Below are 576,716 nucleotides of genomic sequence, written 5' to 3'. Positions count from 1 at the left end.
GCCTCCACTCTGACTTGCCTGTAGCACGGTCTCCTGGATCCCACTGTGGAGCTGTTCTAGAAGACGCTCGGGGCAGGCCCGCGTCTCAGTCCTTAGCCGAAATAAGTGTATAAAGGGATCTTGCGGTGTTTTCTAAGAAAAGTTTGAAAGAGGAGAGATTTTTGGAGCATCCAGATGGACTGGATCCTGCTATACTCACTTGGTGTGTAGGAAAGGAAATTGTTGAGTAGGAAAGAAGATGAGCTTAAAACCGCTATTAATTATGCTCTCAGATTGTGAGGCACATTGGTGAGTTGCATTGCAGGTAGCCCTTCACTGTGGAGTTGTTTACTTAGCACCTTGCTGGACAATCCTGGGGTCAAAAGAAGCATTAAGCTTGCTCTGCCTCTACAGTGAACTTTCAATTTGTTTTCTAAGAAAGGATATTGGTGGGAAGGTGATCTAGTGAAGACTGAATTAGGGAAAGTCAAGCAACTGCCTAAACGTTCACTTTAAGGAGAAGTAAGTGTCGTTTTAAGTTCATCATAAGACTCTTAGATGAGCTCTACCATCTATATATTTCGTGGTGACACCTGTCTGATTTGTATCTTAAATTACACTTCTAATTCATTTTTACTTATCTTAAAAAGATTTCATTTGTCATTTGTACAATAAACCATCCATGTATGTTCATACATGTGTATGAGAAACCACTAAACGCTTGAGTTTTTAGTCTGTCTGGAAGATAAAACATGCAAACTGTGGGAGATCAAGATTTGGCCACCCTGAAATCTATTTCTTTACCTTGATTGTTTTCTCTGAGGGACATTTGACCTCCCCCACTAACTGCCTAAAGAATTTGACATAGTGACTCCTTCCTGGTATAGATCTTCTATCATGATGGCTGTAAAGATAATGTAGGATAGAGGTTACAATAGGAAAGGCACCAACAAGCCCATCTTATCAGAAGTTCTGTCTCTCTGGCCACATTCTCTGGATGGCCCTGCAAGGAGTTGCCAGACAAACATTTACATTTATGAGGGAAATCTCCATTTGTAAAGGTATCTCCCTCTCTGTTTTGGGAAGAGGGGGGATGGCCTCATTTCTAGAAACTTATCAATGTGGAAGGTGAGGCCTTAAATCTGCATAATAACCTTACTCTTGTTTACTGTGCTTTAGTGGTAATCTCCTGTAACTGACTCCCCCCACCCCCAACATCCTCCTTTGTCATTGGCTGAACATGGTATTTAAGACGAGAATTTCTGCTATTGTGTTGAGAAACGCAGTGTCCCTGCTCTCTCCCATGTATACATGTTATTAAACTTGGTATTATTTTCTCCTGCTAACCTGTCTTGTTAATTATTTGGCCAGCCATAAGAACCTTAAGGAAAAGGGCAGAGGGAGATTCTCCCTCTTCCCCCGACAAAACCAAACCGCTTGTGAACAAAATGCTATGACAAAGAACTAATAAAAAGTATTAGAGACTAAAACAGTCTAAAATAAAATGCCAGTGGTGTGAAACAGAAGGTGGTCAGAGGGTTTGGCAGGGAGTGGGTCTTTGGGGTCTGGAGTGATCAGAAAAGGATGCAGAGAGAGTTGGGCCTTGGGCTGAATCTTGAGGAATGGATATTGTATAGATTGACAGGGAGAAGGAACAAGAGTTTGGGGGCCTAGGAGGGAGAAGAGGGTTTCATGCCTCAAAAGGAATAATTATGGTTTGTTTAGGATTAAGAAAGATTATTTGCAGTGTCCAGATTGGACGGTGTGGTCATACATGCTCTCCCCACCAGCCCCCACCCTCCAAAACTAGAAAACTTCTGTTTATTCTTCATAATTCAGCGTACTTCCTCCTCTGTGAAGGCTTCCTTGATTCTCACAACCCGAATTCCTTCCTTTGACTTCCACTTTTCCTGGTTCACCTCTAAGTGCATATATAAAAACAGGTTTTTTTTTGATTGCCCAGACCTTAGATTTTGCCATTTCCCATTTATTTATTTTTTTTAAATTGAGATATAATTGACATATAACGTTATATTAGTTTCAGATGTACAACATAATGATTTGATATATGTGTATATTGCAAAATAATTACCACAATAAGTCTAGTTAACATCCATCACCACACAGTTACAAAATTTTTTTCTTGTGATGAGAACTTCTGACTGCTGTCTTAGCAGCTTTTAAATATACAATATGGTATTATTAACTGTAGTCACTGAACAGTTTATATATTTTTCGCAACTTAGTTTCTATCTGTAAGGAACATGTACGTCCTTCAAGGGCAGGAACAGGTCCTTAGTTCTGTTTTTATTCAGAATGTTTTTGCACTGTGGTCATGGCTTTTTAACTTAAATGATAATAACCCTCCGGTGCCTGGCAGGGTACCTGACACATGGTTAAGCGCATAATGAACAGACATTTGTAGGACTGAATCCATGTGTGGGCAGGCTCCTGAGCAGAGGCATGGGTTGATAAGGGGGCAGTCAGGATCATTTGGATTATGAAGGAGGATTTGCAGATGGACAGTCCTGGAGCTCTTACTGTGAAGAAGAGGGAGAGCTGAAAGCCAGGACAAGGCTGAGTAGGAGGCACCAGGCCGCCCATGGTCTGACCAAGGAAGCAGAAGGAGCCCCAGTCTCTCTGCCCCCGACCCCACACTCCTTCAAGTGTGTCTTAGGTTCCCTTCTCTAAAGCTGAAGGAGAGTTTGAAAATCACCGTTAGATAAGTGTTGTTTCAATTATTTTAGTTCAGAAAGAACGCTGCTGCTATTGAAATGGGGGAGTTAGCAGGAGAGCCAGGTTGGTGGGTTGGGGGCAGGATGGAGCAGATAAATTCAGTTTTTAAAATACTGAAATGAAAGAGACACTGAAGTGGCGAGTTTGAAGAACTCTAGTGTTGGGCCAGGAGAAAGCCAGCTAGGAAATATTCAGCTGTTATGGGGGTGACAATAAAAAGCATGAGATAGGGTGGATAAATTAGCACAGAGAGGAAAAGGCAGTTCCATGACTGTGGGCTACACCCAGGGAAGGAGTCAGGAAGAGAAACCAAGGCATGGTCAGACGGGGGAGGAAAACCAGCATAGTAACAGGAAAGCCAGTGGACGACCAGAAGAGGAACTCCCTGTTAAGTTTCCTCAGTTGCTGATGAAAAATCCCAACTTGGGATTTGGCTAGAAAGAGGCAACCTCAGTGGTGAGGCTTCGGTGTGAGCTGTGAGTAGTGTTCTGCTTTCTGTTTTAGGTATATACATGTCCCCCTTTCATCTGCATAGTGTTTTGTAGTTTACGAAGCATTTCTGCCTTGTAGCATTGGTAAACATATTTTGAGGATAGTTTATTATAAAAACGTACCTCTAAATGAAGAACGCTATTTAGGTCCATTAAGAAACCAATGAACTGTTCGCATACTTCAAAAAGGCCCTTACATCAAGTAGTGTAAATATAGATATTATCTTATATTGAGCAAAATAAAGTAAAAACAATGAATTCAGAGGTACTTTGGAGAAATAAACTCTTCAATTCCTTCACACACATAAAATCATCTTTTGTTTAAACCTTTTGTACTACTATTTTTTTTAGAATAGTGCCTTAGAAGAATTTATCTCTATTTCATTGTGCAAATACAAATGATTTTCCACAGTAGCAGTGGAAAAATGAAGCCTTTACTCGGAGCCCATCGGAGTTGTCACTCTGCTTCCCTGGCCGGTGTATGCCTTGGGGAGGACGTCGCCGCAGTAGGGCCCCTGTGCAGGGTTACCTTCTGAGTCTTTCTTCATTTTGCGTTGGTTTCAGCTCACGTGTGCAGCGTTCTCTTAGTGAAGCTCGACGTTATGGAGAATGCTTGTGCATCCCTTCTGAGGATGGGCCTTAAATGATGATAGTGGTTGCTGCCACAGTTAATAATTGATTAATAAATTGTTTGGAAAGTATCAGATGGGGGATGTGGGAGACGGAGCAGCCGTGCATGCTTCTTTTCTTTGTCACTGTACCTAGTTAGAGAGAACGCATCTAATGAGAGGGACAGATGGACGGTACAACACTTTATACCCAGTGTTTTAGTATGTAAGGTAGTATGATAACTTTTAAGATTATGATAATTACTTTTTAGAGTAAATCATTGTTGCCCTACTCCCTGTTTTTTTGTGGGGAGCTCAATTAAGGACCTTAAATGGGGGCAAGACTTTTTTGCTGGGTATCTACTTTGTGTCGTTTGTGTGCTGTGTGTATGGGGTTGACTAATACAGACATAACCTCTGCCTTCGTGGAGCATATGGTCTAGTGACGGGACAGATGTTAATCTCCTGAATAAATGCGTAAGGACAGACTTGAAGTATACCATGATGGAGACCAACAGGCATGCTCTCGGGCTTTATGGATCAGAAGAGGCTTCTGTGCGGATGAATAGCCACTAGCCACATGTGGAGAAGGGCAAAAAGAAGTTCAGGCAGAGGGAAGCGCATGTACGAAGCCCACAAGGTGCAAAAGAGGTGGGGGCACTGGAGGGAGGGAGAGTGTGGGAGAGAAGGCTGAGAGCAGGAGGGCACAGACTGGGTGGGGCAGTAGCCAGAGTGGTAGTCAGGGCCAGAGCATGAAGCCCCAGGAAGGCCACATTGGGGGTTGTACATTCTGTTTTTCTCGCCGCAAGAAGGCTTTGCAGAGGTTGAGCAGGGATGTGATACGGTCTGCTTTGTATTGGGAGAGGCCCAGTGACTGCCATCTACAGAATATTGTGCAGGTGGCAAGACCAGTTAGGATGCTGTTGCAGGTGTCCAGGTGGGAGTCCTGGTGCTTGAACCAAAGAGGTGGGTGTGGAGGTGGATAAAAATGAAGGGACTTGAGGAGTATTTTGGAGGTAGAATTTACAAAATTGCTGATGGATTAGAGGGTGTGGGAAAGGAAGGAATCTAAGATTACTCCCTTGATCCTTAGCATGAGAAGCTGGGTGAATTTTTGTAGTTGGGGAAGACTGGGGAGAAGCAGAACTGTTAACTTTCCTTTGACCATTTCTCCAATGTCAGACCTCCTGGAGGCGGGTTATTTTTAGGGAGGCAACTCATGGTGGTTGTGATATGTGTCCAGCACCCAGCACTGTGCTAGGCACATGGTTCTGGAGTTGAGCAAATGTGGGCTGTCTTTCCCTTTCCTGTGGCTGTGGGGTTTTTGTATTCTGCCTAGCTCACACAGGACCTAATGGCCCTCCTAAATTTGAACTGCCAGTCTTTCTACAAATGGACGATGTGTGCAAATACATGCAATCTTAGAGCCTGCCGTCAAGCTGCCTTTGTGCAGCGTTTTCAGTCCTGACGAGGAAGGTCTGAAATTGCTGGATACACCAGATGGGCCATTTATTACTCAGTTTCCCCTCGATGTGGTGTCCCAACACCGGTCCAACACTGGGAGACTCTTCAAGTCCCGAAAAAGTCTCTGCTCCTGCAGTTATGAGCCATTGCTTATTCTTCATGGTTCCTTCTTTTATGAGTACATCGGACTTAAAAATGGGACTTTTTTGAATGACAGCATTTAAAAGATTGCTTTTGGTCATTGTTATTATTATTGTAATTTATTTCTAGGTAAAAACAAAGGAGCAGATTATAGACATGATTCCAGGCCTGTATAAATGGATCCAGGTTGGCACTGATATCTGTCCACGGCCCAGTTCATAGATGAACAATATTCTGCCCTTGCCTGTGGTTTTCTAGATCTAGCCGTGCGTGGTACACTGACTTGGTGCTGTTTGGCCAATGGAGTTACGACCTAGATCCAGGGTCAGCAGTGTGGATGTTTAAAGGGGCTAGGCAGGTAAGGGACCAGAGTGAAGCGGGCAGAGAGAAGAAAACTCACAGTTTTCTTGACTTTGTTTTTGTTTTCTCACCTGTGAAAACTGAGCATAGGCACTTTCTGCTATAAGAAGTTCTTTAAGTACAAGGACAGTGAGAGGGAGGAAAATCCCTAGTGCTGTGGATGCAGTAGGGGGTGGTGGAGATTGTGGTAAACTAGGGATCTCCTTTTGTCTAAGGGGAGTGGTTAGTCTTTAAAAAAATCCAAAAACTCAAATTGGAACTCTGCATTTGTAAACCTGTGAAACCTCCCTATTTAAAAATACTGGCGCAAACCTTTCAAGACCCTGCGAAGGGCAACAGAACGTGTCTGCTGGCCAGATGCGGTTCACGGGCTGCCGGTCTACACCCTGGGACTTGTGGGATCAGCTCTATGACTGGCTGAATGTACCTTCCTTTCAATCAGGTTGTTTTTCGGACTCATTATGAATGCCTTCCTTATTTATCATGGTGGAGAGTATCCACCGATTTCTGCCTGTTTAAGTGTGATGTGATTAAATCTGGGAGTGAGGATCGGGCAGCTGGGCCAACCCCTGTGCCTCTGTAAGGCACGTACTTGTGTAGGGAGGTAGAGTTATCAAAATTTGGGTAGAACCTAGACTTTTTAAAGTTTTCATTCATGCTTCTGTGGAATTTTTTAACATATTCCCATTGTTAAAATATATTTTTGCCAGTTGTCTAAGAGTTTGGTAACTGGTGGGCACATGACTTTTTGTATGTTTGGAGGGGGACAGTGTCCTCTCTCGCTTGTGGGCTTTTGCACGTTTGTACTGCTTGTGACTTTTTGTCTGGTTGTGACTTTTTCTCCTCCTGGAAGCCTCCAAGCCTCCCTAGAACTGGGTCCCGCCGTGAGCTTTCCTACCACGATGGGCTATTGCACTCTGAAGGGTAGATCTTACTTCGCTGTGTTCCCTCGGGAATTTTTTGGATTAAGTTCACCACGTCTTTCCAAAGCCTAGCAATTTCCTGACACGTGTTAGATACCAGTAAATAAAGGTTGAATGATTTTGAGTCAGTTACTGACAGGCTCATACAGGAAAGAAATTCTACAAAATCCCTAGCATTTTGTGATTCTGTGAATAACCAGCTAAGGCTCTGGGTTTGATTGAAAACATGAGCACTGACCTTTCAGCCACTCATTTTATTATTATTATGGTTGTGTAGCAAAGATCCTTCTCTTTGCTTTATGGCAAAGAATATCTTCTAATTCCCTATCGTTACACCTTTATTCCTGGTCCTAGACATTATCAAGGTGAATTATTAGAGATGCCAGCATAGCACTTCAAAATCTATATTTTATGCACTCAATTTCTGAGGATGGTTAGAACAAAGGTTTTTTTTTTTCCCCTTTCTTTTCCAAAACCGTGAACTTGCTGTGATTTTATTCCCAGAAGATACGTGGATGTTTTTCGGGCAGCTTAACACATACAGTTGAGCTTAGAACAGGAACTGTTAAGGCTCACAGACCCAGAATGTGAGAAGTCTGACCAGCATAGGGGATCATCCTTCTGCTAAGTACACTTGGAAAAGTCCTGTGCTTATAGGTGATGTCCAAGTTGACAGAGTTCTGTGCAGGGCCATGAGTATATTTCAGTTATTTTGTTAATTGAATGCCACAGATGTTTGGTACTTTTTATTTATTTATTTATTTTAATATGAGAGCTTTTTTTTAAATTTTATTTATTTATATTCCCCCCAAAGCCCCAGTAGATAGTTGTATGTCATAGCTGCACATCCTTCTAGTTGCTGTATGTGGGACGCGGCCTCAGCATGACCGGAGAAGCGGTGCGTCGGTGCGCGCCCGGGATCTGAACCCGGGCCGCCAGCAGCGGAGCGCGCGCACTTAACCGCTAAGCCACGGCTGGCCCTGTTTAGTACTTTTTAGAAAGATAATAGGGTAAGTCACGTTGTTGGATTCTGCATCCCATGTAAATGAGCAGCTGTCAATTGGCATCCGTCCTGTGGATGGACCCTGTACGTAGTATGGAAGCGTCGTCCCTCCTTCCAGCTGTTGCCATCTTTGTGTTTGAGTGAATGGCGATGCCCATCCGTTTTACTGCAGTTGATCGTTAGTAATCTTTAGGGCCACTTTATTCTTCTGCTGTGTGGACAAGGAGAATATCGTTGTCAGTCTTTTCAGAACCGGCTCGCACCTGTGTCCAAAACAAACAGTGCCCATTGCTGTGGAGTAAATGGTGAGAGGAAAAAGAAAGGTGGCTGTGAAGGGTACAGTTATATATCAATCACCATATGATTCACAAAATGTAAGGTTAGTAGGCATGGTTTTAAATTGGATTTATGTCCAACTAAGTTGTCTTTTAAATTTCTGCAACTTTCAGCTCAGAGTGGCTGTAACTTCTATCGGAGGCCAACTATAGCTTGTGAAGAAGCTTCTGCTGTTTCACATTTAGCATTATTCACTTAGCATTTTTTTGAATTTTAGGGAGTTTGGAAGTAATCTAATTCAGATTTTTCTCAATCTCTACTATTAACAGATAATTTTTTTTCTAAGGAGCTGTTCTTTGCATTGTAGGATGTTTAGCAGAAGCATCCCTGGCCTCTACCCCCTGATCTCTGTAGCACCTCCCCCTACTTAGTTGTGACAACGAAAAATGTCTTCAGACATTTCCAGCGTCCCCTGAGGAGGGGGCAGAGAGGGCAGAATCGCCCCTGGTTGAGAACCACTGATTTAATTCAGCCTGTTTTGTAGATGACAAATCACAGGTCCAGTTGTTTTAAGCAATGTGCCCAAGGTCAAAGATCATTATGTCAGAATATGAATTAAAAAACAAATGATTTAACATGAAGGACATTTTTATCAATTCAAAATTCATTTTTCTCTCGTAAAAAAATAGTTCTTATGGTAGTAAATGATCCTTGTTGATTCTGTCTTGCCATGACTAGCCAAGTACAACGGCCACTAATGTTAATCCAACTGTGGCAAAGACGTAGATTATTAACAGTACTTTGAAAACTAAAACAAGTTGTAAAGTAATTGAAATTTTACCACATTGATAAGTAAGGCAAATTTATAAAATTACTTGGTTTTGAGCTCTATCTTCTTATGGCTTTATGCTCTTTACCTACCTCGTAAATTTCTACTAATGATGAGGATAAAAAAATCTTGTCACATATATTTCTAATCCAAATCCCTTATTGCAGAGATGCCAAAACAAAAGCCCGGTGAAAGACCTGAGTAACGGCAGAGCCGGAACCGTGACTCGGCCTTCCTGAGCCCCGGTCCAGGTGGTTTTCAGTGACAGCCTGTTCACCTTTGTTTTCTTTCCACCCTCCCCAAAGCCCCAGTAGATAGTTGTATGTCATAGCTGCACATCCTTCTAGTTGCTGTATGTGGGACGCGGCCTCAGCATGGCCGGAGAAGCAGTGCGTCGGGGCGCGCCTGGGATCCGAACCTGGGCTGCCAGCAGCGGAGCGCACGCACTTAACTGCTAAGCCACGGGGCCGGCCCCTACCTTTGTTTTCATAGCCAAGTTTTGTGGTAAAGTTGTGTTCAATAGCTTGGTGAATTTTATTCTAGAGTAATAGTTAATTTCTTTGTGTACTTGCACAGTTGGGAATTATGAAGCCAGTAATATAAATATCTGCTAAGTAAGAGTACATTCATTCATTCCATAAGTGTTTGTTTAGTGCTACTTTGGCCAAGGATGTGCTAGGCTGTGGGCTGTAAGGGACATGAGAGGGAGCTAAACAGACACTGCGGCACTGGTCTTGCCCCCAGGAAACTCACAACGAGCAACACAGATTCAAATTTGAGGCTTCTCTGTATCACATTAGAAAAGATGCACTGGTTTATTCATGTATTTATTCATTTAACAGCATTTTTGAGTACCTGTTGCGTGCTAGGCATTGGCACTGGGTATTCTGTCCTTTTTGCCTAGGGAAAACCCAGAATAAAGCCGGGACGAGACGGTGTATGCTAGTGAGAGGGCCCTCAGACTCTAGGAGAGCACTGTGAAAATATCAGTGCCTGTGCTGACGACAGTGTGACCGCGCTTTCTCCAAGTCAGTGAGAGTGAGAGTCTTTGTCAGTCCGTGATTGACCGGGCATCGTTGCTCTGCTCCACAGACGGTATGTAGAAGCTGACTGTGGACGGTTGCACAGTGGCAGGGCTGAGTACCTTCACGCCAGTTCTAGCCACTGTCAGGTAGATCACATAGCATTCCCTCCAGAGACCATGTGTCACAGGCGGGAGAAAAAGTCCAGGGTTTTAATCAGCCCCTTGGAGGGATGAGTAATGTCTTCAGGGTTGTGTTATTTCTGTATTATGTGGCCACTGTTGGCATATGGCACAAAAGAAGAAAGCATTCACTTTTTGGAATGGAAAAATCTCTGTCCTCATCTTTGAATGTTCTCACTGAGTGGAATATCGCAAGATAATAAATTCAGCCAGCAGTATATATGCCCTTCTGTATGAGCATTAAAAAAGTCTTCCCCAGGCTAAGTCACTAAAAATGTCAGTCAAAACCGAAAATAAAATAGAAATAGCTATAAATTATTTTGAGAGGTGATTTAATTCACTCACCTTCTTTAAATTATTCTGATTTTTATCTGATCCACTTGAAAGTTTCCATAATGAAGATTTCTAGAGTTAAGTAAATGCACAGGTCCCTTTTATATCCCTCCTTAGGATTACATTTTTCTACAGGCAATGAGGATCCTTCTTCTGGGACTGAAAATGACAAAACCTAATTTTAAAGAAGGGACAGGAAATTGAGCTTTTTATTTTTGTTTTGGTCCCAGAGTTTGAACTTACTCCCAAATCCCTGCCAGGCATAAAATGAAAGCTTAAATGAGAAGAGAAGGGTGTTGGGGGAGGGCTAAAGGGGTAAAGGGGCACATATGTATGGTGATGGATAAAATCTAGATTATTGGTGGTGAACACAATGCAGTCTATACAGAAACTGAAATATAATGATGTTCACCTGAAATTTACACAGTGTTATAGGCCAGTATGACCTCAATAAAATAATTTTTTAAAAAAACTTGAGTGAAGGACTTGGGGTGCACCTGTCACCCATACTTCTTTTTCACTTGTTTGTTGAACCAAAGTGGAAGAATGTTTATGGATCAGGGGCTCCAACTTTATCAACCCTTTGATAATATATATTTGTAACATCCCCCTTAGTTTCCTGAAATGGAATTAATAAGTAAATGACTTACCTATACATACTATAAAAAAAGTCAATATAATGTCCATATATAATAAAATGGGAGAAATAAATGGCAGGTAATTTATAATAAAATGGTATTTGTTTCAAAATGTTTGGACATGATTAGCCCAGAAACAAAATGAAATAGTTGGATGTGGTGCCTCTGTGTAATTCCCTGTGAAAGTCACTGATGTGATGCTGACATAGGGGATTGGGTCCTGGAGGGGAGGCTGAGCAGCGTTGTGCCAGGTGAGATCTTCTGAAATGGTGACAGTACTTGCTGAAGTTCCACATGACACAAAGGAAGACCTTTCCTCAGTTTACAGCGTTGCATTATTGGGAAAGACAGGAAATATTAAAACCATGTAAAAGTACTTTTTAATTATACATAAAATGAAGTTATGCTCGAGGTTTAGAGAAGCATAAATAGGTTGTTCGCATGAATGTCAAGTGAGACTAACTCTCACCTTTAAAAAATGAGAGTCTTTGCAGTATGCTATACCATTTTTTAAAAAAGAGGAATTGGAAAAGAAAATTAGTTTTAGTATATGGGGCTTACCCGCATATGGTTTGGCTGTAATGTAAGAGTCCTTGTGTGCAAACTACTTTTCCTCCTCATTTGTGCTTTATCTACATTTTATAAGCTGTCCTCTTGCTCAGTGCAGTTGTTGCCCTGGGTACAGTTTGAGGTTTGGGGTGAGAGTGGGGGTGGGATTGGATTCCAGTACATTTTTACAGCTTGAATATGATGTAAGAAGCAACAGGGACTCAAATTTCCACAAAGTAATATTTTAATGATGTTTGACAACTAGTCAAAATTCAGAGAATGAAATATAATATATAAAATGAGTATATAGTGATAGCTATAAATGGTGCACATATGTAAGGACTAAAAGTTAATATATGCCATGTACTGATATTATACACGCAAACACCTCCACACTCACACTTGCATATGACAATTTTGGGTTCATTGTTGATTTGGTAACCATTACTGTCCGTGAGAGATATAAAGGTGTCTTCCACCCAAGTTCAGTTTGCTTGCCGCTGCACCTTTAGAATCAGATATAATGTAAGACTGTGTTTTAAGGGTAGGGTATGTGGTCTTATGAAGTCTTTTTCTAATGATGCAAACCAGAGGTGAGAGTAGACTAACACCTAGGTAACTTAAAATTGTGTCCTAGTCCAAAGGTGCAAATGGAGGGCACGTTGTAAGTCTTAGCTTTTGACACTCAACGTGAGGGCGAGGAAAACATGGAATCTAAGGGGGATGGCTTAGTGGGTTGGCCTCTGTTGCTGTCTGCCCTGAGGATGGAGCTCAGAGCCCTGTGCTTCTGAGCCTGTCTGTAGATTACAGTTCTCAGGAGAGGACTGTGTCCTGGTTTTGGGGGTGAGCATTAAGCCACTTTCTTGATTATTGCCTGTATGTGCAGAGCTTTTGATAAGCTTCCCAAGTAGTTTACAAAAATCAGACCCACAGATTTTTACAGTCATTCTTCTTTGATATCATCTCTGACCTTTCTGTCACTTTTTTGTCTCTTACCTTGTTTTACTCTATACCTATAGGCTAAGTGGAGGGACACCTGGGCAAAATGCATTCAATGATTTATCAACTAATATGCGTTTACACCTAAACCAGATGTAAAGGAAGTGGAGAAAATTGGCGTATTAAATTGTTTAAGGCTCACTTAAACAATTTAAGTGTTTTGGAAGGCTTACTGATAGTCTAATTTTTGGTAGACTTAACGTAAGAAATTTTTCAAGGTCATGATGCAGAACATCCTAACTTAGGGTAATTTTCTCCCACATTTCCTTTTAGCACTATATAAGATGTATTTTTAAAGTTTGTGTGGTATTTTTATAGTACTTTATCCTTTTAGAACACATCCTTATGGATTTCAGTTATTACTTTATTTAAACATGTGCTGATATTGCTACACAGTGATTTCTCAAGATCAGAGTTCTTAGTGGCAGTTAGCTCCTAGCCAGAGTGTTTAAGATATCTGTCTTTGTTTTTATTTAAAAGTTTTTAATTGAACAAAAAACATTGTGTTTTTCAGGTCATCAACTACTCAGAATTTCTGTAATAGAAGAAATGGTTTTGCAGGGGAACTAAAATGATTAGTATTCTGAATGTTTCAGTGTATCATATAAAGAAAATTTATTTGGATCTTCTTAAGGTTGGCTGAATAGAATTTACTGTGTTAATTCTCCACTAGCTATATTATCCAAAAGAGTTAGAGTTTATTATTTTCTCAGATATAAGTACAGTGGGCCCTCCGTATCCATGGTTCCGCGTCTGTGGATTCAACTATCTGAGAATCGAAAGGCCTGTGATGGTTGTCTCTGTACTGAACATGTACAGACTTTTTTCTTGTCATTATTCCCTAAACAATACAGTATAACAACTATTTACATAGCGTTTACCTTGTATGAGGTATTATAAGTAATTTAGGGATGATTTAAAGTATACGGGAGGATATGCATAGATTATATGCAAATACTGGGCGATTTTATACAAGGGACTTGATCATCCATAGATTTTGTTATGGGAGGGGGTCCTGGAACCAGTCCCCCGGGATACCGAGGGATAACTGTATAGTGAAATTTGACATTTTGCTGGCTTTTGAGATGATGGCAACTGTTAAGCTTTCTTTGCTAAATTATATTCAATCATTTGAGATAAAAATGAATTGGAAATAAATGGTTATGGCTGACAATTAACATGCAGTAAAAAAAATCCCTTAAGAACAAAGCCACTTATACAGTTTGGTGACCCTGTTTCCTTTTTCTTTTCAAAGGTTTCACTAAGTGTAATTAAAATATAAAGAGGTTTCATGTGACCTCATTTAGATCTAGCCAGATTAAAAACAAATAGGAAAGGTATTAGAAACCAGTTCGAAGTGAAGATCCAGCCCGTATCAGTTATTGCAGCATATCTTCCAACCTACAAGCAGAAAGCAGCTCGTTTTTTAGGGCTTCTGAACACACATTGGGATGCTCTTTAGGGTTGCTCAAGGCAGGCTTCAAGGGTCAGGAACCGAAGAGTCTCTGGGGCTGGGCAGGTAACTCGAGTAGGTGAAGTGGCCCGGGGTTAAGATGGGTGGGAGGCATGGGCTTGTGGTGCACCAGCACACATCTGCAGGGCCTGTGCAGTGCATGGATGCCTTCATCCATCGGGAATTTGAGTCCTTTGTTGCCAGGCCTAATGTTTCTTTTTCTCCCAATTGAAGTCAGAAATCCAACTATTTAAAATGTGTGTGTAATTTCCTGGGTTTATATAGTGTGAGGCACAAACAAAACATCTACAGGCTGAACTGGGTCCAGATAGCCAATCTGAGACTTCTGGCATCTGCACCAAGAGCAGGGAGGCAAGGATGTCGGGGAGAGAAAGGGCTACTTCAGCAAGTTCAGAGCACCTTCTCTTTTCTTTGCCTATGTGATGTATAACGGGTTGATAGTGGGCTCACTTTCATGAAGAGGCCCTAAATGTGACGTGATGCCCAGGTAGTCCTGGTCTTTGTTGTTGGCATTCTGAACCCGAGAGCAGGAAGTGACATCCCCTCTACACCTGCTTGCAGGATGTGAAGATCGTCCCACTTGCAGAGAAGGAAAGCGATCCAGCACTCTACTCTGCACTCTAGTGTCTTACCATTCCCAGTCCACGCCACTGCGGAGTCTTCTCTCCCGTCTGTGTCCTCTGAACTCTTAACACTTGGTCTCTGAAGCACAGCTTCCCAGATTTGGGACAGTATATACCAGTAAAACTATATGTGAGCTTATAGAGAATTGCCAACTTTTTATTTTCCACGAACAGACAAAAAACAAACCAGCTACGATATGTAACCTCCTCTTAAGAAGATCACCTTAACAACAAAAATGGAGGAGGGAAGTCGTCTCAGAACAGTGGATTTCTCATTCCAAGAAAGGACAGGTGACAGTCTTTGGAAAACAGGCACAGCAGAGGGGAGGGAGTTATTATGAAACCTGTCAGATGTGAAAAGTTTTGATATAATTTTTGAAATGATTTTTATGATACCACACTGTAATATCATTGTTTCATATCAGTTGTTTTCTTGATATGGGTTTTCAATTTGGGGCTCTCTGGGTGAAACTCTAAATAAAGATTGGATGTCCAGTTGTTCTGGTACTTTGATTTTTTTATAACAACTTAAAAAAAGCAACGGTTACACATGGTCATTGACCAGAAGGGGCAAGAGGCAACCCCAGTGTGCTCAGCTTGTTGGCTTGTATGTCTCAGCAGTCTTCAAATAAAACATTGTGTCTATTTGCTGTTTTCGGCGCTTGTCTCAGTGTTCAGAGGCGTGTTTGTAGGACCCCGGGAGGAGGTCTGTGGGCGGTTCGCATGCGCCTGCTCATTAGTTCTGCCTCCTCCTGCACTTCTCTCCTAGCTGTCTCGGGTGTCTTGGCTCATCTGAGTTTCATCTTAGTCTAGTTGGTTTTTCTGCTCATGCTTTATCAGCATTTTTTGTTTAGTTTCTCAGAATTCCTAAACGTCCATTTTTACACTTAAAATGTTTATATCTCTGATTGAGTAAACAAATGTTAAAAAATGCCCCGCCTGGTTCTGACCCCTTGCTCAGCCTTTTATAGCTGTGTGAGCTCATTAAATGTACCTCAGCTTCCTCAGCTGAAAATGGGGATGACAGCAGGGCAGTTCTGAAGAAAAAATGGCTTTCTAAGCAGAAAACATTTAGAACATAGTAGTAGATCAGCTTCGTTAAGTAACCGTCCGAAACTGATTGTCAGTTGCTGTAAATACTTATGCACTTTAACATTGCCCCCAGTGGGCGATATATTTAGTTACTCACTGCAGAATTCTATGCTTATTCCCTAAAAGAATAAGTAAATATCTACTGAGAAACGCATTCTTTTCTTAGGGAGGGTCAGTTTGCCTTTGCCTTTCAGTCACAGCGGTGGTTTCCACCCTGGATCACAGGATGCTTGCTTGTTGGTTGGCTGCAGCAAGCGCACGAAATCCGCACTCTCGTGAACTTTGTTTATAGAGAGCAATTTAGACTCTTCTGAGTGAGACCAAGAGGCACCAGTAAGGGCTGACCAGGCAGGTGGTGGTGGATGAGGTGTCTGGATGTCCAGCTGCAGAAGGGGCTGCTCTGTCCCCCACTGGGTGGCACCTCACACTCAGGGCCTGCCATGCTGCACAGCTCCTTCCCGAGGCATCCTTCAGCATCTTCCAGCATTGTGCAGCCAGGGATTCCTCTGGGGGATCGCGGCGGGCCAAACTGGTTTGTGTGATGGGCTCTTTGAGGCTTTGTATTAATACCCATGCAGTGCACAGTAATTGTTTACACATTGTGGGAATGATAATTAAAACAATCATGTAGTCTTAAAAAAACGGGGCTCTGTTTGAATCTTCATTTGGGAGATACTTTGTCATTACTAAATGTTTAGATACCAAAAATTCAGCTTCAGAATGCAAGCCATCTTCATTTACTATAGTAAGATCAAAATTGTATTCTTGTTTCTTAATTCATATGGGTTGGATTTTTTTTAACCTCAGAGAAAAAAACATTAATATGCATTGTGAATATGCCAGTTTTAGTACTAGAGCTACGTGGGTTCAAGTCTTGGTCTTGCTTGATCCTTATTTTAAGACCTTGGGAAAGAAATAATTTTATAATGCTGTGTTCTTTTCTGCTACTTTATTGTGGTTAATATCCCTAGGGGTTAAATTATAAAAATAATCAAAAGGAAAACTGAAAATAGAATACCTATGTGATATGGTAATGTATTTAGCTGTTGTGGAGGAAGAATGATTTTTGCAGTGTTAATTATGATTTTACTCCTCCCGAAGTGAAAGTTACCTCAGCTTTTCAAATGCTGCTACTATTAATTGGATTTTTTGAGATCCGTGATTATAATTAACACAGCAAACATACTGCAGTGTGCACGTTCAGCACCGAGAACAGGAAATTAGGCATTTAGGCACACACGTCGAAAGTTTTATGTCAAGTGTGTCACTTTTGTGTTTTTTAAAATAAAGGAAATTTCCCTGACCTTGGACTGAATTGACATTTTTGCTTTCTGTGTATCTTCACACTGCACACACATTTCCCATTCTTTCCCCCTTATGTGTCAGTGAGGGTGGGACAACTATTTTGGTCATCTTTGCCAAGGAGCCCAGAAAGATACTTGGTGAACTATGCGGAAAGCAGACTGTGATGAGTACGAATAAGACAGATTTTCAGCTAACCTGGTGTCGTGTGATGGAAGAGCTGAGGCTGTTGGTGATGAATAATGATCATTTATCAATATCGCAGGTTGATCCTGGAAATAACAGCCTCACGTAATAGTTTATAAAGTGATGGAACAGACAGTAGGGAAGGAAATCCACATATATGTCAAGGTATTGAGAACAATCAATTTTGTAAAGAGTGAGCTACATTTTTTTGTGTGTTGAGAGAGTATAAATTTATTTTTATGAGATTACATTTGCAAAATGTGTAAACAAGTGGTCTTTTCCTGTATCTCTTATAGTCCCATGTATATGCACTAAACAATCTTAGAAATAGTGTAAATATGGGGGCCAGCCTGGTGGTGCAAGCGGTTAAGTGCACGAGCTCTGCTTTGGCGGCCCGGGGTTCGAAGGTTCGGATCCCTGACTAGCACTGACGCACTGCTTGTCAAGCCATGACAGGGTGGCGTTCCATATAAAGTAGAGGAAGATGGGCACTGATGTTAGCTCAGGGCCAGTCTTCATCAGCAAAAAAAAAAACAAAGAGGAGGATTGGCTTTGGATGTTAGCTCAGGGCTGATCTTCCCCACACACACACACAAAAATAGTGTAAATATGGGAGAATTGGGACTAGTTTATTCTTGGTGGTAAGGCAGGATCTCTCACTCTCTTTTGGGGGATGTTGGTTTTTGCTTTTAGTAGATTTACACAGTTGGAGGGTTAGGTAATGATAGTGGCATGATTTCACATGGAATCATCCAGTATCTGGTGTTGACACCGAGTTGCTTTATTCCAGTGTGTGTCAGGCACTGTTGTGGGTGATGGGGCTTCATCAGTAAACAAAATAGGCCAGAGTCCTTTGTGGAGCTTAACGTCCTAGTTGGGGAGAGGCTGTCAATAACTGATAAAAGTATTAAATAGGTAAACTGTTTAGTATTTTGAAAGGTGATAAATGTTATGGAAAAGAGAACAAGTAATTCAGGGTAAAAAGTACTGGGAGTGCTGGGGAGTCAGAAACAGGCCTCTGTGAGAAGGTGAGATTCCAGCAAAGTGGATGTTATCTGGGGAAAAGTTCCAGAGAGAGCAGCTAGAAAAATGGCCCTAAGGCCCGAGGATGCCAGGGTGCTGAGGGACAGTACTGAGACAGTTGTGAGCAGGGGAGAGTAGCAGGTGATGAGGTCAGAGAAGAGAGATTGGTAGTGAGGGAGGCGAGAGGAGCCGTGGTGAGGACTGTGTGTTTACACTGACATGGGGAGCCCTGCCAGGGCTTGGGCAGAGGGTTGACATGGACGAACTTAGCTTTGAGATTATCACTCTGGCTGTAGAGTGGAGAACAGAAATTTAGGAATACCTGCTAGGGAGGTTGTTATCATAAACGGGGTGGGAGATGATGTAGCTCTGACTACAGCAGTATCAGTGGTGAGAAGTGGCTATATTCCGTATGTATTGTGAAGGTAGTGCCAGGGCAGTTTCCTGACTGACTGGGTGTGGATGACAGTTGTCCATCATAGCTCCAAGGTTTTTGGCATGAGAGAGTTGCCACCTGAGATGGAGAAGGTCTTGGGTGGGGCAAGTGATTGTTGTGAGAATAACTCGAGTTAGCATGCATAAAGCTCTTAGAATGGGGTCTGCTCACGGTAGGTACTCAAAAAATGCTGGCATCTATCATTAGTATTAGCAGCAGTAGTGATTGACTGCTTTGACTGTTTTTCAAGTTTTTTCCTGATCCACTCCTAGTGTATCCTCTTGATGCTCCCTATGAGGATTAGGTGGTGTGGAATCGAGTCAACGAGCCTGGAATTGGCAGCAGTCGGGTGAGTTGGGCTTATCTTTGCCTCTTGTTAATTTCCAGTTTAGGGCAAGTCATTTACACCACCAGTATCATGGAAAGCTCACGTGAGATAGTGGACAGAAAAATAGGTGCCTGTGTATGTAATGTAATGTATATAATGTATGATTATATTTGGGCCATTGATTCAGCAAAAATAAATATGATATATGGCAGGCTCCGCCGGGGTTCTGTTTTATTTTTAACATTTTTATTTTTTATCAAAGGGATACTTACACCTGACAACAAGTGGAAGAATCTAAAAACCTTATGATAATAAACAATAGTTTCACGCCCTTTCTCCCTGTCCCCAGTTCTAACCTCTCTTCTGTTTTGGCACTTTTTCTGGTTGCCTCCCCTCTTCTTCCGCCTCCGTTAGGACAGCTGACACCTGGACCTCCCTGGTCTGCTGCATCTCTGGGCTCAGCAGCCTGTTTGGGATTACCAGGATGTCTCTGAACCACAGGGGCATGGCCAGCTGTCCTGGGCCTGGCCCCTCAATTCCACTTCTGAACAGATTATCTGGTTCTCAAAAAAACCAACAAAAATCTCTGAACTTTTAATTAATTATACAAATAAACCCATATATCTGATTTTGCACAGTCAGTGTGATTGTACACATGCCTTTCTGTGCACTGTTGTTCTTGTCGCCATCTTAGCCTGTCTCCTCCCTCCTCTCCTTCCTTTTGACCCGCACCAGCCTCTTCCACCTCCACTGCAGCATGCTTTCTGCATCTTGCTTTTCTCACCCCAAAGTCCTCCCAAGTCAGCTGGGACAAGTCTAGTTCATTCTTTGTAAAGACCATCTAATATTCAATGGTCATGATGTACCATAATTTATTCTGAAATTTCCATATTGCTAGGCATCAACTTTTTTTCTCCCCAAATTTGTCTTCAAATAATGCTGCAGTAAACATTCATGAGCATGTTTTATTCAGCCATTCCTGTGTTGTTGAGCATTACTTTTTTTATCTCAAATAATGCCACAATAACCATCCTTAATACATTTGTTCTACACTGATGCTTTTATTTTTATGACATAGATTCCCAGGAGTGGATTCTTGGGTTGACTGGTATATGTATTTTTTATATTAATGGATCTTTTCAGATTGCTTTCTTTTTTTGTGTGTGAAGAAGATCAGCTCTGAGCTAACATCCCTGCCCATTTTCCTCTACTTTATATGGGACGCCGCCACAGCATGGCCTGACAAGCGGTGCATCGGTGTGCACCTGGGATCCAAACCTGGGCCGCCAGCAGTGGAGCGCACGCACTTAACCGCTACGCCACAGGACTGGCCCCAGATTGCTTTCTTTTTTAAAAAAATAGTTTTATTTATTTTTGACAAATAAAAATTTGTGTATATTTAAGGTGTACGATGTGATGTTTTGGTATATATCTACATTATGAAATGATTACCACAAACAAACTAATAAATTATGGTACATCATGACTGTCACCTCCCATAGTTACCATTTTTTTTTTGTGGTGCGAACACTTGAGATTTACTCTTAGCAAATTTCAAGTATATAATCCATTATTATTAACTACAGTGACCATACTGTCCATTAGGTTTCCAGATCTTACTCATTTTATAGCTGAAAGTTTCTACGCTTTGGTCATTATCTCCCCTTTTCCCCCACTTCCAAGCCTCTGGTAACCACCATTCTACTCTCTGTTACTATAAATTTAACTTTTTTTTTAGATTCTACATATAAGTGAGATCATGCGATATTTGTTTTTCTGTGTCTGGCTTATTTCACTTAGCATAATATCCTCCAGGGTCATCCATGTTGTCTCAAATAACAAGATTTCCTTCTTTTTTAAGACTGAATAGTATTCCATTATATATATACACAAAGAAAATGTGGTACATATATATACACATATAAACATATAAAATAAAATATATAGTTATATATTTTATAATATATATTTATGTAATTTTATATATTTGATGATATAAAATGTGTGTGTGTGTGTGTGTGTGTGCGCGTATATATATATATACACACACATACCACATTTTCTTTATCCATTTCAAAGGGTCCCTGGACCCAATTCCAACGTGTGTGTGTGGCCTTCACCACACCTACAAGCAGTTGCTGGACGCCAGCGTCTATGTTCCTCAGGAATATTGGCCTATGATTTTCTTTTCTTGTAGTGTTCTTGTCTGGCTTTGGTATCAGGGTGATGCTGGTTTGGTAAAATGAGTTTGGAAGTGCTCCATCCTCTTATTGTTTTGGAAGAGTTTGAGAAGGATTGGTGTTAGTTCTTTAAATGTTTGGTAGAAGTCATCTGGTCTTGGACTTTTCTTTGTTGGGAGATTTTTGATTACTGATTCAGTCTCCTTATTTGTTATTGGTATGTTCAAATTTTCTATTTCTTCCTGATTCAGTCTTGGTAGGCTGTATGTTTTTAGGAATTTATTTCTTTATTCTAGGTTATTGAATTTGTTGACATAATGGTTCATAGCAGTTTCTTATGATCGTTTATGTTGCTGCAGTATCACTTGTAATGTCTCCTCTTTCATTATTGATTTTATTTATTTGAGTCTTCTCTCCTTTTTCCTTAGTCTGGCTAAAGGTTTGCCAGTTTTATTTTTCTTCAAAAAACCAACTCTCAGTTTTATTGATCTTTTCTATTATCTTTCTATTCTCTATTTAATTTATTTCTACTCTGATCTTTGTTATTTTCTTTTTTCTACTAACTTTGGACTTAGTTTTGGTATGTTGTATTTCCATTTTCGTTTGTCTCAAGATATTTTTTGATTTCCCTTTTGATTTATTCTTTGACCTATTCAGGAGTGTGTTCAGTCTCCACCTATTTGTGAATTTTCCACAGTTTCTCCTGTTACTGGTTTCTAGTTCATACCATTGTGGTCTGAAAAGATACTCGATGTGATTTTGGTCTTCCTAAGTTTGGTAAGACATGTTTTGTGGCCCAGCATATGATGTATCCTGGAGAATGATCTGTGAGCTCTTGGGAAGAATGTGTATTTGGCTGCTGTTGGATGGAATGTTCTGTATATGTCTGTTAGGCCCATTCTATCTAAAGTATTGTTCAGGTCCAGTGTTTCCGTATTGATGTTGTCTGGATGATCTATCTTTTTTTGAAAGTGGGGTATTGAAGTCCCCTACTATTATTGTATTGGTGTCTGTTTCTTCTTTCAGATATGTATGTATATCAGATATATACATATATGTCAGATATGTGTGTATCAGATATGTGTATATATATAATATATATAACAGTAATAATAGTAGTATATAATTATAATAGTAATAACAGTGATAGTAATAATAGTTGTAATATAATAATATATATTACTATTATTATTACTATTATTACTTCCTCATGATGAATTGACCCCTTTATCATTTTGTAATGACCTTCTTTGTTTCTTATTACAGTTTTTGACTTAAAGTCTGTTTTATCTGATGTAAATATACTACTACTGCTCCCTTTTGGTTTCCCTTTACACGGAATATGTTTTTCCATCCCTTCACTTTAAGCCTATGTATCCTTAAAGCTGAAGTGAGTCTCTTGTAGGCAGCACATGGTTGGGTCTTGTTTTTTTATCCATTCAGCCACTCAGTGTCTTTTGATTAGAGAATTTAGTCCATTTCTATTTGAAGCAATTATTAATAGGTAAGTACTTACTATTGCCATTTTGTTAATTATTTTTTGGTTGTTTTGTAGATCCTTTGTCCCTCTCTCTCTTGCTGTCTTCCTTTGTGCTGTGATGATTTTCTATAGTCATATGCTTTGATTCCTTTCTCTTTCTCTTTTGTTACCTACTATAGGGTTTTGCTTTGTGTTTTCTGTAAGGAAGGCTTACAGAAAATATTCTATAGTTTCTAACAGTCTGTTTTAAGCTGATGACAACTTAACTTTGTTCACATAGGAAAACTCAACACTTTTACTTCCCTCTCCCCCATATTTTATGTTTTTGGTATCAGAATTTACATCTTTTTATATTGTGTATCCACTAAGAAATTGTTGTAGAGGGGCCGGCCCAGTGGCATAGTGATTAAATTCGTGTGCTCAGCTTTGCCAGTCTGGGTTTCGCAGGCCTGGTTCCCGGGTGCGCACTGATGCACCACTTGTCACATGCTGTGGCAGGCTTCCCATATAGAAAGTGGAGGAAGATGGGCATGGATGTTAGCTCAGGGCTAATCTTCCTCAGCAAAGAGAGAAGGATTGGCATCGGATGTTAGCTCAGGGCTAATCTTCCTCACAAAAAAAAAAAAAGGAAATTATTATAGATAGAGTTATTTTTAATTCTTTTGTGTTTTGATCGTTGTGCTAGAGATAAGTGATTTACAAACTGCCTTTATAATATGAGTGTATTCTGAGTTTGACTATATAGTTACCTTACAGTGAGTTTTATATTTTCCTATGATTTCATTTTACTAGTTAGTATCCTTTTTTTCCAACTTGAAGAACTCCTTTTAGCATTTTTTGTAAGGCAGATCTGTGGTGATGAACTCCTTCAGCTTTTGTTTGTCTGGAAAACTCTTTATTTTTCCTTCAGTTCTGAAGGACAGCTTTGCTGGGTCAAGTATTCTTGGTTGGCAGTTTTTTCTTTCAGCGCTTTTGATCTATCATCCCACTCTCTCTTGGCCTACAAGATTTCCTGAGAAATGTGCTGATAGCTTTATGGAGGTTCCCTTGTATATGATGAGCTTCTTTGCCCTTACTGCTTTCAAGATTCTGTCTTTGCCTTTGATTTTTGACAGTTATATATGTATATTTTTTTGTGTGAGGAAGATCAGCCCTGAGCTAACATCCAGGCTAATCCTCCTCTTTTTTTTTTGCTGAGGAAGACCGGCTCTGAGCTAACATCTATTGCCAGTCCTCCTCCTTTTTTTCCCCAAAGCCCCAGTAGATAGTTGTATGTCATAGTTGCACATCCTTCTAGTTGCTGTATGTGGGACGCGGCCTCAGCATGGCTGGAGAAGTGGTGCATCGGTGTGCGCCCGGGATCCGAACCCGGGCTGCCAGTAGTGGAGCGCGCGCACTTAACCGCTAAGCCACAGGGCCGGCCCTGACAGTTATATTAATATGTGTCTTGGTGAAGTTGTCTTTGGGCTGAACTGATCGGGAACCTTTGAGCTTCATGCATGTGGATGTCCATCTCTTTCCTCAGATTTGGGAAATTTTCAGCCATTATTTCTTTGCATAAGCTTTCTGCCTCTTTCTCTGATACTTGTAGCCTCTGCCCTTCTTCCTCGTTCCTAGCCATTTCTAGACGTTTCAGCTATGCCAGCATCTGGGTGGGGTGAAACTGAAGCGGAACCTTGTGCTGTGCCCCCAAAGCGGGGGAAGCTGGTTGCTCACCCCACTCTGCTCTTCACGGGGAGGGGAACTCTCTTGGTCTGGGGAGTTCCCTCTTGGTGCTGAGCAGTGCTGGCCTGGGGAATGGGATGATGCAAAATTAAATTGTCTTTCTTACCCTTTTGGTGCAGTTATTCTCAGGTTTTTGCTCCACTTTGTGGTGGGAGCTTCCTAGGTGGACTCCTGCCCTCTCCCAGTGCTGCTTTGTTGGTGGATAGCAGTCTAATTGTTATTTGTTGGTGGGTGGAGGCTGGGGTCTTCTACTCCACCATGTTGATGACATCGGAACTCTCAGATTGTGTTCTAAAATCACATCTTATATCCAGCAGCAAGTAAGAAGGTACCTTTTTCCCCACATCTCTAGTCAGAGCTCTTTTTAATTTCTTGTCAGTCTGATGGGTATAAAAGGATATCTAGTTATTATTTCAGTGTGCATTACGCAGAGTCTGGTGAATTGAGCATCTTTTCATCTGTTTCTTGGCTATTTGATTTGCTGTTGTGTGCTTCCATAACTCTGGATAATGTGTCTAAGCCTCTATATCTTGTTTCATCAATTTTCATATACTGTCTGTTGATGTTCAGATGGGAAGGATGAGAATTATCCTTATATGACTTCCTCTCCTCTTTCTTTCAGTATAATTATTTCTTGTTTGATCAACTTTTCACAGTATCACTTGGCTCCCCTTTTCCAGATTAGGATATTTGTACCACTCCTTTTTCTTCTATCTTCCCCCATTTCTACATTCTACCTTCTACTAGTTACACTTGAACATTGTGAAAGGTGTTAAGAATTATATTTTATTCTCTAACTGCAGCCATGTCTACTGTGTTGTGCCCACCAGAAGACTCGAAAGGTTGAAAGCCAGTAAAATGTGTGTAAAACACAGAAAAGCAGAAGGGCCCAGAGATACCATTTAAACCAGAACTTCTCAAACTCTTCCATAAAAGTATGCTAAATGCTAGTTGAGAAGAAATATACTTCTTTTCCCATAAACTCAAGTTTTTATGTAGATTTTCAAGCAGTGTTTTCTCTGTTACTCTATCATATTCCAGTTTTCTGTTTTTTGTGAGGAAGATCAGCACTGAGCTAACATCTGCCAATCCTCCTCTTTTTGCTGAGGAAAACTGGCCCTGAGCTAACATCCATGCCCATCTTCCTCTGCTTTGTGTAGGAGGCTGCCACAGCATGGCTTGATGAGCTGTGCATGGGTGGGCGCCCGGGATCCGAATCTGTGAACCCTGGGTCGCCAAAGTGGAGCGCGTGAACTTAGCTGCTGTGCCACCCGGCCGGCCCCTCCGGTTTTCTGTTTTAATAAATATAACTTGTAAAAACCAATTACTCCCTGAATCTGTTAATACAGTTAGCTTTCTGGAAAGATTTATAAGATTATATTGTGGCTTGAGTACTCATATGGGTCCTAGGTTGAGAAGCACAGATCTAACCCTTTGCTTCATTTTATAGACAAGGGAGTGGTAGCACAGAGAGATGACATGATTTGTCCAAGTTTTCTTAGGTGAAGAGCTCGTGTCTCACTGTCCCGTTGTGGCTCCCAAGACGTCAGTTTGGTAGATGATCTATGGTCAGGCCCAGCCTGTATTTCCAGCCTTATTTTCTCTTGAGTATGTTCAGGCCAAAAATCCTGGAGTCACTTTTCTTTCTACATAATCCAGTCTGTCACCAGATGCCGGCAGCTCTACCTTCAAAATATAGGCAGAGGGGCTGGACCCGGGGCCTAGTGGTTCCGTTCCCATGCTCTGCTTCAGCAGCCCGGTGGCCCCGGGGTTCACAGGTTCAGACCCCAGGTGCTGACCTACACACCACTTATCGAGCCATGCTGTGGCAGGCATCTCACATGTAAAGTAGAGGAAGATGGGCACAGATGTTAACACAGGGCCAGTCTTCCTCAGCAAAAAGAGGGGGACTGGCAATGATTGTTAGCTCAGGGCTAATCTTCCTCACCAAAAAAAAAAAAATATATATATATATATAGAGAGAGAGAGAGAGAGAGAGGGAGGGATGGAGGGAGGGAGAGAGAGAGAGAGAGAGAGAGAGAGCCCCAGAATCTGGCCCCTTCTTATGACTCTAATGTTACCTCCTCTGCCCCACCCATGGTCCTCTCACCTGGACCACTGCTGCAGATTCTTAATTGGCCTCCTTGTTTCTACCTTTTCCTGCTTTAGGGTCCCTGAAGGTCTATGGTCCTCTCACCTGGACCACTGCTGCAGATTCTTAATTGGCCTCCTTGTTTCTACCTTTTCCTGCTTTAGGGTCCCTGAAGGTCTTTTCTCTGCCGAGAACCCTTTAATCCCATTCGCATTTCATTAGAAGAAAATGCAAGTGCTCCGCATGATCTACAGCATCTTTCATAATCTGGCTCTTCCCTGCCTCCTTGATCTCATCTCCTCCCTTCTCCTCATTGTTTGCTTTGCCACACTGGCTTCCTTGTTATTCTTTGAGCAGCTTCGTAATCAACTACCACAGGACTTGTGTACTTCCCTTTGCAGGGAACGCTCCTCATGTAGATATGTCCATTTTTCACTCCCTCATTCTTTCAAATTTGTGTTCATGTTTTACCTTATCAGAGAGGCATCTCTGACCCTAGCACTCACCACTGCCTGACATATGTAGTGCACATTTACTTGTTTATGGTCTACTCCCTGATTAGCATGTAAGCTACATAGAAAACAGGGACTCTCTTTCTGTTCATTGCTATACCCATAGTGCCCTGAACAGTGCCTAGCACATAGCAAGTGCTCGACTCTGGTCAGACAGGACTGGTTTTGGTCAGTTATTAGACCTCAGACATTTATTACTTGCCATCTGTGCCAAGGCATTAAGCTCTCCTCCTTGTCATGCCTTCACTCACAATGTTCACATTTTCTCAAAGGTTTTTTGCTTTTTTCTACTTGTTCAGATCTTTCCCACTCTTAAACACAACTGGAACGTAATTTCTTCAATGAAACCTTCAATCCCCAAGTTGCAGTTAATGTGGGTTCTATGTGCCCAGTGTGCTATTTGTGGTTCTGTTTATTACCGTTTGTCTTGTATTACAGTTATTTATATACATGACTTATCTCTCCTCCTGGATGGAAAGAGCCTTTAGGAAATTCTTATATCCCCTTAGTGCTTATTCTGGTGTTTGGCATGCCAGGTACTTGTGAAATGACCGTTGAAATTAATTATATGTGATACTTAAGTCATTACCCATGGCATTGGCTCAAATTTAGAGACAGGTTCAAATTCTAATGTAAGGATGACTGGAGATTTTGGTGATTTCCTGAAGATAATATTAGAAATTAAAGAACTGGCAGATGGACCATAAGGGATTTGATTTCATCTGGCCTTTTGGAAAGAGATTTAGGAATAGGAAAGGGTTTTCTGAAAGTAGTGTTGGATGATCATTCTTGCCTTCAAAAAGATAAAGGACTAATTTATATAATAACTAATAATCAAGCTTTAACATGTGGAAGAACTTTGAACTAATAATTTTAAAGCTCTGAAATATTTTCTTGGAGATCTTCAGGAGTGGTGAAAGCACTGTTGCTTTGAACGAAGGTGTTAGTAGGTTAAAGGGGATGAATTCTATAACCTTGTTGAACATGGTGCTTCTGAATGGTGACCTAGTCATCTCTCTTTTCTGCATTTTAGTGACTGCTGGAAATCTTTACCTTTCAGCTTCTGATCCTACTGTAACTCCACAGAAATACTGAGATGTTTGCTTTGAACTTATCAACTTCCCTCCTATCTACATGCAAATCTCTTTGTATCTGCATCTCTTCTTACTTCCTTCTCTATTCTACCTCAGAGGAAGACCTGTCCCGCCTTCTTCCAAGGCTGAAGCTCTGTCAGAGTTCCTAACCCCTCCTGCTCCCTATCTTCAGGTATGTCTCTACCAGTGGTTCCATGTCTTTCAAACATTGCAGCCCCTTTCCTCTCCTCCACATGTGCCTCTCCACAGGCTGCACAGACTGCTTGAGTGTCCTCACAGCATGGTGGCTGGCTTTGCCCAGAGTGGGCCGTCTGAGAGAGGGAGCAAGCCAGGTGGCTTTATGACCCTGGCTTGGAAGGCACACAACTCACTTCTGCCACATTCTCTTTGATAGAGGTGAGTCACTGGCCTGCCTTCAAGGGGTGTAGAATTAGATTCCACCTCTTGTTGTGAGTAGTTGTGAAAACATCTATAGGCATATTTTTAAATCACCACAGCATTGTTGGGAATGGTGTTCCATATTCAGTGCAAGAAGAGAGAGTTTTATAGCTTTATTGATTCTTTGATAGGTAATATAGGCACACGGTATATAATTCAAAAGGGAAGTAAGTCTCGCTTCCACCCCATACTCTGGCTACTCGCTTGTACTCCCTGAAGACAGCCATTATAACCATTTTGTATATTTCTTTTCAGAGATATTCCAATTCTGTGTGAATACAGGAGTATCTATGTGTATGTGTACATAAACATGTATCTATGTATTTGTGTGTATGTGTACATAATTGCCTGAAGTATGATTATGTGTTCAAGAAGAGAAATCATGATAAGGAGATCATGGGAAAGGGGCCCTGACTACCCTAGTAAACAGGCCCTGCACAGTAGGGCAGCAGTGGCTTCCTCCCTCTGACTGGGGAGCTCGGCTCCTCTCTGAGGAGGGCAGCAGTTCCCACGTGTGGCTGATCATGATAGTTACAAGGGGAGCTGTTTTTAAAAAGCCTGTTCTTTGGCCTCCACACTTAGATCGTGATCAGGTAGTGTTGGAGTAGGGTCTATTAAAAGAAAATATTTTTATTTTAAATATTTTCCAGGGATAAAATGGACACCCTCTATGGAGGCAATTTGATAATATCTTGAAAAATTATACCTGATCCTAAAGTCTTACTTGAAGATTCTTATTCTACAGTTATAGCAGCCAGTGTGTGAAATGATATGTATACTGGTTGCACAAGATACTTATCAAAGTGAAAAACTTAGAAGTCTTCACAGTAAGGAGAGTGTGTGTGGGTGGTCTGGAGAGTGGAGTGGACAGGGACAGGAGAGGAAGAGAGACTTCCCCATGTGTACCTGTTTATATTGTTTTGATCTTTGAACTAGATGAATATGTCACTTATTCAATAAATGAATGAGTGAATACATAGCTAAATGAATAAACAAAATGAAATACAGTGCAGTGCTCCTGGTGGTGACCCTTGAGACAGGAGGCCTGTGGAGGTAGTAGAGATCCATTGCCTCTCTCTTCTCATAGAACTTCTTCCCGGAATTTGTGAGATGACTGGTCAACATTTCTAGTTTTTTTGTATAGTTGACACTTTGTATCACCTTTTGTGTTTTCACAACCATTTCAATGCTAAGGCAGGAGGAGGGCAATGCCTGTCTTGCTACCTTTATTCATCCATTCACTTATTTATTCAGTGAACTCGTTCAATTATTAGCAAAGGCTGGACGCTGTCCTAAGTGCTGGGGGCTATGCTGGTGAAAAACAAGGATGAGAGGCCTGACTTTGTGGAGTGTACAGTGTAAACGGGATAGGCAGACAATAAATATGCAAAACAAGTAAACGTTTAGTGATGAAGCTAAAACAGATGGATGCGATAGTGAGTCAGGGGCCCGGCCCCGTGGCTTAGTGGTTAAGTGCTAGCGCTCCGCTACTGGCGAGGTGGGAAGGACATTCCAGATGGGATGTGAGAAGAGAGCAAGGTAAGTTTGTGGCACGGTCTGGCTAGGGTTAGAGATTGGCGAGCTGGGTAGGGAGTTAGGTCAGGGAGCACCTCATGAGTCAAGTGAGTCTGGACTTTCTTTAGGACAGTGGGAACCACTGAAGGGTGATAAGCAGAAATGAGGTCATAAGGGCATTTTAGGGCCATATGGGCAGAAAGACTAGAGTTAAGTGATGACTGGGGCTGATGCAGTAATCTCGGTGGCTACCAGTGAAAAGCACCAGTGAGTCAGTATTTGAATTTTCTGTGTGGATGTCTACATTAATTCATAAAATCAAATACAATACAGTAGCAGCCCAGATTTCCCAGATACGCCAAAGCAGAATCTTTTTGGAAACCAACCTTTCTTCATATTATTGGGAATGTCTTTAGAATATGAAAGCTTTATTGAATTGGGTCTGAAATGAATTTCATTTAAATATTGAATTAGTTGAAAGCCTTGCTTCTGAATATTTTTCCATAGATTTCACGCTCCTTTAGAAATTTCATTTTGCCTTGTGTTTTAGCATTGGCAATAAATACTGATAATAGAAGAGGTGGTGTTGAGGGCAGTGACAGTGGGAAGTGTGGGTGATGGTCGAAGTGGGAAACTCTGCTTTTTTATGGGGAGGGAGTGGCATGGTAGAGGCAGGCAGCCGAGTGGATTTATGGTGCTTGCATTGGGACCAGGATGGGCTGTGGAAGGGAAGGAGGTACCACTCAGTGGTGAGGACAGCACTCAGTCCCCAGTTCACCACCCTGGTCATTTGAATTTAACGAGCTGTTTGGAATTTTAGACGTAATCATGGAAGAGGTGATTGGTTTCTTCATTTGCACTTTTGTATTTGTCCCACACGTTTGTTGACACTGTGTGTTAGGCAGTGCCCTACAAAAAATGTGGATTTTGCAAATGAGGTAAGCGTCAACCCTCCTTTTGTCTAAAAGGGGAGGTATTATGAGGGATTTATTTTGTAGCTCTCTTCATAAAACTTGTTAACAGACACCTGTGTGCCAGGCTTTGTTCTAAGCCTTTTACCAATATGAAGCCCTTTAATCCTCATGCTGGCTCAGCGCATGGCTGAGGTGCATTTTACATCAAAGGGGACTTGGGCCCCAAAGATGAGCAACGTGTCCCAGTCCATGGCCCTGAGGTAAGGATCTGGATTTGACCCCGTAGACTCTGGCTGCAGATTGGCTGTTGGGGAGGATGCAGTGGGAAGAGTGTGAGAGTAGGGCCTATGCAGCTGGTTGCTGGTGTGGGTTAAATGTGGGTGGCCAGGGAGGGCTTTTTTCTACTTTCCCTCTTGAGGAGACCACCAATAGATGTGGAAAACAAAAGATTAGAACCGTTTTTAAACAATCCTCTTTTTAAACATGTTGTTTTGCTTCTGCTATGAATTTTGAAGACCATCCTTTAAAGAAAACAATGTTTAGCTTTGTCTGTCTCCTAGAAAAAAAGCACAGTTTTTACCTTGATTCATCGTACTTTGAAGTTCACTTTATTTTACAGATATTCCAGTCATTAGCAATGGTAGAGGGGGGACGTTTCTTTTTATTCACCTGAGATGTGGGCAGGTCGGAAGCAGTTTGTAAACCAAGGCCTGCACTGGAATCCCTTTTGCTTTCCCTGGGATTGTCCTGTGACTCACTTGAAGACATGCTTCGCACAGTGCCTAGTCTGCTTAACCCAGAGCTTGCTTTGCTGACACTGGGGTGGCTTTCTTGTTTATGGCAGGGATCACCGTAATTTTGGGTAGTGGACTTCATTTTTTGTTTTGTCAAATCTCCGAGATCTTGTTTGCTTGCGGGGGTGTGCAGGGCAGGTGGGAGTGGGGGATTGGTTCAGAGCTGTGCGTGTCTGCCGACCCTGAAGTGTATAGACCAGAGGGGAACCAACATCAGGGACACTGAGCAGAGTGACTGCCTGCGTTTCTTTTTAAGTAGCGAACGGAAGGGACCTTACTCCATTAAACCTGCTGGAGAGCAGGCAGTAAGCTGTTTAAAGCTAAAATATTTTGGTTGCCCTTTGGGAAGGTTTGATAAAGGATTGCTCTGTTCAGGTTGTTTCTTGCTGCACATGAGACAAGCTGTCCAATTCCCAGCATGGATGGGGTTGCAGAGACAAGGATATGGAGACTGGAGAGCTCCCCGGAATCTGCAGAGTCCCGTCTTCATGGTGCAGCCTCATTATTTTTCTTGAAGAATTTTTCCCCCCCAGAATATTGTGGGTGAGGGGACCCATATTAAAATATTAACATAAAATATAATCAAATGTGTATGATTTTTCCATTATTCTCAATTTTAGATGATGATTTCCTAAAAGGAAAACTAGTGCATGTCTAAATGTGTTTTGCAGCAATAAAGCACTTAACAAGTATTCATTGTCATCTTATGTCCAGGGATAATGAATTTAGAACTTTCTTCCCATTATCTGCAAAATGCAATTATAGTGGGTTAAATTAAATTCTTGGGGGAAAAGTTGTTTTAAGTGAAAGAAGTGAAGGCAGACCATGTTGTTCCATTTTTCTTTTTCTAAGAAAAATGATGACAAACAAAAAATTTAAGCAATTTATATATTTCCAGAAAGTATATATCTGTCCATTGGATTATAACTAGAGTGATCATATAATTTACTATGGAGAGTGAAAGGGTGCTTACTGGATGAGAGATAGTAGGTCAGCAGGTATAAACTGGACTATCCTGTGCAAACAGGATCAGGAGCTTTGATCACCTGTAATATAAGAATGCTTTCTAAAGAATGAATATTAAAAAAAAGGAAAATAGAGAATTGCAAATTTCTATTTAATATTGAAGAGAATTATTATTGGTTCTGGGATTTGATTTTACCCTACTTATAAAATAATGAGTTAGCCTGTTACTGTTTCATGGATGCTGGCAGAAGACATGAGACTCCTGGGTCAGAGACAAAGGGCTTTATAATTTTTGGCACAGCAAGCAGCGTGAGCATCAGCATATTTATGTTGGTTGCCTTTGTTCCTCAGGCCCCACAGGGGCAACCTGACATGGCCCGGATGGAGGCTGTGCACAAAGTGTGTTTCCATCATAGCTGAATTACACACTGAGGGGCACCCACCACTTTTACAGCAAGCAGTAAGTAAACCTAGTCTTTGCTGGAGAGTGGTGGGGGGAGGAGGTGGAGAAAGGAGGAGAGAAGTTAACTCATCTGTCAAGATTACCAGCTGCATAAACAACCCTAAGAATTGGCCTGAGTGAAAGGGCAGTCAGGGCCTTGCAGTCTTGGCACAGCTGGCAAGATGTGCAGGAGTGCGAAAAGGCCCAGGAGAACTGTCTCTCCCACCAATTCTGCTATAAAATGTATTGTCTTTGTGGTTTTTTAGGCTTATGTTTATTGCATCAAAGTAGAAGGTGAAGAAACACTGTTGAGGAGAGGCTCTTGGAATTCAGAAGGGCTTCTTCTTTTCTCTTTTTTTTTTTTGGCTGAGGAAGATTCGCCCTGAGCTAACATCTGTTGCCAGTATTCCTCTATTTTGTATGTGAGCCACTGCCACAGCGTGGCCACTGACAGACAAGTGGTGTAGGTCTGTGCCTGGGAACTGACCCAGGCTGCCGAAGCAGAACGTGCCTAACTTAACCACTAGGCCACCGGGGCTGGCCTACAAGGGCTTCTTTATGGAGATAAGCTTCTTGAGAAGCTAAGCCAGGCATTTTTAAAAGAAATTTCCTTATTGTATTCTGAAAAGAAACATAAGATTTCGAGATCAAATTGTTAGGCTTTCTCCTTCATTGTAGGTTGGCATCTATTTTCTTAACATCAGTTAGGTGACATGTTCATTTGTAGCTAAATTAGGAGAGTGCTCTAAGTACCTTTCACAATCACTGAGCACCAGTGGTCCTGCCTTGTCAGTTCAGTTAACTTATGGAGTGGGCCAGTTAGGGAAGATATAATGTGCTGCAGTAAGGGTTTTGGTGAAATTTCAGAGGATTATTTGCCAGGCAGAGTTAGCTTTCCCTAAGATTGTGGAATGTTTTATGCTTGCATTTTCTGGATGGGCCGCTTTCCTGACTTGAGGCTGAGCTGCCCTGTGGTCTGAATATCCTCACATCCTCACGAGGCTCTCTCCGCAGGGTTTCATTCACAAGGCAGCCAGTCGTGGTTCTCTTCCTCCCTCATCAAAATGTACTTTTCACCTACATTTTCAGAACTCTGCTCTTGATCTTCTGCTAAGTACTCTGATAGCTGATCTTCTAGTTAGTCAGCTAATCGTAATGGTGTAAATCAGGGGTTGGCAGTCTATGGCTTATTGGCCAAGTCCAACCTGCTGCCTCTTTTTGTCAGTATTTTTTTTGGAACATAGCCCTGCCCATTCATTTACGTGTTGTCTGCGGTTCCTTTCACACTACAAGAGCGGAGTTAAGTAGTTGCAACAAAGACTGTATGGCCCGCAAAGCCTAAATATTTACTGTCCGGCCTTTTAAAGAAAAAATTTACCAACACCTGGTCCAAGTTAATAAATCAGCTAGACAGTGCACTGCTTGATGTTTCTGGGTCTTGCTCATGTGTATCCCCCATGATGCTATGTGTATAGAAAGTGCTTTGTCTATATTTGATAAATAAAGAATGGTAAACATCTTTGTGCTGATAAAATGTTAAAGAAAGAGGGCTGGTTCACAGTCACATATCTTAAGAGTGTATTTTCCTGGGGGCAGTGCTTTAACCCAAATATGACTCAACTAGAGAGAGTCAGTGGTAGGCCTGTGGGGGAGGCTTTATCAGAGCAGCCATCATCTACCTCCCTTTCTCAGTCTCCCTGACTCTTCTTTCCAGTACCACAGACCCTTTGCATCATTTGTAAATTGAACTTACATGACTTCATCTCTTTTGGCCCATAGTGGGTGTGATTCTGCCACGGGGGAGCCTGAGCTGGGGGACAGAAATCTGCTGCTCTCCACTTGTGCTCAGTTCCCACAGGCCTCCCAGCCTCCCACGCTGTGCCCAATGCCATGTGTGGTTTTCATGCAGCAGCCCCTGAACACAGGCCAGCTATTTCATCTAGCCTTCAACTGAAGAACCAGCAGTGTCTCCCTCTGCTGGAAGAAAAACTGGCTTTGTTAATTAATTTAGAGGCAGTTTGTCATTGTCCAAGTCTCCTTTTGACTGTATAGAATTTTTCCTTTACATGAGGACATTAGACCCTAACTTTCCTGTAGCTTGTGAATCCACTGAGCTGATGACTCACGCATCAGGCATTTATTTATGGATGCTCTCCGCTAGGCACTGTCCTGGGCACCATTATTGGGTGCACAAGTAAGAAAGTGGGACAGAATAAAAACCTGACCTTATCGCTTTCCTTCACCCCTGTATCCAGTAGTGAGCCAGGGCCTTTCTTTCTTTGTAATGCAGTTGGCTACTTTCTCTCCTCTCCAACCATACCTCTTGTAACTTTACACCTGGGCTGTTGTGGCAAATCTAGCCAGGCTCTGGGACTCCCTGACTCTTGGTTCTCACCCTGTGAGTTTCATCACAAATCTATTATGTATTCCCGTTTCCAGCCAAATCTAGCTGTAATCCATCTGCTTGGCTTTTAGAGCCGTCCATGAAGCCTTCCTAAACAACATTATTTCCCATAATAAATTGCCTCCTAGGTATCTGAGCTTTTTTCAGTGTCTGGGCCACTGCTTGTGTTTCCCTTGTCTGGAATGATCCTGTCTAAATACACTTCATTCCTCTAGGATGTCTTAACCTAGCTATCTCTAGAGTGTCTTAACCTCAGCACTTTTGACATTTTTTTTTTTTTTTTTTTGCTGGGAGAGATTCGCCCTGAGCTAACAACTGTTGCCAATCTTCCTCTCTTTTTTATCCCCTCCCCAAAGCCCCAGTGCGTGGTTGTATATCCTAGTTGTAAGTCCTTCTAGTTCTTCTGTGTGAGCTGCTGGCACAGCATGCTATTGATAGACAAGGTTCCATGCCTGAGAACTGAGCTAGGAACATCGAAGTGGAGCACGCTGCACTTTAACCACCAGGCCGTCAGGGCTGGCTCACTTTTGACATTTTTGAACCAGATAATTCTTTGTTGTGGGGTTTGCTCTATGCTTTGAAAGATGTGTAGCAGAACCCCTGGCCTCTACCCACTAGATGCCAGTGGCACCGCCCTGCCAAGTCCCCTGCAGGACAGAATCATCCCTGTTGACAACTACTGCCCTGTGTAAGTTGTAGCCCTGCTCCTCCTGAAGCTCCACGTTGACTCTGGCACTCACTCACCTTCTGTTCATGGGGTAATTTAATTTTGTCAGTTTTGAAGTTTAGCAGTTCACTTAATCCTGAAGAATTTGGTAAAAAAAAAAAAAGTTCCAGTGATTCTTATCTTCCACTTAGGAAGTGACACTGAAGGTTTTAGGTTTGAATTGGGACTCTACCCCCTGTAAAAATAAAGATTAGTAAAAATTAATTAGTATATTTTAAGAGGAAATTCTTAAACATTTTGGTCTCAGGACCCTGTTATACTCTAAAAAATTACTGAAGACCCCAAAAGTGGTTTTATTATGATGTGTGTTTTATACATCAATATTTATTGCATTAGAATGGAAAAAAAATAAAAATTTATTAGGTTATTTAAAAATAACAGTAATAAACTTGTTAACAAATACTTTTATGAAAAATAACTATTTTCTAAAACAAAAATATTTAGTGGCAATGTTTTACATGTTGCAAATGTCTTTAAATGTCTGGCTTAATAGAAGACAGCTGAATTCTCATATCTGCTTCCGCGTTCAGTCTGCTGCAATGTGTTGTGTTTGTTGAAGTATATGAAGAAAATGCAGCTATGCATAGATGACAAGGGGGGAAAAGAGAGGACCCCATGAAAGGACTCCTTGGGGACCCTGACTACACTTTGAGTACCACTGTTTGAAGATGTTCCTGTAACGTTGGAAAGATTTCCTTTTTTCTTTTCTTTTTTTCTTCAAATATTCGAGGCTGAGGGAGCATGGTGATATTGAGAAGTTGTTTAACCTTCCTGGAGTAAGATTTGCTGCTGTTAGTAGTTAGTGGATTAAACATATGCTGCTTTGGAAGCTCAGTGTCTGTATTTTGCAGTATGATGCAGTAGAGCATAGCGGTTAGGTGGGTGTAGGAACTCTAGATTGAGACCGCCTGGGTCCAGAACGAGGCTCCTCCACTCACTGGCTTTGTAACCTTGGGCAAGTTTCTGAATCTCCGTTAAGTCTCAGTCTTTTCATCTGTAGTTTGAGAATAGTAAGGGTACTTGCTTCCCAGAACTATGGTGAGGCCTTAGTGAGATGATTCATGTCAAGTATTTGAACGCCTGGCATATAGTAAGCATTCAGCAAGTTAGCTATTACTATTTTTATTGTTACATCTGGGTTTTTAAAAGTAGCTTAATGGTTATGCTAGGTAGTAAACACCATTTTCCTATTTTTGTAACTTTTCACATCATACTTTTGATGTCTTTGGAATAACGTGCTTGAATATACTTTTCCTGATTGTCAGTTTTCTTAATATTGCAGTTTGGAGGTAATCTGAGAAGATGCAGGGGTTCCTGGAGGTACTCTGGGGTACTGTGCAGCCTGGGTGTATGAGTGTGGGGTGTGAGTACTGAGTGGGCAGGGTCTGCTTTTAGACGTTATATGCCTGGTTTTCCATATAAGACTTTGTTTAAAGAAAGGTTTGCAAGGTTAAACACAGTGTTAAATTCACTTGCTGTTAACTGCCAGAGTTTACCAACTGAAAAATGGAGACTTGAATGTATTAGGTGATTTTTCTCTGATTTATTTTTTCCACTAGGGATAAAATATCTGTGTGTAGCTTTCAGCTCTGTCCCTGACATTTGTTCTAGACCATTATCTCTGTAGGAAAACAGCCTCTTCATTTTCACAGGACTCATGGAAAAGTGTTTTAGAAGAGAGGTTATTCTGCTGTCCTTCACAGTAGACAAGTGCTTTTGTGGGGCATCAGTGTATAAAACACACACACATCCCTTCTCCACCTGCCTCCTCTCCCTAGAAAAGCCAGGATGACTTGGGAATTGTGATTTAACATTTTTAATCAAAAATTGCATTTGTTTCCCCATATTTTGTATTGCTTTTCTTTTCCCATTACTTTCCAATATCATGTACAGACAGTGGTCAGTAAATACTGTTCATAAATTGATACTAAGGCTTTATAGGTCACAAGTGTGAAATGAATCAGAGAAACGCCAACTAAATTGGAGTGGGGAAGGTGTGAGGGGGAGCTCTCACACTCTATCACACATAGTCAATTACTCCAAACAGGAAGAGAGGAATGCTCATGTCTCCAACAGGAAGCACAACTACTTTACTGCTGAAGGAAGATTGCTCTCCCCACCCGGCAACAGTGCAGCCAATAAGCCCTTGCTGGCCTGAACTGATACTTTCCCCCAAGGGGCTTTCATTTAGAACAGCCCCTCCCTACTCCTTTGTCTGTATAAAAGCAGCTCCCTTCTTTACTCTCCAGATTTGCCTCTGGATCACCATAGCATGGACATCCCAAACTGCGATTTTTTTCGCTATTCTCAAACTTGTTTTGAGGGTAAAATAACTGGCGAATTTGCTTTTTAAGTTGACACAAGAGAGGGAATGTGGTATATTGAAAAAAGTACACGTTTTAAAGGCAGAGATACTTAGGTTCAAGTCCTGGCAGTATTATTTATTGGTGCTGTGATTTGGGGAAAGATACTGAATTTCTCTGATCCTCATTTTAAAAATAGTTATAATGATGCTTCAAAGGGATGCTGTAGAGTCTACAGGTTATACTAATGAAGTGTAGTCAGGGGTGGGGGAGCATCCCCCACTAGAACCACATCGCTGGCAAAGTAGGGAAGGAGCAATTTTCCAACAGAGAGGGGTGCTGTTACAGAAGGAGAGAAGGGTACTGAGCAGACAAAACATAGGGACCAGTGTGTGTGGGGTCTCCTAGTGCAGGGCTTGGCACCTGTTCATACAATTTATTTTCTGCTACTTAGGTCCTTTGGTTTCTTAAAACAGAGACCCAGCTAGAGGTAGCCTAAGGTAAGAGGGGATATATACAGAAAGGCTCCTGAGGTGTTCATGGAGTCCAGGAACAGAACCCAGGGTTGGTACGCTGGTGAGGACTCTACTTCCACCTCTCGGTACATATCTCCTTCATTCTCCTTTCTCACTACAGCCTGTTTTTTTTCATTTCCACATGATGAAAATAGGTTCTGCCAGCAATTCCCAGTCTACGTGTTCCATTCCCGCTAGCCAGAGAAAGATTAATCTGATCTGCCTTAGTTGCAGTTACAGATTTCTTGGGAAGGAATCTGATTTGTCTAGCTTAGGTCCGGAAGCCACCCCTGGACCTAGCAGCTGTTGCCAGGGGCTAAGATCATGTGGTCACACGGGGCAACTCCCAGTGTAAAAATATGGGTGGTGGGGGTGGGGAAAACGGGGCATTTCCTGAAAAAGGAACGTTGAGAGGAGAGTCTGGCAGACTGTCATTACAATTTATACTGGAAAGAGAACCGAATTCAGTGTGCGATCTGTGTCTGAGTCCGGGCTTTGCTGTTTTGAGCTACAATGGCCCTGAGCATTTCTCTCAATAGGGATGTGACGCTCAGTGTCCTCATCAATGTCATATGCTCGACATATTGCAGGACGTGGTTGAGAGATCAGTGGAGGTGCTTGCTGTTGCTGCTGCTCCTGGTTTTGTCACTACTGGTGCTGTCGCAATCATCGCCGTCATCCAGTCCTCCCACCAGCGTGACTCTTCAGAGCATCCAGTCAGCCAGCGTGTGTGCAAGTGGATCAGCAACACACACGTATACACATTAGGGTATTGTTTAATCGCTATCTCGTAGTCTAATGTCATTCTGTTTACTCAGTCTTGGATTTCTCAGTTTTCTTCTTTAGAACATTAAAGTAATAAATCCTCTTTCAGAATTTATTAGCTTCTGTAAAGTTTTTGAATGTTTGATGTATAAGATCCTAGAAAAGTGACAGTCTCTGGAGGAGTAACTGAGTTAATCTCCTGTCTCATCTGGCTTTCTTAACATTCTCCCTAGAGAGCTCTATTTCTATAATAGGAATTATATTTATGAGACAGAGAATTACCTTTTACTTGCCAACTTGTTATTAGTATGTCATGTGGTGGTTCTGAATTATCAACTCATACTTAAGTAATTATGAAACACAAAGAGGAGAAAAGGAAAGACCACGATTTCCCAGTTCACACTCCCCTTTAAGCTGCCTTCTGTTTGCCACACACGTGGTGGAGCATGGAGAGTGGGATGCAGAGAGGCCAGCCTGTGACTGGACACTAAATCTGCACAACGACCTCGAGCTCTTTTTTTTTTCTGAGGAGGACTAACCCTGAGCTAACATCTGATGCCAATCCTCCCCCTCCTTTTTGTTTCTTGAGGAAGACTGGCCCTGAGCTAACATCCGTGGCCATCTTCCTCTACTTTATATGGGACGCCGCCACAGCATGGCTTAACAAGCGGTGTGTCGGTGGGAACCTGCGAACCCTGGGCCGTGGCAGCGGAGCGCACGCACTAAACGCTTGTGCCACCTGGCCCCCCTGGAGCTCTCTTTTTTATAAGGATCTGCTTTGGTCATCTGGTGCCTCAACACAGTGTGGGAGTCTCATTCTCTCCTACTCTCTGGGAATGTTTTCTGAGATTAAAATTGATTCATTCTAAAATTCCCCACAGAATTCCCTAGAACAAACAAACTATTTAGAATGCTTTGTAAAAATATTAAAAAAAAAAATATGTCGTGATGTAACCCTCTCCTTTTTTTTTTTTTTTTTTTTTTTGTGAGGAAGATCAGCCCTGAGCTAACATCCATGCCAATTCTCCTCTTTTTGCTGAGGAAGACTGGCCCTGGGCTAACATCCGTGCCCATCTTCCTCCATTTTATGTGGAATGCCACCACAACATGGCTTGACGAGTGCTGCCTCGGTGCACACCCGGAATCTGAACCTGGGCCGCCAGCAGCAGAGCGCACGCACCCAACCGCTACACCATGGGGCCAGACCCTAACCGTCTCCTTTTAAAGGGTTATATATGTACAAATGAAAAAAATGTGCAGTGAAAAAGTATTATATTTAGAAAAATTATTTGCTCAGGAATATAAGGAGTTGTTTGAGGTTATGATGTATCATTACATGTTGACCTGAGAATTAAGGAAATTACAGTTTTATATTTTAAAATAATTTCAGAATGTCTTAAATGACTGATTAAGTAAACTTCTTATGTTGTAGAACTGGGCTATGAAGCCAATTGGCATAAAGTGGAAATGTTAGATTTTAATCAGTAAATACGGAAAGACCAAAATGTTTTACTTTGTAAGGCATTTTCATAACCTGAAATCCTACCAGGACTGTCAACTTGAATATTTAACAGCCTAGAAGTGAAAATTGCAATTTAACTCATTCAGTTTAATATCGTTCTGCCTCTTGTACTTTTGCACAAAGACTCTCCTAGTGAAAACCACCAGGAGTGCACTGTGGTGTTTCCCTCTCTCCCTTCGGCCACCTGGCTTCCCTGAGGACTGTCTTCTCATCTGCTTTCTGCGGAAAAAGGTCAGTCTGAGTATTTGAAAAGTGAGTCTGGCGAGTATAGAAATTGTGAGCTTATACTACACAGAGGCTTTTTGAAGCTTGAGCCAGGTAAGACCTTATGAGGCCTTGGATTTGTCTTGAAGACAACAGGCAGATGGGATGAGGAAGCAAGAGTGGCTGCGTGATATAAGATGGGGTCACTTTCTTATCTATAAAACCTTGACTTCTGCTGTAGCTTTCTTCCTGTTTGGATAAATCTTTTGATACTGTCTTCTAAAACTTTGCTGGTTTTGGAGGAATCTGCTTTGGAAATGTGGTAACATTCTTAATGTCTTTCCTTTTTTTTTTTTTTTTGAGGTGGTTTGGCTCTGAGCTAACATCTGTTGCCAGTCTTCTTCCTTTTTTCCTTTTTTTTCCCCAAAGCCCCAGTAGATAGTTGTATGTCATAGTTGTACATCCTTCTAGTTGCTGTATGTGGGACGCAGCTTCAGCGTGGCTTGATGAGTGGTATGTAGGTCTGCGCCCAGGATCCGAACCGGCTAACCCCAGGCCGCCGAACGGGAGTGTGTGAACTTAACTGCTACACCACCAGGGGCCAGCCCCAATGTCTTACCTTTTTAAAGGGTATTCTTAAGTAGGCAGTGGGGCGTGGTGCAGGAAGGCCTGGGGTAGACGCGAGTGTGGTGTGTTCTAGACCAGAGCCTGTCGTCACCTAGCTGTGTGACCTTGTCTCTGATTTGTTTGGGCTTCAGTTTCTCTTTCTGTAAAGTGAGAAGGTTGGATTGATTTTTATCAGTATTTCATAACCTGTGTTTCCATCAAACACAAATTTATTTAATAGGTGCTCTGGGGGAAAAAGATCTATTTTGAACTAAGGTTAGAAATAAATTTGGAAGAAAGTTAAAACTTTTCTTTCAATTGCAGATCTCACTACTTTTATTTTGTTAAAACTCTTCAAGGGGAGTGATTTAGTATCAGGGTTTCTCAGCCTTAGTTGGTCATAAGGGTCATGAGTGTGGGCTTTGGGGAGTTCAGTTTGAATTTGTCTGTGCCCTTTAATATCTAGATAACCTTGGGCAAGTTACTTACACTCAGTTTCCCCATCTGTATAAAATAGGGACCCTGAGGATTATACAATGTCTGTAAAACATTTTGTAAAATTCTTTACAATTAGTAAGTGCTCAATAAATGTTAGTAAGTCTCAGAAATAACAGATTATGATTGATTTATATCTCACTTGATTCTTACGTTTTTCTCTGATAGTGGTAGGTGGGTTTCCATTTTGTAGAAAACAAGATCAAAATTTAGAGAGTTTGAATATCTTGCTGAAGGTGATAGTATTAATAAGCGGTAGAGCCAAGACTTGAATGGAGCTTTGATTGTGCATCTGGAGCTCTCTCCTCCTCCCAGGATGCTTTCTCTAACACACGTGGAGGTAAGTCAAACGTCTCTTAGGTTGGGATTGTACTTCTAGAGTAGTGTCAGCAGTAGACCTTTGACATAATTGGCTGGGGTGGAAGGTTAAAGACATTGTTCAAAATAGAGTTAACAAAAGTGTAAATTAGACCTAGAAAAGGTCTTAGAGATCATCTTCAGGGGTAGTCTAACCCATTTATTTTACAAATGAGATCATAAACTCCCAGAGCAGTGAAGTACCTGGCTTAAAGCTGCATAATTTATAGTGAGATTAGTTTCTCTACCTTGATGGGGGTGAGACTGTGGAAGAGGTGAGACTGTGGAAGAGGACAAACACCTTTTGTGAAGTTTGCACTGCTTTATTTTTACCCGTCCATGGTTTACTTGCGAGTTTTTAGTGGCTACAGTTTTGTGTCTTCACATGAACTGCAAAAGAACAGTGAGATAATGAGTTTATGTTCTGAACTTGGAAGCACTAAATGAAGTCAGCCTGAAGACAAAGCTTTTAACGGATGGATGCATGAGTAATTCCATTTTGATGGTTATATCGTAATTTATGCATTTTACATAATCCGTAATGCTTAGGCAACTGATTTATCCATCAGGTGACCAGAAAATCCTGCCCATCTCTGTCTTTTAGGTGTGTGGTTTGACTTTTCTCTAATGATCTTTTCAAAAGATCTGATTGCGAAAATTGGAGCCCAGGGGTTGAAGGGAACTTTCACAATTGCATGTGTGTATGTAGCATTTTGATAAGGGCAATTTAAAATCAGACAGCCAGCAGTTGGAGGACTCCTGCATCCATGGTAGGAGGAGGAGAAATCTCTTTTTGTCCCTCAGATTTTCACTGCCCGGAATTAGAATAGTTCATTGGTTGAGGGCGGTGGGGGAAAAGATGCCAAAGTTAAATGAGCTGCAGAACGGAAAGAAGGTACTAGTTATCTCACTGTTCAGGAGTTTTTGGTTAGTATTTTTACATATTACTGAATTTTCTTTTATGAAGTTCCACTCAATACAGACTTAGGAATTTCACATAATGTTCCAAGGTTTGATGAGAAAGTAACAAAATATAAAGTAGTGTGCAAGACTTCAGCCTTTCTGTTTAAGATAAATGGGGTTTCTTAATTACATTTTTTTGGGATAGACTTAAGCAAGCTAAAATGAAGTTTCAAAGTGGGAACTAATTTGATAAGATATCAGTGCTTTGAAGGAAGTACAGCAAAAGTCAAATATGTTTAGCTTGATCTAGAAAATCAGAAAAAATATCCATATAGGAGGATGCGCACACAGATATTTAAGTTGTAGTACATACAGTGTTTGGAAGAATGCTAATCTGTATTATGTTGATTCCCATTTCCTCTCTGTGGTTAGCCTGTGGCTTCCTTATGAGTGAGAGGAGTGTCCTCTGCCTCCCTAACGTATTCTTTGGAGTGTTAATGTCATCTTGCACCAGGTCCTGTGCAAACACAGAACTATTTTGGATTTAAAATGTATAGACACAGAAAGTTCCGATGACTCATGTGGCTTTTATTAGTAACTAGAAAGGGAGCTTGGAGCAGATGGCATGAGAGTGAGGTGGAAAGAATGGAAGTTCAGGGCTTTTTGAGGGCTGTGATCCAGCGACAGAACCATGGAGGAGCCCTAGAGGTCCCAAGCCTGCTGCTAACTAATGTGGGCTTTGATTGTGGTCCCATAGAAATGGGAGTGGCCGGCCCCATTGGGGATGCATCAGACAGACCCTGGCGAATGACTCTGCATGCTCAGGGTACCAGAGTGGGATCTCACTGCTTTGTCTTCATAAATTTAGATTAAGAAAAATAATTTAAATTAGGATAAGATAGGGATGATAAAGTTTATCTTTACCTAGCTCACTGTTTAGTTATAAATGATGTAGGTTAATGGAGTTTTAATATTGCGGGAGGTTGACTTGCCTACAATCGATAGATTTTTAAGTCATTGAGATTAATTTATTGAAGCCAGCCCTGTGTTCTTGAATGTAATTAAATCATAACTCTTTAGAACTGTGCCATTTTCCAGACCTTTTATGTTGAGATAGTTGCTTCTAGCTGATGGATTGTTCCTATTGGTAAGCTTCTTGCCAATAGTCATCCATTTCACTTGGGCTCTGAGGTGCTCTGCAGACGAAAGGGAAGGAGGTCACTTATTATCTGGCACTTTGGCTTCAGGCTTAAAGAAAAAACCCCACAAATATCCTTGCCTTATTCTAATGCTATTGAAAACATTTTGAGTGAATAAAGAGTAAATTTATTAAAAATCTTCTGAGAAACTTGCTTAGTGTGTTCTTGACAGAATTCACTTTAAAAAACATTTCACTCATATTTTTGTATCTTTTATTTCATCACATCTGCTTAACTGAAGTCCATAGAATTCTTGCCTCATCATGCATAATATCAAAATTCTGTAGTGAGAATGCTTATTGAAAATAATGACTAGACTACATATGTGATTAGCAGCCAACAAACATGCATAGCTTTTTTGCTTTAATCGTGGTCTTTTGAAAGCTGAGGTTTTAGAGCTGCCTCATGAGCAGTCGGTTCTGTGGATTTGTATCATACTGTGAGCTGTGTCAGTGGCAGCAAGCTGGTATATTTTCCATCCTAATTTTTCAAATATGTGTTTATTAGAAGCAAAATATATGGAAAGCTTATGAAACAGAATGTGCCCATTTAAAAAGATACTTCGTTAAGGTGTATTTGTACTAAGTTGTAGTTTACGTATGTTTTAGTTCAGGTTATTGATAAACTATGATTTTGTTCATTTAGTTTATTCTAGAAGGTCACAGGAGGTTTTTAGCTTTTAAAATAAGAATTTATAAAATTGTTATTTTACTCTGGCCCTGTGATGTAGTGGTTAAAGTTTGGCACGCTCCACTTCAGTGGCCCAGGTTTGCAGGTTTGGATCCTGGGTGCAGACCTACACCACTTGTCAGCCGTGCTGTAGCGGCAACCCACGTACAAAATAGACGAAGATTGGCAACAGATGTTAGCTCAGGGCCAGTCTTCCTCAGCAAAAAAAAAAAAAAAAGAATTTATAAACTCTGTATGATATTTAACTATTCTTTAGGAAGATAGGAAGAACAATTTAGGAGAAAATGAAACCTAAGAAGGAAAATATTGTTGACAGTTTAAAATACCTGAAAGAAGTCTGTTTTCAGTTTCTTCCAGCTTTAAGTCTAGCAACCATATCTCCTTTTCTTTAAGTCTTAAGCACATGGGAAAGGAAGTGAACAGATGGAAAAATTTTATTGTCCATGATATAGCTTCCCTGTGTATTTCTGGCAGAAGCGAGGTCTTGGCCTGTATCCTACTTTCAAGGGAGTCTATATTTCAAAGTTTTCTGGCCTCTGCCTTGGGGAAGGCAAGACTCATAATGTGGTAAAGTACCTAGATTTTAGGGAGCTACACATGACAAGTGCTCACAGTAGAATTCATATTAATCTTATCAGCCACTTTTTTATATTTTTCCAGATCAGAAGATAGAGCATGTGATATGGAAGTTTTCTTAGCTAGTGTGAGAATATTTACCTTCTAGTTTTTATCATTATAGGTTCTCAACAAATTTTAAATGAATAATAATATTTAAAATTTGAGTGCTACTTGTGGAATGGACTGTTGTAAGTGAATGCATTAAGTAATAGATATAAACTGAGCCAAAAGATTTGACTTATAGGGTGTGCATATTTGATTTGGATAAGAGGATAGAATTACTTAGAAGGGGAAGGATCATGGTTTGTTGAGATCTTCGGTTATGAGCGATAAGTGGTAGGTGCGCCAGATTTTAAGAGATTTGGAAGTGAATGCTCAGAGTGACCCCTTTTTGAGTAATTATGAGGAATGGGAAGGGACAGAAGTGGAAAATTCTAAGTCCACTTAAAAATTCACTTATAGGGACAGCCCTGTGGCTTAGCGGTTAGGTGCGCCCGCTCCGCTACTGGCGGCCCGGGTTCGGATCCTGGGCGCGCACCGATGCACCGCTTCTCCGGCCATGCTGAGGCCGCGTCCCACATACAGCAACTAGAAGGTTGTGCAGCTATGACATACAACTATCTACTGGGGCTTTGGGGAAAAAAAAAAAGGAGGAGGATTGGCAATAGATGTTAGCTCAGAGCCGGTCTTCCTCAGCAAAAAGAGGAGGATTAGCACGGATGTTAGCTCAGGGCTGATCTCCCTCACAAAAAAAATAAAAAATAAAAAATTCACTTATAGTCCCAGCAGGTAGTACAGTGACTGGAAAATAATAAATGCTCAATAAACTTTTTTTTTAAAAAAACAACTTTTGAAAATTGTAGTGAAATATACATAACATAAAGTTAACCATTTAAATCATTTTAAATGTACAATTCAGTGGCATTAAGTACATTTACTTTGTTGTGCAGCCATCACCACCATCCATCTGCAGAACTTTTTCATCATCTCAAACTGAAGCACTGTACCCATTAAACAACAGCTCCCCATTACCTCCTCCCCCAGCCTCTAGCAACCACCATTCTACTTTCTGTTTCTGTAAATTTGGCAATACTGGATACCTCATATAAGTGGTATCATATGATATTTGTCCTCTTGTGTCTGGTTTATTTTACTTACTGTAATGTTTTTGAGGATCATCCATGTTGTAGCATGTGCCAGAATTTCATTTCTTTTTTTTTTAAGACTGAATTTGTTTATCCATTTGTTTGGACGTTTGAGTTATTTCCATCTTATAGCTATTGTGAATAATGTTGCTGTGAACATTGGTGCACAAATTTCTGTTTGAGTCTCTGTTTTCATTTCTTTTGGGTATATACCTAGAAGTGTAATTGCTAGATCATAGGGTAATTCTACATTTACATTTTTGAGGAACCATCAGATGGTTTTCTACAGTGGCCGCACCATTTTACATTCCCACCAGCAATGCACAAGGGTTCCAGTTTCTCCACATCCTTGCCAACACTTACTTTGTTCTGTATTTTTTTATAATAGCCATGCTACTGGGTATGGAGTGGTATCTCATTGTGCTTCTGATTGTATTTTCCTAATGATAAGTGATATTAGACATCTTTTCATATGCTTATTGGCCATTGGTATACATTCTTTGGAGAAATGTCTATTCAGGTCCTTTGCCCATTAAAAATTTTTGTTGTTGTTGAGTTTTATGAATTCTTTATATATCCTGGATATTAATCCCTTATTAGATATGATTTGTAAATATTTTCTCCCATTTTACAGATTGTCTTTTCACCCTCTTGATAGTGTCTTTTGATGCACAAAAGTTTTCAACTTTGATGAAGTCCAATTTATCTATTTTTTCTATCTATTGTTGCCAAATCCAATGTCATGAAGCTTTTCACCTATAAAGTTTTATAGTTTTAGTTGTTATATAGTGGTCTTTGATCCATTTTGAGCTAATTTTTGTATATGGTATAAGGTAAGGATTCAACTTCATTCTTTTGCCTGTGGATATCTAGTTTTCCCAGGACCATTTTTGAATCAATACACTTTTAAGTAAACTTTTTATTGAACTATAAAATGTACAAAAAAGTATATATTTCATAAGAATACAGCTCCATAGATTTTTATAAAGCAAATGCATTATGAACACCAGCACCCAAATCAAGGAACAACATTACTAGGGCCTTAGAAGCCCCCTTCTTGCCCCTGCTAGTCACTCCCCCCAGTGCCCCATCTCACCAATGATAGTTACTTTCCGTAAGTTAGTTTTGCCGGTTCTTGAGTTTCTAACTGTCAAATCAGACAGTATGTATTCTTTCATATCTGGATTCTTCTGCTTAGCATATTGTCTGTGAGATTCATCTATGTTATTCTATATAGCAGTAGTTTAAAAAATTGTGTAATAGTCTATTGTATGAATATGCCACAATTTATTTATTCATTCCCCTATGAATGGACATTTTGATTATTTCCAGTTGGATATATTAGGAATAGTGCTGCTGTGGACATTCTTGTACATGTCCTTGGGTGAATATATTCATTTCTGTTGGATATATATCTGGGAGTAGAATTACTAGGTCATAGGAGATGTATACATTCATTCTTTCTTAGTAGTTACTCCCAGATGGTTTTCTAAAGTGGTTATACTAATTTATGTGCCTGCTAGTAGTAAATGAGAGTTCTCATTGCTGCACATCTTATCTAGCACTGGTGTTCCTTTCTTGTTCATTTTAAGCATTTTGGTGGCTGTATAGTGGTAGAACTTTGTGATTTTAATTTTAATTTCCCTGACAGCTATTGAGGTCAAGCATTTTCTCAAATGTGTACTGGCAGCTTGTATGTCTTCTTTTGTGAAGTGCTCGGTCAACGCATTTGGCCATTTTTCTACTGATTGTCTGCCATTATCTTACTGATTTGTAGGAATTGTTGATATTTTCTCAATGAGTCGTGAGTTTAACATATGTAGTGCAGATATCTTCTCCTGCTCTTTGGATTGCCTTCTTCTTCTTTTTTTTTTTGTGAGGAAGATCGGCCCTGAGCTAACATCTGCCAATCCTCCTCTTTTTTTGCTGAGGAAGACTGGCCCTGGGCTAACATCCGTGCCCATCTTCCTCTACTTTAGATGGGACTCTGCCACAGCTTGGGTTGCCAAGCGGTGCGTCGGTGTGCGCTAGGATCCGAACCGGCGAACCCCGGGCCACCGCAGCAGAGCGCGTGCATTTAACCACTTGTGCCACCGGGCCGGCCCCATGGATTGGCTTCTTAATGGGGCCTTTTAATGAACAGATGTTCTTAATTTTAATGAAGTCTAGTGTATGTACTTTTTTCCTTTATGGTTGGTACCTTTTTGTGTGCTTTTAAGAAATCTTTACCTAAAGTCATGAAGATATTTGCCAGGTTTTTTTTTCCCCTAAAATCTTAATTATTGTAAGATCTACGGTACATCTGGAGTTCCTTTTGGTGTATGGGTCGGGTAGAGATCAAGATCCTTTTTAAACCACATAGACATCCAGTGATCAAGACCATCCTTTTCCTATTGCACACCCTGTTGCAGTTCCCTATTTCAAATTGTGTCCCCTTTGTCATAAATTATGTCTGTTTCTGAATTCTCTGATCTGTTCCAGTGGTGCCTGTTTATCTTGCTGTTGGCTTTGGCTGTCATATTTTATACTGTAGCTTTATGATGTCTTAATGTCTGATAGTGTAAGCCATCTAGATTTGTTCTTATTCTTAGCCTTTTGCATTTCCATATAAATGTTAGAATCAGTTTATCAATTTCTTCAAAAAGAAACCACACACATTAGGAATTTTATTAGATTGTATTGAATCCATAGATCACTTTGGGGAGGATTGTCATCTTTGCAATATTGAACTTTCCAAACCATGTATATGATATGTTTTTTCATTTACTTGAGTGCTTTAAAATTTTTCTCAGTAGTGTTTTATGGTTTTCACTGTAGAGGTCTCATTCATCTTTTGTCAGATTTAGTATTAAATCTTTAATATTAATTAATGCCACTGTAAATGACTTCTTAAAATTTCACTTAAAAATTTTTATTACTAATTTATAGAAACAAAATTGACTTTTTACATTGACCTGTATCCAGCAATCTTGGTAAATTCACTTATTTCTAGTAGTTAATTGATTCTCTTGGAATTTTTTTGTGTTTAGAATTACATTGCCTGCAAATAATGAGAGTTTTATTTTCTTTCTTTTTAGTCCTTATGCTTTTTATTTCGTTTTCTTGCATCATCACACTGATTAGGGCATCTAGTATAATATTGATAGAAATGATAGTGGGCATCTTTGTCTTCTTCACTATCTCAGGAGAAAAGCTTTCAATAATTCACCATTAAGTATGATGTTTGCTCAAGATTTGTTGTAGATAATCTTTATCAGAATTAGATAGATCCCTTTTATTCCTAGTTTGGTAAGGTTTTTCCTTTTTAAATCATGAATTGGTGTTGAATTATGTCAGTTGGTTTTTTTGTTTCTGTTGAGGTAATCATATGATTTCCTCTCCCTTTTAAAAAGAATTTTTGCATCCATGTTCATGAAAGATTGGTCTGTAATTTTCTTTTCTTGTAATGTCTTTGTCAAGTTTTGATATTAATGTTATCTTGGCCTCAGAAAATAGCTTGAGAAGGTTAATTCTTTTCTATTCTCTGGAAGAGTTTAATGTGAGCTTTGTGTTACTTCTTCCTGAAGTATTTGGAAGTATTCACCAGTGAGACCGGGCTTGGAGTTCCCTTTGTAAGAAGGTTTTAATAAGGGCTTCATTTTGTTTTATAGACAAAGTAGTATTCAGATTTTTAATTTTTTCTTGATTTAGCTGAATATGTTTTGTTTTTAAGACAATTTCTACTTTTTATTTAAATCGTCAAATTTATTAGTGAAAAGTTATTTGTGAAATGTTTTTATTATCTTGTTAACATCTGTTAGATCTGTAGCCATTTTCTTCTTATCCCCACTTGATATTGTCAGTTGTATTTTCCAGTTTTTTTTTCTTTATCAGTCTTGCTGTGAGTTTATCAATTTTATTAATCTCTTCAGATTAAACTTTTGGCTTTGCTGAGTTTCCTTATTGTACATTTGATTTCAATTTCATTGATTTGGTTCTTTTAAAAAATTTTCCTTCCATCTGCTTTCTTTGGATTTTATTTTCTGTTCTTTTTCTAGCTTCTTGATAATCCAGTTGAGGCTATAATTTCATTCTAAGCACCTGTTTTAGGTGCATCTCACAAATCTGATATGTCATATCTTAATTATTCAGTTAAAAATATTTTCAAATTTCTATTGTGATTTATTCTTTAGTCAGTGGATTATTTGAAGTGTGTTGTTCAATTTCCAGGCAGTTGAAGATTTTCTAGTTAAATATTTCTCATTGATTTATTGCTTAATTCCATTTATTCAGAGAATGTATTCTGAATGATTATGATTACTTGAAGTTTGCTTTATGACGCAGCATATAGTCAGTTTTAGTAAATGTTCCATGTGCATTTGAAATGAATTTGTATATTATCTTTGTTGGTGCAGTGTTCTATACATGGTCAAATTTGTTAATTGTGTTGTTCAGATCTTCTAGAGCCCTAATGATTTGATTTTTGGGGGAGGATTGGGGTTTCTGATTGTTCTATAGACTATTGAGTGTGCTGTGTTTAAGGCTCCAATGTGGTTTTGAATTTGTCTATTTCTTCTTTTAGTTCTCAATTTTTGCTTTACATATTTTGAAGCTCTGTTATTGTGTGCACGCCAATTTAAAATTGTTATTTTTTTCGTAATGGATTGATGCCTTTATAATTATGAGATGTCCTTTTTCTGTCTCTTGGTAATACTTCTTGCCTTAAAGTCTACTCTGTCTTATATTAGCATAGCTTCATCAGTTTTTCTTTTTTTATAAGTGTTTTCACAGTATGTCTTTTTACGTTAAAACAACTTTTTCTTTTTTTTAACACTTTTATGGCCTTGTATTTAAAGTGTTTCCCTGTATGCAGCATATAAATGGGTTCAGTGTTCAGGTTTCTAAAATCTGCTCTCATAATCTTAGTTTTAAATTGGAGTATTTGGCCCATTTTCATGTAATGTCATTAATGACTTGCATTTATGTTTATCATCTACTATTAGTATTCTATTTTACATGCTCTTTTGGCCTGACATTTGCCTATTCTTTTATTAGCCTTTTAGTGGTTACCCTAGGGATTACAAAACCTGTGTCCTTACTTTATTACAGTGTAAAAGAATTTATTACTTAGTTCACTTTCTTTCTTCTTTCTTAGAAAATGTTACTTCCACTTGCCCCTCCCACCTTTTCTGTTACTGTTGATGTACATGTTAATTCTAGACATATATAAGACTCAGAAGACCTTACTATTATCATTAATCAGTATTCACTTATATTTACGCACATATTCACCTTTCCCTTTGTTTTTCATTTCTTCCTGCATTTCCATGTTCTGTTAGGGGTCATTTTTCTTCTACCTGAAGAATTCTCTTCTTCGTCTTCCTCTTCCACTTCCTCCTCCTTATTCTTTTAGTATAGTTCTGCGGTCAGTGTATTCTCACATTTTTTTTTGGTCCAAAAACATCTATATTTTTTAAGAATATTTCCACTGGTGTAGAATTTTTGGTTGACATTTATTTCTTTTAGCATTTTAATGATGCTGTTCCATTGTCTTCTGGCTTTCATTGTTCCTGTTGGAAGTCAGCTTCATGTCTTATTGTTGCTCTTTGCCAGTAATTTGTTCTCTCCCCTCCTCTTGGCTACTTTTAAGATTTTTCTCTTTGTTTTTGTTATATTAGCTAGGTACTTACTATGATGTGCCTAGGTGTGGATTTTTTATTATTTATCTTATTTGGAGTTCAGAGAGCTTCTTTTACTTGAGTAAACTTTTTACTGAATTTCAGCATATATACATAAAAGTGCATAGAACATAAGTGTACAGCTTAATGAATTTTCACACAGTAAACACAGCTGTGTATCCAGCAATGCTATTGAGAAACAGAATATTACCCACACCTCAGTGGACCTTTCTTATATCTCCTTCTACATATTATGTTCCAAAGGTAACAACTATCTTGACTTGCAGTGCTTTAGGTTAGTTTTGCCTGTTATTAAACTTTGTATAAATAGAATTGTATGGTATGTGTTCCTGTTTCTGGCTTCAGTCAGTCAACAGACGTTTGTAGGACTCACCCATGTTGATGCGTGTCATTATAGTTTGTTCATTCTCATTGCTATAGGTTGCTTGTTCATTCTATTGGATGACTATGCCATAATTTATCCATTCTACTATTGATGAACATTTTGTTATTAGAAATGTACTATGAAAATTTGTATATGTGTCCTTTATTTAATATTTGTATGCATTTCTATTCTAGGAATGTTGTTAGGTCTTAGGATATGCATATGTTCAGCTTTAGTAAATATTCACAGACCTTTGAGCATCTGTAATTTGATGTCTTTCATCAGTTTGGGGAAGTTTTTGCCAATTTTCTCTTCAAACATTGCTTTTCACTATTTCTCTCACTCTTTTCCATTTACATTTTGCATCTTGTCATTGTGTCCTACATATCTTGATGCCCTTTTTCTGTGTTTCCCATTCTTCCTCTCTGTTGCTTCAGTTTGCATATTTTCTACTGACTTGTCATCCAGATTACTGCAGAGTCGATTGGCTGTTAAACCCATCTATCAGTGGGCTTCATATATTGTATTGTTTAGGTTTTGAATTTCCATTTGATTCTTTTTATATATTCCAAATATCTTGTGATATTCTCTATCTTTTTGATTTTCACATCCTTTCCTTAATTTTCTTGACTGTATTAATCATAGTATTTTAAAATCCTTGGCTATTAGCTCCAATATCTGTATCACCTATGTGTCTATTGCGGTTTTTGGTCATATTATCTTATTTCTTATCATGTGTAATAGTTTTTGATTGAATGCCAGATATTGTGTGTGAAATGTTGTAGAGGCTCTAAATGTTCCAAGTTGATATTGTCTTCCTCTAGAGAAGATTTACTGTTTCCTTTACAAGGCAGAAAAATTGGAGATTGATCACCTTAGTATAGCTGAGTTGAAGTTGGGTGATAGGTTCTGTAAATCTCAGTCTGTCTCTGGTTGGTTCCTGTTCCTTAGGCATATCCTTCCAGATCTTTAACTGAGAATCTGTTGTGTTCACCTCTTCTCCTTGTTGAGTCTGTAACTCTGATCTTGGTCTTCACAGCACTGTGAGACTTCAGAAAACTCTACATTGCTTACAGGTGCTTATTGCTTGGCTTTTTCACTTTTCACCTTACTAGATTTCAGAATGAAATGGGTCATGTGTTTGAGGCCCTTCAGGTCTCCAATTTTGACCCTGTAGCCTCACAAATCACATAAGCTCCATCATGGACCTTCACATGTGCCAGGATAACCAGAAAAGTGTTCATGCAGATCAACAACTCACCTCTCTGAGGTTTTCCTTTTTTTTTTTTTTTTTTGGTAATCTTAGCCTTTCTAGTTCTCAATGCTCTCATACATCTCTGATGCTTTATCAGGTGAGTATTTTATTTAGCTTTTCTTGATGTTATTCAAGGAAGTATTGGTCTGCCATAAAGCATTTCATTCTACTCAGGTGTCCTCAATAAATGTTTATTTGAAAAATTGAATGGCTTTTAGAAGTACATGATGTCACAGGTCTGACCTATGGTTTTTTTTAATTTTTTTATTTATTTTTTCCCCCAAAGCCCCAGTAGATATTGTATGTCATAGCTGCACTTCCTTCTAGTTGCTGTATGTGGGACACGGCCTCAGCGCGGCTGGAGAAGCAGTGCGTTGGTGCGTGCCCGGGATCCGAACCCGGGCCGCCAGCAGGGGAGTGCGCGCAATTAACCGCTAAGCCACGGGGCCGGCCCCTGACCTATGGTTTTAATTTAAGCCTTTAACTACTAAATTTGATTTAATAAGTGAATGCAAAGTGTTCAGAATTAAAGAATGGCTTTTGGAAGAATAACTCAAATTTGATAGGAGATCTTTAAGGCATTTCATTAGAGTAAAGAAAGGTGCATTATTTTTAGTTTGTAAATTCCTATTGATTTTAGAGCAATCATGAAACTCTAATACCCATATAATTAGTGTGCTGTGAGAGCATATTATTTTTATCTCTAAGAGAGCAACTGATTGCTGAGAGCTGTGATACCTCAGAAAGACAGATTTTAGAGAGCAAAGTGAAAACCTTAATGGTTCAGGAGAGGTATTAGTACACGGTTTTTTTTTTTTTTTTTTGTGAGGAAGATCAGCCCTGAGCTAACATCTATTTGCCAATCCTCCTCCTTTTTTTTTTCCCCCAAAGCCCCAGCAGATAGTTGTATGTCATAGTTGCACATCCTTCTAGTTGCTGTATGTGGGACGCGGCCTCAGCATGGCCGGACAAGCGGTGCGTCGGTGCGCACCCGGGATCCGAACGCGGGCGCCAGTAGCGGAGAGCGCGCACTTAACCCCTAAGCCACGGGGCCGGCCCAGTACACGCGTTTTTAGTGTTGTTGGGGTTATATTTTCCTTTTAGTGATTTTGGCCATATACAAAGTGCACATTTCAGAAATAAATGAAATGATCTTATTTAACCCTAAGCATAGATTTGGCAGAGCAAAGATACAATGACATGTCAATAGAGAGTTAAAATTACATAAGCAATTTTGTAAAGAAATCAACCCATATCTTTTTGGTAATCACAAATAAATTTCCTTATCCTAGAGCAAACCATACCTTCCACAAACTAGAAAGTAGATTTGCTATATATGACTTATCTATAGAAACTACTGCATTTTATCAATATAAGACCTACTGATTGTAAGCTGCTCCATTATTTAAGCGTCAGTAAGAAAAAACAATGCCAATTAAACAATTGTATGATGTTTTCTTATCACTAAGAATTTATATTGCGTTGAAAGAACTCTTCTATACTTACTTAAGCATGTGTTTTTATTATTTATTACTCTTGTACATATTCAAAAAGGAAAATATTAGGGCCGGCCCCGTGGCTTATGGGTTAAGTGCACGGGCTCAGCTGCTGCCGGCCTGGGTTCGGATCCTGGGCGTGCACCGACGCACCGCTTCTCCGGCTCTGCTGAGGCCGCGTCCCACATACAGCAACTAGAAGGGTGTGCAGCTATGACATACAACTATCTACTGGAGCTTTGGGGGAAAAAATAAATAAATAAAAAATTATATAAAAAAATTATAAAAAAATAAAGGAAAATATTAGCTTAATAAGTTGGATTGGGCTTTTCTAAAACTTGTTACCTTCGGGGTCCAACTCTCCTGAATCGCTTTTTACTCAGTCATCATGGTCTGTGTTTTCACACAGTTTCAGCCTTTGTGCCCTCAGGAGTGTTAATGTCGCATCATTTCTTAACAGTGTTTCAATATTGTCTCTGGGATTTTCTTCCAAGCTGTTGGCATACATTCTGCACATTTTGATGGGATTATCAGATGACTTATCTGACAACAACTAGGACCCCTATTCCTTCTTCAGATGATCTGCAGATGGTTTGTTGACCAAAGCATCAAAGGGTTACAGTTGTTCTGTCCCGCCACCAAGAGGTGCAGCCACATCTGTGCGAGGGCAGGCAGTGACATAATTACAGAAGAACTGCTACGTGGCTGGCAGCACTGCAAGACCATCTTGATTTCAGATGTGTTAAAACATACAAAATATGTTTTGTTATCAATCAAATATAGCATACATTGGCATATATTGTGGCTACTTAATATCTGGCTATTTTCTACATGATGTGTTCTCTATTTCTGGCCACAAATATACGTGTTTTCTGGCAGACAGAATGGAGAGACAGGATGAACTTAGTGCACTGCTTGATATTAATATTTGATATTCAGGGGTTATGGGAAAGATCCTTTTAACATTATAGAGTGACTAGGAACAGAAAGAAGCACGAGAGACTCTGAAAGTAGATGACAGAAAAAAGATATCTAGTTTCCAATGATTTGTTTGGGAGATTTTTGTAGACTGTTCTCATATAGCTGGAGTTACGCTCAAAGTTATATAAACACATATGTGAGCGTCACTCCCCATCCCACCTTTGTCCTCTCCCTACGTGCAGATCTGTTATTCATAAACAATTAGGTGCTTTGTTTTCACCAAAATGTCACTTACTATTGCCTCTACATCTTCCAAACCCATTCATTATCCTTATTATTGATTCCTCCTCTTTTAAAGCTTTGATATTTTATTTTGTGCCATTTCTTAATTTCCCTAAAACTCTAAATGTCATATCTTCTTAAATTTCAAATAACCAAAAATCATTTTGTTTTGAAATTGTTGTTTATAGTTTTGTGAGGTCTTTTGAGGCTGTTGGAAGAGCTCCAAGACATTCTAAAGTCCAGACTGGATTCACAGAGTATGATATGGTTAGCAAGTTAGAGTAATGATAGGATTACAATCCAGATCTTTCTTAGTGTTTTAAAATGGGGAACTGTTTAGACAGTAGCTGTCTTCTTGCTGTTGCTGCTACCACTGCTGCTTCCTTGCTTCTAAAATTTTTATTAGTCTGCACTCTTAGTTGCAAATGATAGAAATCCAACTCAAACTGGCTTACGCAGAAAAGAGATATTATTAGCTCATAAAACTAAGAAGTCCTGGTGTGGTGTTGGATCAGGTGTGGCTGGATCCAGGCTTTTCCCTCTCAACACTTGGTTCTGCTGTCTTCTGTGCTGACTTTGGCCTTAGTGAAGCTCTCTTGTGACTTGGTGGCCTCTGCAGCTCCAGACTGACTTTTATTAATTTAACAATTTCAGAAGAAAATTCTTTTGCCCGATATTTCCAGAGTTCTAGAATCAAATAAATCTCTTTGGTTTTTCTTAGGTTTCTATCCCTGAAGCAATTACTGCAGCCAAGAGGGTGAATTTTGCTGAGCTGGCCCTTCTTGGATTACCTGCCTACCACAGAACTGTGGGACTCGGAATGAAGCTCCCCAAAGTAAAAATCAAGTAGCTAGACAGAGGAGGAGGATGTTGGGCTGGCTAAACCAATGGATTCTCCTTAGTGGCACTATAAGCAGAAGCCCAGTGGGCTTCAACACATGCAAACTGTTTGGTTTATCTGAGCAAAAGGGAAAAGTAAAAACTTAACAGTAGTGAATCTGGAAGTAGGTCCAGGGAGATGGATCCCTAATCTCAGCTCTGACTCTCTCAGGTTTGTAGGGTAACATCCCTTCCCTCCTTCAAAATTATGTCAATCAAGTCTGGAGGGCAAGAAGCTGATGACACACTAGGAGGTAGACTGTCGCGACTGGAGGAGTCCTCCCCTGAGAGTCAGGAGTCCCGGATGCTACTTTCGGCTCTGAGAAGGTAGGCAGCTATTTTTCTGCTGGACTGTGAGCTCCTGGGACTGTGCGTGGTCTTGCTTTTTAAACATTTTGTCTCTTGAATTTTTTTTCTTAGTTACCCCTTCTCCATCTCCTGTTGGATGTATGTTGAGGCCTCTTTCGTTATCCTGTGTCTCTTCTTTCATGATTTTAGCACTTGCTCTTCCTGTGCTCTATTCTGGGTGATTGTCTCGGCTCTGGATTCCAGTTTACCAGTTTTCTGAACAGTATACTTGTTTAACATATCTAAAGAGGTTTTCATACCATGTTGTGTATTTCATTTCTAGATTTTCTATTTCTTTTTCAAATCTGCTTTTTTAATTTGAACAATGTTTTGTTTGTGTCTGAAGGAGTCTGTATTTTCATTTCTTTCTTCAAGAGTTTACACATTCTTATTTTTAAGTCCTTCTGGGCTTTTTCTATTATGAAGACTTCTGGAGTGCTTGCTTTTGCCGTTTGTTGCTTTTGCTGACTCTTACGGGTTTCCTGCTATCATTCTAGTCTGTGAGCTCGTCGTCAGTGAGTTCTGTGAGTTCTGAGAGTGTCCCTGGTGGTTGAGATGTTGCCGGGGGGCAGTTTTTGCTTTCACTGGTTTGAGCTTTCTGCAGTGCTGGGTGGGGGCAGTGGAGCCCCGTCCCTGTGTGTGGTACAGGTTTGGGTTTCTGATTTCTTGGTGATGATTTTTCCACCGATGTTTTGGTGAAGGTGGCTCTCTTCTGTGCTACAACCTAAGCCAGTGAGTAAAGGTGTGTTAGTCCTTAATCGAAGATAGGACGTTTTCTTGGTTCTTGGCTCGGTAGACAGAGACAATTTCTGGCTCAAAACCATGCTTGGATCTCATAGTTTCAGTTTCTATCCCCAGGTGGGAATAAAAAGCAAAACACTTCATGTGTATATCACATTTAATTTCTTCAGCTTTATCTTTGTTTCTGGCATCTGAAGATTTCCCTTTTTTAATAATCCAGAGGTCAGCTGTGTAATACAAATATTTTTGTTACATTTTTCCAATATTTCTTTTTTTTCCTGCATCTACTCAATTGACTATCTTGACTGGAAGTCACCTACTTATTTTCTGTATATCTGTAGCCCCTAGTATATTGTCTTTCACATAGTGGAAATTATATATATATATATATATATATATATATGAAATTTTATATACACACATGCGCACACATACATACACACACATGTATAAAAATACAATTTTTAAATTGTATTTTTATACTTAGAAACTAAAAAAGATTTTTCTAGTTGGATAGAATAATTACAAGGCTGACATAAGAAACTAGATCTGCTGCATAGAAAGGAAGAAATTTGAATTTGCCATATTGTCATAATAAAATGTTTGTAGTACTTACAAGTTTTCAAAACACTTTCAAAATATATGCATACTGTAGGAGGCAGAATAATGACCCTCAAAGATGTCCATATCCTAATCCCTGAAGCCTGTGGAAATGTATGTTACAAGGCAAGGAGGAATTACAGTTGCAGATGGAATTAATGTTGCTAATCAGTTGACCTTAAAATAAGGAATTTATCCTGGATTATTCAGATGGACCCATGTAATCACATAGGTGCTTTAAATGTGGAAGAAGGAAGCAAAAGAATCACTGTCAGGGTGATGTGTTGTGGGAAAGACTTGACTAGCCATTGCTGGCTTTGAAGATGGAGGAAGGGACTTTGAGCCAAGGAATGTGGGCAGCCTTTCTAGGAGCTGGAAAAGGCGAGAAAATAGATTCTCCTCTAAAACTTCAGAAACGAACATAGCTATATTGACACCTTGATTTTAGCCTAGTGAGACTCATTTAGCACTTTGGACCTCCATAACTGTGAGATAATAAGTTTGTGGTAGTTTGTTACAATAACCATAGGAAAGTAATACACATACTGTATGACCCAGCAATTCCAGTCATAGTGAAAATGTGCTGATTGTACATTTCAGCAGGAGAAATGTAGTAGAATGTTCATGTAGCACTATTTGTAATACCCCATTCCTGGAAATTACCCGAATGCCTATCAGAAACAAGACAGATAAGTATGTTGTGACACACCCCACAATACAATACAAGAGTGAACTGTCTACCTCTACATGCAGCAGTATAGCTGACTGTCACAAACATCATGTTAGCAAAAGAAACCAGACACAAAAACAACGCGTGCCGTGTAAGTCCATTTACACAGAGTATAAAAAGAGACAGAAGTAATCTATTGTGTTAGAAGTCAGGATAACCATCAAGGTTTTCCCTGATGGGGAGGTAGTGACTGAAAGGGGACATGCTTGAAATATTCTGTTTCTTGATTTAGGTCCTAGTTACATGTGTTGAGTGTGTGAAAGTTTATTGATCTATACACTTATCTTTTATGCACTTTTCTGTGAGTATGTTACATTTCAGTTAAAAAAAGAATGTGTCCCAAACATTTTCCACAAGAGCTCTGCAATCTAGTCAGTGTGGATGATGCTTGGTCTCATTGCCAGTGAGCTAGGGAGTCAGATCTAGAACTTGTGATTGGATGACTTTTCCTCTGCTCTGGTCTGACTTCTTCCCTGTCATCGTATCAGATTAGAGAAAGTTTCTGTAGTACTAGTTTTTGATTTGCCTGATGAAAATTCTGATTAATAGATTTCACAACTATCTAACGGGATCTGGAAATGCTCATAATAGAGATGTGCTCCGGTAACAAAACAGTTGCATTTGTTTCTGCAAATAATGTATTTTCATGTCACTTAATGTGGCATTTCTTTTTAGGCAGCAGTAGCAGTTTTCATGATTCAACCACCAAGGTATTACAGATACTCCTGGAAGGAGGTTAATTTGAACGTGCTTAGTTGTGTGATATTAGGAAAATTTAATTTGGGCAAGACTTCAGAGTGGCTTTTGCTGGAAAATCTGTTAATAATGAGCATAATCTGTCCTCCTCAATAAAATATGAAGTGGTCTGTTGTCTAAATCTTAGATTCTAGTTCCAGCTCTGTTACCAACTAGCCACATGAACTTAGGCAAGTAGTTTATTTACACATTTTCCCACTATCTGATGATCAAGAATATATGTTAATATTACTCCTAGGCATTAAACACTGTGCCTTTGCTTTGCCTCTGTGTTGTAGCTAGAGACAGCGACAATATGTTTTTAGAAATGGAGCCATTAGTTCAGGTGTAAAATTTCGGAGTTAGACAAATGCTAGCTTTGCTCTGAGTGGCCGTGTCACCTGGGCCTTGATGATGGCTCTAAAGGCACTGTTGACAGGCTGCCACCACGTGCTTGGCCACACGGGAAGAACAGTTGCAGGGATGATGATGTTTATGGTTTGTTAAGTGTCCCAGTTATTTTTTAAGGTTCTGAGCAAATGGTTGATATTGAGGGGAGTATATAACTTAGTTTCGTGATGATAATATTCATGGGCAAATAAAACCTTTATAGGGGACATAGAAATAATGTAAATATGAGGACATAGAAAGTTCCTCCTATAAATCTACCCCTGAATGTTGAATTTTTATTATGAATATTTCAAAATGTAGGTAAGTATAGAGAATAAGATAATGAACAACTCTGTACTGGCCATCCAGATTTAATAATCTCAATATTTTGCCATATTTGCTTCCATTTTTTAAAAGGAAGCATTGTGATTGCAGTTGAAGTCTACTGTCCCCAGACCTATTTATCTTCACCCTCCTAAGATATAACTAGTTTGCTGTAGTTTTTTATCATTCTCAGTAATGTTTTTATATTTTGAGTAGATGTCTCTGTATTTGTAAGCAAACATTACATAAATGGTCTATGGTATGTATATCGTCCTGTAACTTGATCTTTTTGTTCAGATTATTTTAGAGATTTATCTGTGATGGAATATATATCACTCTAGTTCATTTATTCTATTTTTTAAAAAATTTTTTGTTTATTGCAGTAACATTGGTTTATAACATTGTATAAATTTCAGGTGTACATCATTATACTTCTATTTCTGCATAGATTACATCATGTTCACCACCCAAATACTAATTACAACCCATCACCACACACATGTGCCAAATTATCCCTTTCGGCCTCCTCCCTCCCCCCTTCCCCTCTGGTAACCACCAATCCAATCTCTGTCTCTATGTGTTTGTTTATTGTTGTTATTATCTACTACTTAATGAAGGAAATCATACGGTATTTGACCTTCTCCCTCTGACTTATTTCACTTTGCATTATATCCTCAATGTCCATCCATGTTGTCACAAATGGCTGGATTTCATCGTTTCTTATGGCTGAGTAGTATTCCATTGTGTATATATACCACAGCTTCTTTATCCATTCGTCCCTTGATGGGCACTTAGGTTGCTTCCAAGTCTTGGCTATTGTGAATAACGCTGCAATGAACACAGGGGTGCATGTATCTTTACGCACTGGTGTTTTCAAGTTCTTTGGATAAATACCCAACAGTGGAATAGCTGGATCATATGGTAGTTCTATCCTTGATTTTTTGAGGAATCTCCATACTGTTTTCCATAGTCGCTGCACCAGTTTGCACTCCCACCAGCAGTGTATGAGAGTTCCCTTCTCTCCACATCCTCTCCAGCACATGTTGTTTCCTGTCTTGTTAATTATAGCCATTCTGACGGGCGTGAGGTGATATCTCATTGTAGTTTTGATTTGCGTTTCCCCGATAGTTAATGATTTTGAACATCTTTTCATGTGTCTGTTGGCCATCTGTATATCTTCTTTAGAAAAATGTCTGTTCAGGTCTTTTGCCCATTTTTTAATTGGGTTGGTAGTTTTTTTGTTGTTGAGATGCATGAGTTCTTTACATATTTTGGAGATTAACCCCTTATCAGATGTATGGTTTGCAGATATCTTCTCCCAGTCGTTAGGTTGTCTTTTCGTTTTGTTGATGGTTTCCTTTGCTGTGCAGAAGCTTTTTAGTTTGATGTAGTCCCATTTGTTTATTTTTTCTATTGTTTCTCTTGCCCGGTCAGACATGGTGCTTGAAAATATGTTGCTAAGACTGATGTCAAAGAGCATACTGCCTATGTTTTCTTCTAGAAGTTTCATAGTTTCAGGTCTTACATTCAAATCTTTAATCCATTTTGAGTTAAATTTTGTGTATGGTGTAAGGTAAGGGTCTACTTTCATTTTTTTGCACGTGGCTATCCAGTTTTCCCAACACCATTTGTTGAAGAGACTTTCTTTTCTCCATTGTATGTTCTTGGCTCCGTTGTCGAAGATTAGCTGTCCATAGATGTGTGGGTTTATTTCTGGGCTTTCGATTCTATTCCATTGATCTGTGTGTCTGTTTTTGTGCCAGTACCATGCTGTTTTGGTTACTATAGCTTTGTAGTATATTTTGAAATCAGGGAATGTGATACCTCCACCTTTGTTCTTTTTTCTCAGGATTCCTTTACCTATTTGGGGTCTTTTGTTGTTCCATATAAATTTTAGGATTCTTTGTTCTATTTCTGTGAAAAATGTTGTTGGAACTTTGATAGGGATTGCATTGAATCTATAGATGGCTTTAGGAAGTATGGACATCTTAACTATGTTAATTCTTCCAATCCAAGAGCACAGAATATCTTTCCATTTCTTTGTGTCTTCTTCAATTTCTTTCAGCAATGTTTTATAGTTTTCCGTGTACAGCTCTTTCACCTCTTTGGTTAAGTTTATTCCTAGGTATTTTATTCTTTTTGTTGCAATTGTAAATGGGATGGTATTCTTAATTTCTCTTTCTGCTACTTCGTTGTTAGTGTATAGAAATGCAATTGATTTTTTATGTTGATTTTGTATCCTGCAACTTTACCATATTCGTTTATTACTTCTAAAAGTTTTCTGTTGGATTCTTTAGGGTTTTCTATACATAAAATCATGTCATCTGCAAATAGTGACAGTTTCACTTCTTCCTTTCCAATGTGGATCCCTTTTATTTCTTTCTCTTGCCTGATTGCTCTGGCTAGGACTTCCAGTTCTATGTTAAATAAGAGTGGTGACAGTGGGCATCCTTGTCTGGTTCCTGTTCTTAGAGGGATAGCTTTCAGTTTTTCACCATTGAGGATGATATTAGCTGTGGGTTTGTCATATTATATGGTCTTTATTATGTTGAGGTAGTTTCCTTCTATACCCATTTTATTCAGAGTTTTTATCATAAATGGATGCTGTATCTTGTCAAATGCTTTCTCTGCATCTATTGAGATGATCATGTAATTTTTATTCTTCATTTTATTAATGTGGTGTATCATGTTGATTGATTTGCAAATGTTAAACCATCCCTGCATACCTGGAATAAAGCCCATTTGATCATGAGGTATAATCTTTTTAATGTATTGTTGTATGTGATTTGCTAGTATTTTGTTGAGGATTTTTGCATCGATGTTCATCAGTGATATTGGCCTATAATTTCCTTTTTTTTGTGTGTTGTCCTTGTCTGGTTTTGGTATCAGGGTAATGTTGGCTTCATAGAATGAATTAGAGAGCTTCCCCCCCTCCTCAATTTTGTGGAAGAGTTTGAGAAGGATAGGTATTAAGTCTTCTTTGAATGTTTGGTAGAATTCACCAGGGAAGCCGTCTGGTCCTGGACTTTTATTTTTGGGGAGGTTTGTGATTACTGTTTCAATCTCCTTACTGGTGATTGGTCTATTCAAATTCTCTACTTCTTCTTGATCCAGTTTTGGAAGGTTGTATGATTCTAAGAATTTATCCATTTCTTCCAGATTGTCGAATTGGTTGGCATATAGCTTTTCATAGTATTTTCTTATAATCTTTTGTATTTCTGAGGTGTCTGTTGTAATTTCTCCTCTTTCATTTCTTATTTTACATATTTGTGCCTTCTCTCTTTTTTTCTTGGTGAGTCTAGCTAAAGGTTTGTCAATTTTGTTGATCTTTTCAAAGAACCAGTTCTTGGTTTTATTAATTTTTTTAATTGTTTTTTTGGTCTCTACTTCATTTGTTTCTGCTCTGATTTTTATTATTTCCCTTCTTCTACTGATTTTGGGCTTTGTTTGATCTCCTTTTTCCAGTTCCTTTAGGTGCATTATTAGATTGTTTATTCGAGATTTTTCTTGTTTGTTGAGATAGGCCTGTATCGCTATAAACTTCCCTCTTAGAATCGCTTTTGCTGTATCCCATAAATTCTGGCATGTCGTATTTTCATTTTCATTTGTCTCCAGGTATTTTTTGATTTCTTCTTTGATTTCTTCATTGACCCAGTCGTTGTTCAGTAGCATTTTGTTTAATCTCCACGTATTTGTGGCTTTTCTGATTTTATTCCTATAGTTGATTTCTAGTTTCATACCGTTGTGGTCAGAAAAGGTGCTTGGTATTATTTCAATCTTCTTAAATTTACGGAGACTTGTTTTGTGGCCTAATATGTGATCAATCCTGGAGAATGTTCCATGTGCATTTGAAAGAACGTGTATTCTTCGGTTTTTGGATGGAATGCTCTGTTTTTATCTACTAGGTCCATCTGTTCTAGTGTATCATTTAAGGCCAATGTTTCCTTGTTGATCTTCTGTTTGGATGATCTATCTGTTGGTGTTAGTGGAGTGTTAAAGTCTCCTATTATTGTGTTACTGTCTATTTTTGTTTTTATGTCTGTTAATAATTTCTTTATATATTTAGGTACACCTACATTGGGTGCGTAGATATTTATAAGTGTTATATCCTCTTGTTGGATTGTTCCCTTGATCATTATGTAATGCCCTTCTTTGTCTCTTTTTACAGTTTTTTTTTTTTTTGTGAGGAAGATCAGCCCTGAGCTAACATCTATTTGCCAATCCTCCTCCTTTTTTTTCCCCCAAAGCCCCAGTTGATAGTTGTTTGTCATAGTTGCACATCCTTCTAGTTGCTGTATGTGGGACGTGGCATCAGCATGGCCGGAGAAGCGGGGTGTTGGTGCGTGCCCAGGATCTGAACCCAGGCCGCCAGTAGCGGAGTGCACGCACTTAACCGCTAAGCCACGGGGCTGGCCCGCACAGTTTTTGTTTTAAAGTTTATTTTGTCTGATATGAGTACTGCTACCCCAGCTTTCTTTTCATTGCCATTTGCATGGATTATCTTTTTCCATCCCTTCACTTTCAGTTTGTGAGTGTCTTTAGGCCTGAAGTGTGTCTCTTGTATGCAGCATATATATGGGTCTTGTTCTTTTATCCAATCAGCCACCCTGTGCCTTTTAATTGGAGCATTTAGTCCATTGACGTTTAAAGTAGCTATTGATAAGTATGTACTTACTGCCATTTTTTAACTTTTTTTTTTTCTCAGTGTTTTAGTAGTCCTTCTCTGTTCCTTTCTTCTATACAGAATTGATGGTCTCTTTAGTTTGATCTCTGTCTGAAAGCTCTACTCTTTAACTCCCCTTCTCCCTCCTTTTATGTTTTTGATGTCATATCTAACCTCTTTTTTGTGAATTTGTATCCATTACCCTCTTATCATGGAAATAGATAATTTTTCCTATTTGTGGTCTTCTCTTTTCCTCTTAAATCAGTCCCTTTAACATTTCTTGTCGCACTGGTTTCTTGGTGACAAACTCCTTTAATTTTTGCTTGTCTGGGAAATTTTTGATCTCTCCTTCCATTTTGAATGATAACCTTGCTGGGTAGAGTATTCTTGGCTGTAAGTTTTTTCCTTTTAGCACTTTAAATATATCATGCCATTCTCTTCTAGCTTGTAAGGTTTCTGCTGAGAAGTCAGCTGATAGCCTTATGGAATTTCCTTTGTATGTAACTTGACTTTCTCTTGAGGCTTTTAGGATTCTCTCTTTATCTTTAATTCTGGACATTTTCATTATGATGTCTCTTGGTGTGGGCCTCTTTGGGTTTATCTTATTTGGGATTCTCTGTGCTTCCTGTACCTGGATGTCTGTTTCCTTCCTTAGGTCAGGGAAGTTGTCATCTATTATTTCTTGAAATAGATTCTCTGCCCCTTTGTCTCGCTCTTCTCCTTCCGGGACACCTATAACACGGATGTTAGTGCGCTTGATGTTGTCCCAGAGGTCCCTTAGACTGTCCTCACTCTTTTTAATTCTTTTCTCTTTCACCTGTTCACCTTGGGTAATTTCTTCTAGTCTTTCATCCAGCTCACAGATCTGTTCTTCTGTATCCTCTACTCTGCTTTTGAGTCCCTCTAGTGAATTTTTCATTTCCAGTATTGTATTCTTCATTTCTGATTGGTTCTTTTTTATGTCTTCCATTTCTTTGTTGACATTCTCACTGAGTTCATCTATTCTTCTCCCCACATCAATGAGCATCCTTAACACTCTTTGTTTGAACTCTCTGTTGGGTAGGTTGCTCATTTCTGTTTCACTTAGTTCCTTTTCTGGAGTTTTGTCCTGTTCCCTTACTTGGAATGTATTCCTTTGCCTCCTCATTTTGCCTCTTTCCCTGTGCTTGTGTCTCCATATTAGGTAGGTCAGCTACGTCTCCTGCTCTTGGATAGGTGACCTTATGTAAGTGATGGCTTAGGAGGCTTCCAGTGTGCTTCTCTCAGTTCTCAATGTTCCAGGGGTGACCCCTATGTGGGCTACGTGTGTCCTTCTGTTGTGGCCTGTTTGCTCTCCCAGTAGGCACCCAGGGAGGTCGCGTTATGCTCCTGGCCAGCTGTTGTAATGCTCAGCTGCTTGTAGTTGTTGTGGGCCCTTCAGTCTCTTTATCAGGAGTGGGGAGCCCCAGCACAGTTGGCTGCAAGTTCTAATACCACATTTGTGTTGCAGTATTTCTTTTAAGTGAGTAGGCCCCCAGCGTGGCAGGTTGTTAGGCTCAGGGGCTTACATTTGCTATAAGCCTCTAGCCTTTAGGTCTCTTGTCAGCTCCCTGAGGATTGCAGCTGGGTGGGGCTGGCCTCAGGCTCGGGAGCACCCAATTGTTTCAGGCTTTGGAAGGTGGGGCAAACCCCCTATGTGTGTCTTAGAGAAGAACAAGTCTTTTGCAGCTGACAAGTCCTGCTGCCCACAGGTCCACACACACAGTCAACACAGTCCTGCCCCGTGTGTGCGCCCCGACCTCCTGAAGTGAACCCAGTCTCTCCATGGCGGGAGCCCCACTCACTCCACCATCGCCCCACACTCTCCACCCGCTCCTTGTGCACGCCCTGCCCCACTGAAGTCGGCTCAGTTGCCAGGCAGCAGAGAATCCAGTCACCAATCTATGGAGGCCCACAAGTTGCCTGAGGGCTTGTTGTCGGGTGGGGCCAGTCTCTAGGGTGGGCTGCCTGCCCTGGCTGAACTGGATTAAATTGGTGCTCTAGTGGGTGGGGCAGACCTGGGCTAGAGCAGGCCCCAGGGAGATCTCCTATGGCCTTTGTGTCAGCACGCCCACACCAGGCCGCAACAATGGCTGCCGCCAATGTCCCAGTCCCTGGAGAGGTCTCACCTCTCACTGTAATGCACTCAGAGCCTATCAGGTGAGTCTCTTTTCACCAAAGGACTGTGCACCTTTCTTTCTGGTGATTTTAGGATGCTTTCTGAAACGGGTGAGTTTGCCCGTGGGCCCTTTAAGAGCCGGTTTTAATGTCTTTGTGAACCGGGTTTGCTGGGGGTACTCCCCAGTGCTTTAGTAGCAGGCACAGTCAGATATTATGCCGCTGGTCTCGATTGTGCTGGGTCCACAAAATGCCCACAGCGGGGCTGCTCCCCGGCTCAGGACCCCGTGCCTCCAGGGAGGCTGCGGACCTGTGCGCTCCTCCTGGGAGGCCGTGAGGTGCTGCGGCGCCAGTGTTTTTCCTCTCCGGAAGGGAGCTTCTGCCTCTTCTACCTCAGTTAGGATTGTCCATTGTTGCAGGAGTTCCTCTCATCCAGTTTTCAGTTCTGTCTCAGGGGTAGTTTTTCCACAAGTAGTTGTCAATTGGCTGTGTCCGTGGAGGAGGTGAGTTCAGAGTCTGCCTACGCCGCCATCTTGACTTCTGGAATCCCCTAGTTCATTTATTCTAAATGCTGTGTAGTATTCCATTTTTTAATATATCACAATTTGTTTATCCTTTTTCCTGTTGATGGGTATTTGGGGTATTACCAAATTTTTCTTATTACAAACAATGCCACAGTAAATATGTCCCTTTTGCACATGTACTCGAGTTTTTCTGGCTATCTAGAAACAGCCTTGTCAAATTGGTAGTTGTACCAATTTACACTTCAGCAATATATGAGAGTTCCTGCTGCTTCACGTTCTCGCTAACACTTGGTGAGACTTACCTTTGCCAGTCACATTCACGGGTGTAAGAGGTATTTATTTTTAATATGCATTTCTTTATTTCTGTCTGATCTTGCTGTAGATGTTAAATCTCTGACCTCTGGATGTTCTTTCAGCAAACGTTTTTTTTGCTTCAGAGAACCAGAGTCAGTTTCTGTCACTTGTGGTTTGTGTCCCCATCTTGTGTTCCTGCTCAGATTTCACTCAGTGGAGCTAAAAATGCTGGGGTTGCGCTTATGCCCTGGGTCCGTCAAGCAGCGTGAAGGAGGCGGGTGCCGTGGTTCAGTCACAGGCTCCTCCTTCCTTGAGAACGAATAGTGTGCTCTACTGAGGGTGGGCAGGAGCGGTTGTGCCCCTGGCTTATCTGCCTCTTACTAACCGCACACAGTACATGCTCAGAGGGGGTCTGGTGAGATTTATTTTTCCGAATATAATTGAAAAAAGCAGTGAGTCTTGCTGAGAAAAGGAATTTAGAAATGAAAAATGGATTATTCTGTTAGAAAGTACTGTGTCCATTCTTTTACCTGTCAGCTTTTCTCTTCTTATATTGGATGACTAAGGTGCACTATTTCAAATGACTAAAAAAATCCCATATTTTATGTATACAAAACAAGGTAAAATATGTCAGCTGTGAAGCATAACAGAAAAAAGATACACCTATAAAGTAACATCCAACTTAAGAATGAAAACATTAGGATACTATTAATTTTCCTCTCCAACTGCTATGTTGAGTTTTAGGTTTATCATTTCCTTGCTTCTTCAGAATAATTTACCACATAGGAATACATCTCTAAGGCACATAGTGAGTGCTTTTGCTTGGTTTTGTGTTTCAAAAATTTAGTATACAGTCTGGTTTGCTTTGTTTATTGAAGATTATTGCTAATATTTATGTTCTTGTGTATGTTGTTGCAGTGGATTCTTTCACTATGTAATGCTATACTGTTTTAATATAACAAAAGTTATTTTTTCATATTCCTGTTGATAAATATTTGAATTATTTCCACTTTTTTACCCTCACTGCTATGAGCTTGTCTCCTAACAGAGCATAACTGCACGAGTGCTGGGTGACAGGACTTGCTGGAACGTCATCACCTTCCAGGTTTATGCCAGATTGTTTCCCCGTGGTTGAGCCAGTTAGACCTCTGCCAGCAGAGCATGACGGTGCCATTGCTCCTCTGCCTCGTGAGCATCTACTATCATCAGAGTTCTTAATTTTTGTTACTCTAATGGCTGTGAGTTGGTATTTCATTGTGGTTTTATTCTTTATTTCCCTGATTACTAACAAGGTTGAGCAAATTTTTGTAAATTTCTGCGTGAAATACGTATTCATAGTTTTGCCCCTTTTTCCCCTGTATGGATTGTTCTATCTGTCTGCTATTGCTGCCAAAAACACTGCATCACAAGCCTCCCCAAAACTCAGTGTCCTAAAACAGCGCACATTGATTTGCACACTAATAGATCTTTAGGTGATCTGTGGTCGGGCTGATTTAGGATGGCGTGACCGGGTGGTTTACAAAAGGCTCCAGGCGCTTGGTAGGCTGAGCTTGGCTGCAGGCTGTGAGTCAGGCCCCAGGGGCTCTGCCTGTGTTCATCCTGGGCCTGCTCCGTAGGAGCAACGGCTAACTGAGACGTGTCCTTTTAGTGGTGCATATCTGCAGTGCAGTGAGATCAAGGCAAACTGCAGAAGCACACTTAAGCTTCAGCTCACTTTGCATCTGCCATTGGCCAAAGCAAGTCATAGGCCAAGCCCAAGTCCAGTGCATTCAGCCCAGCTGGAGCCGTGGCAAGAGTGAGGATGTCTCATTACATTAGAGGAGAGTCAAGAACTCCCTCCGAGAAAAGGGAAGGGATAGAAAGGTTATTTCATGTACAGGCATACCTTGGAGGTATTGCGGGTTCGACTCCAGACCGCTGCGATGAAGCAAATTTCGAATAAAGTGAGTCACATAAATTTTTTGGTTTCCTTGTGCATGTAAAAGTTATGTTTATATTATACTCTAGTTTGTTAAGTGTGCAATAGCATGGTGTCTAAAAAAAGAATGTTCATACCTTAATTAAAAATACTTTGTTGCTAAGAAGTGCCAACCATCCTCTGAGCCTCCAGCAAGTTGCAGTCTTTTTGCTGGTGGAGCATCTTATAAAAATGCCGGTACCCGGGAAGCACAATAGAGTGAAGCATAGTTAAACAAAGTATGCCTGTAAAAGGTAACCGAAAGAGAGCAGCAGTGGTTATACTTACATCGGACAAAAGAGACTTGAGGTTAAAAACTGTCACAAGAGACAAAGAAGAACATCATATAGTGATAAAAGAGTCAATCCACCAGGAGGATACAACAGTTATAAATATATACGTACCTAACGTCAGAGCAGTTAAATATATAAAGCAAACATTGACAGAACTGAAGAGCGAAATAGACAACAATAATAGTAATAGTAGGAGACTTCAAAATCCCACTTTCAATAATGGATAGAGGATCCAAACAGAAGATCAATAAGGATACAGAGGACTTGAACAGCACTATAGACCAAATTCACCTAACAGACAAATACAGAACATTCTACCCAACAGCAGCAAAGTACACATTCTTCTCAAATATAGAACTTTCTCTGGGATAAATCATAGGTTAGGTCACAAAACCAGTCTTAACAAATTTAAAATAATTGAAATCATACCAAGTATCTTTACTGATCACAGTGGAATGAAAGTAGAAATCAGTAGCAGAAAGAAAACTGGAAAACTCACACATATGTGGAAATTAAATAACACTCTTGAACAACCATTAAGTCAAAGAAGAAATCAAAATTAGAAAGCACCTTGAGAAAAATTAGAAAAAAATTAGAAAATATCTCGAGACAAAGGAAAATGAAAACACAACATACTGGAACTTACGAGATACAGCAAAAGCAGTACTAAGATGGAATTTTATTGTGATAAATGCCTATATTAAAAAAGAAGAAAATCTCAAATAAGCTAACTTTTATACCCCAAGGTGCTAGAAAAAGAAGAACAAACTAAGCCTAAAGTTAGTAGAAGGGAGAAAATAACAAATGTTAGGGCAGAAATAAACAAAATAGGTAGGGTAAATATTTTTACATAGCTGTTCTTAGGTTATTTTTTTTGTCTTTTGTTTCTTCATTTTAGGAAAGCTTGACAAATTCCGTGAAAAATGATATTAGAATTTTGATTGGAATTGCATTGACTTATAAATTAATTTCAGACTTATTGTCATCTTCACAATATTGGGCCAATAGATCTCTTTTGTGTCATTAAAAAAATTTTTTTTTAAACTCTATCTTTTTTTTGTTCCATGTTTTCTTCAGTCTCATCTTCCAATTTACTTATAGTCTTTTTGGCTATATCTAGTCTCAGTCTATTTTGCTTTTGCAGTTTTCTTTTTTGGTATCAATGACTGTATTTTAAAAAGAGCTTTATTGAGATATAATTCAGATACCATATGATTCACACATCTAAAGCATATAATTCAATGCTTTTTAGTATATTCATAGAGTTGTACAACCATCACAGCAATCTAATTTTAGAACATTTTGTCACCTCTAAAAGACACCCAATATCCATTAACAGTCACTTCCCATTTCCTCCCCTCTCCCCTCAGGCAAAGGAACCAATAATCTACTTTCTATGTCTAGATTTGTTCAATCTGGACATTTCATGTAAAGGAATCATGCAATATATGGTCTTTTGTGATTGGTTTCGTTTACTTATCATGTTTTCAAGGTTCATCCATGTGTCACTGAATCATTTCTTTTTGTTTCTGAATAGTATTCCATGTTATATCTATATCTATACCTGTCTCTCTATATGTATCACATTTTGTTTATTCATTCATCAGTTGATGGACTTTGGGTTGTTCCACTTTTTGGCTACTGTGAATAATGCTGCTATGAACATTCGTGTACAAGTTTTTGTGTAGACATATGTTTTCATTTCTCTTGGGTCTATACCTAGGAGTGGAATTGCTGGTTCACTTTGTTTAACATTTCGAGGAACTGCCAAACTATTTTCCAAAGTGGCTACACAATTTTACATTCTACCAGCAAGGTGTGAAGCCTCTATTTTCTCTATCCTTGTTACTGTCTGTCTTTTTGATTATAGCTGTCTTAGTGGATGTGAAGTGGTATCTTGTGTTTTTTATTTCCATTTCCCTAATGATTAATGATGTTGGGTATTTTTGCATGGCTTATTGGCCATTTGTACATATTTTTTGGAGAAATATCTGTTCAAATTCTTTGCCTATTTTTTGGGCGGTCTTTTTAGTATTGAGTTGTAAGAGTTCTTTTTATATTCTGGATACAGGTCCTTTAGATATGTGATTTTCAAATATTTTCTCCCATTCTGTACATTGTCCTTTCACTTTCTTGATAGTTATCATGTACAGGATAAAAGGTTTTAATTTTGATTTAGTGTACTTTACCTATTTTTCTTTTGTCACTTGTCATCTTGGTGTCATGTCTAAGATACTATTACCTAACCACAGGGCATGAAGATTTACTCCTATATTTCCTTTAAGAGTTTCTAGTTTTAGCTCTTGCATTTGTCTGTGAGCCATCTTGAATTACTGTTAGTCTGTGGTGTCATGTAGGGATCCAGCTTCGTTCTTTCGCCTGTGAGTGCTCGGTTGTCCCAGCACCATCTTTTGAAAAGACGGTTTTTTCCCCAGTGGACACCCTTGTTGAAAATTAATCAACCATAGATGCATGGGTTCATTTCTAGAACATCATTCTACTCAGCTTGTCTGTATGTCTGTCCACATGCCAGTACCATAGTGTCGTGATTGTTGTAGCTTTGTACTAAGTTTTGAAATTAGGAAGTGTGAGTCTTCCGACTTTATTCTTTTTCATGATTATTTTGGCTATTCTGGGTTCTTTGCATTTCCGTAAGAATTTTAGGATCAATTTATCAATTTCTACAAAAAAGTCACCTGGGATTTTGATAGAGATTGCATTGAATCTGTAGATCAATTTGGGGAATATTGCTATCTTGAAATTAATGTCTTCCAACCTGTGAACAAGGAATATCATTCATTAATTTCTTTTAACAATGTTTTGTGGTTTCCATTTTACACATCTGATACTTATTTTGTTAAATGTATATGTATTTTATTTTTTGATCCTATTATGAATGGGATTGTTTTAATTTATTCTTGGTTTGTTATTTGCTTGTGTATAGGAATACAACTGATCTTTTTATATTGATCTTGTATCCTGCAACCTTGCTAAATTCATTTATTAGTTTTAATAGTTTTTTTAGTTGCTCCTTCAGATTTTTTACGTACTAGATCATGTCATCATAAACAGAGATAGTCTTGCTTCTTCCTTTCCCATTTAGATGCCTTTTATTTCTTTGTCTTGCTTAACTGCCCTCATTGGAACCTCCAGCACATTGTTGCATAGAAGTGGTGAGAGCAGACATCCTTGTCTTGTTTGTGATCCTAGGCAGAAAGCTTCCAGTCTTTGATCACTGAGGATGATGTTGGTTGTAGGTGTTTCATAAATGCTCTTTATCAGCTTTAGGAAGTTCCTTCTGTTCCTATTTTATTGTTTTTTTTTTTTTTTATCGTTAAAGGGTATAACTTTTGTTAAAAACTTTTTGTTTATTGATATGATTAGGTGTTTTTTGTCCTTAAATCTCTTAATGTGGTATAATGCATTAATTGATTTTCTAATGTTAAACTAACCTTGCATTCCTGGTCATGTTGTATAAGCCTTTTATATGTTGCTGGATTCAGTTTACTAGAATTTTGTTGAGGAGTTTGAATCTATGTTCATAAGGGATACTAGTCTGTAGTTTTCTTATGATATCTTTGTCTGGTTTTGGAATTGGTAATACTAGTCTCATAGAATGAATTGGAAGTATTCCTTCCTCTTTTCTTTTTTTGGAAGAGTTTGTGCAAGATAGGTATTAATTCTTTGAATATTTGGTGTAAGTCATCTGGGCCTGGGCTTTTCTTTTGGGAAGTCTTAAAATTGCTACTTTTATCTCTTTACTTGTTATAAGTATATTCAGATTTTCTATTTTTTCTTGATTAATTTCCAGTAGTTTTATGTCTTTTTTGGAATTTCATGTAAGCTATCAAATTTGTTGGCATACAGTTTTCATAGTGTTCCCTTATAATTCTGTTGATTTCTGTAAGATCAGTACTGATGTAACCTCTCTTGTTCTCAATTTTAGTAATTTGAATCTTCTCTCTCTTTTCTTGGTCTGTCTAGCTAAAGGTATGTCAGGTTTGTTTACCTTCTTGACTACACTTTAAATTGCCAAGATTTTAAACTTTTTTCATATCCAACTCTTTTTGCTTTACTTACTTGTATTATTGTTCATAATTTCTTGTTCAGGGATATTTTTTCTTCATTTATCGTTTTGAGCATCTTAAACTTATTTATTTAAAAATATTTGTCAGTATTCCCTATAATTTAAATTTTATCAGGATGAATTCTTCCTCCAATGGCTGATTTTCTTTATTCTCTTTCTTGGCGTTTATGTCTTCATGTGTTCTGAATTTTGATCTGCAAGTGCTCTTCGAGTGGGGACATGTTTTCTCCTCCTGTGTGCCTGCTTTCGCCTGGCTTTTGGTTTCTGCGGTTGCCTTCGCCTGGTTCCTAGGCCTGCTTCCCGGTCAGCAGTGAGTGCGGCTCTGACTGCCTTCTTAGACTTGCAGCTATCACCCGCGGTTCCAGGCATTTGTGGCACGCGTTCCATTCTGCTCCCATTCATGGCTGGTGGGGCCTCCTGCCACCTCTTGACTCTGGGGGGTAAACTGGCTCTAGCACCCGTTTCCTGTTGACTGCTGGGCTCCGAACTTCCTCTGCCTGTTTCTTTCTCTGGAGCCCAGTGGACTCAAGGCTTTATCCTCGCTTGCCACTTTGTTTCTGATTTGCTGCAGGTTTACAGTGAGGGTTATTGCCCTATGTGTGTGTGTGTGTGTGTGTGTGTATATATATATATTTTAAAAAGTAACACTTTCATGTAGGATTTTATTTTATATTTTATTTATTTATTTTTTTTTTGGTGATGAAGATTGGCTCTGAGCTAACATCTGTGCCCATCTTCCTTTATTTTGTATATGGGACCCAGCCACAGCATGGCTTGATGAGTGGTGGGTAGGTCCATGCCCGGGATCCAAACCTGCAAACCCTGGGCCGCTGAAGCGGAGTGTGTGAACTTAACCATTATGCCATAATGACTTTGTTCTTTGTTTATAGCAAAGGGGTATCGCAAAGCAAGGATAGTCGGTGCCATCCTGGCAGGAAGTTCTCAAGAGTGAATTTTTAGAACCTTAGCTGGCTTCAGTTTGTAGACCTCAGTATGAAGCAAACTTCTTAAGAGATACTGTCTTATTAGGAGATAGAAAGAAAATATTTAAGTATGTTAGCCATTTTTGAATGGAGTGTAAAATGTTAAAAATTGTTCTAGAAAGAATTCAAACAGGAAGGCCTTAAAAGAAACTTACTGGACTCATTACTGTGCTAATGTTCCCTGAGACTGTATCTTTGGTACTGGTGCTGTAATTGTGTGTGTGTGTGTGTGTGAGTGTGTGTGAAAGAGAGAGCAGGAGAAGGAAAAGGAGAAGGAGTATGCTTCTGGTTATCTGATGTTACTGTAGCTGCACTGGTGACAGAAAGGACTCAGATTGAAGATGTGTCTAGTAAAGCACCTGTTTATAACATTTACAGTTTCAGACCACCCTGTGTGATACTCTTTGGACCCTGAGTATTGGGACTTCCTGTGCTATTTATCATAAAGCATTATGTAAGACATATGAGTGCACAGTTAATCCATGATTAACTGTTAATTTGTTAAGATTCCAAAATAGATAATAAAGGTAAAATAAAAAAAAATTAGGAGAGTAGGCGGCTGCCCTGATGTAACTAAAGTGAGGATACAAAACAGCTATTGGTGGAGATAAAGCTCTGTGTGGGGTCCAGGGGGTTCTCACCGGAACTTTTGTATCAGGTTCTTACTTAGATCCTTGTAGGTGGCAAGAGTTTGGCTAGTGTACCTGCGTGGTTGGGTCTCAGGTAGCTGAGTTTACAAGACTGTTATGAAGGCTCCTGCACAGCATGGTGTTTAAAGGAGGGACTCGAGACTTGTGCTGTCTGGGTACTTGTCTGTTGTATAACCTTGGGCAGGTTACATACCCCCTAGGGGTTTCCTCATCTGTGACATGGGGGTGATAATGGTAAGAAAAAGTTGCATTATCATAAGTATTAACTAGTAAATATTAATTGAAAGTCTATATGTAGAGGGGTTATGGCTATGCCAGGTATATATGAATACTCGGGTAATATTAGCTATTATTATTAACACACTTAAGAGGGAGCAACAATTCATGCAGAAGTTGTCAAAATGCATTCAACTGTAATTATTTATTAATTTATTCAAACACCCACTACTATGTATTATTAACATTGAGTACCAACTGGATGAATAAATTTTAGCCTGGTAACATCTTTGATATAGTGGGAAATCAATTGAATAGTCAGATATTTGCATTTGATATTTTGGTGCTAAATTCACTTTAAATTCTATGCAACATCCTAGAAGCAGCTGGAATGAATCTATGTGGAACATATTCTTCCTCCTGTGAACACTATGTGATTTACCTATTTGTAATTCTTTAATGGCATGCATTATATTTCTTATTAATTTACACATATTTCATATCCGTGCAGTGACCATAAGGTTTATTGTTTAAACTGGAACATTTTAGGAGTGAAAGGCAGCGCTATAAATAATTATGCCAGGATGAGAGGCATAAGGCAGAACTATCCTGGGTTATCCAGGGCTTATGGCTACTTTAGTTATCTCCCTTTCTAGAACGTCTGATGAATCATCCTTATATTTTGAAAGTACCTGTGACTGTCTTGATGATAATAGGTGATCGGTAAATATTTTTTGAAAGAATTACCAAATAGCAACTGGACCCAGGCAGGCAGTGCATTATTTTTGTTGTTTATAGACTCCTTTAGTTTGAAGTATTGAAACTGTTAATTTGCTTTCTAAATAACAATGTAATTTGCCTGCTTAATTAGGAGGTCAGTAAGACGAGTATTTGGCAATGTGCAGACAGAAAATTCTACTAACCATGAAGGAAAATCAAACTGACTAAGAGGATTAATTTGAAATATCAGTGCACTATTTCCAAATTTTTTACAGATATACAAATCATTTACATATACTTATCTGTCTTGTTTTTTTAAAATATAAAATACTATTTAGAAGGTTCTTTAATTAAAATCACTTAAAATATCCTTGTGTATTATCTGATGTTATTCTTGCTTGGCTCTAAAATTTTTTTATTTCTTCAAAACTCAGCAAGGAGGCATGTGGCTGACGTGACGTTTGGAGTCCTTGCATGTCAGGGACAGTCAGAATAATCCGTGTATTTTGATACTGTGCCAAGGATATCAGGGTAAATTTATGTCAGAAGTGTTCTATTTGGTTAGAACACGTCCTGTGAATTGACATTCGAACAGCTTATGTAAAACCTCCCTGTATGTCTCGTCTTTCTGAGCGTCAGCCTGTCTATCTGTCTATGTATCTATCTGTCTGTCTGTCTGTCTATCTGTCTATCATCCATCTATATATCATCCATCTCCTTTGTATTGTATTTGATGGAATATTGTTATTTGATTCCTTTTTTGTCTGGCAGCAGTGTCTTATATGGGCTGTTAGGTACTTTTTATATTTTTGCTTTATTATTTCTAAATCCAAAGGGAATCCAGTTGTTACTAAATTGTATTTTGAAATGTCTCTTCAGTGTAAAAAATTTTTATCTTTTTTCTAACACACAATAATATAAATTCAGGCTTTCTTGTTTTTTTTTTTTTTTAAACAAACCAGAGTTATTGAGATAATTACCAGGGATCAGCAAGACAGATCACTTTGATGGCAAAGAGAAAACCTTCAGTAGCCAGATGATTTTAGTTTGACAAGCCATGGGGTATTATTAGTTGTGAAATGCAAGCCAGCCTTGGCGGTGCTTAAGTCTTGTGCAATAATACTTTGCTAAAGGCATCAAGTCTAAACTGTTCATTTGCATAGATGTTCAGAGTGTTACTGGGAGCTAGGCATGATAAATTGTATTTATATTCCTACGAAATGAATGTAATGTTATTGAATTTAGTAGGTAAGTGCCTATCTGAAGGACATAAATATCATCTGACTAGAAGCAAACAGATATGAAGAAGTGTTTTTGTTTTGTTTTTGTACGTGAAAGAAAAAGAGAAAGGAGTTGTTACGTTTGAGAACTGTGCTCACTCTAGTCATACAGCATCCTAAAAGCAGTAATGTATGGATCAAGAACTAACATCCATTGGACTTAAGGGATTTGAGACTTCTTTGTAATTCAGAGATGTGCTTATGCAGTTCAGGGCAACAGACACTTCCTGAGAGTCCACTGTGAGCCAGGTTCTCCAGACAAGGGAAAAACAAGGACCAGTAATTCACAGTCATTGTCATCAGGAGGCTTACAGCCTCATAGGGGAGGATGTATCTGCAAGTAAAAAATAGAGCACACAGTGTCGAATGCTGTGGCAAAGATAAGCGCGGATACAATGAATTTTAGCTAAGACACATGTGGCCCGTTGGGAGCAGCAGGTAAGCAGGGAAGGCTTTTCTCAAGAGTGTGAAGTCTCGTTTAGTTGAGTCATGAAGGATGAGTAAGAACTAGAGAGGGTGGAAATGAGAGAGGTGGGTAGTGGGGAAGATAGTCCAAGCCTGAGGGCGCAGTACAAGTGTGGGGCTGGGAAGCAGCAGGCACACAGTGTTCCAGAGAACTGCAAGGCCTGGGGACTGACTGGAGTGTGAGATTGGAGGGTCGGAGTTAACAGGAGTAGAGGGACAAGAGGAATTCAGGAAATTTTAGTAGATTAAACATCAGCCAAACCTGGTGGCAGTGTGTAGGGTATGATGTAAAGGATGAAGTGGTGGTAACTCCTAGGTCTCTGGCTGGGGCAAAGTCAGGGCTGCTGTTAGCTCACAAAATATCTCTGTTTGAATTAGAAAAAGATGCATTTTCTTCTTGGCAGATGCAACTCTGTGCGGGAGGAATAGCCTCTGCCTGAGCCCAGGGTGGATTTCAGCTTCCACTTGCCCCTTGGCCTGGTGCTTTTGTGCAGTGCACAGTCTGAACAACTATAAGGGGCAGACGTAAGCAAATATGGGTGGCTGATCATGTCATTAGTGCAAGTAGGAAGAGAGAGTAGAACTGGGAGGCAGTGAGAGGGGAAATGATGAGCTCAGTTGTAAATATGTTGTTTGTAGTATTTAGGGTCATTGTTCAGGTGGAATATCAAGGAAGAAGTTGGATATATGATTCTAAAGTATTGGGGCCTGTAAATGATTTAGGTCTATTAAACTTTTTAAAATTACATGTCAGTTATAGTTAAAATTATTCAGTGAAAGATCTTTTGAATATAGCTTCAGTGGTACTTTTATAATACTAGTGGTTGGTTCCCCAAAATGATTAACCTACTTTATCAAAAAGCTCATTCCAAATACCTTTTCAAAGAATGTCCACTGCTGTTTATTAGTATACTGAAGAATGGTTGTGATAAATGGGATTGGTAAAAATTTTTCTTATTTTCTCTGTTTCGGATTGCTGTGCTATGCCGTGTGACTAAGACCTCTCACCAGGAATACCTTTGCCTTGGCATTTGTGGACAGTCAGACAACGTGAGTACAGAAGCTGTACAGGCAGATTGCAGAGAATCCTAATTGGTTAGGTCAGCAAAACAAAAACCAAAAATTTCATGACAGATAAGACCAAAAGAAATAATATCTATTTTCTTTATGATATAAATTCTAAAGGAGCTAGAAAACTCATCTCTTTTCCCCAATAATTTATGATTATATTAGGGGCTATAAAACCAACAGGGAAATTTTTATGTCAGCTCATTTATCAGGGTTATTTATGGCAACCAATTAAAAGAAGTACAATTGAAAGCACTTTTTTTTTGTACGTTTTTGTAATTCGAAAGGGGTAAAAACCCCTCAACTTTTTATATGGCGCTATTTTACAGAAAAATACTGCTAAGGAGTGGGAAAGTGGCAGTGAAATAGCCCAACAGGAAGAGGAAGCTCAGTATGGACTACAGAGAGCATCTGAATCAGGATGGTGCTTGGTGAGATGTCAGCTCCTGGACCCTTCCGCATGGTTGGTGCTCACCATTGGAATGCACGGTGTCGCAGTACACTCCATATAACCGTAGTGTGATTGGAATGCACGGTGTCGCGGTAGACTCCGTATAACCGTAGTGTGATTAGAGTGCACGGTGTCGCAGTACACTCCGTATAACCGTAGTGTGATTGGAATGCACAGTGTAATGGTACACTCCATATAACCGTAGTGTGATTGGAATGCACGGTGTCGCGGTACACTCCGTATAACCGTAGTGTGATTGGAATGCACAGTGTAATGGTACACTCCATATAACCGTAGTGTGATTGGAATGCACGGTGTCGCGGTACACTCCGTATAACCGTAGTGTGATTGGAATGCACGGTGTCACGGTACACTCCGTATAACCGTAGTGTGATTGGAATGCACAGTGTAATGGTACACTCTGTATAACCGTGGTGTGATTGGAATGCACGGTGTTGCGGTACACTCCGTATAACTGTGGTGTGATCGGAATGCACGGTGTAATGGTACACTCCGTATAACCGTGGTGTGATCGGAATGCACGGTGTCGCAGTACACTCCATATAACCGTGGTGTATTGGAATGCACAGTGTCTTGCAACACTCCGTATTACCGTGGTGTTATTGGAATGCACAGTGTCACAGTACCCCGTAGTGTGATTGGAATGCATGGTGTCGCGGTACACTCCATATAACCATAATAGAGGTGTTTTTGCAGTCACTCGAAACTGGTTACTTCTGGTTGAGTTTTATGTATAGTGGTATAGAATATAAGGTCATTAAAATCTGGTACCATTTTTATTTTTTTATTTTTTGGTGAGGAAGATTAGCCCTGAGCTAACATCTGTTGCCAATCCTCCTCTTTTTGCTGAGGAAAATTGGCCTTAGGCTAACGTCTGTGCCAATATTCCTCTACTTTATATGTGGAACACCTGCCACAGCGTGGCCTAATAAGTGGTGCATAGGTCCACACCCGGGATCCAAACCTACAAACCCCAGGCCACTGAAGTGGAACGCACAAACTTAACCACTACATCACCAGGCCGGCCCTTAAAGTCTGGTACATTTTAAGAGGTGATCTTAATTTTAAAGTTGAAAAGAGACCTTTTCTTTTAGAAAGATGGAGGTAATTGATTATTATCAAGTAAGGATAGAGATTATGAACTGTAGGGGGTTGTATTTGTCAGGGTTCTCCAGAGAAGCAGAACCAATAGGAGTAGTTGACGGTTCTGTCACTATCTGTATTAACAATCTGTCCCTACTTGATAATGATCAATTAATATATACATATATATTTTATATAAAGTATATGTGTATATAGGTAGAGAGAGAGGTTTGTTTGAAGGAATTGACTCATGCATTGTTTGGGCTGACAAGTCTGAAATCTACAGGGCAGATTGGCAGGCTGGAGACACAGAAAAGAGTTGTTGCAGTCTTGAGTCCAAAGGCACTCTGGAGCAGAATTCCCTCTTCCTGGGACGGGGTCAGTCTTTTTTCTCATCAGGCCTTCAACTCATTGGATGAGCCCCAGCCACATTACGGAGGGTAATCTGCTTTACTCAGTGTCTACTGTTTAAATATTAATCACATCTAAAAAATGCCTTCACAGTACCTCTCAACAGCTAGAGGGTATAATCATTCATCATGCCTCTAGTTACCTGTGCTATTTCCTATTACAATTTTTTGTATTCCTACAAATGTAAAGGTGGGCAGAAGTGACCAGGAGAGCTCATTGGTGTCTGTGTTGGGGATAGTGAGCCATTATAGCCTTCTCATTAGTGATTTCTCATCATTTATTTGGATGTGGGTTTTGAGGTCTTCATGTGGGTTGTGGTCATGCATTTATACATTGCACGGTTAATGAAGTGACACAATGTCATACATTCTTTGGTTTGATGCCAGGTTAGGTGTGGTTTGATGAAGTCCAGGCATTAGGTGAGATGTGTCGAGCCACAGTCTGGTCCACGGTTGGTTTTAAGATGATAAATATAAGTCTATGTCAAGCTACAGAGCTGCTTCCTCAGGATGAGCCTCACTGGGAGGTGGGGTGGTTAATGTGGCGCTGAGGTCCAGTTCCCTGGGTCCCAACTGATTTCATCTCATAGACCAGTTCCATGAGAGTTGTGTGCTCTCAATGTACCCAGAGCACTCACTGTCTAAGCTGGGACTGGACTTGGGAAGGCCTGAACCTGTCTCAAGTTATGTGAGGATGCCATCCTTCTCAGCATTTTTGGGTTGCAGTGTCATGCCTTCTGAGAAGAGAGGGTATTTGATGTGTTCAGAGTTATTCTTGGGGGTTCTTCTGCTGGTCTCTGGACCAACAGCCATCAGCATTGCCTGGGAGTTTGTTAGAAACGCAAATTCTTGTGTCTCACCTCAGACCTGCTGAATCAGGTATTCTGGGGTTGGGGCTCAGCAATCTATAATTTACCAAGCCCTCCAGGAGATTCCCATAGACACTCATGCTTGAGAAACACTGTCCTCAGGAAATAGCTGGACATGTCTTAGCTATTAACAGTGCTATAGTTAATAGATGCTGCTGCATATTTCTTAAATTTTTTAGTTTAATATTTGACACCACCGTTCCTCTCCATATGTTTTCTACCTTTTCTCAATATCGTTTCATTTTAAGCTGCTGAAGTTATTACTGCGCCTTCTCACTTCACTTATCTTGCCCTACAACACGAATATTTAACCTTCTGTCTTTTTTGTAATGTCACAAATTTCACTTTTCTCTTAAAGCCCAACTTGGTTTCTAACTTAATGCTAATGCTTTTACCATTATTTCCATCCCACATTGGGATTTTCCCTTTTCTGAACTCCAGGAGTGCACCCCACCTATAGAGGTGCTGTTTTAGTGGGGCGCCTTGCATAGCTGCATTATCAAAAATATCTGTTGTATGATGTTCCTGGTGTTTAATGGTGTCTCCATGCAAATGGACTTTTTTGATCAAGAGTAAGAAAATGATATTTCAAAGTGCCGTGTTACTAATTTAAGTTTTGAGATGTTTGGCATGTATAATTGTTTTAAAGGATATTCACATAGGATGACTAGAAAGATGTGCATTCAGGATGAATTCCACATTGCACTGTCAGTTTGGGGCCCATTGCCAGTGACAGTGTCCATTTTCATGAGTTAAATTTAATAGTTTAGTACAGTAAGCAGTTTAGTATGTCTGTGGCTACGTGCAGGGTGGAGAGAAGGAGGTTCAGTCATGTCTGAGCTCAGTGACTAAAATCATGTTTAAATTTTGCTGGAAATATCAATAGCATCCTTTACTTTCCGTACTACCCTTAGGATGTTACAATGACATTTCCAGTCAACCAAGCAAAATAGCATTGGCAGATTAAGCACATAAAACATCAAACTGATGAAGAGTTGGGTGCTTTCTAAACATCTGCTTTTGAGACGGTAATTTCATATCTTAAATATCTAATAATTTTCAGATGCTGATATTAATATCTGTCAATGTATGTCTTCCTAGACTATTTTTATGTGTTTCTCCATAAAATTTCAAAAATATTTATTAGTATTTTTCAGTATACAGTCACATAGTTAAAAAAATCAAATAGTACAGATAGATATTAAAATAAGAAGTAAATTCTCTGCTGTACCCACTCAAACACACACTCAACCCCCAAATCTTTTCCTAAAGGTGTGACCACTGTTTACATTTTCTTGTGTATTTATATAGGAATCAAAAACAAAAAGAGAAAGCTGAAAAACTCAAACTCTGTGTGCACATATACATGCATACATACATGATACATACATATGTGTATCCCAAATGGGTGCACACTCTAGTTCTTGTTCTGTATCTTGCACTGTTTTGCACTTAAGCAAGTATATCTTGGAGATGCCGATCTTGGCATTGTTTTCGGTGGTGCGTAGTATTCCATTCTGTGAGTGTACCATAATTTATTTAATAATGCTCTTCTGTATACATTTTGATGATTTTTATTTTTTGATGTTACATGCCATGTTAACAAGCAGTATTCTTATTCACATATCTTGTATACTATTGCAGTTGATTCATAGACAAAATCTTTTCAGTAGAATTGTACAAAGAGTATGTGCATTTAAAATTTTGATAAGCCTTTCATATCATCCTCCAAAGAGGTCGCCCCAGTTTATGCTTCTCTAACAGCATCTACATGAGTGCCTCTTCTTAGGTTTTATTACACATCCTATGTCTTTGTTTCCTAAAATCTGCCCTGTGGGTGAGCTTTTGTTTACTATGCTGGTCTCTGCAGTGCTGCCACAGACTTGGGGAGCTGTTTCCCTGCCCCTGGAAGACCCCATAACACACTGTGCTCTTCCACAGTGTCCACCGCGAGGACAGTGTCCTTTTGGGTACCGTTTGCCAGCCTTTTCCACCCTCCACCTTTAGAATTGACTGGCAAACTGTAGGCACATGATAATTGGGGAAACTAAGCATTTTTTTCAAGATAGTCATAGATATTTGGTGATTTCATAGATATTTGGTGTGTATGTGGGTGTTCTGGGCATAAAACCCTAAACCATATGTAGGCTGTAAAATTTCAGATTTCCTCCATAAAAATGCAAGTTTCCCGAATTAAAAAAGACATTTTCTTTGACTGTATGAGAATAAAATATGTGGTCTCTAATTGTGTGTATAAAATATCTGATACTGAATAAATATTAGTTCCCATTCTTCTTCTCCCTCTGAACCTCTTAAAATCTGTGAATCTATATTTCTCAAAGAGAAATCAAAATCGAAATATGAGACATCATTCATTTCTCTAAAGGATCTTAGAGTTGTGCTAAATAAAAGAGAACTAACTTATATAGAGTAATACGATACAACTAAGTATTTATGCACATTAGTGCTCTAAGGTTCATTCAGCCTTCAGAAAAAGGTAGGATCATTGAGGGGGGGGCTCACGTCTGACCTTGAAAGATGAAAAGTATCTAAGATGTTCATATTTAATGCTTTATTTAATTTATTTAATAATTAAAAAATATTTGTCTAATGCATAATTAATGCTGTTTTAACAAATGGCTCTTAAATCCAACCTGGTAAAATGCAATATGAGTAAATACAACTCATTTGTATTTTAACATCTGGGTACTCTCTAGGCCACAAAGCTTGAGAGATAAGAAGGTTGAAGGGTCATAGCAGGGATTGTCTGGGCCAGGGAGGCAGCATGAGCAACGGCATGGTGTTGGAAGCCCATATGACATATGTGATATATGACCAGATCATAAGGACCTGTTTGACTGAGCAGATATTGCTGTTGGCAGTTTTGGAGAATGAGCATCGGGCTGGGGGTCAGAATATTTGGATTTTAGTCTTTGGCTCTGGTGACAATTAGCTCTGTGACCCGGAGCAAATCCTTCCCCAGAATGGGGCTCAGTTTCTTTGTCTATAGAGCCAGAGTCTTAGATTAGAAGGTCTTTAAGGGTCTTTCCGGTTCACTAAGTGTAAACTTGGGTGCATAATGAGGTAGGAAGAGGACTACGGGGATCGGCGTGGCCAGGCTCAGAGGGTCTCGACGGCCGAGCAGAGCATGCTGTGCTTGCTGTTGTGCTGCTGGACTCGATACTCTCACAGGAAGGAGCCATGCTGGCTTCAGTGAAGTCTCTTGTGTAATTGCTTTAAGTAGACATTGAGAAAATGTTTGGGGTAGGATTCTTTTAGTTTCTTATCTTTCAGTAGTACTTAATTTTTTATCATTTTGTTGCCCCACACGTGTCTGATATCAGTTTGCATCAGCCAATAGAATTCATGTATATATGGGGGAACTATAGAAAGGAGATGTTTATAAAGCTATGTTAGATTTTGTTCCTCTGTTTTTCATGAGTCTTACAAATACAGTTTTAAAACATACCTGGAATTTTGTTTTTATTCAGGTATAGTGAGACTAACCGATCAAGAGACCACTGCCATTGAAGATAGTTTGTTACTTTCATTTCCCAAGAGGAGGGGCACATCACACCATGCATGGGGAAGCACCAGACTTGGTAAGGAGGCAGAAGGAATGAGGGGAAAATGTGGGCAAAAGCATTTATTGTGTTTTTTATGGAAAGAATGGGCAAGGCAGGGTAAGCAAGCGAAGTAGGCTTAGGATTGGCTAGTTTGAATGATTTCAGGGGTCTCTGGCTGTAGGGGCTATCTCTAATTGCCTGCGTGGCCCTGGGATGATTTAGGGCAGGAGGAGAGTGTCCCAGACTGCAGGAGCCTGGTAAAAAGAGGTGGGTGGGGTATGGACTCAGGCTCGATTGGTTTGCAAATCAAGGGCCTGATCACAGACAAGTTGTTTGCTATCTCTAGGAATTAGCTCACTCTGAGAGGGACAATCCCTCCCCTGTCCACAAGCCCCTGAATATCAAAGCATCATAAAATACAGAAAATAAAAAACATGATTAATACAAATACTATAGAGAGATTTCATTCAGAGACTGTAGCTATATTCTTATTTGAACAAAATGAGAGCATTTCCTTCTCTCTGTCTGCATCTCAATTCTAGTAGAGCAATGGAAAGTAATCTTTTCCTGTACTTTTATCTGAAAGGTTAGTTTCATTTATCTTTAGTTTGTATCCCACATTGAATCAGAGCGAAAAAGAATTTGAAAAGTGGACTTGAAATAGCAGGTGAAATTCAAATAGTAGTTTATTACTGGAGTTATTAAATAAGATTTCAATGTTTTCTATAGCTCATGAAACCAGTAGGTAATCACCCGCTGTTCTTCTGGAAGAGGCACAGCAGGGTGCTCGAGAGACCTGGAGTGGTCAAGGGACTCTATATGACAGTGAAGGAAAGGAAGGAGGCATTTTCTGACAGTTCCAAGGAGGTGACTTGAAATCGCCAAACGCAAATCAGTGGGTGAAAATCCTTTGTTTTGCTTCCTTGATTGGAATTCATAGACAGGGAAATGAAGACAATGATTAATTAGAAAACATCACTGTAACTTGTAGTAAAAGTATATGATACATCCAAGGCCTTCAGGAGGCAAAAGAACATCAGGTCTTTTTGGTTATGTTCCCCCCTCATAATCCTCTCTTCCAAAATGATGGATTTTGAATTGGAAAATGGAGAGGTACCATAGCAAAGACTACTTTTATGTTCCTTAAACGATTACCTCTCCTGTTTCAGGGCACTGTTTTTTTTTTTTTCCCTAGAGCTTTATTTTCAGTTTTCAGAACTAAAGTTTGAAACCTGAGAAATCACAGTAATGGTTTTATTTTTCTCAATTCATATCGATTTCCTTAAGTATTCTGTCTGCGAGGATGAAGAAAAGCGCTTGTTTTTCCTTTTTTTTTTTTAAGTTAATTCTCTATTCATTAATAGCAGTATGGATTTATTACCTTGATGAAATAACTAGCCCAGGCAGAAGCAGAGAATGTTAAAGCTAGCAGGACATTTAGAGAACGTTTAGTCCAATTCCTTTATTTCACAAACCAGAGCAGTCAGGTCTAGAGGACATACGTCATTTGTTCACTGTTACACAACTCTTTATGTAGGGTTGGGATTTGGCCTTAGGTCACCCGACCCCAAATTCAGCATTTTTCCTGCTCTATCATATAATATTAAATCCTTTTTGATTTGCAAAATTGTTCAAAAAATGAAGTTAGCATATCGTAAGAGAAGTATAAATTTGTTTTGACATGCAAAATTAATCATCTTTTGTGTGTATGCCTTGATCCATCTAAAAAGCATACGGACATAAGGAGCTTGAGTAATTTAACTCTGAAGTAAGAGGTAATGTTATTTTTGTGAGGAATATGTTTCTTCTATCTAGGCAGAATTTCAGTAGCAGATAAAGAAGTGTGAACCAAACATCCTAATCCATCAACTGAGTGACAGACAGCATATTATATATTTCTTTTTATATTTGAATGATACAGTGATTATAAAAATGCTTTAGTAGCTGTTGTGCTTAGATAATCAACTCTTAAATACTATTTCTTGTTACTGTTTCAGTTTTTGCAGTAGAACCTTTATGAGAAGGGACTTGTGTTGTTTTGAATTATGTAAATGTCACACGTGTTGAGTGGGTAAAGAGGGATGAAATTGGCGTAAAGAGCTACCATAGAAAATGAGACCCAAGTCAGCTCCTCATTTCACATGCAGTAGAACAGAGGTAGACAGGATTGAGTTACTGCTTTCCCACTCCCACCCCCTGCCTGTCAAACAGCGGCTGTATGGCTCATCGTATGGCCCACAGACCTTCAGCAGTGGCCTCCGTGGGGTTGTTGGAAACTCGTAATATCAGGCTCCACCCCAGACCTACTGAATCAAGATCTGCATTTAACAAGGTTCCCAGGTGATTCACATGCATGTTAAAGTTTGAGAAGCACTGGGTTATAGTACATTTTATCAGCATGCTACTTTATTAATTGCACAGAGATAGCCATGGTAACTTTGGACGTGTAACCTACCAGGCATAAAAATACTATTCTTGAACCTTGCATTCATGCCTTCATTCAGCAAATATTTGTTGAGCTAGACTAGGTGCCAGGCTGTGTTCTGGGGGTGAAAGATGGTGAAGACACTGTCTACCTTCAGTAAGCTCATCAAAGCAGGCAAGACCAGGTAGTGCAGTGCGATAGGCCCAATAACAGAGATTTATATAGGATATTTCCAGGCTTCAGAAGGTTACCCAACTTAGTATGGATGGAGTGGCGAGGAGGAAGTAGGATCAAAGAAAGCTTCCCGAGTTAACTCCTAAAGGATGAGTAGACATGTATTTATTTTCTATTGCTGTGTAACAAATTACCACAAACTTAGTGGATTAAAACACCCATTTTCTATTATCCCAGATTTTCTGTAGGTCAGATGTCCAGGCATGGCTTAAATGGATCCTCTGCACAGGGTGGCCTGGCTGAGTTCCTTTTGGAGCTCAGTGGTCTCTTCCAAGCTCATGCGGTTTTCGGCAGAATTCCTGCTTTCTTTTTGGCTGTCATGCAGGGGCCACACTTGGCTCCAAGAGGCCCTGCAGTTCCTTGCCACATGGCCCTCTCACAACATGGCTGCCCCCTTTTTCAAGGCCAGCAGGAGACTCGCCTCTGTCAGCTGAGTTGGAGTCATATGGGAATGCGATCAAGGGAGCGACTATCCCATCACCTTTGCCACATTCAGTGATCTAGAAGGAAGTGACAGGATTCTGCAAGGGCATGGCTCATTGAGGTCAACTGAGAATCCTGCCTGCAGCAAGGAAATTAGCTGGTGGAGGAGAGGGTGTGGGTGAGAGAAATCACAGAGTGAGTTCAGGGAGCTTTGGGCGGGGGATAAGAAGAGGTTTAGAGTATAAAATGATGAACTCCCTTTGGTAATTATTGGGTCTCAGGAGCTTGTAGAGCATCCAGATGAAGCTATGCAGTGGGACTTTGGATCCGCATGTCTGAAACTTGCTGGGGGGAGAAAGAGGTAGATCCATCAGTCGTCATGTTTGCGAGACTGCAAGTGGACTGGATGGTGTGGGAGTGAGTGCGACGGGCTGTGGGTGAGCCGGAACCCTGGAAGGGCGGCAGTGATGGCTGAGCTCGGGCCGAGGCCGGGCGGGGAAGGCCACAGCGAGCCCAGAGCTGCAGTGCAGGGAGAACGGCACGGGCAGCGTCGTCAGTCACGGGTGAGAGTGTGATGAGGAGGGAACCAGTAGAGCAAGCCCGCAAAGCAGCCACTCGACAGAGAGGAAACACCTGGCAAATGATGAGCAGTCAGGGCACAAACATTGGACATTGTATTTTATTTGCACCCTCAAAACCCAGCACAGTTCCTGATATATAATAATTGCTCATAAATGTTTTTTAAATAGATAATTAATTCAGTTAGGGTTTTAAGATTCTTCTTTACTCTCCCCTCAGAATTCTTCTGTGATCAGAGATTTGTTCATTTGAGATGTTTTTTCAGTTGGTAAACACAAATAGGGAGGCTAACAATTTTCATTCAGTCTGGATAGCGTCTTAGCAATTTGAAATCTGGCAAAATAACTGTGATAGCTACCATGGAGAGTCTACCATGTGTCATGTGCTGTAGTAAGCCTCTACCTGAGGATCTCTAATCCTTAAAACGATGCAGTAAAGAAGTTATGATTCTCTCCAAGTCACGGGTTAGGAAACTGAGGTTTGTGGAAGTGAAATCACTTGCTCCACGTCATACAGCTGGTAAGGTGGAGCGGGAGTTTGAACCCTCAGCTGTCTGGCTTTAAAATCTGTACAGAGACCGAACTCTCTTACTGCATATAAAACACTAAATAGCCTAGGAATCATATTAAAACATAAGGCTGTAATAATTAAAACAGTGTGGCACTGGTACTTGAATGGACAGACCAACTAAAGAAACAGAAGAGAAAAGCCATAGTAGGAGCAAAAGCATGTGGCAGTTTAGTGTACAGTACACACATCGTAGATTGATGGGGAGAAGGAGGGCTGCTCAGTAGGTGGTCTTGGGACAGAATAGCCACCTGGGCAAAGGTATCATGTCTTTACTTCACACCGTGTCCTGGCAGAAATTCAGATTTATCAAAGATTTAAATATAAGAAATAAACCGTAAGTGTAATAGACATAAACAAAGGAGAAGGTTTTTATAATCTGGGAGCAGAGAAGGATTTTCCAACTATTACTCAAATCTAGAAGCCATAAAAGAAAAGTTTGACCATTTCGTTTTTTAAAATAAGCAAATAAAAATCTATGCATATTAAAAAATACCATAAGAAAAGTGAAAAAGAGAAATGACAAACTGGGAAAAAATAAATAGTGCGTCTCATATTGTAGACAAAGGACTAATCTTCCTAATTTATCAAGACCAAAAGATGAGTAATCATTCCAAAAGAAAAATGTACCAAGGATGTAAAGAGATATTTCATAGAGAAGGAAATACAAATGGCTTTTATTTTTATTTATTTATTTATTTATTTGTGAGGAAGATTGGCCCTGAGCTAACATCTGTGCCAATCTTCTGCTATTTTTTATATGTGGGACACCGCCACAGCATGACTTGATGACCAATGTGTGGTCCACACCCAGGATCCGAACCCACGAATCCTGGGCCGCTGAAGGGGAGCACGTGAACTTAATCATGCCACTGCCAGACTGGCCCCCAAGTGGCTTTTAAATATGCAATGTGATCTTCAACTTCCTCATAATGAAACAAATGCAAATTAAAACTATAGTGAGATGTCATTTTTCACTTGTCATCTTGGCAAAAATGTGATGGCATTTACTGTTGGCAAGGCTATGGGGAAACAGGCTCTGACCAGAGGCATATGGGACTGTTGAGTGGGCAGCTCACGTGGGGTATTTATCTGCAGGAAAGCACAAGTCTCCTTGGGCCCGGCACTTCCACTTCTGAGAAGTCATTCCATAGATATGCTTGCACATATGCAAAATGACATATGTGCTCATTTTTTACTGCAGCATATATGATTGGGAAAAAGATTGGAAACAACCTAAATGTCCCTAAATATAGAACCAGTTAAATAAAGCATGAAATAATATCCATTGAGGGTAATACTGTGCAGCTATGAAAAAAAAGAATAACGTTCTTTATAACCTGATCGAGATCTCCGAGGTATTTTGTTAAGTGAAAAGAGAGGCAGAAAACAGAATTATGATGTGCTACCTTTTGTGCACAAGAACAAGAAAGTAAGAATATATATGCTCATGTTTCTTTGTATTCTTATAAGGAAAACTTTGCATGGGTAAAGTAGACTCTAATAACAGGGATTACGGGCTGGAGGTGTTGTGAGTTGGCTGATGAGGAGGAATGGTGGGAAAGTTTTCACTGTATTATTTGTTTCTGGATATATTTTTTCCTTGAGCCATATGAACTCAAAAAATAAAATAAATTATATGTATAGAAAGATACCAAGCTAAGGCATCTCAAGGAATCTGTCACAATCAATTATATGTGGCTATATGGGCAAACGGCAGCCTGATGCAGTCAGCTTCAAACTTATTGGTTTGCTTACCCCATCAATAAAGAAACTTTAATCACTTATCTCCATATATGTGGATTATTTATTTGAAAATTATATGATTTACTACTATACAAATTGTATTTTGTACCTTAAAGCCATAGACTAAAAAAGAAACTAAAAAAGTGTAATATAAAAATGAAATTAATAATATTTATTTTAACCGTTAAAAACGAGTTTGCTATCATTAAAATATTAATATGAATGATTCTTTTTTGGAAACTTGATTCAGAGCTTTGTGTTGTCATTATCTGAAGTCTATTTTTTTTTTAATTTTATTGAGGTCATAATAGTTTATAGCATTGTGAAATTTCATTTGTACATTATTATTAGTCAGTCGCCATAGATATGTGCCCCTTTACCCCTTATGCCCACCCCCCAATCCCATTCTCCTGTGGTAACCACTAATCTGTTCTCTTTGTCCGTGTTTTGCTTTATCTTACACATATGAGTGAAATCATACGGTGTTTGTCTTTCTCTTTCTGACTTATTTCGCTTAACATAATACCATCAAGGTCCATCCAGGTTGTTGCAAGTGGGGTGATTTTGTCTTTTTTTATGGCTGAGTAGTATTCCACTGTATATATATACCGCATCTTCTTTATCCATTCGTCAGTCAATGAGCGCTTGGGTTGGTTCCACGTCTTGGCTATTGTCAATATTGCTGCAATGAACATGGGGGTGCATACATCTATTTGAATTGTTGATTTTAAGTTCTTTGGATAAATACCCAATAGTGGGATAGCTGGATCATATGGTATTTCTATTTTTAATTTTTTGAGGAATCTCCATAATGTTTTCCATACAGGCTGCACCAGTTTGCATTCCCATCAGCAGTGTATGGGGGTTCCCTTTTCTCCACATCCTCTCCAACATTAGCTATTTTTTCTTGGTAACAATAGCCATTCTAACAGATGTAAGGTGATATCTCATTGTAGTTTTGATTGGCATTTCCCTAATGATTAGTGAGCTTGAACATCTTTTCATGTGTCTGTTTTCCATCTGTATATCTTCTTTGGAAAAATGTCTGTTCATATCTTCTGCCCACTTTTTGATCAGGGTTTTTTCTTTTTTTCTTTTTTTTTTTTTTTTACCATTTTTTAATTGTGAAATTTTTCTTTTACATTATTGTTTGCCAGTCACCATATAAATGCATCCCTTCACCCCTTGTGCCCACCTCCCACCCCCGTTGCCCCTGGTAACCACCAAACAGTTCTGTCTGTGTGTTCGTTTATCTTCCACATATGAGTGAAATCATGCAGTCTTTCTCCTTCTAGCTTACTTCGGTTATTAACATAATACCCTCCAGGTCCATCTATGTTGTTGCAAATGGGATGATTTTGTCTTTTTTTATGGCTGAGTAGTATTCCGTGGTATATATATACCACATCTTCTTTATCCATTCATCAGTTGGGGGACACTTGGGTTGCTTCCATGTCTTGGCTATAGTGAATAATGCTGCAATGAACATAGGGGTGCGTAAGCCTCTTTGGATTGTTGATTTCAGGTTCGTTGGATAGATACCCAGTAGTGGGATAGCTGGATCATAAGGTATTTCTATTTTTAATTTTTTGAAGAATCTCCATACTGTTTTCCATAGAGGCTGTGCCAGTTTGCATTCCCACCAGCAGTGGATTAGGGTTCCCATTTCTCCACAGCCTCTCCAGCATTTGTTGTTTTTTGTCTTGGTGATTATAGCCATTCTAACAGGTGTAAGATGATATCTTAGTGTGGTTTTGATTTGCATTTCCCTGATGATTAGTGATGTTGAGCATCTTTTCATGTACCTATTGGCCATCTGTATATCTTCTTTGGAGAAGTGTCTGTTCATTTCCTCTGCCCATTTTTTTGATCGGGTTGTTTGTGTTTTTGTTGTTCAGTTACATGAGTTCTTTATATATTATGGAGATTAATATCTTGTTGGATATACAGTTGCAAATGTTTTTTCCTAGCTGGTGGGTTGCCTGTTCATTTTGATCCTAGTTTCATTTGCCTTGTAGAAGCTCTTTAATCTGATGAAGTCCCACTTGTTTGTTTTTTCTTTTGTTTGCCTTGTCTGAGTAGACATGGAATTTGAGGAGATCCCTTTATGGCTGATGACAAATAGTGTACTACCTATATTTTCCTCCAGGAGTTTTATAGTTTCAGGTCTCACCTTCAGGTCTTTGATCCATTTTGAGTTAATTTTTGTGTATGGCAAAAGAAGATCGCCTACTTTTGTTCTTTAACAAGGGGCTGTCCAGTTTTCCCAGCACCATTTATTGAAGAGACTTTCCTTTCTCCATTGTATGTTCTTAGCTCGTTTGTCAAAGATTAGCTGCCCGTAAATGTGAGGTTTTTATTTCTGGGGTTTCAATTCTGTTCCATTGATCTGTGTGTCTGTTTTTGTACCAGTACCATGCTATTTTAATTACTATCGCTTTGTAGAATGTTTGGAAGACAAGGATTGTGATGCCTCCAGCTTTGTTCTTTTTTCTCAGAATTGCTTTAGCTATTTGGGTTCTTTTGGTGCCCCATGTGAATTTTAGTATTCTTTGTTCTATTTCCATGAAGAATGTCCTTGGGATTCTGTTTGGGACTGTACTGAATCTGTAGATTGCTTTAGCTAGTATGAACATTTTAACTATGTTTATTCTTCCAATCCAAGTGCATGGACTATTTTTCCATTTCGTTATGTCATCATTGATTTCACTCAATAATGTCTTATAGGTTTCATTGTATAGGTCTTTCACTTCCTTGGTTAAATTTATTCCTAGATATTTTATTCTTTTTATTGCACTTGTAAATGGCATTGTCGCCTTGAGTTCTCTTTTTGTTAGTTCATTGTTGGTATATAGAAATGCAACCGATTTCTGTAAGTTGATTTTGTACCCTGCAACTTTGCTGTAGTTGTTGATTATTTCTAATAGTTTTCCAATGGATTCTTTAGGGTTTTCTACATAAGATCATATCATCTGCAAACAGCGAGAGTTTCACTACTTTGTTGCCCATTTGTATTCCTTTTATTCCTTTTTCTTTTCTAATTGGTCTGGCCAGAACCTCCAGTACTGTGTTGAATAAGAGTGGTGGAAGTGGGCACCCTTGTCTTGTTCCTGTTCTCAGAGGAATGGCTTTCAGTTTTTCCGCATTGAGTATGATGTTGGCTGTGGGTTTGTCATATGTGGCCTTTATTATGTTGAAATACTTTCCTTCTATACCCATTTTGTCGAGAGTTTTTATCATAAATGGGTGTTGTATCTTGTCAAATGCCTTCTCTCCATCTATTGAGATGATCATATGGTTTTTATTCCTCTTTTTGTGAATGTGGTGTATCACATTGATTGATTTGCGGATGTTGAACCATCCCTGTGTCCCTGGTATAAATCCCACTTGGTTATGGTATGTGATCTTTTTAATGTATTGCTGTATTCAGTTTGCCAATATTTTGTTGAGGAGTTCTGCATCTATGTTCATCAGGAATATTGGTCTGTAGTTTTCCTTCTTAGTATTGTCTTTGCCTGGCTTTGGTATCAGGGTGATGTTGGCCTCATAGAATGTGTTGGGAAGTGTTCCATCTTCCTCTATTTTTTGGAATAGTTTGAGAAGGATAGGTATTAAATCTTCTTTGAATGTTTGGTAAAATTCCCCAGAGAAGTCATCTGGTCCTGGACTTTTATTGTTCGGGAGGTTTTTTATTACTGTTTCAATCTATTTACCTGTGATTGGTCTATTCAGGTTCTCTATTTCTTCTTGATTCAGTTTTAGGAGGTTGTATGAGTCTAGGAATTTATCCATTTCTTCTAGATTGTCCAATTTGTTGGAATATAGTTTTTCATAGTATTCTCTTATAATCTTCTGTATTTCTGTGGTATCTGTTGTAATTTCTCCTTTTTCAGTTCTAATTTTATTTATTTGAGGCTTTTCTCTTTTTTTCTTTGTGAGTCTGGCTAAGGGTTTGTCAATTTTTTTTATCTTCTCAAAGAACCAGCTCTTTGTTTCATCGATCCTTTCTACTGTTTTTTTGGTGTCAGTTTCATTTATTTCTGCTCTGATTTTTATTATTTCCCTCCTTCCACTGTCTTTAGGCTTTGTTGATTCTTCTTTTTCTAATTCTGTTGTTCGTAGTTTGAGGTTGCTTATTTGGGCTTTTTCTTGTTTGTTGAGGTGGGCCTGTATTATGAGTTTCCCTTTCAGGACTGCTTTTGCTGCGTCCCATATGAGTTGGTAGGGTGTGTTTTCATTTTCATTTCTCTCCAGGTATGATTTGATTTCTCCTTTAATTTCATCGATGATCCATTGGTTGTTTAGTAGCGTTTTGTTGAGTCTCCACAACTTTGTCCCTTTCCCAGTTTTTTTCTTGTAGTTGCTTTCTAGCTTCATGGTGTTATGCTCGGGAAAGATGCGTGTTATGATTTCAATCTTCCTGAATTTATATAAGCATGCTTTGTTTTCCAACATATGGTCTATTCTTGAGAATGTTTTCCATGTGTTCTTGAGAACAATGTGTAATCTGCTGTGTTTGGATGGAGTGCTCTCTATATATATCTAACAAGTCCATCCCATCAGTTTTTTAAGTTCATTATTTCCTTATTTATTTTCTGTCTTGATGATCTATCCATTGATGAAAATGGGGTGTTAAGATCCCCTACTATTATTGTGGTGTTGTTAATAACTCCTTTTAAGTTTGTTAATAGTTGCTTTATGTACCTTGGTGCTCCTGTATTGGGTGCATATATATTTAAAAGTGATATGTCTTCTTGGTGGCGTGTCACGTTTATCATTATATATTGCCCCTCTTTGTCTCTCATTACCTGTTTTATCTTGAAGTCAACTTTGTCTCGTATAAGTATGGCAACACCTGCTTTATTTCGTTTGCTGTTAGCTTGGAGTATTGTCTTCCATCCTTTCACGCTGAGCCTGTGTGCATCTTTAGAGCTGAGATGTGTTTCCTAGAGGCAGCATATTGTTGGGTCTTGTTTTTTAATCCATCCCACTACTGTGTGTCTTTTGATTGGAGAGTTCAGTCCGTTTACATTTAGGGTAGTTATTGATACATGAGAGCTTTTTGTTGCTATTTTATTGCTCATTTTCCAGTTCTTTTGCATTTCTTTTGTTTCTCGTCCCGGGCATTTCAGACTACCAGTTCAGTTTGGTAGTTCTGTATGGGGATTCTCTTAGTTTTCTATTCTTTATCATGTGTGACTCTGTTCTGATTATTTGGTTAGTGGTTACCATGAGGTTTGTATAAAAATCTCGTGGATGTGATAGTCCATTTTTTGATGGCCTCTTATTCCCTTAGACTAAGTCGATTCGATCCGTTTCCTCTTCCCCTTCTAAGTTATTGTTATCACATCTTATTCCTTCTTGTGTTGTGAATTTGTGTTTAATGTGATGAGATTATATTTATTTCTGTTGCTTACCTTCCCTTGATCTTTGGTTTTGCAATTAAGTGTTTGCTAATCTATTCTGATAGAGAGCTGCAATTTTTCTGGTTTTGTTGACCTATTTTCTTCCTTGTTCAAAACTTTGGATCCCCTTTCTCTTTTTTTTCTCAGGCATGAGGGCCTTTTTGATCACTTGTAGTGGGGGTCTTGTGGCAATGAACTCCCTTAGCTTTTGCTTATCTGGGATAGTTATTATTTCTCCATCATATCTGAAGGATATTTTTGCTGGATAGAGTATTCTTGGCTGAAATTTTTTGTCCTTCAGAATTTTGAATATATCGTTCCACTCTCTCCTAGCCTGTAAAGTTTCTGTCGAGAAATCATCTGGGAGCCTGATAAGAATTCCTTTGTACGTTATTTTTTATGTCTAACTGCCCTTAATATTTTTTCTTTGTCATTGACTTTTGCCAGCTTTACTACTATATTCCTTGGAGAAGGTCTTTTTCATGTTGATATATTTAGGAGATCTATTTATTTCATTCACTGGTCTTTCCATCTCCTTCCCCAGGTTTGGGAAGTTCTCAGCTATTCTTTCTTTGAACAAGTTCTCTGCTCCTTTTTCTCTCTCTTCTCCCTCTGGAATACCTGTAATCCTTGTATTGGATTTCCTAATTGATTTGGATATTTCTCAGAGAGTTTCTTCATTTCTTTTTAGTCTTAGTTCTCTTCCCTCCTTCATCTGGAGCATTTCTGCATTGCTGTCCTCAATATTGCTAATTCTTTCCTCCATATTGTCAGCCCTGATGCTTAAGGCTTCCAGATTTGTCTTTATCTCCTCTGTTGTGTTTTTCATCTCTAAGATTTCTGATTGGTTTTTCTTTATAGTTTCAATTTCTTTGGTGAAGAAACTCCTGATTTCATTGAATTGTCTATATGTGTTTTCTTGTATTTCATTAAGCTTTTTTATGATGGCTCTTTTGACTTCTCTGTCATTAAGGTTATACAGTTCTGTGCTTTCTGGGTTGACTTCTGAGTGCTTGTCATTTTCCTTTTGGTCTGGAGATTTAATATATTTTTGCATAGTGCCTGTCGGTGTTGGCTTATTTTTCCTCATAGTGAAAATATATGGTCACAGTTTCCTCTTGCTGCCACTGGGTGGTGGTCAAGGGTTGTGTATTCTGTGCCCGCCTTGATCTGCAGGTGCTGATTCCCTCCTGGCTGAGCTGAGGTGTGGCTGAGCTGAAGCGTGGCTGATCTGAAGCATGGCTGAGTGGAAGCTGCTGGCGGTGAAGTGTGGGAATAGCTGGAGCTGGAGCATGGGAACAGCTGTGACTGGAGCGCAGCTAGGCCAAAGCACCTGGGGCTCGGGTGTGGGTGGGTTGAAGCAGCTGCAGCTGAAGCGTGGCTGGGCTGAAGAAGCAGGAGCTGGAGCGACAGTTGGCTGAAGAAGCTGGAATTGGAGTGTGGCTGGGCCGAAGTTGCTGGTGCCAAGTCAGCTGAAGCCTGAGCATGGCCAGGCTGAAGCAGCTGGAGCCGGGTGGGTGGTTGAGCTAAAGGAGCTGGGGGCAGGGCATGGTCGGGCCAATGCAGCTGGGGCCATGGCATCGTCCAGCTGGAGCAGCTGGGGCCATGGCGCGGTGTGGCATGAGCTGCCACCACCTCTGGTGTGGGGGCGTGGGCATGCCCTGCCGCTGGTGGGGCCGGGGTGCTGTGGGGTTGTTGCCCCTTGGGCCTGGGCATGGGTGCACTGCCGCCACTAGTGCCCAGGTGCCGGGGGGCTGCCCCCTCTGGGGCTTGGGTGTGGGCGTGCTGCCGCCACTGGTGGGGCCCAGGTGCTGAGGGGTCACTGCCGCTGGTGCCCAGGCACTGGGGTCCACCACCTCTAGGGCCTGGGCATGGGCGCACTTCTGCCACTTCTAGTGCCTGGGCACCTAGGGGCCACAGCCTCTGGGGGTGGGGCACGGTCACGCTGCTGCTGCTGGTGGGGCCTGGGCGCCAGGGGGCCGCTGCCTCTGGGGGTGGGGTGTGGTCACCCTGCTGCTGCTGGTTGGGCTTGGGTGCCTGGGGGCTGCTGCCTCTGGAGCTTGGGTGTGGGCGCACTGCCACCACGGATGCTGGGGCTCTTTGGGGAGCTGCCGCCTCTGGGGCCAGGCCAAGCTGAAGCACCGCTTTGCCAAGGCTGCAGGGCCGCTGTGCTGAAGTGCTGGGCTGGCAGGCAGGCAGGTGCAGGAGGGGCGGTTACTTTCACCTCCCCGGTTTCGGAGGTTTCTCCGCTTGCTGTCACTCTCTGCTCTCCTGAGGGTTTAGCTTGTCGAATACCCTCGCAACAGTTCTGATCCCACTCCTTACACTTACTCTGGGGATTCCAGCACGTCGGAGCTTGTGTGTACGGCTGCCTGGGTGCCTCAGACATCCCCTGTGTTGTGTGAGTGGCTTCTGGAATACGAATGTCCTTTTTGTTGTGTCTTAGAGGGGGAGAGTTCACTGGGGAAGCTCACTCCTCCGTGATGCTGACATCACTGGGTTGTTTGTTTTTTTCTTGTTGAGTTGTGTGAGTTTTTTATATATTTTGGAGATTAACCCCTTGTTTGATATACGATTTGCAAATATTTTCTCCCAGTTGATTGTCTTTTCATTTTGTTCCTGGTTTCCTCGAAGTTCTTTAGTCTGACGAAGTCCGACTTGTTTATTTTTTCTTTTGTTTCACTTGTCTGAGTACACATGGTATTCCAAAAGATGTTTCTAATGCAGACATCAAAGAGTGTACTGCCTATATTTTCTTCTGGGACTTTTATGGTTTCACATCTTACCTTAAAATCTTTGATCCATTTTGAGTTAATTTTGGTGTATGGCAAAAGACAAGGATCTACTTTCATTCTTTTGCATGTGGCTGTCCAGTTTTCCCAGCACCATTTATCGAAGAGACTTTCCTTTCTCCATTGTATGCTCTTTGGTGCGTTGTATGCTCTTTTGTGAAGTTTAGCTCTTCCTAGATGTGTGGTTTTATTTCTGGGCTTTCAGTTCTGCTCCATTGATCCATGTGTCTGTTTTTGTACCAGTATCATGGTGTTTTTATTATGATAGCTTTGTAGTATATTTTGAAGTCAGGGATTGTGATTCCTCCAGCTTTGTTCTTTCTTCTCAGGATTGCTTTAGCTATTTGGGGTCTTTTCTTGTCCCATAGGAATTTTAGGATTCTTTGTTCTATTTGCATGAAGAATGTCACTGGGATTCTGTTTGGGATTGCAATGAATCTGTAAATTGCTTTAGGCAGTACGGACATTTTAACTATGTTTATTCTTCCAATCCAAGTGCATGGAATATCTTTGCATTTCTTTATGCCATCATCAATTTCCTCCAATAATGTCTTATAGTTTTCATTGTGTAGAGTCTTTCACCTCCTTGGTTAAATTTATTCCTAGATATTTTATTCTTTTTATTGCAATTGTAAATGGGGTTGTATTCTTGAGTTCTCTTTCTGTTAATTTGTGATTAGAGTATAGAAATGCAACTGAATTTGGTAAGTTGATTTTGGACCATGCAACTTTGCTGTAGTTGTTGATTATTTCTAATAGTTTTCCAATGGATTCTTTAGGGTTTTGTATATATAAAATCATGTCATCTGCAAACAGCGAGAGTTTCACTTCTTCATTGCCTATTTGATTTCCTTTTATTCCTTTTCCTTGCATAATTGCTCTAAAACCTCCAGTACTATGTTGAATATGAGTGGCGAGAGTGGGCAACCTTGTCTTGTTCCTGTTCTCAGAGGGGATGGCTTTCAGTTTTTCCCCATTGAGTGTGATGTTGGCTGTGGGTTTGTCATATATGGCCTTTATTACGTCGAGGTACTTTCCTTCTATAACCATTTTATTGAGAGTTTTTATCATAAATGGGTGTTGTATCTTGTCAAATGCTTTCTCTGCATCTATTGAGACGATCATGTGATTTTATTCTTCGTTTTGTTGATGTGGTGTATCACGTTGATTGATTTGTGGGTATTGAACCATCCCTCTGTCCCTGGTGTAAATCTCACTTGGTTATGATATGTCATCTTTTTAATGTATTGCTATATTCAGTTTGCCAATATTTTGTTGAGGATTTTTGCATCTGTGTTCATCAGTGATATTGGCCTATAATTTTCCTTCCTTGTGTTGTCCTTGTCTGGCTTCAGGAGCAGGCTGATACTGGCCTCACAGAATGAGTTACGAAGCATTCCATCATCTTTAACTTTTTGGAATAGTTTGAGAAGGATAGGTATTAAATCTTTGAATGTTTGGTAAAATTCCCGGGAGAAGCCATCTGGTCTTGGACTTTTGTTTTGGGGGATGTTTTTCATTACTCTTTCAATCTCTTTCCTTGTGATTGGTCTATTCAGATTCTGTATTTCTTGAGAATCTGTTTTGGTTTTGGGAGGCTGTATGAGTCTAAGAGTTTATCCATTTCTTCTAGATTGTCCACTTTGTTGGCATATAGCTTTTCATAGTATTCTCTTATAATCCTTTGTATTTCTGTGGTATCCATTGTAATTTCTCCTCTTTCATTTCATTTTTTTGTGTGTGTGTGAGGAAGATCAGCCCTGAGCTAACATCCATGCTAATCCTCCTCTTTTTGCTGTGGAAGACCGGTTCTGAGCTAACATCTATTGCCAATCCTCCTCCTTTTTTTCCCCAAAGCCCCAGTAGATAGTTGTATGTCATAGCTGCACATCCTTCTAGTTGCTGTATGTGGGATGCGGCCTCAGCATGGCCGGAGAAGCGGTGCATTGGTGCGCGCCCGGGATCCGAACCCGGGCCGCCAGTAGCGGAGTGCGCGCACTTAACCACTAAAGCACGGGGCCAGCCCTCTCCTCTTTCATTTCTAGTTTTATTTATTTGAGCCTTCTCTCTTTTTTTCTTAGTGAGTCTGGCTAACAGTTTGTCAATTTTTTTTATCTTCTCAAAGATCCAGCTCTCATTTTCATTATAGTACTGTTTCATTAGTTATTGATTATTATTATTATATTATTATTATTATTTATTGTTAGTTTTATTATTACTGGCTTTTTTGTTTCAATTTCATTTGTTCCTGCTCTAATTTTTATTATTTCTCTCCTTCTGTTGACTTTGGGTGTTGTTTGTTCTTCTCCTATTAGTTCCGTTAGATGTAGTTTAAGATTGCTTATTTGAGATTTTTCTTGTTTGTTAAGGTGGGCCTGTATTGCTATCAATTTACCTCTTAGGAACGCTTTTGCTGCATCTCATATGAGTTGGTATGATGTATTTTCATTTTCATTTGTCTCCAGATATTTTTTGATTTCTTCTTCATTTTCTTCATTGATCCATTGGTTGTTCGGTAGCATGTTGTTTAGTCTCCATATATTTGTCACTATCCCAGTTTTTTCTTATACTTGATTTCTAGTTTCATAGCATAGTGGTCACAAAAAATGCTTGATATTATTTCTATCTTCTTAAATTTATTGTGGCTTGCCTTGTTTCCCAACATGTGTTCTATCCTTGAGAACGTTCCATGTGCACTTGAGAAGAATGTATTGGGATGGAATGTTCTCTGTATATCTATTAAGTCTGTCTGGTCTAGTTTTTCAGTTAATTCTTCTATTTCCTTGTTGACTTTCTGTCTGGATGATCTATCCATTGATGTAAATGGAGTGTTAAGGTCTCCTACTATTATTGTGTTGCTGTTAATTTCTCCTTTTAGGTCTGCTAATAGTTGCTTTATGTACTTGGGTGCTCCTATGTTGGGTGCATATATATTTATAAGTGTTATGTCTTCTTGGTGGAGTGTCCCTTTTATCATTATATACTGCCCCTCTTTGTCTCTCATTGTCTTTTTTATCTTGAAGTCTACTTTGTCTCATATAAGTGTGGCAACACCTACTTTCTTTTGTTTACCATTAGCTTGGAGTATCGTCTTCCATCCCTTCACTTTGAATTTGTGTTTGTCTTTAGAGCTGAGATGTGCTTCCTGGAGGCAGCATATTATTAGATCTTGTTTTTCAATCCATCCAGCCACTCTGTCTTTTGATTGGAAAATTCAGTCCATTTATATTTAGAGTGATTATTGATATATGAGGGCTTAATGCTGCCATTTTATCACTTGTTTCTCATTCGTCATTTCCCTTGTTTCTTGTCCCAGGTATATCTGACTTCCTGTTCAGTTTGGTGTTTCCGTATGATGGTTTTCTCTTTATTTATCATTTGTGTCTCTGTTCTGATTTTTTGTTTAGTGGTTACCATGAGGCTTGTATGAAAGATCTCATAGATGAGATAGTCCGTTTTCTGATAGCCTCTTTTTCCTTAGTCTAAGCAGGTTCCATCCCTTTCCTCTTCCCTAAGTTGTTGTCATAGCTTATTCTGTTTTGTGTTGTGAATTCATGAGGAAAATGAAGTGATTATAGTTATTTTTGATGCTTTCTTTCCCTTCATCTTTAATGTTATAATTAATTGTTTGTTAACCTGTTTTGATAGAGAGCTGCAATTTTCTGATTTTTGTCTGTTTATTTATCTCCTTGCTCAAGGCTTTGTACACCCTTTCTTTGTTTTTCAGGTATAAGCCCCTTCTTGACCATTTCTTATATGGGGAGGTCTTGTGATGATGAACTCCCTCAGCTTTTGTTTATCTGGGAAAGTTTTTATTTCTCCCTTTCATATGAAGGATAGTTTCACTGAATAGAGTATTCTTTGCTGAAAGTTTTTGTGTTTCAGAATTTTGAATATATCGTTCCATTCTCTCCTATCCTTTAAGGTTTCTGCTGAGAAATTCGCTGAGAGCCTGACAGGGGCTCCTTTCTAGGTTATTTTCTTCTGCCTCGCTGCCCTTAATATTTTTTGTTTGTCATTGACTTTTGCCAGTTTTACTAATATATGCCTTGGAGAAGGTCTTTTTACATTGATGTAATTAGGAGTTCTGTTAGCTTCGTTTACATGTAATTCCAGTTCCTTCTCCAGGTTTGGGAAGTTCTCAGCTATTATTTCTTTGATGAAGCTCTCTGCTCCTTTCTCCTTCTCTTTTCCCTCTGGGATACCTATAATCCAAATTGAGTCGGATATTTCTTGGAGAATTTCTTCATTTCTTTTTAGTCTTTGTTCTCTCTCCTCCTCCATCTGAGGCATGTCTATATTTCTGTCCTCTAAATTACTAATTCTCTGTTCCATAATATCAACTCTATTTTTTATTGACTCCAGATTTTCCTCTATCTCATTCATTGTGTTTTGATCTCTAAGGTTTGTTGTTGGGTTTTTTTTTTATAGTTTCAATCTGTTTTGTGAAGAATTCCTTCTGTTCATTAATTTTATTCCTGAGATCCTTAAACTGTCTTTCTGAGATTTCTTATAACTTGTTGAGTTTCTTTATGATAGCTATTTTGCATTCTCTGTCATTTAGATTGTAAATTTATGTGACTTCAGATTTGGTTTCTGGGTGTTTGACATTTTCCTTTGGGTCTGGAGTGTTAATATACCACTTCATGATATTGGATGGGGTAGACTTGTGCTGTCGCATAGTGGTCATATCTGGTCACAGATTCCACCTGCCACCACTGTGGGGGCAGGAACTGTGTCTTCTGAGCCCTCTGTGACCCCTGTCAGATGTACTTGTCCGTTGAAAGCTCTGCTGACAAGCCCCATCTGCATTTGCCTGCTGGCTGCTGCTTCTGCACTCACGAATGTGCAGGTGCTCTGGTAGGGATCCCCTGTGCTGGGTGATCAGCAGAGCTGGTTCACCAGGTCAGGGGGTTAGGTGCTTTCTTTCGTGTGTGCGATTGCATGCGCCCCTGCTCTGCACTCACGGTCTGCCAGTTTGGGCAGCTTGGCTTGGTGGGGGCGCCCCCACGATTATTTAGCTGCCTCACTGTGGAGCATTCCCACGGGCTGGGATGCAATTCCGAGAGCAGAAGCATTCCTGCAGAGGGCTGCCTCCTCCCCCTTCTCCTCTCAGGGTCATGTGCTGGCTGCCAGCAAGATCCTGTGCCTAGATTGCTGCCACTTGGGTTGGGAGAGGAGATCCCTACCTCCGGGGGGGTCCAGCACCCCCACCTTCAGACGCATGGCTGCATGGGTCTGTCAGACATCTGTTGTGTTGTGCGAGTGTCCTCTGTTGGTATATGAGTGTCCTTTTTGTTGTATCTTAGGAGGCAGAGACTAAGGGAAGAGCTCACTCTGCCATGATGCTGATGTCTGAAGTCTGTTTTTTAGGTGTGGTTTTAATGGTTGTCATCACTAGGCTGAGTGACCATCCTGGTTTGTCTGGAATTGAGAGGTCCCCCAGGTGTGGGACTTCAGTGCTGTGATCAGGTCAGTCCTGGGCAAACTGGGACAGTCGGTCACTCTAGTCATAGCTTAAAAAAATACATCCCACAGATATATAGAAATAAACTGGGAAATGGTTGTTGGTCAAACTTACTAAATCGTGATACTCATTTTTTGGCATCACCCATCAATTGTGTGAAGGCTTTTGTCTGTTTCAGCTGCTGTATTTTCATCTTCTCTGATAACAGTTAGTTTTTCTTTGGAACTAATCAAAAGTATTACATATTTATATTTCCAAAAATGAGTTCAAAGCTGACTGAAACGATTCATTTGGAAGGTTTTAAAATTGGGAAACTTTGTTCCCCAATTTTCGAGTGTATAATTATTAAGAGTTTTTATAGGGGGCATACATTGTTTATGGCCTCAAACTTATGTAAATGAAACATGTTTCTGGATAGCTGTTAACAAAAGCTCTTTACTACTGTGAGATTCTTTCAAAAAAGAAGTTATTCTCTTAGTCTGTGTTAAATGGTCAACTTTCCTTCAAGAGTTGCTGCAAGAGTGTGCCGGATGCATTGCTTGCCCCCTGGAGAGAAGCTCTACCCTCCTCTTATTGGTTGCTTGTGTTGTTCCTCCTATTCAGTCTGTGGTTTCCTCTTTTTTTTATTTTTTTGTGAGGAAGATCAGCCCTGAGCTAACATCCATGCTAATCCTCCTCTTTTTGCTGAGGAAGACTGGCTCTGAGCTAACATCTATTGCCAATCCTCCTCCTTTTTTTTCCCCAAAGCCCCAGTAGATAGTTGTATGTCGTAGTTGCACATCCTTCTAGTTGCTGTATGTGGGATGCAGCCTCAGCATGGCCGGAGAAGCGGTGCGTCAGTGCGCACCCCGGATCCGAACTGGGGCCGCCAGTAGCGGAGCGTGCGCACTTAACTGCTAAGCCACGGGGCTGGCCCAGTCTGTGGTTTCTTTGTAGGAATCATTGAAGTCATTTGTCCATTCTATGAAGGTCAATTTGGCTAAAATTAGATAATTTTGTCTTCACTGAACCTTGTAAGCTGTAGTAGATCCTGGTATGCTGCGAGCAAAGGTAGGATGGAGGGCCTGGCTCTGGTGTGGGACGTGCCCCTTCCATCAGCCTGCCCGTCGCATGACTAACAGACCCAGGGATCCTGTCAGGGAGGTACCCTTGTCAACTTGAGTATTAACTGTTATTGTACCTTACTTTTTCTCATATTCTAGCCCACGAAGAATTAAGATGGTAGTAAAGGACCACATCTGAACGGTTCGTGGTGTGCCCCTCTTGGGGTTTGCACACCCACCCGAAGGGCAGTGGCTGCTTTGTTTATAGTGCTTTTCATGGCTTGGCTTCCTGCACACAGAAAAGTTAGTTTTCAGTGTTTCAAACAATTATGCAAAAATGTGGTCTAACCACGTTTTCTGTGTTCTAGGAGCAAGCTGAAGAGGAAAAGAAGCCCAGGGATGGGGCAGTTCCTTTGAGTCACGGTAATTATTACCACCCTTTAACCTTCAGTTCACGGTGAACAACTTTTAAATGAAATTTTTATTAGATAGCTTTAGTTGTTTTAGGTTTGTTAATTCAAGTCTGTAATAACAGTATCATTTATTGATAGTGAATTACATACTCTTCTTTAGGCTTTAGCAGTGTCATCGAAGATTTTCAAATATATATATGAAGAAAAAGTCTGAAGCTCTTATCTCATTTATTTGCCTTTTAAAAATGCTTTAAGTAAAACAACTTCTGATTTTTAATCTTTCCCCATGAACAAGAAACTAAGAGATGCTACTTGGTTTATTTATGATTCTTTGCTTCAGCTTTTCTCAGATTGGTTTTATCTTCTAGTGATTGCATTTGTGCTCTTCTGTTGAAATCAAGTTTTAGAGGAGATTGTACATTTTCTCTAGGATGAATATCCCTTATTATGGTTATTAATACGTCAAGAGGTTTTATATAACAGTTTTTTGATATTCATCTAATTCTCTGATGCTTTAAATTCAAAATTTGCCGTTTCCTTGGAATATATATTCCATATATTTTGTGATTATTGCTATATGAGTAGACAGCTGTTATTAAATTTTCTATAAAATGTATTTGAATGTGCAGTAACATTTGTGCTATTCTTCATGAGAAGGAAGCTTATAAATTTGATAATTCTTTCCTAAGGAACTTTTAAAGTACCTTAAGTATTTGTTCAGTAAGTTCTTTTTTTCCAATAATGGAAACAACTAAAAATACTTTGAAAAAATGACAAACAAGAATTGAGGTTTTTAAAGACCAGTCTATAATGCTTAGTCTTGGGACACAATATGGAAAATTTGTGATCTTCTACCTAAATGATTTTTAAAATAAAAGTTGTTTTCTATTCTAAGCAAAATTTGCTGCTTTAAATTTCTTTTCTTCTCTTGCTGTCACCCCAGTCCCATCATGTTCTTTGCTGAAAAAGCAAAATAAAATGCAGTAATTTGATAATTATGTAACGTGATGTTTAGGTCCATTGAAATATTCTTCAGTTATGCAGTGCTGGAATTCTGGAAAGAAATTTGGACTGTACCTGTCCCTAACAGCAGGGTTTTTTTAAACAAATTTTTTCTTCTCAGAAAGAGGTTATGATTTATGATGTGTTGTTTCTCCCCTGCAGCTATATTTTCACACTAACGTAAATTGTTTGAGATTCTTTTATTCCATGGTTGAAGCACTTATTCTAGAAAAAGAAAAGCAGAGTTGGCCAACAATTTAAAATGTTCAGTCCCCAAAGCTAAGATTTTTTTAGTAATTTAGTATTTGTAGTTTCATTATAGCTGAGTATATGTTTCTCTTAAATAGGTTTTCAGTTTTAGTAGAAAGTAACTTTTTGCTGCTGTTCTTCCATCGTCAGACTTGTTTTATAGTTAGTGTTCCATTCTCAAAAGTTTCACCCTGTGGTTTCTTTTTCTCCAAATCTGATATTGTCGCTCTTGCTGTGTTCCCCAGCCCTAGAACACAGCTAAGTGTTTAGAAGAGAGTGAGACTTGGATGGTGTGTCCAGATGCTACAAACTGCTAGTTGAAATAAAAATTGAATTATTTGAGGGGCTTTTGCAGTAATTTATATTTTTACCACTTTTAGTGGGACAAAGGAAACTATTCACTAAATTGCCTATTGTCCTAGTACTATAATGGGAGTTTTCCTCCTATAGTTCCTAGAAATAGTTTAATCTTTTTTGTAGGCTGCTTGCAAAACAAAAGACCTTTAGTCACTTACCTTATGTCTTAATAACAAAAGAAAAACAAAAGCTATGTACACTTAATATTTATATGTGAACAGAAAATTGTATTGAAAGATAAATGCTTAATTGTTAGTAATGATTTTACAATAAGCAAACTATTTCCTTGGAAATCATTACAAAATAATTTACTGAATGACCAATCTGTGCCACTAACATTGACCCCTGTGTTACAGATGATGAAGCTTTGAGAGGCCATTTGACTTATTTAGGGTAAATTTGACTAGTTCGTGGTGGATCCAGGGTTTGAAACCACATCTAGCAGGTTCTAAAACCTATGTGCTTTCTACTTTCCTGTGTTCTTCTACTTTAACATTCTCCCTTCTTTGTAGCTATTGAGACAAAGGTAGAGAAAACTGAGATCTCGCTTAGAAATGAGATGGGAAAAGTAACTGCTAATAATTAAAGCATTAATGGTATCTAATATAGCCCTCTGTGTCCTTGGGGACGGGCTGAACTAGATTTTTCTTGACATAGTCATGCCCTGGGATTAATTTTTTTCGTTCTTTTGGAAACTCTCTGAGCTTTATTATTCCTGGTGATTCAAAAAATTTAACAACTGTCTTAGATACCCCTAAGAGAAGACTTGTCTCAGTAAGTATTATTTATTAATAATTATATATGATTGAAGTTATAGAATTAGTATTATCAATCACTTTGTAATCCCAGACCTCTATACTTGAAGTCTCCAAAAAAACCACAACTGATTTCTTCAGTTCAACAAATGATCTGGCTTTTCCCCTTCTAAATTTTAAGTGCTATTTTTAACTAATGATAATATTTGTTTGGTTGAGTGTTTGGTTGAGGTCTTTGTCAACATAAAAACAGTAAAGGAAATTATGAAGGAAAGTGAGATGTAGACACATCCAAATTAAACTCTGTCCAACAAAGAACATCATAATAACAAAGTGGAAATAACAAACTAGCAAATATTTGCCATAACTACGGCTGACAGAAGGTCCACAGTGCATAAAGGAATTAGAAAAAATACTCAGATACAGTAAGATCTCAGTGCAAAACAGGCAAAGGGCATGAGCAAGTAATTCATGGAAGAGAAAATAAAAGTGGCTAAAAAATAATATGTTAAATATATTTAGTCTTACTAGAAAGCAAAGAATATATGTTTATTTTTTGGAAATAATCTAAATATCCAATGAATTAGGAATAGGTAAAACATCATGGTACAATTATGTGTAGACAACTGCGCAGTCACTTAAATGCTTTTGAAGAACTTAAATTACATAAAAGGGAAAGCTTATGATAAAATACTAAGGAACAAAACCTCAGGGGATTAGTCTTAATGATGGTTTAAAAAAATCAGATATCTGTAAATAGAAGGAAAGATGTTAACAATTGTTTTCTCTAAGTTGTGAGATAAAAAGTATGTTTTCTATATTTTCCAAGTATTTTTTTACAGTTAGTATGTAATCATGTTACAGTCAGACAAATATGAAAAAATAAATTCAGAGGCTCTTGAACATTAAAAACTTCAATTTATGGGGCTGGCCCAGTGACGTAGCAGTTAAGTTTGCACGCTCCGCTTCCACTGCCCGGGGTATGAGGGTCCGGATCCCAGGTGTGGACCTATGCACCGCTCATCAAGCCACGCTGTGGCGGCGTCCCATATAAAGTAGAGGAAGATGGGCACAGATGTTAGCCCAGGGCCAGTCTTCCTCAGCAAAAAGAGGAGGGTTGGCAACAGATGTTAGCTCAGGGCTGATCTTCTTCACTACAAAACAAAACTTCAATTTGTGGAATGGAGGGCATTGTTGGAATATCTGTTCTTAGATTTTTTTTCTTTTTTTGTAAGTAAACTTTTTATTTTGGAATAATTTTAGATTTAGAGAAAAGTTGCAAACATAGGACAGAGATAGTCCTGTATGGCCTTCACTCAGTTTCTGCCAACATTAATATCTTATATGACCACAGGACATTTGTCAGAACTAAGAAATTAACATTGGCATATCACTATTCACTAAACTGCAGACTTTATTCAAATTTCACTAGTTTTTCTAGTAATGTCCTTTTTCTCTTCCAAGATCCAGTTCAGAATATCAGTTTGCATTTCATTGCATGTAGACTTCCTTTACCACAGAGTCTCTCATCTTATTCTCTCATGGCCAGAGGTCGCCCATAGCATCCAGGTTTCTTGAGAGCTGCGCTGTTTCCTCCCTTGCCATCACCTCCTCCTGTCTCCACCAGCTGCCGTCTGCACTCAGTCACCCCTGACACTGTTCTTGCTTAACTCGCCAGTGCCTCATGGCTAGTCACTAAGTTTGTTGTTTAGATGGATCCAAGGACCTCTCAAATCAGCGGAAGCTTTCGTGCTCTTGTTTTTCTTACTCTTTAGGTTTCACTTAGACATTAACTGAACTCTTCCTTCCCTGACGTTGAGTCTGCTTCTCTGTAGTCCTTCATTCTGTAGCACCATCATTGACCTTTTATCAGTCTAGGATCCTGGAGCGATCCTTGACTCCTTCCTCCCACTTACCCCTGAGCCTAGCCAAACAATTGTTAACTTTTCTCTACTCATCCTTCTTGATATCTCTCAAATAATATCTCCCAACTTAGAGCTGTCCCTAGCCACTTTTCAGTTGTTGGTCAAGTCTTTTTATACCATCTCTTCACCAACTAAAATTTATCTGAAATTCTGGTACTAGAGTGCCTTGTATCCTTTCTCTAGAATATCATTAGATGCCATCACCAGCGGGCACTTGCCCTGTTTTGCTCCAGCTGAACAGAACGTGCAGTCTAGACCTTGCTGTATGAACAATTGTTTCTTCTGCCTGGAGGGCTCTTCTTCTGGCCTTATCCAGATGGCTGTCTCCTTCAAAACCAGATTATCTTCTCTACTTTCCTTATTTTGTATTTTTCTCTCTATTCTGTTTTCTCTCAGCATTTCCTAGGACATTTAGTTTTTTAAAAATTCAGTTATATAATATGCTATATCTCTCACTTAAGTTAGGAATCTTTTAAAAAGGCATATAATCAGGTCCAATCTGGCCAATAGGATCTATTGTTTAGTATACTGAAGTAATAATTTACTAAAGCTCTGAAGTATTAATTAGCTAAATGGCCTGAAGAAGAATTAACACAGCTGCCAAAAGTGCTTAACTTACTTTCAAGGAGTAGTTTCTGTACTGGGGGATATGGCTTATTAAGTGATTGTAAAAGATTCAAAGATGACCCCTTGAGCATTATCCCTGGAGTCTTTTGTTAGAGTATCTAGATTCCTTCCTGGGTGTAATGACAGAAGTACTTTCTTGCAAAATAATTATATGTCAATGGAACTAATTTCTGCATATTTTAAACTTTCTGGGAGATCTGTTCATTCCCACCAAGATAATTCCTTCCTAAGAATGGATATCAACATCAGAAAAATGGAAAACCAAATTGATTTTAGTTTAGTCAATTCTTACTATTATGGATGACATTTACTATCATTAAATGCACAGTAAAATATTTAGGCATTTGGATATTTTTTACCTAAAGAATTATATTTTCATTGAGCTGTGAAACTCACTAGAGGATAAGCAGGGAAATTCCTTCTAAGTAGTGAACTTTTTGTGGGAGGAACTTCAATAATTGAAGCATCCACATGCACTTTAACAAAAATACTACTCTGTAACAAGTAGTTTCAGCATGTTTTTTTTTTCCTTTGGTGAGGAAGACTGGCCCTGAGCTAACATCTGTTGCCAATTCTCCTCTTTTTGCTGAGGAAGAGTAGCTCTGAGCTAACATCTGTGCCCATCTTCCTCCATTTTGTGTGTGGGATGCTGCCACAGCATGGCTTGATGAGCAGTGCGTCAGTTGCACCTGGGATTCCAACCTGCAAACCCCGGGCCACTGAAGCGGAGTGCTCGAACTTAACCACTACACCACCGGGCCGGCCCCTATAACAAGTAGTTTTAGCATATATTTTAAAATAATTTCTTTGTTCTTGATACTGTTTTATAAATGAGCTAATCTTTGAACTTAACTAAGTTGCCATACCTCCCCTGTGGTATTCAGTCATTTCTGGGTGGATTAGCGGTGGTGTGAATATCTACTCTCACAAAGGAAGGAAGCATGTTTGTTTTCTTCCTGGAGTCAGTCACTAGATGATATCAATGAATAAAACTGAATAAAGCACAAAGACAGGGCAAAGGCCTGTATCCACGAAGCCTGTTTATAGAGAGTTTGTGTGGGCCGTGTTGAGTTCTCTAATATACGAAAGCAGGCATCATATTAAAATTTTACCTCATGAAAGAACTTCCTGAGAAGCCTTCAGATTATTTATGCTTTCAGTCTGTCCTGCAGAAGAGCCTCTGCTGCATCTGTCCTGAAGGGTCCTGGTGGATAGTAAGAGTGTTGAACTCTGGAAACGGGACTGAGCACCCTGGCTGTTAGATTGATTTAGCAAAACAGAAGGTTGCAGAGCAGCACTCAGTTCCGGTGGAGATGACGGTGAAGACTTCAAGCCGTGTGGGCCTCGCAGTTCTGAGGAGGGCCCGGGGGAGGCCAGCCACCCGCTCCTGCCGAGCAGAAAATCCCGTGGTCCTCTGCTCCTGTGTGCAGGTCCTCTCCTTCTGCAGTTCTTCCTCGGTCTCGCCCTAAAATCAGAGACTTCTGTTTCATTTTGAGATTGAACCAAAGGATTGATTCCACTAATGTGCTTTGCTCTTTTGAAGCCTGTTGGCTTTTTGTTCAGCATAGTTGCCTTTCGCTACTGAGATGAAAGCTGCTACTGTGGGGACATTTTAGTATTCGTTTTCACCTAAACTGTTTCACGTGAATATTGTATTTGGACTGTGGGCTTATTTGCTGACATGCCTATTTTTAATGATGCTCCATCTTCCTGTGCTCTCTTAGCACTGTAGACTGAAAGCATTCTTCTGTTCTTAAATACATTTTTAAAAATTTGAAGCCACAGTCACGCGTCACTTAACGACAGAGATAGTCCCATTTCTGATGCTACCTTTGATCTCTTAAGGCTGTGTCTGCCAAGTTTCTCCACTGCAGAGTTACAATTTGTCCTTTGGAATTAATAAGTGTTTTACAGAGAGGTAATTAGAAGCCATAAATATCCTATTTTTCACCAAACTTTCTACTTATTTATTTCAATATGAACTTATGGCTCCTTATTTTATTCATTGGATTTTAATCAATTTCTGTCATTATTTTAGTGCTCAAATTGACCCTACTTTGGCCCGTAGGAGCCCCTTGAAGTTGGTTTTGGTGTCTTTTGGATGTGCCTCTATTGTTCTTTGAACACTTCCGTATTTTCTGGCACAAGCTGTTTTAGGCTTGTCTTATGCTCCCCCGGCCCCAGACCTTGATTCAGTAATTTCTCCAAGAGCTCTGGCCTTTCATAATTGGGTCAAGTGTGCTTGTCGCTCTTAGGTTGCAGTTGCTCCTGGGCCCTCTCAGTAGACAGAGCTAAGGAATGTCTGTCTGTGTGTTTATACACACACACATACATACCGACAAATTTATACACTGGGTATGTATACACACACATACTTTATATCACCATTTATTTATATATATATCAATCTGTTTCTGTATATTGAGATCCATGAGTTCACAGTGATACCTCCAATTCCAGTCTGATCCCCCAGGATTCACTCTAGTTTTCCCCCCTTATATATTTGAATCTCTGTCTTCGACAGTGAGAAATGTGGCTACCGTTAGCCTCAGTATATTTGTTTATTTGCTCCATCCCCCTCTATATAATCATCCTCTCGCTGCTGTTGCTGACCCCTCCCTGGCGCGTATGTCCACCTGGTCCCACTGGGGCCCGACCATCCTGGGCGGCCTCCCCCTGGCTGCCATCCTCGAGCTCGTTTTCTCTGACACCCCACACCAGGCCTTCCTTCCTCTCCCTAACTCAGCTTTGATGCTCTGCACCAGGCTGCCCGCCCAGGAGGTGCCCCCCTTGCCCCGTTAGGCTTCTGACTCGGCACTCTGCGTCACTCTCCGCAGCACCTTGTTTAGGACTCATCCACTCCCTGTTCCATGCCATTCTAGCCCTCCCGGGCGGATGGTTATCGTTCTCTGTGCAGGACTCCCCAACACGTGGATATTTTCCTCCTCGCCCTCCCACCTGGATGCCTACCTTGTTCTGCCCCACATAATGGCTTTAGAATGGAATTGTTCAGAAGGGGAAGGGAGGGAAAGAGAAGGGGATGGAAAAGGCCAGAAGATAAGGAAGAACATGATACTGTTCTTGAAGAGGAGAACAGAAGAAAATGAGGAGGGTCTGAAGGGGAACAAAGGCCGGGTGGTGAGGAGTTTGAGTGTGGGGTCCCGCTGAGGTGTCCCAGCTGTCTGTTCTTCCCTTCAGGGTGAGGGCACGGGTCAGTGGTCGAGGTGAGGCTCCTCTGCATCAGGGTCACGACGCTGTCAGGAGTCCTCCGACAGGGTCCGCCTTTCTGCGCAGGCGCTCTCTCCTCTCGTGGTCCACTTCAGACCTGGATTCAACCGTGAGCTCGCGTTCTTCTCCCAGGCCCTCGTGCTGACCTCCCTCCGTTGCATTTCGACACAAACCCCAAAGTTGTGAGGCTCAGGGGAAAGGTACGTATGACAGTGTGTTTTGAGTCTTGATGCCCGGGATCAGTGTGGGTCTGAGACAGGCCTCCAGAGAAAGCCCGTGGATTTCCCTTAAAAGCCAGAAAGAGATGGGGATTGGTGATCTATTCCTGCTGCTTTGCTAAAGTTAGTAGCTGTTTTACTGCTTAAGTGCACAGTTGTGTTTGTATGGAGGCTCACTCTATAGAACAGATAAATTCCTTAGAAATTCACTCGGAATGTTCACGACTGCAATCTTATTTTTCTACTAATTTCCGTATGCATAAGTCCTCTAATACAGCATCTGATTTGCAGTGAAGACGTTATAGGGCAACATACAGAAGCTTCCCTAACGTTCAGGCCGGATGTGTGGAGGCAGGTGGACATAGACGGGTAGCCTGGGCCGTGGTATTCGGCTGTGGTTTGTCTTGATCCCAGGGTAAATGTCATCTTTTGGAAGTCCAAACTTAGTTATTCTTTTGATATGTGAAAGGAAGTATAGAGTGTGTGCTTACAATCAAACAGACCTTGTTTGAATATTGGTTTTGCCACTTAACTGGATGTGTGACTTCCAACAAGTTATTTAACTTCTCTAAGCCTCAGTTTTCTTGCTTGTGGGTTGGGAATAATAGGTATCTCTTACTCCATAAAGTTGTCAGAATTAAATGAGAAAATGTTTATAATGTGTTTGGCTCATGATAGATACTCAACATGATATTTTTCTTGAACAGCTGAAATAAGGAATTTATGTATTGGTTTTTAATAGTTTTTAGGTTCTTTTTGGTATATGTTCTCATATTTTGCTTAGGAGATTATAAAGGACTGTTTTAAAATTATTTACTCTAGAGAATTAACATTAGTTGAAGCATTTTTTAAAAGCATTTTCTTCCCTTACATAACTGGAAGCAGCATAATATGTTTCTCACAAGCCTTTACTAAAAGACTCTTTGGGATGTAGCTTTGTGTAGAAAATAATTTGTAAAAGCACTCTAAGTGAAAATAGAAGATTATTGCCAATATTTTCTGACTGTTCTGATGAAAATGAAAAGCATAGGAAAATGATAGTGGCATGCGTTTCATCTTCAGTAAGCTGAGCAGAGTTAAAAGATATAGGGTTATAAAAGTGTGCAAACTTTTGGAAAAGTTGATAAATGTTTACATTATTTTGGGATAAAAGGGATCTTATATTTGATTTAAGGTCATTCTCTTCTTAACAAAGCCTGTACCCAATGGTCCTGGAGAGATGAAGATGCTCCCTAGTTTGGGTGACTGGCCTGCCCTCAGGTGCCCAAGCTGAGCCTGGGTAGCCATCTCGACACCTTATTTTTATTTTTTATTTTTTGTGAGGAAGATCAGACCTGAGCTAACATCCAATGCCAAGCCTCCTCTTTTTGCTGAGAAAGATTGGCCCTGGGCTAACATCTATGCCCATCTTCCTCTACTTTATGTGGGACACCACCACAGCATGGCTTGATAAGCGGTGCATCGGTGCACGCCCGGGATCCGAACCTGTGAACCCCGGGCCGCCAAAGCGGAGTACGCGCACTTAACCGCTGCACCACCAGGCCGGCCCCTTGACACCTTAATATTTTCACTTCCCATGAGCTGTCTGTCATCAAGGGCTGTGGCTTCTGCTTGTGGAGTATTTCTCCATAGTATTTCTCCTATCTACTCTTTCCTTAACTGTGAGCCCTTATTTTTCTCCCTGACCCTACTGCTGACCTTCTTCCATTGCATTTCAACATAAAGTGCAAAGTTGTGAAGCACAGCCAAATCCACTTGAGTCCAAGCTGTCATGCCTCCCCTGGATGTCACAGCTGATCTCCTCAGACCTACTCTTGAGATGACCTAATCTAGTCTCCAATGCAGCCACATCATTCTTTTCAAAATGCGAGCCTGATCCTGTCAACATCCCCACCTTTGCTTTGCTTAAAACCTTTCAGATGCATTCCATTGCCTGTAAAGTAGGACAGAGGCAAATCCTCACAAGGCCTCTAGCACCTGGCGAATCCAGTCCTCTCCTCTCCTCAGCCTCATCTCTAGCCAGGTGCCTGCTCATCCCTTGTGCTTGGACAGCGCTAGCCTTATTTCAGGTCCTGCCACAGGGCCTCCGTATCTGCTGTGCCTCCTGCCTGGAACGTCCCTCCCTTCTCTCTCCAGGTCCTTCTTTTACCAAATCATAATATACATGTGTTGCTAATGCCTACAGACCGTCAGGTTTTGGCTTTAGTGCTGCTTGTTAGGATAGCTTTCCCTAATCCCCCAGTCTAGGCTCTCAAGGCCCTGTATACTAAGTGTCTATGAAAACACTTAGTATAGTTTATAATTATATTTTGGGTTATTTGCTTCTGCCTTACTAGATTTTAAAGCTTGTGGGTGAGGCCTCCTGTCTGTCTTTGTCCGTTGTTGTGTCCTTAGAGCCTAGCACACGACGGATAAACCTAAGTGATTGTGGAATAAGTGACTAGAGAAAGCAGTTGATGAGGCCGGAAGTTGGTTTGGGCCGATGGAGAAGCACCTTCTTCCCTGTGCGAGGCTGGTTGGGCATCGTACCGTAGTTAATAAAGAGGCTGTGAAGCTTTGCGCAGCCGAGTGATGGCCTCTCTTGTGGAGAGAGAACTCCAGGGAAATCCCTGGAGGAGAGTGGGGGAGAGTGTGGGCAGAAGAGGAATGGAGAGAGATCAGTGTACTGCCAAGAGCTGATGAGATGGGCCTGCTCAGCTGCTACAGAGCCAGGGGTGGCTGAGAGGAAGAGACACATTCAAAGATACTAGGAGGTAGGAGCCGCAGGATTTGGTAAATGACCGACTGCAGGGGCTGGAGGAGGCGTCGTGGGATCTAGTGTGGGTACCGTTCACTGACTTAAGGAACACGAGGATCACATTTGAGGGATAATGCTGGATTTTCATGTGATTGAGGGCCTATGGAACATTCAAAGGGTCTGGATCCGAAGCTGGTGAGAGGGGTCTGAGGGGCAGCTTTGGATTGGGGATCATCAAGTGTGTAGGGAGTAGGAGATCCTGTGAGCCCAGGGAGACCTCTCTAGGGGATCATGTTGAGCGGAAGGCCGAGGATAACCCTTCCTGTGGTGAGAGGGAGAGAGGCCAGCATGGAGCCAAGATGGAGCCCTCAGAAGCGTGGAAGGAGCACTGGGCAGTGAGCACTGTCTGAGTGAGCATGGCATGCTGTTCTCCAGGGGCTCCAGGGCCCGGACAGTGCTCTGTCCGTGCAGTTGGTATCTAGAACGAATCTGTCTCTGTGATAGAAACTTTTTTTCCACTTTTTTTAAGTGGAAACCTTTGTTTTCCACTTAAGCGTGAAGTTATATAAAGGCAGGTTTTATAAGTTTATGACACTGCTATTTTAATTTTGTATATGTTGAAAAGCATTTTACTAAAGGTAACGCTGTGGTTTGCTATTTTCTTTGTACTTTTAGTTATCTGTAGTTGTCTTCACAGTGCTTAGGATCTTAGGAGAAATTATTTTTCTCTGATAGTTTTCATAATTTTTTATAATAGCAATTCTGAATTCAATAGTTCAGAATTTAATTTGACAAAACAGCTGTATTTTACCGATGATTTTTAAAACATACAAAAGATGCTTGGGAATTGAAATCACTTATTTAAATTAGTGCACATTTGTGGCGTATCAGGGTAATGGGGCCGAGAAATAAGACATTTATGCCAAAACTAATCCTGGGGAAATCACTTCTTTCATCTTGAAAATGATTAGCTGATTTATTAGATACCTCCCATCCCTTAAGCTTTATGACTATATTTAAAACTATTTTGGAGAATCAACATCATAAGCTTTCCGTATAAGAATGCTGGGATAACAAAGGGTTTTTGGTGCTGTCTACATGTGCTATTATAAATTAGTTCCCTGAACATCATCTCAAAGATTCAGGAAGATATTAGCTATGGATGCATTCTCTTCGTTGTTCCTTTTATGATTTCTGTATTCTTTCAAGTGAGCCTCAGTTCAAATTAGAGAATACAGTACCTGCTATGTGATAACAATTGTCCTAAGCTAATTTGTTATTTGTGGATTCCTTCTTATTTTTCAGGCAAATTAGATATGATTATTTGGTCCATTTTCACAGTTACTGAGCATTTAGAAACTTTTTCATGATGAGTTTGCATAGTTCACTACATATCAGTACTTAGCATTCCCGACGTGCAGTTCTGTATTAGTTTCCTATAACCATGACTTAGCAGCTCCAGCAGCAGAAATTTATTATCTTATAGTTCTGCAGATTAGAAGTCTGACATGGGTCTCACTGGGCTAAAGTCAAGGTGTGGGCAGGGCTTTATTCTTGCTGGAGGTTCTAAGGGAGGATCTGCTTTCTTGCCTTTTCCAGCTTCTAAGAAGCCGCATGCACTCTCTGGCTCTCGGTCTCTTCCTCCATCTTCAAAGCCAGCAAGGTAGCATCTTTCTGACCCTTCTGTCATAGTCACATCTTCCTGTGACCACAGCCAGGAAAGCTTCTCCACTTTTAAGGGCCCCTGTGATTACATTGGGCCCACCTGGATGATTCAAGATAATCTTGCCATCTTAAGGACTTGAACGTAATCACATCTGCAAATTCTCTTTTGCCATATAAGGTAACATATTCACAGTTTCTAGGGATTAGGCTATGGATATCTTTGGAAGGCCATTTTTCTGCCTGCCACAGGTTCTAAGTTGCAGAATCACTTTGGGCTTCCTTGCAGGAAATGGAAATTATTTTGTACCTATTGCTAAGGGAACGGTGCCATTGTTGAGTTCCTTTAACGCATAGTTTAGGGATTTTTAGACAGCAAGTCTACAGGTACTGCACTTTCTTGTTACATTTATACAACATTATAATTCAAGTCAGGACTAAGGGGCGCTCATTCCAAGAGTCCTAAAGAGCTCAGTGGAGAAGAGGCCAGTGGGGACTAATGGAAACTTCACTGCTGCTTTAAAGGTGCTTTCTAGAAATTTAATTTTAGGAAACTGTTTTAGATGTTTTCACATTGAAATTTTCCTTTGAACAGTGCTAATTTATCTCTCAACTAATAAAAGTACTCTCCTTTCCCCCAGATGGTCTGTTAGTGAGCTGAAATTCAGTGTGCCTTCATGGATTTGAAATTTACCTTCACTGAGAATGATTAGTGTTTTGAGAGGTTGGCAAGCTGTGAGTTTAAGATATGATTTGGGACAGAATTTGTTTTAAACACTTAGTGTCAAGAGAAAAAACAATCTTGAATAATGTTTTAAGTGTGTCCATTAACTGAAGCCAGCAGGGTTATCTTGGATCAAGGGAAGTCTAAGTTCTGACCCACAGAGTGAATTAAGGAAGGTAGCAGTAACAGCTGGAGCTAGGTTATGTCCAACAGATTGCATTAGATGCCTCTAGGTACAGGGAAGAGCAAGGTCAAGGGGATATGTAGTGGATCACTTTATGAAGAGAGTATTGTTATCTCGTACAGAAGAATGTTAATTTGATGATGTACAGGGTGGAATTCATAGGGGAGTATCTTAATATGAACCCATAATTATATGGGTCTTCTTTAAGTAGTCTCGGTGATGAAGATTATTTCCATACAGCTGCCTGCCCCAAATCTATTACACATCAAGGGGGAAATCAGTTAACACTGGGAAGTCTGCACACAAACGTGCTCTTTAAACTTCACCATCACCTGAATATTCTGGTAAAAACTTTGAGATTCCTTAGTTCTTTATTCTCCTCTGGTAATGGGACTGGGCCCACTCGGGAATGCTGATCTGCATTCAGCCTTGTTAATGACCCTTCCTCTGTTTCGCAGTCTCTTCTTGTCGTCATCGCCGTGTTCCACATTCCCCCATCTGACTTGATGTCTCCATTGAGGAGTTGACTCTTTCTTCCTCTTTGCCACCTCCTTCTCTGTCTTCCCTGCCCTCCCTTCTCCTTTCTCCCCTCATCTTCCTTTTCCTCCTCCTTCTTCACTTGCTCTTTCCTGGTGTTATGGTGCGTCAGTCTGTTCTGGTCTGTATGCTTCAGTGCTTTCTCTTTTATCACTTCTTTCTTCTCCACCTTCCATGTAAGTGTTGAGATTCCCCTGTGTTTCAACTATGATTCTCTTCTCATTTCGCACTTTTTCTCTTGGTGAATTCTATCATCTGGATGCCACTCCATTTATTTCTACCTAGCTATAGATTCATATCAGAGCTTCACATCGGAAGTGGACTCCACCTGCTTACCCTTCATCATATCAATTCACACCCTCCCCAATCTTCTTTTCTCTTTGCTCTTGGTCTCTTTTAATGCTGTCACCATTTACCCATTCTCCTAAGTCTGAAACCAGCATATTCCATATACATGTTAGCTTTAATTACTAAATGAGAAAGGAAAACTAAAAATGTGGGAGAAGTTTTTTAAAAAGTGAAAGTTTCCAAAAAAGATACATAGATGGCCAACAGGCACATGAAAGATGTTCAACATCACTAATTATTAGGGAAATGTAAATCAAAACTACAACGAGATATCACCTCACACCCCTCTGATTGGCTATTATTAAAAAGATAAGAAATAATAAGTGTTGGAGAGGATGTGGAGAAAAAGGAACCCTTGTACACTGCTTGTGGGAATGTAAACTGGTCCAGCCACTGTGGAAAACAGTATGGAGAGTTCTCAAAAGATTAAAAATGGAAATTTTGTATGATCCAGTTATTCCACTTCTGAGTATTTATTCAAAGAACAGGAAAACACTAATTTGAAAAGACATATGCACCCGTATGTTCATTGCATCATTATTTACAATAGCTAAGACTTGGAAGCAACCTAAGTGCCCATTGATGGATGAATGGATAAAGAAGATGTGTTGTGTATCTATATGTATACAACAGTATACTACTCAGCCATAGAAGAGATGAAATCTCGCTATTTGCAACAACATGGATGGACTTTGAGGGCATTGTGCTAAGCAAAATAAGTCAGATGGAGAAAGACAATTACTGTATGACTTCACTCATGTGTGGAAGATAAACAAACACGTAGGCGGGGGAGGCAAAAGGGGTAATGGGGCACGTGTATACAGTGATGGATGGCAACTAGACTTTTAGTGGTGTACATGATGCATTCTATACAGAAGTCAAGATATAATGATGTACACCTGAAATTTATATAATGTTATAGACCAACGTGACCTCAATAAAAAAAAAAAAGTAAAAATAAGAGAGAATAATACATGTATCTCTATAGCAACACATTTGAAACTCTGGGGGAACTAGATGAGTTCCTAGCAAACTAATGATTATCAAAATGTACCCAAGAAAAAACTGACCATTTGAATAGGCCATGCAGCAGAAGAGACTGGAAGAGGAGGTCTAGCCAGGATCACAGCTGACTGTTATTCACCTTTAGAAGAACAGATAATTCCAATGATATTCAAACTCTTCTAGGCCATGTAAAAAGATGACAATTTCTTTATGAAGCCAGCATATGAAACCTGAAGAGTGTATTACAAAAAACAAAGCTTTAGAATATAATTGCATATCACATAGTATAAATACAAATATGAAATTCTAAATAAATATTAGCAAATATAATCCAGCAATATATTAGAAAAATGATATCGTATTACCAAGGAGGGTATAATATTCAGTAATGTCAAATTCAGTAGTGAAACAGTTCATTATTATAAAATCTGCCAACATAATTCGTACATCAACAAATAAAAAGGAAAAACCCATATAGTGATTTTTAACACTGAAAAGGCTTTTGATAAAATTTAACTGCCATTCATAGCAAAAATTATTATGTAAAATAGGATTAAATATAAAAAATTATTTACCAAAATGTAGTGGCAAATATACTACAAAACATCAAAACCATTTCAATTAAAATCAGGAAATAGAGATGCCTAATATGATCATTGGTATTCAGTATTGTCTTGCAATTTTAGTGAATGGAATCAAAAACAAAATCAGTTGTATAAACTTTGGAAAGAAGAGATAAAACTATATATTTTTTTGAAGATGATATGATTTTATACCTAGAAAACCCAGGAGAATCTAATTATAAGTTTTTAAAATGAATACAAGAATGTTGAAGTGGTTGGTTAGAGGATAAATATAAAGTCATTAGCTTTTCTGTATGTCAACCATCAGCACCTAAAAATTGAAAAGGGAAAAGTATCGTACCTATAAAAGCAATAAAGTATAAAATATTTAGAATAAATTGAACAAGAAATGTGAAGGACCTGATATGAGGTAACTAGAAAATTCTATTGATGCATATAAATTAATATCTGAACAAATGGAAAGACTTACCACAAAAATGTCCATTCTTCCTAAATTAATATTTAATTCAGTTCCAAATAATCCCAATTGGTTTTCATTTAAATTGGATAAAAGTATTTTATACTGAAATCCCCAATATTCTGGTGATATAGTAATAGACCAAGAATCTGTGAAACAGAATAGAGAAACCGGGAAGAGATGTGAGAATATAATATATTACACATAGGTTAATATACACAGTCAGTGTAGGTAAATCGATTCAGGAGGACAAAGCATAGATTATTTAATAGATTATGCTTGCCAAATTGGACAACTATCTATATAAAAATGAATTCATAGATTAAAGACTTAAATGTTTTTAAAAAAGGTTTTACAAGAATATTTTTAGGAGACAATAAATTCTCTAGAAGCGAGGAAGAACTCAGTCAAGAATAGAAACTGTACTCTATAAGAGAAATGATAGACATATCAAAATCATTGTTTAATCTGAAAAATTTGTTATTTCACTCTTTTTGGAAGATCTTTTCATTGGATGTACAATTCTTACTTGACAGCTTTATGGCTTTCATTGCTTTAAAGATGTCATTTCATTGTCTTCTTGCCTCCATTGTTTCTGGGAAGAAGTCACCATATTTTCAAATTACAGAGCCCCTCTTGCTAATATTACCCAATGCCTTTCTCTGGTTTATTTTCTCCTTAACACTTATTGCCATCTGACATACTATATATTTTGCTTATCTACCTTATCATCTGTCTTCAGACACTAGAATTTATGGTAGATAAAGGTAGGGATTATTGTTAGTTTGTTTCATGCTGTGTCATAAGCTCCTAGCATATAGTAAGCATCCAATTAATATTTGTTGAATGAAAAATGAGAACAGAATGAATTGTCCTCAAGAACAATGTTGATTGTTCTGTCTACTGTGTTCTCATAGCCCTTAGCTTATGTCTCTGTAGTTGGATTTTCCTTGTATAATAGTCATCTGGTTTCCCACTAAGCTGCAAACTCCTTAAGGGCTAAAACTATATCTTTATCTTCTTTGAATCATTAGCACCTAACACAGGGTCTATGTTGTAAAAGACCCTGTGTTCAAACAGTGAGCGTGCCTGGCTTGCATTGGTTTTCTCTGTCTTGTCGTACATGACTCCTCCATCACCCTGATCTCGTGGCTTTTTGAGCTTTTCACTTCTAAAGATTACTATTTCCAATATAATTTCCATGTGCGTACCTGTGAACCTTGTCCTCATCACAGACTATGCTTCCAGCCTTTCTCCTGTTCACCTCTAGAGTTCCTTGGACCAGCACCCATTCCTTGTTTTCTTATAGAAACCATCCTGAAGCTAATCCCATCACCTGTCCTTGATCCCATCTCTTTCTCCAACTTCAGATCTTGGTTTTTTCTTGTGCCTTTAATCAATCTCTGCACTCTAAGTCTCAGATAAAGGCCACTTATGTCCTTCCAGGTACTAAATTCAGTGGTCTTTGTTCAGTCATCATGTTGTTTTACATTTTTATCAAATTTCATAGTGACTGTTTTCTACTTCTTGAAAGTATTTCCTCCCTCATTCATCCTATTTCTCTGGTTGACCCTTCTCCCTATCCTTTACTGATTATTTTTATTCTGCCTACATCTTAAATTCTCCAGTTCCCTAGGATCTCTTCTTGGCCCTGCCTGCTTCGTGCTCTGCATATACTCCCTGAGAATCTCCTCTGCTTTAACCTCCGGAAGCACTGATGGCCAGTAAATCCAAGTTCCGAGTCCAGACCTTTCTCCTGAAAAATCTGTTTTTAATACCTCTTAGATAGTTTATCCTAAATATACTTTAGATTTCAGAGATTCAGCATCTCTGAAAATGTATTCATCTTGTTCTCTGAGCCTGCTCCTCTAGTTTTGTCTTGCTTAGTGGCTGGCACAATCATCATGTCAGTCTCTTGGGCTAGCAATGTCCAAGTCCTCCCTTTCTCATCTCATTGATTGTCCAGTTTTGTCAAGTCCCATTCAGATATGTCTCTGAATTCTTTCTGCTCCTCTCAATCCTCACAGCAGCTATCTCAAGTCAAAACCTCATGGTCTCATGCCTGCTTGTTTAAACAGCCTCTTTTCTGATGTCTCCGTTATATCCTCCCTTCTTATTCTATTCTGTCATCTCTAAAACTGCCTCCAATGGTATCTTTTTTCAAAAAAACCAAACAGTCAGAAAACCAACATTAGGCAGGGGAAGATAAACAAAAGCAAAATTTATGATGGCATTTCTTTGCTTAAAAATATCCACTGTTTTCATAGCACATATAGGCTAAAGATTGAATTCTTCTTATGGTGTTTTAATTAGATTCTTTCTTTTGCAAGGAAGAGAGAGCACTCAAGTTTCCTCAAGTAATGGGCTGTGCTTTAAAAAATACATGTTGAGGGAGGATGGAGACTCATGGAAATTCAAGAACAAGACTGTGACCAGAGAGTTCTCATTCTGCCTCTGTCTTGGGAGCCATCTGCAGCAGCCGTTTGGCCCTCACTCTAGGGCAGTGGTTCTCAAACATTAGCTGCCTCAGGGTCACTTGGAGGGCTTGTGAAAACAGATTGCTGGGCTCCACCCCCAGAGTTTCTGAATCAGTAAATACCCAAAATTTTAATTGATGCCTCAAATTTGTGTTTCTAATAATTTCCCAGAGACACTGAGGCTGCAGGTCTGGTTACCACACTTTGAGAACCATTATCCTTTCAGGCACATGTCACATCATCTGGGAAGCCATCTTTGATAATATCAATCAGAATTAGCTTTCTCTCTCCTTTGTAGGTTTCTTCATGTTTTGTTAGAACAGCATTCTCAAACTTTAGCATGCATCAGAATCAGTTAGAGGGATTGTTAAAACACAGATTGCTGGGCCGGCCTGGTGGTGCGAGCAGTTAAGTGCGCATGCTCTGCTGTGGCGGCCTGGGGTTCGCAGGTTCGGATCCTGGGCACGCACCGATGCACCGCTTGGCAAGCCACACTGTGGCGGCCTCCCATATAAAGTAGAGGAAGAGGGGCATGGATGTTAGCTCAGGGCCACTCTTCCTCAAGAAAAAAAGGGGAGGATTGGCATCGGATATTAGCTCAGGGCTAGTCCTCCTCACAGGAAAAAAAATAAAATAAATAAAACACAGATTGCTGGTCCCACCCCCAGAGTTTCTGAATCGTTAAGTTTGGGATATGGCCTCAAAATTTGCATTTCTAACAAGTTCCCAGGGGATGACCACACTTGGAAACCACCGTGTTAGAATAACTTACTTACATATCTCTCTTCTCTGCTAAACTCAGATTTCCAATGTTAGACCCTTGCATTGTTCTTCTGTCAACTTGCTGCAACACCTGAGCGCAGTGCCAGGCATAGATGTATGTTGAATAAACTGTTAATTCACCGGATCTTGAATTCTGAAATCCTCTCTTTGATCACACCCTCATAGCCCTCAGTTCTTCTCACTCCTTCAATTCTGTGGCAGCTTTTAAAAAATATCATATCCTGTATTTTAGCTTTTCCGTTCCTTCTTGTTCTCTGTCAGTTGTTTTCAGACTTCGTGTGCCTCCCCAGCCAGTTGGGGCCCCTTAAACATTTTATCTCGTGTTCTCATGGTTTAGAGTCTCTCATCTGCTTGGCCATCTCCTCATCAGCTCCCAGCTGTCTGTAAACCTAACCATCTGCTCCGGCTCCCAGACTGCCAAGAGCTGATGGAGAAAGTCCCTCAGTGCCAATCGCCCCTCTGCGGTATCTCCAGTTTAACTGAGTGGGGCTCTCAGGACTACTTTGTATTCCTTATGTCAGTCCTAGTTGAATTTCTGTAACTCTCTCTTTCCTAGTGCTCCCAATATAACCATTATAACCTTGACTCTTAGCAGATACCCTCCTACCTCATGAAGGAGATCAAGGGTCCTGGGTGTGATGTCCTCCATCTTCTTCCCTAGCACCCTAAATGTCCTCTGTTTTTGATCTTGTTCACCACCAGCCTTTTCCTCTCGGGGTCTTTCCTCTACCTGTGTTCTTAAAACCTTCTCTATGTTCTGCTTCTCTCCCCCATCAATTATCCCTTCTTTCCTAAGAGCCTCATTTCTCTAGGTTCATTTCCCTTAGCTGATGAACTGAAATGCCCTCTTCTCCCTATATTCCTAAGAAAAAAAAAAAGAAAAAAAAGAAATGAAAGCATTTCTTTCTCTTGACTCTATTTTTCCCTCAAGCTTTCCTGTTACCTGACTCGTCCTCTTCGTTTGCAAACCTCTCAAACCTCACTTGCTGCTTTCCTGACACCTCTTTTTCACTGTTTGGCTTCTTGCAGTCTGACTTCTGCTCTCATCCTGCCCCTGAGACCTCTCCCCATGAGGTCGGAGTGACACCCTGGCTGCCAGTCCCGCAGCTTCTTCTCCCGTCTTGGTCTTGACCTTTCTTCGACATTTGACAGTCTGACCCTCCAGCGCTGGGGAAGCCTTTGCCCCCTTGGCTTCCAGGCCTCTGTATGTGTCCTTGGAGCCCCTCCCAACTCTGATTCTCCCTCCTGCTTCCTCCCCAGCTCCTTACCTCTACCGTGGACGTTCATGTGCCGTCCTTTGTTCTTCTTTCTTGATTTTTCTCCATTGTTGCCTCTTTCTCAAGAATTTGGAATTGCCTTTTCTTGGATATATACACCTAGATTATTCCAGATACCTACAATTCAACATCTCTGAAAATTATCCCATCTTTTCTACATGATCCTGTGTTAGCCCCTCAATTTGCTAATCTCTTCCTGGGTACCCAGGATGGAACCTCTCCCTGTATCACCCTACCCCCAGAAGCAGTTGTTTGCCATAGTCTATTGATTGTATTTCTGCTCCATCCCTCAGTTTTGTTCCCACCCTTTAGGGAACACCCACATGATCTCGTGCCAAGACTATTGTGTTATCATTCTCAGTCTTCAGTCTTCGTCTCTCCCATCTGTTTCATCCTGACCTGGCAGTGATTAGTAAGTTCTCATGATATCATTCACCACTCAGAAGTCTGCAATAGTTCTCTGAATCACCAGAATAAAGATCAAACTCCTCAGGCCAACTTGCAAGGACTTTCATGATCTTGTTTTTCTCCTCCCAATCCAGCAATCCAGCCTTCTGTCTGTATGTCCCTGCAGGCTTTATGTGAATACTCACCAGACTGGCATTTGCAGAAGAAGATCTTTTTCCAGCCCTTCTTGCTTTGCTGCTGCCGCTCCTCCCTGGATTGCCTGCTAAATTTCCAGTGTCTCAGAAAGCAACAGTCTCCAGGAAGTTTTCTCTGTTCAGAATTAATCCTTCTTCATTTTGTTCCCAGACACACAGTTTGGGTTTCTTAACTAGTGTGTATTAGCACTTGTGTCTGCTTGATTGTTCACCAAAACACCGAGTCCTGCCACATGTCAGGTTGGGGGTGACATTTGTCTGTCCACACAGGTGTCTCCCCCACTAGTGTAAGTGCCGTGTGAGGACAAAAGTCAGGTTCCCTGTGTCTCCCCAGCGCTCGGTGCCTGTTTTGCTGCGGAGATGAGCAGTCAGTGGTTGTTGAATTGAATTGTCCTGAGAAGCAGCCTGAGTGTCAAGTGAGCGATGTCCTCGGTGGGTGTGGAGAAGCTGTCGCTGCAGTGACGTGGCAGAGTCATACAACGTGAGAGTCTGAGAAGTGCAGTGCTGTTCAGGGGGCTTATCCAGCAGGGATAGGTTGTTAGCGCTAGGAAAAGTGTATCGTTTCCAGTTGGTGCCACAAAAGAAGGCATTATTTATATCAGTGTGTAATGATGTTGGTTGGTTGCTACTGACAATTGTTTTCTCACGTGTTCTAAGATGTTACCTGATGGAGCCGCATGCAGCCTAACTTTTGAATGAAGTTGATATGTTGGTGTGAAGGGTTGCGTTTACAGCTAATGGAATTGCAAAGGTATTGCTTTGAGATTAGGATTTACATGGTTCTGTCCTTAGGCATGATAATTTGTTTATTCTTCACCCCCTGCATTTTTAAATTTTAGTTCAGAAAATCACTGATCAATATTGTGCAGTTTCCTAGAGCTGGATGTTCTTATTGCTAAAGTGAGGGGTTGGTCCATCAGTGATTTTTCAATCTGTGCTCTCTGAGGGGGCTGCGTGAGAGGCTGAGCGGGCAGAGTGTGGAGCAGCCAGAGTAGTTCCTTCCACTTGTGGGGTTTCTAATATTGGGGCTCCTAATAGGATAACTTTGTAACTAAAAATGGGGTCATGCTCGAGAGAAATTTAAGGTTTGAAAAAAATCACAGGGCTAGATGACACCTAGGGTTCTTTCCATATTTAAATAGCGTGCTATTCTTTTTATGTTACGGATTTTTATAAGAAGAGTTGAGAACAAAAACGCTAGCACACACATGTGGAAGAGTATTCATATAAAGAATTAAAATACAAAGTAAAGGTTTTTTATTAATTTAACTCAGTTATTCAGAACTCCAGATCTGAAATGACAAAGGAGGACACAATTGTGGTTTTTACAGTCTAAACATGTCCCTCATGATTCAGGGGTATCTGGTCTGGAATATATCATACTCAATGTGTGAGCCCCTTGAGAAAGACAAGGTTGATATCGTGCCCAATCATATTAGACATTGTGAGCACTTGGTAAAAGGAATACTTCTGAGATCCAAAACTCTGTGTATCTCAGTGTTCTGCTGTCTACAAGGACATGGCCTGGCTCAGAAAAGTGCACCTGTTTGTTCATAAAGCAATACCACGTGTGCAGACCACTAAGAAAATTAGTCCCTGCACCAGCGTTCAAGCCGTCCAAGCTCTGACCTGCCTTTCCTTGGTTTTTGTTCTGCTTAGCTCCTTTATTTTGCCGCACTGTTAGATTTGTTTTTCTCAGCAACTGACCCTCCTTTCCTACTGCCCAGTCCAAAGTTGAATTCTCTCTCCTAGCACTGCCCTCCTCGGACCATTATTTCTGTAGTTGACCCCCACTGTGAATGGTCCATCTACCTCTTCTGTTGATCGTTCCTATAGGCCTGTACCTGGGGTTGCAGACAGCAAAAATAATTACAGTTTCTAGTTCATGGCCACAGTTTAAAGAAAAGAGACTTGGTGCAGAAATGTAACATGTACACAGTGACTTCAACTCCCATGAAGTTTTTTCACTGTTTTTTTGTGTGTTCTTTCAATTTCAATTTCTAGCCTTTGCTCTTGCTAATCTGATGAATAAGCCGTCAAACCTCAAGGTGTGTATATAAGAACAAAGGAAAATTCAGTGAATGGTAAAGTGTAAATGTGTCGTCTCGGCAGGCACAAGTTGCCACTTTTTGTGAAAGAAGTTGCTGTGGTTTTTGCTGATCTGCAAATCTAGCTGAGGCCATGGTTTGCATATAAGTTGCGGGAATCTTTCTTGCTTTTAGAATAAAGAAAACACACACACGCCCCACCTCATACTTCTCAGAGAAAGAAAGAGATGGCCCTGTTTATTTCCACACAAGGGAAGGTATTGCATTTCTGTTTTTTTTTTTTTTTTTGTGAGGAAGATCAGTCCTGAGCTAACATCCATGCCAATCCTCCTCTTTTTGTTGAGGAAGACCAGCCCTGAGCTAACATCTATTGCCAATCTTCCTCCTTTTTTTTTCCCCCCTTTTTTCCCCAGAGCCCCAGTAGATAGTTGTATGTCATAGTTGCACATCCTTCTAGTTGCTGTATGTGGGATGTGGCCTCAGCATGGCTGGAGAAGCAGTGTGTCGGTGCGCACCCGGGATCCATACCCGGGCCACCAGTAGCGGAGCGTGCGCACTTAACCGCTAAGCCACGGGGCTGGCCCCTGCGTTTCTGTTTTTTAAAAGCCAAATCCATCCACTTTTGTAGGGGAATGGCTCTGCCATGGTGTCCTGGTGACCTTACACATGTCCAAATAGGCCGGGTAGCCAAGCTCACCTGCAGGTGATCCAAGTCTTGACAGAAGGCCCTGTGATCCTCCCAGAACATGAGAACATGAGGGGCTCGGGTGGAGCTGCTGGGAGGTCATTTTTCATCTGCCTCTGGGTTTCCCCCAGGAGGCTGTCATGAGATAGTTGCTCATCGCTTCCTGAGTTCTCATGAGGTTGGAGTCTTTTTGCTCTGCCCCTCCTTAGGGCACAGCTGCAGGCTATAAACCTGCACGGCTGCAGCACGCGTTGGGCTCCTCAGGAACAGGGCACCTGAGCATCTATGTTGCAGTATCTGGACCCTTTGTTTCAGTGTCACCCTGTGTAAGGGACACAGGGAGCTGGCCCCTTTAGCTGCTTTTGTTTTTTGCTATATAAGTAATAAACTGTCTGAATATAAAAAAGGGCTCTGTTCTTTACTGGCCAGTTCTGTCAGCCCTTGTCTTGCGTTGTGTTGGGGAAGTAGGAGAATCCCCCTCTGCCCTTTCCCTTAAGGTTCTTCTGGCTGGCCAAATAATTAAAAGACAGGTTAGCAGGAGAAAATAATACCAAGTTTAATAACATATATACATGGGAGAAACCCGGGAAACTGAGTTTTTCACTAGAATGGGCAAAGCTACCATCTTAAATACCATTTTCAGCTAAGGACAAAGGAGGAAACCGGGGGTGGGAGGTTTGGGATTTCAGAGGGGGAGAAGACAATTTACATGGAGTGGGAAATGTAAATGTTTGTCAGACAATTCTTTGCAGGGCCACCTATAGAGAATGTGGCCAGAGAGACAGAAATTATGCTAATCAAGAGTATGTAGATTTAAGTCCTCTTCTTTTGTCCTGATAAGAGTTTACACAAATAAGGTCATGCCCCCTTCTTTCCAGTACACAGACGGAGATACCTTTACCAATGTAAATGTTTGGTAAACAGAACTTTGATAAGAATGGGCTTAGCAAGGACCCTGCCAGTCTGTCTATACCCAGAGTTAAATTCCTTTAGGCAGTTAGTCGAGGAGGTCAAATGTCCGTCAGAGAAAATAATCAAAGTAAAGAGATATACTTTGGGGTGGCCAAATTTTGATCTCCCACAGTTGCTTGACGGATCTCATCACCTTAACCCAGTGGTCTCATTTCTTTGTTTTCTTATGGTTTTTATTCATATGTAAATATGTACATTCTAATGTTAAAGTGCATAGAAACTGGGTGATTTTCATAAACATAATTTATTGGACCTCTGTTGCTGGATATTTAGATTTTCTCCAACTTTGTTATATTCCAGCCTTTGTTATAAAGGCTGCATTTATTCCTTTTGCCTTTTTTTGTAGAATATGTTAAAGTTGGGATGAATAGATCAACAAGTATTAACATCTTAGTTTTTGTCTATAAATATGTATTGTCAATATGACTTTCAGAAGTTTTAGTCAAATTTACAAAGCCATCGTGAATGAGTGAACTTGTTAATTTCCCTGCAGACTTAATTTGATGGTGCTTTTAAACTTAATAGTTACTAATTTAATAGGCATTTCTGCTACATCTTGCCTGTGTGTGCTGAAGTGAGGCAATATTGTGTAGTGGGAGTGCATGGACCAGAAATTTTGTTTAAATCCAGACTTGTCCAGATGTATGACCTCTGTAAGTCTCAGTTACTTAGATTTATAAAAGGAGATTATAAATCTAATATTCAATGATGTAAAGAATAAATAGAAACATACATGTTCATACATATATGCTCACACATACACATCACACACACACACACACACACACACACACACACACACTCTCCAGCCACCTAATTCGATACCTGGCATGTGTAGGTGTATATTAGGTGATAGATAATATACAATCAAATATATTTTGTATATTAGTAATGTTTGGTAGAAGAGTGTCGGGGCAGGGGAAATCCCCTTTCTTCCCTTCCTGTGTTCATAGGGCTGGACTAATAATAAAACTGACACAAGACCAGATTAACAGGAGAAAAGCCCAGTTTAATATGTATGTATTGGAGACCATAAAGAAATGATGCTGGGAGAGTGAACAAAACAGGCAGTATTATATGTCTTTCATACAAAGAAACAAATTTGTGAGGAATAACAGGACAAAGAAACTTAGATTCAAGGTATGTAATTAGTGAAGAATTTAAGCAGAGTTTAGGCTGAGGGAGTAAATTAGCAAGCTTTGTTCACGCAGGCCTCTTGGCCCTGAATTCCCCAGCTCTGGTGATAAGGATGCAGGGAGAGCACCTTTCACAGGGGAGATTTACTTCCTGCTTTTAGGGGGAGCAGAGACAGGAGGGTCAGAATGCTCTTTTTGCTAATATTTTATAAAATGAATGTCATGTCTGTAGTATGGCTGAGAAAACTGCATAAAAAATAAAGTAAATTTGGGGCTGGCCCAGTGGCACAAGCGGTTAAGTGCGTGCTTCGCTTTGGTGGCCTGAGGTTCTCAGGTTCGGATCCCGGGTGTGGGCACCAACGCACAGCTTGTCAAGCTGTGCTATGGCAGCGTCTCGTATAAAGCGGAGGAAGATGGGCACGGATGTTAGCCCAGGGCCGATCTTCCTCAGCAAAAAAGGAGGAGGATTGGCATTGGATGTTAGCTCGGGGCTGATCTTCCTCACACACACAAAAAAATAAAGTAAATTTGTGGGGGTCGGCCTGGTGGCGTAGTGGTTAAGTTTGCGCACACTGCTTTGGCGGCCTGGGGTTCGTGGGTTCGGTTCCCGGGCGAGGACCTGTGCACCACTTATCAAACCATGCTGTGGTGGCGTCACATATAAAGTGGAGGAGGATGGGCACAGTTGTTAGCCCAGGGCCAATCTTCCTCGGCAAAAAGAGGAGGATTGGCAAGAGATGTTAGCTCAGGGCTAATCTTCCTCGCCAAAAAAAAAAAAAAAAAGTAAATTCAGTGCCTGAAGCAGTGCTGTGTCATAATTGGTTCCTTTCCTCCAGGAAATTGAGAAATGAGTTGGTCAAAATAGATAGCTTTTAATTCATTTTTAAGGCTGAAAGTACTGTTCTACCTGCCTCCTGCCTTCCGTTTACTTCCTTAAACAAGTATTTATGGCCAGGCATGGTTATAGCTCCAGAGATACAGTAATGAACAAGATCAAGAGGAACCCTGCTTTTAGGAGCTTACATTCTGATTCTACATAAGCACCTGGTTCATTTCAGCTCATGTTAATTTTACCTAATGTCATCTCCGTGAAGAGGAATGAAACCAGGTGACGAGAGCCTGAGGGGGTAGACTTGCTGGGGTCAGTGAGGAGGGAAGGCGTGTGGCGGGCTCCCAGGTGCAGGCGGAGTCCGCCCTGCATTGCAGTGCAGGCGCCGTATTGCTGAGTAGTGCTCTTGCTTTACGGAAATATTTAATCCATTGTAGGTTGTTCTTGTTTGATATTACGTGTTCTTTTTCTGACATAATTTAAAAGATTCATTGCATACTTATGTGATCATAAAAGAAGGTCTTACATGTGATTTGTTTCTGGTGAATTGATGATATATGACAATTGGAAATATGATTAAATTGAGAAATTACACACAATCTTTTTAAGAACACAGCTGTTGTAGAAAATGAGATATCTATATTTGCTTTAGAGCCAACACTGCTGTAATGTGTTTTTCTAAAGCATAGAATTGTAATGTAGTAAAATGGTTATGTGAAAATAAGGATGTTGAATAATCTTTCCAGAAAATCTTCAGGGTTTGTCAAATTGCTTTCTCTGTTTAGAAAAATAAAGTAGCTCATGTTGTGGTAGAAATGGCAGCAAATCTTTAAGGGCTGTAATGGGCCAAGCAAGAGACTGTAAGCTCCTTGATGGAGGTCACACTGTGACGTCTCACTGTCTTCAGAGTGAGGAAATCCATTGATGACAATTCTGCTAGGCTTATTTGATGACTAAAATGCTTTTTAAAGTTCTTACACTTTAGTAAGTGTATTTCTTAGCAAGAACAAGTGTTGGGATTAGAAAATAGTAAATGTTAATGTATGCGCTCTGTGTGTCTCCTTTTAAACTATAAATTGATATGATTTTTTTCTTTATAACCTGAGCTTGAATTACTCCTTTTTTTGTCAATTATATTTATGACTATCAAAGAAGAAATAATATATATTATTTATTTTTTTTTTCGTCTACTAGACCAGGGACTGGGTTATATTTTATTTCGGTGGACAGCACACTTATTGACACATTAAGAGGAGCTCAGGGGCTGGCCCAGTGGTGCAAATGGTTAAGTGCGCGCGCTCCACTGCGGCGGCCTGGGGTTCGCCGGTTCGGATCCCGGGTGCGCACCGATGCACTGCTTGTCGAGCCATGCTGTGGCGGCGTCCCATATAAAGTGGAGGAAGATGGGCACGGATGTTAGCTCAGGGCCAGTTTTCCTCAGAAAAAAGAGGAGGATTGGCATCAGATGTTAGCTCAGGGCTGATCTTCCTCACACACACACACAAAAAGAGGAGCTCAGAAAATATTTTTTTAAATGATTAACAGTCTACATGGATTCTTCTTGCACAACTTCATGGATTTTTATGTTTGTTATTCCATCAGGCTGCTTTGTTGTCTTCAGAAGTTTCAAATGTGTGGCTTAGAGGTGTATCTCCCTGCCTGTCGCCACCAATGCTCACACATTTCTGACCGTTTCCCATCTGTACTTTCTTCAGGAACATTGTACAGCAACATATATGTTAAATTAACACTCACATAGCACTTTTTGACTGATCTTCTCCGAGGATTTGTATTATATGAATGTGTGTTTGTGTGAGTGTGTGTGTGTGTGTATGGTTAAGTAATAATACTTATAGAGAATTTTAAAACTATAGAAAGTAACAAATAAGGAAATGATATTTACATTAATCTCACCATCCACGTATAGACACTTAATATTTTGCTGTTTCTTTCCAACTGCTTTTCTATATGTGTGTTTATATGTGTGGATACACATATATGCAGTGCCTTGCACAAAGAAGATGCTTTATAAAATATGTTGAATAAATGGATATTTTAATGTATACAATAATTTATGTTTTAAAATTTAGGATCATATAATACATACTGTTGTGTGTCCTTACTAAAATTTTTGTTTAACCCGGAAAATTCTCAAGATATTTTATTACTTAAAAAATATAGTTTTGGTAACTTCATAATCATATATGTATATGTATTTAAATATAATTTATTTAACCTTTCTCCCATATTAATACTATGTTGCATTTTTGCTATAATAATGTTGTGATGTACATTTTTATCATCAACTTTTATCATGACTACCTCCTTAGCATGTTAATCGTAGAGGAGGAATTATTGGGTAATAAAATATAAAGTTAAAACAATTATTAATCCTTTTGGCCAGATTTTTATTATTTAAAAATGATAATTTTATTGAATTACAAAGGATAGCTATTCATCTAGAAAATTTGGAAAGCAGAAAAATAAAGTACAAAGAAAATTGGGAAGAAATTATTTATAATCCTGCCACCTAAAGATGATTTCATTTAAGATTTTGATTTATATACTTTTAGTCTTTTTTATTTCCATTATGTATTTTACCAAAAAGCATCATTTTGTTTTCAAAACTGCTTTTTTTTTCCGACACTTAGTAGTGTATCGTTAACATGGCCTTTCTCTGCCATTAAACGACCTTCTACAATGTGATTTTTATGGCCTATGATTAAAATGACACATCTGTACAATGCGTTTAATTAAGCTCCTCTTGGTGGACCTTTAGTTTGTTTCCAACGTCTCATTATTATGAAGAGTTCTAAGATAAAAACTGTTGTGTTTGGCCCTTGGACACATCCACTGTAATTGCATCAATACAAATTCTTACAAGGAGCATTGCTAGTTCAAAGTATATGAATAATTTTTAAGGCTTTTGACATATATTTCCACATTGCCTTCTGAAGGTTGTACCAGTTGACATTCGCAACAGAAAGAGGTATGAACGTGAAAGGAGATTATAAAAAAATTTCAGGTCATTCACCTAAAAATTAACCAAATCATCTTCTAGAAAACCTGTACTGGTTCTCTCTTCTTTGAGAGGAGTCAGAGGGTGCTTGTTTTAAGTATTCATCAGCTGCCTTCTTGGGAGTGGGGTATGTTCATAAGCCTGTTCAGAAACAGGAAAAGCTGGACATGGAGTGGTTAGCTGATTTTGCTAAATGCTCATGCAAAGTGAGAGATAAGGCTCTGATTGCCAGTTTATTAATTAGCCTGCTTGTTGGGTTTATCCTCAGTTAAATTTTATGACTTTTCTGTCACTAATTGTTCCAAGAAAAGCCATGTGTCTTCTCTTCCAGTCCCTTCAGCAGCTGCCCAGGAAGCGTGGTCTTGGGAGCGTACTTGAAAGAACAGAAGGCGATAGCAGCACCCATTGAACTGTTTTCCAAGGTGAACCGCTGAAGGTCTTATATCTTTGCAAGAAATTAACACTTAAGAGAATTAATTTAAATAAAATAATTTGCCTAGATAGCATACTAACTTATTTGATTTGTAGGTTTTGCTGGAAAATGATGTAACAAAAGTAATCAAAGCCTTAGTGTTTCAGATTGTATGCTCCGGAGCTGGATTGCCTGGGGTTGAACCCAGCGCTGCTGCTTGCCAGCTCTATGACCTTGGCAAGTCTTTCAGTCACTCTGTACCTCAGTTGCCTCATCCATGAAGTAGGGAAATTACTATACCTACCTCCTTGGGTTGTTGAAGGATCGAATTAGTTGTACATATAAAGAGCATAGGATGCAACATGCACACAATAAACCCTCCTAAGTGTTAGTCTTCCTTTTGATCAGCTGATATTACTTGCCTGTGTCCACCCAAGGATCAGATTTGAGGGATCTGTTTTGCTGTGTTGCATGGAAGTGGTGGGTCAGGCAACATTTTAGAGGAGACAAGGAAACCCCTCAGTCCTGTCCTACCTGACTTTAAAGATGCCCAGAGCAGCCGACGTGGACTTGGTGGAGCGTGACCAAGTTACTCATGGCACCAGCAGCGTGCAGCTTCAGGGGATCATCTTTACCCAAGGCACCAAACCTTCTGTTGCCCTTTCTATTCTCCTCAGTCTGTGTTTTCAGTATTTCAGGGGCAATTTATATAAAAAATTGCGTCAGATTTGCGTCATTATATTGCATCTTAACCAGCAGTGAGAAGCTAAAAACTTTTTATTTGCTTTACTTTTAATGACATCTGTTGAGTTACATCTAGTACTTTTTATTACATGAAAGAGCTAGCAATCATCATCCTGGACATGGTAACAGAACAGGGGAGAAGAGGTGTAGCAGACAGAGAAAGAAAGAGCAACTGAGTGCGGGCACCTCCCGTCTAAGAAATACTAAATATCCTCTACTTGGTTCTTAGCCCAGTCTTCACATCAGATACTTTTGTGGAGCTTTGGAAAACACAAAGGTATGGGTATTCCTGAGACCTCCTAAGCTAGAACCTCAGGGGGGTGCCTAGAAATCTGTAGCTTGAGAACCTCCTCAGGGCTTCTGTGCACAGAGTGAGGTCTGCTACGGCAGAAGGTTTTAAAAACTGTGCAATTCCTGCTTGGGAGTCAGGTCTCTGCTACCCCGCATTGCTGTCACCTGGTTAGACTTAGAGTGTGTGTTCCACCAGCAGCACGTAAGTTCCCTAGGCGAGGGATCTCTTCTTCCTTTTCTTTCATGTCTCCATACCTACTCAGTTAAGTGTGCTCACGTGATCAGTCAATGTTGAAATGCTTCTGGCAAACCACACTTCTTATTTCTTAGTGTAGAAGTTCTTTAAAGGGGGTTGGCTTTGGCTGGGACCATCCAGTATAACTTGCAGTCGCCTTTTCCCTCTCTCCCTGTGCCCGTCTCGTGCCCTTGTCATAGTGGTCACTGCAGATCAGGGGGGTAGAGTGGGCCAGACCAGGAGCTGGCTGAAGCCTGTCAGGTGCTATGACCCCCAAGAGCAGATGTAGCCCAGCCAGGGTCCAGGATGTGAGGCTCAACCAGAGGACACAGGCCAGACTTGTGACCTGATGGCTGGGCTTGGAGGGCATCACCATCCAGGGTCTCAAGGCAGCCAGAAGCCACAAAGAGGTAGGGACAGTCAACAATTGAAGTTAGAACATACATGTAACAAAATCGGCCGTGATGATACAGTGTCTTAGGAATCAGAACTGTGTGTGTCCTCAGATCAGGATCCTAGGACAAGGATTCTCTCTTACTCTACTCAAGATTGAATCTGATATTTGGGTGTTAGGGGTGAAGTGTGTTCTAATTTCCAGAGCAAGACAAGTTCTGGCTGATGGCAGCAAAGTGTTAGTTTCTCTGTCCAGCTCTTGCCTTCTTCCCCTCATCTCAGCCAGTCAGTGTATTAACATTATTTCTCTGAGTTCCTCCTTTAAGATCCATCAAGTATTGCAAGAACACCTGCATAATAGAGAATTTCTTCCCCAGATTTCCCCTCAAGACCAGCTAGTGTTAACTAAAAAAACACCAAGGGGCAAATGTGGGATTTTTATTGCTGAAAATAAAGCCTTATGGCGCTATTGGGAACTGGGTGACGATAGATAATGGGGCGTGAACTTTTCTCCCTTCACCTTACAGAGATCTGACAAAAGAGATGCAGGGAAGCGTGAAATGAGAGGACAGTCTTGTGTCCTGTAAAGACGGGAGTGGTTCTCTGGGGGTGTACAGGGAACCTGTGAGGCTGGCTGTTGAGTGCAGATGAGTGGGGAGCAGGGGATCAGTCTTTGATGATTCCTTGGCTAATAATATGACTTTAAAATATGACTTTCTCAAGCTTTTGAACTCTAATATTTGTCAGCTCTGAAGGTGACACTGAAGTGTTAGTACAGGAGAAAGCAGACCTGTCTGACATGTTGACATGCCTTTGTCTTCACTCATAAGTTAACAGTCAAGCTACTCACGTTTTTAAAGCTCTGTGTGTGCAAAGCACCTTGTAAGACCTGGCAGTGGAAACACTAAGGAGTTTATGACGTGGTTTCTTAAAGTCTTGCCATCTAGTTGGGATATAAGATATGCCCATAAAACATGATAACAATATGATACAGAATGTTAGTTGTCGGTGGAATGTACAAGTAATGAGTTTACGAGGTATTCCATGCTGACGTGGGACCTCCTCCCACCATGAATGAGGAGAAGAATGAAGCTTACCAATTATCATGTCTGATTTGTCCTGACGACTGAAGAAGATGCTTGTTTTCAAGATACAGTGTTGCTCTAACTTGACATTTATATTCTAAGATGACGTAAGCATTTATATTTGAACATAGGTTTCAGTAGAATAACAAAGGCAGGTGGTGCATGCCAGCCTTTCAAGAAGGAAGATCAGACTGACTCAGTTTTGTGTTGACATTGCGCTCCTGACTATTAATGTTTGTTTTCACTGTGTAGATATAGGCATACCTTCACTTTATCCCGCTTTGCAGACAGTGCGTTTTTTACGAATTGAAGGCAAGACCCCCCACCCACCAGCAAAAAAGATTATGACTTGCTAAAGGCTCAGATGATGGTTAGCATTTTTTAGCAATTATGTATTTTTTAATTAAAGTACGTACATTTTTTTAAACATGATACTATAGTACACTTAATAAACTACAGTATAGTGTAAACATAACTTTTATATGCACTGGGAAACCAAAAAATTTGTGTGACTCACTTTATTGCATTATTTGCTTTATTGCAGTGGTCTGGAATTAAAGCTACAATATCTCTGAGGTGTGCCTATATTACAATAATGGTGTTCAGGTCAGCCAGCTGAGGTGGAACCTTCAGCTTTTGACACTGAAATGTTGAAAATAAAACTTAAAATAGTTTGCATACCCTGAATGGAAAACTATTTAAAAGACATTAAGTATTGCTTTACTTTTAAAATATAATTTTCATCCTAATATTCGAGTTTTAGAAGATATACCAGTGACACACAGACACACACACTCACACATGATCAATTCCATCATGCAAATCAGATGTGTATTCTACCAAGAAAATGTGTGTATATTTTTAAAAGAGAGTATGCTTATTTCATTAGTACATAAGGTTTTTGCATATATATAGGTCTGTTTTAAATTTCTCTTTGTACAAGACAAAGTAAAATGTTTTATATTTTATAATTTATTTTACCATCTGGGGTAATGAGTATACAAGAATATAAACACCTTCTGTTGACGAAGAAAATTGAAAAACATTTTCTCTTCGTTACTGGTGAAACGTGCCTATCTTGACTTGATTTAAACTTTAAAATATTTTTTTCTTTTGTTTTGAGGTTGGTATTAAAAACTTTCTCTCTTATCTCTCCCTGCCTGTCATCTAACTATCGGATGTGTCTCCCTAAAGCATTCTCTTCACCCATTGCCCATCACATCAAGTTCAAATAGGTCAGCCTGGAATTGAAGCACCACGGTCTAGCCCCATCTGCAGACATGTACCAGCACAGGGCTTCCTCCACGCCTGTCAGGCTGGTCCACGCACCAACTCCTATTTGTCGCTGCCACCACTTGACTGTTCAGAGTCTTTATCCACGTTGAAAGGCCTTTGTGTCTCTTCTTGCCCCTAGACCTCATAGGTCCATGTGCCCCCTAAGATGCTTCTCTTTCATAAAGCTGTCCCAGCCTGCCCACTCTGACCCATCGACATGGGCTTACCAGACAGCCACCATCTGCTCAGCTCACATTGGTAGGAGTGAGGTCAGGGGACAGCAGCGAGTAGCGTGAAGACCAGATGCCACTTCTAGTGTTTCCTGGCCCTGAGCAGACCAGGGTCTCTGCCTGTCCAGCCCCAGCGCTCGGGGGTAAACCACATCTACATCACTGTCAGGCCTCTGACCCAAGACGCACAGCCCGCCCTCGCTCTAAGCCGTCCTTCCTGGTGACAGTGAGTCCCACCAAAGTGCACATGCCTGTTGTCCTAATCACTGGCCCAGAAAGCTCTGCTTTTTATCCCAGGCGGATGTTCCTCTCTCCCTAGCAAGTGTTGGGTTGCTGAGGGGATAGGCTAAGTATATGCTTAAGCCCTTGCAAAGCAGGAACACTTCGACATTTTCGAGAAATTTTGGCATTTCAGAACAAAATGAAAGTCATCATGAGAAAAGGTAAAACTCTCTTGGACTTCTTTATATATTTTTTATAGTTTAGTAATATAGTTTTAGTTTAATTCCATATAGCTAAGGTGTTGTATTAATTTCCTTTTGCTGCGGTAATAAATGACCATAAACTCAATGACTTAAAACAACCCAAATTTGTTAGCTTCAAGTTCAGAAAGTCAGAAGTCTAACATGGGCCGGCAGGCTGCACTCCATCTGCAGGCCGTAGGGGAGAATCTGTTTTCTTGCCTTTTCTCGATTCTAGGGGCCACCTGTGTTCTTCGGCTTGTGTGCCCTCATCACTCCAGCCTGTTTCCATTGCCGTGTCTCCTTCTCTAATCCTTCTGCCTCTCTTGTAGGGACCTTCGTGCTGATATTGGGCTCTCCTGGATATTCCAGGACCATCTCCCCATCTCAGGATCCCTCACTTTATCACATCTGCAGGGTCCCTTTTGCCAAGTAAGATATCATATTCACAGGTTCAGGGATTAGGACATGAACATCTTTGGGGGCCACTATTCTGCCAACCACAGGTGCCATCCCTTTTTCATTGCTGGTGCTGGTGTGTCCCTGCCCCTGGCCTGCGTGACTTTTCATGGGTCGGCTCCCTCCCATTATTCTCCTGTGACCTCTGCAACCCCTGCCTATGGTAAAACAAATGATGTAACCTCCTTAGTAGCTCAGCATATTGGTCCCTCCTTTCTCTGGCCAAAATGCACACCTGCTTTCCCTTGTGGCCTCTGCTTCCTGAGAGTACACTGTCCCCCTACCCAACCCACTTCTCCATCCTTCAAGGTTGGAAGGCCTAGCATTCTCCTAGCCTGCCACCCGCTCGTTATTGCCCTGCCACTTCCACTCTCAGCCCTCCCTCCTTTGAGGTTTATGCTATCTCATTGCTACTGTTTCTGCTCTTGTAACTTCATTATATCGTGTGTGTGTTTGTGTCTGCTCGCACTGCTACCCTCCATGCACCCCGCTGTTTGCCCTGACCCTGCTCCGCCCCAGTCGTGTTCACATCCTTGGACATTTCCTTTGCCCATGTGATGGTCCACCTGACTTCCTAGTACCTTGCATGGCTCTACCAGGGACTTTAACTTCCCTTTCAGTTCAGTCCGTCTGCTGCGTGGCCGCACTTGCATAAGTCAGAGTGGAGCCTCCTCAGTTGCTGAACTTTAGATCTCACCATCTGATCTCGTCCACTCTTTTTCCAGCCCTTTTGCTCCCTTATTCTCACAGTACTAGTTTTTCTTTTAAGTAAGACTTGGAGTTGTTGAATTCTGTCTTCTTCCTCTGGCTACCTTTCCTCCTAGCCAGTCCAGGCTCCCTGATTGCATCATTTTAGCCATTCTCTTGCCAGGACCTTCAGCTCCCTTGTGCCCTGTCATCTTTGCCCCATATACGCCTGCCAAAATCTCGGCTCTGGGTGGATCATGTTTGCTTTCTAACTTCTGTACTGAAGCTGCCAGGCACTGCTGGAGAAGAACCACAAAGCCTGGCAAATCGGTGCCACTGGAGACCCAAAGTTGCCGCCAGCTGGGCAGCCCCTGGCCATCCTTCTGGGTTTTCGGTTTGAGCCCTGCCCGTTTCCCAGGAGGACAGCTCTCTCAGGCTCTTCTCTCACTCCCAGAAGAAGGCAGACACTCCTGTGTGGATACGGTGCGACCGCCTTCAGCTTCCTCCTGCGAACCTTCCCTCCCCACACCTCCTCTTGCCCCTCTCCCCTGTTGTGCTGGAAGGGGTCCCCTCCTCCTGCCCATCACCCCTCTACCTGTGCTCTGGGTCCTTTCTATTTCTGCTTTGCTAGATATTTCACTCCATCAATTATTTCCTGTCCTGCTTGTAAGTTAACTTTACTTTTCTTCTGAACCTTTCCCTTTAGAATACAAATAAAATATGCTTAAGTTTATTCCATCTTTAAGAAAAAGTACTGCCCCTTGATTCTGCATTTCCCTGTCTAACTCATCTCCTTAGTCCAGTCCAGCTTCTTGAAATTCTAGAGTGCATTTTCTCTTTTTTTTATTTTTATAATCTTTTCCTCCTCCAACCTCTGCAACCTGGCCTTTACTCCCACCACTGCCTGAAACGGCTTCCACGGAGGTGACCTCTAAGATTTCAAAGCCAGATACATGTTAGGCCTCATCTTATACTGCCTCCACTCCAGAACTCTCTCCACTGTCGGCTTCTGATTTCACTGATTCCTGGCCACTCCTTACCAGGCACTTCTGACTGTCCTTTTCTTCTCCTGTGATTTAGTCTTAGGGCTCCACTCTGCATGGCTCCCTGGGCCATCCCGTCTACCTCCTTCACTTCCATGCCACTAGATATAGCGAGTTCCTAGCCTGTGTTCCCAGTCTTCCTCTTGGTCTTACGCACCTGGATGGCACACGGCTCTCCTACTCTCAGCACATCGTCTGCTCAGCCTCCTTCTGTGAGTCGCTTCCTGGGCTCCTTGTCCCTGGGATGGAGGCACATTCCCTCTGTTCAGTTCCTCCAGTGTCCCTGGTTCCATTCCCAGTATGTGCTTGTTCCTGGTAGCCAGCCGGAGTCCTTCCTCCCTCTTTGCTCTGGGTATGTTTGGCCATCTGGCCTGCTCAAGTTTTGCCTCTTAATTCTTCAGTTCCTACTCCCTGTCCCTACCGCAACTGCCTTAACTTAGGAATAAGCCCTGGCTTTTTTTCACATAAATTGTAGCAAAGGTTTCTTAAATGGTCTCTCTCTATTCAGGCTGGCCCCACCTCTGACCTTTCCTACACACTATTACCAGAATGATCTTTGTAAAATGTAGTTTTGTTTATCATTTGTGTCCTTGACGTGTTTGACTGCTTTCTATGCCATTCTTTGTGATTACATGCTGGGGTATTTTGTCTCTTGGTAGAATTGTAATCTCCTTGAAGACTGACTGGGTTTCTTTTTTCCTTTTTTAATTCCTGTCTGCTCTGTGGTTCTCTGGGACAGGTGCATTTTTGAATGCCTGTTATTCGCACAGTGCTTTTATACATTCTGCCCATTCAGTACTTCCAGTGTCTTTCCCCTAACTGTGTAGAAGAAGGACTCTGTGATGCACTTCTCGGACTCTTAGTTTATTTAACTAAAAATGGAAGATAATATTGCTCACTTCTCAGGGACTGTTGAAGAATTACATATAATGTATATAAAGTGTTTGGCATGCTACAGTGTCTGATATATAGTTCACTTTATTAAATGTAAGCAATTCTTAAAATTACCCTTCTCTCAAATCACAGTCCTTTTCTCTCCCTGGAACCTCCTCTCTGCCCTTCTTGGTAGCACTGTGTGCTCACACCTCCCCTTCATTCAGAGCACCCGCCAGGGCCATGACCCTGCACTTCATCCTTGTCAGGACTTTCCTCGATTTGAACACAGTAACGGTCCTGGCGGGGCCTGCCCACTGAAGGCCTTCTGATCTCGCTTTTCTTATCTTCTGTACTTTGGGCTGAGCGCCCAGTCTGAAAACCACCATCATTTGAGCCTCATCTGAAATCTTAATGTTGGCAGATATTGGTGCTCCAAACCTTTCACTTTCTCATTACGATGTTATTCCTCCTGCCTTCACAATTGATGACTAACTGGCTTTCTTCATGAGAAAAACAGAAATATTTCCTTAGTTAATCTCCTTTGTCTGCAAAAACAAGGCAAAATTGTTACGTAGACTTCAGTGTTTCTACTTTCCTCCCCCTGCTTCCTTCAGTGACATCTTTATCTTGGACTCGCCATACTCCATGTTCTTGTATCAGACTCTATCTCCCTTCCCCCCTTAAAATCTGTTACAATCTGTTATGATTTTGGGAAGAAATACTGTGTGTCCTGATGAGGAAATTCCAGCCATCTATAGGATGACCGGGGGTATTTCTTTAGAAGAAGCTGGGTGTAGTTGAGGAACAAAGACACCTTCCTGGGTTAACTTCCTAATTGTGCGAGATAAAAGACAGCTTTGTCTGAACACATTCCTATTCTCTCTCAGTCACCCTTACTTGAAGTCCAAGGAAAAGGCAAAGCTCACTGTCTCTGTCTAAGTTTAACTTCTTCACCCAGACCTGCATTATATTTTTTAAAATTTAATTTTTCTACATATGCCAGTACATTAAATAGAATTTGAAAAATTTGTGTGTTTGGTTTTTGATAAAGTCTGGATTTGTATTTAGCTCTGTAAATGCAGAAAGATACTGCTGTGAAAATTCATGTTTGTCACAACCCTCTAAAACTAGAGACACTCAGAACCTTTCCAACCAAAACAGTTGAGTCAGATGTCAAGTTTCTCATGCTTTGAAAATGCTTCAAATTACTTGATAATCACCGAGAACACTATCCTCGTTTTAATATAGAGATCCTTCTTAGACAATACTTAAGATGTTAGTCATGAGCCGCATGATGACCACGCGTGGTTTCCTTAGGCGTTGTATAAGATGTTATGAAACACCTCATGATGTTATGAATTCTGAGATGCTTGGAATCCAACTACAACCCCAGTCTAGATGCTCTTTTTATTTGCCTTAAGTGTTTGCTTGTTTGTTTACCCATTTGTTTTTGTCTTCTGTATGTATCTTGTTGCCCTCAGTTTTAAGATAACTTCATCGGTGTCTAACAGTTCTCCCAGAAAAAAGCATGTTTTGAAAAAATACTGTGTTAATTATATTCAGATGTTTGGTTGAGGTTTAAATCGCAAGGCATATGGAGGGCAGAGAAGGAGGTGTGTTTTAATACTATAAGTGGCCTTACAACGTGAAGCCATTTAAGCTAATTGATTGCTGGGACTGTGAAGAACAGAGCACATTCCCGTTCACGTTCGTTTCTCATATTCTTGGAAGCTCTAAGTTCTGGGGCGAAACTGAACATACATGCTGATCTTGTGGCTCAGATACTGTTCCTGTCCTCAGAATCTGCTGCTCTGAAACGGTGTGATTCAGAGCACCAGGGGCCGTGAAATAGTCGAGCAGATCTGAAGCAGTGGAGCCGACAGCCAGAGCGGGCAGCTTTTTTCTTCTTGGGAGGGGCCTGAAGCCCCTCTAAATGCTGCTTATCTGCAGTTCCAGCAGGAAGCTGACTACCATGTTAAGAGCTGTTCAGAGGAGGGAGAAATTAAAAGAAGAAAATAGTGGCATTCGGATCAAGGGTAGACAGTTTTCACAGTTCTCCTTTAGTTAAAGGAAATTTGTATTGGAGGGATCCTTGTCTTTTTTTCCTTGGAGGGTTTAGTCATTCAGGGAAAAATATTCAGGGTTTATTGTTTTGGACGCTAGGCTCAGAGGATTGTGGAATCTGCTCAGCGATGGCCAGTGAATTAGCAGACAACGTGAGAAGTTATGGTCAAGAGGCCTCTCCGTGCAGCCCTTATTTTATGTGGTGTGGGTTCTTGTTCTTTGTTCATAAAGATCTTTGTTGGTCTAAAGCCTAAATTCAGCAGTATTTCACCCATTCTGGCATGGGCTTTCTTCTTGTTTCTGGGACTATGATTCAGGCAGTGGTTGGGTTAGGTGACTGGATATATAATTTCTTACTAACGGTAGGTCAGTAGGTATTCTGGGAAAATGAGAATTTTTGCACCTGAGATTATAGTAGAATAGATTCACAAAATCTCAGTAGGAATTACATTCACTAACTTATTAAAGCATACTTTTGTTGTGCCATGAATTCTGTGTTCTCTGCTTGTAGAATGCCTCTTAGTGTAATCTTGGCAGCAGTTTGGGATTCAGAATTAATCTATGAAAAATGTTCAAAATACGGAGGAAGTAGTCTCTAAAATGAGTGTTTAAAAATACACAATCAGCCATCCTTCACTGCCATCTTAACTGAAGCTTTGCAGCGAGCTATGTTTAATTATGTAGGTGATGATTTTTCTCCATTAGCCTAACAAATAGATGGCAAAAATAGGCATCACTTTGGAAAAGCAGAATGTGAAGTCTGCCTTGCTGCTTGGCCTGTTTATCCATGATGAACAGCTGCAGTGAACTGCTGTGTTCTGCTTATTGACATCTCCTAAATATGTTATTTAGTCAGTGGATTGATTAATGACAGATTCCCTTAAAGGACAGCCACATGGCTCTTAATCTTTTTTTAGGTCTTAGACCCCTTTGAACATCTCCTGACAGCTATTGATGGTCTCTTCAGAGAATGCTCACATCCATTTGCGCCCAGATTCCGTATAATTCCTGAGGTTTCCAGACTTGCTGAAGACAGCATGACCATGCCTCCCTGCCATGACAAACAGCTACATTAGGTTTGGTTTAAACCAGAATAGGGAAATAAAAATTTGTGTATATATGAGTAGTGTGTTCTATGTATGAGTGCGTGTGTGTGTATGCATATTTTTTTCCCAAGTTTCCATTTTCTCTGAGATTAAAACAAGAGAAAGCCAGAAGGGGTTCTAACATTCTTGATAAAAATCCACTCTTAGCTCAGGTGAAAATCATAAAGCTTCTTGAGGAAAAAGCAAGGAAAGAATTTTATAACCTCTCATAGTCTGCCAGTGTCTTGCAGTGAATAGTCTTTTGTGATGAAAAAATTCATGGCGAGATGCCTGGGAGAACACTGAAGCTATCATAAGGCACAAGAGAGTTGGAATTGAAAAGTAGGTACAAAATGTGGTTGTTCATGAGCCGACTATAAAGTCCTTGAAGGTATCATTAGATATTGATAACATTATAAAAGTAAAAATTATCACATTATGGGAAATTTGGGAACTTTTCCAAAGCCTGAAACCTGGGGTCAGTTCACAATTCCCTGCCTTCCTCCCCCTCTGCATCCAGCCTGTCACCAGGCACTGCCTGTCTCCCCTCCTGAACAGGTGTGCTCTCTGGCCCTCCTTCCATCCCCAGCTCTTGCTCTGCATTGGTTGAAGTCCTCATTATCATTTGTCTAGGCTGGTGCAACATTCTGGAATGTAATGTAACTTTGCAGGTAAGTACATGGACTGGGGGGTGGGATTCCAGTTCCAGATTTTCTGCTGACTAGCTGTGCAAGTGGAGCAATTTGTGCACCTCTCTGAGCCTCTGTTTCCTCATATGTGAAGTGAGGATTGTAATAATTCCAACACAGGGGCTTGTAAGTGTAGGGGAGGAATACTATCCTCTATCCTCTAGGTCCTTCTGGCTGGCCTAAGAATTAGATTGACATAACAGGAGAAAATCAGACAAAGCTTTATAGCATGTATACGTGGGAGAAACTCGGGAAAACTGAGTAGCTCACCAGAATGGCCATGGTTGTCAACTTAAATACCATCTTTAGCCAAAGAAAAAAGAGGATGTTGCCGGTAGGGGGAGTCAGTTATGGGAGATTACCAGAAAAGGCACAGTAAACAAGAGTAAGGCTATTATGCAGATTTAAGTCCTTGCCTTCTGCGTTAAGAGTTTTCTAGAGATAAGGTCATTCCCCCTCTTCCTGGTACAGAGAGGGAGACACCTTTACAAATGGAGATTTCCCTTACAAATGTGAATGTCTCTTACAAAGGGTAACTTCTACTTGGTTTTCAGAGCTTTTCCCATGTCTGCAGTTTTTTAAAAATAACCAGCCCAAAATAATCCTCATGACAAAGAGAGACTCATCTTGAGGTGGCAAATTCTGGTCCCCTGCATAAAGCTAAATAAGCTGAGTTAGATGCTGTACACGGGACACAGCAAATCTCAGTTATTGGTCGATATTAAAAGCCTCCTTAACCATCTTCCCTATTTCTAGTCTTGCTACTTTTCTAATTAATTCTCCACACTGCCACTAAGAAGATCTTTATAAAAATGCAAGAATGTTTTTTTCTCCCCACTGTTTAAAAGCTTTTGCTAGTGCTTCATTGACTAAGAGTAAACTAAAAGGTCCTTAACAAGACATACAAGGCTTCTCATGACCTGTGTCCTGCCTACTTGCCCAGCATCATCGTCACTTGATCGTGTGTGTGTTGATTTTTAAAAAATTACAACACCATTAAAAAATTCTAACAAGACAGAAGAGTGTACAAATAAAAGGCTTTATCGGGGCCAGCCCAGTGGTGCAAGTGGTTGGGTGCACGCGCTCTGCTGTGGCGGCCCGGGGTTCGCCGGTTCAGATCCCAGGCGCGCACTGACGCACTGCTTGTCAAGCCATGCTTTGGCGGCGTCCCATATAAAGTGGAGGAAGATAGGCATGGATGTTAGCCCAGGGCCAGTCTTCCTCAGCAAGAAGAGGAGGATTGGCAGATGTTAGCACAGGGCCAATCTTCCTTACAAAAAAAAAAAAAGGCTTTCTCTCTGCCAGTTCCCCTCTCTAGGTGAGCTACTCAAAATAATTTAGTGTGGACACTTGCAGACTTGTACGTGTGTAGTTAGGTGGATGTGTGACTGATGTTCCTATACGTAGTTGTGTTTTCCTGGTCTGGTGCTTCCTTTGTCTGTATCAGTTCATCATGGCCATCAGGCCACCTCTGCAGATGCAGCTCTGTGTGCTTTTTTAACAGCTGCATTGTATTCCATTGCATTGAGTTGGTTTTCTCTCCAACTACAATTATTTTTGTATATGCTGTTGGGGTAGGAATATAATTCAACTTTTTCCCCAGATGGATAGTCATGTGTCCTGTTGCCATTTATCTTTACTCTCCGGGTTTATAATGCCACCTTTATTCTATATCAAAATCCCGTAGATGGGGGTATGGCACTCTCCATGGCACTGTTTCCAAACTTTTGGCATCTGGGGGTCATTCAATGGCCATGTAGCACATAGTCAGACCCCCAATTTAAAATATTTTAAAAGCTCATAAGTTCTAATTTTAAAATAAATGTTTGAGGGCCAGCCAGGTGGCGTAGTGGTTAAGTTCTCATGCTCCACTTCTGTGGCCTGGGGTTTGCGGCTTTGGATCCCGGGCGTGCACTGACGCACCACTTGTTAAGCTATGCTGTGGCGGCCTCCCATATAAAGTAGAGGAAGATGGGCACAGATGTTAGCTCAGGCCCAATCTTCCTCAGCAAAAAGGAGGATTGGCAACAGATGTTACCTCAGGGCTAATCTTCCTCTCACACACACACACACACACACACACACACACACACACACACACAAAGTTTAAGAATTATGAAGTCTTCAGTCAGTGAGCAGGATAGTGTTGCTTATCACCTTTCATAATGATCCAGCATCGTGGCTACTTGCCCGTACACTAAAACCAGACACACACTGTGGTCTCGGACATGTTACATAACCTCTTGTACCCCAATTTCCTCACCTGTAAAATGTGCATAACAACACCTATTTGAAAGAGTTTTTATGCTGATTTAATAAAGTCATATTTGTGAAGTGCTTTGTGAACTCTGGGCAGTATCTGGCCCAGAGTTAAGTGCTGTATACGTGCTTCTTGGGTAAAAGACAACTATCTGTACAGGGCCTCTGTAGCCATTCCTTCTCGCTCCGCCTCCTTCATTTCTGTTTAATGAGAAAGTGGTATCTAGCCATCATAGGTTGTTAGCTGTGATATCAAGTGTTTGGTGGTTCTTCAGATAGATCTTGATTGTCCTGGATATTCAGATCAAACAAAAACCCAGATTCCTTTTGTTTCGTCAAATGCTAAATTGACAAGGATATCCACTGAAAGCCTGGCGGGTTGATTCTACTTTAGAGAGAACTGCAAATGCCTTTGTAACTTTCTCTTGGGTTGTATTTGTCTCAGGAAACTGTTTCTTTCTTTTTTTTTTTTTTTTGCCTCCCCAAAGCCCCAGTACATAGTTGTGTATCATAGTTGTAGAGTTGTAGCTCTTCTATGTGGGACGCCACCTCAGCATGGCTTGGTAAACGGTGAGTAGGTCTGCGCCCAGGATCTGAATCAGTGAACACCTGGCCACGGAAGCGGAGCACTTGAACTTAACTGCTACGCCACCAGGCCTGCCCAGGGAAGCTGTTTCCTTGTGTTCCCTTCTGCAGTATTTGATTTATTTTTTTACACCACCAGTAACATGATTGATTTTTTTTTCCCACTGAGTAAAGCAAATCCTCAAGTGTTGACAAAGAGTTAAATTCCCTGTGGCTAAGCTGTTTATATCATAATTTGCCTACATAAGACTTCCTGATATCTCACCTTTCACGTTTAAAATTATGACATTTCAGCCTTGGAGATACACATTGAAGATAATTTAAGATTTTGAAGATATTGCTGAGATAAACCAGTTAAGCAGGCTGTTGAACTCAATGACAATGGTCTTTGATGTTATAAGAAATTTTATCAACTGCGTATAAAATTCCCATGAACATCTTTCCCTTTGACAGCCATCATGTGAAGGTTGGAAATCAGAGCCCTGTGGTCCTTGGCCAGTCTTTGCATAGCATGCTAAAAATCTGTGCCTTAGTGGCTGTGGTTCCTTTTCATGCCCAATTTCCCCCATTTCTTTCAATATTGAATTAAGATCAGGAAAATATCGTTGACTGCCTGCTCTTGCCTATGAATAAAATAGAATGCCTGTGGGCATTCGGATGGAGTGTTCCCCTTGGCGTAGCAGCACTCTTCTGTCACACGCATCCAGCTGATGCTCCTGTGCTGAGGGCCACTGACCATCTGCCGTCTGCAGAGTGGCTCACAAAATTGTCATTACAAACTTAATCTCTTTGCTCTTATAATGGAGTTCTCAGTGATAAACAGAGGAAAATGTTGTCTGGAATTTCTCACTTGTATCTACTAAGTGTCCAAGAGCTGTTCACAGTGCACGTTTGTGACTTCATCCATCTACAGAGCAAAGATCTGCTGGCACACATGTGATAATCTGACATATTGCATTTCATAAAGGAATTTTGCCAATAACCTGTCTGCTTTTCTCTAGGCATGGTGTTTTGTTTTTGTTTGTGTTGTTTTTCCTACTGTTCTGACTCATTTTATTTTTAAACAATAGTATAAACTTTGTACCTGCTTTTGCTATGAGGTATGGAACTTGGAATAATTCTTCATCATTAGTGACACAATTCATCAATTTCATACTAGAAAGCATTCTTTTGCAACTGTTCTGGGAAAAGAAAGTGACAAAATGAAACAACTTCTGTACCCAAGAGCACTTAGCGCTTCCTTGGACTGGTCCTTGAGGCCTTCCTTGGCCTCGAGCCAGGTTTTGTCTTCCCTCTTTTGTTGCCACCTCTGTCTCCTTATGTGGAACAAACAGTTGGCAGGTTTTTGGGAGACTTGGGTCCCTAGTTATACTGTGCTACTAAACTGTTGTGTGACCTTGAGAGAGAGTTGTGTGACCTTGAGAGAGAGTCTCTTTACCTCTCTGAGGTTGAGTTTGTTTATCTGTAAAAGTTTTTTTCAGGTGTACAAACCTTATGATTTTTTGTGACTGAATTTAATGGGTTTATTGTTTGATTTAAGTGTGATTCTTGTTCCCATTTTTATCATAAAATATAATTTTATAAGAACAGCTATTAATTATGTTTATAAAATGTAAGATTTTTAGAAAGGAAAAAAACCCTTAAATCGCCTATGAATAAACCATTAAACAGAAAAGAGATTGATGAAAGGCAGTGATATTTCTCACTAAGTATTGCCTTTCAGATTGTTAAAATGAGTGTTTTGTTTTTCCTCTGACACCCTCTAAAGAATGCTGTGGCTGTTTTAGCCATATAGCATTCCTTGCAACATTAAATAAAGCTCCCAAATGTTCAACTGAGAAGCCATTTTGAAATACTGACAAAAGTAACATTGATCTTCCTAACTCCCGCTGTGAATTATTGCCTGTGTCTTGAATTTATCATTCGTGTATGATAAGAGGGTATAGTCTGCTTCATATTATACTGTTTCCTCCCCATACTCAATTTTGTATCTTTCAGTTTGGTTGAAACATGAAAAATGTTCTCTCAATTTCTACAGCTGCTTAAATTTCCTTTCAGCATTATTCATATACTACCCCCTTGGTCTATCTTTCCCTTTTGCTTTCTTGTCAGTGGTGTGTGTGTGCCTTTGTATGTATGTGTGGTGCCTTTGAAGTTAACTGGGGAATCTCAAAGCAGTGAACAGGAGGCAGTCCCACAAACTTGTTAAACAGTCTGCTGGAAAACAAAGTGGATGTGAAAAGAGGCTGGGAGAGTGAAACACACACATGACATTTATTTTTGTAGAAATAAAATATTCCTGAGAAATCATTCATTCTTGCCATTTCATTTTTGAGTTTTGTCATCTTTTAAGCTTCTCCTTGGAAGCTTCTAAAATGATCTGTGAATGTAAGAAAGTTTTTAACAAGATTTTACAAGCCAATACATCAAGATTTTTAAACAATTTCATGTTCATGTAAAAAAGGCATGCACCCAAGTATAATAGAAGGTTGAATAAACTATCATACCTGCACACAGGGGAGTACAATACAGCTGTAAAAAAGAATGTGGACAATCACTATGACCTGACAGGGAACGGTTTCCAGGAGACATTAGGAAGTGAAAAAAGCCAAGTGCAAAACAGCATGTACAGTGTGTTGCCTTTGTGTAAGAAAGAAGGGAAAAATAAGAAAAATCATGTACATAACTATTTATTTTTACAGAAAGACACCTAGGAAGGATAAACTAGAAAACAGTAAGGTTGATTACCTACAAGAGGTGGAATGGGGGGCTAGGATATAAGAGGAAGAGACGCTTCTCTGAGTACCTTTAGTATAGCTTTAACTTTTGGAATCATGTTAATATTCTATGTATTAAAAAATAAAAATAAATCAGTAAGGATAGAAACAAATGAACTTAGCTGTACTTCAGATGAATACAATAACTGCACTGAAGAGAGAGAGAAAAAAGGAATGAATCCAAGTAGTTTATGAACATAGTTTTTAAGTATATACCCCATTCATGGATGGCAGAGGCGGGAGGGAAAATTGCAAACAAATCCTGAACTCTTTTTGTAGGTTTGTTAACTATAGTAGTGGGGGTAAACCAGTTCTGAAACTATAATAGATATGCTATAGGATTTAGTACATAAGTAAATGTGTTGATCTTGTTGGAGGAGAAATACAAATATGGATGGAAAAAGGCAGAATGAGCCCTTGGGGAGGGATATCCTGAGAAGGACACAACATCACCCATGTAGTATTCTGGCAAAAAATGTGTAACCTGAATTGAATTGTGAGGAAACAAGACAAATCCAAAATCAGGAACTTTCTATTTAAGAAAATGGAGGGAGGAAAAGACTATGTTCTTAGAAAATGTCAATGTTATGAAAGACAAAGAAATGCTATGGAAAATGTTCCAGATTAAGGGAGACTAAAGAGACATGTTGACTAAATTTAATATCTGACCCTAGACGGGATCCTGTTCTGGAAGGGGAAAATGTTATAAAGTACATGGTTGGATAAGTTGGAAAAATTGGAATATGAATGGAAGATTAGTTAACAGAGTTGTATAAATTTACAGAAGTTGATAACTGAACTATGGCTATGTAATAGAATGTTCCTATTCTTAGGGAAAATACACTGCACTTAGGGAAGAATATTTAGGATTTCATGGTAAGTAAGGGGATCTCAAATGGTTCAGAAAAAAAATGATCTGTACATGTATTTGTATACGTCTGTCTATGTGTACATACACAGACATATGAGAGAGGGGAAGCAAATGATAAAGGAATGAGGTAGAATGTTTACAAATAAATCTAGGCAAAGGCTGTACATATTCTCTGTACTGTTTTGTTCTTGCAACTTTTTTTTAAGTTTGGTATTATTTCCAAATGAAAAGATTTTTTTCAGAAGAATAAATTTCACCCTAAAAATAGGCATTCACATGTTAAGCCGTAATACATAGTAATACAATTAGTGATTAAAAAGCAGCTCTAGATCTAATAGAACTAGATTGTAATCATTATTTTCCCTTAGTATATTTATAAGTTTATATGCAATTAAGAATAAATTGAGTAGTAATATTGAATCTGCGTGGCACTGTCTGCTTGAAACTAATAATAATTCAGCAAGGTTGTGGGAAACAAGACCAGTATTAAAGAAAATAATGGGAACAAATTAGAAAGTCTATTGTAAAAAAAAAATCTGTTTACAATAGCAATAAACATTAAAAGGGACACAGAAATAAATATAACAAAGCATTTTTGAAGTCTGTGAAAATTTAACAAACATTTTGGACAAACAAAAATGATTAGATTGAATGGAGGGGAAACAAGTTTCTGATTAGAAAACTCAATATGGTAAAGATTGTTCTCCAGATAGCAAGACTCATTATTAAGCAAGTAAGACAATGTCATATAGGCAAATGTACCAATGAACAGAATAAAAAGGCCAGAACTAGACCCACAAATATGTAGAAACGTGGTATAACAGAGGTAGCTTTGCAGATCAATGGAAGTAGAGACTACTCAAAAAAAAATTTTTTTTTTTTTTGTGAGGAGATCAGCCCTGTGCTAACAGCTGCCAATCCTCCTCTTCTTTTGCGGAGGAAGACTGGCCCTGGGCTAACATCTGTGCCCATCTTCCTCCACTTTACATGGGACGCCGCCACAGCATGGCTTGCCAAGCAGTGCGTCGGTGCGTGCCAAGGATCCGAACCGGCGAACCCTGGGCCGCTGCAGCGGAGCACGCGCACTTAACTGCTTGCGCCGCTGGGCCGGCCCCCCAGAAAATTTTTTTTGAATTATTTGTTCTCCATGTGAAAACATAGACCCTTACCTCACACCATAGAAAAAATCAATTACAGTTGCATTGTAGGTTTAAATATGAAGAACAAAAACTTTAAAAGAACATGAGGAGAATATCTGTGTAACTTTAGGGTTGCGAGGGATTTCATTGGCTAGATGTGCAAACTGTACAGTAAATAGTTGGTATATTTTACTAAATTAAAATAAAAAATTCTCTACAGCAAAGTTATAAACAAAGTGAAGAGCCAAGTCACAGACTGGGAATAGGTAAGCATAGTAAACCAAGGACTGTTTCCAGAGGACAGAAAGAGCTCCTTCAGATCATTAAGGAAAAGTGGCCAAAGAAATACATCGGGAGTTCACAGGACATATAATTTCTCACATGAACTGTTTCAAAGCACATTAAAATGATCCAACCATCTTTGAGGGCCAAATATTTAAGAGCAGCCTTCTATCTGTAGCTATATTACCAAGCTTCCAAACCGGTGCAGTAAGTCATTGGTTGTCAGCGTATCCACACCATGTGTTCTAATATCAAATTGTGAAGATATTTCAGTGGCTATTGTTATATCATGAAATTGCATAGCACCAGTCCTTTCCGGAGCATGAAAATGGTTTTCAGGTTGGAATGAAATTAGAAGGCTTTGACCCCTGACATCCATCTGTATTTTGTGTGCTTTCTGTAGCTGAGGTAAGAGATGGTGTTATTGTCTTGGGCTAACTGCACAGTGACAGAAGAGAATTTTCTAGAGAAGAATGAATTTGAGTACTTTCTGTTATAAACAAGTTCTCAGTAAATTACGGGTTTATTTTAGTCAGTGATGGGTAAAATACGTTTCTTAATGAATTTTTTTCTTCTCTGAAGATTAATTTTCTAATAAGTCCTTTATGACTAGTAGTTACTCTTGATTTAATTGATAAATAAGTTTCCACCTGAGGTTGATAACAATCAGTGAATCCCACAATGCTGCTTTTGTCTGTTAAAAGAGACATAATGAAGTTTTAGCTGAACTAATGAGAAACGTATATGAAAAATATTCATGCACATGAATTATATGTTTATATAAATACATGCATTTTATGAAAATTATATAGAGTGAAGAGCCACTGATGAAAGTAAGTGGCTTATAAAATGTAATATTTACTAAACATTTTATATTATTAAATGGATAAAAGCCCTCTATATTTTTAATAACATCAATCATAGAAAATACTATTCACTTAATTTACTGACTGATTATAATTGTTAAACTTGTATAGCATGCCTAAAGGACATATTTCTCAGACTGTTTTATTATTTCCTTTATTGAGTATGCTAGATCCATATGTTAGACTTGAAATAAGGTCGTACCCATTTTGGTTTTGCTCTGTGCTTTAGCTTACACTGTCTTGGGACATGAATCCAAGCCAGACAGTAGGAGATGGGGTTTCTGAAAGGAATATTTGATAGGCATTGAATGAATAAATAAATTCATTGATTAATGGATATGTAAATTGACCTCAGATTTCTAGACTGAGTAAAAGGATAATTTTTTTGCCGAAAAAAATTCTGGATACCTGAAAGTTACTGTGTATTTTGTCATCACTTTGTCTTATTCAGATGTCATCTATAAATTTGTTCTCTAATACAAGCACATTTTAATGGAAGGATTGGTTTATGTATGTTGATGGCTCTGACAGAATATATGAATATTTTGTTAATTTTGTGTACACTTCAAATACATGACACAATGAATGATTGCAAACATTCCATTTTGCAGGTGTGTGGTTACTGTCTAAGACTTCATTTTGATGGTTATTTAGGCTGCTACGATTTTTGGACCAATGCTGCTTCCCCTGGCATTCATCCAATAGGGTGGTGTGAAAAGACCACACATGAATTGCACATCCCTAAGGGTAAGTCAGGATGGAAAGAGAGTTAGTTCTATTTCAACACATTTCATGAAATCCTAACAGGAGAGCCTGGTGTGAATTGATTTTCAAAATGAAAGTTTCATCCACGAAAAGCAGTAAGACTACAGGATATTTCTTAGAAATAAATATATATCTTTAAAAGAAAAGCCTCAATGATTAAGGTCAAATATTCTGATAAGGTACCTAGGGCAGAAATAAATTGGATGAGAGCATTTTATTTTATGTAAAGTTTATTAAGCCTCATAAAGAATGAAGAAACTAATGTTTAAATCATTGTTGGAATGAAAGATTTCCCTTAATGATATTTCACTTAATCCGTGAGAAAACTTGATTCACTGTATATCATTTGTTTCAAACAAATCATGGAGAAGAGTGAACTATGAAAGAGAAAACAATTTCACCATCAATTTTGTTTTGGTGGGAATTAAAAATCTCATCTTTGCCTTTTGCTATGTGCTGGAGGATCCTGGGACTGGCACATGTGACTGAACTGACTTTTATTTGCTGTGTGCTAGTGAGGAGAGCATTTGGTCAGTTGAGATGCCGATGACCCATTTCCTTGCACAGCTGACTCTGTATAAGGTCTCCAGCTTGGATGTTAGACTATTTGATGACTGTTGCAACATCTGGAGGTAGTATATCACCCTTGTATTCTTTTTTTTTTTTTTTACAGTTTTATTTATTTATTTATTTATTTGTGAGGAAGGTCAGCCCTGAGCTAACATCCATGCTAATCCTCCTCTTTTTGCTGAGGAAGACTGGCTCTGAGCTAACATCTATTGCCAATCCTCCTCCTTTTTTTTTTTTCTCCCCAAAGCCCCAGTAGATAGTTGTATGTCATAGTTGCACATCCTTCTAGTTGCTGTATGTGGGACGTGGCCTCAGCATGGCCGGAGAAGCCATACATCGGTGCACGCCGGGCACCGATGCTCCCACCGAACCCAGGCTGCCAGTAGCGGAGCGTGCGCACTTAACCGCTAAGCCATGGGGCCGGCCTCTCATCCTTTTATTCTTAGTAATCAACTCAAGGTGTCTTTTGGGATCCTCCCCTGAGACTAATGGCAGAGCCCCCTAAGATTGAAGGATTTCAGGGAAGCTGGTGACAGCTCTTTCATTAAGTAGGTATTTATGGAGCCCAAACTATGCGCAGGCCCTAGGGATGGAGCAGTGGACAAAATGAACCATCTCTGTCTTCATGGGGCTTTCATTCGAGAGGGGTGAAGAAGAGTAAAGATGAAGAGACAGTGTGAAGCAGTGACAGGCTGGAGGACAGAGAACAGTTCCAGGGATGCTCTTTCACTTAGCGTGGTGAAGACAGCCTGAGAACGTGACGTCTGTCAGATACGTGGGTGAAACGTGGCCACCTGGGTAGGAGTGCACATCAGAGGGAAAGCAAGAGTCAACGCCGGGGCAGGGTGTGCTTGGTGCTGGAGGGGACTCACAGGAGAGGAAGGTGGCTGGAGCTGAGAAGCAAGGGCCAGAAGCTAGGAGATGAGGTTAGAGATGTAGCCATGGCCTTGAAGGCTGTGAAGGAGTTTGACTTACATTGTAAGTTTAACACGCAATCAGAAAATATTTATTGAGTCCATCTTATTTGAGCCAGCTCTGCGTGAGTCACTTTGGGGTAAATGGATGGGAAGCTAAGGCATTTTTTAACGGGAAACCTGTAAAGATATGGAGCAGAAAGCTGGAGGTGCCAGTGGCCTTTGGATCGTGGGGGGTTTCTGTAATTTACCCCAAGTGTCTGGCACCCTGGAGTGTTGCACCGTCAGGACCTCTGATGGTCTTGGTGATACGGCTTCTTCAGGAGTGATGATGGACGCAGTAACTTTTGTCTCCTCTCTTTGCCCATTTTGGAAAGCATTAATGGGAGACGAGACTCCCATCAAGCCACCAGGGTATCAATTCCATATCTCAATGAATTTTAAAAATTTTTAGGGAGTGAGTGACATGCATGATGGGAAATCACACTCAACAGTTTTGAATTTCATACATTAAAAAACATTGAAATAATTTAGAGATTTTAATTTAAATCTTTTGTGGTCTGCTAAAGGACATTGAATTTATGGCAGAAGACTGAATAAGAATAATGTATTTAATATGAACATGGTTACATCTTGTGGGTATTTTGAGTAATCTGTACTTTTTTTTAGGTTATAGAAAAGATAAATGTTTTTGGATGGATTACTTGAAGGCCCGCAGATTGCAAAATGCTCCCAAGAAATTATTCAGAAACACAAGTTGTATGAGTATTTTCTTCCTCACTATAAATCATATTTTTCCTTGAGCTTAAATTTCTTAAAATTCACAATTTCTTAAAATTCGACAGGAAGAGCCCTTCCTCGGGGTGTGTGGTGACCAGGGAAGATGTTGCTGAAGGTCGCTTCCTGGTGCACTTTGACAGTCGGGATGACAGCTGCGATTACTGGTGAGACACCACCTGCGTTTTGTTTTCATGTGTTCACGTCTGGTGTTAAGAATTTCTTTTCATTCCAGGGCTGCCGCTGTTCTTGCTGTTCCTACAGCAGCACGCACCAGGCATCGCGCGCCGCCTGCTCGCCCCGGCCTGCGCACGTGGCGGGATTGGGGAGCCCGGGCACTGGCTCCTGCGCGGGGGGCCGCGCGCCGCCTGCTCGCCCCGGCTGACCCGCCCGGCGCCTCACGGGGTCGGGTCCAGTTCCCAAGGGAGGCGTCGCTGTGAAGAGGAGGTAAAGAACTTGCAGTACTTCTTTGCCTGAAAAACGTTGAACTTGGCCTGTCATACTTTTAAAAGGGAAGATTCAGGGAGAAGGGAGTGAGTTGTTCGAAAGCCTGTGGGGAGCAGAGAAAATGTGTACTCTAATGCTGTTCCACTAACACCCCACGAGTTTGTTTTTGTTTTGTTTTTTATATACAGATATCGGATTATAATATTGTACAGCTGAGACCTATATAATGTTATAAACCACTATTACCCCAATAAAAGAATTTAAAAATTAATTAATTATTTAAAAAACTAACTGCATGAGTTAAAAAGGTTTTCTGGGTAAAAACCTGAAATAATGAAGAGGGCATGGCAAAAATAATTTTTGTAGTGTTTCTTCACAGTATGTACTGGATAACTGGCAAGTGCCTACCTCTGGCCGTGGTTCTTCATGTACATAAAGGGGGCCCTGTTTTCTTCTCTGAACTAAGGAGCAGAGCATAGATTAATTGTTGTATGTATCTTGGGTAGAATAGTCTGGGTTCCTTGAAAAGGAGAGGGAGGAAATGCGTAGTCCTGTGGAGTCTGATCAGCCTGTCCTGTGAAAGTTTGGACTGGCCTGTTAATGTTGTCCCTTGCTGCCAGCAAGAAGTGGTAGACGACGTTTATTAAGATGTTCACTCTTTGGGGATATCACTGGCAGTTCAGGTCTTGCTCAAACACTTTTTTTATACTTTTAAAGTTTAAGAAGGTATGTAAAAGATAAGTTTGGTCACTCTGCTTACAAAATACAGGACTAAAAATTACTTCTAATTTTCTTTAGCTGTAAAATTATATTTTAACTATGAAGTAATATTTTTCATGGTGTCTCTTAATATCCAGAATGGTCATTACTCTTGGGTTCTTTCTCTGGCATTGAGTAATATGGGATCTAAAATGGAATCCTGTTTTTCCAGGTGTGGTGTAAACAGTCCTTACGTCCAGCCGGTTGGTTGGTGTCAGGGGAATGAAAGCACTGTGGTAGCACCCCAAGGTGAGGGGACTGGCTGAGTGTTCTTTGGAGTCATTCCTGTGTGGCTGGCAATGCTCATTCTTATTTTTGTTTATGCAATCCACATTTCAATGCAAGCTGTATGATAAAAATACTAGACAACATTCTGTTGACCACCAAGTGACCCAAATGTCTGAAATCTGCATGTTCTTCACCATAATGAAAATGGATTGTGTTTGTAAAGATGTATTAGGCAGCAATTAAAAAAAAGTTGCTAAAATTTTTTTAATCCAACGAAATGAGTACCAATGCTGTAGACTGATGTTTGAAACTAGCTATTTCCAGTGACGTAATTTATAACTTAATTAATTAATTGAACCATAAGATTATTAAATGTGGAAATTGAAGTTAAATGTAGTAATATAGAAATGTAAGAGGTGAGAATTAACAGTGCGTCTCCGGACTTGCCAGGCCCTTTCACCAAACCAGCCCAATAGCACAGCTGAACACCAGTGTAGGGATTCTTCCTGGGTTTTTTTCGTTATAGTAATATTAAATATTTAGAGACTTGCTCTATCAAATCGCTGTTTTTTAATTTTAAAATGAATTAGATATAGTGACTTTGTAATCTTAGTGTTTTTAAAACAAGTTTCTAGGAGAAATCTTTTCTTTCAATAAAAAATGTAAAAGAAGAAATGTAGAGTGAGGAACGTGTCATTCTAGAATGGAGCAGATGTTTAACCTTTTACTTTGAATGATTCTGGAATTTTGCTGTTTTTTAATCTTTTTTTCCCTTTAAATATAGAGAAATATTAGAATTTCTCATCAAATTCTTGAATTCGGTGAAAAAAAATTCAAGAATTAAAAACAATCAACAAGCCAAACAAAACAAAACAAAACCAAATAAGAAAACCATAACCTATTCAAAAATATCCAATTAGTCTAGGAAGGTGTTATAAAATAAATAACATCTTCTGAAATTCTGATTTTGACATGCAGACAGATTTAGGGTTGTTTGTTCTATTTTTCTGTAAAACTGGCTAAAGCCAACTTTATAGAATAATGTTCTTTAGGATGCGGTGAAATGTTTGTCGGATCTCAGAATATATGGTTTGAGTTGGTGTGCCTGGAGACACAGCACAGCCGCTTTCCCGTTTTCCTCTGGTGAGGTAACTTCTTTGCTGCTTCCAGCGTGTTCTCACTGGACCTCACGGGTAGATTCAGTGTTTCCGTGCACTGCCCTGTCTCTAGGTGCCGTGTGAGTCCACAAGCAATCTGTGCAGCTCGGTAGGAAGTTGATGTCTAGATCCCTGACAGCATTAACAAGACCTGAGGACTGAGGGGAGCAAACCTCCCACACCCCAGGTCAGGCTGAGGCTTAAGGCCCTGCTCAATGGGAACAGGAAGCTGTTTAGTTCATCAAGTCAATAAGCTAACAACAGAACTCAACCTAGACTTGCAGCTTTCACCATAGAATTGATTGGTTATATAAACGTCACCACGCCGAAATCTGAGCGATAGTTTTAGCCATAGACTAATTTAGTGATTATCTTCACTTCAGGGTCAAGTTATCTTCTCTAAGAGTTAAGTTTAAAATTCTGAGGAGATTTTGTCATGATATACAATGTTTAAATTAGAATCTTCCAATTAATCTACCGCTAAACCTCACACACTTGTTAGTATTCCTTTTACAAACTAAAGAATGGTTTATACACTAAAATACGGGCTCCCCAGCCCCAATTCATATAAGTACTTTGTTTCTCTGTAGTAAATTCCTCATCTGCTCTTTGTTTTCTATTGAGATGTAATTCACATACTATAAATTTCACGCTTTTAGTGTGCAGTTCAGTGGTTTTTAAGTATATTCCAGAGGTAAAATCATCACCACTATCTATTGCAGATTTTCATCGCCCCAAAAAGAATATCCCCCGTACCCACTGGCAGTCACTCCTCATTCTCTCCTCCCTCTCAGGCCAAGGCAACAACTAATCTACTTGCTGTCTCTGTGGATTTGACTATGCTGGACACTTCATGTAAATGGAATCATACAATATGTTGCCTTTTGTGTCTGCTTCTTTCACTTAGCATAATGTTTTCAGGGTTCGTGTTGTAGCATATATCAGTATTTCATTCCTTTTTATTTACAAATAATATTCCAGTGTATGGATATACTCCGTTTCGTTTATGCATTCAATAGTTGATAGGCATTTGGTTTTTTTCACTTTTTGACCATTATGAATGATGCTGCTGTGAACTTTCACGTATGTTTTTGAGTGAACATATGTTTTTATTTCCCTTGGGTATAATGCTAGAATTTCTCAGTCATAAGGTAACTCTGTGTTTGAGGAATTGGCAAACTATTTTCCAAAGCGGCTGCATATTTTACATTCCCTCTAGCTATGTATGAGAATTCCAATTTCTCTACATCCTGACTAACATATTATTGTCTATCTTTCTTATTACAGCCATCCTATTGGGTGTGAAATGGTATCTCATTGTGGTTTTGATTTGCATTTCTATAATGACTAATGATCTTGAGCATTGTTTCATGTGGTTATTGGCTTTTGTGTATCTTCTTTCAAGAAATAATTCAAATCCTTTGCCCATTTTTTAATTGAGTTCTTTGTCTTATTATTATTGAGTTGTAAGACTTCTTTGTTTGGATATTAGACCCTGTTGTCTTTTTCACTTTTTGATAGTTTCTTTTAAAGTGCGAAAGTTTTTAATTTTGATTAAGTCCAATTTATCTGTTTTTTCTTTTGTTGTTGTGCTTTTGGTGTCTACGAAATTATTGCTTAATCTTAGGTCACAAAGACTTGTCACAAAAGACTATTCTTTCCCCATTGATTGGTCTTGGCAAATTTATCAAAAATCAGTTGACCATAAGTGTATGAGTTTATTTTTGGATTCTCAATTCTATTCCATAGGTCTATTATGTCTGTCCTTATGACAGTACCACACTATCTTGATTATTGTAGCTTTGTAGTAAATATTGAAAATGGAAAGTGTGTCTTCCAACTCTGTTTTTCCTTTTCAAGATTGTTTTGACTATTCTGAGTCCCTTGTATTTCCATATGAATTTTACAATTAGCTTGTCAAAAAAAGCCAAGTGGGACTTTGATATAGATTGCTTTGAATCTGTAGATCTATTTGAGAAGCATTACCATCTTAAAAATATTAAGTTTTCTAGGCCATGAACACAGGATGTCTTTCCATTTATTTAGGTCTTCTTTAATTTCCTCCAATGATATCCTGTAGTTTTCAGTCTACAGTCTTGCACTTACTTTATTAAATTTGTTCCTAAGCATTCTATTCTTTTTTTAATGGAGGTGAAATTCACATAATATGCAATTAACCATTTTAAAATGTACAGTTCAGTGGTAGTATATTCATAAGGTTATGCAACCACCAGGTCTCTCTAATTTCAAAACTTTTTCATCACTCTGTAAAAGCATCCTGTACTTATTAAGTAGACACTCCCCGCTGCCTGCCTCCTTCCATCCTCTGGTAACCTCTAATCTGCTTTCTATGGATTTGCCTATTCTGGATATATTATATAAAAGGAATCATACAATACATGACCTTTTGTGTCTGGCTTCTTTTACTTAGCGTAATGTTTTCAAGGTTCATCCAAGTCGTAGTATGTATCAGTAGTTTGTTGCTTTTTATGGCGAAATACTACTCCTTTGTATGTATACACCACAATTTGTTTATCCATTCATCTGTTGATAGGCGTTTGATCTGTTTGTACTTTTGGCTGTTATGACTAATGCTACTATTAGCATTCATGTATAGTTTTCTGCGTGGACAGATGTCTTCGTTTCCTTGGAGATATACCTAGGAGAGGAATTGCTAGGTCATATGGTAATTCTATGTTTAACGTTTTGAGGAACTGACAAACTGTTTTCCGAAGTACCTGTGCCATTTTACAGTCCCAATAGCAATGTTCCTATTTTTCATCATCCTTGTCAACACTTGTTATTTTCTGTTTTCTTAATTAAAACTATCCTACTGGGTATGAAGCGGTATCTCATTATAGTTTTGATTTGCATTTCTCTGAAGATCCGTGATGTTGAATATCTTTTCTTGTGGTTATTGGCCATTTGTATATCTTTCAAGAAATATCAAATCCTTTGCCCATTTTTTAAATTGGGTTGGATTTTTATTATTTATGTATTATTTAAAAATTATTTATGGGGCTGGCCCGGTGGCATAGTGGCTAAGTTCGCGTGCTCTGCTTTGGTGGCCCGGGGTTTGAAGGTTCAGATCCCAGGTGTAAACCGATGCACCGCTTGGCTGCCACGCTGTGGCAGGCTTCCCACAAAAAATAGAGGAAGATGGGCGTGGATGTTAGCCCAGGGCCAATCTTCCTCACACACACACAAAAAATTATTATTTAAATATTATATCCATTTATTATTCTTCCATTATTATTATTGTAAGAGTTCTTTATGTATTCTGGATATTAAACTCATATTGTATAAATGATTTGGAAATGTTTTCTCCCATTCTGTGGATTGTATTTTCACATTCTTGACTATGTCTTTTGATGTACAGTAGTTTTTAATTTTGATGAAGTACAATTTATCTATTTTTTCTTTTATTGCTTGCACTTTGGTGTTAAATCTAAGAATCTGTTGCCAAATCTGAGGTCAGGAGGGTTTACCCCTATCTTTTTTTCTGTGGATTTTCTACTTTTAGCTCTTACATTTGAGTTTTTGATCCATTTTGATTTAATTTTTGTATATGAAGTGAGGTAGGAGTTCAACTTCAGTGTTCTGCGTCTGGTTATCTAATTTTCCAAGTACCAATTCTTGAATAAATTGTTCATTCCCATTGCCTGATCTTGACACCATTGTTGAAAATCAATTGGCCATAGATGTTTAGGATCATTTCTAGACTCTCTATTCCATTGGTGTAGATGCCTATCCTTATGCGTGTTTTTTTTTTTTGGTGAGGAGGATTGGCCGTGTGCTAACATCCATTGCCAATCTTCCTCTTTTTGCATGAGGAAGATTGTTGCTAGGCTAACATCCGTGTCCATCTTCTTCTCTTTTGTATATAGGATGCTGCCACAGCATAGCTTGATGAGCGGTGTATAGGTCCACACCTGGGATCCAAACCCACAAACCCCGAGCTGCCAAAGTGGAGTGCATGAACTTAATCACTGTGCCACCAGGCTGGCCCCACTGTTTTTTTTTTTCTTTATTTTTTAGAAAAATTTTAAGTTCACAGCAAAATGGAGAGGAAGGTACAGAGATAGCCCCTATACTCCCTGCCCCCAAACATGCATGTCTTCCCCCATTAACAACATCCCCCCACAAAGTGGTACATTAGTTACAATTGATGAACCCACATTGACGCATCAAAATCACCTAAGGTCCATAGTTTACCTTAAGGTTTATTTTTGGTGTTGTACATTCTGTGGGTTTGGACAAGTGTATAATGACATGTGTTCATCATTATGGTACCATACAGAGTATTGCCACTGCTCTAAAAATACCCTGTGCTTTGCTAGTCATCTCTCCTACCCACCAAACTCCTGGCAACCACTTATCTTTTTACTGTCTCCATAGTTTTGCCTTTTCCAGAATGTCATGTAGTTGAAATCATACAGTAGGTGGCCTTTTCAGATTGGCTTCTTTTAGTTAATAATATGCATTTAAGGTTCCTCTATGTCTTTTCATGGCTTGATAGTTCACTTCTTTTTAGTGCTGAATAATATTCTATTGTCTGGTTGTATCCATTCACCTACTGAAGCACATCTTGGTTGTCTCCAAGTTTTGGCAGTTATGAACAAAGCTGCTATAAACATCCATGTGCAGATTTTTGTGTGGACATAAGTTTTTAACTCCTTTGGGTAAATAAATACCAAGGAGCATGATTGCCAGATTGTATGGGAAGAGTATGTGTAGTTTTGTAAGAAACTGCTGAAATGTCTTACAAAGTGGCTGTATCGTTTTTGCATTCCCACCGGCAATGAATGAGAGTTAATGTTGCTCCACATCCTTACCAGCATTTGCTGTTATCAGTGTTTTGGATTTTGACCATTCTAACAGGTGTGTAATGGTATCTTATTATTGTTTTACATTTTTCTGATGACATATGATGCGGAGTGTCTTTCCATATGCTTATTTGCCATCTGTATATCTTGTTGGTGAGGTGTCTGTTAAAGTCTTTGGCCCATTTTTTAATCAGGTTGTTTGTTTTCTTATTGTTAACTGTAAGAGTTCTTTGTATATTTTGGATAAGTCCTTCGTCAGATGTGTATTTTGCAAATATTTTCTTCCACTTTGTGGCTTTTCATTTCATTCTCTTGACAAAGTCTTTAGCAGAGAAGAAATTTTTTATTTTAATGAAGTCCAGCTTATCATTAATTTCTTTCAGGAATTGTGCCTTTGGTGTCATATTAAAAAGTCATCACCAACCCAAGGTCATCTAGGTTTTCTCCTATATTATCTTCTAGGAGATTTGTAGTTTTGCATTTTACCTTAGGTCTGTGATCCATTTTGAGCTAATTTTTGTGAAGGGTGTAAAGTCTGCTTCTAGATTCATTTTTTTGCATGTTGATGTCCAGTTGTTCCAGCACCATTTGTTGAAACAGTTGTCTTTGCTCCATTGTATTGCTTTGCTCCTTTGTCAAAGATCAGTTGACTGTATTTATATGGGTCTATTTCTGGGCTCTCTGTTCTGTTCCACTGATCTATTTGTCTGTTTTTTCGCCAATACTATGCTGTCTTGATTACTGTGGCTGTATAGTGAGTCTGAAACTTGGGTAGTGTCAGTCCTCCAACTTTGTTCTTCTCCTTCAATACTGTGTTGGCTATTCTGAGTTTATATAAATCAGTGTGTCAATATCTACAAAATAACTTGCTGGGATTTTCACTGGGCTTGCACTGAATTTATAGATCAAATTGGGAAGAATTGCCATTTTGACAGTATTGAGTCTTCCTATCCATGAATATGGAATGTCTCTCCGTTTATTTAGTTCTTCGATTTATTTCAGCAGAATTTTTTAGTTTTCCTCATATAGATCTTGTACATATGTTGTTAGATTTTATCCCTATTTCATTATTTTGAGTGATAATGTAAATGGTATTGTGTTTTTAATGTCAAATTTCACTTATTCATTACTGATATATAGGAAAGAAATTGACTTTTATGTATTAAACTTGCATCTTTTTTGTGTGTGTGTGAGGAAGATCAGCCCTGAGCTAACATCCATGCCAATCCTCCTCTTTTTGCTGAGGAAGACTGGCCCTGGGCTAACATTTGTGCCTATCTTCCTTCACTTTATATGGGACGCCGCCACAGCATGGCCTGACAAGCAGTGCGTTGGTTCTTGCCTGGGATCCAAACCCAGGCCACCAGCAGCAGAGCGTGCGTACTTAGCCGCTGCGCCACAGAGCCGGCCCCCGTAACCTTGTATTTTATAACCTTCTTATAATTGCTTATTAGTTCCTGGAGTTTTTTTGTTGATTTTTTTGGATATTCTACACAGACAATCATGTCAGCTGAGAACAAAGTTTTATTTCTTCCTTTCCAATCGGTATATATTTTATTTCCTTTTCTTCTCTTATTGCAAAAAGCACACTCTTTAATTACTTAGCTTTGTAGTCAGTTTTGAAATCTGGAAGTGTGAGTCCTCCAACTTTGCTCTTCTTTTTCAAGATTGTTTTTGCTATTTGTGGTCCTTTTCAGTTCCATATGAATTTGAAGAATTCATATGGCTTTTCCATTTCTGGAGAAATGACTATTGGGATTTTGATAAAGGTTGCATGGAATCTGTAGGTTGCTTTAAGGAGTATTGCCATCTTAACAATATTAAGTTTTCTAGTCCATGAACATGGGATGTCTTTCTGCTTATTTAGGTCTACTTTAATTTCTGTCAGCAGTGTTTTTTAGTTTTCAGTGTATAAGTCTTTTACCTCCTTGGTTAAATTTATTCCTAGGTATTTTATTCTTTTGGATACTGTTGTAAATGAAATTGTTTTATTTATTTCCTTTGGAATAATTTATTTCTGGCATAGAGAAACAACTGATTTTGTACTCTGCAGCTTTGCTGAATTTGTTTATTAGCTCTAGTAGGTTTTTTGTGTGGATTCTATGGAATTTTCTTATATAGAATTGTACATTCTGTAAAAAAGCAAAATTCCAAAAGATTCAAATTTCCAATTTGAATGCCTTTAATTTTTTTTCTTGCCTAATTGTTCTGGCTAAGACTTCCAGTACAGTGTTGAATAGCAGTGGTGAAAGTGGGCATCCTTGTCTTTTTCCTAATCTTAGGATGAAAAGATTTCAGTCTCTCATCATTGAGTGTGATGTTAGCTGTGGGTTTTTTAAAAATGCCCTGTGTCATGTTAAGAAAATTCCCTTCTATTCCTAGTTTTCTGAGCACTTTTATCATGAAAGGATATTGAATTTTGTCCAGTGCTTTTTTACGTCTATTGAGATGAGCATGTGGGAGTTTTTTTTACTTTGTTTCATGATATATAATCCTTTTAATGTGCTGTTGGGTTCAGTTTGCTACTATTTTGTTGAAGACTTTTGTATCTATATTCATAAGGGATATTGGTCTATAGTTTTCTTGTCATATCTTTGATCTGTTATTTTTTATGCTATTATAAATTGAATTATTTTCTTAATTTCATCTTTGGAGTGTTCACTGCTAGTATGTAGAAATGCAATTGATTTTTGTACATTGATCTTATATTCGGAACCTTGCTTAATTTGTGTCTTAGCTCTAATAGTTTAGCGTGTGTGTGGATTCCTTAGTATTTTCTATATGCAAAGTTATGTCATCTGCAAGTGGGAATAGTTTTACTTTTTCCTTTCCATTCTGGATGCCTTTTACATCTTCCCTAATGCCTCTGGCTAGACCTTTGCACTGTTGAATAGTGGTGGCAAGATCAGATATCTTTTTCTTGTTCCTAATCTTGGGGGAATGCTCAGTCTTTCCACATTAAGTATGATGTTTGCTGTGGGTTTTTTGTAGATGCCTTTTATGAGATCGAGGAAGTTCCCCTCTATTCCTAGCTTGTTTTATCATGAAAGGGTGGTTCTTTATTCTATTAATATGGTGTTATTATATTATTGCTTTTGTATGCTGAACAAATCTTATATTCCTGTGATAAATCTCACAAGTCTTTGTGTGTGTGTGTGTGTGTGTGTATATATATATTTTTCTTCTTACATGATGCTGGACTTGGTTTGCTAATATTATGTAGAGGAATTTTGTGTCTATATTCATAATCTCATCCACTCTTTTTAAATGTTTTTATTCCTAATAGAGTATCTAAGGCTGCTCTGAGTGCTAAGAAAAACAGGATGGACAATAAGTCAAAAAGTTAAGTTATTTAAAATGTTCCTCCACAGTATGATTACTTGTCTCTAAGAGAGGTTCAGCTGTGTCGTAAAGGGGTTTCCTCTTGTGGTGTTACGGGGGGTTGACTCTTTGTGGCGGCCATCACTGAACCCCAGGAAGCTTCCATTTGATAGGGTGATATGTAAAATGAAAATTCAGGTAGATCAGCCATTTAATCAAGGTATGAATGAGAGAGTAGAGTGTAATGAAAATATATGCCAAGGAACTGTGAGCAAAAATTAGGTAAAGGCAATTAAAGCTTAGCAGTAAACAAAATTGCTTAAAGCTCATGATGCGTTATGATCATGCTGGCCCATATGTTAGTGTGAAAATACGAGTGCTCCAAAGATATTAGGTCCCTATTAACTGCGTAAGAGAGGAAGCATTTGAAGCCATGGATAGTAGAAGGGCCCCGAGGCAGGATGATAGAATGCTGTGTATCTAGGTGGTTCACAAATAGGAATTTCAACATGAGATTGTAAAAGAAAAACCAGCCAACTCACATGATCTTCAGATATCCTCTCCCCTATGACAAGGCTGGAGCTAGGACTGCTTGAAATATGAGTGTATGTGTGTTATGTATGATCTGTTATATGTATTTTATGTTTATATATATCTATTTTTAGAGTTTAAATATAGTAAAAGATAAAAAGAAATTACTATTGTCTATTTGAATGATTTGTTTCTGTTAATAATTTGGCTTCACAATTTCTTAGCTGTATTTATTTTACTTAAAGTGAATTTATATTTTAAACATCACTTATGCCTATAGATTTTTACATTAAATTTTATTTTATGGTTGTAATTACATTGTTGTCAGAAAACAATGTATTTGCTCTATTTGTCATAGCTTGTGTGTGTGCGTGTATAATTGCACTTCTGAGAGCAATTAAGCTGCTTGAAAGTAGAACAGCCTGTGCTGGTCTGTATAGTTGCCCCTGGTGTGTACTCAGATTCTCGGAGATTCCAGATAAAAGAGCCTCTTCAGGGAGAGAAAGAAAAAAAAAGGCCAGTTTTTTTGGGGGGCAGGGGGGTGAGGAAGATCAGCCCTGAGTAAACATCTATGCCAATGCTTCTCTTTTTGCTGAGGAAGACTGGCCCTGGGCTAACATCTGTGCTCATCTTCCTCCACTTTGCATGTGGGACGCTGCCACAGCATGGCTTGATGAGCAGTGTGTAGGTCCGTTCCTGTGCTCAACTCTGGGCCGCCGAAGCAGAGCACACAAACTTAACCACTACACCACCAGACTGGCCCCAAAAGGCCAGTTTTTAAAACATGTAAACTATAAAATGTAAAGGTGCTTTTCACTGATAGAAATTTAATCCAACGTGTTGTATATTGTATCCAGTATCTTTCTAGAGAAGACTAAAAAATACGGCAGGAGCTTCTATTCTTTCAGAAGAAGCAATCTTCTGGAATTTTAGTTGAAGTTGCAAAATGACAAAAAGGTGTTAAGTAGACATATGGAAAACCCTAATAACACAAATCTTAGCATTTCCTTTCCAGGAGGGTATTTGGGCCTCACAGTGAGATCTTGATGTTCATTTGGTAATGGGCAGGCGATGTCCAGTTAAGAAGCATCTCGTTACACATAGGGACAAATCTGATCCTTTTGTTGAAGGATCTCCTGGCAGCATAGTTTTAGGTAGTACATCACATAGGGAACGCTGTACAGTTAAAAATTAGATCTGTCTGGAGGAGTGACGTCAGCATCATGGCGGAGTGAGCTTTCCCGTGAATTCTTCCCCCACAAGATACAACAAAAGCAACAGTCACAGACCAACAACGGAATCCCAGACAGTGAAAACCTAGAGCGGAGGGATCCACACTGCTGCACATCTGAGAGCGGAATGTGCTGGGCCCCCGGAGGAAGTGGGGAGAGGTAAGGAGAACTCCGCTCCCTCCCCATCAGATCAGCGATCCCGGTCTGCGCGGCTCCCAGAGAGGGGGGAGGGGCGGCCCTCGGCGGGAAACTGTAGCTCTTCGGGCTCTCTCAGCCAGTGGGAAACTCCCGCACGGAGGGCTCAGAGGAGCCACAGGGCTACCATCAACATCTGAGCACCCCAGAGAGCGGATAAAGAGGGGCAAATGAGAAGCCTCCCACGTCAGGGACCCAGAGGGCAAAAGAGAGGGCTCCCCCCTCCCCGCAACCCGGAGTCTGCAGCTCGACCAGACCTAGCGATCCGAGGCAGACCTGAACAAACTGGACTGGACCCGTGGATCGCAGTGGGGGAAAAAAAAAAAAAACAAAAAAAAAACTGCGGATCGCAGCAGAAAAACTGGGGCAGAGCGCAGGGGGCTTAGACTACACAGCCCTTTACCACCAGACAGTGGCGGTAGGTGGAAATTGCAACCAGAGACTTCCAGGATGAGGAAAATCAAAACCAACACAGGAACCACAATGCAAAAATATATGAAATCACCAGACCAGAAACAAAATGACAAGCACCCAGAAATCAACCCCGAAGACACAGAAATCCATAAACTAAATGACAGAGATTTCAAAATAGCTATCATAAAAACACTCAACGAAATATGAGACAACACAGACAAACAATTAAATGAGATTAGGAGTTTCTTCACAAAAGAGATTGAAATCATAAAGAAAAACCAATCAGTGCTGATGGAGATGAAGAACACAATGGAGGAGATAAAGGAGAATCTGGAATCTTTAAAGAACAGAGCTGACAATATGGAGGAAAGAATTAGTACTTTAGAGGATAGGAATACAGATATACTCCAGATGGAAGAAGAGAGAGAACTAAGACTAAAAAGAAATGAAGAAAGACTCCGAGAAATATCTGACTTTATTAGAAAATGTAACATAAGAATTATAGGTAGTCCTGAGGGAGAGGAGAGGGAAAGAGGAACAGAGAGCCTATTCAAGGAAATAATAGCTGAAAATTTCCCAAATCTGGGGAAGGAGCAGGAAATACCAGTAAGCGAAGCCAACAGGACACCTATATATATTAACAGACAAAGGCCTTCACCACGACACCTAGTGGTAAGGCTAGCCAGGGTCAACGACAAAGAAACAATATTAAGGGCAGCTAGACAAAAACAAAAAATAACGTACAAAGGAACTCCCATCAGGCTCTCAGCGGATTTCTCAACAGAAACTTTTCAGGCTAGAAGAGACTGGAATGATATATTCAAAATAGTAAAAGACAAAAACTTTCAGCCAAGAATACTCTATCCAGCAAAAATATCCTTCAAATATGATGGAGAAATAGTAACTCTCCCAGATAAACAAAAGCTAATGGAGTTCATGGCCACAAGACCCCCACTATAAGAAATACTCAAGAAGGCCCTCAGGCCTGAAAAAAAGAAGAGAAAGGGAACACAAAGCTTGGAGTAAGGAGAAAAGTAGGTAGACAAAATCAGAGAAATAGTAGATATTTACTGGAATAGGTTAGCAACCGCTTAAATACTAAACTCAAAGATCAAAGGAAGAAATTCACCAAAAATAAATTTAACCTCATCACTGTAAACACACAGCCACAACACAAGATAGAATAAGGTATAACAAGAGCAACTTAGAAGGGAAAGAGGAAAGTGACTGAATTGACTTAGTATAAGGAAATAGGAGGCTATCAGATAATGGACTATCTCATACAGAAGATTTTTCGCCCAAACCTCAAGGTAACCACTAAACAAATAATCAAATTAAAACCACATATGATAAACAAAGAGAAAACTAGAAGAATCATAAGACAGAACAACCAAACTGAATTGGCAGTCCAAAACAAATGGGACAAGAAACAAAGGAAATGCAAAAGAACCAGAAAATAAGTGACAAAACAGCAACATTCAGCCCTCATATATCAATAATTACCCTAAATGTAAATAGATTGAACTCTCCAATCAAAAGATACAGAGTGGCAGGATGGATTAAAAAGCAAGACCCAACAATATGCTGCCTTCAGGAAACACATCTTAGCACTAAAGACAAGCACAGGCTCAGAGTGAAAGGATGGAAGACAATACTCCAAGCTAATTGCAAACAAAAGAAAGCAGGTGTTGCCATACTCATATCAGACAAAGTAGACTTCAAGATAAAACAGGTTAAGAAAGACAAAGAAGGGAAATATATAATGATAAAAGGGACACTCCATCAAGAAGACATATCACTTATAAATATATATGCACCCAACATAGGAGCACCAATGTACATAAAACAACTATTAACAAACCTAAAAGGAGAAATCAACAACAACACAATAATAGTAGGGGATCTTAACACCCCACTTACAGCAATGGATAGATCATCCAGACAAAAAGTTAATAAAGAAATATTAGACTTAAATGAAAAACTGGACGAGATGGACCTAGTAGACATATACAGAGCACTCCACCCAAAAACAGCTGACTACACATTCTTCTCAAGTGCACATGGAACATTCTCTAGGATAGACCATATGTTGGGAAACAAAGCAAGCCTCAATAAATTTAAGAAGATTGAAATCATAACAAGCATCTTTTCAGACGATAAGGCTATGAAACTGGAAATGAACCAGGAAAAAAAAACTGGGAAAGTGACAAAAATGTGGAGATTAAACAACATGCTACTGAACAACCAATGGATCATTGATGAAATTAAAGGAGAAATCAAAAACTATCTGGAAACAAACGAAAATGATAACATGCCATATCAAACCATATGGGATGCAGCAAAAGTGGTCCTGAGAGGGAAACTCATAGCGATACAAGCCCACCTTAACAAACAAGAAAAAGCCCTAATAGGCAACCTTAAATTACACCTAACAGAACTAGAAAAAGAAGAACAAACAAAGCCCAAAGCCAGCAGAAGGAGAGAAATAATAAAAATCAGAGCAGAAATAAATGATATTGAGACCAAAAAAACAGTAGAAAGGATTAATGAAACAAAGAGTTGGTTCTTCGAGAAGATAAACAAAATCGACAAACGCTTAGCCAGGCTTACTAAGAAAAAAAGAGAAAAGGCTCAAGTAAATAAAATTAGAAATGAAAGAGGAGAAATTACAACGGATACAATGGAAATACAGAGGATTATAAGAGAATACTATGAGAAATTATATGCCAACAAATTGGACAATCTAGAAGAAATGGATAAATTCTTAGACTTATACAACCTCCCAAAATTGAACCAAGAAGAAATGGAGAATCTGAATAGACCAATAACAAGTAAAGAGATTGAAATAGTAATCAAAAACCTCCCAAAAAATAAAAGTCCAGGACCAGATGGCTTCTCCAGTGAATTTTACCAAACATTCAAAGAAGATTTAATACCCATCCTCCTCAAACTATTCCAAAAAATAGAGGAAGATGGAACACTTCCTGAATCATTCTCTGAGGCCAACATCACCCTGATACCAAAACCAAAGACAATACAAAGAAAGAAAATTACAGGCCAATATCGCTGATGAACATTGATGCAAAAATCCTCAACAAAATGTTGGCAAACCGAATACAACAATATATCAAAAAGATCATACACCATGATCAAGTGGGATTTATACCAGAGATGCAGGGATGGTTCAACATCCGCAAATCAATCAACGTGATACATCACATCAACAAAACAAAGAATAAAAACCACATGATCATCTCAATAGACGCAGAGAAGGCGTTTGACAAGATACAACATCCATTTATGATAAAAACTGTCAATAAAATGGGAATAGAAGGAAAGTACCTCAACATAATAAAGGCCATATATGACAAACCCACAGCTAACATCATACTCAACCGAGAAAGACTGAAAGCCATTCCTCTGAGAACAGGAATGAGGCAGGGCTGCCCACTCTCATCACTCCTGTTCAACATAGTACTGGAGGTTTTGGCCAGAGCAATTAGGCAAGAAAAAGGAATAAAAGGAATCCAAATAGGTAACGAAGAAGTGAAACTCTCACTATTTGCAGATGACATGATTGTATATATAGAAAACCCTAAAGAATCTGTTGGAATACTGTTAGAAACAATCAACAACTACAGCAAAGTTGCAGGGTACAAAATCAATCTACAAAAATCAGTTGCATTTCTATATGCTAATAATGAACTAACAGAAAGAGAGCTCAAAAAGATAATACCATTTACAATAGCATCAAAAAGAATAAAATACCTAGGAATAAATCTTACCAAGGAGGTGAAGGACCTATACAATGAGAACTACAAGACATTATTGAGGGAAATCCACGATGACATAAAGAAATGGAAAGATATCCCATGCACGTGGATTGGAAGAATAAACATAGTTAAAATGTCTATATTACCTAAAGCAATCTACAGATTCAATGCAATCCCAATCAGAATCCCAATGACATTCTTCACAGAAATAGAAAAAAGAATACTAAAATTTATATGGGGCAACAAAAGACCCCGAATAGCTAAAGAAATCCTAAAGAAAAAGAACAAAGCAGGAGGCATCACAATTCCTGACTTCAAAACATACTACAAAGCAATAGTAATCAAAACAGCATGGTACTGGTACAAAAACAGACACACAGATCAATGGAACAGAATTGAAAGCCCAGAAATAAAACCACACATATACGGACAGCTAATTTTCGACAAAGGAGCTAAGAACATGCATTGGAGAAAGGCAAGTCTCTTCAATAAATGGTGTTGGGAAAACTGGACAGCCACATGCAAAAGAATGAAAGTGGACCATGTGCTATCGCCATTCACAAAAATTAACTCAAAATGGATCAAAGACCTGAAGGTGAGACCTGAAACTATAAAACTCATAGAAGAAAATATAGGCAACACACTATTTGACATTGGTTTTAAAGGAATCTTTTCGGATGACATGCCTACCCAGACTAGGGAAACTAAAGAAAAAATAAACAAGTGGGACTTTATCAGATTAAAGAGCTTTTATAAGACAAATGAAACCAGAATCAAGATGAACAAACAACCAACCAGCTGGGAGAGAATATTTGCAAAACATACATCTGACAAGGGATTGATCTCCATAATATATAAAGAAATCACACAATTGAACAACAAAAAAACAAACAACCCGATCAAAAAATGGGCAGAGGAAATGAACAGACACTTCTCCAAGGAAGATATACAGATGGCCAATAGGCATATGAAAAGATGCTCAACATCACTAATCATCAGGGAAATGCAAATCAAAACAACACTAAGATACCACCTCACGCCCGTTAGAATGGCTATAATCACCAAGACAAAAAACAACAAATGTTGGAGAGGATGTGGAGAAACAGGAACCCTCATACACAGCTGGTGGGAATGCAAACTGGTGCAGCCTCTATGGAAAACGGTATGGAGATTCCTCAAAGAATTAAAAATAGAGATGCCCTGGGGCCGGCCCGGTGGCGCAAGCGGTTAAGTGCGCGCGCTCCGCTGCGGCGGCCCGGGGTTTGCTGGTTCGGATCCCGGGCGTGCACCGACGCACTGCTTGGTAAGCCATGCTGTGGCGGCGTCCCATATAAAGTGGAGGAAGATGGGCACCGATGTTAGCCCAGGGCCGTCTTCCTCAGCAAAAAAAAAAAAAAAAAGAGGAGGATTGGCGGATGTTAGCTCAGGGCTGATCTCCTCACAGAAAAAAAAAAAAAAAAAAAAATAGAGATGCCCTATGATCCAGTCATCCCACTACTGGGAATCTATCCAACGCACCTGAAATCAACAATCCAAAGAGGCTTATGCACCCCTATGTTCATTGCAGCATTATTCACCATAGCCAAGTAGTGGAAGCAACCTAAGTGTCCCTCGACTGATGATTGGATTAAGAAAATGTGGTATATATATACAATGGAATACTACTCAGCCATAAAAAAAGACAAAATCGTCCCATTTGCAACAACATGGATGGGCCTGGAGCGTATTATGTTAAGTGAAATAAGCCAGAAAGAGAAAGACAAACACTGTATGATCTCACTCATATGTGGAATATAAACCAACACATGGACAGAGAAAACTGGACTGTGGTTACCCGGGCAGTGGGGGTGGGGGGTGGGCACAAGGGGTGAAGGGAGTCATATATGTGGTGATGGACAAACAAAAATGTACAACCCAAAATTTCACAATGTTAGAAACCATTAAAACATCAATAAAAAAAAATTAGATCTGTCTGTTAAAGAATATTAAATACAGTGTCAGCTGAAAGTTGCATTTTTTGCTTTTTCAGTTCTTTTGAATGGTATTGCTATTTAAAAGTAATCCTGATTGCTTTGTATGTATGTGAAATTTCCAGTACTCTATATTGCTTGCAGTGGCTTGTTTACCAGTTAGAACAGTGTTGTGAAGACTGTTTTATCAGCAGTCTTCTATGTGTGAAAATCTGTTCTGTAATTGATGACAGGAGCCTCCACCCCAGCTAGCCTCCTGGCCAATCTGGGCAGGTGGACAGGAAGCCCTGTGGTACCATGATGGTTCGTCTGAGCGACACTGGGACCACATTCCCCAGGAAGGCCCACAGTCAAATGCATATTGCTGTTCACATTTGAAGCACAGACTACAACTAAACTCAAATTCCCTTCAGCAAACATCTCCATAGTGACTTTTGTGTTTTTAGAATGGGGGGAACCATGTAAGAATAAAACATGATCCCTGAAGGAAGGGATCTATTTATTTTTTTGCAAAATCTTTATTGAGATATAGTTCACACACTATCATCCATTTATAGTGTACAATTCAGAGGTTTTTAAACATATTTACAGAGTTGCATAACCATCACCACAATCAATTTTAGAATGTTTTCATCACCCTAAAAAGAAACCCTGAACCATGCAGCTATTATCCCCCAACCCTCCATCTCCCCTAGCCCTTGGCAATCATTAGTCTATTTTCTGTCTTTATGGATTTCCTATTCTGGATATTTCATGTAAATAGGATCATAGAATATGTGGCTTTTGTGTCTGCCTTCTTTCACTCAGCGTGATTTTAGAGTCAGTCCATGTTGTAGCATGTATCAGCACATCACTTCTTTTTAATTCCAAATACTATTTTATTGTTTAGATAAACCACAATTTGTTTATCCATCAGGTAATGGGCATTTGGATTGTTTCCACATTTTGGCTATTTTGAATAGTGCTGCTATGAACATTTACGTACGTGTTTCTGCATAAACATGTTTTCAGTTCTCTTGGGTATGTAGCTAGGAATGAAATTACTGGATCACATAGTAATTCTATGCTTAACTTACTGAGTAATCTCCAGACTCTTTACCACAGAAGCTGCACCATTTTACATTCCCACCACTAGTGCGTGAGGGTTCCGGTTTTTCTGTATCTTTGCTAACACTTGTCTGTGTTTTTGTTTATAGCCATCATATTGAGTGTGAAGTGCAGTCTTATTTTTGGATCTCATTTTTCTTGAATGCCCAGTATGACTTCGCACATTTACTTATTTTCATGATAACTTTGTGAAGTTTTTGTCAACTATTTCAGTTTTGTAGTTGAAGAACTGAGGTCCAGAGAGGTCCTCCAGGTCCAGGTACCTGGCCCTAGACCTCTCATGTAGTGTGTTGAGGATTTGGTAGCAGGCCCTTTTAGTTGACTTCAGCAACTCCTTTGCCCTTTCCTCTTCACCACGCTGCTTGAAGGTCCTATCATGGGCTTCTGATTGTAGTGGAAGGAAAACTTGAAGCACTGGGAACACGGGAGAAGGAGATATAAATTCCAACTTTGTATGTAGACATCTTCACATGGGAAGCAGTGTTTGCATTAGTCTTTGAAGGATGTACAACATTTTAACTGAGAAATGGGGTGAAAGAGAATATTAGGTAGAAGGAGCAGTATGCACAAAAACAAGATGGCAGCAAGTTCTTGACAAACTTAAGAATTATGGACATTATGAGTAATGTGCTGGGCTGCAGGGAAGGGATGGGGCAGAAGGGGAATAAGATGGGAGAAGTGTCTTAAAACATTAGGCTAAGACTGATTTGTGATTGGCCTTGTAAATATTTTTACTTTATTTAAAATTTGAAGTAATTTTAAAGATTCAGAAGAGTCACCATAGCAAAAAAACTCCTCCCTGCTAAACCATTTGAGATTAAGTTGCCAAAATGAAAGTTTTGCCAGTCCCTCAATAATAGCCATTATGAAAAATAAATAAGCAACAGAAAAACAAACAGATTTAATCCAGAATCACATGTTGGGTTTACTTGTCATGTCTCCTCAGTGCCCTTCAATCTACAGCAGTTCTTCAGTCTCCCCTTGACTTTTATGAACTCGACACTTCTGAAGAGGGCAGGCAGTTATTTTGAGACCTGCTTCTTACTTGGGGTTTCTCCGATGTTGCCTCAGGAGTAGGTGTGGGTTGTGACCTGGGGACGAATACCGCAGAAGCAGTGCTGTGTTCTCATTGCATCCTCTCAGTTGGTGCACGATTTTAGGCTGTCTCTTTCCTGTTAATATTAACTTTGGTCACTTAATTAAAGGGGTATGTGCCAAGGTCGGGGAGCAGCCTTCCTTGACCTTAGGGAGCTGACAGTTTACTAGGGATTGTTTGGTGAGTTTATAAATAACTGCTAAAGATGATAGCAAGGAAATTAGTCAAAGAGGTAACACCTGGCCAGAAAGAGAAAGAAGTGCTTCATGAAGAAAATTATATGATAATGTACTGTTCTGTAACAAATTACCACAAACTTAGTGGCTTAAAACAACACAAACTTACTATCTTACAGTTCTGGAGGTCAGGAGTTTGAAATGGGTTTCATTTTAGTTTTGGAATATTAATAAGGCATTAGTAGGATGGATAGATTGAGACCATTTTATCTTTAAAAGCCAGAATGAGGAGTTTATAGTCAACTTTGTGATGTAACTATATTTAAGCATTTATTTGGCAATAGTAGGCCTGATTAGAAAGGAGGAGTGAGAAAACCATTAGAGAGATTTGTTATATATGAACATAAGGAGTATGGGCCTTAACCAGGGCTGTGGGAATGGGGCTAGGAAGATATAACACACTCTGGGATTGCTACTTATGTGATTTGGCAAGTGACTGCATAAGAAGACATGGATGAGTTCTTTATTCAGAGCTTCTTGGGGTCTGGATGGCTCTGTGAATTGATGGGCCAGGGAAATAAATTTGGTTCCTGACCTTGTAAGGCTCTCTTTTCTTGTAAATATCATGTTCTATAGTAAATACATTTTAATGTGATAGCAGAAAGCCACCCAAAGCAGAAAACAAATTAAACGGGCATATTTTGCTAACTGTGGGACAGTTGTCTGTGGCCATGTGATACGATGTGCACTGTTGTTTTATGTCACTGTGGCTATGCCTCAGATAGACATCCTGGTACCGGAGGTCCCATGAGGCATGACCGTGATGCCATCGAGAGATGGCCCTGCTGCTGCAGCACATGATGTCATTATCCTTTCTCTCGTTTTTTAATTTGATTGCAAATCATATCACCATTTCCCCGAGGCATTTCATGGAACGTGAATTCCCTACACATTTTATAGAGACATTTTAAAAGGATAGTGTTCTCTTTCTCTGTCAAGAGTGTTCAGTCAGCTAAATTACCATTGGATCCTTATATGTAATCACCAATGAAGTGAAGCTGTGGACTTACTATAAGTCAAACTTCTTTAAAATAAAATTTAATTATATTTTTTTCATGTTATAAAAGTGTAGGAAATTTGTAAAATATAAAACGTTATAAGGAATAAATTATTAATCCCATCACTAGATAGAGCTTACCATTATTATTGTTATTTATTTTTTAATCATCTTGTCTTTTTATTTGACTATATATAATTTAAAAATTAGAATTGTGATTTTATTATTCATACTGCTTTTGTAGTCTTTTTTCCCCCTTTACTTGAAAAAATAATTTGAACATATTCTCTTTTGTTTAAATAGTCTTTGAGAACCTGGCTATTAATGACTGCATAATTATCTATATTATGAGTACACTGCAGTTTATTTAGGGCTTTTCTTTGTATTGGACATTAACTTTTTCTAGTTCTTAAATAACACTGGAAGACATCCTTTAAAAAATAGTTATATATGTTTGTTATAACTTTGTAGTTGTTATAAGTGGAATTATTGGATTACAGACTGTGGAAACAATTTTTAAGCATTTCATAAATACTTCCAGATTTCCCTTGATAAAGCTTTTTCCTTCCAACAACAACATTAGAAAATTTGGACATGAAAAAAAAAAAAATGGAACAAGACTAGATCTCTCAAAATATAGGCACAAATTTTCTGTGAACATTGTGTTAGCAAGGACTATGTTTGTTGTGCTCAGATTTTATCTGCAAGTTCTGGTATGTAAAAATATTCAATAAATGACATTTTTTAAAAAATATTTTAAATAAAATAACATATACAGATTGACTCAGTAATCAAAAATCTCCCAACAAAGAAAAGCCTTGGACCTAATGACTTCACTGGTGAATTCTACCAAACACTTAAAGAAGAACTAACACCAATCCTTCTCAAACTTTTCCAAAAAATTGAAGAGGAGGGAACACTTCCTAACTCATTCTGTGAAGACAGTATTACCCTGATACCACAGCCAGAAAAAGACACTACAAGAAAACTACAGACCAATAACCCTTATGAACACTGCTGCAAACATCCTCAACAAAATACTAGCAAACTGAATTCAACATCGTATTAAAAAGGATTATATACCAGGGCCAAGTGGGTTTTATTCCTGGAATGCAAGGATAGTTCAACATATGAAAATTGATCAAGACGGTACACCATGTTAACAGAATGAAGGGGAAAAAAACCCCACGTAATCATCTCAATTGATGCAGAAAAAGCCTATGACAAGATTCAACACCCTTTCATGATAAAAACAATCAACAACTTAGGAACAGAAGGAAACAACCTCAACATAATAAAAGCTATATATGGAAAACCCCACAGGAAACATCATGTTCAATGCTGAAAGACCAAAAGCTTTTCCTCTAAGATCAAGAAAAAAGCAAGAGTGCCTGCTTTCACCGCTTCTTTTCAACACAGTACTGAAAGTCCTAGCCAGACTAATTAGGCAAGAAAAAGAAATAAAAGGCATTGAAATTGGAGACAAAGAAGTAAAATTATCTCTGTTCATAGAGGATTTGATCTTATATGTAGAAAATCCTAAAGATTCCACAAAAACACTGTAAGAACTAATAAATGAATTTAGCAAAGTAGCAGGATACAGTCACACAAAAATTAGTTGCATTTCTATACACTAACAATGAGCAATCTGGAAAGGATATTAAGAAAACAATTCAGTTTACAATAGCATCAAAAAGAATAAAATGCTTAGGAATTACCATAACCAAGGAAGTGAAAGATTTGTACAATGAAAACTACAAAACATTGCTGAAAGAAGTTGAAGAAGACATAAATAAATGGCAAAACATCCCATGTTCATGGATTGGAAGACTTCTTAGTATTGTTAAGATGTCTATACTACCCAAAATGATCTATAGATTCAATGTAAGCCTTATCAAAATCCCCAGGGTGTTTGCAGAAATAGAAAAATCCATCCTAAAATTCATATGAAATCTTAAGGGACCCTGAATAGCTAAAAGAATCTTGAACAGGAACAGAGCTGGAAGTCTCACACTTTCTTATTTCAAAATGTGTTATAAAGCTGCAGTAGTCAAAACAGTGTGATACTGGTTTACAGACAGACATATAGACCAATGGAATAGACTAGAGAGCCCAGAAATAAACCCTCACATATAGGGTCAAATGATTTTCAACAAGGGTGCCAAGACCATTCAGTGGGGAAAGAATAGTTTCTTCAACAAATGGTGCTGGAAAAGTTGCTTAACCAGATGCAAAAGAATGAAGTTGAACCCCTACCACACTTCTTGTACAAAAGTATTATCATAAGGGCTAAAACTATAGAACTCTTAGAAGATTGGGCAAAATCTTCATGTTAAATTAGTCAATGATGTCTTGAATATGACATAAAAGGCACAGACAACAAAAGAAAAATTATACAAATTGGACTTTGTGAAAATTGAAAACTTCTGTGTATCAAAGGATACTATCAACAGAGTGAAAAGGCAGCCTACAAGATGGAATAAAATATTTGTAAATCATATATCTGATAAGGGATTGTTATCCAGAATATATAGAGAACTCCTAAAACTCAACAGCAACAAAAAACAAACAACCCAAATCAAAAATGGACAAAGGGCTTGATTAGACATTTCTCTAAAGAAGATATCTGAATGGTCAGTAACCACACGAAAAGATGCACATGATCACTCATCAGTAGGGAAATACAAATCAAAACCACAATGAGATGCCACCTCACATCCACTATGATAGCTACTATAAAGCAAACAAACAAACAGAAAAGAAGTGTTGTCAAGAGCGTGGAGAAATTGGAACCCTTGTGCACTGTTGGTGGGAATGTAAAATGGTACAGCTGCTGTGGAAAACAGTATGGTGGTTCTGCAAAAAATTAAAAATAGAATTACCATATGATCCAGCAATTCCACTTCTTGGTATATATCCAAAAGATTTGAAAGTGGAGTCTCAAAGAGAGATTTGTACACCTGTGTTCATAGCATCATTATTCCCAACAGCTAATATGTGGAAGCAACTCAAATGCCCATGGGCAGATGAAGGGGTAAGCAAATGTGGTCTATACATACAATGGAATATTATTCAGCCTTAAAAAGGAAGGAAGTTCTCACATATGGTACAACATGCTTGAACCTTGAGGACATTATGCTAAGTGAAATAAATTAATCACAAAAGGACAAATACTGGGTGACTCCACTTATATGAGATACTTAGAGTAGTCAAAATCAGAGAGACAGAAAGTAGAATGGTGGGAGAGAATGGGGAGTTTTTGTTTAATGAAGTTAGAGTTTCAGTTTCACCAGATGAAAGGAGTTCTGGAGATGGATGATGGTGATGGTTACACAACAATATGAATGTATTTAATACCACTGAACTGTACATTTAAAAATGGGTAAGAAATTTTATGTTATGCGTATTTTACCACAATAAAAAAATTGAAAAAAAAACCTCATATACATAGTTGTATTATAAGTCCTATAAATGAAAAACAGCATTTTTCTCCCTACCCTAGATTTTTCTATCCAGGGGCAAACCTGTTACTTTCGATGTTTACCTCCCTGTTCCTCAAGCATGTGTTTATACTGCTACGTTTTTCAGGTAAAATATTTAATATTTTAAATATTTAATATATTAAAATAAAATATTTTTCCTTAGGAGTTTCATGTCATTCCTGATCTTTGTACATGACTGTGAACCCCACTTACCTCCGTTCCCAGATGCCTTCCAGGTCTTCCCTTTGTCTCCAGTCACCGTAGTGCTCTACCTCGGGGTCTGTCCTCCTTCATTGTGATCAATGCCCTGTGGAGTCTAACAGTCTGGAAAGTCTTGTCCCTTCATTTCTGGGAAATTATCTTGATTTGTTTCTTTAATACATTCCTCCTCTCTGTTTCTCCTGTTTTGTCTTTCTGTAGCTTCCATTATTTGAAAGATACAGGTCCTGTTCTGATCTTCTAATTCCTTGTTTTTTCTGTCCCGTTTTCCATCTCTCTGTATCTATTACATTTTCTGGGAGATCTCTTTAACTTTATCCTCTGATACTCCTTTTAGGCTTTTAAATTGTTCCAGAACCCCTTAGGGCTGTTTTTTGTTCTCTAAATATACTTGGCCCCTTTTTTAAAAATCTGGTTTATTTACATAAAGCAAAATTCAGACTAAATAGGTGTCCAGTTCAATGAATTTTGATGAATATATAGAGACCTATAAATACTTTAACAATCAAGTAACAGAATATTTTGATTTCCCCCCAAAATTCCATTGGTCTCCTTTGTAGTTCCTCCTCCTACTCCCAGGCTCTGGAAAGCACTGACCTGATTTATGTCCCTATAAATTTGCCTCATCCAAAATGTCTATAATGGACTGATATGGGACATACCTTTTTGTGCCTGTCCTCTTTCATTTGACATAATGCTTTTTTTTTTTTAATTTTTTGCTTATTGCAGTAACATTGGTTTATAACATTGTATAAATTTCAGGTGTACATCATTATACATTATATATCTATTTCTGCATAGATTACATCATGTTCACCACCCAAATACTAATTACAACCCATCACCACACACATGTGCCAAATTATCCCTTTCGCCCTCCTCCCTCCCCCCTTCCCCTCTGGTAACCACCGATCCAATCTCTGTCTCTATGTGTTTGTTTATTGTTGTTATTATCTACTACTTAATGAAGGAAATCATACGGTATTTGACCTGACATAATGCTTTTGAAATGCATTATTGTATATACCAGTAGTTTATTCCTTTTCTGTTGTTAAGCAATATTCTATTTTACAGACATACCATAATTTCTTTATTCATTCCATTGATGTATACTTGAGTTGTTTCTATTTTTAGCTGTTATTAATAAAGCTGCTCTAAACGTTTGTGCTCAGGTAAACATCTCTTGGGTAAACATCTAAGAGTAGGATTGCTGGGTCTTATGTTTATAAGGGTCTGCCAAACTGTTTTCTTTCTGGGCTGTACCATTATCTATTTCTACTGGGAATATACAAGAGTTATAGTTGCTCTGCATCCATGCCAGCATTTGTTAGTTTTTAAAGTGTTAGCCTTTCTATCAGTGTGTAGTGGTGTTTCATTGTGGTTTTAATTTGCATTTGCCTAATGATTAATCATCTTAAGTGTCATTTTATGTGCTTATTTGCTATTCATATCTCTCCTTTTGTGAAATGTCTATTCAAATCTTCTGTCTATTTTTTAAAAATTAGTTGTTGCTTTTCATGAGTGTTGAGAGTTCTTTATATATTCTAGACACAATTCCTTTGCCAGATATGTGTTTTGTAAGTATTTTCTCTCAGTCTGTGAATCATCTTGTCATTTTCTGAACAGTATTGTTTGAAGAGCAGATTTTTAAAATTCTGATGAAGCCCAGTTAATCAGTTTTTTTCTTTTATTCTTCATCTTTTTTATGTCCTATCTCAGAAATCTTTTTGTATTCTAAGGCCATAGGATTTTCTCTTTTTTTCTATAAGTTTTATATTTTTAGGTTTTACATTTAGGTATTTTTATATATGGTGCAGTGTAGGGGTCAGGGTTTGATTGTTTGGTTTTGGCATACAGATTTCTAATTATTGTAGCAACACTTGTTGAAAAGATTATTTGTCTTCCTTTGAATTATCTTGACACATTTGTGGAAAACCAGTTGACTATATGTGTGTGGTCTGTTTCTGGACTCTATACTGTTCCATTGATTTATGCCTCTATCTTTACATTGACACCACCTTGTCATGCTTATATAGCTTTGTGGTAATCTTTATCAGGTAGTGTTAATCTTCTAAAGCTGTTCTTTATTTTTAAAATTTATTCCTTTAATTTACATATCAATTTTGAATTTCCATATAATTTTTTTTTCAGTTTATACAAAGAAAAAAAAATGACCTGCTGGATTTTAGCTGAAATTGCCTTGAATCTATAGATCCTCTAACACTATTGAGCCTTCCAATCCATAAAAGATGCTATACTTCTACATGTCTTTAAGTATGCTTTAATGTCTCATATCATTACTGTGTAGTTTTCAGGATACAAATCTTGCACATTTTTTAGATTTATCCTTAAGGATTTAGTGTTTTTTGCTGCTATTATTAATGTTACTCTTTTTTTGAAATTTAAATTTTTAATTATTTATTGCTACTATATAAAAATGCAATTGGTTTTTATATATTGCAGCTTTCCTCAACTCACTTATTAGTTCTAGTAGCTCTTTTGTAGATTCTTTGGGATAATTTATATAGATGATCATGTCAGTTGAAAGTAAAGACAGTTTTGTTCTTTTCCAACTTGTGTGCCTTTTATTTACTTTTCTTGCCTGTTACACTGGCAAGGGCCTCTAATATTGAATATGAATGGTGAGAGTGTGCATTTTTGCTTTTTTTTTTAATCTTAGGGGAAAAACACTCAGTCTTTCACCATTAAGTGTGATATTAGCTGTCCTTTTCAGGTTGAGGAAGTTCTTTTTCTAATTTGCAAGGGGTGATATTGAGTTTTGTCAAATGCTTTCTCTGTGTCTAGTGAGATGATCATATGTTTTATTCTTCTTTAGGCTGTTGATGTGCTAAATTAGATTGACTGGTTTGTGAGTGTTGAACCAACCTTGCATTCCTGGGTTGCAGTTCCCTTTTTACATATTGTCAGATTTGATTTCCTTATGGTTTGTTGATTTTAACACACATGTTTATGAAGGATATGGGTCTGTAGTTTTCTTTTAACTTCTTTGTCTGATTTTCGTATCAAGATGATGGTGGCCTCATAAATGAGTTGGGAAGATATTACTGTCTTATAATTTTCTAGAAGACCTGGTGTATAATTAGTATTATTTATTCTTGAAATATTTGGGAGAATTCACCTATGAAGCCATTGGGGCCTGAAATTTTTTTAAAGGGAAGGTTCTAACTATGAATTAAATTTTTCTAATTTCATTTTGTTGTCAGAGAACACACTTTATATGATTTCAGTTCTTTTAAATATACTGAGTTTTTTTTTTCAATGGCTTAGAATATGGTCTTTCTTGTGAGTTTTCTACATCCTTTGAAAAGAATGTGTATTTTGCTGCTTTTGGGGGATGTCTTTGATAAATGTTAATTAGTTCAAGTTGGTTGACTGTTGTCCATGTCTTCTATATCCACTGATTTTCTATTTACTTGTTCTGTTGATTACTGAGAGAGGAGTAAGTCTCCAACTATAATTGTGTATTTCTTCTTTCCATTCTATAGGTTTTTACTTTGTATATTTTGAAGCTCTATTATAATACACTTTTAGAATTGTTTTGTCCTCTTAAAGAATTGATCCCTTTATCATTATGTAATGCCTCTTTTTATCCCTGATAATTTTTTTTTCTGAAATCTCCTTTTTCACATATTTCCTAGCCTTTTTAGCTTTCTTTTGATCGACGTTTACATTGCATATCTTTTTCCAAGCTTTTGCATTTTACATATTTAAAGTGGGCCTCTTGTGAATAGCATATTGTTGGTTCTTGCTTGTTTTTTAACTCAGTGTGACCATCTCTATTTTAATTGGGGTGGTTTTACATTTAATATATTTATTTGTATGATTGGATGTAAATCCTCCACCTTTCTAGTAGTTTTTTATTTGTCCCATATGTTTTTGGTCTCTTTTCATCCTTTCCTGCCTTTAAAAATTTTTTATTGAGTATTATTTAATGTTTGTATTTTATCTTCACTATTAGCTTTTTAATTTACCTCTTTAAAAAATAACTTTGGGTTTACAATACACCTACTCAACTTATCACAGTCTACTTTATTATACCCCTTTTCCTATAGTATAAGTACTTTACAGTAGTTTATATCCATTGTCCCTCTCCCATCCTTTTTGATCTTTTTGTCTTTATTTCCAGGTGACTTTTTGTTCTTATAAAAACAAGAAACAAGGAAAACAAAAAGTGAAAACAGTTTTACCTCTATATATGTTATTGTGTTTGTTTTAGACCATGAAATTATCTTTTAAAGTGATGAAAAGTAAGGAAATATGTCTTACATTTACCTTTATGTTCAACATTTCCAATGTTCTATATTTCTTTGTGTAGATCCATATTTATATCTGGTATCATGCTCCTTCTCCCTGAAGAACTTGCTTTAGAATTTCTTATAGCACAAGTTTGTTGGAAATGCATTATCTCAGCTATTGTTTGCCTGAAAAAGCCTTTTTTTACCTTAATATTTTAAAGACATTTTTACTGGATGTAGAATTCTGGGTTGACAGATCTTTTTCACCTGCATTTCTTTAAAGATATCACTGCTATGTCTTCTGGCTAATGTAGTTTTTAAGTAGAAGTCTACTGTGATTCTTATCTGTGGTCACCTGAATGTAATTTTTATTTTCCTTCTGGCTACCTTAAAATTTTTCTCTTTAGTGCTCTGGAGGGAAGCTCTTTCCACTCTGCTGCCTTGCTCGTAATCTTTCCCATGAGCATGTGGGGGAGGCACAGTGGAAAGAGCTCGTGAGTGAGTGTGAACTCCCTTCATGTCTGAGGACAGCCATTCCAGACTGACATGCTAGTGCTCACTTGGCCTTTAAGAATGTATTAGAATGCTGATTTCTTTTAACCCACTTGGATGGGATCACCTCTTCCTCCAGTGCTCTGCCGCAGATGAAATATTTTGAGTTTCTCATCTGTCCCTAGAGGAACTTGTCCCTCTTTGGATTTCCATTTACTTTGTTGCTTTGGAACTTCAGCTCTCTGATGGGCTCAAGAAAATGTATGATTTTTCACATTATTTGGCTTTTTCTCATTGTTAGGGAGCGAATAGCAATTTTCTGTGACTTTCCACATTCTTCACAGAAATGGAGCCCTCTCCCTATTTTCAATAGCATTTTTATTTCACACATCTTCTCTTATCTCTCTAAGGATATTAATTAGAGGGTCTTTTAGTTTTGAAATTTTCTGGTTTAAATCTTCTGCTGTCTCTGTTGGCTCTGTTTTCTCAAATTTCCTTTTTTTTGTTATTATTGTTTTTATTTATTTATTTTAGTATGTACTTATTGGAGTCTTTGAATCTCTGGCGCATCTTAGTTGTGCTTTCATTTTTAAGAATAAGGTCCTGAAGTGAGTAAAATCTCTGGGTACCGTGATGGGGCTTGTGAAATTCTGAGCATCTCTGTAGGGTGCTCAGATGGAAACCAGTGTTTTATTTGGACACCCCCAAATGTCAATATAAATAGGACTCCTGGGCCACTTGCCACAGGAAAGTGTCCTCCCTTCTTCTGACTGGTGTGTGTGTGTGTGTGTGTGTGTGTGTTGTGGAAGGTGTTGAGGGCTGTGCCAGCTCTCTGAGATCCAAATACCAGGAGCAGGTGGAGAGGTCATTATTCTGTGAATAGGCTTCATTGTTGGCTAAGATCTCAAAATCTATAACTTCTCTGTTTCAACCTATTCAGAGACTAAAACCTGCAGCCATTTGCCTTAATACGGGAGGGGTAGTTGCCTAGTTGTGTGGGGCAGCTTAGGTGACCTGCTGGGTCTAACAGTTTAAGTATTAGGACTTTAAAACAATCATCTTTTGTTAGCCCCACACTGCTGCCTTCAAGAGGTGTCTGGTGCCTGTGGTTCCTGAAGCTTTCTGGGATTCTATAACATAAATAAGTGTGCTCCTCCTCTCTGGTGTTCTTCTTGAACAGATTTATGTTTTAGCTTTCTCAATACTGTTAAGTCAGTTTTTGTACATTTATTTCCTTTTCACATATTCAGGAATTTTTGTTGACATTTCTCATCTACTTTTGGCTTTTTACATTTTCTTGCTGTGGCTCTATGTCCTCATATTAGTTTTGTTTTTATTTTTTTGTGTAAACCTCATTTTAATTCTACTATTTTTTACCTTCTGTTTCACCTTCCACTCAAGTTAGCTACTGCCCCCAAGGAAATAGCAACTGGTGCTAATCCCTCCATATTAATTACCATGAGCTAACTAGCATGTCCAACCACTCCAAAATTTTAGTACCTTAGCACATTAAGAATCAATACTTTTCGGGGCTGGCCCCGTGGTGTAGTGGTTAAGTGCGCGTGCTCCCCTGCTGGTGGCCCGGGTTCAGATCCTGGGCGCGCACCAAGGCACCGCTTGTCAGGCCATGCTGTGGTGGCGTCCCACATGAAGTGGAGGAAGATGGGCACAGATGTTAGCCCAGTGCCAGTCTTCCTCAGCAAAAAGAGGAGGATTGGCATGGATGTTAGCTCAAGGCTGATCTTCCTCACCAAAAAAAAAAAAAAAAAAGTATCAATACTTTGCTTTAGTCATAGTCAGTCATGGTTGATAGGGATTAGTTCTGCTCCACGCAGTTGTTCTGGAACTGAGCTCCTCCAGGTCTTTGCGACTCTTTCCATTTAGCCTGAGAATAGGAAAAGAACTGATGGTTGCATATGAGAAGGCTTTAGGGGCCAAACTCGGAAGTGGGTTACTACATCATTCCTACCCGTATGCATTGGCCAGAACTCAGTTATATAACTGCATTTAACAGCATAAGAGTCCAGGAAATGTAGTTTAGCTGTTTTCCCAAGAGGAAAAGGAGAACCATTTGAACTGTTAGCCACTCTGTGCTGTACATATTTTGCTAATCCCCATATAGTTGCATACACATGTGTGTGTGCACATCCATATGTCCACATATTCATGCACCCGTGTCCTTTTCCATCATTGACTGTGCTATAAAAGTGGCATTGTATCATGTACATATTTTTCCATCTCCTGGCAAATCTCTTCCAACTCATTTGGTATAGTTCTGATTCTTTCTTTATAAAGGTTACATAATATTCCATGATGTGTTGTATCAAAATTAATCCAGCATTTTCTCTGTTGATAAGCATTCGTTAAAAAGAATGCCTTCATTGATCTTTTGGGTGGCATTTAGAAGAGAACAGAGCTAAATGTATGTGCTCATTTCTACATTTTTAAAATAGAAGTCTAGCCTTCAAACTTGTGAATAAATGCTAAATGAAAGTTTATTTTCAGAGAATAAAGCTATAATAATTGATGTTTTGGGAGGTACTAATATAAAATGTACCTTGTAGAAATAATAGCAATTGGTTTCTCTAGAGTCTCTAGAATCATCAATTGGCTGGCCATACTTAGCAAATATTCTAGATGTTTGATGAGCAGAAAGAAATATTTTAGCAAATTAATGTTTTGATACCCAATAACTACTTAACTGTGCTTCATAATTTCCTTGCAAACCTAAGATTATGTTAGTAAGATTTACAGTATAAATAAATATTTAATTGCAACATTAACCATTAACTTTTTTAGGCACACAAAGAATTACTGTGTTTTATTTATTTATTTATTTATTTTTTGTGAGGAAGATCAGCCCTGAGCTAACATCTGATGCCAGTCTCCTCCCCCACTTTTTTTTTTTTGCTGAGGAAGATTGGCCCTGGGCTAACATCCATGCCCATCTTCCTCTACTTTATATAGGACGCTGCCACAGCACAGCTTGACAAGTGGTGTGTTGGTCCATGCCCAGGATCCAAACCTGCGAACCCCGGTCCACCGGAGCAGAGCAGGCACACTTAACCACTGCACCACTGGGCCGGCTCCAAGAATTACTGTATTTTAAATGGCACTGTACTATTTCCTATAGATAGATTCTGTTGGTATAAGGAAGGTAAGAGTTCAGAGAAAAATATAAATTATTAATTAATCAATTGAACATATATTAATTGAGTGCCTGCTAAATCTGAGGCACAGCTAGGAGCTGAGGAGATAACAAAGAGCAATAAAGACATAACATATGAGGCTCGTTAAGTTAGTCATAGAATATTCGTCAGTGGAATATTATGTAGTTAGTGAAATTAAGAGAAAAACAGAAGCAAAATAACCAGTGTGTTTTTCTATAATGTTAGCTACTGAGAGAGAGACAGAGAGAAAAGCAGAGGTAATTACCCCATCTTGAATGCCTGCCATTTACCAGGCATGGGTTAGATTAGGTAGTGTGGGAGCCATGATCTTTTCCAAGATAATTCTGCTGGGAGCTCAGCCAGTGTAGCCCAGATTGGTTGTTTACTGGTGATTTCACTGGACATAGAAGAGACTATTTCCTTACATAGTCATTCCAGATATACTCTATGTCAGCCATACTCATACTTTGAGCAAAACAATCAATTACACAGTGAGCTCTTTGACAAGTGCCTGGGGTACTGATAGTCCATACTGTAGATGAAAGATCTCTCCACTGCATATGTTTTAGGATCTGATTGGTGTTCAAGTAACAAATCTGACATCCTGTAATAAATATTAGGGAGTCTAACTTGTATTCTTTTGCCAGAAGAGATATATTAACTTTAATTGTGATGAGCTGAAGACGAATCCAGGACTTCTGGCATCTAAGGTACCGTAAATATGAGGTCAGTGTCAACATGTTTTTTTGAAAATAGAATTGGGTGAACCTGAATTAGGCTTAACAGTATTGAAATAACTGATTTCCTCACGTCTTGTCTTTCTTTTGTCTTGTACTAAACAGTATCCCGCTATGTAATATGGGATAATTAGTGCTCACTTGATGCTGTGATTGTTTTCATAAGGAGCCCCTCTGTGTGCGCAGAACCTCCCGAGAGGAGTAGCACCCGTGGTCAGTGATGACTGTCCTCCGTCTCTGCCGTCAGGAGGCCTGGACGTTTGGTTGAGTCACTGGTCCACCCTGTGGGAGCTATACCTAAGACAGAGAAAGAAAGAAGTAGTATCTGCAAGGCTTTCTTAGAAAATCCAGGCTCTTGAAATGATGGCAAAAACCAGCCAGGGCTTCATGGGTGCTCACGATGGGGCCCTCCTTCCTCAGCGGATGCTTTTTCTTGGCCTTAGGGCCGGGCAGCCTGTAGAGCACTCACTGAACCTCAGAGCAGCTCTTTAGAAGTCTTGATTTCTATCAATTGTGAGTCAAGAGACCTGCACTCTAGCTTGGACTTCACTATTAGTTGTGTTTCCTTGGACAAGTCACTTATAATGCCAGGTCTCACTTTCCTCATCAATAAAATGAGGAGTTATGTGACATGTCCACTTAAGTCCATCTAGCATGTGTGTCTGTGATCAATATTCTGCCAGTTCTAGTTGAACCTTCTCCTCTTAGCAGATCCCTTTTTATTGCTGGTTATTAAACGGTACTGTTGTCCATTACTTAAAAATTGCTTGTCCAAAGACACCTATGATTTTGGCTCTTGGATTGGCCACTGGTATAATTAAGGTTGTCATGCTTCTCTAGTTTCCATGGGACAGGCTACCCAGACCAGGATGTCAGGAACTTAAGGACTTGGCTATTTATTCATGATCCCAATTCTTTAGAAAGAATGTTCCACTAGCAAAATTATGTTTCTGCTTAGGCTATTGTTCCTAGAGGGAAAATAACGGAGGATGCTGTTATAAGAAAAGTCTATAACTAATCTCACACTTAAGTTGGCCATTCTTATATGGAACAAAGAGTTGAGGAGTATTATATTTGCCTTGTACAGATGCCACACATCAGATGGCCTTCCCTTGACACTATCCAGTCCATAGTGATATTTGGAACCTTCGCCAGTGTTGATACAGGAGCATCGTCTTATTCTAATGGTACTTCTGATACCACCAGCACCAGCAGGCAGACAGCTTTATATCAGAGTTCCATTTAGTATTCTGAGGCTAGACAAATGGCATTTTGGCTCATACCTCTGTCATTCTTGGCCACCACAAGATTAAATGCAAACTTCTCAAGAAGTACATTTCCTTCATTCAACAAATATTTACTAAATATTTATTGAATACCAACTATATGCTAGGCAATGTTCTAGGCTTGGAGAAAATAGCAGTGAAGTGAACAAACTCCTATTATATGGCAGCTTATGTTCTAGTAGAGCAAGAGAAACAGTGAATATGTGAAATATAGAATACGTTAGGTGGTGATAAATGCCATGGAGAAAAATAAGGCAGGTAATGAGGTTAGGAAGGGCACATATATTCAGGGGGCAGGGATTCTATATTATACAAGGAGTTCAGGGAACGACTTACAGAGAAAGGGACATTTGAGCAATGCCTTAATGGGGATGAGATGGAGAGTCTGGAGGGTCTGTGGAGAACTTTCCTGGTAAAGGAACAGCAAGTGCAGGAACTTGAGGAGGGAGGAAGTCGGCGGTGTTGTAGTTAGAGCAGGAGTGGAGTAAAGGGAGCTAAGGCAGGGGCCGTAACGGGCCACCTCATGTCGGGGCTTGTGTGTCACTGTAATGACTTGCTTTTTCCCTGAGTGATATAGGAAGCCATTGGAATGATGTGGTTTAGCTATGTTTTCACTTACAGTTCACTTGGTTTGACCTTAGTTTCTCCATTTTTGCTCCCATCCCCGTATGTATTTGTATCCTCTTTAAGGACTTTCTCTTGACTCAATCCTTTCAACTCAAAGCTCTGGAACTGACCTCCATCTACCCCAGCTTTTTCACACCGGGCATTGTCTGTTGCTCCTCTTGAGACCTCCGCGTCCCCCAGTCTGTGAAGGAGATGACACATTTTGCCACGTCCCCAGGAGTCCCACTGCTTCTCCCAAAACAGTTCCCAGCTGTTTAAAAAGGCTCTCCCTGCTGAGGGCTCAAGCTCTTCCGCTCCGCCAACCTCATCCCTCCTTTTGCTGTCATCTGGCTGTCTTCTGGTTATTCTCTAACATTAACTGAGGATGGCTGTCCCCCAGAGAACTGCCAGCGCTGTGGGGAAGCCAGGCCTGCCTGGCCGACGCCCTGCTGTGTCGTTTATTGACCCCAGGGTCTGACACTTTTCCCGTGTTTGGTTCAGCCACCTGTGCCCACAGCCACAGCTTGGATCTCATTTTTCTTCAGGTATTGTCATCTATGAAGTTTTAAACTCTAATTAGTGTGGAATGAGGTGGGGCACAAATAAATACAATTATACATAGAGCCCAGTCTCCAGTCCAGCTGTGTTCTGGCCCTCTCACCCTTGCAGTACTACGCCTTGGCCTCCAGGGGGAGCTCAAACTCTCAGTCCTGAGGCCTAGCAGGATGGACCGCCTTGCATCATGGATGCTTTGGGTTACAGTACTAGGGGGAAGCGGTGATTAAGTATGTGGGTAATGGAGTCAGACATAATTGTTCAAGTCCCTTTTCTTCCACTTCCTAACTGCAACACTGGGCAAGCTGCTCATGGTCTCTGAGCCTCACCTATAAAATGAGAATAAAAAGGTGTACCTCACAGGTATAGATACGTGAGGAATAAATGACTTAATATAAATGTAAATGGAGTATTCAGTATAGTGCTTACCAATAAATGGAAGCCAATTAGAGGTTGCTTTTCTTTGAGACAAGTGACGAGGTTAAAGGCTATCGTTGTTCCATGGGGTGGTCTCATATAGTTCCTTCCTGTTTCAAGTAGGAATTTAAACTTTTGAAAAGCTTCTGTCGTGGCATTACCACACAGCTGTGAATGGATCTGTTCCCTGCCCCTTCCTCTGCTACCCTAATTCTGGCCCCTTAGCCGAGGCAGGACTCAGGGCAGGGGCCAGGAGGAAGACAGTGGGAATAGGAGGCTTTTGCAAACCTTCCTAAGCTGTAAGACATTTTTTTCTTCTTTGGATTCATTGAACAGGGAATATATATGTAATGCATGTTTTCCTTTTTTTGCACATATATAGCTCATTCCTGAAGAGTGGCACAGAAGCAGTTATTGCTTAAGAACCATTTAAAACAGTCACAGCCTTTTATTTTCACTTATTGTTCACAAAATGGGGGAAAGGATTGTTCCTTTCATAGCGGCATGCCAGGTTTCTTTAAGGGGCTGGAGCAGACTAACGGCTTCCTCTCTTCTTCATCGCACATTCATTCCTCAACCCACCACACACTGTGTTCTTCTGTTACTGTCCCATTGAATCTGCTGGTCAGGCCCCTGGGTGAGGAACCTGGAGCAGGGAGGAGGGGACCCCCATGCTGAAGGGGCAAGGTGTGAGCATATCCAGAACCCATGCAGAAATGTGGAGGAAATACAAGGAATGAGTTTGGACGATTTTCTAAAATATGAGCTATAAATGTAAATGCAAGTGCAGAAATAAAGTATATTTATATAACGTATATAATTCATATAGAAAAGGACAAAAAGCAAAGGAAACCCTAAGAAAGCTTTTTAAAAAAAAATCCATCTTAAAACATGTTTACAAAAGTTAGATAAGGCAAACCAGTTGTGAAAGTAATGTAAATGACTATTTAGAAGGTGTTTAAAATAGATATACCTGAAACAAAATAACATAAAAGTAAAAAAGATGAGCAAAATTTTATTGTGCAAACACAAACAGAAAATAATAGGATGGCATAAAATTTAATTTTTAGTAAAAAGAGTTTGAGGCAAAATGCAATAAATGTGTCCAAAAGGGAAGTTTTCTCTATGATAAAAAGTACAATGAAGAGTGAACGTTACATGTGCTTTTATATGCTAAATAATATGACATCAAAATATGAAGCAGAATACCCCATGACCCAGCAGTTTTACTCCTGGATGCATTTCAACAGAAATGTGTACTTCTAGTCACCTTTTTGGTACCAGAACATTCATAGCAGCACTTTCCATAATAGCCCCCAAATTGAAACTACCTAAGTGACCATCACCAGTAGAGTGGATAAATAAATTGTGAAATATTCACCTAATGAAATACTATACAGCAGTGAAAACAAATGTTCTGCATGCAGCAGTCTACATGAACCTCATGGTCAGAATGCTGAGAAAAAGCCTTCCACCACACATGAGCACGTGCTGTATGATTCTATTTATTTAAAGGAAAAAGTAGAACAAACAGAGCTAATCTCAGAGGTTAGAAGCCAGGATCCAAGTTTCTCTTTGAGAACAGTGGGGCAGTGACTAGCAGGGAGCAGGATGGCGAGAGGGTGTCCTGGGTTTTGGTTACATGGGTATACTAATTTTGTGAGAAGTTTTCAAGCCGTCCACTTGATCTGAGCACTTTTCTTTAAATATATTTTATTTTAGTAAAAAATTTAAATATGAAGAAAAATGATCAAATACTGGAGAATTATACAGAAAAATTATTTTAGAGATTTTAGCATACTGCTTCAGGCTTTTTGCTTAAATAAAAAGTAAACAGACTTTTGAATAATATAGCTATTTAAATTGAATTAATGCATATTGATATTATACCTTAAAACACATGTTATGTGTATGTATATACTTAAAGACTTTTTTTAAATTGTTGATTCTATATCACACTAAAAAGAAATCCTAAAGTCCCTAAAACAGGAAGTGTACAGGCCATGTGACATTCTGAACTACCATGTGGTAAACTAGGTAATATTATTAATATTTTAAACAACTACAAAAATTAACCACTTGAGATATATCTTAAATAAATATTTGGCCAATGATTAAATCCAGATGATAATTACAGATTATAATTATGATTGTTTCTTAGAAAGTAAAAGTGAGAAAAATAAATATTTGATAAAAGTCTGTCCAGATGTCTACAGCTGTATTCAGGGGCAACAATGGTAAGTTCATGGTCTTAAATGCTTCTATTATTAAAAAAAAAAAAAAGAGAGAAGAAATCAATTATGTTTACAATTCAATTTGGCAAGACAAGTATAAAACAAACCTAAGGGAAGTATAAGGAAGGGAGTAATGAGAGTAAAAGCAACGAGCAAAGTAATTAGAAAAGACAAAAGAAAACAATAGAGCCGATGAGCAAATCTAAGTACTCACTCCTTGAAAGGAAAAAAAATAGCACAATAATACAGACAGATCTCTGGCAAATGTAATTAGGAATAAGATGACACAAATAAAAAGAGAAACAAGAAACCCAATCAGACAGAAAATTTTTTAAACCTACGGTGCTTTATGTCATGTTATACCAATATATATTTTTAAATTGCAATGATAAATAGCAAACCTGGGAAATTATAATTAGAAAGATTTGATTATGAGAATAGAGCCCTAATAGATAACAGAATTATTGGAGGAATTGGAAAGATCATCAATTCGTGGTTTAAGGTCAGACAGCAATTAGTTTTTCCAACTTCTGAGGAGGACCTCTGGGCGTCACCTGGCTCTCCCAAGGGCTTGCCGTGCCATTCAACCTTGACCAACTACTCCATCTTGTGGAGTGACTGAAGGAACCCATGATGGAGTGCTGGCCTGCCTGAGTGCAGTGAAACAGCCTTCTCAGAGGTTGTCAGAGGCTCCTTGGGTCAACATGTGAAGTTCTTAGCAGAGGGGCTGTTAAATAGTGAGCACTTGATTAACAGTAGGTGTCATTATCAAATGTCTTTTAGTATATAAGAATCAAAGTATCAATGAGTAATCTTTTGATATTTATATATTTTTTTCAGGCTATCCTGATCCAGGAAATTTTTCCTGGACAGAATATCTGGAAGCTACTCAAACTAATGCAGTTCCTGCCAACGTTTTTAAAATGGTAAGTTGGTATCCTGTACACTCTCAGCTTGCAACAATGTCCGTGTTGAATCATGCCTTCATGTGGCAGTTTTAAATTATTCTAGTTTTCTCTTTTTAAATTCGTGTTATTTTCATAACCAATTTGCTTCACTTTCAGTTAAAAATACAAAGGAGGTGACTCATTTACTGTTGTTCCTATCACAAAGGAAGGTGATGACGTCCCTCCTTGAGAACCACAGGAGCCCCACCCAGGTGGAGGTGCCTCAGACAGCGCCTGGTTCCCCTCTGCTGACTGAGTCCTTCATTTCCGGTTCTAGCCCACTGAGTGGGAGTGCAGAACCTCCACAGTCTCAGAGACTGTTGGAATGTCAATGATGCCATAATAAAATAGGTGAATTGTAGCCTGTGTGTGTGATAGTTTTATCCATTTTGAGGGAAATGTTGCTTTTAGCATTTGTTAGAATACCAATTTTTAAAGTTCAAATTTGTACTTACATCTTTATTCTAGGTTTGGACCAAGTGTAAATTATTTTGTAAAAGAAAGTGTGTTGATAGTGATGGTGCTCAGGGCAAGCTACCCCAGGAGGCACCACTCTGATATGTGGATTATTTTGAACTGAAGACAACAAGGACTCAGAGAACTCAGGAAGAATATTTGAGTTTCCCCTCCTAAACTGCCTAAAGAATTTAAAACAAAAGATCTGTTTCAGGAAGGAGTTATTATCATGACGGCTGTAAAGATAATGTAGGAGAGACGTTACAATAGGAAAGGCACCAAGCCTCTTTTATCAAAAACTCTGTCTCTCCCTGACCACATTATCTATAGATGACCCTGAAAAGAATTGTCTTCCTGCCCTCTGAAGTCCCAGGCCACTACCCACCCCCAACACGCTCCTCGCCTTTAGCTGCAATACTTAAGCAAGCAGCTTAGACAGAGGGATGAGTTGCTCGTTTCTGAGTTTCTCCCATGTATACATGTTATTAAACTTGGTGTTATTTTCTCTTGCTAACCTGTCTTGTTAATTATTTGGCCAGCCATAAGAACCTTAAGGAAAAGGGCAGAGGGAGATTCTCCCTCTCCCCCCGACAATAGTATAGAGATATTTATGTTTGTTTTTTTTTTTTTTTTTGCTGAGGAAGACGGCCCTGGGCTAACATCGGTGCCCATCTTCCTCCACTTTTTATATGGGACGCCGCCACAGCATGGCTTACCAAGCAGTGCGTCGGTGCGCGCCCAGGATCCGAACCAGCGAACCCCAGACCGCCGCAGCGGAGCACGCGCACTTAACCGCTCGCGCCACCTGGCCGGCCCCCCTAGAGATATTTATGTTTTAAACCAGTAGCTTTCAGACTCTGCTCCCGTTCAACTCATGGTGTGCTCCGGGCTCCCTGACTCATCTTTAATCAGAATGTTATATAGTGAACTTCCACATGTGATTTCATTTACTGTAAGTTTTCTAGGGACCAAAAGGGCCTTAAAACAAAATGCTATTTCATTTAAAAAAAAATGATTATAATAGGTTGGATTAGGGTGAAGAAGTGTAATCAAATTAAGAATGCTAGAAGTTCTGGAGAGCTAGAAACAGTTTTAAGAATTCTAAAAATTCAATAAGCAAAAATACCAGCTGCTTGTAGTCTCTCTTTCTCTCTTGCTTTCTGTGAAAACTTCATTTTACTTTTCCCAGAGGAGAATTACAAGAAAATAAAGTAATGAAAAGATTTAGCTTAAAAAGGCAGCTTCCAGACTCTGTCTCAGGTTTTCATGGATTCACTTCAAGCTGTGTATCTCTGGCATCTGCAATACGAAACAATTGCCTTTGGTGTCAGGACAGTGACCTTGGGCAAAACAGAAAGATTTTTTAGGGATCAGAGACCTAACTATAGTAGAAAACTCCATTTAGTAGATGTAAGAATGCATTTTAGAAAGAAAATATGCTTCCACAAAAGCTAGAGGGAAACATACCAGGTATTGGAGAAAGACTTAACTGTTGATTACTGACACATTATGACAGTTTTGTTTTCCTATTACTATTCCTAGACTTGAGGAACTCAATATACTTTCATTTTCAGTGAAGTCAATTGAACGCTCTTATGTGTAGTAGCTTTCAAAGTGAAACTTTTTGCCAACCTATAAACAGTATCAGAGTTGTCTTTTGACTTTAATTTTGTTAGATTTCCTTAGTTTCAATGATTTGGTAAGTGCCAATATATTTTTTCCCACTCCATTTTCTTTATTATTGTCTGAGTGTCCATCATTATAGACTCCTGGTTCCTAGCATTTTAAGACTTGGAAGAAACCTTAAATTAATACAGTTTAACATACTTATGTTACAGATGAAGTAGCAAAAGTACAGGTTATGGCTTTAAATTATATTGTGGTATGATTTTAAAACAGTATAACAGTTGAAATTATGTAGCTTTTATCTAAGTATATTTTAAAATGTAGATTTATAAAGGATCATGTTTATCCCTTCTGATTCTTTATTAAATAATTTTGCCTTCTCAGTCAACAGTTTCTTAATTTATAAGGTTAATTTCAGAAAAAAAGAAAAAATCTAAACCAATAGGTAAACTCTAATAAGATCTTTCTTTGAGCCTTGTTGTGATCATTAATGATTTTATGATTTAATCTATCTTTGTCTTGTTAACTATCTTGAAAATGACCAAAAAATTCTTTATCCTCTAACAGGTTTTTATGGAACTGAATGAAATAATATGCATGAAGTCCTATGTGCTCTTGAAACTAAATTTCAGTTGTATTAAAGATCTGAATGTAAAACTGGAACAGTAATATTTTAGAAAAAATTTAGTGGCATATCTGAATTGCTGGATTTTGCATGACTTTTCATTCCGTTACAGCAGTTGCCTCACAGTTTTCTGCCAACTGTGAAACTTGAAGTTGTGGATAAATGAAACCCCAGGTTAATTCATGTTGCTACGATTGTGTATGTTGATGACCAAAGAATAAAGGTACGTGTTTGAGATGATTACGTTGTTATATTGGCAATTTTTTTCACGTTTCCTATGAGACTGGCTACAGAGGCTCTGGTTTCTTGTCAGAGTGGAAGAAAAAAACTTCGACTGACTTCATTTCTAGTCACATGTCTTTGGGGAGAGAGACTTCCAGCTGACAGTGTATGAGAAATGGGAGATCTGAAAATTAGACACGACTGACTATGAGGGGGTTTCTAATGCATTCCTGTTTAGATTTGTTGTGTAGACTTTATAAGTTTTTTCTTTTTTTTTTAAGCTGCTTTTTAATGGTATTATTAGATTTTTCTTGCAATTGTTGTCATTAAGCACCTTATCAAGGACAATTAAATCTTTGTTTTCTACTGTTCTTTGTCATATCAAAAAAAAAAAATAAGGGAACCGGCCTGGTGGCATAGTGGTTAAGTGCGCACGCTCAGCTGCGGCGGTTCGCGGGTTCGGATCTGCGCGAGCACTGATGCACTGCTTGTCCAGCCGTGTTGTGGCAGCGTCCCATGTAAAGTGGAGGAGGATGGGCATGGATGTTAGCCCAGGGCCAGTCTTCCTCAGCAGAAAAGAGGAGGATTGGCATCAAACGTTAGCTCAGGGCTGATCTTCCTCACACAAGCAAAAAATAAAAATAAATAAATATACTCTAGTCACTGCAGCTAAAAAAAAGATTAGATTTTGAGGTAAAGATTTGATTAACAGATTTCTATACTGTCCTTGTAACATTTGGTTTTTTAAAAATATCTTCAAAATGAAATTTTCCTAAAATAAAAGCTTTTCATTTTTTTTATACAGAGAACTGAAAGCATCTGTGGAATTCAATAAATCTTCTGCAGCATATGATAGTTCAAAAATTATTTTCCACTCAAGCACAGTTTTTTTCATAGTAATAAAAAAAGATTGACGTCAACTAATTTTAATAGGCACTATCAAGAAAGATGTATTTAAGTTTGATATTGTAGGGGAGGAAGAACTATTCCTCTGCCCTCTAGGTCCTTCTGGCTGGTCTAAGAATTAAATTGACATGAGACAGAATAACAGGAGAAAATCAAACAAAGTTTAATAACATGTATACATAGGAGTAACCCAGGAAATCTGAGTAACTTGCCGGAATGGTGGAAGCCACACCTAAAATACCGTCTTCAGCTAAGGACAAAGGAGGATGTTGGGGGTAGTGGTTTGGGACTTCAGCAGGGAGGAAGGCAAATCACATGGAGATGGAAAAGCAAATGTTTGGTAAACAAACGTTGACCATGCCTTGCAAAGACAATGAGAGATGGAGAGGGCTTGGATTAAATGGCCCTTGCTGGGTTCCTCCCTGTCTATCACACCTAGTTTACAGTACACTATAGTTATCTTATGGTATTAGCTCCTTCCTGGAACAGGCCTTCTGTCTTAAATTCTTTTAGGCAGTTAGGGGGAAGGTCAGAGTTTCTTTTGGAGTCATTTGTTCTTAAAAATAATCAAGCCAAAGAGATACATTTTGGAATGGCAAAATTCTGATCTCTCACAATACGTGGTTTGATATAATTTAAAAGAAATCTTATTTGCTGCATGCCTAATTTGAAAATAATTTCTAATTCATCTCATAGAGAATAATCAGTACATATATTCTAATAAAATTTAGAGATGAGTATTTGGCTTGGCCATAGGTTATCAAGAGCAGATATTGGCAATGTCCTTTATTCTTCTGACAAATGAAAACAATAAGTATGCTAAACACTATTCAGGAATAATATGTTATAAGTATTTTCTTGCACACAGCTTGTTATTAACGTTTTATTTTAAACTTAGTTTTAAGCATATCACTTAAATTCTTACGTATTTGTGGCTTTTTATTGTTTACTCAAACAGCGCTTACTGTGGGAATAACTTTTGGATATCATAATTACTTTATAAATTCAGTAATATTTCATCATTGAAAATGAGCATCAGGTCTTTTTCTCTGAATTCTTGTTTAACTTTCATTATAAAATTATTGCATTTATAGGAAAATCTCAGTCTTAATAGTACATCAGATCTTAATGAGACTTTCAATTGACAGACTATTTTCTTGCGATTCATAAGATATATACTGTAGTATCCAATTGAATGTATTTGCCAGCTTATTATATGATCATATTGAATTAGCACATTGCCTTAAAATATTATTTGAAAAACTTTAGCTCCTAAAGTGATGGTATTTTTTATTTACCATCTCGGCATTGATCTTTTTAAATCTCTAAGAATTTAGCTTATCCTTTCAAAGAAATCTTTCATGAATCTTCTCCTTATTCTTTTTCTTTCATGGTAATTGCTTTGTCCTTTATTTGAGGAAAAAGAGTTGAAAAGTGTCTGGTACCTCCAACAGAATTAGAACGAGACGTGTTAGCTCTGCGGTTGTAGGCATAGTGGAAATCCCTTTAAGATTTTAGGGCTAAATTAAGATGCGTTTATGCAAATGACACTTTCTGCCCTGTAAAGGTGCTTTACAAAATGTGAAATGAACTGCTTCCTCGAACTATTGAGTCTGTTAGAATGTATCAATCCTGAATGACATAAATGACTTAGGGCTTTCGGGGTACTCGAGGTCTCACTCAAAGTCTCACCAACAGCCTCTGACCTCAGCAGCCCATTTCCTGGGAGGTCCTGCCCTGGACCTTCCACTCTGCACCCTCCCCTAGGCCGTTGTGCAGTTGGGTAAATGCTTGTCCTGCCCCATGAGGTACAGGGGAAAACATTGTCTGTGGGCCAGCAGTCTTCTGAGTAGAAACAAACTGTAAAGAAGATTCAGCAGTATGGCTTACAAGTCCATTCCTCAGTGTTCCCAGGGAAAAACAGGCATTGAAAATGAGCATCAGGTTTTTTCTCTGAGTTCGTGTTTAAGGTGATTGAAGGTAGTGGATGAGACTGTCTTTACCAACTGAGAAAGCAGGTGATACTTTCTTGATCTCCTCTGCCCAGTACATTCCTCTATTCCTTCATTAATGTGCTCATCATATTGTTCTATAATTTTCTCTTTTAAAGTCAGTATCCTTCAAAGACTATTTTTATCATTGGCACATAATAGATGCTTAATATATGCATGAGTGAATGAATGAGTGAGTAAGAGAGTGCATGGCATTGAATGCACTTTACAATCCTGACTATTATTTGAATGTGTATGAAATAATTATGTTAGTCAAAAAGTACTCTTCTCTCATTCTTAATTCCTTTCCTAATTACTCTCCCATTGGAAATCTAGTCCACATAATATACGGGAAAGTGCCACAGGATGAGACCCATCTGGGTTTGAATTACAGCTCTGACTCTTACTTAACTGTTATTAACTTGGTTAAGTTACTCAACTTACTTGAAGTTTCTTTATCTGTAAAGTGATGGGGTTAACAATGCCAGCCTTATTATAGGCTTGTTGTGAAATTCAGTGAGGTAATGTTTGCAAAATTCCTAAAACTGTGCCTGACTCTTTCTAGGTACTGAGTGGTAGCTGCTGTTATTAGTCAGTGCAAATGCCCTGTGCTGCTCTCCCTGGGTGCCTTTATTTTCTGTGTTAAGGAAGGGACCTCGTGGAAGTAATTGTCATCAGTAGATGGAGAAGCTACAAGGCCACGCTCCTTGGTGAAAAAAGCAATGAGCTTGATTGGAGTTTCCCTAAGGAAAGCTAACGTGAGCATATGTGATTGTGCAGCATGCCTGTATTTGTTGAGAGTAGAGTCAGCCTATTTGAACAATCACAATATAGTAATGATGATAATGATGAGGATAGCACTTAGTTTTTGTCGGATACACTTCTAAGGGCTTTACGTGCATAGTGTATCCTCACAGCAACTTTGTGACATAAGGTACTATTATTATAGATGAGGAAACTGAAGCCCAGAGATGTTAAGTAATTGGTCCAAGGTCACAAGCTAGTAGATGGGGAACCAGGTTTAACCCTGGCTTTCCAGCAGAGGTTTTCAGCACTAGGGCTTGTAGACTCCATACTCCTTCCACTGTTGTGTTCAGGTCATCGTACAGACCCTGCTTCGTGCTGGGAGGGCAGACTCAGCATGGGGAGTGGAGTCCACTCGTCGCCCACCCTGCTTTGTCTCTTGTGCTGAGCCGCATTGCCTGTCCCGCCTGGAGAGTTGTGTGTGGGACTGGCATCTCCTGGCAGAGCATAGCAGATCTAGTAAAGACTGACTTTGTTCCTTTCTGCCATTCCCCAGATATGTAGTTTCCCTTATGTGTTTGATTAATTCTATTTTTATAACAGCTTGTTTGAGATATAATTCACACACCATAAAATTCATTGGTTTTGAGTATATTCCCAGAGTCGTGCAACTGTTACCACTATCTAAGTTTAGAACATTTTCATTCCCTGAAAAAGAAAAAGCTCATACCCATTAGCCATCAGTGTTCATTCTACACCTACCCCACCTGCTGGCAATCACTAGTCTACTTTCTGTCTTTATAGATTTTCCTATTCTGAACATTTCGTATAAATGGAATCATATAATCTGTGACCTTTTGTATCTGGCTTCTTTCACTTAGCATGATGTTTTCAAGGTTCATTCATGTTGTAGTGTGTATCAGTACTTCACTCCTTTTTATTTCTGAATAGTATTTCATTGTATGGATGTACCACATTTTGTTTATCCCATTGTTGCTAGACATTTGGGTTGTTTCCACTTTCTAGCTGTTCTGAATAATGCTGCTGTAAACATTTGTGTATGTTTTTGTGCAGACAGGTTTTCATTTCTCTTGGGTATGTATCTAGAAGTAGAATTGCTGGGTCATATGGTAACTGTTTAATATTTTGAGGAACTACTAAAATGTTTTCCAAAGTGGCTGCACCATTTTACATTCCCACCCAGCAGTATATGAGGGTTCCAATTTCTCCACATCCTCACCAGCATGTTATTGTCTGTTTTCATTTGTGTATTTTTAAATTTTAGCTATCCTAGTGGGCCTTGTGTGTTTAGATCCAAAGATGTGGATCCAGTCTGAATTATTATGGTTTACATGTGACTGCTAATAATATCTTGGCCAAGAGGAGTGGGACGCAGTGACTGTTGCCTAGTGGTTGTAGTGGTAGAAGTAGTAACAGTAGTGGACGTGGGGATGTAAGTTTCAGACGTTGCACAAGTAGTGATAGCAGAGAAAGAAGACTCAGTTACTGAATGTGGACTTTCTTCCACATGTTTAGCTAAATATGTTGTATATTGCATCTTTATCTTCACAACAACTCTTTAAAAAGTTTTTTTATGGAGATATAACTGACATATAACGTTATGTCAGTTTCAAATGTACAGTATAATGATTCAATATTTGTATATATGGCAAAACGATCACCACAGTAAGTCTAGTTACACGACAACTCTTATAGATAGGTGTTATTTCTTCTTTACAGTTAGCATGGAGAATCTAAGTAATTTGACCAAGGTTTCACAACTAGTAGTGGAAGAACTGTGTTTAAACTTAGATGTTTCTAACTCCAAAGCCAGTGCTCTCTCATTTCAGCAATTACCCTGTAGCTGTGAGAAGCCATTGCAATTAGAGACTGTAAATTGTCAGTGGTGGGGCATGGGACAGTGGAAGCCTGATTCAAGATATTCCACACTCTTGCTCTCGTAAGTCCACTGGTACTAGTCGGGCTGGATGTTCTGATTTTCATACAGAAAATGCTAATTTGGTTGTGTATGGTTCATTGGTAGATGAGTTGTGAAGTTTTTCTTGCCATGGCAGGGTTTTAAGATGTTATTTTCCTCTTGTGTTGATTACAGCGTTTATTAATTACCATGGTTACTGTATAATAAATATTTATGATGTACTCAGTGTGTATCTTGTTCAATTTATAGCCAGCTATTATGTTTAATAATTATTCTTTTGTTTGGTTGCACAGTGTGCTCTGTTATATCTAAAAGCCCATTACTGTCACCTTATCAGGAAATGCACATTAAATTACAACAGATGGATGGATGCTTTTAGGAAGTTTAGCCTTTATTTGGAAAAAAAAATGTATTCTTCTACAAATAAATGTAAAGGGAAGACTTAGAGTAATACTTGATAAATATTTGCCCTGTGGGAACGGCAGCTAAGCTGTGAAATGAATTATAAATGAATTCCAAATAGATGCTTTAGGAAGTTCTACTGAATCATTAATAAATCGAGTGTCTTCAGCAAGTCTTTTCATAATTAATGCATTAACTGGATGCATTTGTGGCGTTTCTAAATGACGTAAGAACATCATGACCAAGAGAAATTGTCATGGTAAGTTGTCTACTTGTATGAGTAGAAACTATTTTGAATTTTAGGTCAGACCAATAAGTTCAAAGCTTTTGTTTGAGAAAAACTACAAGTGGATTAGTGCAAAGCAAAAGTCCAAATACAAGTCAGTGAATGTTCACTTTAATTAAAGGTTGCCTGTGCTTCAAGGAAGTCACTTGACCCCTATGAGTTCTCATTTAATTATCTGTCAAAAAGGGAGCAGAATCTGGAATGTATCAGCTCACTTGCCAGTGTCTCTAACTGGGATGCGTTTTTGAAAATGGTTTTGAAATATGAGGATAGAGCAAGAAACTAATGTTACAAATGACTGTCCTTTGAGCTAAACTTCTAATTAATGGCCATCACAGTGCCATAGTGATTGATGACTATCTTCACCTGGGAAGTAGACTGGGAGAGTTTTCAAAAATATTATGACCAATTAATGAAAAGATAATTTTTAGAGTAGGTGAAACTATAAATTAGTGTCATCCACGATTTCCAGAAAAGTTGAAGCAGGCAGAATGCTCTGCCAGGTAAAGGTGCATTAGTGTCGTTGCGGTAACAAGAAGCAGCAGTGATCATAATGTCAGTGATGGCTAACTCGGATGTGGTGCCCACGTGCTGCTGCTTATGCGCTTTCCATTCCCTTACTCTGAATCCACACAGCAACCCTATAAGGTAGAGCAGATGAGGAAACAGGCGCAGATAGCTTAAGCAACTTGCCCAAAGTCACGCATCTCGTAAGTGGTAGAGCCAGGGGGGGACCAGGTGGCCTGGTTCTACAGCCTGAGCTCTTAACCCCTAGGCAGCATCTTTTTCTGTAAAGAGCCAGAGAGAAAATATTTCAGCCCCACCTCACCATCCTGATCTCGAGATCTAACAAGATCCTGACGTGATTATTTGGCTAGAGGCATCGGCTTAGTCGTGAGCTAGAGAGAATAGAAACAGAGCATTTCACAGTTTTCTATGCAGAACACTGTCTGTGTAGAAACTTCTTAAATAAAAGATGATGATGTTGTAGCACTAGTTGTTCTTAACCCTTATTTTAGGGTTATGCATTCCTTTAGTGTCTGAGGAATGCTACAGATAGCTTTGCTGCAAAATGCGCATATATATGTATACAAATACTAGATCATATTTGTGTTTCAAGGGTTAATGGGCTTTCGAGTATGGGCCTTATTTGAGACAAACAATCCTTAAGTTAATAAAAGGCCCTCCATCCTCTGTACTTTTGTCACTTCTTTCAAAGCGTGATATTTACTCAAAAAGTATGAGATCCTTTGCTTGCCGTGATAAGGAAGCCTCTTATTTCATAGGCCTTCAGGCGGAACGTGCAGTATGGACTCCCACTCTTCCTTCAGAGCAAACAGGAGAGTCTTTTGGACTTGCCTGAGCTGTGGAGGAGGCTTACACGTTCTCTGCTGTCTTCTGAGCAGAAGTGTACTGTTCCTGAGCAGCTGCAGTTCTGACGCCCCAAATGCCCTCGCTAATACTGACACTTAGCTAATTACGCTGAATGTCGTCTCTTTTTCTCGCATCCTGCTTTATAGGCACTCTATTTTTACCACTGGAAGAATATCTATCAAAAATAAATAAATGAACAAGAACACTCCAGAATAAACTGACTAGGCAAGATGATGAATACATTTTCCCCCTTGTTCCAAAATCTTTATCATTTCTTGTGATATAAGAAAGATCAATAGACTGAGGGAAAAGAGATTCTTCCATGAGAAGGGAATGAGTAGATTCTTAGACCAGTTTAATTTATTTCCAAAATGTAGTTGTATTATTTTCCTTTTGCTGCTGTAACAAATTACCACAAATTTAGTGGCTTAAAATAAGAAAATTTATTATGTTGCAGTTCTCTAGGTCAGAAGTGTCATTGAGCCAAAATCAAGGTTTCAGCAGGGCTGCATTCCTTTTGGAAGCTCTGGGGGAGAATCTGTTTCCTGGCCTTTTCCAGCTTCTAGAGGCTGCCTTTATTCCTTGGCTCATGGCCCCTTCCTCCATATTCAAAGCGATCAGTGTAGCATCTTCAAACCTCTGTCTGACATTTCTGCCTCCCACTAATAAAGGCCATTGTGGTTACCTTGGGCCCACTGGATAATCCAGAATAATCTGCCCCATTTCAAGATCCTTAACTTAATCACACTTGCAGAATCCCTCTTGCTGTATAAGGTAACATTTTCACAGGGTTCAGGGGTTAGGATGTGAACATGTGTGGGAGCCATTATTCTGCCTACTGCAGTATTAGATAAAGTTAAGATACTCATTAAAACAAGGTAGAAGAGGTGAGGCCTACTATGTAATCAACAGCTTTTTATTTACTGAGCACCCCTAAAATAGACAAGACCATTCCAGGAGCTGTGGGCCCTAGGATGAGATGATGACTTGGAATCTGCCGTCACAGTCTATTTGGGGAAGTAGGTTAAATCACAGTTCAACATATAATGTATAGCACAAACCATCAAGTGCTGTAAAAGTCCGTTGCAAATGCAGTGGGCATGGTGAGTAAAGATGCTGAGGCGCAGATGGCTTCTCAAGAAAAACAGTTTCTCTTCTCTTAGAAAAAGTATATAATAGTCCTTGTTTTATTTGCATTTCCAAACACCAAATGCCTTTATTTACTATCATGTAGAGACAAAGGAGACTTCAAATTTAATGTTTTAGTGTGTGTATGTATGCATACATGTATGTATATGTGTGTATATATTTTATTTTCTTTCATTGAATGCCCCTTGACAAGAGGTCTATACATGATCTGTGTTTGGATCTGGGAGCAGAGGAATCACGGCAGTTGCATGGCTGCAGGAGCCATCAGGGCTCAGCTGTGAGAAACAGGGAACAGAGGTCCACAGCTCAAGCAGTTGCTATGGATCTTCTTCTTTTTCTACTACTACTTCTCAGAGGCTTATTCCCTGCACCTCCGACCCCAGGACTCCATGCAGGGTGTACAGAGCCAGCACTGGGCCATGAACACAAGGGGACCAGGCCACATTAACGGGGACTGTCTTCCTCCAGCCCCAAGGGGACCTATTGATAGGAAAAGAAGTGGTGTGTAGATTCTGTGAACTCAGAGGAGGGATTTGTTTTTTGGGGTCGTAGGCCCTAACGGGGGGTGAATCAAAGTTGAAAGTTGAATGGAAGATGGGGTCCAGAGATGCAGGCTGGGCAGGATGACGGCCCAGTGAGCCGGTGGATGGTCTGGGAGGCAGGCCGGGCACACACTGGAAACAGCAAAGCTGCAAGTATTCAGGCAAGATTCCACATCCGGTCAGGGCAGAACTGGGTGTGGCATTTCAGGGGTTTAGTACAGGTGAGGGTTTTCTAGAGCAGCAGAATGCAGATTCAGCATCCCCTGGGAGCATGTTAGAAATGGAGACCTTCGGGCCTCATCCCAGACCTGCTGAGTCAGAATCTGCATTGTAACCAAAGCTCCACCGGGTTTGTTCTCAAACACGAGCAAGGAATACTTACTTACCACTAGAGAAATGTGATCCACTTGTCCTCTGCCCTGGTTGTTAATATCTTTCTCCACATGGTTGAGGAGGGCAGTAGGTGTGTGCTGCCCTCCACAGTGAGTCAGGCATGAGTGGCTGAATTCAGCAGACATCAAGATCAACAAGATCTGGGTGGTTCTCTGGGGAGCCCTTTCACCCATGACTCTGTTGTAAGGAAACTAAGTCTACTAATAAACTCCTTGCAATGTGTGCGCCGTAATTTGGGTTCCAGTGTGAGGCTTTATGGCAGAGGGCTGAGAGCCCAGCACTACCTTGATTCCTGATGTACTGGTCAGTGTTGCCCTGTCTGCCCTTTTCCTTTGGGGCTGTGGGGTAATTATTATTGTAGGTTCCTTGCAGTCACATTTGCCTGGTTCTCCTTTGCCTCTTTGCTTCTTTTGAGTCTTCTCATTGGCTTCTCTCCTTAACCTCCACCCAAGGCCTTGGTCTTTTGTCTTTTCCTCTTCACACTGGTGACTCTGAAGCCTGACTGCATATTTAAATAGCCCTGCAGGCCTAGTAGTTTGTAAGCTCCCCAGGTGACTTTAATGCACTGCCTGGGCTGAGGACCTCTGCTGGGTTCTCCCTCCCTAAGTGAGCCCATCCGTTCCCTTGGTTGTCAGTACTTAAAATTTGAATGTTATTAACAAATGTAATTTGTTGCCTTGTCATATATTTAACTGTTACTTGACATCTTTTTTATGTGTCACGTTAATATGTCCCAGACTGAACTCTTCAATACAAAAACCCAAACCTATTTCTTCTTTAGGCATCCTCAACTTAATACATGGCAGCCTTACCTTATACACACATTGCTCAAACCAGACACCTGGGAGTCATTCCTTAAATCTACCCATCTCAGAACAACTACCATATTCTCTTGATTCTAACTCCAAATACTATATTCCTAGTCTGTTTACCTCTCTCCATCTCCATGACAGCCACCCTAGTGAAAGCCATCATCATCTCTCACCTGAACCTCTACAGTTCCCTCCTAGCTGGTCTGTCTGCATCCACTCGAGACGTTGTCAATCCCCGCTCCACAAAGATGCCAAAGTGACCTTAAAAATGTGGATGAGATCACGTGACTCTCCTGCCTGCATCCTTCAGCGTCTTCCTATTGCATTTAGGTAAAAAAGAATCGACTCTTTTAATGTGCCCTGCTAGAGCCTACTCTAGACTTACTCCTCCAAATGTCTTATTCCAGACTTGATCACCTTTAGAGACAACTGTAAAATTTGGAAGAAAATAGAAAAATACCAGGATTTGGCTAGTGAATTTTGACTTAGTTTTGACAATTCTCTTAAGTTGAAAGTGATGCTTCACTCTTAACTTTACGTGAGTGAGTCACATCTTACTCTCTCTTCTGCTTTTGAAAATGCCACAATACTTTCTTGGAGAACTGGCTACATTCAAAACTTATGTGAGCAAGGACAATCATTTCATGACTGACTGCTGTAACTGACAACTGGCAAAGTTCTTCAAAATTGATTGTAAGATGCCTCCTGATTTCATAATCACCAAACTAGGGGCGGTGTGAGGGATGTGCTTGATAGAATCAGGGAAATAGAAGAATTCCTTTTTCATGTTTTTTCAGCAAAGCTTTGCTTTGTAAGGTCAGCAGATATGTTTTTTCTAATACATGAAAGTAGGCTCAATTTTATGTGAATGTAGCAAGTTATAAATGGTAAGCGAAGTCTAAAGAAAATATGTACAGTATTTGTACATATGAGCTACATGTAGAAACTTATAGGGCCACTCAGAATCGCTGGGTTTGTGGGCTGACTGAGAGGTTTTGCATGAAGACCCTTCAGTGGGCGGATGTCATCTTGTTAGCACAGGTGCCGTGTGACTGGCGTCTGCTCTCCTCTTGCCACGTGGGCTCTCTCTTCCTAGTCTGAGTCCCTCCGTAATCCCTCATGTCGCTGGGAATGTAATTTTTGTTCATTCTCAAATAGTTGCCGGTTTACAAATTTCTGAGTGAGGCCAAATTGGATCCTGTGGCTGGAGAACAACAAAGAGCCGTTTTGAGAGTTCTAACTTTAAATTTATCTCTACATGTGCCCAAGGGAACGGAACCCTGAGTCCATCCCTGTGATCCTACTCCATGTCCTGCGTCAGTTCAAAGTCCCATTCTCCTAGAAGCCTGTTTCACACATCCTCTCTCCTCACACCATTCTCCTCATTTCCTCTCACAACCGTGCTTCTCATTCACTGGGAAAATAGAAGTGCAAGTGAAATTGCTCCTATTCTCATGGCCAAATCTACCTTTCTTCCCATGTCTAAACACACGCACTCAGAATTTCTCCTTGTTGCAGTGGCAGAATTATCCCTGCTCTATCTAAAGCAGTTCACTCTCCTCTTACATGAGCTCAGTTTTCAGCATAGGACTTACGGTTATCTAACATTAGATCACATACTCGTTGTTTCTTCATTGTCTATTTTGCCTCTAGAGCATAAGCTAGTGAAGAAAGCACTTTCCTCTCTTGATCACCCAAGTACTTTCGATCTCCCCAGTGCCTATAGAACAGTACCTGGCGTTTCATGGGTACAATAGACACTTGCTAAATGGATGAATGTGACTTATAAATAAAAATGTACTGATAGTAATTCACTACTAGTAAACAACCTATTTATTAAGGATTACTTATTTCTTATTGCTTATCAAAACAAATATGTGTTAACCCTGGGCATTTACTAGATACCCTCTATATATTCCCTCACAGAAGAGTAGCTGTTTGTAACACCACATGGAAAACTGGATTAATCGGTGCTTCCGTATTAATAATGTACCTTTAATAAACGACATGCTTACCATAAGCATGGCTAAGAATGATGATATTTGAATAATTGAAATCTTGCATTATTTCGTTGTATGTGATGCTTTCTCCCTTTGGAATACTGACATAGTGAATCATGGCCGTTAGAACAGTGTCAGAGGCATAGCCCATTTGGGGGCCATTATACTAATAACACATGATGAACAGTGGACTGTGGAGTGGTAATGGATACATAATGGATAATAAATGGTTGGAATTCTGAACAGTAATTGTTGCTAGTGATTTTCTAGTAATAATAACTTCCTTCTCTTGAAATAAATGCAACTTTAATGTCAAAAACTTCCAGCCACATGAAAGGTCCACGTCACTTTTTGAGGATGGCCCACTTCACTTGGCTTAAGCCTCTCCATCCAAAACCCCAGTTAATCTCTCTGCTTCCTAGCTGACAAGGCAAGTTCCTCCTGCCGCCTGTGCCCACAGTATCCACAGTATATGTCCATCAGTGAATTACCATGGCATGTCTTAGTAAATAGAAAGCCCCAAAACCCCAAATTGATATATCCTGTAATATACAAAATATTGTTACATATTCTCATTCACTGTTCTCCGCACTGATTATTTCTCATTTGCATCCAAGATTCCTGAATGAACAATTTTACACCGTAGTGCTTTGTGCTGCCTTCAGGAAACTTGCAGCCTTGACCTCTGTGACATGCTCCCTGGTACCCTGTTCACCACTCCTTGCTGTCTTTGAGGTTGTATCATGACTTCTGAGGCAGCTTTCTCCTGCTGGAGGGTTGTCCATCCCTCTGCTGGCATTCCTGCCTGGCGCCTTCCTCCCAGACACTCTGAAGCCCTTTAGCTGCCTTGAGCCCCAGGTATTGCAGTGAGAGCCGAGAGACACATGTTTGGCTCTGATCACTGGTTATACTTCATCTGTCACCACCCATGAGCCAATTCAGTGCTAGCACAGTGATTCCCTTCTGTTGAAGCTCATTTTAATGTTTCTGTTTCAGTTTCCTCCAAAAACTACATTTATTCAAGAATAAGGTCACAGTAGTCCCCCTGTAACCCCAGGTGTCCAGCATATTCCCCCTTCTGCTCAGGGCCGTGGATAGCATGGCTGAAACCTCCCGCTAACCCTGCGTTCCTACCGTCTCATGGTAATAGGGCTTAGTGTCTCTTTTTCAGGACCATGTTGCCACTTGTCCAGGTGGTAAATTGTACCCACACTGACTACCAATAGGCTCTATACAGTAATCAGATCATCTAGGGTAGCGCTATCCAGTAGAAGCTTCTGTGATGATGGAAACCTTCTCTCTCTCTGCTCTCTCCAGTGTGGTAGCCACTTGCCACATGTGGCTGTTGAGCACTTGAAATGTGATGAGTGTGGCTGAGGAACTGAATTTTTAATTTGAGTTAAATTTAATTAATTTAAACGGAAATTGCCACACGTGGGCAGTGACTGTCAAATTGGATGGTGCAGCTGCAGGGCATTCAGTGGCAAGTAGAAGTGGTAGCCAGAGCGTGTCTACCTGAGGAAGCCTCTGGAAAGTGTGAGGGAGCCACTCAGCTGCCGCAGGAAGCTGCTACTGTGTTGATTTGGGGTTCTCCGTGGCTTACCTCTGCATCTGCTCTGTCAGCTTGTGTCTGAGGTCAGGTTTCTGCTTTCTCTTTCACGTTATTTGTGAATATCACGAGCTTAGAAGGCTGAACAGATTTTTTTCCCTTTTGGAAACCAAAAATATAATTCAGATGAGAGGAGAGAAACTGGTTAAACACCAGGCAAAATCAATAATTACTCAGTGATTAATTCTCAAGCTTGAAAATTGTCTACATATTTAAATTGACCTTTCTATTTCTACCCTAAAATATGTTTTCAGGACTGTGAATACGGTAATAAATAGATGTTGCCTCACCAGACTGAGACAATATGTCTGCAGTTCAGCAATTTAATAATTATGGTCTAGGACTCCATCTGACCAGCCTGTCATTGTCAAGAGTCAAATTCCTTGTCAGTTAGATGGTGGGTACCTTGTCCACTTTGGAAAGGCTGAGGGACCTCATTTAATACTTCTTACAACACATGGTCATTTCTTTTCAATTTTGGCTGATTTGTACAATTTTAGAATTTAGGCTCTTTTGGAGTGAGATTGAATTTGCTGATGCTCAAAGCAGGTAGGCTGCAAGAGGGAAACAGACCAAGGAACATATAAGAAAAAGACACAATAGAAACTAATGTTTTAGACCCATGGTTATTCATTTCTTTAAAAATATTTATTATACAACCAGTGGTCAGAGTATGACACAAGAAGTAGAAATAAGGCAAAAGATTCTGTTAGACTTGAAATCTCAATAAAGATTAGAATAAGTGAAGTATATTGAGAGTAGTGCAGAATTTCTGGGTTTTGAAATGGTTTTATCTTTCCCTGATAAATATCAGAAATCTTATTATAAACAAGGAATAAATCAGATTGGGGGTGGGGAAATCGAGCTGCAGTTGCTGCTCTCTTAGTGTCCGGTGTGGTGGTTCAGCCCTGAGGGAAGTCTTGTTGCAGGGGTTGTGTTACGTTCAAGCTGTATTCCTCACATTTTCATTGTGAAGATGTGTCTACTGTGAATAATATGGTCTTTCATCAGCAACAAAATACCTGCAAAGAGAGACTGAAGAAACATGAAAGCACTGTTTAGATTAGTTTGAGAGATCACAGTAGCATCAAGAAAAAGAGAGAGGATCAAAGAAACAGGCTGAATTAAGAGGCACTGGAAGGAGGAGAGTAGAGAAGGCGGAAGAAGGCGATGTCACCAATGACCTGTGCTCGCCTGACCTGAGCTTGGTCATAGAAGCTCCTGATGCTTCATCAGCATCAAAGCTTTGCCCTACTGCCGTCAGTTACTTCAGAGGGCAGCGGTGACAGCGGCTGCATTTATACCTGTAGGAATTTGGGTCTGGCAGTAACCCTGAGTGGAAGTCGAGGTCCCCAGCATTAGAGGATGACAGAAGCACCTGCAGTCTGAGGCTGCACAGGCAGAGGACATCCGAGAAAGACCAGCATCTGCCACTGGGGACTAAGAAAGAAAGAGGCCTGGGGACACCTCAGGAGAGGTTGGAGCGCCAGGGTTTTCTGTACCAACTGTAACTGTCACCAGCTGCTTTAGGCTCGGTTTCAGGCTCTAGCTTCATCTGTAAGTTATTCAGGGCTCTGCTTGGCCTTGCCTTTTGGGTGGAACTTCTGATTTTGAAGGGATTCCTGAAGGAATATTTGTGAAGGTTCATCTGTTGCAAGTGGGAGAAATCCTGGGCTAACCTAGCATAAGTAAAAGAAGAGGGGGCAGAGTTCACTGGCTCACTGAAATGGGAGGACGTGTGTAGACCTGGCGACCAGCACCGCTGAATCCAGAGTCTCCGACAACACTGTCACTCTTTCCTGTGCTTCCTTGCTCCCTTTCCCTCCAGATCTCTCTTCCAGATCTTTCTCTCTCTGTCTCCAAGCTCTCCTTCCCGCTGTGGGTGTTAAACTTTTCTCCTAAAAATGGGCTTTCTCCATTTAGATGTGGAAAGGCCATCAGCAGTTCCATCCTTACTTCATCCCAGCGCAGTGACCCCAAAGGCAATAGTCTTCCCTTCCCTTCCTTCCTTCCTTTCCCTCCTTTCTAACAGGAAGGTTGTGGGGAAGATTCTGTTGGGGTCAAGAGCCAATCTCTAGACCTGTCATTGTGGCCAGGATTTAGGGTCCTCTGATTGGCCCGCTGTTCCCTCTGGTGGAGATTTGGAATGGGTCTGAGTCTTGCTGCCTATAGTTGTAGAGGTCTTGCTCCCCAAACGAAGGCAACTCACTGGTTAGATAAAATATCATACAATCGCTGCAGAATCACTCACCCCTATCATTAGCAATCATCTCTATCAGTCTCCACATCTTCAGGATAGAGGTCTGAAGTCACAGCCATTTCTCCATCCCCATTGGGACACCCTTGGGCTTATTATGGAGACTTGTTAAATGCCCAGAAAATTCAGGCTTTGCAATTAAGTCTCTCAACTCATCTTTGAGCATTTTTACCTGGAGCTAGGGATCAGGGTTTTATACTTAAAAGGCTTTGAACATTTTTTTTTTGATAGATAGCTCCATAGGAGCAAATAGTTTTCATAAATGATGTGACTTCTCTAGTGATTATCTATTCGGAGCATTTGAACCCAAGACCCAAATTTTAAGAGTAGGAATTGTGTGTATTCACAGTCAAGTTAAGACTCAGATTATAAGGTTTTCTTTAAGAGGAATTCTAGATTAAGGACTAATTAGGGTATTTCTTGCACTGTGGGAGAAGCAGATATCAACGACGTTGTCAGTGATGTAGACATCTGCCTGTATGTGCTTGGGACGCTGCAGCGAGTTACTGTGGGACCGTGGGATGGAGATACGAGAAAAATGTGTGAGCGAGGGAGAGAGAATGAGGGATGAAGTGAGCCACACGAGTGGGGCATGGAAGGAAAAGACTGAGAGGAGTGGTCCACTGGGCAGTAGAGCATGCCAACATGGCTTCTTGTCTGCTGACCATCACGTCCACCAAAATGTCTCAGTACGTTGTTTGTTCTGGGTTGCTTTGCAAAGAGTTCTTTAAAATTCCATTTTGTTTTTCCAGCAGAGGAAAACCAAGCTTTATGGAATAGCTAATAAGGCCAATCAGATAAGCAACAGGCATCTGCAGAAATTAAACTGAGCAGGAGCAGAGATTGCATATGGGATTTCAAGAATGTTTTTCTCCTCAGCAACAAAATATTTTATCTCTAAAATAATGTTTTTGTAATAAAAATAAACTTCTGCCATTTTTCAACTAAAACTTTTGGTGAGGCTTTTCTGAGTCTACTGTTTGCATACATTTGTTTGTGTGTTCTTCAGACTGTCTGAGGCTTATGAGAGACTGATTCATCCCAGTGTATCTGCTGCAAATGGAACTGTGTCACGCAACACGCTGCAGCTGCTTCAGCCACAGGTAACTCTGACACTGAACAGGAAACTCTGGCCAATCAGTTAGTTAGCTCTTAGCTGTACCAAGCAATGATATAAGTAAGTGATTCAGTACCTCGTGGGACATGAGATAGTAGATGCCCCATCTCTGGGGGCTTCCACATGTCCAGATGACAGGAATTCTGAGGTTAGGTGAGAACGTGCCCCCACTTTCTTGGGTCGCCCCTCCGAGGGCCTGGGTCTCCTAGCACAGCTTAGGTGGGTTTGCTGTCAGTGCCAGAACAGACATGGACCTCAGACCAGGGTCTCTTGATGAATTGCATTGTTCACAACTTAATGTCACTGTGACTTCCAAATATTTCTTTCTTTTTTTGTCTTTCATGATAATATCATCACCCATGATCCCTACTTACGGATTCCTACCCTGCATCAGGCACTTTCATACGTTACAACTAATAGTTAGGAAACCTTGCATTTAGGCAAGTTTGGCATAATGCTCTCCATTCTGTAAATGAGGACTTTGAAGGTCAGTCTGTAGAAGTGTTACACTTAAGGTCACTTGGCTAGCAAGAGGTGGACTTGGACTCCATGTGGGTCTGTTTTGAAAGGACCCGGGTGTTTCTATTGTCCTCCACGGTGAGGAGCGGCTTCTGTGTTTCAGCATTGGGGACTCTCCTCTGACCCACCGACCTAGGCAAGGCTCTTTACTGTGGGATGGAGATTGCGGGTCCCTCTGTAGCTCTCCTAATCGCCTGTGTTCTGCTGCGTCTTTATTACTGATTTCTTCTCCATCCCAGTAAGGAGGAAATGCTGGGGCCTCTGTCTTCCTTACTGCGCTCTTCCTTCTGTGCTCTGACTATGCCTTGGCAGTTCCAAGTCAAGGACCACAGCACAGAGTGGGGAAATGGAGACCTTTCTGTTAGATGTTCTGGTTTTGCTGGAATAATTGTAAGGTATGCCATTGTTTAGGCTGCACAATGCATGGACTATAAATTAATTAAATGGGCCACTTCCCACTGTGCTTGTTTATTAATTGGTAATAGCTGTGATGCTGTAGTTGTCATTTTACTGAAAAAATATTTTTAAGAGAGTGGCAAAGATGACCATGATGGTGGCATTTAGCAGCCTACGTGTGGCATTTGTTCCAAATATGGCATTTGGGCCAGTTTCCAGAGACGAGTAGGCTGCTGTGACCGTCACCTGCCTCCTTCAGGAGAGCAGGCTCCTTCAGACTTCCTCCCTGAGTCACTTTCTTTACTTGAATTATGAGATATTTACTTACTTCGGTGGTGATGTGGGCAGGTGTGCTACTGAATTTCAGTAAAGCATGAAGCTGATCACCGTATATTGGGAATTTAACACTCACTGGTGCCTAAAATTCTTAAAAGTTAAAACTACAGAATTTCTTTGAATTTTTTGCAGTGGGAGGGACTTAAATAGGCTCAAATCTTTTTTCCTCTCCTTAACTTAATTTGGAGATCGGCTGGAGGACATTTAATGGAGTGTACTTCTTCTCTCCGAGGCCCCACAGAACACTGCGGGGAGCACTGCAGGCACCAGCGCATTTTATTTTCTATTTGCCAAAGTTGGAGGACTCATCTGTCCTTGTTATTCCTGGTGTGCTCTTGGCCAGAGAGCAGGAGTTAGGAGTCATGCAGTGGATTTGTGCTGATGAGAGGATTTAACGTGTTCAAGAGGGCCCATGTCCTGGGAGAGGGACCGGTCTCCCTGCCTGCCTCTCCTTCCTCCGCAGAAGCCGCACAGAAGACCTAGGACCCGCTCCTCAGCAGCCCCCAAGCTCACAGCCTGGCCACTGCTCACTCCTTTGATTCCACCAGGAATTGTGCCCTTTATCCCGTCTATGTCAGTTTGATCAAGAAGCTCAGACTCCCATGTCACCTCTCAAGTCTCCCCTTACCCCCAGAACCCAGTCTTTGCCCTGTGCCCTCTGGAGTCTCTCTTCTGAACGTCATCTTCACTTTTCTACTCTAGATAAAATCTGGCTCCCCCAGGGCGCTGCCTCTTCTGCAGCCCTCTCCAGCTGGGTTCCTGCGGGGTCTGGAGGTGAGAGAACTGTGCTCTTTGCTGCTCATTGTTTTTCCAGACCTCTTCTCTTCGACTGTGTTTACTTCCTTTATAATTCCACCAAATGTCATGGCTTTAAATATCATCTCTCTGCTGAAGAGCTCCCAGCTCCTCTGTCAGACTGCCTGCTGGACATGTCCATTTGATATCTAATGGACAGCTCAGACTTGACGTGTCCCAAGTTTGAATACCCGATCTTCTTCTCTAAACCTTTTTCACCTGCGGTCTTCTCCATCTCAGATAATGGCCATTCCATCCTTCCCGTTGCTAAAGTCAAAAACAGGACATTTGACTCCTCTCCTTCTATCACAACTGATATTCCAATCTGACAGCAAATTGTTTGGCTCTAGCTTTGAAAGGTACACACAGTCAGGCTTCTTTTCACCACTTCTGCTGATCGCTGTGTAATCCAGGCCACCATCACCTCTCACCTGGCTTGTTACATTAGCCACCTAAGTGGTCTTCCAGCTTCCAGTCTCGCCACCTCCCTCTGCCCCAAGTAGTCTCAGTTCAGCAGCCAGATTGATTCTTGTAAAACACAGGTCAGATCATGTTACTCTTCTGCATGAAACACTGTAGTGCCTCTCTGTTCTCCCAAGAGTAAAAGCCAGAGTCCATCAGGCCCTGTCTGACATGGTGCCCATGTCACCTCTCTGACTTCCAGGCTCACTGCCTTCTCCCTCGCTCACCCTGCTTCAGCCAACTTAGACTTCCTGCTGTTCCTTAGCCTGTCAGGCTGCTACCTCAGCATCTCTGCACTGACTGTTCCCTCTGCCTGTCATGTTCTTCCCCTATATCCAAATCTCTAACTCCTTTACCTCTTTTAAGCCTCCCTTTACTGCTTTAAAAGTGCAACAACTCTCTCTTAACTGGCACGCTCCTAATCCCCCTAACTCTGCTCTGTTTTTTTCAGCTTTTACAACTTCTTAATGTGCTAAAAAATTCACTTATTTGATAGTATCCGATTCTCTCTACTAGAACACAAAATTTAAAAGAAAGGAATTTTTTCCCCTTGTTTTGTTCACTGATATATTTCTAGTGCCTAAGATAGCCCTAGGCATTTAGAAGTGCTGAATTAGTGTTGGTGTATTGAATGAATAAATGAATGATTGTTTAGAGCTCTATCAATTCTGAATCTGTCTCCTTATGAGACCAGGAAGCATGTCACAATGGAGTCGATGTTTGTGGACCCATTCCTGTTTTTGTTTTTTAACTAAAGGATAATTATATAAAGTTAAATGCACACATCTTAAATGTACAGCTCAATAAATTTTTATATACGTAACTACCATCCACGTCAACATAGAGAGCATTTCCATCATTCAGAAATTTTCTTTCAAGCCCTTCTCAATCAAATCACAACCCCCTCCCATTCTTCTCCAGAGGTAACCATTAATCTGACTTCTATTTTACTATAGATTAATTTTTCCTGCTCTTGCATTCCTTGTAAATGGAATCATACACTATGTAGTCTTTTGTGTCAGACTTCTTTGATTCAGTGTTTTTATTTTCAGCTTTTATCCTTATAGATTTAAGCAGATATAAAACAGTTATAAAAACAGGTAAAGTTGAGTCTTGCTTTCCATTTAGTCATAGTCTTGGGATCTGTTGTTTTCAGCAGTTTGGCCGATGTGCCTAGGTGGGTTTTGTGTTGTATGTTTCATGTTTGGAATTGACTCAGTTTCTTGAGTATGTGATTTGATGTTCATCATAAATTTTGGAAAATTCTCAACCATTACCTCTTCAAACATTGGTTGTGCTTATCTTCTGTCTCCTCTCCTTCTGGATAATAGTTACACGTGTGTTAGACTGTTGGAGAGGATCCCGTGTCTCTTATGATCTGTTCTATTTTTATCCATTCTTTTATCTTTTTGTGCTTAAATTCAGATAATTTCTACTGACCTTCTTTCATATCATTTGTCCTTTCTACTGCTGTTCCCAGTCTGCTGTTAAGCTCCATCGATGAATTTTTAATTTCAGATATGGAATTTTAAATTCTAGAATATCTGCTTGGTTCTTTTTTAGATAGTACATTTTTCTGTTGAATTTCTTCATCTTTTTATCTATTTGGCCTGTCTTTTTTTAATGTTTTTTTAAACATATTTAAAATAGTTATTTTAGTGTCTTTGACTGCCAATTTCAATATCTGGATCATCTCTTGGTTTGCCTCTATTGGCTGTATTTTCTTTTGATTACAAGTCACATTATCTTGTTTCTTTACGTCTCATCATTTTTCACGTATGCCAGATGTTGTCTATAAAAGAACCATAGAGACTACAGTAGATATTATTTTCCTCCAGAGACGCCTTGCCTTTTCTTCTATTAGGCAGCTAGTGTGAGGGACTGTAGTGGGTTGAATGAGGGCTCCCAAAAAGATATATCCACCTCCTAACCTCCAGAACCTGTGATTGGGCCCTTATTTGGGAAAATGGTATTTGAAGATGTAATTGAGTTAAAAGATCTTGAGATGAGATCATCCTGGTGGATACAGGTGGGACCTAAATTGCAATGACAAGTGTCTTCATAAGAGACAGAAGAGAAGACACAGAAAGGAGAGTGGAGTGATGCAGGCCCAAGCCAAGGAAGATTTGGCACCACAGGACGCTGGGCAAGGCAAGGGATGATTTTCTCCTAGAGCTTTCAGAGGGAGGGCAGCCTTGCCAATGCTTTGATTCCAGGCTTCTGGCCCCCAGAACTGTGGGAGAATAAATTTCTGTTACTTTAAGCCACCAAGTTTGTGATAATTTGTTACGGCAGCCCTAGGAAACTAGTACAAGGATTGGTCACTTGAATCCAGTTAGGAGTCAGGCGGGGTCTGGGACAGGCTGCAGGTTGTTTTAGTTCATCTCTGGTTTCAAACGTGTTGAGAGAAAGGACTTCCCCGTATGCACTACAAGCCCTTCTCTAGAGATCTAGGACCAGAATATTGCAGATCTCTCTGCTTCCAGCCCCTGCCCACAGCTTCTTGTGCTAACAGGCACTCAGCGACACCCAGGCAGGAGAGAACCAGCTCCAGGCCTGGAGTTCCTCCAGATCTCAGGCCACCCAGCCAGCTCCTGATAGCTTCTAACAGCTCCAGTGGCTGCGTCTTCCTCCAGCAGAGTCCTCCACTTGTGTCAGGTTTGATTCTCTGCTTCTCTGTGGAGCAGCTGATGGGCTCTGCTCACCTTGGAAAGGGCCCTGCTGTCTCTGATATTCAGACCATTTAGACTTCTTTGCATCCACAATTAATTTAAAAGACTATAGTTTTATAGTTTTGTAGTTTCTAGATATTTTCTAGTTCTTGTACTTCTAATTGACCTGTCCTTATGGTCAACATCCTAACCAGAAGCAGAACTTCCTAACATATCTATTGCAATTTTAAATTATTAATTAATAAATACTTAAACTTTCAATATTAATTATGTTGTGTATTATATAAATATTGTATGGTTTATATATGTATGTATAATTATATTAAAATATATTTGTATATAAGTATACATGTAATTAAATACAATGAATTAATTATTAACCCCTTTGTGTATGATTTGTATGGAGCTTAGTGGGACTGGTCTCTGATCTGTGCGAAGGCCCATAGTTGCTGATTCCAGGCCTTAGGCTTCCAAGGTAGAAAAGTGGGAGAAAGGCAGGGAGTAAATGGATGAGTGTAAATATTCAGGAACATGTGTGCCAAGATATTGGAAATAGTTTCTGCCTGGACAATAATGATTTTTTTTTTTTTGGCTTTTGTCTACAATAAAATAGAAAACTAGCCCTGGATGATTAGATCTTTATATGATACTTCTAATTTACATTATGTTTAGTGGTCATGGCATGCAGCGTTTTAGAGGGCAAAAGCCAGGTTGTGAATAATTGTTTTTTTTTCATCTGTGCCAAGAGCCCTGTGGGCAACAAATATATTTTCAACAGCAATAATTTAGACTTCGGATATTGAATTACCAACCAAAATGTAAGAAAATAAGAGCAAACATGTTAATTGAAAACATTCATTCTCCTCTGTTGCTTGAAAATTATTCACTGGCTTGAACATTATTTATTTGCTCCAGAAATTTAATCCATTTTCAGAACGCATTGTTCTGGTTGAGATAATTACTCACTTATGCATGAAAAGAAGAGAAGGCTGCTGCAGTCAACTGGATGAATTACCTGTTTCAGAGGGTATGGTACATGTAAATATGAGCAATTGAAACATAATTTTAAATTCATAACACAGTGTTGAGTTCAATCTCCTTGTTCCTTAGAAGCAATATACGTTTATTTTAATGATCCGGTGTACTTCATAGGACATGAATATAATCATTATGTAAATGAAACCTACTAAACATAGATATTATTGTTGAAATAGAGCCAAGATCTTCATTAATTATGATTTCACATTTCAGATGAAAACTTTTGAATTGAGTAATGTTGGAATGAAATACAACATTTTTTATTTTTTGTAAAAAGAGACTAAACAAACCATTAAAAAAAAGTCACCTCAGACCTGAAACTATAAAACTCATAGAAGAAAATATAGGCAACACACTATTTGACACTGGGCATAAAGGAATCTTTTCAGATGACATGCCTACCCAGACTAGGGAAACTAAAGAAAAAATAAACAAGTGGGACTTTATCAGATTAAAGAGCTTCTACAGGACAAACAAAACCAGAATCAAGATGAACCAGACAACCCACCAGCTGGGAGAGAATATTTGCAAAACATATATCTGACAAGAGGTTGATCTCCATAATATATAAAGAACTCACACAACTGAACAACAAAAAAAACAAACAACTGGATAAAAAATGGGCAGAAGAAGTGAACAGACACTTCTCCAAAGAAGATATACAGATGGCCAATAGGCACATGAAAAGATGTTCAACATCACTAATCATCAGGGAAATGCAAATCAAAACAGCACTAAGATATCACCTTACGCCCGTTAGAATGGCTGTAATCACCAAGACAAAAAACAACAAATGTTGAAGAGGATGTGGAGAAACAGGAACCTTCATACACAGCTGGTGGGAATGCAAACTGGTGCAGCCTCTATGGAAAACGGTATGGAGATTCCTCAAAGAATTAAAAAGAGAGATGCCCTATGATCCAGCTATCCCATTACTGGGAATCTATCCAACAAACCTGAAATCAACAATCCAAAGAGGCTCATGCACCCCTATGTTCATTGCAGCATTATTCACTATAGCCAAGAAGTGGAAGCAACCTAAGTATCCCTCGACTGATGATTGGATCAAGAAGATGTGGTGTGTGTGTGTGTGTGTGTGTGTGTGTGTGTGTGTGTGTATATATATATATATATATATATATAATGGAATACTACTTAGCCATAAAAAAAGACAAAATCGTCCCATTTGCAACAACACGGATGGACCTGGAGGGTATTATGTTAAGCAAAATAAGCCAGAAAGAGAAAGACAAACACCACATGATTTCACTCATAAGGGGAAGATAAACCAACACAGGGAAAAGGCAACTGTTTGGTGGTTACCAGGGGCAATGGGGGTGGGGGGTGGGCACAAGGGGAAAAGGAATGCATTTATATGGTGACTGACAAAAAATAATGTACAAAAAAAACTCACAATAAAGAAAAAGAAATTTGTTACAAAAAAAAAAAGTCACCTCAAGTATATCTGCTAAAATCAAGCATTAGGTCTTACAAGCATTTACTCTTGAGTATGAATAGATGGTAATATCAGTTTTCTAAATGGGCTTCTGTTTTTACCCACGTCATCTGTAACCCAGGGTAGAGAAGAAAAGCAAAGATTGTTGATGCCAAGACCTCAAGCATCGTCCCATTCCTGCCTCCGGCCCCGTCTCCACATTTTGGGCCTTGGCATCACGCACGACAGCTCCCTCTTTAAGGTTTGAAACTCTGGAATTACAGTTTCTGAGCAGAGCCTTCCGTCTATTTAGCTCTCCCTGTTGCTTTTTGCTCTGCAGTCCCACCCAGACCCCAGGCCCCCACACTGCCCTCACCAACTCTCCAGGTCTGCAGCCTTGCCCAGGCTTCCTTGTCTAGAGCAAAGGGAAGCTGCATCACGTAGGTGCATGCCTGTGAGGACCATTAACTCCCTCAGTGCAGTGTCCAGAGGTACCCTGACCGTCTTCAGACCTCTATCCACCGCAGGAAAAGTACATCAACTGAAAGAATAATGCCTTTATCAATTCATTATTTGCTATCCCAGCTTGCTTTTCTGATCTGTACAACCCTCTACCTCAACAGATGACCTTGCCTCCAATTTCCCTGAGAAACTAGAAGCCACCTTGTGTTAATCCCTCAATTTCTCATCCCTCCAGCTTTGCCATATTTGTCTTACATGCCTCAGAGAAAGCTGCCACTTCTCTTTTCTGGGACCCTTTCCCTTGTTGATCCCGTTTCCACTCTAGTTCTTCATTCCCACCTTCAGCCACTCTGCAGGGTCTTCCCGTTAACATGTGCTCGAGTTTCTGTGGTCCTAAAGGCACCCTCTCTGAAGAGGCTCCACTACTGTTCTCGTCCCTACTGCCAGAATTATCAGAAGTGCACTTTACAGCTGTTTTCCTTCTTACCACCCGTTCTCTCTTCAGATTGAGCCCGTCAAGATCTGTTACCTTGCTGCAGTTGCTGTTGCTAGACATGGGCATTTTAAATTCTCATTGCATCTTTTCTGTGGCCGTGGCACAGGTGATCACACTGCCCTTTTTGAAACAGCCCTCCCTTGGCTTCTCCTTCACCATTCTGTCTTGATTTTCTACCTTCTCGTCTTAAAGGTTCTGTATTGCTTCTTATTCCTCTGCCAACTTTTTTTTTTTTTTTTTTGGTGAGGAGGATCAGCCCTGAGCTAACATCTACCAATCCTCCTCTTTTTTTGCTGAGGAAGATTGGCCCTGGGCTAACATCCATGCCCATTTTCCTCTATTTTATATGGGAGGCCACCGCAGCATGGCTTGACAAGCAGTGCGTCGGTGCACGCCTGGGATCCGAACCGGCGAACCCCGGGCCGCCGCAGCAGAGCGCGCGCACTTAACCGCTTGCGCCACTGGGGCGGCCCCCCCTGCCAACTTTTTAATAGAATTCCGCAGGATTTCTTTGTAGACTTTTATATCAGTCCTGCTGGAAACAGATGGCATGTAGTACAGACTTCAGTAAAGAGCTGTTTGTGACACTGGAAGCAGGGTTGAGAGAAACCAGTGAGGTGTGGAAGCTGTAGGAAAAGGCCCCAGGGCAAGATCTTGGCCTTAGGTGGTAAACAACCACTGCTGACCTGTGGTCCGGGAGGGGGGGGGAAGGAGGCCTGGGGATAAGCACTCCAACCTCTCTGTCCGCCTGTCCTCCTAAAGCCGGCTGATGCGTCTCATTGACCAAAATGCAACCAGAAACCTGAGGACAAAGGCGATTGATGCTGTCCGTAAGAGTCAGTGTCCTTGATACAATGTGATCTGGAGGGAAGAGAGAATATTCCATGTAGCACTGCTTATTTCTCTATCCAATTCTGACTTTGTTTCTATGTCAGCACATACATGCCTGTGGCTTCACCTGCCACTTTCGTGTTTGTGACTTCTAAGTTTATGCCTTATCTTTCTCAAGCAAGATCCAGGAACTAATTTTCATTTGACTGTGAGACATTTTCACCTGAATATCCTGTAGGCACTACAAATTTAATATGATCAAAATGGAATTCATTATATTCCCACTTCAACAAAAATAAATTAAACTAAACAAAAATCAAAACCTTGCTTCTTTTCCAGTATTGTTTATCTCGCAATGGTATGACCATTAACTAGGTTGCCCATATTAAAAACTTTGTTTTACTTCTTTCAAAGTTACACTTATGCAAAGTGCATAAAGTAATTCTACAAGTTTTGTTATAAAACTCTTGTCCCAAGACCTCCTTCTCCCACACTTGTCCCTCTGCAGAGGCACCCACTTCCATGTATTTTAGCTTGTTGTTATGGTGTTTATCCCTGTGACTCTAAACATAGGCTTGTTTTGCACCTTCTTGACTGTCATGTGGCATCCTCGCTTGGTGGAGTGAGCTCTCTTTCCTCCCCCTGCTGCCTCTCCATATACACACTCTCCACTCCATCCATCCTCTCCAGGTGGAGAGATCACACTTCTAGTTAGATCAAAATTTTTGTTTATCCACAAGACATTAGTCATTATAACCAAGAGAAACATGTGTCAGTTTTTGTATTCTAGAAGAATAAGTGGTTTAAAAGAATTTCATGCACTTTCACATGTTTTCAAATATCATACTACTTGAAAGAAAAAATGTTAGTGGTTCAGAAGGTAGGTCTGTAAAATAAATGATAAGTCCATGGGTTTTGATTGAATTTGAATGAGTCCTTTAGATATGTCTGTTTGATAATATTGACATGATTTAAATGGGCATATTTGAATTTATACATTCACTTGTTTGTTCGTTCGTTCAACAAATAGAGGGGTAAAAATGCTTCAACAAATATGCTCCAGATATTATCTGGCACTGGAGCCAAAAAACATTAGAAGAGACTTTCAGTTTCCGGTTCTGCATGCAAGGAGCTTGGAAGTCACCATTTCATCCTAACGACAAGTGAAATGCTAAAGAAACTAAAAAATCAACAACTCTTGTTGGATTCATAAGAGAGAGGGAGACACAGGGCAAACTGCTGCCCCCAGATTGGAGAGATGGACAGGCAAATACAGAGAATAACAACTTACTGGAACAGAGATTCATGAGCAGAAACCACCATGGGAACAGGGCTGGGGGAGGAAAACCCACTGGAATCGACAAATTGCTGGAGGCTCAGTGTGGACAAGTCTGAGAGTTAAAAACTCCAGGGCATCCAATCATAGGGGAGCCACACAATGTTGTGAGATTTGTCTCTAGTTGCTAGACCAGGTTCTACCAGGAGCTCAACTACAGTGAATATCGGAGAAAAATCCCCTCACACATCCAGCAGGGGGAGGGGAAAAGGAACCATTTCTGTTTTTGATTCTAGCTTAATTCCATTGTGGTCTGAGAGCAGAGTGTGTATGATTTCTGTTCTTTTAAATTTGTTGAGTGTGTTTTATGGCCCAGAATGTGGTCTATCTTGGTGGATGTTCCATGTGAGCTTGAGAAGAATGTGTATTCTTACTGTTGTTGGATAAAATAGTCTATCCAGTTGATTGATGGTTTTGTTGAATCCAACTACTATCCTTACTGATTTTTTGCCTGTCAGATCTGTCCATTTCTTAGAGAGGGGTGTTGTGGTCTCCAGTGATGATAGTGATTCATTTATTTCTCCTTGCAGTTCTATCAGTTTTTGCCTCATAGAGTTTGATGCTCGATGGTTAGGCACATACACATTAAGATGTGCTTGAGTAGGCAAATAGATAAACAAACAGTGGTACATCCAGACAATGGGATGTACTTATTCAGCACTTAAAAGAAATATGCTATCAAGCTTATGAAACGACTTAGAAGAACCTTAAATGCATATTACTAAGTAGAAGAAGCCGATCTGAAAAGGCTACACACTGTATGATCCCAATGTATGACATTCTGGAAAAGGCAAAACTATAGAGACAGTAAAAAGAACAGTGGTTGCTAGGGATTGGGGGAAAGGAGGTGGGGAAGGATGAGCAGGCAGAGCACAGAGGATATTTAGAGCTCTGTGAAAATACCCTGTGTGATACTATAATGGTGGATACATGTCATTATACATTTGTCCAAACCCATAGAATGTACCACACCAAGAGTGAACCCTCATGTAAACTATGGACTCTGGGTGATTCTGATGTGTCAGTGTGGGGTCATCAGTTGTAACAAATGCACTACTCTGGTGGGGGATATTGATAATGGCAGAGGCTGGCATGTGGGGGCAGGGGGTATATGGGAAATCTCTGTATCTTCCACTAATTTTGTTGTGAACCTAACAGTGCTCTAAAAAAATAAAATCTTTCAAAAACAATAAGAAGATAACAGCTTCTGGTGTCACTAGTACTGTAGCTGATGTAAGAGTAGATTCAGTAAGTTTAAAAGATTCCTGAGTGAGCAAAAACCATTTATATGACTAATTTAGAACTTGCTCTGCAGTAAAATTAATGTTGTGCTAATAGGTAAATTATAAGAATGGATGGGAAATTTACGTAACCTACCTATGGCTTCAAAACTTTTAGAAATAATGCTCGTGATACATTCGGTTCATAAGTACCCCTGTGTGTATTTGTATATCCATTTCCATTTTGCTGATTCTATCCACGTAGATATTACATAGCTACATAAATCATTACTCGTGCACGGCCGCATGTTGTCCATTGCGTTAGTCAATGTCCCTTACATAAATATCTGTACAATAAATTCCTATCAGTGGAAATTTTGGAACTTCACACTAACTGGTGTGGTTTTTCCATATTATAATCAGAATTGTGTAATAGTTCCCCTTTGCCATTGGTTTTCTGGGAATTATTTATTTACAGGAATTATCCTTAGGCTACTAGGAGTAATTATACATCTTGGCTTACCTGGGGTAGTCTTGAATTATGCCTGCTGTAATTGCATAATTATTAACAGTGCTCCCTCTTACTCTCAAAAATGTCCCATTTGAACAGTAAATTACATAGTCCCTCAAGATATAACCAACTTTTCTTCCTTTTTGCATGCCTCATGTCCTACTATCTTTATTTAGAAATCGTATCTCCTTTTACAGCAAGCAGCTCAAGTCCTTTTTGAGTTGGTGTTTTATAAATAGTAAGTATAATAATGTGCGGTTTAATAGAAAAACCTTGATGATTTGATACAAGATCCAAAGTGGGTTTGGAGTGTCAGGACAAATTGAGAGTGCGTGATGAAACAATGTCTACCACTAGGGCCGGTGTCCCGCATGAAAGAGGGAGGGCAGCAGCCTGGTGAACACCCGGAAAGGAAATGGCCCTTACATTAACAGTGGGTGTGTAGCGCACGCCACTTCAGTGCTTAAGACTTGGTGAATCTTATGGCAGGGCTCGTGAAGACATTTGTGTTACTTATAACTGTCAACTGAGTTTGAGATTGTCCTCACACTGCTTATGAAGGAGGTTTTTCTTCCTCAGATATTACCCACAGACATGGAGCCACAGAGCCTAACTCTGCCTAACTCGGATGAAATATTTAAAGATTTCTCAACAAGAATTAAAGCCCTAGGGATTCTATTAGAAATTTGGCTTTTATATTTCTTCTGAGAATCTTATGGGAAAAACATATCTTATGGGAAAAATGAATTGTATTTGTTATAACAGTAACCATAGAAATAGAAAAATGGAAACTTATGTAGACATATTTATCACAAATGGAAACATTTAGAGTTGAACATCCGCTGCATTAGGCCTTCAACTAGATTTCTCTTGGACTCATTGTTATTCTTGATTGCTTTAGATAAAACTGTGAGTTTGGTGGTAAGTTCAGTTGATTAACAACCTTGCTGCCATGGTGAGACACTAAAGAAACATTTCAAAAAGTTTTGTCCAAAAACCACCTTCAGTGGAATAGTCTAGGATGTGTGGTTAAAAAAATGAGGTTTTGGGGCCAGCCCCGTGGTGTAGTTGTTAAAGTTCTGCGTGCTCCACGTCAGCGGCCCAGGTTCACGGGTTCAGATCCCAGATGTGGACCTATACCACTCGTCAGCCATGCTGTGGCAGAGACCCACAACGAAATAGAGGAAGACTGGCACAGATGTTAGCTCAGGGCCAATCTTCCTCAAGCAAAAAAAGATGAAGATTGGCAATGGATGTTAGCTCAAAGCAAATCTTCCTCAGCAAAAAAAAAAAAAAACAAAAAAACCGAAAGATTGGCAACAGATGTTAGCTCAGGGCCAGTTATGCTCAGCAAAAAAAAAAAAAGTGATTTCTGGGCACCATTCCTGACCCTCCCCCCACACTGAATTAGAGTCCTGGTGCGGGCAGGGGATGGTTGGTATTTTGCTTAATAAATTTTGAAAACTGCTGCCTAAGAAATATTATGAATTTGGGCAGTGGCCTTGAAAAATGAAAAGAATTTTAGAAGAGCTATAGCGAAACTATTAATTTTCCAATTTAATGATTAAAAGTTTTTTCTATAATACTTATTATAGGTGTAGACTATAAGGAAGATGGAAGTAATTGTATTTTTGAAAGAGCAGATGGGTTTCGGTGGTGATTAGCAGGGAAAGAAAGTTGAGATCATTTACTGAGAGTGGGTGTGGAAGCAGTGAGAAGGAACGTAGGGACCACCAGTTCTAGAACTACTGGACAGTAGTTCAGGCTTGTGGACTGGGAGAGTCAGGGTTTTCAAATCACAATGACTTGGAAAAGTGTCGGGCACATTTCTTAATCCCTATGTATCTCAGCAGCTCTTATTTAAAATGGAGATAATAATATGTGAGAGTAAAATTTAAAAGTATGTATACTTTTCTGTTATAATTCCTTTCCTTCATGTTCCCTCCCCCTGTGTTCGTGGATAGACATGTAAGCGGATTGGCTCAATGTGGAATTAATGCTTAATGTGCGTAAGTATAGGTACTTCTAGGCTGAAACCGTGTTATTATTCCATGTTATTTTATTTTCATAATGAAAATGCTTTTTTATATTTTAAAAATGTGACCAGGGGCCGGCCCGGTGGCACAGCAGTTAAGTGCGTGTGCTCCGCTGCAGCAGCCTGGGGTTCGAAGGTTCGGATCCCTGATGCAGTGCTTGCTAAGCCATGCTGGGGCGGTGTCCCATACAAAGTAGAGGAAGATGGGCACGGGTGTTAGCCCAAGGCCAATCTTCCTCAAGAAAAAAGGGGAGGATTGGCATTGGATGTTAGCTCAGGGCTAGTCCTCCTGACACACACACACACACACACACACACGCAAAATGTGATTTACTTCTGTGACAATCGATTCTTAGGTATGGTCGTCCCAAATATCCTCACAATTTGTATTCTTGTATGATTCTCTTAGTAAACTGTTCTCAGCTTAAGTCTGGTTTTGTCTTTTACTGGCTGTGTGATCTCAGCAAACCTCATAAACTCTCTGAGGTTCCTTTTCATCATCTATGAAAGCAACATATTGTGGACATTAAATGAGAATATAGATATTTTACAACTATGCCTGGAATATGTAAGCACACAATAAAAAGTGAGTCCCCTGCCGTGCCCAGCACTCGTGCTCTTGGCTGTGGTGGTGTTTCGTGAAGGCCGGATGCAAGCATTCCTGCCCCGCGGCGGGACAGATGTCTGGCCTCAGTGCTTCCCTGCACCCTCATGCCATCCCACCAGAGACCCCTGCGTCACAGGAAGTGAGACGGACCAATAGTTATGACTAATGAATATCAAGATAGGACAGGAAAACTTGGTTCTTTCTAGAATGAAATTTAAGGCTAAGTTTAGTGAACTGAAAATGTGTACACTTAAAACTTTTCAGGTACAGTATAGCCTCTTTCTAAAAAAGTTAGCATCAACATATATATGCTTTAAAATAGATTTGAGGCCTCTGACAATAAACTGCATATATCCAATAAGCCTGTTAAAATGAAAATTAAAAATTTAAAAACTATGTAGCAGGCACAAACTAGTATTATAATCGCTTAGGCTAATAAAATTGTTGTGATTGAGCATTAAATTTAGCTCCAATGTTGCTAGATCGGTAACTGCTTATTTTCCAGCTGCCCAAAGGAACAGCAAGGAGTGAAGATGGCCATCATAAATTTTATTCAGCTGGTGGTTCTTGAGGACTGGCGGTGTGTAAGCCGAGGTGCTAAGAATCGTGGAGGCAGGGAAGAAGACTGAGGCACTGGCAAAGCTCCAGGGCCCAGAGAAGGTCCCCAGTGTGGGCGTTGAGCAGTGAATGGTAAGGCAAAGCAAGACCATGTCAGTCCAGATGATTGACAGCTTTGCTTTATGCTAAGGAGTTCGTCCTTGGTTTTTTATGTGCTGATCTAGTTCTTAAGTGTCCAAGTTAGTTTACCAGTCATTAATAACTAATCCATATAATGTTAATACCATCAGGAGGCATCACTGTCCGTTAAGGATAAGAACTTGAGACAGTGATTGATTCAATTATCTGACCCTTGTTTTCTAGTTTATCAAAATCTGAGCAAGAACGGTCTATATGTTTACTCAGCTTTATGCAAACCCAAATATGTGAAGAATCATAAGTGTATGAAATACAGTGCTGGAGATGATTTGTTCTTCATAATGATTATTTGCTTTACAAAAGGACTCTTTGTAAATATTCTTAAAATGCCAATCTCCTCTAGTAACTTGACCATCCGGTTAGAATTCTTAAAGTTGGATTTTCATCTCAGAGATATGACGATCCAAAGATATGAAAACATCCTTCATAAGGATGTCTATGAGTTATATAGTCTAAGTTTAGACGACCCCTTTAGGAGAGGGGGGCATCACAGCATTGGATCAGGAAAGGCTATTTTTAGTTCTCGTGCTTTCATTATAAGTAATTATATACTGCCTTGGGGAAAGGATCATTTAATGTTTCTTAATGAACATAAGGGGAAAATGTTGAATACAGTATGTAAAAACATTATATCTGCTTTCAAAAAAATTTTTTTAAAGATATTACCTTTTTATTTTTTCAGGTTTAAACTTAAATTCCACAGTAGGATTCCCAGGTGCGGGTACAGTGGCTGAAATAGAAAGGCCTTACTGCTTGAAGCAGGATCTTGCTGGAGTGTTTGGCTTGTCTTGTTTTGTGCTTTTGAAACATAAACGTTCGCACCACAGGCTCCAAAGAGGAAGACATTGAAATTAGGTTGGTTGAAATATTAAAGTTTGAGAAACTTTTCTATTTCCTCTTCACCCATTTATACACACTTAACATAAACTTCTTTCTGTTGATAAATCCAGGGCGGCAGGCCTCAGTCTGGAAAGGAATGCCAGTCTTGCTTTCCCACCTGGAATACTTAGTTGTCTGGTGCTGACAGTATCATGCAGTTTGGCAATGTCTTGAGTGCTGACACATCACAATAAACAAAATATAGTAAAAGACCAGAATAGTATCATAGGACAGCTGCTGAATGCAGAAATATTTTAAATAAGTTCACTTTAGTGAGATATAATTTACAAATGATAAAATGCACAGATTTTATGTGTGCATTTTGAAGAGTTTTGAAAAATGTGTGTTCTATATAACCATCACCCCAATCAAGATCTGGAATATTTTCAAAACCATGGAAGGTTCCTTTGTGCTCCTGCCCCCCAACCCCTGCCAGACAACTCTGGGCCTGGTTTCTCTGCCTGTTGTCAAACTTTACATAAATGAGTTCTTTTGTGTCTGTCCTCTTTTGCTCAACGTGATGTCTGCTTGGCTGATGCCTGTTCATGTGTGTATAAACAGTTTATTGCTTTTTGTTGGCGACTAGTATTCATTTTATGCATATACCACACTTGTTTGTGAATGGACATCCTCTTGTTGTTGGGCATGTGGGGTGTTTTCAGGTTTTGGCCGCCGTGAATGAACATGCAGGAACACTTGCTTCCACAGCTTTGTATTTTCCACTCCTGTTGGGGGTCTTGCCGGGGGTCACAGACCAGGCACGTGTACATTTGTAAGAAAGTAGCAAAACATTTCCCAAAGTGATTGTTGCCACTGACATCGTATCAATGTTCTAGAAGCTCCACAGCCTCACCAATAATTACTGTTGTCCAGTCACTTAATTTAAGTCATTTGAGTGGGTGTTTAGTAGTTTCTCATTTTGGTTTATCTGGTGAATAGTGATGTTGAGAAGTTTTTTATTTGCGTATTGCCATCAGGAAACTTCTTTTGTCCAAGAGTCTGTCAAGTCTTTTGCCCGTTATTTATTGAATTGTTTGTCAAGTCTTCTGTCAGATAAATGTATTATAAATGTGGCTTGCTTTTTCTGTTTATTTATTTATTTATTTATTTATTTTGAGGAAGATTAGTCCTGGGCTAACATCTGTTGCCAATCCTCATTTTGCTGAGGAAGATTGGCCCTGGGCTACCATCCGTGCCCATCTTCCTCTACTTCATATGGGACACTGTCACAGCACGGCTTGATAAGCGGTGCATAGGTCAGAGCCTGGGATCAGAACCTGTGAACCCCGGGCCACTGAAGCAGAGATAAGGACTTAACCATTTCCTTGTCCTGTTTATTATGATGATTTTGAAGAACGGAAGTTTTTGATTATGATGAAAATTGAATTTATCAGTTTATTTTTTATGAGTAGTACTCTCTGTATGTTAAGAAATACTTGAATATCTCAATATTATGAAGATTTTTTCTTAAGTTTTCTTCCTGAGTTTGATAGTTTTAGCTTGTATGTTTGGGTCTGTGGTCCATTTCAAATTAATCCGTATGTGGGCTGTGAGTTAGAGGGCAGCAGGCTCATTCTTTACGTGTGGATATCCAGCTGACCCGGCACTGTCTGTTGAAAAGATGGCCCTTTCTGCATTGAATGCCTGTGTCATATGTGTTGAAAATCAGTTGACCATATATTTGTGTGTCAATTAATGTACACTACCCTGTTCCAATAATATATTTGCATCTTAAGCCAAAACAACACTGCCTTAATATCTGTGACTTGATAGTATTTGTAGAAATCAGATAGAATAGGTCCTACAAGTTTCCTCATTTTTTTTCCAAAATTGTTGTTGTTCTATCTGGTAATACTTACATTCAGCCTGAAATACTTCCTGTAATATTTCTTAGTACAAATCTATAGGTGATTGCTTTCTTAGTTTTTGTTTTTCTGAAAATTCCTTTATTTTGCTCCTTTCTGAAGGATATTTTTGTGAGATATAAAATCCTAAGTTGACAGGTTTCTTTTCTCTAAGTGCTTGAACCACTTCACTTTATTCTCTTCTTGCCCCCACTATTTCTGCTGGGAAGTTGGCCAGCATTACTGTCGTGGTTCCTCTGCATGTAATGTCTTCTATTTCTCTGGCTGCTTTCAAGATTTTCCCCTTTGTCTTTCGTTTTCAGTAGTTTCACCATGATTTGCCTAGTTTTGATTTTTGTGTGTGTGTGTGTGTGTGTGTGTATTATACTTGCGTCTTAATGTTCTTCTTAAGCTTACAAATTGGCATTTTTGGCCAAAATAGAAAGATTTTTTTGACATTATTCGTTCCACTTTTGTTTTGTTTGACCACTATTCCTGCTTCATTCTCTCCTTTCCTTCTGGACTCCAAATACATGTATATTAGACAATATGAGTTGATATGATCTCACAAGTACCTGAGGTTCTGTTCATTTTTTAAATATTTTATTGTACATACTTTAGATTAATAATTTCTATGAATCTGTTTTCATGTTCATTCACCCATTTTCCTGCCATTTCTAATCTGTTATTAAGCCCATTCAGAAACTTTTTTTAATTTCAGATATTTTGCTTCCCAGTTCTAGAACTTCCATTTGTTTCTCTTTTATTATTTCCACTTCACTGCTGAGATTCCCTATCTGTTCACTCATCAAGACCACTTTTTTTATGTCCTTTACCATATTTTAATAGCAACTTTAAAGTTCTTGTCTGCTAATTACAACATCTGAGTCATCTCAGGGCCTCTTTCTATTGACTGCTTTTTAAAAAATTGAGTATAGCTCACATTTACCTGCTTATTTTCATATCTAATAAATTTTTCTTCTGTGTTGGACATTAAGAAGTGTATCGTGTAGAGAGTTGGGAGTATTCGTCTTCCTTTAGAAAGGGTAGAGTTTGTTTTGTCAGGCATTTAATTACTGGTGGTGCTTCTTAATCTTGTTGAAACTTGATTTTAGCCTTTTTTAGGGCTGGTCTAGAGTAGCCTTTACTCTGGGGCATGATTCTTACTCCAAAATTGTGGCCTTCTTGGTGTTGCAGTCAAATTGTCAAGGTATTATTGAGATCTCTCCACTCTCTTCTCCCAGTACCGTGTGACCTCCAGTGTCTTCATTTTACTCTCAGCCGTCTATCAGCTGCCCTCTGCTTGGCTTCACCAAGTCCCACCTTACACACGTGCAGTCCAGCCCTTGAGCACGCTTTGCGAATAACCCCCATAGACTTCTGGCACCCCTTCCTTTGTAGCTCTATCTTCTCCAGTACTTTGTCCTCCAGTTCCCAGCTGCTTCATCAGCTCTGAACTGCAGTCTGTGTCTCCTCAGCACAGCATGATGGCTTTAAGTTTCTCCTCCCTCTGCCACTATCAGGAAATTGTCTACAGGCTGACATTCAGGGGTCATCTGGGTGTACTTAGGGATTACACTTCTGTTCTGCCTGTTGTCCAGTGTCTAAAAGCAGTCACTTCATATATTTTGTCTAATTTTATAGTTATTACAGTGAAAGGGCACTCTGTTGTGTCCAAATGCGTAAATCTGGTAGAAATAGTCTTTTGAAAGTTATTCCTAAGATCATGGTTCTCAAACTTTAGCATGTATCATATTCATCTGGAGGACTTGTTCACACACAGATTGTAAGGTCCCACCCTTGAGCATTTCTGATTCAGTAGGATTGAGTTGGGGCCCAAGAATGTGCAGCGTTTCTGATGCTGCAGGTCTGGGAACCACACTTTGAGAACCACTTGCTTAGAAAGATGGACATTGAGAAAAAATATTGAGACTTTATTTGGAACTTAATACATACAATTTTGCTTTTTTTGTGTGTGTCCTATGCCCTGCATAATAAACTTATATTTCAGTTGGTTTTCTATAAGGCTAGACATTTTGCTCTTTTTATTCAAAGTATGATTTTTAAAAAATTATGAGTTTAAAATTTAAAAGGATAGATTATTCATTTAGTTGATAGTTAGAAACAGAAAGTAGGTTATATAGTAGTGAAACATTATCATTCTTATTTTTTTGTCTGCACAAATAAATTTGATTCATTCATCCTGATAAGAATCTTCTAGAACATGGAGTTTGATAAGTTTCAGAAATAAGTATTTGATCTTTGTTTCAGAACTTGGGCTTTATTTTAACTTTTCTCAGAACTATATGTATATATGTGTCGTGTGTGTGTGTGTTTTAGGTAAAATGCAGAACAGTGAGAATCCGTAGGACTGCTGGCCCCGGGCCATCCCTCTTCCTCAGGTCTCCTAACAGCGCACACTGTGTCCTTTAATGACTAGTGAGAAGCTGTTGATCCGTCTGCCTCAGTAGCACAGTGTCTGCTCTCTTTGCCTCCATTGTTCCAGTGGCTCCATCTCCCCACATTTGTCAGGATTTTGAAATGTATTCCTTCCTTTTACTCTAACTCATGCATTTCACATCAGTATAAGGCTTGTATTGATGTCAAATTGGTGACTCTTATGATGCTGACATGATTACTACAGTGGCTCCCGGGACAGGAAATACCCTCTCAACAATGTCACAGTATTTCTTAGTTGGAAAAATGGATTGGTCTTATCCCTTCCAAATCTCATCATTCCCTGCCAGATTGTTTTATTTAGCAACTTCTTTAATTTCTTGGGAAAATTGGTATAATAGCCTTTGGTGGCTAGATTAGAAGGCTGTTTGATAACACATTTTAAATATTGTTTCAGCTATAATATGCAATTAGTAAAATTCCAGTCTCAATTTTAGAAATCTGTTTTCCAATATTTTGATACAGAGACAGTGAAATACTAATTACTAAATACTAATCATTCAACAGGTTCATTTTGATGGCTGGGAGCACAGATATGATTACTGGATGGATGCCAACAGCCCTGATATTGACCCAGTTGGATGGTGTGATGTAACAGGTCATCCACTGGAAGTGCCGTGTCGTGAGGATTTGATGCTTTATTGTTGCTTTTTTTAATTACTTAGCCTGAATTCCTACCTTAAGGCTGCATTTTCATGTCCTTTTAAGTGTTTGAAAGCTAAATATCAGCTAGGTGAATTGATTAACCACCCCTACAGCTTTACACTGAAAGCCAGTTATTCACGAGTAAGCCTCAAAGGGCATGCTTCATATAAGTGAACAGTTATTATCTTTAAGAAATTATTTTGATGGTGTCGTCTAATGGAATCTTCATTTTTTACATTTTAATTTGGAAAATGGAGCCAGGCCTAAATCCATCTAATTTTGGCCATGTGTTTAGCTGAAGTACGTTTTTTAAAAAACATCCCATCTTAATTAATTTTGTTTTATAGAGTAAATTACAAAATGTTTTTAAAAGAACAGAAATATTTTAAATTTTAGCAATTAAAAAAAGTTCTTAGTTGTAAAAAATTTTAAAAACCCTCTATTTTATTGGTAGCTTCATTATTTCTGTCTTTCTAGCTGCTTAAAGTTAAGGAGAAAATTAACCACTCTAAATTCTAACAAACCTCAAACCAAAATATTCTTTTGTCTGAGGGATTCCTCTGATCAGACTAGGCTGGCATGACTAATAAATAACTGGTTCCAAACACACGTGCAAGTGTTCTCCATTCTTGTGTTTGTTCTGTTCCCTCACCGCTCCTATTGCCCTCCCTTTAGCTTCTTGGGATAAAGCTAGCGTGTTATTCTATTAATGAGGATGTCTTACGCTGAGCCAGCCAACAATGCTTGAAACTTAGTTCTAAAAGGACTAACTGCATCTTTGAAAGAATTCCTTAACTTCTCCTACAGGTGAGAATCCCTGACTTAATAACTTGACAAGCATTTTTACATTGTGCTAGGTTCTTCAAAAACTACAAAATCAATAAGGTAGAGGTCCTTATGAAGCTTACGGTGCATTAGCAAGCATAGAGTCTGTACAAAGAGACTGTGAAACAAGGAGACCGTGGTTAGTACCATGTCAGGAGAAAAGCGTAAGCATTTGTGCTTTGTGGTTTTCTTTGATTCCACTTTTTATTGTCCCCGATTTCACACCCCAGCATGCCAGGGAAATGGTTTTCACTTTATGTTAACCACTCCCTCCCTCCCCACACACATCTGTCCCTCCTCCCAGTAACTTTCTTAAGTAGGAATGATTTCAACGGAGGTAGCAATGGATCAGCATTTCAGGTACAGGGACAGCTCTCTTCACGCCACCTCACTCATTTCCTGCTCCTTTGTCAAGCTGCCTACCTGCCTTCTCCACCTGAATGTCTCATAAGCATCCTGAAGCCTATGGATCAAACCTGAACTCCATCGCAGGCCAAAAACTTGCTTTTCTACTGTAGTTCCTGCTTGCTTCCAAAGTTCCTTTTTATGCAGAGTCATTCTAGACTCCTCTCCCTGCTTACCTCTTCCTCACCCCACACATACAACCAGTCATCAAGTCTTGGTGACTTCTCTTTCTTACTTTCTCCAGAATCCACCTGTGACCTTCACTCCCCACCCCCAATGTCATTGCGATATTTGAGCTCTCACTGTAGTTACAAATGATTCACAGAATACGGTCTTCAGTGCGCTAGTGAGTTGTGCAGATCCTCCTGATGAGCCTAGAATGAATCTAAAACTTCAAGTTCTAGAGGCAATATTGCCTAGTGGCTAAAGGTGTGAAATCGGTAGTCAGAATACTTGGGTTTGAATCTTGGTTTTTCTGCTTGCTTATCTGTGTGACTCTCTGTGACTGTTTCCTCATCTGTAAAGTGGAGATATTCTTAGTGTCTCTCATAGATGTATAATGATGAAATGAGATAAATGTGTGCGTAACACTTCAAAAACTGCCTGACCCGTAGTATGTGCTCAATGAAGATTAGCTGCTATCAGGAAATGATGTAACATTCTGTAGGTTTGCATGTTTGCCTAAAACTATGTGAATTATTAAGGATTACAAAATTTGAAATTGTGCTAAAATTAGTATATGACTAGAGTTTTCCAAATATTTTAATTCAGTTTTTCTTAAGTTTGACTTCCATGTGTTGGCAATATTACAAGATTTCTGTTTTGTGTACTCACACTCAAGTAACTGGGGAAAAAAAGATTTGAGGGGAAAGATAACTTGTGACTGGCTGTGTTCAGTTGGTCATGACATTCTGTTACCGCTGTGCTTGCTCTTGTGATAAATTTATTTGGATTAATCATTATTAATATGGTTTATTATAGGTTGCTTGTTTAACCTTATGGTTTATAATAATTCATATCTGTATCATTAGTCTTATTAATTTTTAAATACCTAGACTTTAAGACATGCTTATAATATGGTTCAATATATGTCATCCATGCCCCTATTGTTAAAGCAAAAATACACACACGTACACATATATGATCCCACTCCAGAATTCATTCTGTTATTCATTGATTTGTCACTGAATTCTCTTTCCATTGGAAAGTAGAAACAAATGGGCCTCCAAGAAAACAAAGTTTGAGAGTCTGGCATTGACTGTTGCACCAGCTTCATGACTGTCTTTTCTCCTTTCTTGCCTGTAGCAGTCTGTGTGAAACCCAAATCTTACCTCATTTTCTCCATTTTTAAAACTCTTCATTGGTCCCCAGTATCTTACAGACTTGAGCTTCCTTTGCATGGACACAAGGCCCTTCACAGTCTGTACTGTGCTCACCTCATGCCTCCCTCTTTCACCAGGAACCCTCCATGTATACCAAACAGAGTTACTCATGCTGCCTTGAATGCTGGCCTCTTGAGATGTTGAAGACAACACATCACCTTTCTACACTTTTCTCTATGGCTTAGCTTCCTTCACAGAAAAGTCACGCCCCTCGGCTGGTGTGGCATGCCTGTGTGGTGAAGAGCTGGCGGGAGCACTCGCTCTGCACTATGAAGTACGTGTAGCATCTTGACTCTTAGCTTGTCTTTTATGGATGGTATTGGTACAACCAAACATGTCAAATCATCTTTTGTTGCTAAGTGCTATTTTAAGTCAAAGGTTGATGTTATTTACTCATATAATTCAAACTAAACTTTTAATGTTCAGTGTCTTTGATAATCAAAGTAATTAACATTTTGTAAGTAGATTTATAAAACCACACACAGTATTTTATCATATACGAACAGATAAAGTCATCTCATAAACATTAATTTTCATATATTTTAAGGTATTTTCAGATACTTTAACTTTCAGATATATTTTTCACGCTATTGCTTTACTTTTGTTATATTTGTGTGACTCAACAGTTGCCTTCAGTACTTTATTGTATGTTAATATAATAGGTTTATTGATCATACATTGCAAAGACTACTCAAAGTTTAGGGCTTGGAAAAAATCTTAGAGATCATCTAATCCACCCTATCATTTTATGGGGACAGAACCTGACTTGAACTTTATCTATTTTATTGATTTACTCTAGTGAATTTTTACAAAAGATATCACAGCAGGTGGCCTGGTAGTGGTATTCTGTGAAAATAAAAGCAATCAAAAGAAGATATGAAGTAGACAATTTTTTAATCTATTATTCTCATCTGTTTTTCTTTATGAATATTTTTCCTTGACCCTTTTTCAGCATATTTGTAGCTCAGTATTATAATAAATGCCGTGGAAACAAAAGAATAAAAATATATATATATAATATATGAGTTTTTTCTTTCTTCAGTGAGTTTGCAATTTATGTTTGAGGAAGCTGCAATTTACAAATGTATGAAACAGAATAAAGTCATATAGCTGCCTATGAATGAGTAAAAACTAAACGTGGATGCTAATGTGATTTTAATGAGTAAGCAGAAAACCACAGGCTAGTCCAGCTGGGCCTCTTAGAATGGTGCTGGCCTGGGATCAGAAGAGCATGGGGGACCTGGACCAGTGGAGGGAGAGTGACGGCCTCTGTAGAGATGGAAATGGCACCAGTGAAAGCAAAATTAGAATTGGGTGGTTCTCATAGAAATTTTATTAGGATTCATTAAAATGTTATGTTTTTCAAGATGAGTGGTAGTCCCTTTAGTTTGTTTTTATTTTTGTACTGCTATTTAATCAATATATTTATACTCATTGCAGAAATTGAGCCAAGACATAGTACATGCTATAGCTGCAAGCTTCTGCAGAAATGTTAGTGCGGTATATTTTGGCCAAGATCATAAGATTCAATAATTCATAATATTCAGTCACTAAAGTCTAACATAAGTTCTTAAAATGGTAACTGTGAAAAGCCTCTTGAGAGTGAAACCTGAATGCTCCCATTCAACCGGATAGAGAGCCGGTTTGCATGGCCAGGTGATGCCTATTTCCTCTTAGCCCCATTCCCACCGCAGAAGCTCCCCTGGAGTTCACCCGGATCCCACCGCCAGGTTAAAGGCTCCTTTTCTCATATCAAGAGAGCACAGTTTGTCGGTTTTATCTGACCTGTAGTCCTTCGTGGTGGACTTTTTCTACACTTGAGACAAAAGTTAAATATTTAAGATGTAGCACAGCTAGGTTTCAAGATCTTTGTGTTGTGCTTTGCATTCCATGAATGTCCTTAAAATGATATAAAAATATCAGAACTAAAAAATCATGCCTGCCTCAGTCATCTACCGGATTCCCTTTGGGTGCTGTTTTTAGTCACATCATTTGGAAACTGTAATTCCAGTCACATTTGATGTTAAATTTTTTAAAATAGAGCTCATTTCTTTTTTTATATTGTTAATTATTTACCCACAGATTACCTACTGCATTGGACAATGGGGTGTTTGATATCTCTTGCTTTGGAAATGAAGCAAGCTTGAGAAGCAGGATGATGAACTTTGGAGTTAGAAAAACTTAGATTTAAATTTCCATCCTGCTCTGACCAACTGTGCCTCAGGGCAAGTTACTTCACCCCTGGGACTTGCGGGCTTCAATACCTTAATGGCTGCTTTCGTGGTCTGGAGCACAGTGGCCCTTCAGTCATGGCAGGGCCGGGGTGAAGAGTGCAGGCACATTTGCTTCCCACACCACCGTTTCTCTTCATTGGTCCAGAAAGTTGGGAGTTGACTTTCTTTCCTATGGTGTTTTCCTAGGTACTTGTTATAATTGCACTATCCATAAAGTGGTTGCTGATCTCTGAGCGAATATTGAATAACATTTAGGAGAGTTCAAAACATTTAGATTATTCATTTAGACTTAAGATAAGCAGGCTCTATAAGCCCCATTAAACTGCGAACTAAAGAACTTCGCTGTTCTTTAAAAAAAGAAATCTGAATACATCATTGCAATTCTGCACTCAATTCCAGTGTGTGGGTTTTTTCCTCACACCACGCAATGCTCCAGCACCAGCTGGGTGTCCTATAATTCAAATCAATTCTGGCGCTGTGTGCTTGGAGTTAGCGTCAGATTGCACAGGTTAAGGGCTTGGTCGCACAAGCTTGCCTCCCGCTTTGGATGCCAATTGCAAATCCAAGCTGTTATCTGTGCTTCTGACCAACTGGCTATAAATCAGAGGTGCCCATGATTCCCTCCTTGGAGTCCATCAATTTGCTAGAGCAGCTCACAGAATTCAGGAAACCAGTTATGAAGAGCTAGATAAGCTCCTGAACAAAGGAGCTTCTGTCCCCATGGAGTATGGGGCCAGGCATGGCAGCACGTGGGTGCGTTCTGATTCACTAACCCAGAAGCTCTCCAAACCCTGCACCCTGCCCTTTTCAGTGTTTATGGAGGCTGCATTTCTAGGCATGATTGACGAAATCATTGTCCATCGAACTCAATTTCCAGCCGCTTCCCCTCCGCGGAGGTCGATGGGTGGGACTGAAAATTCTAACCCTGTAATCACCTGATTGGCTCCACTGGCAACCAGCCCGTCCTTAGGAGCGGTCCAAAAGTCACCTCATTAACATAACAAAAGACACCATAATTGTTCTCAGCACAGGAAATTTCAAGGATTTTAAGAGCTCTTTGCCAGGACAGGGACTAAGACTAAATATATATTTCTTATTATAAATCACAATATTGATACCAGCTCAAGACAAGCTTGACATGAGGGAAGCCGTATTGTAGAAAAGAAGCCCTATTGTAACTTTGAATGACCTCTGACAAACTAACCCAGCTGGATATGCACCCTCCAGGAGATCTAACTGCTCTGTAGATTTTACCACTCCTGCTTGTGCACGTACCTTCCAGCTGTGATAAGATGATAACTTTGTTGTTTTGAGTTCCTTAGGAATGTGATGACCCCCGAAGAGAGTCCATGCTGATAGCCATCATCCATGAAAACTGAAAGAACTGGTGTGGCACTCCCAGTCTGTAACACCAGAAGGTCAACATTCCTAACCCCCTCCTGTATGACCCAATGGCCTATATAACTGCTGTAAGATTTTGTGCCCCCTTCAGATGTTTCTTTCAGACATGAGTCGGCCATCTTCCCCCTTGCTGGCAAGCTGTAATAAAAAGTCCTTTCTTTCCTACCACCTTGCCTCTTGACTATTGGCATGTCTTGCGGCGGGCAGGCAAACCCGTTCCCTTTTTGGGAGGTAACAATATCACAATCATAAATATACCACTAGTGAAATAAAATTATTCTAAGTTGTTCAGTAGCTTTCTAGTTGTCAAATCGAATGGATGGAACCAGTTCTCATCTGCACCTTCTCTATTAAGCACAGTTGACCATTCCCTTGTCCCTGATTTAGGCAGTGGGACTCTCCTCAGGTCTCCTCCTTCCTCTCTTATCTGTACTGATGGCTCTTCTGCCTCTGGGTAGGGTCTGTATCCTGTGTGCCTGGTGCTGATCCTGCTGGCATTTGCACAAGAGATGAAGTCCTTTGCAGACAAAGGTCACCTCCTCTCCAAAACTTTGTCTGTTGTCCTCAGGGAGATGAATCGTCTTGAAACCGGCAGACAGTTAGCCATTGATGATTAAGTAGCTAGGAACTGAAGTTTTTTTTCCTTTTTCAATTACTGATTGTAGCTTTTAGTTGTTCCCCCACCCATCGTTAACTGTGCTGTTTAGGCAACATGCTATCTGACTCCCACTAGATAACATCTCCTTGAAGCCTGGGTCACCATGGTAATGGATGTTTGAGCTGTTTTTCAGGAATTAGAGCCCCTTCAGGCCGGTTGAGACCACCAACCCATCAACTGGGCCCGAGCAGATGTCCGATAAGCGACCTTTTGACGTCAAGAAGCTAAAAACTCCACCCTCGGGTCATGCCAATGCCACCATTTTGTGAACGTGCATCCTGTGAAGAGGCATGAAGTCTGACTACGCCTGCGCAGATCAGCAGTTACCTCACTTCTCCTCACCTCCAATCATATATCTCCACATTTCAGAAGACCTTGCCCCCTACCCCATAAATATCCCTGAGTCCCTATTTTTGGGGAGGCGGATTTGAGACTTGTTCTCCCATTTTCCTCACTTGGCTGCCTTGTGATTAAACCCTCTCTCTTTGCAATCTCATGGGTCTCAGTGATTGGCTTTCTGGGCTGCAGGCAAAACGAACCTGGTTCGGTAACAGTCTCTTCATCCTTGTCATCCTCCAGTATTTTGTCCTCTCTTCTGTTGTGTTAGAGTTACATTTTTCTTGCTACTTTCATGCTCAGAATCCTCCGGTGGCTTTCCGTCTCACATAGAGTTGCTTCTAAAATGCTTCATATCCCCTGGAGGCCCTCCACAGTCTGCCCCTGGTAGCTCCTAGAAGAGTTTTTACTCTTCATGCACTCAGTGCCCGCCACACCGGCGTTTGTGACATCTACACCACACCAGCCTTACTTTTGCCTCTGCTGTTCCCTTGGCTTAGAGCTTTGTGCCACCACATGCTGCCAAGGCTTGTTCAGATGTCCCCTCCCAGAGATGCCTTCTCTGCCCAAGCTGTCCACAAACAATGCCCCTGCCATTCTCTAGCCTCTTAGCCACCTTTGTGTTTCTTAATGGCAGTTCCCACAGGCTGACCTGATACGATATTTTTTTCTGATATCACTCCTCCTCCCTTACTAAAATACCTCTCCCATGGTGGCAGGGACATGTTGGTATTGGTCCTCCACTGCATACTCTATACCAACCTCCACAGAATAATGCAGGCTTAGAATTCAAGAGACAGTCACTGAATGAATGAATGAGTGAATGAATGGATGGCTCGCCTTTTAGACTACGAGATCCCCTGAAGCAGGATCTTCGTATTGTTCACCTTTGCCCCTCAAAACGTTTGCAGTTCTTGCAGGTCAGAAAATGCTTGTAGAATGGTCCAGAATGGAATGTGCCAGTCTGCCAACAGGCCAGGTTCTCTGAACTTGCTGTGGCACCTCCCCTCTCCCCCCCAGAGGACCTGCTTCTTGGTACTGTGGAGTGACAGCTCAGCCTGTGTCCTCTGTGCTGTGTGGGCCCTCAGTGAATACTTGTTCCATTTGCTTGTTGTTTCCCTACATTTTACAGGTGTAACTTGTCTACATTTATTTCACCCTCCCTGGCCCTTCAGCCCTTGCCTTAAACACTTTTAGAAATCAGAGTTAAACAGAAAAAATATTTAATTGTGTGGAAATGCTTTGTTAATGTTTTAAGATAGGAATAGAAATAATAAAATAAAAATATGAGAGATCCCAGTGCCTCTAATAAGGTAGATATAGCTAGAGACAAAAGAACCTTTTTTTTTTGGTGAGGAAGCTTGGCTCTGAGCTAGCATCTGTTGTCAATCTTCCTCTTTTTGCTGAGCAAGATTGGCCCTGAGCTAACATCCGTGCCCATCTTCCTCTATTTTGTATGTGGGACAGTGCCACAGCGTGGCTTGATGAGCAGTGCATTGGTCCATACTAGGGATTCGAACCTGAGAACCCTGGGCCACCAAAGCAGAGCGCGCAAACTTAAACACTACGCCCACCAGGCTGGCCCCCATAAGAACCATTTTTTAAATTAGACGCAGAGTTGGATGTGCCACTTGGTAACTGGTAGGCTTTTTCACCAGGGTACATATACAGTGTTTTTCCTGAAATGACGGAGAACTGACATGCAATGATATGAGCTGGGGGGGGTGTGGAGTGACATGGTCAACTGCTCAGCCCCCAGGAGCACACTCCTGTGCAGGTGACCATCCTGTAGGACTAGGCAGGTGTCACCATTTGTGCCGTGAATACCATGCATCACAGACTTGAGGGGAGCAAGTGGCTCTCTGAGTGCAAGTGTGAAAACAAGGAGATGGAAGAGAGGGTGAGAGATTCGTCGTCTCCACAAGTCCGAGCCAGCCTGGAACACGTGCTTTCCCCTTGGGAGTCACCACGGTATGGATTTAGGATCTAAACTGACGGAATCCTCTGAGCATATCAGGTCCTGAGCTCTTGTTCAGAGGTGTGGAGCCGCAGTGGTTTGCATGCGTGTTGGAGACAGAGGCAGGTCTCTGGCCCTGGTCAGGATGTACCTCCTGACTTGCCTGAACCCTACAGGCTGCTCTTTCAGATCACGTAAGGCTCCCCTCCCCATTGCCCCTCTTTAGATGGGAAGGGGGTGGCCCAGCTGGTGTGAGAGTCCTGCCGTGGAGAGACCCATGGAAGTGCCGAGGCTGGGTGTCCCGAAAGGGGCAGCACCCTCGGTTTTGCAGCATCAGCAGTCTTGCATGAAGTGTGGTGGCAAGAGAGTGGCAAAAGATAAAACTAGATGACATTGCAGCCCAGCCTCATACCTGGAGAGTCTGCAGGAACTGCCCATCATTGTGATCATCAGCAGCTCACCGGATGTGCAGCTGTGTCTAGGAAAAGGCTGAGCCTTACCTTTCTGTAAAAAGGACTCCTATTGGGCCTGGGAGGAATCCCCTGGGTTTATGTCTCAAGATACTTCCCCCCAAGTTGTGTGGTCCTGGCTGTTTGCTTTAGTCCCCAAATCTCTCTTTATGTGGCATTAAATCTTGACCCCAGGCTTCTGCTCTCCTACCAGCCCTTTCAGAGACCCTGTGCCTCCTTACTGAGGAATAGAACTTCTGGGTCCTTTCTGGGTCCCTTACAGGTTGTGCTGGAGCAGAAGTATGGCCTTGGGCTCATTAACTTGGTCACTGGATGCTGCCGTGTCATCACCATCTACCATTTGGAAGCAGCCATGTGGGTTTTTTCCCCCAGAGATGTATAGCCACCCCTTAGTATACCAAAGGAAGGAGATAGCTGGCCATTGCCCCAGCCTCATTTTGGGGCTTCCTATTCATAAATAAATGCCCACTCCAAAGACAGCCTGAAGAGGGGAGAAATGAGAACAAAGAGGGAAATGCAAGAAGAGAAAGAATGTCAGTACACACAGCTCTGACCTCCTTGTCTTCCTTTCACCTCTCATCTGCTTCACTCACTCCTTTATTTCAATTTCTTGAACACAAATTCTTTCTACCCCAGGGCCTTTGCATATACTATCTTCTCTGTCTAGAATGGTCTATCTCCTCTTCTAACAGATGACTCTTTCTCACCCTGTAGAATTCTTCTCAAGTGTTTCCTTCTGAGAAAGGCCTTCCCCAGCCACATTATCTAAAGAACAACACCACTATTATTTTCCATTGTACCATTTCCTTTTCTCCATAGTGCATATCACAATATGTAATTATTTTAATTATCTGTTTCCTTGCTTTTTATCAGTAGCTCCCATGAGACTGTAAACTTCATGAGTGGAGGGACGATGAGTGTTATGTCTGTCAGCATTCCTCCAGTGTCTTGTTTCCAATAAAAATTTATCTGCGTATTCATTTCTCTCTCTCTGAGTTGGTTAATCACTTATGCTAAAACAACATTCGTCTCTAGAGGCCACTGTGGACTCTTGCCTGCAACCTTATGGAGTGAATTCTTGAGTAGTAGCTATGGAATTAGTCTAGTCAGGCCTAGTAGGAGAGACACAGGCCAAAACACCTCCCACTGCTAACAAAGGAAACTTCCGTAAATAGGAAGTTGACAGGCAGAAAAACGAGATTTCCTAGCTGGCTTCCATGTCTAAATAATTTTGTCATTGTTCTTTCTTTAGCTTCTGTTTGATTTATATTTGGAAGTAATGGTGATGCTTGATTACAAAGTAAATTAACTGAAGCATTATTATGAAGTTAAAGTGTGTATTAATAAACTAATAGTACAAACCACAATAATATCTATATTAAAGACCTTGAGAACAGTGCTAATTCATTTAACTGTTAAATGTAAACAAGCATCCTAGAACATAATGATAAAAGTTATAGCTCATTTTTATCCAATATCATTCATTACACAGCAGATGTACAAATATAACAGAATTGACTTGTAAATATACCATATGGCTGGTACGTTGTTTATCCTGTTGAGTGAAATAAAATACTTTAAATCTACATTAAGAAATGAATGATTAATAAAGCCCTTTTTAACGAACATTTGGGACCCTGTGGAATTAGAAAAGTTTTATTCCATCGGAAATGGAAATTCACTTAGACTATCAAATTAAGAGTTAATGCAATTATAGTCCAGATGTGGAATGATAAATATGATGATGGATAGATGTCATTCTGAGGATAAAATGAAGATTTTTAACTTAGCCAGGTAACATTTTCAATTTCATTCTATTTTAATGAGAATTTCATAAGGAATCTTTAGTACTTGTTCTTCCAAAATACAGTGAGCAAGTAATCAGCAATTTTAAGAGTCCCTAAGTACTCATTGACTTAATAGACAATTATAGCGTATTGTGTTAAAAAAAAAAAATTAGCTATTTTAGAAGTCCCTAACTACAGATTTACATGATAGACTTATCAAGGAAAAATAATACATTTCAAAATGTACTTACAGTCCTAATGATATTATCTGTTTTAAATATTCTTTGCTGAGTGCTTCTCCTGTGCGCTCTACCTCCTGGAGGTGTGAGAGCAGAGTTCATTCAAATACTTTGTTCTAAAACTTGGTCTTTGGGTGCCTAGTGCTAGCTCAGAACAATTTTGCTGATTATTTTCTCCTCATAGCCAGGTGATGTCAGTCACTGCTGTTCACAGTTGAGATGTAATGTGACAAGGCAGCCTTAGTCATCCCACTACAGACACTCATAGATTGCACCTAAACCGAGCACAGCTCTGTGCAAAGTTACCGATGGTGACAACAAAGACACACTAACTTCCAAAAGTCACGAAATAGCTCAGTGGTTTGACAATAAGGCAAAACAGAGTCTCATCTTGGCCTGGTTGATGAGTCATATCTGGCCATCGATGTGTGAACGTCAGCATATGGATGGCCAGTGGAGATCTTATATTGGGCAGGAGACATTCCAGGATTTCTGTGAAACAATTTTAACCTTATTCAGAAGATGGTAACACCTTCAAGGGCAAGGGAAGGGAATGAGATGCAATTATTATACTCCTGCCTCTACCTCCCCCTCTAGGGCCTGATCAGTGGAAACCTTGAGTGATTAGCTGACTGCCTGAAAGCATCACTTGAGGAAGACTCACCGTTGTGGAGGGCAGCGCTGCTGTTGCCATGGAGTAAAGATGTGCTTAGTGTCTCAAATATTCTGAGCACAGTGCTAGGACTTGGAAAGTCCTGTGGGATGTAGTTCTACGCTGGCGACACGAGGATGAAGCCTGGAGGGAGAGACGCCCTGTGACCTGGCGCTGCCGTGGGCCTGGGCGGAGGTCACGCAGGAGACTCCACAGGGCTGCTCTGGCTCTGCAGGCACCACGATTCAGTGTGAAGAAACTGAAGTTCCTCCTCCCAAGACGCTTTCTCCTGTTCACACCAAGGTCTTCTTTCAAACTTGGGGGTCAGGGAGGGATTGGGAAGTGGATGAGGGCAACTCGGGGTGTTGTTTTAAAGACAAGCTTAGTGGTATTAGCAGCTTGGAGATGTTTTGTTCATTTGTCTTTCATGGGATTAGAAAGACTAAAAAATACTTGTCTGTTTTATTTTACAAGTAGATATATCCTTAAATGACACCCTGGAATGAAAATAGAATCAAATATCTTTTCACGTAAAATAAACATTATATATTTGCATTATGAAAGAAGCTGTATCGAGATTATGGGGGATTTTTGTTTTTTCATTTTACTCTGCATTTTAAGCAACCAAGAATCGAGAAATTAAAAATATACACAAACCTAAAATTTAATGAATACTGCAAATGACAAACTTTTATATATAGAAAATTATATATTTTGGAATTAAGAACCTTTGGCTTATATGTTACTTTTCATACATGGTTTGATATTTATTTCAAACCAAAAGTTAAAAATGAGAATTTTTTCCTTAGTGAAGCAGTGTTTCCCGTCAACACATAAAATTGCTGTGATTATAAGAGGCGGCAGAATACCTTCCAAGGGTCTGTGGGCCAGCAGCTCGCTGCATCTGTACATCCAGCAATGGTGACCACAGAGCTTTCCTTCCAGGGCCTGCTCACAGGACTGACATACTGAGGAGCTCCTCGTCCTGCGGCTGCAGGTGCAAAGTCAGATCTTGGACCAGCCATGAGCCTCTCCTTGCTACATCTGAGTGGCTGCCGGACTATCTTCTGCTGAGTCTCACCCACTCTAGAGCATTCATTAGAATGCTCCTAATTTTGGTTGCATCATTCCTTCACAAAAATTCTTCATATTTGATGTTGTTTCTATAATCACCAAATAGTTGAAAGCCGTTGAGGGTGAGGACATCTGCTGGTAGCATCTCGCTTTCCTTCTGCACTGCTGACCCTTTACTGCAAGACGTGGTTCCCCTAGAGGGGTCCTGCTTTCTCCTTAGTGCTGCTTTACTTGACTATTTTGCTGAGCATTAAAAGCTTTTATGTCCTAAGGAATTGTAAAGCAGAGTAAAAGAAATGCGATTTTGCAAGTTTTCATTTTTTAATATGCAGCTTGTGTTTTCAGATTGACAAGAACACCCTCCGCTATTTTTTTTGAAGTCATCATTCTCTTTTTCATATCAGTGAACCTGTTTTGTAATGGAAGTCTTTAGAATAGCAGAGGAATCTTTTTATGTAATATCTCCGACCAAATGTTATGCAATGCCAGGCAGCCAGAGAAAATTCAGCCACACAATGGAGTCACATCTTGTTCTAGCCTTAGCTGCTAAATTTAGCAAGTAAGGCAAAAAATGTGTTTGGTCACGATTACTGAGAAGTGTGTCTCAGTAGGCCCAGCACAGTGGGTCATCCCTCCGTCACTGAACTCGACAGCTGGCACATGTTGAGCGTGAGGTGACACATTGGCCTGAGTTGAGGATCATGCTGTATGAAAACTGTACCGCATTTTTATTTATTTATTTTGTGAGGGAGATCAGCCCTGAGCTAACATCCGTGCTAATCCTCCTCTTTTTGCTGAGGAAGACTGGCTCTGAGCTAACATCTATTGCCAATCCTCCTCCTTTTTTTTTTTCCCCAAAGCCCCACTAGACAGTTGCATGTCACAGCCGCACATCCTTCCTGTTGCTGTATGTGGGACGTGGCCCCAGCATGGCCGGAGAAGCGGTGTGTTGGTGCGCGCCTGGGATCCGAACCCGGGCAGCCAGTAGCGGAGAGCGCGCACTTAACCCCTAAGCCACGGGGCCGGCCCAGTACACGCTTTTTTAGTGTTGTTGGGGTTATATTTTCCTTTTACTGTATTTTTAAACACCAGGACCATCTCTAGCTGAGGAATCTACGCCCATTGTGAGGAGCACATGAGGGCTGAGGAGAGGAGTGGTGGTCTCTGACTCCCTGCGCGTGCTCCTGCGGACGTCCATCACTGAGTCTTGTGGTGGCATCACCCAGACTTCGTTCCTTTCAGATGTCTGACTACCTTGATGTGCATGGCTACCCTTGCTATCTTTTAAAGCTAGGAATAGTTGATTAAGAAAGTTTGTGTATATAAACACACAAAAGTTTGATTATAGCAGTTGCTTTTTGGGCAGCGTAGCAGAGTGAAAAGAGCACAGATCTGCAAGTTAGGAAACTTGAATTCTTGTCCTAACTGCCATAATATGGTTTATGATCTGGAACAAATTATTTTAGCCTTCTAAACCTTTATTTCCTTATTTGCAAAAATAAGTGGATGGACTAGGGCAGTGTTTCGCAACCTGGGTGGGGACACTTAGGAAATAAGAGTCGCAAGCTTACCTCTGAAATTCTGGTTTTGTGGGACCTGGAAATTTATATGTTTGAACATCTTTGAGTCCGTTCCAGCTTTGTGTGCCAGTAACGGGCCCTCTCTCCTTCTTCTAGTGGACTCCCGGGCTCTCCTGGTCTGCGGAGTCCGTGGCCTCTGGCCTTGTGGAGCCTGGCGTGTCGTTGTCTTGCTGCTTTAGATGGGACTCAAATGGCAGTCCCTGGGGTCCATGCACTGTGGACACTCACACAGCCATAGGCAGGTTAGAAGTTGATGGTCAGACCCTATGATGGGAACTTTCCCTGAATGGAGTGGCTTTAGACCTATACTGTATGTGAAACATCGTTATTTGCTCTTTTGATCAGGCCGCATGTGGGAATCTGGTCTAATCGCTCTCCTTGCATGGAGCTCCCTGTGGGGCAGCATGGACACTTACCCTCAGTGAGGGCCTCTCCTTCTCTCTCAGGTCTGTAATCCAGACCAATTCAAAGCCGCCAGTGAAGAAACTAGTGCACAGGTCTTGGAGGGCAGGTGAGCTGCTCCTTCAGTTTCAGACAAGCATCTATTATAGACATCAGGGTGGAGGATCTCTTTCCCATTAGAAACACAGCTATTCTGCCAAGACTAGTCATAAGTTATTCAATGTGGGAATGTCATTAACTGTAGAGTTAGGTTTAGAGTAGAAGCCATGGGGAGAAATATAATTACTAATTACATTTTATATGGATGTATATAAAAAAAGATATATATGTACATCTTTATATATATAAAGGTCTTCTCAAATGACTCCCAACATTTTCTGTTAAGAATGGTCCAAAGCTTTTTGGTAATGGAAGTTCCTAATGTGGCTATGGTAGGTCAAGGCTGATCTGAGCAGGGATTGTGGATGCCATCATTACTGCTGTAGATGTAATTTGCAGTTTATTGGAAAGATGTAATATTCACCCCACTTTGGAGTGGGGTGAGTTATAGAGTGTATTTAATTCTTCTAAATAATTTCTATATGTATAAATGTCTGGTTACAAAAACAGATAACATTTCTGTCAGCAACTAGTAAGTTTGACTTTTTAGTCAGCAAATTATGCATGACACTTTCAACGAAAATGGAGCTTATTAACTAATTTCCTCTTTTGGTAAAGCGGAGAAAAGCAGTCCTTGGGGAAACTCAAAACCAATTCTTAAGCGACCATGATGTACTTACAGTTTTAGCCCTGTCCCTTCCCTCTGATCATATGAATGAGAAAGATCCTAGGAATAAGGAAGATCTAAGTTACCATCCTGTGGCTTCTATTTAGTATCTTGTTGCTTGAGGCAAAGTAGGGGGAGGGAGGGAGGGAGAAAGAGAAAGAAATTGAGAAACAGAGATATAAATAATGAAAAATATGAAATCGGATGGTCTAGTGACGTAGTATTTGTATTAAATACTTATAGATGGCATATTACTCTTCAGTCCCTCACAGTAAGATTATCAGTTAGAGGTAGGTTTAATTCAGTTTAGTTTAGTGACATGTAATCCAATCTTTTTGTGTGCCAGTAATCTCTAAGGCTTTTTCTACTCTTAACATTCAGTGTTTCAGGGGCCGGCCCGGTGGCTTAGTGGTTAAGTGGGCGCTCCGCTTGGGCGGCCTGGGTTTCACAGGTTCGGATCCCAGGCATGCACCGATGCACTGCTTGTCAAGCCATGTTGTGGTGGCGTCCCATATAAAGAGGAAGTTGGGCACGGATGTTAGCCCAGGGCCAATCTTCCTCAGCAAAAAGAGGAGGATTGGCAATGGATGTTAGCTCAGGGCTAATCTTCCTCACAAAATCTTTCCTGATTTTTTGAAAGATTAAAAGCTGGGTTACAAAACAGCTTGGCATTTTACGAAGATTTACGCTATTCGGTTGTACACACAGAGCCTCGTTTTGTGTATTTAAATAGTTGTGGTATAAATTGATGGTACAAATTCTTTACTTTAAAATGCTAGTGTGACATGTTTGAATGAGGGATATCTCAAATTAAATCTGTATTTCTCCCTTTCCGCTTTAATGTCCTTCTTGCCATATATCAGTTAATACCTTTCACCCTTCCCTTACTGTCTTGTCTCCAGTCCTTAACGGCGGCTCATGCCAACACACAACCAGATCTAAGATGCTTGGTCCAACTGCATCAGGTCGAGTCATCACATTTTCCAGCAAACCTCTGGTCTCCTTGATACTGTACCCATATTTAAACATGAGACCCTCTTTTTCTGGGATCCTTGTATAATTAACCAATCATCCTCTATACTATTCTGTCTCTTATTTAAAGCTCAACATGAGATGAATGCATTTTGTTATATTTTGCTAAGAAAACCTCTGCCAGCTGCTCTGGTATATCCTTTTAAATATTGAGCAAAGCCCAACAGAACATGTTTTGCTTTTTACTCTAGCTCCTCGGGAGCTCTGTCAGACGTGTGAAGGGACTCTTAGAAAACTGCCCGCAGCTGCTGCACTCCCTTCGTACCACACGGCTGTTTCTGCGTGCGGAGTAAGTGTTAGCGTTGTTACATTCATTGGTCCTTCAGGACAGGACCACGTTGTTGAATGCTCTCCTGCACCAGACAGATGGGTGGTGTACCTTTCTCTACTCTTATTGCCATGCTATACATTAAAGGTTTTTCTAGATCATCCAGTGAGTATAACATTCACGTTTTGGGGAACGTTTTTCTAAATTCTTTTGTTGCATTTCCACCTCACAAAATTATTGTTCTGTTTTGTTTATATATCATGAAATCAGACAGCCTGAAACCTAGTACAAGCAACCCTGGTGTTTGGTCACATCATTTTCTTCTTCTTTTTGAGAAACTCATTATTATAGCACAAGGGGTATTTATTGTCCCTAATTTCATTAGGAGATGGAGAGTAGGTATGATTAACCTATAATTTCAATTTGAAAGATATGCTTATTACTTACATTCTCCAACATTCAAGGATAATTATTTCATTAAATCCTCTTAGCAAACTATAATATCAATCTCCTGGGGGATGGGGATGGGGGGGTTAGTATCTCCAGGATACTAACCTAAAAGTTTCCAGTTCAATATAAAGATAGTGAAGGCTTAATTATTTTAAATGAGAATTGTGCATATTTGGACAGTTTGCTTGATATTTTTTAAGTTCTAGATTTAATGCTGTTACTTCCCTTGCTCCCTTCTTAATCTTACTGATGATCTTACTGCCTGCTTTGCTGAGAAAATAAAAGCGCTCAGTGGAGAGGGGTCGTCGTGCCACCTGCACACACCCTGTCTGTCCGAGGGGGCTTCGCCTTCTCCCCCGCAGGAACCAGGGAGCAGTCCCTGCTCCGTCAGCAGTCAGTCCTCACTGGCCACCGGCCCCCCCCACCCACTCAAGGACCTTTTTTCACAGTTACACCATCTCTTTCTACATGATCAAATGTTCCCTCTAGTGAAACATCCTCATCATCACTCAAACAAAAACAATGATAAAAATACTTTCTTGGAGCCAGCCCGGTGGCGTAGTGGTTAAGTTCACACCTTCCACTTCAGTGGCCCAGGGTTCGCTGGTTCGGATCCCAGGGGCGGACCTAAGCACTGCTCATCAAGCCATGCTGAGGCAGCGTCCCACATAGAGCCACTAGAAGGATGTACAACTATGACATACAACTACCTACTGGGGCTTTGGGGAGGAAAAGGAAAAAAGGAGGAAGATTGGCAACAGATGTTAGCCCAGGGCCAAACTTCCTCAAAAAAAAAAGAAAACTTTCTTGACCAGAAACCCACTTTTATACCCCCTTTTATATAAAAACTCCCCCAAAAAGTTGGTTTAAACTACGCTTTCCCCATTTCTCTCTTCCATTCGCCCTTGAACTTCTGTCCAGCTTGCTTGCATCTGTTCACTGAAAATATTCTGTTCCAGTCCTCACAGCCCTGCACGCTGCCACACCCACGGCCAGCGTGTAGGTCTTCATTCCTCGGCACCACTGCACACAGCCACTGAAGCTCCTGGGCACACTCTCTTCAGGTGCCTTCTCTGTGGAGGGCCTGTTTCTCCTGGCTTTCCTCTGACTTCCCTGGCTGCTCTTTCTTGGCCTCTTTTCTCATGACCTTCTTCTTAAGTCCCTATTTATCGCGTTTCCCAGAGCTCAGGCCTCAGGGCTCTTCTCTTCTCCATTGACACTAACTCACTATGGGATCTCATCTAGTTCATGGCTTTAAATACTAGGTATGGATGCCACTTCTCCACCGATACCTCTAGTCCTAGCCGCAATGCAGAGCCTGCCTCAAGCCCTTTACAGGCTTCCAGTAGAAGTAAATGCTCCCTGCTCTATACTTTCCAGTGTCTCCCATCAAACCCAGAACACAAGACTCTTTCCCTGTGGCCATGTGATCTCATCTCTGTGCTCTTTCCATTGTCCGTGCAATGCCAGCCACGCTGGCTTCCTGCTGTCCTCCCAGGATGCATCATGCCTTTACTTCCTGAAGGGTCGTATTCACATGTCAGGGCTTCTTCCCTGACTGCCCTGCCTTAGCAAGCATCCTCTGTCTCAGCCTAATACCTTCTCTTCCTCACCCCACTTTATCTTCCTAGCACCATCGCTGTCTGACATTATATTATGCTTCTTATTTGATTGTTTGTTCTGTCTTTGGTATCAGAAGGTAAGCTTTAAGGGATCAGGTCTTTCTGTTTGGTTTGCTGCTGTATCTCTATCACTCAGAATACTGTTTGGCACACAACAGGCACTCAATATCTCTTTAAATGAATGAATAACCCTCAGTGGCTATTTTTATTTAAAAAATAAGATGAAATAAAGAATCTTAACTTGCCTGTTATCAACAACATTTAAATCTGCTTGACTTCTCTGTATATCCTCGCGTGGATATTACTACCCAATGCTAATGTCGTTTCTCTATAAAAAACTTGCTAAATGAATCAGATTGAACTGAATACTTTTTCAGCAGTGCGTGATTACTTTTGAAATAAGGTTAAGAATGCTGCTGTTTGATCCTTCTTTTCTGATGCTGGCCAACATCAGTCTGGAGCTCACATAAGTATTTAAATGAATAGATCATCTTAACTCGCTTCAGTCAGTGTCAGTACTGTCATTCTGCTCTGGGTCATCCCTATGCCAAATAAGATAACAATTCTGAGAGGAAACTGCTTCCTACTCAGAAGGGAAGGAGGAGATCTCAGTCTCTAATCCACTCTGGGTGGGATAATAAGCCTTTTCATTCATCACTCATGATGGCCAATTTGGGCCATTTTGAAATGAGAGACAGTTTCCTTTCTCATTTTCTAGAGATGAGTACAATTTCTTTATTTCTTGATTTTGCTGTCTTTACATAGCAATAGGTCTAATGCCAACATGCAACTCCAGTTTTTGTTTTGGAACAATTGCTTGATTTCATGAAAGGAAAAACTAAATAAAACTGCTGTTTTATCCTAGGGATTTTTCAGCTGCAGGTAACACAAAAAAATCAGTTTACAATGTCTTAATCAAAGCAAGGGTTATTTTTCCTACATGACAGACACTGATGTGGTAGGTCCACCCTGGCCTGTGCTGGGTCCAGGCTCTGTCTTCCTTTATTCTCTGCCCTCTTTAACAGGTTTGCTTTTGTCCTTGTGCTTGTCACCTCCTGAGTGTGCTGTGAAGATCAAAGAAGAGGAGAAAGGGCACAGCAGCACCAGCATCGCCCTTTTAGTAGGAAGGGAAAGCATTGATAGACACCCCTACGTTACTTTCCCTTAGGTCTCATTGTCTGGGACACATTGTCAAATGACTACATCTGGATGTGAGAGAGGCTGGGAAAGCCAACATTCTTAGCGGGGCACACTGCTGCCCTGAACCCAGTTAGGGTTCTGTTGTCAAGAAAGGAGGGCGTGGACATAGGGCACGCAAACACAGTGACTGGTCTGGCTGCTTCTGGTAACCGTGCAATGCCGTGTGGATGGGGATCCGCGAGGACGTCTACTGCAGTATCATGGAGTATGAAGCATTGTTCGTTACTCAGATAGTTTCCAGTTTCCAAGGGTATTTTCCCTTTCTTTTTTGTCCTTGCAAAAAGAACTCTACCATTATTTTTACTCCTGCCTGAGTAAGATTTTCATAGAAGACTTGGAATAAATTAGGAGTTATTCATGCTGCTAGATATAGCAAGTGCCTCACAGTATTTGGAAGACTGGAGATTGATTTTAGACACATAAGCTCTGGAATGAGAACAAAATAATGATTATCTCACAGCATTGTGGTCAGGATATACCAAAGTAATGCTAACAGGTGTTAACTGTTGTTGTCTTTATGATGATTTCTTCATCCATAAATCATACTTATTCAGTAACTACTGCGCCAGTCGTTGCTGTAGCAGGTGCTGGGGATACAGTGGTAAAAATGTAAGATACAGTGAATGTGCTCACTCACGTGACTCACCTGACAGGAGATAAGCAGATAAACTAGGAAGATAATTTCAAGGAAAGTGATAAAGAGACTTGAGAAAGGGTAATGTGGTGGGGACAGTCTCTCTGAGGAAGTGATTTTAAGCTGAGAACATTTTTTTCTTGAGACCTAATTCTCTAAATATCCACATTACAAGTAAGATATTCTTGGTGAAAATGCAATTTCTTCTGGGGAAAAACACTATTTTTATCACAGGTTCCCTTTATCCTAAAGGCAGTCATATGAACTGTTATAGAGTTTACAGGTTTCTTTTACCCAACAGATGGCTTTCTGTCTAATTCACCATCAAGTCAACCTATCAAACTTCCTCACACAAAATTTACCAAGGAAGTTGTTAGAGTTTGTGCGTTTCCATTGCGTGTTCTTCTTGACCCCTTCTTTGTTGTGTCCCTTGCTGCTGTTCTTAATGTGATAACTCTTCTCCCCATAGTTGAGGTCATACCTCTCCTTTCAGATATGACAAGGAGAGAATTATGACTCCCGTCAGGGCTCTAGAGATAAATATGCATTGATAAATATGTAAAAGATCACTTTAAACATTACTTTAATCGAGTGCATTAAAATAGTCCTGAAAAAAAAATACTAAGTAGAGTTCATTGAGAGTTTCCTAGAATGTCGTCCACACAGAACTGCATCCAAGCCAGCAGATGGAGAGTATTTGTAGGTTGGCTAGTTGGTTTGTGGGTTTCGTGTTCTAGGCCTTTGTGACGGTCGCCTTGGTGTTGGATTGTGAGGCGCAGTTTGGAGAAGTCTATTTTATGCCCTGTGTTTCTTTCTTTTCTCATAGATCCTTTCATTTACTGACTGAAACAAGCATACTTCTTAATTAAGAACTCGTTTACAGTTTTTAAACATCAATTCCTCAGATTTGTTTAAAAATTGTTTTCTTTTTTTTTGGTTAGGAAGATTCGCCCTGAGCTAGCATCTGTGCCAATCTTCCTCTATTTTGTATGTGGGTCGCTGCCACAGTATGGCTGACAGATAGTGTAGGTCCCTGTCCTGGATCCAAACCTGTGAACCCAGGCTGCCGATGCAGAGCATGCTGAACTTAACCACTACGCCACGGGGCCAGGCCCCCAAATTGTTTTTTTTTTAAAGCTGTGTCTAAAAGCTACCTTTGGATAGGGCAGCTCTCATTTCTCTCTATTTGTCCCTCAAGGTGTTTTGCAAAGTTGTGAGAGCATAATAAGTGTCTCAGACATACTTTCTTATTGTTCAGTAAATTTAATGAAAATTTATTTGAGGTATAAATATTTGTTTTAATATCATCACACATTGGGACCCAGCCTCAGTCAGTATTTTCATGCATAATCACACTGTAATGCTAATTTCTGATTTGTATGTAAGCCTCTTTTCTTGACTATAAGCGTCTTGAGAGAAGAACTATGGGATGCTCCTCTATTCGTTCAGTAAGCATTTCCTGAGCACCAGCTCTGTGTCAGACTAGGTGCTGGTGACACGATGGTGCAGTACACTCAAGCTTGTAGCTTACAGTCTAATGAGAGAGACAAACATTAAACAGATCATCATTTAATTTGTAGTGGAGGTAAATGCTATGCAAAGTGGGAACCTAACCTACTCATGGAAGTTAGCCTGAGGAAGTCGAGTATAAGCTGTCACCTGAAAGATACGTAGGAGTTATCCAGGCTGGGAGAGAAGAAGCTCATTCCAACATGCAAATGCCCTGAGTTGGGAAGGCGCATGGCAGGTTCAAGGAACAGGACAAGGCCAGTATGGGTGCAGAATATTGCATAAGGATAAAAATTGAGTAAGATATATCTGGAGAAGTAGATAGGAGTCAGATCAGTAGGCCAGGCTAAGGATTTTGGACTTAATCCCAGCAATAATGAGAAAACACTGAGAGGTCCTAAGAGGAAAGTGATATGGTTAGGTTTGTGTTTTGAAAATATCACTCTGGTTGCAAGATGGAGAATAGATTGGAAGGAGTTAAGAATGGCTACTGAAATTCTCCAAGGAGGAGATGATGGTGACGTGGATTGGGCCAGTCACAGTAGTGATGAAGATAAGTTGGCAGTTAAAGAAATGTTTAGGAGATTGAGAACTGATTGGAAGTTGGGGTGGAGTGAAATGAGGGAGAGGACATGTCAAGGATTCTCTCCAGGTTTCTGGGATTGATTGATTGTGATGCGATTTATTGAGATGAGCAGCTCTGGAGGAAAAGGAAGTTAGGGGGACAAGATGATAACTTCAGTTTTGAACATGTTGAGTTTGAAATCTTAAAGAGATCCCAGTGGAGATGTACGGAGTTGAATGTATTGATCTGGTACTTAGAAGGTCTGGGCTGTAGCCTACAAGCATCTTTAGCACACAGTTGGCAACTGAAACTGTAGAAATGGATGGCCCAGGAACAAATTTTGAGGTTCTCTGACATTTTACAGTTAACTAGTGGAGGAGAAGCTGGCAAAGGAGATTACCAGAGAATGCCTGTGTGCAGAAGAGAAACTGTCAGGGTGCGATGTCACCACAGCAGTGGACAACACAATTCAAGGAGAGAGCCAGCTGTGATTAATACTGCCAAGACATCCAGTGGGATGTGTGCTCAGTGCATGTTGGGCTCAATGCATCAAGGTCATTGGTGACGTCAGGAGGGAGGTTGATGTGGCTGGAGAAGTACGATGTGAGGAAATAGAGACGGCTATTATGAGAAGTTTGGTTGTGAAGGGGTGAAGTGTGAGCAGCAGCTAAAGGGGAATGTGGGCTCCAAGTGGAGTTTTAGGCTTTTGTTTTCTGTTTTGCTTTGTCTTTGCTTGTTTCTTTGTATAATGGGAGGAACTGAAGTATGTTTAAATGTTGGTGGAAAGGATTCAATAGTTCAGGAGCAATTGGAGTATATGATAGCCTAAAGATCCTGAAGAATGGGAAGTGGGTGAGATCCAAACATGAATGGTGAGGGATTTGCTTTGGGGAGGGGAGAATGCTCCAGGCCTTATGATGGAAAGGAAGAAGGAGGAATGATGGCACACGGGTGAGCAGGCTCCTATTTTCTCAGTAAAGTAGCAGGCACGCTCAGCTACTGCGAGCCAGAGGGTGGAGGTGAGTGGAAGGTTTGGGGGAGTGGAGAGAGGCTCAGGTGACATGGAAGACAGTGGTTTTGGTAACACCCAATCTGCACTGTTGTGTAATTTTTTTCCCAGGAGAACTTAGTTATGCAAAACACAGAGTGGCAGGATAGTACAGTTGACCCATGGCTAACTTTTTTTTTCATAGTCAGATGTGATAAAAGGTTAGAGAGGCAAGGGAGTTCAGTTATTTGCAATAGAGGGTCAGATACTGGTTGATAGGATCTAAGACGAGGGAAGGGAGTTTGAAGAGAGGAGCTGATGATGGGAAAGAAGGGAAATTAGTGGTCTGGAAATTCCAGTGATGTTGAAAACATCGTCGGCAGTTGGGATACCTGAGCAAGCAATCTGACTGCGACATGACTTTGTAGTCAGCTAGGCTGTTTGCTTAGTGATTTTGGAAGCATTGCCATTTTGAGTGATGACAAGATCCAGAGGGTTTTCTTTGTGTGTGTGGCTCAGGTAGATTTGGGGGAAGAGGCCAGTGGAGATGAGTTGGTTCATGATCTGTGAGGGCATCATATGGGACAGTATGACCGAGTGGTTATTGAGGTTGCCTAAGGTGACTGGTGGAGCTGGGACAGAGCAGAACGCGGTGAGCCAGGTGCCGGAGTCTTCCCTGGGTGATATGGGGTCACAGAGACAGATCAGTGAGAGCAGTGAGAGCGCCAGTGGCGATAGAGCCCTGTACTGTCAGCCTCAGAAGAGCAAGAGTCTTAAAAGAATATGAAAGAAATAGAGTCTAGAAGAGGCACTGGGAGAAAAAGAGGGCACTGACTTCTTCACCAATTCTGAGGCACTTGGGGTTTGAGAAAATGAACATTTTCTCCTGAGGAAGGCTACAGGATGCAATGTCTCCACCCAACAGCCAGATTAAATTAGAGCTAGGAGATGGAGAAAATGTTGAGAAGGGGAAAAAGAAATAGGGAGCTTGAACAGGAAATGGAAGTCTGAGAGCTGGGGAGGGAGAAAGAAAGTATGGGATTGTCAGGGAAATAAGGCCCAGAACAGTATGACAGTATGGGATAGAACATTCTGGGAGCTGATAGCTGTGTGTGTGTAGATGGAGGGGGAAAGCGGGGGAAAGAGCAGACTGAGGAAAATCACAGAACAGAGCAAGGGGATTTAATCCTGATCATCTTTAGTGATAGGCTGCGTCTTCGGCTTGACAGATTTGTCTCTGGCCTGCAGTGGCTAGGGTAGGGCAGAGTGTGGGTCAGGCAGCTCTTTCTGTAGCTAGCTTGACAGCTACTGGAGTAACATGGTAGGGCCACGTTCGCTGTCTTTGGCCTGCCCCATTTGCGAGCTCGGTGTCTGTCTGTCTGGCATTTGGGAGAGCCTTGCTGTGGTTGAGTGGGAGCTTCATGGGGAACCACAAACCAGACCTCACCCGTGCGCATTCCCAGCTCATTGCTGTATTGCCTTTACCAGTACTTTTCTCTGAAAGAAATAAGTGAATGTTCTCCTATCTGTTTTTTTTTTTTTTTTAATTTCTTCAATGCCTATTTATTTTGCTCTGCTCCTGATATTAGGTGCTGGTAGTGTTATCTATTACAGCACTGATATTTTCTGCTAAATAATTTTATAAAACATTGCAAGTACCCAATACATGTTTTTTGGTGATGGTTTGTTTTTAATTTGTGACGTCTCAATGAATATCATTGAAACATTTTAGTTTTTCCAGTTCTTCTTTACTGAGAGTGTTTTCAAGGTTCTTTTACTTCCTGAAGGAGCAAATGATGTGAAAATCCTTCCAGGTCAAGCTGTTTGTCCTACTCCAGGGTGCCAAGGAATAGGCCATATCTGTGGTCCACGGTATTAAGGACATCACAGGTAAATTTTTTTCTTGTTTAAATTATTTCAGGGATGAATTAAAACATCATGCAGGTTAGAAGCTATAGGAAGCATCAAAACTGACTCTGTTGGAGCCAAACACCTCCCTCATACTCCCTTCTTTGTGCTCCTCAGGCCTCCCTCGCCTTTTCCTGCTGTCTTTCAGCCCACCTCTGCATTCCTGGAGCCTCCTTGGACTCCTGAGGCCGTGCCCAGACCCACGATGCTTCCCCCAGTCCCTGCTCTCTGACAGTTTTCTGAACACCCACACAGTCCCTCGGGTACACTCACCACTCGGAGTCCTGCCCTCGTCCTGAATTTTCTCCACACAAGTGCTGAGTCTTGCTTTCTTCCAGAGAAATTCCAGAACATCTTACCTTTTTTCCTCTCTTGTTTTCACCTTGCCCCTATTTCTTTTTCTTTATTTCTTATTCATTTGGAGATGAGATGATAGAATAGAAAATAATAAGTGTGAAGTTATGTTGCAGAATATGCCTGTGTTTTAAATGTTTGATAATAGTATGAAGAGGATAATGCTTGTAACAAAAAATAAGTATGAATAATTACTGCTTTTTCTGTCCCCATCAATTGGTAAAATAATGTATAGTAATAATAATGAATGTATATTCATATTGGTAATCTAGTTACAGAATACATAAATAAAAACTGAACAGAGTTTTCCCAAATACATAAATATATAAAACAAATATCATACCTAGAAGGTATAGAGAGAAAAGAACGTCATATGATATGTGAAGCAAGAGAACATTTGTTTGGATAAGAGATCCAAATGGAAATCCTTGCTTTATCAGGCAGTTGCAGTCCTGCAAACCAGTGCTTGAAACAGTTCTACATGAATCAAAGCAAATGTTACTGTAAGAAATAATGGTAAACACTCCCAAATAGCACACATGAATAGTAACACTTAAAAGAATATAATATAGCATCCATAAAAAAGAAATAAAGACATCCAGACCCCTCGGTTACTTGGGCAAACATGTAGGACATGTGAAATATGCGAGCGGAGCTAGCCTGGCAGACACACTGTAGTGTTGTGTGAGGGAAGGAGGAAGAGAGTAAAGGACATATGGAGGGAGGGGCAGAGAGAGAGGAGCGCTCACATCCTTGGGATGGTGGTCTGTATTAGGTGAGAACCCTGTTGGAGTGATCAAGCCATCCATTTCCAGACATCCCTAGGGGTATATGGCTATGAAGAACTTTCCTCAGGCTTGTCTTGTGTGTGTTTTCTGTTTGTTTTTAAATCTAGAGCTGCAAGGTCCAATATGGTAGTCATCAGTCATATGTGTCTATTTAAATTAAATTTAATAAAATTAAAACTTCAGCTCCTCAGTCACACTTAGCCACATTTCAAATACTCAGTAGGCACACGTGGCTAATGGCTACCATATTGGATGGCACAGAAAGGTCTGTAAGACAGCCGTGAGAGAGTTTACCATGTCCTGCTTTCTCATGGTAGATTTTTGAGTGGCAGGTATTTCCAGATGAAATAACTGGCCATCTTAGTGCCTTCTTCAAAACCTGAATTATTATCCTCAGAGTTAGCCAGATCATAACGTTGTGGTTGGTCTGTTCCTTAGTGTTCTCTGGAGTTGACCCTCCTGTGGCACCGGGGCTGAAATAACAAATATTACCCTGGACAGCTCCTTCAGATTGCCAAGTAGCTCACTCAAGGCCCCTTCTTCCACTTCATCACAGCTGACGTGCCTCCCACACTGTTCTTATGTGTAGCTCATTCGTCTTCCCCGACTTGGATTCTGAAAACCTTGTGAACAGAGTCACAAGGGGTGCACTCCACTTTGTTCCAGCAACTCCTCTGAACTTTTCTCATCCAGCATGATGTAGATAGGTCTAATTGTTGTTCTTATTTGTAAGATCTATTTATAAGTACTATTGAGAATATCTGATATGTTTTTCTCCACCAAGCAGCCTTTAAAAATTGGCCTCAGAACTTCTGAAGAAACTAGAAGAATGTAAAAATAGAGAAGAGTTTAAAGAAAGGCATTCTATGAAGCTTAGGGAAAAAAATGAAATACTGAACACGTGTGGTAGTGAGAAGAATGAGACTTTTTTAGGGAACTAGAAGTCGTAAGACATTATATCTCCAGACCTCACAATTCACAGGGCTGCTCAGGGTGACTCCTTGGAGATCGGGTCCTGGTTCTTCTCCTGTCTTAGACCTCGTCATGACAGAGCAGGGCTCATGTAAGCCGTTGTCTGAGTAGACATGGAATTGGAAAAGTTCCCTCTAAGACAAATGTCAAAGAGCGTACTTCCTATATTTTCTCCTTAGAGTTTCATGGTTTCAGGTCTTAGATTCAAGTCTTTAATCCATTTTGAGTTAATTTTTGTGTGTGGTGTAAGATAAGAGTCTACTTTCATTCTTTTGCATGTGGCTGTCCAGTTTTCCCAAAACCATTTATTAAAGAAAATTTCCTTCCTCCATTGTATGTTTTCAGCTCCTTTGTCAAAGATTAGCTGTCTGTAGATGTGTGGGTTTATTTCTTGGCTCTGAATTCTGTTCCATTGATCTGTGTGTCTGTTTTTCTGCCGATACTATGCTGTTTTGGTTACTACAGCTTTGTAGTATATTTTGAATTCAGGGAGTGTGATGCCTCCAGCTTTGTTCTTTTTCCTCAGGATTCCTTTGGCTCTTCAGGGTATTTTGTTCTTCCACATAAATTTGCCATTTGAGACAACATGGATGGACCTTGACAGCATTATGCTAAATGAAATAAGTCAGACGGAAAAAGACAAATACCATATAATTTCGCTTATATGTGGAAGATAAACAAGCAAATACATAGATCAGGAGAACAGATTGGTGGTTACCAGAGGGAGAGGGAGGCAAAAGGGTAAAGGGGCACATGTGTATGCTGATGGATAAAAACTGGACGGTCTGTGGGTGGTGAACACGATGCAGTCTATACAGAAACTGAAATATAGTGATGTACGCCTGAAATTTACACAATGTTTTAAGCCAATATCACCTCAATAAAATAATTTTAAAAAAACAACATTTCCTCTGCCGTCCTGCTGCCTCTCGGTGGATTTTGAGGAAACACTCCCTGTTTGCATCACAGTGCAACCTAGGATTACCTCTCCATCTGGCCCCTGACTCCTCTCAGCCCTGCTCAGGGCGGGCTCAAACCCCTGCTGCTTAATTATCTCTCACCTCTAAGGCCCTTCTTAGATGCAGTCGGACATGTCAGGTGGTCCATTAATCAACACCTTCTTGCACCAGGTGACCCTTCTGGGGCCCTCTGTCCTCGTCCTGCAATCTGAACTGGTTTCTCTGCAGATGAGCTGCACAGCCATCTTCTTGGGACTTACCTGCCTCCTGGAATTCCTTTTGCCTCCCTTCTGTCAGGTCCTTTTTTTCTTGCATTCTGAGTCTTCTTTTCCTTGGTTTATTTTTTCCTAGCTTTTTAGGATAGGATTTGTGGGAGGTAGTTTTGTTTGTTTGTTTGTTTTTGTATATCTAAAATATCCTTTATCTCTCTTCAACCACTTGTTTAATTGTGGATAAAATTCCAGTTGGAAACCTTTTCCTTCAGAATATTGAAGGCATTGCTCCATTTTCCTTAAGTTTACCAGAAGTCTGCTGGCATTCAAATTTCAATTTACAAAAAGGATTGTTCTCCCTCCCCCACCTCCATAAGAGTCTGCCCCGGACGTTTTCAGGACTTTCTCTTTGCCCCTTATATTCTGCCGTGGGCCTTATTCGTCCGTTGGTTCACTCTGGAAACTCACGTCTCATTGCTGGGAAAGTCCCTAGGTTGTTTCTTCCACAGGGCTCTCTCTTGTGTTTGCTGGTGCTCTTTCCCACATGGATGCTCAGAGTTCTCTCCTAGCTTTCAACTCCTTGTCTTTTGTTCTCTTCTGTGGACTGTTTCCTCAACTTTGTCTTCCAGTCCTTTGATTGGAGTTTCTAATTATACTATGATTTTTTTTTTCAGTTTCTGAGAAGGCTTCCTTGCTCTCTGATTTGTGTTTATTGCCTCCTGTTCTCATTTGATAGATAAGAGTTCGAGGCTGATTTTTCCCTGCTCCCTGCCTCGACTTTTTTCCAGGTTCTTGTGTTTTGATTTGGTTTTTGGTTAGATTGGTTGACTTCTTTCTGTCATATGAAAGGCATTTCTCAAATCCTGGCAGTCTCTCTCTGCGTTCACTCTTGAGAGTGAGGCACCGGAAAGCTGGTCCGCGGCTTTGTGAGCGCACTTGGGGCCTGTCAGTTGCTGAGCTTCCTGGACAGTGGTCAGGCCAGGACCGGACAACGCTGAGGAACCCTTGTCACCAGCAGTAGGCCTCTTCTTCTAAGTTCCTTCTAGCAGAGACAGTGCTTCCAAATTTCTCCCGATGTGTTTTTATGGCATCCTCTGTCTACAAGCTGTTGGCTCTCAGCTTGCGCATTTTCCACCTTCAAAACTGTGTTGACTTATCTGCTATCATTTCTTCTCTTGTGCTTTGTCTTTATGCGTTTATATCCTTTTATTCATTTATTTTTCTAGTAGTGAGAGAAAGGATTTATTATCAAGGAAAAAGGAAAAATTCAATTTTCCAATCTGCCATGTTTTCTCTATTTTATTTTATTTATTTATTTTTTTTTTGGTGAGGAGATCAGCCCTGTGCTAACATCTACCAATCCTCCTCTTTTTTTGCTGAGGAAGACTGGCCCTGGGCTAACAGCTGTGCCCATCTTCCTCCACTTTATATGGGACGCTGCCACAGCATGGCTTGCCAAGCAGTGCGTCGGTGCGCGCCCGGGATCCAAACCAGCGAACCCGGGGCCGCCACAGCAGAGCAAGCGTACTTAACCGCTTGCGCCACCGGGCCGGCCCTCTAATTTATTTTTAAAACTTTGTTTCCCCCCCAAATAATACTTCAGCTAATAGTGTATGACGTTATTTCTAACACTGCAATTGTTCTACCTCATCATAACAGCACCGTTTTCTTGATAAATAGAGAAAATAAAAGATTTTGTGCAATGAGTTTTTGTTAAATTTGGCTCAATAAATTTTATGAATTTAAAATGGCTGATTGGAGGGGCTGGCCCGGTGGCGCAAGCGGTTAAGTGCGCGCGCTCCGCTGCGGCGGCCCGGGGTTCGCTGGTTCGGATCCCGGGCGCGCACCGACGCACTGCTTGGTAAGCCATGCTGTGGCGGCGTCCCATATAAAGTGGAGGAAGATAGGCACCGATGTTAGCCCAGGGCCGTCTTCCTCAGCAAAAAAAGAGGAGGGTTGGCGGATGTTAGCTCAGGGCTGATCTCCTCACAAAAAAAAAAAAAAAAAAAAAAAAATGGCTGATTGGAATACTATATGCAAAAAGATTCCCAAAGGCATAGCTTTAATTTTATATGCATAATACGTCTTACTTTATTGTCATCTTAGTTAAAACTTCTATCCTGCTGAGAGAGTGCCTTCATTACCTGTGTTCTCATTGATCTGATTCCTTTGTCACCTGGCCTGTCATGTTCTCTGACTTTGTATTATCACATAGTGAAATTGGACTGGGGGAAATTTAAAAATAAACTTGCAGATGTATTTTTACTTTAATAAGTAAAAGGAAAAAGAGTATCTGACTTTAGATAACACTTTAAATATCAAAATGACAAGATTAATTACCCAATTTAATAAAAGCATTGATAATGAAACAAAAGATCATCCATGAATCTTTAAACCACTCTTCTATCTGTTACTATAAAATTCTTGTAGGTTAGTGAATATGTTTGATTTTACTGAACTGGGAAATGATTATGTGAGAATTCTATGTTTTTTTCCTATCTTTAAGGAAGAAGATTGCTCAGTGGAATATGCATGTGGAATGCTTAGTGTCATGGCAACTAGGGCATTGCTTTCCAAAGATCCTGTATTCTTTGACACATTCTAAGGATTTTATTAAGTACAAAGTTCCAAATTACATGAATTGCCAAGATTGTAGAAACTGTATTCCTAGATGATGAAAGCAGATGTGGCTTTGGTTTATTTCGGTGTGAGAACAGTTTACAGTGGTTAATGGGAAGCCAAATGGTGATATATGGTAATTTTAAATCACCTTAAAAACCAAAATCAGAGTAAAATATAGACAAAGAAAATCCATTCTCTCAAAAATTAGAAATATTGCCATGTACATTATTTTAAAATTGACACCATTTTATTACAAAATTAGTCCATGGTCAATATTAAAATTTTGGATAGTATATAGAAGTATTAAAAAATAAATAAAAACCACTCATATGCCAACTACAAAGTTATATGCCTTAAATCTGTTTCATTTTCAGGCTTTTTCCCCCATATATATATACATATATATTTTTCCATGAATAGAACCAGACAGGATATACAATTTTTTGTAATTTTTTTTCAGTAAAATATCAAGTAGTTTCTCGTGTTGTTGAAAATTCCTCAGATACATTAACCAGATATTACTTGGTGCATTAGTTTCATGACCGTTGTGTCTTTGTGTCCTGGATTCTATATTAGTAGAAATGACTCTTCATCCTTATTTTCTCCTTGACCTCTGTGTTGTCTCATATTAATAGTGCCAAACAGAATTCTTCTTTTGTGTGTTCAGAAAATCTTTGCATGTTCTATTATTTTTAGCCTTTCACGTCATCGTCTTTGTTGTTACATGCCATCAAGTCAGCTCCGACTCCTGGCGACCCTATGAATGAGTGATGTCCACAATGCCCTGTCCTCAGCAGCCCTACTCAGCTCCTTTAGACTCAGGCCTATGGCTTCCTTAATGGAGTCAATCCATCTCACATTTGGTCTTCCTCTTTTCCTGCTGCCTTCTACTTTCCCCAGCATTATTGTCTTTTCCAAAGATTCCTGCCTTCTCATGATGTGTCCAAGGTAGGACAGCCTCAGTTTATCATTTTTGCCTCCAGTGATAGTTCAGGCTTAGTTTGTTCTAGGACCCACCCGTTAGTCTTTCTCGAAGCCCAGGGTCTCTGTAGAGCTCTCCTCCAACACCATGTTTCAAATGAACCAATTTTTTTCCTGTCAGCCTTCTTCACTGCTCAGCTTTCACACGCATACACAGTGATTGGGAACTTGGGGGTGTGGATAATCTTGGCCTTGATCTCTAATGACACTTCCTTACACTTGATGATCTTTCCTAATTCTTTCATTGCTCCCCTTCCGAGTGGCAGTCTTGTCTTGATTTCTTGGCTGCAGTCTCCATTTAAATTAATGACTGAACCAAGATAACAAAGTCTTCAACAATTTCTATGTCTTCACTGTCTATGTTAAACTTGTGTAGTTCTTCTATAGCCATGACTTTTGTCTTTTTGATGTTCAAACACAGTCTTGCTTTGGCGCTTTCTTCTTTCACTTTCATCAGAAGTCGTTTCCAGTCATCGCTGCTTTCTGCCAGTAAAATGGTGTCATCTGTGTGTCTTAGATTGTTGATATTTCTTCCACCAATTTTCACTCCTCCTTCATCTGAGTCTAGCCCAGTTTTTCATATGATATGTTCTGTGTACAGATTAAACAGACAGGGAGATAAAATGCACCCTTGTCCGACACCTTTGCCTATAGGGAACCCTTCTGTCTCTCCATGTTCTGACCTGACGTGGCTTCTTGCCCACAATACAGGTCACGCATCAGGACAGTCAAGTGCTGAGGCACGCCTATTTTTTTCAGAGCAGCCCACAGCTTTTCATGATCCACGTGGTCAAAGGCTTTACTGTTGTCTATAAAACATAGACTAACCTTCTTCTGAAATTCTTTGGAGCACTCCAGTAGCCAACGAATAATCGCAGGTAGATCTCGTGTACCTCTCCCTTATTGAAATCCATCTTGAACATCAGGCATTTCTTGCTCCATACGAAGTAAAAGCCTTTGCTGCATCACCTTGGGCATCACTTTGCCTGCATGGGAATTTAGAGCAGTCGTCCTGTAGTCACTGCACTCCTTGGCATCTCCTTTTTAGGGGATTGGCATTTCCAGTCTGTAGACCATTGTTTTGTTTTCCATATTTGTTGGCATATTCTTAAACTTTATTTATTTTTTTTGTGAGGAAGACCAGCTCTGAGCTAACATCTATTGCCAATCTCCCTCCCTTTTTTCCCCCTAAAGCCCCAGTAGATAGCTGTATGTCATAGTTGCACAGCCTTCTAGTTGCTGTATGTGGGACGCGGCCTCAGCATGGCCGGAGAAGCGGTGTGTTGGTGCGCGCCCAGGATCCGAACCCGGGCCGCCAGTAGCGGAGCGTGCGCACTTAACCGCTAAGCCGCGGGGGCCGGCCCTGTTGGCATATTCTTGTTAGGATTTTGACAGATTCAGTCTCTGTGGCTGAAATAATTCTATGGATATCCCATCTACCCTGGTGACTTATTTTTTCCCACTACTTTCAGGGTAGCTTTCACTTCACTTTCTAGAATTATGGGTTCTTCTTCAAAGGAATCTTCCTCAAAGGAATCTGCATTGTTTTGCCTCTTCTGTATAGATCTTCAGTGTACTGTTTCCACCTTCCCTTTGTCTTCTCCTGATCAGATAGTGTGCTTCCCTGGTGGTCATTCAGCATTCCTCATCTAGGTTTAAATTTCCCTTTGATTTCTTGAATCTTCTGGAAGAGACCTCTTGTTCTTCCTTTTTTGTGGTTCTCTTTGCAGTGGCCATTAGAGCATCTCTAACCTCTATGTGACAGTGACTGGAAAGCTGCATTTCGGGATTTGAACCCTACTTTTGTCGCCTTTTACTTTTGCTTCTCTCCTGTCCTTAAGAATTTTTAGTGTTTCTTCTGTATTCCATCTTGATTTTTCTTTTCTTTCCACTTCAGGCTTTGTCTTTTTGCATTCTTCCTTAATAATATTTCTGGTTTCAGTCCATGGTTCTTCTGGTTCTCGGTCAACTAAGTTTAACAATGCAGATTAGTTTTTATGTGGACTTTAAATTTGTCGCGAGTGTTGCGTAGCTCACATTTTGGCATTGAGAGTCTTCCTGTGCTCTTCTTCAGCTTTACTCTGACATTTGATGCTCACAGCTCGCGGTCAAGACAACAATCTGGTCCTGGTCTTGCTTTGACGAAAAGAATACAGCTTCTCCATCTCCTACTTTCAATTACATCGCCTGGTTGATTTCTACACGGGCCATCTGGTGAGGTCCGTGTCTGCAGTTGTCTGTCTGGTTGCTTGAAGCGTGGATTTGTGGCGGGCAGGTTGCTGCCGTTGCAGAAATCCGCTAGCTGGTCTCCTGCTTCCTTTCTGACTCCTAGTCCAATTTTTTTCATGCTGTTTGATTTCGCTTTATTTTTTTTTTTCTTTTTCTCTTTCTTTTAAACTTTTCTTTACCTTGAAAACCCTATGATGAGACAGTCCAAAATGAAATGTGAGATAGTTCTGGAAGATGAGACCCAAAGGCACTCAAACAGTTCCTGGGGAAGAGGAGAGAACAATACAAATAGCACTGTTGCTAGTGAGGCAGCCAGACTAAAGCCGGGAGGATGTCCAGCGGCTGGAGTGTACGAAGGAGAGAGGAAAGGCCGAGGCTGGACCACACACACCACTGGAACGTGGAATGCGAGAAGTGTGAGCCCCGGTGAAGGAAATTGTAGAGCAAGGAATCAGCCATTTGAACACCGCAGTGTGCGGCGTTACCAACTAAAATGCACTGCAATGGGACCCTTTCAGTCAGACAACTACAAGTATTCTACTCTGGAAACGACAGACTCAGAAGAAACAGAGTGGCTCTGGTACAGAGGCAGGAGGTCACACAGGCACAGGGGCTGTAATGCAAGGTCTGACGGATAATATTAATCAGACTTCTGGGAAAACCTGTTAACGTGACCATCATCCAAGTCTGTGCTCCAACTACCGATGCTGAAGAAGATGAAATTGAAAGTTTTATGTAAGTATCCAAGAAGAAATTGATCCTGCACAAGACATGCTGATAATTATAGGTGACTGAATGTAAAAGTAGGAAATAAAGTGGAATCCAGCAGAAACGAAGCAGGAGATAGCTAGTGGATTTCTGCGAAGCCACCAATCTGTCATTTTATTTAGGTATACTTTTTGTGAAAAGTGTATAAGTTCTTAAAAATAAAATCCCGTCTTTTCTTGTTGGTCACGGTGTGACCTATGTGCAGCTATCGTTATAATTATTACGTAAAGTGTACGTATGCCAACTTGTTTTTTTGCCTTAAATAGTTTGTTTGTTTTTATGCTGGTGGTGGGTCAGGGGAGAGGGCCTTCATTCCTTCCTTTTCTAGAACACTTTGTTTGTCGATAACTTCTAGTTTAGAAGGAAGGCTTTTATTTATTTTAATGGTTATGCTAAAGTTTTTCAGATGCATTTGTAAACCTACATTTACCTAACTATCAAAGCCGTTAGAACTGTAATCTTTAGCTTTCTTTTGTGAAACTTGAGATGCTAAATGCTTTTCTTTTTTCCCTAATCCAATTTACCTACTTGTATTAATTGAATTTGAGATTATATACCTTACTCTTTTTTTTTCTTTCCAGTTTTTAAGCAGTAGAGGACAACTTTTGGAAAGAAAAGAAAATGGGTAAACAATTTTGCAATCACATTTAAAACAACCATGTACCTTTATTTCTATGTATTTTTCTGGTTCTGTGGTAACCTGAGTCCTTTCCAGCCACAATTTCCTCATTTCTTGACTAAACATCTTTTTTTTCCTTGTTTCAGCACAGTCCTGTTCAAGAATTGTTTTAATTTGTCTATAGTGCCTGCATATTGTATTTGAAATCTTTACATATCAGAGAAGGCATCACACCCACCAGCAATTTGAGAGAAGGTAGATGTTTTGAGCCCAGATCTTTTTTTTCAGAGTTCTGTCGATGTTGGTTCATATCATCTTCTAGTTTTTATTGTACTGTTGGCAAAATCTAATGACAGCCTGACTGATGGTCCTTTGAGGCAGCCTGCCCTCCTTTTATCAAGATTTCCTATAGAACACCTTTATATCTTTACACACATATACGTGAAATTTTAAAATTCCCCTATGTATGTCTGGATGTGGTTTTCTTGTCATTGAGTTTACCTGTAATGCCATGTTCTTTCACAGTTGTTAGGCCAAAGTCCTCCTTCATATCAGATCATTTTGTCTCCACATATATTTTTTTAAAGTTTTGTTTGTATTCTAACTGTATTCCTTTCTCCAAATTTCTGTTCAATGACATTGGATCCTCTGCGTCTGTCCCTCATGTCTCTCATCTCTTCCCTTACCATTTTCAGTTCCTCCTTCTTTCCCTCAGGACTGGGGAAGTTGCCTGAATGTATGTTCTGAGAAGCTAGTCTGGTCTTTTGTGCCTCTGTGAGATCTTTCCATGTGTGATTGTATTGACCTCCTTGCAAGCTTTCCTGGCCTCTGTTGTTTCTTACCATCCCACCGCCATTTACTTCCGAAGGTGGCTCTGCTTTAAGCAGGTGCTATGGGAGACAGACATTTCAGATGCAAAGTTCTTGGTTGACCCTAACACATGAACATGCCTGCAGTGGAATGTACCATTTCTCTACTTATTCTTTCAAAATAAAAACAGTTTCATGTGGCCTTAGCCCTTAATTAAAAGTCATATAAGAATATTCCTTATAATTTCAGGTGATTGGACGAAGGGTAAGTTCATGTCATCTCTGGGCCTCAGGTTTTTCATCCGCAAAACCAGATGATGGGCCCAGGTGACCTCTCATTTCCTTTTTACTTACGGGATCTACATATTGTTTACTCCATGACGTACATATCAACATAATTCTCTTAAGATCGATAGCATGCTGCCTGGATAGAACTTATTCCAGTTGCAAGTAACTTACCTGGATGTGGATTTCACTGTTTATTAGATGTAAAGATCATGAGTCAAGGACCTGTGTTCCAAAGGAAAGGCCCATGACTGCAAAACTATTGCTAGCAAAAGGAGCTGGGTTGGAATAATCCTTTCCTAAAGATGCCCCAAGAGTCAAGATTAACAATCCTTCCATTATCTGCTAGGCACTGGAAAACATATGTAATTCCATAAGTAACACTGTGATTTCCTGGAGTTAACTCAAATTTTTGAAGAATTTGTCCCAGCTAGTCTGAATGCATGGGAAACTCTGTAATGTGAATTAAAATGGATTACTTTTTCCGAAGAGATAATATCCCTAAGCCTAGAAGGTTGTCACTGTCTATAGTTTCTTTCTTATAGATAAATCAAGCTTAAATATATCATTCTTTTCTTAATTTTAGATAAACATCATTATTAAAATATGATGGCTAAAATCCAAGGAAATAATGCAGCCAGGGCCAGTCTGGCTTTTGTGAAGGAGGATAATGTTGATAGTACAAAAATAATTATTTCAAAAATAATTGAATGTCACTTGCAATGCAGACAATAGGGTGGACTAAGTTTGACACAAAATTAGAACGTTGATGTTTTTCCTTTGGAAAGAGTTTATTATATAATAATGACAATCATAGCAATATGTTATATTTGTATATCATTTAACCACATACGGAATGTGTCACATGCTTTATCTTATTTAATACACAGAGCAGCCCTATTATGTAAGTTTTATTATCCCTATTTTACGAGTGAAAAACGTTAAGTCGTGGACAAATTGTGTCTTCTGATCGCGGCACAGCTAGTAGTGGCTGATTTTCAAGTGGATGTCGTCTACCTTCTCATCTGGTACTCTTCCTCCCACTCCCAGACACATGTGTGGAACTGAAGTGGTAATTGAAGTTATGTCTTTCACGTGTAGATTAGGAAGTTTAAGATCAGAAAGGGAAATTGATAGTAAACTACACACAAACCTATTACATTTGGATAATAAAACTGTTAAGAAAAGTTTTCTCACTTGAGACAATGCACCACAAAATGATTTCCAGGATTCCTTTCAAGCTCTAAACTTCTGATTCCCAGCTCCAGCACACACACATGCAAACACACAGACTCGTATAGACAACTGTAGCTGTTACTCATAATTTGTTATAGGAAATGAAGAATATAAACTACCTGAATGTCTACTTCCACTTTGGTGTGTAGAGCTGTTAAAATACTCCTTACAAAACACGAAATATCAGTCAGAAACTTACAAATCAGAAATCTGAGATAAAACTTTAGTTATGAAAATATCAAGCTAAGTATGATGATTTTAGTAATCCCTTTGTCTCGATTATTCTCATTTTGGTGATATAATAAATACAGCGTCACACTGCAATTTCTGCTGATGCTTCAGTGCCCGCATACGTCAGATTTTACATTCATCTGACTGTCTGTGTGCAGCCAGAGGGAAGAGGTGTATTACCTGTTATCATTGTTATCACTGAATTTTCCAAATCCCTTCAGTGATAACAGTGGGTGCAGTTGAGGAGGATTTAGGATTGCATTAGATGTGCTAGATCAATAATCCAAACTAAATACTCTGGTGCCACGTATCTACAAATGATCATGCTGATTAGTAAAACAGACACCGTGGCATCAACCTCAGTTAATACATGCTGCAGAAGGCTCCAGTATGAATGGAGCACAAACAATTCTGCATATGACAAATGGAGTTTGGTCTTGGAGGCCTTTTATAGACTCTTGTAAGCATCAATTACGTAGTAAATACCAAAATTAATTTCAAAAGATATAGCAATTACATTCCTAGTTAAATGCCCAACAGAAACATGCACATAAGTTCACTAAAAGACATGTACCAGGATGTTCACAGCAGCGCCATTTATAATAGTCCAAACCTCAATCTACAAATGCCCACCAACAGTGAAGGGATCAATTGTGGCATATTCACACAATGGATGCTCTACAGCGAGGAGAAGGCACAGACTCTAACTACACACAGCAACACACATGAAGCTCACAACTGTAACGTTGACTGACACGTCTGAGCCACACACAACTAGTAAATACTGAATGATTCCATTAATGTAAGGTACAAAAACAGGCAAAATTTACTACTATACAAAAATTCAGGACTGTAGTTATCCTTAGGGGGAGTGACTGGAAGAGGGAGAATGGAGAAGCTTCTGGGGTAACGTTTTATTTCTTGTTCTGGAGCTTGTGACAGGAATGTGTTCAGTTTGTGAAAACAACTTGTAAACTGTGCGTTCTGTGTGTAAGGTCTACTTCAGTAAAGAAGTTTGCAAAAAATTACCTCAAGAATATTGAAGTAGCCCTGCTAGCTGACCCTGCTCACAGTTGCTACAAGTTGACGCTCTGCGTTTGTAGACCCTGCAGCAGTCTGACGAGTCGTCAGTAACACCAAGCTGGAAGGAAGCCTTCCAGGCTCTCTTAGCTCTCCATGGAAGTCTCCTGCCAGCGCCGTGGAAACAGCCACTTCATGTGAAGGCTGGTAGTGACCGCTGCCAGGCCCACAGCTCCCGCCCAGCTCGGGAGGCGGGTGGCCGGCTGTGGGCTCTCCCTCACAGAGGCCTGAGAGCCCGGTTCCTGAGGCTCAGATCGCACCTGTGCTGTTGGAGGCCCTCACTGGCGTTTCGCAGTCACAGCGCTCATCCCAGGTGTTAATCTGCTTTGCATGTGTGTGTCATGGATTAAAAAGGAACAAACAGAACAGAGTAAAATGTTGAAATTTCTGTGAATTAGGAATTAGGAAACATTGCTTTGTAGCCTTGTGTGCTGGAGTCCATTACCCAGCTATTGGCCTGTTTTTGCTTCCTTTATACTTAACTTTGGGTGGGGTACAGAATTGACTTTTCCTTCTATGAGACAACAGGTCTTGTAGAGAGATGTATCAGGATAATGAAGGCTGACCTTAAATTCCTTCTAGTAAAACGATATTTCATGAAAAACCATGGTCTTATCCTGAAGTTAAGCCTGTGACACATACAGCTCCCACACCCATGAAAGAAGCGTGGAGTTTTCTGTCAAATGGTATTTGGCTGGGCTTCTGTGCTGTTTAAACTAGATTGTAAAATAGATGATACAACCTCAGGAAGAGTAAAACAGCAGGTACCACTACTTCCAGTGTTTCCTGAACAGTGATCCCCACGCACAAGCCTGACGCCCGGCCTATTTCTCTCATCCCAGCCACCCACACGTTTATCTAAGAATTCTTTGCTGGTAATTCACAAACACAAAAATAATCTTTTAAAAAAGAACTAAGAACCACGTTTTGTGAAGCAGCACACTGATGTTCTATCCCGAGCAGGAGGAGCGTCTCTGAGGCGGCATGCCGCGCTTACGTGCCCTCTGCATGCCGTCAGCCCTGTTCATACCCCACACTCCCAGCGGATCACAGTTCTTTTTGACAGTAGCCCCAAACAGGTCCTAATGTTTGTTCACAGATATAAGTGCTAAGGATTTCAGCACAGTGTCTGTGGCTCTCATATTTCTAAAAAAATCAAGCTAACAAATGGTGGCAAAAGAAGCCAGTGCTCTCTCCTTCCTTATCTGTGACTTAGTATAATTAATATTGTTGGTAACTGGTGGAAATTCAGCAATAGCCTGGCCGGGTGCCACTCCAGGAGAGGTATAGATCAGCCTTGCAAAGGAGGATCTTTGAAGGGAAGGATGCTGTTCTGGTAACAAAACAGACTGAGCCAGATTCCTTGGGAAGTATAAATTTACACATGTACCTGTGATGTGAGCGTGTGTGCCAAATGGTCACAGTGCTGCTCTTCTGCAATACATGCAAACAAATAGTAAGCCCCTGAAAGAAGGAAGACTTTATATTCATTTAATCAATCACTTCAGATATTACTAAACAATGTTTAAAAATAAGGTACATAAGTGGCCAATGAAATTTTTGTGTGTTTTAAGGGCTTCTTCTGAATGGAGTAGCTAGGTACTTCAGAGAAAAACACTGTAGAAATTTATGACTTGAAAAAAATAGTTAAAACAAAAATTTTCATTTACATTTTCAATAAAAGTAAAGTCTTTAACAAAAATATATCATCTGGAATGGCTTATGTTTCTTTCTTTTCTTGTACAGTTTTCATCTTTCCATTGAACAAGCATTTATTGAATACCCTTTATGTGCCCAGCGTCGTGCTAGGTGTAAGATCCATTTCTGTTTCTAGAAGCTCACAGTCTAGGGAAGGAGATAAATATATAAGGTTAATTAAACGGTATGAGAAAGGTATGTTTGGGGAGCCATGTATGGGTGGTCATATGAGGGTCTCTGGATCTAGTCTAAGAGTTTCAAGAAGAGTTTCCTAGGAAAGATATCTTCCCTGAATCCTGAAGAATGAGTAAGATTTAACCAAGCAAAGGGGGAAGGAAGGACTATGCCAGCAAGAGGGAGTAACTAAGACAGAGAACAAGTGCCTGTGCGTGCACGCGTGTGTGCATGCGTGTGTGTATGTGTGTGTGCGTGTATGTGTGTATGTGCGTGATTGCACTTAATTTTAATTTCACGTATGTGGACCTTGGAGTTGGGTGGTGATAATGGGGGAGGGGAGTTGACAGATGAGGCTGATATTGTGACAGGAACCACTCCCATTTTCGTCCTAAACTTTTTCAGCCTTTCCTGGCTGTGGGCCTTCATAACCTCTCAGATAAGAGGCTGAAAGTGTGGACGTTTCGTCTTGCATTCAGGTCTGAGCCCCTTCAGTTCAGCCTGCTTGTTGTGTTTTTCTCAGGGGCCTATGCTGGAGGCTGGTTGGTGCCCTTTACTAGCGTGTCTGATACAGCAGGTGTGAGGGCTAGCTTTTCCTTCTTGTGTTCCTAGCATGGGGAGTTAGATGTCCTCTCCATGAGTTTATTTAGCAGTCTCCAGCTAGGCCAGGATGTGGACATCAAGAAGAAAATTTTTCTAACAATGTCCTTGTGGTTTTATTGTTAATAATCCACTGAGAAATTTTTTTAATGACACTTCAAAATTAGGTTTCTGTTGTGTGCCAAGATTTGGACATATGATGCTGAATTTAATTATCACAATAAACATTTTACAATAGATTTATCTCCATTTTATAGATGGGGAAACTGTGGCTGGTTCCGGAGGATTAGCTGTCTTACTGGTTACCAGTAAGTGATAGAGCCAGGGTGTGAATATAGGTTATTTGAGTTCATCGTTACACTGAGTACCGCCTCCCTTTCTTGCTGATAAACCAAGGATGTTAATGGCTGCTGAGGAATTTCTACAGCCAGGGACAGTGGTCAGGCTAGAGTCAGGCCCTGCAACCCCTGCGCAGGCTCCGCTTTGTCTGGGAAGTCTGCGAACTTCCCTTACGGAGCTCCGTCATAGAATCCCTGTGTTCCTCCCCGTGCTGGCTTCACCACCTCTTCTGCTCTCTTCTCCAGACTGACCTCAGCTCTTACCTAACTGAACGAATAATAACCATCTGATTATGACTCCTTCCCTCCCGGCAGAACAGAGGAGTCCTTCTCCTGCTCAGTGCTGGTCTCTGAACCCCTCCCAGCCCCTTCTCACTGTCCATCTATAAATGAGTCCCTCTTATTGGCCCTCAGTCTCTTCCTTTCTGATGGCATCTTCCCCGCAAGTGCTAAACATACTCTTAGTATATCAATGCAAAGGAAAACTATACAGCAGTGAAAATAAACAAACTAGGACCAGGCACAACCATATGCATGAATCCCACAAGCATCATGTTAAGTGAAGAAACAATGCCAAAACAGTGCATACAACGTGATGCAAATTATATAAAGTTCTGCAACAGGAAAAATCAAGCAATATTGTATAGGGATACATGCACAGCTGGTAAAACTATAAATAAAAGCAAAATCATGATAGAGGGAAGGGGTTGGGTTGGCAAGGGGCACCATGCGGACTTCTGCAATGCTGGCAGTGTTCTGAATCTTGGCCACGATGGTGGATAAGGGGCTATTTGCTTTATAATTATGTTTTATACAGAATACATATGTATTTCACCCTTTTATGTATAAGATCTATCCAACAAAAAAGAATAATAAAATTTAAACATGCCAATCTCTTATATTTAAAAAAGAAATTTTTTCTTGACTCAAGTCCCTCTATAACTTTTTCCATGTCCCTGCCTCCCTTCACCCCCAGAAACTCTGAGGGATGGCATGTGCCCCCAGCCCACCCCACCAGCACTCCCCAGCGCCCTGTCCTGTGGCTTCTGGCCACAGCACCCAGTGACAGTGTTCTCCGAGGTCCCCTCCTGTCCTCTTGTTGCTAACCCTGTGGTCACTTCTAAACCCTCACAGGTCCTGCTTTTCTGCAGCACGGTTGGTGTCTATTTCTCTCCTATTCCACTGTGACTTTGTTCTTACCGACCTCTCTGCCTGGTTTCCATGACATCACTCTCTCTTGCCCTCCTCTTTCTCCTTAGTCTTCCTTGTCAGCTTCTTCCTCGGGGCCCTTCCCAGGACTTCCACTCTCATCACTCCACTTCAGAAGCTCTTAACCCCGGCGGCAGATGGGTCACCAGGGAAACTTTGAACAGACACTGATGCCTAGGCCCCACCTCCCAGAGATTCTGACTTGGGGTAGGACTCAGGGGTCAGGGTTGCTTTAAAGTTCTCCGAGTGGCTCAAATGTGCGTGGGGGCTGAAAACCACTTCTCTCCTGCTTACTTGGCAAACTCTCTGAGTCATTTCGTGGCTTCGTTTGTTACCATGCTTCATTTATGTCTAAATGCTCATGGCTTCCAGTAAATTCCTCCAGCCCGAGTCACTTCTGAGCAGAGACCTGTATATACACCTGCCCAATGAGCATCCACTTTTGGACACTTACTTGGCTCCTCAGTCTTGTCCTGTTCAAAGCTGAACTCATTCCCCTGACCAGAGTTTCAGTGAGTGGTGTGATCATTGATCAGTTACCCCACTTGCAAAGTGAGAACACATTCTTAACGCATTCTTCTCCCTTACCCTTGATATTTAGTCGTTCACCCAATCTTGTCAATCGAGTCTTCTTCTTAAATGGTCTCTAATATGTGTGTGTCTCCATTTTCACTGCTACTCTAGTTCATGCCATTGTTTTTCACTGAGCCACTCAGCACCCCCTAGTTGGACCACCACTCTGTTCCCTCATTGCAGTCAGACTGGTCTTTGCCAAATGTAAAGCTGAGCGTCTCACTGCTCTGCTTTAAGCACCACTCAGCGGCCCCCCACTCCTCGCAAACATTAAAATCGCTTGTAAGGCCCATCTACACTCCAGCCTTGTACAGATGCCGGCCTCACAATGTCTGAACATGATTCTACTGGCGGAAATCCTCTCGCAATCCCTATTCCCAAATACACTTCACTTGGGTAGCCCCCACTCATCAATGGTAACACGACTTGGACATCCCTTCTTAGAAGATTTCCATGGGTGCCCCTCACCGCGTTAAGTGTGACCTCCTGCGTGCTCCCACAGCATTGTGTCCCCACCTCCACTGTCCCTGGGACACCCTTGCAGGTCCGTTGGCATGTCTTTCTCCAGCACTGGGCAGCATTCCTGAAGACAGCACGGTGTGTTGATCATCACTGGGTTCTGCATCCTAGCCGAGTGCCTGGCACACGTGTGATGGAAAATAATAAGATAGATTTCATAAATTTTTAAAAAATTATTTAAGAATTATAATATAAAGAAATAAATAGTGGAAGAAATTTTTTTCCAAGTAAATCAAACAGCAAATATTTGTTGAGCAATTCTGGAAATGTGATTTTGTTTCAATTTATATTCTTGATTGTCTTAGTCCATTCAGGTGGCTGTAACAAAATACACAGACTAGGTAGCTTATAAGCAACAGAAATTTGTTTCTCACAGTTCTAAAGATTGGAAGTCCAAGATCAAGGTGCCAGCATGGTCACGTTCCGGTGAGAACCCTCCTCCTGGTCCATGGCAGGCATCTTCTCGCATGTCCTCACGTGGTGGAAGGGGCGAGGGAGCTGTGGAGCCTCTTTTACAAGAGCACTGACCCCATTCATGAAGGTTCCACTCTCGTGACAGAAGCACCTCCCAAAGGCCCCACTCCTCATACTGTCACATTGGACATTAAGATTTCAGCATATGAACGGGGAGGGGGCACAAACCTACAGTCCACAGCCTTGACATATTATTTATTCCAAAAACATTGGTTGAAATATTCCTGTGTCCAAGGCGCTATGATAGAAGCTGCAGCACCTGATAAAGGGAGTATTCAGACTCAAGGAGCTTGTTGTCTAAGAAGGTTGAAAATATATGAAATATATGAATACACATTTAATACAAAAAAGAAAATGATGAGTATCTTAGGAGAAGTGCAGGTTCCAGTGGAAAGAGAGATTAATTTGTGGTGAAGCGGTCACAGAAATCTTCCCAGAGGAAGTGATGTTCACACTGTGAAGTGAGTCAAGTTAGCCAAATGCACTACGTGGAGAAGGTGGGGAGGAAGAGGCAGTTTCTTGGCAGAGGGGAGGCATGGCTTGCTCCCTCGTCTCCTTCAAAGGGCCTCAGAGAGGCCACACCCAGACACAGGAGGATCCTCTCTCTGCCACCTGCTTTATTTGCCTTCATCAAAAATAATATTTATCTGATTTTATGTGTGTATTGTTCCCTGAGGTATCTCCAATGCTTAGAACAGTTCCTGGCACATGGTAGGTGCTCAATTAATGTTTTTGGCTTGAAGGACAAGGAAAGAAGAAAAGAAGGAAGGAATTAGAATTTGAATTTGGTCTTAATCTCCAAGTAGGTAGACTGTGGTTATTACAGAGGTGATGAAATTGTATTCCACATGGCAGGATCTGCCTTACGTTGCTTATGTGTACATTGGAGCAATTTAAAACAACTTGTTTCACATTTACTATTATCTGGGCTTTATATATCCAGTTTTTGAAAAAACAATTATGCCAGTAAACTCAAGTTGTCTTTGAGTTGTTTGCTGTTAGAAGGACGTGAAAAGGAAACAGGCCCAGGAGTGGAGCAGAGGAAAGCAAGTGCTCTTGAAACAGGTGGATGGGTGAATAGCTGAGAAATCCTTTTCCATTCCTATTGTCTATACTTATCCAATGAGGAAAAATAACAATTAGAGGACTCCAAGGGGCCTATGAAAGACACTGTCAATAGTTATTTGTAATTCTTCCAGCATTTTAGAAGTGAAGTGTTATATAAATACAAGTTGCTATCCGTTGTTTTTCACTTGCTTTTTTTTCACCCATCCCTCCAATTACATACGTGTCATAGTTTTACTTTAAATGCGGCAAAGCTTTATCGGTTTTTGTGGTTATACAATAGAGCATTTTTGAACTATTTTGGATATGCTTTCTTTTTTGAGTCTTTGTTCTCTTCTATCACAGTTTCTGAAAACAGAGGAAACAATTCCCACTTCAGTGTATGACTCTGTTAGCCTTTAATACTCATCAGATAGTACTCAGACATGCACAAAACATGAGAGTAATTTTCATTCCTCCAAAGACTCCCGTCCACCTCCTTTTTTTGTTATCAGTATATCCAATTCCATAAAGTATTTCCTCATAATTTTATCTTTCCTGGAATTGCTTTTTGGAAAACATTGAGTGAAAGATGCAGTATACAAATAAATTGAATTAAATATGAAAGACAGATGATTTGGGCTCTGTTCTTCTGATGTGCTGGGGAGTTAACCAGGCACAGTTCATTAATGCTAATGGAAAAATTCATCGTTTACCATGTGCATTCCCAGACATTGTAGGGGCAATTTCTCCCCCTAATTTGCTATATAACTTGATTACCTCTAAATATACTAAGATCAAAAAAGGAGCTATTTTATCAGTCATGCATCTTAAAGATTACTTCTCATTAATTTAAATTTGAATTCCATTGAGAAGAGACTTCCTCTACAAAAACTAATTTTTTTCCATAAATAATCTGTGACATCCTAGACACTGTATTTTTCTTTAAGTTTCCAAATGATGAGAGTATGTACCTGCTACATTTTAAATATAACAACATTTTTATTGTATTTTAAGTACTGCTCAAGATTCAGAAAAATATCGTTTTTCTCAATTCGTTTCAGAAATCTATATGGAGTAGAGATTTAAAATACGGACATCCTTTGCGTGTGTGGAGATGAGTTATTCAATAGCTCTGTCTACGTGGTACAAAGCTAAGATAGAGGAAGTAAACAGGGAAAGGCTTATGTGCACTTCATCTGTGTACTTGACTTACAGGTTCCAGAATGTCATGCACTCAATTTAAATACTTCTGAAGACACGGTCGTTGGCTTTCCTAATCCAGTAAATGTGAGGTGCCATAGCAGAAGAAGGGAGAGGGACTTTCATTGGAAGGAGCACTACAGAGAAAAGAGAGGATCCTCAGTTATCAAAGAATTTAAGATTAGGATCAGTCCCTTTTTAAAAAGAGGTTAATAAGTTTATATTATTATTATTTTTTGTGTGTGTGTGAGGAAGATCAGCCCTGTGCTGACATCTGCCAATCCTCTTTTTTTTTTCTTTTTGCTGAGGAAGACTGGCTCTGGGCTAACATCTGTGCCCAACTTCCTCCACTTTATATGGGACGCTGCCACAGCATGGCCTGATAAGCGGTGCATTGGTGCACGCCCAGGATCCGAACCAGCAAACCCTGGGCCACCGCAGCGGAGTGTGCGCACTCAACTGCTTGCACCACCAGGCTGGCCCCTATATTCTTATTTTAGAGACAGAACAGGAGTATTTTTACAGTGACACGAGGTTTCATGGTGGAGATTGTGTGTGTGTGCGTGTGTATGTTTGCAGTACTCAGGAATTTGGGTTTCCACATTGTTAAGCAAGCAGGCATCACTAGCAGTCAACTGTCAGTCTTTGGTTCACAGCATGTTCAGGAACTCGGGCGAAAAGGACTGGCGCTCATCAGTTCAAACACTGGAGAGATGGAGTCAGGCGGACTTTGAAGCAGGCTGCTTCTCGGCTCCTGTCTCACTCGTTTGCACTTCCAGCTTCATCTTACAGTCTCCATTTCCAGTGGCACGAAAGGCCGTCTGCTGTGGAACCCCAACATGCAAGTGATTCTGTGGGCTGAAGTGGGTGTGTAGCAGAGCAGCTTTGCTCTGCATAAAGTTGGCCCAGGGGCTGGCGTGCTTTGAAATATTAATATATTATTAGTTGTTAACTCTAGTTCACTTTTTAAATATAATAGCTTTATTGAGATATAATTCACATACCAGCAATTCACCCATTTAAAGTGTAAAATTCAATGGTGTTTAGTGAATTCGCAGAGTTGTGCAACCATTACCACAATCAATTTCAGAATATTTTCATCAGCCCCAAAAGAAACCTTTACCTGTGTGCATTGTCCTCTCTTCCTTTGCAGTGCTCTTCATCTCCTTCTCCGTTTTGACTTCTCCAACTCCGTCTTTCTTATTCTCTTTTCCTGATCCTCCTCTCCCTGCTTGCTTTTCTTCTTTGTTTGTCTTTCTTTCCCTTGCAAAGGTCAAGCACAACTCTTGGTCTGGCTATGGTTCATTGCCGAGGAAGGAAAAGAGGGAGGAAGAAAGAGGAGGTTGGGGGAAGGGAGGGAGTGGAAGGAAGAAAGAAGTAGCCATTAACCTGAAAGTCTGAGAGCACCTTGAGATGAAAATGACCAAATACAGAAAATTAGAAAACAGGAATGCTTCTTTCCAGCACCGTCCTCTTCTCCTTCTCTTGACACGTCGCTCCATCCCGCCGCCCTCTGAAGGTCTGTGCTGGAGCCCACGTGCTGCAGCAGTGCTGTATCCATCTCCCTCCTGCCCTTTTATTCTTCTCCACAGTGGCACCCACAGCCAGACTAGTGATGCAGGCATGTTGCTGTGATGGACTGTGTCCTCTCTCTCTCTTTCTCTTTCTCTCACACACTCACCACACACATGCACACACAAATACACACACAGGAGAGGGAGAGAGGTACAAAAGCAGACCACTGTGTGTGTGAGAGCAGACTCATGTCAATGTGCTGATATGACCTTTCAGAGATAACGCTTAACTGCAACACCTCTTTGCTCTACCACCAGAAACGACATTTTGAAACTTGATAGAGGTCTTGGGCATAAATGGGGTTAGAGATTTCCCACTGGAAACGGAGACCCTCTCGGCCTGCAAAGGACTTGGTGAACACTTCACCACATTAATCTCAAATCATCTCTCCACACTTATAGCAAATATTCATGACAAGACATGTCTTGGCTCTGCAGCCTGATGCCTAACAGGGTCACCCCTCCATTCAGGATGAGTTTGCAAATCCACTGGGGCCCACCCTTGCTCTGGACACAGATTCTGTTAGCAATGGTGCCCGTGGGGTGATAGGTGACTCAGTGCTAGGAAAACACTTGCTGTCTGCTTTTCTTCTCTTTTCTTTAAAGGAAAAAGAAAATATTAGAAAGAGACCACAGGAAATTATGAAAAAGTAATGAATATCCCATTTGTAAAGAAACTGGAAAGGTCAGGAAAGCGGTAGCTGCTAGACGTCTGTGTGCTGCGACCTCCCCGGCCCAGGCGTCCTCTAGGGCGCACGGCTGCGTCCAGGATGGCTGTGAAGTCAGTGAAAGGATGTGCCACATGTTACACATTTTGTGTGGAGTGGCATGTGGGCACTTGTCAGCCAGAGAATCCACAATGTTCAACAGATTCTCAAAAGGATTTTGACCCAAGATAGGCTCTGGAGTAATATTTGTTAATCATTCAGAAAGGACCTACAGAGAGAAGAGTGCCCCTGAGAGAGTGGGTGCTCTGCCAGCAGCAGGCAGGGTCATTCTAGCCAGTGGCTGTGCCCACAGGTCTGCCCAGGGTGCTGAAAGATTTGGAGTTGATTATCCTAGAAGTGAGAAATGCAAGCCTCGTGACAATGATTATGACAACGACTAAATCCGTCTACATACATGGACACACTTGCATAACACCTGTGCATGTGGTATAAAAAATAAAACCAGAAGGAAATAGAGAAAAATGTCAGCGGTTTGCAGTGGGAGTAGGGGGTCATTTTTTTCTTCTACTAACATTCTATACTAGAAATTTTATAATTTATAGATTATGTGCTATAATTTTTCTAAAACTGTAATCTTCAGTATGTACTTTGCAAGTTAAAATGAGGACAAGTAACACCATATTCGGATTGAAGGTAGTGAACTTCTCAGTAATTTTTATGGGCTAAACAAATACATAAAGCTCACAGACATGTGGGTAGAAAGCATGTAGTAGAAATCGAAGTTTGTAAAGAATCAGACCACTTTTGTAGGGATTTCACTGTCAAAATGATAAAATTTTGAATGAGTCAATAGAGATGTAAACAATTTTTAAAAATCCAACAAAGTGAACATTTAGAGTTCCTGAAGTCCCAAAGAAACTGCTACAAGAACAACTTCTGCGAGGGTGAAGCCGTGGGGTCATTCGTGTTCTTGTCGTGTTGCTTTACAAAGTGGCCCACGGCTAGTCTAAAAAGAAATTGAGCACTTTTCAGAGAGAAGCCAGTGTATAATACTACTGAGGAGATTCATGTTGTAGACTAAAAAGAAATCCTGATTCACCTCCACTATTTTCCTTCCTCCAGAACATCCCTACCTTCAGCTCTTTCCAAACATACATCTTCACAGACTCACAGTCCTTGAAAGCCTCAATATACCAAAAAAAAGGAAAGGAGGGGCATTCCGCAGAAAGCTCAGAGGAAGGGCGGTGAGACAGGCAGGCAGCCCCTCTGCCCCGAGACTGACTCAGCTCCAGCGACTTCTAGAGGAGGGACTCCTAGTCAGTGACTCTAGCTGTGAAATCTAGTGTTGCAAAATCACACTGAGAGCAATTTATGGACCTGAATCATCTATGCTATTGCAAATTGGACCTAGTTTCAGATTTCTTAGACTGAAAAATTAGATATCTAGAGAGCTTAAAATGCCAGCTTATTGAGACAGATTTGCCAACAAAAACATACAACTGGAACATTTCTTTTGAAAGTATTTTTGTACAGCAAGCTTTAGAAGATGGTAATTGACAAAATTAAAGACAAAAGAAAACTTTTTCTGCCTTTTCTAATATAATTTACCCTCAGTGCCAAGTTCAAGTCCACCTCCTCCCTCGAGTCCCCCTGGCCACACCAGCCATGCTTTTCTAGTCTGAAGAGTGCTCTTTAGCACTAAAGCACATGTCCTTCACCATTTTCATGCTGTTATGAAATATGTCCCCAAGCCTGTTACAGCCAGAGACCAGAGACCGTGAATGGTGCTCCTGTTGTCTCCAGCATAGCAAGAGGTGACGAGGGCTGAGTCTGCCTGCTCGAAGCGGCAGAGAATGAAAGCCCAGGAGTGTGGTGAGTGCAGGGGCTGGGAGGAGCCTGTTCACACCATGTCCTTCCCATTGTCCTGTCGTGAGATTATTTGGGAGGCTCAGTGGTTAATCCAGTGACTCAAAATAATTTGTCATCTGGGCAAAGTAAACAAAGCGAAGTGGGCAGTGTAGGCAAAATCTTTGGAGCTTTCCAGGCAAAAAAGGAGTACAGATGCACAAGATGTGAGCAGCAGCCGGTCTGTGTTCCGGCTGAAACTTGGAGACTGCATTCATCCTTGGCTTCAGCCACAGGTGTCTGCTGGAGGCGTCCTGAAAGTAATCTTCCTGTCAGACTTCTCAGTCTGAGTGGTTGTCTGTTTCTGCTCCCCTGTAGAACAAGCCTAGAATTATCCTGTCAGTCCTGCGGTTAAAAATGTTAGAAACAAAGTACATTATCTGCCTTCTCCAGCTTTATCATCACACTCACAAGTTTATATTTCAGTGTTTTCTTTAACAACTCCTAAATTTCGTAAGTCTCCAAGTCCCACTGATTATTTTTCTACAACATGTGTCAGAACCAACTTCTTCTGTACCTGCCATCTTATCCAGACCTTCATGCTGCCCTCCAGATCCTGCGCTGCCTTCCCTTAGGCTGGTGCTCTCGGCCAGAGCTGCTGGACCTTTACCGACTGCATCTCTGGTCAGTTGAAACTCCTAGCCGGACATTCGAGGCCCCCCCTGTCGTGAGGACGTGTCCTCCACAGTCCTGTTTCCTGGCTCACTTGGTCTCCTCTCATGATCCTGTGCCTCCATCTCTCCCCTCTGGACTGATTGGGGCTGGTCCTGTTTCAATAACCTGCCTCTGTGCCCTGCTCAGGGTTTCTAAATTAAGAAACAGCAGCAGCAATAGCAAAAACAATTTTGTGAAAACATTTCCATCCCAGATTTTATTTATCTAATGAAATAATGCATATAATGTGATAGGCACTTATCATAATGCCTGGTTACATATTAAATGTTTAATAAATAAATATTCTTATTGTTATGATTGTATCAATATTAGATATATACTATACATAATAACAATAAACCACAACATACACTGCTTTTGCCTTTTAGATTTTTCATTCATTTGTTCTTTGACCCCCAGGTCCAAGACCCTTGAGGTAGGATCTTTCCTGCACTCTGGGTTACCACAGCGGCCAGTCCAGTGCTGTGCACACAGTGGCATTCTGTAAACATTTGCGGGTGGCGGGAAGTGGCAGCAGCTGCTGCCGGCTACGCCAGGCCTCCGTTATACAGGACACTGTTGGGATGTTCGTGTCGCTGTGTAAGGCAGCATTGTATTTGGCTGTGTAGATGCAACCTTAATGTGTGTATATGTGGGTATGAAATTCTTAAATTCTCATTTAAAAAGTTGCTAAGAAGAAGCTTTAAAATCTTTTTCTGGCAGAAAGTCAAGGCTATCTCTTCTCTATTTTCTCCTCCTTTCTCATGGTTTTATAGTTACAGCTTGTCCCTACAAACAATTATCCAGAGGGCGAGTTCTTCACATTACATTTCATTCCATGCAGAGAATGTGTCTTTGTTTCTAAAGAATCCCTTCCTTACCTCGTGTTCTATTCTTACAGCAAGTGAGTAAATTTCAGAATGAAATTGAAAAAACACTAAACAGCTTAAATTCTCAAAGTATTTTAAATTCCCTATTCCTTCTCTCTATATAATCAACAATGCCAAAGATATTATATAAATATATTAATGTTATCAATATTTATTTGGCAAAACACCTAGTATGTGCAAGGCATTATGCCAGGTGTTGCATCATTTTTGTTTTTCTGTAATGTATTCAGAGAAAAATCTAACCCCAGAGGCAGTTTGACATAGTAGTTAAAAGCCTAGACGCTGGCATCAGCCTACCTGGGTTTCAGTCCCATCTCTACAGCGTCTTAGCTACGTGGCCTTAAATGACTGACAACCTCTCTGTGCCTCAGTCTCTTCATCTACTAAATGCAGATAATAATAGTACCTATTTCATAAGGATATTGTGAGAATTGAATGAGTTAACAAATAAAAAGAGCTTAAATCAGGGTACAGTGTAGAGGAAAGACTATAGAAGTGTAACCTGTTAATGATATTACTATGAATATTAGACTAATCAGATTGTGTTTTGATGGCATCTTTCTTTAAATTTTTAAATAATTTTACTACCTAAATTTAGTAGAAATAAAAAAGTCTGTATAGATATGTTAGATTAGCCTTGCCGTCTTTTATAAAATATTTTATGTGTTGATTCTAAATGACAAATAGCTAAAACAAATTACTTGAACAATATTTAAAATAGTTTATGGTAGAAAAAGTAGTACTGATTATATTTTCTTAAAAGAAGTAGCCCTTTATTTTTAACCATGATTACACGAATGCTCCCAGTCTTTAATATCTCAGGGTTGTTTATTTAAAAAAAGACAAAACTGTTTTTAAACAGCTCCCTTCAAGATTTAATGAAAGATTCCTAATGTTCGTTCTTATTTCTAATTAGGACGATATTACTTTACACACACTAAATTATAGTACACATTTGTCTTTGGTATGTTAACTAATTTAGAGGGAAGAGAATTGGCAACAACTTCCTTAATATGGAGCCTGCATATGTATATTTGAACCTACAGATGAGTTTTTATTTGCAAACTGTGGAATGGTAAAGATCACCTCTTAAATAGAGAGCCAAAATGTCTGCTTTTGTAGGACTCCAGGAGACTCCTCAATGCATCGCTCACAGGGGAAGGAGGGGCAGTAGGAATTCTATATATCTTCTTTGATATCTGTTAGCGTTTGAGACTACTTAGCTCAGGAAGTTGAAGGATGCTTTGTTCTCTGACATGGGCTAGTTTGGTTTTCCTTCTTCCATCTCACAGACTGCATTCCTAATCTTATAGGTTTGTCAAGTTGACTATGAATTTATCATTTTGAAGAAGAACATCCCAAAACAACATCTGATGCTCTGTTAACATTGGGTTGATATTAGCATTTAACACAAGGGTTAGATGCTTGTGGGTATGTGTAAATATAACATATGTAAACATATCTTCATGCACATCCAAGTAACTTTTTATGGTTTCATTTAAATTATGTATGTTGAATTTAAAGCTGTCCAAAAGATGGAATTATTTGATTATGATCCCTAACCAAAATGTATACCTCTAATTTATGGATAATTTTTTATATTTGTGCTTGGAGCGTCTCGTCTTTGAGTTGAACTATTCTCCAAGTGCACTTTGGGCAACTGTCCTGAAAAATGCTTTCACTTCTGAGTGAAATTTTGTTTTAAAACAGTGCTTCTTTATAAAAAGAGGAAAAATATACTTTAAAGATCTTGGAAGAAATTAAATGTATTTCAAACTAGAATATTCCTGTTGAAAACGCACCTGACAATTTAGACTATAAAAATAACTTTGACATGTTTATTCCACTAAACCAAAATATTAAAATTAAAAGGGTGAAAACAATGGGTATATAGTAACAAAAATGTTCATTGTAATAATAGAAACACGAATTTATCACTGTAGTTATTTTGATTGAATTAATAATGTGGCATGTTAATCACTTTAATTTACTGCTAAACTTTAGCTATTTGCATAGTATTCTGTTAGAAATTTTTAAACTGCAGATTCTATTCATCAGATCTTCTCCATGCATAGATTATACAAATTACTTACTTAGTACATTAAGCTGGTTTCAGCATAAAATTTTAAAGGCCATTAGTGTGCTACTTAGTATACTATCACATTCCTTGAGAATAATTTAAACCTTGGAAGTTTCTGGTAACCATACACTAAAATACTTTAGAGGAAAGAGAGTATATACACACACTCTTTAGCCTTCACTCTTGATGCATTTTTCCTTCCCTGTCTAGTTTACTGAAAACATTACCTATAACAGAACAGTTGAGATAACACTTTTGTACACAGTCAATTAAAGGGTACTTCCTAATGCATACCAAGTAGATGTCATATGTTGGATTTGACTTTTTCAATTAATGAAATGACTAAGTTTATATCTCTAATGAAACAAAAATAATGGAGATTGCATTTAATTTTTGCCTATTTCTGTGTACACCAGTAGGGTTCATATTCTTGGCATATACTCTAGTTTTTATGAGTTTCAAATCTGTGAATATTTTGAAAACCACATCAGGAGCCCAGTAGGCTAAATTGCGATAGAGGCTAAATCTTCTCCAGGATGGGGCTGGTTCTCTACCTCTGCAGTTGGGCTTTTGTTGTTTCATCTGGACAGTGGGTAGAGATGCCAGAAAGTGAGAAAGGCTAAATAAATTTTTACTCTAAGGACAGAGGCAGCTCTTAGGAGGAAGGATTCAATCTGGGATAGATAAAGAGAGGGACGGGAAAGCAAAGAGTCAACATGGGCTGAGTTTGGGGATATTGATTAAGGGAGTAAAATGAGAGATTGAGAGCAAGTTCTGTGATGACTGAGATATTCAAGTCTTTTTTCTAGGTTTTGTGCTTGAAATTCTGCTTGGCATCAATTCAAGTGACATCCATAAATAAATAAATAATATATGTACATTATTTCTTTAGAAACTGATGTGCTGCTGAAGTGCTGAGGCATAAGATAGGCCAGTTTTACTCAGTTCACACTGATATGAACAATTGTGGCCCCTGATTTTAAGAAACTTATAGTAGTGAAGATAGATATATATGAATAACAGAATAATGAGATAAATATTCATAAAATTTTGAAAGTGTGCATTAAATCTGGGGAGGATTGATTATTCTAATTGACCAGAGCTTAGCTTTTCTGGATAATGAAGATGGAAATGGCTTGGAAGGTGGCCTGGGTTCAGATCAAGATGGTCTTTGAATGCCATTCAAAAGAATTTCAACTTAGGTCCAAGAGCATACATTTATAACACGTGAAAGGAGAGAAAGAAAGAAGTAATAGCTAAGTTTTTCTGAAATGCATCTGCAATGTGAAAATTGAATTCTTATAACTAAGTAATATGAATTATAGAGGGATAAATTGGGGTTGGAAAGCAATAGCATTTATTGAATGCACATAGACCAGGTATTATACTAAGCACTCTGCATCCAGTGTAACCCTTAAATTGACATGGTGAGTGGAATGCTATTCATGTTATATATAAGGAAAAACTGTGATCTACAGAGGGTGAGGATTTGTGGTAAAAGGAGGATTGAAACTCGGTTTGGCCTGTCTTGAAAGCCTCTTTTGCAAATGCAGGGTTCCCTGGGTGCTTCAGTTAAGTAGAATACATTCTTCATTTAAAAAGAGAAGTAAAGAGAGGTTTGTTGACCAGGAGGACCCTTCAATAAAGTTTCTTACCATTAAAAAGATCACTAGGGACTTCTGATTCCAGAAAGATGGAGTAGACATTTTTCTCTATTACTCCCACTAAAACCTGGGCATTAAATTAACAATAAACATATGAATGAAGGCTCTGAAAGATTGAAAGGAGGAGACAGACTAGCTTGGTGACCTCAAGACCTGAGTAACGACACAGTGGTGAGTTCCCTGTGTTTTCTTTCTCCTCATATATCTTACACCCATTGTTGGAGAAGCTAGAAACCTAGAAAAGCCAATGGAAGAGGCAAAAATAGCCTCAAGAAAAGCATGATCTCCCTAGTCAAAGGACCGAGAAAGGGGAAGTCTAACAAGACTGAAAACTTAGACAACAACTGCTTCTTCAGGTAAACACAACAGAAAACCCTGTGGCCCCAGCCCCAGCAGTAAAGACTGAGTGTGGAGCTATAACAAGAGGTCCCAAACTGCCCCTCTCCTCCCACCCACTGCAGTGGTGTCAGAAAAGGCTGAGTGGGGAGCTAGGGCTTTCACACATGCCTGGTGGTAACAAGTCTCCCCCCTACCCACCTGTGTTAATGGAGATCATGTGAGGAGCCTGGGCTTATGCCCCCATCCAGTAGTGATGAGGTACGCCTCCCTGTCTCTCCTGGAGTGGCGTCATAGGAGGCTTAGTGGAGAGTGAGGACTTTCACCACAGGCCAACATTAACAAGGCCACTCCTTCCCCTTTAATGTCAGTGGAGACCACATGAAGAAGAACCACTCTCCCGGCCGTGGTGGTATGAGTGGGTGCTAGTGGGGAACCTGGAATTCTACTTCCACTTGGAAATAACAAGGAAGCACTCCTCTTCTCCTGAGCAGTGTGAGAGGAGACCTGCTAAAATAGAAGATTTAAATAAGATCTAGTGTCTCATAACATAATACCCCAAATGTCCAGGTTTCAGTAGAAAATCACTCATCATACCAAAAACTAAGTAAATCTTATCTTGAATGAGAAAAGGCAGGCAACAAATGCCAACATCAATATAACACAGATGCTAGAACTATCACACAATAATTGTAAAGCAGCCATAACAAAAACACTTCAGCAAGCAGTTATTCACACTTGAAACAAATGAAAAAATAGAAAGTCTTAGCAAAGAAATAGAAGATATAAGGAAGAACCAAATAGGATAGTGATGTCAGCAAGATGGTGGGATAGGTTCCAGTCCTTATTTTCCCACAGAAACACCAATTTTGGCAACTACCCATGGATGAGAATACATTTGTGAGAGCCATGGAGTCCAGCTAAGAGGTTCCAGCACTTTGATGACGCAAAAAACATGAGAATGGACTCATAGAAGAGGATAAGAAGAACAATTTAATTTTAACTGCATCACCTCTCCCCCAAAACAGCACAGCTCAGTGACAAGACAGGCCCTCAGCCAGCACTTTCCCCCGTGGGTAGAGTGAGTGCTGGGCTTCCTGAGCTTTGTGGGTGCTGCCAAGGAGACCCACTTCTGTCTCACCCCACCCAGAACACTGAGGGGATCAGCATGGCTAAATCACCTGGGGCCAGCTAGGAGTAGCTAGAAGCAGGGAGAAAGGATAGGGCTCACAGTAGTTGGTGCACAGATCTCATCAGCTGCCTGAGTATTCTAACCAGCATGCAGACTCCACCAAGTATCCTGACCAAAAATCCCACAGGATGGCTTGCCTACCAACCCTCTCAGCTAGTCAGTGTGTCCTCAGCACCCCCATGACTCCCTATGGCTGGAACCCAGTGTGCCCATGCAGAGGCCCTGCAGACAGCACACAAAACTCAGTAGTAAGTGCAGATCTTAGAGGCCAGCTCAACTCTGCTGGATTGAGAGGAGCATAGCCTTGAACACTTCAGGGCACTGTGCTAGGGGAAAATAAACAGGAAGTTGTCCACATCTGTCTTGGCTTTGCAGGATTGAAAGAATGCACAAAATCCTAAGACTTCTCGCCTGACAGGGCATAATAGGAGTGGAGTGGGTGCATTCATAGAAAAGATCTGAGAGACCCCCATTATCTCTAGCTGGGCTGACTGGTGAAGGTTCTTCTCTCCCGAGGCCAATCAGCATAGACTGAAGATGGTGACAACTTCTTTAAATGCAAAGACAGCAATGCAAGCCTTCAAGGAACATGAGGAATCAAGGAAACATGACACCACTAAAGGTACTAAATAAAGCTTCAGTGGCTAACCTCAAAGAAATAGAGATCTACAAATTTCCTGAAAAATAATTCAAAATAATCATCTTTAAATAGCTCAGTGAGCTACAAGAGAACACAGATCAACAACTAAATGAAATCAGGAAAACAATACATGAACAAATAAGGTCAAAAAAGAAACCATAAAAAGAACCATACAGAAATTCTAGAACCAAACAATAAAATGTCTGAACTGAAAAATTCAATAGAGATCTCAACAATAGACTCAAACAAACAGAAGAAGCAATGAACTCAAGCACAGAGAATTTAAAATTATCCAGTCAGAGGAACAAAAGGAAAAAAGAATGAAAAGTAGTGAAGAAAGCCTGCAGGACTTATGGACACCATCAAAAGAACCAGTATAGTCATTATGGGAGTCCAAGAAGGTGTGGAGAAAGAGAAAGGAGCAGAAAGCTTATTTAAAGAAATAATGACGATATTTCCCAAATCTAGGGAGGGAAATGAACATCCAGATCCACGAAGCTCAAAGAACCCCAAATAAGTTGAATGTAAAGAGATCTTCACCAAGACACGTTATAATCAAATTGTCAGAAGTCAAAGATAAAAAGAATTTTGAAAGCAGCAAGAGAAAAGCGACTTGTCACGTACAAGCAAACACCCATAAGACTATCAGCAAATTTCTCAGCAGAAACCTTGCAGGACAAGAGAGAGTGAGTGATAGATTCAAAGCACTGAAAGAAAAGAAAAACCTGCTAACCAAGAATACTATACTTGGAAAAGTTGTCCTCCAGAAACAAAGGAGAGATTAATATTTTCCCAGACAAACAAAAGCTGAGGGAGTTCATCACCACTAGACCTGTCTTACAGGAAATGCTAAAGAGAATTCTTCAAGTTGAAATGAAAGAACATTAATTAGCAACATGAAAGTATAAAACTCACTGGTAAATGTAAGTTTATATTCAAATTCAGAATACTGTAACACTGTAATAATGGTGTGTAAATCACTTTTAACTCAAGTAAAAAGGTTAAAAGAAAGTTTAAAAATAACTATAGCTATAATAACTTGTTAACGGATATATGGTATAAAAAGATGTAAACTGTGACATCATAACATAAAAAGTAGGGGCTAGAAGTAAAAATATAGAGTTTTTATATGCGATGGAAGTTAGGTTGTTATCTGTTTAAAATAGACTGTTATGGGGCCGGCCCAGTGGTGCAAGCGGTTAAGTGCGCATGCTCCGCTGCGGCGGCCCTGAGATCGCCGGTTAGGATCCCGGACACGCACTGATGCACCACTTGGCAAGCCTTGCTGTGGCGGCCTCCCATATAAAGTGGAGGAAGATGGACACGTATGTTAGCTCAGAGGGCCAGTCTTCCTCAGCGAAAAAAGAGGAGGATTGGCAGATGTTAACACAGGGCTGATTTTCCTCACAAAAACAAAAAACACAAGTAAAATAGACTGTTATAAGATGTTTTATGTAAGCTTCATGGTAATTACAAAGAAAAAACATGTAGTAGATACACAAAAGATAAAGAGAAAAATATCAAAGCATATCACCACAAAAAAATCATCAAATTGCAAAGGAAGACAGTGAGAAAGGAAGAAAAGAACAAAGAAAATACAAAAGATTCACAAAACAGTTAACAAGATGACATTAGTCCTTACCTATTGATAATTCCTTTAACTGTAAACGAATTTAAATTCACAATCAAAAAGACATGGAGTGACTGAATAGATCAAAAAAACACAAGATCCAACTAAATGCTGCCTACAAGAGACTCCCGTTAGCTTTAAGGACACACGTAGGCTGAAAGTAAATGGATGGAAAAAGATATTCCATGAAAATGGTTTCCAAAAGAAAGCAGGAGTGACCAGATTTATGTCAGATAAAATAGACTTTAAGTCAAAAACTGTCACAGAGACAAAGAAGGTCATTATACAATGATAAAGGAGTCAAGTTATTAAGAGGATGTAACAATTGTAAGTATATATGTAGCCAAATCAGAGAACCTTAATATATAGAGCAAATATTAACAGAACTGAAGAGTGAAATAGATAGCAATACAATAATAGCAGAGGACTTTAATACTCCACCTTCAAAAATGGATAGATCATCCAGACAGAAAATCAGTAAGGAAACAATGGATTGAACTATACCATAGACCAAATGGATTTAACACACATGTATATATAACTTTGCACCCAACAGCAGCAGAATACACATTCTTCTCAAGCACACTCAGAACATTCTCTAGAATAGACCGTACGTCAGATCACAAAACAAATCTTAACAAATTTAATAAGATTGAAATTTTATCAAGTACCTTTTCCAACCACGATGGTATGAAACTAGAAATCAATAGCAAGAGGGAAATTGGAAAATTCACAAATATCTGGAAATTAACACATTCCAGAACACCCAATAGGTCAAAGAAGAAATGAAAAGGAATATTTAAAAAATATTGAAAACCAAATTGAACACAACATATCAAACTATGGGATGCAGCAAATAGAGTTCTAAGAAGAAATTTTATATCAATCAACTCTTACATTAAGAAAAAATAAAGATCTCAAATAAACAACCTAACACTATACCTCAAGGAACAAGAAAAAGAAGACCAAAATAAGACCAAAATTAGTAGAGGGAAAGAAAAAATAAAGATTAGAGTAGAAATAAATGAAATAGACTAGAAAGACAATAGAAAAGATCAATAAAATTGATTTTTTTTGAAAAGATAAACAAAATTGACATACCTTTAGCTAGATTAATGAAAAAGAAGACTTAAGTAAATAAAATTATAAATGAAAGTGGAGACATTACAGTTGAAACTGCAGAAATATCAAGGATCTAAGAGACTACAGGCGTACTTCATTTTATTGTGCTTCGCTTTATTGCACTTTGCAGATGCTGCGTTTTTTACAAGATCCTCAATCAAGTAAAAGATTACAACTTGCTGAAAGCTCAGATGACGGTTAGCATATTTTTTCTATAGACATAATGCTATTGCACACTTACTAGACTACAGCATAGTGTACACGTAACTTTTATATGTAGTGGGAAACCAGAAAATTTGTGTGCCTCGCTTTATTGCGATATTCACTTTTTGCAGTGGTCTGGAACTGAACCTGCAATATCTCCAAGGTCTGCCTGTGCTATGAACAATTAATGCAAAAAAATTGTATGACCTAGAAGATATGAATATATTCCTAGAAACATACAACCTACCAAGACTGACTCATGAAGAAATAGAAAATCTAAACAGACCAATAATGAATAAGGAGATTGAATCAGTAATCAAAAACCTCCCGAACAAGAAAAGCCCTGGACCACATGGCTTCACTGGTGAATTCTACTGAACATTTAAAGAATTAATGCCAATCCTTTTCAAACTCTTCAAAAAAGTGAAGAGGAGGGGCCGGCCCAGTGGCATAGCAGTTAAGTTCATGCTCTCTGCTTCTGTTGCGGCCCTAGGTTCACAGGTTCAGATCCCGCATGCAGACTGACGCACCGCTTGTCAAGCCATGCTCTGGTGGCGTCCCATGTAAAGTAGAGGAAGATAGGCACAGATGTTAGCCCAGGGCCAGTCTTCCTCAGCAAAAAGAGGAGGATTGGCAAGGGATGTTAGCTCAGGGCTAATCTTCCCCACTGATAAAAAAAAAAAAAGTGAAGAGAAGGGAACACTTCCAAACTCATTTTACAAGGCCGGCATTACCCTGATACCAGAACCAAACAAGGACACCTATAAGAAAAGAAATTTATAGGCCAATATCTTTGATGAACATAGAAGCAAAAATTCTCAACAAAACACTAGCAAACCAAATTCAATAGCTCATCAAAAGCATCATACACCATGATCAAGTGGGATTTATCCCTGGGATGCAAAGATGGTTTAACATATGCAAATCAATAATTGTAATGCATCACACTAACAGAGTGAAGGATAAAATCATATGATCATAATAGATGCAGAAAAAGCATTTAAAAAAATTCAACATTCTTTCATGATAAAAATGCTCAACAGATTAGGTATAGAAGGAATGTACCTGAACATAATAAAGGCCATACATGACAAGGCCACAGCTGACATCACACTCAATGGGGAACAGCTGAAAGCTTTTCCTCTAAGATGAGGAACAAGACAAGGGTGCCCATTCTTGCCACTGCTCTTCAATTGTACCCAGAGTAATCAGGCAAGAAAAAGAAATAAAAGGCATCCAAATCAGAAAGGAAGAAGCAACATTATCTACAGATGACATGATCTTATATGTAGAAAGTCCTAAAGACTACAGCAAAAAACTCTTAGAACTAATAAATGAATTCAGTAAATTTGCAAGATAGAAAATTAACATACAAAAATCAGTTGTGTTTCTAATGATGAACTATTTGAAAAAGAAATTAAGAAAAACAATTTGTTTATAATAGCATCACAAAGAATAAAATAGTCATGAATAAATTTAACCAAGGAGGTGAAAGATCTGTACACTGAAAACTGTAAAACATTGATTAAAGAGATTAAAGAAGATACAAATAAATGGAAAGCTATCCCATGTTCATTTATTAAGCATTAACATTGTTAAAATATCCATACTACCCTAAGCTATCTACAAATTTAAGGCAATCCCTATCAAAATTCCAGTGTCATTTTTTGCAGACATAGAAAAAACAATCCTAAAATTCATATGGAACTGAAAAAGACTTTGAATAGCAAAAGCAGTCTTGAACAAAAATAATAAAGCTGGAGACATCACATTTCATGATTTCAAATTATACTACAAAGCTATAGTAATCAAAACAGTATGGCACTGGCATAAAAAATGGAAATATAGACCAATGGAACAGAATAGAGCCCCAGAAATAAACCCATGTATCTATGGTGAACTGATCTTTGGCAAGAGAACCAAGAATATACAATGGAGAAAGGAAAGCCTCTTCAACAAATGGTGTTGGGAAAACTGGATATCCACATGGAGAAGAATGAAACTGGACTATTATCTTACACCATACAGAAAAAATCAACTCAAAATGAATTAAAGACTTAAACCTAAGACCTGAAACAATAAAACTTCTAGAAGAAAACGAAGAGAAAAACCTCCTTGACATTGGTCTTGGCAATGATTTTTTGATTATGATACCAAAAACAGGCAACAATAGCAAACATAAATAAGTGAGATTACATTATACTAAAAAGCTTCTGCACAGCAAAGGAAACCATCAACAAAATGAAAAGACAACCTAACAATTGGTAGAAGATATTTGCAAACCATATATCTGATAAGGGATTAATATCCGAAATATATAAGGAGCTCATACAACTCAATGGCAAAAAAACAAATAACTTGATTAAAAAATGGGCAAAGGACCTGAATAGACATTTCTCCGACGAAGACATACAAATGGCCAACAGTTATAAGACAAGAGGCTCCATATCACTAATCATAAGGGAAATACAAATCAAAACCACAATGCGATATCACACCTGTTATGATGGCTATTATAAAAAAAACAAAAGACAGCAAATGTCGGTGAGGATGTGTAGAAAAGGAAACCCTTGTATACTGCTGAGGGGAATGCAGCCATTATAGAAAATAGCATAGAGGTTTCTCAAAAAATTAAATGATCCAGCAATCCCACTCTGGGTATATGTCCAAAGAAATTGAAAGCAGGATCTTGAAAGAGATATGTGCACTCCCATGTTCATTGCAGCATTATTCACGATAGCCAAGATACGGAAAAAACCTAAATGTCCATCCATGATGAACGGATAAAGAAAATGTGGTGTGTATATATGCATATATATAAACAATAGAATATTAGCCTCAAAAAAAAGGAAATCTAGCCATTTATGACCACGTGGATAGACCTAGAGGTCATTATGCTAAGTGAAATGAACCAGATACAGAAAGACAAATGATATCACTTATATATGGAATCTAAAATAGTCAAACTCATAAAAGCAGATAGCAGAATGGTGAAAAGTGGGCGGTGATCGTTAGAGGGTACAAAGTTTCAGTTATGCAAAGTAAATAAATTCTGGAGATCTACTACACAGCATAGTGCCTAGAGCTAACAATACTGTATTGTACACTTAAAATTTGCTAAGAGAGTAGATCTTAAGTGTTCTTACCACTCAAAACTAAAAAATAAATAATAATAATACAGGGAGTGAGAGAAAACTTTGAGACGTGATGGATATATTTATGGCCTTGACAGTGGTGATGGTTTTACAGGTATATACTTATCCCCAAACTCATCAAGTTGTATACATTAAGTATGTACTGCTTTTTAATGTCAGTCATACCTCAATAAAATTGTTTTTAAAAAAAGAACCAAATAGGAATTTTAGAACTGAAAAATACAATAACCACAATAAAAGGGATCATTAGTATTATATTTTGTATCAGAATAGGCCTTTTTAAAATTGAAAACTCATGACCATTTAATTTGTCCTAGTGACTGTACCAGCACCTTGCATGGATTATCTCATTTAGTTTCACAAAAATCCCTATATTATCATCATTTTGCAGATGAGAAAATGAAAAACAGAGAAGTTGAGTAACTTTCCCAAGGTTATGGTACTAGCAGCTTTAATCCAGTGTTCTCTGATTCTTAAATCCATGTTTTTCACCACTATACTAAACTGATTCTAATGCTTGATTTGAGTAGCAATTCTCTTCCAATTTCCTAATTGGCCATTTTAGGGAGTTCGTAATGTCTAGGATGATATCATAGGCTGAATTACCCCAGGGAAAAGCATTTTTAGAACCAAATTTATTTCATCCAACTCTTTGAACTCTTTTAACTCTACTTATAAAACTTTTGTTTTTAATATTTATACTTTTTTCTTACTGTGCATTAAATTTTCTAGTATTTTTAACAACAATTAAGCGAAGGCATCAGCTATTTTATGGAAAAAAGTTAGAATCAGAGAAAATTTACCCATAATATGTCTTAGGTAAACTCATTTTAAAGCCGCAGGAATCTGAAGAAAATTGATCCTGAGACTTTAGAATCTTATATGAACTGGTTGGGTTTTGCCCATCTCTATGTTTGAGAACAATATAATAAAAGTTACGTCATATCCTCAGAGATTTTAAAAACTATGATGATGCTTCCTTCCTGGTCTACATTCCAAAATGTATCATTTGTACTTGCTCTTAATCCTCATAGAAGTAAAATCAGCAACAATTTAATCTATATGTTAGTTTTTAAAAGTTTCTGTAGCAAGTATTACATGTACAGGGAGGAGCGAGGGTGCCTCTTTTCTTGTGCAACAGGTATGACATGGCGTCTGCCCCCAGGATGGGGATCTCGTGGCCATCAGGCCCAACCTGCAAGGCTGGCAGCGTTTATCTCTCTCGCTCCTCTGCATCTCCTTGCTGACCCTCCTGCCAAGTCTCAGCGCCCTCTCCCTCTCTGACAGCCACCGTTCAGTGCTTCCTCACTGCCCCTTAGTTCTGGGAGGCAACTTCTCAGACGGTCTGTTCTGTGAATGCTTCCACGTAAGATGCCTCCACTCACTCCAACAAGTAACTCCCTGTCTTTTGAAGATAGATGGCGAGACTTTTAGAATCTGTCTTCCTAGCTCAGATATGATTCATCTATGTTGTCTTATCTAGGTCTTAGAAGGAAAAGAATACAATTGGCCAGTAAAATAATTGATACTAAAATAGAAAATACAACAGGCCTCCTCGAAGGGTGAGTTACTTGCATTAGAGAAGAACTCTTTCAAGTCTAACTGTATGTCTAATTTCTGGGGTGTATGGGCGCGTTTTACCAGATCAGGACTGCTTCCTGGAGCTGGTTGCCTATTTTGGGCAACTTGCCTTTTCGGGATCAGGAGAAAGGTCATCAGTTACTTGACACTTTTTCTGAAATACTGCTGACCTCTGTTTTTTTAATTTATGTTTTTAAGTACAGCGCTCAAGAAGCTATTTCATTTTTGCCATTTTGCTTAAATTTGTAATGCAACCTAACCTTTTTAATGTCATGTCACAGAGAGAAAATGATAATTAACACTTGGGAATGAGAGGAGATTGAGAGACTAGAGGAGGTTGCTTAAGGCTAGAAGGACTGGTCTGGGACTCTGGTGCCCCGGCCCCTCCTGGCCGCCCCAAGGGAGCAGCTGCACACTGGTTAGGAAGGTGCCATTTGGTCAGTTGTGACGGCTTAGTTATAACCTCATGGTCCAAACTGCCCATCTCCCAGGATTTGATGGAGCATGGCCCATTATTTTCAGCAGAACAGGGTAGTCAGAGAGAAGCAGGAACCAAATTTGCTGCTTGGGTATGAGAAAATGAACACATTTTTGATACAGGATGATAATATGGTCGAATGAGCAGAACCTAGTGTCCAAGTGGTTTGGAAATCAAGTCATCATCTAGACTCTTGGAATTGGAGCCAGATGGGAGGAATCCAAAATGAAAGTGGGGATCCCAATTAGTGGGCAAAGCACAGTAATAGAAAATAATTCAGGGCGAGAAGCACATGGAAGCCTGGCCAGGTGGTATCCGGGAAGTGGATCCTCACTTCTGGGTTGAGATTAGGAGGCAGAGGTGTTGTCATGAGAAGGGGCCAGCAAGGACAAAGCAGCAACGCAGGGCTTCCATCCAAGTAGGGCCCTGAGCTCCAGTCAGGGCAGCAGACGAGGCATTTAGGATTGAGTTGGAGGAGCCGGACCCCCGAGGCTGATCAGACTCAAGAATGAAGCAGGAGCCTGGCTGTCAGAACTGGGTCCACTTCAGGTCTGGACCTTTGGACTTGAGAGTGAACGGCTGAGTTTAGTGACTTGCCTCTGGCCCCAGATCAGAATTGGTCCCAGGGAAATGGGGAAACTGCGCCAAGCTGTGGAATCAGGTACCCCTGCCATGACAAGAGGGAAGGAGAACTCGGGGTCCCAGGAGCCTGCTGGGCCTGACACAAAAGGCAGTGAGTGATTCAGCACCAGCCGCTGGGTGCCGCTGCTCCCAGCCCCACCCCATTACCACTTGAGGAGGAGTCAAGAATGCTGCTTAAAAGGAATACAGGACAGTTTTTTATGGAAGAAAAATATATACTGATAGTTTACTTTTATTTTTCCATTTATCCTCGGTTGTTAAAAATTAAACTTAAACATTCTGAAAAGTAAAACTAGTATTTTAATCGCAGTCATTTTCGTGTTTCCTTCTATTTATGAAGTAGGAAGACTACTAGGATCTCAGTTTTAGATCTGTCAAAAAATCTCATTTAAAAGTTTGTCTGCAGCTGTCTGGCAGCGTTTTGCTTATTTAGCCTCTAGCTTCTCTGCGTCTGACTTGCTGTTGATGAGCTTGGGGCTGACATATTTTATAAATTATTCTGTTGAACCATACGAAATTCCCAATTTTTGACTGTCTCTGACTTTTAAAAACTGCAATTTCGTGTGAGTCCACCTGTTGGTTCCTGCTGACTCTTCCCTGTCGTCCTGCAAACAGCAGACACAGACGGAGCTCAGGAGGGATGCGGAAACGGCCCGCCCGGTGGAGAGCGGGTGTCCCCGCGGGGCTGCCGCCCGGCGCTTCCCCCCCCCCCCCCCCCCCCCCCCCCCCCCCGAGCCGTGGTCCTGCGCTTGCGCACACCCATCCACAGCGAGCGGAAACTGCAGTATGCTCCTTCCCTGTCGTCAGAAGCTGACATCTCACCTTGACCAGCGGAGCTTTAAGCCTTAGAAATTTCAGCTTGTGTCAGCAATTTTTAAAGAGACTATGTCTTGAGAACCGTTTTTCCTCACTATTTGGCTAAATCAAAAGTAAGTTTTAAATGGTTTTATCACACCTAGGACACTCGGGTTTTTCCTCTGTGTATAGATTTACGCAGAGGCATGCGTGCTCTTAAACACACACCCGCGAGTAAGGGTATATGTTTGCAGGAACACGGGCCAAAGTTTGGGCTACCTTCTCTTTACCAGCAACATTTCTCTGCAGTGAACACAAGCGAGCAGTGCTGCAATACAGAAACGTGTTCGCCAGCAGAAACCAGGTTGAAAATTGCGCAGACAATTGTATCTGAAAGCCCCTCATCCCTACTTGTTTTGTACCTTCTTTTGTCTCCCATCATCATCTTCTTTCAAGTTCTTCACCAGCATCTTCTTCTGCAAAGTATGTTTTTGTCATTTAATATATTCCTTTGAACTTCACACTTTATTCTGATCTATATAATCTGGAGATACATTCTCATACACCGTGTCTTGCAGAATCTAGAAATATTCCATCTAGTAATGCTCTGAGGCATTCCATTTAGTTTTTGCATACCTTAGTACCAGAGAGACAAAGAAGAGCTAGAATGAACTTAGGAAAATAGGTGAATGGTTAAATGACTAAAGGGACTGATTTATGAATGAAGATTGAAGGAAGCAAAATTTTCTCAACTTACTGAACAAGAACCTATGGTACTGTGTACAATACTGGACAAAGAAGCCTTAGGAAGAGAGACCATTAGTGCCATGCAGCATGAATCACGTAGGGGTGATGATATGAAATTAAGGCAATTCATGACCATAATGATCATTTTAAAAATCTCAAATTAGGTGTATGTGTTAGATGGACAGCAGAGCTTTTGAGTAATAAAATAGTACTTTAATGAAAACTCAGCTGTGCTTGAAATAAACACTTCCCACTCTCCCTTAGGTTAGCCTAACGCCTTTCAACTTTTATCTGCAGAAAATTCTTTCTAAAATGTCCCCTCAAATCCCGTATGCTGCAGCGTGAACAGGTTGCTCCTGCTCCATTGTTATTGGAAACAGTACTTTATCACATCTCTTCTCCTCACAGACGACTCTAGCACATGCTGACTCGTTTTCCCCTAGACATTAACCTTGGCGAACCAAGTACTGCCTTAAATATCTGCCTCAGCTTCTCTTTGCATAAGAATTATGCCACAGTTTCCTGCATGGTTTTTTCTTTTTTCATGGTGTCAATAACCTTGTTCCACTCTGCCCACCTGTTTGTTGCTAATAATTAAATGATCTGTTTGGGGGCCTCCCAAGAAAGTGCCAAGCAACTTTGGGAAAGTTGCTTACCCTGTATGAGCCTATTTTCTTACTTGTAAAATAATACATTAATACCATCTTTGGGTATTTAGTAATAAATATTAGAAATAATATATGTAAAACACATTGTATTGTAATGGACCTATAGTATACACTCAGGGGTAGCTTTTTTGTTCTTATTATAATTTGTATTTATTGGTATATATGTCTTAATTTCTTCATTAGACTTATATTCCTAAAGTGCCTAGCATGTAGCAGATACTCAGTTAATGGGTTATTGAATCAATAACTGAATGAACCAATAAGACAATGCCAGTGATCATAAATGACAGAATATGAATGTAAAGGGCACTCCTGTCTGTAGCAGGGCTGCTGATCAACTGTGATGCCAGTGCAGACTCACCCTGACATGTTGGGCTAGGCTGGTGTTATCCTAACCACTCCATCCTGAATTCCAGAAGGTCCAGTCTGGATATTGGTTGGTACTGAAGTCCCTCTGAGGTTAGATTGCTTATAGGCCTTCCCTGGAAAACTCAATGTACTTTAAAATAGACGGAAAACTGCATTGGTCCCTGATTTGTTACGACCTTAAAATAACAAAAGAAAACTTTTGTGTATTCAGAAAGAATTTATCACACACCATGTATCAGCACATTTCTAGTGTTAGGAAGTGAAATCGTAAAAAAGAACCAGCTGCCTGGGTCTTGATGCATTTGATTATACACTCCCCTAGATGTGGATGATGATAACACCGTGATAATGGTCACAGCTACCATTTAATGAGGGGGCGTGTGTGTGAGTTCTCAAGGTCACAACAGCCCTTATGTATTGGTTCTGATTTTTCTGTTTCACTGGGGAGAAACTGAAGCTCTGGCATGAAATGTCTTTCCCAGGGTTGTCTTGTCAGCAGGTGGCCTTCTGTCATGCCTGTATTGTGTGTGACAGCCACTGCCTCATTCCTAGCAGCAGCGATGGTTTGAGGCCTCTTTGGAGACAGGGAGGTAGGCACAGAAATCTGACAGAGACCACTGATTGGCCTCTAGAGCTGAGAACCAGAGTCTTTGTCCTGGCAGATCCTTCTGCCCAGGCTGCTGTTATGTCTGACAAGCTCCAGGATTCAGGATTCAGCTGTGACGTGACCTCTGCTCTTCGGCCACAGGCGTCCCGTCACAGCCAAACACAAACTTCCTCAAGCTTCAGGAGGATTACGCAGAAATCCAGATACAGCATTCCTGGGTACATGGATATTAAGAAATAAAGGCATAGTGTTCTCGGATACTGGTAAATATTTTTAGTTACCCATAGTATTTTGTGATATAGGCAGCCAAATCAGGGCATAAATATTGGAGGATACAAATTTTGAGTCCAGTATTTATGGGACATTTTTTTTATTGATGTTTTAATAGTTTATAACATTGTGAAATTTTGGTTGTACAGTTTTGTTTGTCCATTACCATATATATGTCTCCCTTCACCCCTTGTGCCCACCCTCACCCCCACTGCCCCTGGTAACCACAGTACAGTTTTCTCTGTCCATGTGTTGGTTTATATTCCACATATGAGTGAGATCATACAGTGTTTGTCTTTCTCTTTCTGGCTTATTTCACTTAACATAATACCTTCCAGGCCCATCCATGTTGTTGCAAATGGGACGATTTTGTCTTTTTTTATGGCTGAGTAGTATTCCATGGCATATATGTACCACGTGTTCTTGATCCAATCATCAGTCGAGGGACACTTAGGTTGCTTCCACTTCTTGGCTATAGTGAATAATGCTGCAATGAACACAGGGGTGCATAAGCCTCTTTGGATTGTTGATTTCAGGTTCATTGGATAGATTCCCAGTAATGGGATAGCTGGATCATAGGGTATTTCTCTTTTTAATTCTTTAAGGAATCTCCATACCGTTTTCCGTAGAGGCTGCACCAGTTTGCATTCCCACCAGCTGTGTATGAAGGTTCCTGTTTCTCCACATCCTCTTCAACATTTGTTGTTTTTTGTCTTGGTGATTATAGCCATTCTAATGGGTGTGAGGTGATATCTTAGTGTTGTTTTGATTTGCATTTCCCTGATGATTAGTGATGTTCAACATCTTTTCATGTGCCTATTAGCCATCTGTATATCTTCTTTGGAGAAGTGTCTGTTCGTTTCCTCTGCACATTTTTTACTTTTGTGAGGAAGATCAGCCCTGAGCTAACATCCGTGCTAATCCTCCTGTTTTTTTTCCCCCAAAGCCCCAGTAGATAGTTGTATGTCATAGTTGCACATCCTTCTAGTTGCTGTATGTAGGACGCGGCCTCAGCATGGCCAGAGAAGCGGTGCGTCGGTGCGCGCCCGGGATCCGAACCCGGGGCACCAGTAGCGGAGCGCGAGCACTTAACTGCTAAGCCACAGGGCCGGCCCCCCCTCTGCCCATTTTTTGACTGGCTTGTTTGTTTTTTTGTTGTTCAGTTTTGTGAATTCTTTATATATTAGGGAGATTAACCCCTTGTCAGATGTATGTTTTGCAAATGTTTTCTCCCAGCTGGTGGGTTGTCTGTTCATCTTGATTCTGGTTTTGTTTGTCTTGTAGAAGCTCTTTAGTCTGACAAAGTCCCACTTGCTTATTTTTTCTTTAGTTTCCCTAGTCTGGGTAAGCATGTCATCCAAAAAGATTCCTTTATTACCAATGTCAGATAGTGTGTTGCCTATATTTTCTTTTATGAGTTTTATAGTTTCAGGTCTCACCTTCAGGTCTTTGATCCATTTTGAGTTAATTTTTGTGAATGGCGATAGCACATGGTCCACTTTCATTCTTTTGCATGTGGCTGTCCAGTTTTCCCAACACCATTTATTGAAGAGACTTTCCTTTCTCCATTGTATGTTCTTAGCTCCTTTGTTGAAAATTAGCTGTCCATATAAGTGTGGTTTTATTTCTGGGCTTTCAATTTTGTTCCATTGATCTGTGTGTCTGTTTTTGTACCAGTACCATGCTGTTTTGATTACTATTGCTTTGTAGTATGTTTTGAAGTCAGGGATTGTGATGCCTCCAGCTTTGTTCTTTTTTCTTAGGATTGCTTTAGCTATTTGGGGTCTTTTGTTGCCCCATATGAATTTTAGTATTCTTTTTTCTATTTCCGTGAAGAATGTCATTGGGATTCTGATTGGGATTGCATTGAATCTGTAGATGGCCTTAGGTAATATAGACATTTTAGCTATGTTTATTCTTCCAATCCATGTGCATGGGATGTCTTTCCATTTCTTTAGTCATCATCAATTTCTTTCAATAATGTCTTGTAGTTTTCATTGTATAGGTCTTTGACCTCCTTGGTAAGATTTATTCCTAGATATTTTATTCTTTTTGATGCATTTGTAAATCGTATTATCTTTTTGAAATCTCTTTCTGTTAGTTTGCTATTAGCATACAGAAATGCAACTGATTTTTGTAGATTGATTTTGTACCCTGTGACTGTGCTGTAGTTGTTGATTATTTCTAATAGTTTTCCAATGGGTTCTTTAGGGTTTTCTATATATAAAATCATGTCATCTGCAAATGGTGAGAGTTTCACTTCTTCATTGCCTATTTGGATTCCTTTTATTCCTTTTTCTTGCCTAATTGCTCTGGCCAAAACCTCCAGTACTATGTTGAACAGGAGTGGTGAGAGTGGGCAGCCCTGCCTCATTCCTATTCTCAGAGGAATGAGAATGGGAATTTAGTCTTTCCCCATTGAGTATGATATTGGCTGTGGGTTTGTCATAAATAACCTTTATTATGTTGAGGTACTTCCCTTCTATTCCCATTTTATCGAGAGTTTTTATCATAAATGTATGTTGTATCTTGTCAAATGCCTTCTCTGCGTCTGTTGAGATGACCACGTGGTTTTTATTCTTTGTTTTTTTGATGTGGTATATCACGTTGATTGATTTGCAGATGTTGAACCATCCCTGCGTCCCTGGCATAAATCCCACTTGATCATGGTGTATGACCTTTTTAATGTATTGCTGTATTTGGTTTGCCAATATATTGTTGAGGAGTTTTGCATCTATGTTCATCAGCGATATTGGCCTGTAATTTTCCTTCTTTATATTGTCTTTGTCTGGCTTTGGTATCAGGGTGATGTTGGCCGCATAGAATGATTTAGGAAGTGTTCCATCTTCCTCTATTTTTTGGAATAGTTTGAGAAGGATGGGTATTAAATCTTCTTTGAATGTTTGGTAAAATTCACCGGAGAAGCCATCTGGTCCTGGACTTTTATTTTTTGGGAGGTTTTTGATTACTATTTCAATCTCTTTACTTGTGATTCGTCTATTCAGATTCTCCATTTCTTCTTGGTTTAGTTTTGGGAGGTTGTATGAGTCTAAGAATTTATCCATTTCTTCTAGATTGTCCAATTTGTTGGCATATAATTTCTCATAGTATTCTCTTATAATCCTTTGTATTTCCGTGGTATCTGTTATCATCTCCTCTTTCATTTCTAATTTTATTTACTTGAGTCTTTTCTCTTTTTTTCTTAGTAAGTCTGGCTAAGGGCTTGTCAATTTTGTTTATCTTCTCAAAGAACCAACTCTTTGTTTCATTAATCCTTTCTACTGTTTTTTTGGTCTCAATTTCATTTATTTCTGCTCTGATTTTCATTATTTCTCTCCTTCTGCTGACTTAGGGCTTTGTTTGTTCTTTTTCTAGTACTGTTAGGTGTAATTTAAGGTTGCTTATTTGGGCTTTTTCTTGTTTGTTAAGGTGAGCTTGTATCACTATGAGTTTCCCTCTCAGGACCGCTTTTGCTGCCTCCCATATGATTTGGTATGGCATACTTTCATTTTCATTTGTTTCCAGATAGTTTTTGATTTCTCCTTTAATTTCATCAATGATCCATTGGTTGTTCAGTAGCATGTTGTTTAACCTCCACATGTTTGTCACTTTCCCAGTTTTTTTTTTTTTGTGGTTCATTTCCAGTTTCATAGCATTATGGTCTGAAAAGATGCTTGTTATGATTTCAATCTTCTTAAATTTATTGAGGCTTGCTTTGTTTCCCAATATATGGTCTATCCTTGAGAATGTGCCATGCATGCTTGAGAAGAATGTGTAGTCAGCTGTTTTTGGATGGAGTGCTCTGTATATGTCTACTAGGTCCATCTCATCCAGTTTTTCATTTAAGTCCACTATTTCTTTATTGCCTTTTTGTCTGGATGATCTATCCATTGTTGTAAGTGGGGTATTAAGATCCCATACTATTATTGTGTTGTTGTTAATGTCTCCTTTTAGGTTTGTTAATAGTTGCTTTATGTACTTTGGTGCTCCTATGTTGGGTGCATATATATTTATAAGTGATAAGTCTTCTTGGTGGAGTGTCCCTTTTATCATTATATATTTCCCTTCTTGGTCTCTCTTTTATCTTGAAGTCTACTTTGTCTGATATAAGTATGGCAACACCTGTTATCTTTTGTTTGCCATTAGCTTGGAGTATTGTCTTCCATCCTTTCACTCTGAGCCTGTGCTTGTCTTTAGAGCTGAGATATGTTTCCTGGAGGCAGCATATTGTTGGGTCTTGCTTTTTAATCCATCCTGCCACTCTGTATCTTTTGATTGGAGAGTTCAATCCATTTACATTTAGGGTAATTATTGATATATGAGGGCTTAATGTTGCTGTTCTGTCACTTATTTTCTGGTTCTTTTACATTTCCTTTGTCTCTTGTCCCATTTGTTTCGGACTGCCAATTCAGTTTGGTTGTTCTGTCTTATGACTCTTCTAGTTTTCTCTTTGTTTATCATATGTGATTTTGTTTTGATTATTTGTTTAGTGGTTACCTTGAGGTTTGTGTAAAAAATCTTGTGTATGAGATAGTTCATTATCTGATGGCCTTTTATTTCCTTATACTAAGTCAATTCAATCACTTTCCTCTTCCCCTTCTAAGTCATTCTTGTTATACCTTATTCTATCTTGTGTTGTGGGTGTGTGTTTACAGTGATGAGGTCATATTTATTTTTGGTGAATTCCTTCTTTTGATCTTTGATTTTGGTATTTAAGTGGTTGCTAACCTATTCCGGTAAAGATCTACTATTTTTCTGATTTTGTCTACCTATTTTTCTCCTTGCTCCAAGCTTTGTATTTCCTTTCTTTTCTTTTTTTCAGGCCTGAGGGCCTTCTTGAGTATTTCTTATAGTGGGGGTCTCGTGGCCATGAACTCCATTAGCTTTCGTTTATCTGGGAAAGTTACTATTTCTCCATCATATTTGAAGGAAATTTTTGCTGGATGGAGTATTCTTGGATGAAAGTTGTTGTCTTTCAGTATTTTGAATATACCATTCCAGTCTCTCCTTGCCTGTAAAGTTTCTGTTGAAAAATCCACTGAAAGCCTGACGGGACTTCCTTTGTACGTTATTTTTTATTTTTATCTAGCTGCCCTTAATATTGTTTCTTTGTCATTGACTTTGGCCAGCCTTACCACTACATGTCGTGGAGTGAGCCTTTGCCTGTTGATGTATTTAGGTGACCTATTGGCTTCACTTACTGGTATTTCCTGCTCCTTCCACAGACTTTGGAAGTTCTCAGCTATTATTTCCTTGAATAGGCTCTCTGTTCCTCTTTCCCTCTCTTCTCCCTCAGGAATACCTAAAATTCTTATGTTACATTTCCTAATAGAGTCAGATATTTCTCGGAGACTTTCTTCATTTCTTTTTAGTCTTATTTCTCTCTCCTCTTCCATCTGGAGCATATCTGTATTCCTATCCTCTATAATACTAATTCTTTCCTCCATATAGTCAGCTCTGTTCTTTAAAGATTCTAGATTCTCCTTTATCTCCTCCATTGTGTTCTTCATCTCCATCAGTACTGATTGGTTTTTCTTTATGATTTCAATCTTTTTTTCTGAAGAAACTCCTAATCTCATTGAATTGTTTGTCTGTGTTATCTCATATTTTGTTGAGTTTTTTTATGATAGCTATTTTGAAATCTCTGTCATTTAGGTTATGGATTTCTGTGTCTTCAGGGTTGGTTTCTGGGTGCTTGTCATTTTCCTTCTGGTCTGGTGATTTCATGTACTTTTGCATTGTGGTTCCTGTATTGGCTTTATTTTTCCTCATCCTGGAAATATCTGGTTGAAATTTCCACCCGCTGCCACCGTGTGGGGGTTAAGGGCTGTGTAATCTGAGCCCCCCGCGCTCTGCCCTGGCTGTTTGCTGCAATCCTCTGGCTGCTTAGTCTGGTCTGGTTGGCTGAGCTGCAGTGTCCAGCATGCAGGGAGCAGGGGGGCTCTCTCTTTTGCCCGCTGGGTCCCTGGTATGGGGGGCATCTCGCTCGCCCCTCATTATCCACCTTCCTGGGGTGCTGAGATGTTGATGGTACCCTTCTAGCAGTTCTGAGTCATCCATGTGGGAGTTTCCCACTGGTTGAGAGAGCCCAAAGAGCTACGGTTTCCCTGCAGAGGGCCGCTCCTTCCCCCTCTCTGGGTGCCGCATTGACCGGGATTGCTGATCTGAAGGGGAGGGAGAGGAGTTCTCCTTACCTCTCCCCACTTCCTCTGGGGGCCGAGCACATTCCTCTCTCAGACGTGTGGCAGTGTGGATCTTCCCAATCTTGCTTTTCACTGTCTAGGAGTCCGTTGTTGGTCTGTGACTGTTCCTTTTGTTGTATCTTATCGGGGAAGAGTTTACAGGAAAGCTCACTCTGCCATGACGCTGACGTCACTCTATGGGACATTTTCATTGCTCCATTGGAAGCACATTTTTATGTTATTCTTAGATTTTTAAGTTTCCATAATTGTAAAAACCATATGTGCTGATGACTCTACCTGTAATACTCTGCTGACCAGTGTCTGTGACCCAGAACCTGAGATTTTCTCAAAGGACAATATGAAAAGAAACTTATTTGAGTGTGTTCAGCAAAAGAAGAATGTCTCTATTCAGCTTGTAATTTTGGATGTAAGTCTGTTCCAGTGACAGCGGATTCCTGATTTACCACTATAAACTTATGACTGTGCTCTCATTCTTATACAAACCAGTGCTTTTGGCTGCCCGTATTCAGACGTGAACTTGAAAAAGGAGGCAACTCTTCATGATCGTCTGAGAGAACAAACACAGGCAAATTTGGAATCAGACTCTTCTCATTCAAAATCAGAAAACCTCTGTAGTTTGAACTTCAGCGGGAACCATGAAAAGGTGAACAGTCAGCCCAGGTAAGGAAGTTTTTGAAAATGTGAACCAGAAAGTAAACTATGTAGAGTAGTAAAAGAACAAATTTGTTAATAGTAACAGTTCCTTATATTTCCTTGAAATAATTCTTTTTATTTCTGGATATTATTATGTTCACTGGCTCATAGAATTCATTTAAGCTTTGATCTTCGTTTAAAAAATATTTTTTATTAATTCATCTTCAAAAATTTGAGTTTTCCTCTTTCTAAATGTATGTGTTATATGTAAGAAATAGAACACATATCTCATCTGTAAAATTCTGTAAGATTCCCTTTTATCTTAAAAACTTTTTTATTCTTTGGAATCATTTCACAGATGGCCAAGCATTTGTGTCCAGTCAATCATGCCAGGATTTCCTCTCTTACCTGTTACTTGTCTTTGTCATCTTTAATCCAATTAATCCAATTTAAGATACAATTTCTTCTTATTCTGAATCGTTCCATTTTGATTTTTTGGTATCATATCATCCTTTTGTTCCTAAATGTAAACTTATATTTTAGATATCAGTTTTCAATTTTTATTTACATGTAATCATTTTCTAAGGATCTGCAAATGCAATCTTATTTTATATTTTTAAGCTAAATGAGTAAATAATCTAAATAACTTTTTTTGGGGGGGGGGGAAAGAGCTCCATTCTCCCTGTGGAAATTATAAACATGGGAAAATCTAACACCAGGTAAATAATTGGTGATCAGAAAGAGATGGAGCCAAAAAGTCTAGACAGAGCAGTGAGGAGTGCATGTGTTTCAGACTCTGCTGCAGGCAGAAGGCCCGCCTGTTCCAGCCCTTGAAGGACGCTAGACCCTTTCTGGGTGAGCTTTGAATGAGCTGCTACTTGAGGGGCTGCTGTTTCTCCTAAATCTTCAGAGCCGTGCTCTTTTCATTCAGGGTGTGTAAGGGAAGCTGTGCACGCCTCTCTGGAGGAGCGGAGTTTCCCCTGGAACCACTCTCTGCCATTTACACCTGCGGGGCCCAGTAAAGGGGCTCCTTACTCCAGGGGGTGATTGCTCCCTGGGAGGGTTTGGCTCATGGGATACACTGTTCACGTGGACTTTACATCCTGGATTGTGGGTTTTGTTCTTTTTTTCATGAAAACGTTGTTATAGAGCATTTAGGTGACATCTCATTTTTTTTCAATAGCTCAGTGTGATTTTAATCACTATACACGTGACTATGGGGACCAGCTCTCCTCTGTCACGTGGTCTGCTCCCTGTGAGTATACATGCCTCTCTATTTTTGTAGCTGTATCTTGCATTTTTATTATTTGTTATACACCCACTCCTCTTGTTGAAACTTCACAGGGTCTAGTTGTTACTGCTTTTTCACACCCACACTGTTTACAGCTTTAAGTAGTTGAGAACTTGAACATCCTTTCCATTTCCTAGTTGAGGGAGAATATTTTCTTTTCCTTTTTTTAAAACTGTTTTCCAAGGAACAGTATTTATTTATTTTAGAATTATAGAGATGAGTACATCCATTTGCCCTTATTCTTTTTGTTCTTTTCTGTTATCTTTTTTTTCCAAATAAAAACTCAGTCAGCCTCTCTTGTAAACATTTTAGGCATTCATCCTCAACGTCAAAAGTCAGAGAGACTAAACAGATCCTTGAACTGCTTTGAAAAAGCTATCACGCTGCTGTCTTCTCCCTGAGGTCAGCCACGCCTTCCTTTTCAGCACAGGTACGTGGCTTCCCTATCTTGAACTCCTTTTAGGAATTGACTTTTCAATATATTGTGTATTTTGCCATTTTGAAGGGGCTTGGCACTGAAATACATTAGATGAGCATAATTACTACAGAGAGAAAGAAAAAGTAGAGAATGTTGACAAACAAGTGATCACACATGATCCTATTCTGTCAAATCCTATTTCACGTAGGCATAGAAGTGTGTAAGTAGCTGGGTGGGAGAGGGGGCATCGTATGGTGTACATCTTGAATTCTTAAGCTTTTTTTTGCTTTCAAATCTCAAGAACAAAGCCATCCATGCACTCCAAACCCCATCCACTTTTTTTTTAAGCAATCATCATGACAATGTTTGGATAAACAGTGTTGAGAGAGTGCGCACCTTGATTCTACCCCCATCTCTATGACATCCTGTTCACGGTCTAGAATTCCAACATGAGGAAAAAAAGAGAGCAAGGAAATCAATAAGCAATAATATGTAGGCTAAAGATGAGCAGATAAAATATATTTTAACTCTCCTCACAGTTTACTTATAGTAATTTCCTGTGGCTGCCTTTCCTGTAACCCAAATCTTTGCTCTTAAAATCACAAGGTATCAGACACAGGTGGAGGAGAATATTTAAATTCCATCTTTCATTGTAATATACTAAAGGTGTCTATTTGCAATAGGTGAATAAAATTATAAAAACAGTTTCATCATAAAGAAAATTACTTTGAAATGCAGCTGCCCCCACACATTATAAGTGTTAGCTGGCTTCTCCCCAGCCTGAGTAGGACATTTTTTTCAGGCATTTCCCACCCATCTAAGTTTTTTTTTTTTTATGAGGAAGATTGGCCCTGAGCTAACATCTGTTGCCTATCTTCCTCTTATTTTTGCTTGAGGAAGATTGGCCCTGAGCTAACATCTGTGCCCATCTTCCTCCACGTTGTATGTGGGATGCCTCCATAGCATGGCTTGATGAGCAGTGTGTAGGTCCGTGCCTGAGATCAAAACCCATGAACCCCGGGGTGCCAAAGCATAGTGCACGAACCCAAGCACTACACCAGCAGGCTGGCCCCTCATCTAAGTACTTTTTAATAATTTTTTTTGCCTCCCAAAAGCAGTGTTTAATATATTCTAATTCACACAGTGGGTAGAACCACCATTAGTTAAAATACTTGTCATATTCAATGATTACTGTTAAGAAAACCTAAGAAAATGCTGAGTAAGCCCACCTTGTTTTCCCTAACGCCTGCGATAGCATAAATTGTATGCACTTTCACAGCAGGTAGTGGAATAGTTCCTTAATGACCCTCATAATAAATTGCACTGCCATGAGCCAACTAGTTTATTTCCACTACTCAAGTTAGCTGCAGCATAAATACCTCCTATGAGGTCCATTCTCAGAATTAGAACAGTGTTAGTTGGTTGTTCCACGTATTAACCTTCCAAGTCATTAAACAGGTTTTCTTTAATCCATCAGCCTTTTCTTTCGCTCCTTCCCATGTACATTCTCTGCTTTGGGAGGTGAAGTCTGCTCAGCGTCCCATTCACTCCCTGTCAGAATCCGTTGTTTCTCTTCCTTCGCTTGTGCCTTTGTTCCTATTTTTCCTGCCTCCTTCACTCCTGCCTGCATCGTCTCCCTTCTCCAGGGCCCGTCTCTGTCTGAAGTTTTCTAAAGCACTTCCAGTCCATATGAGCTTCTTGAGGTTAGAGGCCATGTTCTACAAGTCTCTATCTCTAATGCCTAGTGTAATGCCTGACACTTAGTAGGCACTCAACAGATTAAATAGATTTTGAGCAACCACTGTGCGATAGGGACTGCTCTGGGCCCTGGGACGTGGATCCAGTAAGGGTTAGTCCCATTCCTTGTTCTTCGCACTCCTTTGTGCTTTTCGTCTATACTACACATCAATAGCTTGTGTGTGTGTCTGCGTGTGCTTTTCTAATACTCGTTTGTGCGTGTGCCTTTTACTCTTTTTTCTTTTTTTTCTTGTGAGGAAGATCGGCCCTGAGCTAACATCTGCCAGTCCTCCTCTTTTTGCTGAGGAAGACTGGCCCTGGGCTAACATCCATGCCCATCTTCCTCCACTTTATATGGGACGCCGCCACAGTATGGCTTGACAAGCAATGCATCAGTGCGCGCCCGGGGTCCCAACCGGCGAACCCCAGGCCGCTGCAGCAGAGTGCGCGCACTTAACCACTTGCGCCACTGGGTCAGCCCCTGTGTGCGCCTTTTATTCTCAAAAAGGCTAGAGGCTGCTAAAGAGTAAAAACCAATTTTCATCATGCTTTTGTTTTTTTCATCGTTACTATTCACATTATAGATCTTAGTAAATCTAAGTTGATTGATTCAGAGATATCCATTAGTTTTCCTCTTAGAGTCTCAATTTCTTTACCTGTAAAATGAAAATAAAATATGAGGCTTAGATTTTGAATATAGGTATATAGATGTAGATAAATATAATATCTTAAATATAAGATAGATATAGATATATGACTGGGCCTGGCACAAGGTAGAGACTATTGAAATAATAGTTCCTTGTTTTTATTTTTACAAAAATAGTTGATTTTTTTCTTTTTTTTTTCTTGGTGAGGAAGACTGGCCCTGAGCTAACATCTCTTGCCAACCTTCCTCTTTTTGCTTGAGGAAGATTGGCCCTGAGCTAACATCTGTCCCAGTCTTCCTCTGTTTTGTATGTGGGACACTGCCACAGCATGGCTTGATGAGTGGTGTGTAAGTCCATGCCCGGGATCCAAACCTGTGAACCCCAGGCCGCCAAAGTGGAGCGTGGGAACTTAACCAGTACGCCACTGGGCCAGCCCCTAAAAATTGCTGATTTTAAAGTCTTGCAATTGAACCAGTTCTAATTGTGTGCATAAACCACACATTTTTGCACTAAACATAGTAATTTAGACCTTTATTTATTGGGTCTGAGATATTACTCTGGAACTAAATTAAACTTAATCAAGTGAACAGTAATCAAAACGTTGAGACAGCCCAGGATCCCTTGGCTTGTGGAGGGTTGTAGCTGGACAGGGAACCCGCAGGCCGTCCAGACAGGCACCCTCCCCCTCCACACTTCAGTTGGACTCTGAGTCAAGTATGACAATCCTGAAGCTTTACAATGGGAAGGGACTCAAAAGATTATCTGATCCGACTTATTCAACATAAAAATAAGGATATCAAAGCCAAAGAATTTAGTTCCCATACTGACACTATCATTGGTGGCAACCTCAAGCCCTCTGACTCCCAGGTCATTGCTCTGCTCACTATTCCATGACTCTTCCTACCCCAGAATTAAGACTCGGTCAGCACAGAGTTGGTTTATGGCATACGAATACCTGAATGACACTTACCTTGCTGAATTCAGGATTCTGACCATAGCCAGGTCCTGAACTTAGACATATTCTTTCATTCATTCATTCGACATTTGTCCATTGAACGAATACTTAGAAAGGTACCATTCCAAACTCTAGTGATACAGCAGTGAACAAAACAAATGAAAATCTTGTCCTTATGAAGCTTTCACTTAGTGATGAGAAAGTCACCCAAGCTAGAAAGTGGCGGGATGAGGATTTGAACTCAGTCAGGCTGGCTCTAGTCCCTGCAGACTCAGCAGTGGGTGTGTTGATTCACTCATTGCATCAACATTCATTCATTCAGCAAATATATATGGAGCTTCTGCTGTTGCCAAGTGGGGTGTTAGGTGCTGGGGATGTGGAGGTGAAGAAACAGTCCCACCCCTGCAGAGAGCATATTCTCAGGTAGAGGAGATGGAGGAGGAAAAACAAAAGTAAACCATAAGGGAAGAGAAAATTACGGGTGGTGGTGATGCCATGAGAGAAGTAAGCAGGGGAGAGAGGGGCCCTCACCATGTCCTCAGCAATGACCTATCTTAAAGACCATAAGCAGATCTGAGCCATTAAGAAAAAAAAACGTTCTGTTGAATATTTTGCAAATTGAAAATGAAATGAATCGTGTCGAGATCAGCTCAGGAATGTAGATGGAAACTGTGACGAGATGAGGCACTTGGCCCTCGGTGGATTCCGCTCGACCTGGCTCCTCCAGCGCCTTAGTTATAGTCTTTTGTTTCCTAAACAAAGTTACCATTTTGCTGAAATGTTATAAAATAACCAATACATGCCTTAAAAAGAACTTTAAAAATACTTTCTGAGCTGATTCTCGTAAGGCATTTTATAATTTATTGTGAATCTCTGGATTTCTGGAATCCTGCCTTGGCCCAGGCTCTTAGTAATTAAATGCTGCAGAACAGCGTGTGCTGAAATGTCCATGGTTCCTTGCATAAAGGAAATATTAGTGTTCCTGCTCCCCAGAAAAACAAAACTTTGTTGCCCAAGCACCAGGGGGCATTTTTTTCTCATCTATGTACTTAATCTGGCTTTAAAATAATTATTTCCTATTCATCGTATATAGTAAAATTGGGACATTTAACATGTTTTTTTCTCATGACTAAAGCAATGCCTGTGTGTTATAGGAAAATTAGAAAATACAGGTTAGTAAAAAGAAAAAAATTAAAAACATTAATAATACCCAGACCTTTCCCTATCAAACAGCAGAAGTTATAGGCTTATAAAAATATGATAAAATTCCCACTGCAATAATTCAGGTAATATAGAAGTTTTTAAAAAGTAATCTCTGGGGCCGACCCCGTGGTTTAGCGGTAAGTGCATGTGCTCCGCTACTGGCGGTCCAGGTTCGGATCCCGGGAATGCACAGAGGCACCGCTTGTCTGGACATGTTGAGGCAGCGTCCCACATACAACAACTAGCAAGATGTGCAACTATGACATGCAACTATCTATTGGGGCTTTGGGGAGAAAAAGGGAAAAAAAGGAGGAAGATTGGCAATAGATGTTAGCTCAGGGCTGGTCTTCTTCAGCAAAAAGAGGAGGATTGGCATGGATGTTAGCTCAGGGCTGATCCTCCTCAAAATAAATAAATAAATAAATAATTTCTCACTCGCCAGTCCTCAACTCTGATGCTGCATCCTGAGGTTATTTGTGTGAATGGATTGTCATGTTCTCATCTATACTTTTTCTGTGTTCATGTATACATGTGAATGTGCAGATACACTTTCACTCTCTTTAAAAACAATTACATTAATTTTGGGTTAACGTTTCTTTGAAGGTTAGCTTGTCTTGCTCTGGATAGATTAGCATATAACCATGTTGAATGTGGGAGAAGGAGACTGCATTCCTGAAAGGTTAACACATGAGCAGATCTTTAAAGGACCTGACATTAAAGGCTGAGGCTCTTTAATATAATACACACATATTTTATCCCAAGTTTATAATGGTGGTCTGAACAATGCAGCTATAAATAAATCAGCATTTATGACCAGGAGAAAAATAATCTGGTCTTGGACTTTATTTTTATGTGGAAAAGTTGTAAAGACTTAGACAACTAAGTCCACCCACAAAGAAGAAGAGATTTATCTGAGCCCTTACGGACAGCCATACAAAATCATTGTTTGCCGGCTCAAAGAAAGTCTGACGATAAAAACTATTAGCTAAAATATATATGTTTTATTTATTTATCAATATGTCATGGATAATTTGCCATATCAACACAAATGGATTCAATGCATTATTTTTAATAACTGTACCATATTCCATAGTGTGGATATACCTTAACTTATTGAACTCATTCCCCCATTGACAGGTTGTTTCCAGTATTTTTCCCCATATAAATAATGCTACATAAACATTTTCACATGTATATCATTTAATGATGCTTTATAATGCAGTATTTTTAAAAGTTTAATTACTTTTTATTTACAAACCAAACATGTTGTATCACTCCTTTGGATTGATACAGTCTCACAGGTCCGTGATCCATTTTGCTTTACTATAATAAATTCACATATACAAACCCACATGTGCGCGAGCACACATGCATACGTACCTAGAAAGCTTCTGCAGTCCCCACACTGTGCCCCCAGCCCGCACGGCTCACCTCATCACAGACCACTCCCCAAGACTAATTCTTCTCACCCCCAGCGCTCTGCGTTTCTGTGCCTTTACAATGTCCCTTTCTGTGCTTCCCTTAGTAAAATTTGTTTTCAGTCCTAATTCAAATTCATCTCCTCCTGAAAGTTTTTTCTGATCTCTCCAACCTTTTAAGCAGAAAATCCCTGCCTACTTTGTGATCCCATAGCAATTCCTTCATCTCTTTATTGTAGCCCTTTTCTCGGTCCCCTTTGTGTGGAAGTTGGCCGCACACACCTGTATCCTCTGTTAGATTGTGAGTCTCTTGGTGGCAGACACCATCTCAGCTGAAGGCAATGCCTGCATGTAGGAGAAGCTCAAAGACATGTTGACTGGACTTGGACAGTTTGTCTAAAGATAAAAGTCAGAGCTCAATATTTGCCTTTCAAGCCCTACTATAAGTTATAACTAAATACAGTTATGAAGGCAATTTTGGGAAAAGATAGCAATGTAAAACAATCACATGCGTATGTATAATTTTTGGCCTTAAGGACCTTTTCCTTTACTTCTAGAACAGGGGTCAGCAAACTTTTTTCCATAAAGGGCCATTTGGTAAGTACTGTAGGCTCTGTCAGCCACAAGGTCTCGGTTATAATTACTCGATTAGACCATTGTAGTGTGAAAGCAGCCGTGCTGGTAAGTAAACGAATGAGCGTGGCTGTGTTCTAGTAAAACTTCATTTACAAACATAGGCAATGGGCAGAATCTGACTTGTGGGCTGTAGTTTGGCAACTCTTATTCTAGAGGGTGTCTAGCTACATTTAGACTACCCTGAAGTAAATTCAAATTCTAGCCCTTATACTTTGGCTCTTCTGCTTACTGTGTGACTTTGGGCAAGCTACTTAACCTCTCTGTCTTTTTCAATACAAAAACATAAGATTAATGCTACCTCCGTCGTGTTAGGCACCTAGTTCAGGGCCCAGCATTTACTGAGCACAGAGATGGTAGCCACTCATTTGCCTTGTTAAAAGCAGTGGGAGCATAGGGAGAGGGTCTGAAATCATGCAGCCCTTTTTTTTTCAAGTGGAAGTAGGAAAATCCTAAGGAAAAAGCAAGAGGAAAAACAACGGATGACAGAGACTTGGGTGACAGAGGCAGGCCTCACCAGCAGGCGCAGTGACCCTCTAAGCCCCGTATGCTCCTGCAGAGGAGTTGGAGGTGGACAGACAGACAGGTAGTTGACACTTGCTGCAGCAACAGCAGTGCTGTTAATAAGAGGTGTTGAAGATGGGCAGAGCACCTGGAGCTGTGAGGCCTGTGTGGAAAGGTGGGGCCAGGCTTCAAGAATTATTGGTGAAAGAGTAATACCTGCAGATTTCAATGATATTACCTTTTTAGCTAAAATACAAACAATTATTAATCTCTGGTACATTACTGGCCTAATTGTCTCCAAACATTTCAACTGACTATTTGCAATAGATTCTTTCAGGATGCAACATTTCAGTGGCTTTTTCCAAACACTGGAGAAGAACATGCAAGGCTTTCCATGCTCGGCTCTAGCTTGTTTGTTTTTAGCCTCACTTTTTATCTATCTATCTATCTATCTATCTATCTATCTATCTATCTATCTATCTGTATCTATTTATTTTTATTGAGGTAACATTAGTTTATAACATTATATAAATTAACGTAGTTAAAATGTCCACACTTCCTAAAGCCATCTACAGATTCAGTGCAAGCCCTGTCAAAGTCCCAGCCTCCCTTTTGATCCTTCCTTGCCTTGCACAGTGCAGATGTTTCAGTCAGATAAGTTGATTAGCTTATTCATGTCCCTAAAACACTTCTTTTGCTTATGCTCACTGTATTCCAGTTCCTGCTTTTCTCTCATCCTACTTCCCTAGACTGTTATAAATCTATCAGTCATCCACATCCCCCTTCTTTCAGGGCCAGATCGGCTGCATCCTCTGCAAAGCTCTCTGACTAGCTCGGCACCAAGCCCTATCCTCCCTCCAGCCCCCAGAAGCATCATTATGACTATGATTGCTCCTTTCCTTTTGCTCCGCCTGTGACTTCTCCTCGATGCCGTCTGCAGATGCACAGCAACCCTGTGCTACTTGAAGACGATGTGTGGGGTAGAAGGAAGCCTGGATGTGGAGGCCAGCTCCGCCCTCCTCTCCCTCTGTGTCCAAGATGCGCACGTGGTTTCAAATCTCTGATCCTCAATTTCTTTATTTATAACAGGGGTCCTCTTGCTACCTCAGAATTTTTTTGAGAATGAGATGAGGTTAATTGAAATCAAGGATCTGGGAGCCCTTGGAAGTTACCTATCTCACTCAGGAAATCTGAATTGTTTACAGTTTGACTTGGGGTATCTCCCTCGTGATGTAATAATTTGAAAGCAAGAACTATATTGAAATATATGTGTGATTAATTTCAGTGCCTGGCATTTTTTTGAAAAGCCACTCAGTAAATTTATTTGATTTATTTTTAAATTTCTTTAAAAATTTCCATCAAAGTTATATAAGGCATCCTAGCTTCTATTTTATAATTTAAGATAGAATCAAGATCTCCATCAGCATATACTACAGAGGGATGCTTTAAGATGGTTTGAAAATCAACTCAGTTTCATAAAATTTGTAAAGTTTTGGGGAAAATTCTCACAGATTTGCCAAAAATATGTAAGCAGAGCTAAAATTGTTCTTTTTCTACCATCTTATTCTTTGCAAAATGACTGCGCTGTGCTATTTGGTGCACATGTTGTGCCTCCGGCATTCTGTGCTGACCCGCTGTCTCCACCAGCTGCTCACTACTTCAGTTTAAGCTCTCTCTTTCTGTCGTTAATATTCTTTCCTCAAGAATGTAAATAAGTTCTGATAATATATATATATTGAATATTATGAAAGTTAAACATATTGAATTAATAAAAATATTCCACACATTTTTATGCATGACCATCGTGCATAAGAGTTTGTAGACTATTTTATGATGTATTGTTTCACTGATTGCTTAGAACAAATCGTGTAAGGCAAGTACTGTCTCTGTTTTGCAGATTGGGAAGCTGAGACCTCTAGAGTTTACATATGCACTCTGGGCCACAAAGCTAGGGCGCGGGAGCTAAGGCTTGGACTGGGGTCTTCCTGCCCTGAGTGTACTGGTCTCTGTGCTGCAGCACAGGTGATTCCTTACCCGGAGTTAGGGTGCTCCGCAGTAGCTACATAGGACCTCCTTTTAAGGTCCAAAGATGGGATTTCAATGGCAATTCTTTCTCAGTTTCTTGCTTTTTTGGTGAAAAAAGTCTTAATGGTTAAAAAATATCTAACTGCTAAATAGAATATATTTTTACCATGACATAACCTATTTATAGCACCTATGGATAAAATGATGTACAAGTTACGTACAAGTCACTTAGGGTCTATGTAAGATTTTGGTAACTGTATCAGTTTCCTCATCTAAAACAGACACAGAAACAGTACTGCATGCCCAGCTCAAAGGCTTGTCAGTGAGGAGAAAATGAGAGAGCTCCTGTCCAGGGGCAATCAGAAAAGAGATTTGCAAAGCAAGGTATTATAATTTTCTTTAAAACCATGAGTATTATAGATAAATTAATCAACTGTCTCAAGTTCTATCTACTGGAAATTAATTACTAGATAATTAGCAACACTGGAAAATTTTCATTTTAGAAATTCCCATCCTCGTTACAAACTGTGAGTCTCAAGTTTTAATCAAGTCCCGTGATGACAGAGGTACAGATTTAGTCCTTGCTGCACACTGGAGCGTTTAAACGGTAACTCACTCTCTGCGATCCCACACTGGAACTAAAGTACTTTATGCAATTGATGAGCACAATGTCTGTAATCTTCTGATTAAAATAAGTGCTGAAATCATCAGGAGCAATTATTATTTACCCACCTACCACACCATCACCTACCATCCCTAATAGCTCCTCCTCAGAGTCTGAAGAGATTATTCTCCAGAGTTTAGAAACTTTTTGCTATAAGAGAATGTTGGGGGGGAGAGGCGGACTTTGCAGATTTCAAAGTTAGGATTTCCGAACAAAAGTGTTATTTTTTAAGTCTTAAATTGAAGAAAAATTCTAATAAGGCTCTGTGCAGCAAAATACCTGCTAATTCACTGTTGTCCACCCCGTGGTTTCTGTTTACATTTGTGCTGCTGTCACGATTTATTCCTCACAGGATAATGAATCTAGATTCTATTTCTGTTCTTTGCCCAGACTTGAACAGCAGACAAAGTGTTTGAAAATCAAAGGAAAAGAAGATATTGACTTGGATAATCTCTTCAGCAGTAAAAACAAAAACATTAGCAAAAACACAGACTACACTTTTTGTTGTGAAGAATGTCTTATTTGTTTGGTTGGTTGATCACTCCAGTGGGGGATGGTGGAAAGAAGCTGCCCAGAAGTCAAGAGACTTGTGTTCTAGACACAACCCTGTGACTAATGTTCTGTCACTTCACTGCTCTGAACCTAATTTCCTCATTTTTAAAGTGAAAAGACTAGACTCTGTAATCTCTGTGATCCTCACTCATGACAAGAAAAATCTAAACCTGTCAAAGTAAAAGTCTCAGTGGTAGAATCTCTCCCTGCCATCTGCAGAGGACGATGGACGGAAACCAGAAGTGTCTCATTGCATTTTTATAAGTTGGAGGACTGGAAAATGTACCTCTCAGTAAGACAGGCAAGAAGGCTGCTGGGAAAAAGTTTAACCATTAAAAGCTGAGAGATTATTGGGGTCGACCTCATGGCCTGGTGGTTGAGTTTGAACACTCCACTTTGGTGGCCTGGGTTCATGGGTTCAGATCACAGGCACAGACCTACACCACTTGTCGGCCATGCTGTGGTGGCATCCCACATACAAAATGGAGGAAGATTGGCAACAGACATTAGCTCAGGGCAAATCTTCCTCAAGCAAAAAGAGAAAGATGGGCAATGGATGTTAGCTCAGGGCCAATCTTCCTCACGAAAAAAAAAGCTGAGGGATTGTTAGCGTAAAGGAACAAGGATTGCGTATTTTCATTTAATTATGTTTCTTTCCAACTAAGGCTCAATATAGACAGAATTTCATCTATAATTTTGAGGTTATATTGTAGCAAGCTAAGGAACAAATTTGCCCTTGGTTGTGTTAATTTAGTGCAATGATTTTTATTTGGTCAGGTGAGAACATTGGTAATATGTGATTAGTATCCTTGTGTCTTCAGACGTAGTTTGAAGTACTACAGAACTTAGTAGTTCTATGTGTGTGTGTCTCCCAGAACATGGTAGGACATCTGTTTATCTTCTGCGGGAAAAGAAAATCAGTGAATATTCTGCTGACTTGCCCAAAGAGCAACAAATTAGCACAGTTTGGTAGCACTGCGCTTCATCTGCAATGCAGTTACCCACTCGCCTTTCCTTAGGGAAGAAGGGTCCTTGAAGAAAAGGGCTGTGGCTTCTGGGAGCAAAGCTCACCTGCTCCTCCAGACGGGCCCCGAGCTCTCCCGACGGTGCAAGAACTCTCAGTCTCGTCGCAGCCACATGGGGAGGAGGGTCTTTCCTCAGAAAACGGAGGGCAGTTAAGATACTTTGGTTCCATTGTGCATCTGCATGTGTCTCCCCAACCAGAAGAATTTCTGTATAATGTAGTGGAATCTGAACAGTGCTTTAAATAAAATAAATAACTGATATTCTTGAAACTGCTGCATACAAGTGTTCTAATCCATTTTACCAAGCTTTCATTCTGTAAACCACACGTTTTGGAACTGTGTAAAGAGTTTTAAAAAAAGTGTCAGTGTTTTAATTCATATTTTGACACTTTTGAAAATATCTCCACAGAGTAATTATGTATATGCTCCTGTTAAAAGAGATACACAGTCAATTTTGCGGTTCACATAGTAAAAGTAGTGATGAGGATCATCCTTATAAAAATAAAAAAAAATCTCTAGCAAAATGCATTTGCATAATGTGAAGGATGAAATTTCTTCTAACTTGTTCAGTATCCACTTGTTCTTGTCTGCATTATTTATGAAAAGTTTATAACAATATGCATTTATTGATTCATGCACTCACTGCGCTCTTTACTTTAAACATTGTGATTTTCTCCCAGCGAAGGTCTGTGTTAACAGACTTGGGCAGTGATGACAGAAGAGCGTGTGGTGGAGTGCCCTGTCTGGTGCAGAGCCCGCAGCTGCCGGGAGCCCACAACGCTGTTTCTGAGAAAATGCCTTCAGGGATCCATCCTAGTCCATGCAAATTTACAGGACTCACAACACCTGCTTTGTGTCCTGGCCTTCTGTCCCCTGGTTAGTTCTTCCTCATACTGGACCAATCCTTATTGTTATAATGAAGCTCCTGTTCTCTGCTTCTAACCTGGATGAGACAAAATAGAATAAATGTTACTACAGTGACATTAAATGATTATTTAGTATTTCTCTTTTATTTTTTGTAAGCCTATAAATCTGAGCATAAGTTCTAAATCTTCACCTTTGTTTTTTCTTGGTCTGGCCATAGATTTGAATAAATGCCTTCTTAATTCATTAGGAGTTTTTGTTTTGTTTTGTTTTCTTTCTTAAAGAAAATGGGCTAAAATTTGTTCTCCATTTCTCCCATGTGGGAAAATAATATATTTGCTGTTTTTAGAGATTGTGTACACATGCATACACCTGCACATGCAGCTTCTGTTTTTCAAATTTGGGTGTGTTTTCAAGTTTTACTTGGAAACATCTTTATTTCCTAAATCATTTTGTTCACAATAGATATACTTGGCAGATATAATAAAAAGTCTTTTAAAGGCTACCCGTTATTTTTAAGTATACTTCTTAGAAATTCAACATTTTTTCCTGTCCCATAATAATGTATAATGATAGATTGGATGACAGAAATTTTTAATTCGTTTATAATGATATAAATTGGTTGAGGAAAACATGATTATCTAAAAGAATGTTTGATAGGGCCGGCCCCGTGGCTTAGCAGTTAAAGTGCGCGCGCTCCGCTGCTGGTGGCCCGGGTTCGGATCCTGGGCGCGCACCAACGCACTGCTTCTCTGGCCATGCTGAGGCCGTGTCCCACATACGGCAACTAGAAGGATGTGCAACTATGACATACAACTATCTACTGGGGCTTTGGGGGAACAAAAATAAATAAATAAAATTATAAAAAAAAAAGAATGTTTGATAGTAGGATTGACAGAAGTTGGAGTTTGTCTTACTAATCTGAAGGTTTACAGGTAAGCTTGTTGAGTGTGACACCTAAGACACAGGAAATGGTAATTATCCTTTGTGCCTTTTGTTAGGTAAACAACGTGAGAGCATACAGTTGACGTGTTTGGCGACACCACACGTCCCTTCTCTGGGACTGAGTTGGGCAGCTTCGTGGTGGCCTTTTGGGTTTTTCGCTTTGCTCAGTGAGTGTTCCACAGAGACTGCACAAAATCTGCTCCTGAACACAAGTTGAGTGAGGCTGATGGAAGCACGTGTCTTTAAGTCTGAAGGACCTGCTCCTCTAAGTCATCTGCCCTTCTGCCCCATAGAGACTCTAGAGCTAGAGCAGCTGAAACTCAGCTACTTGGTACCACAGAGAGACGTCACTGTCAGGGCTACCACATTGCACCAACCCAGGGGACACCTTTGATACTGTGGAATGTTCAGCTAGAAAACTGTTTCTTTTTTACTGTTGACTATTTTTGGTCTCAAATGTGTAACCAATGCTCACTTTTTTAAAAATCCAAAAATTTCATGAAGCAAAAAATACAAGAGATAAACATTGTTAATAAATCCTTCATAGATTTATTTTGGATATAATAATTCACCTTTTTGTTTTCTTTACCAGTATAGAATCATATTATATTTGGTGATCTGCAATTTAGTTTTTTTTTTTTTCCACTTGCTGATATATGGTGGTTATCTTTCTAAGTCAGTGCATATACATCTGCTGGATTCTTTTCTTTTTTTTTTAGTAAAAATTGTAGCCAAGTACACAAGAGATCACACCCATTTAATCACCACTTGGGTCAAGGAATAGAAGCTGCCTGGAAGCCCATCTCATGCTGTCCGGTTACCCTCCTGCTGAGATGATGGCTTCTCGTTTCTGTCACTGTCTGCTGCTTCGTCCCTGTTTTGAACATTCTATAAATGAAATCATATGGTGTGTATGTCTGATTTCTTTTGCTGACATTATGTTTGTGAGATCCATCCAAATCATGATTTGCTTATTCTCATTGCTGCATATTATTCAATTTTATGATAATGTCACAATTTATCCATTTTATTTATTTATCCATTTTAATGTTGGTTGTTTTCAGTTTTGCCCTCCTGTGAAGGGTGCCACTAGGAACATTCTAGCATGTGATTTTGTGGATATGTGTATGCATTTCTATAGGGTACACCTAAGAGTAGAATTTCTGGGTAATTGGATTTGCAAATAACTTCAGAAGCTAGTGTCAAATGTTTGTACAAAGTGGTTGTAGCAGTACGTTCTTCCCAGCGTGATCTGGAAATTGCAGGCACTCCACATCCTTGCTGGCAGTTATTTTTTGTCAGTCTCTGTAATTTTAGTCATTCTTTTTGGGTTTACAGTAGTATTTAATTATGCTTTTAATTTTGCATTTCCCAGAGGCCTAATGAGCTTGAACACGTTTTCACGTTTATTGGCTATTTGAATATCCTCTTTTGTGAAGTATCCCATTTGTCTTTTAGATTGTCTTTCTTTTATTGATATGCAGTTCTTTATATCTGTAAATGAGTCCGTTGTTGGATAGATGTGTTGCAAATATCTTCTCCAGTCTGTGGTTTGCCTTTTCACTCTCTTAATGGTGCCTTGTAATGAACAGAAATTTCAAGTTTTAATATAGTCCATTAGTCTTTTCTATTTTGGTTAGCACTTTTAGTGTTTAAAAAAGTTTGCCTATGGCCATACATCTGACAAGGGGTTGATCTCCATAATATATAAAGAAATCACACAATTGAACAACAAAAAAACAAACAACCCGATCAAAAAATGGGCAGAGGAAATGAACAGACACTTCTCCAAGGAAGATATACAGATGGCCAATAGGCACATGAAAAGATGCTCAACATCACTAATCATCAGGGAAATGCAAATCAAAACAACACTAAGATACCACCTCACGCCCGTTAGAATGGCTATAATCACCAAGACAAAAAACAACAAATGTTGGAGAGGATGTGGAGAAACAGGAACCCTCGTACACAGCTGGTGGGAATGCAAATTGGTGCAGCCTCTATGGAAAACGGTATGGAGATTCCTCAAAGAATTAAAAATAGAGATGCCCTATGATCCAGCCATCCCACTACTGGGAATCTATCCAACGCACCTGAAATCAACAATCCAAAGAGGCTCATGCACCCCTATGTTCATTGCAGCATTATTCACCATAGCCAAGAAGTGGAAGCAACCTAAGTGTCCCTCGACTGACAATTGGATTAAGAAAATGTGGTATATATATACAATGGAATACTACTCAGCCATAAAAAAAGACAAAATCGTCCCATTTGCAACAACATGGATGGGCCTGGAGCGTATTATGTTAAGTGAAATAAGCCAGAAAGAGAAAGACAAACACTGTATGATCTCACTCATATGTGGAACATAAACCAACACATGGACAGAGAAAACTGGACTGTGGTTACCCGGGCAGTGGGGGTGGGGGGTGGGCACAAGGGGTGAAGGGAGTCATATATGTGGTGATGGACAAACAAAAATGTACAACCCAAAATTTCACAATGTTAGAAACCATTAAAACATCAATAAAAAAAAAAAAAACAAGTTTGCCTATGGCATGTTCATGGAGATATTCTGCTATCTTTTTTCTAGAATCTTTATTGTTTTTTCTTTCACATTTATATCTACAATGCACCTGGAAATTATTTTTTATACACGGTGAAACGTAGGGTTCAAGAATCACTTTTTGTATGAATATTCAGTTGACCCAGCATCATTTGTTAAAAAGCCTTCCTTTCCTTATTGTTCATCATAGATCAAGTGACTATCACTGTCCTTATACATCAGTATGTCTCTTGTGAGTGGCATATGATATTTACTTTCATATCCAATTTGATGTAGTAGTCTTTGAATTAGAGTCTTTAGTACATTTGTTTGTAATGCTGTTGCTGTTAAGTTGGGTTTATAGCTATCATTCTAATAACTGTTTTCCATTTTTCTCAACAGTTTTGTGTTCACTTTTGTATTTCTTCATTTTATTTTTTATTAATCAAGAATTTATTTCATTATATCATTTTCCATATATTAACCTATTGGTTGTATATTTTTAGTATTCTTTTAGCAGATATTAAATCTAGTATAATACACATCTTTGTGTAGGATCATTTTTCCTCTGAAAAACTCCTTTTTCTATTTCTTCTAGAGTGTATTCTAGCTATATTTTTTTAAAAAGTAAGTTTTTCTTTGTCCAGAAATGTCTTTCTTTTGCTTTAGCTTTTGGAGAATATTTTTGCTGGTTATGGAATTCTGGATTGGCAGTTAATTTTTTTTCAGGCTTTAAAGATGGCATCCCATCATCTTTTGATGCCCATGGTTTCCCTGAAGAAGTCAGCCATTGCTTTATTGTGTCTCCTTTGAAGAGTGTGTGTCTTGGAGTGTATCTTATTTTCTCTGGCTGCTTATAAGACTTTCCTGTTATCTTTGATTTTCAGCAGTTTTATTACGAAGTGCCTAATGTAGTTCTCTCTGTGTTTGTCTTTTGGGGGTTCATAGTGCTTCTTAAGTCTATGGGTATATATTTTCCATTACTTTGAAAATTTGTTTGACCGTTGTCTCTTCAAATATTGCTTATGTGCTATTCTCTCCCTTCTCAACTCTTCTGAGACTCCGTCTACAAATACATTAGACATTTTCTTGTTCATATATCTTATATGCTGTTTTCTATATTTTCCTTCCTTTTTGAACTACATGCTTCAGTTTGGATGTTTTTCTACTGACCTTTCTTCAAGATCACTAATGCTCTCTTCAGCTGTCTCCAAACTGCTCTTATACCCATTCAACAAATTTTTAATTAACGCTTTGTACATTTCAGTTCCAGAATTTCCATATACATAATTTTTTAAATAGATTTGTTTCTTGAGTAAAATTCTCTATTTTACCATCTAATTTCTTAAATGTATTAGTCGCAGTTATTAATTTTGTGCCTTGTAATACCAGTATCCGAATCACCTGTGGTCCTACTTTCCTTGTTATTCTTTGTAGGAGAATTGTTCTACTAAAGCTACTCCATCATAACTGGGAATGGAATTCCAACCATATCCTTGCTTAACAGCTACAAAGAATTTCACTGAGTGATTCTACCATAATGTATTTAATCAAATGCTCATTCATGAACATTTTTATTATTTTCAGCCTTAAAGTTTAAAACAAAGACACAGTAAATATCTGTACCATTATATGTGGGCATTTGTGGGAGTATTTCTATAGGATTAATATCTGAAAGTGAGATTGTTGGGTCAGCAAGTATGCACATTATAAATTATGAGTGTTATTTCAACCTGCCTTTAAAGTGTTTGTAGCTGTTTGCACTCCTAACAACAACACATGAGAGTAATTACTTCCCTCTTCCCTTGCACATAATGACTGTGTCACCTCTTTCATCTTGCCAATTTGATAGAAGAAAATATGTCATCCTTTTAAGTATTTTTCTTTGATTATGAAGTTTCTTGTTTTTTCATGTCATTTTTTTTTAAATAAATTGCTTGTTCCTGTCCTTTGTCCATTTTATTATTGCTCATGTTATTATTCTAGACTTTCAGCTGGCTTACTGTATTATGGACACTACTTTATTGTCTGTTATTTATCTTACCAATAACTTGTGTATGTGCTCCCATCTGGTGCTCCCACCTTATATACTTTTTCTTTTCATTTTTTTTTAACTAAAAATAATTTTTCATGCAATCTAATTTACCAGTTTTTCTTTCATGGTTTCTAGTTTTCATTTCATTCTCATTTCAACATTAAGGTCATACTACTATTTACTCATGTATTGTGCTAGAAAATCTGTGGCCTCATATTTTTAACTTTTAAATCTGTACTCTATCTGGAATTGAATTTGATGAGGATCAGGGTAATATACCAGCTTATTGTTGTTTTTTTGAATTATTTCAATACCATTTAAAAGATAATCCATCTTTTTTTCATACTAATTTGAATACAGTCTTCCTAGAGGAAGGTCTGTTATATACTTGAAACTTAAAAGCTCTATCATCAATTATATTGTGTGAGTATGTCCAGGACTCTTTTCATACCTAGAGCTGTGGGTGCCACCTTATTCTAGAAAGATCTGAATCCAGTGGAGGAAAGTCAGTGCTGAGGTATCATCATAAAGTCAGAGCCAGGAGGGACCGAGGAAAATAAGAGCAAGGAGATGAATATCATTAAACTAATATGAAGAAGAAAAACCACAACTAGGGAATCAAAGCATGAAGACAAGAAGGGTGTAAGCAGTATATCAGAAAGCCACGACTTGTGGGACTTCTTTATAGGTATAAAAGGCACAAATCTTCTTGGACATCTTTTTATTTCACTTAGTTCTCTATGGAAGGAGACTCAGAGTTACAAAACTCACTAGTTTTACACACACAATAAAAGCCCCCTTGGCAGCATCTGTGTGTGTATTTACCAGGAATTTTTAATTAATGGAATTATGAGGCAAGTCTGTGCGAAGGGTTGGAGTTAGTGCTTTCAGTTTTGTAGTATATCACAAAAGTTGCTGTTTCTGTGCATGCCTAAAGATCTTTCGTGACCACCAAATATGGAGCATGGTATGTAAAGCTGCCTGTGAGAGAAGGAGCTTAATAGCAATCGATACTTTCTGCTCTGGGTTTTTTTTTTGGGTGGGGGTTGAGACTCATGTCTGAAGTTGGTGTTCTGTCTGTTGCAGGCATCTGTCTTACTTTATGCGGCGTGACTCTTCAGACAGGCAGTGACCCCAGCTGCAGCTCCATAGGCAATGATTACCCAGCTTTTAGAAGTGCCACATGATCCCCAACAATGAATCTCATGCTTACTACATAATTTCTTCAATAAGTTAGAGACTATCAGTAACACGTCCTTTAAATTTGGTGAAAATACATTCTGCCATTTTTAGTTTATGTGGTAAAGGATAAATAGAAACATAGAAAATTATCAGTCATCACAATATGTATTATATTATTTAGAAAAATGACTAACTTATGCTTTGAGCTATATGTATACCAAATTTTAAGGGCCTTTTCAAGGTTCATGCCCTAAAGACTTGCTTTCACAGGGAACTGAGGAAAGAAATGACTCTGTACAGCCTTCTTGCTGACATCGTTTGTCCACGGGAATCATTATAGCAGATTGTTGGTTTCAGCTCTGGCATGTAAAGAGTTTGTAAGTCATCACTTCCACCCTCACAACAGGAAAAAGCTGAACAAACAACTCTTCTTAGATCCATCATAGAATTAAGGTCCTTCCCTCAACGGAAACTCCTTTACCAGTCGCTTATATGTCCTATGGGAAAGGCAGTTAGACAGCTCCAATCCCCTCTAGCCATGTATCTCACATAAGGGAAGAAAAAGAAATGCCAAGAAACTCTTCTGAAGGTCACAGCCCAGGGACTCAGCCCCATTAAAAAAGCTGTTTTTAATCATAAGACTCTAGAACACTTCCCCCCTCCAATACCTTGGCCACTACATCAATAGAGCTCCAATATAATAACAGTATATATACTACAACCGAGAACTGTAAGACACAGACTCTATTTAAGGAGGTGTTTCTAGGGAAACCCAAAGACAACAGGGGAAAGAAAAAGAATACTAAAGGAAACTGAAGCCTCTGATACCTACAGGTAAACCAAACGTTAAACACAGCCAAACTCCTAGCTTTATTAATATAAAATCTCACACTAAAGACCTTTTACCTAAGTTTCTGTTATCTAATACAGCATGTCTTGCTTTCAACAAAAAGTTACAAAGCATACTGAGGCAAAAAGCCCCAAAACGCCACAGACTGAAGAGATAAAGTGAACATGAGAACCAGTCTCAGATGTGGTGGATATTTTGGAATTATCAGACTGGGAATTTGTGATATTCTTATATAATTATACACTTATGATATGTTAAGAGCTCTAATGGAAAAAGTAGACAATGTACAAGAAAAGATGGGGAATATAGGGGAGTTTGGAAGATGGCAGCATAGGAGGGTCCTGAACTGGCCTCATCCCATGCACACAACAAACCTAAACTAGCTGTGGAACAATTTCCTCAGAGAGAGATCTGGAACTTGGATGAAAAGAACCTCCACAACAAGGGACAACACAGAGAGGGGTGGAAGAGGCAGAGGTACAGCCCTGCTGAGGGAAAAACCACACCCCAGCCACGGCGCTTCCTGGTCAGGAGCGATCTCAAAGGTACAGAGTTATTCCCAGAAGAGCAAGGGGTTCAAGCTCCACGTTAGGCACCCCAGCCCCTAGACCCAGCAGAACAGAGACAAGATACCAAAACACCTGGCTTTGAAAACCAATGGGGATACACCCAGGAAAACTACAGAACTTCTGGAAAAGGAAAACTGGCTCTTAAAGGGCCCACACACAGATTCACCCAACCCAGAGATTGAAAAGGGCATAGTCCATTGGTAAAAACCACTCACTAAGCTCAGAGTGAATCCCGAAGAGGCAAGAGGTGGCTGGGCCCACTCCCCAGGGACTGAGACACTAGATGTGGCCATCACATTATGACCTACTTCAGCTGTGCTGATACAGATTGTGGCAAGCACCATTGCAATCCTTCCTCTAACCTGTTAGCACAGAGGCCTGTCCTGCCCACTAGAGCACCCCAAGCAATCGAGTACAGCTATGCAGCACAGGCAGCTGATCCCAGAGACCAGCCCCACCCACCAGCAAGCCTGCAGCAGACTTATGTCACTGAGCCTTGAAAACAGCCACACAAGGAATCTGTGCTGCCCACCAGTGCCCTCAAAGTGTTGCGTGCTTACATGCCAGGGTCCTGTCCTGCCCGTCAGTGCACCCGAGGCAGTTGCATGACCCTGGACCACATAGCTAGTCTGTCTTGGAGCATGCCCTGCCCACCAGCACACCTGAGGCAGCCAAGCAGTGCCAAGGCATGCAGCCAGCCACACTAGGGCCCTGCAGCAGTTGTGCTAGCTGGGCCTAGCAACCAGGCACACTGGGGGCCTGACTCACTCACCAGCGAACCTGCAGTAATTGTGTGCCAGCAGACCTTGTAGCCAGCCACACTGGGGGCTTTCCCCACTCAATAACACACCAATAGCAGCCACAAGTGGCCAGGCCTCACAACCAGCTGGCCCAGGCAATAATTGCCTTGCCACAACACAAGGGCACTTGCAGTCCACACAAGGGACACCCTTGGAGAATTTGGCATGGGTGACAAGAGGGGGGAACACTGCTGGGCCCCATAAGACATCTCCCACATAAGGCCATATTTCCAAGATCAGGAGACATAGCTGATCTACCTAATACAAAGAAATAAACACAGAGAAGTAGGCAAAATGAGGAGACAAAAGAATGTGTTCCAAATAAAAGAACAGGACAAATCATCAGAAAAAGAAATAAATAAAATAGAGATAAACAATCCACCTGATAATGAGTAAAAACTAATAGTCACAAGGATGCTCATAGAGCTGGGGAGAGGAATAGATGACCACAGTGAAAACTTCAACAAAGAATTAGAAAATATAAAAAAGAACCAATAAGAGCTGAAGAATATAATAATGGAAATGAAGAATTCACTAGAGGGAATCAACAGCAGAATAAATGACACAGAAGAACCGATCGGTGATTTGCACAACAGAGTACAGGAAATCACCCAAACTGAACAGAAAAAAGAAAAAATTAAAAAGAATGAGGACAGTCTAAGGGACATCTGGGACAACATCAAGCATACTAATATTCACATTTTAAGTGTCCCAGAAGGAGAAGAGGGAGAAAAAGGGACAGAGAACTTATTTGAAGAAATAATAGCTGAAAATTTCCCTAACCTGGGGAAGGAAACAGACAGGTATAGGAAGCACAGAGAATACCAAACAAGATGAACCCAAAGAGGCCCACACCAAGACACATTATAATTAAAATGTCAAGAATTAAAGATAAGGAGAGAATCCTAAAAGCTGCAAGAGAAAAGTAACAAATTACATACAAAGGAAACCTCATAATGCTATCAGTTGACTTTTCAGCAGAAGCCTTACAGTCTAGAAGGGAATGGCATGATATATTCAAAGTGCTGAATGGAAAAAAAATCCTCAACCAAGAATACTCTACCTGGCAAGGTTATCATTCAAGATGGAAAGAGACATAAAGAGTTTTCTAGACAAGCAAAAACTAAAGGAGTTCACCACAGCCCTACAAGAAATGTTAAAGGGACTTCTGTAAGTAGAAAAGAAAAGGCTACCAATAGGAAAAAGAAAATTATCAAAGAAAAAATATCACTGGTAAAGGCAAATATATAGTAAAGTCAGTGGATCAACCACCTATCAAGCTAGTATTAAGGTCAAAAGACAAAAGTACTAAAATCATCTACATCTACAATAAGAAGTTAAGGGATACACAGAATTAAAAGAGGTAAAATATGATGTCAAAAACATAAAACATGGTGGGAGAGAGTAAAATGTAGGGCTTTTAGTATGAAGTCAACTTAAGAGATGATCAGCTTAATATAGATTGCTGTTTACACGGGTTTTTATATAGGAACCTTATGGTAACCACAAACCAAAAACCTATAATAAATACACCAAAAGTAAAGAGAAAGGAACCCAATCATAACGCTAAAGACAGTCATCAAATCACAAGAGAAGAAAGCAAGAAAAGAAAGGAACAGAGAAGAACTACAAAAATATCAGAAAAAAGTAACAAAATGGCAATAAGTACATCCTTATCAATAGTTACATTAAATGTAAATGGACTAAATGCTCCAATCAAAAGACGTAGTGTGACTGAATGGATAAAAAACAAGACCCATATATATGCTGCGTACAGAAGACTCACTTCAGATCTAAAGACACTCACAAACTGAAAGTGAAGGGATGGAAAAAGATACTCCATGCAAATGGAAACAAAAAGAAAGCTGAGGTAGCAATACTTGCATCAGATAAAATAGACTTTAAAGCAAAAACTATAATAAGAAACAAAGAGGGGCACTACATAATGATAAAGGGAACAATCCAACAAGAGGTTATGACACTTGGAAATATCTATGTGCCCAACATAGGAGCACCTAAATACATAAAGCAAATATCAAGAGACATAAAAGGAGAAATTCACAAAACACAATAATAGTAGGAAATTTTAACACCCAACTTACATCAATGGATAGAGCATCCAGACAGAAGATCAATCAGGAAACATTGGCCAGCCTTAAATGACACATTAGACCAGATGGACTTAATAGATAATATACAGAACTTTCCATGCAAAAACTGCAGAATACACATTCTTCTTGAGTGCACATGGAACTATCTCCAGGATAGATCACATAGTAGGCCACAAAACAAGTCTCAATAAATATAAGATTGAAATAATATCTAGTATCTTTTTTGACCACAATGATATAAAACTAGAAATCAACTACAAGAAGAAAATTGGAAATCCACAGATGTGTGGGGATTAAACAAAATGCTACTGAACAACTATTGGGTCAATGAAGAAATGAAAGGAGGAATCAAAAATACCTGGAGACAAATGAAAATGAAAATACAACATATCAAAATTTATGGGATACAGCAAAAGTGGTACTAAGAAGGAAGTTTATAGCAATACAGGTCTACCTCAAGAAACAAGAGAAGTCTCAACTAAAGAATCTAACAGTACACCAAAGGAACTAGAAAAAGAAGAACAAATGAAGCCTAAAATCAGTAGAAGAAAGGAAATAATAAAAATAAGAGTGGAAATAAATGAAATAGAAACTAAAAAGACAATAGAAAAGATCAATGAAACTAAGAGCTGTTTCTTTGAAAAGATAAACAAAAATCACAAACCTTTAGCTAGACTCACTCAGAAAGAAAGAGAGAAGGCTCAAATACATAATATCAGAAACGAAAGAGGAGAAATTAAAAATGGATACCACAGAAATACAAAGGATTATAAGAGAATACTATGAAAAGCTATATGCCAACAAATTGGATAACCTAGAAGAAATGAATAAATTTTTAGAATTATACAACCTTCCAAAACTAAATGAAGAAGAAATAGAGAATCTGAATAGACGATCACTAGTAAAAGATCAAAACAGTAAACAAAAACCTCCTGAAAAACAAAAGTCCAGCACCAGATGGCTTCCCCAGTAAATTATATCAAACATTCAAAGAAGACTTAATACCTTTCCTTTACAACTCTCTCAAAAAATTGAAGAGAAAGGAAAGCTTCCTAACTCATTTTTACAAGGCCAACATTACCCTGATACCAAAATAAGACAAGGATAACACAAAAAAAAGAAAGTTACAGGCCAATATCCCTGATAAACATAGATACAAAAATGCTCAACAAAATAGCAAATTGAATACAACAATACATTAAAAAGATCATACAACGTGATCAAGTGGGATTTATTCCAGGGATGCAAGGATGGTTCAACATCTGCAAATCAATCAACGTGATACACCACATTAACAAAATGAAGAATGAAAATCACATGATCATCTCAATAGATGCAGAGAAAGCATTCAACAAGATTCAGCATCAATTTATGATAAAAACTGAATAAAATGGGTATAGGAGGAAAGTATGTCAACATAAGAAAGGCCACATATGACAAACCCACAGCTAACATCATCCTCAACAGTGAAAAACTGAAAGCTATCCCTCTAAGAACAGGAAAAAGACAAGGAGGCCCGCTCTCACCACTCTTATTCAACACAGTATTGGGAGTCCTAGCCAGAGCAATTAGGCAAGAAAAATAAAAGAGATCCAGATTGGAAAGGAAGAAGTAAAACTGTCACTATTTGCAAATGACGTGATTTTATATATAGAAAACCCTAATGAATCCACCAAAAAACTATGTGAAATAATTAACAAATACAGTACAGTTGCAGGGTACAAAATCAACATACAAAAATCAGTTGTGTTTCTGTACACTAACAGCAAAATAGCAGAAAGAGAAATTAAGAATACAATCCCATTTACAATCACAACACACAGAACAAAATACCTAGTAATAAATTTAAATAAGGAGGTGAAAGACCTGTACACAGAAAACTATAAAATATGGTTGAAAGAAATTGAAGAAGACACAAAGAAATGGAAAGATATTCCATGCTCTTGGATTGGAAGAATTAACAGAGTTAAAATATCCATACTTCCTAAAGCAATCTACAGATTCACTGAAATCCCTATCAAAGTTCCAACGACATTTTTCACAAGAATAGAACTAAAATTTATATGGAACAACAAAAGACCCTGAATAGCCAAAGCAATCCTGAGGAAAAAAAACAAAGCTAGAGGCATCACACTCCCTGATTTCAAAGTATACTACAAAGCTATAGTAACCAAAACAGCATGGTACTGACACAAAAACAGACACAGAGATCAATGGAACAGAATCAAGAGCCCAGAAATAAACCCACACATCTATGGATGGCTAATTTTTGACAAAGGAGCCAAAAACAGACAATGGAGAAAGGAAAGTCTCTTCAATATAAATGGTGTTGGGAAAACTGGATAGCCACATGCAAAAGAATGAAAGTAGACCATTATCTTACACCATACATAAAAATTAACTCAAAATGGATTAAAGACTTGAATGCAAGACCTGAAACCATAAAACTCCTGGAAGATAACATGGGCGGTACACCCTTTGACATCAGTCTTAGCAGTGTCTTTTTGAATATGTCTCCTTGGGCAAGGGAAACAAAAGAAAAAATAAGCAAATGGGACTTCATCAAACTAAAAAGCTTCTGCATGGCAAAAGAAACCATCAACAAAATGAAAAGATAACCTACCAATTGGGAGAAAATATTTGCAAATCATATATCTGATAAGAGGATAATATCCAAAATATATAGAGAACTCATACAATTCAGCAACAAAAAAACACAAACAATCTGATTAAAAAATGGACAGAATATCTGAACAGACATTTTTCCAAAGAAGACATACAGATGGCCAAGAGGCACATGAAAAGATGTTCAACATCAATAATTGTTAGGGAAATGCAAATCAAAACCACAATGTGATATCACCTCATGCCCATCAGAATGGCTATTATTAAAAAGACAAGAAATATCAAGTGTTGGAGAGGATGTGGAGAGAAGGGAACCCTCATACACTGCTGGTGGGAGTGTAAACTGGTGCAGCCACTATGGAAAACAGTATGGAGTTTCTTCAAAAAAGTAAGAATAGAACTACCATATCCTCCAGCTCTTCCACTTCTGGGTATTTGTCCAAAGAACATGAAAACACTAATTTGAAAATATATATGAACCCCTATGTTCATTACATCCTTACTTTCGATAGCCAAGATTTGGAAACAACCTAAGTACCCATCGACAGGCAAATGGATAAAGAAGATGTGGTATATATAGACAACAGAATACTACTCAGCCATAAAAAAAAGATGAGATCTTGCCATTTGTGACAACATGGATGGACCTTGGGGGTATTATACTAAGTGAAATAAATCCTATGGGGAAAGCCAAATACCATATGATTTCATTCATGTGGAAGATTAAAAAAACCAACAAACACATAGATAAGGAGAAGAGATTGGTGGTTACCAGAGGGCAAGGGAAGTGGTGGGAGGGTGAAAGGGTAAAAGGGCACATGCGTATGGTGATGGATGGAAACTAGACTTTTGGTGGGGAACATGTGGAAGTCAAAATATAATGATGTATACCTGAAATTTATATAATGTTATAAACCAATGTGACCTCAATAAAGAAACATAATAGTTTAAAACAAAGATGGGTAATGTTAGCAGAGTGATGGGAACTCTAAAAAAGAACCAACAGGAAATGCTAGAAATCAAAGCAGTATAAGACAAACGAAGAATGCTTTTGATAGGCTCATCATTAGACTGCATATGACCCAAGAAAGAATTAGTGAACTTGAAAATATGTCAATAGAACTTCCCAAACTGAAAAGCGAAGAGAAAATGGAATGAAAAAGATGCTACTGAATATCCAAGAACTCTGAGACGATTAAGGGTGTAAAATACATGTAATGGGAATACCAGAAGAAAGATAGAAAGGAACAGAAGAAATATTTCAAATAATAATAGCTGAAAATTTTCCAAAATTAACAACAGACACCAAACCACAGATCCAGAAAGCAGAAAAGCACTAAGTAGGATAAATACCTAATATTCTACACCTAGGTTTATCATATTCAAACTACACAAAATCAAAGACGAGAAAATCTTGAAAGAAGGCAGAGAAAAATCACCTTACCTATAGAGGAGCAATTATAAGAATTACATTGAACTTTCTTCAGAAAACATCCAAGCAAAATGAGAGTGGAGTAAAATATTTAGTGTTGAAAGAAAAAAAACACCAACAACAATTTTTTATGCAGTGAAATTATCCTTCAGAAGTGAGGGACGAATAAAGACTTCCTCAGACAAACAAAAACTGAGGGAATTTGTTACCAGTAGACCTGTCTTGCAAGAAATGTTAAAGAAAGTTCTTTAGAGAGAAAGAAAATGATATAGGTCAGAAACTCAGACCTATATAAAGAAAGAATGTTAGATAAGGAATAAAATGGAGGTAAGATAAAATCTATTTTTCATATTCTTAACTGATTTAATAACAGTTTGTTCAAGTGCTTTTCAAATTAATAATAGCAACGATGTTTTGGGTGTTTATAGCTTATGAGTGAGTGAAATGAATGACAGCAATATTATAAGGGATGGGAGTGAGGATTTGGGAATACTGTTGTAAAATGCTTATATTACCCATGAAACATTATAGTGTTATTTCAAAGATGACTTAGATAAGTTGCAAATATATATGGCAAACTCCAGGGCAACCACTGTAAAAATTTAAAAGGAAGTATCCTTGATATTCTAAGAGAGGAGAGAAAGTCAAATCATATAAACTGCTCAATTAAAATCAGATAATGGAGAAGACAAAAAAGAAAGAACGAACAAGTACAAGAAATTCAAAGTTGAACAAACTCAAAATGGATCATAGACTTAAATGTAAAACACAAAACTATAAAACTTCTAGAAACTGACATATGAGAAAATCTAGATGACTTTGTATTTGGCAGTGAGTTTTAAAATACAACACCAAAAGCATAATCCATGAAAGTGAAACTTGATAAATTGGACTTCACTAAAACTAAAACTTCTGTTCTGTGAAAGACACTGTTAAGCAAATGAAAAGACAAGCCAGGAAAGAGATATTTCCAAAATACATACAGGCATACCTCATGTTATTGTGCTTCACTTTACTGTGCTTCGCAGATAATTGCATTTTTTACAAGACCCTCCACCAGCAAAAAGATTAAGACTGGCTGAAGGCTAGGATAATGGTTAGCATTTTTTAGCAATAAAGCATTTTTAAATTAAGGTATGTACATCATTTTTTTAGACATCGTGCTATTGCACACTTAATAGAGTACAGTATAGTGTAAATACAACTTTTATATGCACTGAGAAACCAAAAAGTTCCTGTGACTCGCTTTATTGTGATATTCGCTTTATTGCGGTGGTCTGGAACTAAACCTACAATATCTCTGAGGTATGCCTGTACAAAGAACTGTTAAAACTCTGCAATAAGAAAACAATTCAATTTTTAAAAGGGGAAAGATCTGAACAGATACTTCAGCAGACATAGATGGCAAATAAGCATATGAAAAGATGCTCAACGTCTTATTCATTAGGGAACTGCAAATTAAAACAACACATTTATACAACTACACACCTATTAGAATGGCAGACTGGTGAGGATGTGGAACAGCAGGAACTCTCATTCATTGCTGGTGGGAATACAAGATGGTATGGCCACTCTAGAAGAGTCTGGCAATTTCTTACGTAGCTTAACATAGTCTTACCGTACGATCCAGCAATCCTGCTCCTAGGTATTTACCCAAATGAGTTTAAAAAGTCATGTCCACAGAAAATCCTGCACACAAATGTTTATAGAAGCTTTATTCATATTTATATCATAATTGCCAAAAGCTGGAAACAATCAAGATGTCCTTTAATAGGTGACTGGATAAGCAAACTGTGGTATATCCATACAGTGGAATATTTTTCAGCAGTAGAAAGAAATGAGCTCCAAAAAGGCATGGAAGAAACTTAAATGCATACTGCTAAGTGAAAGAAGCCAATCTGAAAAGGCTACATACTGTATGATCCCAAGTATATGCTAGTCTATAAAAGGCAAAACTATAGAAAGAGCAAAAAGATCAAGGGTTGTTAGGAGCTTGGGGTGGGGGAAAGCAAGGAGGGATGAATAAATGGATCACAGGACTTTTAGGGAGGTGAAACTATTCTGTATGAAACTATTCACCATAATGATAGATAGATGGCATTATACATTTGTCAGAACCCTCAGAACTGTATAACACGAAGACTGAATCCTAATGTAAACTATGGCTTTAGTTCATAACAATAATATATCAATATTGGTTTATCAATTCTAAGAAGTATACCACACTAATGCCAGATAATAATAGAGGAAATTGTTGGGGAGGTTGGGGAGTAGAGGGAGTATATGGGAACCTTCTGTACTATCTGCTCAGTTTTTCTGTAAACCTAAAACTGCCCTAAAAAATAAGGCATTAATTTTTTTAAAAAAGCTGATTGTAAGTACTTAGTATCTTTGAAATGACTCAGCAATATTTGGTGTGGTAATGTGGGCCATATAGAGGGATGGGACAAGGTGGAGTTCTTGAGAAGAGGAAGGGAATTATTGCATTGGGCTAAAAGATGATTCTAAGGGCAGGACCTTGGTACCCACATTTAACTCAAGGAGAATATTCTGACAATTAAGTGAAAGGAAACTAATAGCATAATAGGAGTGCATAATGAATAGTCTCAGTTTTAGTCTAGAAAATTTTCAACAGCTATCATAATGTTTGCAGTGCTGTAAGACAACATAAAAGGTGTACTGGTTCTTACGAAGAAAAGATACTGCATCTATTCTTGATAACACCCTCCTGTAGGCACTCTGCTACTTTCTTTCAGTGTCAGTTAAAATATTAATAATAAGAGCTTTCAAGAGAGAATAAAATGTAACAAAAATTTCTCATTAAAAAGAAGAGTTATTAGCTTTATTTTGCTTAAAAAAATAAATAGGGGACGGCCTGGTGGCGTAGTGGTTGGATTTGACACACTCCACTTCTGCGGCCCGGGGTTTGTGGGTTCGAGTCCTGGGTGTGGACCTACACCACTCATCAAGCCATGCTGTGGTGGCAGCCCACATACAAAGTAGAGGAAGACTGACACAGATGTTAGCTCAGGGATAATCTTCCTCAAGCAAAGAAAAAAAAGAAGAAGATTGGCAACAGATGTTAGCTCAGAGTGCATCTTCCTCACCAGAAAAAAAAAAAAAAGAAGAAATAAATAGTAGAAAACTGTATCCCAAGTTAGAGACCAGCTGAGGTTAGGGGTGTTGAGACAGATTTTGGAGGTGCTGAGATTTGAATGATGAGTTCATTTCCCTGCCAGATGCTCTCAAACACCTCCACTCATAGATCTGCCAGAAGCCATCATCATACAGCCAATAAGGCTTTGAGCAAGAGCAGAATTCTCGGAAGTGAGCAGAGGTGTCTGGATGCCTCTAGCCTCCTTTCAAGGGTATCTGGAGCTTTTTTTTTCAGCTTGGATTTTAATATATTTTATGTTGTGTTTCCAAAAATTCCCTTCACCCTTCTTTTCATGCAAACTCTTTTCCTGTCAAGTTCCAGAATAACATGAAAGTGAGAAAGCCAGCTTTCTTGCTGGAATCAAGACATAGTTTACAGTTTATAGATTTTGAAGAATTATAAGTGTTATTGACAAAATATTTTGAAAATTCAAATGTGGAGAAAAGTTATAGTGCAAGAGTTAAAAAGTCTGAGTAAAAATAAATCTGCTTTAATAGGTAGATACTTATTTGTAGTTATAAGGCTTGAGGGACTAACAACTGTGGAAACTGAATTCCACAGCACCAAGTCTGGTGCAGTGTGGGCAGCCATGCCATAAGCTTCCTTAGAGTATACCAAGAATAACCCTGTGGAACTGGAATCTGCCTGTGACACATCCTCTTCCCCACACTGACACCGTCTCTGATTCTATTAGAATGCAGCTTTACCTACCTAATCACTCCAGCCTACATGCATAGTTTGTTCCATAAACATTGTTATCAGATAGTGATTGGACACCAGTTGCCAAGCTGAGGGTCCTTGACTTGTTTACTGTTCAGAGTTGTGGAAAAATGGACAACCCAGAGATGAGCCCTGAAATGGATCTTTGTTTCTGGAATAGAATTATAGCTTTGTGCTCTAATACTGCACAGAGTTCTTTCTCCAGGGCCAAAATGGGATTCCTAGGTTCTTAGATCTTGGGCTCATTATCCCAGGCAAGGCGATAGTGAATTTTAGCAACTCCTCCTTCTTCCCAGTGTCAGATTTGAGGGATGTGGAGGTTTCCCTTCTTAGATTGTATGAACACGTAAGAATCATGTGCATGGAGTGGACACCCCCAAAGCAAAGCGTGTCTCTTCTTTCTTCATCATTTCTCCCAGGGTGTTGCCGGGCTTGTCTTCCTCGTCTCTAATTTCAGTGCTAAAGGGAAATACCCACAGACTGCAGTGAAGAACCTTTACTTCTCAACTATACTCAGGATCAAAGAGAGAAAGCCCTGCATCTCTCCAACAGGTTGATGTTGTGAGATGCTTTTTTGCCTTGATGATAGGTACCGAGGACTTGAGGAAAAAAACTGACCTGATACAGTCTCCTTGGAGAGAACATGCCTGTTTTCTGAGAAAAAGTTCTCTAAGTGGGATTTATAAGGATATAGTTAATGAAGAGCTCAGGGATTGTTCTGAAGGATACAGCAGAAAGGTTAGATAGGAGAGAAGGTTCAAGGTACTGGGGCAATTGAGTGAATGAGGCAGTGGAATTCCTTTTCTTAAAAGTCCTTTAGCCAAAGATTGTCCTGGGTTTCTCTACCTAGACAGCACCGCTAATTTGACGTTCCACTATTGCAGAGAGAGAAGACTTTTATTTATTTATTTATTTTTTGTGAGGAAGATCAGCCCTGTGCTGACATCTGCCAATCCTCCTCTTTTTGTGCTGAGGAAGACTGGCCCTGGGCTAACATCCGTGCCCATCTTCCTCTACTTTAAATGGGACGCCGCCACAGCATGGCTTGCCAAGCGGTGTGTCAGTGCGCGCCCGGGATCCGAACTGGCAGACCCCAGGCTACGGCAGTGGAGCACACGCACTTAACTGCTTGCGCCACCGGGCTGGCCCCAAGAGAGAAGACTTTTAAATAGTAATGCCAAACACCTTGTCCAAATAGACAGATAACCAGGATTTGATGTCTTGAATATGTGTAAACAATTCTTAGCTATATTGTTGGATAGTCATCATGTTAAATTTCTGAACTGAAATTCCTCAGACCTAAAAATCATTACTGAGAGGTGGAAAATGAGAGGTCTTGCTGACCCCAGTACAATTGGGTTGTTTTTTTAAAAGTCGTGCTGATCTATTACATAAGTTGGGAGACACAAAAAATTTTCATCTCTTTATAAATTAAAGGAGTAGCTGTTAAGGGCCATAAAATACTTCAGTAACATATGAAAACATGCCTGAAATATGTTTAGTGTATCAGTTAGGTATTTGGTTGAGTCACTCTGAATACAGAGCATCTCTTCTTGTTGCCATAGTTACTGTTGCCTTGTAGGGGTGCATTGCATATCATTTATGTCATAGACTTTATTTATTAGCAGAAACAACAGTTTTTTCTATTATTTACATGGTTCTTCCTTGTTCACCGTTTTTTATGCTTTTCTTCATTGACTTGTTTTCCTTTTTTGAATAATTTTAGATGATACAATTTTCCTTCAGATTTTGAGCCAAGCCTTTAGTGATTTTGATGTGCAGAAAATCAGATTAGAAAATAATCATAAGGAACAAATAATCAAATAACAAGTATTTAAGCAAACTAGAAACTAAACTAAAAAAAAGATAAGATTCGTAAGTTATTCTAGATGTAGCTACTCTGATGACGTTTTTTCCTTTTATTTGCCTTTAGAAAGATGAGGCTTTAAAAAAATTTTTCCCCAGTGGCGATAGGTTTTCAGTAACATACTCTGCCTAGTTTTTATTCTGTAACTTTGAAAAAGACACTCCTTTTTTAAAACGCGTCTTAGCAGTGGCATCAAATAATAGCTGTTTTCTTAATATGCTCCTGTGGTGGTGATAACGACATAACGTATTCATCTAGCACTTCCCATATTATAAAGCAGTTTCAGGTTTATTGGCCCATTTTTCCTCTAAAGGACTGTGGTGACCATTTTGCTGTTGAGGCAAATGAGGTATAGGATGGGTGACTTGTCCAGGGTCACACAGCTGGTAGATGACAGAGTTACAGCTTAGATTTTCCTTGCAAATCCCTTTCCCTGTAGCACACTGTTTCCTCACGACAGGCTAACGGAGCTGATGGACTGGGTGGCTTAGCAGAAGGTACTGTTAGAAGGAGAACTGGGAGACCTGACTTGAAGCCCAGCCACAAGCTTGCTGCCTGATGGGGCTAAGCCATTTGGACTGTGAGCCTCAGTTTCCTCACCTGTCGGGTGGAGACTCTTTCTCTGCCTTTCAAAGTAGTAGTTGAGTGGATCAGAAGAGAGTTAACATGAAAGGGCATTAAAAATAATGCACTGTATGTATGAAGGTATGACCAGTGTGTGAACATTTCTGTGTAAGTCCATCAGAGGTGGATTAGTAACACCTTAGATTTAACCTCCTGACGGGTGCCTCCGCCCGCCTGGGCCCCAGCCTCACCTGGTGCATGGTCTCTAGATGCTGTGTGACCTCTGCTTCCTCTCTGAGCATTGTCAAGTTCTCATTTAAATATAAAAGCAAACTTCTTCTGCAGAAACTTTGAGAATTTTGCTTTGTGTTGAATAGATTGGCATTGAAGTCTGAAGTCAAAAGCCATTTCAGTGTCTCTGACATTCCTGTTCTGCTTGATGACAGTCTTTCTTTTCTTAAGAAGAATGCCTTTCTGCTTGGCCAGAAATTTCTCCTTGGGGATGACAGAATTGCTGTCTTACCATTAATGAATTTTACAGCTCAAATCCTTATTATTTTAAAGATATATGGACATATCCACCCAAAGCCATGCTTTAACACAAAATAGAGGAAGCCACTGCTATCCTGAAACACTGAGATGTTTTCAGCCTTGCTGGTGAGTACACCTTCAGATAATTGCCTTCTGGTCCCTCACAGAAGCAATTACTTGCGCAGTTGACATTGGTATGTTTAAAAAAGAAACACAAAGTTGCTGTACACAGAGAACAGGCTGAGAATAAAAGTTTAGTCATCTGTGTTGCACACGTATATCTGGAAGTACAGTGGAAAGATCCTTCCCTGAGGGTCTGAGAATCTGGGCTCGGTCACTATTTCTGTGGCACTGCCAACCCTTCCCTGGGATGTCTGTCAGGCGATGGGTTGCATTTGGCTAAATTGCAGGGGGTGGGTGTTTGTTTCCTCACTATGTTTATATCAAAGGATTTTTTTTTTTGCTTCTGTGAAAATAGGTGTTGGGGAATAAGTTTTCCTTGTTTGTATTGTTTTACCTTTTAGCCTTAAAATTAAGAATGTTTTCTGAAAAATCTTTCTAAATCACCACTTCCCCCCCCCCAAATAAATTCTGTATCTTGAACACACTATCAAAGAAACCTTACTTCCAAATATACCAGCTCCAGCAGTGGTCTCGGTGTTCATGGTGATCTGGATCGAGTTGCATAGAAGCCTACACCTCTATCCAGTGCTTAGCAACTTTTAAGACCAGTGATTTGAAAGGTAACTAGGTATGGGTGAAATGAACATGATAATACCAGATGTTGTTAATCAATAGAAATTAATCTTGGAGTGAATGCCAAAATGCTATAACTTTTCTTTGGGGGCTCCATTCTACCAAAGGTTAAAACCTCTTTAAACACCTCTAGAAAATTCCTTAGAGAAGTTGCAGTAGGCAAAATGGTTTCTCTCTTATATACATCTTGGGTGATATAACCATTCACTGAAAATAGGAGAGATGTACAATCTGACTTGCTTCTTCAACAATAGACAGCATGGAAGTATCTAGTCATATTGTCTCACAGATTCCTGAGGTAAAAGGTATAAGTCCTTGGAAAGAGTTTTGAAAACAAGTAGTTTTCAAACTGTATTTTAGTGTCTTCCAGTCGAGTCACAGGGGGAACCTAGAAGTAAACAGATAAAAGCTGAGTGAGTGGGAGAGGAAAGAGGCTGAAGCCCACTCACTGGTGCGCCTTCCCTAACCAGGAGGGCCCTTGAGGCGTTTCCACAGAACCATTTCTGTGATGCCAGAATCACTCATTTATTCATGTGGTCACTGACCACATTCTTTTTCCATGCCCAGCATTATTCTAGGCCTGGGGGTGACCACCGTGAAGAAGAGCAGAGCTAGTCTTAGTTGTCATGGAGCCCACGGTCCAGTGAGAGTAACTGACATGAATCCATGTCACGTTGCCACTGAGGTCAGTGCCAGGAGAGAGCAGTACCAGATGCCAGATGGCCAGCGAGGTCTTCTCTGAGGAAGTGACACGGGGGCCTACATCTGAAGGGTGAGGAAGTGAAGTGGACATCAGGGGAAGGGAGGGGGCAGAGAGCAGGGGAAGAAAGAAGGATGTGTGCTGAGTGTTTCTCTTAGGGACAATATGAGTGCGGTGTGTGCTAAAGCATTTACCAGGATTATCTGATAGAGGAGTGTTAACCCTGTGTTGGGGGTACTCCGTTTTATAGATGAGAAGAAACTAAGGTACAGGAATTGAATCATGTACCTTTAGTCCCACAGCTGAAGATGATGGAGGTGGGGTCTGAACCCAGGTCTTACTGCAGAGCCCGCACCCTGGGCTACCTCCTTGCACTGCTTCCTGATGTAAGCAGGCTCTTATGGGGTCTGGGGATAGTGAGGCATGCGACAATCTGTTTGCCGGAAAGATTGACACGAAGACACAGGCTGAGTCAGGGGTCTCAGCCCATTACTTCTCACACTAAGATGTGTGATGTTGTGAAGATGGAGTTTCGAGAGCCTTTAGTGGGAAGGTGTTGTCGCTAAGGATTAGCAAGCACACGAGAGCACTGAGAGTCTTTGTCTCCAAGGTAGGGAGAGAAGCAGGGGACTTGAAGAGCAGCGTCAGAAATGAGGCGGTCAAGCGGGCAGGACGGGTGACGGACAGAGCTTCGCTGGGCCCAATCAGTCAGACTTTGCAACAGTGTTTGCATGCCGTGCTGCCCCTATCAGTCGCTTGCAGAATATTGAGTTCATCTGTCCTTATTGTGCACATCCTTTATGTGCCCGCTAGACTGTGACCTTCTCATAGGCTGGGAATCTTGGCACGCTCTTGGCTGGCCTTGTGCCGGTCCTGCAGTGGACTCTCAGTGCTAAGTGGATTGTGTAGCGTTTCTGGAACCAAGTCCCTTGCTCTTTTCTCTACAGAGTGTTGATTGCCTTATCAAATTTATATTTCAGCTATGCAAGCAGTTGTTTAACTAATGCACATAAATAGATTACAAACTGACAACTATCTCAGCATAGTATGTTTTAAAGAGCTAACACTAGCTGGAAATATGTAAGAAATCTCCTTACACAATTTGAAGATAGGAAGACATAATGAACAGGATGATAATCACATGTTCAAACATTAGGCTTGTTCTTCCAAATATTAAATTTGTTGTGGGGAGTATAAGTTGACAGAACTTTCTTTTGGAATTCCCTGAATTGTAGATGGTTTCTGCCTAGCCATCTAGTGTGCACTGCAGTTGAGTGACCTATGGCGTTCAATTTGCAGAGCCCAATTCTGGACCATGGTGGTACATTTTCCAGTTTGTTAACTTATTCTTTCTCTAAAAACTAACGTCAGAATTCTTTATACCCATTAGCCTACTTACTCACTGAATCTTGAAACAGAAAATTTTTCACTATTGGCAGAGTAAGAAAGAGTCAGCTATTTACATAACTTAAATTGAGATTCCTTGTTTTGCTGCAGAAGGTTTGATGGGAAAAAATATGTACGAATCTGGTAACTCACTGTCCTTTCAGCTGCAAAGTTCAGACACGGATATCTGAGCTTTTTTGCCACTTGCTTACGTCTGGACACTGATGGTTATTACCCCACAAGAGACGCGTAGAGCGCAGCAAGCCCTGCTGTTCACGGTGGCCAGCATCTGGCAGGACGTAGGCGCTGATTCACGTTTATTGTAATCTAGTATATTAATTGAAAGTTAGCTATATGTCAGCTGCCATATCCTGAAAATTGTAATTAACTTGATACTGAAAATATGCTGAACATATTTTATTGCATTTTATTGCTTTATGACTCAGAAAGCACTCCACAGACTTCCTAAACTTCTGAGCCATGGTTTTAACATCACTTTAAATTGTATTGATCGATGTGATATTGCCAGTTAATAGGAGTTTCTGATCAATAAGATGCTTTCAGTATCTATCTATATTTATTATTTTTAAACCAAAACATCAAAGAAAAAATGCTTATGAAATTGACTTGGCGTTTTTTTAGTCATTGCTAAGTGTTTCTCTAAGTTCTTAGTAAGCCTTTGGAATTACCTTCAATTGCCTTTCAAAGAACTCCAAAATAGACTCTTTTTTTTTTTGTGAGGAAGATCAGCCCTAAGTTAACATCCATGCCAATCCTCCTCCTTTTGCTGAGGAAGACCGGCCCTGCAATAACATCTATTGCCAATCCTCCTCTTTTTTTTCCCTTTTTCTCCCCTAGGCCCCAGTAGATAGTTCTATGTCATAGTTGCACATCCTTCTAGTTGCTGTATGTGGGACCCTGCCTCAACATGGCCAGACAAGCGCTGCGGTGGTGGGCGCCTGGGATCCGAAACCCGGGCCAACGGTAGCAGAGCATGGGCACTTAACCTGGAGGCCAGGGGGCCCAGCCCCCCAAAATAGACATTTTATAATAGAACGGTGCAGTCTTGGAGAAGCCACGAGGCAAGCCCCTTAGTAATCAAGCACAGAGCTCAGTGGCCAAGTGTCATCAGTGTTTAATGAGACAGAGTAGCTAACTGACTGGAAATATTGTAAGACCCTTCTGGAGTTTCCGCGAAATCGGCTCCCACCGCCACAACTGCCACTGTCAATTCTCCCTATTATCAACGCTCATCCCGCAAAGCCAGGAATTTTTAATGTAATATAGTGAAAGCCATTGCTGAAAAGTAGAGCACTTATGATGCCAGGGTCCATTAATACAGTGCGGCACCCCTCGGGACACCCGTCATCAGCACAGGTACCACATCCCTCAGACTCCCAGCAAAATACTGAAAGGTGGGCAGCTCCCCAGGACAAGTGTCAGTTTCTCCATCAAAGTTACAGAATAAATCCAATCCACTACTGACATTTTCAAGTAATGGCTGAATTCATCCACTGAATCTATCCTACCAAGTAAAGGCACCAGGATTTCTACCCAATTCTTGAATGAAGATGTAAATGCAGACTGTGATGGTCTTGACGGTGTCTCACTGCTCCAGGGCCCGCAATATTTTAACCAGAATCCTTCCGCACTGGCAACCAAATTAGATGGGTGCTGTGTGTTCTGTTGCCTTGCGTATGTTGAAGGTGCAGCGGGAATAGAGCACAGAAGTTCCACATAGGGCACCTCTACTTCGTAGCAGGCTGAGAAAGAGCCCCCGGATCCACCTCAGGGACTCACCTCAGGGACCATCACAGCCAAACCGTGACCCTCGAAGCAGCTGCTACCACCACCTTCCACGTCTGCTTCCCCCAGAAACCTGAGGCAGAAGGAAAACAAATATCACGGCATAGAAGGAGACTAAATTGGTTACCAACCGTGTTGATGTCACATGTCCATGATTCTTTAATATGTAGCAAATTGAGAAAACTTCTAAGAATTTAAGGACAATTCAATACAAAATTCTGCAACAAAATTTGCTTTTAAAATTTTTTCCCCATTATGAGTAGATCACCTAGTGGGAGGAAAAAAGTCCTTCCCTTTCCTTTCTCTCTCTCTCTCCAGAGCTCAGACCTGTGTTATTGCCCTAAGAGGAAAAAAAAAAAAACTCCATCAAAAACCAAAAGTTGTGCACTTCACAGCAGCAGCCCACACAGCTACTAGGGGACAGCATGGACCATATTTAAATAGCAAGTCTGAGAGCTGTTGTGCATGCTGGAGTCAGATGATATTTGCATTTTGGAAAATATTAGGCATTGATTTTATTGAGTTGTTTAAAATTAGATACTTTAGAAATTACTGTGCACAGGTATTAATAATACAGAGTATCACCATTTATAAAGACTGAAGAACTTTGCTGTTAAATTGTGAAAATTGCACAGTGACATTATTAATATTTTTATCATTTTGAGGACTACAAGGTTAATTGCTTTTCAGAATGGTGAGACTAAATAGGTGTTACACATTTTCTACCTAAAGGAAAAAGGCTAAGACGAGATTAGCCAGGATTTTACATGGTCCTAAAGAATTTCTTTGACATACTATGGGAAGCATGTGGGGAAACTAGGATTTGGTGAGAAGTTAGATTATGCAAAGTTTTTTTGTCTGGGGAAAAGGATACAGAGAATTAACCCTGAGCCTTTCTTTTGACCTCCAAATATTGTGTCACTTTTTATAGCTTTTATTGAATAAAGTCCTGTCCAGGCACTTAGTGATGATTGTTTTAAAGTTTGGTCTCTTAATAATTATTATACCAAAACGAGTAGCATGAGTCCTGTGGATAATTATTTTTAGTATTCAACATACTGTATTTATTGCATTTCTGAACTTGCAGCTATGTTTTTCAACAGCATTTTGCTAGTTCACATCTTGACTGGTTAAAAATTTTTATTAACAAGTATAAAACATAGCATAATTGCATAGGTGTTCTGTGCAATTACAAATTGGCCTTATTGTGCAAAATTACTTTTCATTTCTTTTTTTTTGTTTGTTTATTGCAGTAACATTGGTTTATAACATTGTAAAAATTTCAGGTGTACATCATTGTACTTCTATTTCTGCATAGATTACATCATGTTCACCACCAAAATACTAATTACAACCCATCACCACACACATGTGCCGAATTATCCCTTTCACCCTCCTCCCTCCCCACTTTCCCTCTGGTAACCACCAATCCAATCTCTGTCCCTATGTGTTTGTTTATTGTTGTTATTATCTACTACTTAATGAAGGAAATCATACGGTATTTGACCATCTCCCTCTGACTTATTTCACTTTGCATTATACCCTCAATGTCCATCCATGTTGTCACAAATGGCTGGATTTCATCGTTTCTTATGGCTGAGTAGTATTCCATTGTGTATATATACCATATCTTCTTTATCCATTCGTCCCTTAATGGGCACTTAGGTTGCTTCCAAGTCTTGGCTATTGTGAATAATGCTGCAATGAACACAGGGGTGCATGTACCTTTACAAATTGGTGTTTTCAAGTTCTTTGGATAAATACCCAACAGTGGAATAGCTGGATCACATGGTAGTTCTATCCTTGATTTTTTGAGGAATCTCCATACTGTTTTCCATAGTCGCTGCACCAGTTTGCACTCCCACCAGCAGTGTATGAGGGTTCCCTTCTCTCCACATCCTCTCCAACACATGTTGTTTCCTGTCTTGTTAATTATAGCCATTCTGACGGGCGTGAGGTGATATCTCATTGTAGTTTTGATTTGCATTTCCCTGATAGTTAGTGATTTTGAATATCTTTTCATGTGTCTGTTGGCCATCTGTATATCTTCTTTGGAGAAATGTCTGTTCAGGTCTTTTGCCCATTTTTTAATTGGGTTGGTAGTTTTTTTGTTGTTGAGATGCATGAGTTCTTTATATATTTTGGAGATTAAGCCCTTATCAGAAGTATGGTTTGCAAATATCTTCTCCCAATTGTTAGATTGTCTTTTCGTTTTGTTGATGGTTTCCTTTGCTGTGCAGAAGCTTTTTAGTTTGATGTAGTCCCATTTGTTTATTTTTTCTATTGTTTCTCTTTCCCGGTCAGATGTGGTGTTTGAAAAGATGTTGCTAAGACCAATGTTGAAGAGCGTACTGCCTGTTTTCTTCTAGAAGTTTCACAGTTTCACGTCTTACATTCAAGTCTTTAATCCATTTGGAGTTAATTTTTGTGTATGGTGTAAGGTAAGGGTCTACTTTCATTTTTTTGCATATGGCTATCCAGTTTTCCCAACACCATTTGTTGAAGAGACTTTCTTTTCTCCATTGTATGTTCTTGGCTCCTTTGTCAAAGATTAGCTGTCCATAGATGTGTGGGTTTATTTCTGGGCTTTCGATTCTATTCCATTGATCTGTGTGTCTGTTTTTGTGCCAGTACCATGCTGTTTTGGTTACTATAGCTTTGTAGTATATTTTGAAATCAGGGAGTGTGATACCTCCAGCTTTGTTCTTTTTTCTCAGGATTCCTTTAGCTAATCAGGGTCTTTTGTTGTTCCATATAAATTTTAGGATTCTTTGTTCTATTTCTGTGAAAAATGTTGTTGGAACTTTGACAGGGATTGCATTGAATCTATAGATGGCTTTAGGAAGTATGGACATCTTAACTATGTTAATTCTTCCAATCCAAGAGCACGGAATATCTTTCCATTTCTTTGTGTCTTCTTCAATTTCTTTCAGAAATGTTTTATAGTTTTCGGTTTACAGCTCTTTCACCTCTTTGGTTAAGTTTATTCCTAGGTATTTTATTCTTTTTGTTGCAATTGTAAATGGGATGGTATTCTTAATTTCTCTTTCTGCTACTTCATCTGTTACTTCATTGAAATGCAACTGATTTTTTTTTTTTTTTTTTTTTTTTTGCGAGGAGATCAGCCCTGTGCTAACATCCGCCAATCCTCCTCTTTTTTTGCTGAGGAAGACGGCCCTGGGCTAACATCTGTGCCCATCTTCCTCCACTTTATATGGGACGCCGCCACAGCATGGCTTGCCAAGCAGTGCGTCGGTGCGCGCCCGGGATCCGAACCAGCGAACCCCCGGGCCGCCGCAGCGGAGCGCGCGCACTTAACCGCTTGCGCCACCGGGCCAGCCCTGCAACTGATTTTTGTATGTTGATTTTGTATCCTGAAACTTTACCATATTCGTTTATTACTTCTAAAAGTTTTCTGGTGGATTCTTTAGGGTTTTCTATATATAAAATCATGTCATCTGCAAATAGTGATAGTTTCACTTCTTCCTTTCCAATTTGGATCCCTTTTATTTCTTTCTCTTGCCTGATTGCTCTGGCTAGGACTTCCAGTACTATGTTAAATAGAAGTGGTAAGAGTAGCATCCTTGTCTGGTTCCTGTTCTTAGAGGGATAGCTTTCAGTTTTTCACCATTGAGGATGATATTAGCTGTGGGTTTCTCATATATGGTATTTATTATGTTGAGGTACTTTCCTTCTATACCCATTTTATTCAGAGTTTTTATCATAAATGGATGCTGTATCTTGTCAAATGCTTTCTCTGCATCTATTGAGATGATCATGTGATTTTTTTTCTTCATTTTATTAATGTGTTGTATTACGTTGATTGATTTGCGAATGTTAAACCATCCCTGCATCCCTGGAATAAATCCCACTTGATCATGGTGTATAATCTTTTTAATGTATTGTTGTATGCGATTTGCTAGTATTTTGTTGAGGATTTTTGCATCGATGTTCATCAGTGATATTGGCCTGTAATTTTCTTTTTTTGTGTTGTCCTTGTCTGGTTTTGGTATCAGGGTAATGTCAGCTTCCTAGAATGAGTTAGGGAGCTTCCCACCCTCCTCAATTTTTTGGAAAAGTTTGAGAAGGATAGGTATTAAGTCTTCTTTGAATGTTTGGTAGAATTCACAAGGGAAGCCATCTGGTCCTGGACTTTTATTTTTGGGGAGGTTTGTGATTACTGTTTCGATCTCCTTACTGGTGATTGGTCTATTCAAATTCTCTACTTCTTCTTGATCCAGTTTTGGAAGGTTGTATGATTCTAAGAATTTATCCATTTCTTCCAGATTGTCGAATTGGTTGGCATATAGCTTTTCATAGTATTCTCTTATAATCTTTTGTATTTCTGAGGTGTCTGTTGTAACCTCTCCTCTTTCATTTCTGATTTTACTTATTTGTGCCTTCTTTCTTTTTTTCTTGGTGAGTCTAGCTAAAGGTTTGTCAATTTTGTTGATCTTTTCAAAGAACCAGCTCTTGGTTTTATTAATTTTTTCTATTGTTTTTTTGGTCTCTATTTCATTTATTTCTGCTCTGATTTTTATTATTTCCCTTCTTCTACTGATTTTGGGCTTTATTTGTTCTTCTTTTTCCAGTTCCTTTAGGTGCATTATTAGATTGTTTATTTGAGATTTTTCTTGTTTGTTGAGATAGGCCTGTATCGCTATAAACTTCCCTCTTAGAACTGTTTTTGCTGTATCCCATAAATTCTGGCATGTCGTATTTTCATTTTCATTTGTCTCCAGGTATTTTTTGATTTCGTCTTTGATTTCTTCGTTAACCCAGTCGTTGTTCAGTAGCATTTTGTTTAATCTCCATGTATTTGTGGCTTTTCTGATTTTCTTCCTATAGTTGATGTCTAGTTTCATACCGTTGTGGTCAGAAAAGATGCTTGGTATTATTTCAATCTTCTTAAATTTATGGAGACTTGTTTTGTGGCCTAATATGTGATCAATCCTGGACAATGTTCCATGTGCATTTGAAAAGAACGTGTATTCTTCAGTTTTTGGATGGAATGCTCTGTATATATCTACTAGGTCCATCTGTTCTATTGTGTCGTTTAAGGCCAATGTTTCCTTATTGATCTTCTGTTTGGATGATCTATCCGTTGGTGTAAGTGGAGTGTTAAAGTCCCCTACTATTATTGTGTTACTGTCTATTTCTGTTTTTATGTCTGTTAATAATTGCTTTATATATTTAGGTGCACCTACATTGGGTGTGTAGATATTTACAAGTGTTATATCCTCTTGTTGGATTGATTCCTTGATCATTATGTAATGCCCTTCTTTGTCTCTTTTTACAGTTTTTGTTTTAAAGTCTATTGTATCTGATAAGAGTACTGCTACCCCAGCTTTCTTTTCATTTCCGTTTGCGTGGAGTATCTTTTTCCATCCCTTCACTTTCAGTTTGTGAGTGTCTTTAGGTCTGAAGTGTGTCTCTTGTATGCAGCATATATATGGGTCTTGTTGTTTTATCCAATCAGCCACCCTATGCCTTTTAATTGGAGCATTTAGTCCATTGACATTTAAAGTAGCTATTGATAAGTATGTACTCACTGCCATTTTTTAACTTTTTTTTTTTCTCAGTGTTTTAGTAGTCCTTCTCTGTTCCTTTCTGCTTCTATACAGAATTGATGGTCGCTTTAGTTTGACCTCTGTCTCAAAGCTGTACTCTTTAACTCCTCTCCTCCCTCCTTTTATGTTTTTGATATCATATCTAACCTCTTTTTTGTGCATTTGTATCCATTATGTTCTAATCATGGAAATAGATAATTTTTCCTATTTGTGGCCTTCTCTTTTCCCCTTAAATCAGTCCCTTTAACATTTCTTGTAGCACTGGTTTCTTGGTGACAAACTCCTTTAATTTTTGCTTATCTGGGAAAATTTTGATCTCTCCTTCCATTTTGAATGATAACCTTGCTGGGTAGAGTATTCTTGGCTGTAAGTTTTTTCCTTTTAGCACTTTAAATATATAGTGCCATTCTCTTCTAGCCTGTAAGGTTTCTGCTGAGAAGTCAGCTGATAGCCTTATGGGGTTTCCTTTGTATGTAACTTGACATTCTCTTGCAGCTTTTAGGATTCTCTCTTTATCTTTAATTCTGGACATTTTGATTATGATGTGTCTTGGTGTGGGCCTCTTTGGGTTTATCTTGTTTGGGGCTCTCTGTGCTTCCTGTACCTGGATGTCTGTTTCCTTCCTTAGGTTAGGGAAGTTTTCATCTATTATTTCTTGAAATAGATTCTCTGCCCCTTTGTCTCGCTCTTCTCCTTCCGGGACACCTATAACACGATGTTAGTGCACTTGATGTTGTCCCAGAGGTCCCTTAGACTGTCCTCACTCTTTTTAATTCTTTTCTCTTTTACCTGTTCACCTTGGGTAATTTCTTCTAGTCTTTCGTCCAGCTCACAGATCTGTTCTTCTGTATCCTCTACTCTGCTTTTCAGTCCCTCTAATGAATTTTTCATTTCCAGTATTGTATTCTTCATTTCTGATTGGTTCTTTTTTATATCTTCCATTTCTTTGTTGACATTCTCACTGAGTTCATCTATTTTTCTCCCCAGATCAGTGAGCATCCTTAGCACTCTTAGTTTGAACTCTCTGTCGGGTAGGTTGCTCATTTCTGTTTCACTTAGTTCCTTTTCTGGGGTTTTGTCCTGTTCCCTTACTTGGAATGTACTCTTTTGCCTCCTCATTTTGCCTCTTTCCCTGTGCTTGTGTCTACATATTAGGTAGGTCAGCTACGTCTCCTGCTCTTGGATAGTTGACCTTATGTAAGTGATGCCTTAGGAGGCTTCCAGTGTGCTTCCCTCAGTTCTCAATGTTCCAGGGGTGACCCCTATGTGGGCTACGTGTGTCCTTCTGTTGTGGCCTGTTTGCTCTCCCTGTAGGCGCCCAGGGAGGCTGAGTTATGCTCCTGGCCAGCTGTTGTTATGCTCAGCTGCTTGTAGTTGTTGTGGGCCCTTCAATCTCTTTATCAGGTGTGGGGAGCCCCAGCACAGTTGGCTGCAAGTTCTAATACCACATTTGTGTTGCAGTATTTCTTTTAAGTGAGTAGGCCCCCAGTGTGGCAGGTTGTTAGGCTCAGGGCCTTAAAATTGCTGTAAGTCTCTAGCCTATTAGGTCTCTTGTCAGCTCTCTGAGGATTGCGGCTGGGTGGGGCTGGCCTCAGGCACAGGAGCACCCAATTGTTTCAGGCTTTGGAAGGTGGGGCAAACCCCCTATGTGGGTCTTTGAGAAGCACAAGTCTTCTGCAGCTGACGAGCTCTGCCGCCCACAGGTCCACACACACAGTGAACACAGTCCTGCCCCATGTGAGCGCCCCAACCGCCCCAAGCAGACCCAGTCTCTCCACGTTGGAAGCCCCACACACTCCGCCACCGCCCCACACTCTCCACCTGCTCCTTGTGCACACCCTGCCCCGCTCAAGTCGGCTCAGTTGCCAGGCTGCAGAGAATCCAGTCACCAATCTATGCAGGCCCACAAGTGTCCTGAGGGCTTGTTGTTGGGTGGGGCCAGTCTCTAGCGTGGGCTGCCTGCCCTGGCTGAGCTGGATTAAATCGGTGCTCTAGCGGGTGGGGCAGACCCTGGGCTAGCAGGCCTCAGGGAGAACTCCAATGGCATCTGTGTCAGCACGCTCACACCAGGCCACAACAATGGCCGCCGCCAATGTCCCAGTCCCTGAAGAGGTCTCACCCCTCACCGAGATGCACTCAGGGCCTATTAGGTGAGTCTCTTCTCACCAAAGTACTGTGCGCCTTTCTTTCTGGTGATTTTAGGATGCTTTCTGAAACGGGTGTGTTTGCACGCGGGCCCTTTAAGAGCCAGTTTTAGTTTCTTTGTGAACCGGGTTTTCTGGGGGTGCTCCCCAGTGTTTTAGTAGCAGGCACAGTCAGATATTATGCCGCTGGTCTCGATTGTGCTGGGTCCACAAAATGCCCACAGCGGGGGCGCCCCCGGCTCAGGGCCCCACGCCTCCAGGGAGGCTGTGAACCTGTGCGCTGCTCCCGGCGGCCGTGAAGCTGGCGGCTTGTGAAGGCGGCGTTTTTCCTCTCCAGAAGGGAGCTTCTGCCTCTTCCACCTCAGTTAGGATTGCCCGTTGTTGCAGGAGTTCCTCTTATCCAGTTTTCAGTTCTGTCTCAGGGGTAATTTTTCCACGAGTAGTTGTAAATTGGCTGTGTCCACGGGAGGAGGTGAGTTCCGAGTCTGCTTATGTCGCCATCTTGACTCCACCCTCGCAAAATTACTTTTTTGAAACCACTTTAATAATACAAGTTGGAAAGTTCCTATTGTTGTTTTCACTTTCTCCTTTTCCAAGAAATAATCAGAATAGTGGATAAAGGAAGGATGCGAAGCTTGCCGAGGGGCAGTTGCGGCTGTCAGCCAGATCTTTTGTGGGCCAGCAGGTGCTCTGGGGGCTTACTAAGACCTTTATTAAGTCTTCTGGGGAGATGTAAGTTCAACTCACAGACAAATCTGTTGTCAAGACTTAAACTGAAAAAAAAATTAGGTAATTGGAAGCAAAGCCAGTTCTGTGATCTCTGGGGGCAAAAGTTACTCTTCTGATGGACCACTTAGGAAGAGGAAGAAGATGGGCAAAGGTGAGAGGGGTGCTCACTGTGTGCCAGGCTCCAGTGGGTGCTTCTCTCACTTATGCCCCACAGCCCTCTAAGTTAAATGGTGTTATCTTTTTGTTGTTGTTGTTAACTATGTTAACTACAGTGCACAGAGTGTAAATAACCATCCCAGGGCCACACAGCTAATGGCTGACTGCCATCAACATCAATACTTGGTCATTCACCATGAAGGCAGCATGGTAGGGTAATGTCCTGATTAGTAGTTTGGCAGCAGAGGCTGAGGTCTACAACCTGTGTTAAATCTGCATGAAAAACACCTTCCTGAGTGCCAGTTTGAAACAAAATGAGAGAATTGGCCAGCTCCCCCTACATTCATTTGTGGTCACGTGGAGTCTATGTGGAACGTAGACTCAAATGAAAGATGTGTGTATTTTCATCAAAGGGTGATGAATCAGCAAAGTAAAGTGTTCTCCCTCTGCTTCATAGAAATAGTGCCATATGTCAATATTAATGTTCTCTGACTGTGTCTTACAGGGATTTTTCTTAAAGCAGTCCTCTGAGCACTTAGATTTCAAACACAATTCAAAATCTTGCCTACTCCAAGCATGACCTAAAGACAAAAGCAGTTATTCCTTACTAGTGCGCTTGAGAAAACACATCCATATTTAACTTTGATTGAATGAAAGAAAATTACAAAATAATGAAACTACTAAAGGATCCTTTTACTCTAGATCAGCCGTTCAACAAACATTTTATGGAGCAATTGCTGTGTGTCCAGCACTGTGAGTTTCAAACAGTGAGCCACAGTGTAGCTAGGTCCAAGGAAAGAAATACGGAAGCAAACAGTGTGTTAGTTAACAAGCTCTGGAAAATCCTGGTCATTGGAAGTGAGGTAAAAGAATTCATTGTTCTGTAATGTAACTCAAAAACTTAGATCTCTATTTGCATTGTGGTTAAGAGCACAAGTGTTGGAGTTCATTCATTCATTTATTTAATAAATATTTATAGACAGTTTACTGCTTAACAAGCATTGTGTTAGACATTGGGGTACATTGCTTACCAAAACCAGAAACAATCCCCACCTTTGTTGAATATTGCATTCTAGCTGGGAAGACAGATTAATCAAATGACCATATTTTAAAAATATCAACCCGTACCTGTGGCTATGAAGAAGAATTTATGTTAAGATTTTAAGAGCCTATTTATTATAAGAGGATTTGATGTAAATGAGGAAACAAGATGAAGTTTCTGAGGAATGGGCCATTTGTGCTAAGACTTAAGGGATGAGCAGAAGGTGATGAGGTGAGGGGAGGGAAGAAGAAATGTAGCAGCAGGGGGTAGTGTGTACAAAAGCCTTGTGGAGGGCAGCACAATAGAGAATATCAAAAGAAAGTCAGTATAGCTTGAGTGGAGAGAGTGGATGGTTGTGAGAGAGCATGATTCGGGATGAGCCTAGAGAAGTGGAGTCTAGTCTTTGTTCTGAATGCACTGGCAAGGCATTGATGGGTTTAAAGCAGGGAGAGTAGATTATAGGGAACTGGGCAGAGTAGATACAAGTTGATCAGGTGGAAAACTACTGAAGTTTCCAGGATGGAGATGGTGATGGCTCAGAGTTGTGGGGTGGTATGGAAGAGATAAAGAGGAGAGAATATATTCAAGATGTGTTCAAGAGATAAACATCAACAGGCTTTGGATATTGGGAGTGAGAGACAGGGGATGTTCAGGATGACTTGGGCAACTGAAGAGGTGGTGGTGCCTTTCATTAAAATAAGGAAACCTGAAAAGGACTAGATTTGGGATTTGAGGACAGTGGAGGCAGGAGTGAGAATATTGAGTTAAGTTTTAACATGTAGAGTTTCCAGAGGCCTTTGAGAAAGCCAAGAGGAAATGTCGAGCAACAAGTATACGGGTCTAGAGCTCAGAGGTGACGTTCAGGCTGGATATTAACCTTTGTGGGGAGTATGCATAGAGGTGGTAATTGAACTCCTGGGTCTGGATGTAATTGCTTAGGGAGAGGGGGTGCACGGGAAAGGGGTCCCAGGAAGGGCCAGACCCTAGTAAGAGGGACTCTTAACACTTAAAGGCTGGTTCACAAAGGTTGAGCCTAAGGAGATAGAAGGAGAAGAGTCTGTTCAGACAGGTAGGGGAGAGGCGAGGACTGCTGTGTCACGAGCGTCTAGAGAAAAGAGTATGTTAAGAAGGAAGGAGAGGTCCCGGCGCTGAACGTGCTGAGGGATCAAGTAAGATGAGGACTGAAAAATATATGTGGGACTGAAAATAAATTATGTTGTATTGAATGATGCTGAGGCATAGAGGACACTAGTGAAAGCCATGGAGGAGTCGAGGATCAGATTTAAGCGATGGAGGAGGGAGTGGGAGGTATAGAAATGGAGACAGCGAGTGAAGTGGGCTGAGAGGCTCAGGAGGGAGATAGGGTGAGGACTGGAGGCAGATGAGGTGTTCATGAGGCTGTTTTGTGTGTGTGTTTGTTTTTAAATGAGAGGTACTTGAGAGTGTTCCAGAGCCAGTGGAAGGATCCTGAGGAGGCAGGGAAGACAGAAGGGATCATTGATCATTGAGGTCATAGTTTCTGAGAAGGCTCAAGAAGATGGGAATAGCCTCCGATGGGAGGAGAGGCAGCTTCTGCAAGTTCAGTTTTAGGAAGATTCAGGCATTCCAGTTTGTGGCTTCTATTTTTTCTGTAATCAACCAGATCATCTGCTGGGAAGGTTCAGGGACAGGCGGTGGTTGGGGAAACCTAAATGGGAGGATTGAGGGAAGCAGAGGTTTGAGACATTCTGGGGGTGCCAGAATGAGGATCCAGCTGATCCTAAGACAGGGTGTCCTAGGTGCTGCTACCTTGAGTGCCTCTCTTCTGCAGACTAGGACTGCCTTAGGTTCCCTTCATAAACCATAAAATGCAAGGTTCAGGCATTGAGTCACTTCGGCCACTCAAAGGGCTCCTTGCCTGAAAAGAAACGTGAGTAAAAAAGTTCACTCATTTAGATTTATTTGCTTAGCTGTTACTCACACTCAACAGAGATGGGGTTGGGTCCTATTTATGTGTGAATACACAGACTCCCGGCAGGAACTCAGTAATTGCTTGCTGCATGGAGTAATCTGTAATTAGTAAAGGTTTTAGTTCTGTAATGGATTAGAGCAGGGTTTCTTCTCACCTCAGCACTACTGACATTTTGGGCTGGATAATTCGTTGTTGGGGTCTGTTCTGTGCATTGCAGGATGTTTAACAGCATTCCTGGCTTCTACTTGCTAGATGCCAGTAGCACCCCGCCCCCGGGGTTGTAACAGCCAAAAGTGACTCTGGATGTTTCCATGTGTCTCCGGCAGGAGGGGGACAAGATTGCCTCTGGTTGAGAACCACTGAGTCAGAGGAAATCGTTAATGTGATCTATTGCCTTGAATTTTTAAAAGTTTATTGTATTATTTGCAGAGGCAAAAGTCTGAACAGTAACCCAAAATATCTTGGAGGGTTTATTTCTGAGAAGTGAGATTCTAAGTGTTTGTAATTTCTTTCTGCATTCTTCTGGATTTTCTGAAATTTCTCATGTTTCTCCACTATACATGTATCACTCTTAAAATTTAAAAGGGAGAGAGAGATTGAAAAAAGTTTAATATATGAAAATGATTCTTTTAAAAGCACATAATTAATTTCTTCCTGATATTCTGACATTCGTTAACAATCTTATTGACTTAAACCAATGAACATTGTATTATTATTATTATTGTTATTATTATTGTGAATTTTGATTAATTTGTTAGGTAATTATGATTACTTTGAATATTTCAATCAGCGATGTCATAATCTACTATTAATTCAAGTTCTAGATGTTGATACAAATTTATTGGTCAGCTGAGTGCTGGATTTCAGCCTCAGAGACACTTGACCCCTTTCTGTAAGGCAGGAGCTTATCCAGCATCAAGTGACTTTGGGTAACCATACTTGTTAAGGTCACTCTTAGTGTCCCAGGGCCCAGAACACAGGAAAGAAGAGAGTGTGTGTGTGTATGTGTGTGTGTGTGTGTGTGTGAAAGAGAGAGAGACATGTATTAATAAACTCACAGTCAAACTCAATTTTTAAAAAGTCAGTCAATTAAGAGATTCTACAAAACTAAATCAAAGTAAGATCCAAAAGAAAGGTCCTAGGGTACCCTTTCCTCACCCTTTAATTTATACAGGTTTAAATGAGGGAGAAAACCCAAAAAGTGAAGGCTTTCTTTTAGCATAGACATTCAGAAAGGGAAAAAATGTCATTAGACAACATGTGAGAAGATAAAGAGCCGACCCTGTCATTCAAATATGGGTGGAGCAAAGTATTTTTAAAAGCAAGAGAAAGCTTTCTTTTTTCTTTTTCCTTCGGTATTTTCATCACAGGTAATCTTAGATACTTACCATATTAATCAATTCAGGCTGCCATAACAAAATGCCACAGACTGGGTGGCTTAAACAACAGAAATTAACTTCTCACAATTGCGGAGACTGGAAGTCCCAGATCAAGGTGCCAGCAAGGTAAATTTCATTCTGAGGCCTCTCCTCTCTGCTTGTAGGTGGCCACCATCCTCTTGTGTGTGAGCGGAGAGAGAGAGCAAGCTCTCTGGTGTCTCTCAGAATAAGGGCGCAAATCTCACCATGAGGGCTCCACCCTCATGACCTCTTTTAACCCTAGTTACCTCCCAGAGTCCCCATCTCCAAATATCTTCACACTGGGTGTTAGGGGCTCAACATAGGAATCTTGGGGAGACACAAACATCAGTCCATAACACCTACTTAATGGTAAGATGCAAAAATGGGTGAGAGAATTGTTCATTATTTATGAGGCGATGACTGTTTGACCAAAAGCTCTCTCTGGAATAATATTTGCTTGTTCAATAGAATGTGGTCAGATTTGTTGCTGTGGTGGTTGTCATTGATTTCTTTCTGTCGGATGCCCCTCAACAGTGATGCGCCGGAGCTCCCATCTTTACGTACCAAGTGTACCCACTCCCCCTTTAGTGTTGCTGTCTCTCAGTAAGTCACCAAGTCAGCTCAACAGTCAAAAACTGATACTAGAAACTGATTTCTAGTATCTCTGTTAAAATTGTATTTAAGTAACTTATTTTTATCTGCATTGGTATTGGTTAAATCTCATTGCTAATTAAATATTCAATACAGCAGAATTTCATTCAATGAAAGCTATTTGCTAGCCTCTTGGTTCCATGATAATGAGATTAGAAAAAGAGTATGTTAATGCTGAAGAATTTACATAGTGTTTGTAGCATATGCAGCTTTATATAACACCATATACCCTTTGCACGCTTCCTATACATTCATTTAATAAGGCAAAAGTAGAAGACAGTAGAAACATAACTCAGCAAAATACTGCTTGTGAAGAGAGAAAAAGCAAGCATGATTACAGCATGTAGGTGAAATAATCTATATACAATATTGAGAAATGGGAAGGAGGTGATGATAAAACAAAAGTGAGATATTTTGAATCATTTCAAAAATACATTTTCCACTCTGGAGAATCTTGTTTTTTCTTGGTATGCAGATGAGTTTCTTCCCCTGGGGAAGCCACCTGTGGATATGACACGCGTGGCATTTCTTTATATTGAATCTTATTTTTCACAGATCGCTGAGCAGTGGAGTTTCTTACTCTATCCTGGATTGTCTCTTTTCCCCAAAGCCAAGAGGATATTTGGAGTCGGTCTTGGACGGCGCTTAGAGTCAGCTTCCCGAGTTGTGGAGGCGGTTCCTGTCCTGTCCTGAGCTGAGTGGAGCCATCCTTCCTCTTTGCGCCCAGTGATAGCGAATGTTGAATCAGCTGCAGGAGTGCAGGGTTGTTTTAGATGATGCCCATTCTGCTGAAACTGACATATATTTGACTATATATGCACTAGTAAGTGTAAGTGTAGTAAAAATAGACAGCATAATTGATCTAGTAAGTGTTCCTATCTTCTCCAATGGCAGCATTTTCTCCGGGCAGTAATTCCATTCACCCCACATATAGTTGTGTTCTTTGTAGAATCACCAGTGCTGTGGAGGCCTGCCACAGGGGCCGTGCCCCAGGAACTAGGTCACACATTATTTTTAAGGTGTTTTACATTTGTATGGCGTGGTTCCCCTCAGCCCCCAACCTCGGAAGAGCAAAGCCTACTAGCGAGGCCCAAGGGACAGACGCAGTAAACAGCTTCCGTGTCCTTGTTCTTCTTCTAAGTCACTGAGCCAGAAAGTTACCCCGATACTTCCAGCTCTTCCTTTATCCACTTGTCCTGCCTGTGGATGCATGAGTTATTTTGCCCCCTGTGCTGTTTCCCAGTTCTCTTGTCAGCTTCTTTCTTCCCAGTGCCAACTACTCCTCAGGAGCCTACTCTTACTTTTATATCCCTGTTCTGTATAAAATGGGTGCTTGTAGACATGAAATGAACGTTCGTGCTGTCCTCATCCAGAGAGTGGAGAGAGGTGTGGGGGCGGAGGAGAGCACCACGCTTGGATCTCCAGAGAAGCTCGTGTTCCCTCACATTTGTCCCCGAGCCTCCCCGTGTGATCCCAGGTGTCGGTATGCAGAGGCACAGAATATAGTTTTCTAAACCGTCATCCTTCAAGCCTGTGTTAACAGAGGCTGCGGTGGGCTCTGCAGTTGCAGCTGATCTGTGTTCTACCAGTTATCCATTTGCATATTGCAAGCAAAATAAGTTACCCTGTTACTATACATCAAGCCAGTTTAACCTGGGATTTGCCGAGCTCAAGTTTCCAGTCTTGCCCCACACCTCCGAGGGAAGCACCTGCACACATTCCCATGTGGAACATGGTAACTACATCCCAATTAATTTCTCCACTGCAAGAATGAGATGCTCTGGTCTCTGTGAATTTCTCAAGAGGCAAAAGATGGTCTCTTCCAGTAATCTGTAAATGGCTCAGAAGTTAGATAGGCAGAGAGGAGTAGCATTTCCTGGATATTCTCTGCCTGTCTGAAATGGGGTGAGGAAGGGATTTGTCTTCTCAAGAACACAAGAACACTCCGTTCACCATTCCAGTGTGCTTCTTGGCAGCAGGTGGATCAGCACGCAAAAGCCCCTTTGAGATAACAAATAATGCTTAATGATAATTCCACTCCCATGGGGGGAAAACATCAATCAGAAAAACAGCTGGGCCTGGAACTTGGGTCACACAAGGCTTTTCTCAATGAACACAAACTCTAGCCTCCTAACAAGTTACCTTGGATTTATTAAGTATTTTATGGGGCAGGCTAGTCAAAGGGCAACTATAAAATTGAAATGCATGGAATCAGCTAGGTGAAGTGAAAGACGAGCTGGTAGAAATAACGAGTGTGTGAGTTCATTGAGTACTTCACCGCAATCCGCATATTGTATTTATAAAGGTGAAAATATCGCTGGGTTTAGTTTCGCTGCCTGGCTGTTGATGATTTATATAGCGCAGTTACAGTGTGTTCTGTGTGCCCATGCTTGTTCTAAAATGTTTTACAACATGAGTTTTTAAATGCAATGAAGTTTCAAGCCAGAAAATTTTTAGAAAGTTAATAAAATAGAAATTGAGATAGCAGTAAATAAAAAGAAAAATTTCAAATAGTTTTTTAAAGCTTTTAAAAAATATTTTCAAACTTTATGTTTTTAAAGCAGTTTTAGGTTTACAGCAAAATTGAGCAGAAAGTACAGAGAGTTCCCATACTTTCCCCGTAAACCTACACACACAACCTCCTCCGACCACAGTGATACATTTATTACAATTGATGAACCTGCAATGGTACATTGTTATCACCCAGAGTCCATAGTTTACGTTAGGGTTCACTCTTGGTGTGGTACATTTCATGGGTTTGGACAAATGTATTAATGACATGTATCCATCATTGTAGTATCACACAGAATAGTTTCACTGGCCTAAGAATCCTCTGTGCTCTGCCAATTCATCCCTTCCTCTCCTCTCCTCCCCTGAAAATCACTGATCTCTTAACCGTCTCCATCGTTTTGCCTTTTCCAGAATGTCATAGAGTTGGAATCATACAGCACTTAGCTTTTTCAGATTGGCTTCTTTCTCTTAATAGTATGCATTTAATGCTCTTTTTTGTTCTTTTTTTTTTTTTATTGTGGTAACATTGGTTTATAACATTGTATAAATCTCAGGTGTACATCATTATACTTCTATTTCTGCATAGATTACACATATACTCATGTTCACCACCCAAATACTAATTACAATCCATCACCACACACATGTGCCTAATCATCTCTTTCACCCTCCTCCCTCCTTTCTTTCCCTCTGGTAACCGCCAAGCCAATCTCTGTCTCTACGTGTTTGTTTCTTGTGGTTTTTATATACTACTTATGAGTGAGATCGTACGGTATTTGACCTTCTCCCTCTGACTTATTTCACTTAGCATAATACCCTCAGTGTACATCCATGTTGTCATAAATGGCCAGATTTCATCGTTTCTTAAGGCTGAGTAGTATTCCATTGTGTATACATACTACATCTTCTTCATCCATTCGTCCCTTGATGGGCACTTAGGTTGCTTCCAAGTCTTGGCTATTGTGAATAATGCTGCAATGAACACAGGGGTGCATGTATCTTTATGAATTGGTGTTTTCATGTTCTTTGGATAAATACCCAGCAGTGGGATAGCTGGATCGTATGGTAGTTCTATTCTTAAATTTCTGTGTGTGTGTGTGAGGAAGATCAGCCCTGAGCTAACATCTGATGCCAATCCTCCTCTTTTTTGCTGAGGAAGATTGGCCCTGATCTAACATCTGTGCCCATCTTCCTCTACTTTATATGAGATGCCGCCACAGCATGGCTTAACAAACAGCGCGTCGGTATGCGCCCGGGATCCAAACTTTTAAACCCCGGGCCACCCAAGTGGAGAGCATGCACTTAACCGCTGCACCACCAGGCTGGCCCCTATCCTTAATTTTTTGAGGAATCTCCATACTGTCTTCCATAGTGGCTGCACCAGTTTGCACTCCCACCAGCAGTGTATGAGAGTTCTCGTCTCACCACATCCACTCCAACACTTGTTGTTTCCTGTATTGTTAGTTATAGCCATTCTGATGGGCATGAGGTGATATCTCATTGTAGTTTTGATTTGCATTTCCCTGATAATTAATGATATTGAACATTCATGTGCCTGCTGGCCATCTGTATATCTTCTTTGAAGAAATGTCTGTTTAGGTCTTTTGCGCATTTTTTAATTGGGTTGTTAGTTTTTTTGTTGTTGAGATGCATCAGTTCTTTATATATTTTGGAGATTAACCCCATATCAGATGTATGGTTTGCAAATATCTTCTCCCAATTGTTAGGTTGTCTTTTTATTTTGTTGATGGTTTCCTTTGCTGTGCAGAAGCTTTTTAGTTTGATGTAGTCCCATTTGTTTATTTTTTCTATTGTTTTTCTTGCCTGGTCAGACATGGTGCTTGAAAATATGTTGCTAAAACCAATGTCAAAGAGCATGCTGCCTAAGTTTTCTTCTAGAAGTTTCATGGTTTCAGGTCTTACATTCAAATCTTTAATCCATTTTGAGTTAATCTTTGTGTATGGTGTAAGATAATGGTCTACTTTCATTTTTTTGCATGTGGCTGTCCAGTTTTCCCAACACCATTTGTTAAAGAGACTTTCCTTTCTCTATTGTATGTTCTTGGCTCCTTTCTCAAAGATTAGCTGTCCATAGACATGTGAGTTTATTTCTGGGCCCTTGATTCTATTCCATTGATCTGTGTGTCTGTTTTTGTGCCAATACCATGCTGTTTTGGTTACTATAGCTTTGTAGCATATTTTGAAATCAGGGAATGTGATACCTCCAGCTTTGTTCTTTTTTCTCAGGATTGCTTTGGCTATTCAGGTCTTTTGTTGTTCCATATAAACTTTAGTCTTATTTCTGTGAAAAATGTCATTGGAACTTTGGTAGGGATTGCACTGAATCTATAGATTGCTTTAGGAAGCATGGACACCTTAACTATGTTAATTCTTTCAATCCAAGAGCACGGAATATCTTTCCATTTCTTTTTGTCTTCTTCAATTTCTTTCAGCAATGTTTTATAGTTTTCAGTATACAGATCTTTCACCTCTTTGGTTAAGTTTATTCCTAGGTATTTTATTCTTTTTGTTGCAATTGTAAATGGGATTGTATTCTTAATTTCTCTTTCTGCTACTTTGTTGTTAGTGTATAAAAATGCAACTGATTTTTGTATCTTGATTTTGTATCCTGCAACTTTACCATATTCTTTTATTACATCTAAAAATTTTTTGGTGGATTCTTTAGGGTTTTTTCTATATATAAAATCATGTCATCTGCGAGTAGTGACAGTTTCACTTCTTCCTTTCCAATTTGGATCATTTTTATTTCTTTTTCTTGCCTGATTGCTCTAGCTAGGACTTCCAATACTATGTTAAATAGAAGTGGTGAGAGTGGGCGTCCTTGTCTGGTTCCTGTTCTTAGAGGGATAGCTTTCAGTTTTTCACCATTGAGTAAGATATTAGCTGTGGGTTTGTCATATTATATGGCCTTTATTATGCTGAGGTACTTTCCTTCTGTACGCATTTTATTCAGAGTTTTTATCGTAAAAGGATGCTGTAGTTTGTCAAATGCTTTCTCTGCATCTACTGAGATGATCATGTGATTTTTATTCTTCATTTTATTGATGTAGTGGATCACATTGATTGATTTGTGAATGTTGAACCATCCCTGCATCCCTGGAATAAATCCCACCTGATATGGTGAATAATCTTTTTAATGTATTGTTGTATGTGATTTGCTAGTATTTTGTTAAGGATTTTTGCATCAATGGTCATCGGTGATATTGGCCTGTAATTTTATTTTTTTGTGTTATTCTTGTCTGGTTTTGGTATGAGGGTAATATTGGCTTTGTAGAATTAGTTGGGGAGCTTCCCCTCCTCTTCAATTTTTTGGAAGAGTTTGAGAAGGATAGGTATTAAGTCTTCTTTGACTGTTTGGTAGAATTCACCAGGGAAGTCATCTGGTCCTGGAGTTTTATTTTTGGGGAGGTTTTTGATTACTGTTTCGATCTCCTTACTGGTGATTGACCTATTCAAATTCTCTATTTCTTCTTGATTCAGTTTTGGAAGGTTGTATGATTCTAAGAATTTATCCATTTCTTCTAGATTGTCCAATTAGTTGGCATCTAGCTTTTCATAGTATTCTCTTATAATCTTTTGTATTTCTGAGGTGTCTGTTGTAATTTCTCCTCTTTCATTTCTGATTTTATTTATTTGAGACTGTTCTCTTTTTTTCTTGGTGAGTCTAGCTAAAGGTTTGTCAATTTTGTTGATCTTTTCAAAGAGCAAGCTCTTGGTTTTATTAATTTTTTCTATTTTTTTTTAGTCTCTATTTCATTTATTTCTGCTCTGATTTTTATTATTTCCCTTCTACTGATTTTGGGCTTTGTTTGTTCTTCTTTTTCCAGTTCCTTTAGGTGCACTGTTAGATTGTTTATTTGAGATTTTTCTTGTTTGTTGAGATAGGCCTGTATTGCTATAAACTTCCCTCTTATAACTGCTTTTGCTATATCCCATAAATTCTGGCATGTTGTGTTTTCATTTTCATTTGTCTTCAGGTATTTTTTAATTTCTCCTTTGATTTCTTCATTGACCCAATCGTTGTTCAGTAGCATTTTGTTTAATCTCCACGTACTTGTGGGTTTTCTGATTTTCTTCCTATAGTTGATTTCTAGTTTCATACCGTTGTGGTCAGAAAAGATGCTTGGTATTATTTCAATCTTCTTAAATTTATGGAGACTTGTTTTGTGGCCTAATATGTGATCAATCCTGGTGAATGTTTCAAATGGTTTTTTTATTTAGCAAAATTCGAAGTAGAGGGCAAAAGCAAACTCGTTGGGCCTGTTTGAATAAGACTGCTGACTAAGTTTCATCAGCCTTGACACTTCGGAATCAAAAAGATAATTTGTCTTTTCTTCTTTTCTCTCTCTTCTCTGCAATGAACCTGTAATACTACCAAGTGACATTAAAGAAAAACACAGAAGTCTGAGAAGGGAGACCAAGTAAACAAAAAGTAAATTTATGTTTAGTCAGAAAATGTACATATGTTTTTTGCTTTCTTTCACTTAACAATGAAATTCTTCTGGACTTAGCTTTTTACTAGCCAATGGGTCTATAACCCAGAATTGTTACGAGGCTAAAAAGTATATCATTGCTTTTTTAATAGGCAATACATGTGCTTTGTACACAATTCAAAAGGTATAAAGGGGCACACAGTGAGAACTAAGTCCCCTCCCTGCCCCTTTCCACAGCCCAGCTCCCTCCCAGGACGTCATGCTGATCCTTTCTTGTGCACCTCCCCAGAGATAGTCTTGACTTATTGAAGTGTGTGTGTGTTTACACAAATGGTGGCACACATACCCATGTAAACACTTCCCTCTTTTCATTTAGCAATGAAGTGTGACATGGTTCATCCCAGTAGCTGTGGAGCTGCCATGTGTTTCTTACCACATGGTTTTACCATAATGTATTTCACCAGTTCCCAGTAGATGACCGCCTAGGTGGTGAGGAATGCTTAAAACAGAGTGTTCTACATTCATCATTTCACACTTGTGAGAGTCTCTAGGACAGATTTTGGAAGTGGAATTGCTGGTCAATGGGTACGTGCTTTTCAGATACGTATGAAATGCCAAGTTTTTCTCCATAAGACTTGTGCCAGTATACTCCCACCAGCAGTGTGTGAGAGGGCCTCTCTTTCCACATATTGTAGTGGGTAACTTTTTCATCTAAACCAAATAGGTCAAAAAAATAGTATCAAGTGTGAGAGCGAGCATCTTTTCATATTTCAAGAGTCATTAGTATTCATTTTTCTGTGAACACTTATTTAAATCCTGTTCCCATTTTTCTATTTAGTTGTGGTGCTGTGTGTGGGTGTGTGTGTGTGTATATATATATGTATATATATATAAGGAAATTAGCCATTTTTCACTATTGAACATTGTAACTACTTTTTTTTCAGTTTATCATTTGTCTTTGGGCTTGTTAATACCACTTTTTGTGGCTTTTACATATTTTTTGCCTTCAAATATATCAGTGTTTTGCTTTGTGGCTTCTAGTTCTATATCACACTTAGAGGGGCTTTTCTTTCCTTAAAAAAGAAGTCCACTGTGGTTTCTTGTTCTTTTATTGCTTCATTTGTTTGAGTTAAACTGTCGCTCCATTTGGAGTTTACATCCGTGCGTGATGTGAGGTAGAGTTTCATCTTACCTCTCTCCCAGCTGCGTGTCCAGTTACTCCCGCCTCACCTATGGAAGGCGGTCTTTTCCCACTTACCTCACCTCTATCACATATTAAATTGCCTCACGTATTTTAGTTTATTTGCATTGATCTGCCTGGCTCTTCATGAGTTAGTATCACATTGTTTTAATTCCTTTAGCTTTATACTAGGTTTTCAAATCTAAACAGCAACCAGTCTCCTCTGAACAGTCTCCCTTTCAGAATTTCCCTAGTTGCTCATGCTCGTTCATGTTTTTCAAATGAATTGTAGTAGCAGTTGCTCTGGTACACAAACTAAATCCTGTTGGTAATCTTATTGAGATTGTATTAAGTTTATGGTTTAACTTTGAATTTGCTCCATTATGAAGTTGAACATAATGAGCCTTTCCCCTGCTCAAATCTTTCCTGTCTCTTGAGAGGATTTTCAGTTTTCTTCATGGAGAAATGGCACCCTTCTTAGGAAGTTTATTGCTAAGCATTTTATTATCTTTGTTGCTACAATAAATGGAACCATTTCTTTCTTGATATTCTCTAGCTGGTGTTCTTTGTATGTAAAAGCTGTCAATCTCTGTACATTATTTTGACTCTGATACTGTGTCAAATTCTCTTCTTATGTGTAATTTTTTTCATAAAAAACAATTTCATGTAATTGTTTTCCAGGTAAATAAACATGTCATCTACAAATAATTATTATTTTAACTATTAAAAGCTATTTTGTTCTCATTTTCCCTTAACTTTAAGCTATTTAAGCTTATCAACTTTTGGACATTATATTTAAGCATTTTCTCTGGCAAGTAGGAAGGGCATCTCTGAGATGGCAGAACTGTGTCTCCATGTGACTGACAAGAACCCCCTTACTGCTTTCACCTGATTCTACTTTTGCTTTATTTTAATTTTGTTTGGTTAGTCTCTTACTTTGGAATAGAAATTATAATAATTCATTTCTCATATTTGTTTCTTACTAGAGAATAGTGGCATACAGGGTGGTCACGGCTTTAGTGATTTAAACTTTTACCTTATTGGTTTCCTTATAAATTCTGTTTAACATTCAGAGAGAAAAAATGTTTAAGTTGCAGAAGTTTAAAATTACCCAGTTTAAAATATATGGACTATTTCTGTCATATTGGGCATGTTTTACTGTAGTCTCATTATCTGAAAATTGGTGATCTTGAGAGGAACCAAGTTGTTTTGTTTCTTCTGTAGCTTCACCCACGGGGGTCTGCAGTGTCATAATTCTCCTGAGGCTCTTCAGCGTGAATATTAGCTATTCACTGCTGGAGTGTGCAAGGCAGTTAGGGTTCCTGGTTGAGAGTATTGATAACCTTAGTTTTATTGTAGTTAAATTTAACATAGGTTGAGGAAAATTCATGCAACAAGTGATGGATTTAATCTTAGCTCAGAATCCAGTTTGTTGTGAAACCCTTGGCAAATCGTTTAACCTCTCTACTTTGATATTTTCCATTTTGTACTATGAATATTATTAAATAGTCAATTAATTAATATTAAATATTAATTAATACAGGTATTAATTACATTAGATATCCAACCCCTTATATTTGTAATCATATTCTACAGTCATTTTTACAAGGCCTCACTAAACAGCTCTCTGTGTTAACGTTATTATTCACTGTGGTTATTCTGATCCCACTGTGGCATTTTAGATGACAAAACTGGGGAGGTTTTCACGACTTTTCCGGTGGTCCTTCAGAAGATTGAAGGAGCAGCTGGGATAAGAACCTACAGTCATAGGTTTGGAATCAGCTGCTGCCTTTAGCTTACCATAAATCTGTCAGACTTCCCCCCTACAATTTATTGTCTACCACTTTCTCAGAAAGTTGAAGATGAACTCTTACCTCTTGCTAAAGTCATTGCAAACTGGAAATGTTATAAATATAACTACAGTAATATAAATACAAGTAGACTTTCTAGGGATAAGGCACTGGTATTGAAAAGCACTGTGAAAGTTTATAAAATAGTCATTAAGGAAAGTAAACCCTATCTGAAATAACAGTCGAAGGGGGCACTGACCAAGATTTCCTGTAAATTATTTCTACCAAGTCTTCTCCTTTCCTCTAACATAGCACGCTAGTCTTTGTCTCTCGTTCTAGCTCTACTTGTTTAATGATGTCCTACTTTTACATCCCTTTCTAAGACTAGAAGTCTGTTGCAGAAAGGGTCAACAGAAGGAAAAGCCACGTGAGAGAAGTAACACCGTGACGAGCCTGAGGACTCGCTAAGTTCTCGTGCATCTGCAGCTGACGTAATTTAAGGGATGCTGTACAGCCAACAGCTGTCATCCCACCTGACCTCAGGCAGAAGCGAGGCAAAATATCCACCTACACTTCAAAATGTGGAGTAGAGGCCCTGAAACTAACGAGCAGTACAAAGTTACACATTGTAGAGTTTTGGAAGAGTAAAAGGCAATGCTTTGAGAAATGAGAGAAACTGGAATATATGCATACACAAATGGGTTAATCAGACCTTGATAGCATGAAAAGAGTTAGACTTGTCTTGAGGGTATGATTCATTTTGAAAAGACCAGATGAGGCTTGGGTTTCATTAGGTGGGTGAGGGCTGTGGGGATGGGTGGGGGCCCGTGGATGCCTGTCTGAATTTAGAGACCCCTCAAGGAGAGGAAAAGGTATGCTCTTCTCTTCTCAACCAAGGAGCAGTGGCTTTAAAGTGTGTTTGTCTGTCATGTTTACCTGGAAGATCAAGGCTGCAGATATCCAGTGGATACCTAGCTAAGTGTTCTAGCTCTGGAATGTTGTTTTTCCAGAATTTTGTTTTGTTTTGTTTTTACCAGAACCAAACCAGAATCTTTGTTTTCTAATACCCTCCACAACATTGTGACGTTGTTGAGGCCCGTGGAGGGATCCCATAAGTACGATCACCCTGAAGAGGAGAGGTGGTATTGATGGGCAGTCATGAGTAACCAGGGAAAAGAAAAGAAGCTGCTTGGAAGAGAGGAATAGAAATTATTTTTGAACACCCTCTGTGATTATTTAGCTAAATGCGGGAGGCGTACTGAACTTTATTTTCAAGTATGTGACCTTTTCACAATCATAAACTGCATACTGGAATGTGCCAGAATGTGCAGTAGCGTTAATTAGCCACCCTATTGTGTAAAACCAACAACCAAACTAAATATGAGGTGTTTTTTTTGATACGCATTGATTTGAGTAATTAGAAAACGAGAATTGTAAGTAACATTCTTCAGCTGAGTTTATCCTGACCTTTGTAATTTTAACTGGAGTAGGACAAAAAAATGTAAATTACACTATTTGATTTCATATTTTCATTTAGAAAAATGAATATGGCCAGCACCAATTAACTAGCAGAGGCTGTTTATGTGATGGCATCTTTCAGCTAGTGTACCTTAAAGGGGAAAAGGTAGGCGGTATGTTGTTCTGTCTCTGTGGGCTTTAGCGACTGAGATTTAGCAAGGCAACACTCTGGAATATATTAGGAAATAACAATGACAGATTCATTTCGTATTTTGTGCCCTGAAAAGCCATTTATGTAAATGTAAATGCTATAGTTGTAATATAAAAATACTTGGAAATTGCTGGCTCCTCAGCCGGTGTCTGTGAGATGATTGGAGAGGGGAGACGGTGTTGTGAGCATTAACTGTATGAAAAAGGCACGGATATGCCCCCATTTTAAGGAGTTTCAATAGATGACCATCCAAACTTCAGATAAATCCATTCGGGAGCTGTGAGCACTGCCAGAGCTCTGTCACATTAGAGAGGGCAGGTGCTCCCAGCAGGGAGGTCGCAGCCGTCCCTTCTCCACCAACGGGAAGAGGAGGGCTTGTCCCTGCAAGGCCAGGTAGGCAGCAACGCAGGATGGTGCTCTATGAAGAAAGTGTTGATTTATGGACAACTTCTCAGGGATACATCCTCTGCCTAAAGTGGAGATACGTTTCTTTTTAAGCTCTGTGTGACTTTTTCCAGTGTGAGACATACAATACAAATAAACCACACTGGTGAGTTTTTTGAATGAGAACAGCAGACTTGTAAAAGTGCAGTAGTTATGTGTTAGCCTCGGCACTGTGTGGGAATGGAGAGCACTTCGGGTTCGGATCATAAGTCTGCCACTCTTAAACTACGCTCACTCCTTGGGAAGGTCTTTAACTTCTCTGAGCTTCAGTTTCCCCCTGGTAAATAAGGGAGAATCGTAGTCTCCCAGTGTGACGAGGACAGGTGAGATGACATCTGAAAGGTACAGCCCAGCACTCGGCACTTGGTTTATTGTCATTATCATTTTATATGGAAATGGTTTTCAGTTAAAATTACTGTAAATACTTCTTCCAAGCAATTGTAATAGATTAAAAACCCACCCACTTATTTTTAAGTATTTCCCGCAATGTCCTGCATAGTGCTTGGCAAAAAGTGGTGCTTAATAAATGCTTGTAGCGTGTTGAATATTTAATCCTAATTAATTTCCTTTCTCATTTCTTAGAAAGCTAAATTCTTTCACAGGAAATCAGCCACGTATATCTCCATTTTCCACTGGGATCTTCTCCACTCTATCAAAAGGAAAGAGAAGCTGACTCTCTATAGATTTTTACTTTCTTTTCCATTTGATGGTTAAGGACTATAAAAAATAGAGCTTTCTTTTATCTTTCTGCATATCTCGAATCTGTGCACTCAGGTGCAAAGACCATTTTCCACTTTTCTCATCTTTTCTGGTTTTTATTGTCATCCCCAAAGTTAATAAGAGCAATGGTTCCAGCGTATTCTCTCCCACAGAAGTCAGTATGTCTAGCCACATAAATGATCTCTTTTAAACTCTTAGTATAGCCACGTCTTTGCTGGGAACCTGGAATGAACAAGACCAGTGCCCAGGGAGCGACCTTACCTGTGTGGAGCCCTGACCACCCCCCAGGCACACCATCCTAAGGGCTTGGCATCTGTAATCCCGATGAATCCTCACAGCGTCCCACATGCCCTAGTTTTACCAAGGAGCAACGGGAGGCCTGAGGGGATGAAGAAATTTGGGCTAGAAGCGAGGGCAGCAAGAGTTACCCTGAGCAGCCTGTATCAGGACTCACCACTGGGCATGGCTGCCTGGCAGCGACAGCTCTGCTTGCCCAGTAGGAGACACACGTGTGCTTGATGATACTTGTTGACTTAGAAAGTGAAGGACAGTAAAACATGGTGAAATATACAAACTCTGGGTTTGACTCCCAGCTCACTGTTGCCCCGTGACCCTGAGCCAAATCACCTAATCATGTTCCTTAATTTCTGCAAAACAACAAAAAATTATAGTACGGACTTTACAGAGGTGTTGAGATTAGATGTGATAATCCATACAAAGCAGGTAGCACAGTGCCTGGCACACGGGTGGATGATGAGATTGTAAAGATAGATTTTCAAAGATCTTTTGAGCAAGGCTAGAGAGCTTCAGCCGTAATCTGTTGACAGTAGGGAATCATTGAAGGTTTAAGAACTTGTCCAGGAGGCACGTGATCAGATTTGTGATTTTGAACAACGAGTTTGAAGCATTGTGGAGGATTCATGGTTGGGAGCAAGACCGGAAACAAGGACACGTGGCTAGAGCTTTTCCTGTGGTCCAGGCCAGAGGGAGTGTAGGTGCAAAGTAGGACAGGGTAGGGGAAATGGGAGTGCAGACCTGAGGGGCTGAGCTGCCAGTTTAACAGGGGGAAGGACAAAGAGTAGTTAGAATCAATCCTCTCCCCTCAACCTCGACTTCTGCCCTCTTCAGGCACTATCACCACTAGCTCCCTTTCCCCCCCACTTCCCCCCAGTAGGACAGAGAGCCCTGCTCTTTAATCTCATAAACCCCGTAATCCCTGAACCTCTCCTATCATAGCATTTATTATATCCTATTTTAATTGCTTGTTTAACTGTCCATTTCTCCCCTAGAATGTGAGCTCCATGGGGGCAGAGACCATGTCCACCTTGTTCCTTCCTATGTCTGCAGTCCTAACTTGGTGTTTAGCACACAGGAGGCATTCGAGAAACTTTCAGTGAATAAATGCTGCTCCCTGGGATTGCAGAGATGGACAAAAAGATATACATCCTGCTTTCAAGGAACACATAATCTTGTAAAGAAGAAAAGCTTATAAATAATTATCACATAATAGGTGCAGTAATAGAAACACATATACCATCCAAATTAGCACAGAAAAGAGAATGGCTCGCTTTGTCTGACAGACTTGAGTGGGACTTTAAACATGAGAGGAGGCAACAGAAGGTGCTCTGACTTTGGATTTCGCTCTGCCACTAATTAGCCTTTTCATCTTGGGTGAATTACCTATCTTCTCTGAACCTTAATTTCCTTCTCTAGAACAGAGAAAATAATAATACTTCACTTTACAGAACTGTAGGGAAGATTAAATGGAGGGATTTAAATGATGTAGACAAGGCATGGCACCCCTTAGGAGCTCAGTAGACAGGAGGTATTTTATTATTAGAATGAATTTAAATGTGTTTATTGAATGCTTCTTGAATAAATGCTCCTGAAGACAAAGGAGGAAAAAAGCATCTATTTCTTGAATGTGACTAAAATTACAACTTCAGCCTGGGCCTACATGAGGGAAGTTTCTGAACTACGGCCTAATATATAATTTATCATTTGCCTCCATTAAACAGTAATAAACTATTAAGAATCAAAGGGGCAGCCTTTATCCTAGAAAACTCCTTTTAATACAACCAGAGGGAATTATTCACGCTGTTGCCTTCATGAATTCAGTAATTTACTAGCACTGGGTCATCTTTATTCATGTACGATTTTGATTCCGCATAATATTACATTATAAACTCCCCTTCCCTGGACCTCAACCTCACCAGCCTGGTATTCTTAGGGATCCTTTAAAAGTATGAAATCTATGGCTGTCTGTGCAACAGCAGAAATGTATCTGAAGACACGGGCTATGAAATATAATTCTAATCAAAAACTATAGGTAATATCCATGTACCATATTTTATTTTTCTGTGAAAAGAGCTGTGTCCTATAGGTGTATTCTTTATGTTGTTGGTATTCTAAAATATCTGAGTACTTTAATCCTAAGAGATAGTGTCACGAAATTTCTGTCACCCACTTCCGCATCACTTGCAGAATGCCAACAAGTTGATCTCAGTTAGTTTGGGGTCCCTGAGATAAGGTTAAATCATTAATTAACTTGTGTAGCTTCAGGCACCTTTGCTGGAATCCTTGCAGCTGTCTCTCTTTAGCATTGCTAATCAGAATCTTTGCTTTCAGATTTTTTCCATACCTTAACTCTTTCGAGCACTGGCATGCCATTGGTTTGAAGCTTCCTAAAGAATTATCCAGTTATCTAAGAATTAATGTTCCTGGTTAGATGCTTAGAAGTGATTTGTTTACAGGAAGAACAAATTCCAATTTGCCCTCCAAATTCAGGATGAGGAGGAAATGATAGAGCTTTTTCCTGTTTTAGCACTTTTTAAAAAGCACATTGCATGCTCACAACATGAGCTACCTCACACTTTTAGACGTAGCAGATGCTGCTGCTCTTTAGTAAATAGTCGATGGTAATTGCCATCCTAGAATCTACCAGTATTCTGCATCAAGACTTCAGTTTGGCTGTCCATGGCTAACAGAAGGACGTGGGTATGGTTCTTGACTTCAGAACCTCCCATCGTTCTTCAGAGCCTATGCGGTGGTACTCACCCCTGCTATACGTCAGAATCACCTGTGTAACCTTTTTTTAAATGCACATTCTCAAGCCCCATCTAAGAGGTTATAATTTGGAAATTCTGGAAAGAGAGCCAGACATTTGTATATTTTTCACTTCCACAAGCAATTTGGAAATGCAGCTAACTTCGGGAATCACTACCCCATGCATGGCAGTCAGGGGTCTTCACAGCCAGCCTGCAGTCCAACGTTCCAGCTTCCTCTCCTTCTGTGCGTCCAGGACTCCAGTCATGTCAGTCCCTTCCCTGTCTCCATCTTTGTGGTCTCACCTGTACCCAATTCCCTTTCCTCATCTACTGAAAGCCTACTCATCTCTTAAAATAATGGCCCTCAAACCTTCATGTGCATAAGAAAAGCCCAGGAACATCTGAAAAAGTCCTATTCCCTCCCAACACTCTCCATCCCAGGGATTCAGATTCAGTAGGGCTAGGATGGAGGCCAAGATGGGCACTTTTTATAAGCTGTCCCGTCAGCTCTGAGACAATTGTGCCGGCACTCTGAAAACCACTGCTTCAAGCTTCCTTCTGCACAGCCTTCCCCAGTCCCAACACTTGGCACTGATTGCTCCTCCAGTCCCACAGTGCTCTGCTCATCCCACTCGCGTGCCCCCTCTGCGAGATATTAGGGGCTGTTGTCCAGGGATCTGTATCAGGCAGGGACCAGGCAGTCTTCACTTTTGTGGCCCTACCATTAATTCAGTGCCTAGCACAACTCAGAAAATGTGTGTTGAATAGACAGTAGTGTTTTGTGACATTCCATGTATTTATCATTTTAAATTACAGTGTAAAATCTAGAAAAAGTAAATAAAACTCCACAGCTGCTGCTCCGTGACTCAGTGTCAGAATCAAGACGAGGTTGTTTTCCTCTCTTCTCGGGGGGCTGCAGTGCCAGTCTCTCACGCTGTCACCTCTCAAGAAGTGTCCCGATCACCAGCAGGCCCAGAACTGTCCGTATTAATTTCAACTGTATTTAAATCCATTTTACATGTTTTTTTCAACATCAGCTTTTGAAACATCTTTTCCAGGGAAAAAAATGCAGCGTTCTGTTGAGGGCCTGGAGTGCCTACAGCTGTTTTCTTCTTTCTTTTTGCCCAGGCTCCAGAACAGGCAGGACCAGGATCCTGCTGGGAATGTGTGTTCCCCTGACACCCAGGTCAGGGAGTCTGTGGGCTTCACTCCCCCATGAACCAACTCAGCTAGGCCACTTGCCACCCCTCCACCCTCAGCTCTGCCGAGGGGGCTATGGGAGACGGGCAGATCCCCACTCAGCCTGTGGCGCTCCACTGGGGCTCCTCCAGCCCGCAGCAGCCCTGCCCTCCCTCTCAGTTCTCAGTTTAGCAATCATCTTCACTAGAAAATCTTCCCTGACCTGCCTAAAGCTGAGGCAGGGGCCTCCCACATCTCCTGTTGCACTTATCACAGGTGTTATAGACCTAGCACATCATCGTGAAACTGCCTGTCCACTTGCTGACGACTCTCACTACACCCTAAAATGACTTGCAGACAGAAACTGTGTCATAGCCACCATTTTTCCTGTTCCCTCCCCCTATTCAATCAATATTTGTTGAATGCTGATAGGTTATAAGGAGCCCAATTCAAAAGTGGGGATGTAAACAAGGGTGGCTGATCCTGAGACAGGGAGAGCCCTCGGCCATGCACCCCACCCCCCATAAAACCAAATGCTGCAGCTCTTTGCTCGGAGGACAGTGGGCACCAGCTCACTGGGTCCACCTGAGCTGTGTGCCTCTGTTTCTGGCTTTCCCAGGCCACAAAGTCATCTTTGCACTTGAGTTAGAGACACTGAACTAGTCCCTGCAGTACAATTTAAGATTAGAGAGACACCTGCAATTTGCTTTCGAAGAAATTAGGGTCATACTCACACAGATAAGAGCTGAATGGTGTCCAAGGAGTAACCATTATAGTTGGTTTCTCATTATCTGCAGGATGAAGTCCAAAATCCAAGCTCTCTTTCAAGACCCACCCCTGCCCCCTTCTGAAGGCTCCAGCCGTGTCCCCTGCTGCTTCCCTACAAGAGTTCTCTTCTCTAACCACATGGTCAGTTCCTTGCTCTCCAGGTGAACTATGCTTAATCCTACTGCCACACCTTTGCATCTAGTGATAACCCTACTTAGAATATTCCCCTTACTCTGTTCTTCTAAGCCATGCCCTTCAAGACGCAGTGTCAAACCCTCTGCTCTATAGGGCCTGCCCTGACCGCCCAGAGGAGCACTTACCTCCTGTAGCATTCATAGGATACTCAGTATAGACTACGCTCAGTATAATTGTGACTTATTTTTATGTAAATACTCTCTTCTCAAGGACCATACTTTATGTGTTTTTTACTTCCCAATGCCCAGTGCAGACAGTAGCATCTCTATAAATATTTGAAGATGGTGATCACTTCTCACTGGAGAGGCCAACCAAGACTCCCAGAGAACACAATGTAAAGGAAGGCATCGAGGGTGGCCTTGCCCCCACCGCTCCTGGGGTGTAGAAATCAAAGTTCCACATTTTGGTAGTGTTGGGAAGAGCACCTTGCTTTAGGTCTTAGCTCTGGGGGCACTAAATGTGCCTGTTGCCACCCCTCCTCTTTGGAAGCTTCACCAGCACCATATTTTCCTGGCTCCCCTCCCACATCACCGGCCCCTTCTTCTTGGACTTCCTTACAGTTTCTTCTTCTTCTGCCCTCCATTCAAGTCTAAGTTACTCGGGGCCCTCTCCTTTCAAAAGACTTCACCTCTTCTTTCTTTACACATTCTCTCTGGCAGATATTGTCTACTCCATGACTTCAGTTAGCAATCTATGTGCTGAACACTTTGAAATCTACCTATATCTCCAACCCACATCTCTCTTCTAAGCTCCAGACCCAGAAATTCAGCTGCTTGCTGGACACTCCATTTGTGTGCCTCCAAGAACCTCCACATCATCTTTCCTCCCCACAGAGCCCCTCTTCTTCTGGTGTCTGTGTCAGTGGATGGCATCCCCTTCCGCCAAGTGAAGCCTGAAACCAGAGTAACGGTGATGGCTTCTCTCTCCTTTATCAACATCATCCCGTTGTTTTTGAGTCCTGTTGATTCTACTCACTGATTGTTATATCCATCCACTTCTCTCCCTTCCTGCTGTGACTTCCCGAATCCAAGCCACCGTGACTTCTCACCTGATGACTACAAGGGCCACCTACTGCTCATCCTGTTTCCGCCATTGTCCCCTCTAAGCCAGTCTTCACATTGCAAGGCAAAGTCATACTTTTGAAAGTTAAATGTCATCATGTAATGTTTCTGCTAGAAGCTCTTCCAAGTTTCTCCATTGCTGTTAGGATAAAACTCAATTTTTCTTAATAAAACCCTTCATTATCCATTCTCTTCTAGCCTGTCCTTCTCCCCTCTTGCCATCTCCTCTGCTCTCCTTCCCCTGCTCTACACTCTGACCACAGCAGCCCCTCTTTCGTTAGATTTCTCTAGGTTCCTCTCATCTCTAGGCCTCTGCCTGCTCTGGTGCCTGCCCCCCACTCGCCACCCTCTCTGCTGTCATGTGCAGGCATACCCTTCGTCTGCTAACTCCTCTGATGTGGATTTAGGTCTCGGTCCCCACGCCACTTTCCTGGCAGCCATCTCTGACCTCCCGGTCTGGCTGGGGCATGCTTTTCTGCTGCCGTGGCAGCCTCTGCTTCTCCCTTCTCGGGCCTCGTCACACTGTACGTCATTGCCTGTGTCATTTTGTTCCCACTAACAATTTGCCTGGAGGATGGATGATCTGTTTACTGAAGAGGTAGCTTCTGTTGAAATAAATCTTCTTTAAAGAAGAAGGAACACATTCAAGGGAATTCATTAACGAGATATGAAATTGTACGAGATGACAGGAGAAGTGTCACAAAGTATTTTATTTAAAAATGCATTATGTTTGTGTGACCATGTCTTTATATAGCACCTTTAAATATCAGTTTTGTCACACTAACAGGCCCATGTGAGTCAATAGCCCCATGTGAGGCAAAAGGAGCAGAAAATAATAAGCTTCATTTAAAAAGGGAATATTGAGGTCCAGAATAATAAAGTCTGTGGCTTAAGGTCACACTGGATTTACAACCTGCAACTACAAAAACGTCTCCTCACACCAGCCCCTCCACCTCCACAGACCGTGCCCCAGGTCGCCTGCCCTCAGGCTGGTTGCTAGAAAACAGAGTAACCTTTTTTTCTACCAGGAAAGTCTTGGAAAAAGAGAAAGTGGTTGAGAAAGCATGTCAAGAGGAAAGAACAAATGTCAGATCACTCCTTTTCATTCGTTCAGCAAATCTTGTTGAGTATCTGCCATGTGTCTAACGTGTGCCAGGTCTTGGGAATCGAGTGGTGACAAAAATGCGGGCTGTGTCTGCCGTATGTACTTCAAATGGGAGAGGCAGACTCATCAAAAACATGGAAAATAATGTGCAATTACAATTGTGAGTAGAGCTATGAAGGGTAGGCATATATGGTATTTCAAGAGCAGATGACAGGGACATTTCACCAGCTCAGGGAGGTTTTGGGACATACCAAGAAATAACAGGTGTTTACTGGGCCAGGATGGGGCAGGGGCTGGGACAGGCTCAAGCTGAGGGAAAAGATCGTGCGAGGCCCTGACCAGGTTAAGATCCTCGGAAGGTTAAGGAACAGAAGAAGAGCACAGATCTTCATTGTCACGGAATAGTGAAGGGGATAAGGTATTTAACTTAAAGGTTTTTATACATTCCATTCTGAGTTAGCACAAGACTGGTGTTCCAGCCAATTATAGCTGAGAGTTAGGGAGAGAACGAGACAATGCCAGAAGCTGGGAGCAGAGAACACTGGCACAGAAAAGGAGCAAGTGAGTTTTCCCTTCACTATTCGGTTCAGCCTTTAAGAAGCTGCCTCTCATTCCCGATGGGTAGATGTTTGCCTGCCGGTGCCTGCCTCTAGGCACTCACTGCGCAGCAGCCGGAGCTAGGACGTTTCTCCCCGCATCAGGACTGAACCTGCAGGGGCCCGCGGGTAGTGCCTGCGGAAGGTGTGCCCGTCTGGATCACTCAGAAGAGTGAACGTGTGTTCCAGTGATCCTCTTGGTCCCTCTGATCCATCAGACCAGAGGAACTGCGCAGCAACAGCGCTCTCCAGCCGCCCTGTTAACAGGACAACAGGAGAAGAGAAGAGAGGCGTCCAGAGCTGGGAGAGTGGGTTAGAGATGGGACCAGAAGGTCATGCCTGCACAGAGAGTAAATGTGCATTGTGTCTGTAAAAGTGCATGGATCCACCAGAAACTGCACTGTTCTCACGGACTCGTACAGAGAGTTTAAGCGGAAAATGCCAGGGTTGTTAGTGTTTGCCCATTTGCACAATATTTTCATGTTGTTGCCACGATCAAAAGAGAAAAATGGTTAATCTTGATTCATGGCAAAACTGACATCAAAATCAGATCCTTCTGTATGTTTTCAAAACTTATTTTCTATGCCAGAGGCTTGAAACCTGCAGTTCTTCATTACCTTTGTGACAGTGTGCCTTGTTTCATGAGGGTTTTTTCCTCCTTCCTGATCTTTATTTCATTGGCAGGCAAGTAAATATAACTTTAAATTCCCCAGTGCACTTGCTGTGTCGCTTCCAGACAGCTCTTCAGGATAGCTATTCCTCAACTCTCCATCTTTATTCTTTTGTGATCTTGACATCATGTTTCTGCTTTCTCTCTACTCTGTGTCAAGTTTATAGATGTTAGTTATGCCGCACTGCAGTGCAGGTCCCTGAACTAGCACCTGACAGGTCCTGCCTGCACATCTGGGGAGTGACTGCAAATCCTGTTTTTAAGGAAAACTTAATTTTAATGTGCTTCAGGCCAAAGGACAAAATAAAAGGTTTCTATCCAAAAGCAAAGTTTACTACTAATGGGAATTGGAAAAGCAGCCTGAGCCATTGTTTAAACAGGGAGTGATGGTTTTTCCTTAACTTAAAAAAATCCCTTTAACAATTCTCCTTCAGCCAGTAATTCTGTTATTTTGTAATATGTGTTCGTGTTATCACAAGAAATTATGAACATAGGAAATAGTTTGGCCTCTGTCCCCTGTGTCTAAGAGGCCAGTTGCATTCCTAAAAGCCACTGTGTTTACATTGAGCTGCTCTATCAATAGCTGGTGGCAGCAGGCGACTCAGCACGTCATCGTAAAACTGCCTGTTTACTCGCTCGTGACTCCCACTACACCCCGTGAACTCACTGAAGATGGTGGAGATGTGGCGGGGACACCCAGGGGTGTGGGTGTGTGGCTGCCTTCACAAGAGTAGATAAATGCTGTGGTGGTTTGTTTTGAATAGATTGGGCAGGAAGTGAGAAAGCCTTGGTGACGGGAAATATGGGAATGGATTAGATAACAATTCAGATGTGGCTCCGTCAGAAGACAACCAGATCAACATCTCTACACACTGACTTGTCGCCTGTCCCCTCTCCTACTTTTCCTTGGAACTCTACAGAACTATCTTTGTCAGGTGTCTGTCTGCAGAAACTCAGCAGAAAAGACTGCGATTGTTGTGAGACGACAAGAAAATCTACGTCTGCCTCTTGATCTCTGTTTCTTTTGTCTGTCTTTCCAAATATGCTGCGATGGCTGACAGACTAAACGAGGACTTGTCACATGCCGCTTTCGTTGTCTTCTTGCATATTTTCAGCCAACATTAAAAACATATATAGTAGTAATTAAGTCTTCTTTAGAAATCATTTCTCACTGGCAATGTGCTTTTCAGTTCCCTCAATGAGACACCGTAACTTGATAAATTATTCTGTTGGCAGCAGTAACAACAACAGAGCCTGCATAGTTGTAGACCCTTCCCACACTGGTACTTAGCACAGTAACTGTCCAGCCTGACTTCCTCACTTCAGAAGAAGGAGGCCAACGTGAGCAGGTTTGCAGAAAGATGTTTTCATTCTGTCTTTTGGGAGGAGTCACTAGTCACTTGACAAATGAGATTCTAAAGTGATGGAGCCTTAGAGAAATGGCCTTTTTCCTTGAATTTGGACTGGTTGTGAGGCCCGGCTGGGTATAAATCCAAAGAGAAGATCCTAAGTTTCCCTTTCTGATGAAAAATTTTCCATTTATTTTACTTCCATTTTGTCTTTTTAAAAAAACTTAGAATTATTCAGGGAAAAAACACTATGTTATGTAAATAAAAGGAGACAGATGGGTTAAAGGGGGAAAAGAATATTTCCATTTTAGCTCAGCTTTGGGAATCTAGGCCAACACTGATAAAAACTGAAGAAACACAGATTGAAACCAGATCTGTCTTACGAGAGAATAACGCAGTGTGAAGACTCCGGGCAAAAGTGCCTTTGACTAGAGAAACCATTTACACTGGCTTCAGAGAGGTGGCTTTCCAACTGGACTTGTTCAGATTTGATTTTTTTTTAAATTATTTCGGCCATCACTGATCAAAATGAATCACAAACGATTTTTTATGTGAAACTTGGAGGATGTTTCAAGGCATAAAACAGATCATAACAGAGCTGCTCGACCCTTCACATTCATCCTGTATTTCTGATTGGATTAACAACGTTTTAAAATCTAAACTTTGACTTGGTGACATTTTCATTCGCACTTCTTACTCCATGTTCTGGCTTTTAAATTTTAATGCATGTCTTATAAAGAAAGAGAAAGTAGAGGCTTCTTAACCAGAAATGTATTACTTTTAATTTACCATCTTGAAAAAAAAAAAACCTTGTTGAATTAAAAAAAAAGAAAACCTCATAACTAGAATTTTAAAAGAGTCCTGGAAAGTGTGACGAGGGTAGAGAAGGCAAACACCAAAAATAAGGACTGTTAAGTCTTTTATATATGATCTAATTGCTCTGATATTTTCATGTGTGATTCTTCTGTAATTTAACAAGATTTGTTTTTGTTCAAATGGTCACCACTGTAATTTTAAATCTATGTAAAACTTTTGGCTTTCTTTCTCTTCGAAGGACATTATCTTCTTATTTACTACCGTAAGCAATGAAAAAAATTAATGTTTTCTTCTCCCCTTCACACCAGATTTTAGTCAATAATATTATCTTAACTGATATTTACTTTTGTATTGTTAAATATGTGTGTCCTTCTACTACTCGATTTGTTGGTTTTAAGTGATATCCTTTGACTCACAGTTCTTACACATCAAGCAGTCAAAAAACTTATGGCACCTCTTACCTTACTCGCCTCTTCCTTCTCCAGTGTCCTCCACTGTCAGAGCACACGTTATTAAACCATTCCAGCACGCTTATCCTCTTCGTTTTGTTTTGGATCTATAGTTAAACATACTCACAGCTCACACCAGTCTTTTTATTGTACTTTACTTCTTCTAGTGACGTCTTTAGGAAGGACTAATGGGAAACATATTCCCTGAGTTCTTGCATGTTCAAAATTGTCTATAGCCTGTCTATTTAAAGGACAATTGAGTCAGACATAAAATCCTTTTTCACACTTTCTTTCCTGAGTATATTACAGATGTAGCTCCATTGTCTTCTGAAAGACAGTTTAAAAAAAAAATTCTTATGGTAAAATATATGTAACATAGAATTTACCATTTTAACCATTTTTAAGTACACAGTGACATTAAATATATTCATATTGTTGTGTGATCATCACACCATCCATCTCCAGAAATTTTTCATCATCCCAGACTGAAACTCTATACTCATTAAACAATAACTCTCATGGCCTCTTCCCCACGCTCCAGGTAACCATTGTCCTCCTTTCTGTCTCTATGTATTTGACTATTCTAGGTATCTCATATAAATGGAATCATAAAATATTTAAACTTTTTTGTCTGGCTTATTTCACTTAGCATAATGTCTTCAAGATTCATCCATGTTGTAGTATGTATCAGAATTTCATTCCCTAGCAAGGCTAGATAATATTCCATTGTATGTATATACCACATTTTGTTAATCCATTCAGCCATCAAGGGACACTTTAGAGTTTCTTTAGGGTTTTCTACATATAAATTCATGTCATCTGCAAATAGGGATAATTTTACTTCTTCCTTTCCGATTTAGATACCTTCCTACGAGTTGGAAAGTGTTGCCTCCTCTTCAATTTTTTGGAAAAGTTTGAGATGAATTGATGTAAGTTCTTTTAATGTTTGGTAGAATTCACCAATGAAGCCATTAGGTCTAGGGTTTTCCTTTGTTGAGGGGTTTTTGATTACTGATTCAGTCTCCTTACTGGTTGGAGATCTATTCAGATTTTTCTACTTCTTCATTATTTAGTCTTGGTAGTTTTTGTGTTTCTAAGAATTTTTACCCTTCATCTACGTTATACAATTTGTGGGAATACAATTATTCATAGAACTCTCTTATAATCCTTTTTATTCCTATAGAGTTGGTAGTAATGTCCCCACTTTCATTTCTGTTTTTTGTGGGTTTTTGCTGAGGAAGATTCACCTTGAGCTAACATCTATTGCTAATATTCCTCTTTTTATGCTTGAGGAAGATTCACCCTGAGCTAACATCTATGGCCAATCTTCCTCTACTTTATATGCGGGTCACTACCACAGCAAGGCTGATGAGTGGTATAGGTCCACACCCAGGATCCAAACCCGCAAACCTGGGCCACCAATGTGGAGCATACCGAACTTAACCACACCACAGTGCCACAGTGCCAGCCCCTCCACTTTCATTTCTGATTTTAGTAATTTGAGTCTTGTCTCTGTTAGTCAGTCATTCTAAAGGTTTGTCAATTTTGTTAATCTTTTTGAAAAACCAACTTTTGGTTTTATTGATTTTCTCTATTGTTTTTCTCTTATCTATTTTATTTATCTCCACTCTAACCTTTATTTCCTTCCTTCTGCAAGCTTTAAGTTTAGTTTGTTCCTCTTTTTCTAAATCCTTAAGTTGTAAAGTCAGATTGCTGATTTGAGTGCTTTCTTCTTTTTTTAATGTAAGCATTACAGGTATAGATTTTCCTCTTAGCACTACTTGCACTGCAGCCCATGAGTTTTGGTATGTCATGTTTTTATTTAAAATTTTTCTAAGTATTTTCTAATTTCCCTTGTGATTTCTTCTTGGATTCATTGTTTACAAATGTATTTTGTAATTTCCACAAATTTGTTAATTTTCCAGTTTTCCTGCTGTTATTGATATCTAATTTCATCCTGTTGTAGTCAGCAAAAACAATTTGTCTATCTTTTTAAGTCTATGGAAACTTGATTTGTGGACTAACATATGGTCTATCTTGGAGAATGTCTCACCTGTGCATTTGAGAGGAATGTGTATTCTGTTGTTGTATAGAGTGTTCTGTATATGTCTGTTAGAGCTAGTTGGTTTATTGTGTTGTTCAAATCCTCTATTTCCTTACTTATGTTCTTGTCTTGTTCTATCCATTATTCAAAGTTTGGTACTGAACTCTCCAACTGTTACTTGAGAATTGGGATGCTTCAATTCTGCCAATTTTTGCTTCATATATTTTGAAAATCTGTTATTAGGTGCATAAATATATATTATTGTTGTCTTTATTATTGTTGTATTATTCATATGTAATGTCTTTCTTTTTCTCTTGTAAACTTTTGATGTAAAATCTTTTGTCTGATAGTAGTATAGCTATCCCACTCTCTTTTGGTTACTATTTGCATGGAATATATTTTCCCATCTTTTCACTTTCAACCTATTTGTGTCTTTGGATTTAAAATGAGTCTCTTGCAGACAGCATTTAGTTGGATTATGTGTTTTTACCCATTCTGCCAATCTCTGTCTTTTGATGCTAGAGTTTAGTCCACTTACATTTAATGTTACTACTGATAATGAGGGACTTACTTCTGCCATTTGCCATTTATTTTCTCTATAACTTATAGGATTTTTGTCCCTTGTTTCCTGCATTATTGTCCTCTTTTGAGTTTAGTTGATTTTTTGTTGTGAAACATTTTTTTCACTTTTCATTTCATTACTCTATAGCTCTTTTCTTTTCAGTTACCATGAGGATTACATTTAGCATTCTAAAGTTATAACACTGTAATTTGAATTCATAACAACTTAACTTCAACAGCATACAGAAACTCTGCTCCTGTGCAGCTCCATCCTCACCACCTTTCAGTTGTGGATATCACAAATTACATCTTTCCATATTCTGTGTCCAAAAACATGGACTCATAATTGTTTGTTGTGCATTAGTCTTTTAAGTCATGGAGAACATAAGTAGAGTTACAAACTGAATTTACAATAATACTTGTTTTTATATTTGTCCATGTATTTATCTTTGCCAGAGAACTTTATATTTTTATATGCCTTTGAGTTACTGTCTAGCGACTTTTCATTTCCACTTAAAGGACTCCCTTTTGCACTTCTTGTCAGGCTGGTCTAGTGGTAATGTATCCCCTCAGCTTTTGTTTGTCTGAGAATGTCTTAATTTCTCCCTAATTTTTGAAAGACGGTTTTGCTGGATGTAGAATTCTCAGTTGAGTTTTTTTCTGTCAGTACTTTAGCTATATCATCCCACTGCCTTCTGGCCTGCAAGGTTTCTGCTGCAAAATCCTCTGATAATCTTCTTGAGGATCCCTTGTACATGATGAGTTACTTTTCTCTTGGTGCTTTCAAGATTCTCTCTTTGTCTTTAGCTTTCAACAATTTGATTATAATATGTCCCAGTGTCAGTTTCTAGAGTTTATCTCACTTGGAGTTCATTGAGCTTCTTGGATTTGTAGATCCATATCTTTCCTAAAATTTGAGAAGCTTTCAGCCATTATTTCTCCAAATAGTATTTCTGCTCTTCTCTCTCTCTCTCTTCCTCTGCCTTGTAGGTTCCCCACAATCCATATGTTGGCCCACTTGATGCTGTCTCATAGGTCCTTTAGAGTCTGTTCACTTCCATTTTTTTTCTTTATGTTCCTCAGACTTAATAATTTCAATTATTCTACCTTCAAGTTTACTAACTCTTTCTTTTGCCTGCTCAAATTTTGAATCCCTCTAGTGAATTTTTCATTTCAATTTTTAACTTTTCATGTCCAGTTCCTTTTTAAGATTTCTATCTTTTTACTGATTTTTCATTTTGTTCATACATCATTTTCTTGACTTTGCCCACAGTTTCCTTTAGCTCTTTGAGCATCTTTAAGACAATTATTTTAAAGTCTGTGTCTAGTAAGTCTGCCATCTGGCCTTTCTTAGAGACAGTTTCTGTTTATTTTTTCCTGTTGAATAGGTCATACTTTCCTATTTCTTTGTATCCTTTGTGATATTTTTGTTGAAAACTGGACATTGAATCTCATAATATGGTATCTCTAGTGATCAGATTTTCCCCTATATCCAGATTTTGCTGTTTCATTTTCATTGTTGTTTTTAATTGTTGTAGGGTGTTTCTGTGCTGGGGATCATCCTGAGGTATAAAGTTGTCTCCTCAGGTCTTTTCTGAGCCTGCATCTTTTCCCTGGGCAGTGACTTTCTAAATTTTCCCTTATATGCAGTTGCTTTTGCATGTCCTAATCCTTAAATGCCTGGCTGCCAAAAGGAAAAAAGGGAGAAAAAATGAAGGTAAAAAAATTTAAAGGCAGTCTCTTTAAATATCCTGGAAACCACTTCAGCCAGTGGGGGTTGCTTCTGTGCCTGCACCTCCACAGTCAGAAGCAACAACCAGTGATCAGATCACAGTTCCCTGATATTTGGGGGATGAGGTCCTTATTGCCTCCCTCAGCTCCTGCAAGTCACATGCAAGCCACTCCAGGAATGTGGGCACAGCTGCCTGTCATGGGGCTAGAGGGTGGGGAATGGATAGCCACTGCTGCGGTAACAGCCACAACTAGCCAGAATTACCTGTGATTTATGGCTCAAGCCTTCCCCTGGAAGCTGTAAGCCTTCCAATAGACTCCAGAGTTCCCAAATAGTTACATCAGGCAGATTCTGCCAGTGCAATTGCTGTCTAGGTGGGGAAATTGATTCCTGGCACTTCCTGCCCACCATCTTCCCTGATGTGACTCCCATGTTCTGTTTCTGAAGGTTTTGAGGAGACATCTGAGGCTGTCATGGCTGCCCAAATGAGTGTTTATCTTTAAAATCTAATAACTTTACTAAGATACGGCTTGTTATTGAATTCTGATTCACCTAAAGTGGTATACGGTGTGCACTTTCAGTATATAGATTCAAGTATATTCAAGCATGTAGATTCAAAATGTCCAGGAAAGGGTTGTTTTATTATTATTTAGATGTTTGCTTTGTTTTATTGTTTTTATTTTTTCTCAGAGACACTACTTATGCATTTGCTGGATCTCCTTCTCTAATCTTTTTTTAAAAATTCTTTTTTTATTTCAATTTCATTTTTCTTGCATTTCTCATTTTTGTCTTTTATGTCCCTTGCTCTGTATTATGCAAAGTCTGTTCTCCCTTTCTGCTCCTTCTAGTTTCATCTTCATTCCTGTCATGCTTTTGTTTTTTCCTTTTGCTTCTTTCTTGAGTTTCTGCCTCTCCTCCTGTCGACTTCTCTCTCTTCCTTGAATTGCATTTCTACTTTGTATTCTTCGTTCATAGAGATAATTGCTTCACTAAGCTTCATTTTCTGTTTCCAAATGCATGTCAACATGTCTGATCACTCTTTTCATCGGCTCAGTGACAACACTTTTCCTGGATATATTTTTAATCTGTAATAGATTCTGCTGGTCTCTTTCATATTTTTCTCTTGGCTTTTTTGCACAACAGCATACCAATTCCTTTTCTTTCTTCCTTTTTTAGATCATTCATTATTGAATGGGTTGTATTTTTGAGGACTAGCTGTTCGCACACACCTCCAGAGTGACAGGAATGCGATCCAGGCTTCACACTAAAGGTTTTCTCCCTCTTGCCTGACACCGAGACAAGATGCTTCCTACCCATATGGCTCATCTGAATTAGCCTTTGTGTAGCTCTGACTTCTCCTCTGAACCAAACTGGGTCCAGGAGGGCTTCTTCCACTAGCTCTGCTCACCTCAGCTCCTGTACCCATATTTGGAAGCAGGGAACATGCCTTTGCATTCTGGAATTGGGCACTTACAAAGATCCACCTTCTCTGGGCCCCTCATTTCCTCCCTTCCTCAGCACAACTTCCGGCTAATCACAGTTGCTTCTGGCCCCTCTTGCAGATATATTGGAATCTGGGGAATACGTTTACCTCCCAGTTTCACTGAAAATGGAATTTATGGTGTTTGCTGGTTTATTTTTTTTGTGGTTTTTGTAAGATTCCAGGAGGATAAGAGAAAATACTCACAGCCCTGTTCCTTACTCATTAGTATGTTTTAAATGACTATGATAAAACCACATTTTCTTTTCTCTATTCCATTCCACATGTCTTTATTAAGCATAGCACCTTCTGTTAGGACCATAGGGCGTACACAGGAGAAGGAGAAGTTGTCCTTCTTTAGTGGGCGCTTAGAGATGGAAACAACTATTCAGACACAAGGTAACATGGCATAAGTGCTAGTTTACAGGTTCAACCCAAAAAATCTGGAAGAGCACAAAAGATTCATTCTCTGTGGGAATCAGACAAGTTTTCAGGAGCAGATAGCATTTGAACTGGGCCCTAAATATAGTGGGTAAAATTTCAACAAATATAAATATGAGGAAAGAGATTCCTGAGGGGCAAAATTGATCAGTAAAAGCACAGCAGTAGGACAGCATGGACATTCGCAGGACACGGCAGGAGTCTGGCTGCACTAGAGTACAGGACATGCTGAGATAGAAAGAAAGCCGTGAGGAGGCGGTCAATGCAGCCACCAGAGCCAGGGGTGTTGAACACCATGCTAAGGGGTACCTACTTCGTCCTGGATCTAATGGGAGAGAGTTTGGGAATTGTTTTAATTCAGTACGTTGTCTGTGTGTTTGTTTTTTTATTTTGTCTTGACTTTGGGGAGAGTGACATGGTTAGATTTATGCCAGTAAAAAATTCTGACGGCGGTTGGAGGAGATTTAGAAATCAAAGAGCCCGAAGGCAGAGGTCATCACAGGTCCCTGTAAGAAGTGGCTGGGTAGGACACTGACAGTGAGGACAGAAAGAGGGCTGAGGGCTGAGGATTCTACCTGAACCCTGTGCTCCTGGAAAACAGTGAAGGTTAAGAACTACCCCCACCCTTTGTGTTCTAGGAAACAGCTACTGCAAAGCCACGGTTCACCCTGAGACTTAGAGAGGCCTCATGGAGGCCCCTTGTTTACCTGTAACAAGGCCAGACAGACCATCCAAATGCCCATTCTTTGCCTCGTGAATGATTAGCTGAACTGGGAACAAGATGCTTGTTAGCCAACTTTTGGTTGAGTTTCCCTTCGTGCCCCAGGCCCCTAGACTTTGGCCCACCCTCAGCCTGAGCTAGCAGACAGACCCTCTTTACCGGCTCTCCAGGACAGTAGACTGGGCCCCCACCAGAGCCTGCTGTCCTTCCATCCCACCCACACCCTGTTCTTTCCAGCCGTGGTTACTCCTTCCCCTAACAGAGCAGCCAGGGCAGCCTAGCCCTGAGAGCCTGCTGGTCTTACGTCAGCCAGAGCTTCTTCCTGACGCAACAGCTCCGCCCCGTTGCAAAAATAATCCCTTTGAATAAAGTTTCTCTTCATTTGTTTTTTATTTGACAGCACCAAATCATTTAGGATGCAGCCTCAACCAAACCTGGCCAGTGACTGGGAAAAAAGGGTTTCGGGCTGAGACGGGGATGGAGAAACAAGCAGGCAGAGATTTGGGGCCAGGGCAGCACCTGAGGGAGAAACACGCCATCGTTTTTCTGCCGCTGTTTGTGTTTGTGGTTTTAGTTTGGTTTATTTTTCTTTTGTGGGGAAGGACGAATTTCTCTATTTTAACTTATGAAAGAAAAACACTACCGGGGAAAAAAGTCTTTGTGGTCCTTATATTTCTAAAATGCATCCCACCTAAATTAGTCTTTCTCCCCATCGTTTAAATCCCCAAATACCAAGCATCCAAATGAGTTGAAGTCAGGAGGGAAAATAACATTATTAAGAGCTGTTTATGATATTGGTGATTTTAACTCGACTTCCTTTTATCCTTTTAAAAACTCCGTGAATTTAGTATCTGATAATGCCTTAGTCCTGCTCTTTATAAGATAATCCTGCTACCCATAGTCCCCCCTTCAACGTTCTGGTGTCTCCAACCTGCTTTTTGAATTATTAGTCATTGGTCTTGAAAGGCTTAGCTCTTAGGCGTCTTCAGTGTGCTTCATAATTTCCACTTCTGTAAATCTACAGCTAATGGACAGGGTCAGGCCCAGCCCTTTACCACAGAAAAGCTTCCTCTGGCCTCCCTGGAGAGCAAGTGCCTGAGTGAGCTGCAATGCAAGGGTGCCAGACTCCTTTCCTGGGCTTCCGTCCCAGGTCCGTGTTTCCCGTGGTGTTTGAGCCAGACCTGTTGGATACACAAGAATCTTCCACTCTCCTTCAACGGAAATTCAAAATTCAAAATAACTAAAGCAGGGTTGCTTGGAATAAATGGCATCCATGGATGGCCCGCGCCCTTTCCCATCCCCCACCCCACCCCCAGCCCTTTACCTTATGTTTTCCTGTTCCTCAGCCTCTGCTTGCATTTTGCTGCACTTGTTCTAACAACGTGAAAATCTGTCTTTTGAACACTCACTCCCTCCACTCTCCTGCCCAGTCCTGTGTCTGCAGAAGTGTGCGGGTGTGCCTTAGTGACATGGGAGAGGTGATTATTCAAACTTCAGTGCAAGTCAAAAGAGCAAAGCTGGATACATATCGAGAGTGCCTAAGAATGTATTTCCTTTACCCTCCCCTTGGCTGAATTCTGAGTTTCTATTTTTCTTATTTTCATAAATAAGAAAGGCCATCTTGTAAATGACTTTTCAAAAATAGCGTATCTGTAATATGTTGAATGTTTTAGAAAGCAAGTTTCAGGTTTGGCTTCCAGCATTCACTGTCCGTGACAGCAAAGCTGGAGCCTGGTGAAACAAACAACGGTGAAAAGTCGAGAAATAGTCAAATCCAGTGAGCCTACTGCTGTGTTATAATAAGTCCTGGATGGCGTCCTTACCTTGCAGTATCTCTGCAGGGCCTGGTCGCCCTGTAGAAAGCACAGATGGTGACCGTCGGAACCGCGCATCAAGCCCATAGCCCTCCTAGATGCAACCATTTTCTCTAGCTGGTGTTCTCAACGTAGCTATTTTCCAACCGTTTTGAAAATTAGCCTTAAATATATTTTTGAAAAATCACGTTTCTGGATGCACACTCTTCTAACAATAACAAAGTCTCACAAAATCAGAACGATGAAAGGGAGGCTTATCTCAGTTTAGGGGGAAAAGCCTGAATTGTAGACTGTTTATAAAGGCATATAAAGGTGTGACGTCTAAATGTACAATAAGATCAGGATTTTATATGTGGAAGAGAAAATGGACTATTTCAAGGCAATTCCAGAGAGCAGAACTGGGGCGAATGGATCCAAGATTGTAAGGAGGCGGTTTTACTTCAACCCCGGGACAGCCGTGCCAGCACTCCTGGTCCTGCTCGTGCGGAGCCACGCACCGCGTGGGGGTGGCGCTGTTGCTGGCGGTGCTGGCTGAAGATCAGCGCCTGCAGCAGGAGAAGTCCCCAGGCCGCTGCCCTCCCAGGGGCCAGCACGGCCGGCTGAGTGCCAGCCCCGAGGCTGAGCCCACGCCGCAGGGCTCCGAATCCTGCTCCTCCTACTTGTCACCTTTGTGACCTCGGGGACCGCACCTTACCCCTCTGCCTCGCTTTCCTCTCACGTAATAGAGTTGATAATTTTGAAGAGTTGATGTTTGGAAAAATTTTTTTAACTTAAAACAGTGAGTAACAGGTACACAGTAAGTGCCATGTAACTGTTACACGTAAGGAAAATATTTTCTAAGGTGTCTGAGAGATGCCAAGGAAGGTCTTTTTTAAGCACCTCCTTTGTGTTAAGCAGTAAACCAGATGGACACAGGCCCAGCCTCCTCGCAGCTCACAGCCTGTGCTGGAGAAAGACAGTCAGAGCAGCCTGGAGAGGACTTCCACGACAGAGGAGCCTCTGGGCAGGGGCCTCCCGGAGAGACCTAGAATCCGGAAGAAGGGCTGCTGTGGACGGGGAGGGAGGGAGGGAGTTGGCGGGAGACGTTCCTGGAAGAGGAGGAGGCGTGAGTGCAGGGAGCTAGGGCCTGAGGACTCTCCTCTTCCTATCCTCCACTGCTGCAGGCGCTTAGCTGCTCCGCTGATTTCATTTAAGTTGGTTTTTGTACAGCTACTGACTCATTCATTGATTCATTCACTTAACTTGACTAACAGGTAAAAATCTCAAACTTCTTAGTGCAAAAAGATGTATTTTTTTGATTACTCAATAAGAACTTTTTTCAGTTAGAAGCATATATAAGCGTTTTGAATTATTGCAAATTTCGTTCTTGTGCTATCTGAATAAAACAATTGGGATAAAAACAGTATTTATGCATGTTGTATCCTTGTAGAAAGTAATGGCTATAATCGCAGTTCCACTTGTTAATTATTTTTACTACATAGATTGAAATAATCAAAGGAATTGTATAATTGTTATTATAATGTATAATTTTATAAAATTTTTATTTGAAGGATCTCTTGGAATTATTTTCTTTGGTGAGCTACTAATGGTGAAGCCCATTTGGTGTAAATTAACGGCTCTGATTATGCCTAATCCTAAGAAAATGGGAAAACAACAAACAAACAAACCCAAACATCAACATGCTCTAAAAGAGCTTGCCCGGGTTTGCCCGTCATTAAACTACGGGGGAAAGTTTAGAAGGAAAAGGTGAAGTATCAAAAGCCGCCGCGCTGCGTGGCGGTGGGCACGGTCTCCGTCAAGTGCAGGCAGGCGTTCTCAAGGGAGATGTTGGGTCAGTGCGCAGAGACCTGCTGCTGCTCAGTGGACTCTGCCCCTGTGGTGCTCCCGAGCCCTGCTCCCCCAGGCTGAGCTTGTCCCTGGGTTTACCCAGAACATTCATTCCACTGAGAAAGACAAGGTAGTTGTTTAGAAAGCATTGCTTGGAGACCTGGAGGTCTCTCTCGAGAGGTTTATACGAGAAGGACACTGTATAGGAAACAGAGAACAGTGTCAGGGGATCTTCCCCACCTATCACAGACGCCCTGAATGCCTCTGCCGTGAAGCAGTGGTGAAGAGAACAAGGCCGTGAGGCCGTTGCAGCCGCCTGTCTCAGAACTCTCAGACACGATGGACTACCTAAAATGCTTGCTCTGCTCTCAGTTTCACACTCCCCCAACCCATCCTCTGTCCCCAGAGCAACCTTTCTACAACCTAAATCTAACAGTGTTCTCCGTGTGTAAAACTCTACCGTGGCTCCCAGGAGCTTCAGGGAAGCGTTCACAGTGCTTAATGTGGCCTAGGGGATCTCGTGGTCTGCACCTGCATTGCTCTCCAGCCTCATATCCCATGTCTTCCCCCTCATACGGGTTTGCTCTCATCATATCAAACTATGGGTGGCTCCTCAAAAATCCCATGTGGTTCCGTGTCTCCTTAATGGAGCACATGTTGTTCCTCTGCCTGGAAGGCCCCAAGCCTCTCCCACCTGGTAAGGTTTTGTTCGCCTTAAGATCCAACTGGAGCATCTCCTTCCATGACCCACCATCATTCCCTCTCTGTCCCACTCCTGAACTTGGTACCTGACTCTGTCATTGTGTTTATCACATTGCCACAACTAATTCTGTGCACCTCTGCCTTTCCTGCTGGACAATGAGTTCTGTGAGGGCAAAAAATGAGTCTTCTTCATTTTTGTCTTCCGAGCACCTGGCATAGCTTTGGATGAATGAATGCATTGTTGGTAAAAGTTTAGAGCCCAGGGCCGTGCATTAGAGGCCCTGGGATAAGAAAGAGTAAGAGGAGGAGAGGAATGAGAAGGTGCCTGCCAAAGTCATGGAGGGGAACCAAGCCAAGGATGCCAGCCTCTCTGTCACTTGGAGGTGGCCAATCCAGCCCCAGACTGGGACAGCCAGTGGTGAATTTTTCTGATGACCTGGTATTTTACAGCTGAGCAGGACTCCAATCCAGAAGTAGTTCCCAAAAATCCTAATGTGGCTAAAGTTGATATATTAAAATTTTATTACAGAGATTTTAAAAGTGAGGTAGCTAAGAAAAGGGCATTTTCATAATTTCTTGCTATTTTAAAGGCATTAAAAAATTTTTGACACTGCTGGCTGTGAATTTTTCTTTGTTTTACCTCTATCGTCTTCCTCTTTCCTCACTCTAGTTACAGAACAGTATAAGTGTGAGAATAAGGAAACAAGTAAATAGAATAGGCAGCTCCAGTGTGGACAAAGGATGTAAGTGTCGAGTGACTGGCTTGCAGTGTGACTTGTGGAGAGTCAACTAAAGTCAGTCCACAGAACTTTTAAATGTCTATTAACTGCAGAGCTCTTTATATCTTGGGAACCAAATGAGAGACATCCTCTGTCCTAACAAACCTTCATATTCATTCACTCATTTGCATAATATGTATTTTAAGCACTCGGTGTACAGTGATGGAGAATACAGACAAACAAATCTACAGGTATTTAAGTACAGAGAGCGACAAGAGAAATGAAGAAAAAGGATAATATGGCATTGAAGGGAATGAAAGTAATGTATGAGGATGAGAAGAACCTAAATGGTATTTGGGTCAGAAAGGGCCTGTCAGTGGAAATGCCATTGCATCTGATCTCCTCAGAGTCAACCAAGCAAAGAGAAGAGGGGCGGCGTTCTAGGAGGAAAGAACAGCAAGACATGTTCAAGGGACTGAAGGAAGGCCTGCTGTGGCTGGAGTGTGGGAGCAGGATGGACAGAGGCATGAGATGAGGTCAGAGACGTAGGGAGATGGATGAGTAAATTAGGGAGAAAGAAACTGCTATTTATTCAACGCTAGGTACCATGATACACGTATCTCAGTGAATCTTCGCAACCACTCGTGACTGCTGCTGTCATGTAAAATATACCATTGGTGAGCACTGGAACAGAGGGTAGCCCATCTTCATTCATTGCAAAAAAAAAAAACAAGTGAAGCATACTAGAGACTGAAAGGAATTCCCAAGGTATCTACTGGACTTTCAGGACTCAGAATGTGTAATAACTCATAAGGTTGAGCTGATGACTATCTTTGCTATCTCAGATGAGATGACATTTTATAGAGAAGGAAATGTGAGCTTCAAAGAGGTTAAGTAACATGGCCAAGGTCACACAGCTTAACTCTGGAATAGCTGGAGTTGGAACCCAGACCTCTCTGACTCTAAAATCCATGCCTGCTCTTCCCACAATAGTATGCTTCAAGCAGAATAAAATAATTGCTATGGTAGAAGTATGCATTGTTGTGGGAAGAGAGGAAGGGGTACTCTATTCCAGCAAGGAAAGAATAGGGATAGTGTTAGAGGGCCCTCATTACAGTGAAATGAGTGGGGCAGACTAAATGGAATGTCAGCTCCTTCTACCTCCAGAATGCTGTGGTTCTGTGAAAGGTGTCTGTCCACGTGAGGGCGAGGGCGATGGCTTGCGTTGATCATAGCTCTACTTTAGCTCATTTTTATTTAATAATCGTGATAAATTACTATCCATGCACATAAGCAAAATTAATGATGGAATGTAGGGAGTAGAACATGTTCATTTTCTTAATAGCAGCCCTTTTTCACAAGGAAACAGATAATTCTGGGTTTGTGAGTAAATTCCATTTGTTTGGAGGTGAAGTTGTTCAGTCTTACTAAAGGTAAGATGCATTCTTTTCTGTAAGATAGTCGCAGAGTATCCTGAAGTCTCCCACCTGAATTAACAGCAACCCAATGTTGCCTGCCCTTTGTACTATTGTTTTCTTCAGGTTTGTTCCTTGTAAGGAGACAGATTTCTTTGGGTAAGAGATTCTCAGGAATCTGTAATTAGGCACTTAAGCAAGTGCAGAGTTATAAAGCAGTTGCCATTTTAGAAGATTGAGGAATTTAGAAGAAGCAGGAATAGAAAATTGAGGTGATCCTGCCTCGTGGAGCTTTTCCCTTTCTAGTTACCTGAGGGTCTTTGTCCAGAAGCAGCCCCCGTGGGAGGAGAGAAGAGAACATATCAGTGATGAGGACAGAGACACAACCCTAGGCTAGCGATTCTCAACCCTGGTAACAGGAGCTTGTAAAAGTGCCAGTGCCCCCTCCCCCTCTGCACTCCCAGAAATTCTGACTTAATTGGTTTGGGCATCACCAGATTTTAAAAACACAGATGATTCTAAACTGACTTGAGAACCACAGATCTAGCCCATTTACATTACTTGCAAAAAAAGGTGAAACATGCCAAAGTAAGAAAAAATACCTCCTGTATATGCCTATGCATACATCCATAAACTGGCAAGATTGACACTGGGGCCTCATTACTGTGACACTGATGAGTCAAGGTATAGGACACTCTTGTCTAGTGGCCCAACACTTTCCTTTCTTATCTATAGAAAGAGTTGGCTAAACAAATGGGCACCATAAGCAAGATTGCTTTAAAATGCTTTATAAAAACTAGATTTTTTTTTTAAGGATTTAAATTCAAACACTGACTTGAGCTAAATAGAATTTACATTCCCTATTATAAAAATAAAAATTTGGAAGATACCAGCAAGCATTGTGAATATGCCATACAGAGCCCCCTCACCCCCGACAACTGCAGAATTGCTTTTATTGCATTGTTGTTGTCACATAGCCTAAAATTCTATTCAAACTTTAATTACTTTAGAATAATGTCTGTTACAGTTGGAATTCAGCTGTTTATGCCACAGAAGTGTGCATCCAAGGATGTCGTCAGAGGGTAGTTTCCTCTAATGCTGTAGCTTTAATGGAAACTGTTCCCGTCCCAAGTGCGCCGATTCAGTGATGGGCTACAGTATTCTGGCGAGTGAGATCTCTGCCTTTTCGGGCAGATTCTCTTGACTAGGGGTCTGACAATCATCAGAGTACAATTCATGCAATGACTTTATGCAAGAAATTTCATTATTTCTAATAGCTTACAGTTGTTTAATATTTAATGTAATTATTCTTAATTACATACTGTAATAGGCACTGGCCAGGCTTTGGATCTGGTCTACGTAAAATACAGCTAAGAAAATTTTCCTTTATGTTTTTTTTTAAACAAGGAATTAAGTCCTAAAGTGAAACTGAATGCAAATCCAACAAGCAGTCTCTTGCCAGAGGAAATACTGGTGTAATATATTTGAATGGTCTAGTTTATCAGTTTGCTTGCCTAATCCCCAAATTATACAGTGTTTTAGAATTATTTCAGAAGTTCTGTTTTTCACCTTTGCACTAACCTACTTTTAGTAATTTGTATTTTGTTTTATGAACTTTTACCAAAATGAAGTCTGAGTGGGAGATTTGGGGAGACACATATCAAATAATGTTGTTTATTATGATCCCTGTTAAAGGTGCAGAGGGGCTTGGAACTAATGCCCAAGACAAAGTGTAGGGATTTCATTTATCTGTGTTGCCCATTGTGGATTGATGCTCAAGACGGACGTGAATAGCCAGAAAGATAGAGCTCACTCCAGTTCAGCACGCCCACTTGCAGCTAAGTGGAAATGCGGGGTTTCCGATTACATCTCCACACTCCTGGGGTTTGCTGGCTGGGGCTTGAGTGAGGGAGGGCCATGGATAAGTGTGAAGATGAATGTAAATTTGTTAAGTCTTAAATTGTATTCTACTCTTGGGAAATAAAAGCCCATTTTAGAAGGCCCTCCCACTCTCTCTGCCCTTTCATTCCTCTTCTCACATCAGAGCACCTTTTTGCTCCCCCAGGGAAGTCAAGAAAGACTGAAGGAAGGGAGCAACGTGGGGACCCTTGGACCTTTCCCTATCCTGAGCCTTTTTAGAAGCACAGAGGCAACAACTCTGCTAGGGCCCCCTTGACACGTGGTCACCTGGAGCCTGACAACTGGACTTGTTGGCCTCAGCAAAGGCGTGGTAAACAGGCAGTGCCAACCTTCCCACTTACTGGAGGAGACACCTACTTGCTCTTTCCTTTAGGAGTGACCTACTCCCTGGCCTGGAAGGGAAGGTGGGAAACACACACAAAAATGGTAATTCCTAACACTTGCGAGCTGTGATCCCATACAATTGATTTAATCCCCTTCACAATCCTGTGACACTAACTCCACTTTCCAATTGAAAACCTGAGGCTCGGGAAAGTCAGACGTGTAGCGGGAGTTGGCACAGCGAATGCACAAGGGAGTCCAAGTTTGGACCCAAGTCTGTTTCCCAAGTCCATGGTACTTGACTGTGCCAGTGCAAGCCACCGCAGCCAGACGCACACACTCCGGCAGGTCCCAGGATGAGGTCGGCTCTCTCTGGCACAGAACTGTTAGTTTTGCTTTTAGCAGAATTTAACAGTGCCTATTTTGAAATCTTTGCTTAAAGGCACATTTTAAAGTTTAGGAAAGGAAAAAAAGACTTAACATCCATCAGAGGCCAGGAAAGGAAAGGAAACTTCCTTCTAGAGGTTCCCAGGAAATGTTTATTAAAGGCTGCCTTGTCGTATGACGCTGCACGGAACACTGACATGTAGACCTCGTAGACCTGAGGCAACAGTGCTAAAAGTTCACAGAGGAGCAGGAGGATGGGAGTCAGCTCCTGGGTTTGGCCCTGCCTCTGCCATTTGCTGGCTCTCTGCTGACGAATGACGAGGCAGCCTGCATGTCGGGAACTAAGGTCTCTCACAAGACTGTGTGGGGCTCAAATGCCGTAGTATGTGAACTGCACTTCTAATCCTATGAAAAACCCTACATGTGGGCCAGCTCGGTGGCGCAAGCGGTTAAGTACGCGCGCTCCGCTGCGGTGGCCCGGGGTTCACCGGTTCGGATCCCGGGTGCACACTGACGCACTGCTTGGCAGGCCATGCTATGGCGGCCTCCCATATAAAGTGGAGGAAGACGGGCACGGATGGTAGCCGAGGGCCAGTCTTCCTCAGCAAAAAAAGAGGAAGATTGGCAGTTGTTAGCACCAGGCTGATCTCCTCACAAAAAAAAAAAAAAGGACCCTACAGATGACAGGTCTTCTCTTTCGTGTATAGTCACTGGTCTGTAGTCTGAGTGGAACAGATTATAGGCACGCATCTCTTCCAGCCTCTCTCAGCACCGTCTTATTTTATTCTCCGGTGAACCAGCTGCTCCACCAGTGCAATTTTTGTGAATTGGTTGCTCTCTTTGACCAGGTACTCTTAGTTGCAGACCTAAACTAAGACTGCATTAGGGCACCCGTTGGTTGCTGGCTGGTCCTAGAAACACACTCAGAGTCACTCCTACATGATATCCCTCTCTGACCCTCAGCAGCATCCATCACCTGGACCCAACCACAAATCTGTCCATTGAAGTAGCCTGTCTCCTGGTGTGTGTCCACCTATTTACTCATAATCCGTGCTGTCCATTCTGTATCCTCTACCCTAGTCTCCTGTGCTCTAGGCTCCACCCCATAGATGTCACACATCAAGACCTAACTCCTCCGTCTCAGACAGGTCAGTAACTCTTTCAGCATGTCGTCTTCCTAAGCCCTCCTCTCCAGACCAATTTTTGCCTATGTGTTGTCAGTATTCTTTATAACTGAAATACCCATAAATTCTGTAATAAAGGCTGCATGATGTGGTGGTGAAGAGCACAGACCAGGAAGCCAGACAGCCTGATTGTGAACCCTAGCTCTGCCACTTTGTAGACCATTTGTTAGGCCAATTTCATCCTGTCTCTGTGCCTCATTTTCCTCACTTAAAATACTTAAAACAATGCCTGGCACGTAGTAAGTCTTGCATGAGTGCTGGGCCTGTAGGGTGGGGTGCACTTGGGGAGGCAAAGGGAAAGAGGACTGGATTTTAATAATTGGGAGCAGAATGAACAGAGCCTTTCATCCAAGAATATGTTCTTCACCTGCCACATTATCTTCCCTCCAGGGCTGTTTCAGGTCAGCCTTCAGTAAGACCTGTTCTCTGGTTTCCCAGGGATTCCTCTACTCTGGTCTCTGACATTATTGCCTTTGGTTCCATCCATCGTGTACTTCCTTCCCAGCTTGTTTCTCCTCTGTGTCTGTGCTCATTAGCCTAGCTCTCTCATTTGAACTTTAAGTAGGTAAGAGCTTTTGACTTAAATTTCAGAGTGGTTTATAAATAGGCTGCTTAGTTTCAGCCAGCAGGTAAAAGCTCTCATTACATTGTTCCTCCTTCCGTAGCGCTGTTGTCTGGAGCTCCCAGAGAGGAGGAGTTGAGAACCATGTTTCTTGGTCATCAAGGGAGCAGTTTGAGGCCCAGGCAGTGCTTTTACCTTTCCCTACCTAGAATTGAGCAATACGATTTTGACCAATAATCTACACCTATACATTTTTTTCCTTCTGAGAAAAATTTTCCTAAAGACACCTAGATCATTATCCATAATTCAGGAAAGCCAAAGTCCAAAAATAATTCAGACACAAAGTTCAGATTCACTCTGAATGCAAATTATTTTAGCGTATCAACTAATTTTCTCATCAAGAAAGAAATGGGAACATAAGCAGCAATAGCTACCTTTGAGGGGTAGGGGGACTAGCAGAAGTCTCCCTTTTCTGTTCAAAATCTGAAATGGAATTGCCTCTGAAATATCATGAAAGACATTTTTTTCCCAAATATTTAGTTATATCAAGGGTTTCTTGCATTGTTACAGTTATATGATTCAATGCGTGTAACATTTTGTTTGGAGTTATATTCATCTGTCATCATCTTCAATTTTGAATAACAGTGGAACCCTCTAAAAAGAGGAAGCCATGAAAATGACTGAAGAGAAACCATTTTTAGGTGGTATATAAAAGTTGTAACAAGACATTGAGGCAAGAATATTCTTTAGAATATTTTATTATTTTATACCTTATTAAAATACCTTATTTTAATAAGGTGTAGCACAATAATGGGGTTCAGCAGTACTGTGCTGCTTCAGAAATGTAGCCACAGTTATTTATCCTTGCATGCCCCCCAGGGAATTACACAAGTATGTCCTAATAAATTTACATGGCCTTAAAAAAGAGTTTCAGATGATCTTGCTACTCCCAGGTTAGAATAAAATTTGACACAATGCAGCCTCACTGTGTAATTGAGGAGTAGCTGGTCTGAGCATATCAGCCCTAAGGAAGCTGGAAAATGAGGGGCAGTCTCAGTCCCTGCAAATTCACAGGCTGTTGGGGAAGCAGGACGGGTCATCTGGCCTCAAAAACTTGCTGTTTCTCATTTATTACAGGCACATTTTCCATTACTGCCATTGTATTCTGCACCATTCAATCTGGTTCTCGGTGTTTTCTTTTTCAAATGGTTTATCAGAAGCTCTGCAGAATGTTTCTAAATATTACCCATTACACAAACAGGATTTCAAGAGTGTGGTGATAGCTTACCTGAGTCAGTCTTCTTCAAACAGCAGCTTGATTACAGTTCTCTTCTTTCCCAACACTGGTTTTTGAATCCTCGCCCACCCACACAAACACCCAAACCTTAGCGGCTTGCTTGTTGTAGTTGATGACTGAACACAGGGTGGTGTTGTCTGAAGCGTCGGTGATGCCGCCTCACCTCTCTACATCGTTAACAGAGATCCAGGGTCTTGTGACTGAATAGTCCTTAAGCATTCAATCCTTAAAACATAACCTCATTGTAGTGCTACCACTCCCACAATATCATCTTCAAATGGAAAGTAGCCTTTTAGAGAAAATTACTGGTTCCAAATGCAGTTATTTTCCACAGAGGTGTCAAGCAGGGCTTTGCGTACGAGTGTCATTTATTGAGAAAGAGGATCACCCTGTCGTTAGAAGGAAGGCGTCCTCTTTGTGTTGGAAATGAAGACCTCAGTTTAAGACACTGTTTCTTTCTGATATGAGCAACTCGAGACCCCATGACAAAGTCCCACCAGTTTTTCCTACTGCTATCCATGGACGGAGGCATAGGACCCAAGGAAATTGTCATCTTTCCGCTGAGCCTTCAGCCCATTTCCTCCACTTGAGCCCCTTGGTTGTTACTTGAATTTCTGATATGATAGGCTTGAAGTAGTTACTTAGAAGTTACCTAGAAGTAGTTAGTAGTTACATTTACTAATACTCATAAAAAATATAATTTTCAAATTTTATATCTTTTGATATATTCACATAAATGGGAAACAATCAATTAATTAAATCCAGGACAGCTCATACTATCGCTTATCTCACCACATTCCTACCCCTCTATGCATGCGTGTGATAAATGTCATAGCCTTGACCCAATATCTTGCACTTTAATAAAATGAGAATCAGACTGTCATTTTTGCAAAGTATTATGAATGTGTAAAATTAGCATCTGAATCAAATGTATACCCTAGATACAATAGGATCATAAACTTAATTCTTCTGAGCTTTAATTTTTCCTGGTTAGTTTTTAAAACTGCAAATAGCATATTTTTCCATCTGTATAAAAAGCATGCTGATCAACTGTGTGCTGGGCATTTTCCATGACGTGTACTAGACTCTAGGCAGCCCAGGTTCCTGGATGGTTCTGTAGGTAGTTCCTCTGATTCCATGCTTCCACACGGAATTCTAATTGAAGGATGTGAATTTCTGGTGACAGAGACCCTGCTTTAGACGCATTGAATGTCCTTGGCCCCTGTGCTAACACACCAGACTGTGTCTGCAGCTTGGCAGACCTGGGACATCAGTTCTGCACAGTGCGGAGGACCCACCCGGCTAAATGAAGAGAATACATTGCTCATGGCAGGCTATCAAGGGGCCTGTTAGAAAAAGGTTAGCAGGGCAGGGTGGCAGGAGCAGCCCAGGTGCAGGCGGAGTGGGCGGCCTGCACAGGAAGAGGGCCGGGCAGGCCGTGCACAGGAGGGAGCACAGGCTCTCAATTTTCAAAAGAAGGTTGACGTGTGGAGGGTAGTTGCTGATCTGACTCCTTCATTACCTCTTTGCTTCATAGCTTATTTTTAACGTGTGCCAGGTACTTGTTCCTGCCTTTTAAACATTTGGAATTTTTTTCCCTTTCCCTTTTTTCCAAAACAAACAGCCACATACACACACACACACACACACAACCTGAGAACAGTCAAAGGTTTCTGTTTTCTTGAATGCTAATAAATTGGAAAAGGTCTGATATGTTATCTGTGCATATTGGCATCAAGTGATACTTGTTTTGGGAGAGAAAATAGATGACTTCACAGAAGAGCTCTCGTGTGGCTTAGAGCGGAGTTTCTGACAAGGTGTGAATTTTGACGAGGAGCACGGAGCCAGTGCAGGGTTATCCAGCTCCAGAACAAGTCAGCTGTCTTACATGCTGGTATAATTTAGGTTTCTTTTTATAATTCTAATAAGTTTTAAAGAAAAGACTGAAGTCTACAAAATACTAAAATTACTAATTTTTTCTTATAACAAAGAATAATATTATTTTCTGTTTTGCCTGCATATCTTCCCGTCTTCACAGCCCGCTGCGCTCTCTGTGAGACCAGGCCAGGAGCCCAGAGGACACTGAGGGGCGAGAGTGGCTCATGCTCCAATTCCCGAGAGCACACGTGAGACTCATGTGGACGGGGGACACCTGGAGCACAGGCAGGGGGGCTTACCAGGAAACTAAGAATCGGGAGATTAGGTGTGGACATGAACACGGGGACACACTTCACGAAGCAGCAGCTGCCAGGGATTCCTGCCTCTCGAGCCCTGTCTTTCTTGGTGCGTGCGAGGGAACCAAGATCAAGGGCTGTGCCAGCAGCAGCCTCTCCTGGGTGCATTGCTGCGTCTCGCTTCTCTGAAAGCAGGGAAAACACTAAAAATATGTACAACTGCTAAAAAAAAGAAAATATCCCATAGGCTGTTTCCTCACTGAATTTGCCCAAAAGTGAAATGCGAAAAGAAGTCCACAAACTAATGTATCTATCTGTTTTCAACAAAAGACAGGATCACAAATAAAGGATGTGATAAACACCTAAGAGAGGGCACTAGGTTTTAATTCATGAGGGGCAGTCAAGCTTCCCTAAGTGCTCCCTCTCCCGAGGGGGGGCGGGAAAGGCCTTCAGAGTTGGACCCCTGTGGGCTTCAGGGCTGCCAGTGCTGGGAGAGTTTCCCCAGGACCACTTTCAAATGAGAACGGCTCGTCCGCAGGGCCGAGGGAGCACAGAAGCCTGTGCAGACAGCCTGGCTCCTAAGACACCCGGGTCAGTCACTGGGCCCTCAGAGCGCCCGCAGTGCAGGCTGATTTCTCTAATTCTGTCTGTGAACACATCAGCACCTCCGTCAGGGGAGCCCTTGGCACTGCCTTGGATCGAGTGTCTGTGCTGAGCTCCTTGCCAAGGAAGGAGGCAGCTTTCCGTGCCAGAGATGAGGAGGGATGGGCAGCAGCGCTGCCCGCGGGCGTGGGCCTCTTGCTGGCCCACTGGGGCCTGCTGCCTTTCACCTCTTGCCAGGCAGAACCCCAGATCCCTGTCCTCCCAGTAGCTCTAAGTGCAGCTTTGATCAGGTCTACATGGGTCCCAGATAGAATCCCTGGAAGCGTGTTTATTTTGAGATAAATCTGACAATACTTCCAAAGATCTGTCTGGAGACAGATCAGTCTTAGTATTGCAATGTAGAGGCTTCCCTATGAAACAACAGGCAACTCTATTTTCTGGGCATGATCAGGCCACACACACACACACCCTCGAAGGTCTTCTGGCTCTAACCCTTGAGACAGAAATGTAAAGGCAGTGATGGACAGAACCCACTCTTGAAGGATTGGGGGCAAGGAACGCCCCCAAGGTGGGGGGCTCTGGGGTCAGCATCCTAGCCCTGCCTTCGCTTGATGAGTAACTTTCGCCAAGTTGCTTAGTGTCTCTGAGACCACTGCATTATCTGTCGAGGAGAGCTAATAGCACAGCCCCTCATGAAGTCATGTGGAGTAAATAAAATAAACAGTAAGAGATGCCTGGCAAATGTTTGTCCTCTTGGCTCCCAGCTAGCCCCAAGTCCGGACTGGTGCTGGCAGAGACTCTGAAGCCCCCAGGTGTACAGGCAGCCCTTGTGTTCTTTCCATTGGATGCTGTTCTTGTCCTTGTGACTGAGTGGTCCTGCCTGGCAGGCACAGTGCTGTGCCCTGGGCTGGCTGTCTTCACCGTGAGCCTGGGAAACCATGGAGTCCTCGGGGAGCGGGCGTTTCTTTGATCAGGTTGAGTGCCCACAGACTCCTTGCTCAAACAGGCTGTCCAGGGGGCTGGCCCAGTGGCGTAGTGGTTAAGTTCGTGCGCTCCGTTTCGGTGGTCTGGGGTTCACAGGTTTGGATCTCCAAACCTTTTTTTGTGGACCTACGCACCACTCATCAAGCCATGCTGTGGCAGCGTTCCATATAAAGTAGAGGAAGATGGTCATGGATGTTAGCTCAGGGCCAATCTTCCTCACACAAAAAATAAATAAAACCAGGCTGTCCAGTGGTTGGGAGTAGGGCAGTACAGAGGAAATGGAGGTGTTCACTCGTGCACATATAGTGAGGAGCTTCAGGCTTTCTATCAGTCAAGAGGCACACATGTTCTTCTGCCCCCTTCCCATGATGTATGCCTGCCCTGCTATCTGTCAACAAACAGCTATTGAGCAGCTCCTGTGTACCAGGTGCTAGGCTAGGTGGGGAGTGGGGGTATGAAATACGGTGTCTGCCCCCACGGAGGTCGGTTGTGTAAGATTTTAAGGTTTATAACTTGTATTAGTTCACTTGCCCCTCTCAACCTCTACATTATTGGAGCTGAGAAATGGCCCAGCGAGTTCAGAGCCTGGCACGCAGACCTGCCTGGGATTTTGCACTAGTTGCACTGTGCTGTCTCCCTAGGGGCAGGTGCCCATGTGCTGCCCTCAACTCAGACAGTTTTGCTTCCAAATCCATTTGCCTCGAGGATGTATTGCTCCTTTGAATCCAGTACCACCATTCACTTCTGGAATTAAAATACAATTCAACCATTTCTTCATGCACAGTAGTGTTATCTTTTGTGTTATACTCACAGCTGTATAAGGATGGTAGGGCATTTCAACTTGGGAATGCCAAGGCAAACATGGCTTGTTCTTCCTATAATTGCTCGTGGAGAGTCAGGGTAGCAAGTTAGCTGGTAGGCGTGCCTGCTATGAGAAGAGCGACTCCAGTTCTTGGTCAAGTTGATGCTAGTATTCATTCAGTTATGATCTCGCTGTTATAAGTGAAGGAAAATGGTCTTGCAGAGGATAAAGAAATACATGCTGGATGATTGGGTTGTGGTATTCAATCAAAAGAAGTTAATGAATGATGTTTCAAGCTGTGTGAAGCAGATATTAAACTAAAGGTCACCCTTTAGCCATCAAAACATATGCTGCACCAAAGTCTCTTATTGGATGACTGAATATCAAAAGTTAGTAGGGATTTTTCTGCATTTTTGTTAAAATAAAACCAGGGGAAATCTGCTTCTTGAGGTATCAAATTGAGGCGTTACTTAGATTCCATATTACAAATAATTCCCAGCCTTTTCAGTACTGAGTATATTTGGCAAACGAGAGCCCATAGGGTGGAAACTCACTGTTTCCACTGGCACAGACTGAGGCGCATTTGTCACCGCACTCTTTGTCTCTGCAGCAAGACTCTTCAGACAGCTCAACAGGCACCTCAGGTATTAAGCACTGTCCTAAGCTGTGCCGTGTGTCAAGTCTGCACTACCCCGTGGGGATGTAAGGAGGACTGCCCTCGAGTTGATACTCTGCTAATAGAGACTGCAAAGTAAACAGACAATTTCAATATAGGGTGGCAAGTGGTGGGGGTTCCCTGGGAGCTGCCCTGAGGAGGCGGGACTCACCCACCTGACCAGCTGGAAGAGGACTGTGGACAGTGATGGGGCCTGAGGGCCTCTGTGCCAGGGAAGCGTGAGCCTCTGGGTCTGGGAACCCGATGGATAGACTCCTGGGATTGGAGACCCCTTAAAAAGGGTGTTTGCTGAAGTAGGATCAAAAGAAGGAACTAAAACCCTGCCCTCAGGAATGAAAGCTGGAGGCTAAACCCCTTCAGGAGTAGGGAGCTGAGTCCCGCTCTAGGAAGTGTGTATTATTTGCCACTTCCCCTGCTCGTTTGAGGACTTATTCCTCAGGATCCAGCTGTGTTTGGCAGTAAACCCCTTAGAATGCACTTCTGTGGAGGCAGCAAGGCAAGAGAAGCCAGGAAGCTGTGTCCCATGGGCCAGCAGGTGTGGGGCGGGCCGGAGGAGCACCTGGGGGCCAGAGGAGATGGGGCAGAGAGAGAAGGAGAGAGAAGGGGGCTTAAGTTCCTGGCGTGGGCCAGGGAAGAGAGACAGAGAGCTGTGCAGGGGGAGAACGGGAGGACTCCAGTGTCAAGCGGGGGTTGGATGCAGCTTGGGTGCCCACTGCGTAGGAGCTTTGAGGAGCCACTCAGCCCAGGGAAGAAGACCGGCAGCCGGCTGCAGCGGCCGGATGCTCCTCCGTAAGGAGCGATGCCTTCACGTCCCCAAAGATGCAACTGTGAGGACCGTGCCGAGGAGCACCCAGGAGAAGGGCGCCAAGGCGGGCACGTTGTCCAGAGGGAAGGGGGCCTAGAGTGGACAGGGACTGAGAAGGGCCGTTCACTCCTCGCTAAGTGAGGGAGCATGGTGAGGAGGGCAAGCCGGTACTTGAGAAGAGGTAGTGAATTGTAAAGCCCAGGAGGTGGAGCCTCAAAGGAGGTGGGCTTTTCCGTGAGGCTTGGAAAATGGCAATAGGCATCTAGAAACTTCAGAGCTCTTGTCCCCTAACTCTTCCCCAGGAGGTACCCAAGCCCTAGTGAGGAAAGATAAGCAGCTGGGTTCCTACAAACTCCTTTAGGATTTAGTGATTTGGGGGTGTGCAGTGACGCTTTTAGAGAAGGTGGCTATAAATCTGAGTAGTTCCTAACCTAATTTTGAAAGTCGTTCTCTGCTTTTGTAGTAAACAAACACAGTTCCTCCTTTCCAGATACATGCATTCATTCAGTCATTTATTCAACTCAACAGATATTTATGGAGCATCAACTGTGCCAGACACAAATATAGAAAGTTGTCTCCCGATCTTGTTTGCTCTCCTCTTGTTCTGTTTTTCACTTTGGTTTTGAGGAACGTAGCGGGTAAAGAAATGGAAATGAGGAGTGACTGAGTAAGCCCAACTCCATCAAAGCCAAGAGAAGATGATGCAGCATACCAATGACAGTCTGAGCGTGTCAAGTACAAAGACCTTGAAGACAGATGACGATGGGAAGGAGAAAATGTTACCAAGTGCAAAGCCCATTCTGAACATTCCCTTGCTTCTCTAGCAGAAGTCGCTACTGGAGCACAGTGCCTCAAACAGAGTAACTTTTCAGTAAGTGCTGGGTAAATTGACAAAAGACAGTCAGTGACTGTCACAGATTATACAGTAGGAGGGAAGAATCACATAACTGGATATTGGGACGGATTGCAATTTTTTTTTCCTACCTCCTTTACAGAGCAAAGAACACAGTAGAGTTGTTATCCATTTCATTGAAGAGAAGGTTACTTGTGAAATGGGTCTCTGCTTTTAGTGGGATTAAAAATAACTTGAGGGGCTGGCCTGGTGGCGCAAGCAGTTAAGTGCGTGAGCTCCACTGCGGTGGCCTGGGGTTCGCCAGTTCGGATCCCAGGCACGCACCGGCACACAACTTGTCAAGCTATGCTGCGGCGGTGTCCCATATAAAGTAGAGGAAGATGGGCATGGATGTTAGCCCAGGGCCAGTCTTCCTCAGCAAAAAGAGGAGGATTGGCAGATGTTAGCTCAGGGCCGATCTTCCTCACAAAAAAAAATAAAATAAAATAACTTGAGGCCCAGTCATGCAGCCTCTGGTTACCATTTATGACTCACTTGCTTCAGTTTTGTTGTGTGAGCTTTTGTGAAGAAACAGCCATATTTTAAAGAACCTTTCCATAAAGGATTTTTTTTTCTTTTGTGGTGGTAGAGCAGGAGTGGGAAGGACAAGTGAGAGGGGCAGCGAAGAAATCAGGTTATTTCAGCTGAATTAACATCCTTTAGTCTCTCAGTACTTGTCTAAGGCCTGTGGAGTCTGGAAGCAGATGGTGCCGTACACCACGTCTTGTGAGTGTTTGGTCATCTTACTTGAAAGGCAGCCCCTAGGTCACACACCATGCCTAGCTGGCCCCATCTGGTGGTCCTTGTGGACTTGGAGAAGATGGCCTGTGCCCGGCTGGGGTTTCCCCACGTTCCAGAGCAGAGAGCACTTACCATTGACACTTAGGTTGCATCAGGGAGTCAGCTGGATTCCAGCAAGTTATTGCCTCTGCAAGAAAGGTAATGACTTAAGGTTTTTGGAGGTGGAACTCTTCATTTCCTCCTCTCTGAGTACTGCCAAATGGACTCAGTTCTGTGGCCATGTCTTCCAGCCCTCTAGTCCAGGGCCTCCTTGTATCCTGGAGCTGGACACAGAGCTCAACATGGTGGCCTCGGAAACTGGAGAGCACTCCAAATCTTGAAGCACTTTGACTGAAATCATTGAACACTTCATTATATTTTTTAAAAGGCATAAAACCCAACAGAAATTCCCAACGAGAGAAAAATAGTAGCAAAAACATTGTTCCAACCAAACTATTCTACAAATGGCAGATCACTGAGGTGACAAGTATATGTGTACTGTCTGTTTCCTGGAAACGTAAAGACATCTTAAGTGTAGGGATAGCTTCATATATTGTCACTCACACGTTGGTGTTAGAGACAAAGCCAAGATTACATGTGAATTTAATTTTCTGGTGCAAAAAGGCGTTTTGATTAACTAAATGTTAAAACCTCCAGTAGGAGGGCTTCTTTTGCAGACTGAATTTCCTTGGCTGACTTTTAGGGGAGCTGGGTAGGAATCATTGCTGCAGGGAGGCAGGGTAACTGGGAAGCATCCCGTAAGCCTCAGCTATGTTAGGTGGACACGGGGCTGGGGGCTGGGCCTAGTGGATGGAGTATGTCAGTTACCCAGTTAGGAAGACCGTTTCTGCCTTCTGCTAATGGTAGACATCCTTTTCTAATCTAGAAGCCTCTGTTTATTCAAAGTGCCCCAAGATAGAATAATCTGATCCTTTTGATCTAGTGAGAATGATTTCTGAGGGCAGCCTACACCTTCATCACAGGCTTATGCTCTTTAATTTATCAACAACTATTTAGTGAGTATCTAATTGACATGAGCTGTGCTGGGCTTGGTAAAAAGCTAAAATCAGTATATGCGCATTTGATAAAAATGGATGCAAATTTCTAAGTGGATATTTTCAAAAGTCTAATTTAATGCACAGAATTTAAAATAATGCAAATCACCCCACATTTTAAAAGTCTGTCAAGAACCACATAGTTTCAAAGCTGGCAGGCCGAGTGTGTTTTCACAGTGTTGTGTGGTTGCCGCACATCAGCACCCATTTGCCTGCGCCACAGATGCCCCACCCTGTGTCGGCAGCGTCCAGTGGATTTCCACTCTCCTTTCCTTCCTCTAGGACCCTGCACATGATTTTGGTGACCACTGCACTGTCATTCCAGGACCACGTGGGTGTGAAATTGGAACAAGGCCCTGCAGATCCTGAGTTTCAGTCTGAATTTCAGCTTTCATATGTTTTGGGCACGTCTAGCCACACTGCCTTTGGAAATTTTCTATATGTCCCCACGTTCTCTATTGTTACAACTTAAAATATCTGTCTATCTTATAACAGTAATGTAATATCTAACCTGTATTGAACACTCACTGTGTACTAAGAGCTGTTCTCATCCCAACAACTCAGTGAGGTATAAGTACTGTTATTACGCCATTTTAAAGATGAAAAATCTTGATACACGGGAATTAAGGATCTCCTCCAAGGTCACTCAGCAACTATGTGGGGACCAGGATTACAACCAGGCAAGCAGGTGCGGACCCTGCATTTCCCCCGTGCCACCGTCCTCTGAGGAAGCCTGTCCCAGCATTCTCTCAGCTGGACCTGCAGACCCCGGCCCCAAATCATCAGCTTAGGAAGAAATTACACCTGGTAAATGGTACAAAGAATGCAAAACAACCACCATGAAACACTCTCCAAAATGCATTCTCTCTCTTTTGTTACTGTTGAAAAGTTAGTCTTGCATTTTGTGAATTTTGAATACTGCAGCTTCCCTTCACAGAGCGTCAGTCCTGACCTCCAGCTGCTTACAGTCGAGTTTAGAGCAGCACCTACCATTTAGTGAATGGTCCTGTGTGCTGGGGACCACGCCAACCCCTCCCGCCGGCTCTCCATGATAGGTATTGTCGACGCCAGTCATGTCTCCGAAATGGCTGACTAGTCATCCAAACTGCCTCCGCAGGAACTCCCTCCCTAACCTAACTCAAGTCTTTTTGGGCAGGAGAACTCCACTTTCAAGCTTTCCGTCTCATGATGTAAAATTGATAATGGTAAAAACGTTATTCATTTCAGCATGTAACTGCTGCAGGCAAGCATTACCCAAAAACCTGAGGTTGCAGATAAGCAGACAAGCCCTATACTCCCGTGAAGTTGACTCCAGGGAACGGATCTGCGGCCCAGCGAGTGGTTGCAGCTTTCCCCACTGCCCACGGCATGAAGAGCCTGTTCCCCACTAAGTTCGTTCAACCTTTGGGAAATCTAGCTTCCACCTCCCTTCAAACAAACAAACAGTTTGATTTAATAGGGACACAGTTAAATGTATTCAGAAGCCATAGATAGCCTCAGCCGCTGGAGTTCAGGGGTACAGTGCAAAGCTAGAGCTCCCCATCTCTCATTGTAACCTAAAGTCCATCCTGCTGCTGGAAGTGACTGAAGACCCTGTCTTCCAGTGCCTGGAATCATGACAAGTAGGAGACTGAGGAACCCCAGTACTGGCAACCCCTCCTTAGGTGTATTTCCGAGTGGATGCCTCAGCACCCAAAGCAATTTGCTTCCAAAATTGTGATGTGGAAAACTCTCTTGCTTGAGAGCACAATAGTTTTTTTTTTACATTTTTAATGCCTTCAACCTTTATTTGTCAATCATAGGAATCCAATGACCATTACTTGACATCTTTGTACCTCCAAAACATGATTCATTAATTGTGTGTTTTCAGAGTCCTATCCATTTTGGAAATGATACATAATTGATTTACCCAGGGTGTGGGTTTGAGATACAAATGTGATTTTTTTTTTAAGTTCATGCTATATCAGCAAAACAACCACTTAATGGATGCAGCGATTCTTTTCCAGAATAAAGCCTGGCTTTGGCTCAGGTCTTAATCCGTAGGAGTATGTAGCTTTGACTCTTGGTTTCCAGGAGAGTCCTTGCTGGTTCTGCATGGCCGTGTCTGCAGACCTGCTCCGTGCCGCTCCCTCCCTGGGTTTCCAGGGCTTGTTTTGAACATGCTCCTTGTCCAACTGACAACTTCATTAAAGAACATTCACATTTGTAAACATACTGACTTTTCAAAGAAGATGTGAATTTACGCTTCAGAACGGGCGCACATGCTGTTGGCTGAACTACATAGAGGGAGGTACACTATTTACATACTAAAAAGGTCAGTGTTGGACAGTCAGCATTTAGAGATGAATTTGCTGCTGCTTGCAACTAGAGCATAAAAGTTTGAGAGAAGGCCACAATTTTGCTGTCCCTTTATCTGTGTAGACAGCAAGCATGGGTAAATATGCAGGGTGTCTGTGCCCAGCGGTCAGGGCAGTGACGGATGGCTCCTTCACAATTTAGAACCTGATTAGTAACGGGGTCATGACTATGTGACCATGCAATGTGCAGGTCAGCCTTATGTACTGAAATCTGTAATTAATTTGAGGCAGAAAGATTTGCATAATAGCTTTTCAGACTCTGTTAGTAAAACACAAATCATCATCATGAACTTTAAATTATGTGGCTCCTGTTAAGCAAACTAGGCTTGTAGAGGGCTTCAGATGTTTCCCGTTGTGGCCTTTCTTATCAAAGTCTCTATCAGCAGCTTTATTTTCTAATGTGTGTTGAAAGTATCTGAAATGATGTCATTATAAAGGCATCAGTTGTCTCTGAAATCTCTATAATGTGTTTGCTCCTTATCCATTTGTACATTCAAAGCCAAATAATTAGGGATTATGGCTCCTTCTAAATGTCAGGATATGACGCAAGAGTAAAGCCACCCTTGAAGGTGGAAAACTAGTTCAGAAAGGCTGGGAGAAGTGGGAGGTGGAATTGAAGTCACTCCTTGGGGAGAGCAGCCACTCTTGGGCAAGCCAGCAACCACTGCCCTGCATGTTGTAGAACCACGGCACGGTCAGAGCTTTTGATCTCAAGAGTCTGTTTCAGAGTGCATGTGCCAGGCCAGTCCCATCTCAGCTGCAGCTGCTTTTGCAAGGCCCAGCCAGGTCATCGTGTTTTGCTGGGTGCTACAGCAGCAGCTGCCACCAGGTTCTCACAGGGCCTTGTGCTGCACTCCATGTTCAGTGTCTTCCAAGGGACCTATGCAGCCACATGTGGACCTGGGCTCATTGCCTCTTTGGGGATGTACAGAGTGGCTGCCTGGAGGAAATCATTCTTTGTGTCTGTGCACATCCCAGGTGGCTGGGTGTGCCAAGCCCCTTAATAGCCATTCTGTGAGGCTCTGTGCCTCCTCGACTCCTGATGTAGGGAGAGAGAAGCCAGTGGTAGTGTCAAGCCAGCTCTCCGTTGGCATCAAACAGAGCCCCACAGAGATGATTTGCTTAGCAAATAGCCACAGGCTCCAGGGCCTTATAGAACATCTGTCTTTCATGACCATTGTTTTGAAACAGAGCAGTGGTATCGGCTGTGCTTGGAGACTCCTCCTGGCACTGAGGCTGTGTGACCAGAAGACCAGGGTTTGCACTGTGTCTGCACTTTCCCTGACCTGACTCTGGACAGTGAGGGCTACCCAAGATGGTGCTCGCTAACTCATGCCGTCCCTGCCTTGTTCGCCCTGCCTCTCTTTCAGAACACTCCATGGAGCAGACGCAGCAGGCGCTGCACAGTCTTCAGGTTGTCCATGTTGGTTCACCCTTTCCGGGACCTTCCCCTGGGCAGGGAGCAGCACTGCAAGCTGCTTCCAAGCGTGGCTCATATCCAAGTAGGCGAGGTGGCCCAAGGGACAGCGGATGAGGTGAGTGGAGCTGCTCTGGGGTCCTGGGATAGAATGTGCCCTGCTGCTGAGAATTTCCCCTGAGCACCGAATCCACTGTATCAAATTAAGATCCACACCTGAGGGAGAAGGCAGGCGTGATTTTGAGGAAATTAGGAAAGCCCAGTAGGTTTTGTCCTCATCTCCCAGAACCCTCTCTGTGCTGCATCGCCATCAGCCTGGGCTAATTAGGCCGAGGGTCCAAGTCTCCAGGCCACATCACAGATTGAATTAGAGGAAGCATCTCAGCCTTGGGGTCGCAGCAGCCCCTGTCCTAAGCTGCATCTTCCCTGGGAGGAATCCCATCCCCAGGGTGTTCTGGGCCCGCAGGGCCAGGGGAGGCTCACCTGTTCTCACTACAGAACAAGTCTGTGCTGCCCCTTTGTCCATCCGAAGTCACAGATGACCTGGTCAACTTTAGGTTTATTTTTAAACTAAATTAGATCACAGCATTGCACAAGATGCTGTACAGAGGGGAAAATGGACCCGATTTTAATATGAGCATGCTTGACAATATTGGTTTTCATAAGGATCAGGTAGGCCTCGTTGCTTACTGTATTGCTGTAGAAATGCTTCATATGTACAATCTTCTTGTAAGGAATATACTCTTTGACTGACAATCTTTTTGATAAAGATATTGTTTTCACTACCTTTAACAGGGCTTAATTAAAGTTTTTTTAAATGAAGGGAAACCCTGGGTCACTCTAAGGACAAGATTAGAGCTGTGTTAAATCAGTCACCACACGTTCATGGAGCGCTGACTGCACAACTGGACTTACCCTTGGTTTAAGCCTCCCTTTCCAGCGCCAGACCCGGAGCAGGCAGCAAAGGCCGTGCAGAGGTGGGAGGTGTGGAGCCACCCTGCTCCCCCTCCTCCTCGCAGGCCCCTCACAAAATCTAGCTGGCGGATACCCCTGCCCAGCATTCCTCCACATGGAGCAGAGGGGCCGGCGTCTTTTCCCCGGCAGAGCCTGCCTGCCCACCTCTCCTTCCACTCTTCCCAAGGGCCCCGGAGGTGCTGGGTGTTTGGGGAATGGCTAAATGTGATCCTGCTCCTTAAAGAGTGTGCAGAGTCTGCCCCGCCCCCCCGCTTATGGATTTTTACCAGGTTACAAAGCGTGCATCTGCTTCATGACCCGCCAACTGGATTAAACCTATTGTGTCTGTAATCTAATCCTGTGCGGCTTTGCCCTTGAAACAACACTGCACGTCAAGGGGAGCTTGACTGAGAACTTTTGTTCCTGACTTTGACTTCATCTGAAGTTCCACCTTTCTTAGAATAAGACTCACCGTGGCTCCTCTTCCCTTGCTTGTCACCGTGCTCCTGGCCCCTCACATCTTCTCTGTCCTGCTCAAAAAGATGTCGCAAGGACAGCCACCGGCATCCAGCTCTCCATATACAGAGCAGCTGCATCCTGAAAGTGGGCGAACATGGTAGAGGAGGGAGCGCTCCGGGGTGTTTCTACCCGCTGTCAACAGGCCCTGGCTCTCCCAACACGTCCTGGCCTGCCCGGCGGTCCTCACTGCCTTTCCGGTCTGACCACCAGGCCCTGCACGCTGCTCTCATGCTTGCACAGCCGCTGCCGCCTCGAGTGCCCCTCCCACTGTGCCTGCTGCCATGGCCAGCCGTCAACTCAGTCCACTCCTGCAGGAGCCTCCAGGCTGGGCGCCCCCTTGGTCTAAGTCTTCTGTTGCTGCCCTGTCCTCGCTGTGTGGCCCCAACCAGATGGGGAGAGGCCTCGTCTCACTCACCTGGTGTGTGTCCTGAGAACCTCTTACTACACCTGGCACTTGTAGATGACCCAGTGAATGGTTGTTGAATGACTGTTGAATGACAAGGGCATCGTGAGCTGGATTTGGAAACAAAAGTGGACTATATCTAAGCAGAGGAAAGAAGGGAAGCCATTCCAGTTGCAGGGAAAAACAGGAGATTGCACGGAAGTGAGTATGACAAATGCCAGGATGCATCCTTTACTAACATCAATAATGATAGTGAACAATGCTAATACAAAGATAGTAAGGCAAGTCCTCTTATTTTGCTCATTTTACAGATAGGGAAATTTAGGCACCCAGAGACCAAGTGACTTCTCAAGGCCACACAGTCAGAGCCAGGTCCTGAGGTGACGTCTGACTCACCACGCACATGCCGAGCTGGGCACAGAGGAAGGTGACCTGGATGAGAAGATGGGCAGGGGTGAGGCTGGGCACTGGACCTGCATGGTAGTTGCTCAGCAGTACGAACCAACTGAGGTTCTAATGAGAAAGTCACTGTGGAAGATGGTGCTTCCAGAAGACAGGAATGGCAAAGATCTGCAAAAAGAGAAAGAGTGAGAAGAGGCTGAGAAGAGGGAGATGCCAGAAGTCACCAGCGCGCTCCTGGTATAGAGAAATCAGGGCCTGGACCAGGCACGGCGGCCGGAAGAACACCTGAGTTCAGTGGACGTTTCAAGTCAAAAGCACGAGGGAAATTGATCAGATACAGAGAGGAAGAAGTGGAATGAGCCACTGAGATTCTGTTTATAGTCTCAGCACTACACAGTTCAGTGCTTAATTAGGATAATAAATGTGAAAGCTGCAAAGCCTGAAGAATTCACCAGAAAGAATGGAAAACTAGTGGTACCATCACAAGAAATGAAACTTTGGGGAAAGGAAGCATTTTGGGGCAGGGAGATAAGGTGATGAATTTGTTATGGGACAGGTCCCTGTGGATTACACGGATAGATGAAGAACCACTCTTCCAAGGGGCAGAAATACAAGATGGGGGTGCCAGTAAAGAGTGGAGGCAGAGGTCACTGAGTGAACGCTCCTCGAGGACATGAGGGCCCAGAGGGAGCTGCTGAGGTTGGAGTACAGGGACCAAGTTAGACAGTGCAGGGGGAGGGCCTGGGAGGGGGCGCTCTGCAGAGAAGCCAGGGGTCCTTGAAAGAGAAGTGTCGAGAGGAGGCCAGCTGTGAGTGTTCTGTGCAGCAGGACAGATGCCAGATTGAGGGCAGGGGTTCCTGGCTGGGGCTGTGGAATTGGGCTTCCGGAGATTTGGAAAAATTATGTACAATATGTGTACGTTTTTTCCTTGAGAGGAGGGCCAGAGCTTTTATTAACTTCTCAAGGGGGACCATCATCCAAAAAGAACCAGAACCGCTGTTTTAGGAACATTGAGCAGTGAATAGGAAATCTGGGGGGACTCTGATCTGACAAGTTTCGAGTTTGGCACTGAATAAAAGTGAGAGATTGGAGGACGATTCAAGGGAAGTGGCTGGTCCATGCACAAGTCTCATTTGGACGGGAGGGGTCTCCAAAGGAAGAGATTCCCTGGAGGTAGACTGAAGATGCCATCAAGGGTCATTAAGGTGAGGTCACAGTTCCTGAGTTCTCTGTGATGGGTGCACATGAAATCCCAGCCTTTTATTGCTGGCCTTAGAAATTTTCTAGATTAAAAAAAAACCACGATCAGAGAGGCTGTCTTTATAAAGTGCTCCTGCTCACGATGCTTTGTGATGCTTCCGTAACCGTGGCTTTCCCCCAGAGAAAACAGTTATGGTTATTCCCTAATGTTTAATATGTCTTAGTCCTGATGTCTCCCTAACTAGATGCCTTGGAGGACAAGGACCATATCCTAAATTTCTGTCAGTATCCTCATGTTCTATAGCACATTTCCCAGCACCAAGATAGGTCCGCAACAAGACTCTGATGGGTTGACAGTGTGGGCTTTGTGATGGTTCTATTTGTATCTTTGAAAATAAGGCAGCCCTCAGAAGGGGGTTCACTTAGGGTGCATCCCAGTGAGCACCAGCAGCAGAGTTTGTGGCCATTCCAGATGCCGTATGAAAAATGGCGAGCAGGGCAGTGAGGATTTGAAAAGGCAGTGCAGGGTGAGCAGGAGGCAGGGGGCGTGGTGGGGGTGGCTGTTCTCTTGTGCTTTGTTCCCACTGGGCGTATTGAAGGGGAACCTCAGGAGACAGGGACAGGCCGTGTTGAAAAGGGACTTGTATGTGGCTGTGTTAAGTGCCATTCAGTGAGACTTAAGGGGGGCATCTGTCTAGGGCAGAAGATGAAGCGCAAAAACTCTCCCTTTGCCTGCCGTCTTGGCCTGGGAGGGCGACCTTGCTCTGCTCCTGACACCTGTGAAGAGAAGCAGCGGGCCTTTGAAACATTTCCCAGAGGGTGGGGACAGGCTTTTAACTCCTTTGTCACTGGGGCTGTTTCTACTTGAGAAGTGTTTTTCAAAGCACAGGTATAAAGTCAATTTAGTGGTTCTTGAACAAGACAAGACTGGATGAAAGTACCTAATTGTAGTAAAGGTTATTGTTTTGTGAAACCTGTTAGAAACATGTGGGCGTGAGCACACACGGCAGTTATGGTCAGTGTGAAGTGTATTTCTTACTCTGGGACATGGAAATATTCTATAGAAGAGGATAAGTGTTTAAGAATATGGACTGAAATATATTTGTCTTTTTACATCTTTATAGCAAAGTATCTTGCCCAGAGTGGGTGTCTGACAACCAGTGGGTGAGTGAATAAATGAGGAGGTGAATTGTATGCAGTAGCCTCCTGCCAGGTGTCCGTGGGCACATGAGGGCTGGATGTCACATGTGGTGTGCACGTTACAGCCACAGGTGTGACTCGGGGATGCTTGGTGCACGTACGGGTACTTTGAGTTCTTACATTCAAAAGTGCTTTTTAAAGCAGCACTTATAAGTCACTCTGGCCTCAACCACATGTCCCTAAATGTCCATTCACTTTAAAAGATGGTGGTCACTTGGGCTGGCCCTGTGGCACAGTGGTTAAGTGCGCACGCTCCGCTTCAGCGGCCCGGGGTTCGCAGGTTCGGATCCCGCGCGCACACCGATGCACCGCTTGTCAAGCCGTGCTGTGGTGGTGTCCCGTGTAAAGTAGAGGAAGGTGGGCACGGATGTTAGCCCAGGGCCAGGCTTCCTCAGCGAAAAGAGGAAGATCAGCACTGGATGTTAGCTCAGGGCTGATCTTCCTCACACACACACACACACACACACACACAAAGATGGTGTCACTTTAAAAGCAATCTTTACATAGGAGGGAGTGTTTTGAAAAATTCAGGATACTGCTAACTACGCATAGCAGCCCTTATAAAAAAGGGCAAATAACAAATTCCACTGTTAAGGAGACTCAGGCTGGAAACATGGTCCCCAGTGGACTTTGAGCCGGTACAATCAGGCACACAGCTACACGCTGAGCAAGAGGGAGAACACCACCATTTGGAAAGATGTAAGGGAATGGCAGCCTCACGGAAGAAAACAAGGCCTGCTGAGCTCCAAGAGGACACCAGGGAAAGTAGGTCGCGGGGGGGAAGTAGGCTGGGTAAAGTAACGGGCTCTTCTAAGAGCCTGCACAACGTCATCACTCTTAGTCTTTCCAAGCTGCTGCAGCATCCCTAGAATTAACTTGGTGTCCTTCCAAAACAGAGCCAGGGTTTTAGCTGTGGGACACTGCGCTCCAGAGAGCTGGGAACCGCCTGCGTGTCAGCCTCCACACCAGGTGTGCTGCCCCGCTCCAGCAGGGCTACCTTGACCTCAGAAAAGCAGACGTGGCCACACAGCCATCTTGGGTGGAGGCTGAGGGATGCGCCTCCCTCTCTCACAGAGTCACTCCCATCTGAACAGTTCTCCACGTGTGCCACACACCTGAAGAAGAAAACAAGGTTTTGAGGGCAGAGTGAGAGGGAAACTTTCTGGTTCTGCCCTCATGGTGTGTTAAAGCTCACCACTTCACGTTTAGAAAACTTGTAGCAAAAATGTTAATGTTATATTAAAGCTTAAAACATAATTTATTCTTAGGGAGAATAAAATAGTAACGATCCTGAATAATGATGATAATGATCAAGGCGTGTGGATATTTTTTATTTCTGGCCAGAAAAGTCTGCCTCAATAGATTTCCTGGAATATGTTTTTTACTTTGGAAAAAGAAAGACAGGTTAAATAGAATCAGAATCTCTTTCCAAAAAGACAGAGAATTTCAGACATGTGGAAAAGCAAACGAGGTCTTGCTGCCCCACTGTTTGAGGAAGGCGGGCCTGCGAGGGGTTGCTCGGGTACTCCCTAAGGGCCACCTTGCTCGACAGCACTGGTCTGTTTACTCTTTGGTTTCACACATGTATTCCCATTAAAAAAATCCAATCTACCTTTGACATGGACAGTGATTTCTTGGCTAACAACACTAAGAACGGGGAATGGGATCCTGTTTTCATTTATTTGGTCAGAAAAGGACATTTTAACCTACGCAAACCATCAAAGCAACACACAACCCTTTTGCTGTGAACAGGAGTTCCTGGAGCGTGTATTTAAAAGACCGTCTCTCGAACACTGCACTTTGCCCATAGGGAACCCAGGGGCCCGATTGCTGGCATGGTTTCCCCACTGGAGCCAGTGATTAAGACACGACAGAACGTGCGTCTTCAGCTGCTTCCTAGTCCCACCTTTCTATTTTTAATTTTCCTACTATGATATTGTTGGGAGAGAGGGAGAATCTCCCTCTGCACTTTTCCTTAAGGTTCTTCTGGCTGGCCAAATAATTAACAAGACAGGTTAGCAGGAGAAAATAATGCCAAGTTTAATAACACGTATACATGGGAGAAAGCAGGGACACTGCGTTTCTCAACACAATAGCAGAAATTCTCGTCTTAAATACCATGTTCAGCTAACGACAAAGGAGGATGTTGGGGGTGGGGGGAGTCAGTTACAGGAGATTACCGCTAAAGCACAGTAAACAAGAGTGAGGTTATTATGCAGATTTAAGGCCTCACCTTCCACATTGATAAGCCTCTAGAAATGAGGCCATCCCCCCTCCTCCCAAAACAGAGAGGGAGATACCTTTACAAATGGAGATTCCCTTATAAATGTAAATGTTTGTCTGGCAACTCCTTGCAGGGCCATCCAGAGAATGTGGCCAGAGAGACAGAACTTCCGATAAGATGGGCTTGTTGGTGCCTTTCCTATTGTAACATTTATCCTACATTATCTTTACAGCCATCAAGATAGATCTGTTCCAGGAAGGAGTTACTATGTCAAATTCTTTAGGCAGTTAGTGGGGGAGGTCAAATGTCCCTAGAGAAAACAACCAAGGTAAAGAGATAGATTTCAGGGTGGCCAAATCTTGATCTCCCACAATATTCAGCCCTTTTCATGTGAAAGAGCCATCCCAGAAGAACCTTCCTTTAGCACAGTGGCTCTTAACCACGGCGACTTGGGCAACATCTGGACAGATGTTTGGTTGTCACAACAGGGAAGGGGGAGTGCTATGGGTGCCCAGCAGGTAGAGGCCAGGGATGCTGCTGACCGTCCTGCCGTACACAGGACAACCCCCACCAAGGCATGAATGGGGCCCAGCATGTCAGCAGTGCCAGGGCTGAGAACCTGCTCTCCGGTGTTGTTCCTGCACTCAGCTCTGGTTCCTTTGGCCCCATGCCAGCCTGGGGGCAGATGCTCAGGATTTATCTCGCAGCCCCTCCTGCCTCCAGCTCCCCATGTGGAGCAGCCGCGCCCTCAGGGCTCCCCACATGACTGGTGCAGGCCTCCCAGCTGATGCCCTGCCTGGCCCATCCACACACTGCCCGGTCCTCTCTCCCGTGTTCTCTCCCACAGGGGTCCTCAGCCCGAACTGCACATTAGAATCAACTGAGGAGTCTAAAAATATACGCCAGCACTTGTGCCCCATCCAGCTTGATTAGTTTGGAATCTCTATGGCAAGAGCCTGGCCTTAAGTCGTTTGTAAAGCTCTCCAGGAGCTTCCACCGTGTGGCCATGGCGGAGAACCACCCCGCCAGCGCGCCTGGGGCCTGCGGAATTCCGCAAACCCATGCCTGGACACCACGGCCCTCCTCTATTGCCTTATCCATCTCTGGCCCTCTGCTCCGCTGGTTCTATGCAAGCTGGACTCCTCACTGTTGATGACATGCACGCTGTGCATCCTGCTTGTGGCCTTGCTCCTGTGAGGCTCTGTGACTCGGTCTCTACCCATCCACGCAGAATCGCCCCCGGTGGAAATACTGTGCAGCCAGCAGAGCCCATCTCGGCTCCCACTTCCATTGCGGTGCTTTCCTGAGTTCCCATCTGCGCCTCCTGGAAGCCCCTGGCCTTTATAACTCTCCTCTGGATTTCAGCATACTGGACCATGGATTATGGTGATTGAAAAGCCGTCCTTTACTCGCCATTTTCCCTCTATTCTCCCATCACTAATCAAACCCTAAACCTATTGACAGTTCAGGCTTGACCTGCTCGCAGGTCCAGCCTTCCCAGCACCCAGCAGAGGCCTCACACGTGCTGTGGTCAGGACATACTTGGCCAGAAGCGCAGCCTGGGAAATGACCAGGCCTCATCCCCCTCTCAGTGTCCCGGCCCCAGACACATGCCAGAAGCCCCTGCCAGCACATGCCCCAGTTGCCACGTCTCTGCAACTTGACCATCAGCATTACAAAGCTTTCCTCAGCTCCCTGCAACACCAAACACATGCTCCATCCTTACCGTCCACCTCAGAAAGAGAAAACCATACAACCCAGCAAACAGCCTCGGCTTCCCGAGCACGGGGACCGCCAGAGTGCCAGCTCTCAGCTGAAACCCCTCAGTATCGTGAGGGTGAGGCCAGCTTGAGGCAAGCAGACGCCTCCTAGCGCTCCCAGGGCTTGAATCTGCCCTTGTGCGGCAGCATGATGACTGGTTTGGGGTGGTTTATTTTTATTTTTTTTAAACAATTCCAGTTTAATTTTTTTTTATTTATTTATTTTTTCCCCCAAAGCCCCAGTAGACAGTTGTATGTCATAGTTGCACATCCTTCTAGTTGCTGTGTGTGGGACGCGGCCTCAGCATGGCCGGAGAAGCGGCGCGTCGGTGCACGCCTGGGATCCGCCCCCGGGATCCGAACCCAGGCCGCCAGCAGCAGAGCGCGCGCACTTAACTGCTAAGCCACGGGGCCGGCCCAGGGGGTGTTTTTTTTAAATTGTCATCATCCCGCACTTTGGAAGGATGATTGTAAATGACTCATGATAAAATAACCTTGTGGCATCCTAGGGGTGCTTGACGCCAATACACTGATTGCCCCTAAAAAAGATGTTCTGAAATCTTCATATTAGACAGACTCAATACAGTTGTGAGATGACAGGGGGGTGCGAGGTCAGAGCTCAGGGTCCCACAAGTGTCCTGACACCCAGGTGTCAGGCCCTAGGGTGTGCCCTCCGGGTGCTGCCCCGGCTCTTCTGTAAAGTGGAGATCAGCCGACACTGTGATGTTCTCTTCCACAGAGTGTGGCGAGGGCCGGATCTGCTGGTGTCTCCCGGAGGGCCTGCAGGCAGCCGTGACTCCCGGAGCTCTGGGATTGTGGAACATGTTGATACGAGGCCCCGAGCTTCCTGGCCTTCCCCTGGCCCTTCCCCATGAGACAGGGAGTAAGAGAAGGGCAAGTGCACACAATTCAGTCTACACAAGAAGCAGAGAGCCAAAAAGAAAACACAAAAACAAGACAGTTCCTCCTACAAATATCACCTGCCAGGATTCGCTTATAATTGCTTCTGCCCTGCCTTTCATCCCATGTGTTTGCAGTGCCGGCCCTCGCCAGAGTGGCAGCACCCAGTTGTCATTTGGGTTGTTGAGGGTCTATACTCCATCACATTTGTTCAGGCAGCTCCCCAAAAGTATCACTAGGGTGCACCCAGTGCTTCCTGTGCTTATAGCCAAGTCTTTGTCTGATCTCTCTTATCAAAAGGAATTGGGGGCATGTGTGGATGGAGAGGGAGGAAAAGGTAAGGATGGGAAAGCGAGTTGAAGGACTGATTCTCTAGAACTCTGGGTTCAGAGTCAGAAAACCTGAGCTCCAAAACCATCCCTGGCACTTACTGGCCAAGCATGACCTTGAGTAAGTTATTAAACCTCTTTGGGCTTCAGCCTCATCATTTATGTGTGAATTCCCTTGGCATAGAGTCCTTGAGTCCCTTTTGCTGGCGAGGCACTGGGTGAGGTACTGGAGACTCTGACGAGGAAGACACGGTCTGACCCTAGAGTCTGCCAAAAGGCCAGGCGGACGTGTCCTCATCTCTGACAGTCATTGTGATAATTGCTATGCACAGGCCACTACCCTCTACCCTCCCTGACCTCACGGGGTGGACAGGAGGATCAGATGAGAGAAGGTTCCAGAATGCCAGAGCTTCACGCAGATAGAGACCATCATTGTCATCGCGATGACTAACCCTGTGTAGGTCATTCTGGAAATAAGAGGCCAGAAAAGTTACTGGGGGCTGGTCAAATTTCTGAGCTGGTAAATACTATTGTAACTTGCTAGTTACTATTTAAATCTCAAGTGTTTGAGGGATTTGAAGTATATTTTACTCAAATGTTGAATTACTATGACCCAAGATATTATTTCAGGTGCATGTTTTAAATCAGGCTTTTCATCTTGCACTGTAGGCGGCTGAGTTTGTACGGTCTCTTCTGGGCTGTGACGAGCATGCCAAGAGCCTCAGGAAAGAGGTAGGAAATGTGGAAATTACATATATTTTTCCACCCAGAAGTGCTTTGTTTCCATTTACTTAAGTGTAAATAAGAGTGGTCTGGGGAGGCAGGAAGAGCCCAGCAGTGTAGCTGGGGCACGGCAGGGTCAGCCTGTGGCTTAGCTTGCTTCGTGGTTAGCCATGCTTTGGCCCAGAATGCTGTGGTGCTTGGTGCATACAGCATGCTCAAGAAATGGACTACTGGAACACATTGATTAATCATCACCTATGGGTGTCAGGAAGCTTCGGCACTGTGACTTGAGGCTGCACCAGGGCAGGGAGGAGTCCCGCCGTGGGCCTGCACCCAGGGAGGAAGGGAGATTTGTCTACTCCAAAGTGAAAGTTGGACTGTCTTGTCTCTCTTTGCTCTTTCCCTGCTGAGGAGGGAGGCAAAGAAGCGACCACATCCTTCTATGGGGTTTCTGCTTCCAAACTCCTCTTGGGTAGGAATGTACCAAACTGCTTAACATTTGTCCTGGAATTAGTATCCATGGAGACTTGACCCAGAAGAGACTAGACCAGCCACAGAATAATAACACAGATATCAGTGATGGTTCTTGTTTGTCGTGGCTTGCCATGGGCCAGGCCCTGTGCTCGGCACTTGACGACTGTCATCCTTGAGTCCTCACAGCAGCTCTACAGGACAGTTCACCGATGAAGAAGCGAGGACACAGCGAGGAAAGGGCAGTCAGATTCCAGCCCACGTCCATCTCATTCCAGAGCCTCCATCATTGCTCTAGAACTCTCCAAGAAAACTAGACCCCTAAAGACTCTAGGATGCAGCACATACTCTGCCTCTCTAGAGTTCAGGGCATGCATGGTTCAGGGGAGGCACTCTTTGAGTTTGGGGTCCTGGACCCCTCAGAGCTCGGCAAGCCCTGTGTCTCCAGGGAACTCTGCGTCAGGGTCACGATGCCCTCAGTCTCGGTTGCTGCCAATGGAAAGGTGGGGTCCGCCTGCTTCCATCTGAGCCCAGCACTGCTTGGGCATAGTTGGCCCAGACTCACACATATGGGCCACTCTCTGCATTTAGCGATGCCCAAGACCTGCCTTGTCCACAAGTCTCTTTGCAGGTCAAGTTGCTCCAGCTTCGCACTTAGGACCAGCAGTGTGATCATGGGCAAATCACCTAACCTGTCTTTCCTGTCCTCTGTAAACACAGGCTCATGTGAGGGGACCTTTCAGGATCAGGATTAGTATGTTACAGTGCCCAGCCCAGTTCTTGCCCCAGAGGAGGGGCTTAATAAACGGCAGCAATATGGACCGAGGGTCTTCTCTGGAGGCCAGCAAGCCCTGCTTGCAACCACAACATGGCCTCTGAGAAGCTGTGTGACGGTGAGCAAGTCGTGAGGTTTATAACTGCAGATTTCCTCCTCCGCCTCCCAGTGTTGTCGGGAAGATCAAATGCATGGAAGCAATTAGTATAACTCCGGAACCACTAACTGTTACCATCGCCACCATTATTACTTTATTCTTAGGAAAACTGGCTATTTGGCCGGCAGATTTTGCCTGAAAATGCTGGAGCTGAACCCAGGTTAGGGGATGGAAGAGGGAGACTCTCTTCTCAGCTGTGGAAAATATGCTGAATACCCATGGGAAAGGTATTCTATTCTCTAAATGGACGATTCTTCATCAGACAATATATCACACATGCACAGGAAGCTTTTTACAACTCTTAAACCTTTAGCCGCCTCCCAGGATTGCCGTTGGTCCTCCTTCCTCAGTGAGACGTTGACTGAGGGGTTTGTATTGTTAATTCAAAAGGGTCAGAACCACAGTGCTAGGTTCATGGAAGGGTGGTACCATAGAAAATCGTTTCATTCTGTCTTCTTGGTTCTGAAACCAGGACTCATTCTGAGCCCATCTGTGTGGATAGGTGACGTGGGTGTAGGACATGCCCAGAGTCCCCGACATCAAACTCTGAGACCACACTGGGGCCCCAGAGGCTGTAGAAAAGCGACCTGCCTGGTGGCCACTTGCCATCGTGTGAATCTCGGGAAGGCTATTACATTTCAGACCACAATATGTTTTAAAAGTTAATAAATAAACATTTATTCAATATGTATTTTTGTTTTTAATAGTTGGAATTTATGATAGAAAAAATTTTAAATACAGAAAAGTTAAAAGGAGAAAATAAAAACCAAACCACTATTCCACCAGCCAAAGGTAACTTCCCTTAACATGTGGTGTAAAGACTTCAAAGATTTTAACTATGTATATATATACATGTGGTCACGTACATTTAATTTTACACATTAAAACTGTATCATTTTTGTATCATCATATCACGTTTTGAGGCTTAATGATTCATGAAAAATTTCCCAAACCATGAAGTGTTTCATTGAGACATGAATTTTGGTGACTGCATGGTACCCCATCCCAGGTGATACCATAATTTATTGACTTCTGCTATTTTTGAAATACTGGGTTGTTTTCAACATTTCACTATTGTAAATTACACTAGAGTGTACACATTGCTCATTGTTCTCTTGGGAAAAATTCCTGGAGATTGACTTAGCGGATGAAAGTAGGTTATTTTTAAGGCTCTTGATACAAATTCAGGCCAAGATTTTTAAAACGTATCAATAGAAATTTAGCCTGGGAATAGTTAGAGTATACTGAATTCATATTTAACAAAGTGAACACCTTTTTAATTCACCTTGGCTTCGGGGTCCTGGGGGGAAATGGAGATGTGTGATGGTTGGAGCTGAGGGGAATGCGTCGTGCTCTCATCACTGAGCTCTGCGGGGAGGCCGTCCCAGGGTCAGCGCCACAGAGCCCAGCGCCCAGGAGCTACTTGGGTAAACAGGCTTTCATGGTAGGATGGTTTGATTTGTGTTTATTTATTTCCTTGCAGCATATTGACAGCAAAGCCTTCCTGCTTCTGACACAGACAGACATCGTCAAGGTGATGAAGATCAAACTGGGCCCAGCACTGAAGATTTCTGCCTCCATCCTCATGTTCAGGAATTCCCAGGACCTCCCTGAGGAGGACACTGTCTCAGGCCCAGAGTCAGGGGATAATGGCACCACCAGAACTGCCGTGGCACCAGCATCTTGTTCTCTCTGCAATAAAATTGGCCCACATTAATTTGATTTTAATCTCCCCCAGGTCACACCTGTATTTAATCTGGACCTTTTAAAATGCCTGTGGTTTATATGTTTAAAGGATTTTGAGGACTGACCCAGTGCCGACAATGCAGAGGCCCAGGCACGGGTGGCTTTGTGAACGTCTTTATCTTTACTGGGGTCTTTTCAGCTCTGAGGCATTGCAGCAAACAGACCAAAGAAGCCCACACATACACCTTTATCCTTCTCCCTCACCGTGACACAAGCCATGTTCCATTTTGAAAGCATAAAACTCGCAAGTGGCAAAATATTAGAAAAAACAATATTCATAAATACATTATTAATGTTTTCACATTCACATTTTGCTAGGGTCAGATTTGCCATCTGGCTGCAGAAAGTCTAAGAGATAGTGGCCTGGTGCTTTAAAAAGACTTCATGTGAGATTTTTGTGTACTTAAGAAGTGTGCATCTTTAAAAAATAATAATAATAAACACATGTTTTCATCCTTCATTAATTCTTCTTTTTGTTCTGTCAACTGCCTCGGTAGAGCTACCCAGGTTGCCTGGAATGTGCCCAGGAGTAGCACTGACAGTCAGCCTGGGCATTTGGCAGCAGCTGGGGAGACCCTGCTGAGGAGCCTCCGTGGTGAGCAGAGCCTGCAGGCCACCTCAGAGGAGCCTCCAGAGCTGCGCTGGCCTGCGGTCAGTCTGCGTGTGTGCTGAGGAGCTCTCCCACGTCTGGGCCTTGTGTGCATCCTTACAAACAGACACACCACTGACAGGGCAGAGCTGTAGAGCAGGGAGCTTGGTATCTGGTGTTGGTTTGAACACTTCTGCTTTGTCGTCAGACCTTATTTGTTTTGTATAAGTGACTGTATCTGAGACTTAAGTTATGTGGAGTCAGTCCCACCGTTTTGAAAGACAAGCACCTCTTCCCTTGCACACACCCACAGAAGGAGTGACAAACGCCCCTGGAAGTGGAGCGCCATTGTTTTTTCAGGGAGAGAGAAAAGAAACAGAAGAAAGAGAGGTTCAGACCTGACTGTACCCATTTGTTTCATTAAGAATCTTATGGTTTAAGAAAGTTGATTCTGCTTGGAGAGTTTCTCAAACTTTAGGTCACTGAGGAAAAAAAATACCTTCTCTGAGAGGTGTGCATACATTACATTTCTTTAGATCCTTACCTAAATGGAATTTTAATTTATTATTGGTAGATGTAAATTTTTGTCTCTGGGCAGTTTTGTTTTTTGGATTTTTTTGTAGACTGTCATGTACAATTAAAATTCCTGCTTCTGCTATGTTAAAATTTTAATATATTTTCAATGACAATAAATGGATAAAATAAAACCCCACCTCACAACCTTCTGTGGTAGTAACCTGTGCCTGTGCCACAGCCGAGGGCAGTGTTTCTCGGCCACGGAAGAACAAAGGCAGCTCTGCATGCATCAGCCAGCAAAGAAGTCCACCATATTGGGGTACGTAGGAGAGGTTTCCTTAGGGAAGTAAATTTAAGTGTTAACAATTTGAGAGATTAAATTGGAGGTTTTTTTAATTAAAAAGAACTTCAAAATTGCTCATGGTATAGGCTCCATAAAGCATGAAATTTGTGGTTCGTATATTTAATACATGTCATTTCAACAGAAGGATCTAGAACAGGACAGATAATACCAAGCCACTTTAGGGTTGAACTATTGTGTTCCTAGAAGACAGTGTGATCAGATAGAAGGAGCTTGAGCCAGGTATCTAGCCACCTGCTGGATGTCCCCACTTGGTCACCCAAGTACCTCCACCTTGAAAAGGGAGCTCAGATGGTCCCACCCTAGCTTTCCTCACCTAAGTGAACACAACCTCGCCAGAGTAGGGGCTCAAGGTAGGGGACTAGAATCGTCTCACTCTTTGTCAGTCTCTGGTTTACATTCCACCAACAGGACATCGCTGATCGTGGAGGTGGGGAGAGAGGTGCAGAGTCAGCTCTCGAGCTTGCGGCCCAGGAGGCTGCAGGCGTCCACATCGCACCACTGCCTCACCTTCTCAGGCGGAGCTCTCTTCACGCTCTTTCACTTTCTGTGCTGGACCAACACCGAACTCTTGGGACTCACATCTTTGCCGATGCTGACCCCCCTGCCTGGGGCGCTTCCCCCCCACACCCCTGTCCTCAATAGTCTTTCTTGACACTTTTCTGTTAGCGTCCTACGGCAGCCATACCTCCCATCACATTGCTCCTTACTCTTTATTGTTGTTGCTTGCTCATCTCTCCGCACTAGTCTAGAGAGTCTGTAAGGACAAAGACCATGGGGGGTCTTGTTATCACTTAGTCCTAGCACTTGGCGTGTTATCTGGCACTTAATTGGCACGAAGTAAGTTATTAGTTGCATCAGTGAATGAAGCAAGCCAATCAAACTCAAATCCAAACCCCAGCTCTGTCAATTTCCTAGATAGGTGTAACTTCTCTGTAAAATGAGAAAATAATACCTACCCCAAGGCGTTTTTAAATTCGATTTTAAGGATGTGTGCATGTCTGTGAATGTAACCGACGTAACACATATAAGGTGTGTGACACCTAATAGTAGCCATTAAGTGGTGTCAGGAAAATAACAGCAAGAGCGACCTATTTCTTGAACATTCTTCCAGGAATCTCCCACATACAAACCCCTTAAATTTGCATCAAGCCTGACCCCAAGGGGGCTGCCCTTATTAGTGTGGCTACATGTTAGGAGCCAGGAGCACATGGGGCAGACCCTGGGATGCTCTTGAGGGGCCCTGATTGCCCTGGACTCAGCTCTCCCACACCAGCTTGCACTCCAGCCAGGTCCCGCCCCTCTCCCCATGCTCCCAGACAGGCTGGAAACACGGGGAGTTGAAATCTTTCCCTCTGCAAAGAGGACCCCACCACCCTCAGGAGTCAGGCAGCACCCAGAAATGACCTAGATGGTCTGAAGGCCTCGGCTGCCCCTGGGTACCACCCTCAGCCCCTTACTCTCCCCCCCTGTCCTGATTCCCACCTGGAATATGAGTGAGCCAGGGACAAAGCAAAAAATTGCCAATACACCTTCAAGAAATACAAACTTCTAGGTTATTAGAAAGAGTTCCCCCAAAGGAGCATTTGTACTACATAAGTGCACATTAGATCCTTAGCATGAATCCTCAGGGAACTGAAGACTTCTGAGAGCCTAGTCTTTGAATGCCTGTAATTTCAGATAATTTTTGCAAAAATAAATTTCTCTCACTTCCAACAACCCACAGACATTCCAAGAAAAATCTATCCTAATCAGCTCTGAACACCTCTTCCTCTCTCTGTCTGAGGTTAGATCCTAACCTTGTGTAACCCACGTCCTAAACAGGTTCCAAGAGTGACAACACAGGAGATTGACTCCTTGTTAACAGGGGCTCTGAGCTGTGACATCTTTCCTTGCTGAGAGCTGACTTGCAAACGTCCCTGGACTTCTTGGTTGAGTTGTCTTTGTCTTTGGAATCTCCTTTTGTGGAGTGAGGTGGAGGCAGGGAAGTGTAGGGGGAAGTGCTTGGGCTTTGCGGCAAGGCCTGGGCTGGAACCCTCGTCCAGTGCCTAACCAGGTGCCCGATCTAGAAGCATCTCTTAACCACCCAGCAAATGACCAACTTGCCACATTTATTCATTTCTTTTGAAATATTGGATTTTGATTGCATTACATTTTGCTTCATATCATTTTGAAAAATATTCATTTTACCTCTGCAACTCCCAGGGCTGAAAAATATATTCTTGAATGTGAAGTGTTCCTATGAATATATTCTTAATATTCAAGAATATATTCTTCATAAATATTTTTTTCTTATAAATTCTTTTTAAAAACTTATTCTCCTTATAAATATATTCATGAAGAATCTATTTGTTAGGATTCTTGAATATTCAGAATCCTTATAAATATATTCTTCACAAGAAATCTTTCTTCAAAAATATATTCTTGCTACACTCTCAGTCTCCCTCTCTCTCTGCCTTTCAGTTTCTAGCTGCAGTAGGGAGCTGGGACAGCCAAACTCCTTAAAACACTGCTGTGAAGACAAAAGGAAAATTAACCAACTAAAACTCAAGAGTTAAACAAGTAAACTCACTGACTGAGCCATTGCGTGAATTGCTGGTCACAACTTGATTCCTCAGTGAGATCACCTGCTCCCAAGTCTCTGCACCATATATCCCTTTCAGGCAGATGATGGACTTTGAATCCAGTGATCAATGAAACGCGGCCTGGCTGCCGCTGTCCAATGCCCAATGCCCAAATGCCCAGCTGGGGTGCACAGGGACGTCCAGAGGGCCTTAAAGCAGCCACGAAGACTCAGTTCTTGAGTAAAAAGAGCAGAGGACTACAGCTACGCTGACAGCACGTGTCGTCCCTCCCTTGAAGACCTCAGAGCATTCAGGGGCAAAGCTGCAGTGTCCCAGTCACCGCACGTTGACGGGGCCATGGGAATGCTGTGGAGGTGGAGAGAAGTCAGGGAAAAGGGCTGTGGGGGAAAGAAGGAAGAACCACCATTAAAAAGGAAAGGAAAGCAAAAGCTGGGAGAAATGAGACTTTGAGTTTAAAATACTCAGAGTTTTTCTCCAAATGGTTCCATTTCATGGGATCAGACTAGTTGTTGTGTGAGGTTTTGCCTACAAGGCAATACCCATCAATTTCCTGTTTACGTCATTTTGAAATTAGATTGTGTTCCTTTTGATTGAGGAATCTGCGCATCAAGGTAGACTGATGCATGAAGAATATAAAGTGCTGAGAAATCTCAGGTTAAACCCAGAATGTTCCCACAATGGATTTTTCAAACTGCAACTGATAGCAATTGTATTAAATACGCATGGAGACTGGTTGGAAATACAAGAGCCTGTACTTCCCTGTGAAATACTGAGGCCTCAAAGGTCTTTTAGTAGGAAAAAAAAAATGACAAGAACTACTGGCTAATATTGGCTCAATTTTATTTTTATTTATTTATTTATTTATTTATTTATTTATTTATTTATTTATTTTTGGTGAGGAAGATTGTCCCTGAGCTAACATCTGTGCCAATCCTCCTCTATTTTGTATGTGGGACACCGCCACAGTATGGCTTAATGAGTGGTGTGTAGATCTGCACCGGGGATCTGAACCCTTGAACCCCCGGCCACCGCAGCAGATCGAGTGAACTTAGCTGCTATGCCACCGGGCCGACCCCTCAATTTCATTTTAAAGAAATAAAAAGTGTGTTTACAAGGTCTGTTCCCAAATATGCATGAGTTGCTCCATCAGCCAGTTGTGTGACTGGGGATGTGTGGCACGTGCTTCCATGGAGGCAGCTGTTTCTCTATAAATTGCTCCATGATTTGAGGTTAGGATCTACTCTGACAGTCTCCTTCGGAAGGCAGCCAAGATTTTGTTTTGTTTTTTTTCCAAGAAGAAGCAATTCGAATTTGATTTGGCCTGGCCTCTCCAACAAAGAGAGTCAAGCCAGTCAAAAATTAGTTTATTAAAGAAAAACTCACTCAGACAGGTTACTTGTTATTGGTGATTGAATTTTTTTTCTTTCATTTTCCAACTAACTTGCAAAGTTATCCTCCAACACAGCCTGCTTACATTTTTTCCTTTTTATTTATGTTTTAAGAATAGATTTGTTTTTCACAAGCCCTTGTTACTATCAGTTTGAAACCTGAGGTTGTCCTTCCTGGGCCTACAAAGAGATTTACCCCAGTGCCTTTTAGGCTTGGAAAGTTGAGTCTAAGAGTAGAAGGAGAAATATCACAGACACACATCCATATTGATTTCGAAATTTTCTTCAAAAGAATCAGCAGATTCACCTGAGCAGATGTCCTTGTCTTTGTCCATTGTGGAAATTATTAAATTCATCCATTCAACAAATATTTATTGAGATCCCACTAGGTGCTAGGCACGATGGGCATTTGGAATGTATCTGTGGATAAATAAATAAAAATCTCTCCTTTTGTGGAGCTTAAATTCAAGTGAGTGGAGACAGACAATAAACCATAAGCATAAAAATATGAAGAAGAATAGGAGGAGGTAAGGTGAGAAAAGTCTAGAGTCTCATGTAATGGAAGTGTGATCTTGCTGGTCCACAGATCTCATAGACAATACGGGCAGGTGGTACCATGGGGTGGCTCCCCTGGCATTTAGGTATGTGATTCACACAGACACACACTTGCACAGACCCAGGTGTTGCTGCAATTCTTTCTAGGCCTTTATTCTTGCTCTGCTGTTGTAAACTGTGGAGCTGTTCTCAGATCTCCCCATGGGACCCAGAACAATCCTCCACAACATGTACCAGAGGTGCCTCTCAGTACATATTGCTAACTGGCTGGCTCAAGGGTGTAAATATTTTTTTGAATACCAGTTTGATGTTAGCAATTGAGTAACCTGTTACCTGGAAATTTCTAGACCTTTTTCCTTTCAGATTCTAAGTAGCAATTAACAAGAAGTAATAAGAGACACTTCTAATGTAATTAAGTAAAATTGTCATCAGGCAGGTAATTTTAAATACTGCCATGCTTTAAATACAGACTCATTAATTTTAGCTCAGTGGTGTTCTAATATTTATTAGGCATACACAAGAATTTTAAATATGAATTTGTTTTTACATTGCTATGCTTGGTAATCCTGCCACCCAAAAAAATTATCCAACTAATAATTCTCGCAGCCCTCCAGGAGGGTAGCTAAAGGTTAATAATGTGATTTGTGAGTGTGATATTGAAATAAAAAGGATAATATCTTGATGAACCATGTCTGATAAAAAGGTGGAAAGACTTGACCTTTTGTGTAAGTCAACTAAGTACCTAGAGTGGGTCCTGCATTACAACTTCTTCAGATGCCCCCACAGGGCAAATTTTTCAAAGTAATCATCTCGGTGCATGTTAATTTGAAAATTGGTTAGCGTTAGAGGATGCATAATTTTAGAAAAAGTGACATTTATTTATTTAGCTCTAGGCAAGTTCTCATACACTGAAAAGTCTGTAACATTTTGTCACGATCTGAGTCTGGAACAGGCTGCTATTCATGAATTTTAGGGGGAAAGCCCATTTCTGCACGTCCAAGTAGCTGTCTGCAACGTGGAGAGTCATTTGGAACTGTGACCACTCTCAGCAGACTCAGGCTGACAGAAACTTATTTCACAATTCAATCTACATTCTGTGCAGATGATGGGAATATTTGCCTTCAGGAGGAAACAATAAAGAAATAAAGAACCTGCTGATTTAAAAACTTAATCTCAAAGTTAAGTACTCCATTTTGTACTGGTATTAAGCTGATAAAAAGTATTTGTTCCCACAAATGTGTTTGGCCCTCGTTTTCCGTTTCTCAGTAGACAATAAATCATTGCACATACCCATTCTCAGAAGCGACTTCATAGCTCTATTGACCTTGATGAGGCTCAGAAAAGAAAGTAATACACAGAACATGGATTGAATAGTTGGGTCATGTGATTATACTCATCTTCATGATCTCGTTTCCAAAAGCTCCCTAGTAACAGCAATTCTACAGTCTCCTTAAGGGCCTCCTTCAAGGTAACCCCTTGAAGAGAAAGATTATGTTTCGTAGAATTTTCCACCCCTGTCAGTGCTAGCACAGTGCCACACACACGCTGGGTAAAGAGAATTTAATATTTAACAACTGGATGGTGTGTAAGAGGCACTCAATAAATATTTATTGAACAAATAAATAAACGTTTTATTTATTTATTATTATTTATTATTTATTTATATATTTATTTTATTATTTTATTATTATAAATAATAATAAATTTATTATTATTTGACTGATTCATTCAAACTTCAGCTTAAGATATAAAAGAGCTGGTGTCTCCTGTTCCTCTAAAATCATCTTTCATATATTTTTGAAGACCTAATGAAATCATCCCTTAGTCTTCTCTTTTCTGGATGAAATCCTCCTTCTTTTAGTCTGATTCTATAGGTTTTTAACTCTGAAATTCTCAAGTTTTGCCTCTACTCTTAAGTTTCCTTTTTTTCTAATCTTCATCCCCATGTACCTTGACAGCTGTTTGCTTCATGAGAAAGCCCTCTCATTATCTCCGAATAGTCCTTTAGAAGTCAGCTGTTGTCACTCTGACCCACGGCTTGTTTCTGCTGTAAGTTAATAAAGTCTTAGATATATTCTCTCTCTGTCCATGTCAACTCTGGAAAAAGTGTGATCCGGGGGGCAGAAGGAGGAAACAGCCCAGAAAGCCACTGAGTCATGCAGCAATGAGACAACTTGCCAGAATGAACAGGCTAGGCCTGCTATCTTCAAAGAGAATTCCCAGGGACTGTTCTTTTGTTAACGGGTTGTCAAATGCTAAGCAAAAGAAGCACCTAATGAAGAGGCGTTAGGCAAATTAGAATCCAATTTTCAGACCTGATGATGTTACCTGAGTACTTCCATTGTACTTCCTATGTTTGAAGTCCCACGTGTCTAGCTTTTTGATTTGAAGACTTTCCCATTTCGCCCATTTGATTTTGTTTCTGCCCAATCTGGATTTCTTTCTCACTTATAATTAGCACCACATGGTTTAAGTAATACTGATACTTACAATTTCCTGCTGCACCTTGCCCAGGGCTGAGAACACAGTAGTTCAACAAATTGCTCAGTTACATAAAGTTGGTTGTGTAGGGAATTGAAATGTTTGTTTGAAGACCTTACTTTCAATCTGGAAACTGTCAATGACATAAGTTGCTTTGAATAAAGCTAACCCATATCGGCCAAATTCTTTCTGGTTCTATCTTTCACGAGTCATGGCAAGGGACCAGGCCAATGTGATCTGCGATAATGTGGATGTGACCAGAATCAGGATGGCCTAATCCAAACCAAGCATAGTCATCACTTGGATGAGTATGTCAGCAAAGGGGAAGGCCTGCCTTGGTTGCTATGTTGAAGCTGGGATGTCCATCCAAGTATTCTTGGTTTATTCTACCAGACTAATTATTTAGTTAGGAGTTTGCGAGTGGGAAGGGAGAAGAAAAACTAGTTTATAAAAAGAACTCTAGGGAAAACTAGGCAAAGCGTTACCTGATAATTAATTCAATCATTCATTTGTTCTTTCACTCATCACGTGTTTCTCGAGCCTCTGCTTAGGTCAGGCACTATCCTCATCACGCAAGCACAAGTCATCACATACGGCATGTTTGATCTTTGAATTGTAACGAATGAATGATTGAATGGCTAAATAAACAAACAAAAGACAGAATAACAACATAATTTTTAAACTGTGAAAAGCCTTTAATGTTCACACAAATTCTGATAAAGGGTTTCACAAGGTCTGAAATGTTTGAGTCACATAAGGCAGTGGTTTTCTGATTTTTTAGACTGCGTCCCATGGAAAGAGATATGTCTCAGACCACAACCCAGTACCCACACATACACACACTAGTTTCTGCTGAGCGGTTTTTTTTTTCAATGCTGGTCCTCACCCATTAAACTGATTTCATGACAAATGGGTTGCGACCACAAGTGTGAAAAGCATGCCATGAACTACTCTATACTCATGACTCTCAGCTGCCTATGAGAAACACTGGGAGCTTTTAAAAGATACTGATGCCCGGATGGTGAGAGTTAGCAGTCACTACTCTACATAATGGGAAATGTTCTTTTGAAATAAAAACTACCATTTTAACCTGAAATAAAATTACCATGTTTAAGAAACATGAAAAATTCAAATAGCATAGTTATAAAATAAAAAATAAGTCTCTCAACTCCTTACCACTCACTTTAGCTATCTGGAGGTAAATGTTATAAACAACTTCTCGTGTATCCTTTCCAAAATCGTTGGGCATATACAGGAATCTATACATTTTCTGCAAGTTTTTGTTTCCAGATAACTTTAATAATTTGTTGCCAAGTTATAAAAGTTACTGTTGATATTTTGATGAGAATTACATTGGATTTGTGTGTTAATTTAGGGAAAACTGATGTTTACAGTATTGAATACACCTGTCCAAGAATATGATAGGTCTTTTCATTTATTCAATTTATTGTTTTATGTCCTTCAAGAAAATATTACAATTTTTTTAATATATAGGTCTTACACATTTCTTGTTAAGTTTATACCTAGGTGTTCTCTTTTTTTATGCTATTATAAATGAGATAGTTTGCCTCATTTTATCTTATAGGTAAATACTATTTGTTTATTGAAATGTTACTGAATGTGATATTAATTTTGAAGCCAGTCCACCTAACTGAATTATCTTCTGCTGCTAAAAGAACTTCCCTCAACTGATGCTTTTGCATTTCTACGTAAACAACTACATTGTCTGAAAATAGTCTCAATTTGTCTCCTCAGTCGAAGTATTGATGCCTCATATTTTTTTTTATCTGATTGCATTGACTAGTACTTTCAAAACAATGAGTTATAATTTGAGATGATTCCAGAAAGTAACATCTATTATATAAGTGACTTATAGCTGAGAATTATGTACATCATATATACATATATATATACACACACACACACGCATACACACACAGCAGTATATATCTACAGAAAGCTTGGTAAAATCACTTTCAATAATTTTCTTCAGTTATTTTTTCTTTAAAAGCTTGTCAATTTTAAAGAAAAATATCATTCTCCCATATTTGTTAATATCACAGTTAAGATTTTATCATGGATATTCATAACAGATTTGCCCACAGTGATTTGATTTTTTTTATCATAATTGTCAGGTTTGGTTTCAGTGTGTTGCAACTTTATAAAAATAATTTGGGAGATGTTCTTCTTTTTTGTGCTTTAGAATAGTTTAAATAGAGTTGAAAGTATCCCTTGAATTCATGTAATTCATCTGAAAACATCTTACCTTGATGCTTTTTTAGCCTTTGACTAGTTCCTCATGTTTATCCCGGTAATTTATCTGTTTTAGTAGGGCTGCCAGATAAAATGCAGGACAGCCAGTTAAGTTTGAATTTCAGGAAAATGATCAATAATTTTTTTAGTGTAAGTATGTCCCAAATATTGCATGGGACATGCTGAAAAAAAAAATCCTTATTTATCTGAAATTCTAGTTGAATTGGGGAGGTCCTATTTTTCTATTTGCTAAATCTGGTAACTCTAGTTATAGATTCTCTTGTGGTGTGATCTTTGGTAATAAATATTTTCCTAGAAAATTTTATTTTTCATTTAGAGTTTCAAAAGGGTCAGCATAGCATTAAGCAAAGTGGTCTTTTGAAATATTTCCTCATTTCTAATTTTATGTTACTCTGATTTTCTTTATTGGGCTAGTTAGTTGTATGTTTTATTGGTTAAATTAAAAGCAGCTCTTGGAATTATTTGTTCTTCTGCATTTCTAATTAATAAATTACCAATGTGTATGTTAATGTCTATGGATTCCTTCCTCACGCATTCTTTAGGTTAATTGTGCTCTTGCTGGAGAGGAATTGTGGGGCCCAGAGAGCAGTTAACACTGTGCGAGTGAGCAGAGGATGAGAGGAGAAGGGGGCTGGGGAACAAGCCCTGAGGCATTCCAACATTTCCCGACCTGGCAGAGAAGAATGAATTCAGAAAGAAGCCTGAGACGGAGTAGCCAGGGGAGTCAGATAGGAGCCAGGAGAACAGTCCCTCCCATCACTCCCCGTCTCAGCGTATTCGTTCATAAAATGGGAATGCTACTGTCTGCCTTATAGTCTTAATGAAGCATGCAGAAGCCCCAACACACAGCAGCGTTCGGTATGATTATCAACAGCCCGTCCCTCCACGGTGGGAATGAGCTCTTCTGGGGCCCGCATCCGAGTCTGAGTCCTGTGTCTTCGTCCTCACTGTCTGTGGGGCTGACCCTGTTCTTGCCTGTTGGTCTCAGGAGCACTCTGACTGGCTCTGCGCTTACTTCATGTTCCATCATTACGTCCTAAGACCTGCTACCTCAGCGTTCGAGATGTTGGTGCCGCAGTCGCTGCCCTGCTCTTGGACATCTACTCATTTCTCTTCAGAGCCTGGTTTCCCTCAGGCTCATATTCATCTGCTGCCCTCTCTTCTCTCCTCAAGGGTTCCCCTTTCCTTTGGTCTTTTGATTCAGGACAGCCACTGAGCCTCTCATTGCGCCACAGGACCCCACCAGGAGCCTGGCCACACAGCCCCAGGTGGCGGCCTCATTGTGTCACCTTCTGGACTCCACTGACTGCTGGCCACAGCCTCACGGCCACTCCAGTGTTCATTCCAACGCTCTGCCTCTCCGGGCTCCAGGGCGCGCTCATTCACTCATCTGAGGTCTGAACAAGCCCCGGGGCAGTCACTTCAGAATCCTCCAAGAAATTACTGACCTACCCTGTGGTTTGGGAGGAAGGAAGAGCTTCTAGGTGGAAATATCATCTACCCTAAGAGATAACACACTTTTCGTGTTTTAATGTGGTCTTGACCTCATTCCTCTTTAAGAAAGTGGATCCCTACTCTCACAGCAGAAAGATGGAGCAAAAAATGATCATCCCAAATATCCAAAAAGCGCAGCTGCCGCGTGAGTGGTCGCTGCGGAAGGAGGAAACTGCCGCTCAGGACTTGGAGGCCTTTTGCCTCTCCCTTTTCCCTCCCACACGGTGATGCCTTCAGTCACATTTGTGGCACTGCCAGAGGCTGGTTTTGATATTGCTCTCCAGCACCCTCCAGCACAGTGGCAGTTTAAATTTAATTAGCTAAAATTTAAAAATTAGTTTAGTTAAATTTAAATTAAAATAACTCAGTTCCTCAGTCACAGTAGCCACACTTTCAGTGCTCAATAGCACATGTGGCTCGTGGCTGCCATGTATCCAGCATGGATTATAGAACACTCCATTGCTGCAGAAAGTTCCATTGGGCATCATTGCTCCAAGCTGTCACTTTGGACATCGAGCCAAGAACTTTATACAGTCACTCTTGGAAAGGCAACATCAGGCAGATTAACCCCCTGGGCCCTGCTCTTCTTATTTCCAGGAATGACAAGTTCACTGCTATTGGAGATGGAAAAATCAAAGATGTCAACCAGGGAAACAGATCTTTTATTCAAAATATTTCTGTGTGGAAAGGAAGAAATCACGTGGTATCATCTGAACCATGGTTTCAGCCTTCCTTTTATATATATATATTTTTTAATTTTATTTATTTATTTATTTTTTCCCCCAAAGCCCCAGTAGATAGTTGTGTGTCATAGTTGCACATCCTTCTAGTTGCTGTATGTGGGACTCGGCCTCAGCATGGCTGGAGAAGTGGTACGTCGGTGCGCGCCCGGGGTCTGAACCCGGGCAGCCAGCAGCAGAGCGCACGCACTTAACCGCTAAGCCACCGGGCCGGCCCTTTCCTTTTATATTTTTAAAGAGAAAACAAAGGAGGCAATCATTCCAGATTTCCTTTCCATTTCTTTCCTTCTCAGTCTTTGAGCTCTGAAGCTCAAAGGTTTAGGAGCGTGCTCTTTTCTCCGCATCCAGCCCATCTCCCAGGATGGGAGGGGAAGAACAGGTGAAAATAAGGACAAAGTTGCCTTGTCCCTTGCAAAATACTTGCGTATAGTTACATGGACCAAACGCCCATAGCAGAGCAGTGCTGAAATGCAGTCCAGCCAGACCAGGTGCAGGTCAGTGAAGCCAGCTCTGTCTGCAAAGGTGGAAGGGAACCTCGGACCTCACCTCCCCTCTCCCCTCTCCTCTCAGTTCCCTTCTCATGCAAACAGAGAGCTGGCACAGCTCCTTCTCCTCTGAACATTGAACTTCTTTGCTCAGCTGCCAGTTCTCCCTTCTTGGAGCCGGAGCTGAAGCGTCATCACTGCACTGTGGTGAGGGCCACCCAGCAGTGCTGTCCCTTCAAGACAACAAAAATAGCAACGTCTTCTGTCCCAAAGCCCACGCTGGGACCGGGACCAGAGCCGCTGTCTGCCTGGGCCTGGCCCGAAGGAATGAGTGCAGGGAGAGCACCGGCTCTGCTGAGGGACAGAGCCCCAGTCTGAGACGGGACCTCCTGGAGAGTTACAGGCTGGCTGTCTGCTCTCAGAGCTCTCTTCGGAAGGAGCATTAGCAGAGCATAAGCTGCCGCTGCTGCCTAGAGTAATAACAATAATGATAATAATAATATAGCAGCACTTTTTCTCATCAGCTGCCTTGATTCTCACAGCAGTTCTGCACAGTAGGAACTTTCACTGTCTTCATCTTACAGAAGGGGAAACTGGCGCAGGAAGGTTACTTCACCTGCTCAAGGTCACACAGGTAGCAAGTGGGATTTGAACCCAGGTGTTCCGGGTGTACAGGCCACACTGCTAACCACTGTTAGCATGCAGCATGCTGCAAAGTGGTGCTTGACAAAGCCCTGAGAAAAACAGCCACATTTGCTGCACACACCTTCCCATTCTGCATTTCAAATGTTTTCTAACAATCTGGCCCAGCTAGTTGCTGACAAACACCATTGGGGCCAGTCAGCCTTGCACAGAGCGACTTCATAAAGACACGTCCATCACACTGCAGTCCCAGTTCACCCAGCAAGGTCCCCGAGGCGGGACAGAGTGCGGAAGGTGTGGTCCAAACCTTCACTCTATTAGAGAATCGCGAAGTGCACGCTGGCCAACAGCACAATGTTTAGTTTCAGAAAAGACATCCAGGTCCGTTCCTCTGTTCCATGACACTAGTTGAGCACTAGGATGTCCTAGGTGTGGTGCCGGGCTTGTGAGTGACATGTCTGTCTTCAGGGGACTGGGTGCCGGTGCTGAGCCTTAGTTCAGCCCCCTGCGCACCTGCATGGATCTACTGTGGGCCTCCCTCTGGTGGTTCTTCCCAGAACAGCCTCTTCAGATTGCTTTCCCAGAGTCACCCATGTCATGCTCAGCAGCAGTGACAGTGAAGCGTACGGGGTTAGTGCTCTACTACCAATTTCTAGGTCACTGAATGACTAAGTGAACAGAGATGTCTCAGATGCCTCCCACGTGACCAGCAGAGTCGCAGGATGCTGTGGTAGCAACTGCACTGGCATCCGTCGCCCTCCGTCTCCCTCCCACAATAAGCTGTGGCTGAGCCTCCGAGTGCTGGCTTTGAGAATAGCCTCGCAGAGCTTCTTGTCTGCAGGCTGCCTCCCTGTGCCACGTTAAAGATAGAAAGCCGAGGGCACCCAGGTCCATCTTGAAGGGCTGAACACATCGTCCGCTGTGCGCCAGAGCAGCAGATGCATGCCCTGCAGCTTTAGAGATTGTGTGGCATCTGCACCCCTGAGGCTGCCTCATCTGTGCTTCATCTGTGAGGCTGCCCTGCCTTGTCGACAGGGTGTGCTCCATTCTCCTCTCGGCTGGCGGCCGTTAGCGCTGGGCAGTCTGAAATCCGAAGCCTGTGATGGTTTTCAGGCATGGGATACCAGTAAGGCTTCCTTCCTGCAGGGGAAGGCTGCTTTTCTGAGCTGTCTAGGTGCCTTCAAATAGTGTTCTTGCAAACCTAGCATGCAATCATTGTTCACACTGGCCCTAGGAAGTCCCACTTTGGCACGTAGCTCAAACCACTGCTGTTCACTTTTCAGTTAAAACTCAACAATCCACTGAGACATTTTATAACGTAAAAATAAAAAACTATTTTACATGTTAAAAGTAGTTTATAAAATTAACCCTGGGAAAATGTGTTTGCTTCAAATATAACTGCAAAGAGGTTATGATATATAAACACGTCTTCAAAATGAATAAGACGATGACTAATATAACATAGAATATTGGGCAAAGGACATATGTAACAGAAGTAAAATTACACATAACCATGAGAGAAAACATTCCGTACTACTAGTAATCAGATAAATGTCAAAAGTTCGTATAAGGCAACACCATATTTTGACCCAGGAAGGTTTGTAAACTGATGCATAGGCCATGAGGTCAGTGGACAGGAAATGAGCGTATTCACACTCTCTTGTCTCCCCCATAGAAGGCCAAACCTCTGAATTGCTTGTCTTTCTTTCCTGCCCCCCATGACACATGTGGACACCCAGCAATATGGCACCCCCCTCGACGTTTCACAGAATCTGTGCTACACAGATAACCAGCAAGCTCCTTGTGGTTTAAACCCAATGCAAGTCTTCCTTCCTCCTCCGGTCTGATGTACCTCTGCCTTGTGCACTCATAACCAGGTCTTACTCTTAACCCTTCATGGTCTCTGCCTCTTGAGGCCACTCCCTTGTGCCTACTTCCCCTGCAAGCTTCTCTTCCTCTGCCTGTGTCTGCCAGCCTCCCTACCACTCTGACCCTTTAGAATCTCCCCGGGCCACCTCGTTGACCTGGATGGCAGGCTATGTCTGAGGCACACGCTGCAGGAAGGCTATCATTGGGCTCCCCTTCAAACAAAATAGTCCCTAAGTATTGCTCAACATTTATTTAAAGGCAAAGCTTGCATGGCCCACATAGAAAAGTCAAAACCCCTACAGTTGACCAGACACCCTCTTCAGAAAGCAGACTATTAATTGTCTGTTACCCCTTGAAGATTTTACCTCCTCACCCCGACACCAGAATATTCCTCTCTGATGAGAGTTCTTGCAAATATAATTGTTTCCTATCTTGTTGGTGAGATTTAGCTCTCTTTCTATGTTGGGGTCCTGGGTCCTACCTGACCTGCTCCTCACTCCACCTCAGCGTAGAGCAATGATCCTGAATCTACTGTCTTCAACCTGTGGTGCCTCCAGACCTGTAGATGGAAGAGCTCAGTTTGCTTCCACTTGCATGTCCTCTTCAAATGCGGGACACTGAAAACCAACCTCAAGGCACCCAGTCCCTGCTCTCTGCCCACCTCCAGCCACATCCTCTGCCCGTGAACCCTTTCTGCCCAGCTGGCACCACCACCCACCTAGGTGTACATGTCAGACAAACTCAGGAGATTTCATCCACTTTCCCTATATCTTATCAGTAACTGAATCCTATTGACTTCACTCCCTAAATATCCTGGGAACTGTCCCCCTCCGCCCCACTGCCAGACTCCTATCTAAAAGACAAGTTTTGGGCCGGCCCCGTGGCTTAGCGGTTGGGTGCGCGCGCTCCGCTGCTGGCGGCCTGGGTTCAGATCCCGAGCGCGCACCGACGCACCGCTTCTCCGGCCATGCTGAGGCCGCGTCCCACATACAGCAACTAGAAGGATGTGCAGCTATGACATACAACTGGGGCTTTGGGGAAAAAATAAAATAAACTTCATTTAAAAGACAGGTTTTCTCACCTAGATTTCTTCTACAGTCTCCTCGCTGCCTTCCCTGCCCCCAGGCTCCTCTCACCTTCCATGTGCCCTCCGCTTGGCAGCCCAGGGACCTTTATCCAGTGCGGATTTGATCACTTCCCTCTCCTCCTGAAGACATTTTAATGGCTCCTTATTGTCCCCAATATAATGGCCAAACTCTTCAAATGCCCTAGAAGAATCTTGTAATATGGCCTTGCTAGTCTCTACAGACCCCTCTCTCTGGCGCCTTATAATTCAGCATTATTGTGCTGCTTTTGGTAATTTGAATGCACCTGTAGTCTCTCCAAAAATCTTTATACACCACATTTCCAATGCCAGAACACAGTCTTCTCCCACTCCCCAGTGCTCCAGGATAATCCGTACTGTCTTCAGGCCTCAGCTTGGACATCACTCCTTCATCAGCCTCCTGGCCCCCAGCGGCAGGGTAAGGTGTTCCGGCCATGTGGTCCAGCAGCACCAGTGACTTCCCACATCTTGACATATGGGGCACCGTATCATGGTGCTTCTTCCCTTTCTCTGTGCCCTGCAGGCCTATGAGCTCCTGCAGGGTTCTGGCCAGTCCTGCCTCTTTCCTCAATGGCCACAGAGCCTGGGACATAGCCTGGCACTGCCATCAACCAATATTCACTGAAAGAATAAAAGGAATGTTACAAACTTCTAAAATGTGCACATCCTTCTAAGAATCTATCCTAAGGAAATAGTCAGAAATGTGGACCAAGATTTCTACACAAGTATGTTTGTTTAAAAATTACTTATAATAGAAAAATACTGGTAATAATCTAAATGTACACAGAGCAAGAATGGTCAAGTTAATTATGATGAATCTATGTGAAAAAATGCTAAGTAGCCATATTATATTTCTTGTCATATAATATTAAGGGTAAAAAAAGTAGGATACAAAATTGTGTATTGCAATTTAGTAATATTTCAGATCTGTATAGGCAAAAAATAGGAAACGAATTCAGCAAAATGTTAATAACTTTAACCTATAAGTAATGGGATCGTAGCCCATTGACATTTTTTTCTATGTACTTTTCTATATTTTCCAAATTTTCTTAATTGAATTGAATTGAATTAATTAATTGCGAATTAATTAATTAGCAATACTTTTCTAATTGGAAATACACACGGGTGCATGCTCAAGGCACACTCAGGCATGCACCCTTGGGCTCCCTAACATCTAAAGATCCAACTCAGTGGGTAAGACTTTGGGTCACACTGTGGGAGTGACTCTGCCAGGGACAAGCTGTGATGCTCCAAAAAGAAATGCCCATCACACCAAATTTCTGGCAAGTTCTTCCTCTGTCTTCGTTATTAAGTTCCAAGGCCCCTATCAATACCACAATCTACCCCTCTGTACCTGAACACTTGGGCCCTCTGTCCCTCATCACAGAACCTTTCTCCCTCTTTCCAGTCAGCCTCATCTAATGTTCAAGCCAATGTCTCCCCAAGTTCTTGGATTGCTTCTGCCCTGAATCTAATCAGCAGCTAGCTAGGTGGCTGACTGGGGGAAGGCAGACTCTGAGAGCTGAAAGGTACCTCCTATCATCTATATCAAGCCCCTATTCTGCAAATGAGGAAACTAAGGCCACACACAACAAGAAACAGTAAAGCTTAATCCAGATCATGTATCTGTGGGTTCTATCTGGCAACATATTATGTGATGGTTTAAAATGGTCTCTAACCTATGTTTCTTTTGAAAAATTATCTAATTCTTTTAAGAACTCAAACTTTAACATGCTGATAACTACATGTCATTAACCCAGGGTGAGCCTGAGAAAGAAATGGAGCATGTGAGGGCACTTACCCTCATTTTATATTCTTCAGAGATACTCATGAAAAAGATATGAATGGGAAGGCCGAAAACAAGACAGGGAGTTTCTTGGGGATCTCAACCCCTACCGCCCTCTAGAGGTGTCCCGGACATTCCCAGTGAGTTCTGCTGGCTACTCTGGGGAATCAGCCCTTTCCCTCTTCTCCAACACCAGCCTCTATCACCTCTGATCCTAAAACCATCAGTTATGCTTCCAGTGCCTGTCAAAGGTGCAGGATGCCGACCCCAGTGGGTGCCCTGCAAGGTCTGCCCAGAGCACACTGATGTCTGACGTGGAGTGTGTCTCCCATGCTGAAGGTGCGTCTCCTGTCTCGGTAGAAGCTGCTGGCCCCAGCTCTGATCAGGCCTTCCTCTTCCAATGTCCCAGCTCTTTCATTTTCCTCTGTTCTTTTATTGTAGCCTGCTCTCCTCAGGTTTCCGACAACAGTCCATGGGACCTGCACCAGGGACAGTGCAGAGGCTGATATCCTGCCCTCTTCAGAATCACCCCACCCCTCTAAAGCCTGCCTGCTGACCTCAGGCAATGTGTCCTGCACAGTCACTCCTTCCCTCTGCCGGCCTTCTTTTCCAGGGTCCCCCTTGTTCCTCACACAGACAGCGCAGCAGTCCTGCCCTGCTCCAGGACTCCAGTCCCAGACACGTCTAAATCCTGAAGGGACTCCAGGGAGAATTCTTGCTGCATCATTATGCCTGGGATGAGTCAAAGATCCTGAGTGTATGAGTGTTCCCAGCTTCCCCCTCAACCCCCAGGAGAGTTCTGGCCTTCCCACCCAGGCTCACCTCTCACCTGTCCTCCAAGGAGAGTTCTGCTTTTGCCAGCTCTGTCCTTAACCTGGTGTGATGCAAAATAAAGAGAAGGAGGCATAAAGAGATGAGGCTAGAATTGGGAAGAACTTACTGATAGTTGAGAAAAAGAGGAACTTAGGGAGAGTTGCTGCAGGAAACTTGAGCTATTCTAAAATTTGTTTCTTCTCATAGTATGTTTCCTTTTTCAGGTAATCTCTCTGGTTTTGGATCATGTGTAGATCATGTGGAGCACGGCTTCAGCATGTCTGCGTATTACTTTTTTGAAAAATACTAGTGAATATCTCTGGCTTTTTTCCCCAACTAGTGAATATCTCTGGCTTTTTTCCCCAAAATTTATCTATGTCAAAGAAAGCATAATAATATGCCATGTCTACAATATTACTTGCCTTTCAGGGCAACATATTACAAACTGGAATAAAATGAATCATCTTAAGAAAACCTCTAACATGTTTGCATGTTCACCATTCTAAAAATGCACAGAACATATCTGGGAATTGAGCTTCAAGGCCAGCTCTTGGAACCAGCATGGGATTCACTGTGGTCTTGCTTTTCTCATCAACCAAGAGGATCTAAGTCATTAATATATAGTATAAGAGCTTTCTAGCTTTCAAGTGATTTCTTACCTATTAGCTAATCTGGATATTCAGAACAGCCTAGGAAGACATGGAATGTAACCTTAGCTCAATTAGGAGATGATAAACTCACTCAAGATCATATGACCAGAAGGAGCTGCTGCTGCTGTTGATGGAAAAATTGTCCAGAATCCAGATGAGCTAGATATGCCTGACTCCCTGATGAGACTCGGTTGAATGATTCAAGTGCCTTTGACACTGTGAGAGAGTGGGAGTACTTATTAGTTGATTGTCAGCGGAAAGAAGTCATTTAGATTATTATAGATGTTCAGGCCTGAAAATGAAGGAAATCAGGTTGGTGTTAATTTAACGACTTCATATAGCGATTTTGTTATACTTCGACTTCCCATGTCCCGTGCTGACAGCTCTATCATCACAAAGACATGGGAAAGTGCGAGAATCACTGAGGTAATTTTAGGTCTATAATAATAATTCCTAATGGTGGCACAAAATTTATAAATTTATCAACCAGGCTGGAGGACAAGGCTGCAAAATTTTCAGGAACTTTACAAAGTGGCCGACAATAAACTTTCCTGCCCAATTGCCTCTTTACACCAAAGTCATTTGAGTCTGCATTGAAAAGAAGAGGAAAAGTTGTTCTAAAAATTTCTCTAGTTGACTGGTACAAAAATACAAAAAAATGTCAGTGAGTGTGGTAGTGACTACCAGTAGTTTTGCGACCTGAACAGCGTGGCGGTGCCATTCTCTCATCGGTTATTGAGGTTTGAGTGTAAAACTGTGCACAGCAAAGGGAACTCATGCTCATGCTTATCTCTTCTTCAAATACATTGTCATCTTAAAATTATTTGGAAAAACTCTTCCACTAAATGCATTAGCAGTCAGAGCCCTGGTTAGCATCCAAATATCTGAGATACGACCCTCTTTCTATACTCACCTGCAGATGGCCTTAAAATCTATCTGTCCTCTACTCAGTCTACATGAGATAGAGAAGACGTCTCCTCTTGGAGGAGAGGAGAAAAGAGTCATGGACGAGGGGTCATTTTGAGGAGGGGAAGTACCTGATAGATGAAGAGCAAGAGACGGTTATCTGCACCCACCTGGAACACAGACTCTCCTGTCCCCCGGAGACCGTGCGCCTGCCTCGAGGACTTGCCAGATGACGACACAGAGGAGACTAGCACTACACTGGTCACCCCGCTTCCCGTTTTCTATTTTGAGACCTTCTACTCACTGACTACTCTCTCCTTCTTAAAGCTTTTCCATCTCCAAAATGATCTTTTCATCTCCCTCTGAATTTAATACTCCCAACACTTTACCTCTGATTTCAAATATTCCTTAGGATACTTGTTGAATTGTTGTCTTTTATTTATGACAGAAGCACATGAAATCATATGAATTTACAAGCTTTCCTCCTTTCCTTTCTAAGGAGGGTGGGCCCCCCAAAAGATTCTTGTTTTACCAAACTCGCAAGAATATCTGCAGAGATAGGAATGTACCACTAGCACGTGGCCTGAGAGAGGAGGATAACGAAAGGCAGAGAAGGAAAGGGAGGAGGAGAGACATAGGTGGATGTTGTGGGAGTAATAATTTGGAGAAAGAAAAAAATATTCAAAGAGGATTTTTAGAAAGTTTTGCTTTATGATGTAATCCTATCTTTGTCTTCTGGCGCCCACCCTTCAGAAACCTTTAATGAGAATCTTCAATAGTATCCTCTGTGTGTGTGTGTGTGTGTGTGCATTTGTGTGTGTGTATTTTCATGTAACAATGTACTGAGTCTGACCTTAAGGTGAAAACAAGACAGTCTGAATACATTCAAATTATACAGTGTTATAGAAATTCTCTTATATAACTTTTCATGTGTGTGTCTTGCCTCTCTCTCTAAATTATACACTTAGTAAAGATAATTTGAGGATATACAATTATTCTCTGTATCTAGCACATTGCCTATCACTGTGTCTTACATATGATAAATATTCATTAAATATTTTATTCCTGGATTGAAAGGAAAAGCGTATTTAGGAAGAATTATTGTAATTTGATACAGTGAGGAGCCAATATTTCACAATATGAGAGAATCAAGAACTTCAGCAAAAAGACACATTTTTGTTGAGATTTTTTTTAAAAAGATACTCTAATGCTAGCATAACTGTGTTCGTATTAGCCTTGGAAGAAAATGCTTAGTGCTCAGTCTTACGCTGAGAGAAAGAGACATGCCTATAAGCCACTGCACGCGTTTGGTGTCATTACTTTCCAGTCAAATTTCCAAGCAGAGCAGTCTCTGGGAGGACCTTGCCTCAGGCTTTGGAAGGTTGTTTTAGGGGAAATGAACTGTGGACTAAGAGGATCCTGAGTAATGGAATGCTGGTAAATCTTTTACAACCGGCTTCAGGGAAAAAAGCCCAGGTCTGTAGCATGTGCCAATTTTTATGGTGTAAATACACTCATCACAGCTCATTTCAAGCTACCAACATGGCATCATAATTGATACCATGAATGTGGAATTGATGCCAAGAATGTGGAATTGGAAAGACGTGAAAAATCAGTGCTTCTGAGCCAGTGCAAGTCAGCTGCAGCACGCCACTGATTCTACAGCTGTCTCCTTGTAGACACCCAAAGAGCAAATCTGCAAACTGCAGAGGAAGGTGAGATTTTCTGTGGTTTTTTCTTTCAGAAAAATGAGCCTCAGAAAAGTTACATGAGGCACCAAGAATTATTTTTAAAGCATTATAGAAAGAAAAAAAAATGGAATACAAATATAAGGCCAGTCAACCAGCTAATAAAATATACATTCCTACAGTATTTTATTTGCAAAGACTCCTCAAATTTCATTACCCTACCAGGCTAACATGAGTGTACCAGGAGAGCCAGAATATCAGAATTACACACTAGTAAGACCTTAGACGTCATTCAACTAGCTCCTTTGAGGCATGAGATTTTATTCTGATGAGCACAGAACAAGGAATATGCCAGCATCTGAACTTAGGTCAATCATCTGAAGATTCTTCTGCTGCTTAACCCAAATCTTTTTGCATCTGACTCTCCATTAGAATGCTCTTCTGTGCCTTGTTTCCTCCAGGGCAGAACTAAGATGTGCTAACATGCCTGGGTCTGGTGACCCACAACACTGGGAACAAGCTTAAAACAATTGAGAGCTTGTTGCAAGTCAATTTAGTTTGTCTTTTAAAGCAATCTCTTCTGGGATGCGTATTGCAAGTGGTGTAAGCACGTGAGCAGGCAGGCATCTGCACACCTGTTCTCCATCACCCATGCAGGCCACTCCCCCTCAACCCCAGCCTGAGCCCTGTACCTACCACGGGGAGGAGAGATACGGATGGGAGCTACCTAAAGGTTCTTATCCATTCTGATAAGCTGACCCTTTTCTAATTCATTCATTAAAATTACTACTCTCAAAGGTTATAAAGACATCATTGCTAGGACTCATGCACAATAATTTTTATAGAAGCTATAAAAAAAGCTTCCAGGTTTGAGTGTGTAAGCTTGGTGAGGTGCATAATAATACTCTTTCCTTTCAGGCCAAAGAGGTCATGGACTCAGCTGAGTGAGGGGAGAGTATTGTGCTTCACATGCTCATTCTAATTCATATTTTCAATGATCTCTGTCACCCTTACCCCAAAATGTCTCTCCTTGACCCAGAACTTGTTGGATTTTCAGAATTTGGCCTCTCAGAAGAGAGAGTCGGGATTGTGGAGCTCTGAATGAATTGTTAGTGAGCATTAATAACAACACCAAGGGGTCTCATTGAGTGAAGTTCCACAGTTTACAAACTTTCACTGTACAGGCCATTGAATGACACAAAAATGTCAATCTTGTGTCAGAAAAATGATCCAGAACAAACTTCTGCCTCTGACACTGGAACAAATAGATATTTTACAGAAGAGCTTCATTGCCTTCTTTAATTCTAACATTTTGGGTTAAGGATGCACACACAAAAATTCCTAAATAACAAATTTGGCTCTGCATTTCTAATTTATCTAACTAAACTTTTTTGACCATATATATTTTTTTCAGCTAAGATGGACCATAACAGCCAAATTTTAACACTCTCCATAAAAAGCAGAATTTCCTTATAAGTCTAGCCTTTAAAACTTTAAGAGAGTGCTTAGCTAAGAATTAATAATATTTATTGAATTGAATAAACATAAAGCCCATGGACATAGTTTTATAAACGCTAATCATGTCTTTCTTTCAGCTCTAATCTCTATATCAAAAAGTTCACAATTGTTATAGCTTCTTTTCTAATTATATATTTTGCTGCTATTTTGTTCTTGTTAATGCTTTTTCCATTACATTCTATTTTACCTCATGTTAATATTATACTAGCTATAATATTATACTAACTATAGTATACTATCTATCCTTTTAAATCTGGTTAGTAAATATTTACCTGGTGTATCTTCTTTCTTGTCTTTTTGTCTGCATATCTGTATAATTTTGCTTTATATATGTCTCTTTAAAGCAGATTATGGTTGAATTTTGTTTTTTATTCATTCCAATAGCCTCTGTCTTCAGCTAATGGGTAGATGTGATCATAATTGTAACTACTCTTATGTTTGAACTAGTACCTACATTCCACCTTATATTTTCTTTTGTCATCCTTATTACCCACTGCTTTGTTTCCCTCTTTCTATCTTCTATTGAATTGAGAGGATTTTCTATACCCTCAATTTTTGTCTTTCATGGAAAGTTTGGAAACTAGAGATTATATTTTTACTATTTTTGTAATTACCTTTAAATACATAACATACACAGCAAACTATAAATTTAGCATATTTAACTATTCAGAGGGATTTTCTTTCTTTTGCTTTACTAAAATCATCCCCCCTACTTAGTTATTTGTATCTTATAATCTATTGTTAACTACATTTACTAACATATCTTATTAATTCCTGTATTTAGTGTTGGTTTTTTCTTTCTCATGTCTTTCCTTCAGGTTGCCTTTCTTCTTGATGAGATATAACCGTTAATAGTGAAGATCTGTCATGGATGAAGGTCCATGTCTTATATGCCTGAAAATATCTCTATTTTGTATCCAACCTTAAGGGGAGTCTAGATGGGTATAAAATTCAAGATTGACGATGATTTCTATCAGTACTTGAAGTCCACTGTTTTCTGGCATCTCTTGCTGATGAGAAGTCTCTCTCACTGCCAGCCGTTTGCCAATAGTCTGTCTTTTCTCCCTGGTAATCTCCATGATTTTCACTCTGATGTCAAGATACAGATTTAGTTTAGTTTACCTTTATTAGCATTCGGTAGGTACTTTCAATCTGAGGCACACACATCTTTCTTCAATTCTGGAAAGCTTTTAGCCATTAGATCTATCAGTTTATCCCTCATGTATCTGAGTTTCTCTTTCATATTTTCAGTTTGATCTCTCTATGCTGCATTCTAGGGTAATTCTTCAGCACTATCCTCCAGCCCATTGATTCTCTCTCTGTGTCCAGTCTATTGTTTAAATTTTAATTTCAATAACAACATCTTTTATTTCCAAAGTGTCAAATTGATTCTTAGTCCTATCTACATGACCTTGTTTTATTTCTGTTTGGCTTTGTTTCACAATTTTTTGTTCTTGTTACAAATAGTATTCCTGCATTTATCTCTTTGAGCACTCTAAACATACCTATGTTAATGTGTTTTTCAGATAGATATCCTATTTTAACTCCTGGACTTAATTCACATTAATTATCAATTTTGATTTTTTCTTAGCATCAAATGTCTTTGTGTATTTTACAAACCAAAAAACTTTTTGAAGCCAATAGATTTGCAGAATAATTTTGAGGTGTTTGCTTTGGCTGTTTGTTTTGTTTTTATTTATCCCTTCCTCTGTGTTCCAGACTCCCTGTCCACAAGTTTGGAGGCTGCCCCCATCCACCCGCCTGCACCCACTGCCCAGCATTAGGTCTTATGTTATTATTCAGACCTCCCGTTCAGTGGGGTGACATCAGCCTCACTCTCTCAGTCAACAGGAGGGTTCATGAGGCTCCTCCCTGCCCCACTATTTCTGTGTTCTCCCTTGATCTACATCTTACTTTGTTGGCAGCAGTTTTTCACTGCTTCCTCTCACAAGGGATGGCTTAGTGCTGCCCCAGCCCCAGGCTTCAAGCATTGAACCTGGTGCGGGCTCCCCTCAGGTGCAAGGCTTGAGTCTCCTTTCTCCTGCAGGAGCCAGACTGCCTCGCCCTTGCCTGCTTCCAGTCCCTGAGATTAGGAGAACACATATCACTGTTGTGCAATGTTGTGCCATTTCTAGTCTAGGCAGAGGTTTATACTGAATGTTAAGCCAGCTTGTGGTTATTCACTTTTTTCTTTTTTTAAAATCAATCATCACTATATGCTTGGAGCACATTATTACTTCAAAGTATGAATTTATTGCACCTTCATGTCCATTTACAACAATAAAAATGAACATTCAGTACATACTTATGTGCCAGGCATTGGGCTAAGTATTTTCATATCTTACCTCATTTAATTCTTAAAATACTTCTATGAGGCAGGTGCTACTCTGTATGTCCATTTTACACAAGAAGAAATCAATACTCTCTAGAGTTTAATAACCTGTTCTGTGACATGTATTCTGGCAAGTGGCAAAACGGGATTATAATCCAGGTATGTCTCAGTCCAAAGCCAGAGCCCTTGATCATGACATGGTAAGGATAAGAAAATGTCCCCTGATGATAATCTGACTTTACTGGCTTTATGACCCTAGAGAAGAACCCATAGGAAGAGGAAAGCCGTGGACTGCGGTTCTGCGGCATTGGTTTCTAGTGAGAATTCTTTTACTAACCACCAGAGTGACCTTCAGAAGTCACCGAAGCAACCTACCTCTCTATTTCCTCTATAAAATGGGATTATTAACAATTGATTTTTCTCCCTCATTCCTTACGAAGGTCAAAAAATAACAGATCAACAATGTCTTTTTAAAAAAAGAAATATGTATTTTATAATATTTTATGTTGATTTCAAACTTCTTTTCTTGTATTGAAACCAAGAGGTGTCATGAGCAAAGCTGACATTATTTTCCCTGAATATATTGTTTTCACTTGCCCACGCTAGAGCTCATTTGCTATTTCTCTACCCACTCACCAAACCTCATGAGATCTTACTAAGGTTTATCCCTGTCAGTTTGACATTTCACTTCCATCTTTAATTTTGGAGCTCTCACTGTGTACTCTCTGATCCAAATCACTTACAGAACTATTAAATAAACTCGTAACATTTTCCCATCTTGAGAAGCAACTATTTCCTTCCACCTTTTATTTCCTATTAAGTCAGTTCTTTATCTACAGCAAAGCAAATACTACCCCCACTTCACTCCCTGACTGACGGCGACTGTCTTTATTGTTTCAGTTTTTCATCAGCATTCCTTCTCTTATCATAGTCATAAGTTGTCCCCTCTCTTCTCAAGGGGGAAATATCCGATAATGGAAAAACCAGATTAGAAGCAAACCCACCTGCTTGGCCATCTACTAGCGGCCTGACCAGCTCCCGTTACTTAGCATCCTTGAGCTCCAGTTTTCTCCTCTGTAAAGTGAGGGTAACATACCAACCCTGAAAGAAGGATGCAATGATTCTATAAGACCCAGTGTACCAAATGACAAGAAGCCTATCTGACTACAGTAGGTTCTCACTAAGTACAAACTATCCTTATCAGTATCCGAAGCCTGAAAGCATTTATTTGCAGCAAACTTGCAAAAAAGTGCATATTGACTACATTAAACATACTCCAGTGATGCAAATAACTCGCACTGTCAGGTTCAATATAGCAGCAATATACCTTAATGTTCAATGTTGATAGATAACGACGACTCATCTCACACTCTGACAATCATGGAGGCTTCATTCTCCACATGATCGGTGGTCCTCTCTAGAGTGACTCTGATGTCTTTGAAAGCACAGAAGTGTAGGATCGCTAGTGGTGATGGTGAGTGTGGTGAAGCCTGCAGAAGTGTCAGTTCCAAACCCTGGGACCATCAGTACCGTCCCTCACAAACCATGGACAAGTTGCTTGCGTGCCTCATTGGTGGCTGCAACATGCTGTCCGCTCAGATGCAAATATGTCCCTGAGAAATCGCTGACCTGCTCCATTCGAGAGCCGCAAGTCATTTGGAACAAGTTTTGAATTCATTTGCAATCATGTTGTATAACCTAGGCTCCATGGGTACTGGACAGAGAGTTTCAACCTGAATAGAACCTTTAAGAACTCTCTGGCCTGAAGTTTCCTAGGCTGAGTAAATGCAAGTTTGTGTGTGTGTGTGTGTCCAATGAATCAGGGAAAATGGAAATCACTAGGGGGAAGGGAAAGACACGTGGGAGGGAGGGCAATGTGGAGGGGGAACAGGGAGTCTCATGGCTGTCTCCAATCACCTTCCTCTTGAAGTTTCCCCACCACCACATCTGTGCTACCTTGCTAACTGCATCTTTCCAGAAAGTTGCACTGTCAGGTTCAATATTGATAGATAATGATGACTCATCCCAAACTCCAGGAAACATGTAAGCTTCATCCTCCACATAGGCAGTGGTTCCTTTTAAAGCTAACTTGCTAACTGCATATTTCTGTACATTTCCAGAAAGTTGCCAGATTCACATTATTGTCATTGTATACTATAGGAAGTAGAATGATTTCTTCCTAGAGAAAAGGAGATATAATTGCAGGCTGTTCTTTCATAACTATATTTATTTGCACAGTAGATTTCTCTCCAAGTCACTGAGTCATATCTTCCCAGACCCAAAACTGAAGTCTTCTTTTCTTTTTATCAGGAGATTGACATTCTCATATAACATTTCATAATAATGTGTTCAAAGGGCACATTTAAAATATATGAAATGTATATGAAATAAAATCATTGAGAACTGGAGGTATTACAGGCCTCAAGCTAACACATGGCTTAATAAAGAACCACAATCGCTCGCACACTGGAAATCCCGACAAAGGCCCAGAGTGAGTTCCAATATTTTCAGGTGCTGCCCCAAGGAAGAATCCTTAACCAGATTACTTCAAGACTATTTGTTCCCACTTAAATTAAAATGTGCTGTGTGGAATAAATAGCATCAAATTTAAAATTTGATGTCTTCATATCTGTTGTAGCTGCCCTTTTATACCACTTTGAGTTTGGCATAGCACAAAAAATTCCCATAACTTCTTGAAAAACAAACTCCACTCTTCTCAGCACTTACTGTTATTTCTCCAGTGTTTGTGAAACCATTATCCTGTCATACCTTATGGAATTTCTTCAGTGAAACGAAATTTATGTTTCTATTATCCCCAACTATGTGCACAGGTAGGAATTTTGTAAAACTATAAGGAAAAGTTTTCTAGTATTGGTGTGCAGCATTGCAAAGTTTGTCCTCCAAAAAATGACGTGTATAACAATAAGAGAAACGCTATGGCTTCCCAGTTAAATATGACCCTCAGCTAAGGACCAACAACTTTCATTATTAGAGCACACGAAAATAAGTACTTCACTATGTTTTCCCACCCACAAGCCCTGGAAACCCAGATGGCACTGTGGCTTTCCTGGACTCTTAGGAACTACATCAGATTAGGTGACCTGCCTGTGGAAGTATGGCGAGAGGAAACCTGCGAGTTCCTGAAAGGTGTATGTTCTCATGGCCACTTTTTCACTTGTTGTCTTGCTAAACAGATGTGAAATTCAGCTTCTTCCTCGACACATACGCTCACACACACACGCATGCCCTCTTATACAAAGCTGGCTTTATTGAAGGTGGAGGATCATGAGAAAGGGTCACATATTCAACTTATTTCAAATGACATAGCATCCCACAGTACACATTCCTGTCCTTTGTCTCCTCTCTCCCATCAAAGAGATTTCTCACTGACCCTTCCCTCCTGTGTTACCCAGCCTCCTCTCCTCATTCCCACCCCTACATTTCCTGGGCCAGCCTCTGAATCCTTCCCCCAACTCTTCCTGCAGGTTTGCAGAGCAGTTCTGCCCTCTCCAGGTCCTGCTCTCAAATGCCCTGAGGTGCTCCACGGACAACAGCACCACTGGGCTACAGGGACCCGCTCCCCTAGACAGACAATGCGGTTATACACGCCATTTTCCCATCACACAATTCCATTTTTTCTAAGTTTCGAGGTTTTTTAATCTTTTTTTTGAAACATTCTACATCTTTTTCACTTTTTGTCAGAGACCATCAAATATTTTTGCAGCTTATAAGGCTTCAGTCTCACGTTTTGTTGACATAACAAACTTATTTGCTTCCCAAATGGAAATTTTATAGAAGGATACATTCTGTCTTTCACAATTTGACTGATAGTTAAATTGCCTGCAGTAAGACCGATTGTAATTTTCTCTTCATTTTAGGCCCTGAGTGTGTTCATAAAGCTTTCTTAAGTCCTGATGAATAAATGCAGAGTCTCATGTGGCTTTGAGAACTTAGAAAAACAGATTCTCCCATATTTGAGGGGCAAGGAACTGCTATTAATCAATGACGGACTTTATACTAGATATTTACATCATTACAACATTAAAGTCAGTATAGAGTTAGTTTTGAGAAATGTTCTGAATATACATGTTTAATAACTATCTCAGGATATACTAGTGGCATCATTTTTAGTATCAAGTGGCTTTTTCAAAAAAATTAAGTGCCCCCATTTAATGGTTATTTTTTCTCTCATACTGGAATTCATACTTTTTGCAACTTTTCAAGTAACAGGACCAAATTTTAATGTCAAACACTTTCATGGACCACTCTTAATGGGGGAAAAAAAATTTCAAATGACCAAAACTATTGTGCCTTTAGCAACATTGTCATATTAATGTGCATTTTATTAATCACAAAATGCTACTTATGTTAGCTACGTAGTCTCAGTAGATTGGATTGTTAGGAGAACAGAAGGTGAGAAGGTGGCGTCTGAGCTGAGACTTGAAGCAGCTGTGGTGGGAAGATCAGAGGAATAGCAATTGTAAAGGTGTTGAGGTGAGAATGGGCCTGGAACGTTCCAAGGAGAGAGAGAGGCCAGTGTGGCTGGGTGTAACGAGCGAGGGTCAGCATTTAAGAGGCTGGCAGGGAGCAGACACTGCAGGACTCTGAAGCCGAGGTCAGCAGACTGGCTATGATTGTGAGCACAGGGGAAACCCTGGAGGGATGTAAGCTGGGAGCGGCCCTGATCTGATTCAGTTTTTACTGGTCACTCTGACTGCTGTGAGGAGAATGACTGTAGGGCCAAGGGGGAAAGTGGGTTACTGCTTTCAGGAGGCTACTACCCCAGTCCAGGTGAGACAGGGCTTGGCCTAGAGCAGGAGCAGCTGAGGAGGGAGTTGGGTAGAATGGGCATACACACCATGCCTATGTGTACCGCCCCACACAGGCGCCAAATGTGTTCAATAGTGATGGACACGCATGCCAACAACTAGTATCCATTTGACATTTTTGGTTGTATGTATGGAAATACGGGCTCGTTTCAATAACACCAGGTCCCTCTTGAGAACCACTGCTTTAAAATACTGAGTAGGCATGGCAGGAGACACATTTCCTCCTTTACATCATTAGGTGAACTTTTAGAAATATCACATAAACTATTTTCATCTGCAGAATACTGGCGGTAATTCTTTCACATCAGTGCCCGATGAGGCTTAATTAGTTAATGCTTACAGGGCGGCGAAAAATGAAAACTGAAAAGTGTTTAAATGTCAATTATGACTCCAACTGTATCGTAAGCACTTAGCTCCAAAGCTTGCTGAGAATTCCTCTTCCAACCAGTAGCTATTCTCGAGGGACGGTAAGAAGGCAGGAGCAGCATTTTCTAACTGCAATCAACAATCCATCTATCACTTCACATCATTTTCCGGACAGGATATAGGAATCAAGTCCTGTAGAGAGGTCTTTCATCATCTTCTAGAAAACCACAAAATATGGTCATTTTTATGAGAAGAATAGATGTCCACAGAAATACCACACTATTTGATTTCATAAGAGAATAAACCTTTTTAGATAACTATCTACCTTGAAGCATCAAATCATTTTTATTTTAACTAGTTTTGATGGATATCTCTCTTAAATGTAGAGCACATTTCCCTACAGATAGGGAGGTATATTAGGTATGGCTTAACTTTTTTTCCACACTCAAGGTCCCAATTCAAAGGAGTACAGTCAGATGTCACTTAATGACAGGGATACATTCTGAGAAATGAATTGTTAACATAATTTCATCCTTGTGCAAACATCATGGAGTGTACTGAAGAGGAACAAAACTTTCCATCCCAAAACGTGTCTCTTTAACATGACGATTATTTTAGGCTGATTATTTTTAAGAAACAGAAGACTCAGAAAGGTTTTTTTGTTACCTCCTCCTTAACTGCCTAAAAAAATCTGGATTAAAAACACCTGTCTCAGGAAGTGTGCTATCACCTCGGCATCACAAGAACAGGGATGTGTAGACAGGGAGGAACCTAGAAAAGCCTGTTTGCTGGGCTCTCCTCTGTATTCTTCTCTTTCTGTGTGGCCAAACACTTGTTTTCCAAACCTTTACTCCTTTTCACCTACCTGTGAATTGCCTTCCTTCACTTTGAAGTCCCTGACTCTCCCCACCCCCAACATCTTCTTTTGTCTTTAGCTGAGGATGGTATTTAAGGTGAGGACGTCAGCCATTTTGGCAAGTTACCCAGTTTTCTTGGGTTTCTCTCATGTATACATGTTATTAAAGTTTTGTTTGTTTTTTTCCTGTTAATCCATCTCATGTCAATTTAATTCTTAGACCAGTCAGAGGAACCTGGAAGGGTAGAGGAGAATTTCTTCCTCCCCTACAGTACTTATACAAACCTAGGTAGTATAGCCTACTACACACCTAGGCTCTATGGTACTAACCTTATGGGACCACTGTCAGACACGAAGTCCACTGTTAATCGAAACATCGTTATGCAGTGCATGACTGTGATATGTTGTGATGTAAATGAGTGATACCTCCAGGAGCTGTCATATTCCTGACCATTGGTTACCACTAAATGGTGTGTCTCCTGTAGCATTTTTGTGGATTTTCTATCTTTTCTTTCACAGTGAAGCCATCCATTGTCACATATTGTAAGTGTCATTATTTTTGCTCCAATAATTCCCCATTCATTATTTTTAATCTGATGTACTCTGGATAGTAAAGTTGTGAGAATTGTGTTTGAAATAGTGAGGGGGTTCTAAGTGAGATGAGACAGCTCTGTTTTGAGTTAAAGTGCTTTTACTTTTATAATCTCTACTAAGATCATGTGGAAGACTTTAGAACACTAGCATTACTTTATAAAGAAAAAGGAAAGTGAGGAAAGGATTTATTTTTTTTATTTTTTTTATTTTTTTTTTTGTGAGGAGATCAGCCCTGAGCTAACATCCGCCAATCCTCCTCTTTTTTTGCTGAGGAAGACGGCCCTGGGCTAACATCTGTGCCTATCTTCCTCCACTTTACATGGGACGCCGCCACAGCATGGCTTACCAAGCAGTGCGTCTGTGCGCGCCCGGGATCCGAACCAGCGAACCCCGGGCCGCCGCAGCGGAGCGCGCGCACTTAACCGCTTGCGCCACCGGGCCGGCCCCGAAAGGATTTATTTTTATGATCCACTCTCACTGCACTGGTTTCTTATTGCTGCTGCAAAAAATTACCATAAACTTATTGGCTTAGAACAACACAAATTTACGATCCTACAGTTCTGGAGACCAGAAGTCTGAAAGGGGTCTCACTGGCTAAGGTCAAGGTGTCAGTGGGGCTGGTTTCTTCTGGAGGCTTTAGAGGAGAATCTGTTGCCAGTCCTTTTCCAGCTTCTATAAGATGTCACTTTCCTTGACTCATAGCTTCCTTCCATCTTTCAAGTCAGCAGTGAAGCATCTTCACATCTTTCTCTGACTCTCACATTCTGCTTTTGTCATCAACTCTCCTCTAACCCTTTTAAGGACCCTTATGATGACATTGGGCCTATTCAGATAATCCAGGATAATCTCCCCATCTCAATGTCCTTAACTTAATCACATCTGCCTTGTATCATAATCACAGGTTCTGGAGGGGATTAGGACATGGATGTCTTTGCAGGGGGGGCATTATTTTGTGTACCACACTTGCCAAACGTGAGTCTCTTTAGTGTCGTGTTTGACATGGAAACAGCTGTTTATAATTTTTTTTTAATTTTCAAATTTCTTAAAGCTCAAAAGGACCTAACAATGTAAACCTCTTAAGGAAACTGAAAGGCTTATTTTCTTTGTGTTTAAGTCAGGATGTAGGGATTCACCTACACTTCCTGTCAGGGCTAGGGATTCACCTACACTTCCTGTCAGGGCTAGGAATTCACGTACACTTCCTGTCAGGCTAGGGATTCACCTACACTTCCTGTCAGGGCTAGGAATTCACCTACACTTCCTGTCAGGGCTAGGGATTCACCTACACTTCCTGTCAGGGCTAGGGATTCACCTACACTTCCTGTCAGGGCTAGGGATTCACCTACACTTCCTGTCAGGGCTAGGGATTCACCTACACTTCCTGTCAGGGCTAGGGATTCACCTACACTTCCTGTCAGGGCTAGGGATTCACCTACACTTCCTGTCAGGGCTAAGGATTCACCTACATCCCTGTCAGGACTAGGGATTCACCTACACTCCCTGCCAGGATGTAGGGATTCACCTACACTCCCTGCCAGGATGTAGGGATTCACCTACACTCCCTGTCAGGATGTAGGGATTCACCTACACTCCCTGTCAGGGCTAGGGATTCACCTACACTCCCTGTCAGGATGTAGGGATTCACCTACGCTCCCTGTCAGGGCTAGGGATTCACCTACACTCCCTGTCAGGATGTAGGGATTCACCTACACTCCCTGTCAGGGCTAGGGATTCACCTACACTCCCTGTCAGGATGTAGGGATTCACCTACACTCCCTGTCAGGGCTAGGGATTCACCTACACTCCCTGTCAGGATGTAGGGATTCACCTACACTTCCTATCAGGGCTAGGGATTCACTTACACTCCCTGTCAGGGTGTAGGCACTCAGAGAGCTCTCTTACCTCTATTACATCCTTAGAGGTCCATTCAGGGAGGCTCATCTACACACAAGTGGCCACAGCGCTGTCTGGAGTGGATCCCGGAAGCACACCCTTGACTGCATTGTAGAGAGAATTGGGTGCTGGGCATGTGCTCCTTCTTTCAGGTGATTGGCTGGCTAGAGGCACTGTCTCCTACATTCAAAATACATCTGGCTCTTTGTTATACCTACATGTGGTACAGAGATAGAATCTGCATGCCTGTGTTAATAGTCTGTGTTAAAGGAATAATGAGATTCTTCTACAAGTTGGGTAATTAAGTAAAGAAGTATTTCAGTTTACTTTGAAAGAGGACAAAGATTCAGTGACACAAATTTAGAACTATACTTTCACACATTTGTGTGTTGGGAAATAGAGATTAAACAAGAGAGATGAGGTCTCTGCCCTTACTGGGTATATATTGTCATTTGGAGGGGCAGACTCAAATAAGCAAAACAAAAGAATCAAAACTGTGATTGGAGATTGTCATTAGGACCATGGAATAAATAAACAGGGCTGGGGATGATTAGTTGAACTTCAGGGAGATCCTCTCTAAGGCAGGACAGTTACTCTGAGCTCTGAAGGATAGAATTGTTCTAGACAGAGGGAACAAATGCAAAGATCCTGAGGTAGAAAAGAGCTGAGCACATTGCAAGAATGATTAAAGGGTCAATTTAGCTGGAGCATAGTGGTGACGGGGGAAGGAAAATGTGCAGTGGGACCCAGATCAAACAGGGCCTGTTGGTTTCAGTTGCATTTGAAGATAAACAGGGTATCATTAAAGTTTCCAGCAGGTGAATGGTATAAAGAGATCGATGTTTTTCTCAGACCATGCTGGCTGCCATGTGGAGACTAGCTTGGACAAGAGCAGGAGTGGGAGCAGGAAGACCACTCAGAGAATCAGCACTGTTCCCCAGGAAGGTGGCCAGGGGTGCCCATGGAGACAAACTGAGGGGACACGTCCAAGGTATGTTCTGCAGGTAGAATCTACAGGAAGAGCTCACGGATTCATGTGGTGGGTAGGAAAGCTCAAGAGTTTACAATGATTTCTCCTTTTTGGCTTTTAACTGGATGGATGGTAGTGCCATTTACCAAGAAGAGGAAGATCAGAGGGAAAACAAGTTTGTGAGAGAAAATTAATATTCTCTTTTGGATGTTTACTATTAAGCAGCCTGTTATTCACACAAGTTGAAACGTCAAGTTGGGTGTTGGACATAGAGTCTTTGGCACAGGAGGAAACCAAACACAGGTTGTGCCTGCTATAGCTGTGTTAGAGAGCTGCCTTCCTCAGGCATCACTCTGCCCGCATGAGTTTCTAACAAACTATCCACTCTGGGGTGACCCAGGTTTGCTACTTAATGAGGAAATATCCCTGAGGGATAAGAATCTATTTGACTTTTAGACCTCAGAGTCTGCAGCAGTCACCAGAATTAATGAATACCCAAAACTAAGGGGGAAACTTTCCCTTCTTCTCTCCCAGGTTCTTTGTCTGATCTAATTAAATTGACATAAGACAGATTAACAGAAGAAAAACAAACTTAATTTCATACATACAGGAGCTTATAGAAATATGAGACTCAAAAAAGAGATCAAAGAAGGCAGCTTTTATACCGTTTAGACAAGAAACAATTATTTGTGAAGATTTGACAAAACAAAAGGTTTTGGGCTTGGGATACCAAATTAATGAATAAATAATAAAGTTGGTTTATATAGCCTTCTTAGCCTTGAATTCCCTGTCTCTGGCAATAAGGATGCCTTCTACCCTCCAGGTTCAAGGAGGTTACCCTTCACATGGGGAATTTATCTCCTGCTTTCAGGGGAACAAAGGAGGGTCAGAGTATCCTTGCATCAGGACTGTTTCTTAAGTAACTTTAATTCAAAATAATCAATATGCCAAAGTGGTATATTTTGGGGTGGAATGTTCTGCTCCCCATCAGCACTTATGTATACTTAGAGTGTAACCAGAACAAACTACCAAGTGCCTAGCACACGGAAAGTACATAAAGCCTTGACGAATGAACGGTTTCCTTTAATTTCCGTATTTTTTATATAGTGAGATTAGCAAGTATGAGTCTCATCTTCCCTCAGAGAAAAGTAAGTTATTTATGGGTCTGCATGCTAGACCAGTGCTTCTCAGACTTTAACATTCCATAAACCATTGGGGCTCTGGTTAAAATGCAGATTCTCATTCAGTCAGTCTGGAGCAGTGCTTGGGATGCTGCCTTTCTAACAAGCTCCCAGTTGTTCCCAAAGCCACTGGCTCTCAAATCACACTTTGAGTAGCAAGGTAGTATACTCAACCTACCACCCTTCTATTTAATCAGGCAACCTTTCATGAAATGGACAGGATTAAGTGGGCAAGGCTTCTACAGCCAAGCATGACCATAGACACTGCTGTCTCCTGGGGACCTCTACAGCAATTATTTTTGATTTTATCATTTGACACTCAATATTTATTGGCTTATATTATTAGTTATCCTTCTATTCTATTCTGTCTTATTTTTCAAAGAAAACTGAAAGTGCCTAGAGATCAAGGAGAAAGCTCTACAATTTTTTTTTGTCCTGAGGAAGATTAGCCCTGAGCTAACATCTGTGCCAATCTTCCTCTACTTTATATGCAGGTTGCCACCACAGTGTGGCTGACGAGTGGTGTATGTCCGTGCCCGGGATCCAAACCTATGAATCTGGGCCACCAAAGCAGAACGAGCTGAACTTAACCACTACACCACAGGGCTGGCTCCTACAATTTTTTTTTGTATAACTAGCCCCCAACTCCATTTCCATACCCTGCACGAGGCAACTATCCAAGAAATATTTGTTGACTAACGGATTTCCCTACTAGGGGTGATGAACCCATTAGCATTAGTTAGACTCATACAGAGATAGCAATATGGCTTTTGTAATGAAGCTTAAAATTGTAATCAGGTAGATTTATAGTTATACTTACGTGTAATAAAGCGACAGAATGTGTACATCTATGTTCATCTGGGTTAATTGCATAACAGGATTCTTCTAAAAGTTGGATAATTGAATAAAGAAGTATTTCAGAGCACTTGGACCTTTAACTGCTTCTCAATTACAAAAGGATTACGTAAAACTGTACATCCATATTAAAAACAAATTAAACCATAATCATGAATATTATCTGAAATAATAAAGTAACAGTGAGTAGCTGCTTGAAGTGAATTATCAGGAACATTTTAATGATTGTTCTTTAATTAATTGCTCCATAAACTGAAAGCTTCTCCGCCTCTCAGTATGTATGGCAGCATAATATTGTATTTCCTTCCCCAGATTCTCACTAGCAGCTGAACAGTTTGTTTGGTATACCACAGCAATGAAAAGAACATTCAGTTATGTAGGAAAACAACCCACATGTGGCTGCCATTTGGAATTCAGTACTGAATTACATACACCAATTAATATGGAGACCATTGTCTGAGTGACCGCCATCTCTCCAGGGGCCATCACTTCTCGTCTGTGCTCACTGGGAAGAGAGCTCCTGGCACGATAGCCAGAGCAAGCCTGCTGCAGAACTCCGAGGATGGCCAGCTCTGATCTCTGTCCACCAGCATATCTCAGAGACGCTGCCCCAAGGAGTGGTTCAGTCCCAGTAACAGCCAAGAGGAGGTGTAATCACAGCTGGCTTCTCTTTTCATCTTTCAAAAGTTTCAATTACCCAGTCTGTCATTCTTTAATAAATACTTTTTAAGCATCTATTCTAGATAAACTGCTGTGCTTGGCTCTAGATAGAGATAAATGACAGAATCTCCCTCGTTAGGAGCTCACAGTCCGCTAAATGTAGCTCTGAGAGGACCGGGGCATCGTCTGGCTTGCTCACACTGTACCCCCGAATCCAACAGAGTGCTTGGTTTACAACAGGTCTTCAAAAAACATGACTCAAGTGAAGGATTGGTGGATGGATGGATGGATAGATGGGTTTAGTGGATACACATAGATACATAAATAATTAACTTCTGGTTAAGAGAGTACTTTATATAAAATTATATACCAAAGCTACAATTTATAGAGCCCTCACTAAGGCATGCGTCAGGTACTGTCCTATGAACTCTGTACATTATCTATTTTAATCCTTACAATCACCTTGAGTAGCTGTGATTATCACACCATTGCACATGTGAGGAGACGGCGTAAGGAGAGGCCATGCCTTGTGCTTAAGCTCACAATGTGTGGTAAAGCGAGAACTCAAATTCTCGTCTGCTGGCTCTAGAAGTCTTAACTGCTGCACTATACTGCTCTCTCCCAGCTTTCATAATAGCCAGGAGCTTCCAAATTGTGGGTCCAATTTTAAAAAGGAAAAAAAAAAAAACGATGAGTAACTTTCTGCCGTAGGAGATGCTAAACGTGATAGCAAAAGCAATCTTTATCTTATTGGGAGACCGCTCTGCCTCCGTCAGGGTTTTCCTACAGTCGGGGCCCAAGAAAGAAGCAGGCAGCAGACCTGAGCTGACTCATTCATTGGTTAGAAGAGTAAAGTGACAGCTTTCCTTGGCGAGAACTCTCCTTTTCATTAGTAGCAGAAATCAGGTGGGACTCCTTTTTCAAGACAAGCTACAATAGAAAACCTCACCTGCAATAATTTTTAATATCGAGAATCTGCTATTGACAGCGGAATTGGAGAGTGGGGGCAAAAAAAGTCAAGATTTTTTAAAAAGTGATATTTTTCAGTGCAATAATTTCCAAATAGTACTGCAACATACAATTCTATATTAAACGACAAAGGAAGCAAGCATACGTGCCACGAATATTTGAAATGAATCCCGGACATAACTTCCAAAGATTTACTCTTCAGATTACTTACCCACCACGGAGCTTGGGAGGTGACAGCAGAGCTGCGAGTGTGTTGGGCAAAGTTGGCACAGAGAGCGGAAGTCAACACGTTGAACAGTCAGAACACTCCCAGAGTACTGAGCACTTGAGACGCCAGGGAGACAGAGCTTATAAAGAGAGGCGGGATGACATCCAAACAAATTTCACCTCCCTTAAAATTTTGCTGAGGGCTAATCACCATTTTTTTCCGAATCTTTTTTCTCCACACTTCTAAACAAGTTCTAAGGTATTTCTCACCTTCTGTTGGATTCCACAGATTCCCCGCCTGGAGTGGAACGATACACGCTGAGGAGCAGGTCTCTCGACATAGTGTGATAGGCCAGGACTGGCTGTGCCAAGGAGCAGAAGGGTATTTATTAAAAGCTGTTGGGAGCAGCGGTTCTCAAAGCGAGTCCCAGCTCAGCAGCATGCACTAGAACAGCAGTCTGCAAACATTTCTCTGTAAAGGACCAGTGAGTAAATATTTTAAGCTTTGTGAGCCAAGAGGCAAAATGGAGGATATCATGATATGGATACTTAGATAACAATGGGGGAAATTAAATTTCCACAATTTTATTGATGAAATTCAAACTATAATATCAAGTTTAATTTTTTGTAATACAGATCTACTAACGAGAAGAATTTAATTCTTTTTGCGGGGAACAGCATTTCACTTAATTGGGGTTCAAAGTTAGTGTTTCCTATCATGGAATCAATTGCAAAGGTCCATCAGCAAGAACCATTATTAGCCTGCAGGCCTGACAAAAACTGGTGGCAACACAGATCTGGCCCTCAGGCTAGACCTGGGAACTTGTTAGTAATGCAAATGTTAAGGCTCCACTCCAGGCCCACTGAATCAGAAACTCTGGGGCAGGGCCAGTTACGTGTCTTCACAAGCCGTACAGGAAATTCTGATGCATCCTAACATTTGAGAACCACTGTTTTGAAGTAACTGTTGAAGGACCAGAATTAGCCCCACTCACCTGTTACTTGCATGGCAACAGCCATTTCTCAATTCTAGTCTTCAGCCCTACCTTCTCAGTGCCATTATTTTAATAAGTTTGGGTGTATATTTTTGTTTTAAAATAACCTTTTGGATCTTAGGCTACTCATTTAAGAAATATGGCACACCCATGTCTACTCCAAGATTTCTAAGGAGAGAAGCAGGAACTCCTCTGGAAAGAGGCTCAAATCCTGTGAGGAGAAAGCATTTCTGACCAATGCCTGAAGGATGAACTCTCAGACACTTTGTTTTCAGTAGGTAGTCCTAGAGATGGGTAATGACAGCTCTGACCTCTTCAGCTGCTACCTCAGAGCTACCTCTGGCCAGTGAAAAATAAATGGAGCTACAGTACAGGTGCTGTTTCTTGATTGAATTGGTGGTCTCGGTGCTATGATCATTTCACACAATTTGTAAATAATATTTTTGAGGCAAACTCAGAGGGAAGAAATATAGAGACTGTCACCTGGGGTAATTCTCACTCTGACTCATCTTTTTCTCTCTAACATGCTACCTCAATTTCTCCACATGTACAATGGAAATAATCAATCAAACACCACTGACAGAGTTGTCTTGAAAATAAACTTAGGTTTGTGAAGGTCTCTGCAGTTGACAAATGCTGAGAATTATTATTAGACATTATTGTCCTAACACACTGACAAGATGATGTTTACACTGAGAAAAAGAGTACAAAGAACCTATTATTCATGCAATATCTCTCCTGTGGCTAAACAGACTGCTTCATTGTCCATCTGGCACCTTTTAGGTATATTGAATTTTTTGCTAAAAATTCAAATAGCTCTTTAGACCCATTGGTCAGGATGCCTCTGCAAACATTTAAAGTAGGTTCCCCACCAGCCTAGGAAGTCATAAAGAATCAGACCCAAGTGGACAAGAAGTGGGATTTTAACTTTCCTGTTTTAGAGTCATGGGGGTGCAGGGAAGGGGAATATTTCCCCCATCACTCTTGGTTCTCTTGGCTGGTCTAATAATTAAATTGACACAAGACAGATTAACAAGAGAAAAAAAGACAAATTTCATTTCATATGTACAGAGGTCTCATAGATATAGAACCCAAGAAGTGACCAAAGTAGGCTGTTTATATACCAGTTAGACAAAGAAACAATAAATTTGTGAAGAACTGACAAGACAAAGAAACTTAGGCTTGGGTGCTTATTAGTGAAGAAACTAAGCAAAGTTTGTTTACACAGCCTTCTTAGCCCTGAATTCCCTATCTCTGGCGATAAGGATGTCTCTCTACCTCCTGGTGCAGGGAGGGTACCTTTCACATGGGAAATTTATTTCCCTCTTTCAGGGAGATAAAGGAGGGTCACAAGAGCCAGTGCTGTTTTTTAAGTAACTTTAATTCAAACTAATGAATATGCCAAAATGGCACATTTTGGGGTGGCCCGTCCTGACCCTCATCAGTTGTAAAGCCAGGAACGCTGTAGATGTTAGCAGGGAGCTCTTTTAAATTTTTGCCTGAGACAAGCAAAGAACTCAACGGATTTTGCCCTCTGAGGGAGCTCAGAATCCCGTTCCTTCTCTGGAATCTTACTTGAGCTTGAGCTTCAGTGCGATAGATACAAAGGTAAGACGTACACCCAAGCATGCATGCAGTGCTGGTGGATTGATTGAAGGCAATTTTAAAAGGAGACAGAAACAGAGGAGGTGGAGGAGAGTTTTGGAAATGTATCCTGAAGCAAATATTCAGCTCTGCATCTGCTTTAAAAATCAAAGTCATAAGAGGACAACTTAACTAGCACTGAAACATAGAAGGAAATAACAGGAAAAATCATTAATGATTGGAAGAAAGCAAACCATGTAAAAAATGCCATAGAATCAAGAGAACTATAAAATACTTTTAAAAAATGAAGATAAAATGTATATAGGGATGAATCCATAACTGTCTCAAAAACTTTTACCTTAATAGATGACGCTGTTGATTGTTATTTCTAATCCCCACTTCATGCTGTGCTTGGTACTTAGGTTGTTTGTGTAGTGAGTACATTGTTTTTTATCTTCTTTCGTTATGAAGCCAAGAATCCTAGAAGGAAAAGTACCTCACTCAATTCCCAGAAATAATCCAGGCGGCTTTTAAATGTTAGCTTGTTGAGGCCATGCCGTCGGGTGCTGAAGGGTTTTGAGGGTCCCCCAGCCCTGAGACCTGACCGTTGACCAATAAGTGATACTTTTGTCCTAATTTGCTTCCTCACTTGCTTTCAAATGGTGAGAGAGGCACTGGTTAGAACTTGTAGAAAAATGCTTTTGCCAGAACTTACTTCTTTTCCAAAAGTAAGTTCTAGGCACAGGATAAGCAAGCTTTGCTTCTTTCCTAGCTTCAGAATCCTAAATGACTTTGGCTAAACTACAAAGTTTCGTGTGCTTCCATTTCTTCTTCTTCTTTCCTTTAAGTTTTTAAAAACCTTTTTATTTTGAAATAATTAAAAATTCACAGGAAGTTGCAAAGAAATGTATAGAGAGATCCTGTGAACCTTCGTCCAGTTTTCCTCCAGTGTTAACATCTTGCATCACTATATTATGATATCAAAACCAGGAACCTAACATTGGTATCATCCACAGAGCTTATTTCAAGTTCACCAGTTCTATATGTACTTATCAGTGTGTGTGTAGCTCTACTGTGTGCAATTTTATCACGTGTGTGGCTTCATGCATCCACCACCACAATCAAGACGCTTCACTCTACTGTCACCAGAAGGTTCCTTGGCGCTACTCCCTTATGGCCACTCATCCCCATTCCCCACCATCTCTAACCCCTGGAAATCACTATTCTGTTCTCACTTCTATAATTATGTCCAGATCTTCATTTGTAAGTGGGTTTGGCATTTCATATCTTGTAGTTAGTTCAAGAATTCCTTCACAAGAGTTGTTCTTCTTAATATTTTCTTTTTCACTATAGTAATTACAGAAAGTATCCATGGTCACTTTGGAAATGTTGGATAAAAAAGAAAAATACACAAAGAAAAGAAATGAAGAAAACACTATCTATGAAGTCCCACCACTGAAGAGATAAGCGTCCCACAATTTTGACGTGTTTCTCTACACTCTCCTTGATTCTAGGATCCATCAAATAGAAAACTGAAGTTCTGAGAAATCAGGGCTTGTCAAGGCAAAATTGTGGACATAGAATTTCCTTTCCATTTCATATGAGTTAAGGAATGCTTTTGGATGCATGTTACCAAAATCCAACTAATAAAGGCTTAATCATACTGGGAGTTTTTGTTTCTCACATACAAGAAATTGGCAGGGCAGGATTGGGGCACTGGTTCAGGCATGCACCAGGGACTCAGGCTCTTCTCTGTGCTCTAATATCCTGAGCAAGTTGGACACCAGTATACTGATCCCCAGGCTTAGAGGTATCCTTCCATCAGTAACATAAAAGCTTCCTCAGAAGCCATCTCAGGTCACACGGCCACTCCGTGCTGTTGCAGGATAAGATAAACATCTGGTTCCAAGCAAGGGACGAATGGATAAAGAAGCTGTGGTATATATACACAATGGAATACTACTCAGCCATAAGAAACGATGAAATCCAGCCATTTGTGACAACATGGATGCACATTGAGGGTATAACGCAAAGTGAAATAAGTCAGAGGGAGAAGGTCAAATACCATATGATTTCCTTCATTAAGTAGTAATGACAACACTTAAACAAACAATATAGATAATAACAACAATAAACAAACACATAGGGACAGAGATTGGATTGGTGGTTACCAGAGGGGAAGGGGGGTGGGAGGAGGGTGAAAGGGATAATTTGGTACATGTGTGTGGTGATGGGTTGTAATTAGTATTTTGGTGGTGAACATGATGTAATCTATGCAGAAATAGAAGTACAATGATGTACACCTGAAATTTTTACAATGTTATAAACCAATGTTACTGCAATAAACAAAAAATTAAAAAAAAAAAAATGATAAACATCTGGTTTCCCAATCTCTCCAGAAGACAGCAAGAGAGGAGGAGTTTAGCAGTAACTTTTAGAGAAGCAAACAGCAGTATCTGTTGCACATTTCTAGCCATTTCCAAAATCATTTGTATTTGCACTTTAAATACACATTTACATGTATTTTTTTTAATTCTAACCTGCTCTTTTAACTTACTATATTATGAAAGTTTCATTTAAAAATTTTATGAAGTTACTCTACAGCAGGGGTCAGCAAACTATGACCTGCAGGGTAAAGCCATCCCACTGCCTGTTTTTGCAAATAAAGTCTCATTGAAGCATAGCCACACTCGTGCATTCACACATTGTCTGTGGCTGCTTTTGTGCTACAAGGGCAGGCTTGAGCACTCTGACAGAGACCACATGGCTCGCAAAGCCGAAAGTGGTTACCATCTGGCCTTTGACAGGAAAGGTTTGCCAGCCCTAACTCGACAGCATCATGTTTTGTGTGTGTGTAAGGAAGATCGGCCCTGAGCTAACATCTGCCAATCCTCCTCTTTTTTTTGCTGAGGAAGACTGGCCCTGGGCTAACATCCATTCCCATCTTCCTCTACTTTATATGGGACGCCACCACAGCATGGCTTGACAATCAGTGCATCAGTGCATGCCCAGGATCCAAACTAGTGAACCCCAGGCTGTCGCAGCAGAGCATGCGCACTTAACCGCTTGCACCACCGGGCCGGCCCTGACAGTATCATTTTTAATTGATGCTGATTTTCTCTCTCTTTTTTTTTTTTTTGTGAGGCAGATCAGCCCTGAGCTAACATCCATGCTAATCCTTCTCTTTTTGCTGAAGAAGACTGGCTCTGAGCTAACATTTATTGCCAATCCTCCTCCTTTTTTTTCCCCAAAGACCCAGTAGATAGTTGTATGTCATAGCTGCACATCATTCTAGTTGCTGAACGTGGGACGCGGCCTCAGCATGGCGGGAGCAGCGAGAGCTTGAGCACTTAACCACTAAGCCACGGCCCGGCGCTGGATGCTGATTTTCAATATGGCGGATGGACAGCCCTAAATTATATAACCAGTTCTTTTCTTATCAATACTGAAATTGTTCTAGTTTTCACCAGTATAAAGAAAACATTGATGAGTATCCATGTACATAATTTTTTGCATATATCTCTAATTAAAGAGAAGGAGTACAGTTTCGTAGTTGAAAACCTACCTCAGAACTGCTGGGAGGATTATATGAGTTAACACACGCCTGGTGCTTAGATAAAGGCCTGGCATGTAATAAGTGCTGCTTGTATCAGCTGTAGTTGTTGTTGTTGGTATTGGGGGCTTTTTGTCATTATCACCATGAGTAGTAAGTTAAATCTCTGAAAGTAGAATTACTCAAAGAGTATGCAGATTTTAAAACATATTACATTGTATGCAAATATTTTGCTATGAATAATTAGGATCTTTTCTCAGGTGTTGGAAACGTTTTTATATATTAAGGATATCAACTCTTTGATGCCTATATTGAAATTTTTTTCCTTGTTTTTTAATTTTTTTTTTTGGTATTCATTAACTAAAGTGTTGAAAATTTTATGTAGTGCAAACTATCAATTTTTTCCTTCATGACTTTGGTCCGTGATTCCTGGTTGGAAAGCATCTCACTATCCTATGAGCCAATATATATTCACTTGCATTTCCTTTAATTGTCTAATTTTTAAACTTTTAAATGTTTAATCCATCTGGAATTCATTCTGGAGCATAGTGAAAAGCAGAGAACTATTTTTTTTTTTAACTGAATAGCTAACCTAGCAAGATTTATTAAAAAATCTTGACCTGCTGAGAAAAAGTATTACCTTTGACATATGCTAAATCTTTCATTGATTTACCCATCTATATATTTTTTCAATTATCTATACTCTCTTAATTATTAGAACTTTAATAATTTACTCTAATGATTATAATTATATAAGACATTTGTATCTGCACACCTTTTTTTCTTAACCAATTTTCTAAACTTTTTATCTTTAAATAATTATAGATTCACAGGAAGTTGCAAAGATAGTACAGACAGATCCCATGTACCTTTCACCCAGTACTTCCCAGTGGCTACATCTTACATAACTATAGTACAATATCAAAACCAGGAAACTGACATTGGTACAATGTGTCTATAGACTTCTATGCTATTTTATCACGTGTAGATTTCTGTAACCACAACTGCAATCAAGTTGCAAAACTATTCTATCACCACAAAGATCTCCCTTGTTCTAACACTTTATAGCTACACCCAGCTCCCTCCCTCCCCACTATCCTGACCTCTGACCACCATCTGTAACCCCTAACAACCCCTTATCTGTTCTCTATCTCTAAAATTTTGGCATTTAGAGAGTGTTATAGAAATGGAATTATACAGTACAAACCTTTTGAGATTGGCTTTTTTAACTCAGCATAATGCCCTACCAAAAGTTTGTTCCTTTTTATCGTTGAGTAATATTCCATGGTACAAATGTACCACAGTTGGTTTAACCATTCATCTGTTGAGGGACATTTGGGTTGTTTCTAATTTTTGGCTATTACATATAAAGTTGTCACAAACAATTGTGTACAGGACTTTGTGTTGATATAAGTTTTTCATTTCTCTGGGATAAATGCCCAGATGTGTACATGCTGGATCATAAGAGTATGTTAATTTTTTAAAAGCCACTAAATTATTTTAAGAGTGACTACACCATTCTACATTCCCAGCAGCAATATATGGGAGACCCTGTTTCTCCTCATCATCGCAAGCATTTGGTATGGTCACTTTTTTAAAAATTTCAGCTGTTCTAGAAGAAATGTAGTGATAGCTCATCAGGGTCTTAATTTTCCTAATGGCTAGTGATGTTCAACATCTTTTCGTGGGCTTATTTGTCATCCATACATCTTCTCTGGTGAAATGTCTGTTCATGTCTATTGCCCATTTTCTAACTGGATTGTTTGGGTTTTTGAACTGTTGAATATTAAGAGTTTTTTATATATTGTAGATGAGTCTTTTGTCAGATATGTGGTTTACAAATATTTTCTCCCAGCCTGTAGCTTATCTTTTCATCCTCTTAACAGGGTTGGTCTTTTCACTGAGCAAAAGATTTTAATTTTGATAAAGTCCAATTTATTGATTTTTTTTCTTATATAGATTGTGCATATTGAAGAACTCTTCACCAAGCCCAAATCTGTCCCGCAGATTTTTTCCTATGTTTTCTTCTAAACATTTTATAATTTTATATTTTACTTTAAAATCTAATATATTTTAGGTTACATCTTATTTAAGGTGTGAAGTTTTGATCCAAGTTTGTTTGTTTGTTTGTTATCAATATGGACTCATGGGTTCTTATTTTATTCAATTACTGTTATTATTCATTTTATGTATACCCTTTGATCCAGAAATTCTCCTTCTAAGACTTTTCCCAAAGGAAATAATTGGTGTCTTGCCACTACTCTTTCTTTCAACAGTGCCTTCGCTCCTCATCCCTCCCTATTCTTACATAAAAACTTTAGAATATTCTACTTTGCTTTATGGAGATATAATTTACATAGCATAAAATTCATCCATTTTAGGTATACAATTTAATGATTTTTAGTATATTTACAAAGTTGTGCAACCATTGCCAAAGTCTCATTTCTGAACATTTCTCTCACCCCCAAAAGAAACGTTGTACCCATTTGCAATCACTTCTCAATCCCACCCCCAGGCCTAGGTAGCCACAAATCTACTTTCTGTCTCTATGGATTTGTCTTTTCTAGATTATCATATAAATGGAGGGATATATTCCCATATGTGACCTTTCGCATCTGGTTTCTCTCACTGAGCATAATGTTTTTGAGATCACCCTGTTGTAGCATGTCAGCACTTCACTCCTTTTTATTGCTGAACAGTATTTCATTGTATGGATGCACCACATTTTGTTTATACATTCACAAGTTGATGGGCATTTGAGTTGTTTCCACTTTTTAGCTATTATGAATAATGCTGCTATGAACATTCATGTACAAGTTTTATGTGGAAATATGTTTTCACGTCTCTTGAGTGGATCCCTAGAATAATGATGATATGTTATAAAGAAAAACCCAGTCAGATTTTTATTGGAATTGCACTAAGCTAAGGGAATAATTGGCACCTTTACAATATTAAGTCTTACATCCAGAAAATTGATGTGTTCCTGCATTTATTCAAATGTTAGAACCTCCAACTCTTCTACTTACATAGGCTCCTCGGTTAATGGGATGCTGTCTAATATTTCTAATTTATCTTTATATACTTCTCTTTTGCCCACAAATCCATTCACTGCCTTGTACATGGAAGGTGCATGATAGATCCTTGCCAGTCATGTGCTGTGATGTAAGGATGCAGCAGTGAACAAGCCCAAGGAGCTGCTCTCATTGGGCTTACTTTAGAGTTGAATGAAGGGACAATTTGCCTGAAATCTTAAAACAGCTGATAGAGTGGCAGAGCAGTGACAGCAGCTAGTGAATGAGAATGAGAAATGGAAGAATTAGTGTTCTGGGTAGAGGCCGGGGCCATCTTTCTAATCCAGAAGGTCTCTGAGATCCAAAAGACCCTCATTTTTTAGACTAGCATGCACCTAAGGTTCTGTCCCAATTCATCAGGCGCACAGTGCTGGGAAGAGGCACGATGACAGTGAATGGATCTGTGCAGTCTTTGATAATTGTACGACAGGAGGGGAGGATGGGTGAACCACACCCTCAGACATATAATAACCTGCGACAAAGCCAATGAGACTTCCATTTACAATCTCATCAGTTTGTAAGATCCTGTAATCCCTGTAAATTCCTCAGGCATATTATTTATATTATGCAGGCTACTGGCCTATGTGATTGACAGCAAAACTCTAAAAAATGTTGGTGCATTTGTTTGGAGAGTGTGAGAAAGGTGGTAGCCAGAAAGAAACCTCCCACTCCGAGAATCAGTTTGGGGAGAAAAATCCCAAGGAAGAGAGTGGACAGTAGTGGTGGCCACTAAGAGGAGAAGGCAAATGGCATCCTTGGGCCTGCTGAGAATAGGAAAAGGAAAGCCCAGAGAGGCTGTATAGACGAGGAAGGGCCTCTGGCAAAGGAAGAAGGAGAGCTTTCCACCAGAGGCACAGGGCTGATGATCCTTCTGCCCGAGAGTCCTACCAGGGTGGGGGTGACAGAAGGACCTGCCTAGAAAACCCAGAGAATTCTGCAAACAAGTAGTCCATCACCATCAACCTCAAACAGAGATACTGTGATGAAAAAGTGTTAGATAATCTATGGAATGAACACTTCTATTATAATGCCAAAGATAGAAATACACAGAGGCATTTGAATTAGACATGAGCTTATCACCTGATTTATGTAGAGAAATATTTATTAAATATTTTTTAAAAAATGGACTCAACTCTTTCTCTGTCTTAAAACAATACAGGCCCCTAGGTACTTGTCCCTCTGAGGATAGTGAGGTCTTGATTACAAATAACCAGAAGAGAAATCCCCTGGTGCACTTGAACCTTCTGCCGGTTCACTAAGGATCAGAGAGGGAGTAAACAGTACCCCAACTAATGGGGAGACAAAATGAAGGTCGTGTCTTGGACACCCGTAAGGAGAGAGAAATGATAGCAAAGGATTTGCTTGGAGAAAGAAAATGCACTAGGAAAAAAAATGAGATTCGACTGGGGAAAAGTGCCAACTAATACCTCTGGGGTATTGTCCAGAGACACAGGTAGTTAATGAGCTAGAGAAAGCTGAAAAGCAGCACTGCTGAAAGTGGCCGGGAGAGACAGAGAATCAAACAGGGAGGTGTTTGCAGTGTGATCCTGGAGGTCAACGTTAAGTGGCAAAAGCAAAAATAATGGCCGAAGACAGAGATTCTTAGCTATATAACCACCATAATAGCTAAGGCCACTGTTTAAAAATTATATTCTTGAAGAATACTGGTGTTCCATAACTAGGTCAATGTGTCCCATGGCTCAAATAGATGATTGTGTTCTTTTCCAATTTTTAGGAAAAAAGTGTATCAAAGTTTCATAGTTTTAAGGTTTTCTCCGTAAATATTTCTTAAATTTGATGTTTACTATATTTCTATGTAGAATCTAAAGTTAGATGGTTTGTGATTCAATACAAAATCATACATGAATTTATTTTAAGGAAGGTATCTCCAAACGTTCCAAGAAGCACTCTGAGATTTTCAAACATCCCACCTTCTGAAGAAGTTTGAGAAGCACTAACCCAAGTGAGGGCAAAGTCCAGAGCAGCATGAAGCCAAACCCAAGAGCTTCTCTATGTTGGGGGACATTGTAATTTTACTGTGTTTTGTATAAACCAATGTTTTGTTACACAAGAGAAGCAGAAACCCAAGTGGCCTGATGAACATTACATAAATGACCTGTCTCCAGTCTCCACAGCTTTACATGAGAATGTGAAGCCTTGGAAAACAGGAAGGAATCTTTAAAAGTCATCTAGTACTTTCTTAAATCACATTTTTCAACACGAACTATTCAACATTATGCATCATTTAAATAGTGCATTAATATGAATTTTGCCTAAGAGGTTATGAGAATTTTTATGGCTGCAAAAGCAAAGAGGGAGTCAAACGATGTAGTTTGACTTTCTGCATCCTTTAAATAAATAGGACTTTTCTGAGTCTCCACTTCACATTGTGAGGTGAAGGACCATCCAGGAAAAGGTACAACATTATCATTTCTGCGTGGTTTAGAACCCACCTCACTCAGAGACAGAGAGCCTAGCTGACTTTTTGATGTCTCTCTACATGGCAGTAGCGAGAGGTACAGATAATCAGGGAGCTAGTTTCATTGCCGGGTCCTGGGGCCATGTAACTTCCTCCCAGCTGGGGAGCGTGACTCCTTGCCCCGCCCTCACCACTCCTCGCCTGTGCCCTTAGCCTTAGCAGACTCCTGGAGAAACGCCTTTGCTGCTCACAAAGGGAAGCTGCGGACGACGGTCTCTAACATCCAGCACTTCTGCAGCACGTCCTCATGTGTAAGCTCCTCAAGTGACCGCTGCAAATCACCATCTCTTCTAATTCTTTCTCTCTTGGGTTGTGGATTCTCAGTCTTGATCATAATATACTTATTTCTGTAAATGGGGAAAACACAATTTCCTAGGCAAAAAAAAAGTGGAGCTATAACGTTGATTGGTATCAAATTCCAGAAAGTATAATTTTTCTATCATTTCATTAATATTAATGTCATCAAAAGCCAGAAGTTATAAGTGATTGGGAGGAATCTGAAGAAAATCTGTGACACAGCTTCACTTTTGTGAGGTAAACATATTGAGCTCTTATTCGATTTGCTGTAAATACTCAGAGCTCTACAGACCTTTCCGTAGCCAATCCCTGATCCTTGAAGGAAGTGGCTTTGGAGAACAATAAAAACCAGAAATATTTAAAAATATTATCTCTGCTTTTTCTGCATATCATTTTCCAATAGACCATACAAATATTTCACCTCTATAAAAGCTGTGTAATCACTTTACTTCGCCTGTCAAGAAGTGATGTTGGCATCTTTCTTGCTAAAAAAGAAATATTTGTGATGCTTTTCTGACATAATGATACTTCAATCTTCTTAGGTATAAAGAAGCCAGCTCAGATTGTTGTAAAGATTTCATAGAAATTCAAAACTAAATTTAGTGTGAAAAATTTTGTGTGCTTTTCTTCCCCTTCAGAAAAAAAGATTATATTGTATTACTCTGAGCCCATTTTAATCATTTAACATATCTTTTGTGGTTCTGATAAGATCAGAAGAGTTTCGCTGGGTAAAAATATGCTATCAGTGCCGATTGGTTTTATGTATTAGACACAAATACACATGCTTTTTGATGGGAATTTAGGGGTGGCAATTTTCTCTTTTGCTATGACTCTATTTATGACCCTCAAAGATTATAAATATATTACAGATGTTACTATGGGGTCATCTAAAAGGTGTCTGTAATAAAAAAAGAATTGGGTGGTACCCCCTTCAAATATGAAATTTCCTTCCTCATTGTGGCCCTTTAGCCCCTAATGACCTGGAGCCCTAAACACTAAGATCCTATAGTTACTGTTCAGTAATTCAGCAGAGGAGTTTCCAAAACATCGTGAGGTTACGACAGGCCTGCCACCTGAATTCCTAACCAGCAGCGCCAACTGTGGGACTCACATGAAGGTCCCAAGGGCATGGGAGTGAGACGGAGGAAACCTAAGCCTACTTCCAGACAATTACTCGGGGAGAGTTGAAGGTCAGAAGGTGAGGGGGTGAGAGAGTGATGGGGAGCCACTGCCGCTGGCAGGGACTCATTTGGAACCACAAGCAATTGGAGGAACCTTTCCCTGTCTTTTGGATCTGACCCAAACTTCACAGGTAGCTTTTACCCTCCATTGCGTCTCCAGCTCCCAGCCCAGGGCCCGACACATAATGAGCACTCTATAAATATTCACCACAACAACCACGAACATCTGAATACGGCTTTACAGGTCTCAATGCCTGGACCCCAAGCAAAATCTACAGTGGTGGCTCCAAAATTTCTGTGTGGAATAGGTATACAGATGGTGATGTGGTGGATGGGGAACATTTACATAGCGAGTATTAAGTTTTTGCTTCCATATGCTAAGGGTACTTTTTGGGGTGGTGGAGACAATGGGGGACCAGAGAGCCTCTTCCCCACAACTACTCCTGCAAGCTGCCACTGCTGACCCTGTTTCTTCCCCACACTTCCCTTGAAAGAGAGGAGTTATGAACCACCCTTTATAGGCAATACAATATCACCTGGCTAGAAGGGGCCAAGTTACTTGAGTATAAATGGTCTAAATCCAAAGGGTAATCCAAGAGTAGAGTAAATCCCAGCTTTTAGGACTGGATTCAGGCCTCAAATCTACCAAACCTGTTTTCTAGACAGATGCATAAACCAGCAAAAGCAACCAAGTTTTAACTTCCCTCTTCTATTTGAGCTAAAAAACATGCTGCTGCCCTATGTAAGAAACACATATTTGGCCACAGGTGTTATACACCTCTGGGTTCATTATTTGAAACAAATAGTTGAAAGCTAAATTTCTCTCTCTCTCTCTCACGCAGGCAGACGTGCAAAGATGGAGATCAGGTAAATTCTGTTCCCTCCTCTCTAAAATGAGAGGACTGGACTGGAGCAGTGCTTCTCAAAGTTGAATGTACACACAAATCATCTGGGCATCTTGTTGAAATGCAGATTCTGATTCAGCAGGTCTGGGATAGAGCCCAAGAGTCTGCATTTCTAACAAGCTCCCAGGTGATGCTGATGCTGCTGGTCCAGAGACCACATGCTGAGGGACAAGCGGCTAGAGTACCTGAAGGCGCCTTCCCATTCTAAGCATCTTCCCATCTCTGTCAGCGGCATTCTTGGCCCCTACTCCCTGGGCCCCTTACATCTAACAGAGAGGCAATGTCCACATCCTCACTGCTCACGTGCCCCCCAATTCTATGCCTTCACTCCACTTATCCTAATGTATTCCGGGTCAAGGGGGAGATCCATATCCATGACGTATTCCTTAACTGGTTTTTTCTCCCCAGTGATCATTTTCTTCTAAAGTCCTCTAGCACCTAGAGATTTAACCTCTTGCCTTGCATTGGTAACTATTTATTTTTTGATGAACCTAACTAAACTATAGGCTAATAAGGCTGTGTCCCTCAATTGTTTTCTTTCCCCAGGAACACTTGCAAATGGTTGGCTCCTTTTCAGCCTTTGGTTCTCAGCGCACACGTCACTCCTGGAGGGCCGCCCCTGAATACCCAGTCTCAACTCTTCTCTCCTGCTGCCCCCTCTGACTGCAACTTCTTGTAATTGCTTCGCAACACTCATCAAGTTTTGAAGTCTTCTCGCTTGTTTGTTTACCTGTTTATTATCTGCCCCCCCGCCCCCAGGAGAGATAGACTGTTTCTGCTGTTCCCCTCTCTGTGCCCAGTGCCTAGACTACACTATCCGTACTGCCTCACTATAACTTAGGAGGTGCTCAACAAATTTTGTTTGAGTGAATAAATGCAAGAATCAAAGAGCTGGGTACACAAGAGGTGCTCACGAATATTTTTACTGGAAGAATCCAAGACCCATCACCCAAGCACTAATCTTGGAATCTTATGTTTCTTTACTTTTGAAAACTAGTTCCTTGCCTCGGTGTTTCTTCTTTCCTGCTAGGTGCTCACAGCAGCTCGCATTATAATTACTTTTGAAAGGAGACCAGACATGTGAGTTCCTATTAGTCCTCAGTAGGACAAGTCATCTACCCACAGTGGTTGTAGATTATAAGAAATGGTGGAAATGACGTTAGTATGGATACCTAGGAGATGTTTTTGGAACAGGGGCAAATTTAGCTGTCGGTCGGTTCTTGGCTGTTCCATTGATGGAGCCCTCCCTGCAAAGTCCTTTCCAAGCTCAGCTTTGATCTGTTTTCAGGCCTAATTTCTCATCTCAGACCTCAATTATTTTATAAGGCACACGATCCAGCTTTGATGATGTACATGGAAAATGGAAGAAAATGCTGGCTATAGGGGAAAACTGAATGTACAAAAATGAACCTACTCATTAAAAAAAATGACCCTTGGTAGGTCTCTCATCAAGAGCGTGGTGATTTGTAACATCAGGAAGGAGTGAGGCTGAAGGCGCGGCGAAGGCTGCCATTGCCACACGCCATCGTCCGGATGAAGGAAGAAGCCCCATCTGATGTGTTCTGGGGAGGGCTCCTGAGGCTCTTCGTCTCTCCTTTCCTCTGTAGTGGAAGCACTTGCACTTGAACTCTTTGACACCTTTCAGAAATACAAGAAACAGGCTTGATCGTGACCTTAGCACTAGCATGAGTTTACCCTTAAGTTTCCAAACTGAAGTTCTTGAAAGTGGTGCTGAGTTCTCTCTCTCAGAGGTTCATTTGTGGGACTCTGGGGAGTGCGCTTGGAGGCAAGCCCCCATCCCTCCGGCACTGCAGCGTTGCCTGGGGAGGGGCCAGAAACAAACCGTGTAACCGCTATGAGAAACCCCAAGGCCAAGCAAGGCCCAGCTGTGGAAATGCCATCCCTGGGATCCTAAGTTCTATCGCTCCATTCAGGCTCTGCTCGGTGTTTTCTTGTCCTACCTATTCTGTTCCAAAAGAAATCTAATGAGGCTTCAATCCACTACTGCATTTCATATTTTCTGTTCTATCAGGCTCTTTTATCCTTTACACGTGCCATGAAGAAATGGTGAGGCTACCACGGTATGTTGCAGTGGGGATGCAGATAAATGACAGGATGCCCAGTTCAACCTGAATGTCAGGTAGATAATAAGTAGTGTCTAGTGTACATACCACGTAGTGTTTTTACTTGCTAAATCTAGTTCTTAGTTTATTGTTTTCTTTTGTCATGCTTTTGTTTGTCCTGTTGTTTTTCTATTGGCAGAGGGACGAAGAAGGAACCAGGAAAGAGGAGAAGTGAGGTCTTTGTGTCCTGTGTTCAACCTTGGGATAATGGTTTCCTTCTTCTGTTGTAGACATGCTATGAAAAGGCTTGAGGGGCCAGCCCCATGGTGTAGTGGCTAAGTCCAGTGCTGTCTGCATCGGCAGCCCAGGTTCACAGTTTGGATCCCAGGCATGGACCTACACCACCCATCAGGCTATGTTGTGGCAGTGACCTACATACAAAACAGAAGACTGGCACAAATGTTAGCTCAGGGCTAATCTTCCTCAACCAAAAAAAAAAAAAAAAAAAAGGAGGAAGATTGGCAGCAGATGGTAGCTCAGAGTGAATCTTCCTCACCAAAAAAAAAAATTAAAAATAAATATAAAAGGCTTGAGAGTCCTTTCTATGAAATCCTCAGACTTCCAGTGTGAAGAATGTCCTCTTGTTTTTACAAACTTCTAATTTGCCTGTAGAGTGACATGAGTTTGAAATCTGGGTTCTGGAGCAAACTGAAATGAAAGGGCCAGGGCTGTTGGAAAATGAGCAAAGCAGCCATGGAAAAAGTGTCTTCCCTCCCCAGGAGAGCAGGCTAGCAATCCTGCGTGGCAGTAGGCCTGTGCATGTGGACAGGCCCAGTTCAACCCCAGCTGACCCTGTAATCCCCTTTCAGAAAGATAAAGCGCAGACACGGTCCCATGTAGATCCTGGTGAACATGAATAGAACTGGAGAGTGAGGGTAACAAGCTGGTAGAAGATGTTAGGACTAATAGGGATGATAGCTAAATTTGGTGACTGCTTACTATGTGCTCAGCATCAGTTTACATGAACTAAACTCGTTTAATCCTCACAACAATGCTATGAGGGAGGTGTCAGTGTCATTATCCCCATTACAGATGGGGACACTGAGGCAGGCAAGATTCAGTCATTTACTTAATTAAATTAAGTAGTTAGTGAAGGATACATACCGGTCCCGCAACCCACTACACTAAACTCCTCCTGTTTCTGCAGCCTGAACAGTCTGTAAGAACTGGGCGTATGGAGACGGTGCAGCCGCTGAGCTGCTGACACAGCGATCCCTTTCCCACTGCACACTCCTGGAGACCAGGAGGGGCCTGATGGGCCATGGCAGGCCACCGTCTCCCCCTGAGCAGCCCTGGGAGCACCGAAGGGCATGGCGAGCCAGGCCAGGTGATGGACAATCAGGGGAAGTAGATGGGTTGTGAATAAATTATGAAACAGTATAAATTACATAAGGATTGTTTTTAAGAAACAGCAAATGAGAGGTTTCAGGTCAGAGTCTAATCCAACTAACCTAAACTAATGTGTTTCCTCTTCTTTTTCACCCCAGGCCATTGTTTCTCTTCTGCTACAACACATTCCCAATGCTGTGCTGAGCTCTGGGTTCTTGAGACATCAGTGAATTATGAAGACGAGGTAGCCTTAGCCCTCTAGTCCTCAGCAGGGTGAAAGGGGTGCCCCACAACCTCAGAAATCATCCAGACTGAAACCGCCAGTGACAGGAGAAGGAAAATAACTCCAGGAGGGCTGAGAGCATTACTGTTCCTTTAAAAATAACTCCTGGAACCCCTGGGAATGTATGTTGATACTATATTATTGCAGAGGGGATAAAGGACTCCACTGGAAACAGATGGGATCTGTCTGATTTCCTCTGATACTGTGAGTTGAAAACAAAGAAAATGACTGAAAGTGATAACACTCAGGTTAAGTAGAACAGTTCAAAGTTCCAAAGAGCTCAGTTTGGAAGGAAGCCTTTGAATAATAAATCATAAATTTTATTGCAGTCATCAACATAAGAAAAAACTAGTTATGTCCCAAGGCCTGTTTGTCTAGAAAAGGATTCTTTTCTTCTCCAAATCCTTCAAATGCGTTTTACATGTGCAAGTGATGGCTATAATTTATGCAGAAATTTGAAACTATTAATGACTTAATCCACCTAAAATCCTAATGAAGTTCTGCAATATTATTCCCATTTATACAGCTCAGCAAACAGAGGCCCACAAAGGACATGAGTTGGCAGCCAGCTGTGTAATGAGCTGATCACCAATGAGGTCTCAGATCCAATCTTTATACAAAACACCAGATTATTATTGGGATTCAAGAAATCTGCAAGCTCGGAGCCAAAAAGTCTTTAAAAATGACGTAGACCTAGTTATTTCTCCTTTGCAGTGATTTCTCTGAAAGGAAACAATCCAATGTGGAATTTAAAACTTTCCCTTTATTATGGCTTGTTTTCTAGAGTTCTGAATCTGAGCAGGAACAGCGAAGCGGCAGGAGGTGGGTTCTGAACACCCGGATCATAATCCAGGTTTATTATTTGCCTGGAAAGGATGACAGAGGCCACCTTTCAAACAGGCAGGTGCAGGGTTTCCTTTTAGGAAACATTTCTCCTACATTCCCTCCTGTCTCCCCATCATCTCCATCCCCACCTCATTTATCATCGCCCACATTTATCTCTTTAAACCCGTAAATGTCTGCGTCTTTATTGTTCTTTTTGAACCGCGTATTTCTAGCTTTAAACACAGTGAATGCTGTGTACCTTGAGGAACAATCTTGTAACTGGAACTGTGGGCAGCAAAGCCCTCTTGTGTGGGTTCTGTGGACCCTTAACAGCAAAACTCAGAATATACCACAGCTCCCCCACTCCCCCACCAAAATATGTCTGTCTGGACCGCCAAGTTCAGACAACACTCCCTTCCTCTGCTCTTCTGTTGCTTTCTTCCTGAATCCTGGCTGCCTCATTTCAATAGATAATTGAAATCTTTCTTACTTTCTCAATACGCCCTAGGGAAATCCCACTTTGAAATTCTCTTTTTCTTGTCATTTTTACTTTACAGTTGAGAGGACAGGGATGAACCAGGAAACAGATCTCTCTCTCCCTCTTGCTTTTTAAAAATGACGTAGAGTTGGACATCCTGCCTACCCCCACCTCCGCTCTTTGATTCTAACCCTGATTCCTGGAGAATTATAGTTTTCCTTTTAATGCTTGCTGACTGCCGCACGGGGTAGGAGCCAGAGGGCTTGCCCACGGAGGAGCCCCAGAGCCGAGTGTAATCTCCGCTGAGCCCCAGCTGCGCGTCCGGGGAGACGCCGAGGTCCCCAGGAGCAGGTCACAAAGCCCGGCCTCGCCGAGGCGCGAGGACCCCGGAGCGCGGCCGCCTGGGTCCGCGGGGACAACTTACGGTGCTCGCTGCGCGTCCACACTGCAAACTCCCAAGGAGAGGAGGAAAACAGCAGAGGCTGTGTTGTGTCCGAGAGTAGAGGCAACAAAAGAGGAGACCGAAGAGGGAGGGAAGGGGGCGGGGGAGACGGGACAGCAGCCCGCCCGCGCCCGAGAGCGCCCCTCGGAGGCGCACGAGGCGACCCTCCGGGAGGGCGGCCCTTTCTCCGGCCCTCTCCGGCTCCCGCTCAGACAGGTAGTTGGAGGAAAAAGAACAAAGCTCCTCGCGAGGGCAGGCGGCGGTCCCGGGGCGCCCCCGGGGCGGGGAGGCCGAGGCCGAGGCGCACCGCCACCCCCCGCCTGCCCAGGCCTCCACGTCCCCGGGCAGGGTTCTTCCGAAGGGACGGGCGGCCGGCCGCGGAGGGGCGGGGGGGCGCCCGGCGGGGGCGGGGGCGCCCGGAGCGGCGGAGTCGGCGGGTACCGACTGCCATCCTGCAGCAATTTCCCTGTGTCATGGCTCCGGTCTCTTAGCAACAGCCGCGAGTCCGGCCGCCCCGAGCGCCGAGCCGCCGCCGCCGCGGGCTCCACTGCGCCCGGCGGAGCCCGGCGCGCCGCAGCCGCACAAAGGGGCGCGGGTCGGCCCAGGAGCGCCGCAGCGGGCACGCCGGGAGGCGCCGCGGGGGGCGAGGAGGCTCCGAGGCGGGATGCAGGATGCGGAGGACCTGACAGTTCTTGGAAACTCTTGGAAATGGCTCGCGCCACAGCACCAGAGGGAGCTGCGAGCCTGGGGCGGGCGCTCGCCTCCGCAGGGCTGCTGAGCCGCGCTCGGCCGGAGGGCCCCGAGGCGCTGTCCCTGCGCTCCGCCGTCGGCTCGGGCTGAAAAAGTTTCTCCATGTTCCTTTGTGTCGCCCGAGCGCCCGTTCGCCGGCCCCGAGCTGCCCTGGGTAAGTGAACAATAATATTGTTTGCTCACAGTGCTGCCATTTTGAGCAATTCTGTCAGTCCTCAGGCCCCGAGCTGCCCCTCCCCACCCCTCCTGCCCTGAGCCCCGGTCCCCAAGGGCTGGAGGTAGGCGAGTCATTTTCCTGGGCGGGCTACACGGAATGCGCTGCCCAGAAAACGAGTTCAGCATTGCCCTCACTTCGCTCCTGCCTGTCTTCTTTCCAGAGGCGGGCTCCCAGCTGCTGCACTCATGTGACTCCAACATAAATAAGTAAACCAAAAAGAAGGGCAGGGGGTTCGCTGCCCTGCCAATGAGAGAGCGGGGGGTCGAGGACCTGGGATGAGTCCCGGGCAGGCAGGGCGCTCCCAGCCTGTGGGGCTCTGAGCCTCAGACACCGAGTGGGGCTTAATCCATCCTGAGCCGAGAACTTGAATGTCTCTCTTGGAAGCAATTGTATTTTTAGGCACCTTCTTTGCTTCCCCATCCTCCATTCCTTAACCACGAAAAGACTAGCACCAGGCAGTAAATTGCGAGGGCAGCCAACCTCAACTGCTAAGTTCGTTTTCCTTCATTAGGTATAAAGAAAAGCCTCAAGGTGGGTCTTCTGTGGCATGTGACTTTTGTCAGTATTTCAGGTCAGATGATAATAGATTACTAAGCAGTTCAGCCTTCAACAGAGCTGAAGGAATAATAAACTAGGGAGTTAATTACTAGCTGTTAAACTAATTTTGAAGATCTTCTCTAGACGATTGTTGAAATCCGTTCCAATCTACCTTACATTCTACCCAGAGCCAAAGCTTCTTTCTGAGGAGAGATACATGTGGGGCCCTTCCTCCCCCAAGATGCCCGGCATTCTGGTGCACCTTATCAATACCCCCAAAATGTTAGCCTTCTCTCTTCTGAGAGAGCCACCCTGCCAGCTGAGTGGGTTTGTTTCTAAAATGTCTGGCTCCAAATCCTTCTTTAAAAAACCACAGATCTCCAGATGATTACATTAAAGAAGCTGGAGTCTGGGGATCCCTTAAAGCAGCAGTCTCTATGTTACAACCACACAATAAATGTGCTTATTTTGGGGAGTGATAGATGGACAGTAAGCTACTCTGTTTTGTTTTAATAATCTGTTTGTACTTCCTTCTTAAAACAAAAGGTTTGTAAATGTATTCTCTCTGCTGACCCCTCTCTAACCTACCTAGTGTTTCTCCTTACTGAAAAACAAGTAAATTCCAAGGAGATATTGATTTGCAAACATTGTAAAGAGCTGATTACCATTGGCTTTTCCACCAGTGGAGAAAAGGTGCTGCCTATGTTGATATAATGGAGGGAGTCATGGGCAGCAAGTAAAAGCAGAATTCTACCCAAGTAATCCCACATTTCCAAAGGGTAATTATTCTAAAACATGAATTACTTTATACAGGATGAAATACCAAAAGGCTTGTGAGTGATATTTAAGCCTTTCAAATTCATACAATGCCCTTAATTTTAGCATCTCTATTAAGGGGGAAACACGACCAATGGAACAGAAAATGTTTTACTCTGGGGATCCAGCAGGATTAAAATCTTTAGAAGCTAATATATCCACAAAGACACATCTGTGCATTTACCTACCCAGGCTTTATTATAAACAATTAAATTTCCTGTAGGAGAGTCCACTGATTGTTGCCACCCTCCCTTCCTAAAAATGACCTCATGAGAAAAAGATGAAGAAAACAGCTCTTGGGGAAATGTCATTCTACAAATCATCATTATTATGTAGACTGCTGTACCTAGTTAATTGCCTGCTCATTTGAATACTGGGATTCTGAAGAGTGCCCGTGGCACATTAATAATGGGTCCGAAAGCTAGTAGAGCAGAGTGAGGTTTTTGTTTTGTTTTTTTTAAGATTGTAATTTTCCCACAGAAAGATCTTTCTCTTGAAGATTCTAGAGGACTTCTCAAATTCCCTGATGAGATCTAGCACATGATACCTCAGAAGCGCTTCTGAGGGAGGACAGGAGGCCAGAAGGAAGAGCTCAGTTACATAACCAGTTACCTAAAACTAAATATTCCACCCCAAGAAGCTGTCCAGATGTTGCAGAAAAGAGATGAGGACAAGGCTGTGAGAGGGCTCTGCTTGCCTTTAGCTGCAGGAACAGTAATAGGTGGGAGACAACTCTGTGAAGGGTTTATTGTCAGAGTATTGACATCTCTCACTGCGGTTCTCCCAGCAATGAACTCTATTAATATTCTGAGATAAATAAGCCAGTCTGCCTACCAGTATATGACTTTTAATTTTCATGTAGTGAAATGAATCCCTTTTGTCGTTACAAAATAGTAATGACTTTTGACTTTTATGACCGTTTTAGTGACTTTGGGTCCCCCACTGACAAATTCCTAGGCTTAGTTAAGAGACTTGAAACTCCTGTGGCAGCTCCCTTGGGAAATCTTCTGATTCCAGTAGGACAGAGAGAAAAGCTTTTGCCAGGAAAGTCCTCAATCACTACTTTAGTAGAGTCCCCACATGTAGTTTCTAATGGTCAGAACTCCGTTGGCTTCCAGCCTGGAGGGGTTGACATGAGATACTGGATGGAATATTACCTACAGAGTGTGGGGGGGAGGGGGGTTGGGAGGCGCGGGGGGAGAGGAGCAGGCGTTGTCTCATATTGTTTTATCACGTTCTCTCAGTCATGGCTACAGCGCTTCCCTTCCCTAATCCCTCTACCCTACCCCTGGTCTCTATATTCCGCACTCTGGTTAGTGGGTAAAGGCCCTGGGGTGGGGGGCACACACGTGGTGGGATCTGAGAGCTGGACAGTTGCAGCGCGTGGGACGTTGCTGCGGCCAAGCCTATACCCTCTGACTGTCTTCCTCTGCTTTGCAGCCGGAGGAGGTGGCGGAGCAGCTAGCGGGCAGCTGGCGCCCCCCCTGCACAAGCCTCTGCCCCGGGGACTAGCCCCGCACTCCACTGGTTCGCTATGATCGCCACCGGCGGCCTGCTGAGGATTTCTGCCAGAAAGCAGGATCCTCTCCGCCCCCCGAGCCAGGTCCCCAAGCGCAAGCGGAAAGCCAAGAAGAGGCGCAAGAACGACGTGGTGGTGGTGAAAGGCAGGCTGAAGCTGTGCTCCGTCTCTGGGCTCATCGCCCTCTGCGGGATCCTGGTGCTGCTGGTGGGCATAGCCATGGCGGTGGTGGGCTACTGGCCCACGGCCAACGGGGCCACTAGGGAGGGGGCGAAGCAGCTGCCGCCCGCGGGCAGCGGCCACCGCGTCCCGACCACGGCCAGTGGCAGCAGCACTGGCAGCAAGAACCGGTCCAGGAGCCACCCGGGGACTCCGGGGGGTGTCAACTCCAGTTCCCTGGGCGCGCCCAGGAGCACGCCTCCAGCGCGGTCCGCCGCCCCTTCTCCGTCCTCCTCCACGTCCGTGGGGTTCTTCTTCCGAGTCTTCTCCGGCTACCTGCACTCTGACAAGCTCAAAGTCTTCGGGCCCCTGATCATGGGCATCGGCATCTTTCTGTTCATCTGCGCCAACGCGGTGCTCCACGAGAACCGAGACAAGAAGACCAAGGTCATCAACCTGCGGGACCTGTACTCCACCGTCATCGACGTGCACAGCCTCCGCGCCAAAGACCTGGCGGCCGCCGCCTCGACCCCGGCCCCCGCCTCGGCGCCCGCCGGGGCCGCGCCGCTCAACGGCTTCCTCGGCTACGTGCAGTCGCGGGGCCTGGAGCTGCAGGCCGCGGGCGGCGGCGGGGACGCCTTCGGGGCGGCGGCGATGCCGGCGCGGGGCGGGGGCGCGGGCGGCGGCGCGGCCAGGAGCGCCGCGTCCCCGCCGGACCTGGCCTCGTCGCCGCGCTGCCCGCGGGAGACCCCGAGCCCGGCGGAGGCCGTGTACAGCATCTACCGCGAGCGCTCGGGCGGGGCCGGCCGCCGCCGGGCCGCCGCCGCGGCCGCCAGCAGCAGCAGCCTGGCGCCCTGCAGCCCACCCCAGAGCTGGGGGCGCCCGAGCCCCGCCAGCCCCCGCGTGGGCTCCTCGCTCAGCGCCTTCGCGCTGCTACCCTTGCAAGGGGACCGCGACGGGGACGCGGACGGTGCGAGCTGCAGTTGGCAGGGGCCGCTTGAGGAACGCGGCTCCCAGGAGATCCCGGGGGGCGAGGTCGACCTGAGCCCGACCGACCTCCGCGGCGCCCCGGCCGGCGCGCGCTGGGCGCCCGACGAGCCGGAAGAGCCCGAGGGCGCGGCGGCGGCGAGCACCGCCAGGGGGCAGGGCGGCCGCCTGCCCAGGACCGGCAGGTTCGCGGCCCCGCGGCGCCGCAGCACCAGCAGGCTCCCGGACCACCGGGCACCTCCGGCCCCCGAGCCCCCGCCTTCTCCGGGCAGCGCGGACCTGGACTCGAGCCTTCCGGCCAAAGCTGCCTCCCCCTCGCTCCCGCTGCGGCCAGAGGACTCGCCCCCCACCAGGCTGGACTCGCCGAGCTCCCTGTCGGACGACCGGTCCTGCAGCAGTAAGAGCTACAGCCCACTGCGGGAGGCCGGCACCTCCTTGGAGTCTGTTGTGGACGCAGTAGCCAGTAAAAGCCCAGACTGTGAGGCCGCCACCGCCCCGGGTGCGGAGCAGAGCCCCCCGGAGGGTCCCAGCCAAGAGCCACCCTCGGCCGAGCCGCCTCCGCCGGTGCAGAGGCAGTTTACAAACAGAGAGAAACTCTTCATGATTTCCCGGTCTCACGCCTTTGGGGTAGAGGACGAACTGGAAAGTACTGGCATTTAGAGAAAGAGGGAGCCAGAGAGGAAAGGAGTGAGAAATGGGAGGAATGCCCACTTGAATCAGTGAATTGAACAGTTCCTCTTTCCTGGTGGACTTATGGGAGGAAACCATCCAGTACCCAAAGAGCTGCAGAAGGTTCTTGAATTCCTTCACGAGATTCCTGGAGACAACTCCAGGCATTTTTTAAGAGCAAACTAGTCTTTTATGTCCAATGGTGACTGGTATGTTCCATAAAACCAAACGTATCAAAAGGTCAGCAATCTAGTGTGTTAGATAAAATCTTGATTTTCTTAGGATCAAAATAATATATTTTTGACAGCAAATGTGCACTTTACTCCAACTTTTTTTTTTTGGATCCCTAACTCCTGTACTCTGCCTCTGGTTTTGTCCATAGCTGCTTGTAAATGATAAGCTTTTTTCCTCCTCTGCTTTTGCAGAGCATAGAACGGTTTGTGTCAGTTCTCTCAGAGCTGATGTTGAAGTGAAGTCAGAGCCGAAAGCAGGTGTGTGTCAGAAGACAGCACTTCCCTTGCCCCACCCCACCCTACTCCTCCAGCTGCCCAAAGCCCTCTTTATTTTTCAAAAGGGTATTAACATTTTGCTACTAGAGTATCTAATGGAGACGCAGGAGGCCAGTGTGAGATGGACTGTTCCGTCCCTAAATTCACAGTATCAAGTACACCACACTGTATTGTTATCACACCTGTATTGAAAATAGCATTAATATTAAAAATCTTTTTTAATAAAAGAAGTTCCAAACAAACAGATAAACATAATACTGCCTCATTTTGCCCTGGAACTAATGCTTCTAACACATAAAGCAGTTAACAGTTCATCTGGTAAATTGAAAATATTTTTGCTATGACACTGCTACTCTGATTGTGGTTCGCTTCCCACAAAGTGCTCAGCACCATCCTCAATCAATTTCCAGTATATTTTTAACTTTTAAATATAGGATAGTATTGAACATTTGGGAGTTTCTCTTTCAAATAGAATAAACTAACTAAATAGTTATTTTCCATAATATTTCTAGTTTACCTCGAAGTGTTAATTTGCAGAACTCCAGATTTAATTGTTCCCCTTTTGTCCTCTTGGAGTTGACTTTGATTTTTGACTCTAAGTTCATGATCTTGAATCCATGTCCTACATAGGCTAAAAGGTAATGTTTTAATAATTTGGTAGATTGATTACTCTTGATTTTATTAAAAGTCACTTAGTTAATTTTCAAGAACAGTAGACAAATAATGTAACATTCTGATGCCCTCATCCTTTGAGTGTGAGCTGAGAATCTTGGGAATGGTATTACTTTTTTTCAGCCATTCTAGTACAAGTTCTCCATTTACACACAGCCAAGGCTATCATTGCAGGAGGTTAAAATACTGATTTTAAAGGAAAATCCAGTCAAAGATGTGGTCATATTAGGCCCCCTGGGCAAAGCGGTGTCCAGCGGAAACAGTGCAGATTCAGGAATGAGACTGGACCCGAGTGTTCAGCATTTGCCAGCTGTGTAGCCTTGAACAAGTCACAAACGTTGAGTCTCAGTCATCACATCCACAAAGTGGGGAGAACCAGACACACCTCACAGAGCTGTGAGGGGTGGGACAAGGGATTATATGGACAGAGCCAGCGGAGCAGAGTACTCGGCTCAGAGTTGTACTCAATAAATGGTCATTATTGTAATTATTATCATTATAATATGTGGTCTGAATGCGCGTTGTAGAAGAATGGGCCTTCCCTTGACTGGAGCTCTAGAAAGCCTAGGCTGAAATCTGGAAAATCCATTTATCATCTGCATAGCCTGAGGCGAATCTCTGCCTCTCTGGGCCTCTGGTGGATGATAGCATCTCTATGGTTGCCTTCAGCTCTGAAAGCTTCACTTAAATTCAGGGTATTTGTTTTGTCCCAGATATAATCATATCATATCTGCACATACAACTTTGCAAAGTGAATATACTTCATAAACTACAGGTTAGGGTAACATTCTGTAATCAATTTAAAAAAGGACCTAATTTATTCCCAGATTGAACTTGCATTAAGCTGATAACTGACTTTAAAGCTGTGGATTAATTTATTTGGCTCTTCTGTATAGCAAAAGTGAGTTTCAACTAGTAAGACTGACAAGCAGGTGTGGTCATACCTGCAGGCAGTGTTAAATTTCAACAGTCTCAATTGTTTCATCACACAGAAAAAAAATTTCAAATTTCCCTAGTTTTTCTTCTCCATTACTTTGCATACTGGCAATTTATGTACTGAGAGAGTTTGATGAGTTGTTTAAAAAGAAAAATAGGTTCTAGTGCTCTAAAATGCTGTTTCCAGTCCTCAGAAAATGCACTGTGAGACACTGAGCAAATAATAAAGCATTACCTCTTGGTGTAACTAAAGAGGGGTGGGCAGAATAGTATTGATCCCTTACAAACCAGAAAATTCAGTCCAACTAATCAACTAAACTTAATACTGATTGTCTGATTATAGTAATCAGATTAAATAAAAACTTCTAGCTCATATTGATCTCATGGACATTAAGTAACTTCAGCAAACTAATTTAGCTCAGTATTGCGTTGCATCTATCGTAACCATCAAGCAATTTAACCAGATTTTTCTCCCTGAAGATGAAAAAGGATGAGGCCAATTTTCCAAATCTTGGGAGGAGCTGGGCTTTCATCAGACCTCAGAAAGAGACCCCTGCAATTATGGCCACAGTGATACAATCTTCCCTATCGTAGGAGCAGAGATCTTCTGCAATAATGAGGCTAAATTTTTACTTACTACTTACTGTGGGCCAAGTTCTGTTCTACATGCTTTATACATATTATCTCAGTTCCCTTTCACAGCAACTCTATTGAGGTAGGATTACTATTATCCCTATTTTACAGAGAAAGACACTTGAGGTCACAACGATGGAGTACGTGCCCAGGTTACACAGCTGATAAATAGTGGAGCCGGGATTTACACAGAGTTTTGAGGATTATCTGGACCTACTGGCAGATGCTGAGCTGAAGTTGGCATTTCTGGCGACCATCAAAATATTTTCTGCATTTTTAGCTTCTTGCTAGATCCTTTTCCAGAAACCATTCTTGGAGGTATGCAGAGAAGTGTTAGAATGCACAACCAGTTTAAAAGCTGGAGTTTGCCTGTAAATCTTCAGACTGGCATAAACAAGGTTTTTTTCCTATGTGACTTTGCAGGGTTTGTTGTACAAAATACATAGTAGTATTTGCAAAGATCTTAGAGACCATGGAATCCCCCTCCTTTATTTATAAATGAGGTTGCTAAGAATTGGAAAGATGGACTAATTTGTTCAAAGGCGAACACTAGTGTCAGGATGAGAATGTTAAAATAATTACAATAATTAGCATATGCATTGCTCTCCACCCCTGAATTTCTATCCTACTAGCTGGGTGGCCACGGGCAAGTTACTCAACCTCTCTGTGTCTCAATTTCCTTTCCCATAAAATGGGAATAGCCAGCCCTGGTGGTCTAGTGGTTAAGATTTGATCTCACTGCCAAGGCCCTGGTTCCTTTCCTGGTCAAGGAACCACATCCCCCGTCTGTCAGTTGTCATACGGTGGCAGCTGCGTGTTGCTGTGATGCTGGAGGCTGTGCCACTGGTATTTCAAATACCCACAGGGTCACCCAGGATGGACAGGTTTCAGCAGAGCTTCCAGACTAGACAGACTAGGAAGAAGGACCTGGCCACCCACTTGTGAAAAAACTGGCCATGAAAACTCTCTGAGTAGCAGCGGAGCACTGTCTGATATAGCTCGGGAAGGTGAGAGGACGGTGCAAAAAGGGCAGGGTTCTCTCTGCTGTCCACAGGGTCATTAGTCGGAATTGACTCGACGGTACTAACAACAACAATGGGAATAATAATGGTACCTACCTCACAGGACTGGAGTGAAGATTAAATGAATTAATACCTGTGTAGAGAGCTTACAACAGGCTTGGCACATAGACTGTGTTATAAAAGGTTTTTTAGTTTTATTTAAAAGAATCAACTACTAAACAGAATCATTTGATATGGTTTTCCTTTTTATTAACAGTATAATGTTAGGTTTAAAAATCTAAAGTGTAAAGCAGCATAGCATAGTGGCTCAAAGTGTGACAACGAGGGGTTACATATCAGTGTACCTGGGTTTCCACATCTGTTAAATGGAGATAATAAATAACATCTGACTCAGAATTAATTACTTAAACGAGGACTAAATAAACTAATATACTGAAAGAACTGAGAAGAAATCCTGGCACAAATAAACCTTCAGTAGATGTTAACTACTATTATAAAGGCAAAAATACAGAAAAGTAATTGGTAGGCTGAATTTACTACTCAATTGTTAAGGATGACTATAAACTTACTGTATTGAAAAGTCTTTATAATTTAGGTATATTAAAAAGAAAAGATAGACTTTAAAAACTGAGAGCTTAGGCCACTTCAATGCCTGATAGAACAGAGAACCAGTGAGAGCTAGACATGTGCTCCTCACGGTCCCCTCATCATAATGCTATGGAATAATGCATGAACACTCAAACTGGCTTACTTGGCTGCATTTGGCCATGATTACTCCATTTCCATTTATTGAGGCTGGTGGCATCAGAAAGGCCAAGCCAGCCCCTGCGGTCTCAGCGCCTCTCTGTCCAGGGAGCGGGCTGGGAGGCAGGCCCAGTGAAGACCTAGAATGAGCGGCAGGTGCGTGTTAATTTATTTAAATTGTCTTGACAAAAGACTTTCTATACTAGTTTCTCTTTAGCCATTTTGGGTTCTTTTTAAATATGCAATTTTGAAATTCTTTTTCTAAGAGAACTTAAAAAAAATCCTCCAACAACATAAAATTAGAACAAATTAAGTATATGAATTTATATTTTGATCAGAATAGTATTTCTGCCAAGATATAAAAATACATTTTACAGCCAAAGAATAGGATTGATATTTGTGGAGTTTGTTTTCTATAGACTCAGACTATTTGTTTATTTATTTATTTTTTGGCTAAAAATCATTGCGTGAATATTTAAGCTAAGTTTTTGAATGACTAACTCTGAAAAGCATTGTAAAACTTTTTTTTTCTTTCTAGGAAAATCATCTTTGAGGTATTTTTCTTCAAAAAGGAATGCATTTCTTTGAATGGATGTGAAACATATATGTTTATTTTGTCACCACAAGTTGGGGAGTCCTTTTGCATTAACGACTTTAGTCAAACAGCTACCCAGCACTCTCTGAAGACCTGATGAGCAACTTATTATGTGTGTGCCATCTATTTCTCTACAGTGTCAGAAAAGCACTGGGCTGGTGTTGGGTCTATATGGGCCTGAATCTCAGTAGGAGTTAGAAACGCCTTCCATGCTGGGAATGTAGCCTTCACCCCTAAGCTGGGTCCTTTAGGGTTTCTACCATCTGAAAATACATTTATTCAGCTTTAAACTGGCTCCCAACCCTCACCCCATTAATAATGGTAGCCTATGATTTAGGCCTGCATGACAAACAGGACGTTTGGATGATTCATTTCTGAGATAACGTAGTTCTTTTCCTGTTCATGATGTTGCCAAAAAACTAGAAAAGCTTAAGCAGATTCACCTGGAGTAACATGAAGCCTGCGCCTGTCTCAGTGACTGTGCGGCTTTGCCTGTGCTTCTGCGCCCACACTGGGACCAAGTCCCACCAAGGGCAAGACGGTTGACTGTCAAGCACGAGGGAGGAGAACAGGGGCAGACCCAGAGGGGGAAGAGACAGAATCCGGCAACAGGAGAAAAGAGGTACGGTTAGGCTAGAGTTGCAAGGAAAGCTTTTTGTTTCACAAATGAGCAAGGGGTTGCTCTTATTTGTAGATCATTTGTATGTAGACAAGTGTCTTAAAGTGAACTATTACAGTAACTTTTATTCCTTAGAAAATATTCTTTCAACAAATGTATGGTTGGACATTAATCTGTATATCTTTCAATATTTAAGAAATTCAACATAACATTGTATTATTGACGCAAATCCACGTGCTACTAGGAATTGCTAAATATCTAACAATGTTTAATAACGGAAAAGAAATTTATGGGCAAATTTACAAAGAATTGCTGTACGTTGAGAAACTCGAGTATGTTTAAACTGTCTAGTCTTTCAAAGGAAGAATTATCAGTTATAGCTGGTATGTTAGGTCCATCAAAGCCAGATAGGCCCAAAGGCTACTTTGTCTCAGTGTAGGAGACGTCGCTTGTCTTATGTGACAACTGCCTTAACGCTGCATGGTGTATAGATATAACTTAAAAGACATAATTTCACCCATAGGAGTAAACAGCTTTGGCTGAAGCTGCTGCCCTTTTGGTAAAAGACATGATTCATTTCTAGGTCAGTGTAAGATATATCTTTAACTGCCCATCCTGAGTCAGGCAGGCTCTGTGCTAGGTGGGAGGGATTCAACTACGAACAAGACCCGATTCTAGACCACAGGAGCTCGCAGTCATGCTGATGTTGACACAGGCACATAATCAATAATGTCAACACAATGTGAGTGAGTATCCCAAGAGAGTTAGGATATGGCCACTGCAGCAGAATCTTGAAAAATGAAGAAAATGTCAGCTAGGTGTGAAAAGGTGGGAGAGGTGCATCCAGCAGTGGAAGCAGCGAGAGCAGCTGCGTGGAGGCAAAGAACTCGGCAAGCTAGTCTTCTTGAGACAGCTGACTGCTCCCTGCTAGCCCCGTGGGCACAGAGTGAGATGCCCATGTTGATAAAACAAACAACTATCTATCTACCAATCTATCTATCTATCGATCAATTGATATCTCCTATTATAAATAGTAGAAGCATATTTAGAATTAAGATTAAAGTGGTTTGGGCATTAAAATACTCGAAGTATATATTCTAATACTATTCTAATGGTATTCTAAGCTATAAAATATTTAATTACGCCCCATTCATAACTGACCTGGACTAGCAGCACATCTTAACTGAGAAGTATCAGTACATGGGACTAACGAACCATATTCTCATTGGAGCTAAGCTATCTTTATGAGCAAGAATGATTTTTGCTGAATTATGTATTGCTTTAAAATAACCATTTAATTTAAATGTTCAAGTTCTGGAAATCATTTCTCTAGATGTGGTATAAAGGGATAAAGCTGGGCGGGGAATCTGCCGGGCAATGCTGATCATGTGTTTGCAGCCTGGTGGATAACGTTCTATTGATCCACGTGCTATGAGGATTGGAAACAGCATCAACTTGGGGGCTGTTTTATCAGGGCGCAGGGCATTTTTACAGAATCTAGACATAATAACTGAATGTATTTCTACATCAATTTGCACCATCATTTATATGAGAGCAAAAATAATTTATCTTTGTTAATAAAGCATTCCATTCCTATTTTTTTCTCACATCCATGTTTATAGCAAAAGGAAAGATTATTTAAGGCCTAGAGGTCCTGTTGCAAATATGTACGAGATATGTATGAGTATTCTTTATGGACTGGCACCAAAAGACTATGCTTTTTAATTTCTAAATTTAATTTCTAAATAGCTAAATTTCTAAATTTCGGGATATTCACTGAAACTAGATTCAGTCAGAATAACGGTTTGACCCTGTATAGATGCAGTCTAATACTTCGTTTACACACAAAGCTGCAAACGAAAAGATAAGCACAAAACAAAACAATCAAGCAAACAAAACTACTTTTCAATACAAATATTCTATTAAAGTAAAAAAATAGTATTATTCTGTTTCTTTGAATTCCTCATATTTTGATTTCTTCGAAATATTTTTAGTACATAAACGCAGTCAAGGCAAAAATATAAAATGTGTTTATTCTTTTTTCTAATCCACGAAAGTGAAAATTTTGCAAAAGCACTTTCCATTGCAGATGAAGTTCAACAGATATTATCAGTTGCAGTTTTATTTTCAGAGCCATTAAATAAATCTTTCATAGAGATATATTTATTGGTAAGTGGATTAAAATTTGGAAATACTGGTAGATAAAGAGCTATAGATAATATGGCATGGTAAATGATGTCAGGAAGCAAATAGAAGCATTGATAGAGCAAGAAAATTCAACAGACTAATTTGGTGACCTAAATGCTAATCCTTCTGCTTACAACCACACATCTCCGTGTGTTTGGAGCACAAAATATTACTTCAGTGCTTGCACATTTGATTGTACAATTTCTCCCATTTGTATTCCCAATTTCATTTCAGCTTTGTGCCTGAGAACATTTCTTGATTTATTAGTCTTGCTTGGGATTACTAATTTAGAAAGAAATGAATGCATTTATAATAATAGTAGTAATAATAATAATAGGCTTAAAGGAGAACAAAAAGTAATTTGAGTACTTTAATAATAATATGGTATTTTTTGTGCCCAATTTCTTATATCTTCTCAAATAGAGAGTAAATTGAATGATGTCTTCTTGAAACATGTGCTGCCAAAAAACCAGAACACAATTAAAGTGCATGTTTGCAACCTCCTCATTCCTTAACTCCCGTGGATGCTAGACACTAAAAACTTTCTTTTACTTACACAGTATATTCTAAGTCGAGATATGGGGGCAAATGCTTTCCAAAACTTCTTTTATTATAAAGTGAATGAAAGGAAATTTAATAAGGCTATAACTGCTTATAAAAAAATGCCAGCTTTGATTAAGTCAATGGCAATTAAACATAACACTTACAAATAAAGTGAACACAGCATCTGGCTAGCCTGTAAGTATGAATCATCTTCAATGGAAGTACCAAATCATAGTAAAAAAATAAATAAATAAACTGATATGAAAAGGAAAAACTTTTACTGTTTCAGGCATTATTAGGGCCATGAGTAAAAATAATCCAACTTGATGTGTGGCAATTTCTAATGCAACATAATTTTAGAAAATTATTTAGTGATTGTATAAATGTGACATGCCTGAAAAATGTTAATTAAACTGGTTTACACAATGGTTGAGGTGTATATTATTTAGCCACGCTCCCACAGTCATTTGGAAGGAAGTTCTAAGTTCCAGTTCTAAAAGGCTGTTTTGGATTAAAGCCCCTGGAGCTGGTGGTTGAATGCAGGGCCCTTTCTGTCCAGTGAAAATGAGGAGGTCCCAGAAGTGTCACAGGCCCGCCTCATTCTTCTCTGATTTCATTTACGTACATTAGGAAGAAACTTCAACAGCAATGCAGACCTATACTTACAAGGTTTCTCCTCTGCCCAATATCGTTTACCATACTTCTTTCATGGAACAGAGACAGAGTTAAGATATTAGGTTGGGTCTCAGAATGAATAATCCAGTTGTTGTATCTTTTGATTTATAAACACTCCGTACAATCTTAAAGGCAGAGGAAAGGGAGATTGTTGAGAAGATGAGCCAGAGGGCCTCTTAAAATCTGGAACATTTTCACCATAATGTCCTAAAACTGATCTGAGTGCCTGAGATTGATTTCCAGATCTCGGCCTGGAATTATAGATTTGGGAATGAGGCTGTTGAAATGAAAATTAGGATTGATGACACAAATATTAAGTGGAAGCATACCTGGCATTTTGAGCTGCAAAAGTTACAGACAGAAGGAGATCTCAGCGGTGTGCCATGTGCATGAATGAATCCACTGAAACATAAAGCAAGGGCATTTTCACAACCTACTGCTTTATTTTGAGGTGTATGAACAAAAACAGCATAGTAAGAAAGCATAGCACAGTAAGAATACCCTTGCTGCAGGCAGATGATAGTTCTTATGACAGGGACTGCAACCTTAAGGAAATCAAGAGACCAAAACTTAATTTCATGTCATAGAATTCTGTCACAGCAAAGGCTTAGGAACACACATGCTTACATTTACACTAGCAAAGCAGATATGTAGGACTCAAAGAATTCCATGGTCAGTTTCCATATCATGTTTTTGTTTTCATATCAAGTCGTTTATCTTTCCATTGTGCCCACTAGAGTCAATATTATGAGCAAGAGTGAAGACCTGAGGGTGGGAGAGCTCCAGGCTGTGCTGAGTGGGCTTAATGAGACTAGAAAACAGCCCTGCAAGTGAAGTGAACCAAACGTCAATTTCACAGACGCTGGAATTGATTTCAAACTAAATTTGCATAATTAAAATAAAATAGGAATAATTCATTATGCTACTAAATCACTTGGTTTGAATATACAGGATTTTTTTGCTAGACTCTAATTAGAAAATTCAGAGATGGTCAAAATAATTTTGAAAGAGCTTATGCTTGTTCTGATGCCAGTTGGGGTATTTTTCAGGGAAGATTTGCTATGGAGAATATTCAAAGACCTCTTCTCAAAGGGTGACACCATACACATTCAGTTATGCAGATCACACACGTGAAGTGAACTTGATTTTCTCTAGTCTTCATAGAACTAGTCTATGAATTTCTTGAATTTCAAGGCAGAATATAATCCTTCTTCACAAAATAAGCAAAATACAGCAATAGCACTGCAAATTTTATCTTATTACACTACATTATGCCTAGGGAAGTTCATTTAAATACTTATCATTAATTTTCACTTCAATTTTGGTTTTCCGTGGACCACAATGAAGGGTTCAAAGCTGGGTTTAATTAGCATAAACATGGTGGGAATTTTACCACTGTCAAAGGACGAATCAGTTAATTTAGCTTAAAAACAATCTATCCTGTCTTGTCCTTATTGAACACCTACATTGATTATTCCCAAATCTTCCCTGAACTGTGCACTGGAATGCTAGAGCTCCGGTGAGCAATTTCAAAGCAATTTAAAATAGAAGAGTCAGTATTTAAAATATACCAACACCCCATTTTCAAACTGCTTTGCGTAAAATCACTTTCTCATCCTTTTCTCCCTGGATAACTCAGATATCTTCAAGTTTTTGGTTTAGCGGTCTAAAATTTTAGATTTCCTCGCATCTTGCTCCCCCTACAGTTAAGTAGATGTACGTACTCCTCAAAGTAAAGATAAATGCCGTTTCAAATTATATGCTTTTTCTATAAAATGAACGCCCTCCCCGGCCACCCCTTCCCCCTGGTCAAAATGTGAAGTAATCTAGACAATAAATCTTTCTTTCTATCACCATTATTCTCGTCAGCAGCATACGCTCCCTCTGTAGTCTTTCTGAGTTCTGTTATATGCCCGGACACATCATGGAGATGAGAGCAAACGTCCATTCCAAGAGTCACTGCCGGTTTTCCCTTCCCCGAAGTACTAGTGCGGCCACGTCTCCCGCCTTGGATTTGTCCACTTATTCAGCAAACATTTATCATAAACCTTCTAATTTTCAGACCTTGTGTTTAACAATGAAGATATTAAAAGGATGTACTTCTTGACCTTGAAATATCATACCTTAGTGGAGCACACTGATATGTAAACAAATAATTTTACTGCGTGACAAGGGAAGAGGCATTTTCTATATATACCATAGTTGCTAAGAACGTCATTTTCAGCTCTGAACTAGCCCTAAACATTTTCTCACCTGCAAAATAGGACGATAATTGTACCTACTTCAGAAGTTTTTTGTGAGAAATAAATGATATGAGGCATATAAGGCCCTGTGCCTGGCATGTAGTAGGTGCTGAACAAATGCCAGCTATTATACACCAGCGAGTAATGGGACCATAATTATTAGCAGTTCTCTAGGTTTCCTGGAGATGGCACTCTTCTTCCAGTCAGTCACTACTCAAATTCCTCCAGCTGGTTTGATAGGGCATTTTGAATTAGTCAGGGTTCAGTCAGAAAGAAGAAGCACTACGTGTTATGAGACAAGGGATTTAGTACTAAAATGGAACCTTGCACAGTTGTAGGAGGAGCTGGGGAAGTGAAGGTCCAGGGAGGAATTTGGAATATCAGAAAAGGAGTCACCAACCTGAGAAGCCAAAAATGTCCAGCCCCCAAAGTGGGGCTGCAAACTGAAGACTCCTGGGGAGGCCTGTAGGCAGCTGTGCTTCTGGGTACTACCATCTCCGTGGGTCCACCACCCAGTGTCTGGGGGTGGGCCTGGGGCTGCTGCTGTTCCAAATGATCATCAGACAGGAGCAATAGCTGGAAGCGGGGTGGAGGAGAGCAAAGGCAAGCTGGCCCCACGGGCACCTCTGCATCTGCTGCAACCTCATGTAACCTTCCAAGAGTAATGACGGCTGCTTTGTGTCCTCCTCTGCAAATTGGTCCTTTGGTCAACTCTAACTCAGAATCATACAGGGCACTATATTCTGAGAAAAACAGATCCAGCCTAAACAAGCTGACACAGTTAAAAAAAAAACAAAACACCAGAGTCCGTCTGTTGTCGACTTGGCATCCATATACACCCCTTTAGCCGTATTTAACTTCCAAATAAAGACATAAGAAAATCATGCTTCTACCTAACGTGATACAACTCTCTCTCACACAACTGAAAACACACTAACACTCTCGTCACAAAAGAGAATATAAATTCAGTGTATTCTTCTTTGAGCGATGTTCATTCCTCTTGTGGCTAAGTCACACCCAACCTTCTATAATTCTGTAGCTTAAATATTGAGATATAATAAGGTTAACCACTATTAACCCGTCCTACATTAAACAAAAGAAGAGCTGGAAAGAAAGGAAAGATTTTCATATTTCGTTTTCCCTTCACCTTCAGCAAGCACATTGGCTGGTTGTGATTCCCTTCCTGGTGGGTGACCCAAACTTTCATTCCTAACAAGTGGATGCCAGGAACATTCCTGCTTATGTCAGGTTGTTGTAATTTTTCATTACAGGACATGAGAATTTGAATAGGCACCAGCAGGATCTTCTGCATTCCAGATAACCTCCTTACCCTCATTGTGTAGCAGCAAACCAATATCCCCTCTACAGTCAGAATGAATCACAGCAGCAAGTACAGGAAGTCCCTTCTTTGCCTGTAGGTTCATCGGCATGAATAGCCCAAACAAGCCACATGGCAATCTCAACTTCCAGCTTAATGGAACTAACACTGTGTCCCTTGGTGGAAGCATTCCTTCCTTGGGAACTAAGATCTTTAGACCAGCAGAGCCCAAAGTTGCAGCCTACCAGAAGAAAAACTTCACTAGTAAGTCATTAGGGGTAATGGTGAGAGGAACCACTCCCATTTCCATTCCTTGATTATTGGATACATGCATCATGGCTATGGGAGAAACATCAACACATACTGGTCGCTGACTCAGACAATATACCACATTCTAGAGAATATTGCCTCAGCTCTGCAAAGTGTTGCCCCACAGCAGTGCTGTGAGAGTCTTCAAAAGGCCATGTTGAGATGACTGAAACTTGTGAATTTTGTGTGCGTGAGCCCATTGCTACACTACATTTGCTGTAAAATTGATTATATTGTAAGAATCAAAGTTGTATGGAATACCATGATGGTGACAAAGGCATTCTGAAAGCCCACAGATGATGGTTTGGGCAGAAGCATTTCCAGCAGGAAAGGCAAATCCATCTCCAGGGAAAGAGTCTATTCCAGTGAGAATAAAGCACTGCTCCTCCCATGATGAAGTCGTCCAATGCAACCATATTGACCCGTACTGGAGGCTCATTGTTGTCTCTGCTGCCACGATCGCTTTGTTCAAGAGCCCACTGGACAACAATAAGGGTGGCTGGGGAAAGAGGATGACTAAAATTTACAAAATGGGTCATCTTGCCTACATGATTATTAAAATCCTCCTCTCCTGAGACTGTTCTTTGGCAAGCATTAATATGGGACACAAATATCTTCACACTCTGTGCTTGTTCAGATAGGGCTCTCTACATACCTCTTCCCAAGACCATCTTGTCACCAGTTTTCCAGCTGTGTTCCTTCTAAGTCCTGACACCTACACTCTGAATAAGTGCAGAGCCGTACTTCTGGGCATTCCTCCTCCAGGGCGAAATGAACACCCAGGTGTACTGCTTGAAGCTCAGCCCACAAGAGGGTTTTCCTTCAGCAGTATTCTTCCAGGCCACCCTGGAGTGGGGCTATACTGCTGCTTTTGTTCAATTTTTTTATTGTGGTAAAATACATATTACACAAAATTTACCATCTTAACCATTTTTAAGTGTCCAGTTCAGTGGTATTCACATTGCTGGGCAACCATCACCACCACCCATCCTCGTAACTCTCTTCATCTTGTAAAACTGAAACTCTATACCCATTAAACAAAAACTCCCCATTCCCCCTCTCTCCTCAGCCACTAGCAACCACCATTCTACTTTCTATCTGTATGATTTTTGACTACTTTAGGTCCCTCATGTAAGTGGAATCATACAGTAATTGTCCTTTTGTGATTGGCTTATTTCACTTAGCATAATGTCCTCAAGGTTCATCTGTGTTGCAGTGTATTACAGGATTTCTTTCTTTTTTAAAGCTGAATAATATACCATTGTGTGTATATTCTACATTGTGCTTATCCATTCATTCATCTATGGACACTTGGGTTGCCGCCATTTTTTTTTTTTTTTTTTTGGTGAGGAAGATCAGCCCTGAGCTAACATCCATGCCAATCCTCCTCTTTTTTCTGAGGAAGACTGGCCTTGAGCTAACATATATTGCCAATCTTCTTCCTTTTTTCCCTTTTTCTCCCCAAAGCCCTAGTAGATAGTTGTATGTCATAGTTGCACATCCTTCTTAGTTGCTGTATGTGAGATGCCACCTCAGCATGGCCAGACAAGTGGTGCATTGGTGCGCACCCAGGGTTCCGAACCCAGGCCGCCAGTAGCAGAGTGCACACACTTAACCGCCAAGCCACGGGGCCGGCCCACCTCCATACTTTGACTTTTGTGAATAGTGCTGCTATAAACTTGGGTGTACAAATATCCCTTTGAGACCCTGCTTTCAACTCTTTTGGGTATATACCCAGAAGTGGAATTGCTGGATCACATAGTAATTCTATTTTTAATTTTTTTGAAGAACCACCATACTTTTTTCCACAGTGGCTGTACCATTTTACGTTCCCATCAATAGTGCACAAGGGTTCCAAATTTCTTCACACCCTTGCCCACACTTTTTGTTTTCTGTTTTTTGTTTGTTTGGTTTTTTTTGATAGCAGCTATCCTAATGGATGTGAGGTGGTATCTCATTGTAGTTTTTATTTGCATTTCCCTAATTATTAGTGATGTTGAGCATCTTTTCAGGTACTTATTGGCCATTCATATATCTTCTTTAGAGAAGTTCTATTCAAGTCCTTTGCCCATTTTAAATTGGGTTGTTTGTTTTTATTGTTGTGTTTTAGGTTCTCTCTACATTCTGGATATTAATGCCTTTTCAGATCAACGATTTGCAAATATTTTCTCCCATTCTGTGGGTTGTCTTTTTACTCTGTTGATAGTGTCTTTTTATGCACAAAATTTTTAAATTTTCATTGAGTCCAATATGTATATTTATTCTTTTGTTATCTCTGTCTTTGGTGTCATATCCAAGAAATCATTGATAGATTCAAAATTGTGAAGATTTTGTCCCATGTTTTCTTCTAAGACTTTTATTGTTTTAAGTCTTACATTTAGGTGTTTGATCCATTTTTAACTAATTTTTGTATATGGTGTTAGGTAAAGGTCCAACTTCATTCTTTTGCATGTGGACATCCAGTTTTCCCAGTACCATTTGTTGAAAAGACTGTCCTTTCCCCATTGAATGGTCTTGGCACTCTTGTCAAATACCACTTGACTATACATGTGAGGGTTTATTTCTGGGCTCTCTGGTTTATTCCACTGGTCTGTATATGCCAGTACCACACTGTTTTGATTACTGTAGCTTTGTACTATGTTTCGTAATCAGGAAGCGTGAGTCTTCCAGTTTTGTTCTTCTTTTTCAACATTGTTTTGGCTATTTGGGATCCCTCGAGATTCCATATTAATTTTAGGATGGGTTTTTCTATTTCTGTAAAAAACGCCATTGGGATTTTAATAGGAATTGAATTGAATCTGTAGATTGCTTTGGGTAGTATTGATATTTTAACAATATTAAATTTTCCAATCTATGAACATAGGATGTGTTTCCATTTATTTATGTCTATAATTTCTTTCAGCAAAGTTTTCTAGTTTTCATTGTATGGATTTTCATCTCCTTGGTTAATTCCTAAGTATTTAATTCTTTTTGATGCTATTGTAAATGGAATTGCTTTTGTAATTTCCTTTCCAGATTGTTCATTGTTCATGTCGAGAAATGCAACTGATATTTGTGTGTTGACTTTGTATACTCCTACTTTGCTGAATTCATTTATTCTAATAATTTTTTTGTGGAATTTTTAGGGTTTTCTACATATAAGATCATATCATCTGCAAAATGTGGTATATATGTACAATGGAATATTACTCAGCTTTAAAAAGGAAGGAAATCCTGATCCATGCTAAACATGAATGAACCTTGAGGACACTGTGCTAAGCAAAATAAGCTAGTCATAAAAGGACAAAATACTACATGATTCCATTTATATGAAGTACCCACAGTAGTCAAATTCATAGAGACAGAAAGTTGATTAGAGGTTACCAGGGGCTGGGGAGGGAAGGTAATAGGAAGTTATTGTTTAGTGGGTAACCGAGTTTCAATTGAGGAATATAAAAAAGTTCTGGAGATGGATGGTGGTGATGGTTGCACAACAATGTGAATGTGTTTTATGCTACAAATGGGATACTTAAAAATGGTTAAAGTGGTAAAATTTATGTTATGTATATTTTACCACAATTAAATAAAAACATATTAAGCAAAGGGAAATCAGTTATTCATTCCTCAGTGTGAATCAATTCAGATGCATTCTTATAAGCACTGAGCATTAGGAATAGGAGAAAAGACAGGTTGTAAACCTGGAGCAGAGGACACTGGCTCTGGGAGATCACCTGAAGAGGGGTGGGCAGGACAAGGGGTGTGTAGTGCATCAAAGACTGTCTGGGGAGTTTGGGGGAGTAAAATGAAAAAGGAGTACAGTAAATCCCACTTGAGACAGCTGCCTGACTTGCAACAATTTCTCCCTCCATAGGAACACCCTAATAATGGGGGTCCCCATTGTCCACACCTACATGATGTGACTTTGGTTTCCCGGCCATAGCTAGTTGATCCAGGGGTAGATGCCTGCCCCGCTTGGGTAGTCAGATTCTCTGTCATGAATTCAGAATGGGGAAGGAGGAGAACCAAACACTAGGAGCTTGAGGTTGAGTCACTTTATGTTATCAGCAGTGCTCCCAACAGCAGGTCTCCAGAGTTGCGTCACTGACGTTCCTGGGGCTGCCCTAACTCCCACTGCCCTAAGCCTGCTTTTCTGTTGGTTTGTTCTGGTTAGATATAACAGGGTTACTCCAGTTCCCAGTCCCCTCATTTTCTGTTTTGCTTTTGTTTTTGCTTGTGAGCTAGAGTTGGCTATTGTGCTTACAACCCAGAGACTGTCAGCTAACACAGGGAGGCTCCGAGGTCCTGACTGCAGCGGTCGGTGGGCCTTCTCCCTCCGCCGTACGCTGGCCTCGGCATTTCAACGTCAGGCAGGCGAGGAAGTGGCGCAGAAAGTAAGTAGACTCAACTCCCAGTAAATAAGAATTTTTGACAAATTGATACCACTCACTCTTATAACAAAGATTTTTCACTAGTATTTTAAGTATTTTCACAAAAAGTACTTCCAAGTCATAATCAATGGTCACTGAGTTAGCAACTGATATATAACTCTTATAGAATGAAATAGTTTGAACAGTCGCTTCAATTTTACTGTAATAGGATTTGACCCTACCAGTCCTTTCTTTGTCTCAGTTCGACATAAGTTAAATGTTTCTATTTTGTGGAATAGACACCCTATATAAACATAATTATCATCATTAGCTAATATAGATCACTGTAGTAGATACACACTTTCCTTCCCTTAAGGTTTATGCTGATACATAAAGAAAAACAAAAATAAATTAAATAGCACATTTGTTGCTCATTTACCTCAAAGAGAAGTTCTTACTCAATGGAATTTTAGGAAGTCTTCATATTGGATAGGGCCAGCCTTCTCAGCAACCTCACGGGCGGAAGATTTAATCACAGCAAAGCACACTTTTGTGAAACTTTCTAAAATATCATCCACCTCAACAGAATCCTAATTTAAAATACAGGTACAACATTAAAAAAAATAAAATGACTATTCTGTCTGCTGTGGTGAGCAAAGGAGGCCAAGGCTGGAGGCAGAGAAATGAGAACTAGTGATCTGTTTCCTTTTGTTCTAGTGCCCTAGATTAATGGTTCTCAAAATATGGGCCCTGGACCAGCAGTATCAGCAGAACCTGGGAATTTGTCAGAAATGCAAATTCTCAGGCCCCATCCCAGGACTACTGAATCAGAAACTCTGCAGTGGGGCCCAGCAACCTGTGTTTTAACACATTTAACAACCCTTCCAAGCAATTCTGATGCATGCTTGAGTTTGAGAACCACTGATACTGGCTCAACCCAAGGTTGACATGAGGGAAGCCATATTGTGGAAAAGAAGCCCTATTATAACTTTGAATGACCTCTGACTAACTAACCCATACATGCTCTGTAGATTTTACAGCCCCTCCCGGCTGCTATAAGTTGATAACTTTGTTCTCTTGAGATCCTTAGGAACGTGAAGACCCCTGGGCAGAGAGTCTATGCTGACAGCCATCATCAATGACCACTGAAAGATCAGGGTGTAGGGCTTTGCTCCGGTCTCTGAGGCATGTCCAGGATGCATATCCACTAAAACAAAAGACTATCAGGAACTAATACCAGATGTCTGCCCCACCCAGAGACCAGACGGATGCCCCCACCTGGAGACCAGCTGCCTCCCTGATCCGGAGACCAGCCCCGTATATAACTGGCCTGTAGTCTCTGGTCTGTAAGATGGTTCTTTCAAACATTAGTCGGCCATCTTCTCTCTTGCCAACAAGCTGTAATAAAAGGTCCTTTCTCTCCTACCTCCTTGCCTCTTGACTATTGGCATGTCTTGTGGTGGGCAGACAACTCCCTCTTGGGCGGTAACACCACTACCCCAGACTCTACTATTAAGCCCGGTCAGTCACCTTTCACACACGTTATCCTTGGTTCCAAGGAGGCTTGGACAAGAGAATGTGCGTGAATGAGGAAATAGGTCACTCTGAGTGGGCACCACCACCACCAACAGAACTGAACAACTGAACGTGTATACATTCTCAGGGGGGTGGGAGGCAACTATGAAGGGGAGAGGAGAGAAAAGTTGTGGGGAAAGAGATTGTCATCAGAATCACTTGAATCCCAGGGCTCCTTACTATTCTCCTCACTGTGACTCAAGGGAAACCCAGACATACATGAATGGCCAGGATGCTAAAGCCATTTTGACCGTGTAGTTCATACCGGCCCTCTGGCCTCAAGGTTAAGAACCACAGCCTCACCGCAGACCCTGTAGGTGGTTTTCTTCTCACTGATATCCATCACCCTGAGTGTGTAAATATAAAGTAGAATATGCCCAGTGTATTAGTCTGCTTGGGCTGCCATAACAAAATACCCTGACTACAACAGAAATTTATTTTCTCACAGTTCTAGAGGCTGGAGGTCAAAGATCAAGGTGGTGTCGGCAGGTTTAGTTTCTTCTGAGGCCTCTCTTTGGCTTGTAGATGGCCGTCTTCTCCTTATGCCTTCTCAGGGTCTTCTGTCTGTGTCTCTCTATGTCCAAATTTCCTCCTCTTATAAGGACACTAGTCAGATTGGATAGGGCCCGCTCAAATGGCCTCATTTTAACTTAATCACCTTTTTAAAGGCCCCATCTCCGAATACAGTCACATTCTGAGGTACTGGGTGTTAGGGCTTCAATTACGAATTTTGGGAAAACACAATTCAGCCCATAATACTCAATCAGAAACAAGTTCTGATTGGGCAGCCTTCAATTACATCTGCTCTTAACTAACTTTGTCACTCCAGACACCAACATCTTCCCGGTGCATGTCACCCATTCATGACAATACCCGCAGAAACTCTTCAACTCGGGGCTTTATAAAGACAAGAGATTGGAAATGATTATCTCATTCAATTCAATAAGAATTAAATAGACTTTCCATTTTACGTAAGTATAGTTATACTTACACATACACATGTAAAAGTGTTACGCAGTAAAGTTCCAGTACAAACACAACCTAGTAAAAATAGGTGAATCTTTAAACTATTTGTCGCTAAGTAAATTGTCTCTGGATTCTTTTTCTCATCATCCAGGTACAGCATCCAGCTGTCAGTGTCTGTTTCTGTGCCTTGTGTCAGGGTCTCCACTACAAATTGCAATGCACCTTGCCTTGGGCCAGAATGTAAATCTCCACACCCTTCGCTGCAAGGTTTTGTTTTTCCAGGAAACAGCTTCTTCCAGTAAACAGAATGTAGAATGCCTGCTGTCAATTGTCTATTACCCAGGAAGTGTGCCTCTCTCTGTCTGGGTGTCAATGTAAATGCTTTCTGTGTCTTGGTTATGCTGTAGGGGTGGGAGGCTTATATAGTCCAGAGCTTTTGGTTGGCAGGGTGACTATCTTGGCCTTGGTAACCCCTTGAAAACAGAACCTGAGACAAGGATTTGCATACAGATCCTTCATTGCCTTCTGATACAACTGCCTTATTGGTTGAGTGTTGGGGGCTGGTGGTCTGAGTACCCCAATATGCAGGTTCTGGCGAAATGGCCTCAACTGGCCAAATATTAGATTCCTTAACCATTCAAAAAGCGAGGAACTCAAAACTGAAGCCCAGGCTTTGCTTAAAGATCAGGGTCCAACTCTGCCTGGAGATCTTTAAATGTTAAATTATTTTCAATCAACACATTCTCCTTGGCACTAGGTCCGCAGGCTCTCCAAGTGTTATAAGAGGGATGTGACTTTTGAGGAGCCAGTCTTAATCCTTTTAACATCACACACATATATCAAAGATCTAACGTGACACCTGATTTCAAGGGCTTACAGTTGGGGCAAATGACACGTGGGCACAGGACACAGCCCCTGAGAAGGTGAAGAACACCTGTTTGGCCATTTCAATACTCAAGGATGCTCCTGTCCCCTAGAACTTAAGGACCTAAACCTTAATATGTTACTTAAAATGAAGTTTTAAATCAAATATACCAGAAGTTTTGAAAACCAAGGCAAATAATACCATAGCCTAGTATTTAAGAAAGCCAGAATTGAGCAAATACTGCATGGACAGAATTATAAACCTAGATTAGGAGACAACTCTAGGTACTCGGGAGTAGGGATATGAACCAACAGGCAGGGCTGATGAGGGTGAAGAGAAAGAAAAGGGAAAAGACTGCAGCTTTCCAAGGGAGGTTCTTCTTTGCTATAACCGTTGCTACAGCTGCTGTGTTTCCACCGTGCTGTGGGGATTTGTAGACCGTCTCTTTCTCAGGTGTAGCTTCCGGTTAGAATCTGGCAGCAGTTCCTCAGACCTGTGAAGACAATGCTGTAACCATGTTAGCGTCACAGAGAACTTGTGCAATCTGGCTCCAGCTCCCCCAAATCAGTTTGTTTTTCGTGAAAAATAAATTTTTTGAGCCCTTTGTTTATAAGGTAAGCAGTGAAAGGGCTCAGCCGTGGGATGAAATATCTTGGCAGAGTCTTCGTGGCGGTTTTCACTCTTGGCCTCTCCATGTGTCCAGTTCTGTAACCCCAATATTATGTTCCTTCTCTATTGAACAAAACTATTTTTTCTGTGGAATGTGAATTTCCTCTCAGCTTCTCACACTTCAGTGATTCCTGGTAACATCAAAGAACTGAGATGACAAAATGGGATGCTTTGTGAACAGAAAGATGCTGGGTCCTCAGTCTCTTTCAAGAAATAATGGTGTCAGCAACTCCTCTCAGCTGACATTATCATCATCACATGCAGCCCTGACCAGCTGGGAAAAGCTGAGCTGTTCCACGTGGAGATATACGCACTTTCACACGAGAAGTTCACCGAACACTGGCAGACATTCCGATTTCCTCTTATCTTGTAACAACTACCGCATCTCAGTTATTTGGGGAAAGGGAACAAGAAAGTATAAGAAAAATCTGAAAATTAATAATGCTTGGGAAGAAATGACTGTTGAAATAATAAAGAGCAGCCATAAGGAATGCCACTCCACAAATATTACCCCAAAACTGTGTCATTTGGAATGTCACAGGTGGTAGATTTTTCTTTTATGTGTGTGAACAAAATTGCACATCCTTCTAGTTGCTGTATGTGGGACGCGGCCTCAGCATGGCCGGAGAAGTGGTGCGTTGGTGCGCGCCCAGGATCCGAACCCAGGCCGCCAGTAGCGGAGCGCGCACTTAACCGCTAAGCCACAGGGCCGGCCTGGTCTTTTGGCTTCTGCCAGGGCTCCCTGAGACCATCTGCCAGGCCACTGCAGGATGCTGCCCTGAGACCATCTTGCCAGGAAGAAGCCCAAGATGAAAGATCAAGTAGACAGAAAGACCAGCCGTCCCAGCTGCGCCCACAAGGCCAACAGGTGAGCTCCCCAGCGCCCCGCACCCCCAGCATGGTGAGAAGTAATAGATGCTATTTTAAGCCACTAAGGTTTGGGCAGGTATGCTATATGGCAATAGGTAAGTGAAACAACTCGAATAAGAGATAATTTTGGTACAGATAAAGCTTACCTTCCCCAGTGTTCTCCAAGCGATGGTCCAGCAGATCTTTATAACAGGCCTACCAGAAGTGGCCCCAGAAACGGCAGCATCCAAAGCTCCTTTGTCTCCAGTGACACACCCAAACCAATGAAATTCTGTGGGGATTTCTGGGGAAATCATCCTTCACTAGTGAAAACATTCTAACTACCACTGGGCCCTGCTTTCCTTACTCCACATCTTGAGTCAGTAGCAACTGGGGGAGAGAAGAGGAGAGGAAAAAATAACAGTGCAGAAATGAGAATCGTTGCTAAACCATTATGGGGCTTCCTCCTTCTTGCTTTCCACATGCAGTTCTCTGGAAAACCCCAGGAGAGACTGTGATCCTACTCACAAGCTAGGAGAATGAGGGGATTGCATTCGTTGGGACCTTTGTCCTCTGCAGTCACTCACACCCAGGTAAACCGTAAACTCAGCAAGATGCCAAGGACCGGCGGGAATGCAGCATGAGAGTGATTGGGAATGAGGAGGACCAGAGCCTCGCCAGCCTGCCACACTCTGTGGGGCAGAGGATTATAACTGACGGGAGCTGCCCAAGCTCCCCTCTGTCCTCACCCTTACTTTTCTCTGCCCTTCCCGCTTCCTGAGTGGTCGAGCTCTCCAAGCTAGCCTGCTTGCCCAAAATTATGAAGCACAGGAAATCGGACTGCAGGGTCCCCTCCACCCCAGCCTCCAGGTTGCTCTCTGCCAGGCAGAAGCAGGGCTTGTTGACGGCTGGCTGCTAAGGACTTTGTAGGTCAGGCGCTTCATCGGGAACAGGTTGTTTCCAGGGCTTGGGACTGCGGTGCGGAATAAAGAAGCCTCTGCTCTGGGAGAAGGCGTTATGTGGAACACCTGCAGGAAGCAGGATGGCCTGTGGTCTGTGGGCAGCACCAGCCCTCAGCCTCACCCCTGCTCTGTGCTCCGGGGCTGGTGGAGGAGACACAGCAGCCTAGGTCTTTCCCAGAGAAGGCTGCGGAGGGGCGGGGGAAGGAGGAAGGGAGGCTCGGGGGTGCGCAGCAGGGGCAGATAACGCGCGCGTCTCCTCCTGCGTGGCGCCTGGGATCAGGTCACTTTCAGTCTCCTCATGCATCAGAGATCCACGACCCTGACTGCACATTAGCTCCGTCTGGGAAAATTTTTTTTAATGCTAACGTCTGGACCCACTCCCAGAGAGTCTGATAAAAATTGTCTGAGTTGGGATCCTGGCATCAGTAGCTCCTAATGTGCAGGTATTTGTTTTTTGGCGGGAAATTATTCTTTCATTCCGTGCTCTGGGTTGAGGCTCTTGCCTCTTCAGCCCCTGGACAGCTCACCGTGGGTTCCACCCACAGCCTTGGCGCCGGAAGAGACTCACGAGCGTCAGCGCCCTCTGGTGTCACCCAGGACACTGTGCAGTTCCTATGGGAAACATTTTATCATGCAGGTCATAACCATTGAAGAAAAATCAGAAGATACAGATACACAGGAGAAAAAACACATAACCTGCACTCCTCAATGTTAACAACTTGTGTATATACTCACAAAATTTTTTGATAAATTTCGTTCTTTACAAAAATAGAAGTAGGCTGTATATGCTGCCTTGTTAACCTTTTAATAAACTACGCACGAATTTTGATGCAAATAAATTTAATTCTGTATCATTTTAATTGTTTATACAATTGAATTGTATTTCACATGCAATAGAGGTAAAAATATCTAACGTTTATTGAGCACTTACTATATGCCAGGAACTATGTGAAGTACTTGACATGGATAATCTCATTTTATGTTCACAACATCCCTATAAAGTAGGTATTATAATTATTCCCATTTTATACATGAGGATATTGATGTTATAGAGGTTTGATAATTTCTCTAAGTAGTGGAACTAGAATCAGACATAAACATTTTACACTATATTGTCAGGTATAAGATTTTAAATCTGCCCCTTATTGTTGTCATATTTGTTGTTTCCTTTGCAAGTGATAAATTGTATTATGTAACACACACACACACACACACACACACCTGTGGTCGTAGATTGTTTCCTTATCCTTATGCTAGATCCCTGGATGAATTTATAAATCAAAAAGTATGCATTTTAATGGTTTTACATCTATTACCAAACTTTTCTCCGAAAATGCTATACTAAACCCTAAGTAGAAGGCTAATAGAAACGTGTACTTGTGTATTCTTGTGTTTGAAAAATTTCTCAGCTTTAGTTTCGAATATAGGGTGTGTATGTATATATATACATACACCCACATAAACAAAAGCCTTTCAGGGTCTGTCATTTTAAGAGTGCAAAGCATTCCCAAGACCAAAGCGTTAGAGCAGCTCTGCATTAGGAAGAGCAGCCTGAATAAATTTCTGTGGGTGCACCCCCCCATTGCTCCCATCTCCTGCCCACCTCTTTTTGGTCCATGGACTCTCCCTTGGCTGCAGGACCCCTTCTCTCCCTTTCAGTATTTTGCATTTTTATGTCCCTCCCTCACTCCTAGTGTCAAACTCAGAGATTCTGTCAGCAGTTGGTCTAAATTTCACGTGTGCTGTCACAAGCATGGCAACCATGCAGCCCACATTTCCAGAAAAAACCTTGTTCCAAACATCCTCCTCTCTTACCCCCTAGAATACCGGGACAGGGCCTGCCGGTGTCTCAAGGAGGGCGCCTCGGTGCTGTGGAAAGAGAACTAGGTTTGAATGTCACCTCCGCTTGGCATCACCGTAGTTTGGTAACCATGAGTAAGTTATTTAACCTCTCTGATCTTAGTTTCCTTATCCATAAAACATGAGAACATTACCCACATTTTTAGCGTTCTGAAAATTAAATGAAATAAATTAGGTAAAGTATCTAGTACAAAGAATAGGAATTCAACCATGTCTAGTATTTCCTTGGTGTGTCTTTATTCATCCTTTTATTTTCAACTTTTTCATGTCTTTATATTTTATATATAGCTCTTGTAAATACCACATAACTGGATTTTTTAAAAATCCAATATGACAGTCTAACTGGAGAGTTTAATCTGTTTAAATTTGTGATTCTAACATAGTTGTACTTGTTTCTTTCTTTAAATTTGTAATGTGAACTACGTCACACCCAAAGAGTGTAGAGAACAAATCTGTGTGGTATAAAGAATAATTAAAGTATCTGTGTGCTAGCTGCTCAGGTGAAGACACTGAATTTGTCAATTCTCTAGAGAGTCCCGTCCCAATTGCAACTCTTCTCCCCACCGATTGGCCCCAGGTAACCGATATCCTTTTGGTTTAACCATTAACTTGCTTTTCTTTTTAGTCTTACCACCTATGCATGTATGCTTCTTCGACATATGTTTACTCTTGTTTCATGAACTTATAAAAATGCAATTGCACGGAATTCATTCCTCTGTGAATTTGCTTCTTGTAAGCACTCATCATGTTTTTAAGATCATCTATGCTATTGTGTGAAGCTATAGTTTATTCAGTTTCTGCTGCATATAGTCCATCTGTGACTACACCAAAATTTGTCCGTCCATTTTGTGATGGACATTTGCATTACCCCTGGTATTTGTTTGTGCATTATTTCTATATCATGCATTCATTTATGCTGGTATGATCAGTGCTCCTATGTCTCCCTGTGCACGTGTGCAGGATTTTCTAGGAGTAGTACGGCAGCCCGTGTGCTTTTACATGTTCTGTTTTACCAGGCAATGCCAAGCTGTTGTGCAGAATGGTCATACAGTTGTGCACTCCCGCTACAATCGAAGGAAGTCCCTTTCGCTCTACATCCTCGTGATACTTGGTGTTTGGCTTCTATCTTTTCTGCCAATCTGAAGGATGAGAAATAAAATACTATTGGGATATTAGTTCCAATTTGCCTGATTAATAATCAGAGTGCATACCCTGTCGTTTGTAGGTGATCTTTTGTATTGCCTTTTTGGGGAAACGCTTGTTCATGTCTAGAGCCTATCTTTTTAGGCAGGAGCTAAGCATTCTAGACAATCATTTTTTTGTGTCTTATGCATGTGGAAATTTATTTTTACAGTCTGTGGTTGGTATTCGCACTCACTTTTTGATGTCTTTGCATAAACAAAATTTCCCAATTTTAACAGAGTCACATTTGCCAATCTTTTCTTTATAGTGCGTGTCTTGTATAAGAAATTGTTCCCTACAAATAGTTGTTTTCTTATATCATCTTCTAAACATTATATAATTTCAACTTGCACATTCAGTCTTTAATCCATGTGGAAATTATTTTGTGTTTGGGAAAGTGGAGATCCAATTCATCTTTTGTCAACGTGGCTAATCAGCTGTCCTAACTCCACTTTGTTAATAGCCCCACTGATCTGGAAAAAAAACCTCTTTTTTTTAATGTATGCTGTCTTTAATTTTTTTCAATAAAGTTTTATAATTTTATCCCCATTTTGCTTACACATATTTACTAGATTTACTTTTACTATTATAAATGGCATATTTTAAAATTTCAGTTTCTGATTGTTGCTTGTATGTAGAAATCAAATTAACTCTCATATATAGATTTTGTACCCAGCAACCTTCCTAAACTCTTCCTAATTTCAGCCAGTAGATTATTTTGGATTTCCTTTGACAACGCTGTCATCTGTAAATAATGAGCTTGTATTTTCCTTTCCAAACATAGACATTTTTTTTTACTTGCCTTGTTGTAGTCATGGGACTCTCCTATATAATATATGATAGAAGCCATCTTTGTTTTGTTATTAATTATAAAGGGAATCTTTTCAATATGTCATTATTAAGAATGAAACTTCCGGGCCGGCCCCGTGGCGTAGTGGTTAAGTGCGCATGCTCCACTGCTGGTGGCCCAGGTCCGGATCTCGGGCATGCACTGACGCACCGCTTGTCAGGCCATGCTGTGGCGGCGTCCCATATAAAGTAGAGGAAGATGGGCATGGATCTTAGCCCAGGGCCAGTCTTCCTCAGCAAAAAAAAAAAAGGAAGATTGGCATTGGATGTTAGCTCAGGGCTGATGGGGCTTCCTCACAAAAAAAAAAAAAAAAAGAATGAAACTTCCTATAGGTTTCTAAAAAATGCTCTTTATCAGATTATGAACATTTGCAGAACTCTTCATCATGGAAAGAGAGTTTAATTGACTGCTTTTTCTCTCTCTGCTGAGATGGTGATAGGATTTTCTCCCTTTAAACTGTTAATGCAATGATTTCGATGAATTGTTTTTCTAATGTTAAAGCAACCTTGTATTCCTGAGATAAACCTATGTAGGCCATGATATACTATCATTATTTATTTTTATGCATGGTTCGATTCAGTTTGCTAAGATTTTGTTTAGGATTTTTTTGATGATCATTTTTTTTTTCTTTCTCGTCATTAGGTTTTGGTGTCAAAATTATGCTAGGCTTCAGTCTCTGGAAGAGTGGTGTAAGTTTGGAATGAATTGTTCCTTGAACTTGCCTGTAATGTCAAATAGGCCTGAAAGTTTCTTTGTAAGAAGATTTCTGTCTACTGATTCAATTTCATTAGTGATTATAAGAATATTCAGATTTTCTATTTCTTCTAGAGTCAGTGTGGTAAGTTATATTTTTAAAATTAATCCACTCCTTCTAAATTTTTAAATTAATGGGCTTAAAATTGGCCTTAGTACATCCTTACTAGCCAGCCCTGGAAGTCTAGTGGTTAAGATCTGGTATTCTCACCACTGTAGCCCGGGTTCGTTTCCCGGTCAGGGAACCACACCACCCATCTGTGGGTTGTCATATTGTGGCAGCTGTGTGCTACTGTGATGCTGGAGGCTGTGCCACCGATATTTCAAATACCAGCAAGGTCACCCAGGGTGGACAGGTTTCAGCGGAGCTTCCAGTCTAAGACAGACCAGGAAGAAGGACCTGGCCACCCACTTCAGAAAAAACTGGCCATGAAAACCCCATGAATAGCAGTGGAGCATTGTCTGATACAGCGCCAGAAGGGGAGAGGACGGTGCAAAAAGACCTGACAGTGTTCAGCTCGGAGTGGCAATCCACTCCATGGCACTGACAACAACAGACACTCTTCCCTATTAAATCCCTGGAGTACCTGTAGTTAAGTCCTCCTTTCCTCCTGATGTTTCTTGTCTTCTCTCTCCCCTTGACCTCTTCGGAGGCTTGTCTGTTTTATTCCTCTTTCTCAAAGAACCTACTTTTGGCATCACTTCTCTCCTTTATGTTTGTTTTCTGCTTCATTAATAGTGGCTTTTATCTTTATGATTACCTTCCTCATTCTACTTCCTTTGGGATTAATTTGCCGGGGTTTTTTGTTTGTTTCTTGTGTTAGATCTTAGTGCCTTAATTTTGACCCTTTCCCCCTGAAGTGAAGGCACTAAAGGTGATACTCTCCCTGTTTGTACTGCGGCATTTCGCAATTGTTGACACAGAACATCTGTGCTTCTCCTCTGACCCATGAGTTACTGAGAAATTTTAAATGTTTCCAAACATATGGAATTCTTTTAGTTTTGTTTTTATTCTTAACTTAATTGCATTTTGGTTAGAAAATATGGATTCTGTAATGGCAGGCCTTTGTGTCTGCTGAGGCAGCGTTACGGCCTCACAGGTGATCAGTTTTTGAAAATGTTCCCAGGTATTTGGAAGACTGTGCATTCTTGGATTGTCGAGTCAACATCGCATGTATCTAAACCTATTAATTGTGCTGTTTAAACCTTCTATATATACTCAGTTTTGTCTGCTTGAACTATTAATTTCTGAGCACAATGTGTTAAAATCTCTTACATGTATTTGTTTTCTCCTTGCAGTTCTATTTTTAAAAAATTAATTTATGCTATTAAAATTTCAGCATTTCGTATCTTCCTGATGAATTGAACTTTTTATTATTTTGAAGTGAACCTCTATGACAGGTAATGCTTTTTGCTTGAAGTCTTTTATTAGATATTAACCAGCTATGTCAACTTTCTCCTGGTGTACTTGATTAAAATGTATCTTGTTGGTGGATGATTATCTGGTGTGTCTTTTTCCATTCTCTGTCAATCTTCGTGTTCTTATGTTTTTGGTGTGAACAGCGTATGGCAAGACTTTTAAAAATCTACTTAAGTGCATTTTTTAGGATTCTTTTCAAAAGGGTTTCAGCTAGTAAGCCTGGGAAACCATCAGTTTCTGTTTATTTTGTGTTTTATTTTGCCTTCGTTCTCGAAAAATATTCTAAGTATAGAATTCCATATGGTCAGTTCTCACCACCCAGAAGCTATTACCCCATTGTCTTCCGGCTTCCACTGCTATGCTTGAGAAGTCAGCATGAGTCTAATTGCTAGTTCTTTGTAGGTCTTAGGTTTATCTTTTCTCTCTGGCTTCTTTAAAATATTCTATTTCCAGTATTCCGAAGTTTCATTATATGTCTAGATGTTTGTTTTGTTTTGTTTTTAAATCATGTATCTTGTTTTCATTGAGTTTCCTGGATCTCATACTGTCTCCCCAAATGTTCTCTGCTGATTGTTTTCTTCTTCTGAAACCACAACTAAATATGTTAAATCTCACTCAAGTCTCTTTGTCTCTTAACCTCTCTTTTGTATTTTGTACTGCATTCTGGATAATGTTTTAGATCTTTCTTCTCATTTGCTATTTTTCTCAGAAGTATAATTTTTTAATGTGCCCAAATTTTAAATTTTTTATCATTATATCTTCCAGTTCTAGAATTCTATTTAGTTCTCTTTCAAATCTGCATGGGTTGTTCTTAACAGGCTCTCATCTCTGTTCATCTTTCAATCCTCTCTTTCATTTCTTTAAACTATTAAAGTTACCATGCAATCTGGGTATGATAGCTCCAACATCTGAAGTCTTTGTGAGTCTCTTTCCACTGTTGATTCTGTGGTTTTTACTCGTAAGTGTGGCTTTTGACTGAAAGCTGCCCACTTTCCTTAGAACTTGATCCACAGGAACTCTTTGAGGTTTGAGTTGAAGTTGGGTTCTTCCGAGAACATTTGTTTGCTTCTGCTGCTGCTTGAGTATACAGCTAACACCGTTCTGTTCCAAACTATCTGTTTGAAGTCTCTTTGGAACACATTGGTAATATGAACTTGGACCAAAAGCCTTTATAAAGACGAGCTTATGGCCATGAATCCTCAGAGAGACTTCCTCCCTTCCTCCAGCACCAAGGGCAAGACAACCTGTTTCATAGCTGGCCTCTTCTGTGTGGGGAGGTGTATTTCATACTAACCTTGACACTAAGGGTGTAGCTCTATGGGACCACAGATTTATGCAGGAGGCTCCTATTAGATTTCCCCACCTTGGGCAGGCCCTAGGATCTCATGCACAACCCCTGTACAGTGGGAGAGGGCACAAGTTCTCTAGGTCCAGCAGAAACCCTAAAGGCGAAAGCTGGCTGTGGCGTCTCTTTTCCAAGCTCTTGCTCTCACTCACCTTTTGGGATCTGTGGCTTTCTTGATCTCATACCATCTCATCTTCCGTATTCCATGCACTTAAACCATCTGTTTTCATTTTATCTAAAAGTCTGCTCATTCCCATGAAGGAGGCTGTCCCAGATATCAGATCTTTTATGCTGCCAGGAGAGGAGGTCCTGGACTTGTCCCAGGCTTCTGCTTTGTGTACCTTCTATTTGTCTTGCTTTTCTACAATTCTTCCTTCACCTGTTTTGCATTTTTCTTCTTTCAAATTGTTTTGTTTTTACTTTTCCCTCCTTTCCTATACTGATTTGTGACTCACTGTTTCCACTCTTAGTATTTACCCTCAAAACGTTACCACGCATCACTATCTTAACCTTCCTCCTGAATAACAGCAGGGCCTCAAAGACCAAATCCAATTATCTCCCTCCTACGTATATTGTGTCTTTAAAATCAGTATTTTTGCTCATTAATTGATCCCACAATTCAGGTATTTTAATTTTATATAAAAAATATTTGTTTAGATTTACCTACATGCTTACCAATTTTTTAATCACAATTTCTTCCTGAATCTCAGATCTTCTTTCTGGGATAATTTTCCTTCTTCTTGAAGCATATATTTTAGGAATTCCTTTGACAAAGTTCTGCTGCTCATAAACTCTGTTTTTGCACATATGAAAATATGCCTTTATCTCACGCTAGTTTTTAAAAGAAAACTTTACACAGTGTACAGTTCTGAGTTGGCAGTTATTTTTTCTCAGCATTTTGAAGATATTATTCCTCAGTCTCTTTGCTTCTGTTATTTCTGTTGAGATCTCTGCAGTCAAATCATTTGCCTCCTCTGTTCTATTCGTTTTCTTCTCAAACACTGACTAAATTTATTTTTGGCCTTCTCATTCTGTCTTCCATACATATTATTATATATTTATTTTTCCAAATCCTAACTCATGGCTGTGTTCTGGGTGACTTTGACGTACCTTGATGTTTATTATTTTTTCTCTTTTTTTCAGGAGGTGCAGGGCTTACTTTTTAAATTCGAGTATAATATTAATTATTCACTTGTGTAAAATATGCTATTTAACATTATTTCAGGAATCATACTTTTCATTTAATCTGCATGCTATTTTGATAATCCTTTGTTCCTGCTTATTATTTTTTTTAATCTCATATTTTATGGTAATAGTTCTTTCCCATTCCAAGTCTGACTGCTCCAATAATCTGAAGTGTCTGTGCAGGAGGTAGAGTGGTCTAGACTGATGAACTGTTTTTGCTGACTCTCACTCATGGTGGTTTCTTTTGACAATTATACTCAACTTAGATTTCATTTAATTTGACCATCTGTGACCACATAATCCGTGAGAGTTCTGAGTCCTTGGGTTGCTTTCCTCCACAGAGCATGTGCCCACGGGGAGCTCCTAACATCTCCAAGTTGATCCATTCCATCCGTTCTGGGTTCCAGGCTTCATCTCCAAATCTGCTGCCACCGTAGCATTTGCCTCCAGGAAAATCCAGCTTTTTGGGTTTGTGTATGCTTAAGTCTATTTTCAGCCCACTGTTAGTTTTTCTTGTTTGGGATTTTGTTTTTCTTTACATGTTTTGGCTGTTGAAAACTCCCCTTGTTTGCTGTTGAGGTCAGCTGGGCTTGAAAAAGTGTGCTTGTTATAATCTATTCCGAATCTAGCAGTGCTTCAGCTAATGGACCCTTCCTAATGTTTAGTCTGCCATAGTGTTGGATGTTGGAAATCTAATAAATAGTAGTTATTATTATCGATTCAGAAAACATAGCTTCTCTACCATGGGGCAACATAGAATCCAGTCCCAGAGTATTGAGAACCTGATAAAGAGTGTTCAAAGAAACTGACAAATATAATTGATTGTGCTGAGTTACATAGGCTTTTGAATCAGCACTTTAAAAACTGGAATTATGTCTCCATGATGCAGACTTGTTTTGACACAGCTGCCATTTCAGATTCAAATGACAGAATTTGATACTGAGGAAGCAGCGCACGCTTTCAAGTTGTTCAACAGCGCTCCACCGATGTTCTTTATGTCTCTGCTTCCTCGGGCAACGGTCTTCTGCCAGTTCACATCAAAATACGCATTTAGTGTAAAGGGAAAAATGACCATTTGGCTCTCCAAGTTTATTTTCTTCCTCTCTCTTCCCTTCCTTTTTCCCCTCTCGCTAGCTGACAAAATTATATCTAGATATTAAGCTTAAACTCCAAAGGAGCACAAACCATCAGGAGTTGAAGAAGTTCTTGTCCAAAAATCTTAGACCCCCCCAATATCAGAAATTTCCAAGATAAAAAAGAATATGCCTTTTCAGTAGGGACCAGTTTGTAGTGTTTTCTAGGTGCTAGAACAAGTAATCCATTTGATGTCATCATAATAAGATGTGCCCTTAAAGACTCTCATTGTTCCTCTGTAAGTCCTGTATATAATGTAGAACTCATCTTGAAAAAAAGAAAAAAAAAAAAAAGGGAAAAACTGGAAGTAACAAAAAATAATGCATCTGGAACTTATGATTCCTGCCAATAGTAAAATCATTTCTTGTACTTTTGTACAAAAATGTTTTTCCCCGTTTTATTTCCATCTTGTGCACAAGGTAATTACCCTTCGTTTGCCTCTACATTTTCTTTCCGACATTCTACTAAGTAGAGCACATCCGCCATGAAACATCAGCAGAGGCTGACTTCATTAAATATTAAATACTGTTTTCTGCCTTTGTAAGTGTTTGTCCTAGACAAAATCCTCAAATGGTGAAAGTATACATGAGGGCAACCAAACTCTTTGTGAACCACAAACTGCCCCTTGTAGAAGGCAGCCCATCGATACAGTGTTGATTGCTTATGAGCAGTTAGCTGCCTCCTGCTCCTCCAATTTGGGCAGTTGTTGAGAAAGCATCCCCAGATAATTGCTTTAATGGAAACTGGAGACAATATATTTGTGGATTAGAAACAATCTTCAAGATTTGTAAAACTATTTGTCTAATAGTCAATAATAATTCAAAATGAGAGAAAAAGTAGGATATATTATAAGGCTTATATAGTTTTTTCCAAAATCTATTCTTTTGCTTTTCCCTATATAATGGAAATATAGATTTTTAGCCTATTTTACATTCACTCTGAAATTTTTCCCTTCTATAATTTTAAGCCCTTGAAAAATCTCAGGGACCATTAGTTTTTCTATTAGTGCCATCTGCTGGTCTAGATATTCTGACTAGGTTCTAGTTTGTAAGCGTCAATATACTAAAGAAAACTTAGATTTTTATAGGAATGAAAAATCTTCACTCAGATTTTTATTTCACATGTGCCTGATATTTGTCATACTTGAATTCACAGATCCTTTTTACTTAACCCTCAAAGCTATAATTACCACAGCTTCAAGTTATTCATATGTATATTCATATCCATATTATATTATTTTATATTGTATGTTATTATAATGTATTAAGACTGACAGGTTCATTTTTCTATTTCCCTTGATAGTTATAAAATTTTGAAACATTAACATGAGTGTTTAGTTACATAATCTTTAAGAAGCAAATTTCAAGGCTACAGGATTAAAAAAATTGATTATTTGAACATTTTATATATGGTTTAAGTGAACTCTTCCCAGCCTCAGAAAATAACATTTACACTTGCTTCAAACACTATTAAACAAGTGGGTTTTGAATTGGTGAGTCTTGGATACTTTCTAAGTACCTAGTTATATAGATGCTTATGTCTAGTATCTATATATTAATCATATCTAGTTATCAGCAATTTTTTCCTTCTGGTTTTCTATAGTCTATGATTGATGCCTTCCAATATCCTGAAAGTTCCTTAATTTTATTTATTGTTTTGTTTCAAATAGATTTCTACCCACAATTTTTAATCTAGATGACTTTCCAACAAAGGGGCATTTCTCCACCTTTGTACTTGCATTCAGGGCCAAACGATGCTCAGTGGTTTGCTTGCTGTGCTTTGACAAGCTCACCCTCTCAGTGGTTAGCCAAACATTTGAACACATCCTCCCTTTTCTCTGCTCACTGATGAGATATAATTTATGTTAATTCAACTCTTCGAAAATCGCCATCTGTCAGCTTTGCCTTCTTTAATCCTTCATCTCCTTCCTTCATTGCGTTTGATTGAACTGGCAGAAGCTCAGGTAGTGTCTTGGAGCAAAGTCTCTCCATCAGTAGTGAATATCCCATTTGAAACTAACACCTCACTTGTGAATTGCCTTCTTTTCAATCTCAAATGTGGCAATATTTCCTTTTGGCTTTTTACCATCCTCTGGTGCCCAGGAAACAGAGCCGCAGCACTGCTTCACATCTCTGCTCTGGGACTGGATTCAGAGGCACTTAGGCAAAATTACCACAAAGTTACCGTAAATTTGTGTTTTATTTATTATCTTACAGTTCATTATCTTACACGTCAGAAGTCCGACACAGCCTCCCTGAGCTAAACCAAGGTGTTGGCAGGGCTATGTCCCCTTCTAGAGGCTCTAGAGGAGAATCCGTTTCCTTGCCTTTTCTAGCTTCTAGCGGCTGCCTGCAGTCTATAGCTAGTGGCCTCCTTCCTCCATCTTCAAAGCCAGCAATATTGCATCTCTCTGACCCTACCTTCATCATTACGTCTCCTTCTCTGACTTGGCTCTTCTAACTCCCTCTTTCACTTTTAAGGACCATTGTGATTATATTGGGCCTACCCAGATAACCCAGAATAATCTCACTTTCTTAAGGTTATCTGACTGGCAACTTTAATTTCATCTGCAATCTTAATTCCCCTTTTCCATGTTACCTAACATATTTGCAGCTTCTGAGGATTAGGATGTGGACATCTTTGAGGGGCCATTATTCTGCCTACCATAGGTAGTATGTCAAGGCTGGAGCAGCACCAGAGATCTGAGAGCCATCCCCTGAAGACATAAAGTACCTCCCCCAAGTGCAAGGCAGTTGCCCACCAAATGAGATGAGATGGCAGGGAAGCTGAGAGAAACTCCTCCAAGGCATTCAAAGCCTACACAGAGTGTAAAGCAGTACTGGGCAGCAAGCCAGGAGAGCTCTCCAGCAGTTCAGAAAGTTGTGGAGGAGGCAGGGCTGGAGAACAAAGCCTCCCCAAGGATCCAGAGCAGCTAGCAGCTGGGATGGAAAGCAGAGAAAAGCTCACAGTCCAGAAAGCTGGTGGTTCAGCTGTCAAGCAAAAGGGCTCTCCAGAATCTCACCAGTGCTTGTGGCCCAGACCCTACAGAAGACCAAGGCCTGATCCTGCTTTAAAACATTTTAAATTGGTGGTGAACTGAGTCAAACTAAAGCTGCCACAAAGCTCAGACCCAGCACAACTACCCATCAGACTGAATTAACCCCTTCCCCTCACTCTAGCAGCCTGACCCCAGGAAGGACACGCCTTTACAGAGTAAATGTTATTTACTTCCATCTCTACCATTCTTTTATACGAAAATATTCAAATAAAAGCCAATATTATAAGACACACAAAGGGGCAAGAAAATGTCACCTAAGATCAGAAACAGGAGTCAATAGAGGCAGTCCCAGGTGGTCAAGTCATTGGAATGCCCAGGCAGGGATTTTAAAATAACTCTGATAAAGATGCCATAGGATAAAGACACAAACAACTGTGCACAAATACTGAGCTCTACTTAGTAAGATCGTCTCTCACAGGGTTAGCAATTCTGAAACTACTTTATATGTGTGGTAGGGTTGAAACAAATAAGAAAATATATTATAGATAATGAGAGTAGGGTTTCTCACTGTCAGAGAAAAAAGTTACAAATTAGGAAAGGAGGCAGGCAAGAACGAACCCTGAGGTGTTGGTGTTGGTATGAACTCATGTGTGAGTGTGTGTGTGTGTTAAGGTGCATTTCATAGATAGATATGGAAATTAATAGAGAGATGTGTGTATGCGTGGGTTAGTGTACATAGAGGTATTTCCAAAGTCCATCTACTAAGAGGGACTGGAAGCAATGACATCACACTAGCAATGAGCACTTAGAAGCAGATCTTGGTTTTTAAAGTCTATTCTCCAATAAAAGGAGTCAGGGCTCCTTGCAAAACAGATTGATTCTATGGATGGGGCAGGGAAAATACAAGATGAAACTGCTGCCTCGTATGGAAAGAACTATTCAACAGAGGATGGGGATATGTCGAAAGGCATAGGTACCAACATGCAAAAGCTCTCGACAGCCAAAGCTGAAGCAATTTGAGCAATAAAATAATGACAGTATTAGATTATAACCCACAGAATAAAATAAATATTTATGAGTCTATACTGACATGAATAAATAAGTGAATAAATAGGGGAGAAGAGACAGCTCTTTCTTACAGAATTCCAATTAATAAATGTAGAATAAGTAAGAGAAATAGAAAATTATCCTTAAAACACCACAGTTAGTATTGTTGCAGACAAGATCCACCAATGGTTGATAAAATTAGTGAACAAAAGTTGGATATCTGCATAATCTCAATGTTTCTTCCCAAGATATTTATTTATGTAGTTATTAAGTATTATAACTACAAAGAGAAAAACAATAACTTCACAGTGGAGAAGCTCAAAAGACACCAGCTTTACTAAGTGATCAAGGTTCACATCACCAGTAACATCAGACATGTCAACATTATGTGCCCCTGTCATTATACACTGAGACAGGTACATCACTTCTGTAGTGTTTGCTAAAAATGCACAACCTCAATCTAATCATAAGAAAACATCTGACACACCCAAATTGAGGGACAATCTACAAAAACCAGTGCTCTTCAAAAGTGTCAAGATCATGAAAGACAAGTAAAGGCTGAGGAGCTGTCACGGACTTGGGAGATTAAGGTGACATGACAATTAAACACAAGGTGGGGTCCTGGATTAGATCCTAGACCAGAAAGAGAACATTTCTGGAAAAATCTAGTGCTATCCAAACAAAGTCTGTAGTTTAGTTAACAGTAATGAGACAATGCTAGTGTCTTAGTTTTGATAATTGTACTGTGGTTATGCAAGATGTGAACATTAGAGGAAGCAGCGTGAAGGGTATGCAGGCTCTCCCCACACTGTTCTTGCAACTTTTCTGTAAATCTAAAATGATTTCCAAGTAAAATTTTTTTAAAAGACGCCAAAGGATCTAGTGGAAAAGGTTGACAACATGCTTGAAGAGAAGGAGAATTTCCACAAAGACACAGAAACTGTTAAAAAAAAAAAAAAAAAGGAAATGTCAGAACTAAAAGACACTGATATCTAGGTCTTATACAGCCAAAATCCTGATTTAGTTGTTCTGAGGCAGGGAGCAGGCAGTCGGAGGGGTGTGTGTGTCTGTATGATTTCCCAGGTAATTCTAATTATAGCCAAGGTTGGGAACTACTGAGCTAGCCTAAGCAAATTAACACTAAAATATAAAGAAACAATATACAGTGTGTCGGGGGTCCCCGAAACCATCCTCATGTTTGAAGATTCACTAGAAGGACTCGGGGGAATCAGCATATAGTTTTACTCCTGGCTAAGATTACTTCCAGCAGCATAGTAAGGATATACAGCCGGACACCGAGAGGAAGGGCAGTAGAGTGAGGAGGAGTCCCAGTGCAGGTCGCCATGTCCTCTGTCCCTCCTGAGGGGGACTCGTGAGCATGCTCCTTTCTCCAGCCACCAGTGTGTGGTGTTTCTGCCCAAGGAAGTTAGAGAATGTAAGGTGCTCAGTAGAAAAGTCCAAGGTTTTTATTGGGAGCAGGTGGCGTAACACATACCAAAATTCCAGACTCCCGGAAGGAAAACGTGTGTTCAGCATAAACCACACCATTTGTACAGACAGTTGAGGCACAGAGAGCCGCCCTTTCAGGTAGCACAAGTTTGATATCATTGTCAGGAACTGTCTACCAGTCAAGTCCCCAGACACCAATCACACGCCAACCTCACAAGCGGGCCTTTTTTTCTTTTCTTTTTTGAAGGCAAGTAGGCTTTTGCTTTTCATATGTTTCTGACTTCTTCCCTTTTTGGCTCCTCCTATCCTTGGACCCTGAGAAGTTTTTTGCACTGTGCACAACTCAAAGCTGCTGACAACTCACCAACCTGCTATGCAACATGTGCCTCCACAGCCTCTCTGCTAGTTCTAGTCCAGTAAACATTAAATTCAATTATAATACCAACACTCCTACGTATATTTCAGTAACTGGAAACCAAAGAGTGAAAGAGAAGGCCTCTCTACTTGGTTCAAGAACAAACCCTCCCCTTGTACCGTGCCATAGAGAGCACCCTGGTCTCTCACTAGGAGCCCAAGAGCAGGCCAGCCCGGGCTGACCCCGCTGCAAGGCTGCCTGTGACGACGTCAGGGAGGAGCGGCCCTTGTCGTCCCTCTTTTGGTGGAACGGGGCAAGCTATGGCTGTTGCAAAGTTGATGGTGATTGAAGCAAAGATGCTGATTTAGAATTTTAAATAAAAGATAGCCTTAATGAATGAAAAGTCTAAGTTTCTGGAACAGGAGTTGGCAAATTTTTTGTAAAGGGCCAGAGAGTAAATATTTTAGGCTTTTCCAGCAAGGAGACTTAGACAATGTGTTAACAAATGGGCATGGCTGTGTTCCAATAAAACTTTATTTACAAAGACAGGTGGCAGGTTGGATTTGGTTTGCAGGCCGTAGTTTACCAATGCCTGTTCTAGAACATCAGCAGAATTTGCTGTATATTTTTTTCCCTCTAACTTAAGATACCCAGGAAACATTAATTCCTTTATTTATAACACGTTTTATTTCTACCTACAGCACAAGCACAGTCCCCATACTCAAATGCTAGATGTGAAGTGTGAGATTGGTTTATATGTTTAACTTTCCTTAGGATGGATAACAGTACTAATCATTCTTAAATACAGAAAGACAGAGAGCCTGAGTGTGTTCATCAATAGCACATGAGCCATCTTAGCTGGCACACTGCCACATTCTACATGGAGAACAGCTGGGATCTGACTGCTTTTGCAAAATATATTAAGGTACAATGCCAAAAGAACTATATCCAGATGCCTGTACATGATAATACATCTGGAAAGAAACTGGGTTGTAGCATCAAGAATAGTCTGATGGTCCCCCCACACTCCCAGATATTCCTGAGAGACTAAAATTTACAAATACAAGTAAAATCTCAGCAAGGCTTTAGGTTCACAGCAGCTTTTTTTCTAAACGCAGTTTGAATTTCAAAATGTAGCTATGCTTTCAGTGACTGATTTGCACAAAATGACTCTATGAATGCCATATAACACTATTTGAATTTTAATGATAGGTGTCCTGACGATTCGCCTTCTGCATTGAAACAATGGCCAGTTGGATCAAACAGTAATTACAACCAGTAGATGGCATCTAATAGCTACAGCAATATTTTAGACCTACTTTTAACATCAGACTTGCTGATTTATGAGGGTTCACCCTCTGATGTTATTTATATTGGATCATTTTAAATTTTAGCCCTACTCATCACAATTTTAAATTCCCATTCAACAAATTTGTATAAAGGGCTAAAAAGAAAAAAAACTCCCCCAATTTGAACCTGATACTTCTACTGCACTTCCACATGACAAGCAGACTAAGTGTTCTGAATTTTAGAAATGGATATAATTTAAAGACATTAAACACTGAATATAGGCATTTCAAATATAGTTAGTTCTTTACGATTGAATAAAGCCAAGTTGCTAATTGCTGGACCAGAACCAAAAGATATAATGAGTGTAACATCAAACACCCTCCAACTTGGCTAAACTCCATGGCAGTCAATTGAGTTTAAAAGTTTCACAAATAATTAAATTACTAAGATAGACCAGAAGGAGAAAACCAATAGTCTGAATTCTGTTCCTTGGAGCTCACTTTGCTTTTTAGCCAACTGTGGTTAGTTATCTGCAATCGCAACAAACTAAAGTCATTAAAAACCCATCCATTTCTTATGCAACCTCAACAGAACTTTGATGGATTTTACCGCATATAGATGATAATACCTCTTAAAAGGAGGCGGAATTTTCAAGTCTCAACTCTTTCTTTTCTCTGCAGTGCTTATTGATGTCAATTTCTCGGATTATAAATAATTTTGGGTAAAGAATAAAGAGAATGTTTCTTATACATTTTCTAGGTTGTGATCTACATATTTTGGTGTTTGAGTTAGAGTGACTGTATAAATAAAATAGCGTTCTTGAAAATGTGATGGACAGAGGTCTGGGGGGCCCTCCCTCCCCCAGAAAGAATAATCTAATCAGAGACTTGTTTCTTACTTTAATCACGAGCCATAAAAACAGCCAAATCCCATGTCATGCTGCAGTAAAGGTTGCATCAGCAGTCCATACAATATTTATAGTGTAAAAGAGGCCCCGCAGTCCCACTCCACTATAACATTCATCTCCTTGCTCTCTTTATCCCTATCCCACCCTCCCACCACACACCCACCCTTCCCTTCAGCTAAACGTGTTCTCTGGTGCTGTTCCAAGAATGGAGATAACTGACTGTAGAATATTGCTATAACAAGAAATCTAGACAACAAAACAAATACAGAATCATGTTGGATCTCAGGGAAGCTGTGTTTTAAGTGCCTTTTCAGCAAGGGGACCAACCATTCTGGGTTTGTCCCAGAATGAGGGTTTCCCGGATGTTGAACTTTCAATGTCAAGACCAGTCAAGTCTGGAACAAACCTGGATAAGTTGGTGACCTCAGTTGTAAGAGGCTATGGCTTTAGGCTATGAAGTTTAATTAAAAAAATATTTACTGAGGCTGGCCTGGTGGCATAGTGGTTAAGTTTGCACACTCCACCTCAGCAGCCTGGGGTTCACAGGTTCAGATCCTGGGCGTGGACCCACACACTGCTCGTCAAGCCATGCTGTGGTGGTGTCCCACATACAAAATAGAGGAAGATTGGCACAGCTGTTAGCTCAGGGACACTCTTCCTCAAGCAAAAAGAGGAAGATCGGCAACAGTTGTTAGCTCAGGGCCAATCTTCCTCACACAAACACACACACAAAATTATTACAGTCTATCATATAAGCAGTCATCATAGGCAAAGCGTGATGTGGAGCTCTACCACTTAAAGCTGCAGCTACTGAGACAAAGCGCAGGGTGTAATTCCCACAAAAGCCAGGGAGCTTTTCTATGATCCCAGACTTCTCCCTTAATCTCAACCATCTAGGTTCATAGGTTTAGAGAATGTGGGACAGGGCTTTAGAGAGCTAATAATTCAGAGAACTCAATAGCTATTTGGAACAGCTTCTCAAATCATAGATCTTACTGGCACTTTTTTTCCTATGGTGTTGCCCATTCTGTAATTCTTTTTTTTTTTTTTTTTTATGAGGGAGCTCAGCCCTGAGCTAACATCTGTGTCTGGATCCCGGTGCGTGCCTGAGATCCGAACCTGCAAACCCCGGGCCTCTGCAGTGGAGCATGTGTACTTAACCGCTACGCCACCAAGCAGGCCCTCCCATTCTGTAATTCTCATTGAAAATTCAGTTATACTCAAAAGAATAAATCAAAGCAGCTGAAAAAGAGCTCAGTCACAAGGACTCAATCACTGTAAATATCATTCTTCTCCACGAAGCTGCTCTGGAGAGCTTGAGGACCAGCAGGTGGGATGTGAAGCCTCTGCTGCCTGCGATGATATCTATGCTCATTTTATGAAAAGCTCTCTCCATATCTTTGGGCAAACAAGTGATTTACAGTTACCAAAATGGGGCACAGGGCTGTACCATCACCTTTATTGCAACAATCTAGGCAATGGCAACGTGATCAAACAGTTGAATAGCCAAAGCTATTAAAAGGTCCCCTCAGAATATTATTCAGCCATAGAAAATGAAAAAATCTTGCCATTTATGATGACATGGATGAACCTGGAGGACATTATGCTAAGTGACATAAGTCAGACAGAGAAAGCAAAATATCATATGATCTCACTTATATGTGGTATCTAAAAACAAAACAAAAACAAAAACCAAACTTATAGAGAAAGAGATCAGATTTGTAGTTACCAGAGGTGAGGGGGTGCGGAGGTGGGGAATTGGAGGAAGGGGGTCAAAAGGTACAAACTTCTGGTTATAAGATAACTAAGTACTAGGGATGTAATGTACAATGTGATGGCTATGGTTAACGCTGCTGTATGATATACAGGATGTTGGTAAGAGAGCAAATCCTAACAGTTCTCATCACAAGGAAAAAAGGTTTTTTTTTTCTTCTTCTTTTTCTTGTATCTATATGAGATGATGGATGCTAACTAAACTTATGGTAGTAATCATTACACCACATATGTAAGTCAAGCCATTATGCTGTATGCTTTAAAATCCCACAGTGCTATATGTCAATTACATCTCAGTAAAACTGGAAAAAAAAAGGACTCCTTCAGACACTACACACTGAAAAGTCAAAACAACCATTGTTCCATTTAGTATAAACAGCGTCACATAAAATGACTCTGTTATGGCTAATCCCCTCTGATTAAGGTACCCTCACCTCACGCCATGTGGAGAGGATCTCCCCACCTTGTTAGCCCGTATTGCATGCGAGGTATCCCATTTCTACATTCTTGCCCTCTACTCCCCGACCTTTCCTCCACCACTCGCCTTCCCCACAATCAGTACCAATTCAGGGGCTTCTGCTCACTGTGTCTTGTTGCTTCTCAGCAACCTCTTCTGATGGCTCCTTTGAGCATCTCTGTGTTTTTCTTGGGAAACTGGCTTTGAGGGAAAACTCGGCCTGCACTGCTGTGTGCAGTGTGCATACTCATGCACAGAGGCCCCTGCCAGGAGAGGTGGCAGACTGGCTGTGTAGGCAGCAGTCTCACGGAACCCAGAAATACGTTCTGCAGTCTACGCAAATGCGAGGGATGGGCGCAGCAGAATGGGCCTCTAGGTTCAAAAACAGCAATTCTGTCCAAAAGGCATGCATTTTTAAAAAGCGGGTAGGAAAAGATACAACAAAAAGATCTTCTTATCAAAAATGCCTCCCTCCCAACCAATCTGAAGTTTCTACCAGCAGCAGGTCAATAGTGGCTTCCTTAAAAGCCTTAAGTGGCTTAAGAAAATATATTATCCTGGAAAGGTAATTAGTAGCGACTTATTACATGTAGTTATTCCAGAGTTCAAGAGAAAGGTAGAACAGATGGATACATTTTGACTTCAGGTCTATAGGAGTAGGTATTTTAAAACAGTTGCAGGTAACTGACTACTAGAAGACTGGGGACAAAGGTACAGGTAATCTCCCTGACAGTCTTATCCAAGGCCATTAGCACCCCTTCTCTTTGCCTTCCTTCCCTATAAGAGGTGGAAAGGGCTGACACCTGGCAGGGTCTTCCTAGCCACTGTGCCATAGGACTTCAGAGAAATTGTCCCCATCACATATCTGAATCAATTTAGCCCTAGCCCTGGAAGAGCAAGGGAAGTGTTTGAAAATGGGTAAATATTACGAGTCATTTTTAATGAAGATAGGTCTTATATAGACTTAGATACCTGCAAAGAAAATATTTGCAGCCTAGTAATTGCAACCAATCTATTAGCCTTTTATTTTTTGTTAATGAGAGGGGAGGCATTGCCGGTCACCTTTTTTTAGAGGTTAAGCCATTTTATGAAAGAGGTGTAGTAGAATGATTAAGAATTTAGGCTCTGAATTCAGACTATCAGGGTTCAAATCCTAGTTCCACACTTGGAAGTATGTGTGACCCCATAGATATTTATAATTTTGTTTGTAAGTTAAAGATACTGGTGGTTTCTACAGCCTAGGGTGGTTTGAGTATGAGTCAATACATGCCTAGAACTACACTTGGCATGCAGCAAACTCTTGTTCATTGTAATAATAGTCATCATTGAAATCATCACCCTTTCTGAATTTGGGTGGAGGTTCTCTCTAAGACAAGAGGAATAAGGAAAATTCGTTATTCCTGGAGGAAGGGGGAGAGGAAGTAGCAGTAACTGCTAACTGTGTTAGTTGTCCTGAGTGGGAAGGAGACTTCAGTAAATGGATGTGGTACAAGTCACTGGCTGTATTTATTGCTTCAGCGGCAACAAATCTTAGATTTTCAGGGATAATTTTAGTTAAAATACTCTGTTCCTTTATTGTTACAAACTTCTGGAATATCTCAGAAATTCCAAAATTATGGCACCTGAACATCTCCCAGATGGCCTTTTCATGCAAAGGAAACACAAAATTCCTGTAAGTCCTCCTGTTCTGATTTTATGTTAAGAGTATGGCCATCTTAGCACACTTTCCATTTGCACCTGCCTAGTCTCCTGCCACCCTCCTTCTGGGTCACACAGTTCCAGCTCATACTGATGAGACAGCTGTGCTTATGTATTACTTATTTGATTCTTTAGAAGTTCAAGTTTGTTTCTTGCACTGAAAAAACGGAGAATGTTGGACCTTTGTCAAGAAGCTTACAGAACGAAAACAAACATCAGTAGAACATGCACAAAGGCAAAGGAATTATTTCAAAGGAGACTACAATGTGTTCATAAGGAAATTATGATATTCTTTATTCAAGACCCAGCTCAAATGCCACCTACTTCATTAACCTTTCTCACTGTCCCTGATCATGTTTGTTCCCATATCTGAAGTCAACAATACTCTAGTAATACTTTCATTATGGCATTTGTCATGTTGTAACTTATCTACCTACAGGTGCAACCCATCTCCCCTTTCCACACCCCCTTATTCCCCACAGTTTATGCATCCTCCAGCATAGAAGCTTCTCTTAATAGTCTCAGTAACTATGCCATACATAGCACAGAGCTGGCACCCCCAAAATGCTTGTTAAATACGGCAGACCTTATCAGACTCACCCACATAAGCCTCTCCTCTCCTCCTCAGCACCCCTTCAAACCCATGGACTACCTGAAATCAGGACCCATGTGCAGTTCTTTCCAGTGGGATGAGAGCAGAAGTGATGAGTATGGCTTCCAGGTTGACACCTAGAAGGTGTGAGGGCCCAATGCAGTGGCAAACGCTCCCTGTCAAGATGTTGGCACCTCCGGCAGCCTTGGTTCTTGAGTAACAATGAGGAGTGAATTCTCTGCCACTCACTCGGGAGATGATTGACAAATAAACCTTTGAGGTTTAAGCCACTGAGATTTGAGGGGTTTTGTTACCACAGCCTATCCTACCCTATCCTGACTAGTACACAATGGATGACAAATATTTTCATTTAATTAGGTTCAGACATCAGTTTGGAAGCATCATAGTGTCATAGGAGTTGAAAGATAAGATGTGTACATGCATGTGTGTGCACTTGTATTTTAATCACTGACAAACTCTCGAAGTTTTCATTTCCTCAGGGATAAACTAGGGCACTGAACCAGAATGATGTGAAGGCCCATATCTCATGAGCCCATGGATTTGAAGGAATGAGAAGTACATTCTGGGTCAAATGCTCAAATTTAAGAGAGAACTGCTGCACTGGCTATCTGTCAGAAAAGGTCACTGATCACTGCAAACCCAGAGTGGAGTCTCATTTATCCTTTAGCCGATGTTTTATAGCTCCTTAGCAAGAACATTTCCCACTACACTCCACTTCCAGAAGGAAATCGTTTCTGTACAATTGTATCTGCCTATCTGAATTATCTGGTGATTAAAGACATATTTTTCTGGCATACCCAACCTCCTAGGCAAACTGGCATTGCAGAAACAGCAGCTCCTAAGGGGATCCTATGGTTAGCCTGCATAGTGCAAACCATCACTGGAGACACAGCTATTAAGAAGAATGCGACTGTGGGTTTAACTCAACGGGAAGGTCTAACCTGGCAGCCTTTCATTCAGGCAGGGAAATCCCTCAGCTCATGGCTGGCAAAGGCCCATTAAATGCAACTGATTAACTGATGTGCCACGTCCTCTGGATATTTCAGGGTGTTTACACCAGGGGTAGTCAGGGGTAGGACCACTCCTTCACTAGGAATGTGCTCACTGCAGGATTTCACCAAGTAAAAGAGCCAGGAACTCACTCTCTGCTGACCCTGCTCTCAGGGGAGCAATGCTCATCTCCAGGAAATGATGCCCAGGTCGCAAGCTGCTGCAGTGGTCCTTGACTTGTCCCTGAGAAGACAGCAGTGCAAAAGCAGCTGAGCAATCCTCTACTTCCTTGGTGTAGAAACGGCCCGTTGTCGTGCTGAAAATGGAACATTGTCACTTCTAATCCTAAACTGCTGTTTTAAATGGGAAGCTGATACACTCGCTGTGCTTCTAGCAGAAAACACAGGGTGGTTTTCACTGAGAGGAGCCCAGGGGAGAGGCTGCTGCTTACTGCCTGGATCCCCCAGTATTGATCTTCAGATTTCTACTTCTCATCTCCGAGCAACAGCTGTCCTTCTGACCCTGTGCAGGCGGCTTTTCTGCCACAGTGCTTAGATTCCAGGCACTGATTTTAAAGCCTGCAGGAGTCCTTTTTAAAGTAGCTTGTTCCAAATTTGCCCACAACCTGTACACATAATCTTTTCCTGAGAAAAATCACCTACATTTAACATAGGCAGCTGTGCACTCAGGCAGATGGATGGCTGTTTGAAATTCGGAGAGAAATAGAGCCACCTGGCCCCTAATATTACGCCGTTCCCAAATCTCCTGACTTTTTCAGTTCAAAGCCCTTTATTTGGGTTAAAACAACATCTCCTAAAGGCTTAAATGAAAATGCAAATATGATACCTGGGATGGGAAAAGTTCTAAATTATTTAAGTTTACTAATGTATTAGCAAGGATTAGTTTTTCTGATTAGAAAAGTGTCTCCTTCAAATGCAGCATCCTCAAAGACTAGAATCTACCCTTTGGATTGGTGGTTGGAGGGGCAGAGAGGGAGAGAAAAGGCCCAGCACCCACGATTTTAACCAAAGAGGATGAATGGAACAGCAGCTGAGCACGTTCTGAATGTCAGGTGTTTTTATGTGTTTTAGTTAATCTCTATAACAACCTTATTAGGTAGGTTTTAGTATCCTCAGTTTATGGATAAGGAAACTAAAGCTCAGACATTCTAAATAAGTAGAATGTGCTTACATTCTAAGTAGGAGCAGAGCCAGGAGTTAAGACCTTGTTTCTTAGACCAGTGCCCCAGCAAAAGTCTGAAGGGAACGGAGGGCCACTGACGATGACATGAATCCATAACAGCCTCTGCATTTCCCATTCTTCCAGATACCAAAGAGGAAGAAGGCCAAGTGAAGACAAGTGCAGACTCTCAGGCAGTTTGAGCTGCAGCAGGTCTGCGGAGAAAGAGCCCTCTTGTCAAGGTACTATAGTAAAATCTCGGACAACTTTCTAGGGTGATGGAAATATTGTGTATCTCAAATGTTGGTTCTACATTTGTCACAACTCATCTAACCGTACATTTAGGATCTGTCTTTGACAGCACATGACTATAATATCAAAGTAAGTCATAGGCTTTCCTTAAATCAGGTACATCCAGGACCAACTTCATGAGCCTGTGTTAGCCTGTACTTTCCTTTTTGTCAGAGAAGAGAAAAAAGTTTCCTCAATTAAGGGAAGAGGATAGATCTTTAAGACACAGCTCCCATCGATATCAGGAAAGAATACTTTTAATAGGGTCCATGGATGTTGGTATTGCTTCTGATATCTTACACCTGAAACTAACAACAACCATGGCAGGAATTCATGCAGGAAAATGTCTCTGTGATGATGGTCCTAGATTATAAAGAAAATCAATGTTAATTTTATAAGCATTAATTTATAATCCAACATCCAAAGTAAATTCATGCATCTTTTGAACGTCAAATTCACTTAAAAAATAATGCTAATCAGATTCTCTTTCAAAGTCTAAATATACAAAAATAAGACTTGTAGCGCAATGCTTGTAGAACAATATAATTATTTTGGTCTTCATACAGTTCCTGTTAATTGACTATTGAAATTGAAAAGCATTTCCATAATTAAGCTCATGCCATTTTCCAATTATAAATTTGATAGAGTGAAACTGAAGCATCTTCAAAATCAGCTGAAGGTAATGGCTTGTCTAGGGGAAGGGTATGTTCTGAGACAATCCAGGACAGTGGCCTGATTGATGTCTAGCTTTTTGAAATCATATGCACAGAGGGAGTAACTGAAAGCAGCATGAAAGCATTGTTTCAAGCTCACCTTTGAATAGGTTGAAAAAGATGCAATTTGGGAGGAAAAAAACTCAATGAGATTAGAAATACTATAGAGTTCGTCCAGACAGCTCAAGACAAGCCCTGAAGCTGAATACATGCCAATTGCAATAGCAGCTCTTTACTTCTCAATGTGTTCAATTCATCACAGACCACCCAAGATGCCCAAGTCTTAAGAACAGACAAAAAATAGGGTGACCAACTCTTTGCGGTTTGAAGAACAATACCTGCTTTTACCAGATAGATGACTACCTGCTTTTACCTAATGACTCTGAGCCCTTTAATTTGGCCAAAATGAACCACAGAAATGATATGTCTTATTTTATTCTCCAAGGATAGGCACTAAGAAAATCCAAGATGCCTAGGAAAGGGAGAGGAATTGGAGAAGTGGCTTGTTACCATTAAAATATTATAGGCCGGTCCGGTAGCATAGTGGGTAAGTTTACACACTCAGCTTGGTGGCCTGGGGTTTTCGGGGTTCGGATCTTGGGCATGGACCTATGCACCGCTCATCAGGCTGTGCTGTGGTGGCCTCCCATATAAAAAATGGAGGAGGATGGGCACAGATGTTAGCTCAGGGCCAGTCTTCCTCAGCCAAAAAAAAAAAAAATATCTATCACCCATTAAATTAGGTGAACACATTTTTGATCGCCATCTTGGAGCTGGGCTGGGCTCTGAGACAATAGGACAGCCAACTTGTGAAAGGAGCAATGGAGAAAGAGGGCAATGCATAAAGCACAGGGCACCGTCCAATCTGTGGCCTGAAACTTCAGCCTGTGCCCTTGGAGAGTCCTATGGTAGAAAGGGGCAACTTAAGTGACGCCCAGTTTCATTTCCAGAATGGGTTGGCCTTTGCATTTAACACGAAGAGAATGACAGCCAATATTTTGTTTCAAGGGCAAAGCTGGTAATCTGGACACGGGGGACAGAGTCCAGGAAATAAGAGACTCGGATGCAAGTTTTGGATTTGCTGCTATGCTGTTTGCCTCTGAGCACCTGCTTTACCTCTGCAGACTTCAGTTCTCCCCTCTACACCAACAGATGTGAAATTAGATGATCTATCAGGGCCTTTCCAGTCTAATATTGAATATTTAATTCTTTTCTCAAAGAGATAGGAAAATGGACCCTGGGATAACACTGGAGAAATGAAAAGACATTTTTCACCATCAATGTACTGTTTACATCCTTTCTTCATAGGCTATTTCACAGAATCTCATGTGCTCTGTGATGAGTTGAATTGTGTCCCCCCAAAATCCATGTGTTGAAGTCCTAACCCCCAGGACCTCAGAATGTGACCTTACTTGGAAATAGGGTTGTTGCAAATAGGATTAGTTAAGATGAGGTCAAACTGGAGTAGAGTGGGCCCCTGATCCAGTATCACTGGTACGCTCATAAAAAGAGAGAAACAGGCACACAGGGAGAATGCCGTGTGAAGACTGGAGTGATGCTGCTGCAAACCAAGGAACTACCAGAAACTGGGAGAGAGGCCTGGAACAGATCTTTCCTAGTGCCTTCAGAGAGAACATGGCCCTGCCAATACCTTGATATCGCACTTATAGCCTTTAGAACTGTGAGACAAATTTCTGTTGTTTAAGGCACTCAGTTTATGGTACTTTGTTATGGCAGCCCCAGCAAACTAACACATCCCTCCACCTTGCTTCTGTGCATATCACCTCCCTAGTGAGTTCTAACCAACAATCTCATTCAACTTGTCTTAAAACTCAGGTCTTTTGTTTCCTCCTTCAGGTCAAACTCAATGTTCTTGCTAAGTCAAGAGACCTTTTCCATAAATTTGGATGGCCTCTTGCCATTCAATTTTAGTAAGTGGGGCATAGGGTTAAACCATTAACTTCTCTATTCAATCATGAAAATTAAATTTAAGTCCCCCCATATCTGTACTCTCTTCCATTACCTGAGATGCAAAATTTGTTTAAAACATTACAACCAGGATGGCAGATGAGTGAGTAGTAATAAATAAGACATCCTGGAATAATCATAGGACATTACAACATTTCCAGTACAAACCTTTTTCCTCTCAAAGTTTGCTAAGCGTTTTCTCTTAGGCTCCACGCCAGCACCCCTTAAAGAATATTGAACTGGATCTGCTGCGATTTAATGTGCCTGTCCATTAGATTAGATTTTGCACCAACCACCTTACCTTCCAAGGAAGTGTCAAGTCCAACATTACTCATGGAAATTACGGTTGAAATCTGAGATAGAGAATATGTCAGCCACTTATATCAAAAAAACTCCTACATAAAAATATAAAGCAGAAGAGTATAAGAAGGACATGATTTAATTTATAATTGTGGTCTCATAATATATAGATTAATTTTAAAACCACCCTTCCTTGGGTTCTCCAGTCCCTCTTAGAGAGGGAGGACCTCTCCTTATTATACAAAATGGACATGTATAAATAAGAGTTTGAAATACATTAAATTACAGGGACAAATATGAAAATAAACTATCCTAAATCAACACTTCTAAAACTTTCATATGCAAAAGAATATCTTGAATTAGTGTTAAAACTGCAGATTCGCAGATATTATGGCATATTCTGATTCTGGAGAACCTAAGAATCTGCATTTTCAGCAGAACCTAAGAATCAGAAATTCTGGTAGATTCTGAAGCAGGAAATCCCAAGATAACCCTTTCAGAATCAGTAATTCCTTCCTCATGTGATGTTTTTCTCTTTAATAAAAAATGATTCCTTAGCTGTCACTTTTTATAATAATCTTTTCTTTTTTTTTTTTTTTTTGTGAGGAAGATCAGCCCTGAGCTAACATCCGTGCTAATCCTCCTCTTTTTGCTGAGGAAGACCGGCTCTGAGCTAACATCTATTGCCAATCTTCCTCCTTTTTTTTTCTCCCCAAAGCCCCAGTAGATAGTTGTATGTCATAGTTGCACATCCTTCTAGTTGCTGTATGTGGGACGCCGCCTCAGCATGGCCGGACAAGCGGTGCATTGGTGCGCGCCCGGGATCCGAACCCCGGCTGCCAGTAGCGGAGCGCGCATACTTAACTGCTAAGCCACGGGGCCGGTCCAATAATCTTTTCTTTTAAGTAAATACTCAAATCAGAAAAATACTCTATCAAACAATATATTCTGACTTCTGGCTTAAAATCTATGGTCACTATCAAATGTGACCACCCCAGTCTAATGAGCCACAATGATTCACAAATGGTTCCCATAGGACCAGAACTCACCTTTACTCTTGCTCTCTGGTCTGCAGAGACACTTGAAGAAGCCTTAGCATCATCCTGCTCATGACGCCCTTTGTGAGAATTCAGCCACCTTGTCAAGGGTGCCAGCTCCCACACATCTAAGATCTCCTGGTATGCTGGGCCTCTGGGAGCAATGGGAAACGGAGGTTTCTTCCAACTCTCTTTCATCTCTATTTGCATGGAGAATTTGATCACTTCTCTTATAACAATGGTCCCGTCCAGCCAAAACACTATTACAAAATATTGTAAGTAGAATAGAAAAAGGTTTGGAAATGGAATCAGTGTGAAAGAATGTGGTTTGCCCCCTAGACAACTGCTTTTCGACGGACCTCTGGCCTTTAAGGCTCTATTGGTTCTATGAAAAAGTCTTGATTGAGTACATGTCCAACACAGGAGGGACACAAAGAAGGAAAAATATAATGGTTTCCTTCATTTTTCCTTAGTGGAAAGCAATGTCTCTACAGGGACTGCACCAGAAAAGCATAAATAACTCATTATGATGATTATAAAGTAAGGCTAGAGAATGCAAAGGGTATCTAAGTTCATGCTTCCTGGCAGGAAGGCAGAATGATGCAGGGCTTAGGAATATGGATTTTAGATTCGGATAAACTTGAGTTCAAATCTCAGGCATAGTGCTGAGTTATGTAGAACAAGTTACTTAACTGCTTTCAGGCTCAGTTATTTAGTCTGTGTAATGGAGATAACAATACTTACCTTGTGGGATTGTTGTCAGAATTGAATTTATACAAATAGACATACATATTTATGTGGTGTATATATGTATGTAGATATATACACATATACACAAATATACACACACATACATACTACACACACACCCCCTAGCTGAATACATACACACGTTTTATATATATATATATGTATATATATATATATGCTGCTATCTATGTCTATATCTGTTTATCAGCATACTGCCTGGCATGCAGTAAGTGTTCCATAAATGGCAAGTGTAGTAGTAATTTATCATTATTAGGATATGACCAATTTAATGACCAATGACCAATTTAAACCTCTAACATTTGGGAAATAATTTTCCTTACTGATACCTCATTTTGTTTGCTATGGCTATAATACGCTAAGCATCCCAGTTAGTCATTTATTTATTATTTACTATGTGCCAGCCATCACGAATACAAAACCAAATGAGGCATAGTAGTCTGAGTTCCAACCCTTCCTAACTCTTCATCATCACCACTCCCTGTCCCAGTCCTTTACTTCCAGGCATTTTGCTATAGAAATCTTCTTGCATTTTATGATTGGGTTCAATGGTACCATGCTTCAATATTGTTAGGACTATTATTCTAACCACTAGGGGCAATATAATTTCTATAAGATGCAATACAAATTTAAAACATTTATAAATCAGTTTTCAGAAACAAATAGTTGGGAGAGAGTTCTCCATGGGTCTCTCGTGATTCTGCATGTCTTGCAAGCAAGGTACCAACTGCCCTTTGTTCCAGTCTATCTTCTCAAGGATGTTCATATAGTGAACAGACCTGGATCTGGTCTCCTTCTGGAGCACAGGGAAAATTTGCTGAAAGCCTTGGAAAATAAGAATGGCATCACCCTTCAGAGCAAGGGAAAAGCATGCTGACTACTCATTATAAAAGATTTAGCTTTTCTAAGCTCAGGAAGCCTCTCCTGTGTCACAACCCACTGCGTGTGCAGGTGCCATGTGGCCATTTTCTCAGCACTCTGTGGAGGTAGGGGATGGGAACCAATGCTGACTCATCATATTTTGCCTCTGACACAGTTGTTCTGTTGCCTCCATCAACTGAAGGCTCTCTTCCTTCTGGAAATGTTGCTGATACTCTGAGGTCAAATCATTCTCATCAGTACCAAAGGTCTTGGTTCTTCAAACGCTCTCAAAGGCATAGATTCTCCCCATTTAAATTATGGAATTGATATTTCCACTTTGGCTTATGGTAATACTGTTTTTTTCTCCAAAATGACTGTCTACTCTTCCAGGCATTTAAGTAGCAACAGAAAGATAAGGTATCGCTAATAAAAACCACTTGTCCCTCAATAACCTACCAAAAATATAGATGCTCAACACTATAATAAGCTGAAATTATGAGTGATATCATGAAACTTAGAATATGTCAAGTGGGAGAGAGTATTTATTCTCTCATTTGTTTATTTCAAGACACTAGAATCAGTATTGCAAAGAAGTAGGCCTTTCTAGCAAAAAATATCTAGAAATTGAGCGTCTAACTGTTCCCATTCCTTCTCTTATTCCCTCTTCCCCATGCTCTAAATGTGGCATAACCCTAATAGGAACGCCCAGGTTTTAGTTAACGCTATGTCTTTCTTGTCTTTCCATATCTGACTTCCGCCTAACAGTAGACACATACCCTCCACAGCGTCTTTCTCTGCCTGCCTTCTCCCACCAGCTTTTGTATCAGCATTATGGAAGTGAAAATAAGGAGTTCACTCTTCACAGCACATTTCTCACCCAAGTGTCTCCATGCAACAAATTGGCCTTCTGCAATTTCCATACCTTCAATCTTTGGTAGGGTAAAAACACATATAATTTTGCATTCAAACAGGCAATTCTCTTTCTCTCGTATTTCTTTCTGTATCTCCCAAGACACAGTGGAAAACATCATGACTAGTAAGATTAAGGTTCAAATGAGTGTGTTCAAATCCGACTCTAATTTCTGTGACAACTTAGAATTTCCTCCATGTCTTCTAGCAGATGTGAACTCTTCAAAGGGAAGAACTATGTCATACTTATCTTATTTCCAGTGTCTAACATATAATCCCTCAGTAAATATCAACTGAAATGTGAAATTAACTCTACCTACGTGACATGGTTATTAAAGTCTATGTAACTAGTTAACAATAATATGAAGAATATATGTGAATCTACTTTATAAACTATAACGTACTGGAGATGGACTTCAGCCATGACAACTTGAGTCATTCTGCTGACTGGCTTACCATTGAAACTGGTGAAAATTATAAAACAGACAAAAAACACATTTAAGTACTCTGGAAATGGTCCTAAGGGCAAACAGCAAATAAAGAAACATCTATTCAAGAAAATCATGAAAATTCAGTAAGAAATTTGAGAGCCTATTGTATTTGAACCAAGACCACTCCTTCTCTCCACTTTCCCAGCCCAGCAAAGTGGAGATTCCACTCCAGATGGCTGCAGCCAAGAACATAAGGCTCCCTCTCCTGCCAGTTCCCAGTTGGAGGGCTTTCTTCCTGGGAGGAACAGGACTTCAGCACTTCTCATCCTGCCCCTAGCTACCTGTTGTTGAGGCTAAGTTCCAGGTGAATGTGAATGAGAGGTAAGAGCTCCCTTTTTCTGCCCAGCTCCCAATTGTGGAATAGAGGCCCTAAATTGGGTGTGACATGCTGAGACTACTGGGGTCCTGATTGTCCTTGCCCTGGCTCGTGCAGTGGCAGTTCCACACGGGAGATATAAACTGAGAGGATCCCAGGCTGATGCTCCCCTCCCTCACACAGAGTGCTCAGCTCCTGGAGTGGGAGTGTCACTCAGAGAGAAGCTTGCCTTTATCTCCACATCCACCTCCAGAGCCCTGGCTCAGAGATTTCATCTGGGGTAGAAACAGGCTGTAAAACAGATAGCTTCTAACCTTTTCCCAAAGGAACTGACTTCATTTGCAACAGAGTGTAGAGAAGTTCAAGCCCAAGAATGCTCTCAAGAATAGCAGATGTTGTGTGAACAGCAATTGGGAGGAGATTCATGAATTTAGTGAAGACACAGCCTAGACTGTAGGACACTAGTATGCAGGAGAGAACCAGGGAATAAAACAGTTGGGAAGAACCTTCCTCATGTCAGAACAAATATCAGACATTGACCTCAGACACTATTCCCTCAAATGAGCCACAATTCAATCAGATTAGTTTATAGAGCTAGTTTGTAGAGTTTAGGTCACAGGACTAAAGGAAAGCATGATTAACAAAGTAAAGGGAAGGAAAAGAAAGCAAATTTGGTGACAAGGTCACATCAGATAGAGAATATTAATGAAGAGATAGAAATTATTTTAAAAATGAAAATTTGGGAGTTGAAATTACACTAACTGAAATAAAAATTCACTAGAGCAGTTCAACAGTAGATTTGAACGGGCAGAAGAAAGAATTAAACTTGAAAACATATTGGTGGAGAATTACGCAAGCCAAAGAACAGAGAGAAAAAAGAATGGACCAGAAATAACAAACAAACAAACAAACAGAATCTCAGAGAAATGTGGGACACCATTAAGCACACCAACGTATGTGTAATGGTAATATCAGAAGGAAAGAAGAGTGTCAGAAAGACTCAGAAAAATATTAAAAGAAATAATGATTGAAAATTTTCCAAAAGTATTGAAAAATAGTAAACTACACATCTAAAAAGATCAACAAACTCTAAATAGGTTAAACATAAAAAATCCACAAATAGACACATTACAGTAAAAATGCTAAAAGTCAAAACAGGGAGAAAATCTTGAAAGTAGCAAAAGAAAAGTGATTTGTCACTCACAGGGGAAACCTAATAAGATCAAAAACTGACTTCTCAGCATAAAAAAATGGAGACCATAAGGCATTATGATAACATATTCAAAGTGCTCAAAGAAAAAAAGAACTGTCAACAAAGAATCCTATATCCAGCAAAGCTATCATTAAAAAATGAAAGAAAAATACAGATTTTCCCAGATAAACAAAAATAGAATTCATAGCTAGTAGATCCACCTTACAAGAAATACTAAAGTAACTTCTTCAGGCTGAAAGAAGTGACTCTAGATAGTAATTCAATTTACATGAAAGACAAAGAGCACTGGTAAACATAATTATGTAATCATTAAAGACAGGAAAAATGCATATTTTTCTCCTTTCTTCTCTTAAATGATTCAAAAAGCAATTGTATGAGAAAATATGTATATAACATATTATTGGGCCTATAACACATAAAATGTAAGATATGTGTGACAGAGTTGCCAACAACAGCACAAAGGAAGTAAGTGGGAGCAAAGCTGTATTCAGCTAAGGAAATCACTATAGGTGATAAAGTAATAATTATGACAATGTATTATTGAGTTTGTCACATAATAGATGAAATATGTATAACAATAATATCACAAAAAGGGAGAAAAGAAAATAGGGATTTAGAGGAGTAACATTTCTATATAGCTCTGGAATTAAGCTAGTATAACTCTGAAGCTGAAAAAACCTCATAAAATAGCAAAAAAATCATTAAAGAAATCAAACGTTGGGACAGCCTGGTGGCGTAGTGGTCAAGTGCACGTGCCCAGGGTTTGCAGGTTCAGATCCCGGGTGCGCAATGACGCACTGCTTGTCAAGCCATGCTGTGGCAGTGTCCCATATAAAGTGGAGGAAGATGGGTGCAGATGTTAGCCTAGGGGCAGTCTTCCTCAGCAAGAAGAGGAGGATTGGCATGGGATGTTAGCTCAGGGCTGATCTTCCTCACAAAAAAAAAAAGAAAAAGAAAAAAGAAATCAAATGTTACATTAGAAAATATTTGCTTAATGCAAAATAAATTAGAAAATGAGGAATAAAGGAACAAACAGACATGAGACATTTAGAAAACAAACAGTAAAATGGTGAACATAAATCCAATTATATAAATAATAACATTAAATGTGAATAGATTAAACAATCAAATCCCAAAGGAACTGACTTCATTTGCAGAGATTGTCAGATTGGATTAAAAAAAAAAAAACATGATTTAATTACATGCTGTCTATAGGAGACACCCTTTAGATTCAAAGATACAAATTGAAAGTAAAATGATGGAAAGCGACATCATGCAAACAGGAGCAACAAAAAAGCTGGAGTGGCTACACTAATGTCAGGCAAAATAGACTTTAAGACAAAAAATATTACTTAGATGTTGGGATATTTTATAATTATAAAAGGTTCAATCCATCAGGAAGATATAACAATTATACACATATATACACCTAATAATAGAGCACCAAAATACATGAAGCAAAAACTGACAGAAATTAAGGGAGAAATAGACAATTCAACAATAGTTGGAGATTTCAACACCACACTTTCAATAATGGAAAGAATAAACTCGTCAGAAGATCAATAAGAAATCCTTAAAAACACTGTAAATCAACTATACCTAACAGACATTAATAGAATACTCCACCCCCAAACAACAGAATATATATTCCTTTAAAGTGCACATGGAACATTCTCCAAGGTAGACTATGTGGTAGGCCATAAAACAAACATCAATACGTCTAAAAGAACAGAAGTAATATAAAGCATGGTCTCTGACAACAATGGAATGACATTAGAAAACAATAGCAGAAACAAATTGGGCACACTAACAAATATATGGATATTCAATAATACATTCCTACATAACAGTCAAAGAAGAAAGCAAGAGGGAAATCAGAAAATACTTTGAGATGAATGAAAATGAAACACAACATACCAAAACTTTTGTGATGCAGCTAAAGCAATGCTTAGAGGGAAATTTATAGTTGTAAATTCCTATATTAAAAAGAAGAAAGATCTCAAATCAATGATCTAAACTTCTATTAAGACACTGGAAAAAGAAGAGCAAACAAAACCAAAAGCAAGCAGAAGGAAGCACACGACAAAGGTTAGGGCAGAAATTAATGAAATAGAGAATAGAAAAACAATAGAAGAATTCAGTGAAACCAAATCTGATTCTCTGAAAATATCAACAAAATTGCAAAACTTCAGCTAGAATGACCAAGAAAAGAAAGAGCAGACTCAAATTACTAGCATAAGAAATGAAAGAAGAATATCTCTACCAACCTTACAGAAACAAAAGGATCATAAGGGAATATTATGAATAATTGTATGCCAACAAATTAGATAAATTAAATAGATGGAGTCCTAGAAAGATACAAACTCAAGCAGAAATAGAAAATCTGAATAGGCCTATAACAAGTGAAGAAACTGAATTATTAATAAAAAAAAAAAAACTGCCCACAAAGAAAAGCCCAGGTGTAGACGGCTTCACAGGTGAATTCTACCAAAGATTTAAATAACGATTAAAACCAATTTTTCACAACCTTTTCCAAAAAACAGAAGACACAACTTCCCAACTCATTTTATGAGGCCAATATCACACTGATACCAAAACCAGACAATGACGTTACAGGAAAATTACAGACAAATATCTCTCATGAATATGGATGCAAAAATCTTCAACAAAATACTAGCAACATATAAAAAGAATTATACACTATGACCAAGTAGGATTTTTCTCAGGAATGCAAGTTTGGTTCAAGATCCAAAAATCAATCAGTGTAATACATCATCACAATAGAAAAAAACCAAATTCACCTGATTATCTCAATCAACACAGAGGAAGTATTTGACAAAATCCAACACGCTTCATAATAAAAACACTCAAGAAACTATAAATAGAAAGGCAACTTCTCAACCTGATAAAGGCCATCTGCAAAACACTCACAGCTAACATCATACTTAACGGTGAAAGAATAGATAATTTCTGTCTAACGTTAGTCACAAGGCAAGAATGTCCACTCTCATCACTTCTATTTAACATTTTACTGGAGATTCTGGCAAGGGAAATTAGGCAAGAAAAAGAAATACAAGGCATCCATATTGGAAAGAAAGAAGTAAAATTATCTCTATTCTCAGATAACATGATCTTGTATAGAGAAAATTCCAAGGAATCCACTAAAAAATGATTAGAGCTAATAAATGAGTTCAGCAAGGTTGCAGAATACAAGAGCGTTATACAAAACAATCAATTGTAGTTCTATACATTTGCAATGAAAAATCTGAAAATTAAGTTAAGAAAACAATTCTTTTTACAATAGCATCAAAAAGAATACTTAGGAATAAATTTAACAAAAGAAGTGCAAAACTTATACTCTGCAATAAAAAACATTGTTGAAAGAAATTAAAGAAGCTCTAAATTAATGGAAAAACATTCCATATTCACACATCAGAAGACTTAACGTTGTTAACAAGGCAATACTCTCCAAACTGATCTACAAATTTAGCACAATCTCTATCAGAATCCCAGGTGACTTTTTTTGTAGAAATTGACAAGCTGATTGTAAAATTTATATGGAATTTCAAAGGACCTAGAATATCCAAAGCAACCCTGAAAAAGGAGGACAAAGTAGGAGGATTCAGACTTTCCAATTTTAAAACTTACCAGACAGCAATGGTAATCAAGACAACGTGGTTGTGGCACAATGATAGACATATGGATCAATGGAATAGAATTGAGAATTGAGAAATAAACCCATACATCTATGGTCAACTAATTTTCCACAAACGTTCTAAAACATTTAACAGGAAAAGAATACTCTTCTTGGCAAATGGTGCGACAACTGGATAGCCACATGCAAAAGAATGGAATTGGACCTGCACCTCATACCACATACAAAAATTAACCCCAAATGGATCAAGAACCTTGAGGTAAAACCTAAAGCTATACAATTCATAGGAGAAAACATAAGGGTAAATCCTCATGACCTTGGATTTGGCAAAGGATTCTTATACATGACACCAAAAGCATTAGGAACAAAGGAAAAAATAAATTGGATTTCATTAAAATTAAAAACTTTGTGCTTTATGGGGCCGGCCCAGTGGTGCAAGCAGTTAAGTGCGCGCCCTCCGCTGTGGCGGCCTGGGGTTCGCTGGTTTGGATCCCAGGTGCGCACCGATTCACCGCCTGGCAAGCCATGCTGTGGCAGCATCCCATATAAAGTGGAGGAAGATGGGCACGGATGTTAGCCCAGAGCCGGTCTTCCTCAGCAAAAAAAGAGGAGGATTGGCAGATGTTAGCACAGGGCTGATTTCCTCACAAAAAAAAAAAAAAAAACTTTGTGCTTCAAAGGACACAATCAAGAAAGTGAAATATTTGCAGAATGGAAGAAAATATTTACCATATATCTGATAAGGGACTTGTATCTAGAATATATAAAAAATTCTTAGAACTCAATAATAAAAAGACAAATAACCCAATTAAAAATTGGGCAAAGGATCAGGATACACATTTCTCCAAGAAAGATATACAAATGGCCAATAAGCACATGAAAAGATGCTTGACATCATTAGTCATGAGGGAAATGCAAATGGAAACCACAATGAGATACGACTTCACACCTACTAGGATGACTAGAAGCAAAAAGTCAGATAATAATGAGTTGGGTGAGAATGTGAAGAAATCAGAACCCTCATACACTGTTGGTGGGAGGGCAAAATGGTGCAGCCATTTTGGAAAATGGTCTAACTGTTCCTCAAATTGTTAAACATAGAGTTACCATATGACCCAGCAATTCCATTGCTAGATATATACCAAAGCGCAATGAAAACATCTGTCCACATACATGGATGCTTATAGCAGCATAATTTATAATATCCACAAGGTGGAAACAACCCCAATGTCCAACAGACAAACGGATAAACAAAATATGATATATTCATACAATGGAATATTATTTGGCCATAAAAAAGAATCAATGATACATGCTACAACATGGATGAACCTTGACACCATTATACTAAACGAAAGAAGTCAGGCACAAAAGACCACGTATTATACAATTCCATTCATATGAAAGGCCAGAATAGGGAAATCTATAGAGACAGAAAGTAGATTAGTGGTTGGTTAAGGCTGAGGGGGTTGGAGGGTGAGTAGGGGGTGACAGCTAAAAGGTACAGTTTCTTTCTGAGGTGATCAAAATGTTCTAAAATTGACTGTGGCGATGGTTGCATGTACCTGTGAATATACTAAACACTGTTGAATTGTGTACTTTGAGTGAATTGTATGGTATGTGAGTTATACCTCAATAAAGCTGTTTATAAAAATATGTAAAGTACTGTTCAAATGGAAGTTAATATTATTTCTTTATTCCTGATTTATATGGCATTTAAAAGGCTAATTACGCAATGTCATCATAACATTCAGAAATCAACTTTTTTAAAGAAATCATTAAAATTGTAAATTATATCGAGACCTTTGGGTAACAGGGAATTTTCTTGTATTGTTATAAGCAATCATCATCTTACACAGAATGTGTTATTTAAAATTTAGAGATAATTGGTTCTGCTTTATTGAAAATCTGTATTCTTCATATTAGCCCAAATGGTTCCTTTTTTTAGTACAAAGGTAATTTAAGGGAAAAGTGTGTTCAGTTGTGGTTTGATAGTCCTCATAAATGTGTACCAGTTTGTCATACTTTGCTCATTTCATCTTCTTCTAAATGCACCACATTAGGTAATATTTAGAGTATTCCTTTCCAAATGAGAGAACTTTTACATAGGGTTGGAATTGTAGTCACAACTATGGAAAAAAAAATCTTCCTTATCTTCAGCAAACTTACTGACTTTTTC

The 576,716-nt window shown here is 40.7% G+C and overlaps 2 protein-coding genes and 1 long non-coding RNA gene across 3 annotated transcripts; 2 read left to right on the top strand and 1 right to left on the bottom strand.

The window, feature by feature from the left end:
* The first annotated feature begins 108,774 nt into the window (after positions 1 to 108,774).
* On the top strand, positions 108,775 to 451,048 carry L3MBTL4 (L3MBTL histone methyl-lysine binding protein 4). The gene is given in 22 exon segments (XM_058556539.1): positions 108,775 to 108,794; positions 109,144 to 109,185; positions 139,541 to 139,572; positions 139,934 to 139,969; positions 139,972 to 140,024; positions 159,848 to 159,952; positions 161,022 to 161,157; positions 163,329 to 163,436; positions 163,477 to 163,603; positions 164,815 to 164,891; positions 204,020 to 204,105; positions 206,946 to 207,056; positions 246,171 to 246,285; positions 272,532 to 272,634; positions 325,190 to 325,363; positions 337,222 to 337,292; positions 435,128 to 435,161; positions 435,163 to 435,292; positions 445,735 to 445,797; positions 448,675 to 448,829; positions 449,435 to 449,588; positions 450,815 to 451,048. Coding segments are annotated over 22 exon segments (2,166 nt in total).
* On the bottom strand, positions 440,334 to 442,465 carry LOC131415241 (uncharacterized). The gene is made up of 2 exons (XR_009222382.1): positions 442,153 to 442,465; positions 440,334 to 440,967 (listed from the first exon to the last, which is right to left on the bottom strand). It is a non-coding gene; the product is annotated as an uncharacterized LOC131415241 (long non-coding RNA).
* A 57,737-nt stretch (positions 451,049 to 508,785) lies between the features above and the next one.
* Positions 508,786 to 517,146, top strand: TMEM200C (transmembrane protein 200C). Its single transcript, XM_058556674.1, has 2 exons — positions 508,786 to 509,543; positions 512,400 to 517,146. The coding sequence occupies exon 2, from the start codon at positions 512,494 to 512,496 to the stop codon at positions 514,282 to 514,284; it is 1,791 nt and encodes a 596-aa protein (XP_058412657.1). The 5' UTR covers positions 508,786 to 509,543; positions 512,400 to 512,493; the 3' UTR covers positions 514,285 to 517,146.
* Positions 517,147 to 576,716: the final 59,570 nt, after the last annotated feature.

Source organism: Diceros bicornis, chromosome 16 (assembly GCF_020826845.1).
Source record: "Diceros bicornis minor isolate mBicDic1 chromosome 16, mDicBic1.mat.cur, whole genome shotgun sequence".
NCBI classification, from domain to species: Eukaryota; Metazoa; Chordata; class Mammalia; order Perissodactyla; family Rhinocerotidae; genus Diceros; species Diceros bicornis.
Note: the sequence above shows the minus strand (reverse complement) of the source record. Positions and strands in the feature narration are given on the sequence as shown.

Coding starts and splice junctions, on each gene's coding strand:
- TMEM200C (XM_058556674.1), top strand. CDS start 512,494: ATGATCGCCACCGGCGGCCTGCTGAGGATTTCTGCCAGAAAGCAGGAT.